Raw genomic sequence first — 447,357 nt, 5'->3', positions numbered from 1 at the left:
TCATGTGATCCATTCATCCATTGCACCTCGGAGATCACTTAATTGCAACCGTTGCTATTAAAAGTTTATTGTGAACTGCTGAGCCGTGCCGCCCGCTGCATCCTCTCCTGGCTGCACGTGCTGCATGTAGCCTGATAAGGACTGAATGATGGTAGTGAACCTTTGTTGAAGGGCTTAAGGATTAATCCCCATGTTTATGTGAGACCACAGAACCAAGCCGACTCTCTTCATTTACTGTAGATCTGCTGCCTAATGATGCCTGCTGCTTCTTTAGCATATCTTATATGAGGTGAGCCATAACAGTCGACAGAAGCAGGCCCAGGAAACAAGCATGCTTCAGAGAAAATCATCTTTCCCTATGTAAATGTAAGCTGTAAACATAAATGCACACCTGATGCTGTGACCAGTACTTAGGCGTCCATTTGCACATCTGTTAGAGCAGAATCAGTGCTATCATATAGACACTGAGATGATTTGAATGTGATTCATCCTTCTTTCACTGAATAAAAAGCCTAAAGCCATTTGAAATGCAGTTACCTCCCTCCAAACCTTGTTTAGATCAAATTTGCTACCATGGATTCAGTCAGGAAGGAAGTGTAAAATGCAAAAAAACGACGTGGCTCTGCATTTCACTTAGATTTAATTTCATCATTCTGAAAGTGTTGCTTAATCTAATCACTCAGTCCATATGTGCCGCTGAATTCCAGCCACCCACGGCCCCAGCCAGCTGCATGCAGATGTAAACTGGTGGTAAGTGGTGGGCAGGGAGGGATAGAGGGAGCGAGGGCTTAGAGAGCGCACGGAAAGAGGGCACGGAGAGATTACAGGCTCCCATCCATATGGGCTGGAATACAGTTCTGCTTTTTTTTAAGAGGTGGGATTACACAGCAGTGCTCTTAAAGCCCTTTAACTGCAAGGGAATTGATTTCTGAAAGGTCTGCGCTCGCACAGAAGGAGATGCAAGAGGCCGTGTAGTCAGAGTAAATATAGACCAATGGACTAAAGAGTGTTTGCCTTCTGGGTTAAAGATCAAATCGTTTGCAGGAACCATTCCCAAGATCTTATGCCCAAAATAAATCAACAGGTTTTGTTGTTAAAGAAACAATTCTACAGTTAGGAAACATTATTACCACTATTACAGCTGTAAACAGGCCAACCTTCAGTTTGGCTAGGCTCCTGACAACCCCAGATCACGGGCCCTTCACTGCTGAGACTTATTTGAGATATCAGTGTATGTGTGCTGGATCAGCAGCATTGCTGCTAGCATCTTAGCTAACGGTTTCCTCAATAGAGCTGGAAAATGTCGAGCTTTTATTTGGTTCTGTTGATGAAATTATTTATTTCAGCCATTTTCTTAAACCCCTCTTAACCACTTTTCCCACCCATTTTGCTACTTTATCAGCCATTTTTAACACATTTTGCAGATTCTAACCCATGTTTGCCACTTTTAACCCATTTTCCCCACTTTTTAACTGCTTTTCACCATGTTTTTACCACCCATTTTTGCCACTGTTGACCTCTTTTCACCACTTTCACTAACAGTTTTTGCAACTTTTAACCCATTTTTGCCCCTTTTTAACCACTTTTCACTACATTTTTACCACTTTGACTCCACATGTGTCACTTTAATTTCTATTTCAACACTTTTCCTGCATATTATTGTCACTTTTAAGCCACTTAAAAGTGCCACTTTTAAATCCTTTCCGTCACTTTGACTGCATAATTCAGCCACTTTCAACCCATTTCTGATACTTTTAAGATCCCATTTAACTACTTTTCCATCACTTTTTGCCACTTAACTCCTTTTTTAGGCCTTATCAATCAGTCTAGCCACTTTTAACCTTTTTTTTTTTTTCCTGCTGCTTTCTGACCATTTTGCCTGTTTTCGCCTGTCAACCCATTCCACCTCTTTTTTGTCCCTTTAACTTATTTGTGCAACTTAAAGCCCATATAGCCCATTTTTTATTCCTAATAAACCACCTATCTTACGCAATGTTGCCACTTTTGAGCCATTTTGCCACTTTTTAAACCCTTTCAACCACTATTTCTCTTTGTTTTTGTCAATTTTAAGGTCTCATTTCACAACCATTTCTGCCTATTTTTTTGCATTTTTAATTGCTTGTCCCAACTTTTTCTTCCCATTTTTGCACTTTTGACCTATTTTTTCCACTTTAAACCCATTTATGCTCTTTCATTATCCCATCCCACCACCTTTTCTGCTCCTTGTTGCCACTTTCAGCCTATTGTTGCCTCAGTTAACCTATTTTTTCCCATTGTATCACCTCTTTTTCTCTAACTGTTTTTCTGATTTAAACTGCATTTTTTACTCCCATATTTTGCCACTGTAAACTCAATTTGCCACTTTTAACTGCTTTTCACCACTTTTTTCTGCCAATTCTGCACCTCGATCCAACCATGCCCACTCTCTGATATGGCTGGGTCACTGAAAGCTCATTGAATGGATAATTTAATTCATGAATATCAATGCAAGTGTGTCAGTAGCATTTACCTCTTTTTAAAGCTGTAAACAAGTAAACAAGTCACTGTTGAGTTAGTATGTCTCTACAAAGTTGCTTCAGTTTCTTACCTTGTTTTTTCTGGCATCCTGACTTCTACAGAGGTCATAGCTGAGCTCTGAAGCCAGAAACTATTATCCATACAGGTTAGTTCAACAGGCTTGTCCACACAAAGGGTTTGTGTTTTAAAACAGCCCCCATCCCACAAAGGCAGCCTTGAACTCCACACTTAAATAGACATGCAAAGTCAGATCTCTATAAGTTCAGAGCCTTTTTGCTTCTTGTTTTTTCCTCTCTGAGCTCCATCAGGCAGCTGCAGACAGAAACTGAAAGCGGATCAAACATGTAGGAGGGAAACTAACATCTTAAAAAAGGAAGAAAAGCATGTTTTTTAGACTTTTCGTGAGCAAAACTGACAAACAAACTGAGAAATAGATCCATAAATAAGCACTCTTACAGTTACAGACTTATAGTTTTAGTATTAGAAGCAAGTTTAGGATTAAATGCTTTGCAATCTAAGATTAAAAAAGGAAATCCTATAAAGCTTTATGTTATTGCTGTGAATATTCAACCTCTTAAACAACTTCTTCTACTATTTAGCGGCTAATGCCCCCTTCAGGACAACAATTATTTATGTAAGGGGGAATAAAATGATAAACTATGATTGAATTCATCTCATTGTTTTTGATACCCAAGCAAAGGGGGATTTATGGCTGTCTTGTCACATTATTACCTGGAATAAAATTGAAAATTTATTGGCGCTCTTCTGCTGTTTGGCATTTTATTTGCTTATTGACTGGCTGTAAAAATATCAACATATCTACTGAGATAGAGCAGCAGTCCCCCTTATGAATTATTCAAAGGTTGCTCTTGTCTTTGAGCCTCTTTGACCGGATTTAAACCATGGAATAATCTAGAAATACCGGCATTTATCTTTAACAATTAGCATATAGATATATCAATAATATGTGTTGCTGTTCTTAAAGCAAGTTTCTATTAAAAATGCATTATGTGAATAATGAGGCCTGAATTTATTCACAAGTTTTTCTGCAAAATGCATCATCTAAAAACAATCCCAAATGTTAAATGACGATCATTATCTTCCAACTTAATTTGATTATAAATCCATCCTCAGACAAGCTGCAGACAAACTTAAAAATGGACTCATTTGTAGATAAACTCTTCTAATTCGCCTCTAACAGTTTCTGAGGGGCAGCCGGCTCGTTTCTGCTTCAAAGATTCCCACTCATCACATCCAATCAGAGTGGAGGGCGAGACCAAGGGGCTGTAATGAGCCAGTTTGGACTCTGGTTTGGGTTTGATTGGCCTTTGCGTGCAGCCATTACTCAGTTCTCTCTTTCTGTGCACGTCCGGTTCCAGACTGTGTAAGAGTGATACAAGTTCTGCCAATAGCATCCACACGGTTATAAAAAGGGTTATTGAAGCGTTTTTAGGGGAACGGGGATTTAGTGAGACCTTTTGGCCAGACAAATTACAGCATGAGGGGAGAGAGGAGGCTTCCTTTATCTGTAAAACGTCTGAGTAATGCATGAATATAGATGCTATCTTACATGCTCTGATGAAATATGATGAAATTTGGATCGATAAGATGCAAGAACAGATAAGACATCGGATGAATTAAGTTTGATGATATGTCTTTTGTTAAAACTATGAGGGGAAAAAACATGAAGTGGGCAAGTTTTGAGTTGTGGAGTTTTTCTAACTCGCATATTAATACACTGAATTATGATCATACTACACACAATATGCATAGATTTTTAGTTGGAATTAGTGCTCATTCATTCTGTAGAGCATTCATCATAAGTAGCAGCACACTACCCTCTTTAATGAACCGTTTAGCCTCAGCCGACAGACATCACGGTAACAGTACATACTCACAGTCCGCACACAAACAGTTTGGATTAACGGGTAGACACTAGCAGAGTCATATTTGCTTAAAATCTGGAAATACCACTGGATCTTGTGAGTGGACATGGTTCTAGGCTTCTTCACATCTTTTTCACCCCTTTGTTTGTCAGTGCAGTCACACTCAGACACCTTTGGTGGGCGCCAAAGTGCACCAAACTGAATTCCAACTTAAGGTTGCTTTAGCAACCTTCTTTTTTTTTTTTTTTTTTTTTTTTTGAGCCAGTCAGAGGTGGACTTGCTGGTATGTTTAGGGTCGTTGTCCTGCTGCATAACCCAAGAGGACATGAGCTTGAGGGCATGAACTGATAGCCGGACGTTCACCTTCAGGATTTTCTGGTAGACAGCAGAATTCATAAACTTGCAAAGCAGATGTATACGCCCGTTTCTGGGTTTCTCACTGGTGAATCCATCTTGCAAAGCTCCCGTCTGAACTGTTTGGGCCTGGTTAGAAAGTGACAGGACCAATCAGTGTCGAGGGGCAGTATATTCAGGTGCAGTAGAGTCGTGACGTTAGCGAACAGCGACAAGGGGCCAGTGCAATAATGCCAGAAGAGTTTAGCGTGGATGCTGTTAAAGCGCCAGTTTTGTCAGAACTTGACGACATTCCTTCGTTAAAAGAAGAACAAAGAACAGCAGTGAGTTGTTTTCTTTTCAAAAACGCCAAAAGTCGTGTACTGACATGTCTACAATCGCCATGGTTAACCTCCAAGTTTTTTTCACAGGCTCTGCCCTTTCCCAGACACTGGCTATGCAAGGTTTTCCAGATGGATGTGTGAAACGAATCCATCTGGCATGCCAGGTTACAGAATTCATTGTTTCATCAATCACAGCAAGTGGTCCAGGTCCTGAAGCAGCAAAGCAGCCCCAGACCATCGCACTGCCACCACCATGTTTGACTGTTGGCATGATGTTCTTCTTATCAAATGCTGTGTTAGTTTTACACCAGCTGTAACGGGACACACACCTTCCAAAAAGTTCAACTTTTGTCTCGTCAGTCACAGAAGATTTCTCCAAAAGTCTAGGGGATCATCAAGATGTTTTTTGGCATGTGAGATGAGCCTTTGTGTTCTTTTTTGTCAGTAGAGGTTTTGGCCTTGGAACTCTCCCATGATGCCATTTTTGCCCAGTGTCTTTCTTATGGTTGAGTCATGAACCTTGACTAAGGCCAGTGAGGCTGGCAGGTCTTTGGATGTCGTTTGAGTTCTTTTGTGACCTCCTGGATGAGATGTTGACGGACTCTTTGAGTCATTTTGGTTGGCTGACCACTCCCGGGAGGTTCACCACTGTTCCCAATTTTCCCCGTTTGTGGATAATGGCTCTGACCGGTTTCGCTGGAGTCCCAAAGCCTTAGAACTTTGTCCGACAGCTTCTATTTAAGTGATTTCTTCATTCATCAAATCTGGAGGTAATCATGCCTGAGTGTGGCCAGTGAAATTGAACTCTGCTTTCCAAGAAATGTGGTTAATCACAGTTAACTCATGATTTAACAAGGGGGGCAATTACTTTTTCACATAGGGCCAGATAGGTTTGGATTTTTTTTTAGCCTTAATAAATAAAATCATCATTTAGAAATTTCCTTTTGCATTTACTTGGGTTGTCTTTGTGAGATATTAAAACTGGTTTGATGGTCCGAAATATTTAAGTGTGATAAATACGCCAAAAAATGAGGAATCAGAAAGGGGGCAAATACTTTTTCACAGCACTGTATATGGAATACTATAGGTATATATCTGCCCTTGTATCAATCATGGATCAAAATCTTGCCAAATTTAGAAGCATTTTAAAATACATAATCTGTCAGAGTGATCTGCACCTCAAACAGCTGATCTGAATGATTTGGTTAATGGCAAAAAAGCTGGATTCACAACCACTACTTTGGCTACACATTATCGTGGTTATTCCTCCCATCTGACCACTATCAAAACTCCAAATATGTGTTCCAATAATTCAAACCCACACGTTTGCTGAGTACCCAGTAGCTGCAATGCATTCTAAAGGGTTTCCTGGAAAGTGCCTCGGGATCTGTCCGATGGAAAACCCTGCTCTGTGTGTATAAATAGAAACACATGGCCTGAAATATCAAATGGACAAGTTACTCAACCAGGGGCACCAGTGAGCAGGGGTCACATCAAAGGGGGTTTGGGGGATTATGGGTATTTACGGCGGCGAAAGAGTTGTACAGCACAACAACCCCATCTGAGAGCACATGGAGCCTTTGCTGCTCAGTGTGGCGTGCCAGGATTGCACAAGCTCCCGCTGTCATGAGACCAGAACAAGTGACTCAGCTTAACAAGAGGCATTCTGGGATTTTAATTTAACTCCATACAGGAGACGCAATCATCATTGTAAATATCCTCAAACAACCCTTCTCAATGCATTCCCTGATCAGTGAAAGTAAGGCATTTGCATTCTTAGCAGGAGTTTGGTTATTGATGAGACCCTGAGGAGCCTGAAAATTTAATGTGGCCTCAAGTAAACAAAGATTTGTGATAAAAGGAAGCACGGAGAATCTCTGAAGGAAATACTGATGATTTCTGCTTGTTTGAATAATAAAAGACTCGCTAAAGGCAAGACTCCTCAATAAAGTCCAAAGGATGATTAGGTGTTCAATGCTAATTTTTATTTGAAAGTTCTAAAATATCAAAGGTGCCACGAATTAATGAAAAATGTATACTTTTGGCAGGTCTATGTTTTTTTGCTTTCACTTCCAAGGGTTTTAGTGGGGTGTCAGACTGAATATAAACCTGATTTCATCAGCAATAAGATTGAAGATCTGGGGACTGCCAGACATGTTGAATCAATAAATCCCTTCAATGGAAAGATCTCAAAGCAACACATCATGGATATAAATAAATTGTCAAAAAAGTCTCATCTGTCAGTCTGTAAAAGACTACAAAGTATTTTATAAGGTGTTGGAACTCCGGAGGAGCATGTTGAGAGCCATTGCCCACAAACGGCGAAAACCTGGAACAGTAGTGAACCTTCCCAGGAGTGGCCAGCCTACCAAAAATGACTCCAAGAGACACTGACGACTCATCCAGGATGTCACAAAAGAACCCAGAGTTACATCTAAAGACCCATGGGACACAATGAGAGCTATTACCCACAAATGGAGAAAACTGGGAATAGTGGTGAACCTTCCCAGGAGTGGCCAGCCAACAAAAATTACTCTAAGAGTGCACTGACGACTAATCCAGGAGGTCACAAAAGAACCCAGAACAACATCTAAAACACCTTCAGGCCTCACTTGACTCAGTTAAGATCAGTGTGTGACACTGGGCAAAAATGGCATCTATGGGAGAGTTCCAAGGCCAAAACCACTGGTGACAAAAAAGAAACACAAACGCTCATTTCACATTTGCCTAAAACATCTTGATGATCCTGAAGACTTTTGTGAAAATATTCTGTCACTAAAGTTGAAAAGTTTGGAAGCTGCTACATCTTTTCCAAAATTCCTCAACAGCGATGTGTAACACCTACTGCCCATTGGTTGCAAAGTGTTTGCTTGCAGTAGGATTCCTAAGGCTTTAGGACTCCTGTTTACCAGTTGAGAGCTATCAACCACAAATGGAGAAAACTTGGAACAGTGGAAGACCTTCCTAGGAGTGGCCTACCCAAAAAAATTGTAAAGATTCGTAAATTATAAGATATAAGAGACCTAACATGCTTCTATTGTTGTCAGATTAATCAGCGTGCTGGTGCAAAAAAGTGATAGTTTATGTCTGGGCTATCATTAAAAACAACCATGACAACAAGGGGTGACAAAATTACCTAAACTTAAAGTTCCTGATGGGAGATTTAAAAGTAATGCAACCAAATCAATCAATGACATTTGGTGCTAAAAAAGTAGTTTGAGTTCAGAAGCAGTGGAAGTGAGTGCAAAAAGTAGCTTGTAGTCAAAACAATGTTGTAATCCTGATATAAGGGCATAAAAGACAGAAAGATAAGAAAAAAAGTAGTCAAAATATATTTGATAGCTGGGAAAACAAATTAAAATTAAATGTATGTATGTCCTCTTTAAGCTTACAAAGATAATGTTTTCTATGAGAGAGAGTTCCCCTATATGTCTGTGGGGTAATTTGGGTCCAAAAGAAAAAACAACAATAAGGATCTGACTGCATCTTTATTAGCTTTAGCGAGCACCAACATGGCTTCGCTAGCTATGTAGTTGACCTTACTAAAAAAGACATTACCCAATGTGGCTACCATAACTTTTGCTAAAGCTCAAGATAAAGCGAGAAACCATTTGCATATAAACTCATAAAATGGGTCTAGCTTGAGCAGACTTGTATAATCTAAAGTAGCTAACATAGCTTTGTTAGCTAGCCTTCTGCATAAGCTGCGTCAGAATGTTTTCATGGAAGAAAAGCTTTTTTTTTTTTCCTGTAAGCAGACTTCTTACCTGGTTTTATTTAACGTTTTGTAATTAGGTTTTGCAGGTTGGGTTTTAGACTTTTAACTTTTGGTAGCCTTACCCTTAACCTACGAAACCGGAAGTTGAATCCGATCATTTTGAAAGTTTTAGCATCTATTTCCGTTCTGATAGATGTGGCGTCTCACCTTAGTGGTCTGCAAAGGGGCAGGGGTTATCTGAATAACAGCTATTTTTATTCAAGTCAATCCAATTAACCCTTTACCTACTGAGCTGGCGCCGGCACTGTGTTTTTATATGTCCTGAGTATTTTTACCGTAACTCTATCAAAGTTTGTCCGATCAGAAAAATTCCAACGGTGTTGGAAAGCTGAGAATTGTGGGCATGCGCACATATATGGTTCATTATGTTACTCGCAACCATATGACATGGGCATTCATAGTAAAACACCAAAAGTATCACAAGACCGCGACACAGATTCTCACCACTGTAACTCCTGGAAAGTTTGCTCAATCTAAAAAGCTCCAATGCTGACAGAGAGCTGAGAATCTGTGCTTTCCGGCAATATATGATGTGTGGTATATATATTTTGGTAATGTTGATCAGCACCGTGAAAACAGCAGCTTTGGCAGAAGACGAGTGAGGAGGGAGAGTGAAGGAAGAGAGTAAAAGGAGAGCGAGCGAGAGTGGTGTTTTGTTTTCAAAAATAGTGTTAGATAGTGGCATTTGTGCGTGTCTGTCGTGCAATAACAATATGTTACTTGAGAATGTTGGGAATGCATTTTTCCACCTTTATTTGCACTAATTGTCGCCTATGTATATAGTTATCTTTTGCACTGTGTTTTGCACACCCAAAGTCCTAGACTCAAAAAATGACTGGTGATTGTTCTAAACATGTATAAGTTCACATTTCAGATGTCAAATCAAAACTTCATGAGCAATAACAACATTTCTTTTCATAAAAGCCATGAAAAACAAATCTGTTTTTGTATTTTTCTTCTTTTAAACTGCTGACAATTTCATATAATGTGCAATAATCATTAACCAGATGCTGAAAAGTCAAGTCAGTACTCCTGGGAAAAGGGACCAAAGCTCTCAGACTTAGGGCTTTTCCTGACTATTTTACAGCCATAATAACAAAGTATGTCCAAATCGCCATTTTTAGACTCAGTAGGTAAAGGGTTAAAGCTAATTATTGTCAAAATTATGCCAAAATACTTTTATAATATCCCACTTTTAGCTGGTTTGCAGGTTTTAATGCAGTTTTGGAGTTATGCAACACTTCTGCCTGTGTATCAAAGCTCCTCCTGCTTCAACCACATCCAGTTCATAGTTCGCATTCCTTAAGGGAACTGTAAGGATTGCCGGCTTGAAGTCCCCCTTAGTTGGCTCCACTACTGATGACGTCGCTCAAAGTTGTGTAGTAGTTACGTGTCTCACCTGCAGGATAACACCGGAAGAAGGAGCAACGTGTGAAAGTTTCTGCACTCTAGAAACTTCTGCAGTAGCTCCTGCAGCGATGCACTCCCAAATCAAACAAATCCTCCGCCTGAACCCCTGCTCCTCTCTTCAGAACAGGAGGGCACTCGGGAGGAAACTGTGGACTGTCTCAGCTGCACAACAACAAGGCTTACGAGCAGCAGGATCACATTCATGTGCAGATTTGAAGAAGTATTTCGCCCTGCAGTGTTGTAGGAACTATGCATCCGACTCAGCGTATAACAGAGCCTTCGCCTCAGCGAGGGACAACCCCGAGACTTTCTGGAGTGAGATGGGACAGGATATTAACTGGTTTGAACCATGGAGTAAAACTTTGCATGTTGAGGATCCAGTCTTTCCAAACTGGTATGTATCTGTGTACGCAAACAACACTCGAATGTGACAAGGGGGGGGGGCTGCATTTGAAAAGGGTAAACAACTTGGGTTTGACTGCCACCTGTCTCCAAGTCAAAGCCTAACTCAAAGTTACATGAAATCCTTAAAAGTTTAAGGGTTTAAGGGATACAAACAGAAAGAAAATTAACTTAAAAGAATGACCATGACTTTCTAACAATTCCATAACACAATAAAATCATAATAACAGCTGAAATTTCTGCAAGAAGTTCAATAGAGGGTTATAAAGATTACATATTCAAGATTTTACTTTCCTTTGCCCCAGCACTTTCTTCTTTTTAAAAATAGTTGGCCGAACTTATGGATTGGTTTCATGCAGTTAAACTTGTACTCAATATTGTTGAAAAGAATGTTAAACTTTTGATTAAATGCAGTTTGTACAATCCCTGGACACCCAGGATAGAAAGAACAAGTCCAATGCCTCCAACAAAGCTAGCTGATAGATTGTTGTCGCCATTTTTAATATTGCATTGAAATTTTAAAGGTTAGGATACCAAAATTGAAAACCTGACCTGCAAAACCTAATTACAAGACATTTAATTAATCTGAGTGAACAGTCTGCTTACAGGAAAATCCTCGTCCTTCATGATAACAGTCTAATGTAGCTAAAGTAGCTCCATTAGATACATAAGCTACATAGATAACAGCTACATAGCTGAAGCCAAGAAAGCTCCTGGACATCTATACTAACGGAGCTGATATTGCTAGCTACATAAGCTACATTTTCACATTATCTATGTAGCTATGTAGCTATGTTAACTTCAGCTAAGGTAACATTGCTGCCAAGATAATGTGGCTACGTAGTTATGTAGCCACATTATCGATATAGCTTTGTATCTATGTATCTACGTTAGCTTTAAGTACATTTGCTAAAGCTAACTAATCTACACTGGCGTATCTAGTAATATTATCTATGTAGCTATGTTAGCTTTAGCTAAAGCTAATGATGCTAGCTAAAGTTGGTTACATCTGGCCTTTTTGTCTGTTTTATTTATTAAATGTTTTCTAGCCTGTATTGTTTCACAAATCACAGCAAATTTCCCCCAAAATTTCCAGTGAAACTCTCCTGAATGAATATATTTCTCAATTTTTACATACTAAATTATTTAAAACTTCCATGCACATTCCCCAAAATGTTTAAACAAATTCACTAAAATGTCAAAAAAAAACCAAACAAACAATCAAAATAAATAGCAGATTCCCAATATATTAAGCAAATTACTTAAACATCAGTGGGCATTCCTGACACTTGTCTGTTGTAGAAAAGCCAAAATGTACATGCAGGTGGTTGATATCTTGTTCTCTACTTGTTCACATTTTACTTGATGTTTGGGGTTTGTACATGTCAAAGGAAGAGTTAGTTATGGTGGTTATCTTTGTTTACCTCATATAAACTTGTTGAATGACAGTGCTGTATCCTTGGACTAAACTTTTAATGCCTTACCTGATGTTTTTTTAGATGCAGGCACAATTTAAATGCGTGGCAGCCTACATACATACTCCTGCGCTGTGAATGTAATGGAAAAGAAAAATTTCTGGAGGTGTTTTTTCCTGAGAAAATAGCAAGGTGGCAGAAGCTGTCTAAATCTCATACTGTTTAAATGAAGGTATGCAGCCAGCGTATTCCTCTCTGTCTGGCTTCCACAACAGCAGTTTCCCAGACACCATCTGCTCAACCTGCTCTTCATCCATATGCACAGCAGCAGAATGGCATGAACATGTCACTTTATCGAGTGTGCTGATGTACTGTGTGCTGCCGGCAGACATAAACTCGTATGCTTTTGTTGGAGTTCATTTGGTCAGGTTGTGTTTCAAAGTATTATCCAAGATTCACAGTATGCTTACTTAACATGTTAATTAAGGTTAAGGCATTGTCAAATGCCAAGTCAGCAGCTGCCATGCCATGTCATGTCAAAGCCTATTTTTGAACCTATAAGTTGTTTGTTGGTTAATTTTAGTGCATTCTAAAAGTGTTCAGACCCCCCTTACTTTTTTCAATTTTGTTATGTTGCAGCCTCATACTACGATTGATTGTTTTCTCTCATTAATCTACACTCAGTACTCCATCATGACAAGAGAGTTTAAGAAATTTTGCAAATATATTAAAAAGCAGCCTTGAGGACATACCAGCAGAGTTCAGAGACAGGTTTGTTGCAAGGCACAGACCTGGGGAAGGCTACAAATACATTTCTGCTGCATTGTAGGTTCTGAAGAGTATCGCGGCCACCATAATTCTCAAATGGAAGATGTTTGGCACAACCAGGTCTCCTCCAAGAGCTGTTCTGAGCAAACTGAGCAATCAGAGGAAAAGGGCTGTAGTAAGAGAGGTGACCAGGAACCTGTTTGTCACTCTGACTGACCTCCAGAGATCCTGTGTGAGAAAGTTCTGGAAGGGCAACCTGCATGACCTCCACGGATCTGGGATTTATGGCAGAGTGGCTAGATGGATGACTCTCTTCAGTTTAAACACATGAAAGCCCGCTTGAAGGACTCTGAGGCTGTGCAAAACAAGAATCTCTGGTTCTGAAGAAACCAAGATTGGCCTCAATTTGAAGCGTTATATCTGGAGTAAACCAGGCACCATTTATCACCATGCCAACAGTGAAGTATTGTGGTGACAGCATCATGCTGTTGGGATGCTTTTCATCAGCAGGGACTCGGGGACTGGTCAGGGTTGAGAGAAGGCTGAATGAAGCAAACTTCAGAGATTTCCTCTGTGAGAACCATTTCAGCAGTGCTCAAGACCTCAGACTGGGCCAAAGGTTCACCTTCCAACATGACAATGAACCTTCACACCTAGCCAAGACAACACAGGAGTGGCTTAGAGACAACTCTGTGAACCTTGACTTGAACCCTATCGAACATCTCTGGAGAGATCTAAAAATGTCTGCCCACTGATGATCCCCATCCAACTTGAGCTTGAGAAGATTTACAAAGAAGAATGTTAGAAAATCCCACCAGGTGTGCAAAGCTTGTTGCATTATGTTGCAAACAGACAAGGCTGAAATTGCTGCCAAAGGTGCTACAACTAAGTAAAGGGTCTCAATACTTATGTCAATGTGATATTTCATTTTTCTTGGTGATGCATTTAAAACATTTCTAAATTTCTGTTTCAATTCTTCAAAGAATGTTAGCATCTGGCTACAACATTACAAAACTGCAAAAGTGAAGACAGTCTGAATACTTTCTGTATGTGTCTCTTTCAGGTTTGTTGGAGGTAAGCTGAACATGTGCTACAACACTGTGGATCGACATGTAGAGAGCGGCCGTGGTGAGCAACCTGCCGTCATTTATGACAGCCCAGTGACTGGAACAAAGCAAATCATCACTTTCAGAGAACTACAGGACCAGGTAAATCTTATTCTTACAGGCCAAAGACACAAGAGCATTAGTGCTGGATCTTAAAACCTGATATTTACTGCCAGGATGCATGGTAGAACATTAACTCTGATGCATGCCAGCAGCCTACAGCTGGGTTTCCTCTCTGAAATTAGAAATTGCATGACAGTAAATACATTTTTTTATCCCTCAGCTGAGACAGTTGGCCAAGTTATTCTCTGCAGTGGCGTCTGTATGGAGCCAAAATTAGCATAGAGGACAGCAAAACAACAAAAACATGGAGAAGAAAGTAATTAACTTGATTGACATTTGGGCAGATGCTTGAGTTTGAAGCTTCAAATGCAAGTGTTATTATCAGACTGTGTTCCAGTTGAACAAACACTTAGCTACAGCTCTTATTAGTTTTTCTCCCCATAGACTAAAAAGTAATTAAATGTAGCTTACAAAAATAGAAAGAGCTCATTAAATTGCCTGATATTTTTCAATTCATGTAGTCAGTAATGGATTCATCGGAACATAATGTGATTTTTAGGAATGAATTATTAGGGAATGAATGAATGGATAATTGCACACTGTGTCTTTTTAATGTCCCTGATTTATGCTGACATACAGTGTCTGTGCCCCCTTCCTGATTTCTTATTTTTTTTGCATATTTGTCACGCTTAAGTGTGTCAGATCATCAAATGGATTTTAAGATAAGACAGTTTCTGCAGTTTCTAAATGATCATGATTTCTTTAATTAGGAGAAAAAGCCATCCAAACCTACCTGGCCCATTGTGCAAAAGTATTTGCCCCATAAACCTAAGGTTGTTCCACCTTGCAACCGTTGTTGGTTTTAACTGGCAATGAATCTTTGGCATCATTGTGGGGGAATTTTGGCCCACTCTTCTTTGCAGGATTCTTTTAATTTGGCCACATTGGAGGGTTTTCCAACATGAACTGTCAGTTTAAGGTCATGCCGTAGCATCTCAATCAGATTTCAGTCTAGACTCTGACCAGGCCACTCCAAAACCTTCATGGCCTACATGGCAGAAAGAAAAGCCCAGAGCAGAGCAAGCATCATGACAACTTCTTCAAATCTTTTGTGGCCTCCTGAATGAGTCATCAATATTCTCTTGTAGTATTCTTGGTAGGCCGACCCCTCCTGGGAAGGTTCACCACTGTTCCAAGTTTTCCTCTTTTGTGGATAATGGATCTCTCCATGGTTTGCTGGAGTCCCAAACCCTATCTTCTTTGGTAACCTTTCCAGACTGATAGATGTCAGTAACTTTGTTTCTCATTTTTTACAAAGGCATTTCTAAGGCTTTGGGACTACGGTGAACTACAGTGAGAGCCATCATCCACAAATAGAGAAAACTTGGAACAGTTTTTAGTTATTTTTTATTTGTCTTCAATTTTTCAGACAGGTTCTATTTCAGTTATTTCTTAAATTCTTCTCCCTTGGGGTACTTAAGGTTGATAGGCTAGTCCTGGGACGGTTCACCGCTGTTCAAAGTTTTCTCCATTTGTCGATAATGGCTCTCACAGTGAGATGGAGTCCCAAAGCCTGGAATTGCTTTGTAACCCATTGTTTAAGTGATTTCTTGATTCAATGGGTCTGGCAGTAGGGTGTGGATATTGAAATGAACTCAGCTTTCCAAGATATATAGTGCATCACAGTAAATCCATGATTTTACAAGGGGGGGCAATAACATTTCACATAGGTCCATTCAGGTTTGGTTGGCTTTTTCACCTTAATAAATGAAATCATCTTTTGAAAATAGCATTTCGTATTTTTCTTAGGTTTTCCTCATCTAATGTTACAATTTGTTTGATGATCCGAAACAAGTAGAAAGTATGGAAAATATACAAACAACTAAGAAATCAGGAAGGGGGAAAATACTTTTTACACAGCACTGTATTTTTTATAGTAGTTTAGAACAATTAAGATGGATTAATGCAGACAATTAATAGAATTCAGAGTGATATTCTTGGCAAAATAGCATCCTGAGGGACTCTTCATCCCCTCTTATATTTCTTCATCTATGTTTTATCCAGGTGTCCAGGCTAGCAGGAGTCTTAGTGAAGAACGGAGTGCAGAAAGGCGATCTGGTTGTCATCTATATGCCAATGGTGCCACAGGCCATGTTCACCATGCTGGCCTGTGCACGGATCGGTGCCACACACAGCCTCATCTTTGGCGGCTTTGCCTCCAAAGAGCTCTCTGTCCGCATCAATCATGCCAAGGTTAGGAAGAAAAAAAAAATCTTGTTACTCACCTTGTGGTTGAAATTTATCTCATCTTGAGCCGTGACAACAGAGCAACATGATCTTAATTAAATCAGAGTCACTCTCCAGGGCACCGGCCACCTAAGGACAAGCTGATGCAATTTTGTTCTTTCCTCGCACTGAAATAAAGCCAGGCAATAATATGCTGGCAAATAATGATTTTACAATCCTAATTTTCATGTGGTGTTTGTAATATGCACCATTCATCTTGCATAATATGTGAAACACTGCCAGCCAGAGGTGCCTGAGGCATCTTTGTTTCGTTAAGCTCCAAATGAATCATACAAAGCGGAAAGCGCTCTTTCTTTCTTTTTCCTCCTGCAACCACACACTTGAATATGATGTCAGAGCCATCTGCACAAAGATTTTTAACAGAATTGATGGATTAATGTGATATTTTGATATGAAATGTTTCTGAAGATGCGACCACTTTTGATTTATGTGTTTATACAAAATAATTTTATAGAGCTGCTGTATTATTCACCTGCTAGCAGCTGCTTTATCTCATATTTAAACTCTTGTTTTTGAGGTTCATTTGCAGTGACAGTTCATTTTACAGAGTTATTTCAGATGAATTGATAATACAGGATGAAGAATGATGCTCTTAGGAGTCATAGAAATTGATTTCTTTTTTGTTTTCAGCAGTAACACTGATAACAGGGTATACTTTTTAAGCAATAGTAACAGTAGGAATTACAATCCATCAAAAAGTTTGGGTGCTGTGTGAAATGTAAGTAAAGCAGAATGCAAAGATTTTCTCATTAGCCCATAATTTATTCACAACAGAATATAAATCTGATGTTAAAACAGAGACATTTTACAATTTTTACAAAAAATATTATTTCATTTTGAGCTTTTGAACTCCCCTTTTAACAACAGTCTGTAAATTTCTGGTATTGTCTAACAGTCTGGACTACAGGCAGGCCAGTTTAGCACCGGGACTCTTCCACTGTGAAGCCATGCTGTTGTGATGGATGTGGTATGTGGTTTAGCATTGCCTTGCTAAAATAGTCCAGAAAGACACGTTGTCTGGATGCAGGCCTGCCAACAGAGTTGGCTGGGCCCTTGAGAATCCCAATTAATGGGCCCTCCCCAGTTGTGATTTCTTGATGATTCAGTGCATAGATACTAGCGCTTTTGCTAACATTGACTTCATTTTTGGGATTAATAAGTGTGTAAAGCTATTATTGGGTTCTGATGTTAGTACTCTTTATTTGTGCTCATTTTAAACTCATTTCACTACTTCTAAGCCAATTTTGCTTCTTGGCATCATTTGCCATCATTTTTGTTTGCAGCTTATATCCCATTGTTGTTGCTTTTCACCCATTTTTGCAACTTCTTTATTGCAACTTTTTACCCATTTTTTAAAGATGCCCATAACTTTGTTTCTCATTTGTTACAAAGCCATTTCTAAGGCTTTGGGACTCCAGTGAACCACAGTGAGAGCCATTATCCACAAAAAGGGAAAACTTGGAACATTTTTTAGCTATCTTTTAGCCAACTTCACTTTGTCAGACAGGTTCTATTTCAGTGATTTCTCTACCTGCTTAGCTCTTGGAGTACTTCAGGTAGGAAGGCCACTCCTGGGACGGTTCACCACTGTTCAAAGTTTTCTCCATTTGTCGATAATGGCTCTCTGTGATTGGAAGGAGTCTTGAAGCCTTGGGAATTGCTTTGTAACCCATTATTCAAGTGACTTCTTGATTCGATGGATCTGGCAGTAAGATAAGATATTCCTTTCAGGCTGGGATGTGTCAGTTGAAATCGAACTCATTTTTAACCCATTTCACTACTTTTCAGCCAATTTTGCTGCTTTTTTGGCATCATTTGCCATTTTTGTGCGTAACTTGTATCCCATTTTTGTTGCTTTTCACCCATTTTTGCAACTTCTTTTCACAACTTTTGCCCATTTTTTTAAAGATTTATTTTGGGCTTTTTGTGCCTTTGATAGAGGAGGACAGTGGATAGAGTCAGAAACAGAGACAAGAGAATGGGGAGAGATATGCAGGAAAGGGCCACAGGGCAGATTTGAATCCGGGCCGCCAGCACCAGGGTGCACCTTTAACCACTAGGTCACCTTTGCCCTCTTTTTATCCATTTTTACCACTTCTTTTGTCACTTTCAAGCAATTGTTGCTACATTTTACCCTTATTTGCCAATTTTTTACATTCTAACCAATAGGGCTGGGTATTGCCACTGATTTCCTGAATCGATTCAGTTTCGATTCACAAGGTCCCGATTCGATTCGAGTTCCAATTCTATTCAATTCAATTCAATATCGATTCATTGGGGGGTCTTAGAGAACTAATGGCAGAAAGTATATTTTCAGTTGAATTATTAATAAGAAAGCTAACTAGGCCCAATATTTAAAATATTAAAGTTCACACTAAAACTGACCCCAAACTTGTTTCCTAAAAAAATACTTTTTATTGACCAACACAGTTGATCAATCAACATAATGAAGTGCAACATAGACTTAACAGTCAGTAATAAAAGCTCGATCTTTGAAAAAAAATGAATCGATATCTAAAATTCAAACAAAAAATCAATCTGAATCGGACAATCATTTTTTTGAACCCAGCCCTACTAACCAATTTGTACTGTTGTTTACCTGTTTTGCCATCTCTTTTTGCTACTTTTTTTTTTTTTTTACCACTTTTTGACAATTGTTTATTGCTTTTCATTAAAATTGTCTTCTACTGGCATCTTGACTTTTGTGCACTCCTTTTAAACCCCTTAGGAGACGGTGTCTCTGGTTTTCAAAAAGAATTTCAAATTCTGATTTGTGTGACCACAGAACAGTTTTCCATTTTGCCTCAGTTTATTTTAAATTAGCTTTAGCTCAGAGATAACAGCGACGTTTCTGGATCCTGTTTACATATGGCATCTTCTATGCGTGATACAACTTCAGCTAGCATTTCCTGGATGATACAGCCAACTGTGTTGACAGACAAGGATTGATGGAAGTGTTCCTGAGCCTCTGCAGTGATTTCCAGTACAGAATCATGCTTGTGTTTTATGCAATGCTGTTTGAGGGCCTTAAAATCACCACCATCCAGATTCTCTGAATATTTTGATGCTATAATGTACTGTAAATGGTGGGTATTCAAAGTCTTAATAATTGTACATCTAGGATCATTTTTCTGGAATTGGTCCACAATTTCTAGATGCAGTTTATTTCAAATTGGTGAAACTCTTTCCATCTTTACTTCTGGGAGACTCTGCCTCTCTAAAATGCTACTTTTGTTCCCAGGCTTGTCACTGACCTGCTGCCATTTGACCTAATTAATTTGACAGTGCTCCTCCAGCTGTTTTTTTATTAGTACCACTTACTTTTCCAGCCTTTTGTTGCCCCGTCCCTACTTTTTGAGATGTGTTGCAGTCAACAAACCCAGATATAGCTAATATTTTTCATGAAATGTCTTATTCTAAACATCTGATTTGTTCCATATGTTCTATTGTGAATAAACTATGGATTTATGAGATTTGCAGATCATTGCATTCTGTTTTTATTTACATTTGATACAGCACCCCATCTTTTTTGGAATTGGGGTTTTACATAACTTGACTAAGAGGAAGATTAGTAACTGTAAGTCCCTTTTAAGTATGCACTCCTAAAAATGTCCTTTCCTTACTTGAATTAAGCTTGACCTGACATTTTAATGAAGTCCACGGTTAAGTATGATGGGATCTTTCTCCTCTTTTTGTAATATTGCTTAAGAAACAGTCTGATGCTGCAGGATCTTAACATTTTCACACACTTGAGTTCTCACTGAGCTTCTCTCCTTTTCAGCCCAAGCTGATGGTTACAGCCTCGTTTGGCATCGAGCCAGGCAGAAAAGTGGAGTACATCCCTCTGGTGGAGAAGGCCTTGGAGCTGAGCTCTCACAGGCCCTCAAAAGTCCTCATCTACAACAGGCCTAACATGGTGAGAAGCACGGAACAACACGGCTCTAATTTATTCAATTTCAAGTGTGTTTGTCACATTTAATAAACACGGTATAATCACGGTGAAATGCTGTTTTTTTCTGTAACCTTGTATAGTTGAACAGAGGAAGTGAGAAATAAAATAACAATAGATTAAAGAAGTCAGTCTTAGTAAATGTCCTTGTTTAGGTCCTTGATTCCTGAGGGTTTTATTCTCTAGTGCTGTCCTGGTGAATCTGCTCCCTTTTCTAAACCACTGAAGGAAGAAAGGACCTTTATCCGCTTGATTGGGAAATGTAGCTATTCCTTTCTATTTATAAAATTACTTACATTTAGGTTTATTTTAGAATGTTTTGTTTTTAGTGGAGGGTAGGACAGTGAAAAGAGTTGGAAACTAAGGATGGAGAATGGGGAACTTGCAGGAATGAGCCAGATTTGAACCTGGGCTGCCTGCTTGGAGGATTACAGCCTTTATACATGCAGACATAATCACTAGGCCACTGGCAAAAGGACTATAAAAAAAGCTGTAACAGTGTACTTGCTTTCAAAACTCATACATATAACTAGTCTCTGTTAGAAAAGCCTGCAGAATTACATACAAATAAAATCGTCCTTCATTTTCATTTGACTCTATATCAGTTAAAGGCTTAATATACAGTGTATTCATAAAGTATTCAGACTAGGGCTGAACAATTCTGGGAAATGATCTAATTGCAATATTTTTTGTAGTTTTTCCTAGCATTATGTTTGCTATTTTTTCAAGCTCTTTATCTTATGTAGTTTTCAATAAACACAAGTAATACATTATTCTATAACCAACACAATAGATGAAACGAGGGCTGAACAATTTTGAAATGAAATCTCCTTTTGATTATTTTGACTCTTTGCAAACTCAGATTTCAGACAAAAGAAATATTGCACCTCCTGAATTTGAAAATAGCAGCGGGCCATATTGCGATTAAATCTAAATTTCAATTAATTGCCCGGCCCTATTTCAGACCTCCTTCACTTTTTATAATTTCATTTCAGCCTGATGTTATAGTAAAAAAAAACAAAAACACAAACATTTTTATTTCAACAAGTTTCACTCAGTCTCAGTTTGCTCATTTTTAACATTTTTAATAAATTAGCAAAAATATCTAGAACTCTATTTTCACCTTGTCGTGATGAGGAACTAAGTGTAGATCAATGTGAGATAAAATAAATGTAAATAATTGTGACATCAGGCTGTAACAAGACAATGAAAAAGACAAAGGGAGTCTGAATTAGGCATGTGCACGGTTAATCAGTAAAATGGTTAAATTAATTTATCATATTTGCTGGTGTCGAATTTATGAGTCGGTTAGACTAACTACCTGTCATTTTTTATGAACACGGGCTTGAAATTTTGGTCTATAATGCTCTGTTAAACTGTAGTAAACCTCCCGCCACAAGAGGCCGCTGTAGCTTCAGTTAATGGCCGCTGCCTTCCTGTCTGACACTTCACCGGATGTAAATATGAGGAGCTCAGTGGTAGCTTAGCGGTTAGCGTGTAGTATGAACAACGTGGTAGGACTGTATTTTAAAGTAGTAAATGGAAATAAAGTGGTATGTAGGAATGAAGGCTGTCGGCGCTAGCTTGTAATGTTAGCCACGCTGTAGAGAGTATATCCTAACGTCACACCCGCTAACACAGTGACCCTGTGAGGAATTTGACTGTTTTCAAGGAATTTTCTCCTATTTAGACGGTTAAACGAAATGTGAATGAGCATTTAGCTCAATAGGGAAATAGACGCCTAGGAACATCCTAACCTGAAGTGAAAAGAGACCAACATCAAAGCACGATATTAATCTGCAAAGAGGAACAAAGGCTTGCATCAGAAAGCTCTAGACACTCTTTGCTCACCTTTGGTTGGAGCAAAACCACAACACTGTGGAGTGTTGCAGACATTGTATGTGGAAATTGTGGGTTAGCTTGCTCCTGCACTCTAAGATGATGCTAGCTTAACAAAAAGCCTTCACACCTACAGCTCATAGCTTTGCTGCTATCAGGGTGAAGCATTTCCAGTGGTAAAGATGTTATTTGGATGTCTTTATTCAACATATTGTTGATGAATACTGTCATAAAGTGTGTCTTGGTTCTCTGTAGGTGGATTTATTCATGATTCTGTGACTCCTCTCTGATGAACATTGGTTCTGTATGTGTGCACACATACCCACATCCTTTACTTCATTTAGCATAAGTCTGATACAGAATGGATTAAGTGTCTTTTAAATGTAAATGTATGTAAATGTAAACTGTGAGCCTGCTGCTTATTTGACAGTATGTTAATGTATCTGTTATGTCAGCCATATGTAAACCTGTTACCTCTGAGTACAGCTTCTGTCTGCTTCCCCAATGCTCATGTTTACAGAATTTAACTTATAGAGCATTTAAATGCATTAGAAGCAGAAGAAATTTAGAGGACTGTGTCCAAGTCTGTGCAGGAGTGCAAGCTTGTATCACTGTACTCCAGATCAGGAGAGGAAGTGATGTATATCTGGTTCAAAGCAGATCACATAGTGACAGCCAAAAGCAGCCTGACTTAGCTGGAAGCTGCTTCAGCTGTATGGAACCCAGCACGAAAATATGCATCAATAAGCTGAAATGTGCTTCACCTTTACTGAGACATGAAAGAAAAGCTACGAGTAAAGAGCCTGGGAAAGGAAAATATACTTAAATTGATGCCACAGTGCAGTCCTCATGCTTCCTCAGTTATTTTCTTGCCTCCATGTCTCAGCTTGAAATTGTTCAGTTTCACCATGCGCCTCAGTCTGACTCAGAAGTGTTCTTAAATTAACATAAGGCAGTATTTTTTATCTGCTTGGATACTCAAGTGTTATCTGCAGTATCAGCGGATGATCCACTGAATTAAGAGATCCCTATTTCAGAAGATACTCGTTGGACATGAGGCAGCTATCAGCGAAATAGTTTTCACAGGAAATTCAATGCAAAACTCTTCCCCCTTAAAATCATGAAGCACCACTTTGAAGGTGGCAGCGGCTGCCTAATCAATTACTGCATTCAGTAAGCAAGGGGCTGTGGTTCTGTATAACACAGCTCCGACATGAAAGGCTTGTTCAATCAGCTGCAGTTCTCTGCGACTTGGCTCCCTGTGAAAAGCTTTTAAAGAAGCTGCAGTTCTCATTGGCTGTCTGTCCTCTGCCTCAAGAAGAGGCTGTGTGACGCTGAATGATGGCTCAGTCTTCAGTTCACGCTTTGAGAAGGAAAGAAAGAAGTAAGCCGGGCTTTTTCTTCAGCCTCCTGAGTCGATTTAAATGTTAATGATAACAGAGTATCAAAGAGTTTTACAGAAGTAACAAAAGAGATGGATGTAAAGGGCACTGGATCTGACCCCAGTACAAGAGACGGTAAAGACAGAGGAGAGATGGAGCAGAAACATCTTCTGAAGCAGCACAAAACACAGTTAAATACATGTTTTGCATCATGGCATACACAAGTCACTCTCAACAAGAAAACAGGGAACAGAAAAGCATTGAAAACTATAAATATATGATACCTTTGCCTATTGAAGTATGAAATACCTTACTGAAAAATTTGGACTATACGCTGCAATGGTATATTAGACATCCTCTCTCTTTGGGGGGTCTCCCAGAGGGAAAAAAGGTTTGAACTTTACTTCTTGACAATTTCCATTCCATTCAGTTGTTTTCTTCAAGTCTATAATGTTTGCATCTGTTTTAACCAGTAGAAGCAGTACACAATGACTGTGGTAGATTTCAATCTCGTTAGAGCTTGAGCAATGTGATAGTGTCAGCTGCATGCACTTGCAGTCATGACATTGCATGTCTCAGCACTTTATACTAGTACTGTGTAGTGGTTGCATCAGTTCACTCACCTCCAAAAGTATTGGAACAGTGAGGCAAGTTCCTTTATTTTGCTGTAGACTGAGGGTTCGACATCAAAAGATGAGACATACGAGAAGCTTTTATTTCCATGCATTTACATCTGGATCTGATACAGAAGATAGTATTATTCATAGCAGAACACCACATTTTTAGGTGAGCAAAAGTACTGGAACATGTGACTGACAGGTGTGTTTTGTTGCCCAGTTAAGTCCTATCACATTGATGGGTATCGCTGAATATCAGCGCTCAGTTTCAGATTTGGGTTTTGCCAGAAACCCAAATAGAAAGACTCTAAAACGACTGTTAGTGACAGCAACAATCTCCAGAGGGCAGGAATGAAGACTTCAGAAGACTTAATGAACAAAAGTACAGAGGCTACGCCAGAAGATGTAAACCACTTATTAGAACAGGAAGGCCTGCCTGGAATTGCCAAAACGTACAGAGAAGAGCCTCAAAAATTCTGGGATTAAGTTTTATGGACTGATAAGACAAAGATGAACCTTTACCAAAGTGATGGAAAGGCTAAAGATTGTAGAAAGAAATCATCTGCTCATGATCCCAAACATACAAGCTCATCTGTGAAACACAGTGGAGGTAATGTCATGGCTTGGGCTTGCATGGCTTCTTCTGGAACGGGCTCATGAATCGTCATTGATGATGTAACACATGATGGCAGAAGCAAAATGAACTCGGAAGTCTACAGAAACATTTTGTCTGGCAATATAAGGAAAAAATGCACCCAAACTGATTGGGAGGTCCTTCATCATGCAGCAAGATAATGACCCAAACACACTGATGAAACAACAAAGGAGTTCATCAGGGGCAAGAATTGGAAGGTTTTAGACTGGCCACGTCAATCTCCAGATTTAAATCCTATAGAGCATTTTTCCTTCTAAAGAGAAAACTGAAGGTAGTAATCCCCCAAAACAAACAACAATTGACAGGGCTTGACGCTAACTTTTTTCCCATGGAGCACATGTTCTCCTAAGTTGGAAAAGTTAGGAACACATAAAGAAATTTAGGGGTACAAAGAAAATTGATCAAATAATGTGTTTTCCGTAATAAACGTGATGCAAATAGACATTTACAAGCAAAATTATTTAATGAATTTGTACACAAAATGTACAAAAAGGTAAAATCATCAAGTTTTGAAAAAGTATTGCAATTTATTTTCTTCTTTAATGTTACTAATTTTGGTACTTTAAATTTACTTTAAATTTGGCAACTTCAGCCAGAGGCTGTCTAAGTGACTAATGGGTTTCATTTTTGCGTGTTTTGTATAGTCTGGGCGACTCGGTCTGTTTTGGAACGGAAAGTGCAACATTCCTTTGTCATGTCGTTCTTTACATGAGACGAATAAATAAGCACGGATGACGACGTGTTGCTATGGCTACAGACGCCAAGCAAGGCATCCTTCCTCCATGGATCTCTCCTTGGCTGCTTCGGTTGATCTTTTTATGCGCACATGTGCCGCTAAATATTTTTTACAGTTCGCACACACCTATTTATAGGCGCAAATTCGAGTGAAATGCTCGCACTGTAGAGCCCTGATTGAAAGAGGCTGTGGTGAAAGTCTAGAAAAGCATCACGGAAGAAGATTGCAAAAGTTTGGCGTTGTCAGTGGGTCACAGGCTTGTTGCTGTTCTTGCAAGAAAAGGATTTCCAACTACATATTAAGTCTTAGTCGCTTTAATCTATTTTCAGTCTCTCTGTTCCAGTACTTTTTGCTCACCTAAAAATATTGTGTTCTGTTACAAATAAAGCTATCTTCTAAGTGGTGTATCAGATTCAGATGTAAATACCTGGAAATAAAAGTTGAAATGTTGATCTCTTGTATCATATTAATTTTTTTGTGTCAAACCCAAATGTTTTCAGTCTACAGCAAAAATAAAGAACTTGGGCCCATTGTTTCAATACTTTTGGAGGGATGTGTACCTTCACTCCTGCCTTCTAGAGGGTGTTACTAACAGTAGATGTTGATAGCTTCACTCGTGTCCTCTGGAAGTTGTTGCTGATGCCCGTAACAGTTGTTTTAGAGTCTTTCTTTACAGCTCTCACTATGTTGCTGTCATCAACTGCTGCTGTTTTCTTGGTCTACCTGTTCGACGTCTGTTACTTAGTCTATTGGAGCATAAGATTTATATCCACTACTAGCACTAAATATCATTTAATGGAGTCCTCCTGGTTTATTTTATTTTGGTATTATTTCAAGCAGCATAACATATTTCTTATACTTGGAGTCCAATGTATGATTGTTTTTACATTTTACTTTACCCCTTTCAATATTTTCTCTACTGTCCTCTGTCTGCGCATCTTGCAGTCTTATGCCCTTATATGGGCATCAAAGAGGCATTTTTCTGTGCTAATTAGGAAAAACATGTACAAGCTTTCAGCATTCATTAATTTAAAACAAGTGAAAACAACTCAGCAGTCCAAGAACTGCCTCTTGAGTCTATCCATCCTTCCATTTTCTGCTGTTTGGGGCTGGGTTGGGTGGCAGCAATCTAAGAAAGCCCACCCAGACATCCCTCTTCCCAGTGACATTTTCTAGCTCTTCCTGGGGGATTCAGAGGCATTCCCAGGTCAGTTGAGATATAATCCCTCCACCAAGTCCTGAGTCTACCCCGGGGTCTCCCTCAAGTTGGATGGGCCCGGAAGACCCCCGCAGGGAGGTGACCAGGAGGCATCTGATCAGATACTTGACCACCTCAATTGGCTCCTTTTTTTAGACAGGAGCAGCAGTTCTAATTTTAGATCTCAGGATGTCTGAACTCCTCACCCTATCTTTAAGGCAGAGCCCAGCCACCCTCCTGAGGAGTCTTATTATGACTCCTTGAACCTGCGATCCCATTCTTTTGGTCATTACCTAGAGTTCATGACCATAGGTGAGGGTTGGAATGAAGATCACCCGGTAAGTTGAGAGTTCTGCCTTTCAACCCAGCTCCCTCTTCACCTCGACCGTATGTCGTCTGCAATACTGCTGATACTGCATCAATCCGACTGTCGATCTCACGGTCAATTCATGAACAAGATCCCACTTGGGCCAAAGACACCCTCCCCACTTGGAGGATGGCACCCTCCAGGTGGGGAGGGTGTCTTTAATCTAAATTGTTTTGCTTCAGAACTGACTGTCATTTTGTCCATAATGACGTAGAGATTTGATTAATCGTGCAGTCACAGTCTACCAGTATAACAGTTTTCTTTTCTATCTGTTTTGTCATACTGAGAGTAACTGTGTGTTCCTATTTGTTTGTCTTGTTTTTAGGAGAAAGTATCCTTGAGTCCAGGTTTAAGTCTTGACTGGGATGAAGAAATGGCAACAGCTCAACCTCACGACTGTGTCCCTGTTCCCTCCAACCACCCTCTCTATGTCCTCTACACATCTGGAACCACTGGAACGCCAAAGGTACCACCATTACAAGATCACCATCAAGAGTGGGAGGATAAAATGGAAATCACAACCTTATTTCTGTGTCATATAAACTCAGAGACGAGCTGCTGTGTTTGTCTAAATGCTTTCAGTCAGCTCCTATGTGACTCATCTGCTCTTTGACTCTGCCAAATAATCCAGGCTGAATCTAAACACCATAGCTGTGACATAAATAAGACTGAGCACTTCAGCAGCAGGAGCCGGGCTCATGCAGGACGAGTTGCCTGCAGGCAGCTTCACTCAGTTTCTCTCAAATAGCATCATTTTGTCTTTGACCAACGAAGTATAGAAAATATCAACCTTCTGGCTACCTCCTGAGCTTAATATGGGGGTTATTGCCCACGTCTCTTTTAAGATTAGTGATGTGCAGACAGGAACTTAAAGAGAAACACAGAGGTGTTCAGGAGATGGTATTTTGCTCTAAAATATCTTTACAGCGGCGGTAAATAATAAAAGTTGGAAATTAGAATCATTTTTCAGAAGCTATCACTTGAAAATAAACCTCCTCCCTATCTGTAAAGTAAAGCAAAGCAGAGCGACTGTTCTGACTGATATTAAACCCCTGCCTCTTTCTTTTTTGCTGCACCTGTCACTTGTCTGATGTTTTTCTTATCTTGTCCCCCAGGGTGTTGTGCGAGACACTGCGGGCTACGCCGTGATGCTGAAATGGACCATGTCAAATATTTATGGACTCAGCCCTGGAGATGTAAGGCAATAAAGCAGCGTCTTCTCAGTCCGAGCCGTGCTTAAGAACAAAGAGCATACAGAGAGCAGAGAGGCAGGTTAGGCTGTAGCTGAAGAGAGGATTTGAGCAGCATGTAATATTTATGCAAACTGAACAGTTGTAGGGTTTGAAGTAGTATATTCTGTTTTATTTATATACAGTTATCATTTATGGAACATAAGCCTGTGAGTGCATCTAATTGAACTAAAACAGATTTTTCCATGTTGACAATTTAATAAAGACGTGTCTTTGAACCTGTTGCAGGTTTGGTGGGCAGCGTCAGACCTTGGCTGGGTGGTCGGCCATTCTTACATCTGCTACGGTCCTCTACTTCATGGTAACAGCACGATTCTCTATGAGGTACGTCGAAAAGCCTTAACATTTTAACAGTAAAAAGATCTGGATGATCAGAACCAAAATAGCAAAGTTAGAGCCTGAATTCTTCATGCAACAAAGAGCTCAGGCTCCATCTGTTGCAGAATCTCATTTAGCTTTCACAGCTTAGCTATGCAGTGTAAAACACGGCCAAAACATGCAGGTTTCCTCACTCAGGCAAAGAAGAAATGCTGTTTGCATCATACTGTCTTAAATTTTTATGGCATTTAGTAACTGATTTTGAACCTTTGCAGCTTTGGAAGGCTTTTCACCATGTTCTAGAGTGTGTCTGTGGGAATTTGTGCCCAATCATTCTGCAGAGCATTTATGAGGTCAGGCACTAATGTTGAACAAAAGCACCTGGCTCACAATCTACATTCCAGTTCATCCCAAAGGGGCTTGATGGGGTTGAGGTCAGGACTCTGTGTGGGCCAGTCAAGTTCTTCCACACTTAACCCATGTCTTTATATTCCATTTCTGCGCCGGGGCACAGTTATGTTGGAATAGAAAAGGGCCTTACCTAACTTTTGCCACAAGTTGAAGCATACACCGTCTAAAAAAAGTATTTGCCCCAATGGATGTTTTACCCTTTTTTTGATTTTATAAATCAGTCATGGTCAATCTAATTTGACTTTGACCAAAAACGTATTTGATGTCAAAGTCAAATCAGATTTCTACAAAGTGATGTCAATAAAATTATAATATGTAATGTAAAATATGTGACTGCATAAGTATTAACTCCCTTTTAAGTCAGTATTTAGTAGATACACCTTTGGCTGCAATCACAGCACTGAGTCTTTTTTTGCAGGCCTCAATCAGGCTTGCACATGTGGACACTGCAAATCTACTACATTCCCTTTTACTCAAGCTCTGTCAGGTTGTACAGAGGTGGGCGTGGACAGCCCTTTTAAGTCCAGCCACAAATTCTCTACTGGATTGAGGTCTGGACTTTGACTCTTACACTCCAGAACATTCACCTTTTTGTCTTTAAACCATTTCTGTGTAGATTTTGCTGTATGTTTCAAGTCATTGTCTTACTGGAAAATAAATAATCTTCCAAGCTGTAGTCCTCCAGGATTTTCCTGTATTTTGCCACATTCATTTTACCCTCTACCTTTACAAGCCTTCCAGGGCTGGCTGCTGAGAAGCATCCCCACAGCATGATGCTGCCACCACACAGTGGGGGTGGTGTGTTTGTGTTGATGTGCAGTTTTTGACATCTTTTCTGATGGCCAAAAAGCTCCATTTTGGTCTCATCAGACCTAAGAACTTCCTTCTACTTAACCATGAAGTCTCCAACATACCTTTTGGTGAACTCTAGTCCAGATTTAATCTGAATTTTCTTCAACAGTTTATAAATATTTACAGCTATGTCACAAAAATAATGTATTTTTACTTTTATGTTGAATTACAGGATTAATACATTGTTTTAGTTAAGTCAGTCCCCCTATTATGTTATTCTGGATTATCAGAGGTGAAGATGAAAACTTGAATCATTTTGCATAGGAATTATTAGACTGTGAATTATGGCATAAATGTTAGAATTCATGTAGAGGGGATAGCAAGACATTTAGGCTTTTGTTTAAATGAAATAATGAGTTTTGTGTTTTCTTTCCCTAAAAGAAAAGCAATTCAAGATGAATAAGTGCAAGAAATGTTCCAGAACACAGGAAGAAAAGAGCTAACCTTAAAATATTCAACTGTTTTGCATTTTTGCCTCAGCGAGCTGAATGAAACTGTACAGGGTTAATGACTCTGCTTACTGTAGTCTTGGACTCAGCTCAAATGTTCTCAAATATTTTGTTCAGGTTTTCTAAAGACTCTTCACTGTCTTCAGCTCTGCTTTTTCCATCCTTTCACCCCTTTCCTTCTGTTTTCCTAACAACACTCAAGTGTGTCGCCTGCATATATGCTGTTTATGCTTCTTTCTCTGACTTTGGCATTTAAAGAAATTATAGACTTGCAGTTTACAAAGGTAGACATGATGGAAGGGTTTTTTGTGTTAAACTGGTGAATTAACATTACATAAAAGAGGCGTTCAAGAAAAAAAATAGTTAAAAAACAGAAAATACCATATTTTAATTGTTTAAAAGTAGCTGGATTGAACTCAGAAATAAAGAAGCAGCATTTCAAGGTTATTTCAGTGGCTTTAAATATGCATAGTATGTTTGTTACATAGTTCTGCAGTACCAGTATAAATCAGGGAAAAATCATTCATCCCACTCATTTGGCAGAAACAGGTTTCAACTCTGAACTTAATTATCGGGAATTTATCCTGAAGATAGCTCAAACAAATTGGGGTTAAGTGTCTTGCCCAAGGACACAATGACATGTGACCAAGTAAGGGGGTGTGATTTTTATAATGACTGATGTCAAAAGAAAAGCAGTTTTTGAATAGATTGACAGATCTCGTGTCTTCAGACGTAGGTGGACCATTTACAAAGGACTGGTTTGACTTATTTCAAGTTTTTTAGGTTGAAAGATACACGATACGTTATTGTGTAGTATGCTTGGCCCGGTTTAGCTTGTTTCCGGTATACAGAAGTACGTCATCCCTGGTCAATATCAAATGACACTATAGTGTTTTTCATCCATTCACATACAGACAAAACCTGGGAAGTGTTTTTATTTGATTTTTGGGGATTTTTATAACTGTTGTTGTTAGCTTAGCATTTATAGTGCAGTGAAATGACACACTTGACAGCACCTTTCTGGCTGTTATGAGCCGTAAGGGCAAAACAAAAACAACAGTGACCCTATTACAACTTATTTCCCTATAGTACATATTCAGAAGGCAAAGGTAAAAGGTAACGACACTTTTTGTAACCGTCAGCTGCTCCGGTGAAAGTTCCGCTGCTCTCTGCTATTACGAACTCTGACCTGGCACTTTGCGTTGTGGGTAACAGTAGGCGAAGCAGACTGGTCCGATGCATACTGTGAAATTTTCCCGAATCAGTGCGTCATCCGGGTATTTTTGGCATACTGCAACTTTCACATTTGTTCGCAAACAACATACTACATTTTGGGCAAATCAGTATGCACTGCTAGTATAGTAGGCGAATTCGAAAACAGCCTATGTTTTTTGATGTGACTTGAGCATAAGCTGACCTAAACCTACGGGTCCACTACCAGTATTTTGAAACTCTGATAAAACTGCTTCCTATTTCATTTTGAACCAAAAAATGCTATGACTATATTTTCTGATGTGACTTGAGCCCAAGATTACTTGAACCCACTGATCCACTACCAGTGTTTTAAGATTTTAAAACAACTACTTCCTGTTTTGTGGCTAACAAAAAATGCCATGACTATATTTTCTAATACGACTTGAGCTTAAGCTGACTTGGACCCACTGGTCCACTACCAGTGTTTTGAGACAGTGATACAACTACTTCCTGTTTCATGGCAAAAAAAAAAATGCCATGACAAGTTTTCTTTATTTTACTTGAGCTCCAGCTAACTTGAACCCAGTGGCATTTGTAAAAAGGCTACATAAAAAAACAACGACCACAAACCTTTAGCTTTCATGTTCATATTACTTCTGTTGGAAATAATTACATTTTTTAAGGCTGTATTTTTTCATAACAAGTTCCTTTAAATGTAAGAGTTGGGACATTGGTAGGATTTTTCTTATATATTTGCTGTAGTTAACTGCTATTACATAAATATTTTGTTTATGGTAATTGAAATTATGATCAATTGCTCAGCCCTATTTTAAATATAGTGAAAGCAAGTATTTTGAACAGCCATTTGACACTAGTTCTTCTGGTTATTACAGACAATTTGCATTTGTTTTATAGCTCAACCTTCACTTTGTGACTGTAAACTCTGTTCAAGTTCACTTCTAATTTATATGGCGGGTCATTATTAGCATGTCACCTATGATTTAAATGATGTGTCTTTCTCCTTCCATGTCTTACAATATTTGTCTTACATTACACTAACACTTTTGGAGATGCACTGCTGTGTAATGAATTAATTTGCCTTACTGAAATCAATGTTTGGCTCCAGACACAGGCTTCCTGTCTCAGGTGGCTCTTATTCTATCAGCCTGCCTATCTTCAGGCATGATGCTGCCAACTTATTGCGTTTCCTCTGGTCAATTCACAAACACAAATATTTACCCAGAGCAAAACTGACAGCATGAACCCACTCCTGATGTTTACTATTACTCATTCATCTGTAGATGTCTGCTCACTGTGGGGACAGACTTGATGAATCCCAGAAACACGATGGGAATCGCTGTTGGGGGCGAACGCCTGCAGGCTTCTTTTGTCTACATCTTTTCTTCGAGACAAAACACTCCTCCTATAGTGCTACTGTGTTTACTAATCCGTGGATTTTTTGGCCCATCTGTCTGGAAGGCAGCCTTCCAGTGTGCCTCCTTGTTTTTAAAACAGCTGCTACATGAATATTAATGGTTTATAGAGAATGGTAAACATGTACTCTGGAATAATGTTGAATTATTACTGTAAAGCCATCCTCTCTACAGATAATTGGTTATATGATTTACATGTTTTCATCTGTGTTGAACTTTCTGGACTAACCAGCTGTTGAATGTTTACAGGGTAAGCCTGTTGGGACTCCAGATGCTGGGGCCTTCTTCCGTGTCATGTCTGAGAATGGTGCCTCATCCATGTTTACAGCGCCAACTGCCATCCGAGCCATCCGCCAGCAGGACCCTCACGCTGCGATCGGGAAAAAATACCCTCTGTCCAGGTATGTGGTGACACTAATACCCGAAAAGTTGGGATGTTATGCTAATAAAAAACAGAATACAATGATTTACAAATCCTTTATTCAGTTAAATACAGCACAAAGATGAGGTAGTTAGTATTTAGACTGATAAACTTTATTGTTTTATTGGAAATACATACACATTCTGAATTTTACGCCTGCAACAGGTTCCAAAAAAAATATGACAAAGGCATGTTATGACAGGGAAATTTGTGGCGTGCCCCAAAACACCTGCAACATTCAACAGGCAGGTAGGTTACTATGTTACAGGTGGTAGTAACATGATTGAGTATAAAAGGAGCGCTCCTGGAAGGCTCAGTCGTTCACAATTAGTGATCACACAAGGTTCTCCAGTTTGGGAAAGACTGCAGGGTCGAATTGTCCAACAATTTCTGAACTCAATGCTTCCTCAATTGTAGGGAAATTAGAGATTTCACTATCTATCGCCCATGATATCATCAATATATTCAGAGAATGTGGAGAAGACCAGAGGACCGGAAAACCAACTCTGAATACTAGTGACATTCTTTCCCTCAGGTGGCCCTGCATTAAAAACTGGCAAAACTTGCACACCTTTTAAAAAGTTCAACTTTTATCTCATCAGTCCACAGAATATTCCACCAAGTCCTGGGGATAATCAAGATGTTTTTTTGGCAAATATGAGACAAGCCTTTGTGTTCCTTTTGGTCAGCAGTGGTTTTGTCCTTGGATGCCATTTTTGCCCCGTCTCTTTCTTATTGTTCAATCATGAACACTGGTTTAACAGAGTCAAGTGAGACCTGCAGGTCTTTAGATGTTGTTCTGGGTTCTTTTGTGACCTCCTGGATGAGTCATTGATGCACTCGTGGAGTAAATTTGGTAGGCCAGCTACTCATGAGAGGGTTCGCCACTGGTTCAAGTTTTCTCCATTTGTGGATAATGGCTCTCCCCATGGGTCACCGGAGTCCCATAGCCTTGGAAATAGCTTTGAAACCCTTTCCTGACTGTTAAAATAAGATAAGATAAGATATTCCTTTATTAGTTAGATGTTAATGACTTTGTTTCTCATTTGTAACAAGGCCATTTCTTAGGCTTTGATGTTCCAGCAAACCACAGTGAGAGCCATTGTCCACACATGGAGAAAACTTGGAGCAATTTGAAGTTATCTTTTAGCCCACTTAACTTTGTCAGATAGGTTCTATTTAAGTGATTTCTTGATTCAGCAGGTCTGGCAGTAATCAAGCCTCGGTGTGTCTAGAGAAATTGGACATACTGAGGCCGGTGGTTAATTACAGATAGCTCAACAGGCAGAAGCTACATTTCTGTCAACCAGAATGCTAGCTAGCTAGCTGACAGGAACTCAAGCGTAATGGGCAGGCCATTAGGTTGATCCAAAGTTCGGTTGAGGCTGCGATTTAAATATGGAAGCTGCCGCAGATTGGCTTCAAGAGCTGTTTGAGTCCACCTATTGTAAGCAGATGGCTGAAGTCACAAAGGGTTTGTCCAATTCTTTCTACAGTCTACAGACCAGTCTCAAATTGAAAATAGGGGTTACATAACAGGATTATTAAGATACTTAAGCTGTACACCAATCAGGAATGGGCAGAAGTCCATTTTCAGTTCTTAAACAGTAAGTGTGTTCAGTCCCCGGATGCTTACAGTGTTGTTACAAGAAAATGTGTTATAATCCAGTGGTAATCATGCTCCTGTCGTACCTTTTTTGGTTTTGGGGCATGTATAAACTAGGGCTGGTCAGTTACTCGCAAATTTGATTAAATTGCAATGTCGACTGCTGCATTTTTCAAATTGCAGAAGGTGCAATATTTCTTTGACCTGAAATTTGCACCAAAATACCAGTTTAAAACCTGTTTTTTTAGCAGAGATGTTATGCATCACATATCATGCAATCATTCAAGTGCCATTCTTTAAGAATAGTCTACAAAAAATCAGATTTTTTTTCATTTTTGTAGGTTTTTCTTATTGAATATGAGAATGACATCCAAATTATCACTCTCCTCAATACAAGAATTCACGTCCGATTTGCAATATGAGTTGAAATCACCACAATTAGATATTTTTTCAAAGTTGTTTAGCCCTTGTTTTATCCAATATTGTGTTGGTTGTAACACCGAAGGATTTATTGTTTGTGTTTGTTGGAAAATACATAAGATGAGGAACGTCAGAAATGATGGCATATCAAATCGCAATCACATTATTTGGGGATAAAAATCGCAATTAGATTATGTTCCCAAATCATAAACTGAGCATGGAATGTAAGCAAGGAATGACTTTGCTATTTTAATGTGGAGTTAAGTCCATAATTAAAGAAGTAGAAGACAACATACTTTATTGATCCCTGTTAAGAGATTCAGAACTGACCAAGTTCCTCTCCTGTCCCAGGTTTCATAAATATGTTATTACCAGGCTCAAACTGGTGAAATTCCTCACCCAAGTCCTCACAGCCTGAGCATCTGCTGCTACTGTTTATAGATTAGTGAGTGGACTGAAAAGAAACGTCCATCAATTTATATAATATATGATTATTGATAAATCTTTAAAGCCAAACCATAAAACATTTACTGGCGCCAGTCTCCTAATGAAATAAGTTTGTAGCTGAGTCTAATTTGCAAAGTAAACTATGCAACTTTTGAGACTTTTCTGTGGTTTATGCAAACTTAGACTGACCATTTTTCAATGTGGTTCAGTGCTGTTTTGGTCACATTTGTTATGATTTGTTGCTGATAAAAAAAATCTTGGTTTAAGCTTTTATCAAGGTTGAAAAACTCAAATGATAAAGAGCTCCTGCTGTGAAAGTTTTCAGGCCATTAAATCACAAAGATAGATGACAACAAGAATATTTTAAGCACAACTGTGTGTATGGTTTGAACATCACTTTAAAGATGGAGTAATTTTTTAATGTATAGAATTGATTTTAAACAAAGATGAATTTTGTGTCATTAGACTGAGCCGTACGTCTGCTCTCACAGCTGATTAATACACAGGGACAACCTTTTATTAAGTAGTATTTCTAAAACACTTGATGTAATTACTTTTGAAGAAAGAGGCCAAGCAGAAACCTCTGGTATCTACAAAATGATTCAAAGTCGAGGGGCAAATAACTGCAGTTCCTTGGGTGTCCCCTGGAGAGTGGCTTCAAAACCTAAAGAATCCCCATTAGGTCCCATTCTAAAATGCCCATTTCTACTGCAGAATTATACATGTTTACATCATGATTTAAAAATGTCTACTTAGGTCTCAGTAGTTCGTTTCTTAAGGGGTGCAAGGCACATTTAATACCTATTTTTTCATCGAAGAATTTGCAGTGCCATATATGCTTATGCAACCAATATGCTTGTTTAAATCGCTGTGGTTACTCAAAATGCAACCATCACCTGAGGCTGTTGAACACCCCACCCTTCATTCAGCATGTATTACAGTTGCTTTTCTTGTCTAAACGAGATGACTGTACTACATTTTTAACAGCTTTTCTACCTCATTAGGTCATGGTGTAAAGCGCTGCCATTTCATTGAGATCAGCTGATCTCATGTAAGCCCTCATCAGCTGATGGCCAGCTTATTCAAACTAAGCTTCTTATTGGCTAAATGCACTGCTGCTGCCATATTTAAACCGCACTGGCATGCCTTCTCTTTGCTCCCTCTGCAAGCTGCTTTTGCAGCCCTCCTCCACCCCAGCTCCTCCATTACTGACTAAATCAATGTCATTCTGCTGTCATTGCCTTATCTGCTCTGGGGTTTTTTGCTGTTCCTGCTTGATGCTTTCCATGAAGGCTTATAAAAGAGCAGGGGGATGCCAGAACAGCCATACTGCTAAATATAAATAATCGCAATAAATGCATAATAACAGCTGCTAATAAAGTCAGAGTATTAATCACAGCAAGCTATGTTTGTTTCTTGACTAAGTGGTCCTGACTGCGCTACATCTATGCATTATACAGTCTATTTTTTAGGTTGTAACTCTTCAGTGCAGTTTGTTTGCTGGTCTCTGAGACCTCTGGAGTGATGTGCTGAGGCATATCATGGCTGAATGTTTCCTGTACAGCCTGTCCAGCCTCACTTCAGTCTCAGACCATCTGTTGATGCAAGGCCCTCCATCACCTCCGCTGCACTCTGTCTGCACCCTCAGCTGGACCTGCTTGGCTGTTAATCAGGATTTATAACAAACAACAGCAGGCCACTGTAGCCCATCTGTATTAAATCATACCACATGAACTTGTTTTTCCTGCCGCAGCCTCACCGCTCAAGTAAAGGTCGTCTGTAGCTCAGAGTTAAAACAGGCATTTTTGGTGGTATTACTTTGGCCCGAAGAGTCAAATACCTGCTGAGATTATCACGCTTATTAATTATTTGGTGCAGTGCAGGGAGACCTGAGAGGTTGTGATGTCAATTCACTTCTTTCATTCTGGTTGGCAGCCTGAAAATGCCTCTAAGCACACAATCATAAAGCAATTCTCAGCAAGGATGATCTTTGGCCTCAGTGAATCATTCAGCAACTCTTGCATTGTGTGCTGATTTTGCCAGTCTGTCGTTAGTGGCGTAAAAATCACAGCATCTTTTTAGGATGCTGTTATGGTATTTAGCACGACATGTTTAAGTCAAATATAGGTGCCGTTTCTCCTCTGCGTGCTGACCCTGACACAATCAGTCATTTTAGCGACATGCTGTTTCTGTGTGAGCTTTCTCTTTCTTAATGCTTCGTTTCCCCTTGGCAGAGGAGGAGGCAGGGCCGTGAAAGATTACTGCGTTTCCTTTTGGCGCTGAAGGAAACATTTTAATGTCACACAGGGGAAGCAATACAAAAGACGCAATGCAACATGGATTCATTTTAAAGCTTGTTTCATTTACAGCTTTAAAAATAGGTTGTACTTGAGTAAAATCAGGTATTTTTAAACTTTAAATGTCAAAGACTTTCATTTAAACTTAAATTTTCTGCATTAATTAATGGAAAGCCCAAAGTTAAAGTGTTCAGTCCTTCTTTTAAGAGTTCCTACTTTAACTTTTTTCTTTTTCATGGTAAAACAACAGTGCCTATACTCTCAAGACTTTGACCTGTTAGGCTGGAGTGATTTCTGTAGGCAGTTTGGAGTAAATAATATTCAAAAGTTTGTAATGTCATTAATTACAGCTGTCAATCGCTGTTATCGATGTTTTCTGTAACTTTAAAAAGAGATTGCCAAGCCAGCTTCACTCACATTGTCATGACTTCTCATGTTTTTTCCTTAACATGGGCGTAGCACAGGGGGTATAAAGGGTACTGATTTGGGAAGCCTGCATAAAAGGGTATTTTGTTTTATTTTTTCTTAGTAATTAGTGATATTATTAAGTCAAAAGTGACTAAAGCAGTGATAGTCAATGCCCATTTAAGCTGCCTTGTGCAGTCAAATGCCACTTATTCCCCAGTTTGCCGCTCTGATGCTTTTTGCCTACTTAAGTCACTTTTCACTCATTTGTTGCCATGTTTTTGCCACTTTGGGACCATTTTTGCCACCTTTTAGTCATTTTTTGGTCACTTCCCACCAATTATTGCCAGTTTCTGCCCTTTTATACCCCTTTTTTCCCATTCTTGCCATTTTTTCTCTCAGTGTTTGTCACTATTTGACCACTTTGCCACCTTTAACCTATCTTAATTGCCACTTTTCACCACTTCGATTCGGTCTGAGATTCTGAAATCCACATAAAATAGAGTAAAATACAATACTGCTCCTCCCTTAAAAATGTCCTAATGGTATAGTACAGTGCTGCGAAATATTGCAAGTAAATTTAATTTAACCATAGTAAAAATGTTGTTTACAAATAGGGAAACTATATTTAAAAAATAAATGAAATTGCATAGATATTTGTAAAAAAAAAAAAAAGACTGAACATATGTTGCTTGTCCCACCGGTTAAGGGGGGCCCTGTGTAAATTCTTTCTAGGGGCCCAGAATCCCTAGCTACGCCCCTGTTTCTTAATATGAGTGAAGTTTAATGTAAAAAAAAAAAAAAAAAGACAAAGAAGAAGTTGACAGTAGGAGAAAAAAAGAAGACCAAGAACAAAGTAGAATATTGTTTAAAGCAGGAAGTACAATAAAAGGTTAAACTGGCACCAAATACGCCACATCATCTTTTCAGGATTGTAAACTTTATAGGATCAGATTCATCATAGTTTATATCATATGATTGTTTTGCAATCTTTAAATTACTCCATTTTGGTATTATTGCCATCATGGCTTGTATTGCTGGTCTTTATTATAATAGGCCACAACATAGAGTATGGTCTGAACCTGCCCTCTTTGTAATGTTTCTTAAAGGTCGCATATTATGCAGAATACACTTTTCCAGGTTTTTAGCAAAAATATTTTTCCCCCTGGCTTGTCTGCAATCCCCCCAAGAATAAAAACCCCACGGTTTCTCCCAGACATTGTTGCAATAACAAATGTTTTGGTATACACATGTTTATTTCATTTATGTGCATTGGAAAAACACAAACAGAAGAAAAAAGCCAATGTTGACATAATTTTACACAAAACTCAAAAATGGGCCAGACAAAATTTTTGGCACCCTTTTAAAACTGTGGGTAAATCATTTTATTTCATGCATGTGATGCTCATTTAAACTCGCCTGTGGCAGTAACAGGTGCTGGCAATCTAGAAATCACACCTGAAGCCAGTTAGAATGTGTAAAATCTGACTCAACCTTTGTGCTGTGTGCCTGTGTGTGTCACACCAAGCATGGAGAAGAGAAAGAAGAGTGAGAATTGTCCGAGGTCTTAAGAAGCAAAATTGTGAAAAAAATATGAACAATCTCAAGGTTATAAGACCATCTTCAGAGATCTTGAAAGTCCTTTGTCCACTGTGCATAATAAAATCAAGAAGTTTATATCCCGTGAAACTGTGGCTAATCTCCCTGGGCGTGGACAGACATAGGATAGTTGGAGTAGTGGATAAACATCTTCAGTCAACTTCCACACAAATTCAGGCTGTCCTCCAGACTCAGGGTACAAAAGTGTCATCTGAATGAGATGAAGCGCTATGGCAGGAGGCCGAGGAGAACCCCACTGCTGACAAAGAGACATAAAAAAGCCAGACTGGAGTTTGCAAAAATGTACCTGAGTAAGCCTCAATCCCTCTGAGAGAACATTTTGTAGACAGATGAGACTAAGGTAGAGCTTTTTGGAAAAGCACGTCATTCTACTGTTTACAGCAAATGGAATGAGGCCTACAAAGAAAAGAACACAGTACCTACAGTCAAACATGGTGGAGGTTCAAAGATGTTCAAAGGGGTTGTTTTGCTGCCTCTGGCACTGGGTGCCTTGACTGTGTGCAAGGAATCATGAAATCTGGAGACTATGAAAAGGTTTTGGGCTGCAATGTTGGGCCTAGTGTCAGAAAGCTGGGTCTGCATCAGAGGTCATGGGTGTTCCAGCAGGACAATGACCCCATACATACCTCAAAAAGCACCAAGAAATGGTTGGAGACAATTTTGAGAGGTCTCAAAATTGCTGTTGCAAAAAGGCACCCTTAAAATCTGAGAGACGTGGAGCAGTTTGCAAAAGAAGAGTGGTCCAAAATTCCAGTTGAGAGGTGTAAGAAGCTTGTTGATGGTTATAGGAAAACATTGGTTTCAGTTCTTTGTTCCCTAGGTTGTGCAAACAAATATTAAGCTGAGGGTGCCAACAATTTTGTCTGACCCATTTGTTGAATTTTGTGTAAAATCATGTCAATTTTGGCTTTTTTTCATCTGATTTTTTTGTGTTGTTCCAATGCCCCCAAAGGAAATAAACATGTATACCAAAAACTTTTGTGATTGCAAAAGTGACTGGGAGAAATGGTGTATTTTCTGGACAAATTCCAGGGGTGCCAATACTTTCATCCATTACTGTAAGTTACCCTGGGATTTCCAGCACTATTTTAAGTATTACACTGAAGATAATCCAGGTAATGCATTTGCCCAATACCTCAAACTCATAAATGTCTATGTCAGTGCAAATATCCTTGGCTTCAATTAAAGGTGTGTTGTGAAAGCAGTAAAACCGTTCAGAAAACTTTGTTGGCTTTATTTTCAAACATATAATTTCATGCCACAGAGGCCTCACATGCTCTGCCTGCAGTTTATTGACACTGTGAGACATTTACTCACTCGGCTGTAATAGCTATGGTCCCTTATCAATGCGCTCTGGCCATATAACTTGTCAGCGTGGATGTGAAAACGACTACATTGGGAGTCTGGCTGCCGGCCTGTCAGAAGCTGTGATGGCTGCAGTGCTCTGCATAAACGTAGCATGACAAAGAGGGCACACTCTCTGTCAGTAGTGTTTTGAAGAAGGGAGGGCTAACTCAATGCTGCGATCCTCCCATATAAAACAAGTGACAGAGTGCATGACTCTGGTTGGTAGTACTTTTTGGTGCACGGTAAAAGCTGTTAAAGGTGCTGATGTTTGCAGCTTGCTTGCCTTTTCCTGAAAATAAACTCCAGGGGAAATATCAGTGTAGTATGCAGTCTGCTTGACCAATGTGGAGAATGTAATGCCTATAAAACTCTAAATGTAATCGAGTTTTCATGCAGTGTGGCTGTTTACAACATCAATGCAAAGATGGAATACATGCAAGTCATGCTGGACAATTTAATCAATGACATTCCAACTCAAGCAAGGAATCTGTGTGAAACCCATCAATTTGACATTTTTCTGAGTTTGCATTTGAAAGTGTCCGACCAAAATCCATTTAAAAGACGGCAATTTAACAGTTGTTTGCTTGACTTGTCTGGCTAACAGCTCTGAGAGAGCATGGATTTTGGCTTTAAACAAACCATCAACATATTTTTTGATTCATTTTTATCATCTTTATTGCAATACAACTGCAGAAGAATCCATATTTTTGCAATTATAATGCCGTAGTAAACCTGACAGCAGCAGACTGATACAGATTTACATACAGTTAAACTGCCACACAATAGTAACAGATGAACAGATGCTCAGCCACAGAGACAGAGCATCATTAAATCCTGGCTGCTAGCCGAGCCTGACCTAGCTGACAGTTCATCAAAGCTGGAAATGATAAACCTCCAGATCTCTTCATGCAAAGAGAAATCTGGGAAGTGTGGTCCTCCATGAGGCCTGATCAGGTCCCCCTGTATGCCCACCACCTGCAAGGATGGGTATGGGCATCACATGCAATGTTAACTGTGCAGCAGACAATGGTCATTGTTTTGGCGTGGTGATCCCAGGTAGCATAGTCCGCCCCATGGTACTCTGTACCTGCTTGGGGTGCCTCCTGGTACCTCCCTTTGGAGGTCTATCATGTCCTACTGGTCGTAGACCCTGGTGCAGACCAAGAACTCACTGGATGGATTATGTCTCCCTACTGACCTGGGAACACCTCGGAATTCCCCATGAGGAGCTACTAAACATTGCTGGGGGTGCTGATGGCCTAGTGGTTAAGTTGCGTCCCGTGCACTGTGCCCACAGTCCTCAAGAGGGCTGGATAGGTAAAAGGCCCTGCTCCCTTTCTCACTACATCCTACTCGATGCACTCTCAGATGATGGACGTGGGTGTCAGATGTCTTGTAGACTGTGCAGCAGACAAAGACCATGGCTTTGGAGTTCTGATCCACAGTGGCATGGACTGGCTCAAGGTACTTGGACTCTGTATCCTCTAGAGCAGTGGTTCGCAACCTTTTTGAGTCGTGACCCCCAATTTAACATGCACTGTTGTCCGTGACCCCACTCCCTCACCCACCCCTCACGCTCCTCCCAAATACTGCACTGTCTGCGGTGCTGAAACAAAAAACAGTGCCGTATATTGAAAAAAAAACTAAGAAATGTACTTAGAGTTGTTCTTCTACTCCCTTTACTGGTTGTCAATAAAACTCTGGCTCTATTTTAACTCTAATGTCAGTGGAGAAATCGAAAGATTGCGGAAACAACTCAGTGAAGCGGTCGTCAACAAGTGTGAGAGAGAAAAAAGCAGCAGCTTTGCCTCTGGGGATGAGCTTCTGCTCAAGATTTTGAGGGCTATTTCTGTATATGATGAATAACATGTACAATAAATGTCAATAGATGCTTGTTTTTTCATGACATTCTGTCTAAATTCATAACTTCTAATATTTTAAAGGCATTCCATGTCCTTTCTGTCACTTGCACGCCCGACCAATACAGCATACTTTGTGCCTGATTTACAAACAAGCACTTAAGCTCACACTCAAGCTATCAGTGTCTTATTGAGACACAGGTCTTGCCCAAAGGCAGAATAACATCCTATTTTTTGGAAAATCGCTTTTGGATTTATTAAAAAACATGTAGCAACATCACAATAACTCTTTAACGTGACCAACAGACCAACAATGGTTGCTACATCACATCATACTGTTGGTAGATGAGCCAGTTAACATGTAAACAAATAACGCAAACTTTATTTTTCTTTTAAATTAAAGAAAACAGAATCAACACATACTAATTAAAGCCTTAAGAAAACACAGGGGGGAGAAAAAATTTGAACATTTCTGTTGCTGAGAGCTTGTTAACATGAAAACACACTGCGGGTATTCCGTATTGTTTCTGCTCGTGCATGAAAAGCTGTATTTCAAAAAGTGGGGCTGATATTTAAGGAGCTTAAAGCTCTGATATCAGCCGGTATCGGCCCCAGGGCCTTACGTTTCTCAGGGGGTGGAGCTGCTGTTAGGCTTTCTGGGGACTGACCTTGAGACCCCTTCTGCTGCTGCTGACCCAGGTCTGAGCTGGAACACTTTCTTTGAAGCCAGTCGCTCCATTTTTCATCAGGTATCTAGCAAACTTACTGCAGCTGCAGCTAAGGCAACAACACACCCTTCCTGCTCTTTCTTTCCCTACTTCTTTCTCTTTCCTCTTTCCTATCCAGAACAGGATTGATTTGATTGGCTAAAGCTATGACTAAAAAGGTTAGTCGACAAACTTCTCACCTTACAAAAGATGAGACCAAGACTAGATAATTACAGATCTTTGGGGATAAACACGTAGACAAAATGGCACTGAAGTGCTAGTGCTAGACTTTTGGACATTTGAAATTCATAACATTTTTAACTACTGTTCATATAATTGGTAAATACCCAAGGAGAGACTGGGTAGCGAGCATTCAAAGTACAGTGCTGTGCATACATTTTAGGCATGTAGAGTGGTAAGGATTCACAGAGGGGGCCCGATGGGCTGGAGAACGGGTTGGGGAAGGGTGGCAAGAGTCAAGCTTGACATGCATACAGAACTTTCAGGCATGTTTGAGGATGATGTAAGGCATAGATGTTGAAAGTAGGGGGAAAGGAGGATCGACGCAACCCCGGTCATGCTCTGGATGTCCTTGTTCATTAGCAGGGGCATGCAAAAATAATCTATTGAAAAATAACAAAGTCCCCACCTTTAGGGCAGAGTAAGGGCTATTGTGGCAAGTAAGTATGGCCTAGGATATTGTTTGAGTGGGTAGTATGGTTGCCCTGAACCCCTGAAAGTGCTCTGGATATCCCAAGAGCTTGAAAACCAGTGGTGGTCTTCAGGTTTGTTCCCAGGGTTAAAAAGGTCCAAACAAGAGTGATGCAGTCAAGCTTGACCTTGGCTACCAAGAGACACGTGTGTTTACACGACCTTGTCTCTGTCCCCCTTCTCCCCCCACAGCCCTGGGTGGAGGTATATTGAGCCTTGGGGGAATCCTTAGTGGCCTATGTGTCTAAAAACGAAGGCGCATGACTGTATGTTGAAACATGCATGCATCGCTCAGCAGCCAAGGTCAAGCTTGACGGCATCTCTTTTGTCTGGGCCTTTTCACCCCTGGTAATACGCCGTGTCTAAGTCAACCAGATTAGCCCACTACCAGCAACCTGTTCCAGATAAGTTTAGGAAGATGAATGGATGGATGGATGGCAGATGGATGGATGGATGGTTTCCTAACAGTTTAGACCATGTGGGTCCTCTCTTGAGTCTGGCAGGGTTTTCTTCTGCAAGTCAGATTCTTCATGTGTGTACTTTATCAGCTGCTGCCCCTCTGTCTGAGTCTAGGTATGTCATTTAAAAAGAAAACACAGTGATGTTTCAACACAGCTAAAACCCATTCCTTCGTCCCCTAATGAAAACCAGTCCAAAGCCTTCAACAAAGTAGCTGAAAGAATAACCCAAATGGTCCCCACCATCCCAAGCAGTCTCTCATTTATATCCACTTCAACTTTGTCACAGTGACCTTCCAGAATCATCTTTAGACATAGTAGCAATTTGTAGACTTCAAACTTGTTACAAAAGGTCATCACATAGATAACCTTTGCTAACATAAACACACTGTTTTCTGTTATATTGGCCTCCTCCAAGGTCTTACTGCAGAGATTAGTTTGGCCTTATCTTTACAACTGGAGAGAAATGCCAGTCACTGGATAACATCATGAGGAGTTTCTGCACTGTTTCTCAGTTTCTGTTAGCATTGGTAAAGTTCAGAGTACATTTTCTATGATTGTATTGTTTTCATGCAGAGCTAATGTTAGCTACCTGGTAGAGTCCTGATGGTAGCAATTTCAGTAAAACACTTATGCTTTTGGCACAAATTAGCATTCTCTGATGTCCATCTAATACTATGCTTTGCATTTGTGATCATTGACATGTTTGTTGGGCTTCCCTCGGCTTCAGTAAGCTTCCTTCTGATTGGTTATTGCTCTGTTCCAAGAACAATCAACATGGTGCAGCTATGTTTGTATTTGAAGCAGATTGGGTAAGGTAAAGCCTCACTTTACACGCCTCACACCAAAGGAAATATTGCCAAGGTAATCTTTAACATGGTTAAATAATCAGGTTTTGCTGAATTTGGTCATAAGGGTGAAATTGGACCCCAAAATTAACTTGATTTTCTTGTAGTTTGCACCCCGACTTGAGTTGTGAAATCAAGCTTCTGAGGTGTGATCATAAAGGAAGATGTAACTTTATGCCAGAAAAGTACAACCCCAATTAAAAAAAAAAAACAGCTGGGGCGTGATGTAAATAAACATAATTTGCAAATCTCATAGACATGTTTTATATTCACTATAAAACATATACAACATATCAGATGTTGGAACTAAGACAGTCAACATTTCATGAAAAATATTAGCTCATTTTGAATTTGATTGCAGCAGCACACCTCAGCAAAGTAGGGACAGGGCCATGTCACCATCGTGTAGCATCAGCAAAATGGAAAACTGTTCTGTGGTCACATGAATCAAACTTTTAGATTCTTCTTGGAAACTATGGATGCTGTGTCTTTCGCATTCAGGAGGAGAGAGACCATCCAGTTTGTTATCAGCATACAGTCCAAAAGCCTGCATCTCCAATGTAATGGGACTGCATTAGTGCCCATGGAGTGGACAGCTTACACATCTGGAAATGTACTATTAATGCTGAAAAGTAGATAGAGGTGTTAGAGCAACTTATGCCCCCATCCAGACAATGTCTGTTTCAGGGAAGGCCTTGCATGTTTCTGTAAGACAATGCTAAACCACATATTGCTTCCATCACAACATCATGGCTTCACAGTACAAGAATCTGGATGCTGAACTGGCCTGCCTGCAGTCAAGACCTTTCACCAAAAGAAAACATTTGGTGCATCATAAAATGAAAAATCTGGTGAAGAAGACTTAGTACTGCTGAGCAGCTAAAAGCCTACATCAGACAAGAATGGGACAACATTCCTCTCCCAAAACAGCAGCAACTGGTCTCCTCACTTCCCAGACATTTACAGACTGTTGTTAAAAGAAGAGGGATGCTTCACAATGGGAACATGACCCTGTCCCAACTTTTTTGAGATGTGTTGCTGCCATCCAATTCAAAACGAGCAACATCTGATCTGTTAAAATATTGGTCTATGAGACTTATAAATCTTTACATTCGATTTTCATTAACAATTTTCATAGCGCCTCCGCTTTTTTGGAATTGGGATTGTAAAAATAGCAACATCTTGCACATCACCTTCAAAGTTTCGAATATTTTCTTTGATAATATTTTCCTCGGAGGGGAGGAAATCTTTTGCTTCCTTAGAACACAGCACGGATGTTTACACTCCTCTTCCCTGACTCCATGCCCCTTACCTTGGGCAGCAGCCAAACTACCGCCCTTCCCACCACCATCCCTGTGGTCACAGTGGATTCTCCAAACTTGAACTTTTATTGAACTCTGTCGAAAACTTGCAAACCACAGTGAATGTGAATTGTCCCGGGATAACTAGGAGCTCTGTAATGGAGTGTAATGTGGTTTAACTAGAACATAAGGTCAGCGCCTGAGCAGCCAGTAAATCAGTCATTTATTCAGGGTGTTATTTAGCTCCGTTCCTGCTGGGCAGAATGAATCTGACAGCTGAATGATGGTACATTGTTAATCCTGAGGCTTTATTATAGTGCGTGATGTACTCTTTTCATATTTGATACAGCCAGGGCATTTATTTAAAGCTTTTTATCCTTAAAGCCTTTATAATGAGTCCGATAACCTTGATCTACACAAATTCAAGGTTGGAGATATACTGCAGTAAAAATAGTGCGTATAGTTTCTCTGTTGAAAAGGCCCAGTGAATGTAAAACTTTGCCGGAAAGAATAAAAAACATTGTCACAGATTTAAAACTAGTCTGAAGGTACGTGATCTTAAAACATCCCCCAGCATTTGAATGGAATAATTGTATTCAAACTGAATTGTGTGAAGGATGGGTGAATAAGGACTGGAATTTTTGAATTTGACTAAAAATAGAAGCCTTCAACAATCCTTTTTTCTGGTTCAGTGCCACATTAAATATTCTTGAATGTAAACCGTCTGCTGTGAAAAAGTATATCCCCCTTCCCGATTTCTCATTATTTTGCATTTATGTCACAATTGCATGCTTTAGATCATCAGATAAAATTTTCTCCATTTGTGGATAATGGCTATCACTGGAGTTCCTAGGGGTCCCAAAGCCTAAGAAATGGCTTTGTAAAAATAAGAAACAAAGTCATTAACATCAGTCTAGAAAGGTTCCAGAGTCATTTTGAAAGCTTTGAGACTCCAGTGAGTCTCAGTGAGAGCCATTATCCACCAATGGGGAAAACTTGAAACAGTGATGAACCCTTCCAGGAGTGGCAGGCCTACAAAATTTACTCCAAGAGCGCATCAACGACTCATCCAGGAGGTCACAAAAGAACCCAGAACAACATCTTAAGACCTGAGACCACTTGACTCAGTTAAGATCAGTGGTCATGATTCAAGAACAAGAGAGAGACTGGGCAAGGCCAAAGACCAAAACCACTGCTTAGAAAAAAAGAACACAAAGGCTTGTTTAACATTTGCCACAAAAAAAAAAACATCTTTATGATTCCCAAGACTTTTAGTAAAATATTCTGTGGACTGACAAGACAAAAGTTGAACTTTTTGGATTGTGTGCATACAGTGGTCCAGGTCCTGAAGCAGCCAAGCAGCACTAGACCATCACACTAGCACCACCATGTTTGACTGTTGGTATAATGTTCTTTTTATGAAATGCTGTGTTAGTCTGACTGCAGATTTAACCTTCTAAAAAGTTCAACTTTTGTCTCGGCAGATCACACAACATTTCCTAAAGGTCTTGGGGATAAAAATTGATGTGCTCTTGAAGTAATTTTGGTAGGCCGGCCCTCCTGGGAAGGCTCAACATTGTTCCAAGTTTTCCTCTTTTGTGGACAATGGCTCTCACTGTGATTCGCTGGAGTCCCAAAGCCTTGGAAATGGCTTTGTAATACTTTCCAGGCTGATAGATGTCAGTTACTTTGTTTCAAACTCATTTCTTAGGCTTTGGAACTTCAGTGGACCACGGTGAGAGTCATTGCCAACAAATGGGGAAAACTTCTAACAGTTTCTAGTTATCTTAACACCAACTTTACTTTGTCAGACAGGTTCTATTTGTAATTGGTCTGGCAGTAATCAGGCCTGGGTGTGGCTAGTGAAAATGAACTCAGTTTTCTCCAAAATGTGTTAAATATCAGGTAATTCATGATTTAGCGAGGGGGTGTGACAAATATGCATAAAATGAGAAATCAGGAAGGGGACTACTTTTTTCCCAGCACTGTATCTTACTCTAGTGGACTCATATTATGCCTCTTGATGGAGACAGGAAGTCATATTCTACCCAACAAACCAATCACAGATTTCCTCATTAGTAACCAGGTCTCTTTATCCATGTCCATATTCAGGTTATAATTCCATAAATTCCATTAATAGTTTTTTACTTGCTGAAATAATTTCACTATTTTTTGCTGGTGTAGCTGATGCTACACAGTCACTGTGTTGCAGAAAACCAGAGAAACCCGACGAGATAATATTCCTGAGAGCAAAGAACAATCAAGTTAGAGAGCAGTGCTTGAAAAGAGAATGAAATATTACCCACAGAGGAAAGTAACAGGAGAAGAAAAGATACGATTCAGAGGGGAGAGAATGACATGATAAAAATTCTTCTCCCTGTTACAGAAGACAGAGTCTGACTTTAACTTTGATTGGAGTTGGAAGGTCATTTCACCATGATGGAGAGTTGAGATCGATGAGTGATGACCAGCAGTCATTTTTGTGAAAAAAATCTAGCAACAGGGCTATCATCTGCGGCTGCTCTGTGGCCTGGACTTCTAGGGGCTTACCGATCTCTTCACAGCCTTTGCAGCCAGAGACCAGCAGCGCTCTGAATTAGATATGAGCAGCCATGGGTAGCCGTCGGAGAGAGTTCTGGAGAAAATGATGTGGGAGAAATCAGGGAGGCTGGAGATGGAAACCGCAGTGTTTTGGGTCACTTGTAGGGCAGGGAGGGAGGGTTTCATGAAGCCTTGTGGTTGTTGTTTATAAATCAAAAAAGGAAGCCAAAGCTTTAACAGGGAGGGGGAACATTGGTGATGTCTTTGCAAGAGCTTAACTGCAAGAGCTCAGTGATTCAGGGCTTCAGGGGTTTAAAAACTTATCCGTGCTTGTTGCAATCACATATTTAAAGGATGTCTCATGGTATCTTGGGGCTATAGTGGTTGGGTCATGGCTTCATGGAAGTATTGGGTCTTTTCACTTGTTGTTGTTGGTACCATGCTGGACATGTGCTAGATGTGTATCATTGCATTTGTGGTTTTGATAGATTTAACAAAGTTTGCAGGCCTTATGGATTTACAAAACACCTAAAGTGCCCACATCCATTACCTACTCTGCATGGCAGCACCCATGTCAGATTTGACCGGAAGCACTTCATGGCACTTACTGATGTAGTCTCCTCATGTCTAGATCTTTGCTTGTATTGTGCTTGCTCTCAGATGCATGTTGCTTTGGACAAAAGCATCTGCTGATTGACATGTATTGTAACTTGTAGCAGATTGCCATTGTGTTGGTTGAAGAAGCCAAAATTTATTGCTTGGTGCTGAAATGGATTGCAATCTTTCCTGTCCTTTTCTTTTGTTATATGGTATGATAAAATCTTGCGCTGTCTATTTGCTTTCTCAATCTTACCTTCCTATTTCATAAAGGATGTTTTTTTTTTCTCATACTGCCCTATAAATAATCATATTTTGTCATTGCCTACCATCTCATACTATGCTCTACTGGATAGGGATGCACAGTATTATTGGTGTGATATTTTATTGGCAGATATGAACATTTCTGCCAATGTTTACAACTGATATTTTGTCTTTTAAAATCTGCCTGTTGCAGCTGTAAAATATGGCTGTACAAACAAATAAGTTAGTCCAGTTTTAGTCAGCAGAAGTCTTTTTTGATCATCATTCCTTATAGGACTGGGCAATTAATCGCATATCAGATTAAATCACATTATGGCCTGCTGCAATTAACAAATCACAGAAGTTGCAGTTTTTCTTTAACTTGAAATTAGTCAAAATAGCAGTTTGATACATTCATGTTTTGCGGCAGAATTATACAAAAATTCAAGTGTCAATTTTTTTAAAATGGTTTACAAGAATCTTCCTTTTTGTGTTTTATATATGTTCTGTTTTAGTCAAAATGAGGGACATAAAAATGATAATCCCCTTCAATAAAGAAATGGTATCAAATTTGCAATATGAGCAGAAATAACTAGTTCATTCCATCTAATATTGATGAAGCTTAGCATTAGTTCATACCCCCAGATGCAGTCAGCTTATAGCCAGCGTCACCTCCCCCACCCCAGCTGCCTCCCTCATAGCTTAAAGCTTGTTGCGTCCTCACATTCAGATTCATTCTATTGTGGATTGATTGCTTTTAAAATAATTTTTTTTTCAGTGCACATTGTCATTTATGTATCTATTCATATGGGGGTTTCTAGCCATGCACTCCCTAAAAAGTCAAAGCGTGCTGCTTAAACGCTTCGACTTTTTGACTTTTTTTAACTTTTTTTTGGCAATAAAATGGTCAAATGTATGACGAGTGTTCCCGACTAATTGTAGGTTATGATATAGAATGATTTATTGCTTGAATTTTATAGAAAAATGCATACGTTGAGGAACGTAATAAGAATCGCATTAAACCGCAATTGCAATAATGGGGGAAAAAATTACAATTATGTTATTTTTGCAAATCTTTCACCCCTGATTTCTTACACTTAAAATTTGTTTTAAGGACTGACGTTGATTAATTTGTTCATCTTCAAACTTTAAATAGTGTTTTGAGACTGAAGTTTTGGTTGGAAGTGCATCTAAATATCAGTATCTATATTGGTATTTGCTAAAATTGATATCAGCATATTGGATATTGGCAAAAATCTGGTATCCTGCGTCCCTAACTGTTCCCTATTTGATCTATTCGTCATATCTCGTCTTGCATTGCATTTTATCATATTGTATCGCATTATATCATTTTGAAACTTCATATATGAGAAAATGATTGATAAAGGTATGCCCAAATATATTGTTAGACTTTTGGCTAACTGCTATGCCAACCAGACTATGCAGGTAAAGTGGGGGCATGGTCTTTTCACCCCATTTGGTGTGAGTAATGGTGTCAGACAGGGAGGAATTCTCTCCCCTGTTCTTTTTAATTAGTATATGGATGATTTGTCCAAACACTTGACATCCTGTGAATCTGGATGCATTATTGGTAACACATTAGTTAATCATCTGATGTAAGCTGATGACCTTGTTGTTTTTAGTCCCAGTAGTGCTGATCTTCCGTGCAAAAGAAGATCAGATAAAATGACGGCTGATGATGATATCTACAGGCAATGCTTCAAGATTTATGCATTAGCAGACATTCTTGCTCGCAGGTTTGGTTTTTGTTCAGATACCGTTAAGTTGTCTCTATTTAAAGAATATTGTACACCTCTGTATAATGCACACTTGTGGACAAACTATAAGAAATCAAATATGCAGAGGCTACAAGTAGCCTATAATGATACACTGAGATTATTACTGAAAAGACCAAGATGGTACAGTGTAAGTGAGGTGTTCGTAATTGCAGGAATTAATACTCTACATGCTGTCTTAAGAAATCTGGTGTATAAATTTATGTGTCGACTAGATTCTGTTTGAAGTGTAATCTTATTTTATGCTCTTTTATACTGAATCTAATTTATCAACTTTTATCGTGCTTTTATGGAGACATGTATTTACTGTTCTGTCCTTTTTTATGTGTAGTTTTGTATTGTTTTTATATATTCTCCAGACCTAGAGTCTGTAATAAAGTTTTGAATTGAATTGAATATCACAATGTATTGTGTAGTATTGCGTCACATTACACTGCATTGCATTGCATCATATTATATTGTAAAACAGCAAATCATGTTGTATCACATTGCATTGCATCGTACTGTACTGTATGGTGTCATGTTATGCCATGTTGGATTTATCATATCTTATTGTTTGGTACCATATCGGACTGTTTGTCTTGCCCTTTTCTGTCCTGTCCTGTTTTGTTGTTTCTTCTTATTTTAGCTTTTCTCATCTGCTCTGGTGTGTATAGCCCAGACACAAAGTATGCAGTGCTGTAGCCAACCATCTCTTATCAAACCACACTGGATTTTTCCCCTCTTGGCATGTTTTGCTTTTATCACAAACATCTGAGTCTGAATGTAAATGACGTTGCAGTCTGAAGTGTTTGCTCTTTGATTTTTAGTCAAAGTAGTATTTAAGACTTCTGTTTGATTCTATGCAGGACAGTCCACTAGGGAGGCTAAAGAGACTGACTATATTTCCCTAAATACGATGCAATAATCAATCAGCCTGAGAAGCTATCTTCTTGTTGATCTTTGTTAGAATCTAATCATAAATGCACATGAGAATCTTAATGTACATGGCATTGTTTAGCATCCATCTTAAGGTCCATCTTTGCATCTGAAGATGTCTGCTGCACCCAAAAGAGTGAGCTCTGCCATTCAAATGGAAGCCTGCCTTTATGTTAGGCATCTGCCAGTTTCAGAGGAAGCCCCCAAAATACCAGCTATTTCTCTCAGAGGATAAACTGTCATCAGCTGACTGAGAGGAGGTATCAAGAGTGTAGGTTTCCTGGGAAATAAGAACAGCTTATCCTTAATAAGACTCTGTTCCCATGAAGACAAACTTCAAACTTTTAATGCCTTTGAGATGAGGCAAAAGCGTGCAAGTTTCAGAAAGAAGGAGAAAGTTTAAATTTGTGTTTTCTCCCATCACAGTCAAAGAAAGAAATTTAGGCCTGAACTCTGATAGACTCTCATGGAGATGATACCGCTCCACACAAACAAGTACTCACCTCTGCTGTCCTGATAAGTATGGGTGTAAGAAGGCAAACCTTCACAGGCAGGACGCTAAGATCGCTTAGTCAGCAGAGGTGGCAAAAACTATCTGCTTGACATTGTCGGAGGCAATTTAAAGGATGCCTCGGCCTCAGCTAAGATCACAGGGAGGATGAAGAGGAGGGTGCTGCCTTGAAGGAAAACAGCTTGTAGCCCCAAAATATTTTCTTTTAAGAAATATTGCATTAGCCCAAAGTCACTTTCAAGAGTATCAGAGAAGTTCACGGCCATACTTTAGTGTAGTTATCAGGTTTTTCACATTAATATGACCCAGTTTTTAGAACTTTTAGGCTTTAGTTTGCAAAATACTTATATAAACTTCAAAACTTTGTTACAGCAAATGAGTTTTGACAGGTCTTTTTAAGAATGCATGTCCTGCTTCCTTGACAGATGTTACTCTTTGTCCTTGCAGGTTGCGCTCAATGTTCCTGGCAGGTGAGCGGTGTGATGTGGAGACTTTGGAGTGGGCAAAGAAGAGCTTTGGGGTTCCTGTCCTGGATCATTGGTGGCAAACTGGTAGGAAGATTTCTACTTCTAAAGAAAGAAATCTGCATCAGAGAGCTATTTTTCTTACCTTGTTTATGCCCAGCTGCAATAGGAAGGATTTTGATGTGAAAATAGAGTGCACCTGTCTCTTCTGATTCCATACAATGTCCCTTTTGTCCTGAAGTTACAGCTTTGACAGGAAGAACCACAGTGAAACTGAAAAACAAAATGAAAACTGACTCCTTGATTTCACAAGTAGGTTCTGTTTTCTTGCTTCTTTTGTCTGTTTTAAAGACCAACTTGCACTGAATTGAAAGCAGCAATAAGTGCACATTGGCACCATGGGGATCCCCTAAAAACAGCCTGAATGAACAGCCTTTCACTTTCACAAGTCCTTAAGTGCTGATATTTCAGGGTACAGTGCCATGAAAAAGTATTTGAACCTTTTCTGATTTTTTATTTTTTTGCTGAAACGTTTCAGATCGTCCAACGAATACCAGTATTAGACAAAGATAACATGAGTAAATGCAAAGAGCAGTTTTTAAATGCTTATATCACTCCCTAAGGGGAAAGACCCATCTATGAGAAAAAGCAGTTGCCCCTCTTGTTAGATTATGAATTAACTGTGATTAACCACATTTTTTGAAAAGCTGAGTTCAGTTTTAACAGCCACACCCAAGCCTGGTTACTGGCAGACCTGATGAATCAAGAAATCCGTTAAATAAAACCTGTCTGACAAAGTGAAGTAGGTTAAAGACTACTATAAGTGGTTCCCAGTTTTCTCCATTTGTGGGCAATGGCTCTCACTGTGGTTGGCTGGAGTCCCAAAGCCTTAAAAATGGCTTTGAAACAAATGAGAAACCAAGTCATTTACATCTATCAGTCTGGAAAGTTTTCTTAATCATTTTGAAGGCTTTGGGACTCCAGCAAACCACAATGAGAGCCATTATCCACAAATGGGGAAAAGTTGAAAGAGTGGCGAACCTTCCCAATTTGTGGGTAATGGCTCTCACAATGGTTTGCTGTAGTCCCAAAGCCTTAGAAATGGTGCTTCAAAACAACTGACATCAAACTATGTGGAAAGGGATTCAAAATCATGTTGAAGCCTCTAGGACTCCAGTTAACCACAGTGAGAGCCATTTCCACAAATGGGGAAAGCTTGAAACAGTAGTGAACCTTCCCAGTAGTGACTGACCTAACAAAATAACTCCTAAGAGTGCATTGGCAGCTCATCCAGGAGGTCACAAAAGAACCCAGAACAAGATTTATTAATTTCAAGTCTTTGGGTTCAGTTTTACTAGTAACACCCAAGCCTGATTACTGCCATACCTGTTGAATCAAGAAATCACCTAAATAGACTCTGCCTGACAAAGTGAAGTAGGCTAAAAGATCTCAGAAAGAAACACATCATTTTGCAATCTTAAGAAGTTCAAGAACAGATGAGAAACAAAGTCACTGACATCTATCTGTCTGGAAAGGGTTACAGACCAATTTTTAAAACCACAGTGAGAGCCATTGTTCACAAGTGGGGAAAACTTGGAACAGTGGTTAGTGGTCAGCCTACCAAAATGACTCCAAGAATGCATCGACGAATCATTCAGGAGGTCGCAAAAGAACCCAGAACATCTATTCATTCCAAACCATTTGGGTCTCCAGGCAACCAATGACAGAGCTGCCTATGCACTCTGCATTCATTTCATGCATGTTCCTGCACATCAGCTTCCTGATCAGTGACTTAACTCTGAGATCCCTCCAGATGTTTAAGCTCTTCACCCTATCCCTAGCCAAACCACCCTCCTCAGGAATCTCATTTTGACCATTTGGGTCCACACTCTGATTCTTTTAGTCACTACCCAAAATTCATGACCATAGATGAAGGTTGAATGAAGATCAGCTGGTAAACTGAAGATGTTGCCTTCCAGTTTAGCTCTTCCTTTGCCATATTAGTCCAGTACAGCACCCACGATATTGTAGGTGCTATATAACAATCTGCAGAAGTCCCCTTTATGTATTGATTCATGAATTTCCTAGAAATTGTTCTTTTGCAGCTATTTTCCTGTAAACTGATTCACTGGTCCCTCCAACCTGTAAGTTGCTCTGTAAAGCCTCACAGCTTAACCCAGCATGAACACAGACCCTGATGTTACAGGATTTCTTGTTAATGAAGTTAAAACTGTACCAGAATGTATCCCTAACATACACACAAATGTAAAGCTGCCTTTGTTACTTTTAATAATCTCATTAAGCAGCTTGAAAAGAAGTCTATCCTCCAGATTTAAGGATTAAGTTCTTATGATATAGATACTGTAAAGCTGTTCAAGGACCTCGACTGCTTTATTAGTATGAACTGTATATGATGTTTTAATTTAACTTGATCTTTACAACTCAGCTTCCTCTCCAGCTTATCAGTGTGGGAAGACTATAAAAGTGCTATATTTAGCCCTTGGAGTACATCTTGACCTTGTGAAGAGGCCTAAAATCACTACTTCCCAAAAGCCTGTAGTCATTATGAAGCACTTCATATCACACTTCTCTCTTTGATTAATCACTTCTATGTTTAGCATCTGGGATCAGGGGATTGGCTTCTTTTTACTAGAGTAATTAAGATGTTAAAAACCACTCAGTTTTATTTCTTGATAATTCTCTCTGGTAATAGATCATCACATAAAGAGAAGAGTCATAATTCTCAGCAGCTGCTTGAATCTTAATTAGATGGGAATGTAAGATTATCAAGACATTTATGAAACTTAATATTATGATGAAAAGTTACAGAGCAGAAATATACAACAAAAGAGTCCAACGAAATAAACAACTCATGGTTTTAGTAGGGAATGTCATAAAACGGTTCTATACAGTTAAAAATCACTACAAACATGGACAATTTCAATTAATGCAACAGAAATATATATCGCAGTATGCTTTTTACCCACTAGAGTGGGCTATTGAACTTTGGCTTTCTTTGTTTGATATCAGTTGCTGGGGAATGGTGACAGAAATTCATGGCGGGATTGAGTTAACATTTTGTTGTGAGTTTTTCGAGTTTTAACGAGTGTAGCATATACCATGCCTTGGATGTTTTACCCTTTTATTGGTCTATATAATTAGGCATTTTTGACAGAAGAAATTACATAAAAACCTCAAAGTGTCAAAGTCAAAACAGATTTCTGCAAAGTAATGTTAACTGAATAAAAAAATTTAAGATAGAAGAGGTGACAGCATACATATTCACCCCCTTCAAGTCAGTATTTAGATGCACGAGGATTGGATGTGAACTGCCCTTCTCAATCCCTCAGTTGGATTGAGGTCTGGGCTTTGACTCGGCCACTCCAGAACATTCACCTTGTTGTCTTTAAACTATTTCTGTGTAGCTTTCACAGCCTGCTTCAGGTCATCGTGCGCTGTAAAATAAATTTTCTCCCAAGCTGTTGTTCTCTGGCAGACTAAATAAGATTGCCCTACAGGATTTTCACTCTTTTGCTGCATTCATACTACCCTCATCCTTTACAGGCATTCCAGGGCAAGCAGCCAAGAAGCATCCCCACAGCATGATGCTGCCACCACCATGCCTCACAGTGGGGATGGTGTGTTCTTTGTGATGTACAAACAAAGTGTCTTGTCTTGTTAAAAGACGAACAAAGAGCAGCACTGAGTCGTTTCCTTTGCAGAAACGGCAAAAGTCATGTACTCACATGTCTACAGTCGCCATGGTTGCTATGATTGGCCCGTAAAGATGTGATGCACAGAATGTTCATTCAATCACCCTCCAAGGTTTTTCAAAGGCTCTGCCCTTTTCCAAACATCGTCTATGGGAGGGTTTAGATGGATCCATCTGGCATGTCAGGATACTGACTTAGGCTTTTCAATAACCTTTTCTCTGAGTTGCTTTGAGTGTTCTTTTGTCTTCATGGTATAATGGTAGCAAGGAATAGTGATTAACTGGTGGCTGGACCTTCCAGACACAGGTGTTTTTTTACTGCAAGCATCTGAGACACATTCACTGTACACAGGTGATCACTGTTTCTGTTCTTGTGAGATCACTAGCACCAATTGGCTGGACAATTGTTGAATTAGGTCAGTCACTTTAAAGGGGGTGAATATTTATGTAGTCATTTTTTTTCACATTACCTAGTGTTTTTAAGTGGTATTACTAGAAATCTGTTTTCACTTTGACATCAAAGAGGTTTTTTGTATTTATTGTCAAAAAGCCATATTATATTGACCATGATTGATTTATTAAATCAATAAAAGGATAAAACATCCAATAGGGTGAATTCTTTTAACAGTGTTTATGCTCTTATGTCAGACAGAGTCTGGGTGTCTCTAGCTTCTAGCTTTGTGTTGGCATATTGCCTTTGCAGTTGCATGTATAGATTCAATGTGGGTAACAAAGACGTTTCTGGCCTCGACAAAGTTTACTTTTCACTGTCATCTTTTTCCTCTTTTGTGCAACAAATTCAAGGAAAAGTGAATAATCTTTAAGCGTCAAAAGAAGCCTTGATTTGAACTGTTATACTGTTTTTTGTTTTCCTTCCACGCGGACCAATGTCAGACATTTGTTGGGTACGTTTCAATGAAAGTTACTTTGATTTGGTCTTCATTTCTCCCATGCCAGTACTGGTAATGGAAAAACTATTTAATTAGTAAGGTAATGTGATCACTGAAGTTAGCAACAATAAAGCTTTATATTACTACTTTATAGACAGTATTCATAGTCCAAATACAGTAACCTGCACCTTTTTGACCCACTGCCCCTAGCACTGATTGTTACCTCCCTAGTTTCATGTTTCATATGTGATGAAGCCACTTAATGTCCAGGAGGCAGAGCCAGCTACAGTCAGCCATAGTCAGGTGGGTGAAAACTCCCGGGGAGCCTGTAAACAAGAGCTTTGATTGGCATTGCCTTCCAATGAGTTCACTGATGTTTAATTGACTTTGCACCCATGTGGGCCTCTGAGTGACTGGCAGCGATATAAAGACTAAGTTGTATGCTCAGCACTGAGATAAAGAAAAGGGGAAAAAACAATTTGTGGTACCTTTTTGCACACCTTGTCCATCATTTCTGGAGGTGAAATTGAAATGGCTTCCCCTCTGAATCTTCCTTTGAGTCATAATCCTCAATAAAAAGTCTTTAATGTCTTATTACCAAAACAAACAAAAGCAAACTTTGCCAACAGTATGTGAACTCGTTATTACAGTAATGCAAGGTTAATCAGCCTTTCCCCTTTTACTCGTTAAAATTCCATTAACAAAGTCAGTATGTCGAGGCTAATTCACACCAATGCACTTTAAATTAATGATAAGCTTTCAGAGGTTGTTCTGTTTTAATTGTAGAGGCTTGCTAGGTCGTGCTCCTTAACTTGTCATAAATTAGACACCGGATGGCAAGATTGCAGTTTCCTCTAAATTAAATAACCACCAATTTCTTTAGCTCACTGTGAAGTGTGTGCATGATATATTATTGGAATCTTAGGGGCTATAATGTGAGCATCCACCCCCTTGTTAATCCCCCTCTGTTTGTCGCCACCTCATAATACCAATGAACAATGATTAACTTGTCAGCAGCCATGAGAGAGAACAATGCCATGTCACTTTGGTCTGTAATACCCTGCCAGTGAAAACAGCGGATCGATGCCGGACAAGACGACATCTCGGTGTTAAATTTGGAATCAATACTGTTGTTCGGCCGCTGGAAAGCCATCGACCTTGAGTTTGTACATGCAACACACTCTGATCTGTGTGCAGATTAGCCCCACATGGCTGATTGGTCTGTCCGGGTTCAGCGAGAGTGTGAGAAACTCAATATTGCAAAAAAAACACATCATCAATTCAGGATAGTGCGTTCTTGAGCTCTGACCCTGCTGTATGCTCATATATTGGATTCTAGATGAAAGCTTCAACCACAGTTTGAGACAGAATACCAAATAATAGGCTTACAAGTGGAGCCAGGCACTGAATCAATGGCTTTAATTAATTATAATGTATAGTATAGGTCACCATTTAAACATGGAAATTGATTACCAATGTCCAAACAGAATCACAGCTGCTTCCTAAAGTATTCAGACACAACTCTGCATGCAAAAATTGTATAAAGAAGGTTGTAAGTTCCAGAACAGGGGAGCCATCCACTCAGATACATGGAGTTTCTGTATGGCAGCTTCTGACCTGGGGCAACGTGATGTCCATAGCAAACTTTGCAAAGAATATTAGAGGAAGGATTAATGGTTTGGGCCTGTTTTCAGGGTTATCTCCAGTGAAGGCCAATCTCAATGCTTCAACATACCAAGACATTTTGGGCAATGCTATGCTTCCAACTTTGTAGCAACCGTTTAGGGAGGGCCCTTTTCTATTCCAACATGACTGTAAAGACATGGTTTGATGAGTGCAGTGTGGAAGATCTTGCCTGGCCTGCAAGGAACCCTGACCTCCATCCCATTGACCATCTATGCGATGAGCCAAGGCCCTCTCATCCAAAATCATTGCCTGACCTCATAAATGCTCTACTGGATGAATGGGAACAAATTCCCTCAGAAACACTCCTGACTCTTGTGGGAATCCTTCCATGAAGAGTGAAGGCTATAATAGCTGTAAAAGGGGAGCCAGCTCAATATTAAAGTACATGTATTTGAATACCATGCCATTACAGTCCTGGTTGGTGTAATGGTCAGGTGACTGAAAACTTTTGTCCATATACTGTATGCATACTATGTGGAAAACCAACAACATAGTGATGTTTAGCCATGCCCAGTATTGTTAGATGTATGATTTAAACAAAGCTCACCTTATTTCTTTTGAAAAATACACCAGCCACCGCCCTTCTCCTCCAACTTTAAGGCATTTACATCATTTTCTGTGCATGAATATGGACATCTCCTTCTGTTGAACAAAAGTGAAGCCAAAGTACAATGACATGCTGACGTATATTGCTGGTGATGTCATTTGAGTGAATGAATGTTGGACAGGCTTTATGTCAAATATTATATAAAATAACAACACCATAAAAACCACTTCTACTACTACCAATGAAAATGAAACATCATAACACAACCTATCTGATTTAATTTACTGTATGTGCCAAAACATATGCAGATTTGAGGCGGCAGCAAGAACTGCAGAACTAACACCCTGTCCCATCAAGTCAGTGAGGCACTCATGGAAGTACCAATTAACCATCAAGTCAGTGTAGGACACAACAGAACAGATTCTTGCTGAGGGAGTTATCAATCTTGGTGTTCTATATGCTACTTTTTGCATTAGATAACTTATTAAGATATACTAGATAGGCTGTTTCATGTATTTATCACATGGGATATATTTCATATCCATGTGGGCAACACCCTATAGTTGGTGTTCAGGATTGGAAGGCCCTTTAAAAAAACTCTTTAAGGTTGACTGGATGAATTGTGTCTGGCACGTTTTAATACGATCCAATCAAAGCAATAAAACATGTAACACATAAGGCCGTCCCAGAGAATAAACCAGACCTCTGGGGCAGCAGTAGCTCAGTCTGGGAGGATTTGAACTGGGAATTGGAGAGTTGCCAGTTCAAGTCCTGGTCTGGACTTTGGCCTGGTAGCTGGAGAGGTGCCAGGTCACCTGAATACTGCAGAAGTGCCCTTGAGCAAGGCGCTGAACTCCCAACAGCTCCCGGCAGTGCTTCAATGAGAGCAGCGAGGCCATCATTCTGACATCTCTCCATTAGTGCACATGTGTATTTGCATGCAATTCAGTCTATGTGTGTGTAGCATGTTCAACAATAAAGTGTAAACTGCAAATTTCCCTTCAGGGATTAATAAAGTATGACTTAACTTAAACATCGGCATACAGGGTTGCAGATGGCCTTGTGGTTGGGCAGTTAGCCTGTGGTTAGGCCCGGGCTCAAATCCAGCCTGTGGCTCTTTCTCAGCATGTCATTCCCTGCTTTCTCCCCTCTGTTCTGCTAAAGCCTGCGGACCAAAACAGCAGATCAGATATGCTGAAGTGGAAGAGCATATACGTAGCTGGTGGCTGGAGCAAAATAGTGGCAAACACAAAGGCTTTCTTGGTGAAAAATAAAATGCCTCCTTTTTTTTATTTTAGATTGTGTACAATTGAGCCAGCATTATACTTCAGCCTAACCTGACATGCCAGATGGATTTGTTTCACACCTCCATCTGGTAAACCTTTTATAGGTGTCATTTGGGAAAGGGCAGAGCCTTTGAAAAAAAATCTCTGAGGGTGATTGGATGAACATTCTGTCCGTCGCATCTTTACGGGCCAATCAGAGCAACAGAACACGTGACATCGTAGCCACTACCGAGAAGTAAACTCCATAGAGAACTGCATAGTGTGAACCATGGCGACTGTAGACATGTCAGTACACGACTTTTAACATTTTTGAAAACAACTCACTGCTGTTCTTTGTTCTTCTTTGAACGAAGAAATGTCTTCAAGTTCTGATAAAACTGGCGTTTCAGCAGCATCCACGCTGATCTGTTTCACCATAATTGCACCGGCCTCTTGTCGCTGCTTGCTTACGTCACGGCTCTGCCACACCTGAAAGTACTGCCCCACGATGCTGATTGGTCCTGTCACTTTCTAACCAGGCCCAAACAGTTCAGACGGGAGCTTTGTAAGATGGATATGCCAGTGAGAAACACGGAAAAGGGCAAATCCACCTGCTTTGCAAGGTTAGGTTTAGCCCATTTTGACCTAAAGCTGGCTTAATAACACAGAGAAACTGTACCCCTATATAGCACTGGATAGCTTTGCTTCTCCTGCTTAAAGGGGCAGTGCACACTAAAAATCACTGGAGGGTTAGGCTACTGCTGTTGCTAAGTACTTTAACAAACCAACTTCAAAAATACTTAAATGTCCCTTTAAAATGTTGGAGGTGGGGTTCGTGACCTTTACTGTAGCCAGTTAGTAGGGAAGTGAGTTGTCACAACTTCATCGCTCTGGGATGTACCACTTCATGTGCTATCTAATGTAAACCTAGTTGTTTGAAACAATGGTTTTAAGCTGTTTTGAATCATATTTTCCATCATTTCTGTCTCTTTATGGCTAAACTCTCATTTATAAAGGAATAACATGCTCAGTCTGATGTGCATATCCATTGGTGGACAGCTCTCCTGAGTGGTGACCACACTGGCCCCTGAATTGTGACACATCTTCCCCACATAGTGGGATTAGTGCTGTGCAGCGGGTTCATAGAGAGGGAAAATCAATCAGAGAGCAGCTCTGGCAGCGATTCGCCTCCCTGTGGAGTTTTTATGCTCAGTTTAAATATCCATACACTGATCTTTAATGATGCAGAGCTCCTGGATGAGCTTCTAGTGTTTGTATATATGGAGAGAAAGAGGGAGTGTAGGGAGTAGCGTAGGCAGCAATGCACACAGGTAAACATAAGATTATGACTTTTGTAAGCTGAAGGTGCTGTGGGATTTATCTGTTTACTCTGTTATGTATAAAACGTCTCTGTGCTTTTTATCTGTTCCTCCTTCTTTGATTGTGTCTGACTGAGAGTGCAGATGTTTGGATTTCAGTAAACTTTCACTGCCAGATTTCTATCTCTCTACTTTCACATGGAGGTGTTTGCATCACCGTCAGCTTTGGATCTCACTTCCTGTCTCACATTCACACACATATACACCTGAACAAAATCCCGTCACACCTTGTGGCTCTCCCGGCAAGGTGATTTATCGAGTCTGGAGAAAAAAAACCTCTGGTGCTCTCTTGATTTCTGTCTGGATGTGTAAATCCCATTGGATTCTTCACCCCCTGCTAAACTCAATAACTGGCAGCTGGCGGCCAGTGCTGCAAACCAAATGTGCTCTCCACTCTTTCACGGTACAGCGGGTCACTCCCGGTCTCACTTTCTCTCTCTTTCTTTCTCTTTGTGAAGCAGTTTAACTCGAAAATGTGTGGGTGACAGAGGCTCTGCCATGTTTTACATATTCATTGAATTGTTATTAGTTTGCCATTTCTCTCCAAAGTTACAGAATTAGTAGAGAAACTTCTCAGAGTTCATTTGTCCGAAGCTGTCTGAGGGAGAGGAACGTTGCTTGTTGTTGGGGTAAATTAGTTATTGGATTTAGCCTCCTCCAGGGACTTGTTGATAATAAAAACTCTATTGATGGCCTGGTGATTTTCGCTGTTTTGCTCGAGGGCATTCAATTTAATTTGCTGTCAGGAACTGTCTCTCCCAAAAACCTGTTCAATTTTTTTGAAGTGTCATTCATAATTCAGTGGATTGTCTTTACAAGTTCTTATAGAGGTTCTCTTCTATTGTGACTTGTACCAACGCTCAAATTTCAAGGGTAGCATTGATATTTGTCACCTGAGTGTTTGAGATTTAACCAGGGTAGAGACATTAATAAAACTACAACACTGAAAGGCCCTCAGACCCCCGCGCATGTCAGGGTGTGTAGCAACCACTGAGTGTTGGTGAACCATGCAGTGAGACCATGTAGATCCTCTGGGACTGTCATGAAATCAAAAATAATGAGCATGTTGTACTTCACATATGAGGTAATATTGGCAGTCGACACTAGGTGGCAGTATAGCAAAGGAAGACGTTTATATGTAGAGGTGATCTGGGCAGGACCGATACTTCTTATTAGGTAAAATTCAAAGAAGATGGAACATTTGATGTAAGAGGTGTAACCAACTTCTTACAGTAGGTGGCGCTACAGCAAAATTATGACATTAACATTGAAATGTGTAGAGGGGCGGACCTTGATTATACATATTAAATTTGCATTATATCAGAAGTATAATATTAGAGTCATGCCAACTTCCTGTGAGATGGCGTGATATCAAAAATGGGCACCATCACCACCAAGGCATTTTTTATGGGGATGCATATTGCATTTTTGCCGATATTTACAGATTAATTTTGACTGATATCGATATTTAAATATGCCTTTTGGACAAGAAATTTCAGTCCTTTTGGACACACTTTAAGGTGTGAGAATGACCAAGGAAACAACCTTTAGTCCTTAAAAAACACTTTAAAGTTTAAAGAATGTGGATAAATAAGAAAAAGACCTCAACTGACATCGGTCTGTTGGTTCAGGCTAAAACTCCACTAATTTATTGGTATATATGGACAATATTTACAATCAATGTATGCTGAAATACACAGGCAAAATATTGGATGTATGTATCGCGAGGAATTTTGATATGTGCTGATACTGATACCAAACCAATAATATCGTGCAATACTAGTTCTTTTATCAGACATATCAGTGTTGTGGACAGATATTGAGGCTGTCTATCAGAATCTGATCTTGACAGGTTCAACTCAGTAATTGGACCAAGAAATTGCCCAGTTGTGTCACTATCTCATATTTTGACCTTTTAGAGTCACAATTTTAAATTTTGTCTTCTATTTTGACCTTTAAACCCATGATTTTATCTCTTTATCTTATATAGTTGCCTTTTAAAAACGTTATTTTGACTTTTAATTTTTTATTTTGACCTTTAGGGCTTATAAAGTTGACTTTTAATCTCAAATTTTGAGCCTTTAAACTTATTTTTTTATTTATTTAGCATTTATTTGACATGGACACACAGTAACATTGATGCTGTAATACTTAATCATTTTGACTTTTTTTTTTAAAGCTTAAAATCATTTATCATCACTGTTTAATTTCCCCTATAATTCATTACATGTGAAACCACGTTTGATGGTTTTCGGTTAAATCTGGACCCTGTTAGGCCCTCAAATTAGACCTAAATTCAGATTTCAGCCCCTGCTGTGATTGAGTTTGACACCCCTGCTGTACAGAATGAACTGGCACAAACTCCTTCAAAAACACTCCAAAATCTCATGGAAAGCCTTCAAAGTGTGTGGTAATGTAGTGCATTTATATCATTGTACTGTCAGGATGACAATTTATTGTTTGTAATGATGTTTTCCCAGCCTTACCAGACACAGGTGTAACTATTATGCCAGTGAAGCACATTATAAAGCCAACTGTAAGCAGGGTCTATGATATTCTCTGTGACCAGTTTAGACTATTTGTACTTTCACTGAAAAACTGATATCAAGTGTCAGTGCAGCGTAAAAAACAGAATGTATACAGTTTCCTTCTGCCTGCGCTGAGTTCATGAGTCACCCGTTGAGAGCGTCACGGTGCACTGTTCGACCGTCTCTCTGGAGACAGGACATCGATCAAGCCACTTTCAACGACTTGGCCCCCTTCACATCTCTCCTTCAGCTTCCCCCTCCAACAATGAAGGCACAACTTCTTCATTGGTAGCAGTTTAGCATTCAAGGCTCGTTTAGCCATCACAGAAAGGAGCGACTGACTCCTTCTCCAGAAACTCATTATTGTCAAACACCTGAGAAGCAAAGCTAGTCTGCATCTCCAGGCTTCTTACTCAAAATCAACTCATTTTTCAAACTGGTGACAGTGTTTTAGGCCCTCTCTCACTAAATTGGTTTTCATCTATAAATATTGATATACCTGTCCTGCCACTTGTTTGGTGCTTTGCTTGTTGTAGTCAACCGCAAAATAGAAAGAAATAGAGCTGGATCAATCAGCAGTGTGGCTGCTCATAAATCCTCGGAGCTGCATGCTTGTAATCCTGGAGTGTAATATTGAGCAGAGGAAAGCTGTAATCGATTGTTTGAAAAGGTGCGCCATGAGAAATGATGAGTAGAGGAGGTGAGAGGAGCGGCACACAAAATGCACCAATGAGAAGAAAATGAGTTCTCAAGGCCTACAGATGAGAAACGCACCTTAGGACTGCGTGATCTGGCAAAAATATGGCCAGTGTTATGACATGCACTCCTGAGTATCCTTATGATGACTGAAGATACCAAAGTCTTTGGTAAAGAAAGTTTCAACATGTTAATGTGTAAAGTTTGGTGCTGTAAAGCTAAAGTGGCTAAAACTTGCACCACAGAATAAAGTTAACTCTGCTTAATTTTTGCTCAAACTGTGTTTAGCTTATTGTTCCATCATTGTTTTATATTTAAAAGCTTTATGAGACAGGTTGTTTTGCAAAGGCCCCTTGGGAGTCCCAGATGTAGAGCTTAGATCAGGCCAAGATATTCCAGCCCAGCCCTTCCTGAGCCCATGCCTCTCAGCCTGTCCCGTGTCATTATTCGTATTTCTTGGCCTGAACCTGATTTAATCGTGACATTTTAAGAAAGGACTTCTTAAATTGAATGTATACTTTGTTTCAGGGTTGTTTTAATGAGAGAAATCTGTTTGGATGAGATTGCAATGAGCCTAATACAGAAGTATGTTCAGGATGAAAAGAGCTGTGAGGATGAGGAGCAGATGCACAAACTTCACTGTGCACTCAACACATGGAGCTCTTTGCAGAACACCAGTCTATTAGCCAACTGAGGCTGACGTATACGACAAGAGGTCATCAAAAGTTGTATAACTTAATTTTTTTCCCTCCTGAAGCTACCAGGTGTGCCATTCCAATGACGCTATCCATACCTCTAAATCTCTTATGGAAGCTTTTCTAGCAAGACTGGAACTAGGGGGTATATCCACACAAGTAAATCAAATATAAGATGTCTTTTTATATCCATTTCAAGCACACTTTTGATCGATTCTCTGCTAGCTTAAAATGCTAACTGCAACATTGTGTCCCACAATTCTTTCTGATGGGCTAACAGCCAATGGCAGGTTGTTTCATCGTTGCATCATGCCTTGTCAAATTGCACAGTTCTTTCTGTGCAGGTCATGGTGAGGATGGCCTGAATAGCTCATAATGGAGAGAAAGAGAGAAAGAAAGCCCGTGACGTGTCCTTCTGTGTCAGTGTTTTGAATAATGGCACAAATAAAGCCAATACATAAAAGCGCAAAGACTTTTTTTGTAAATCTGTCCATATTTTGAAGACTTTTTGTCATAGAATGATTATTTTTTCACCTTTAGGCCCTCAAGAGATGGGAGAACAAGACTGTGCAATAAAAGTTGTGTTAATTTTTCTTTACTCTCTTTGATACATTAAAATCTTTGAGTTTTAATTTCCGGTTGTTTTTTCTTTTGTCTTCATAGTCCCATAACTTTTTGAAAATTCAACTGACATTACGTCAGCACACATATTCTTAAAGCCCAGGTTGTCATTTAAAAAAAAGGATGTTTAGAGCGTCACTGTGAACCACGGGTTGATGTTTTACAAGCTTTTTAAGGCAATAAGTCCAGGCAAGACAACATGGTTATGAAGTAGCTTAGGGTTTTGTGGGTCAATCTGATCTCCTTCTATCCTGGCAGGAAAATTCCAAGTAAAGTCATAGTGAAAATCCGGACCAATGCAGAATATTTTGACCACTACATTTCAATGTCCAGTGTTGCCTCAGACTCAAGGACTGACTCTAGTTTAGCCGTTTAGCAGAGTCCTAGGTTTATCGCCTTAAGCCTTTGTTTTTGTTGAAGTTTGTAGTGAGTGTTTTGTGAGCGATTGAAGTCTTTTCTGCGACTTTGGCCTGTGCTACCTTGAGGAAACGGCAAAGTCCAATGGAGATTACAAATCCTTGAATAAGCCAACGAGCTTCCACAAGGTCATATTTTAAATCTACTGTTTTATTGTTGAAGGAACGAGGGGAAAAAATGTCCTTGGAGATTTGTAAAGAGTTTTAGGATTGTGACTCATTCAGGGAGTCAGGGTTTGTCATTGACAGCTAAAAAATGCTGTTTATTAAAAATTCCCTTGAAGCTGAAGGTTCCTGGCTGGATTGATAATAAATGAAGGAAATATTTGTTACTGGATCCCTGATTAAAATACTTTTGAACCCTTGCTCCCACCCTGCTGCCTCTGACAGACTTTGAAGTGTTTTCAGCTCCTTGGTGTAAAGCTGCTCCATCATGACTGAGGAATCTTGGATTTATCAAACAGTGGGTGTTTTAACAGAAGCGTCATGTTATTTATTATCTTTGATATCAGCTCGCTGCGCTGGAGACACTTGATCAGCTGTGCCAGACACACACAGCTGAGAAGATGAAATGAAACAGCTCAGGATTTGTTTTGTATTGTTTTCCCCTCCAAACCCAGGAGGCCTTTCTTCTTTACCTCCCAGCCAACTGTGTTTCACTGCTGATTGGCAAACAGACGCAGCGCACAGACAGCTAGCGGCAATCCTCACAGAGCTCTCCTTAGAGGGGCATGAGGCCCTGTCGGATAAATGAGAGAGAGTCAGATGACACAAGACAGCCGTTAGCTGTAATGGGGATATGAAGAGAAGCATGACACTCATAGGCTGAAGCATGTTTTGGTAATAATCCCAGATTAACCTTTTATTTATGGAGCAATGTTCAAGCTACCTCAATGACATGACTGCCTCTATCTATATTTATTATTACTCATGAGGTAAAAAGTTAAAACTCCAGTGAAGCAGCCATTATGTTTATGCCCTGGGGTGTCATTTTTCAAAATAAGCATCTTGTCATAGTCGGGCTACGCTGTTAGGCGCACTCGTATCATTTTGTTTACGTGAACTCTGTCAGATGATGTTGCAGTTATATTCAAACACCTGTTTTTCATTGCCTTTTACAGTAGTGGGCATCCGGTGGCCCAGGGACCACATACACCTCGTTCAATGTGACCAAGAAGTTTTTTTCAAATACAAATAAATTATCATTAACGTTGCACCGTACATCTGCCATGAAAGCACTGGACACAGAAGCTTTTCTCTTTTAATTTTTTTACTTCTGGTATATGATGGGTTATTTTATTTCTTATTTGATGGAATCAATTTTTCAAACTTTTTCAGTTTCTTTTTCTATTTAATTTTTCAAAATGTGTTTATTTAAATTTATTTGCATTTTTAGAATTTATTTTTAATTTACATTTATTTTTAATTTATATTTAATTTATTTTAAGTTTTTATTTAATTGAAAAATGAAATCTATTATTTACATTTAGTTTATTATATTTTAATTTTTATTTGATATTTATTTGTTTTTATTTCATTCCATTTTAATTGTATGCACTTTTTCCTTTAAAAAAATCTTTTTTTTTTTTATTTTTGTTTTACGTTTTTTAGTTTTTGTTTTGGTTAAACTTGAAATGTATTTATTAACTTCTAAATATTTGAATTTGTATTTTTAAACCTTTTTATTTTTAAATTTTCATTTTCAATTTAACAGATTTTATATTCCTATTAATGATTTTTTATGTAATTTACATTTCTTTGGATTTTTGTCAATATATTTTTTAAGCTTTTTGATTTCTTAAGAAAGATAATATTATTTTTTAACACCTTTAATTCTTTTGTATTTATTTTTTTTCTAATTTGTTATTTTTGAATTTTGATTTTTTTACATTTAATGTAAATTACTTTACACGATTGATATTTTCTTTTCTATTTCTTTAAAAGCTTCTTATTTTTCTTACTTTTATTGAAATTCATTATTTAATATTTTATTTTATGCATTTTATCATTTCATTTTTTTCTTAATCTATCTTTAATTTAATTTTTGATTCATTTTTTTGATTCAGTGCTTTCTTTTTTTCTTTTTTTGTAGATTGAAATGGCTGCAAGTATTTCTCTTAAATAAAATTTAAAAGCATTTCTAAATGCACTAAATGCACTATGCGTGTGAAATAACAAATAAGTTAGTGTTCACTGCATTAAAAAAGCAGGTCGGTTCATTTAATTCTGTTTTTATCTCATTAATTTTTTTTTTAGTTTAAAAACATAAATGTTTGTATTAAAAGTTTTCATGAAAGCAACATGTTCTTCCATAAACTGAATTTCTAGTTATCACAGGGATTAAAGTGAGACTATCCAACAGTCTGAAACAATCTGGCCCTTTGGCGCTGAGAATACTCCTCTTGGTGGCCAAAGTTGCCCATCCCTGTTTTATTATGTCCTGACTTAGACTCTTGTCAGTCAAAACGCAGACATCCCTGCTTGATAAAGTATTTTTATGTCACATCAGCGTCTTGGATTTTCAGTTTTGACTGCAGTTTATTGCTCTGGGTTTTGTTTGCATTTGACCCGAACAGTCATTTTTTTTTTTCCAGCAGCTCAGTAAACTTCAACATAAAGAATAAAAATGCAAATAAAAAAGAAGAACCGTAGAGTACCATGTATATAACACGGACAGAAAACTCCTTTATAAATCTGTATTTATTGTGGAATAAACAAACATATGCAGATACCTCTTCATCCTCTCTGTTGATTTCTAATTGACTGTACAAACTGTGACGGTGTTAGTTCTTCTCTGAAACGTCGACTCTACGCTCTCTTTCCTGGAAATGTTTAATTGCTCTAACAAGCTCTCTGACGGGACTTTGACTAATTTTTCCAATTAAGCTCTCTGATGAGCTTTTTCGCTGCGGAGCAGTCGGCTGGTGCAGTCGGGATCTGATACTAAGCAGAAGAGTTCAGTGTGCTTGTTATTCCCATGCACGGCAGCCTCAATCATCTGTCAGCCTCCTGCTGTCATCTGATTCGCTGATTCATCCTGTCACATCAGGCTTGATGTGACTCCACACTGCTTCTCTACACTTGGTTTCCTCTTCTTAATCTCTTCTTTTGCCTTTTTTTCATTATATTGTTATGAAAAGATGCTCGTTATTTCTTTTAGCATAAGACCATCTTATGATCCAAAGACCCCAAAATTCAACATTGATGAGAAGTTTGACATAATTGAAGCACCTGAAGCCACAGCTGATGTATAGACAAAGTGAGAGAGAGACAAAGTCTGCCATTTTGGAGCCTGATAATAATCTCTGCGCTATTTTAAGACCCTGGTGCCACTGGCGGGGGTGGAGGAGGGTTATGATGTCACTGGTGTTGCCTGGCAACAAATATGCGTTTCCAGTCGTCAGTGTTTGGCAGTGTAGGGATATACAGTGGTGTTTTTGTGTCTGTCTGTGTTTGTCTTTGTTTCTCTGACTCTCAGACAGACAGCAGCTGTGCGCCCGATGAATTAACTTACAAAAAGTGGACTGGACCTCCTCAAAGCACCTGTCTCGTCAAATAAATTGCAGAATAGACTGGTTCTCCCGCCGGCCTTTGCCAAATGCAGAGCTGGCTCAGGATTGTTTTTCACGCATCCTCCTTCTCCTCGGGGAGTAAAAGTCAGAGCTGCAGAGGCTTTTTGAATGGCAGCTTTACAGGCTGCCTGAAAACTTCATTGTCTCACTGGAGAACAACAGAAGCTCTTAAAAGCTAAGCATCAGCGAGTCAGCACAGAGACAGTGAGACATCAGATCAGGGGTTAAATAGGAATCCTAACACGGAGCCAAAAACTAGACAGAGATATTACCTCTGCAGTGTAGATTCAATCTGAATCTCAGTAGGGCTGACATCATCCAGGCAGTTGGTCAATGAGTTTGTCTATGAGCTCTCGTCCAACCAGAATCTCATTGGTCAGAAAATCCCAGTGAGAGAAAGAGAAAGAGCACGCTGATAGAGTTACAGACAGGAGTGCACAATGGTAGCTGATCCAGGTAAAAGGATGAGCGCTGGTAGATAAAACAGAGCAGTGTTACAGAGTAACAGTGGTTACCCTGTTTAAAACCTAGAAACACATGACACTCATGTGCAAAAAGGTGCAGGCCTTAGTTTATTTTAGTATTTTAGTTTGCTACATTTTTTAATTCCTTTTAATCCTTTTTAATTTTTTTTTATTTTGGATAAATTTGAAATGTATTTGTTAACTTTCTAATATTTCAATTTGTATTTTTGTAACCTTTTATTTTTCAATTTTATTTCAATTTTACATATTCTAATTTCCTTTATTAATTTGTTATATAACTTGAATTGTCAATTTTTGTCAATATATTTTTAAAGCTTTTTGATTACTTCAAATTTTGAAATTTCACTTCTTAATTTAATTTTTTAAATTGTTATTTATTATGTTTGCATTTTTATTTTATTTTATTCACATTTAATTTCATTTATTTTACATATTTTTTTCTTTCAAATTTCTTTTATTTTAAACTTTTTATTTGTTGTCTTGGTTCTTATTTAATTTAATTCACTCTGCCTCCACCAAAAGATGTTACTCTATCAGTGCAGCAATCAGCATGGTGTTCTCCATGTCTTCTCCACACTTTGACCCTATTATCCAACTGCCATAGGCAGAATCTGGACTCATAGCTGACCATAAAGTTCCTCCACATGTTCAGGTTCCAGTGCACGTGTTGCTGACACCAGCGCTAATGGGCCTGACGGTGAAGGACAGTCATGGCAGGCCTGTGAGACCAGAGATTGGCTGTGTGCAGTCTGTTCCAGATTGTCTGGGCAGAGAGCTGTCGACCATACTGTCCTGCAAACCTTAACTGCAGGTCTGTAGAAGACGGCCTACTTTTCCAGGGTGAGGAAACTTCTTGGGGTGTCATCTTCTCAGGAGGCCCACTTCACTGCCTGTCTCTGACATCCCCTGTTATGTGGAACTTGGCCTTCAGTTTGGAGATGGCAACAGGAATCACACCAAAAGATGCGGGAACTTGTTTTTGCAGAACACCAGCTTGAAGCTGCCCTATCGCACGGGTCCTATCCAGATCATTCAAACGTGATGTGCCAATTCTTGGAGCAGACATCTATTGACCACTGTAGCAGGGCCCATGCTCACTCCTCTAGGGGTACCAGAAGCTCATAATAAGAGTCAATAGCAACAGCAGAATAAGCTGTTTGACATTGGCAGGGAAGATTTGGCAGTTTTCCCATGGGTGCAACCCACATTCTCAGCTCTGCTGCTTATCCTGCAAATACATGCTCCTCTGCATAATTCGCATGTCCTCATCTGTGCACCGTTTTTTTCTCTATCTCTACTGCGGACGTACTTGAAGCCTTCAACAATTTACAAGTTTTCTTTTCCAATCAAATCAAACAGTTTGACTTGCTAAGCATACATGGTATTGTTTATGTGAGCTACACATATGTTAATGATGCAGGACAAAGTGGACTGAAAGTTTTAAATCATGTTGTATGTAAAGTTTTTGGCTTTTTGAGTCATTTGTGCCCTAATAAAGATAAAGCATTTCCTACAGTATTTCTAGTTTTGCAAAGCTGACAATTCCTTATGACTCCTTTACTGTAAAAATAATCAGCTACATAGATGAGATGTGCATCTCCTGTCTCAAATGTATAAACTTGATTCCTAAGATGTCAACTTTTCCCCTCTCCTTATTTGTATTCTTTCCGGCATATTTTCTCCTCACAGACCGGTCCCTCAGCTTCTCCTTTTTAGAAAACAAATCAGAATACATTTCTTTTTGGTAAAATAGTTCCTGAGTCATGTCGCCCTCGTGCTCTGTTCCCCACCTTTGAGAGCTGTGTGGGCGCCAGGCTCTCTGCCTCATGTCATTCAAAAAAAAAAAAAAAAAAAAGCCTCTGTTGTTTTCCCCGTCTCATTACAGCGCTGCAAAGACAGTGGCACAGATGTCCCGGCTCTTGTAATTACATCTCCGAGATACGAGGTGCCACGTTTGCGTTTGCCTGGCTGTTTACCGCGGGTCGCCGTCCTCAGCTCTCTAACCTGGGAATACTCCTGGCATTCATTTCCAGCCCATTGTTGCTGCTGAGCTACGAAAGGCACAAGATGGGGGTCTTTCATTAGCAAGTTAAGTAGTGGATTTGTATGCATAAACTTGGCTGGGAGCAGATGAGCTGAGCTGTCTGCAAAGCGATAAGGGAGGCAATGTTTTAGCTGATGGAATGAAATTATCTCTTGAAGAGTCAGAGTTGTAAATGGGAACGTACGTTGGATTGAATGTGTGTTTGCTCTCATGTCTGGAGTCGGTGGGCGACATCACCAGCCTCTTGCAGCTGCTGCACCTTATCCCTGACTTCCTCCATGTTTTTGCCTTCTCTTTTCTATCTTTTCTGTGCTCTTTCCCTCATTTTAATATCCAACCAATCAGGAAAGTAAGTCTAACAAAGTCTAGTGCTTCATCTCATGCTCAGCTTCTCAGGAGACTGCCATCCAGTCTAAATTGTTCAAGTCTGATTGTTCAGAGAAGAGTTGAAGCAGAACTAATCCCACAGCTCTGTAGTAATATTTGGTTGTCACTCAAAGAGCTAAACTCAAGCAGAGAAACCACACTTTGCTCACCTTTCTGTTCTCTTCTACTGCGAGTACTCCTCCTTAATAAGCTTAAAATTTAAAATTCTTTTTGAGTTTTCCTCTGATAGTAAACTTCTTATACTTCTTCAAATGCGAGTTGAATCTGTATCATGCAAAGAAGAAGCCATACGTAAACACAATCCAGAAATGCCACTGTCTTCTCTGGGCCACGGCTTATTTAAAATGGACCGAGGTGAAATGGAAAACTGTTCTGTGGTCAGATGAATCAAAATTTGAAATTCATTTTGGAAAATACAGACCCAGACTCAAGTGGAGAGGAACTGGAGAGCTTGTTATCAGTGTAAGCCTGCATCTCTGATGGTATGGGGTTGCAGTAGTGCCTATGGAGTGGGCAGCTTACACATCTGGAAATGTACTATCAATGCTGAAAGGAAAATAGAGATTTCATAGCAACATGTTTCCCATCCTGACAATGTCACTTTCAGGGAAAGCCTTGACTGTTTCAGCAAGATGATGGTATATGGACTTGAGCTTGTATAGCGCTTTTGTAGTCGTCTCCACACCTTGTCATTCACACCAATTCAATCCACATTTACACACTGATGGAAGAGGTTATTGTGTAGAATTGGCCATCAGTATTAGCTAATCCCATTCAATCGCATCCATACCCATTTACACACCACAGGGAAGCAGTGATATGAGCAAATAGACTGAAGTTTACAGTTAATATTGGCTGATATTTACAGCTGATATAAACCAATATAGGCTGAAAGTAACAGCTGATATAGGTCAATATTTATAGTCAATTTAGGCTGAGATTAACAGCCAAGAAAGGCCAATGTAGGCCAACAATATGAGCAAATATAGGCTGATATTTAACCCCGATAGAGGCTGATATTTAGAGTCAATATAGGCTGATATTTATAAAGGAAAATGGCAGATATAAACAGCTGAAATAAGCCAATAAAGGCTGATTTACACAGCCCATATAAGCCGATATTTATAGATGATATAGTCTAGCTGATGTAAACTGTTATAGGCTGATATTGGTTGGTATTTGTAGCTGAAATAAGCCAGATTATTAAAAAATTTACTGCCTAAAGGCTGATATTTATATTTATATAGGCCGATTTTTACAGCCACTGCAGGACGATATTTGTAGACAGTATATATCACACCCACAGTGAGGCCATCAGTATTAGCTTATACCCTCCAAACGTATCCATACCCATTTACACGCCACTGATGAAGCAGTGAGAGCAAATAGGGGTTAAGTGTCCAAGGAGACATCGACATGTGACCGCAGGAGCAAGGGATTGAACCTATGACCTTTCCATTACAGAAGGACTGACTCTACCCACTCGGCTCAACAGAAAGCAACTAGTCAGTGTTAGTTGTAGTTGTTTGTTGCATCCTTAGTTGGAAGACACTTGGCCCCAATTTGCTCCCTCTGCTTCATTAGTAACTGGGTATGGATATGTATGAATGAGATTAGGTAATGTTGATTGGCCAATTTGCCATCAATACGCCATCAGTGTGTGAATGTATAGTGAAAAGGTGTGAGCGGGTTTAGGTGTAAAAGCGCTTTGAGTAGTCAGACGACTAAAACAGTGCTATACAAGCTCAAGACCAGAAGAGAGCAGATGCACCGTGGCCATCAGAGGAGAGAGTGGCAGAGACAGTAGTAGTCCTGTTCTTGTAATTGCTACAGCTGATGTCATTCTGCTCTTTTTTATTGTTTGACCAAGCAATTAACAAGTCTCTTCAGCTCTTCACTCAAGGCATAACAGAATAATGAAGTAAACTTTGTAATACTGGAGTCTTTTTACGGTCAGGGGCAGTGATGTCCACAAGGTCCGGATATCCATCGTTATTAAAAAGTGTAATCATTGATTTCCATGGGTTTATGTACATGCATGCTGCTGGAAGTCATCTTAGCCTGCAGCTCTCCTTTCTGTCTCTCCTCACCTACACAGTGTGTAGCAGGCAGGTCTGCATGTAATAGTAATGCATCCACTCTGAGCCTGACCTTATGACAATGAATGGGCACAAATACCCCCAAAACACTCTTGTTGAAAGCCTTCCAGGAAGAGTGGAAGCTGTTACAGCTGCAAAAGGGGGACCAACTCCATATTAAAGTACATTTATATTCAATCTCATTACAGTCCCTGTTGGTATAAGACACTGCCTTCCAAATTATTATTCAAATGATATTTTTCTCTTATTTTCCTAAATATTAATGCAAATGACAGAATATTTTTCAAGTCATCAGATGTTAGAGCATAATTCAAATGTTTTTGAACAAACTTCATAATGATAACCATTTCTTTTTAAAATAAAAACCTCAAAATGCACTCTTCCACATTATTAAGCACAACAGTTTTAAAACATTTTATAGGTTGTAAAGAACTGAAAATGATCGTTTGTTGAATTTGCAGAATTAGGAGGTCATATTTACTGAAATCAAAGCTATTTTGATCAGAAACATCTTAACAGGCCAAGTTACATGTTAAGTACCTCTTCTTTGATATCACCTTCACAATTCTTGCATCCATTGAACTTGTGAGTTTTTGGAGAGTTTCTGTTTAATTTTCTTTGCAGGATGTCAAAATACCCTTCCAGAGCTAATGTTTTGATGTGAACTGCCTCCCACCCTCATAGATTTTTAGCTTGAGGATGCTCCAAAGATTCTCAGTAGGGTTGAGGTCAGGGATGGATGGGGGCACCACCATGAGTTTCTCTCCTTTTATGCCCATAGCAGCCAATGACACAGAGGGATTCTTTGCAGCATGAGATGGTGCATTGTCATGCATGAGGATAATTTTGCTACAGAAGGCACTGTTCCTCTTTCTGTACCATGGGAGAAAGTGGTCAGTCAGAAACTCTACAACTTTGCCGAGGTCATTTTCACACCTTCAGGGACCCTAAAAGAGGCTAACAGCTCTCTTCCCATGATTCTGGCCCAAACATGACTCCGCCCCCTCCTTGTTGATGTCCCGGCCTCATTGGGACATGGTGGCCATCCACTAACCATCCACTACTCCTCCATCTGGACCATCTAGGGTTGTACAGCACTCATCAGTCAACAAGACTGTTTGAAAATGAGTCTTCATGTGTTTCTGGGCCCACTGCAACCATTTCTGCTTGTGAGCACTGGTTAGGGGTGGCTGAATTGTAGATTTATACACAAAGCTTCTGGAGGATCCAACACCTTGAGGTTGGTGGGACTCCAGAGGCACCAGCAGCTTCAAATACTTCTTTGCTGCTTTGTAATGGCATTAGCAGCTGCTCTCCTAATCTGATGAATTTGTCTGGCAGAAACCTTCTTCATTATGTCTTTATCTGCATGAACTCATCTGTGCTCTAAATCAGCCACAGATTTCTTCACAACATGATGATCACGCTTAATTTTTCATGAAATATCTAATGTTTTCATTCCTTGTCCAAGGCATTTGATGCTTTACGGCAGCAGAGAGATCCTTTTTCTTTCCCATACTGCTTGAAACTTGTGGCCTGCTTAATAATGTGGAACATCCTTCGTAAGTAGTTTTCCTTTAATTGGGCTCACCTGGCAAAATAATTATCACAGGTGTCTGAGATTGATTTCAGTGGTCCAAAGAGCCCTGAGACACAATATCATCCATGAGTTTAATTGAAAAACAAAAATGTGAATTTTTGACACTAAAATCAAATTTGCATAATAATGTGGAACATGGCTAAATATTTTTGTCCATTTAACGTATGTTTCATAAGGGAAGCTTTGACAAAACCCTGCAAAAATCTTAACAAGCATCTCCATCTGTTTCCATCCTCCTGTGGTGTTCCATCTTTTTGAATAACCCTGAGTTGACTGTCTTGTTGAGCTTCAACTGAGTTACCCCAGCAACCACCCATCACCAGGACAACCACGAGCACCGCTGTGCATATGTATGCTGAATAGAAATCACACCCCAGGCCATTTCTGACAGGTTTGTTTACACATGAAGTGACAACTGCTGTTTCAGCTTCTACTGGAGGTAAGAAACGGATTTACAAATAACCTTCCAGAAACAGAAAGACATCATCGGCGTAAAGTCCTAACTTTTTTTTGTACTTTGCAATGATGCAATTACCCAGTGGGAACATTCATACAGAAGTCCAATCAGCAGAGAGGTGGACAAACCTGTCACTGGGCAGCAGGTGCAAGGAGCACCAACACCTGACACCCAATTTAAATGTTTCAGCGGAGCGGCTGCATTCATTACTGGAAGTGCCTGCATTCAAAGCTCATTTTACACTTATTTATAGACCTAAATATTTGGACAGATACGTTTTCTGATGTTCCTTGGCTTACAGCCCAGTATATTAGATTTGAAAAATGACAGTTTTTAGGAACTTTCTCCTGCTGATGGGTTGACTGTGCCATGAACTGTAGACTCAAAGGCAGTTAAAAGCAGTTAAAGGGGTCCCACAACAATCTCTTAAAACGAATTCAGCTGACTTCATTTATGGGTGTCATTGGTGCAGAAAGCATGAGCCAAGAGACTGAGGGTGTAGAAAGAGTCAGTGTTAGGAGAGCGTTGTTGCAGAGAGTAGTGGTGTAAAGAGTATTAGTGTGGAGAGCAGTGGTGCACAAAGCGTTGGTGAAGGTACACAGAGCTTTGTTGGAGAGAGGATTGTTGAAAGGAGCGTCAGGAATGGAGCAATGACTAAGGAAGCATCACTGCAGAGAACACTGATGCTGAGTGAGTCGAAGCAGAGCATGTTGCAACAGATAGTGCTGATGTATATACGCTGATATTTACTGCCAACTCTGCCCAATGTTACAGCCCATATAGGTTAATATCTACAGCTGAAAAAGACAGATAATTACAGTTTATATAAGTCAATATGAAATTTACAACTGATATATAGACCAATATTTATTGTCAATTTAGGCCAATATCTACAGTTGTGGAAGGTCAATATAGGCTGATGTTTACAGGTGAAATAGGCTCATGTTTACAACTAATATATTTACAATATTTACAGCCGACTGATTTAGATAAACCGTTACAGCTGATACAGACCAATATTTACAGGTGATAGAAGCCAATATTGACTGGCATTTATGGTCAATATAGGCTGATATTTACTGCCCAAAATGACAGATATGTACAGCTGATAGAAGCCCATAAAGGCTGACACTGACAGTCGATATAGGCCAATATTCATAGTCAATACAGGCCAATATTTATAGTCAATATAGGCCATTATTCATGTCAATATAGGCCAATATTTATAGTCAATATAGGTTAATGTTTATCGTCAACGTAGGCCAATATTTAAAGGCAAAGTAGGCCAATATTTATAGTCAATATAGGCCAATATTCATAGTCAATATAGGCCAATATTTATAGTCAATATAGGTTAATGTTTATTGTAAATGTAGGCCAATATTTATAGTCAATATAGGCTACTATTTATAGTCAATATAGGCCAATATTTATAGTCAATAAAGGATAATATTATGTCAATATAGGCCATTATTCATGTCAATATAGGCCAATATTTATAGTCAATATAGGTTAATGTTTATTGTCAATGTAGGCCAATATTTAAAGGCAAAGTAGGCCAATATTTATAGTCAATATAAGCCAAATTCATAGTCAATATAGGCCAATATTTATAGTCAATATAGGTTAATGTTTATCGTCAATGTAGGCCAATATTTAAAGGCAAAGTAGGCCAATATTTATAGTCAATATAAGCCAAATTCATAGTCAATATAGGCCAATATTTACGATCAATATAGGCCAGTATTTATAGTCAATATAGGCCAATATTTATAGACAAATTTAGGCCAATATATTCAAACATTATAGGTCAATATGGGCTGATATTAACAGCTGAAATAGGCCAATTTTTTTACAGTTGATATGGGCTGATATATTTATAGTCAATAAAGGCTTTATTTACAGTCCAAATCGCAGTTATTGACAGCTGATATAGGACAATATTTATAGTCAAATTTAGGCCATGATTTACAGCTACTATTGGTCAGTATAGGTTGATATTAAGTGCTGAAATAGGACGATATTTACAGCCTATAAAGGCCATCTCTTTTGCAGCTGATGTAAGCCCATAAAGGCTGAAATGTAAAGTTGACATTGGCTGATATTTACAGCTGATATAGGCCAGTATTTACAGCTGTTATGGGCTGGTGTAGGTAAACCATTACAGCTGATTTAAGCCGATAGTTAAAGTGATAGAAGCCGAAACAGATTGGTATTTACAGCCCAAATAAGCAGATATTTACAGCTGATATAAGCCCATATAGGCTGTAATTAAAAGATGATATGGGCAAATGTTTATAGCTAATTTAGGCCAATATTTACATCCACTGTAGGTCAATATGAACTGATATTAAGAGCAAGTATAGGCAGATATTTAGAGCCTAAATAGGCTGATAGTTACAGCTGATAAAGGGCATTTTTTATAGCCAATATAAGCCAATGTAGGCAGGTATTTACTGTCAATTAAGGCTGAAATTTACAGCTGATTTCACTTAATACATATGTACAATACAAAGAACCAATTAAGGTTGATATTTAGAGCCAATTAGGTGCACATTTTAAGCTGATATATGCTGATATAGGAAGAACATTACATCAGATATAGGCTGATATTTAGAGGTATCACAAGCCAATTAAGGTGTATATTTGGTGCCAACATAGGCTGATATTTACAGCTAATGAACGCCTACATTTAGAGCCCATATAGACTGATATTTAGAAGAACTTTGAGGCATCATAGACTGATCTGTACCACTGATATCAGCCAGTATTTACTGCTTATTGAAGCCAAGTGTAGGCCAGTATTTACAGCCAATTAGGCTGATATTTGCAGATGATTTATGCCTGATTAACAGCTGATGTAAGCCAAAATGGGCCAACATTTACAGCCTTTATAGGCCAATATTTACAGTCAATTTAAACTGATATTCACAGCTTATACGGGTATATACATAAATATATATATATATATATATATATGTATATATATGTGTATATGTGTATAAATGTATATATATATGTATATATGTCTATATATATATGTGTATATGTGTATAAATGTATATATATATGTATATATGTCTATATATATATATATATATATATATATATATGTCTATATATATATAGACATATATACACATATATATACATTGATACACACACAACTAATGTAGGCCAGTATTGAAAACCAATACAAGTAGAACTTTACAGCTGATATACTTGCAGCCGATACACCAGTTGTAAACACTGGCAGAAATGTTCATATCTCGTGGCAGATAACTTAATTCATAAGCCAATATCTGCTGATACCATAGATAATATTTCACCTACATTGGTGCAAAGAGTGTTAGCAAGAAGCATTGACGCAAAGTACGATATGTGTGGTGTAAAGAATGTTGGTACTTTGGGTGTTGGCTCAAACAGTGTTTGATCAAAGCAGATTGTAATTTAGTTTGGTGCACCGGTACTAAGAGAGTCTGCACAAAGAGTGCAGGTTTCAGAGGGCATCCATGCATTTGTCCAGAAATTGTCTATGAAAATAGTGTTTGTTCAAAAAGTGCTAAATTACAGCAAATAGAGAGCGCCAATGAAAAGAATGTTTATGGGAAGACCAATTGTGCAGTGGGTCTTGGTGCAAAGAGTATAGATGCTGAGAGTCAGTTTAGAGATGGTCCTGAGAAAAACAAGCATTCATGCAAGGAGCAATGGTGCAAAAAGCATCTGTGTGAAGATTGCAGACTGGATCAGTGCAAAAAGCAAAGGTTAAGGGAGCATCTCTGGAAATAGTTGGTGCAGAAAGTGGTAGAGCTGCTGAGAGAGATGGTGTTGGTTCAGAGAGCACCAGTAAAGAGCGAGATAGGTGAAGCTCATCAGTTTAGACTGATGATGCTGACAGAGTTCAGAGTGTTAATTCCATAACTCAACATAAAAAAAATACACTACAAGTTTCTTTTGGGCTACAAGTCTGATTTTTCTCTCCTCCCAGGTTTCTTCCTCTAAATTTGGTCCACCCCACAGTCACTCGATTGAGAGTTTCCTTTCCTGACCTTGCGCTCACCTCGCTCAGTGCTCTCTGTCTGACTATACAGGCCCTGCAGATAAAGAGGAAGGACAGGCCTTCACTGTCTGTGGAGAACACTGTTTTTCATATTATGTATAAAGAAATGCTGGAGTAGAGACTATGCTTTTATACACCCCCCCTCCAGCTTTGTTCGATAGCACCTTCTCAGCTGAGAAAGCACCCTTGTATCGCCCAGCTAGCTCTTTCCAACGTATCCTCCAACAACCCTCCCCTCGCCTGAACCCATTCATCACACTCAACATGCCTCTCACCGGCCACGCTCATCTCCTGCAGGTCGAAGGAAGATTGATTTGTTTGTGTACGGAGGCAAAGGCAGCGAGAGGGGAGCAAAGAAGAAAAGGGAAGAGACAGAGGTGGGAGTAGAGGATACCGAGGAGTGTTCTTTGTTTGTACGTGTGCCAAAGACTCGCACCAGTCAGTCAGACGGGCAGATAGACGACGACACGGTGTGCGTGCAAGTGTGTGATCGACTCCAGCTCGTAGACTAGACTATTTTCACTCCTCTTCACTCCCCTCCAGCGTCGACTCGCATGTCTGAGACTGTGCTGTCTGCCCATTTTCAGGGCGTATTTAATCTCTTCTGCACAATGTGAGCAGAATATGTGAAGAGGAGCTTTTTTGTCTTTATCGCCTTAAGGATTTTTTTTGGATAGACAACTTAATTGGATCGTTTTTGCCCTAAAGCAATAATTTGACGAGGGGTAAAGTAATAAAGGAGTCATACACTCATCGATCACTTAATTAGGTACACCTGCTCAACTGCTCAAATGTCTAATTGGCTGATCACATGGCAGCAGCCAGTCCACTTAGGTATGGTGATCTGCTGAAGTTCCAACTGTGAATTAAAAGAGTGATTTTAGTAACTTAAAGTTGTTAAAGGAGGAGCTGGATGGCTGAGGCTTGTACCTGGAGGCATTTTTCAGGATTCTGGAAATAATAAGCAGCTTTGCTGTGAAGTCCATGCCCAATGCAATACCACAGAGTCTGCTGCTGTTGGCACTGCTAGCATTTGTGGTGAAGAAGGCAGCAGCCAGCTTGTCCATGATAAAGTCCAGGCAACTATTTAGGACAGCAGATATCTCCATCAGCAGGGATGGAGGGAAGCTGATATACCAATGTGGATTGTATTATCATTATAAGATTCTTAACCTTTAAACACTCCTATTTCTATATCTATTTTTAACCATGGGTAGAATTGTAACCAAATGAGATAGAGCAACAATTCTTTTTGCGTATAAAACCAGATGAGTAACACTAACATATCACATATTCAAGAGTACTATTTCTTACCAGAAATATCCTTCCTCCTTTTGCAGAAATGTAGTACAAAGCGCACACATCAAAAACAATATACCACAAAAAAACTGGACTATTATTGTGTTGTTTTCTTGCAGGTTACGAGTCACACTTGTTATTGTTTAAGCATGGTATTCTGCAAACATGCACTATATTGCCAGAAGTATTCACTCACCCATCAAGGAATGATGGGTGGAATGGGTCGCTCTCAGAAGCTCATTGAATTCCAGTGTGGTACTGTGATAGGATGCTACCTGTGCAACAAGTCCAGTCATGAAATTTCCTCGCTCCTAAATATCCCACAGTCAACTGTCAGTGGTATTATAACAAAGTGGAAGCAATTGGGAATGACAGCAACTCAGCCCTGAAGTGGTAGGCCACGTAAAATGACGGAGCAGGGTCAGTGGATGCTGAGGCGCATAGTGCTCAGAGGTTGCCAACCCTCTGCAGAGTCAATCGCTACAGACCTCCAAACTTCATGTGGCTTTCAGATTAGCAGATTAGCAAGAACAGTGGGTAGAGAGCTCCATGGAATGGGTTTCCATGGCCAAACAGCTGCATCCAAGCCATACATCACAAAGTGCAATGCAAAGTGTTGGATGCAGTGGTGTAAAGCACGCTGCCACTGGACTCTAGAGCAGTGGAGACACGTTCTCTAGAGTTACGATTCGCGCTTCTCCATCTGGCAATCTGATGGACAAGTCTGGGTTTTGTGGTTTCCAGGAGAACTGTTCTTGTCTGACTGCATTGTGCCAAGTATAAAGTTTGGTGGAGGGGGATTATGGTGTGGGCTTGTTTATCAGGAGCTGGGCTTGGCCCCTTAGTTCCAGTGACAGGAACTCTTCTAAATGCTTCAGCATACAGGGAGATTTTGGACAATTCCATGCTCCCAACTTTGTGGGAACAGTTTGGGGATGGCCCCTTCCTGTTCCAACATGACTGTACACCAGTGCACAAAGCAAGGTCCATGAAGACATGGATGAGAGAGTTTGGTGTGGATGAACTTGACTGGCCTGCACAGAGTCCTGACCTCAACCCGATAGAACACCTTTGGGAGGATTTAGAGCGGAGACTGAGAGCCAGGCCTTCTCGTCCAACAGCAGCGTGTGACGTCACAAATGCTTTTTGGTGAGCTTTAGTCCAGATTTAATGAGTTTTCTTCAACTGTGGCTTTCTTTTTGCCACTCTCTCATAAAACTTTGACTAGTGAAGAACCCAGGCAACAGTTGTTGCATGTAGAGTCTCTACCTTCTCAGCAGCTGAAGCTTGTAACTCCTTCACAGTAGTCCTAGGTGTCTTGGTGGACTCTCTCACTTGTCTCCTTCTTGCACGGTCACTGAGTTTGTGAGGACGGCCTGATCTAGGCAGATTTACACATGTGCCATATTCCTTCCATTTCTTGTTGATGGATTTAGCTTAACTCCAGGGAATGTTCAGTGCCTTGAAATTTGTTTTGCATCCATCCCCTGACTTATACTTTTCAACAACTTTTTCTCTGAGTTGCTTGAAGTGTTCTTTTGTCATCATGGTGTAAGGGTAACCAGGAATAGTGATAAACCATTGACTGAACCTTCCAGACCTAGTGATTAAGGATAATTTCCTTTAATTTAACTCGTTGAATTTCTTACAAAGCTCAGTAACATTTATAAAAACTTTAAAAGGCCTGGATTTTTTCCTGGGAATTTTTTAACACAAAAAATATTATTGAATTGCTGCTACCTTCCCGAATGTCAAATATTTCAGCTCTTGAGCAACATTTTGTAATATTTTTCCAATGCAAGTATGATTTTCTCTGATTGCTGACAAACCTCTAGCATGTTTGCAAATGTGAAAAAAGTAAAAAATGACATTTGTTTTTTAAATAAGGATGATTTCTTCATTTTAAATATTTTAAATTGACAATGCCATCCTGTTGTATGTTTAGAAACTTTTCAAAATGTCAAAAAAGTTTGTAGTCTGGCAACAAGTTTGAATATTTTTGTATATATTCGTCCTCATGAGCTGCAGGGAGCAGGAGTAATAGAGTGACAAAAACTGCTGTTATGATTTATTACACCTTCATAGAGTGTGCAGACTAAAGATGGAACCCCAGGAGATCCTGAGTCAGCATTTAGACTCGGGCTCTCCATCTTTCATGCAAATATGAGGACAAAACATTTTATCAAAGCAATTAATTATCATTGAGATTTCTTGTAAAGGCTTGATTTCATGCCTCAGAGCCTCTCAGCCCGTTTGGCTTTCTTCCTGCATGGCCTTGTAAAATGTCAAGGTCCAATTATATTGTCTTCTTTCATTTGGGCTTTGAATTTTTGCTCTCTGGGACCGGGGCTGAATCACTGCCAGCGTCTGGCTGTAAACAGCAGAGTTTAAACACTCCACCCATGCTGACACGCTTCGGCGGGTCTGTCGAGCTCTAATCGACTCGCAATTTAGGAGAGAGTTTAAAGGAGTGGTGATGGGGTCATTAAGGGTCAGAGCTGTATGGGTTTGGCAATTTCAGGTCATAATTTAAAGAAGATAAAATGGCATCATCACGGTCAGTGATTGGAAAATTATCTCCAATAACGTACAGAATTATACAACCAGCAGTCAGACAGAGATAAAGCTGTATTTACCAGTAAAGTGGAAAGGAAGTTGTCAGACTGTGATCATTCCTTATGCATATTCAAAAAAGACTAGGAAGTACAAACTAATGAATCCTATCACTACTCCATTCATGATTTATTCATGAATATGAAGCTTCCTTTTTACATTGCCCATGACAAGGTTGCCAGAATTGAAAATTTTGATATAACACTTGAAAAAATGAACAGTATCAGTACCCATTTATGATTCCACAGCAGCAAAAATACAAATCCCAGGGAGCCACTGTTGTGTAATTTCATCTTTATTGATTAAGACAGTGGGCAGAAGCTTGCCCAAAGGTTATGATGGATTCCTTCCTCTCTAAGGCACCTGTCTTATTAAACAGGAGTAGTTTTTGCAATTTTACACAGAGTGGATTGGCAAAATTCATTACATTGTTTCATTTTAAAATCCAAGGTTGCAAAAAGTATGAAAGTGTTACAATTTTGACATGTTCTTTCTTCACAAATAACACATTTTAACCCCAAAGACACAGATTGATTTCAGCAAAAATGTTCCTTAACGTAAAAGAAGTGAAGACCTGTGTGCCAAAGGTCAATATTGGATGCCCGTGATCTGTGTTAAAAACAGGCATGATTCTGTTCTTGAAATCCCTGCATGTGCTCAGGAACACTTCCAGAAATCACAGTCTGCCAACACAGTTCACTATGCCATCCACAAATGTAAGTTAAAGCTATTTCATGCAAAGAACACAATCCAGAAATGCTGCAGCTCATTTAAAATCGACTAAGGCAGAATGGAAAATTGTTCTGTGGTCACACGAATCAGACTTTGAAATTCTTTTTGGAACCACGGATGACATGTCCTTTGGTTTAAAGAGGAGAGGGATCATCAGCTTACAGTTCAAAAGCCTGCATCTCTGATGTTATGGGGTTGCATTAGTGCCTAAGGTGTGGGCAGTTTACACATCTGGAAAGGAACTATCAATGCTGAAGAGTATATAGAGGTTTCAGAGCAACATGTTCTCCCATTCAGACAATGCCTCAGACAACGCTAAACCACCTACCACATCTATCACAACAGCATGGCTTCACACTATAACAGTCTGGGTGCTGAGCTAGCCTGCCTACAGTCTGAATTTGCACCAATAGAAAACATTTGGAGTATCTTAGAAGGAAAAATCCTACATCAGACAAGAATGGGACAATATTCCTCTCCAAAAACTCCACCAACTGTCTTCTCATCACCCTGATGTTTACAGGCTGTTGTTAAAAGGAGAGGGAATGCTACACAATAGTAAACATGGCCCTGTCCCTACTTTTTTGAGATGTGTTGCTGACATCAAATTCAAAATGAGCTTCATGAAATAGAAAAATGTCTTAGTTTTAACATCAGATGTGTTTTTTATGTTCTATTGTGAAAAAATAATGGGTTTATGAGATTTCCAAACTATTGCTTTCTGTTAACATTTTACATGGCGCCCCAACTTTTTTGGAAGTGGGGTTATAGATCAGAACATAATGCAATATATAGTTTTTGTATATCGTTCAAGAAACAGAATTAATTTCATAGCAAACATTTTAGAGCTGTTTTATTTTCCTTAATTTTCCCTTGATAATGAATAATTTGTTTTTTCTACTTATTTATGCCATTTTCTAATGATAAAACATTGATATAAAACCAGCCTAAATTTACCTGTGATTGCAGGAGGCCAACATATATTGAGATATGTGAGTGCATGCGCTCTTTTGGATTCTATAATTTGAATCATAAATCTAAATATGAGGCTGTGTGATTAGTTTTTATCATGTAATTTAACCTTTTTTTGTGGATATATGGAAACTATCGAAACCATTCATCTTTCTGCATTACAGTAAATTTTGTTCAGGTTTCTCTTTTGCTCCAGTCCTCTTCAGATCATATAAAGGCTTTAAGTGTTACAGCCTGAGGAGAGATGATCTGTAATCACTCCTTCCTGACCCTCTGCTCTGTTGGGGGGAAAAAGGCCAAACACCTCTATCATGTACCTATAAAAGCCCTTGTTTTATCATCATTACAGACTGCCGTCTCTGGTGATTGCAATGGTCTTTGAACCCTTCAGTGAGCTCCTCGCCTTCTTCTGATGAATGATCCGTATGTGGTTGCCAGTTCAGAGGTCACTTTAGTTGGGTAATGTGCTCTACTCTCCCCCCTCCTCCTTCTGACTCTCCTCATTTGATAACTTAATCCTCTCCTCAAACAGCGGCAGCAGTCTCCTGCCTCTGCGTTCGTGTCTTTGAAGCATGCTGAGCAGAAGTCTGAAGCAGTGTGCGTCTGTTTGGCTGTTTGATTAGCAGCAGAGCGAAGAGGGAAGACTTTAAATCCTCTTAAATCAATAAAGCCGGTTTCTTAACAAGATGCACGGGATGATTTTGAGTCCAATATGGCCTCATGTAGCATCTTTTCCTTGAGATCTAACTTTGGAAGACTTCAGTCAGTTCTTTAAAAGCAGCAGTACGCAACTTTTCTATCTTAAACAGAAGTTTTAAAGTTGATCTGACAGGATAGCATAGCAACTTTCAACAGGGAATGTGTCTATCATCTTTCCACGGAGTGACATGGTCACCTGATTTCAGCACTATGTAACTTTGGTAACAAGCTGTTCACTCATGAGAAGTGCTTATAGCTTTATGGCACAAGTTCATACACCAGCTCCTAGCTAAAAAGAGGCCAGTTAGCCTGTCTCAGTACTGTTTGATTCAATGGCTGAGGTTCAGTCAAGAAAGCTCTTGTCATACGTTTCACCATTTTATTGCAAAATAGATATACAGTTTTACATATTGGAGAAGGCTCTGCTCTAAAGATGCTCCCTTGGTTAGTCAAGCAACAGGCTTTGACTTTCCAGGGAGTACATAGCTAGAAACCCACACATGGATAAATACATATAGGACAATCCATGTTGAATACTATAACATTAGTTAAAAAGCAATTAATACATAGTTGTGTGATTCTGAATATGAGGGTGCAATAAGCTTTATTGTATAAAGGAGGAGGCTGGGGTGGAAGACGTTGCCAGCTCAAGAGGCATGGTGCAACAGCATTAATGCAAGCAGGGATTAGTGAGAAGTATGTCATATTTAACTGGACCATTGTGTTGAGAAAAGGAGCTGTGATTTGCTGAGAGAACCGGGAGGCGATAATTAGGATCAACTGGCAGTTGTCTGATCATGGCTGGGCGTATGACTATTGTGTCCTGCATGAACAAACGCTGACATCATTTGCAATGAGTCTTTCACATTGCTGTGGAGGAATTTTGGCCCACTCTGCTTTGCAGGATTAGTTTAATTCAGCAACATTTGGGGCACAAATGGGCTATTCAATGTCATGCCACAACTTCTCAGTTCGATTTCAGTCTGGATTTTCTCTAGGCCACTCCAAAACCTTCATTTTTAAACCATTCAGAGGTAGACTTTTTGGGTCATTTTGGATCATCGTCCTGCAGCATAACCCAAGTGTGCTTGACTTTTAAGTCATGGACTGATGGCTGAACATTCTCCTTCAGGATTTCGTGGTAGAGAGCAGAATTCATTGTTTCATCAATGACGACAAGTCGTTCAGGTCCTGTAGCAGCATAGCAGCCCCAGATATCACACTACCACCACCATATTTAACTGATGGTATGATATTCTCTTCTTGTTATGAAATCCTGTTAGTTTTACTCCAGATGTAACAGGACGCCACCTTCCAAAAAGTTCAACTTTTGTCTTGTGAGTGCAAAGAATATATTCCCAGAAGTCTTGGGGATCATGCAGAAATTTTTAAGGCAAATCTGAGATGAGCCTCTGTGTTCTCTTTGTGGTTTTGTCCTAAGAACTCTTGCATGGATGCCATTTTTGCCCAGTGGCTTTCTTATTGTTAAATCATAAACACTGACCTTAACTGTGTCTAGTGAGGCCTGCAGGTCTTTAGATGTTGCTCTGGGTTCTTTTGTGACCTCCTGGATGAGTCGTCTATGCACTCTTGGAGTAATTTATCTAGGCCTGCCCCTCCTGGGAAGGTTCGCCACTGTTTCAAGTTTTCTCTGTTTGTGGATAATGGCTCTCATCATGTCCTACAGATCTTTAGATGTTGTTTCGAGCTCTCCCTGGATCTCCTGGATGAATTGTTAAGGGGCTGTTGGAGTAATTTTACTTGGCCCGCCACTCCTGGGTAGGTGCACCACAGTTCTCTTTTTGTGGATAATGGCTCTCATCATGTCCTACAGGTCTTTAGATGGTGTTCTGGATTCTTTTGTTCTTGCGTGACCTCCTGGATGAGTTGTTGATGTGCTGTTGAAAGTGCTGGGAAGGTTCACTACCATTCCAAGTTTTCCCTTTTGTGGATAATGGCTCTTATCATGGTTGGCTAGAGACCAAAAGCCTTAGATATGGCTTTTTAGCCTTTTCCAGATGGGTGATAGACGCTTGCAGAGTCATATTTGCGCACAGTTTTGTCATATTGCTCTACCACATCAGTGGTACTCAACCTTACTCTACTCAAGAGCCATAGTGTTGAAAAAAAATGTTCATGCCAAGGGAGTAGGATGGATGTATGCATGTCCAAATATTTATAATGAGGTACATATTTCCACTGAATTCCAGTTTTTCCACCATTTCTAGCATCCATCTTATTTTCCCTGTTTACCAGTTCTGCCATGGCTGTGTTTGTTGTGCTTCCTCCTTTGGTTAGCTTGGTTCCACGAGACAATCCTGCTTGACTGTCCTCATTGTTCCCCCACACAACAGAATGTCTAATTGTAAAAATTAACATGTCTAACATTGACAAACACAAATTGGAACATCTCTGATCATCTTTCGAGCAGATTGGGGAGGGTAGACTCTCTCTTAAGATACATTTTTTGCCCTTGTTTTGATGGGACAGCTGAAGAGAGAAAGGAAACACGGGGGAGAGAGTTTAGAAAGACATGTTCAAAGACAGTGGAGTTGAACTCAAAGACCTTCGGCAGGTGCCAGGGCTAACCAAATGTCCAGGCTGTGTAGATTTTATTGAAACAGCTATTCCTAATAACAATTCAATACATCACTAAGCAGTATTTAACACTGAACTGCTGAGGTCTGACTCCTGTTTTTTGTAATATAATCATATAAAGGATGTATTTCATTAAGTAGCGCAGAGTCGAAGCAGAACCTCATATCCAAATGGAACATTTACCTGGAGGTAAAACATTTTGTCTGTCTGTTTTAAAATAATTGTGGTGGCTCATCCTCGCTGCGGACCCATCTTTCTCACTGACAGGTATGTCACCCCGCTGAACTCTTCTGCTGCTGTATCTCTCCCTCAAGGTTTAATGACTCCTTTCTGCACATCACCGCTCCATTGACCGAGCTGTCATTTGCATAGCTGGCCTGCTAGCTTGAATGTTGTGTTGTTGGCCTTTGGCCCCTCAGAGGAAAAGTCACTTCAACCATCAGCACCGCCGCTGTCTGCATATTTTTATAACAACACATGATTGAAACTCCACCCCTGCTCATCACATTCAGTTTTAGTGCACTTTGCTGCATTAATTTACATAGTAACAGGAGAAAATGTCATGACACTGGTGGCCACAATTACTCAGGAACAATACATGACAGATAGATGAAGTTTACACTGACTATGCTCCCCATAAGGCAGATGATCTGATTACCTTCTGAAACACAGCATGCATACATTTGCATTTCAGTGAAGAGGAAAGTAGATTGTCAGATGATTTAGCTGCCTCTTGTTTGTAAACTGTGTCAGAATTGAAAAGCTTAAAGGCTGGTGCTTTTCCTAATCAGTCACATCTGATATAACGCTGATTAAAATAGCCAGTGAACTACTTTTTGCACAAAACTCCTGACAAATCCTGAAATTTGTGGGGTGAGCTCATGCAGCAGGAAATATCCCAGGCTTGTAGCCTGCTAAGAGAAGGGAGGGGGTTATTTTTTTCCACCAAGATATATTTTCCATTGCAAACCAAGTATGCACATACCACCACATATAGTATCAGACTGTGTACAAATGTGCTCGGGCATGCAATTATATCACCAGTGTGAAAGAAGACCAGCAGGGGAGAGGGAATGGGGAGCAGTTGCCCCCAGTATGGCATTAAACAACTGTGCATGATGTGGTGATATGTGGCGTGCAATTTCGGTGTCATAGTTGTGTCACATGCTCACATTCCTAACACAATCTTTGATGGAAGGAGAATCACAAAAATGTTGCTTTTAAGACGAAAAGGGCCTCTGGTTTAAATGTTGGATGAGTTTGGAATTATTGCTTGTCCTTAAAAGGGGATGGCACATTTATTTGTTAAAAAAAAAAAAAATATTCCAAAATTTTGGATGCAAAATGTTAGTCTTTTTTCTATCGAGGTTTAATCTTGCAACTGCTGCACGACCAGTGTATACGTGTAACATTTCAGATAAATAAAAGGGACAATAAAGTGTGTCATATCACATGGCATGGCATCACATGACATCATATCGCATAGCATTCTGTCGCATGGTGTCACACCACAAGGCAACATGGCGCATTGCATTGTGTCATATGGTATTGCATTAATACCATATGATGGGGGGGGGGGGGGTGTTAAAGAGACAGCAGCAAAAACGCAGCGTTTCAGACGGAGGTTAAAATAAGGTTTTTTCAGGATGCCAGTGTGAGAAACATGAGGAGTTTTTTGAGCTGTAAACCATGTGAAGCTACTACGTGGGTATCAGAGATGTGTAAAGCCTTGATAAAAAAGCTTAATACCGCCACTTTAACATCACATCGCATGACATCACATGGCATCAGGCTGCATGGCTTTGCGTTGCATAGCATGGCATGGCATGGCATCATGCCATGGAGCAGAGCATCACGTGGGATCCTGCCTAATGTCATCACATTGCAGTGTCTCTTGGTGTCACGTCGCATGGAATTATGTCACATGCCATGATGTCGCATGACATTAAGTAATATGGCATCACATGGCATTGCACAGTATTGCAATAATGTGTCACATGGCATTACATTCCATGGTATTGTGTAACATAGCATGGCATCACATTGCATGGTATTACCTAGCTTGGCATCTAGTCACATGGCATCATAATGAATCACATTGTGTTGCATTGCAACACGTCCCATGGCAATTAGTAATATGGCATCGGCATCTTGTAGCGAGGCATAGCATTGTGTTGCATTGTGGCAATGTGTCACATGGCATGGCATCACATGGCATCACATCACATTGTGTTGCATGGTTACATGTCCCATGGCAATTAGTAATATGGCATCCTGTAGCGGGGCATAGCCTTTTGTTGCATTGTGGCAATGTGTCGCATGGCATCACATCACATGGCGTCACTGCAAATGGCATCGCACTGCATGGCATGGCATCAGATGGCATAGCGTCAAATGGTGTGGCATGGAACCACATTGTGTAATATGGCATCGCGTTGCATAGTATGGCATGTATTAGTGCCACATGGCATGCTGCCATATTGCATTTCATTGTATTAGATTGCGTCATATTTTATCACGTCCCTTTGCATTGTGTTTTCTGGCATTGCGTTGCATCACATCACATGGCAACCTGTTGCATAGCATAGAGCAGCATAGCATTGCTTCAAATAGCATTGGGTCAGATAGCATTGCATAACATTGAATTTGGATTTATGCACATAGAATAAAGAATGATCTTGACTACGATTTTGTTTACACTAGAATAGATTCAAATACAAGTTGCTTTGATTGACATTTCAATTGACATGTCTTGCCTCCCTAACACCCCACACTTTTGTTAGAAGGGAAAATCTCCTGCTGTGAGTGCCATGTGTGAAAGAATAACTCAGGTAGAAGCAGACTGTCCTCAACTGATCCTGAAATGTTTAAGAGTCTCACTCAGACTCCTTTGCCACCCCTACAAAGAAATAAAACTGCATAATAACCATAGATAGACTACTTGTAACAGCCCGCTGATAAAGAATTCCACCTCTGTGAAGTATTGTTAAAACAGATTTGTAAATGCCTTTCACATCCTTGATTAAACTTCCCTTTTGTGCAATAAAATGTATTAAAACATAGGCAGATGAATCCGATTTTATTCATAAGAATCAGAGAAATGCTGGCAATCAACGGTTTGTATTCATGCAAATTCAGAGACAATCTGACTGAGGTAGAACTGCCTGTGGAAAAGAAGAAAGACGGATGGAGACATCGGCTGCATACCATTTCCTGTAATCAACAGCAACAGAAAGGCAAAGTTCTAGAGTCGAAGTTTTAAATTAAAATGCTTTTGACTCATTACACGTCATCTGTATTGTTCATTCGGCTGGTTGGCAACGCAACAAATTCTTACAAGATTTGCAAACTAACCTTTTAAACCCGGGTTGATGGGAATCAAAACCGGCAAGTCTTACAAAGAAATTGGAAAAGCACCAAAGCATGCAGTGCAGCAATGTCATAATGTCTTTTTTAGGGTCTTAAAAAGTCCTGTATTCTTTTTTAAGTGGTGTGCAGACCCTGATGTCAGTGCATTATAGTTGAGACATCAGAAAGAGAAGGAAAACTCTTCCTGAGAAAAGAAAAACAAGCTGGATAAATGGAGGCATTAAAGATCCAGGGTGGGAGTCTTTCCTCTCAGACAGTCTTTTGAAACTTCAGTGGAACACACAGCCAGATAAGACAGATGCTGATGGTGGGCCGGTGTGATTTCTGATGTAATCTTGCTTACTGAGCTGCATCGATTCCTTTCTCATCCTCTGGGCGGGCTGTGACAAACGGGCAGAGCTGCGCTGTAAGTGGAGCACGGTCTGGGGGAGCCCGCTGGAGCTGTCATGCTTTTGTTTCATGTAGGTTAATGCTCACAGATGCTTTCCCACACAGCTTCTTTTGATCAGCCCACCATCAGAAGATTTAAGGTGTTTTTATTCAAAGCAGAAAACTGGGATGTTGTGTTCAAACTGCAGAGCTACAACAGACAGCAGAGCTCCTGTGGGTAGAATGAAAGGTGTGGATCTCCCACACAGATGTGAGGCTTTATGTGGATTCTTTCTCTCTCTCTCTCTCATCAGAAACCGGCTCAGCCATCACCTCCTCATGCATCGGTCTGGGAAACTCTCTTACGCCACCTGCTGGTCAGGCTGGAAAACCTGTTCCAGGATACAATGGTAAACAACCTCTCTACTCTGTGTTGTTTGAGTTTGTCAGTAACCTCCTCAGACCCTGCATGTACATATGAGGACGTTCCTACAGCATAGTGATAATTGAAATAATACTGATATTTAAAGTTCTGACAAAACTGTCCAGAATGCCAATTGAAGTTTAAAAATGTTTGGAGAATTTACAACTAATTTTTAGGGCTCTTCATGTAAATAGTAGGGAATTTGTTTTGATATTTTTGATAATTTTCCTATATTTTTTTTCTTTTTTTTGCATTTGCATGGGAATTTTGAAATTTGTTTGGGGTAATTTACAGAGAAAATGAAAAAAGGAGCACCCTCAAACAGGTTAGGGTGGAGTCGTTTTTCTTGTTTATCTTAATTTGCTATTAAAATTTTCATTACAATTTTGAAAAATTTGTCCTTATGGGGGAATTTGATTGGCAATTTGGGAGATATTCTTTGAAATTTCAAGAATTTTGAAGTAGATCTCCGTGATTCAAATTTCAGGGTTTTTTTTTTAAATTATGGGCTAATTTACTGTGAAAATGTTTTTAGAAATTTGTCATTATTGGGAAATTTGTTTTAAATTTTTTGAAGAATTTCCATGAAGACTTTGCAGATATGTTTGCATATTTTAGACAGTGCCATTGAATAATCTGCATCTATTTCTTTATTAACTCTTTTTTTTGGGGGGGGGGGGAGGGGGTAAGGGTTGATAAGAAATTTAAGGGGACTTTGGACTTTGCATTGATTTTTTTTTCAAACATTTTTCCCTTGAAAAGTTTCAGGAAATTTTAGGTGTCAGTTTTTGAGACTTTGCTTAAACATTTTTAAGAATTTCCATGAAAACTTTGGAGAATTGTTTGCATATTTTGGAGGGTGTCATTTTATTTTTTGGGGGGGAATTTGCTTTTGTTATTCTTTTCTTTTTTGGAGGGGTGTTTCCATGGAAATTTGGGAAATTTATTTGCCATTTTTGGAAATTTCTGAGTTTTCAAGGAGATTTTCATGATTCAGGTTTCAGGGGAATTTGTTTGGACATATTCAGGGCATTTGCTGTGAATACTTTTGTAGACATTTGTTTGTAATTTTTGGGGTTATTCATTGAATTATTTAAAAATAATTTCTTTGTAAACGGAGATTGGCATTTGAAGTTTTGGGGAAAATTATTTAATTTTTTTTTTTTTTTGGAGGACATTTCCATGGGACATGGAAATTCTTTGGGATGTTTGGGAGAATTTCCCTTTAAATTTACATGAAAATCTGGGAAATATGTTTATTTTTTGTGGATTTGCTGTAATTTAATCAAAATTTAGGGAATTTATCAGTACATTTTTGGGAATTTGAATATTTTGATTGGGAGCTACACGTTGAAATTTCAGTAATTTTCAAGGAAATTTCCATGCTTTAAATTTCAGGGAATTTTTTTTGATATTTGGGGAATTTTGATGTCATTTTTATTTAAATGAATGGAATGTATCTGTAAATTTTTGAGAATTTTATAAGAAAAATTTAAGGGGAAATTTCTGTTGAAAATTTGAAGAATTTGGAGAATCTACTTGGAAATACTGGGGAAATTTTTTGAATTGTTTAGGCTTTATGATAATGTTTTACTGACACATCTTGGGAATATTTGATGAAATTTGAGGGTACTTTTTATGGAACACTTTGTGTTGTATGTTTATAAAAATTTTCACAGACATTTCAGGTAATTTATATGAAATTTTAGGGAGTTTGTGTGAGTATTGCGAAGGAAACTTTCAAAGAAATACACGACTTTTATTCAGAGATGTATTTTCTGCATCACAAGAGCTTCAGGAGATCTGTGGACATCTGTTATGGTCAAAGCTACTTCCTGTTCAAAGACAAGGCTGAGCTTTTAAACTCATCAGGTCCTACTGATCTCTGATAAGAGGGAGAAACTTAAAATGCATCCCAAACTTAAACTCAGGAAGTTAACGAAGCTCAGTGGTTATTAATTTGAGGTATTTAAGTTTGAAATGCAAGCCTAATGTTACAAAACCACAGCAGAAATGAACGGTATTTGTCCTTCCACTCAGTTTTTTAGTAACTTGGCTCCTCCAGTTTGACTGTGCATCTCTGAATATGAATTATGTGCTCCTCCCTCTCCACTAGTCACCGTGATTGATGATGACATGCAGGAGGTGAAGCCAAGAACCCTGGGAAATATTGTTGTCAGGTAAGCTGTGTGTAGACAAAGTCATTGCTTTACTTTTCCTCTGTCACTCACAACTACAAGCCCACTGTGACCTCAAAGTATTTCTCACTCTGGCAAACTTTTCTCCTTCAGCATTCTGTTAGCTTCAGGATCCAGATTTATTACCTTAAGATGCAGAGTATAAGTAGCATCAATATACAACCCCAATGCCAAAAAGTCAGGGTGCAAAGTATAGTGTAAATAAAAAACAGAATGCAATGATTTGCAAATCTCAAAAACCCAATCCTTGGGTAACAGTGGCTTTGCTCTTACAGACACAATGACATACATCTCAGCATTTCATATTGAATAAACTGGTCACGCCAGTGTAACACCAGCAGTATGCTTTGAGATGACAAAAAAAGTTTTTAAAGTGCATCTTGTACACTGGATTCTGCTGTACTTTGAAAAAATAAAAACTTGACAGCGATTGGCACTGTCTAATTTTTCTGAGCTGTTGGACCAACATGCTCCTGTCAGAGCAAACACACCAGTAAACACACCAGATGCTCTTAAATGTTCCAAGATCCAGGCTTAAAACACAGAGCCTTTACTGCAGCAGCTCCAAATCTGTGGAACAGTCTACCTGCTTTCAGTCAGTTTGAATTTCCAAAAATCAAAATCCTCATCTCAGTCATTGCAGATGTGAGTGATATCGTCCAGATAGCATGTAGCCGGTTGTGTGGATGCTCTCAAATGTTTTATTCTACAGTCATTTTACATCTTGATTTACACTCAGTAAGCTTTAACTCTTAATGATAGTTGTAACAGATGACCTTGACAGCTTTCTACTATGCTAGCAACATGACAGTGTACTGTGAAGAAGATACAGCCAAATATTTCAATGACATAAAAAAAACATTGGCTCTTGGTAACGCTTCCTGGTCTGCTCACTCTCTTTGGCTATCGTGCATATTTCTGACATGGGCAGCCCAATCTCAAAATGTACACTTTAAACATGTTTGATATTTACTTTTTCAATTAGAAGAGTCTCCAAACAATCAGGGGCAGTAAAATAATTGTATTGACACCAGGCAGCTGATGATAATGACAGACAAACAGTTGCAACAAGCCTTAATTCAGGCTAATCATGCGGCAATCTGAAATCAGGCTAAAATTGGTCTTTAGCTGACCCTAAAATCTGTATTGAATTGGTCAGAAAACTCGCCTTAAATTGGGCCTAGAATCAGGCCTAAAGTTTGGCCTGAAATCAACCTGAAATCTACCCTAAAATCAGTTCTAAAAAAAAGGGCCAAAATTGGCCCTAAACTCTGCTTAATATCACATGCACTCAAAATGAAAGTGCCCAAAATATGTTTGAAATTTGATCTAAAATTGTTTTTTTAATCAGGCCTAATATCAGGCCAGTAACTGGGCCTAAAATTGACCGTAAAGCTGGTCTAATGTTCGGTCTTAAATCTTGCCTGTAATTGGACCTAAAATCCACCTCAAATCAGGACTGAAATTTGCCCCTAAGTCTTAACTAAATCAGGGCCAAAATTAGGACCATTATCGACCTTAAATCTATTCTAAGATAGGGCCAAAATTGGGCCTAAATTGATTCAATATCAGCTTAAGTCATGTCAAAACTTTTCAAATGGGGTCTAAAATGGACTATTAATCAGGCCTGAAACTGGTCCTTAAATAACCTTTTATCTGGTCTTGTGTTCAGTCTAAAATCTGGCCTGAAATTGGGCATAAAATCAGCCCCAGATCAGGACTAAACTTTACCCTTAAATCATAACTGAAATCAAGCCCAAACCTAGGTCTATTTTCAACCTTAAATCAATGCTAAAAATGGGCCAAAATTTGGGCCTGAAATCTGCTTAATATCAGCCTAACTTAGGTCAAATCTGGCCTTAAATCTGACCTGGAACAGGACCTGAAAATGATCAATAATGTGGTCTAAAGCAGGGTCTAAAATCAGGTTAAATTGGGCCTGAAATCAGCCCAGAATCAGCACTACAATTGCCCCTAAAATAATCCTTAAATTGGCCAAAAATCTGGCTTAAATTGGCCAAAATATTAACCTATAATCAGGCTTGGCTACAAGCAGGCTACAATCAGGCCTGAAATTCACCCCAAATGTACCCTAAAATCAGCTTTGAAATAGGGCCAAAATTGGACTAAAGTCTAGTTTAAAATTAGACCAAGACTTGGTCTGCAATGTGGCCCACAATTGGACCTACAATCAGCTCAAAATTGGGGCTAAAGTTTGCCCTAAAACTGGCCTTACTTGTGGTCTCAAATCTTGCTTGGTCAACCTTAAATCTACCCTAAAATGAGTCATAAAATCACCAAAATTAAGCAAAGTGACTTTAAATTTGCCCCAACATCAGTCATGAACCACACCTAAAGTCACACCTAAACCAACCTTGAATCTGGCCTAAATCAGCCCAAAATTGCCCCTGAAATCAACCTTTAACTGCACCTAAAATCAGGACTAAAATCATGTAGTGTATAGCCAGCCTTAGACAAGGATTTTCTTTTTAAAACCCTTTTGGTAAACATGTACTTTTTTACTTTTTAATATCACTATTTAACTTATTGATTGAAAATAATGGGGATTGTGTCCTTCAAACATGAGATATCAGAAGTATTGAAAATGTGGACCACTTACACTTGTCAGTCTGTGCTGTAGAATAAAACATGAGTTAATGTGATGGAGCTAGCTGTGCAAAGTGGACTTCATCAAAAGCAACCACCCGTTGCCCTCTCTCAGCCTTATCTTCCTCCTGCTACCGATCTGTTATCACTCTCCAGCTCTGTTTCCCCGTCCTAGCTGCTGCTATTGACTCAGAGCCAACGCTGGGGATTTCCAAAGTATTCACATGAGCAGTGCATGCTGGGAAATGGTCAGGTAGAGCTGGAAACAGATGGGAACAGCTGCACTTCCTTCTACAGACTGGTCCAGCTCTGTTTGATCAAAAGCTTTAATCACATCTCAGAAAATGACGGTCAATATTTACAGAGGGAGGCTCCTTCAACGCCTCATGGATTCTCAGAAAGTCTATAAATGTGAAAATGATTCATGCTGCTTTTGCTATACTGACTATTGATTGAGGGTTAGCTTTAGTGCTTCAACAGCTCACTAGCTAACATCAGAGGAGAGTGTCTTTTTTGTTTTTGGCTCAGAAATGTTGAAAGAGAACATCCTCGATCAAACAGCAGAAAGGATCCTTTTTATAATTAACTTTATGCAAATAAAACATTTTCATAGTGTTTGAATTCTCCTATTTTTAAATGAAAGTATTTTATGCACAGGCACGTTATGGGTTTAGTCTTGAGAATTTTAATCCTCTTGGACAGACACTGGTCAAGAGGGGAAATGTTTGTAGTCTCTAGATAAATACTAGTAGGTGACAGAGCATTTTTATTTGCTGTGTGGGTGTTGGGGTGTGTGTGTGTGTGTGTGGGGGGGTGTGTGTGTGTGTGTGTGTGTGGGTGTGTGTGTGTGTGTGTGTGTGGGGGGGGGTCTTAGTATATCTCAGGTGAAGGCTGTCAGCGCCTGCTTTTGTGTTTTCATTGTTATCCATCTTTACTGTGTTAGATTGGGTTGGATTTGTATCCTGTTCCTTTCTTCATTCTTTTCTTTTTTCTTTTCTTTTCTTTTCTTTTCTTTCTTTTCTTTCATTGCCTGTCCTTCCTTTCCTTTCCTTTCCTTTCCTTTCCTTCCTTTTCTTTCCTTTCCTTTCCTTTCCTTGCCTGTCCTTCCTTTCCTTTCCTTTCCTTTCCTTTCCTTTCCTTTCCTTTCCTTGCCTTTCCTTCCTTTTCTTTCCTTTCCTTTCCTTTCCTTTCCTTGCCTTTCCTTCCTTTTCTTTCCTTTCCTTTCCTTTCCTTGCCTGTCCTTCCTTTCCTTCTTTTTCTTTTCTTTCCTTTCATTCACTTTCCTTATTTTCCTTTCCCGTTATCTTTATCTATTGATCTCATTTCCTCTACTACTCTGTCCTGTGTATGATCATGTTAATTTATCATGTGTTTTAATACGGACTGAATGATGACCCAGCTATAGCACTATAGTCTCATGTCTAGAAGGTCCCTGGTTCAGGTCCTGGTCTGTCAGGGTTTTCCTCTGTGGCGTTTGGATGTCATCTCCGTGCAGGTTCTCAGGCTTCCTCCCACAGTCCTAAACCTGTTTGGTAGTTAAACTGGTGGCTCTAAATCGCCCATATCGTGGTTGTTCATGTCTACATGTAGGCTCTGACTGGTGACCAGTCGTGGGTGTACCCTGCCTCTCACCTCATAGTTCTAAGCAGTGTAGATAATGGATGGATGGAAAGATCATTTCATATTTAACATTTTTAACCATTTTGAATTATAGCACATCTTAGTATCTTGTTAGATGTTATGTTTCTCTTCTTTTCTTTTTTTATCACCCTTTTCTCATGCTATTTGGTTAATGGTTTGTTTTTGTGCCGATATGTCACTTCCTCTACTTAAAAAAAAAAAAAGAAAAAAATCTGCATTTATTTTTTGCTGTCTATCTTAATGAAGACATTTGTTTCCCCGTAGGACTTTTCTTGTTTAATGAAGTCTTTTTATCAGACTCCATGATGCCTATGTTTAAAGAAAGTCAGAAATGAATCTAATGTCAGCTTTTTCCTCCTTTTTTCTCCAGGCTGCCTCTCCCACCTGGTGCAGCGCTGTCACTGTGGCAGAACCACAAACTGTTCAAAGAGCTCTACTTCGCCAAGTTTCCTGTAAGATGTGCCGTCATTTCTCACTCCCTAATGAATGTGATCATTTTCACAGCTGTCTGAGTCAATAAAAGAACATTTCAATTCTCCTCTTATGACACCGCATGAAGAATGCAGAACAGAGGGTAGAGATTATGTGGTTCAATGTTGCCCTCTAGTGTTCAACTGTTGTATTACAGAGCTCCTGCCCTAAATCTAGAGGTTTATGAGGAGGTTAAAGCTTGAAACTCTCCCTGTTTATTTCCCCTCCAGGGTTACTATGACACCATGGATGCAGGTTTTGTGGATGAAGAGGGTTTCCTTTACATCATGTCGCGGTCTGATGATGTCATCAATGTGGCCGGACACAGGCTGTCTGCTGGAGCACTGGAGGAGGTAAGAGGAGTGCTAAGGACATGAAACAAGGGGCCCTTAGAAAGTCTTTATCCACACAGGACATACCAATCAGAGAAAACACACATATGCATTAACATAATTGTAATATGTAACGCCCATAGATTTCATCGTAATAGATGGGCAGTGATGAGCCACATGTACAACAGTCTATATTAACCTCCTTTTGTTTGGAATTCATGTTTAGTTTTTCCCACTATTTTGGAACAAGTGGGACCCGATTAATTAAAAACCTGAGCCTCGTCTTTGAACAGGACGTACTTTTCGACAAAAAATGATGTCTGCAGATGAGGGAAATATACCTATTTTACTAATAACACTAATATTTCTGTACTGGAAAATTCCCTTTAAAATTCTTAGAGATGTCAAACTCACAAAAAGCCCCTCAAATTCCCTAAAATGTTCAAGAAATCACCCAAAATTTCTGTGAAAATTCTTACACATAATTTTAAAAATCCCATCCAAAAAAGAAAAAAAAATCCCTGAATATTCCCCCAATGTTTCAGTGAAACTTTGTGGAAAAGCCTAAGTATTTCAATTTAAAAAATCACCAAAATTCCACCAAAATTCTTGAAAATTTTCATGCAAGTTTCCACAACTTTAAAAGCAAATTTCACCAGAAAAATGTATAATCCTATCGCAAAACTGTGCAAATAAATTCCCCTCAAGTCCATGGAAAATTTCCAAAAGAATTCCCTCAAACATCCAAAAAGTTCCCTCAAACATCCAAAAAGTTCCCTAAAATTTTCATGAAAATCAGAACATTACTTGAAGGACATTTCCCCAAAATTTGAATGTACACTCCTTTTTTATTTTCTTTTGCATTATTATGTTAAATGCTAATGCTAACAGCATACATTTTGGAGGGTATGTTTTTTTCAATAGAATTTAAAAATTTCAATATCAGAACCTGCAGGTCAATTCTAAGCTCTGTACTCTTTTTCTAAACAGTCTGGGTGTTGGTGACCAAAATTGCCTCCATTAAAACCCACTGAGACCACAATTTATGACCCCAACCATTACAGTAAAACCCCACACATTTTATGATATTATGCTTTTATTCTGCAGTCAGTGCTTAAAATTTGAAGCTTTTCCTTTTCGTGACCAAATGTCGTACATTTTCCGATATTTGGCATTCAGGGAAATTACATGTTTTTCCTTTTTTTGTGCATGGAGTCTTAAAATTAAAAAACATAATTTTGAATAAAAATCAAAGTCGTTGCTCATAATTAGCATATGCTGTGATAATCCCCTTCAATCAAATGCAATTTTCATGTAGCATATAAAAAAAAATCATTTTTGTGTTTTTTACATTCCAAAATCAGTGTTTTGCACTGAAATTGGCACTGAGAGGGTTAAATTCCCCCAAATTAATTAGCATTTAATATAAATCATCAGGTCTGATTTTGATTAAGAAATTAAAACAAAGGGGCGCAGGTGGCCTTGTGGTTTAAGGCGTGCCCCATGTATGTACTGCACGGGTTCGAATCTGGCCTGAGGCCCTTTACCACATGTCTCTCCCCCACTCTCTTCCCTGTTTCTGACACTATCCACTGTCCTCATCTTTCAAAATAAAGGCACAAAAATGCCCAAAATAAATCTTAAAAAAAAATAAATGTATATATATATATATATATATATATATATATATATATATATATACATATATATATATATATATATATATAAACAAAAAAAGTTTAAAAAATTAATGTATAGGTGTTTTTATTGCTGTTTATGTATGGTGTCCATTTTTGTTCACGAACACTCAGAGTGTCACAAATTGTTAAAATCTTAAACTGAAAGTAATAATGTGTTGAAATCAAGTTTTTGCTCATTATTAACATGTTCAAGGCTGTGATAATCCCCTTCAAGAAAATTGAATTTGCATGTATATGAAAATAAATAACTTTGTGTTTTTTACAGAAAACATCAGGAGTTTGAACTTCAACTGGCATTTAAAGAGTTAAATTTCTAAAACGTTATCAATTGTTGATAGTTAGTATCTGGATCAGGATCTTGATAAAAAAAATCAAAGCAAGGGAAGGTGGACAAAAATGTAAATTTTTTGTATTTTTATTGTTATTTTATCATTGCAGCCATTTTTGATCACAAGCAGGCTGAATTTAAGAGTTGTGTTTTTTTTTTTTTTTTTTTTTTTGTTGTTTTTTTTTACACCAGCTGAGGACTAAAAACCCAACAGCTGATGGAACAGAGGAACCAAAGTGTTTGATTTGGCCTTTCTGGTGTTTATGTACCTCACTGAAAAAAACATGGACCAAGATCGTTTCAGTCAAAGGCAACAATCTTTCTGCAAATAATAAGAGCATATGACCTAAAAATGACGTCTCATCAGATGAAAAATAGGAATCACGCCTGGGTGGCATGCCAAAAGGCTCAAGTCTTTCTCTTTAGTTTGGATTAATCTGCCTGTGTGTGTTTCAGTCGGTGCTGCTGCACCCTGCGGTGGGGGACTGTGCTGTTGTGGGTTTTGAGGACGATCTAAAGGGTGTCGTCCCCTTGGCTTTGTGCGTACTCAAGAAAGGTGAGGCAATCTTGGATGTTAAGGGTAGAAGTATGACAGAATTTCTCTTACTCCTTTTTGCATATCCTCAACTTTTAAATTAGAAAATGAAATAACTGTCACACCTTCATGGTCTTATTTCCTCATATTGTGTCTCAGATGTGCAGAAAAAGGAAGAGGAGATCATAAACGAGATGGTGAAGCTTGTCAGAGACACCATCGGGCCCGTAGCTGCCTTTAGGAAAGTACTTTTCGTGCGAGGATTGCCAAAGACGCGCTCCGGAAAGATCCCTCGCTCATCTTTAGCCAACCTGGTTAATGGAAAGCCTTACAAGGTACAACACTTTTCTCTTGCTGCCAGTATTGTTTTTAAAGATGTGTAATAAAACCACAGAGGGAACTGTTGTAGCAACTGTTTTGTTGTCTTCGTCCCCCATGTTGTGCCACTGCAGAGAATAAAGCTCATTTTACAAGTCAGAATTTGAATAATGATTGTGTATTAGCAGGCTCTGCTCTCATTAAACACAACCGAGGGCTCATTTAGGCTTTTATTTGTTCGTTTTTTTGGTTACTGACTTGGTTTTGTGCTGATCAGGTGTTGGAGGCCTGCAGAGAGAGGTGGATGACAAAGTGAGGAAACAGTGCTGTGTAATATAAGCTCTGTTAACTCATGATTCCTGAGTTTACAGCTGTAAAACTTTAAAGTTAAGTAGGTCAGCACAATTCAGAGAATGCTTTTGCATAGTGAAGAGGGTCATCAGCATATATATCTAACTATACACATCAATTAATTAGTAATTTTCAGTTTTACCAGCTTAATCTATGACTTTTTATACATGAGACAGCTGCTTCAATGGTACAAGACCCCCTAAAATATTGCATGTCAAGTGGTCAAGGCTCAGCTGGAGGCCACTTTGAAATTGTTGCAGGTATCTTGTTTGCATTCAGCGATTTAAACCAGTGCTTGTTTGGATTATTTTCCCCCACAGATCACTCCAACCATCGAGGACCCAGAGGTGTTCAAAGACATCGAGAAGCAGGTACAAAAAGCTCTGAGACCCCAAAGAGCCTGAAGCCACCTGCTGGATAAACTGTGGCATCAGAAGCAGCTTTTTTCAGCAGAGAGATCTGCAAATATGAACTCAAAGAAGACAAGGACTCTTTTACATCTGTTTTTATGAACTGCGGCATTATACAGGGGCAATATTTGATTTAGATGGTGAAATTAATCCTCTGGTATCACTTCAATATGCTAACATTATGTTCTGTAATCCAAGGCTGTGATTTAGTTTAGTTTCTGTTTGAGGAAGAGGACATTTTGTCCTTAATGGCCTGAACATGTAGTAAAGTTGTACACAACTTATTATAGGCCTGTTTATCCATCCATGGATTGATCCCTTTATTGATTGATAAATCCATCCAGCCAAAATCTGGGGCTGAGCCATGGTGACACAAGGCTAAGTAAGTTGACGTGGACATTCCCTAACCCAGCAACATTTTTAACTTCTTCTGAGGGATTCTTCGATGCACCTAGGCCTGATGGGATGTTTAATTTGTCCAGCAAGTTCCGGGCCTAACTTGACTTAAATGTGGCCAAAAATAAAAAAGGCATTTTATTTTGGATGCAAGATATTATCAGCATCATATTGATAAGGGCAGATATTAAAATTTCTGCCGATATTTACATCCGATATTTTGGCTGTGAATATCAGCATATATGGACTGTAGATTTTGGCCATATATGCTATGAAATTAGTTGAGTTTAAGGCTAGAAAAACAGACTTATGTAAGTCAAGATATTTTTCTTTATCTGTCCTGATTCTCGAAACTTCAAATTATATTTTAAGGACTTAAGTTTTCTTTGATCTTCCTCAAACCTTACAGTGTCTTAGAAAGGACTGAAGTTTAACGTCTGAAAAACATATTTAAATATCAGTATCGATATCACTATTGGCTTGAATAATCTGCAAATATTCACGTATCGGATACTGGCAAAAATCCAATATCGTGCATCCCTAGTTTTGATCTAAGAGCCTAGACTATATTCAATATATCTGCCAGAATAATAGCTGACGTAACCCTATCTTACTACCATAATTTGCCTGTCCATCTGTCTGTATTGATATGCAGGCCACACTGTTGCTCCAATTGTACTTGATATCTCTGAGGAGACTTCCTGGGTGAACTGGTTCGAAACTAGTGCCATGAAATAATCATAAATATCTAAACATTTTCCATAAAATCCCAAAATGTTGCACCAAGTCATCATTCAGGGACTTTTGCTGTGTTCCATTTATGTTGGAAGTCAAATGTTGAAGCTAAGAACATTTGCTTTGAGCTTGTTTGAGAAATTGAAATCAGTATTTCAAAATTTATCAAGAAATTACCTTTTTACAGGCAATCATGTCATTTGTAGTAACACAGCCAAATTTGGACGAAAGCAACCCTAATGATACCAGAGGGTTATCAGACAGTTTCGATGTTAAACAATGTGAAACAGAACTTTTCTGCAGGATTTGCACTCAGAATAAATGAAGAGATCTGCTCACTGACAGTAGTTTTTTATTGACAATGAAAATCTGCTTGCTCACCACTTAGTTTTTGACCAAAGTACAAGAATAAATAAAAAAATGGACACAAAATAAAATGATTCATTGTTCGTGCAAATTGAAGATGTAAAAACAAACATAAAGAAAAAAACAGCGTAAGACTTTGTTTGAGTCGTCCATCAGAAATAACTCAAAGACAGAAAAAAACAGAGCCAAGACTCCGGACACTCTGACAGAAAGTAAAGAGTTAACAGATACACCAGTGTAAAGTCACAGCAAGCAACAGGTTTGTCTTTAAAGTCACCTCACTTCAACATGGTCATATACACTCTACACACTAGGAGCTAAAGCGGTCTGTCTTTCAGTTATTTCCTGGTCTGGTAACGGTGTCGTCGGAGGGGAGAAGGCCAGCTCGGCTGAGTGAGTAAGTTGTCTTTTTGTGTTTTTCGCCTGACACAAACATACAGTACGACGGGTGACGGACGGGTTCTACGGGCGAAGGCGTCCTGCTTTTTTTGTGCAACTTGGGACGTCTCTTTACTCGTCCTTGGCTACTGAAGAGTCCGTTGAGTTGATGCGGTTGTATCAAAGTGCTTGTCTTGTTGTTTCCAGTGTGTCCTCTTTAAATCCTCCATGAGAAAGGATGAAGACTCAGGGCTTGGAGGGGTTTCTTTGTGCACCACTAGAGGGCAGGATTTCACACAGCATCCATCTCTTTCTCTCTCTGTGGATCATCGTCGTTATTTTCAGCACAATGAAAAAATAAAACCATATGTACAAAATGATCTAGAGGGGAGCGGGTTATATGGAGACAGTTTAAGAGCAGCATATATTAATCTATGGTCCACTAAATGAGGTGGCAGGGACATTTTTTTGCACAAACTCTGAATATTTTTTTATACATAGATGTGTGTATATATTAAAAAATGGCATATTTATGTACAGATAACCTACACATCTCCTGTAGAAGAAATTACACAGTACGTTATGCTTTTTTGACAAGTTACTGTACATGTAAAAGGTATAAATGGTGACAACAGGGAGGCCTGCAGGACAGTTTAGCACCGGCACCTGGTGCCCACATGAGGAGGAGACGGAGGGGGGAGACGGGGAGGGGAGCAGGGCTTCTTGGCAGTGCGTGTTTGTTCCTCAGCAGGTTGGCCCATCCAGCAGCTCACCCGTTTATCTCCATTCAGAACTGTACCTGCAGGAAACACATCCACAACTATTGAATAACACGCACAGAGTCGGTGTAGTTTCTAAAGAGTAGACGAGAAAATCAAAACATGCCAGGAATGTAATTTAGAGCCAGAATGAGCCAACCGAGTGCAACCCAGACAGCAGCTCATTATAGCTGGGAAGGTGACTTTGGAAGCAGCAGTATAAGCATTTTAATTTTATACTGCTGATCAATACAGGCAATAGAACTGCTGCTTTCTAATGTAGTTCCTCAGAGCAGCCAACGTGAATATCCTCCTGAGACCCTGCATGAACATGAGATGACTTTACATTTGGGCTTTCCAACAACATAGAATTAAATTCTTTATTAGAATTTCTGAGATAACTGTCTGGAATTTTCATAGAAATTAAAGGAATTACCCTTGAAACTGTCTTGGATATTAAGGGAATTTGTTTTTTCCCCTCTTTTATTTTCATGATTTTCTATAGACTTCTTGCGGAATTTATATGAAATTTGATCAGAAATTTTGGGTGAAATTCGCCTTGAAATTTTCTTAAATATCTTTGAAAATTTAGAGAATTTATTTGAATGTTAGGGGTATTGGACTGGAAATTTGCTACAGTAATATAACAAAGATTCTTGTTGGAATTTATTTGTAATTTGATGGGCAATTTTGGATGGAATTTGCATTGAAATGTTTTTGGACATCATTGGGAATTTTCGGTTAATTTGTTTGGATGTTAATTTTTTACCCCTCTTTTATTTCCCCATGATTTTCTCTATGGACTTTTTGTGGAATTTGTTTGTAATTTAATGGAAATTCTGGATGGAGTTTGTCTTGAAATTTTCTTGAATATCATTGAAAATTTTGGAAATTCATTTGAATGTTTAGGGGGATTAAATCAGAAAATTTCTATAATAAAATAACAAAGATTCTTGGTGGAATTTATTTGTGATTTAATGGAAAATCTGGATGGAATGTGGCTTGAAATTTCCTTGGATATCATTAGAAATTTGATAAAATCTGTTTGAATGTTTAAGGGTATTACAGTGAAAATATTCCACCATTTTTTATGGGATTTTGGTGAAATTTATTTAAAATTTGGTTGGAGATTTTAGGTTAAATTTGATTTGACATCTTGAATATCACAGGAAATTTGAAAGAATTTATTTTAATGTTTTGTGGTTTAAGGAAATTTTCCATTATATTCACTGGAATTTTGGTATGTATTTATTTTGGAATTTGTTTCTACCTTGAATGAAATTTTGTGCTGAATTTGCCTTAAAACATTAAGGGTTAGGATTTATAAATATATATAAATATACATATATACATGATTTTCTATGTGATTTTGGTGGAAATAATTTTTAATTTGACTGAAAGTTTTGAGTTTAATTTGCTTTAAAATTTAAAGGAAATTTGTGTGGATGTTTGTTTTTATATATATCTTTTTTACTGAAAATATTCCATGACCTTTCAAATTTGGTGGAATTTATTTGTTACTTAATTTGAAATTTATGTTGAGTTTGCGTTAAAATTTTCTAAAATAACTGTAAATTTGAGGGGATTTGGTGAATGTTTGGAGGTATTAAATCCTAATGATATTCCATGTAATTTCTACTGGAATGAATTTGTAGTTTCATTGGAAAATCTGGATGGAAGTTGCTTTGAAATTCTGAGGGATTTCCTTGGAAATTTTGAGGAATTTTCATGGAACTTCTGGGGAGAATCGGTCCTTGGGAATTTGATTTAAATATTTTGGGGGAATATCCCTTGATATTTTCTTAGACAGCATCAGAAATTTGAGGGAATTCCTTTCATTTGACAATGACTTTCTATGGAATTTTGGTGCAACTTCTTTGTAATATGATTGGAAATTTTGGGTTCTAAGTTCTTTAATATTATAAATTTGAGGGAATTTGTTTGAATGTTTAAGGGTACTGAACTGAAAATTTCCCATAATATTCAATAGAGTTTCAGTGGAATGTATTTGTAATTTCATTGGAAAATCTGGGTGGTATTTGCTTAACTTTTTGGTGAAATTCACTCAGACATTTTGGGATATTTACTTGGCATCTTTCAAGAATTTTGATGGCATTTTTAGGGGAAGGTTTTATTCATTTATTTTGCTTATTCAGAAAGTTTCAACAAAATGTCTAAACAAATATTTCAGGACAACCTTAGCGTTTGACACACAGCTAAAAATGTAGGGTCAAAAAACTTCCCAGCGAATCGTTGTTTTCACCCAAACAGGGCCTTCTGGAGATGTGATGCTCAATTTGTGACTGTTTTAAGATTTCAGACTTATCAGACCCCACCTATCCAGAATAAGTTGAAGAAACTAAAAATGCTTTACCGGCAAACGCTTGGGTCACAGGAGGATATTTATGAGGCTTTTTCAGTATTCTCTGAAAAAGTAAGAAGCACTTTTCTCATGCAGACACAAAAAAAACAGGAAAAGACTGAAATGTGGGAAACATTCCATTCGTATTAAGTTTTGATAAACAAAAATTGGCTTTCTCAGGTCTTTGCAAGTTGTTGTTAAAAATAGGGCAGGGTCATGATTTTAATATTCAAAATCAAAGTGTTGACTTTCATCTTGTCCTAAAAACTGCTTTTTCAATGGTATTAGAGGCAGAGCAGCCAGAGGCCAAATTAGAGACAAGAGCTGGAAATGAGCACTAGCTAAAAATTGTCAGTGCAATGAATCTCCTTCATGTTCTTTATTAAACATGCAGTATGTGAAGTCTGACGCCAGGACTCTCAATCTGAGCTCTAAAAAAAAAAAAGAAGATTATGATGGTAGAAGGGAATCATGGGAGTGACTCCGTGCTTCTCCACCCTCCTCCTACTAATGTAAATGAACTCTGAATGGAGTATAGTCAAGATAAACGGGTGAGCTTGTGCAATAGAGCGTGCAGCTGATGGCGGAGAATTACTTTTTTTCAAAACAGGAGTGAGATAGAGCGACAGAACAGCATCTTTCAGTTGTAGTTCTGTTGCTGTCAGACTATGGCATGACATCTAATGTTTCTATGGCGAGAACAAAAACATAAATCCTGCAGCTGATGCACAGCGGCTTAAATACTTGAAGGAAGCAGCTGTGGTACAACATTGACCCTTGTTACTTTGACACGTCGTTCTCTACTTTCTTGTCCTGTTTCCTACTGTATCCACTATCCTACACTCTGAAAAACTTGTGTGATCAAATGTGACTTCAGCAGACAAACAAATATGGAGGATGACTGAAATCCTAGCAGTCCTGGTATACGTCACAGTTGCAGCAAAGATTTTAAAATGAGCAGCTGATTTGCTTGCACACTCTTTGCTTATCGCATTCATGCTGCCATATTTAAACTCCTCTAGGCTGGCTACTCTTTGCTGCTCCCTCTGCAACCCACTTTTTGCAACCCTCCTCCACCCCAGCTCCTCCTTTATCCTGCATCTGACTTAATCAATGCCATTCTGTTGTCACTGATGCCTTCTCTGCTCTGTGGTTTTGCTGCTTTAAGGCAGGAGCGTGGGCTGTTCCTGCTTGATGCTTTTTACATAGGCTCATGGAATGGTAGGGGATCTGCATATCATTGTGTTGTAGTGTTTCTTGAAAAAAAGAGGTCCTGCCTGGAATAATCTGATGCAAAACAAAGTGTTTGCAGAGAGCTTTATAGTCCTATAGGCATCCTGGTGCCAGCTCTCCATTGTTCATCAGTCGACTACGTCAGCATCAAGGTAAAGCTTTGTTTAGTGCAGATTTAAAACAATGGGCTACCTTGAGCTTTGTAAGGAAGAAGAAAAAGGAGGTGAAAACAGCAGTAAACAGCCAAGATGCTGCAAGATTCACAATCAGAGAAAGATGCAGACACTTCTGCTGCTGTCAGAGTTCTGGGTGGAACTCCTTTGCAGAAAAACTGCTGAAAATGAGGTCAAGTGCAAACTTTACCTTGTAAAACTGCCATCTCATAAGCAGTGGCGGTTATGTTATATGTGGCTTAAAGTAACTGTGGAAGTCTTCAGTGATCATCCAATGGTTTTTGTGTTTGGAAAAAGAGCTGATGTAACAGCATGGCAAACATGACCCTGTCCCAACTTTTTTGCAACATGTTGCTGCCATCAAATTTAAGATAAAACCAATAATATCTTCCAGTCTCAGCATTTCATTCAGTGTCTTTGTTCTTGTAAATGTGTGGTTTTTCATATTTTGCAAATCATTACAAAAAACAGCATCCCAACTTTTGTAAAAACAAGGTTAGAAGAAAAAAAAAGCATGTATGCTAGCTAAGACCAAAACCAAAGGGATGGATAGGAAAGGGATTCAGTGACAGAAGGTAAGGGACATGGAAGATAATTAATATGCTTTAAAATCTCTTAAGCACCTATAGGAGAAAGGTTTTCAGGAACATTCAGATTGCATGTTTTGCAAACACAACAGTGCATAAGAGCTGAGAAGAGAAAGTTGCAAAGGCGTGTTCTTTTGTGTGCCTTATGCAAATTTGACGCTGTATGTTTTCTTGCAACAGTGGAGAAATATGAATATAGTCAGCAGCCAAGGGTAAAAAAGTCACTCGGTGTGCAGAAAATAGTTTAATAGAATCACTTTTTTGTTTCCTGAGCTTGTGTACTGTACCAGAATTCAACCTTTTGCTCTCGCTGAACTTTGTACAGTACTCTGTCTCTCTCTCTTTTTTTTTTCTGCTGTGTGGGTGTACTTGTAAAAATAAGCTGATGAAAGTATTAGAAAGACCCTGCAGAGTGCTCCACAGGATGAGCAAACTCTCTGGAAACAAAAATTACGGTTATGCAGGTGCAAACTTTCCCTTCTGAATCAAACCCCTTCTGTCTCTCTTTTATCTCTCCCCTTGGCTGTTTCAAATTTATTTTGGTAACCCTTCTCTCTTACACGATAACCCCGCAGTCAGAGCGATATATCATTGTTATCTGTCTGTCTGCAGGGCCCTTAACCCCAGCTCTATTTCGGTCTGGAGGCTTGTAACGATACAGACTTTTAATAGTTTTCTTCCCAGTTGAAATTACTGCACCAAATTCCAAACTCTTAAAAGTAATGATGGATTTACTTAATCTTAAGAAAGTGGTTACTCTGTCAGGTATTTATATGCTTAGTTCTGTATGGGAATAGATAAGAAAAACATTGTTTGGTAATACATGTGAGTTACTATCCCACATTTTTAAACATTAATGAGATACATGTACAATTCCTAGAAATCAGAGCTCAACAGTGTGGTTCTGGAAGTAAAAATCCTGTTTATTTTCCCTGTGGTGAATTTGATTATAGGTCGCAGTGTCATAACCGTCAATGGTGCTCTTACTGTGAGCTATATGGGAGTGAAAGAACACTCTACCCACAATCCTACAGCAACATTTCTGATTGGTAGAGCTGGCTGTAAACATGAAAATGTTTACCACACCTGCAAACTTCAGTTGTTGGCTGCTGATGTTAACCGTTCGTCCATAATTCAATTGCAAAAAACATTGAGCATATAGCGTTAGTTCAAGCAGAGTAAGGCACCGCCATACAGTTGGGGATTAGCTGATCTCACACGTAAGCATTCATCGGCTGATGCCCAGCTTACGATTGGCTTATTTCACTCAGACTCCCTTTTTGAAGGTGCTCCAGCCTGCTTCTCTTTGCTGCTCCCTCTGCAAGCCACTTTTTGCAATCCTCCTCCGCTCTAGCTCCTCCTTTATCCTGCATAAGCCTTAATCTATGCCATTCTGTTGTCATTAATGCTCTGCTCTAGAGTTTTTTTGCTGCTGCCTCAGGCTTTACTTGTATGCGCATTCTTACTTTATATTTGCCACGTAGGCTTGTGAAAGGGCAACTCCAAATCATGTGTTTCTTGGCAAATCGCTCCTGGCTGGAATGCCTTTATTTCTTAAACAGCTATATAGTGATTCAGATCATATTTAACAACATTTGAAACATGTTTCAGTGTGGTAACTTAAATTGTTATGCAGCCTGTTAGGTGGCGAGTGACCTCCACTGAGAGTTGCACGGTGGGATGGCCGAGTCCGGTGACTGTAACATCTTCCTGTTTGGGGTTATGGGGGCTGGAGCCAATGCCAGCTGTCAGTGGGCAAGAGGCAGGCTGTTTACCAGTCAATCACAGGGCTGACATAGAGAGGCAAGCCACATTCACAACTATGGGCAATTTAGAGTCACCAGTTAACCAAATGAGCAATTTTTTTTTTTTATGTTGGAGGTACGGGTGCACCAATACCACATTTTTCCAGATGAGTAAGTGTACAAGCAGTTACATTTGTTTTATTTTCATAAGGTGTTCTTCATTGCTCCTCTTGACAGTTTATAAGTGCGTGGTTTTCATTCTCCTCTACTTTTATCATCTTCATGATGTAAGAATATCAACAAACTGACGACAGCTCAAATTCTAACAATGTACTCATATAATAAGAAGCTAACATCATGACATAAGTATCTGGAGTACAGTATCTGCAATGTTTTATGAGTATGAGAACAAATATTTAAGCTTGGTATGGGCACCAACACCCAATACTGGTATTGGTATCTGTACTTCCTTAGTTGGAGAAAGCTGGAGTACTTGGAGAAATTCCATGCATGGACTTCTTGCATGTATAAGGTTGCATGCTATGAATTTGAAAGTACTACAGTCACAATTAACATTTCAAAGCTGATGGATTAGCCCGATTTTAGGTCTGTCATCAGAATTTCAATTCGAAACGACTCAGTCTAAAAAAAATTGACCAATCAGCATAATTTGAGGAGAACAAGGCAGTAGCTATGGGTGTGGTTTGGTTATACTACAGGACTGTAAACAATGGCTACCAGTGAAATGAGTAGCTTGGATGTAGCTATACTGGCAGTTTATTAATAGTGGACTACATTTCTTTTTTAAAAGAAAAAGGCTTTGGCTTGACTAGCTCCACTGATTTCTCAAATCAGTTTGTTTTTTCTGCCGAATCAAATCTTTTACAGTCAGAAATATTCAGGTAGCTTGTTGGATCGGATTTGTGATTTTGCGAAATGTCAGTGGAGTATCTGAATGGGGAAATTTACCTCAAGAACCAGAGCTGCCAAAACACAGGCAGTAATTGTTGAGCTCTACTGATGTTGAGATTTCAAGAAAACAAAATGTATAAATCATGGCAAAATGATCTGCGTAAAATACGTGGATCAATGTCTGCTTTGGGCCTCTGCAGAAAACTGTACCTGCTTGAACGATGTATGAGCAATGAGGTACTTCTGTCTCCTGTCTGCTACTTTCATGCTACATGCAAAGCTGGATCCAGCGCTCTATTAGCAGCTTGTTTTTGCCTCTGATTGCCACTTCAGTTGTGAGAGAATCTCACAACAACACAGACGCAGTGCGACGGCTCTGTAGAGAGTATATCAAGTCAAACAAACTCTCTCTCTGCACCTGGCAGCACAAAGGAGACAGTTTGAAATGAAACTAGGGCGAGCTCACTTTGTTATCTGTACAGTCTGGATGAAACTCACCGGAACTATTTTTAGGAGGACCTCGGCGATCAAAATCATGTAAATGAACTGTGTTAACTCTCTCCATGTAGGGGTTGGATTTATCTGAAGTTTTTTTTTTAAAGCTCCGATCATGACTCATCTCTTTTTTTGGATGGACTTTAAAGGGAATGGTCTGGATGGGTGTGCCTCGCCGTCTTCTGTCACCTTATTGCAGCTGCCTGGCAAAAACACAGCGGATGCTCACCAAGCCGATACGACCTGAACGCTTGTCCCTTTTCCTTTTGAGTCTAATCCAGCATCTATTTGAAGAAGTTCTGAAGAAAGCTGTGCATTTTAAGAGCGAGAGACGGTGTTGTGTTACATACAGCGTACAGTTTAAGGGGGCCTGTCCTCCTCCTCTCAGCAGGAATAGGTTCTCACCGTGGAGCTGTCCAGCCGCTGCACTGCAGAGGGTCCGACTGTAGGGGGAGACAGTGAGAAGGAAATATTTTAAAGCAGAAATATAAGAGCTTTCTTTACATCATATGGACCCCCACCATGAGATCAGACGCCCTCAGTGGTACGAGTAAATAACCTCAAAACAACAGAGATAACTCCAGCGTCACCCTCAGAGGACGAAGTCATGTATCACACACTCAAAGGAAGGTTTAATTTTGAGTGGACAAACACAACTAACAGGATTTGAGAGTTTTTTGGACGTCACAGATCAGGGAGCACAGTTAATAGAGACGGAGGAACACAGGAAAGCTGTTTCAGTGTCACTGGGAGCACCTTGTTAGAGGACAACACCGGCTGAAATCAGAGCAGGAGGATGACTTTCAGTCATGTATCACAACTCAAGTAACAAGTTGCAAATACACTCTGCATCCATCCAAGGATAATTTTTGGTTCATTACCGCTTGGATCTTGACCTTTGCAGTTCAGCCTTTAAGGAAACTTATTTCCTGGCATGGAGCCTTTGTGCATTTTATATAATTAACAGATTTAGAATTTTCAGAAAAGATTGCTGCAGGTATGACAGGTTTTTGCCAACCCATGAGTTCCCTTTGCATTGGTTTAAGCCAGGGGCATCCATACTTTTTCCACTGAGGGCCATATACAGAAAATCTGAAGGATGGTGGGGCCACTTTCAAATGCCTCTCCTTTATGATATCAAAGTTAGTCAATCCAGTCTGATTTAGGCAAAGATTTTTATTCATGAAAAGATGCACGTCAATGATTTGTCGTGTCAAAATGTTTGTGTTCAGAATTAGCACAAAAGGAAATTCATACCATCTTCTCAAACTATTATTTGTTTGTGTTTCATTCACAGATGAGTATAGTTTTGTGTTACCTTCCCAGAAGAGCTCCCAAGATGACACAAAAATATTCTCGTCTGTCAATAAGAAAACTCAGATAAAATATGCAGTCAAGCACAAGCTTCATGTTCTAATGTGGGCCATTATTCATTTACGTTTTCAAGTTTGCTGCGGGCCAATTAAAAATGAGCCTAGGGCAGCATTTGGGGCCGTGGTTTGGACACCCCTGGTTTAAGCCAAATACCTCCATGGGTATCTGGAATATTCAGCCGTTCTGTAGTCTGTGGTTGCACAGTTCCATTAAATTCTTTCATTTCTGCATGCTACAGCAATGTATGTAAGCATATACGACGTTTCAAATATGTATGTTGACTTGCCTGCTATGTTATTTGTTTTCTAGCAGCATGCAGCTAACAGATAAGCTAATGCTAACATGCTAATATGCTAGTGCCACATGGCTAATAAGCTATTGGTATGAAGTTTCACAAGAAGATTATAAAAGGATACACTAAGTAAACTTTGTGAAAAGTCATCAATTTTGGAGTTCTTTTCTGTAATGTACCAATAAGTGGGGATTAAACTGCATTTCTCACGCTCCTTAAGCAGCTGCATGAAAGCTTTATCATTAGTGACACTGTACGACTCACGTCTTTACATATAAATCCAAAAGTGCTGCTTATGATCTCCTGATCCAGTTAAGAAGTTGAGGGACATTTTGACTTAGCAGCATCATTCAGTGCTAGTTGGAAACAAACATATTAGCAGAGTGTTTTGGCTGTTGTTGCTAACTGCTAACTAGCCTGGTGTCTTGTGTCGATAAAGACTGGTGTTGCTGCAGTGTTTTACCTTATTTACTGAGCTGCTTACTTGACTCACAACCAAATAATCCAGGATTTTTGCTTTGAGCCTCCTGGTAGTAGATAAACACAATGATTCATGCTACAGGTTAGTACCACCTCTTACTAATTTTGCAGTGAGTTTGGCATCTACCTCCATCTGCTCACTATTTTTCCAACTGCACCACGAGGTTGTTTATCCTAAAACTGCCATCAGGGCATCCATCCATCAATCGATTTTCTACACTGCTTATCCCTTCAGGGTTGCGGGGGGCTGGATCTCAGCTGTCATTGGGTGAGAGGCAGGGTACAACCTGGACGTGTCGCAAGTCAATCGCAGGGCTGACATATAGAGACAGACAACCAGGAAGGCTCACTCACACCTACGGGTAATTTAGAGTGACCAATTAACCTAATGAGCATGTTTTTGGTGGTGGCAGGAAGCCAGAGTACCTGGAGGGAACCCACGCATGCAAACTGCAATGAAAGGCCCTGACCAGGAAGCCAACCAGGAACCTTCTTCCTTTGAGGCAAAAGCGATAAACCCCTGCGCCATGGTGTAGCTCGCCATCACAGCATTTACAGCTGTATTGATTCTGTAACATCTGTATCGATGTACATATCAGCAAGAAGCATGTGATGATATATTGCTGTTTTGATTCTTTTTTTTTGCACAGGCCTTGTATTAATGGCCTTTCTCCCTTATTATCCAATCTTCGTTTTACTGTTTAGTAATCCTGAATCACCTCATTTAACTGGAGTCGGGCTGTTTTTCCTGTTTTTAATGATGCATCTTGTTTCCTGCTGTGTGTGCTGTCATGGCCCTTTCTTAATTTTGCACAAACTTGAACATGCCCACTCTGCAGGTCTTAGACCATTCAAGTCTGGGAGGGTTCAATGTTGAGGATCTAGGGTTAAAATCAGGATTGGGCACTGAAAATGATGGCCAACAAGAACCAAGCTGTAAAAATCCAGTTATCCTTGACCACAAGCCTGTTTCAGCCAGTGTCCTCCTGTAACAGCAGGGTGATGAGAAATGACACAAACTGTCAGTTTGAATCAATGTCACCTATGTAAACCTCCTGATTCAGGCTACTTACATAGCACCGCTCAGCCACTGTATGTTTGCTGCTTTTTGTTACTTCAAGGGTTAAAACAGCAAGCATGGCCCCTAATCCATAACTTGAACCCCTTAGCTTTTACCACCAGGGTCACTGAGGAACTATTTTGCAGCTCTGCAAAACTATACCCTTGGAGTTTGATTTCAGAAAGATTCAAGAGAGAGGAGTGAAGGAGAGAGATGAAAAAGAGGAGAGATACAGCAGGATCGTGGTTGGCAGAAATATGTGAAGAATAGGGAGTGTATGAAGAGTCATAATACACGCAGGGTGGGCAAACAAGCCCAGGGCCTTCAGAGGGGGCATATCTGACCTTGAAACCAATCCAAATACATGTCGTCAGGACTGTCATCCAGCGCCTCATAGAGGACTGCAGAGCAGCCGTCACAGAAAGAACAAGAGACAAGGTCACAAAGACAGCAGGGAGCAGCCGACCTGCTCAGGTGTGCTGCTCTCATTCACCTGGCTGGATTCAACCTTTGGAGCTGCTTTTAAAAGACGCTTTAAAGAAAATCATGAAAAGAATCTGTCAAAGCTGAGATGAGGTGCAAAGACAGGCGCTCACCATCAGGGGGCAGTCTTCTGGAGTGACCGGACGTTGCAGTGAGACGGAATCCAGCGGGGAGCGTCTCCGCTGACCCGGGCATCATACTGATACCGTGAACGTCCCGGGGAGGGAACTGCCTCCTCCATGATGGACCTCTGAAGTCTTTATCGTCACACTGACAGACAAACAGATGTCATTATTTTAAACAACATGGTCAGTCTCAGTGAAGTCAAAACATGGAGATTTTTTTAGCAAACATGTCTAGCACTGACTGTTCCCAGCATCAATCCCAAAAATAATTTTTAAAGAGTTGTTTATATAGATATAGAGGGACCTGTTTTCTAACCAATTTTGCCATTTTTTTTTGCAACTTTCAAATTATTTCCACTACTTTTTACCAGTTTTCACAACTTAATCGCTTTTTTAAACCAATTCTTGACACTTTTTTGCAACATTTAAGCTAACACCCATTTCAACAATTTTTTCACTTTAAACAAATTTCACAACTTTTATTTTTTACAACTTTTAACAAAGCTGACCACTTTTTTGTCACCTTTTTGCCACTTTAAAACCAGCTTTGCTACTTTTTTTTTTTTTGCCAGACAACCAATCTGGACAGTTTTTTGCATGTTTTTACCTAGTCTGTAGAATTTTTTTTTTACACTTCTAGCTCATGTACAATTTTGTTTTTAACAATAATTGAGCAATTTTACATTTTTGCCACATATAACCAATTTTGGCACTATCTTTGTCCTTTAGCTCATTACTAATTTTTGTTTTAAACCACTTTCAACCAATTTTTGTAACTTTAAACATATTTGTCTTCTTTTTTGCTACTTTAAAACCAGCTTTGCTACATTTTTGCCAAACAACAAATCTTGCCAGTTTTTTTGTTTTTTTTGCATGTTTGACCCAGTTTTTCGCTTTTTTTTTTTTTTTTTACACTTTTAGCTGGTATACATATTTTTTTAACCAGTGTTGACCAATGTTTTTCATTTTTTTGCAACTTTTTACAGTTTTTTCCTCTTATTGCCACTTTTAGCTCATATACATATTTTTTAACCACAATTGAGCAATTTTACAATGTTTTTGCCAAATACAACCAATTTGCGCATTTTTTCCCCTTTTAGCCTATTATTAATATTTTCATTTAAACCACTTCCAACCAAGTTTTGCCACTTTTAACCAATTTTGCTATTTTTTAAACCACTTTTAATCCATTTTACCACCTTGCTACTTTAAAACCAGCTTTGCTACTTTTTTGCCACACCAATTTTTGGTATTTTCTCCCACTTTTAGCCCATTAACATGTTTTTAAAACCACTTTTAACCCATTTAACCACCTTTTTGCCACATTTAATCAATTTTGTCACCTTTTTGATACTTTAAAACCAGCTTTGCTACTTTTTTTTGCCACAATACCCATTTTTTCCCATTTTCTTCCAGGTTTTAGCCCTGTTTTGACACCTTTAGCTCATATATACATTTTTAACAACTGTTAAGCAAATTTTCAACTTTTTGAGATTATTAAGTCCCATTTTTACTTGAAAACGAACTCAGAGTTACAGAGTTTGAAAATTCGAAAACTTTCAAGAAGAACTCCAAACTTAAAAGTTTAAAAATCCTTATATTTTGACGTTAGAAACTATAGAATTTCATGTTTTGGAGATTGTGAATTTACAAGTGTAAAGTCAGAATTTACAAAAAAAACCAAAAAAACAAAAAACTAAAAACAGACAAAAGTCAAACTCTTGACTTATAATCCCAGAAATTCTCAGTTTTGGTTGGGGACTATGTCAAAGCACCTCAGTAATGTCACATTATTTTGATTCTGTGCACGTTTTGCTGACAGTAAAATTCCACACACTTACGAGCAGAAACAGACTTGTGAAATTTTACTTTGTGGTTTATCATGACGCCCTATGGTTGTCTTCTCCCTACAAGTTGCTTTTAAAAGTAACCCAGTACTTCCTGTTACTTCCTCTGATTCTAGAGAAGATAACTTTGTCCCATTATTACATGTATGACAATCGTACTGAAGGTAAGACAAAGGGGCGCGAATTAGCCTCAGCCTCGAACTGCCAGATGGAAGTTTATAGACTGTTTTTCAGGAACTAGAAATTCAGGGTTACTGTGCTGGGGCAGAAATGAAAAGTAATTTCCTTTGATTAAAACCAGCAAAAAATATAAATCTATCAAACTGTCTGAACATGCTGTAAAAAAACATAGAAATGCCCCTCAAATAATAACAACACACTCACACCAAGATTAAAACCCAGACTGAAATCATAGTTCATACATTTTATGTTTCATCAGTTTATAATCCTCAAACTGTCAGATTGAGCTATTTCTGTAATTTTAGCAAGCCCTCTTTTCTAATGATCTTTTATATGTATAAAGGTTCATGCTGACATACAGAACATCCCTCTGGTGACAGCTGAGCTCACCTCATCCAGTCTCCTGTCAGTGCCCAGAGCCAGCAGATTATTGTACTCTCGCTCCAGAATCTGACGTGCCTGAAGGAGAAAAAATAACAACACGTTCAGATTTGCACAAGGCCTTTAAGGCTATTTTTAGCAGAACGGCACCAGAGGCAGCTGACACGTTACGTTATTCGTGCTGCATATCCATTTTACCTGATTATAGAGCAGATAAACACTGAACATTCACGGGGCAGCCTGCCAGAGTGACAGTTGGCAGATCTGCATGTTCTGATTTAAATGCAACCAGCTTTTTGAAGGCAGATACCAATATACCTCTACTTTAAACCGAAGCTGGTGACTGGTGGTATTTCTGCTCATAATCAGCACATTTACATTTGGCTTCAAATAAGAGAGAGTCTTTTAAAAGATCCAAAGTGTTCCCCTAAAACATGCTGTTGCAATATCCTGTGTGGAAATGATGCTAAGCTCTATATAGACCACTGCTGATGAAGATTACATTTTTGGTGAAACTTTTTCACATGGGTCTAATTTGAAAACAGTCTTCCTGCTGTGTGGAAGTCTGACTCACTGAAGGTTTCTCAGTTTCTTCTTTAGATTTTGTCTGTGAGAAGTCCATTAAATCATCTTTAATATGCTAAAAGTTGGCTTCTTAGAGCAACAGTCTTACTTGTTGGGGAGCTAAAATGTAAGACAATCTTGTTTGTAAAAATAAGAAACTTTCAAAGAAGTATTATGAAAATTACTCTCTTTGAGAAAGGAAACCTTTATAATCCACTCATTACTGGCAAGAAAAAAACAAATACACAAAAGAAAATTACTGAAGTTCTTCAAGTAAAAAAAAAAAAAATCCTTTTTTGAGTTTCTCAATTAAAACAGGTGAAGTATTTGGGTTTTAAGACTGTAGAGGACTTAGACTCAACCACAGCAGGTTACCCAGGACAACTAAAGGCCATGCCAAACAATGATAAAGCAAATAGAGAACTCAGTGTTGTAGTGCAGGGAATATACACACTTTTGTTGTCGTCTACACAGAATCCCTAACATCGTTTTAAGTCTAGGTAGTGTATACCAACTTCTTTTGTAGTCTACATAGAGCATACACACTTCTTTTCTAGTATACATAGAGCATACACACTTCTTTTCTAGTATACATAGAGCATACACACTTCTTTTCTAGTATACATAGAGTATACCCACACCCCTTCTAGTATACATAGAGCATACCCACTTCTTTTCTAGTATACATAGAGCATACACACTTCTTTTCTAGTATACATAGAGCATACACACTTCTTTTCTAGTATACATAGAACATACACACTTCTTTTCTAGTATACATAGAGTATACACACTTCTTTTCTAGTATACATAGAGTATACCCACACCCCTTCTAGTATACATAGAGTATACCCACTTCTTTTCTAGTATACATAAAGCATACTCACTTCTTAATTCCCGTTGATGCACATCATTCATTTGTATGCTGCATTTCTTTTTTCTAGGATTGGAAACCATGGCACACCTTACTCTGCCTTTAATAGGCTAGGACATGCCATTGTCTTTGTTGGATGTCTCTTAGAAATGAAGAGATGGTGTTTTAAATGCAGGTCAAAGGTGTAGTCAGAGTACCTGAGTGTTTTGGTTGGGGATCTGGAGGAGCAGAGCCAGACTGCTGTAGTCAAAGTTGTCGTCTAAGGCGACCAGAGCTCCGTGCACGCCGCTCTCCAACAGGATGTTAGCGTAGTCCCTCAGACCTATACTCTGCACCCAGCGGATGACCCGCTCATTACTCCAAACCAGTACGTCTGCAGAAACACAAGGACAGAGGCTTGAAAAGGCTGAATTTTAATTTGTTTTTTAATGCAAATTGGCTCATATTTTTAGTGCTCTCGCCTCTCATTTCATGTTGACTTTGCTCCCGGCGTCTCTCCAGTTCTTTCCTATCATAGTTGAGCTTCTTTAGACACATGATTCCATACTGTAAACTTGTTCTAGAAACAAGAAAACACACATATTTGAATTATGTTCAGCCTAGAAACACCCCTTGACCCTACAACTTAGTCCTTCCCGTACATTTTGCATGTTCACCTCTAGGGGTAGGGTGTCCTGGTTCTTGTGAAAAATGGTAGGGGCACGTGACCCTTTTATGGGGATTTTGCAAAGGCACAATCCAGTCAGAATGTTATGGGAAATCTCCCAGAATGTTTAGTGAATCATTGGAAAGCTGGCTGCTCAAGTCGTGAATGAAGATGGCATATTGGAAATGATGTCGGGTCTGTTTACATAAATGCCATCAATGACTACTGATGTTTTATCAGGGTCTTTAAGTGCTGTCCTGTTTCAGAGGGGAAGATTTCACCACTAATCCTTGTACAACTCCAATTCCAAAAAAGCTGTGACGCAGTGTAAAATGAAAATAAAACAGAAAGCAATGTCTTGCACATCTCATAAACCCAGATTGTATTCACAATGAACATAAACAACATATCATATGTTACACTGAGACATTTTTACCATTTCATAAAAATACTAGCTTATTTTGAGTTTAATGGCAGCAACACATCTCAAAAAAGGAGGGATGAGGCAACAAAAGCCAGGAAAAGTATGTGGTACCTACTGAAAACCAGCTAGAGGTGAATTTTGCAACTGACTAGGTTAACTGGTGACAGTTTAGTGACGTGACTGGCTATAAAAGGAGTAATTCAGAGAGGTAGAGTTTCTAATATGTAAAGATGGGCAGAGTGTTAACAATTCATGAAAACTTTATCCCACCATATCCTTATATCCCACCATCTACAGTACATAATATTATCAAAAGATTCAGAGAATGTGGAGAAATCTCTGTGCTCAAGGGACAAGGCCAAAGGTCAATATTGGATGCTTGAGATCTTCTGCCCTTCAGGTGGCACGACATTAAAAACAGGTATAATTCTGTACTGGAAATCTCTGCATGGGCTCATGAATACTTCTAGAAATAATTCTCTGTCAACACGGTTTGCTGTGCCAAGCAGTATGATGCAAAGAAGTCAAATGAAACACTGCAAAGACCCAGGACTGTTGATCACCCTAAACCCCTCATGAATGGGACAACATTCATCTCCCAAAACATCAGCAACTAGTCTCCTTACTTTCCAGATATTTACAAACTAAAGAGGTAATGCTACACAATAGCTGTCATCACACTGCCTTTTCTTTTGGACATATGTTGCTGCCATCAAATTCAAAATGAGCTAATATTTTTTTCATAAAATGGTAAACTGTCTCAGTTTTGGCATCTGATATGTTGTTTAGTGTCTATTGTTTATAGGATATGTGTTTATAAGATTTGAAAATCATTGAATTCTGATTTTATTTTCATTTTATGCCATGCCCAGTTGAAATTGAATTTTGCCTGAACCAAAGTCATGTCAAAGGAAAATTCTGTACCAACTATCCCCAACAAAAAGCCATCCAAACCTGTCTTTATAGTTGCAAACTTGTATCCTGAAATATTTCAACTTGCAGGTTTGACTTAAATATTTTGAAGGGCTAAAGTCCCTGAGTCTGTGGTCCAGTACCTGTGGAAGCTGTCCACCATTTTAAGGTGCACCCTCAGGTCCTTCTTGGTGAGGTGGTCCAGCATACGAGCGTCCACCAGGCACTCCATGAAGTAGCTGCGGTACTGAGGTAGTCCTAGACTGGGCAGCCACTCGTTCCCGATCCACTCGTGGTTCATGTCGCCATAAGCTAGAGTCTGACAGAAAATACATGCTTAAGAAACTGACGCTTTCACTACACATTTTCTCATTTGCTTTTCTCAATAATAAACAACCTTTTGATGGTCAAACTTTAGCACCAAATGAAGCCCTGTTTTCTGTTTCTTACCTGTGCCCAGCTGCCCTCTTCAGACTGTGACTTCTATTAAAACAGAAAGAAAAAGAACACTCATAAAAGACAATAAAAATGCATCCAAAGAAAATCATCTCATTGTTATGTAACAAATCCTGCAGCTGCATTCATTACGTCTCTTGATTGCAATTGCAAGTAATGCTAAACCCCTCTGATAACCCAGTGTTACACATGATTTAGCAGTTTAATTTCCCCCCTCTTACAATCAAATGTGTCACAACATGTCTTGTTAAGAACAAATTTAGCCTAAGTTAAGTTTGGTTGTGGAGCTAAATGAGAAAAACTGTTTCAAGTTTCAACCTTTGCTTCGTTTTGATAAACCCTGATCCAACCGCACAGAGCTCTAAAGATGCTAAAGGCTTTTTGAAGTCATAGCAGAGCGAATTAAAATGAGAAACAGTTTGAATCAAAATGGCAATTTATCTCCAGGGGGATCCTCAGACATGGCCCAGCCTGGCAGTTTGAATTAAGTTGGGAAACTAAAAAGTTTTGCTTTGAGCTTTATCCCAGCCAAAGCCAGATATTTATATAGAGCAGATCTGTTATGACTTGCATACAATATGTTGGATTTCATTAGGATAAGGATCAGAGGAGGAGGCAGATTCAGATTAATATCCTAGTATGGGGAAACATCCCTTAAATGATAGCATGAGTGGGCATTTTCAGCTTGAAAGTGTAAAATTTCTTATTTTGTTTTTTCCTGCTGAGTATTCCACAGTCACGTGTAAATTATATTATTAGAATGTGGAAGTGTTTAGGAACAGCAGCAACTCAGCCATGAAGCTGAAGACTATGTAAAATTGCAGCAACTGCTGATTCCATAGCTGAAGAGTTCTGCACTTCCACTAGCATTAATGTAAGCACAAGACTTTTCGGCAGGAACCTTATAAAATCGGTTTCCACAGCTGAGCGGCTGCATGCAAGCCTCATATCACCAAATCCAATGCCAAGCCTTGGATGGGGTGGTGCAAAGCACACTGACGCTGGACTGTGGAGCAGTGGAAACCTGTTCTGTGAAGTGACAAATCGAGCTTCTCTGTTTCAGTCAGACAGATGTGTCTGGATTTGGTGGATGCTTGGAGAACATTATCTGCCTGACTTCACTGTGTCAACTGTGAAGTTTGGTGGAGGAGGATAATGGGACCCTTATCTCCAGTGAAGGCCGATCTTAATACATCAGCATACCAAGACATTTTAGACAATGCTATGCTTCCAACTGTGCGGCAACAGTTTGGGGAAGGCCATCTCTATTCCAACATAACTGAGCCCCAGTGCACCAAGCAAGGACTATAAAGACATGGTTTGATGAGTTCAATGTGGAAAAACTTGTCTGGCCAGAATAGAGCCCTGACCTCAACCTCATCAAGCACCTTTGGGAGGAACTGGAATGGAGATCGCAAGCCAGGCATTCATGTTTAACATCAGTGCCTGACCTTATAAATGCCCAACAGAATGAATAGGCACAAATTCCCTCAGAAACAGTCTAAGATCTTGTGGAAAGCCTTCCAAGAAGACTGGAGGCTGTTATAGCTGCAAAGGAGGTCAACTTCTTACAGCCCCTGGTGGTGTCATAGTAAGGAGGCCAATTACTTTTGTCAGTATACTGTATGTGAATCAGTGGAGTTAGCGCTAGCCTACTTGCTAGTATTTCACGGTTTGTCCTTTCTCTGATTAGCTTTTAAAGTTTGTAGTATGCACATTCGAAAATGTCCTTTCTTGTCCTTTTGTTGTAGCCCTGACTTTAGTGCAAGTCCTAGGTTAGCATTGCTAGCCCTAGCATGTCTGTTATGTATATAAATAAATAAAGACTCGTACCAGTTTAAGACAACATGAAGTGGTTTGCATTTTGGAATAGGCAATGATAAACAAAATGTTTATATCATTGCTTTGACAAGTGATTGCAATAAAATTCGATGGCCCTGCTAAACTTTTGGATGGACCATGTTCTACCAACCTAAATGGTTCAACAATGTGATGTCAATATTCATTTTACTACTTAAATACAAACCTATAAGTAGAGCCCAGGAAGGATAAAATCTTGCAAGGGTCTCCCAACCTTTCTGTAGCTGTCTGTCCTTCTGCAGATTTTACATTAATATGCAAATATCTCTATCTGGTGATGGCTCTGCACCAGGCTGACTCACTGATGAAAGACTTATAATAAAATAGCTTCTCTTTCTGCTGAGGTCTGGTGGGTGGTGGGGGTTTTCGATGGTGTTTTGGTCACAGTCGACAGACTGAACTAAATGAAACTGACTCACACCTAAACAAAGATGTTAAAGACATTATTAACAGGATAAAACCAGTTTAAATGTAAAGGTAGGAAAGGTTTACAGACCAGGAAAGATGTTAAATGATGCATGCCTCCCCCATCACTCACCACCAACTCTCCCATCATTCAGCTCTCACTCATACATATGACCATCAGAGACAGAATCAGGGTCGCGGTAAAGGACACAAGGGGACTGACCGTTTTGGAAGGGGCTGCCAGGGTCTCCATCTCCTCATGGGTCACCCACACATTGCCTGACGGCTACAAGGGGGCGGAGCCAGAGAGACAGAGCAGCAGCGGCAGCGGCAGCAGTAGGGTTGGTAGTAGAGGTCCGGTAGGAGGGGCAAGCAGTGTTAAAGAAGAAGAGCAGCACCACTGTAAGCCAATAGTGTTATAGCATCACAGTCAGATCATGAACTGGCCCCTGGACCCGACAGGGGTCCAAAGGACGAATGCAGAGGACACAGCACAACACATTACAACACAGGACATCCATGTCTGAGCATACGGTACAAGAACAATGACACCAGTGGCCATGCATGAGAAAAACACCAAATATATTAGTACCAATAGACAGAAACCTCACACAAAGCATTCCATCTTTAGTGAATAAAAGGTCAGATCAACCAATAAATCTACCAAAATCAGAGAGGCACAGAGTGCGTCCCTTTTATTCTATAAACACTTCATTAATCAGAGAGATTTTTCAGTCCTTTCTGGATATGGTAGGCAATTGTTGTGGCCTTTAAAAGCAGATTTTTTCAAAGTGTTTTTCTATATGACAGAACAAATTTGAAAGGCTAGGACAAATGTTCTATTAAAGCAAACTATCCAGCCTTCAAAAGGCATTAAGCACACTGTGAAAAAATCTCTCTGAAGTAGAAACTTTGCAGACTTATGGGAGAGAATATACTGGAAACTGAACTGAGGCATTTACTAAGGTGCACGTACAAGGCCATTGAGAAAACAGGTTGATTGGTGAAATAGCACAAAACTTGCACAGATTAGTTGAGTTTACAGTGTCGTGTTTGCCCCCTTTCTAATTTCTTTCTTTTTTTGCATGTTTCAAACATTAAACATTTCAGATCATCAAACAAATTTCAAAGTTAGACAAAGATATCTCATGTTAATACTTCTATCCAGCCTCTTTCTCATCCTCAAGTCAAGTGAGGCCTGCAGGTCTTTAGAAGTTGTTCTGGGTTCTTTTGTGACCTCCTGGATGAGTCAACGATGTGCTGTTGGAGTCATTTTGATAGGTGGGCCACTCTTGGGAATGTTCACCACTGTTCCAAGTTTTCTCCATTTGTGGACAATGGCTCTCACAATGTCATGCAGATCTTTAGATATCGTTCTGGGTTCTTTTGTGACCTCCTGGATGAGTATACGATGTGCAAGTAACTTTGGTAAGCCGGCCACTCTTGGGAGGTTTCATCATGACTCAATTTTTTCTCCATTTGTGGAAAATGGCTCTCACCATGTCCTGCAGGTCTTCTATGTTTTTTTTTTTTTTTAGTTCTTTTGTGGCCTCCTGGATCAGCTGTTGACGCGCTCTTGAAGTAATTGTGGTAGGGTGGCAATTCCTGGAAGGTTCACCACTCTTCCAAGTTTTCTTCATTTGTGGACAATGGCTCTCCCCATGTCATGCAAATCTTTAGATGTTGTTCTGGGTTCTTTTGTGACCTGGATGAGTTGTTTATGTGCTCTTGGGGTCATTTTGGGAAGGTTCATTACTACTGTGTGTGTGTCATTGATGCATTCCTAGAGAAGTCTTGGGAGGCCGGCCGCTCCTGTGAAGGTTCAGCACTGTCCAGTTTTTCCCCATTTGTGGGTAATGATGCACACCGGGGTTTGCTGGAGTCCCCAAGCCTTATAAATGATTTTGTAATCCTTTCCAGCCAGGTAGACGATTACTGTTTCATATATTAGGTAGGTAGGTTTAGATGGCTTTTTTCCCTTGATAAATTAAATCATCATTTAAAACTGTTTTTTTAACTGGCTATATTTGCCTAATTAAAATTTGTGTGATGTTTTATAACATTTATGTGTAATAAATAAGCAAAAAAAAAAAAAAAAAAAAAAAAAAAAATAAATCAGGAAGGGGTAAGTACTTTTATCACAGGACTGTACATAACTAAGCTAAGACAGGTTGGGAAAGTTATAGCATTACCTCACCTAATATGGAGAGGTAATGCTATAACTTCAATTTTTCTGTATCATATATTTAACCACGATTAAACCAAAGTTGATTAACCCCCTCTGTTAAGTGTGGAGAGGTTTTGAGTGCAACAACGAGAAGAAGGTCCGGTCAAAGCTAGTGGAGTTTTTGATGGGATGTGTGGAGTTGCATGCTGGGTAATGAAAATTTTATGAGGTGTGGAAGTGGAGCTAAGTGGTTCATGAGAAGGAAGTGGAAATGAGGAAGGAAAAGGAAGTATATAGGACTTCTTTAATTGTTACTTAGAAAAGTACAAGAAAAAGTGCAAGAACATGAGTTACGACCGCTGCATGCAAAGATAGCATTGTATAGAGACTAAAAACTTTAATGAATATCCTCCGCTGGCTTAATTTAACAGCACCCAACTTCTCATGTCTGCATGATGTATAGCCTGCATTGTTTGTGAATGTGTACCTTCAGCACAAAGCAGCTTAGTCCTTGCCCTGCAGCGTGAACCTTCACTATCATTAAGTAACAGCAGAGTCCTTAGAGGATGTATGCAGTTGCCATGACAACAAGGAGTCATGAAATCTGTTGTGGAATAACCAGAGAGCTACAACACAAACTCTGACTCCCACTGTAATGTTCACTCACTAATCACCAAGACTAAATGAAGGTTATGAGAAGAGTCTTAAAAATAGAAAACAAACATGCTAATGGCTTTGTTTGCTAATCTTTAGCTTGTAGTCAACCGCCAACACGTGTCACCCATATGTGGAGGCGTCGTGCATGCAAGCAGGGATGACATGTACAAACATTGTCAGAGCTGCTCTGGAGGATGAAATTATGTCTTTTGTTTAAAAACAGAAGATTACAGTGCTGTAAAAAGTATTTTACCCGTCCTATTTCTTACTTTTTCCATATTTGTCCCATGAAGATGGGCTATTTTAGTTCATCAAACAAATTTCAATATTAGACAAAGATAAACAGAGTAAATATAAACAGTTTTAAATGCTGATCTAATTTATTAAGAGGAAAAAAATCCAAATCTATCTGGCCCTATGTGAAAAAGTAATTGCCCCTATGGTTAAATCATGAATTAACTGTGATTAACTACAACTTTTGGAAAGCTGAGTTCAATTTCACTAGCCAAACCCAGGCCTGGTTACTGTCTGACCTGTTGAATCAAGAAATCCCTTGAACAGAACCTGTCTGACAAAGTGAAGTAGGCTAAGACTACTAAAAACTGTTCCAAATTTTCTCCATTGTGGATAATGGCTCTCACTGTGGTTCGGTGGAGTTCCAAAGCCTAAGAAATGGCTTTGTTACAAATGTGCAAGTCAATGACATTTAACAGTAAGAAAAGGGATTCAAATTAATTTCTAAGGTGTTGGGAATTCAGCAAACCACAGTGAGAGCCATTATCCACGAATGGAGGAAATTTGAAACAGTGCTGAACCTTCCCAGGAGTGGCCAGCCTACCAAAACTACTCCAGAAGAGCATTGACGACTCATCCAGGCGGTCATAAAAGAACCCAGAACAACATCAAAAGAGCTGCAGGGCATGGTGAGAGCCATTGTCCACAAATGGAGATGACTTAGGAATACTGCTGAACTTTCCCAGGAGTGGCCGGCCTACAAAGGTTACTCCAAGAGCGCATTGCTGACTCATCCAGGAGATCACAAAGGAACCCCACAAAAAATCTAAAGACCTCAAGGCCTCACTTGACTCAGTTCATGATTCAACAAAAAGAAAGAGACTGGGAAAATGGCATCCATGGGCGAGTTCCAATGCCAAAACCAGTGCTAGGTAAATGAAGTCATCATTTAAAAACTGCATATTGTATTTAATTGGGTTATCTTTGTCTAAAATTTGTTACATGATCTGAAACAGTTAAGTATGACAAATATGCATAAAGGAAATCAGGAAGGGGGCAAATACTTTTTCACAGCACTTTGTGGCTGAAAAATTGTAAATAAAGTCATGTTAAACACATGATTAGCATGCTAGCATCTCCAAACTTTTTCTTATCTGTTAAAGAGAAAGTCTGAGGAAATTGGCTTTTTCTCTCTTGTAAAGACTCAGATGAGAAGGTTTTTCCACTCTCACAACAATCCATTCAGTATAGAGCTGGAGCAATTAGCCTGTTAGCCTAGACCAGCTTAGCCTAGCAATAAAGACTGTAAATAAAGACATCTGTTGCTCCATATGTTATGAAATCTGCTTGGAAGCATTCTCTAAGCTCACAATGATCACATATACCAACACATTTTCCTCTTCTACTAATTTTAAAATATTCAGCAGCTTTGAAAGTACTTAAAGGCAGATTTGGTTTCTTTTTGGCTAAGCTAGGCTAATAGTTTCCTTGTGAGCCAGGTCTTTGTTAGGCTAACAGGTGACCAACTTGAAATTAATGGGCAATCTTTATGGAGCATGGATCTCCTCTTATAGTTTCTCTGTTGTATGCCCTCTTTTCATTTCTACTTTAAAAGCTTTCTTCCTCCCAGTCAGCTCTGTCTTAAAAGGGATGTTTGTACAACTGAAATTCCCGTCCGCATTCATGTTCCCATATTTTATGTACGACTCACGGTTCTGGAGGTCGGCGGGGCCGAGGGGCTGGTGAGCGAAACCATTTCCTGGATAGCCAAGCGGAGTTTGAGCCGGTGCAGAGGGTTACTGATACCGATCTCCCTCTGGATCTCTGTGTCAGAGAGGGCCGACATGATGGCTCCACTCTTCACATTGGCACGACACGCCGCCACATACCAGGCCGGCATTCCCAGCCACAGCTTTAGCACACAGAGGAGAGAGAGAGAAAAAGGAGAAACAAAGTGAAAAACAAGTTAGATGCAATGCTATTTTATCCGCTACATATTAGCAAATGTCACTTAATCCACTGCGACTCTATAAAAGCTACACAGTTATGCAGGATTGGTGCCTCCATGAATTGACTGAATTCCTGGTAGCGGATCTCTCAAACACTAGGGGCAGCAGTGTTTTTCTTGTGAGTGTTCTTTTGTCTCCATGGTGTAATGGTAGCCAGGAATACTGACTGGACCTTCCAGACACAGGTATGTTTATACTGCAACCCTTTGGGACACATTGTACATTGCATTTTATTTTTTCATGTCTTCTAGAGGGAATACTTTAGATAGAACCTGTGAGAAAATTAAGTTAGTACCTTTTGCAATATTTGGTCAATGTTTGGTTTATTTCAAGACAAGCAAATCTTGGAATATGCATATGATCAGGTCAATAGGGAGAAGAAAGATTAGCTGTTGGTCTCTGCTTTGGAAAATCACCACCATTAAAAACAAGTCTTGCTCATATGCTAACTACATACCTCTAGCCAGGCTACCACAGTGGGACCATCCCATTGGGCGAAAGGTAAACCCTTTCTCCGGGCCTCCTCCAATAGCTCGTGTCTGGAGGCGGGGACACAGGAGACCAGATATAAACAAATGCTCTTATAAATCACAATACAGACACATTTTCTCAACCTGATAATAAATCAAACCCTCTGAAACACTCACATTCTCACCCATGCACGCTTGTATTCACACATCTCTGCAGTATCAGACAGTGTTGGATCTGTGTGTGTATAGTACATGAGAGAGGAGTACTCATACACACTTTATCTCCCAGTCCAGCCTGTACACTCAGAGAGATGTATCATTCATCTCTTTGCTGCTAAGGTGCAGAGGACAAGCACACAACTGAAGCTACATTCAGAATCAGACTTTTTATTACTAAACCTATATGGCCTATATTCCCATTTCCCTAATCCTGATGTTTACATTTATACAGGCAATACAACTGCAGCATTTTATTTTATTTTTGCTTTAACTGGTCCAGCTGTGTGGGCTCTTAATGTTATTAAACTGTAAATATCTCTACTTCATAAATGTTGATTATAGGCAGGAGAAAATTCCAAAGAAAAAGTTATACAAGGTTCTTTGTTGGTTTAAACTGCAATTTTTTTATTTTGTTTTTCTGGCAATTGCACAAATGCAATTAGATCCAAGCCTATTGAGACTGAATGCCAACTGTTGACCTTCTAGCAACTGTTAACAAGGGATGCACAGAGTTACTCTGCAAAATGGCCAAATCTGATTATCAAATTCAACAGTGCAAGATTTAAAAATTGGCAAACTAATTATCTGAACATTTTTATAAACTATGTCCTAAAATCCCATTTAAATACTCTTTTATAACTGTAATCAAGCCTACCGTTACTAGTAGCCTCTGTTGCTTCAGTTAATGGCTGCTACCGGAGCACTTAGCATGTCATAGGAACGGCGTGGTATGGCTGTTGAAGGTTATACTCATGTATAACTGAACCTAAGGGATGAGTAGTCATATTAAGCAGGAGTTTATCTGCAAAGAGGACAAGGGCTGGCAGAGCTAGCTGCTAACTTTAGCCACACTCTACTCAGCATACCAGCCTCACATCATAGACCTGCTCACTCAATAATCCTGTGATGAATTTGACTGTTCTCTGAGCATGTTTTCCTCTTTAGAGTAGTCTGTTAGACATGAGTTTCACACCTGGTTAGCCACATAGGGAAATAACCAGATGGGAACATCCTTACTGTTAAAAAGTGTTTTCATTCAAAGAGAATGAAGCAGCTCTAGCTAGATCAAAACAATGCTAAATGTCTTTTCCTGGAGGAAAGCTTGATGAAGGAAACTCCCTGATGAAATAGATTAGATTCTATAGATTTACATTATGTTTAAAGGGGACATTTCAATAATAATAATAATACAAAAAAACCCAATTGCTTCAGTATTTTTGTACATATACTTTGGCATCCAGGAGATCTCTTGACCCCATAAATTTTAAAATCTATATTGATTTCAAAAGTGACCAGTCCTATGTTATATCATTTCTATACTGTAAACTGAGGTCTCACAGTAGCTTAAATATTTCCTAATGTTTTCAAAGGCAGGGAAATTCTTTTTTTTTTTTTTTTTGTAATGGGACATGTATTGGTGGTGGCTGCCCTAGGTTATGAATTCAATCTCCCCAAGTCACCTCTGCATCATGGAAACGTTCATATAAGGCATTTCAAGAGAGAGAGTTAAGAATGGTTAAGACCAGCTGCCCAACTCCACAGCCTCCTTCTCAGCCTCCTTCTTCTTGTGTGAACTGAGGACTCGGTTCAATAAAAAGGCAACTCATAAGGTTTACTACCGAACAGAAAACCATCATTTTGTTTCCATTAATGAAGTCAGGGTTAATTCATGCAGGACATGGCAGTCATACACCCAGCTGATCCCAATGATTGCCTCCCAGCTCCCACAGCCAATCACAGCTCTAAACACAGCGATGTATCAAACTATGACGTACCTCTCACTAATCCCTGTTTGCATTAATGCTTATGCACCACACTGCTGCTGCTGGCAAAGCTTAGCCTCCTCCACCCCAGCCTCCTCCTTTAAAGCATTGTCATAAATGTATCCATCCATATGGCGGTTTCTAGTAAGGCACTCCCTGTAAAGTCAAAGCATGCTGCTTGGCTAACCCAGGGAGCTTCTGTTGAGCAGAGCCTTCTCCGCCAAGTAAAACTGAAAATCTATTTTGCAATAAAATAGTTAAAAATGTGACGAGAGTAACCTGGCATGCCAGATGAAATTGTTTCACACATCCATCTGGTAAACCTTCCATAGATGGGGTTTGGGAAAGAGCAGAGCCTTTGGAAAAAAAAAAAAAAAAAAAACTGGGAGGGTGAGTGGATAAACGTTCTGTCTGACATCGTTGCGGGCCAATCCGAACAACAAAACACGTGAGGTAGCCGCTATTAAGCTGCTCCCCTACTGAGGACTAAACTCCATAGGGAACTGCATAACGCAGCATAATGGCGACTGTAGACATTTCAGTACACAACTTTAGTCATTTTTGAAAAGAAAACAACTCACTGCTGTTCTTTGTTCTTCCTTTGACGAAGAAATGTCGTCAAGTTCTGATAAAATTGGTGCTTTAGCAGCATCCACGCTAATGTCTTCCGCCGGTCTCTTGTTGCTGCTTGCATACGTCATGACTCCGCCGCACCCAAAAGTACTGCCCCTCGTCACTGATTGGTCCTGTCACTTTCTGATCGGGCCCAAACGGTTCAGACAGGAGCTTTGCAAGACGGATTCGCCAGTGAGAAACACAGAAACAGGTGTATCTATCTGCCATGCAAGGTTATGATTAGAGTGTTCCTGACTGAAATAAACTTCACACAATGAGGGAGCAATGCACCCAGAGTGCCCACGTGCCCAGCGTCGCTTCCAGCGTGAATGAGGAAGTACACTTTTAAATGCATTTCTCCCTCATTATGAGAAATGTATAAATGAAAAAAAGCTTTCTGTTTAGCAAACAGGCCTTATGAAGTGTTGTTTTCACTGAATAGAGTCCTCAATTTAAAACGAGACAAAGATGAGCGGAGGTGGGCAGCACTGGTCTTTACTCATTAGGTCAGGTATGGAAGCTTATGCTGGTTCGTCACTTGCCACCTCAACCTTGGTCTTGAATTGCTCTGGCCTCCTGATGGCCTGGTCCAGGCCTGCACCAGGCCCATGCCCCAACCTTTAGGTATCTTCCCAGCTGGCCTCTCTATGATGCATGCAGCCATTTCTGACAACCCCTGCATCTTCTCTAGGTCCTGGGCACCCAGTATGCATTGGGTTGGATCAGGCTTGGGTTTGTATAGGGTCATTTAGATTTTAGATCAAAGGTATATAAGGGTGATAAGACACCCTTAAACACTTTTTTATAGATATAAAAGTGTAGTTGTTGCAAGACCTTCAACTGTAATAATGTCATGTTTTATGCCATTAAGTTAACCATGTCCAGCTCTTACATTCAAATGCAAATCTAGACTTGGATGCTGCTTGATAGTGTTTAAATATTAAGAGGTCACTGAGGAGATTCTTCTGTATTTGCTGTCTGAGTGCACCCACGCACCTGAAGCCTACATATAGTCCAGCTGAAGCTGGACACGACACTGCTAACCTAAGCAGAAGTGCAGTGCTGACACCTTTGTCGATGCAGTTTTTGGATCATGTCGCAGTGTATTTTTAAAAGCTACTTTTCTTCACAGTTTCCTTACAAGATGTTTTGTTCTGAGAGCTGAACTAGGCAGTAGTGCCACTTGACTCAGCATGATGTAAATGCTTCTTATTGACAAAAAAGGATGCTCTTTGCTTGTTTGGCACAGAGCTATTTGTATGGAGCTGAATCCTCCTACGCTCGGCGAGACACACAAAAGCTCATAAACAGCCTGGACAAACAGGGGACCAAGGAAGACACTCGTACTTACACCCACACAATGCAGTTTTTTATCCAATTTAGTGAACACATTTCATAACAAAAAACTCTGCAAAAACAACCATTCCCCGAAGAATTGTCAAAGAAGTTGACAAACAGAGAGAGTGGGCTTAGTAAGAAACATAGCACATGTAGAGTTGAAGGCCTCAGTACAGAGAAAGGGCACTTAAACACAGCAAACAAAGAGGAAATGTGTTCATTTAAGACATAACCAGTTACATTCACTGTCTTATCTATCCAGCACATGGGGAGATAGCTCATGTTTATGTTCAGGTTAGGTCTAATGCATGGAGAAAAGTACATCCACTGAACATAGCTGGGGGAAAAGGGAAGTAAGGAAACAGTTATGGCAAATCATACAAACAAAAAAAGAACATTTGACATTCCCATAACCAGATGTTGCTGCTGGTTATTTCACACAAATAGATAGAGACACAGAAAAGGAGAGGAAGACATTCCAGGTGTGAAAATTGGGCCCCAGTTTTAGCAGCGGCACATTCCCTCTCCAGCCATGGATGCAGCTGCCATTGAGCTGTAAAAAGGGGGGAAGAAACGTCTTCAAGATGGTAAATGGGAAAAGAAAGAGAGAGCGCAATGGCGTCAGTAACAGCCATGAAGGATAGATAGATAGATAGATAGATAGATAGATAGATAGATAGATAGATAGATAGATAGATAGATAGATAGATAGATAGATAGATAGATACGAGACGTCAGCTTTGGCACTGGTCTTTTCAGGAGAGGACGGATGATGGCGGACAGACAGGAAAGATGGCAGACAGGGCAAATATGGCTGAAAACAATGGGCATATCCAGGAGGTCAGTTATACATCCTCACAACTTACCCGCTTTGTTAGAGTCAAAGGATGATGAGAGGGAGAGGAAGGGGGGAGAGAGGAGAGTAAGAGAGCAAAGAAGGGGGAGAAAGAGAGAGAAAGAGAGCGACGGGGAGACAAAAGTACACAAAATGTTAATGAAAAAGGCAATTAAATATACGGCTCTTAACAAAAAAAAAAAACATACACGCCACGCACATTTATCTCACAATGGATGACATTCGTTTACAGGAGCGTCTGTAGACCGGTCAGAAAAATATGTCGTCTTCTACAATGCAGTCTTGATCACATCTCGTGCAGCAGAGAAAATGAGAAATGCACCAAAAACACATTCAGATGCTCAGTTACATTCAGATACTTGTCGGTACCTCTCAAAAGAAATAAAAAACAACAACAATGAAACCACAGCGGTATTGATCGATCAAGATGCTGAAATGGAAACAGTGCAGGCAGCTTAACAATGGCATGCAGTGTGGAGGAGGACGAGGAGGAAGAGGCGCCAAGATGCAAAGTGGTGGTGGTGAGGCCTTAATCCTGGACACTGCTATGAAGAAGTCGGTGCAGTGGAAGAGAAACAACACATTTGTCAACAAACAACCACCGATACTCGCTATTGATCGACTACATGGGAGGCAAAGTTAGTCGTCATGACAACTCAATGTGCACTTCGAGCAAATGACATTCATCATTTGGCACCAAGGCATAGCAAATGCACGCACACGCACACAAAAACACATTCTGCAACACTTCATTGAGAGATTTGTTTGTGATGGGCTTCCACCTTTTCCTGTAGGGTAGAGTTCACCTGATCTGGCTTTGAGTGTAGAAATTTAAAGACTGTGTTTGTCAGAGAAGCTATTCTTTTAACAGATTCACATAGCGCCCATTTTCCTCACAAATAATGCCAAGGGGGTACGGTAAAATTATGCTTTCATACTGTACTGCTGTATTCAGGGAAACAAGCAGTTTAAATGCAGCAATTTGGGATAAATATAATTTCATAGCATGAAAAAATGATCAGAAACTAAAAGACAACAGTGAAATCTGAGGGAACATGAGGCTTTATTTGAGAGGGATCTGGCTGCAGACCACAGGCTGCCCCCTCGCGAAGACCATTACTGTGAGATGCCACATCTGTCAGATAGAGGTGGTGTCAATTATCCAGTACAATATATTTCCTGTTTTTTTTTTTTTGTCAATTTTATTCATAAAGTCTCTGGCAGTTTTACTGATGATAAAACCATATTGCTGACATAACAGATTAAGCAACATTTCATAAATAAAATGTGGGGGGTCTAATCCAGGAATAAATTATGTAAAGAGACACTTTAAGAAGCCATAACAGGGATGGTTGCCCCCTTTAGCTATGTAAGCTTAAGCTAAAGCTAATGTAGCTATGCTAGCTAGGTTGTTAACAACACTACATGAGCCAATGTAGCCAAGGTAGCTGCTGCTTTGCCTAGGTGAGCTTTGAGCAAATGTAGCTGATGCTAACATAGCTACATTAGTTCCATAGGTAATGCAACTAATTTGCTATGAGTTTTAGTGAACCTAACATAAGCTAACATAGCTCACGTAGCTCTGTTAGCTATAGCTAAATTACAAACATTAGATTTGTTAGCTGCGTTAACTATGTAGCTAATGTAGCTTTGTAAGCATTAGCTACATTAGCTATGTCACTTACATAGCTAATGGAACTACCGTATTTTCCGGACTATAAGTCGGATTTAGTGATGTGGAGTGAGATTGCGTGTTATTAATTACAGTAAAGGTACACTTGTTTTGTTCTTTAGGCTATAGTTACGTAAAACTATTTGTTATGTTACATAAACACTGGACACCTTTTCTGTTCATGTTTATTTTTCATGTAGCTGAATAACATTCATTGTGTAAGCATATCTTACACCTATTCAGCCTGTTCTCTATTCTTTTATTAATGTTATAACTTGCCTTCCAAGATGACGTAATGTCTGTTTTTGGTCAAGTAGTTTGTAAAATAAATTACCCGCAAAAAATGCGACTTATACTCCAGTGCGACTTATGTATGTTTTTTTCTACCTAATTATGCATTTTTGGCCTAGTGCGACTTATACTCCGGAGCGACTTATAGTCCGGAAAATACGGTATGTTAACTTTATCTTTGTTGGATCCGTAAGTTACCTTAGCTACATTTGCTATGTCACCTATGTAGCTAACATCGCTTTGCTAGCTTGATCTATGTTTGCTATGTGAGTCATGTTTTCATGTAGCTAACATAGTTTCATTAGCTGCATTAAGAATGTTTTCATGGAGAAGCTTTTTTCTTGTTAGCAGACTGTTTAGTCTGCTCAATTCATTGTTTAGTTGTTAGGGTTTTAGGGTCAGGTTTTTGACTTGGGTTCCTACCCCTTTCCATAACCTTGACCCTGTACGTTACTGGAAGTTTATCCGACTTTATTTTGAAAGTTTTAGCGTGTATCTATATTATGACAGAAGCACATCTCATTGTAGTGGTCTAAAAAGTGGGGCAGTCTGCATCCAGACTGTCTTGCATTATTTCAAGACCAAGAAACTTTTTTAGAACCAAATCTGCTAGTTTAAGGGAAAAAAAGCCAAAATTACCATTCAATGTATATAGCTAATATTACCATTTTTATTTTTTGTTGTTTGACATGATGGTCAAAGCCACTTATGCTTTACGTTCATCCTTTATTTAAGAATTTAATAGCTACAATTCAAAGTAAAAGTAGAAACACTTTCAAATGTACAGTATTTTTGCCAAAAAATAGTTGAATGCCAACATTAGCTGTTGTCTAACAACAGCTAAATGCCATCTGAGATTTATTCTACCTGAAAAATAACCCAGAATTCACACACATTTTGCTACTATATGACAATACAAGGAGCTAATTTTAAACAACAGTAGTGAGGCTACAATTTTAGCAAGAATGTGGTATAATGCTAATAGTTGACGGTAATTAGCATTCAACCACTTTAAGCCTCCTGTTAGCAGCTTTATACACAGTTAGTTAAATTTGTATATCTGCCAAAAATACTAGCTATTTGTTTTTCTATCATAATAACCCTACTAAGTGTAATAGTAGCAACCATAAACATGGGGTAAGTGTTAGCATCTGGCACGTTGTTTGCAAGCCAGACTTAGCTAAAAAATTACACTTTTGCTAGCATATGTTGAACATTTCTCACTATTGTTTGTCAACAATAATCAACTCAAATACTTTCCAATCTGAAAAAGGTACTAACTAGGAATGAATGCTTGCTCTTATATGTTAAATCCTAACTAGTCGTAATTATAGTTAAAAAGTTTCTAAATGCACTCTTGCTAGCATTTAGCCACTTCATGTTCTTTACATTCCTTGCTAAACCAACACTTTTAGTAAGATATCCAACTACATTTAACTTCCTAGCTACAACTGCTAATAGCTAAAGATTTACTCTGCTCTGTTCATTCTGTTTTCTAATATAATAAGCTCAACAGTATGGTTCCTATTCATTTTTTTAAATGGCGAATTTGACTATTAGTCTTAATGTCAGAAATCAAGACACAGTATGGTTTGTTTGTGATCTTAGGGAAGAAAAACCTACAGTACCCACAATCCTAGAGTGTTAAAACAACATCTCTAATTGGTGAAACAAGCTGTAACTATGGAAATGTTTACAAAGTAAACACTACAATAAAGATAAACATAGAAAGAATTTTTTTTCGTACAGTTTAAAGTTTATAAACTATCACTAAAAATGTACAAAGGAACTCACAATGGATTGTGGGATATGTAGTTTCTCCCCCCTTAAAAGAAAATATGTAGAGTCTTATACTTCTACCTTTTTTTCTCCTTTTTAATGCTGTTTTTGTGCAGAATCAAACATTTTACAGTCTGTCTAGCTTGGTTCCTGTTTTAAAAATATTGCTAATAAGAATTTGTGAAATGCCAATGGAGGATTTGTATGGCAAAATTTTCTACTGGAACCAGAGCTGTACAAAAAATGTGTGGGCTCTGCTGGGCTCTATACTGCCAAGTGGTTGTAATAGCTAGAAACTGGGTGAATGCAATGTTTACGTTAGCTTTTAGCCTCTAGCCACTTTAGCCAGAACTTAAGCTGGAAATGTCAGCCACTTTATCACCTGGCTTACATGCTTAGTTAGCAGTACAGCAACAGAATACTTTTAAACCATTAAAAAGCAGTGCACACCTTTGTGATGCTAATTTTAGGATGTGAATACAACATCTTTACCTTGCCCATTTACTGTGTACTACATTTAAATGGTAATTTTAGCTTAGAGGTGCTCAATGCTGATGTTAGCTCTTGTCTATGAAGGCTTATGGGTTATGAAATGTGTTGAAATCCATCTGAATATCCATCACCACGTTTTTATCCATTGTCTTTTAGTTTCTGATCAGTAAATTCTTACGTTTTACTACTTTAAACCTGAAACAAAGCAGCATGACAAAAAACAGCTTTTGAGCCTCTCAACAAGAGCGTGACATCAGAGGAAAATGGCTGCTGTGCGATTATTGTGAATAGCTTCCACATCCACAAAGTACCTTTGTGAGATGAATTGGGTTTTCAGCACGGATCAATAGTCTGACTTTAGCTCTGTGGCTGAAAACAGAGAGGCTGATCCAGCTTCTGCTTTTATATTGATCCTATTCTCAGTGTGGGTTATGGTATTACGTACAATACAGCCATGGCTTTTATAGAAGCAGAGAGCTAAAGGTAAACACAGAGGGAGGTGGAGGTTATTGCCTCACTCATACAGCGACAGTATATGACTCCCAAACACAATGCTTCTCTTAAATATGGCCATGAAGTGAGAATGGCCATTTTAAGAAGCAGATATATTAGACTTTATCCGTGGAAAAGAAGGCCCTACTAAGAGACGTTGAAAGGGGGGTGTAATTCTGGTTTATGGCGGCTACTTGACGTGGTTCTTTGGACATAGCTTACTTCTTTTTCAACCTGCGGTCCTTCTCAGCCTGAGTTCCCAGCTTGCCCACACCCATGTCCTGGCCAGCCATGTCTGGGTCCATCATGGTCGCTGAAAGAGGGAGGAGGAAAAAGACAAATAGTTGTTAATAATTGTTGTTTTTAATGTGCTATAGCTTTCTTTTTATGTGCTTCTATAATGATTGTATACATGGTTTTTAAGGAGTTTTTAGGATTGTCATTTCTCAAATAGTTTAGCTCCGTCTCTTGACTTTTCTTTATCACTTTATTACAGAAAGCTCTGCTTGCACACCGCGCTTTTTGCACTGTAGGATTTTATTATATGGTGTATATGTGTTTGTGTAGGAACATATGAACATATGTATGGATGTATGTGTGTTTGTATATGTGTGTGCGTGTGTGTAGGCTACTTTTATTTATGAAAATATGTCAATACATGTGCGTTTTTGTGTGTTTCTGTGACGATAGGCAGTCTGAATGTTTTTGCTGCCGTAACAAAAGCAATTTCCTGGAAAAGGATTAATAAAGCTTTTATCTAGCTGTCTAAAATAATATTGAGTGCAAAGGGTTAGCTTAGGCAGGCCTGGAAGTCAAGCAAGCTATTGGCTAATCACACTCCTGCTGCCATATTTAAAGTACTCTAGCCTGGCAATGCTTTGCTTCTCCCTCCACAAAGTGCTTCTTGCAACCTTCCTCCACCCTAGCTCCTCTTTTATACCACATCTAACTTAATCAATATCTGTTGTCACTGATGCCTGCTCTGCTCTTGGGTATTTGCTGCTTCTCTTCCTGCCCTAGGCTTTCCTTTCAGGCACAGAAATGGCAGGAATGTGTGCAGTCTCTGCTTGATGGTTTCCATGCTGGCTTGTGGAAAGGTAGGGGGGATACTTTTCATTTTTAAGGTCTATATTTTAGCTACCAAAGTCAAACACAAGAAGCTGGGGGCAGACAGAACCCTCTGCTAAAAATGGTCCTGTAATATATTTTCTTAAAAATCAGTTTCTATTGTCCATATTTGTATAAATTTCATAGTAATAAGAATAATGATTCCAAATGATGTGATCTCATTAATCTGGAGTTCTTTGCTGTGACATGAAATCTGCAAACAACCTGCTTACTGGAGTGATAGATAAACCACATTTCACTCGGGACCCCACTGCCAAGAAAAACCCCTGATTTGTGGTTGGACATATTTTCTTTATTAGTAGTAATTAATTTGCACTCATTGCGGTTATGCATATTTGGTGGTGTAGCTGTTCTGGGATCACCCTGCCCTTCCATGAGTCTACATGGAAAGCATTGGAAAAGCGGCTCGTAGAGGGAGCAGCAAAGCATATCCAGGCTAGAGCATGTAAATATGGCAGCATGAGTGTGGACTCAGCTGTGCTAGCACTAAACGCTCGATTAAATATGTTGATATAATGTTAGTGGACAACAACATTCAAAACAAATGTGCTTTTTTGGATTTTAAACTAAGAAGAGTCCTTTTTACTCCAAATTAATACAATTTTAGTTGTGTACCAAGCCATTACAATCAACTCACTTTCTTTCTCAATGGATACAGTGAGTGTAATGTAAAAAAAAAAAAAAGGAAAAAAAAAAGTTTGCTTCTGATACATTTGATGGACACATGCCATTATTAGGTGTATCAATGTCACAGACATAACCCAGAATTTCAGAACAGATAGTGTCCAATATGTTGACTAAAAATGCTAATTCTACCCTTTTAACACAATAAAAACACAAATTTGGGGTTCTTATTACAAGTAAACCTAAATATTTAGTCATTAACTATGAGGAATATTATCATACAGTACAGTACATTTCCATTGCCCACCTTGTGGATCCACCATGACCTGTCTGTGTCCTAGATGCGCCAGTCTGCCTTTCTCCTTCTTTCCAAAAAGCCGTCCAATAGAGGATTTGATTCCCTTCTTCTTCGGCTGTTTGTGGAGCGAATCCGAGCTGCTGGCTACGCTGCTCAGAGCGCTTGCCTCAGCCTCCAGAGAGGCCACAATCCTGACAACAAACACACAAAGAAAACACAAATAACAGATCACTATTTCAAGGTTGACATTTAAAAACTGCCACCATAACTCGGTTGATGGTATGTTAACATGAAGGGCACTGGGGGAATGTTTTGTTTTGGCACTACGTGACTCGATTTGCCATTGGTTAGCTCATTTGTGAGTTGGTTGAAGTTCAAAATAAACTCTGGCACATGTGAAACCCTTTCACCAAGTTGGCTTGTAGTTTTTCTTCTGTAAAACTTCCCCAAAAAACATTTTTCCACAAAAAAATAGACACTGAGTAGTGGGCTTACTGAGACATACCTTTCAAATGGGTAAAATACACCTTCATATCTACATAATGTTTTTCTTGTAACCTTGCTCTATGTTGATGTTTTTGCCCTTCTCCATGTCCTTAGAAGAAAGTCTGTTATCTCTTAAGTATCCTGAAATATCTGCTGCTTTTCCCAGCTTTATTTCCGAGCTTATTTATTCATTCTGACTACTGCAGACTCATTTGAATACAGTTGTTGCAGCCTGAGTTTTAAGTATGAAAAAACACTGAGATTATCTTTGCAAGTGCTTAAAATGATTCATGGAAAAAAACTGCAGCTAAATTGGAAGCATCTAAGTGGGAAGTAGTGCATCTCATTTTCATCCAAGACAAAAAAACAGGCCAAGATAAGACGCCTACATTAAGAGAAATCTAGTACATCAAAGATAAGATTTAACAAGAAAGAGAAAAATTCACAGCCAACGAAGAAATATCCACTCCAAAACTACTTCACAAAATTAGATTTCTTCCATTTTTTAGGAGTGTTTGTGCAGCCGAGTCTTACCCCCGTGCATCGTTGTGTGATGAGGCTGGCAGTGTGTGTGTCATTCGGACGGTGCGCGGCGTGGGAGGAGGGGAAGTCTCGCACTTGATGGTGGCCTTGTCTTCACGGCCGTCTTCATCCACCGCTGCTATCTGAGGGACGAAGGCAATGAGACAGACATTAGATATGATCCTTGACTTCTAGTACAGTGATTTCCAATTGTTTTTGCTTAGCTAAGCCTCTCCTGGACCCAACGGGAAAAACTAAACCTCAATTTTCATTGTTTTCCTTTTTCAAAATACCTACATACACTTGTCTTGCCAAAAGATCAATATACAGTATAAACTATTTCATTATTATGGTGGCATATTAGGGCCACTGTAAAACATAAAACAATAAAGAGGATCTGTTAATTTTAAAGGAAAAAAAATGAAAATTGTCAAGTTAAAAGTCTGATTTATTAAGGATTGGATTATGGATTTATTATGTTTGATGGGAAGGTAAACTCCAGCTTTTAAAATTGAAACTGCAATAAAATTGTAGCCTTTTCAACTCCCAGTGGGTTAGCTTAAATCAGCTTGGGCACAAATTATTCACCGTGACTTTTTTGTTTGCCATGGAACAGGAAGTAGTTCTTCCAGAGTCTTAAAACACTCTTAAAGCCATAAATCTTAGCAGAATGGATTAAAATGTGTCAAAACAGCACTTGAGAAAATTACAATAACTCAAAAACCCTATCCACCAAAATTTTTAATGTAATAATCTAACAAATGTGATGAATTACCTACAAAGGTACTAGCAGTTGCCTTCTGCAAATGTAATAATTAATATAAAAATTACACATTTGCAGGGATTTGTTATGGTGGGAAGGTTAAAAAAAAATCACAGTCTCTCAAAACTGTTTTAAACTTTCAATTAATGTAATATGAAGATGAAAAATAAAACTTGTGGTCGTTGTTGTGGCCTTTGTACATCTGCCAGTGGGTTCAGGTCAGCTCAAACTCAAGTCACGTCAAAACATGAAGAAGTGGTGTTTATTTTTTGCCATGAAACAGGATTTTTTTAGTCTAAAAACACTCGTAGAGCCCTGAATAATAGCACAAATTCTATGAATGAGAGCAGGAGTGGATTGACATCAATTTTGGGAAATTCTGCAAAATAAAAAGAGGTCTCTTGAATTTAGCCCTCAGACGGGGTTCATCTGATCCACATAAAAGTCATTTTACAGTTCAAAAAGAGTAGACAAAAACATAACTTTTTTTGCAGGTGAACAAAACTCACAGAATAAGACTGTGTGTGCTGTCAAAGTTTGATGTCTCTTTCTTTTAAAGCAAGTTACTGTGTCTTAAACATGAAGGGCACAGACATTCTGATACAGAAGTCATATTCTGAGGCAATGGGTGACTGATGTTATTGAAAGAAAAATTAAAACTGGCCGGGTGAACAATTTTATTGTACCTTATTTACAATTCCCTCAGAGGGCTGCTTTGACACATTTGAATCCACTCTGCTAACATTTATGGCTCTACTATTGTTTTAAGACTCTGAAAAAACTACTTCCTGTTTCATGGTGAACATAAAAGATCACCATGACTGTGTTTTTTGATGTGACTTGGGCTTAAGCTGACTTGAATCCACTTGCAGTTGAAAAAGACTACAACAAAGAACTATTATCACAAACATTCCTTTTTCATGTTCTTATTACATTTATTTGCCATAGGCAATTGCTATTACATTTGTGGGAAATGTGTTACATCTGTGGGATTATGACATTGAAAACTACAGATTTATATTATATTTGTGGTTTCTCTGCAGTAATTAAATTTGCTGGTGAAACATTGGGGTTATCCACCCACTGTTCGCTGGTTTCGTGTAAATTCATGACTGTATTATGGTGTAAACTTGTGACTTCAAACCTTGACATTTTTGAGTTTACAATGTCAAAATATACAACTTTTTAAACTCAGACATTTAGAGCTTTTTCTTGTAGATTTATATTTTCAACTCAGAAATTCTCAGACAGTTTCTTTTGGTTGGCCTCAACATGCTGTTGCACATGGCTTTCTAATCATACATATTTCTTTTTAAATACAGCACATGTAATATTGACGGCATCAGATAAGACAGGGCCCTGCACCCCCCTGAGATCTTTGGCGGATCCAACAGCTGTTCTAGAAAACCCCTTATTTATCCAGGGTGGCATTGCATAGGTTTAATAAACAGTGAGGTAATACAATAATGTGAAGCTTTGTGTACCTTTCTCCTGTGTTTCCTCAGGTCGCTGGGCTGTTTGGCAGAAAGACAACAAAGACGTTGATCAGTACCCATGTTTTCATGTTGGTCATATATGAAAGATCTCTAACTTATTTATAAAATCATCACACCATTAGACACTCACAATCCTCTTCCAATCAATACAGAAGAAAAGAAGGATTGGTAAACAGGTCATTTGACTAATCAGTAAAAACAAAGCATCATTCCTCTATAAGCCTCTGATAAACGGCACATATACATCCTTTTTGAAGAGGCGTAGCCTATGTGATTGTTCTTGTTCTGTCTGGGTACATCTGCAGTGTCTGACCCCAATGTATTTTTTAAGAGAAAGTGAAATATATTTGTGTATTTTTGCAGAAACTGAAAGCTGTCCCCTTTGACTTCAGTGTTAGAAGATGACAGCTGACAGTGCAGCACAGCTTCTGTCACGACTCTCTCTGCAGGCTCACTTAATGCAGCATGTCTTCAAAAATTCATGTCTTCTCTGGATGTAAAGCTTCACACGCAGACATACAGTTGGGCTGATTTTGCACCTTTTTTCTTTATATAGCAGTGCTACTGACTTGATGCAGCAACTTCTGTGGATGTACAGTATTTGCACGAGAGAGTGAGAAATATTTTATACACTATACATCTGTCTTCCAAATGTAGTTCTGCTTCTAACAAAAGTCTCAGCTCCGTGCAAGTACACATTCAGACATCTAAACATAAAATCGTGACTTGATTGAAATGAAACGCAGCTGGGAGATGTGACGACAGTGAATGCTAGGACTCTCAGGCTGCCAATCACAGCACTGCAGACTCAAGAGACGATGAGAAAACTTTGAAATCTGGGAAAACTTTTGAGTTTAGTGAGGGTTAACCTTAAGGACTCTCATCCCTTCTCAATTGTGTCAAATACAAATGCCAAACCAAACCCAACCCAACTATACCCAACTTCACCTGACACCACCAAACAATTCCCGTCCCCACAACCAAACCAAACCTCAGCCAACACACCCTAAATACAACCAGGCCCGACCCAGCCAAATGCAACCTTACCTGACCTAATGATACCTAAACCAATCAAACTCAACATAACCCAACCAAGCCCAAATCAACTCAACCTTACCTATTTAAGTCTACCTGACCCAATCCAACTCAACCTAACCCAACCAAACCAAACTAACCAAACTTAACCTAACCTAAGCTAATCCTCATAATCTCACCTAACCAAACCCACTCTAATCTAACCAAGCACAATTTAGCCAGGTATTACCTAACCCAATCCAACTCAACCTGACCCAACTAAGCCCAAATCGAACCCAATGCTCGCTAACTGAACCCAACCTAACCCAATTCAGCAAAACTCAGCCTAACTTAGTTAAACCCGACCTAACGCAACCAAACAAAGCCTAACCTAAACCCATCTCCAAATTTCACCTGACCCAAAACATGTTAAGTCAAACCAAGCCCACACTGGAAAGATAGAACTTAATGTTACCTAACTGTACCCAACTCAACTGAACCCAACCATGCCCAACCAAACTAAATCTTATCCTTGCTAATGCTGCCTACCTCAACCCAACTCGTCCTAGCCCAGCAAAACTCAGCTCAACAAGTCAAGCCAAACCCAACCAAATAAAAAAAAGAAATACAACCTAGCCTAACTGTACCTACTCCTTCAACCCAACTAAATTAATTCAACCAGCCCAACCACCTTCCCCCAACTGCAACTTACCTTAACCTAACACTAACTAACCTAACCCAACTCAATCTAACCCAACCAAATACAACTCAACTCAACTCAACCAACCCTAAAGCTACCAGAGTCAACCCAACTCAAACTAATCCAAGCAAATCCAACTCAACTCATCCTAACCAAATGCTACCTACCTCAACCCAACCCATCCTAGCCTAGCAAAATTCAGCCCAACCAAGTCAAGCGAAACCCAACCAAACCAAATGTAACATAGCCTAACCTACTCCTTCAGCATTATCTAACCCAACCCAAACTAATTCAACCAGCCCAACCCAACCAACTACAACTCACCTTAACCTAATACTACCTAACCCAACCCAACCCAACTCAACCTAACCCAACCAAATACAACTCAACTCAACCAAACATAAAGCGGCCAGACTCAACCCAACCCAACCTAACCTAACCAAGCTCAACTCAACTCATCCTAACCAAATGTAACCAAACTCAACCTAACCTAACCCAGCAAAACTCAGCCCAACCAAGTCAAGCCAAACTTTTTTTTAATTCACATAACCTTACCCAGTTCTCACCACCTTACCTAATCTAATCCAACCAAGCCAAACTTAACCACATGCAGCCTAAACTAATGTTACCTAACCCAACCCACCCACACAAGGCAGTTCAGATGACTCCATTCATCTGGAGCATGCTCATAATACCCTACTGTGAGGCGTGTTGTCCCAACCCACAGAGTCACAAATTCCCACTTATGGCATATGGAAGGTACGAGACAGAAAAAAAAAAAAAAAAAAAAAACACTTCACACAGAGAGTAGTTTAGGTGACCCCAATGGTCTGAAATGTGCTTTTAACACCTTCCTGAGGGAGATGTCCTAGAACATGTTGACACTGCCAAAATTTACAGCTGCCAAGGTAAAAGGTAAGCTACAATGTTCATTCAAAGATTCATCTACTTGTAATGAATAGGGGAGCTTAAATGTTAACTGCTACTGGAGACCTTATGATGCTTATGCTTAGATGCACATTTTAATCTACAGGACAAAAATTTTGAAAATGCATAGTACTTACCAGTGTCATAACACCCATGCGCTCCATGTCCCGTGCCGGACTTCGAGGATCAAGCTTTGGAGTGGAGTGTCCGCTAGGTGGGGAGGAGGAGGCAAGGGAGGAGGCGGTGGCTGAGGCAGTGATGGAGGCTCCATGGTGGTGCATTCGAGCCAGGTTGAGTCCCTCTAGGCTGACGCTGGCTACACGGTTTTCTATCTCCTCTGCCCGTAGCTCCGTTGACTCCTTCTCCTCCTGGATGAGCCTTTTTAAAGAAAAAGAGGGGCAAATCAGAGGTATGAGATTTCTTTCTTTTGCTTCAAGTGTAATTGATTTTCTGATACATACATCAAATTAGTGATGCAGTAAAGCAAATCTGGCAATGACTCAACAAACCAGCGGCATGCTTACAGGATTATACGACTAAATATACAAAGAGGTGCTAAATTTGGCACAAGATCCTCTGGGTGTAAGTGACCAAAGTAGAACTTTTTTCCATCTTTCTTATATTCAAAGATGGATCACTGGATTAAATAAACTATTATCTTAACATGAAAATGACAATGAGTCTAATTCTGAAAATCAGTTTCCTTTAATCCAATTCTAATTCAGGAAAACACATTTAAGCCCAACCCAACTCAAACTTATGGTACCTAACCTAATGCTAGCTCAACCAACCCAACCTAACCTAACCTAACCTAATCCATCAGAACTCAGCCCAACTGAGCCAAGCCAAGCCCTGCCCAACACAACTCAGACTTACGGTGCCTAAAGTAATGCAACCATCCCAACCCAACTCAGCCAACCCTAACCTAATTTGTCACAACTCAGCCCAAACAAATCAAGCCAACCCCAACTCAAACCAAACCACACCTAACCTTATCCAGTCCCCACAACATTGCCAAACTATACCCTACCTAAATCAACCGAAACAACCTCATCAACTTCATAACTTAACTTATGTTACCTAGCCTAACCCAACTCAACCTATCTCAACCAAGCCTAAACAATTCAACTTAACCTAACTTCATGCTACATAACTCAACCCAGCCTTACCAAGGAAAATTCAGCCCGACCAAAGCAAACCAAGCCCAGCCCAACCCATCTCAGACTTACAGTGCCTAACCTGATGCTAACCTTACCCAGCCCAACCCAACCTAACCCAGCCTAACCCAACCTAATCTAATCTACTCTAAGCTAACCTACTCTAACCTAACCTAACCCTAACCTAACCCAACCCAACCTAACCTAACCTGACCTAACCCTACCCAACCTAACCTAACCTGACCTAACCTAACCCAACCTAACCTAACCTAACCTAACCTAACCTAACCTAACCTAACCTACTCTAACCTAACCTACTCTAACCTAACCTAACCTAACCTACCCTAACCTAACCTACTCTAACCTAACCTACTCTAACCTAACCTAACCTAACCTACTCTAACCTAACCTAACCTAACCCAGCCTAACCTAATCTACTCTAAGCTAACCTAACCCTAACCTAACCCAACCCAACCTAACCTAACCTGACCTAACCTAACCCAACCTAACCTAACCTGACCTAACCTAACCCAACCTAACCTAACCTAACCTAACCCAACCTAACCTAATCTACTCTAAGCTAACCTACTCTAACCTAACCTAACCCTAACCTAACCCAACCTAACCTAACCTAACCCAACCTAACCTAATCTACTCTAAGCTAACCTACTCTAACCTAACCTAACCCTAACCTAACCCAACCCAACCTACCCTAACCTGACCTAACCCAACCCAACCTAACCTAACCTGACCTAACCTAACCTAACCCAACCTAACCTAACCTAACCTAACCTACTCTAACCTAACCTAACCTAACCTACTCTAACCTAACCTACCCTACCCTAACCTAATCTACTCCAAGCAAAACTAAGCCCAACCAAATCAAACCAAACCAAACCCTATGAACTGCAACTAAACCTAATGCGGCCTAACCCAACCGAACCCAGCAAAACTTAGCCCAACCCAATCAAACCAAACTTCCAATCTTCACAACCTTACCCAAACCAACCCAATCCAACAAAATGCAGCCTGAACAAATGTTACCTTACAAACCCAACATGATCCAGGAAAACTCAGATTCTTTGTGTGTAAGTGACTAAACTAGAACTTTTTTCATCTTACTCATATTCAAAAAAGTATCTCTAGATTATATAAATTTCCATCTTAAATTTAAATTAAAAATTAGCTTCCTTCATCCCAATCCTAATAAAAAACTTTAAGTAAACAAAGAGATGTTATAATAATGTGTTTGCAACCAGAAAATAAATTAGGACCAAGGGTTTATGGTGTTGTTGTCCATGTGTAGAATGGACTGTGAGATCAACAGGTGAATTGGAGCAGCATCAGCAGTGTTGCAGACGTTGTGCTGTACAGTCATGGTGAAGAGGAAGCTGAGCCAGAAGGCTAAAATCTTAATTTACCAGCCAATCTTTGTTCCTACCCTCACCTATGGTCACGAACTCTGGGTAATGACGGAAAGAATGAGATTTCGGGTTCAAGCATTCTAAATGAGGCTCCTCAAGAGGTGGCTGGATTCAGCCTTAGAGACATCCAGAGAGATCTCGAAGTAGAGCCGCTGCTCCTTCGGCTCAAAAGGAGCACGTTGAGGTGGATCAGGCATCTAAATAGGATGCCTCCTGGTCGCCTCCCCGTGGAGATCTTCCAGGCGTGTCCAACTGTAAGGATACCCTGGGTTGACCCAGGACTTGCTGGAGGGTTTACATATCTCATTTGGCCTGGGAACGCCTTGGAAGCCCCCAGGAAGAGCTAGAAAATGTTTATAGGGAGAGGGACATCTGGTTGGACTTGTTTAGCCTGTTTCCACTGCGACCTAGGCCCCAGATAAGCAGAAGAAAAGTGGATGTATGGTTTATGCTGTTTGTGGTAATACACTAGCAAGCTAGAAAGAAATTTCCAACAGACCCAACCTGTTTACACATTAGATTAACTTTATGTATCCCATTAAAGTAGGAATTTAAACGTAACTTCATGCTTTATTTACACCACTGTTTGGCACTTTGTTCTTTCTTTCTCTACTAATTTGTGCAGCTTGTTGGGTAACACTTGTTCATGATAACAAAGCCCATTTTATTTCCTGGAAAGCAGTGTATGAGCATCACTGCTACAGAGTTCAGCTGAATCATCTGGGGATGTTCAGAGGAGGATTTCTACAGATCTGCCTAACAAATCCCATTAAACACCATCAGTATAAAGCTAACTCTCTAATTAAAAGCCACAATGGGGAGATTAAAAGGCTAAAAGTCAGGTCATTAGTTACAACGCACCCATGGTCAAACTTTGTAATTAACCGAGAGCCTGACTCCTTGAATTCACGATGGCTATCAGAGATTTTCCTGAAGAGAAATGCAGTTCTGTGCCTGTCGATGAGGGTGTAAATTAGCAAAGACCAAAGGCACATTAAGAGCCCTTGAAATAAAGCACAGAGTAAAGATGAGCCTGGGGTTATGAATAGTTATCAGCATGAAATAATTACAGCGTTAACATGCTGACCAGACTTAGCATACTAGAAAGACAAAGAGCCATTTGCAGCCAAATTCAATAGAAAGGCTGTACAGACTTTTCCAAGAAAACTAAATCAGTATGTTCTGAGACATTTGCTGAAGCATATTTTGGCAGCCAGTTAAACATATTAAAATAAATATTGCTGGTCACTTGATAGTTGAAATATGCAGACAGTGTTTGGAAACTTTCCCTATGCTACTTGTCTTAGCTTTAGTGGTTCATGGCATTGACTAGCTTGCAGAAGTGATGTTTTTTATTCAAAAAGAGACAAAAAAAGAGCAAAAAAGCTGCATTGGATGACTTCTTTTTGACCCAAATGATCTCAAACATAACAGGAATATTCTAATGTGTATCAGAGATGAGAAAACCCTGCTGTTTTTAACTAAACAAGAACTGCATTTTTTTTGTACCGAATCTCCTTGTTGATGGCGTCCAGTTGCTCCTGCAGCATCATGGCCAGAGTTTGTGCGTCGGAGTGGCCACTGGGTGACAGCAGATCCATGGAGCTGAACAAAGTTTCCCTGTCGTCATCGTCGATGTCTGACATCTCCGTGTCGCTCTCGAAGTGGTGACCTCCAAGCACCCCAAGCTGCTGTGAACGCCATTCATGCTCCCCTAAAGATTTAGCCTGGAAAAAAAAAAACAAGGACTAAAAGGTAAGACTGAACCACGTTTTTTTAGCTCAAGTGTGGTACATGTAATGGACTTAGAGGCATTATTTCATCAAAGTTGGATAACAGTATGGGGCTGTTTTTCAGGGTTTGAGATAGGCCCTTTATCTCCAGGGAAGGCCAATCCTAATGCTTCAGCATATTAGGACATTTTGGACAATGCTATGCTTCCAACTGTGTGGCAACAGTTTGGGAATGCCCTTTTAAAACTTACAACTTACCACAAAACACTCCACTCTTCCAAGAAGAGTATTCCATATTAAAGTACATGTATTTGAATACAATGTCATTACTGTCCTTGCTGGTGTAATGATCAGGTGGTCAAACACTTTTGCCCATTAAGTGTATGCGAAATACTTTCAATCAGTTAAAAGTGCCTTAAAACACACAGAACATGTTGCAGGTTTTAGGAATTTTGCAAGATAGAAAAAAATATACATTTACAAAGCTAAATTATTAAAAAAGGCATGGCTGTATCATTTTAAAAGCCAACAGGTATCAACCATTTACATCTCTGCCATAGTCTGCAAAACCTAACACATGTTGGCTTCCAAAATGATCATGTCATAACAAAGACCCTATAAGAATTTCCTTACTTACTGTCACAGTTTAAATGGTACACATTTAATCCTTGGAAGGAAGATGTACAGAAACCACTTTTTCTTCAGCAATATGCTAATCATTACAACTGACATGTACCCTGAGGAAAGTTGAGAGGCATTTTTTAAAAGAACTGTATAGAAAAAGTCAATTTCAATGCTGATATTGCAGTCTGCTTTCGTGGCTCATAAGTAGTATAAAGTCTTAACTTTTTGTTACACTAAAGTGCAGTGGGGCTTTAAAATGTAGAAGTTCTACCACAGTAGTATCTATAGTTCTGCTAAGACAGCTTGTAGGCTCACCTTGGGTTCTCGCAGACCCATCCGACCTCTCCTCGGCCGGCGGATGACCTTGGCTGAGCGGTAGTGATCCGACTGGGTTTCAGCCAGAGATCCCAACGAGAATCTGAGCTCGGCTGACGTGTCCAGATGAGACCTGAGAAACAGACTTATCATGAATACCACATCTTTAGTTACATACTGTAGCGTGTGCCTGAAATAAACCATCCTCAGGGACTCCGCATGGGCTGAGAAACTGATACAAAACACGAGACACAACAGAGATTTCATGGTAAAATTCACAGTTACGCAGACAGTAAACCAATCAGATCTCTCATTTGAATAGCAAGTAGTCACTTCTGAGGGATCAGAGCTTGTTATACGTGCTTGCTTGGCTAAATAGGGGAGATTAAAGCTGACGCTGACAACACATCAGCGCTGTAATATTAGAACTCCAAACAGCATGAAAAGGAAGCCAGAAAACTTCCAAGAATAGATGCGGAGAGTTCAGTGATAGCAGGGCTAACAATAGAGCAGAGGAAAAAGGTTTATCAGAAACAGATGAAATTACAGGACTGCTACTGAAGAGAGAATATCTATGTTCTGTTAATTCATTGGCTTTCTTTTATATAAAACATACATTTTGTCAATTTTAAAACCTGTACTCCTGTACTGCATCCAATCCTGTGTTTCAGAGTTAAATGTCCATGTCCTCTTATATAAAGGCTGGTGGATGGTGAAATTCTTTGAGTCTGACTAATGTTTTTTGACCCATCTCGGTTTCTTGCATTTGCTTTATTGTGTGTGTGCTCCAGAACTCCAGTGAAGTGAACGTAACTTTAGTTTGAACTCATTTTTAAGAAGCATCAGAGTGGCAAGTTTAGCCATTAGAAGAAGCACAAAATGCCTCTTTTAACCCATGTAAAACCTGTTACAAAATATCTTTTTAAGCCTTTGCTAAAGCTGGACTGCAATGTTTCAATGCTCTAATGTAAACTGTTATTAGCATGTCCAGCTAACTAGCATAATTAAGGAAGCATTTTAATTATTTTACATTTAACAAAGTTTTCTTTGTTTCCATTTTTTACATCTATTTTTTTTTTAATATTTAACTATTTTAATACCAAGAAAAAGATCCTTTTACCTGACTTTAGCTAACTTAAGCTTTTTTTCTTCTCATTTGGGTAAAGCTTACAAAATTGGCTAGAAACGATGGTAATTGCAGGGGCCCAACAAAAGTCTATTTCATGAGTTCAAGGTTCAGTGAAACCTCTGTACATCTACAAATAAAACATGCTAAGCATAGTCAACCAACCTTGACAGGGTGGGTTCTGTGAGGGAGCCTGCCCTCAGTCTGAACTGGTCGAGCTCTGATCTCAGTTTGTCAATCTCTTCTGCAAGTTGTGACTGTGCAAAACAATAAAACAGGACATTATTACAGGAAATGTAAGATATGGAATCCCCAAATCTTTGGAGCTCATACTAATTTCCTGTTATCTGCTACTTACTTTTTCATGAATGGACTCCTCATACTGTTTTCTGTAGCTTTCAGAATCTTGGATTAATAAATTCTGCAGAGACAAAAATAAAAGAAACATCAGGTTATTATCTCTAACTATACTGGACAGAGCTGATATTGATTCTTGTCTCTCATGGTGACAGTCATCTTGAACCTTCTCTTCCAGAGCTGCCATCCTCTCCTTCAGATGGAGCTGAAGCCTCTCGTTGGACTCGGTGAGGAGTCTGTCCACTGTGTCTGAGAGTCGCTTGTTGTGCTCTTCATTCATCTTTTCTCTCTGTCGAGCCTGGGATAGAGTGAAAGATAGAAGTGAAGTAAATACTCATGACTGTTAGAGTGGGTACAAACACAGGCTGCAGCCTTTAGAAGAAATGTCAGCTGAAAAGGTAGTTACTCTGAAGCAGTGGTTTCACATCCATTTTGCTATGAATCCCTGAATGCTAAGCAGAGACTGTGTCTAAAACCATACTTTTAAGTAATGTAGTCCCATATTGTACTGAAGCAGCTCTTAGCTGCAGCACATATCAATGCTCTCTAATACAGGGTTTAAAACTGTTTTTGTCCCATGCTATTTTTGGACATTTTACTCTTCTAATTGCGTAAACAAGATTATGAACATCTTCCTGATGTTACATTTATATTTTCATACAGTTTACTTTTCCCCCTCCATCTGGGTGTCTGTCATTTGAATGTGATCTAAAATAAGACATGGATTAATGCATCACTTGTGAGTATTTTACAAATCATCTATCAGCAGAATGTGTGAAACATTGATTTGGCCATGTGTCAGTGGTGATAAATCATTCAATCGATGTGTCATCAGTCAGTGTCGCCTGAAGCTGTCACTTTCCGCCAGGAGTCTCTGCCTGGTTAAAGCCGACTGGCACGACGCCTCCTCCGCCGTGACTCACCCGCAGCAGCTCCTGGTTCTTCTCCTCCAGCTGGCACTCCAAGTGCCTCATTCGCTCCTCAATGCTCCCGTGACGCTCCTCCGCCTACACACAGATCACAGAAGAGACAAAGACAAAGAGGGCACGATGATCTGCTGCTGATCTGCATGACAGCCGACATGAAAGCAGCGACCCAAGCCAAAGCCTCTACCCCAAACTCAGAGATGGAGATCTATTGTTTCAAAGCTGAAGAGAGAGCTGGTTGATACATAGAAGGAGAATGGAGAATACGGAGGCCACCGAAACACAGAATGGTTGCTTTTCATTATGCTAATTTGTGCACCACATAAGACAAAAGGCAAGGAGAGAGGAGTTAGAAGTAAAGATGATAGCAATACTTGACGACAATGTGCAATACTTAAAACACATTTTTAACTCTGTGAGTGATAATTAAATGGCATCAAATAATGAAGTAGTTAATTTTCAGCTTTTTTAAATTTTACAATGTTTCAGCCAATAAAAACAGCTGTGTATGCCTTTCGAGAAACTAATAGTGAAATTATATGGAAAACTTTAGTGGCCAAGTTTCATAAAATTCATTCATCAATCCATCCATAAACATTAATACATCTACCCAAGTTTCCAACTTCGCCGTAGTAACCATCCATCCATGCATACATCCGTCCATAAGTCCATCTATCAGCAGAAAAGTATCTACTAAAGCATCCAATATTGCCATAGAAAGCTATACATTGACGATGCATCAATCCTTCCATCCATCCATTCGTCCATCCACTGGCATTAAAGTGTATACCCAAGCATCCAACTTTTTCCATAGCAATCCATCCATACATCCACCCATGCATCAATTAACATCAAAGTATCTACCCAAGCATCCAATTTTGCCTAAGCAATCTATGCATTGACGATGCATCCATCCAACCATCCATCCATCCATCCATTGGCATCAAAGTGTCTACCCAAGCATCCAACTTTTTCCAAAGAAATCGGTCCATACATCCACCCATGCATCAATTAACATCAAAATATCTACCCAAGCATCCAATTTTGCCTAAGCAATCTATGCATTGACCATGCATCCATCCAGCCATACATCCAACATCCATTGGTCCATTAACCGTCCACCCACCCGTCCATCCATCCATCCATCAATCCATCCATCCATTAGCATCAAAGTGTCTACCCAAGCATCCAACTTTTTCCATACCAATCCATCCATTCATGCATGACTATGCATCCGTCCATCCATGCATCCAATCATCCATCCGTCTACTATCCTTCCATCCATCCATCCATCCATCCATCCATCCATCCAACAATCCATCTATGCATAGATCAACATCAAAGTATCTACCGAAGCATCCAGTTTTGCCATTGCAATCTATGCATTGACGATGCATCCATCCATCCATCCATTAGCAACAAAGTTTCTACCCAAGCATCCAACTTTTTCCATAGCAATCCATCCATCCATCCAGCCATGCATCCAACCATCCATTGGTCCATTAACCGTCTGTCCGTCCATTCATCCATCATCCATCCATTCATCCATCATGCATCCATTCATCCATCATCCATCCATCCATTCATCCATCCATCCATCCATCCATCCATCCATCCATCCATCCATCAAGTAGCATCAAAGTGTCAACCCAAGCACCCAAATTTGCCATAACAATCAATCCATTGACCCTGAATCCATTGAGCCATGCATCCAACCATTCATCTGTCCATGCAACCATGCATCCATCCATGTTTATATCCTTTTTTCAAAATATGTTACATCTATCTATCCATTCATTCATCCATCCATCCATCCAACCATCTTTCTAAATATGATATAACAATCCATCCATCATCCATCCATCCATCCGAGCTTGCTAGAATATCATCCATTCTTTAAATATCTATCCACTTCATCCATTCATCCTTCCCTTTATTTATCCATCCAACTACATCCACCCATCTTTGCATCCATTAAACAGTCACCAATTTACTTGCACATTCATCTGTTTACTGAACACCTATCCATCCATGCATCTATCCATTTACATGAATCTAAGATGTGTAGAAGACACTGGTGAGGACATGTTAGCATATTGAAAAGCACCATCAATGAAAGAGGAAGAGAACTTCTCCAGCACTGCCAAGTTTGAGCTCCAGCCAGAAGTGCCATGCAGCTGTCCCTTATAGCTTTAGAGCAGAATCCCAGAAAACTAAGCACGCTGGCCACCAAACACCAACCATACAGAAGAAATCTGCTCTCTACATGAGTTAGCAGCAGCTTTGGCACCCTGAGAGACTACCTTCCTAAGAATGGAGTTCATGTCTTGGAGTTTAGCTTCCATAACAAAGTGATAATCATCGGGGGAGGAAGAGGAGCTGGAGTCAGACTACGAGGCCGGGGAAGAGGAGAGGGACACGTTGAGATGTCATGACACTGAAAGTCAGGCAATCTGTGTCAATATAAGCATAAGTTGTTGTGTACCTTTGTTAGAGCTGCTATCCTCTGAGCGAGTTCAGCCTCCACTTCAGGCAGCGTCTCAGCCTTCCTCATGGTCTGCTGCAGCTTCTGCTCCGCTAGCTCCAGCCTCTCCTGTAGCTGTCTGTTCTTCTCCTCCATCTGTAAACATCAACAGCATCAAATATGGTGATCCGACAGATATGTGGTATAAAAAACAGCAAGGCCTCTGACTCAGGCATAATAAAATACTTGCATTGTCAGCAGAATTAGGTTTCTTTTTGATAGGCTGTTCAGAGAAAGTCCTTTTCTTAGCATTTGGCAACATTTTAGTCAAGTTTGCACTTCCTCCAGATAAGAAATACCTCTATGATTGTGGATATCCTTATTTTTGTTTGTCAAATGTCAGCAAGGCATCCTCACCTGGCAGAAAATAGAGCCATATCTGTCTTTAAAGAAACTTGGACCAGCTACTAAAGCTTTGGCATAGTGTCAGCCTTCACATAAAACCATAACTGAGTCAGAATAGCAGTGACTGCATTCGCCAAGAGTGACAGTGGAACTATTACTCATCACATACCAGTAATTGCTCTGATTAGGCATTCAGTTACAGTTCTTCTATGTATAAAGGAGGAAATCAAACCCAGTTATGAGTGTCATAAATGTTGCGTGTTAAGGACATTTTTCCCTGCCTTCTCTGGGGCTCTTATCAGTTAAAGGCTCATTTTTGGGGGGGCTGTTTTGTCCGCCTTTGCCATCAGTGACAGATGCTCCACTCCCTGAAGGATCAGGCCTGGCAGCTCAAAATGCAATAAATAGACCAGACAAGGCTCAGACAGCTGTGTTGTAGCGTGTTAGCGACATTATCAGCCTTTACTCCAGCCACTGTAGGAATAATAGTGAGTTTTGCACAAGATATCCATGTTTTTGACTAGTTGCTCACCATTTCCTTCCCATCACATCAGTTCTTAGCACATAGGCTAATGCTACATCCCCTAGCCTTTAATTTATGGTATATTCAGATGTCAGTGGATGCTTCCTGGTTGGCTCAACATTAAGAAAACTTATCACACAGACAAATGAATTGTGACTGCATTTTCAATAACCCTTCCAAGTCTTTTTTGTTCATTTTGAGGGTGTTTCTGCCCTAATTTAATTACAAATAATGCTAATGATTATATACAAGCTATAGGTGGCGCTCAGCAAAGAAGTCCCTAAATCCAGTTTAGTCCTTAATTTGCCTCCACAAGTCAACCATTCCAACTGAAGGGCAGAAAAAGCCAACACATCACCAGGGTTGTCAAATGGGAACTGCCTGAATCTGCTGCCAGATCATACTTGTGTGTTCAAAGCACCCTGCAAAATCTGGGATCCCTGATTTCTGCACCGGTCTGTTTATTTAGCTATTATTTTCTACATAACTCGCTAGCCTCTGTGCTGTGGTACTAAAAAAGATCTTTCCTTTTATGTTTAAGAGTGAAACAGCTCTAAATTGCTTTAGATCAGAGGACTCCTTCTCCTTGGGAATATTGATTGCCACTGCTCTACACCATCGATTCTGTCTCCCACACTAGCCTTAGGAATTGCCACAGAAATCTAAGGACACCAGGCACTTTTGTGAACCCGGTAGGGGGCTCCATTTGGTCCTGGGGATGAAGAGGCCTTTGCACGCCTTACTAAAGCCTGCACCTCCTTCCACCTTGGCAGTCCTACATCCATACAGAACTATATATCTCCCAAAGGTGGCATGTCAGCTGGAAGACGAAACTATTATTTTCTGGATCTGAAAGAGTCTTTCTTAGGCCATGTCCACACGGAAACGAATTTTAGGTGTATACGCAAAAGTTTTTTGTCGTATCAGCGTTTCATCCACATGGAAACGGCATTACAGGTTACTGTAAATGAAACTTTTTGAAAACGGGTCCCAAAGTGCATAAATCTGTAAACAACTACCGTTTCGTCTCCATGTGGATGGCTATCTGCATCGTTCTTGAAAGGATTACATCACACATAGTGTAGCTCACTGAAGACGCATGTGCGCGTCTGACCAAAACAACAATGGCTGATTACAGGGTTGTGTTCGTGCTGCAGACGTTACTGAGCTTGTTATGGCTTTTACCGCAAAATCTGACGCTCCTTAACAACCAACGCAAAACGCATACACCAGATGTTCTTATATCAAATGCGGAGAACAACCAGAAAGGCAACTAGAAGAAAGTTTGTGTCAGTTTTCTGTGATCTTCTTCTCTTTTGGTGCATTCCTGTTGCAGCGTTACAGCGTTTTTTTGAGGGAAAGTTGTTAAACTTGTGGAAGTTTTTGCTTCCAGTTGTAAAGTGGCAATTGTAGATATTTTTAAAGATGAAATTAAGTACTAAATACTGTAGTTTCCCCTTTATCAAGCAAAATTAAGCTAAATTGATCTAAGCTAAGCTAAGCTAAGACTAGCAACTCCTGTATTTAAACCATTCAGTAAATGATTGATATTTGTTATGTATTTTTAATGTTTGATATATTTAGAGTGACACATTTAAACACAAGAAGTTTCTTGGATTTTCTAAAATTTGAATGACTTTTGTCTTCTCGTTACCATATCTGGGGCTGGAGGCAGTCCACCCAAACTGTCAGTATATCTAAAGAACTCTTTGAGTGATTTTCTTAAACTTTGCACAAATGTCCACTCTGCGTCAAAGATTAACTGGTCAGAATTTGGAAGTCAAAGGTCAAGGTATCCTCATGTTCATCTCTTGCTTATAAGATTTCTATAAATCACACTTGTACAGAAAACACCACGGCCCTTTTTCTTTACCCACCACTGCACTCTCACTATACAGCAGTGTTAAGCCTCATGAAGACATTAAACTACCAGGCAGCACTTATACCTCAAAAACATCGACACAGTAAAATTAAGCAAAGAACCTTCTACAAGAAAGAAAACATGTCTTTCTTTAACACATCCCCAGCATTTAAATAACTTTCTTCACAGTGAAGCCTGGGGTTGTTTTTGGGTCTCATGGTGTGAGAACTCGTGATTACTTCAGCTAATATTAGAGTGACATTTGTCCTCTCCTTCCAGAGCTCAGCTGGCGTTTAAGAAGCACTCAGGAAAATGTCACTCAATCCTCTATAGTCAGGAAATTTATGTAATTGGATGAAGTTTTCCTTTTGAGAAACTTCTGTGAATCAGCTCATTTCTGAGTATTGTGGGAAATTAGTCTGAAATTTGACTATGAATGCTCCATTTCTAAGCCATCTGGACAGCTCAGTTTTATGGATTTTCTAGCAAATTACTTTTAAACTCTTTTTTTTAGCTGTTCTTTTCTGTCTTTGTTACACAAAAACCTGTACCTATAGGACTCAGACTTTACTATAATGATCACATATTTTATCAGAAAACAGTCATTCTATTTGACAACATAAATTGTTTTTATTTGAATACTTTTTTTAATTCAAGAAATATATGGATTTTGAATAACATTTTTTCTGTTTCATTAAATTTTCATTTTCTTTTTTATAAAATATTAAAACATTTTACCATTGACTTTTAGGGCAACCATAAAACACTTTTTCTTAGATTCAGCATTTTTTTTAAAGATTTTTCTTTGTCCTTTTGCAATATCTCTGTGACGACAAAAACTCAGTCCTTTTAAATGCGTTTTCTTTTAACCCCTTAAAGCCTATTGTACCATATTTGATACACACTTTTCTGAGACCTCTATCTAATCAACATGACCATTAAATTACTTAAAACCTTTTGGATACAGTCATATTATTGATAAAAATACCATCCAGTGGATTATCAGTTGCCAAAACACTTTATTTATGAAATATGATACAAAAAGAATATTTTTGAAATTCATGGCAATTTTTCTTTTTTTCGATTTTGATAGATGATTGAATAAGCATTTCAGTTCCAACAATAAAGATAATTTTTTGGCTATTATTTAAGTTATCAGGCTTTTAGGGGTTAAGGTTTAAGGTTTAATTTATTTAACAGGACTGTGCAGTGACATTGAATATTTACAAAAATAAAAAGATGGCTGCACCAGATTTAGCATAAAGCTGTTTTCCATCTGTAGTCCTCACATTAAAGACAGACGTGTACTGAGTGCAAATAGACAAAAAAATATATAAAATGCAGGTGGTGCGTACCTTGAGAGATAAGAGGCACCCACTTCAAAATGCATAATACAGTAAAAAAATTGCAACAATCCTCAATGAGCAAAATAATGTGGTTTTCATGCGGTTCATATTTTATATTCCTGTAGTGTTTCATATGTTTCAGTAAGGACAGTGAAGCTTCTAATGATTATATTTGATAGGTTATTTCCTCCTATAAGTGATGTCGTTACTGCAGGTTCTGATTGTCAATTAACTGATACACTTTTATGTAAACCTGATGTCCTGGCATTTATGTTGCATTTCCTTCTTTAATTAGGCAGAAAACACAATCAGTCTTGGTTATCTCTCAGGATAAAAATGACTCTCTGGATGATACAGACCTGTCTGAGGAACGCCTCCTTATTGGCCAGCTCATTCTCCAGTTTGTCGTTGATGTCGTGCACTGATGTGGACTCTCGCTGAGCACTCAGGTAGCGTTTTTCCAACGTTACGATCCGCTCCTCCATGTCCTCCTTCTGACACATGGCCTGTATGCAGAAACAAACAGTTAGGGCAGTCACGGGATACAGAATAAAATAAAATAATGAGACGATGTGACCCCCCACTAACCCAATGAGGAGACAATTAAACCATTTCCTTAAATGTCTTCCTGCTTTTTCAGATCACAAACCTTTCCTTGAAATCATCTGCAGCTCTTCTTGTTTAATTCATTTATTATTTTGTAGATATGAATTATGCAATTCAATATCTGCACAGGCTTGTTTTATACCGCTCTGTAATTTCATTACAACATATAAATTATGCAAACTAATTAAAGCAGGAATTTCTTAAACAAGGCTGCATAATGTTGTCATCGCTGTGTGAGCTGGAACATGACAATTAGGCAGCTGCTAGAAGATTAAAAAAAACAAAAAAAACTCAAGCTTTATCTAAGAAAGCTAAAATTACAGCCATTCCTTTTCTCCCAGAAGTCCTCAAGCAGTCACTTATCTTGCAATCCAAGCAGAAAACAGAGCTTCGGGCTGTTTTTTTAATATTTCTCCAAATGTGACACAATAGTGTACACTTTATCTCTTTAAAACCTTTACATAAGAAAGATGAAGTCACATTCCTTTGCACAGAATCCATCACAAAGCGTATAATGGAGACACTAATCATAGCTTTAAGTTGCTCCATATGACAAGGGGACAGTATAATCCACACTGGTAATGAGATAAATGCAAAATTCTGCAAAATTGAATGATTAAGCTTCATTAAGTGGAAGCTTGCATCATGAAAGAAGGCCCCTACCCCCATAATGCACCACTGTCTCAGAAGCTCTGAGAGTTAATTTCCTACATGTAAGTATATATGATTTCACAATGAAATGTTACACAGTTTATGTCACTGAATCTGTGGTTTTAAGAGAGGGCAGAGTAAACTCATGACACCAGAGTGGTGCTATAATTGATGTGCATTTTGTAGGCTTATGTTTGGGTCTTTAATTGACCATATTAATTAACACAGTGGCTGATCTACGGCAGTGTTATGAAGTCATAGATAAAAGTAGCTCATGCTGCTGTTCCAAGTTGTACTGGAGATGTTCCTTGGTGACACAGTAATATAATATCCCATGGTATCTAAAAATAGCAACAGTATCCCTTTGATTACAGTCATGAAAAATCTGCTGTGTAATCTGCATGCTTTAAATAAACGCCTCAAGAGTGTGTATCAGTTTCTAGCAGCATCAGTCCCTGAGTCAGAGGGGTACCGGGAACAAAAGGTTGGGAAATACATTGCATGATCTGGCGTGCAGAAACTTTTACAGCAACATTTACGTATGGGTGGTAAAGTAATGTCCTGCACCAGGTCAGTGAAAACGTGCAGCTATGGGTAGAAAATCTAATTATATGATGTCGAAGTTGAAAGGCATATTTTTGATGAACACTGATCTGATCTGTTCATTTAAGCGTGGACATAGTTCAGTCTGGAGCCATGGCGTGTCCATTCCTAAAACAAAAGATGCAGAAAGTTGTCTGCACTGCAATCAGACTTCTGTGCACAGCTATCTGCTAATTCATTCTAGGCTGACATGACAGGCATGGAACAGCTCCATTGAGTTTTTTTTTTTTTTAAGTGAAAGCCTAATCGCTTTGTTTCTGTGGTAGAACTACCAGCATTTTCATCTGATGCCTTTACTCAAGTTTTGCTCCAGTATATGTCAGTGAAACACCAGTTTTTAATGTAAATAGATATTTTTATATAGGTAAAATAGATATTTTAAGAGCTGAATTACCAGAATTCATACAACTGAAACCACCACTGTACAGGTGAAACAAAAAGGTCAGGAAATTCTAATATAATTGAGTATAGTTGGTGTGTTGTAACTATTTTTTTTACTTAATTACACAGCCAATCAATTATTAATTGCAGGCTGGGTTCTGGGCTCTGCAGGGGCAGGCAGATGCAGGTTTGTAAAATTACACCTGAGCAGGACTCTGTAGTAGAGGGGTAAGAGTACACCCATTAGACAGAGCTACAGCACGCCTACTGATACAACCCTGACTGGTGGCAAGTAGCCTTGTTGCAGTCTGAGGACAACATTTAACCAGTATCAGTGTCAGTGTACAAAAATATAAAAAGGTACATCATCAAACCAGTAACTCTTGTGCTAAACAAGTGAGCGTGATGATGTTTAAAGGGATACATTTTGGCAAATTTGCTATGAAATAATCATGGAACATTACGAGACGGAGATGTTTTAAAGTTAAATGCAAAGCCGGAACTACACTCCAGACATGGCTGCTGCACTTTGTCACTCCGCCTAGTGGTTTACTCAAGAAATAGTTCTGAGTATTTGCTTCATGTGTCGTAATGTAACATAATTATACGTTATTATTTCATAGCGTGGTGAATGTGCAGGTCACAACTTGTCCACGAGAGCATTTTGGAGTTGTTGGATTGTGTATTTGATGAGTTTGATGAGGGAAAGCAAAAAATACCATCTGCTTCCATAGTGTTAGCTGTGCAGCTGGCATATGGGTCCCCCCAGATCTAAAAACAGCCTGCACCGACAACTAAAGGAAACAAACCAATTACTAAGACCATAGGAATTATGGCAATGGGTGAATTTGCCAAAATGTTGAAGTATCCCTTTAACTATTAGGTCAGCTAATTTTAGCCCTTTAAAGCCAATTGTGTCGTATTTTAGTTTTTTAGACCTCTTTCTAATCATCATCAGCAATACTCTCCTCAAAAACCTTTACAATACGATAAATGAAAAAGTCCTCTAGTGGATTATCAGTTGCAAAAAACACAATAAGATAAGAATTTCCTTCCTATTTGAGGAATCAGGCTTTATAGGGTTAAGTCCAGGATATCTTACTATTCATCAAATTCAAAGTTTCAGGATTTAAGAGCAACCTTAGAAAATCGGGAAATATTGTAAGCTATAACAACAAACCAGAAAATCTGCAACCTCTGGTTGCAGTCATTAGCATTTAGCTTGTTTTTCGCTCATATTTCTGTTAGCTAGTGAGTGGCTAGATGCTACAATGATGGTTTAGCCATTTTACAAGATACAACTGCAAAAGTGTAAGACACTAAAACAATATCACACCTTAATTTTAACTAAATAATGGGTTAGCTTAAAAAAAAAAAAGGTTCAGTGCAGTTGCTAGCTTGTCTGGCGTTAGCTAACGAGTCATAAAATATCACTCTTTGTCCTCCTACATTTTCACAGTTAATTGTTTATCAGTCAATAAACAATGTAAGGGTAATAACCTTAATTGAAACATAGAACATGGTAGCACAACATTACCACTGTATTCCCATCATTAGTGGAACTCAGGGAAAAAGGCCACCAAGCTGAATCGGCAACTTGCCAGACAAAACCTCCCAGCAGGAATATAGCTGATTTGTGCTTCATGTGTCCACATTTTATCAGATGTAAAACTGGAAACTTGTCTTTTTAGTTTATTTAATCTTAAGTGTTAGCTTGTCCTTGAAATGTGTCTGTATAGCAAACAGGAGTGTCTATTAGCATACTGCTTCACATGTTTATTTATAGTTAAGCCCACTTGCGAGCAATTTTCTCAAATGTATTCCTTCTTCTTTCTTATTTTTATGCTTTAACAAAGCCTTGAATTGTGTGTTCATGTGTTTGTGTGGATGGCGGCTACATACAGTAATAAAAAGGGAGTGTGCAGTTGTGTGAGTTTATGCTAATAGGAGCTTTTTTTAGCCTCCTGATAGCCCTCTTTGAAGTCTCTCTTGAAAATGTATGTGTGCAGTAACCTCTTTGATGTCCCTCTGGTACTTGTTGTTCATCTCCTCGGACTTGATGAGGTCCTTGCGGGCAGTCTCCAGCTCCTGCTCCACCTCGGAGACGCGGGAGGAAAGTGAGGACATGCGCTCCTTCATCTGGGCTAGCTCGTAGTTCTGCTTCTCCAGCAGGTCCTGAAGCTCCACAACCTGGCTCGCCTCGTGGGCCGACTCCAGAGAGCCGTTGGAGAGGCGCTGTAGAACAGAATTAGGGAGTTAGCTTTAGGGTGACAACAAAGTTAATCCTCATATTTCCTCCTAAAACCTAAAATTAAAGGGAAATTAGCCACAAAAATGGAAAAAAGGCTTGAACTGGTCTGGGAATGTTGCTAGCACTTCTTTCAAGCACCTTTCTCTCGAGATGAATACAGATCTCATAAAACTTCCTTTTCTGTTTTAATGATATACTTTAGCATGTTAAATCTAGGCAAAATTAAATAACATGACAATAAAGCAACACAACATTGGGGTGGAAGAATGCTTTAGTGGCTTAATATGCAAAGTTTTGAATAATAATACAGAAAAAAACCTTAGAAGTTCAATGACTTAGAAAAAAAGAGAGCAAATTCACCCAGTTTGTTGTTCTCAGCTTTGCGTTTACACAGACAACACAGAAATGGCCTGATCACTGCAGATTTCATTAAAAAATCTAAACATTTTATTCAGTACAATACATTTACAGGTGCTTATAAACACACATTGGTTATATCTGTCAAATACTACAAAACCAATTCCAAAAAAGTTGTGATGCTGGGTGATCTGCAAAACCTTCTCAACCCATACTCAACTGAAAACAGCACAAAGACAAGATAATGTTTAAACTGATCAATTTTATTGTTTTATTGGAAATGTGCACATATTTTGAATTTGGTGCCTGCAACAAGTTTCAGAAAGGTTGGGATGGGGGCAAGAAAAAGACTGGGAAAGGCAAAGAATGCAAAAAATAAATAAATAAATAAATGAATGTTAAGTATGCTAATATGCTAATAGTAGGCAGTGGCACTTTACCTTAAACTGATCAATTTTATTGTTTCTTGGAAATGTACACATATTTTGAATTTGGTGTCTGCAACATGTTTCAAAAAGGTTGGGACAGGGGCTAGAAAAAGGCAGGGATAGGTTAAGAATGCTAAAAAAACACCTGGAATGTTAAGTATGCTAATATGCTAATAGTATGCAAGCTGCAGTACCTCAAACTGATCAATTCTATGTTTTCTTCTGTGAAATGTACACATATGTTGAATTTGGTGCCATCAACATGTTTCAAAAAGGTTAGGACAGTGGCAAGATACAGACTGGGAAAGGTTAAGAATACTAAAAAAACACAGAATGTTAAGTGTGCTAATATGCTAATAGTATGCAAACTGCATTTTACCTTAACTGACCAATTTTATTGTTTTCTTGGAAATGCACACATATTTTTGAAAGTGGTGCCTGCAACATGTTTCAGAAAGGTTGGGACAGGGGCAAAAAAAAGACTGGGAAAGGTTAAGAATGCTAAAAAAACACCTGGAATGTTAAGTATGCTAATATGCTATTAGCATGCAAACTCATCCTTAAAGGAGTTATTTCAGATTCTTCATTTAGTCAGATGTAGTGACATGTCATTATGAGACCTTCTTATAGTAAATCGATTCTCTCTGAATCATATCATATTATCATCATTGTTATTATGCGTTAGACTGCATTAGGGGATTGTCCATATGATGCTGCTTACTTTAATGATTTAAGAGCTCTGCGTGTCAATATGCACACCAGGCGCTGCTGTCTCTTCACCTCTGACTCCTCCACCTCCTCTCTCTCTGACCTCCTTCCACCTGTCACACTCATGATCACCTCGGGACGAATCAGGAGGACAGGATTATGCTTCCGAGGGGCTGTCATTCCCACTCTGCTGACATCTTCCTGACTGCAGTGACATTGAATAATCCACCCTCGCTGTCACGTTAGCGCAGTTAGCAATTAGCACACCTATGCGATTTCTTCTGCAATCGTTCAAACACACAATAACAACACTTGCTCATTTTGACTCCTTTAATCTTTCTAAAACAGGGCAGACAATCGGCGTCTCCTCATTAGCACCAACACTCTTCATCTTAAAAAGCTCTCCCTCCTTCCTCCAGCAGACAAGCCGAGTAATAGCATCTCCATTGATCTTCCCAGGTATCCCCTGTTTAGACGCTGTGGTCTGCATGTTAAAAGGATTTCAAAGGTCTGTGTTGGGATTTGGGCTTCTTGTTTTAGGCTGTCTGTATAATCTAGTAAATATGGATGATGTTATGCCTCCTTTTATGAATTAATAATCATAGAGAGATCTGTATGCAGCTCTGCAGGTTCATGTGTGCCCCGGCATAATGGGGGACGCTGAGGTCACAGTGAGAGCTCTCACAGCTGACTGTGAGTCACCTTCAAGTATCGGCAGAGCTAAATGGAAGATCAAAACATGCTTAATGTGCAATAAAAACCTTTAACTGTGTATTAAAGAGTTCTTACTGGCAGTTTAAACCAGGGGGAATTGCATGTGCAATCATTTTTAGTACGAAAGGCGTTAGAGGACAGTATTTAGCTTCAGTTTGCACAAATATTTTACATATTAATAGTATGTGGCAATTGTGTATACCAAGATTGTCTTCTTCACTAAAAAAAAGTAACAAAATTACCCACTGAGATGAATCTAAGATGGAGTTGCTTGCCCACTAACAATGTTATCATAATTTACATCTCATTTCAAGACTTTACAAACATCGTGTCTATTTTAGAATAATAATCACTGAACTTAAGTGACCCTAACAACAAATTTATAGACCGTCATTAACTAACAATTAGTTGAGCGTATAGTGTTAGTTTAGACAGACCATGAAGTCAAGCAGTGCCATTACTTGCAGCTGATCTCATACAAGCCCCCATCAGCTGATGGCCAGCTGATTCACTCTAAAAACACTATTGGCTAATTGCACTCATGCTGCCATGTCTAAACTGCTCTAGCCTGGTTACGCTTTGCTGCTCTCTCTGCAAGTCAATTTTTACAACCCTCCATCCCAGCTCCTCCTTTATTCTACCGTTGACTAAATCAATGTTATTCTGTTGTCAACGAAACCTGTTCTGCTCTAGGGATAAACTGAAAATGACATTAAGTGGATGTCTGTGAGGTACTTCACTGAAACTGTTATCTATTGTGCTTGTTTGCAGGAAGAAATGAACAATTGTGTATAGCACATGTATGTGGAAAAGATAACCTAAATAGATGAGTTTTAGCTGTTTGTAGCCTTTACAGCTGTTATAGGCAGCAGTTTTAAAGGCTATATCCCGCCTGGTTTTAAGTATGAGAACTATTTGTGCATACCTACTATGTACAGTGGGGATTATGCATTTGATTTCTTCCATAGCCTTCCACATAATCAGCTGAGAAATAGAGTGACACCATCTACTTGCACAGATGGCATCTTGACTTTAAGTTGCTTACTAGTGGCTGCATTGGAAGCTGCAAAAAGTTGGCCTCCACTCCCAGAAGCTAAATCATCAGATTATAGCCAACAGGTTGCAGGAATGAGAAAACCATTGTAAATTGCATTACCTTTAGGTAGACTGATACCGAGTTTGTCCATCTCCTGCATGTTTGCCATGTGTGTTTTGACAGTCACAGCCAGTGAAAGTTGTGTGTTCATTCACAAGTGAAGGAAAACATTTCATCTCTAAAGAGGCTCACCTTGCCGTGGACCTTCTGTTGAGCCTCTGTTCCCTCCAGTAAGTCCTCTCCTCCCTCTCCAGATGCCACTTTTCTTTGAATGTGAGCATTTTGTTCCCGTAAGGCCACAATCTGCAGGAAGGAAACAAGAACGGACATTAGAGCTGAAATAAAAACCTACAAATTAGACTTTTAAATTGTTTGAACACATATAGATCTTTGAAATTGCAGTGCAAGAGCTTCAATGTCTGTTTTGCACGGCTAAGACTTCTCACGTTTCCCTCTTATGTAATACCAGCTAATTACAGTCTGTCCTTCTATGTAGGAATTTATTGAACATGAAGCTACAATCATGTGACACTGACACAATCACTGTAATTATCGTGTTCTGCGGTCCTCATTTCAGCACCTGAAGGAAGCGTTCCAAAGTCATAATCCTGTCAGAGAAATGACCGACAACAACAGTAATTAGCTCTTTCCCTGACAGACACTGTGTGATTACCCCGCTCCTCACCACGAAGAGGAGAAAGGTAGACGGTGTTCCGGGCTTCTACATGTGTCTCATAAACAATATGAAGGTTGTGAGACTTTGTGGAGCCTCCTGAAGTTTCCAAAACAAGACTTCACGGAGGCTGGAGCATGAGGGAGGAAGATCTAAAGCATGCAAACCATCAAAAATGACCCACCAGGAATAGAAGCTTCTCTGGAAACTTCCTTTCTCTTCCTTTGAGCATTTAGCTTCAAGTTTCAGTTTCTCTGGTAGGTGTTTTTGTCATGGAAGTTTCATCTATTCATCAGGGTCACGCATACAAAATCTAGTGTCCATTTTAACAGCCTAAGGCCTAACCAGACAATGCATATTTTAGTCTTTTATGATGGTGTCATGTCACACTATGCAACAAAAATGTTATCTTTTCTTGGCCAGCAGAGTGGCAACACCACAAATGTGATCCTGACCAATCATTGAATGTTATTGTGAAGTTATCTACCGCCTTCAGGACTATGGGTGAATTCATAGGTCATCACAGAAGCAGGTCAAAGAGTCTTATTCATGGCTATAATAGAATCGTTATGTGGTCCTGTGCTGTGAAAGGAAGAAAACAACTCAGAAGAAATGATCGTGGACCTGTCCTTCAAATACACCTTGAGGTACAAGCCTGGCTAAATGGTACTGTGCATGCTAGCTTTACTGTGTTCACAGTGGCCTTTATAATTCTCAAATGGAAGAAGTTTGGCACCACCAGGACTCTTCTGAGAGCTTGTCACCTGGCCAAACTGAGCAATCAGTGGATAGGGCCTTAGTACGAGAGGTGACCAAGAACCTGATGGTCACTCTGACTGAGCTCCAGAGATCTTGAATGGAGATGGGACAAAGTTCCAGAAGGACAACCAGCTAAGACTGAACTGTTTGGGCTCAGTTCTAAATGTTCTAAAGGAAACGAGGCCCCGCTCATCACCTGCACAACACCATCCCAACAGTGAAGAATGGTGGTGGCAACATCATGCTGTGGGGGTGCTTTTCAGCAGCAGGGACTGGGGGACTGGTCAGGGTTTAGGGAAAGCTGAATGGAGCGAACTGAGAACCAGTGCTCAGGACCTCAGACTTGGCCTAGGGTCCACCTTCCAACATGACAATGGCTGCAAGCATACAACCAGGACAACATATGAGCAGCTTAGGGACAACCCTGTGAATGTCCTAGAGAGGTCTAGTCAGAGCCCTGACTTGAACCCTATCATGTAAAAATTAAATGCCATCCTATTTGTAAGCTTTACTATCCAAGTCACCCGACTAACTAGACGGAATACACCCATCTCAAATATATCCTAACTCAAGAGTCCCTTCTTGAAAAGAAAACACTCAAATTCCCTAGTGGTTTGTTGTTCTCAGATCTGTGTTCACACTGGTAGACAGTGATTCTGTTAATGTGACACCAGATGACTGTTCCACATGTCTATTGCATGGAATATGTTTCACATTCATCTGGGAAATCTTCCATTCAAAGTGTTTGGGAAGGGCAGGACTTAAAAAAAAAAAAAAAAAATCTCGGAAGGTGACTGGACGAACAATCTGTCTGTCCCATCCGTTAAGGGCCAATCTGAGCAAAAAGGCAAAATTAGGTAGTAGGCATGCACAGCCCAGTAAGTAATGTGAGCCTGGAGGGAAAGCTATTTAAATGGCACAGCTTGTTGGTTGATCAGACTCATGACGAGGCTAGACGGGAGAAGTGCAAAAACATTTTTTTCCACCAGAAAGACTTTCAGCAAGTGTTTTGCTCACCTTTCTGTTAAAAAATGCTGTCTAGATTTGATAAAAACTGCCACTGTAGCTACATCCAAGCTTATCGCTCCACCAGCAGCCATTGTTTTTATCAGGTTACAATACAACTGAACCCTGCCTGTAGCTGTTGCAAGCTCATGCCGAAGCCTGCCGATCCTAGCTGACATGAAAAGATTTCATTGCTGTTCTCTGCCCCTCTTTTAAGAAGTCTGGCCCAGTTCTAATAAAACCACTGGTGTACTATAGCTACATCTGAGCTAACTGCTACACAAGTGGGAGCCTTGCAACTAGCTTCCAGTGCATCCAAACCCTGCCCATAGCTAGCACAAAAAGCCACAAAAAGCCCTGGCCTCAAACCCTTTGGGTCTTCTTGTCCAACATCAGTGCCTGACCTCATGAATGCTCTACAGCACTGATCATCAAATGGCAGCCCGGGGGCCATATAGGGCCCCCAAAGCTTACTGTCCGGCCCCCAGAAGACCATTAAATTCAGAAAAGGTGGAAAAGAAGATGTTGTTGTCTTTAAATGTCTGCAGCTTTTAAATCCACCCAAAAAATAATAATAAGAATACTGAAAATGTTTTAGAATGACTTAATATTTGATCATTTTTTATAGAAATTTACTAAAGCTATAATTACTTAAAAAAAAAAAAAAAAAAAAGATTAAAGTAGTGTTGAAGTTGGCTGAAATGTTGAAAAATGGACAGATTGGGGTTAGAGAGCGGCACAGTGGCACAAGGGGACAAAAAAGTTGACCGGAAAGTTGTGAAAAGCGGTCAAAATGGGTAAAAAATTGGTGAAAGGGGGAAAGAAGTATCAAAAATGGGTTTAAAGTGGCAAAAAGAAAAAAAAAGCAATGAAAATGGGTTAAAAACTTGTAAAAACACAATAAAAGTTGATAAAATGGATAAAAGAGTTGCACAAAGGGGATAAAACATGCAGGAAAAGTGGTTTGAAAGGGGTTAGAGAATGTCAAAAATTGGTTTAAACTATCAAAAAGAAGCGAAAAGAGGCAGAAATACAGCAAAAAGAGCCTGAAAAAGCAGTGAAAATGGGTTATAGAGTGGCCAAATGGATGAAAAGTGGCAAAAATTGGTTTAACAGTGGCAAAATGATGCAAAAAGTAATGAAAAGGGGTTATAAAGTGGAAAAATAGAAGAAAACTGGCAAAAATTGATGAAAGAGTGACACAAAGGGGATAAAACATGCAGGAAAAGTTCAAAAGATGTTAAAGAATATCAAAAAACGGGTTAAAGAAGCAAAAGGGGGCAAAAAGTAAAAAAAAAATGAGTTAATACTGGTGCTAAATCACAACTGGGGAGGGCCCATTCTCTAGGATTTTCAGGGGCCCAGCCCGTTTCTGTGGGCAGGCCTGTCTCCTTGTGGCCTGCTGCACAATAATTTGTTAATCAGACCAAAATATTGATCTAGTTTTTGTTTATTTGAAAGTCTGGCCCCAGAATTTCTGCCAAGATTAAACCTGGCCCTTGTCAAATGAACTCGATGACCCCTGCCCTGTAAAATGAATGGGCACAAATTTCCACAGAAACACTCCAAAATCTTGTGGAAAACCTTTCAAGATGAGTGGAGGCTGTTAGAGCTATAACAAATATTTCCCAATTCTAATTTACTTAAAATGCAATCCCTGTCCCAGGGCGCCAAGTGAAAACCAACGAGAAAAATAACGACTTTAATTCATGTTCCTTGCTGTGAGCATGATGCTATGAAAACTGCGCCATGCTGCTCCAACTCTATGGATCTTTTAATGTCTCTACAATGCTCCAATGTGTAAGTTTTTCCATTTGTAGCTGTTCCTTCTTGATGTTTTCGATTAGAATTTCAAAGCTGCTCTGAAGCTGTGTTGTATTAATAGATGCACTGTAAAGAAATCTATAGCGTTCATGCAGTTTGCTTTGATACAGACACAGCAAGGTCATGCTTCTTTAAAAAATGAATTAATTTTTCACATGAAATCACGAGAGAAAATTGCAGCTCTTTCAAAAAGAGATATTTGCACTGAAGAAAGGAAAGATAATCAATGTCAATATTATCAATGAAACAAACAAAGCTGTGGACTGATTGATAACACCACAGCAAAGCTATAAACTCCTCTTCACAGTGCAGTCCTGCAGCCTGAGCATTTACCTGCACTAGACCCGGCTTCCCTATCACTACTCCACACTTGCTACACTGTTCATTATTTTTAACGAGGGCATAATTATGCCTCCGTATGTCTCTGCAGCATTATTCTGAGACAGTCTGTAATTTCTCCAGCCTAGAGATCAAACGCTAACACCACTCGTTACATAAAGAACAACAAATGATGGATGAATTGATGCTTCACCGGCTCTGAAATTACAGACAGGAGAAGTTCTCCAGATGCAAAGAAATGAATCTGTTTGATGTTGTTGATCTGCCTTTAATCAAAGAAAGACATCTAACATGGAGGGAAGCTTCCTTATCTTTCTTTAGCGCCACGCTGCTGGCCTAGGAAGGTGGACAGATGCGAAGAGGAGGGGTGGGGGAGACGCGGGGGTTTCTTAGAGTATGAAAGATTGATTTTGTCAAGGTGAGAGCTGAGGGCATGTAAGGGCTGGTGCAATGCGCTTAAATTGCAATCAATCACAGGATGTGGGGCAAATGTATGTCCACATACAAGCACAAACTATCACATATAAGCACACATACTCTGTATGGAAAAAAAATAGATAGAAAGAGTAGTCGTAAAGGCTACTACAGTTAGGTTTATAAAGGTCCAGATTTATAAAAGCTGCCCTGCTTTGTTATCAAGCTGTTCTGTGGTAGAGTCCAAAACCTCATAAATGAGCTGACTTTTCCAGGTCATCCTTTTGGGCCATTGTTGCCTTTATTTGACAGGACAGCAGGAGAGAGACAGGAAGTGTTGGGAGGTGAGAGTGGGAGATGGCATGCAGCAAACAGCAGAGGTTAGATTTGGACCAATGGCTGGTGCACATGAAAAATATGACCCCAGGGCCATACGATGCCTCTGTACTCATGAGTTTAACTCCATCTTTATTTATCTCAATTACTGTTCTCCATTATTCTTTCTTTAGGACACTGATCATCAACTGGCAGCCCGGGGGCCAAATCAGGCCCCCCAAAGCTTCCTGTCTGGCCTCCAGAAGATCATCACATTCAGAAAAGCAGGAAAAGAAAATGTTGTGATTTTAAGATTATCTTTTGGCTTTAAATGTCTGCAGCTGTTGAATCCACCCCAAAAGAAATTAATATTCAAATAGTTCTAGAATGACTTCACATTTGATCTGTTTTACATAAATTCACTTATCAGCCATTATTAGTAAATATAAAAAAAAAAGTGTGTCCAAATTGGCAAAAATGGCCAGATAAAGTGGTGAAAAGGGGTTAGAGAGTGGCAAGAATGGGCGATAAGATCCAAATGGGTTGTAAAGTGGCACAAAGGGACAATAACTTGCATGAAAAGTGATGAAAAGAGGTTAAAATGTGGCAAAACAATAGTATACAAGGAAAAAAGGGGCAAAAAGTATATCAAAAATGGGTTAAAAGTGGCAAAAATGGTGGAAAAAAATTAATGAAAAGGGGCAAAAATAGTCTAAAAGGGGCAAAAATTGAAAAAAGGTGGATAAGACAGGCAAGAAAAGTGGTTTAAATGAGTTAAAGAATGGCAAAAATTGGGTTAAAGAGACAAAAAAGGGCAAAAAGTATCAAAAATTGGTTAAAAGTGGCAAAATGGTGCAAAAGTAGCCAATGGTGAAGTAGTGAAAAGGCAGGAAAGTGGGTTAAAATAGCAAAAAGGGCTAAAAATGGTTTAAAAGTGGCACAAAATGTTGCAGAAATTGAATGAAGCATTAAAGTAGTGAAAAGTGTTAAACATTAGTTCACATAGGTGCTAAATCATAAAAGTCGAGGGCCCATTCTCTGGGACTTTCAGGGGCCCAGCCAACTCTGTGAGCATGCATGTCTCCTTGTGGTCTACAGCATTATATATTGGGTTAGATCTCACTGGTAATGCCTGAAAATGTCCTGCGTTTTGAAAAAAAAAAACAAAAACAAATACTAATAAAATAATATGTTAATCAGAACAAAATATTGATTTAATTTTTCTTTGTTTGGACGTCCGGCCACCAGAGACTCTGTCGAGACTAAATCTGGCCCTTGTGCAAATGTTCTTGATGACCCCTGCTTTAGGAGATGCCCCAATCAACTGTAGCGGTGGTTCTCAACATGGGGGTGGGGACCTCCTTGGGGGTTGTAAGACACTGAGAGGGGGTCTCAAGATGTCCTAAAAAAGACTAGAATATTTTATAAATCACACACTTGCCACTTTACACCATTTTTTCCCCAATTTTAACCAGTTTTTCACACTTTTTCCCACCAACTTCAACACATTTTTGTCACGTAAAACCCGTTTTTTTTTAACCAATTTTTATTTTTAGCTTTGATTACAGCACACATTCGCTGTGGCATTGTTTCTATAAGCTTCTGCAATGTCACAAGATTTATTTCTATCCAGTGTTGCATTAATTTTAATATTGTTGATGGGAGAGTCTGACCACTGCGCAAAGCCTTCTCCAGCACATCCCAAAGATTCTCAATGGGGTTAAGGTCTGGACTCTGTGGTGGCCAATCCATGTGTGAAAATGATGTCTCATGCTCCCTGAACCACTCTTTCACAATTTGAACCCGATGAATCCTGGCATTGTCATCTTGGAATATGCCCGTGCCATTAGGGTAGAAAAAATCCATTGTTTAAGAAATGAGACGTTACTCATTGCATCAGCTGGGGTTAAATAACTTGTTGCCAGCTGAAAAATAATCGCCCATGCAGTAATCATCCAATAGGAGGCTTGTACCTATTTCCTTAGTTAAATCCAGGTGGCGACTTTTTTTTGGCTAGGCAGTGTATTTAGAGCAAGGAAAGTGAACTTATGGACTACTGGTGGACTCAGAGGGGGGAATCAACCCTCTAGATGCAGTAATGTTTGAAAAAATGTGATGAAAGTGCCTTTATGGATGCCCTCTATAGGTTAAAAAAATACTTTCCTTGATACCCTCTAATGCAGTGGTTCTCAACATTGGGGTTGGGACCCCCATGGGGGTCATGAGACACTGAGAGAGGGGTCGCAAGATGCCCTAAAAGAACTAAGAATATTTTCCAAATTACACTGTTGCCACTTTACACCCATTTTGCTGAATTTTAACCTGTTTTTATCACTTTTTCCCACCAATTTTGCCCATTTCAAACCCTTTCCAACACTTTTTTTCTGTCAGTTTTTACCACTTCTAAACGAAGTATATCCACTTTACACCCATTGTTGCCTCTGTAGACCCATCATTGTCTCTTTTAACCACTTTTTACCATATTCAATGCCCATTTCAACCACAATAATTACTGGATTTTAAAAATAATCTCTTCTGGCCATCTTTTATTGTAGTGAGATTTTGGGTGGAGAGGAGCTGACAATATTCCCTAGACTGACAGGGATATCATAACTCCAAAATAAATCAAAATCATGTTAACCTTATGTAAATTCCAGCAGCCTCTGTGTAATTGTTTTTTCTAAGCGAGTACATTATAATCAGCAGCTGTTATCAGTGTGTGGCCACTCAAACACCTGTGTCTACATGAGGTGAAAGGTTGGCGATTTCATCAGGCATGGCTGTGCTGTCAGAGAGCCCCGCGGGGAAAAAAGACTCGTACCAGACCTCCATCACAAATCAATTACCGGTTCACTGGCTCCCGGCTCTGCCCGCCTCCCTGGAGCCTGTGAGGTGCGGACATTTTTATTCTGCAAAGGTTTAACTGCCTCTTCCAGCGTCTCAAGGTCCAATCACTCATCTGTCCGCCGCGCTGGCAACTGTACTGTTAACCATTTTTGAGGGGACAGCCTGGCAGATGTACTATACGGGCTTCCTAACCTTGGTTGTGCGATGTGAGAAATCTCTTCAAAGTGCTGCGTCCTCTCTGGTGAGACGTCTGTCAGGGAGTTAACAGTTCAAAAAGAAGACTTTGTACCAAAAGTTGTTAAAGAAAAATGAGAGACAGCTTTGGGAACCAGGAGCCTGCCAAATTATTTTTAACTGTTTCTCTCCCTCCCATGATATTTGAAGAGCAAAGAAAACTTCTGCTGGAGCTTCTTGAAAATAATCCTCTACATGATGAAAAAGTGGTAGAACATTTTCATGAATTTATTGAAAAAAGAGCCCCAGTTTCAAACTACATTAGCTAAAAGACACTGCAAGGTAGGTCTATTCCAACAAATATTAGCTAAAGGAATAGAGGGCTTCAGTTGTCGCTGGCTAGAAAGACGTAACAAGGCAAGCTAACGGTGACATATTAACAGAGGGCTTCAGGTTTTGTTAGCTAGAAAGATGTAACAGGGCAGGCTAAAGCTGAAAAGAATAGAGGGCTTCAATCTACATAAGCTAGAAAGAAGTTACAATGTAAGCTAACTATTGTAAATTAGCCAAATAAGTAGAGGAGCTCAAGTGCTTCAGTCTACGTTAGCGAAAAAGAACTTAGATGACATGCTAAAGCCAAATGTATAGAGGGCTTCTGACCACAATAGCTAGAAAAAAGAAGTTACAAGACAGATTGAAGCCAATATCGTACGCCAAAAGAATAGAGGGCTTCAATCTATGTTAGCTAGAATTAATTTAAAAAGCATGTTAATTTCAGCATGATCAGCCAAATGCATAGAGGGTTTCAATCTACATTAACTAGAAAGAAGTTACAAGGCAGGATAAAGCCTACATAACTAGTCGAAAGAACAAGGCTTCAATTTATGTTAGCTAGATAGATGTTAAAAAGCATGCTAAGGCCAACAAAATTAACCAAAAGAGCAGCAGGGCTGAAATTCATGTTAGCCATAAAAAGAAAATGAAACTGGAAGGGTACAGCTAAAATCATTCAAATGAAAAGAATGTGTAAATCTATGTTAGCCTAAAAAACTTATAAGGTGTGCTACAACCAGCATGGTCAGCCAAATGAGTAAAGGGTTTCAATCAACATTATCCAGAAAGAGGATACAAGTCAGGCTAATGCCTACATAATTAGCCAAAATAACAGGGCGTCAATTTATGTTAGCTATACAGATGTTAAAAGGCAGGCTAAAGCCAACAATTATAAACTCAAAGAACAGGGCCTCAATCTATTTTAGCTAGAAAGATGTGAGAGAGTGGGCAAAACCCAACATAATCACCAAAAGAACACAGGGCTTCACTCTACATTGACTTTAAACAGCTGTAAGTAGAAAATGCTAAAGCTAACATACTAGCCAAAAGAACAGAGGGCTTCAGTCTATGTCAGTTAGAAAGAAGTTACCAGGAAGGCTAAAGCTAAAATCCTTCAAATGGAAAGAAAGCTTAAATCTAAGTTAGAAAGAAAACCCCAAAAGGTGTGCTAAAGTCAACATCATCAGCCAAATAAGTAGACGACTTCAAACTACGTTAGCTAGAAAGATGTTACCAGGTAGGCTAAAGCCAATGTAATTAGCCATAAGGCAAGAGAGGGTTAATCTACATTAGCTAGAAAGAGGTTAAAAGGTAGGCTAAAGCCAGCATAATTTGCCAAAAGAAGGTATCAATCTATGTTAGCTAGAAAGAAGTTACAAGACAGGCTAACAAAATTAGCCAAATGAACAAAGGGCTTAAATCTACACTGGATAGAAAGAAATTACAAGGCAGGCTACAGTCAAGATATTTAACATTACATAAAGAAAAGAGAGCTTTAGTCTGTGCTGACTAGAAAGAAGTAATAAGGCAGGCTAAAGCCAACAATATTAGCTAAAAGAACAAAAGGCTTCAATCTGTGTTAGGTAGAAATAAGTTATAAGGTAGGATGATATCTTCCAGCAGTGATAGCAAGTAAGCTACTTTGTTACCCGCTAATGTTGCTAATAACCTACTTATAGAAGAAAGCCGCTACCTGGCAAAGCTAACTGATTAAGCAAAACAAGCCAGCTTTCTCTAATTACTGATTTACATAACCCAAAGCAAAAAGGGCGTTGTTATTCTGATTCAGTGTCAGTGCTTGATGTTCAAACATAATTAGAACCATTGTTTGTTTTCCTTTAGCACTGAAGCTAGCAGGCTGCATGTTTTCCTCTTGCACTTAAAAATTGTAAAAATGTGTGTTACTAATAACCAAGTAATTTTCCCATCCTCTATAAATACTTTTTAGATGGCTTAATTAAAACTGAAATGCAAAGCAACTACTCATCTTGTAAAACCTTTAGTAGGATCAGCATTAACTCTTCCATCTCAAACACATCATCACCGTTCGTCTCCACACCTTATCAGCTGACCAACTGCACCCTCATTAACACACACACCTCCCCACAACCTGCCTCTGCTTCCCACCTGCCATCTCTATTCTTGTCTCCTGTCACTCTCCCTGCATTTCCTCATCTCTCCTCGCTGTCTGTCCCCCGACTCAATCCACACCATGCTCTCCCCTTGTCTGCCGTCTCACTCCACTTTTCCCTTCTTATTTCCCTCTCCTCGCCGACTTACACTCCTGTCCTGAGAGCCAGACTGGCATGTCTGACAGGCTGTGAAGTGCCAGCCTGAGGGGTTTCTCTCAGCTGGAACAGGACCATCTGCATTGCAATGCGTGCTCAGGTACTCCTGAATGTCCGAGCCGGGAGGTTGAAGAGGAGTTCGACCATGCTTTTGAAGGGGGTTACTCTTGTGTTAGGGCTTCGCCCCAGCCACTCTTGTGCACATTGTTATTTTGTGTGACTTCTAAAAAAAAAAAAGGGTAAGAGATGTCTGCACAGGTGCTCAGCTTCTTTCTGGGTGTTTGGGTTTATATATAATTTAGGAAAAACTTCTGGACATGTTTCAGGTCAAATCACAGAAGGTACTAGATTTCTATCCACTGACACAAGCAGCAGAGCATCCTGTACTTTACTTTGATGATTTTCTAAACTTTTTGTGCTGACAGAAATGAGTTCTGCTAACCTAAGTAAAGACTTTCAATGTCTCTGTTTTTTCATCTCCCTTCATTCTCTATATGCAAAACATTTCCAAAGTCTGAAAGGTTGAATGAATTTTTTGTTTTAATTTATTTTTTCCTAAGCTTGTTCTGTCTGAATCTTCCAAGACATGCTAGATATAAGCTATATCTTTGTATTTTTATCTTACTTATGCAGCATATATGCTGTTCACCTGAATTTCAGCATATTAAAACCCAATTTTACACTTTTAAACAAAAAGAGGATTGTAGATCTATTCACAGTTCATGCAAAAAAAAATAAGATTTTCTAAATTATGGGGGATTTAATTACCTATCATGACAATGGATATTAAAACTAAAACAAACTGTTAGAAACCAACTGTTACACTGTTTTAATCACATCTAATTCTGACAGAAAACAGCAATTGTTAAGGTAGGCTTTTTGGCATGTAACAGATTCTATGCCTACTCAGCAACTTGCCAGCTAATGATAAACCCTTCTTTAGGATGATGGCATGCTGCCTTACTAGTTACAACCCATGACATGACTTTTAAGCGTTAATCATAGCTATTTCTTTTTAATCTATTGCCTGGCTTCTTCGTGGTGTAAAAGGCAGAAAATAATGGTTCATTGGAATCAATCTACTATCCATTTCTGACTCATCCATCCATCCATCCAACATCAATATTCATCCAGCCACTCATTTTTAATCTGTTCATCCATACACTATCTGTCCATCTAACCACTAGATAATCATCCACCAATAAATCAATCCATTCATCCATTAATTCATCCATCCATCCATAAATCTTTCCATCATCCATCTATAAATCAATTCATACACCATCCATCCATCCATCCATCCATCCAATTTTCATCTAGCCACTCATTTTTAATCTGTTCATCCATACACTATCCATCTAGTTGCTAGATGTTCATCCATCCATAAATCAATCCCTCCATCCATCCATCCATCCATCCATAAATCAATCAATCTTTCCATCCATCCATCCATCCATCCATCCATCCATCAAACAATCCATCCATCCATCCATCCATCCATCCATAAATCAATCAATCTTTCCATCCATCCATCCATCCATCCATTCATCCACCCATCCACCCATCCATCAAACAATCCATCCATCCATCCATAAATCTTTCCATCATCCATCCTTAAATCAATCCATTCATCCATCATACATAAATCAATTAATCCATCCATCCATCCATCCATCCATCCATCCATCAATCTACCCACTCATTTAACCTATCAATTATCCATTCATTGATCAGATTTCTATCCCTGTATCTATCCATACATTGAACTATCCATCCATACATACCCACTTGAAATGCAATAGCAAAAATAAATGTGGATCAAAATCAATATTTGTGTATATTTATACTGTACATCAACCATATCTTAAAATATAATGGCTGTAGAGGCTCTTACCTCCTGATTGGCTGCTGTAAGCTCCTCCTCCAAGGCGGAAACCCTCTCTAGTGACACCCGTAGTCTCTCTCTTACCTAAAAAAGAAATCACACGTATCATTGTCATCAGCTGCTTTTGTTGGCAGATTTCTGTTTTCATACAAGGCTGAACTGATGACTAAGGGTCTGACAAAGAAAAGTACATATTAGCTTAGTGATTATTGTTTAAATTCCTGTGTGGGAAATCAGGGGTTAATTCAACAGTGTGGAGGCCCCTCTGTGACAGCAGAAAGAGCTGTCCTCTTTTCCTCCTTTAGCCTTTCAATAACACTTCACTGTGGCTTCAAAGAAGCATTATGAGGCTTTTATAGCTCTTAAAGCACTGGTTGCTGAGAGGACATTTCCCTCCTTCACCGCTCTGTTCCTTTATGAAAAAAAAAACACCTGTCTTCATGAACTACTGCTGTGATGGAGCTTTTTTTTTGCACCACATTGTGACCATGTTACGCACAGCACAACTGCTGCTGCCCAATAGGACAGCAGATCTCAGAGGAGGTTGATCCTGGATTAGAAGTTAGCTGGCGACGGAGCAGGGATGTCCCCCCTCCCACAGCTGCCCAAGGCAGTGTTTATTCCCTCAGAAAGCATGCTTCATAAATGATGGCTTTTAGAGGATGAATGGATTACAGGGGCGGAGATGATATCACACAAAGGGCAAATGTCACAGACCAGCAGGCTGTGAGAAGGACTGAGAAACTATGTGGTTGTGGAGGTTAAACTGATAAATGGAAACACTGGTGACACTTCAGCAATCATTTTTCATGTCTTTGTTCAATCTGTCATTAATTCTGCATTACTTTAGATGATTTTTATAGAACAAACAGGGGCGTGTCCAGGCTTTTTTTTTGGCCTTTGTGGCCCAGCCAGAACACTGAAAGTGGCTGGGCAATATTTGTTTGTTATAAACACAAACAGTTACATTCACTTCACATCCTTGTCACCTGGAATCAATTCTACTCCAACCATACTTTAATCAATCACTTAGTATTCCTGGATGCATTTTTTTAAACATTTTGAAGAAACACATCAGAGTGCCAATATTTTGTCATTAGTCTAATTCTTCAAGGACCTAAGAAGCAAATGCATGTCCCAGTTCACCATTTAAAATAGATTCCTGATCAAAATCTTGCAAGAAATGCAAGAATTTACATTTTGCACTGTTAGATCATAAGAGGGTTCAAAGTAGAGCTTCAAAATGCAAAAAAAATGAAACGGGAGTGAGACAAAAAAAATTTTTTTAGTAAGCAATTTATTGAAAACAACTGAAATAGGCTGATCAAAAGTTTAAGACCATAGCTAAAAAAAAAACACCCTCAAAACAGAAATAAAAGTTTCAAAAAAGGACTCACTGATGAGAAGCTCCACAGTTCTTGTTGATCACTTCAAAAAATTCGCCCCCCTCTGCTGTGCCGCGTAGAAAACATGGGATCTCATTGTCATGCCAGTAATGTTTGAAGCCAACAGGACCGTCAAGGTGACATTTTTTCTCATCCGAGAATAAAACTTTCTTCCACCTTTCAATGTCCCATGTTTGGTGCTCCCTTGCAAAGTCCAAACGGGCAATTTCGTGGCGTTGAAGGAGACGAGGCCTTTGAAGACACTTTTAGTTTTTTAAGCCCTTCCCTCACAGATGCCGTCTGATGGTTATTGGGCTGCAGTCGGCACCAGTAACGGCCTTAATTCGGGTTGAGAATCATCCAGTGTCTTGATGGAGCCAATCGGATCCACCGGCTTAGCGCCAGTGAAATTTTTTTGGGTCTACCACTTGACTTTTTTGTTCCATAACCCTTAGGATCTTTGAAGAAATTCAAAATGACTGTCTTACTGCATACAACTTCAGCAGCGATGGGGTGTTGCAAGAGGCCTTGCTTATGCAGCTCAACAATCCGACCACGCTCAAAGAAAGAAAGCTTTTTTGCCTTTGCCATCAGGAGGTCATGACAGTGTGAAGACCTAACAGGAAATGACACTGAATCCACATTTTTGCACAGATTTTGGCTTTCAAAGGCTGTGGTCTTAAACTTTTGATCAGCTGATGAACAGCCTATTTCAGTTCAATTGTTGTTTTCAATAAATTGCTTACTCAAATTTTTTTTTGTCTCACTCCCATTTCTTCTTTTTGCATTTTGAAGCTCTACGTAGAACCTTCTTAAGATCCAACAGTGCAAAATGTAAATTCTTGTAATTTTTCAACTGGTCTTAAGATTTTGATCAGGACTGTACTAACAAATAGAAAGTACCATTTTGAAATACAAGAAATAGTACTAGCATCCTATTTCATCAGAAACCAATTACACGATGTTGAATTCATCTTGTTAATAAGGTAAATAGACCAATTATTGTTGTGGATATCTTGGGTGAGTTTGTTCTAGAAGAGAAAGTTTATGATAAAAGAGAGAAAATATAAGGAAAATGATTGTTAATAAATTATTATGATTTCCCTTATTGTGATTTTCTTGCAGTTATTCCATAAGCTGTGCTTCTTTTGTGTACAATGACTTTGCATCAGATGTAATCAGCCCTTTTAGGAAACATCCAAATATGTGGAGGATTTATTTAGGTCATTTCATTTTAAAAACTGACAGTTATTCCATATACTTTCCGTGTTACAGGCAGTTTAAAGTTAGAAAATGAATTAATATTAGAGGCAGTTTACCTTCTCATCGAGGGCTTTATGGTGTTCAAACAAGGACTTGAGTGCTTTTAGGACCTCGACTTCACTGGAGACTCCAGAGGGAGACTGAGCCTGCCGTTTAACCACGGTCATACGAAGAGAACGCTCATGTCGGGACACCAAACACTCCAGATGCTCCAAGAGTAGCTGAAAAACAGAGGAAAAATAACCACAGTTACCATTAGCATCATCACCATAATTACAAGAGTTAACATCCTCCTCACAGCAGTCTAATTAAGTAACACAAAATGTCAGACATACTGTGAAAGAAGGGAAAGAGTTTTCAGAAGACCAAAACTCAGCTTGAAATCTGCATAATTTAAAAAGTAGGAGAACAAATAATGTGCTTCATCATGACTTTTCCCAGATCTAATAACAAATGAGGAGTCTAATGAGGTTACTGTGTTTGAAAAAATGAAAATATACTTAAAAATTGGTTCTCTGATAGCACTCCCTGTTACGCTGAAAAGGGAGAAAACAGAATTACTGCCTGACAGTGAAAGTGCAACGGTAGTTCAAGAAATATAACTCGGGGTTACACTGATCTTGCATCTCAAAATATAACCAAGTTATCCTGGAGTCAGAGTGAATATTTGCCCAAATTTTTAAAATAACCCTTGAAGAGTTTTTGAAATACAGAGTTCATGGACAAGGCATGATTAGGCCCTCTGACTCTATGTTTGGTCTCCTAAATCTAATGATTTACGCAACAATAAAAGTGAAGATTTTTGCAAAGAGCAAAAGGCCCAGTAACCTTGATGAGATTTTTGCAAAGAGCATAAGGCCCAGTAACCTTGATGAGATTTTTCCAAAGAGCATAAGGCCCAGTAACCTTGATGAGATTTTTCCAAAGAGCATAAGGCCCTGTAACCTTATTGTTGATGTTTAACCAACCACCTCCAAAATAAAATTAATTCCTCTTTAAGTCAGAGTGGACATTTGAGCTAAGTTTGAAGAAAATCCCAAAGAGCATTCTTGAGATGCTGCTTTCATAAGCAAGGGATATATATGAGACAAAATGACCTTGACCTTTAAAGGTTTCATCCATCACAGCACCATGCATGAAGTCACTTAGCTCTTAAGAACGACCCATTTTATATCACAAATATAGTCAATAATTCAATGATAAAAACAGGTGTGGCCAAATACTTTTGTCCATATAGTGTTTGTAAATGCAAACAGCTAAAAAAGCATAAAGCCTATAGGCTCTGGTTGTTGCTGGTGCAGGGGCATGAGACTTTTAAAAAGTGTCTTCTCCCACTTAGATGAGGTTGCCCACTGCATTCTTGTAATTAGCATTACCATCATTATTATCCAACATTTTTCACTTATGTGTGGGATTAGAGTTCCTTGTTTGAAATACAAGGTACTATACAGTATCAGTGATGTACAGGAATAAAATCAATTTTTTTGGGCAACTTGTAGTATTTTTTTTTGTGTGTGTGTGTGTGTGTGTGTTTTCAGAGTAAAAGTATGAAAGATTCCTTCCCAGAAGTCATTAAAAATCCCCTCAAAAGTAACTGCAGTCCTTCCAGAAGTGCACAAAAGGGATTATGCTAATCTGTGTTGCTAGGTAGCATGACAAGTCAGCTGCCAGCACAAGGACAGAGGAGATAAGATGCAGAGCTGCGGGGCTGACTTCAGGAAAAACAACCACAACAACAACAACAACAACAGTAAAAACTGAGGGTAAACAATGTTGATGTGACAGGGACACAGAAAAAGAAGTTTGACTGGAGAGATAAGACAGTATATATTACAGGTTTTCCTCATCTGTTTTGAAATCAGTGTAAAAGCTGTAATTTCCCTTTGTTGCCCCTTCTGTGCTGATGTGCATCTTAACACTTTCACCCCCTTTTCATTTCAGAGATTTAATATTACATCCACAAAGATAATGATCATGTTAGAGGTTACAGAATCAGTGTTTCCTTGAAAACCAACCCTAGTGTATTCCCTGAAATTCCTGCTTTAAAAACAAATAGCCAAATAAGATGCAGCTGGATTCAGTTTAGTGGTTAACCTCTGGATTCTGAATCAAATTCCAAATTGAGGTGAATGGGAAAGGACAGCGTTTTTGTCATCTACAACACCCTAAAATTGTTCTAGGTACATATTACAAAATAGGCTTGATGTCAATTCTACTTGTTATGAGAGAAAATGGGATGCAAATATAGACATTCTATAAAAGACTTTTTGAGTGCATGCTGGTTTAAGTCAGACAGCAAAAACAAACTATATCTCTGTGCATCTAATGGTTTTGCCCCCTCATTTTAGTCTGAGCCACAGGGTGAACTTAAAGAAACACATTTTTATGCCTTTGCTCCAGGCCCAGTGAAGGCCTGGGGACTGGAGCAGGGCTGCAATTTCTGGAAGCTGACTGACTTGGAGCAGTGATTATCTGTACGCCTAAGGTAAGAGGACACTCTTTTTTAGATGCATCATTTGAGTGAAGCCCTGTCTGGCTGTAATCAGCTCCTGCTGTGCTCATAGTATACTTAAATTCATTTATATCATTGGCCCCACAGTGCTTATATAAAGTAAAGTTCATTAATTTTATAAACCAATCATGGTCGAGATCATTCAGATTTTTCAAAAAAAATTAAAAAAAAACTTTTTAAATGTAAAAATGAAAACAGATTTGAAAACAGGTATGTCAATTAAATGAAAATATGTAATGTAAAATAAGTGACTGCATAAATATCCACCCACTCTAAAGTGACTGACCTAATAATTGGTGCTATTAGTCTCATAATAAGTGGAATGGGAATCACCTGAGTGCAGTGAATGTGTCTTGACTGACTGTAGTATAAAGACACCCGTGTCTGGAAGCTCCAGTCACTGGTTAATCAGTATTCCTCGCTACCATTACACCCTAAAGAACACCCAAAGCAACTCAGACAGAGGTTATTGAAAAGTATAAGTCAGGGGATGGATTCAGAAAAAAGCCACTGAACATCACTGCAGTTCAGTTAAATCCATCATCAAGAAATGGGAGGAATTGCATGCCGGTAGTTGAGTGGTTAAGGCGCATGCCATATACGCAGGCGACCCGGGTTCGAATCCGGCCCGTGGCACTATTTCCTGCATGTCTCTCCCCACTCTCTTCCCTGTTTCCGACTCTATCCACTGTCCTATCCAATAAAGGCAAAAAGGCCAAAAGTAAATCTTTGAAAAAAAAAAAAAGAAATGAAAGGAATATGGCACATGTGTAAATCTGCCTAGATCTTACTGTCCTCACAAACTGAGTGAGCATGCAAGAAGGAGATTAACAAGAGAGGCCATCAAGACATCTATGACTACTCTGGGAGAGACTCTGTGTAGAAAAAACTGTTGCCCAGGTTCTTTACCAGTCAAAGTGCTATGGGAGAGTGGCAAAGAGAAAGCTACAGTTGGAGAAAACTCATTAAATCTGGACTAAAGTTCACCAAAAGGCATGTGAGATACTCCATGGTCAAGTGGAAGACAGTTCTTTGGTCTGATGAGATGAAAATGGTGCTTTTTGGCCATCAGACAAGACACCAAACACTACACATCACCACAAACATACCATCCCCACTGTGAAGCACAGTGGTAGCAGCATCATGCTGTGGGGATGCTTCTTTGCAGCTGGCCCTGGAAGGCTTTTAAACATAGATGGTAAAATGAATGCAGCAAAATGTAGGAAAAGTCAGTCTGCAAGAGAGCTACAGCTGCGGAGACAACAAAATCTACACAGAAATGGTTTAAACACAACAAGGTGAATGTTCTGCAGTGGCAGAGTCAAAACCCAGACCTCAGCTCAATAGAGAATTTGTGGTTGGACTTGAAAACAACAGAGTGTTGAGTGTAAATCAATCAGAAAGTTAAATTCTAAACAAAAGTCCTAAGAAGAAAGCCATAGTCTCCCTCTCCTCGTCTAGTCCACTGATTTACATGTGTGACTTTTGGGTGAGATACATAATTCCACAAATAAGTTAACTTTCTTCCTCACGTTGCCATCACATCTCAGCTGTCAGCTCCTCGGCCCGCTGTCTGCCTGCTCATGCCTTCACAGATTCAATCACAAACTGTAAACCCTACAAGCGACAAACCCGGCTTAATTAAAGTTTCTTGGTAATTGCCCATCAGAAGATAGGAGATGATAATAAAGTGAGAAAGCGAAAATGACTTTTGTGTGTCCCTGTTTCTTGCGCCTCGCCTCTCTTTTTTCTCTTTTTTCTCAGCTGGTGTTGTGCTAAAATATTCAGCCTCCACCCAGAGAAAGATAACGCGAGACTGTAAATCCACACTTAATCAGCGGAGGGATGGAAAACAGAGTCTTATCTGTCAAATACAGAGCGTGCTAACTGCCCCAAAAAGACAGAAGATGCAGGACTTCAGCTGCACAGAAGTGAGCTGATCTGTTAATGTCTTCGGTTGTTTTTTTGCACCAAAGTCTTTGACCTGGACACTGCAGGGCATCTGTGCCATTTGGACTTAGTTTTACTGTTGAGCAGCCATCCATGTAAAGTAGGAGGCAAGACGTTCATGCAGAATGTGTGGAGTTAATGAGGTATGTCTGAGAATTGGAAACAGACAGTGCACATGGCTGCTTCAGTGCTTCTGCTGTCTCAAAACCATCCTGACCTGATAGCTTAAGCTTTCTCAGGATGCTGTCTATCGCAGCAGGCAGCAGGTTTTGGTTTTCTGCAGCTGGAGCAGAAATTTGAGCAGGCTGTAAAAGTTTGAGGATTTAAAGAATTAAATTCTTAGATTTGATAAGGAGAAACAATTGCTGTGATTGGTTGTATTCACTAAGACAATATTAATCTTGCCTGATGGCATGTTCAGGGTGGTAGGCTCATGCTTTTAAAAGAGACAATCACATACTAGTGAATCTCAGGAGGCATATTACAGACATTGCCTATAAAAAGTATTCACCTCCTTGAATGTTTTACCCTTTTTGTGTTGCCTAGTAGGGTTCGTCACCTTCAGTAGTTGACTTTCCTGGCTTTCGTGGGTTGGCTTACTAGACTTTCGTGGGAGAGCTTTATTTTGTTGTGGAATCAGTTAACAATTGCAGCCAGTTCAACCAGACAGCTGAGGACAATCCTTTGCCATCCACTAAGAGGCATAAGACAGGCAATGCTGTCAGTATCTAAAGTTAACATAGATGATAAACAGTATTTTTAATAAGGTATTGTTAAAATATGATTGTGTACTTTGTAGTTTTCATGTAACCTTGCAAAGCAGATGGATTCGCCCATTTATGTGTTTCTCACTTGCGAACCCATTTGCAAAGCTCCCATCTGAACCGGTTGGGCCCAGTTAGAAAGTGACAGGACCAATCGGTGTTGAGGGTGTGGCGGAGTGGTGACATAAGCAAGCAGTGACAAGAAGCCGGTGCATTTATGGCAGAAGAGATTAGCGCAGATGCTGCGAAATCATAACCTGACACACCAGATGGATGTGTTTGACATATCCATCCGGTAAACCTTCCATAGACGGGGTTTGGGAAAGGGCAGAGCCTTTGAAAAAAAAACTTGGAGGGTGACTGGATGAACGTTCTGTCTGTCACATCTTTACGAGCCAATCAGAGCAACAAAACATATGATGCTGTAGCCCCAAACTGGGGTGCACTGCTACTGACAAGTAAACTCCATAGAGAACAGCATAACGCGAACCATGGCGACTGTAGACATGTCAGTACTTGACTTGTGTCGTTTTTGAAAAGAAACAACTCCCTGCTGTTCTTTGTTCTTCTTTTAATGAAGAAATGTCATCTAGCTCTGATAAAACTTATGCCTTAGCAGCATCCACGCTGATCTCTTTCACCATAATTGCACCGGCCTCTTGCTGCTGCTTGCTGCTACGTCATGATTCTGCCACGCCTGAAAGTACTGCCCCTCGCTGATTGGTCCTGTCACTTTCTAACCGGGCTCAAACTGTTCAAACGGTAGCTTTGCAAGATGGATTTGCCAGTAAGAAACACAGAAACAGGCGAATCCATCTGCTTTGCAAGGTTAATGGGACTCACTTTCTGGCAAGGGGACATCACTGTCCCTCCTGCCTCATCTGGAGAAACCCGTCCTTTTCCCCTCCTTGCCACTCTTCCAGTAAGCTTTGACTGGTGAAAAACCTGGGCAACACTTGTTATATGCAGAGTCTCTATGCTAGCTACATAGTTAACATTACTATGTAAACCAATAGGCTATAGCTAAGCAATTGTAGCTGCATAAGCTATGTACATAATGTAGCTACATAGCTTACGTAGCTAACTTTAGCTTTGATAGAAGATATCAATGAGATATGTGAGCTTTAGTTTTAGCTTCATTAGCTACATAGCTCTTTATTAACGTAGCTCACTTGGCTTTATTAAACATTTTATTATCAGGTTTTCCAGGTAAGGTTTTAACTTTAAACTTTGGTGTCCTATCCCTTACATAAATGTAAGTTTGATACAATTTTATTTTGAAATGTAAGCGTGTATTTCCTTTCTAACAGATGCAGCATGTCACAGTAATGGTTTGCAGAAGGGCATTATGGGAGCTAGGAGTGAGTCAAATAAATTACATGTCCTTTACCCTCTAACAGTGTTGTCAGCTAATGCTAATGTTATGCTATGTCAGTGGATAACAACAGCTATAATGCTATTCAACCACTTTAGCCACTAAAACACTTGGTGGGGTAATAAAAAATAAATATGACAGCATCATTTTAAGATTTAAGTGGTTTTAGCAAGGAGGCTGCTGTTTCAAATGCTAGCTTAAAGCTAATTATTGTGTTTCACTTGAAATGTGCCCAGATGTCCACTAGATTTTTCCACTGTTCCAAGAAAAAGCTCAAAATTTAACATTTCTCAGAAGTGAAACACAGTATGAAACAGTATTGAAGCTTCCCTCTCTGAGTTTCATCAGAGTAACATCTCTGCCGTGTCACTGTGTTGAACTGGTGGAAACAGTCCGTGTAGTTAATGACTGAAGCTCACCCTGGTGTTGTTCCTCTCAGCTTTGAGCTCAGAGATCTCCTCCTCCTTCTCTAACAGCTGCTCTCGGCAGGCGTTCAGCTCTTTGGTCAGCGCAGCGAACTCCTAAAAAACACAAATGAGAAGAGAGGGGAAGGGTCAGCACCATTCAATACTCATGCCAATAGCTCTTAATGATGTAAGGAGCAGTGATGCAATGCAACATGAAGCAGCAGGGCTCGGATGAAAGCTTCCTTTAGGCATGGACCATACTGGAAAGAGTCAAGTTAAACTCCTCAAATTCATCCCGTGCTCTAAGTTATTGATGTTGGTGAGAACATACTTTTTACATTTCAGGGTCTTTCATGCTGCAACCTTGGAAAAAGCTCAGTTAGAAGCAATACTTTGAGAGTTTTATTCACCTCAGCCACAGGCCAAAAAGCTTCCTGATATTCTGTAGTTCAAATATGCATAAAAGTGACAAATTTAAATTTAAAAAATAATGATGTTTTTGGTAGGAAATTGTAAATGATGAACAGTTCTTTAAATTTCCTTAAAGAGGGCTGGCTTGGTGCCAGTGTAGAGCGACGTCACAGCTAAGATGGAGCGTTTCCTGCTTTATGTTTACTATGCAGCCATACTACAATCCAAACTTAGTGCTACGGACAACAGCTGTTCCAACAGACTGTGAGGCTGCAGCCTGAGTCACATTAGTGTTTTTCAGAAGCAGAAATAATCCCACAGGTTGAGTCAGAGAGGGAGTCAGGGAGTGACAGCCACAGAATTAAGGAGATGAGGAGGAAATGATCATGGCGAGAGAAAAACAAGGAACGAAAGACTGAGGAGGAGGAGGAGTGGAGATGAAGACTGGTTACATACAGGAGGAGAACATAAGGAGAAAAAGGTGTGTAGACCAAGGCCGCCCATAAAAAGGAGAGCACTCTCTGGGGTCCAGCCAAATGGGGGGCCCATGGAGGTCAGCAAAATTATGGTGCATTGTAGAGTTAATATGTAAAATCCATATTTAACATTTAAAATGATTAATAACAACTCTAAACGAGGCAACAAGAAATGAATTTCATTATTTAAGCTGTATTGCAATACAACCTTTGGCAAAATATAAACCCCTTTACTTAAACAGTAATGTTAACAATGTGTACGGGCACACTGACAATGACCTGACAAGCATTTCATAGCTAAGCCATGATGTGCACAAATGTAAGGATGCAAGAGTCTAAGAAACTGAGATAATCTTAAGAGAAAAAAGGATAAAATAAATGCAAAAATGAGTAATAATCAGCCAAAGAGTGGCAAAAATGGGTTGAAAAGCAAACATGGGATGAAAATGGAAAAAATGGGTTACAAAAACAGGTAAAAATGGATGGAAATATGGTTAAAAAAGAGGCAAAAAATATGATAAAAAGGCAAGAATTGTGGAAAAGTGGGAAAATTGGTTAAAGATGGCAAAAAAGTTGTAATAATGGCCAGATATGTAGTGAAATTGGATTACAAGTGGTAAAAAATGGCCATAAAGTGGCAAAAAAAGGTTAAAAAAATGTTCAAAAATTGGTTAAAAGTGGAAAAAATGGCAAAAACTAGTGCAAACTGTGGTGAAACAGGATGAACATGGCAAAAATTGGGCAAATGGGTCAAAAAGTGGCAAAACTTTGTTAAAAGAGGCCCAAAAATTTGTTTGAGGTGGCAAAAAGGGGCAAAATTGGGAAGAAAAAAATTGTGAAAGGGGGTCAAAAAATGTCAGAAATGGGTTTCAAAAATTGAGTGGAATAAATGTGTGTGTGTGTGTGTGTGGGGGGGGTGAAAAGGGGTTAATAAATTTAAAAAATAGGATTAAGCAGCATTATTGTGTTAAAAAGGACAAAAATTGTAGAAATAGTGATGAAAGGAGTTAACGTGTCAAAGATAGGCTAAAAGAGGCAAAATTGGGATATAAGTGGAAGTAATGGGAAATGAACTGGTTCATAACACAGGAAAGAAGAATGGAGACAAAGGGTTATAAAGTGGAAAACATGAGGAAAAGAGGCAAAAAAATGTGATAAGTGGTAATATTTTAGTAAAAGGGGCAAAAAGGTTTGAAAAAATGGCCAAAATAAAGTTATCAAAATTGATTATCGGTGGCAAAAAGTGGTAAATACTGTTTTGAGTGGAAAAAATGGGTAAAACTGGAAAAAAGGCAAAAATAAGTGGAAACTGTGGTCAAATGGGGTTAAAAGTGGCATAAATGGGTTAAAATGGCAAATATTGTTGTAAAAAGTGGTAAAGGAAGCCAAAGAGTGGCACGAATTGGTTAAAAGAGGCAAAAATTGAATTCAAAGTGGAAAACATTTGTTAGAAAAAAATTGGGGCCAAAAATGTTGGAAAAATGGTGGAAAGGGGTTAAAAAGTTGCAAAAATGGGATAGAAGTAGCAAAGGAATGGTGGAAAAGAGGTGAAAAGGGTATAAACAGTGGCAAAATGTGTCAAACAAGGCAAAAATAGCTTACAAACATAGGGGCCAAAATGGGTGAAAAAAAAATTGTAAAAATGGGTTTAAAAGTGGCAAAAAATGATATATTGAACAAGCGGCACAAGCTTGGTTAGAAGTGGACAAAAGTGGCAAAAATGTGTAGCAACAGTGGTCAAATGGGCTTAACTTGGTTAATATTAGCAAAAATAAATAATTTCAACTTCAGATAGTTGACAGTTTGACACATTTTCCAGCATGAGGTAACTGTTAGCAAGGATGCTAGCATTAATGCTACTGATCAAACACACGTGTTGATATCAATAAATCACAACTGGGGAAGGAACATTCTCCTGGTTTTCTCGGGGCTCAGCCAACTCTGTGAGTGGGCCTGGTGGACAAGGATGTGAAAAAGTGGCTTGTAAGGGGAAACCACTTTGCTGCTGATGGATACAGAAAAACACTCGAACGTGCCTGAACCACATTTAAACTCCAGTTACCACTCAGTCACCCTGCTGCTCCTCTAAAGGCTCTAAACATAGTCTTTCAGCCCCACATTTCATTTTCTAAAACACACTTCTGATTCACAAACTCACTCAGGATTTCATAGAGAAAGTCCTCTCATTACTCCAGAAACCACCAACGAGGAAAGAGAGAGACATCCTGACTGTCATCAGGGTCTAAATTAAGCCTGAAGCAGACATGTCTGTGGAGCAGTCATGTCAGACAGGTAGAGAGGAATCAAACTGAGACACAGCTGTCTCACTGTGGCTCCTGAGTGATGGCGGAGGTTGTAGATTCTAATTTAGATGTGACATGTAAACCAGAGTGCTTGACTGCAGCCACAGAAAGGGAAGAATGCATTTATTTGAGCTTGTAGTATGCAATGATGTGCAGAAACTGCAGAGGTACTAGTGTAAGGAAATACTGGTTTCTTGATATTTTAACCACAATAATACCAAAGCATGATGATAATTTTGTACCGTGCCAAAACATGATTGCTCCCCACAGAAAGACACTGATTATGCCAGGAGCAGAATGAAGGAGGAGCTGGGGTGGAGGAGGGTTCAAGAGCGAAGGCAGCAGAGCATAGCCAGGCTAGAGCAGTTTAAATGAGGCAGCATGAACACCAATAGCATGCTCAGGGTAAATCTGCAAGCTGTCAGCTAATGAGATTTAAAAGGTTGAGGGTAAAGGTCATCAGACCTCATAGTTAGCCCTAACTTATAACATTTGTAGTACATAAAACACCCCTAATCTTCTACTTTTCCCACCACTGTATTTCCAAAAGGCACATAATAGGGGTTCTAATATGACTAAGTTTGGGATTGTTTTACACTTTCCATGCTTTTAGATTGTAAAATTGGAAAAAATGAAGAAATGTTGAGTTTGAAATGGGCCCATACACCCTACCATGCACTTCAATGTTAAAAAACATGTTTTTTAATATTTAAAGTACATGTTTCACACTTGCAAATATGTGTTCAGATAATCATGTCTATTTTTACACATAAAAAGATCATGTTTTCTTAAACTAGGCCAACACGAAATAATGCATGCTGTAAAATGAAAACATAATCATAAAGTGTAGCTCTATTGTTACTGCTGTGGTAATACAGCGCCAGAATCAAAATTACAACCTCCTTAACATGAAATAAAAACATCATAAATCAATTCCTTGCAGCTGTCAGACAGATAAAACCAGCGATCTGTCGTTCTGAGCTTGAATTGTCATTCAGACTCGGTGCACCATCTGCCCTTCAGCAGACGAGGACAATAACTCAGAGTTACACGCCAACTCCAGGGACTGTGACAATGCGGCGTCTCACAGCTACAGCGGCGCGACAAATCCTCATAGACCTTATAGAGCGACAAATCCTCAGAACAAAGACGCCATGCACTGCAAAATCCACAAATTACTACCGATACTCACTCTTTTTTAGGAGTGACAGCTTTGGAAAAGACAAGTCATGTGATCAAAGAATGGATTTTACGTCTTTGCCCACAACATCATACTAAAGAAAGGACGCTTCGGAGGGGACTGAGTATCTTTAAACCTGTTAACTTTTAAAGCAGAGTGGTTGGAGCCTGCGAAGGCAAATCTACAGAGGCCTAGATCGTCACAATAGACTTGTGGCTATCACTTTATCATCACATCTGTTTCTTGAGATCTGTTTTCTTGTCATGAGGACACATTATGTTGAATAAGCACATGATAAAAGCTGGTGTTGCATTGAAGTGCCACTGAAAGACACGACACAAGCAGAATATTAAACAGAACTTCCATCGCATTATCCTGAGATAATTTAATCATGATACTGATTGAGATGAACTCCCTTGCTGAGCTGACTTAAACTTTTGAATGACATCTAAAATACAAGGACATAGTCATTTTCACTTCTACAAGTTAAATCTGATAAGTGGTGTCAAAGTTAGGGCTGCAATTGTGCTGCTATAAACAGTGGCTGCTGGTCCATAGGGGGCGACAGAGCTCTGCTATTCTTTTCTCCACAAGGAGAATGACAGACTTTCTGTGCACTTGATAAAATGTTAAAAGATTAGCCTGAAATACATGCAATTTTTTAAACAACAAAAATATAATCATACATATGCATTGAAAGTTATCTAAATATTCAATTTAGTTTCTGGCTTGAACACAGAAAACTGTTGCTACAGGTGTATGAGATCAACCCCGTAGCCGTGAAGTCACCATTTGCAGATATTTTAAATGAGTCGATCTGAAGAGCTCAGTGACTTTAGCGTGGTACTGTGATGGATGCCACTGTTGCAATAAGATGAGTAATGAAAAGTCATCCCTGCTGGATATTCCACTGTCAACTGTAAGAGATATTAGAAAGTGGAAGCATTTAGGAACAACAGCAACTCAGCCACCTAACGGAGGGCCATGCAAATCACAGAGCGGGGTCTACGACAGCTAAGGCATATGGTGCGTAGAAGTCGCCAACACAGAACTGAGTTCTGAACTTCCATTGGCACTAATGAAAGCTCAAAAACTGTACGATAGGAGCTCCAAGGAATGGGTTTCCAGGGCAGGACAGTTGCATGCAAGCCTTACATCACCAAGTCCAAAGCCAAGTGTCGGATGCAGTGATGTAAAACAAACCAATACTGGACTGTGGAGCAGTGAAAACATGTTCTGTGAGTGACAAAACATACTTCCCTGTTTGACAGTCACGGTTTGGCGGATTGCGAGAGAACCTTACCTGTCTGACTGCATTGTGTCAACTGTGAAGTTTGGTGGAGTAGGGATGATGGTATGAGGCTGTTTTTCAGAGACTGGCTAAAGCCCCTTATCTCCAGTGAAGGGGAATCTTAATGCTTAAGCATACAAAGACATTTTGGACAATGCTATGCTTCCAACTATGTGGCAAAAGTTTGGGGAAGGCCCTTTTCTATCCAAACATGACTGTACCCCAGTATGCAAAGAAAGGACTATAAAGCCATGGTTTGATGAGTTCAGTGTGGAAGACCTTCACTGGCACGCACATAGTCCTGACCTCAACCCAATCTAGCAACTTTTGGATGAACTGGAATGGAGATTGCAAGCCAGGCCTTCTCGTCCAACATCAATGCCTGATCTAATAAATGCTCTACAGAATGTATGGGCACAAATTCCCACAGAAAACTCCAAAATCTGGTGGAAAGCCTTTCAATAAGACATCTAATAAAGATAGCAAACACATTCTCAGCTCATTAACTGCAACTGTCCTCTGCAGCATTCTTAAACTTCATTGTCACCAATCTTAGATCTTAGATGTACATTCTTCTGGTCCATTCTTCAAACATCTCAGAGAAAAATGCACCAGTTATGATCCTAATACCCATTACAGAACTAATATATTATAATTTACATAACTAAAATAAGTACAGAATGTCATGTACCAACATTATGCCAATTTTTTCAAGCCAGAATGAAATCCTGATCTCAAGGATAAAAGGCTGGAGTTGGTTAAAGTCATCTGTCACTCCTAAATGCTGCTCCAAGCAAAGCTTTGTGTTCTTCATTCAGCATTACCTGACTTAAATGCCCTTTCAAAAATAACAGCAAGAGGTTAGCATCCAGAGATTATGCTAGCAGCGCCATATGTTGACATGTTGGATCATCAAAGATAGAACACTTGTGACGATGGGATCACCAGGGAGCCAAAGTGGTTGGAATGGTCAAAAATTATACAGAAAATAGGACAGCAATCCATTTATAACTGTTGCTGTTAACTGGGCGGAGAAGCCAAATTAATGGGATCATTTCAAGCCTTGAGACCACACAGAGTAGGAAAAAACAGGCTAAAATCCAACCTTTGACCCTGAGATCTTCAACTGTAATAAAACAAAATTTTATCTGCATGGTCCACCAAGTCAAGAGGCCAAAGGTTAAACCATCAGAACAAAGGTGTCTCTTATATGTTAGGGCCTGTTGACTTAACGACCAGATTATCTCCAGACGAAGATCAGGTCAGCTGCCATGACCTAGCTGTTACCATGGCAACAGAGGAGAGTCAGAAGAGATGTTGGTGTGGTAACGGAGCCATCCTTGCTCTAAGATGGACCAACAAAAAAGGGCAGCTTGGATGGTTTGGTTGAAAGTATTTGGACTATTATAATGATTCTCACATAAAGCATTATGGGCATATTGTTTATTTATTATGTATTTATATTACCATATCCACATTAGAATCAAATAACAAGCATGCTGATGGTATTTCACAGTCAGAATGATCCAATTTCCCCTCAGTGATTATCACATTCTCATTCTCCATTAAATTATCTTGGAGCTAATCTGTAAATGAGCCTCTTGCATCATTATATCAGCACTGCATAAACTTGGTTTGTAGGTCAGGCACAAAAAAGGAGCTTACGGTTTATAAATCTCCCTCCCAGGGGAGTTTAGCTAATCACAGTCACCTCCTCTTAAAAAAAGCCCTTGTGCAAATTGCATCATTTGCTTTAATGCTTTAGAGACCCAACAATCCCCCCCGATACGACAGAGCTGCAGGCTTTATCTTCCTTAGTAACAGTCTCCTAACAGGCTCTCTCTTTGGAGCTCTTTTTTAAGCTCTAAATCCTTAATGAGTGAAAGTAAAGGCTATGATCCAGAGGTTAGCTGACACTATGTCCAAAAAGCCACAATAGCAGGGCCGAGACGGATTTTTTCATCCACTGAAACCTTTCTAGTAGGTTGTTTGCAGTCATGAAGCTGACGCCAAGGCCTGGAGGGCAAAAAGAGGTTAGGAAAGTGACAGCTACCACTGGACACTGTGAGCAGCTAGTTACTTTTACAGCTCTTAAAAATGACAGACGCTAAAAACAGACAACTCTTGGTCAAACATTACTGTTATCACTTCATATTGGTAGGCTCTAATGACCTGGTAATTTCATAGTATTAAGTGTACTTATCTAGTAGGTTTTCAAAAACAAGGTGGTAATTGCTTAGCTATAAGTTGGCATTATATCAAATAGAAACTTGATGACCAATGCCTCTGGCCATAAGGTGGTATGCTACCCTAAGCCTAACCCCTATCCCTAAAAGATACTTAAAAATTATTCAGAGAAGACTCCAACTACTTGGCAAAATACCATCGAATTACCAGGTAACTGCCACAACATGACAAGGTTAAGGTTAGGGGAAAATACAACCTTATTACCAGATAACTGTCACAACATTACAAGGTTAGGCTTAGGGTAAAATACAACCTAATTACCAGATAACTACCACAACATTACAAGGTGAGACTAAGGGTAAAATACCACTAAATTATTAGATTACCGCCACAACCTTAAAAGGTTAGGTTTAGGGTAAAGTACCACCTTATCAAAAGATAACTGCCACAACATTACAAGGTGAGGCTCAGGGTAAAATACCAGCGAATTACCAGATAACAGCTACACCATTACAAGGTTAGGCTTAGGGGAAGACACCACCTATTTACCAGAGAATTTCCTTAACATTTCAAGGAGCTGCCACAACAAATCAATACATTATTTCTACGTAAACACTTCTTTATACGATAGACTTATTTTTTCATAAAATGCCAACTTATTACTAGGTAATTACAACCTTACTCCTGAGAAATCACCAGATATTTACCACTTATTACCTGCAAGTATTTTTGATACAAAAATGGTCGTTCTGAAGAGCTCAATGGCTTCAAGCTTGGTACTGTGGTGGATGCCACCTTTGCAGTAAGAAGGTTCATGAAATTTCCTTGTTGCCCTTTTCTATTCCAACATGATTGCATCCACAAAGCAAGAACTATAAAGACATGGTCTGATGAGTTTGGTTTGGAGGAACTTGACCGGCCTGCACAGAGCCCTGACCTTAACCCCATCGAGCATGTTTGGGATTAACTGGGACAAAGACTGCAAGCTAGGCCTTCTCATCAAACATTATGTGTTGGAATTTCTTCATTTCTTTTACAAAGCATCCAAATGTTACTGGCAATGCAAGTAACTTCTAGAAACATAAATAGGTCTATTGAAAATAAATATGGACAATATAAGGTGTAATGTACTTGCTTAGTGGATCGTAGCCTCACTGCATTATTTACAACATTGTAAAAGCAGCAAATGGAAGTTTGTTTACTTCCAGTGATATTTATTTATCTCTATCTCTCAAGGAAAACACAACCTGGTGAATTTCTATTCCCGGGATGTGCTGCCTCCAGGCGCTGCTCTCATAAATAACCTGAAAATAGGATGGTGGGACAGAAAGATGGAGGGAAGTGAATAGGCTGAATGCACTGTGGTGGAAACACGACTCAGTGAGACGGAGGGGCGTATAGAGTCCTGGCATATAAATAAAAAGGTGGAGACACACATGCTGGGGCTTGCGTGACAGAGCAGCTTTGGTGCATCACTTAAATGGACTTTCACCTCTGCGGTGCTTTTACAAGTCTGGCTGAGGTAGACGTTGATGTACAGCATACACATTCACACACGTATACCCACACAAATACAAACTTTAGACTTTTGTTTTGGCCTGAGGAACATTGGAGGACTCCCTCAGGGGAAGAAAGAGCACTGTTGACAATCCTGGATGATCCCTCCAGAAGTACAAAGCCAAGTTTTCAGACAAAAGTCTGAAAAGTTTATAGTGCTGAGTCAAATACAAAGTCTACCATCTTTCATTTCTAAAGCACCACATACAAGAAAAGTTACATCATTTCATTTGAAATATAAAGCAGGTCTAGACTCTTCATTTTTTGTAATTTTACAACAGACACAACTTCATTTAAACAGGCAGAAACGCTGTGCAAGAACAGACACATTGGTGGTCATCCATCTGCCATCTCATTACCAGGTAAAGCTGATATTGTAAGTAGTGTCTTAAAGGCCAACCACCTACTTTATGTAGCCAACAATAAGTTGGGTATAATACAAATTTATATGAAAGTAGATCTTGACTATTACCAGTTTAAGATTATGAAGAGGGACTCAATGTTATTCGCCAATGAGCAAGAAGTTGGCAACAGGACCAAGACCAACCATCTACTTTCTGTGGCCAACAGTAAGTTGGATGAAAGATGCAAATGTCCAGAAAATCAGATCTAGACTGTTACCCTTTTTAAATTATAAAAAGGGACTCAACCTTTTCGCCAGTGAGCTAGAAGTTGGCAACAGGTACAAAGAAAAACTCTTTTAACAAGCAGAAACCTTCAGTAGAACCAGACGTATTGGTGGATATCCATCTGAGATCTCCATACAGAATAAAGCTGATATCGTACTAGAACACGAATTGGAAGAAGTCAAATTACATAAAGACCAACAGTTAAACAAGTTGTATGTGTCAAAGACCAAAATGGGCTTCAACTTTATCTGCTAATGAGCTAGACACATTGGTGAACATCCATCTGCCATCTCTAAACTAAAAAAAGCTGATGTGCTAGAATAAGAATTGAAAGAGGATAAATTGCATAGAAAAAAACATGAGCCTCGTTTCCAACAGGTGGTCTGGTTTGATTGAGTATAGTTCAGTATGGTTTGGTACGCTAAACACCAAAAGAGTTGGCATTTCCACAGACACCTATACCCTCACCTGGTGGGCGGGCTGTAAAGGCTATGAATGTGAAGTCACATGCAGCACGAGTCTGCTGGTCCAGCCACTGAGTTATAGAAAGGATGAGTGACAGAAATCAATAGGGTGTAAGCAGTAAACAGCTTTATTTCAGCTGAAAGCATTTTTTAAAATAATAACTACATCTTATTTATGTTAACCGTGGTCAGCACAGATCCTCATCATGTATACATGTACAGAAAGGTCTTGAATCGTAACGGATTTGTGGCCGGATATCGATATCCACAGACCAGGACACAGTGTGGATCTCTGTCAAGTCCAAATATCCCAGAGTTAAACAGATATTAGTCAGTTTTTCAGCAGTTGTGTCGCACGCTGACTTTGCGTCAGTCCAATCACCTGCTGTTGTGTGTGTGGCTCCACCTTTTTGGGACGAATAGGTAAGACTGGTGCCCCTAAAGATGGGTGCCAAAAAGTGGGACGGTATAGACCGGGTTTCTGGGACCCTTTTCCAACTTTTGCTCTGTTGAAACACAAAAGAATGTGTGCCGTGCCATGCCGTGCCGAGATAGGAGAGACTCTGCATGCAACAACTGTGGCCAGGTTCTTCACCAGTCAAAGCTTTATGAACAAGAGGCAAAGAGAAAGCCACTGTTTGATAAGACTCATTCAATCTGGACTACAGTTCACCATAAGGAATGTGGGGGACTCCAAGGTCAAGTGGAAGAAAGTTCAAAATGGTGCCTTTTAACGGACACCAAACACTACACATCACCACAAGCACACCACCCCCACTGTGAAGCACGGAGGTGGCATCATCACGCCTTGGGGATGCTTCTCAGCAGCCAGCCCTGGAAGGCTTGAAAAGGTAGAGGGTGAAATGACCATCTTATTCAGTCTGCAAGAGAACTATGGATTGGGAGATCCATTATCCAAGATAATGACTGGAAGCAGACAGCGAAAGCTACACAGAACTGGTTTCAAGACAACAAAGTGAATGTTCTGGAGTGGCAGAGTCAAAGCTCAGACCTCAAACCAACAAAGAATTTTCAATTTTCTAGGTTGCAGAGAAAAAATGAAAGTAGATTATCAGTTTAACTGACATTTAGATTGTGGGGATACACTATGTTTGGCATGGTATAGGGTCTCTGCTTTTTAATGGTTTATCTGCCTGTTCTTTTCAAGGTCATTTAATCAGCGGCCATATTTGATGGAGTGTTACTGCTTCATTTTATAGTCCATTGAAACAGCTGGGAGTATAAAATTCCACTTGGATGAGCTGAGGGTTTGCTTCAAGCCTCTCTCCAGCACTATTTTACCCATGACCTGCTGGACCACAACCCCCCCGACATCTCCCCCCTTTACTCAACTTCTCATTACCTGTGCAGACTGCCTAGCACTGCAATATGTCAGGTACTGTGAGTATGTGTGCATAGAGACTGCCTGGAAGGTGAACTCTAAATGAAATGGTGGACAAGGCTTCCTCCCAGAGTGGGCTGACTGTCGGCCAAAATTACAGCAACATCTCGATTTTTTTTCCCTCGCAAAAATGGAGGTGTGCTTCGATCTGCAAAGAGAGTTATGCTCCCAGGCTAAAAACAAACCACTGGCGATTGTGCATCCCTCTCAGGGGAGACAGAGAAGTGTTGGTGTGATTGACGGCATGCTGATTCACCAAGCGAAACACAGAGAGAAGGTCGATGGAAAAGCACAAAAAACACTGCCATCATCTCTCACAGCTAAGCCTCAGGAATCTCTGTCAAGGGCTGGATGATGAGCTGTGTCAGATTAAACCAGCAGCACAATTTCAAACTCAGAAAATGAAGCAGAAAGGTCGAGACGAAGTCAATAAGACCTCTGATTAAAACCCATGAGACTAAACAAGGCAATATCTAATAAGAAAATGAAAAAAATCTCAGTGTAAGACAACTCTGAATGAATGCACCATGGCCCAAATGAGGTGTCTAAAAGTGTAAACAAAAGCCTTCCTGTGGTATTTTTGGTTCTAAATTACCCCATCAAGGTTAGGGAAAGCTCCACTTCACTGTAGGCCTTCAATATTTGATCAACAGTGTTATATTTACAGTGTGAGACCAAAGGGAGGGAGGAGAGGACAGAGGGTGGTTATAAATAAATGATGAGATGAGCCTTCTGCTATCAATGCAAACGCTGCACTTCCCACAGTGAACAAATGTTTACACTTGCAAGAAAATGACGCTGCACTAAAGTGGACTAAAGGCACATTTCCACCTCAGGAACCTCCCCCAGAGACGAGGAACTTTTTAAGGAACTTGATGCATTTGTATTGGTTTTAAATAAAGTCTAGCAGGCTTTGATTTACAATCAGGAGGTGGTTTCAAAGTCAGGAATTTTTCAGACAAGGAACTATTTTGAGGCCTGCAGCAATTACTAAATGTGATTGGTTGGGGATTTACCATGAAAATCTGACACCAGGAACTGACATTATTGTCTTTGAAATGGAAGAGCAGTGCATCACTGTTAACAATAACACCTGATCTTTAGGTTTGTGGAGACCAATGAGAATGCATTGGAACAAGTAGTTCCTGGAACTATATGTTCTGTGTACTTTCAGTAGAATTGCACCATGACAAATAAAGCTTTTATTGTCCAAATGACCTTTTGCTCAGGGGGCTGTATTTTCCAAAATCAGGAACTTTCCTAAGGAGACTGCAAGTTCCCGGAAATAAAAGTCCTGTGAACTTTCAGTGGAAAAACACCTTTGCTTAACCGACCAAGGTTAGGAACTTTTTCAAGTAACTAGTTGCATTTGCATTGGCTCTATAGAATGACAGGTGGATGTTGTTTTAGCACCAAAAACATCTTTACTCATGAGGGAACTCATAGTTCCTGGGGCTGAAAGTTCTGCCAACCTTCAGTGGAAATGCACCTTTATATAAAAAAGTTAACAATCTACAGACTAGGAACCTTTCTAAAGGACTAAATGCAGTTGTATTCATTCTATTTAAAGACTAGTAGACATTGCTTAGCATCCAAAAAGGAGGTTATAACTAAAAATGTGAAACTTTCTTTAAGGGAGTAAAAGTTCCTGGGCCTGAATGTCCTGTGAACTTTCATTGGAAAAACACCTCTGCTTTACTGACCAGAGATGAGGAACTTTTTCAAGAAACTTGGTGCATTTATTTTGGTTCTATAGAAAGACTAGTGGATGTTGTTTTAGCACCCAAAACATCTTTACTTATGAGGCTGTATTTCCCTAAATCAGGAACTTGCCTGAGCGGACTCAGTTCCTGGGAATGAAAGTTCTGTCAATCTACAATGGAAATGCACCTTTATATATAAAAAGTTAACAATCTACAGACTAGGAACCTTTAGAAAGGGCTAAATGCAATTGTATTCTTTCTATATAAAGACTAGTGGACATCGTTTAGCATCCAAAAAGGAGGTTATAACCAAAAATCTGAAACTTTCCTTATAGGACGAAAAGTTCCTGGGCCTGAAAGTCTTGTAAACTTCAGTGGAAACACACCTCATTTATGTATTTATTTATTTTTTGACCTGAAGTTAGGAACTTTTTCAAGGAACCTGGGGCATTTGTCTTGGTTCAATAGAAAGACTAGTGGATGTTGTTTTAGTATCCAAAACATTTTAACTCAGGAGGCTGTACTTTCCAAAGGTACAACAACTGGGGTCAGTTTCTAAACAAGGGCGTGTCCTCATAGGAACTTCTTGATGCTTGCAGCAATAAATCAGTGAGATTGGTTGGAAAAATCTGCAGCCAGGAACTGTAAATATTGTGCTTGGACTTACAACAGAGCAGTGTATTGATTTCAACTGTCTCCATCATGCTAATTAGGAACAATGTTCCCAGTTCCTGGGAATAAAAGTTCTGCATTTTTTTGGTGGAAATGTACTTTTACATGAGGAAGAATGTGACCTATTGTAGAATGGATCTTTGGACCTAGTGCCCGTAGAAAGAAAGATGTGGACATGGTTGGAGTAGCAGGTTAAGTTAGAGAAATACCATGGCTTTGCTAACAGTGTAAGTACAGCAGTCATCTTGGAGTCTAACAGGAACTACATGTGGCAAAGTCCTGTTTGGTGGCACGTCTGGATGCGATGCACATTTCATCTCATTAAGCACCCGTCATTCACCATGCATGTGACAGGTCTTTTGTGATGATTCCAAAGTTGCTGGTTACACAACAACAGCAAATCCCTCAGGATAACGGCCAGCTCGATTCTTGGCTGCAGGAAAGACTGGTCACAGAGACTTTAGATGGGACACCAAGGAGCCACTGAGGCATTGAAGGGCAGCCACAGCACCTGAGTATGAGCCCAGCCAGAAGGCTCATTTCCTGAGCTGTGAATATTCAAGTAGGCTGTTCATGCTGAGCGAGCATCTCTTCTACTTAGTGGTCACAAGCTGGAGAAGCTGAAGGGTGGCAGCAGATAGCGTGCTCTTTATGAGGCGTGTAGTTGTATATTATCCATGTCTGCTTTAAAATAACACAACAGAGATGCACCTACTTTACTGAGAATCAAAGAATGGCTGTTATTTTATGCCATGGTACTTGCAGAACCTACAAACCCCAATTCCAAAAAAGTTGGGACAGTGTGTAAAGGTGAATAAAATATACAGTTGTATGCAAACCCTTTTCAAAATGTATTCAATTGAGTTCAGCACAAAGGCAAGATGTTCAGTGTTCAAATTGATAAGCTTTATTGTTTTAATGGAATTTTGATGCCAGCAACTCATTACAAAGAAGTTGGGGCAGGGGTAAGGGAAGCCTGGGAGAGTTGTGGAATGCTCCAAAAACACCTGGATAAACAGGCTCGTCCCAGTTGTGATGTATTAGACATCAATATGTGGTGCTGGTTCTTTATAGCAGTTTCCTCATTTTGGAGTTAAGACGTGTGCTGAGCTTTTCTTGGGTTCTAATGATGAAAATATCTATTTGTGAAAATTTTCATCACTTTGTAACCCCATTTTCACAACTTTTTCCAGCCAAATTTGACACTTTTTGTCCACTTTTTTGCTCTTATCTTTGCCTCTTTATCCCATTTTTGACACTTTTTGTCCACTTTTTTGCTCTTTTCTTTGCCTCTTTATCCCATTTTTGACACTTTTTGTCCACTTTTTTGCTCTTTTCTTTGCCTCTTTATCCCATTTTGACATTTTTTTGACCACTTTTTTGCCACTTTAAAATAACTTTTGCCTCAATTGACTAACTTATCCCCTCTTTTAACCCATTTTTGACTCTTCTAATTCCTTTTTACAACTATTGCTGCCCAAATTTGCCACTTATTCTCCATTTTTTGCAATTTTTTAACCCATTTCCCAATTTTTTTTCCTGCCAGTTTTTCCTCCTTTTAGACCCATGTCCTCTTTTAATCCCTTTACGTCACCTTTACCAATTATAATCAAATTTCCCCCCTTTTTGCCTTTTTCAACCCAATTCCTGCCACGTTCAACCCATAGTGCCACTGTATTACCAATTTTCACAACTTTTTAACCCATTTCACCACTTTTTCTACCCATTTTTGTCACTCATAACCTGTTCTTACCACTTTTATAACAAATTGCCACCATTTTTCCTGTCTATTTCTACTCTTTTTTGCCCTTATTGCCTCTTTAAACCCTTTTTTGCCAGTTTTAAGCAAATTTCTTTCCACTTTCTAAACTTTAATAAAGTTCTTGTATTGTATTGTATTGTATTGGTCCCCGATTAGGCCAGGGCCCCAGAAAGCTCTCCCCTTTATCCCCCCTTATGGGGGGTTTATATACAAGCATCTTATAGACATTAATAAAACCATGTTTGTGTGCTTTACTTGTAGAAACCGGCAGTTTAAAAGCCATCACTCAAACCCTAGATAAAACAGACAAATGATTCAGCATCGAGGGATGCTGTTGGGGACTATTGTGCAAATATCAAACTTCATTGTTAATTTACTGCTTTCCCTTGATAAAACATGCAAAAATAATGCCTGTCTGATTTTACGTGTCTGCTACAAAAACAGACATAACGTCTAATTGCACTTCACAGTTTGTTTATGCATAATGAACCAAGCAGAACAGAAATGAATCATTCACAATTAAGCATCAACTAAAAAACGAGTGAACCATGAATAAAAGGAAACTGCTGCACTCCTTTTAGTTGTATAATGCAGTGATTCGATTTTGTTTGATTGCCTGTGATTAATTTTTGAAATTGGACGGTCAAAGAGTTTAACAAATGAGTGAAAAAAGTGACAAAAGGGGAATAAACAAACAGCTCTTGGAAAGGACGATGAATGGTTTGCTGTTTGGGTCTGTTCTGATGCTATTTCAGGGTAACGGGGGCACAATCTAATTGCAAAAGAGAAAACAGAAACAGCAGCATAAAAATAGGAAGAGACAGCAGAAGAAAAAAGAGGGAAATGAAAGGTCAGAGAGAGTGTTTGTGTGAAGACGCTGAGTGTGGGGCTGTGATTTACAATAACCTTTAGCCGGCGAGGTAAGAGGGGTCGTCTCTATGCTGTAAAGGCCCCTTGAGGCCAAGTCATAAATCTAAGAGTGGAAATTACAGCCTGGCAATTTACTGCCCTTCCAGTGCCTAATAACTAATTTTGATCCTTTTGAACTCCCATACAGAGACCTGCCAGACAACCAGAGCCTCCCATCAAACCCGGCCTTCAACCTCTAACCTCTTAGATTCAAGAGTGTCAAATCTATGTAGGGTTAAATTAGTGGAAATTTGCCATTTAGTAGAGATGAATACCTATTAATCTCTCCACATAGCCAAGGCCATGATGAGTACTGAAAATGTCTCCCATATTAACCTTAAAGTCTTTATATGCATAATGTGATGTAAATCAACATTTTCTACCTTGTGTGGTTTAAAACAGCTCATTATTTCATTCAGTCTAGTCTATTAGACACAGTTTCTAGACTTAATGGATATGGATTCTTCATGGTTGAATAAATGAAGCTCAGCGTTAGTTAATACAGGACACAGTAGTCATACGCCCAGCCATCACAATCACAGCTCTTTCTCTCAACACAGCGGTGTGTTCAAATATGACGCTCTTCTCACTAATCCCTGCTTGCATTAATGCTGATGCACTACACTGCTGCTGGCAAAGCTTAACCTCCGCCACCCCAGCCTCCTCCTTTTTAGCATAAAGCTTGTTGCACCCACATATTTAGATTCATGCTACTATGCATTTATTGCTTTTTTAAACTAATTCTATTGTATTTAGTATGCATATTCATTTTGCAATAAAATGGTAAAATGTGAGAGTATATCTAACTGAACTAGTACAAAAGGCAAGTGATTACCCTGGAAATTAAGTTGTTTGATACATTTTTTAAAGTTCCTTTAAAGATAAGACTCTGGGGGAAAACAACTCAAGAAACAAACTCCAACATCCCTTCACTTAGCTAAAACTCAGTAGTATGTGATGCTAGAGGTTAAAAATTAAACCTTTTACTAACACAGTAAGAGTTTGGGTTACTTTGAGATCAACTCAAGAACTATGGTGCAATGTTTTGCCTCTGTCTGTAACAAAAAGAAAGTTTTCTCCAGCTCCCAAGCTGGCAAACTTGTTCGATAAACAAAGGCTCAGGAGTTCTGTAGTCAACTAGCTCAGTATGAGGCCTTTAGAATATAAACCCTTCAAGCTCTGAGCTATTCTAAACCCTTTTGTCTTGCCTGGACTTATCATCTTAAAAAGCTTGTAAAACATCAACGCTGTGGTGCACAGCCAAGCTCTAAACATCCTTTATTCAGGACAACCTGTTCCTGTCTTCGGTGACACAGAGGGCCAAATCACAGGCTCTCTGTCTCTCTTTCTCTACATTATGAGCTATTCAGGTCGTCTCCACTGTTATTGGTTGTCACAACCCATTTACAGACTCAAGATGGTGGCTAATGCTAAGATAGCAGAAAAAAATGATCAAAAACGGATAAAAATGGATAAAAACACATTTAATATCAGAGGTACTGGTGCCATTGAAATCTTTAAATACCCTGGAAAGTCACCAAAGTTCAAGGCTTGCTAGAGAAGTGCCTTTAGAAGCTACAAAGGCATGGATATCGTCATTGGAACAGCACAGTAGAGGACTTCCAGAGGGGAAAAAAAGTTCCTATGATTTATGTTTCAAAAGTTATTTAACTTTTTAATAACCTCAGTCTCTTCTTCTCTTATACGCATCAGTCTCAGATGGTTAAATACCAGTGAACAGTTATTCATTTTACAAATTTTGATAAAAGAAAAATGCACAATGTCTTTTGCAATTGGACTCCATCCTGATGACTTTGTGTACTTAAACGGGCAGTAAGGCCAAGGGCTGAACAGGACACCCCCTATGGAATCTAGACACTGGTGGCGGTGCTGTTGAGGGATGAAGGATGAGATTTGGAATAGACTTCTAAGAAGCTGGACTGGGACAACAATGAAAAAAACCTATGAGGATCTGGACTGGACTGAATGGAGGTGGCTGGGGTGGAGGAGGGTTGCCCTGAAATGACAGGCTGACCGCAGAAGAGGGGTCCACAGATTTAAAATATGACAGGTGCATGATGATTGGTCAAACGAGGTTGTTGCAGGATCAGATTAGCTTAGAACTTAAGAGAGTTAAAGCCCATAATCAGCTGATCACCAGAGCAGGAAGAGAGAAAGAATGGAAAAAGGGAGAGAGATGAATGAGTGGTAACTACTGAATGAGTAATAAACACCAATCCAGATGGTAGTAAAACACTTGTTACTGTGTGCTTCCAGAAGTTTTTGAAGCCCTTTTCCCGTTGAACTCATACCCAACTATGACCTAACCATGAAACCTAGGAAAAACCAAACTGCGACCTCTGTAAACCACTACATTCATAAACAAAAAAGGCTAGTATTGCCCATTTTCCTGTAAACAAAAGCAACATACCACCACTTCTTGATTACATAGAACAATGAGAGCCTTCAGCACAAAGTAGATCCTCTTGCATATGAGAGATCTGCCATGATTTTATCAAAGAAAGATTCCCCCCATGTCTAATACTTCAGCTCACCACTCCACACTTTCAGCTCTGCTATTGTACAGTGATGAATTGATGTCACCGCAAAGCATGGCAATACTGTGTCCATATTAAAAAGGTCAGAGAGGGGGAGAACATTTTATTACCCGTTGAAAATGCCTACTCTCTGTTTTCCACATGTAACGTTCTGTCACACTCCTCTCATTTAGTCCCAATATCGCCAGGCATCCAGGCAGCCACAAAGCTGCATATCACTGTGAAATACCCAAACAAGCATGGCCGGAAATGTCACACCATCCATCATCTGTTATCCATGGAGAGCAGAACGCTCCGAAAGGGCCGAACAGTCCATGGTTTTTCTTTTTTCTTTTTTCAGGGACAGAACAGCAGCAGGCCGGCTCTTGGTTGATGTGCTGTGACTGCCAGTCGCCTTGTTCAGCAGGAGGAGGCGATTCCCATGGCCGATGACCCTTTGTCCTCTTATTCTCGCTGAGCTGGAAAATAGGATTATTGTCTTGCCTTGGCCTGCATCTTACTGTTATTTTCATCACTAATTAACCCTCAACCAGGTTTGCATTTGCCTGTTTTCATCACAGGTTGATGGCAGCTTACCTTCGAGATAACTTCAAAAGCCAATATAAAACAATAACTGCAGTTCCTCAAATGTCCACTTGAGGCTGGGTCCAAAAATCCTTAAAGTCCCATTAACATCCATGTTAAATCGCCCATTCTTACAGCAGTGATAAACATGTTTACAGCCTGGTTCAATTTGTTTAAAATGATTTTTTAAATCCTGTCTTTGCACTTTTTCACTCATTCTTACCACTTTTTGCCCACTTTTTGCTGATATTTGCTATTTTTTCCCCCAACCTATGCCACTTTAATGCTGTTTTTGCACATTTTTGCCACCTTTAGCCCATTTATGCTAGTTTTTTGTTACTGCCTTTTTTCATGTCTTTTCTTTAATAATTTTTGTGCCCTTTAGGCCACTTTTTGTTTGCCTCTTATATTTTTTGCCCCTTTCTTACATATTTTGCTACTTGTTACCAATCCTTGCACTTTTTTAACCGCTTTTTGCCACTTCTGCCATATTTGCAATTTTTTGCCCCTTTTTTGCCCACACATGACACTTTTTTCTCTGCTCTTTGCCCATTATTTACCGCTTTTGCCAATTTATGCTAATAGATTTGCTGCTTTTTGCCCATTTTCATAATATTTTGCCCCTTTTTGCTGCTTTTTGCCCTGTTTGCCACCTTTTGCCCATTCATACCCATTTTTCGCTGCATTTTGTCCATTTGCCCATAGGAATATTGTCTTATCTTGGCCTGCTTCTTGTCCATTTTTCATAATGTTTTGCCCAATGATTTTTGCCACTTCTTTCCCATTTGTCTCCACATTTCACCACTTTTTGGCCACTTTTTGCCAATTTTGGTTCAGTTTTGCCACTTTTCACCTTTTTATGACACTTTTTTTGCTTTACCACTTTGCCCTTTTCTGCAATGTTTCACCCATTTCTATGATTTTGAGTTATTATAAGTGACCTCTTGCAGCCCACCTATAGTACCTAGGGTCAACACCTTGGGATGCACTGGGCTAAATCATAACATCATTCACGTTTCTGTGTCTTCTGGAGGTATACAGATATTTTTTGCATGTTGATAGCTTTCATAAAAGGTGGGGACAGATACAACAGGCATGCTTGCCATTACCATGGGTAGCTTTCCGACATTTTGCACAGGTGCTTTCGGGAAAAAAAAAAGCCCTGAAGTTGTTGAATCAGTTCGTGGCTTTTGCAGTGTGAATCTTTGCAGTCTTTTGATCAGGATCTGAAATACCAACAGTCTGCGGAAAAATGACAGACAAGACTGAAATCTGGCCGACTTCAAAACCATATGGCTCTAAATCTGGGTCAGAATCAACTTGAAACCAAACAGTGTAGACCAAGTTTAAGAGTTCTGCATCATTAGGGTTGGGGTTGGGTTAAGTTGAAATATACAATTAATTTCCCCTCATCTGGTGACCTGACTGGTTTGGTGTAGGAATTGAAGGAAAATGCACAGGCCGGCGCACCTTGGGTCAAAACTCCTTTCTTCCATTTCCCATTGGTAAAAAGTCTCTAAATCTCTTAAAAAAGTTGAAATTCAATCCATTTCACACCAATTCCCAACTACCATGTCGTTTTTTGTGACCCGTCACTTTACATCCCCGTAAGTGCCAAAATACACATCACTTAAAAAAGGATGCTCTCTCACAAAAGTCCTAAGCTACTGTTGTAACCAGTGAAATAACAGAAACTCTATGACAACTTAGAAAAGCATTTCAATTTAGAGTGAAACGACAAAGAGAGGCAACAAATCATTACTTTAACAAAGCAGTAACCAGCCGTTGTTTGGCCTTTTTGCTTGATGAATGGCTTCAGTTAATACCTTATTATTATAATTGTCAAGCATTAATCTTTATTATTCTGCTAAAAAGAGAACTGACTGATTGTTTCCTTATTTTGATTTATACATTGATTCATAAGCTTCATGTATGGGCCAGTATTTCCCTGAAGTACGGGCAGGCTCTACATGATGAATCTATAAAAAAAGCAGCCCTGTTTGCACCGGTACAGTGTTAAAAGACTGAACAGAGCAGAGAAGAAAGCCACACAACATGAGCTTACATGCAGTATTGTAAATCGAAGTCCAGTTGCCAGATAAGCTGGACAATTTCAGTCCAGAGCTGCGTGGTACGGGCGCGGTGCCATGTTTGGAAAATTCATCAGACAAGTGTTGGGATTTACAAAAGATTACAGTTGGGTGGGAAAAAAGAGAGGGGTGGGCTTTGGAGCATTGATGATTCAATGGCTGCCCATGCAGATAACATCCAGCAAGGACTCGATAAACAAAAACACCCGCTGTGCGCCGAAGACGCTTACCGTCTGATGTTAGCTGCTCTCCGATATGAGGAAGATCAGAGAAACCACAGCTACAATGCAGGAATCCTAATACAAGAGCTCTCACAAGAGAGTGGATGCTGAAACAGGAAGGGGGGTGTCAATTGCTTGAATGGGATGGCCAAATCCTGGCATTGACTTCCACAGAAGGGCCATAAGAAATGAAGGCCCTTGGATATGTTCTAATAGCATCAACCAACCCATCCTGTTACTAAAATTCATTTAACAACTAACATTGAAGTGCCAGTATTGTTTGTTCTAAAGGAACCACAAGACTTTACAGCAGTATCAGTGAGCTTAATTGAGTTTTGGGGTCTGAAAATGCAGAACCAGGTCCTTAAGGAATCAAGTTTGATCTTCGGTGTCTCTACAGCTTAATACAGACGTATTAGTCGCTTTTGTATACGAGTTAACACACATCTATTAACATTTACTGCCTTTAAATGACACCAATGAGATCATAAAATTGTCTAATCGCACCTCAAACCATCAAGGTGATCACATAATCCCTAATGTGGGTTTATGGCAGGCTGTAAAACATTGTGAGTGTTGTACTTTTAGTGTCTATACTCAGACCTGGACACTGCATTAAAGCTAAATGGCTTGTAAATATCAGAGAGCATGAATTAACAATTACCGGCTCAGCATTTCAAACCGAGGGCAGCATTAAAGAGCGGCTGAGAGCAGAGCAGGAGAGAAAATGGTACAACTTGCATCACTGGTATTTCAGAGTATGGTGTAGTGATACAGTATGACTGAAATTTTTCTTATACAAGGAGGGTCCACAAGAGTGGAGACAGGGGAGAGGATTACAGGGATTAAGCAAGGAATGATTTCTCAGAAGACCTGAATATTTCAAGTTATAATTTAAACTATAATTCCATGCAACTTACTGTCAGTCTCTCACGAATAACCCCTTTAAAAATGTTGTAACAGGAAGTGAACTTTTCAGGGTTATTATTTCTCATTCCTTAGAGGCTTTCCAGAACACCCCGATATCCCTCCCATACTGCCATCCAAAGCTCAAAGACCTTTCTCTAACCATTATGTCACAATGATGCATTGAACGCCATGAAACAGTAAGTTGTTTCTTGAAGGGCTTTTCATGCTTGTACAGACACCAGACTTCATACACACGACCCAGAGGGAATGCCTGTCTCGGCTTTTGATTTTGATGAGTCACTGTCCTTAAATGCTAAGTGGTGCACCCTACAGCCCCTACACCATTTTCATGAATCAGCCCCTAAAGCACATTTATCCAAGGATTTTGAAAACTAGAGGATAATAGCCTCTTGGACCAATACCCAAATCACAACAAGAAGTCTGCCACTTTGATGTGATTTTCAAAGTAATGCCTATCTTGAATGACTCAAAGTGCTGATTCCTGAACCAGCTGTGCCTAGGGGATTCTTCTGATTAGACCTTACTTTTGTCAGTACACTGTAGACACCCTGAGCATTAAATGCTATTAACAACTTCAGTCATATTCAAAAGGTGAGGCCACAGGTCGGGGTCAAAGAATGGCGTTTCAACATTTTCTTAAATGACATCCTATCGTTGTTACTCTTGTATACAGTAGTCTGTGTTCTTTACTTTCAGTCTTGGCCTGATCACACCTACATTCATGACATTATGACAAGTATGTCATGATAGTGCTCCCTACTGACAACAGGAAACTGCATAATTTAGCCCTTAAATTTTGGAGAAAAATTCAGAACACTTTAACAATTTCTTTATATAAGGCTGACATTCTCTCAAAGGACATCTTGCTGGTAATGGCGACTATTTTGATATCTCGCCATTACACAGGAAGTTGACAAAAATATCATGTACAACAGTCTATTTTCATCAAACCTCATGTCAGTCATTTAAATGTTAATTGTAAAGATTTGGATTTTTCTTTCTACATGGCTGTGACATTCTATCAAAGGATGCCTTGCTGGTGATGGTGACTATTTTGATGTCTCGCAATTACACAGGAAGTTGACAAAAATATCATGTACAACAGTCTATTTTCATCAAACCTCGCAGGTCAGTCATTTAAATGTTAATTGCAAGGATTTGGATTTTTGTCTTTCTACAAGGCTGAGACAGCCTTGTAGAAAGTTGACACCAATGTCATAAACGACATTCTTTTCATCTAATCTCACAGGTCAGTCATTTAAATGATAACTGTCATGATTTGCTAACCTCTTTCAAATAATGCCATATTCCTTTTAAATTTTGCCCAATTAATATACAACCTGTCCTTATCACATCTGTATTTGAGAATTTTCCTTTGTTATACTACCACCTAGTGTTGACGGCCAGTACAACCTCATTTACATGTGGTCATCATTTCCAATGTTCATGATTGACAATTTAAGTCTGCAGTGGAGGCATACACTCCACAGCTCAGCTCTAGACCATTGCTACTTAACTCTCCCTGGTTGTAGCGAGGGTGCATTGGCCAGATTAGCTTTAATTACAGCCTGAGCAACGATATTGGAGTGAGAACCATATTGAAACTGATGGAATTATTATCAGTCAAGCAACCTAATTGCTAATTTGGGAGTGTTAACATGCTCAAAAATTCGCCAAACTTTGCACAAATTCAGCAAGAGTGGAAATTTTGCAGGAGTGGACTCATGCACATGCATCCAAACATCAGTTAGGGTAACGTTAAGAGCTACATGCATGAAATTAAGTACAAATATGTACCATTACCAAACATAAAGTCTCTTGGGACCATCCTCTCAAATTTACAGGAAGTGAACTATCAGCAGGTAAAAATCTAATTCTCCGATTCCCCCGGTGGACGGGTTTCTTTCATTTTTTATATGTGGCATCGATTAGAATCAAAGCAGACCTTGTGAACTGTCAACACGCCTTGTATTATACAAGATTTTTTTATCCTCCACCAACAGAGACGCCACAGAAACAACTCCTGTGGTGTGAGAAATTGTAGAACTAATGTTCAGATCTCTTTGGGGGTCTGATGCCTTTAAGGTCATCATTAAAACCATCACATACAAAATTTCTCTGTCTTTTTTCCTCTCCTATCTTCTGGAATCATCTTAGCCATCTTTGCTGATAGCCTTATCACTCTCCACCAGCCTCTCACTCCTGCATGCTCTTGTGGACACTGCTCTACAGTGATCACAGGCTTCTAACATGAATTATACGTGCTTCACCATCGTAAAACAGGAGGTGAGATGGTATCCTCAGACCCCTGCTTCCTCTCAATGAGGCACTGGTTAAGTGCAAACCCTGGCTGTATCATCTCTGGTGTCTTGAAGCGCAGTGTTGGCTTTTAAAGGTCAAACCGCTCAAGATAACAAAGTCCTGCTGTTGTAAATCTGCTCTGGAACACATAACAATTTGTGTAAATTATATCCCAATGTATATTTAATCACATATTTCCTCAGGAAGGCAAGTTTGTAGGTATGAGATTGCGTTTGAAAATAAGAAGAGGCGACATGCTGTTACACATGCAGTCTTGAACACCAGTATTTCCTCTCTCCAGTCCCTCTTTTCCTCTGTCTCTCTGCAGGTAAACACAGAAAGTCAAATGGCCTCTGGCGCTGTTCAAAATGAATTAGTGTTGAAGGCCTGGTGCTGTGAATCTCTGGCATTTTATAAAAGGTCTGCGGTGTGATGGAGACCACCTGAGAGCCAGTGTGCATCCAGGAAACAGCGATTCTTTGTCCTGTGTATGAATGAGATACAGCCCCTTGGTTTTAAAGTTCACAGAACAATATGGCTGCATGTTTGCTAAGCAAACTGAGCTTATAATCAGCTTCCTGTTTCTTTTAATGCAGCAGGAAGACAAGGGCGGAGAGAAGGAAGGAAACGGGAGAAAATGCAGGAAGTGGGGAAAAGAGACCAAAGGAGGGAGGGAAAGAAATAGAGAAAAGTAAGGGGAAGAAAAGACACAATGAGAACGGGAATGACCTAATTCAACACAGGTCAAGTCAATTAGTGCTAGCAGTCTCACAATTAGTGAAATAGGGATCACCTGAGTGCAGGGAATGTGTCTCAAGTGTTTCTAGTATAAAGACACCTGTCTCTGGAAAGTTCATTCACTGGTTAATCAGTATTCATGGCTACCATTACACCATGGAGACAAAAAAAGACTCCAAGCAACTCAGAGTAAAGGTTATTGGAAAGTATAAGTTAGGTGATGGATACAAAAATACTCCAAGGCACTGAACATCCCCCGGGCTTCAGTTAAATCAACCATCGAGAAACGGAAAGAATGCGTCACATGTGTAAATCTGCCTAGATCAGACCGCCCTTACAAACTGAGTGACCATACAAAAAGACTAGTGAGACTAGTGAGAGAGGCCACCAAGACACCTTTGACTACTTTGGAGTTACAAGCCACTACAAGCACACCATCCCCACTGTGAAGCACAGTGGTGGCAGCATCATGCTGTGGGGATGCTTCTCAGCAACCGGTCCTGGAAGGCTTGGAATGGTAGGGGGTAAAATGAATGTGGCAAAACATGTGAGAAGATCCTGGAGGACAATTTTATTCAGTTGGCAAGAGAACAGCAGCATGGGAGATTTTTCAGCAAGACAATGATCCGAAGCAAGATGTGAAGGCTACATGTGGGACACTCCAGGGTCAAGAGAAAGAAAGTTCTTTGGTCTAATGAGACCAAAATGGTGCTTTAAGGCTGTCAAACAAGATGCTGAAGACACTTCCCATCACCACAAAGACAGCATCCCCACTGTGAAGCACAGTGGCAGCATCATGCTGTGGGGGATGCTTCTCGGCAGCCGTCCCTGGAAGGCTTGCAAAGGTAGAGGGTAAATTAAAAGCAGCAAAATATAGGAAAATCCTGGAGGACAGTCTTGATTTGAAAAGGGCTGTTCAAGAAGGAAAGAAAAGAGACATTAGAGGGCAGAAAAGGACAGAAACTCCATGGGGAGAAGAAAAGGAAACAAGGAGGTGGGAAAGAAAAAGAAAAGGTGGGGGAGGAGGGAGGAACAGAGGTGAAAAGGAAGGAAAGAATAGAAGAAAGAAGGAACCAGAAAAGAGAAGGTGAGAGCTGTAGAGGACAGGATGTTACGATGCAAAGAAGTTGGGTAGAAATCAAACACCGGCACAAACATTCTCAGAATAGGATGATAAAGCTGTCTGCAGGCAGGGAGGAAGAGGAGCACAGATAAGGAGAAGAGGACAGAAAATAAAAACATCCCACAGGTGATGAAGATGCAGTCTACTGCTGTTTGAGCTGAGCAATGACTCATCAGTTTTCTGGTCAGAGCAGCTGTGATTGGTTACAGCAGGTAGTAAAGATAATAGCCGATAATGTCTCAGCGTGGCGTGGACTGATGTAGGCGCTGCACAGAGATAATACGGAGAATACACACTGAAGAGATGATGTGTTCAGGGGCACAGACAGAGAGAAGTGTCCTTGGGAGGGTAATGTTCCTGGGATCCTTCGGGGGCTCAGACACCAGATGTTTTGCTACGCCTGCTTGCCTAGTTTTTGCCCCCATTGTTCTGCTACAAGCAGCATCCATTATTGTGTGACAGAGAGATGCAAGACACAATTTCATCATTTTTATCTGCAAGGACCAATGTTTGGTTCTGATTAACTGCTCTGCCATGAAATGCTCTTCAAATGTGATTTAATTCTTCTTCTTAAAGGTATAATATGTGGATTTTTAGCACTGAAATATCCATGTTAAATAAAAAAATGACTTCTAGATGATTGCAAGATGGCTGATCTTATGCATTCAAAAAGAAAACTGTTAAAGAGTTGATAAAGTCAGGTGTTTTGACATGAAATAAAGTACTTTAAAAAATTGTAATTAAAACAATGTACAAAAAAAGGTAAAAAGCCAAAGAGCTGACAAATCACTTATATACAAATGGCTTCTTCTTCACATTTTTTTGTGTTTATACAGTTGAATAACTTGCTTTTTTCGTACATTTTAGAAGTACTGACATCCGATAAACCATTACATCAATATCAGCCACACCCCTAAGAGAGTGGGTAATCATGCCTCTGGATCACCTCTATAATCAGCCACTTTTTCCATCGCTCTGTGTCCACATCGTTGTGGAGAGCCCTGGGTTTTCATACCTTTTAGTCATGTGATCTGCATAGAGGCCTGGAGTGCAAGAGAGCTCAGAACAGTGGCAGCTACCATTGACCACTATGTGGAGCAACAGCACTGGGCAGTTTATCCTCCATCTTTATAAAATAATGTATATTTCAACTTCAGAAACTGACACATTAGTTTAAACTGATTTTTTGTCACTTTGGGCCCTTTTAAAGGGGACATATTTTACCCTTTTAAGACAAGTTTATATTGGTCTCAGAGGTCCCCAAAACATGCCTGTGAAGTTTGTTGCTGAAAAAACACTCCAGTTTGGGATTCCTGAATGTCTAAAAACCCCTCTGTTTCAGCACTGCTCAGAACAAGCTGTTTCTGTCTCTGTGGCTTTAAATGCTACTGAGCTGTCTGACTCCGCCCCTCTAGGAAATGGATGTGGCTTTTTGGATGTAGCTCCTCGGATCCTCCTCCCAGCTGCCATCTTAGAGGAGGATCCGGAAAGGAGGGCGGAACTTTCTTCTAGGCAAGGAGGGCCAACTGAACCTAGGGGCGGGGCTAACTCTCCACATTACATCATGAGAACTCACCTTTGATGATGATGTCAGTTTTTCACAGAAAAGGAGGAAAAAGGCCTGGAAAAAAACCAAAGAACAGTGGCAGCTACCATTGACCACTATGTAGAGCTACAGTGCTGGGAATTTAATTTTCTATCTCTTCAAAAAATTGACATTTACAACACCGGACATCATCATAAAATGGAAATATTGATTTAAATTATACATTTTTGTCACTTTGGGCCCTTATAAAGCACCTATAGTGCAATATTTAAATAAAAAATATCAGAAGAAGCCAGAACTCTGCTCCAATGGTATTTACATGTCACTTTACATTGCCAGGATGGAGTCTACAAAAGTATGAATAGTTTTTTGTATTTTTGATGAGTCTGGGTCAATAAAAGGGGTCAACCATTGGTCCAGACTTTGTAAAACCCACTGGTAAATGTAAAGGGTGATCAGTATCACTGATATAGGGGGGTATATACAATAAAAAATAGGACAATAAAGAGCTGGAAAAAGAGCAGTGGCAGCTACCGTTGACCACTATGTGGAGCTGCAGCAATGGGAATTTAATTGTCTGTCTCTTCAAGAAATGCACATTTACATCACCTGACACCCACAAAAAATGGAAATATTGATTTAAACTACAGCTCTTTGCCACTTCGGGCCCTTCTAAAGCACCTATGACAATATCTAAATAACCAAAGTTAGAAAATTCCAAGCCAGAACTCCTCTTTGATGGTGTTTACATGTCAGAGTTTCATGGTAAAGAGGGAACCTTCCCCTTAAACCACTGCCAGCTTGAGTCCACAAAATTCTGGACACTTCTATGTATTTTTCATGAATCTGGGTAAATATAAAGGATTCATTGAAATTTTAGGGCAGATACCGATTTTCAGGTGTTCCTTTGACCAATAACTAGTATTTTATTCCAAATCAACAGTTAAAATAAGGCATTAGTTTAAGTTTTTAGAAGTAGAAAAATACTACACAGTGTAACAGGCTACTTCAGACTAATTAGCATAGAGTGAGACGCCCTCACTGCTAAAGTAAGAAATAAACCATATATATATTTAAAAATATAGCTGGCAATTTTTTCCAGACTTTAGGGCTACTTTCAGCTTCAGTCACTTGACCTCTACATAAGTCTGGAGGGCAAAAAGAGCTTAGACCTGTGGCAGCTATTGTTGACCACTACGTGGAGCTGCAGCACCCGGAAGTTTATCCTCCATCTTCATAAGATAATAAAGATGAAGGACAAGCTCAATGGCATCTCTTTTGTCCAGGCCTGTTCACCCCTGACAAGATGCTTTCAAGGGTGGCAGGTTCCAGGTCCTTGGGACATCCACAGCACAACCAGGGGCTTGTGGAAACCCTATACCTGCCTGGATAGTACCTTAGGCCATGCTTATTTACCGCACCCAAAGATTACTGTGCCCTAAAGGTGTTGGCTCTGTTATTTTTTTCAACAGATTATTTGCTTATGCCCATGGTGTAATGCAAGGACATCCAGAGGAGGACTGGGGTTGTGTCAATCCCGATGGCGCCCCCAGGAGGGATAAATGGTGATTACAGCCTCACTTTTTTCCCCAAACATGCCTAAGCGTACTGTACAGTCCTCTAGCAGGGAAGGGAGCTGTAGAAAAACAAGCCACAGAAAGGGCAGCTAACTGCTAGGCTAACCTAAGACCAGCTGCTAAAAAGCAAGGAAACAGGAAGTTCCCTTGCAAAACGAGTGCAGATTATCAGCCAAATGCCAAATATTGGTCAGTATCAGACTTGAAAACTGATATCATCCTGATCAACCTAAGAGTAATGAAACCAAGGTGCAGTAAGGGGATTAAAGCAGATGAAGGGACAAACCTTTCCTGCTAAAACTCGACCCTTTAATCATCCTAACCAAACACTGCTGGAATGAAATATGAAATGTCAAACCAAATGTCAGTCATGATGTGCTTTCACCCACAAAACAAGCAGTAAAGTCATCCAATCATACTCTCTGTGTCATTGCGGTGACATAAAGCACCCAGGAGTCCTTTGTTAGTTTGCTGCAGCTCACACAGCACGGTATTGGTGCAGAAGGAAGGGAGGATTACCTCACAGCTTCCTCCCTCCCTCTCTCTTTATTCTCACCTGCCCCACATGCCTACTGAGCGCCATCACCCTCAGCCTCAGCCCGCGACACTGAGTCACACATTTAGAGGACAACATATCCCCTCACTGAATATTCTGACGCTTTTATTAGCCTTTAAATCAACATTCAAAGCTTCTAAATCTCACACATCACACACAGGTAAGATCCCACTGAAAGATAAAGGCATATTTCTTTTCAGTAGAGGTGTAAACATGATGCATGAGGCGTTTACACCTCCCAACAGCTGGATAGAACACTAGAATACAGAATACAAGCTGCACTACAGCTTCTTTCCGTGACCAAAAAACACAAGAGCAGAGGCTCCCTGGTGGCATCTTATTGCGGTGACAGGGTCAAGTCAAGGGTAAGGGATCTACTGCTGTCGAGGAAAAGTGTGACAGAAAGCACTGCAAGCGGGATTTCAATAATACATAAAGGAGGATCTATAAAAGGGAGTCGAGATGTTTTATTATGGAACTGAAAGCTAAGAAATTATACATGAGTTAAGATAGTTCAAAGTGTCATCTGCAACAAATCAATCTGCATTTTTCCTTTTGATTTATGCTTCAAACTGTTATGGAACAAACTAGCATGGTGAAAATCACGAGAAAGATTTTTTCTGAATATCTACAGTCACATTCACATGATAGCTACTCCCCATAATTTTCAGTGAAGCTCAAATAGTGCTTTAGGTTCCTGACAAACCATGCTCAGCATTACAACTCATTAAGTTTTAGTATGTGACGCACTTAAGCAGCCCTTAGCAGCAGAGTTCACCAAAAGGCATGTGGGAGACTCCAGGGTCAGTGGAAGAAAGTTCTTTGGTCTGATGAGACCAAAATGGGGCTTTTTGGCCATCAGACACTGAACATGGCATTGCACATCCCCACAAACACACTATCCCCACTGTGAAGCACAGTGGTGGCAGCATCATGCTGTGGGGTCGCTTCTCGGCAGCTGACCCTAGAAGGCTACTAAAGGTAGAGGTTAAAATGAATGTGGCGAAATACAGGAAAATGCTGGAGGACAATCTTATTCAGCCTGCAAGAGAAAGCCCAGACCTCAATCAATCAGAGATGTTGTGTGTGGATTTGTAGAGGACTGTTCGCGGCCCTTTTCAATCTAGACACAAGCCTAAACTCAAAAGATAAATCAACTTAGGTTTCCAACATTACAATAGAAAAAAGTTATGTATTTAAAGCTAGACAGAAAAGTAGGCTGTGGTTGGCTAGACATTCACTTTCCAGGAATGGTAAGTTGAATCCTTATAGTAGTAGCTTTCTTATGGTAGCAAAATAGCATTATGTATACAACTAAAAAACTTCGTTCCCTACTAGCATATCATTGGACAGTAATATACTTCTAGCAGTAACACTGATGTCAAAGTCATAGCTGAATGCCCATAGTGTGTGTTGTCTAATGGTGGCTACTGGGCATGTTTTCCAAAAAAAACAAGAGAAAACACGTACATACCTATTATTGTCACGTTAGCTAGAAATTAACTTTCAAGGAACAGTCAAGTAAATTACGTAGCTTGGTCAAATGTTAACATTTTTTTTCTAATGGTAGATACATGCAATCAGACGTGAATTTTTATACAACATTAAAGATAAGATAGATGTTTTTAGCTAGAAAGTTACTTCCCAGCAACTGTAAAATTAGCAAGGTAGTTGTTAGATGCTAACATCTGTAGTTGTCTAGGCTAACAGTAACTACGAGGCATTAGGGCTGAGGAACACTGTATGTTCCTTACTAACGTGACATTAGGTCAAAATTCACTTCCAAGCAGTTGTACTTAACAAAAAAAAAACTTCTGAACAGTTCTGTATTGTCTGAAGATAGCTAATGGTCATGTTTTATATAAACCAAGTGATGCTAGCTACGAATCTACTGTCAAGAAATAGCAACAAAAGTTAGGTCGTGGTCAAATGGTAGAGCGTTTTCTAATGTTAGCCAAAAGGCACGAGTTTTTATTCAAAACAAAACAAAAGACATAAGCCATAATTTATTAGCTAGAAAATTATTTCCCAGCATCTGTGATGCTAGCTAGGAAGTAGTTCTATGCTAACATCAGTAGATGTCCAATAGTAGCAAACCTATTGGTATGTCATCAGGTATGAGGTTTTATACAACAAAAACACTGCGTTTTCCTTACTTACACAGCATAAGATTGGCGTTTACTTCCAAGCAGTTGTACTTTAAGCAAGCTAGTAGTTGAATGCACATTGTTGGCAGTGTCTGATGCTAGCTAATGGGCATGTTTAAATAAACCCAGGTATGTTAGCTAGGAATTTCCTGTCAAGAAATAGCAATCGGGTCATGGTCAAATAATAATTATTTCCCAGTATCTGAGATGCTAGCGAGGAATTGGTTCTATGCTAACATCAGTAGTTGTCCAATAGTAGCATACGTAATGGTATGTCTTTATGTATGAGCTTTTAAGCAACAAAAACACTGTATTTTCCTTACACACATAACACAAGATTGGAGTATACTCCCAAACAATTGTACTTTTAGCAAGCTAGTAGTTGAATGCACATTGTTGGCATGTTTACATAAACCCAGGTACGTTAGCTAGAAATTTCCTGTCAAGAAATAGCAATGCAGGTTGAGTCATGGTCAAATGATAATTATTTACCAGCATCTGTGATGCTAGCTAGGTAGTGGTGCTCTGCTAACATTATTAGTTTTCTCATAGGGGTAAAAACTTAGTGGTATGTCATTAGGTATGAGGTTTTATACAACAGTGTATGTTTCCTAATTGATGTGTTGTTAGCGAGGCAGTGGCTGGATGCTAACTAACACAAATTAGCAACTGTTGTTTTAGCTAACCTTGTGGTTGCATAACTAATGAATGTCTTTATGTATGAGGTTTCATACAACAAAAATGCTGTATGTTTCAAACTATTGTAATGTAAGCAAAGAAAGGTTTTCTGAGCAATCATTTTAAGCTATAAATTTTACTTTCAAGCAGCTGTTATGTAGCTAGGTTGTCCTTGAGTGCTAAGATAAATAGTTTTCTTATGATGGCTTAGTCATTAATATGGCATTTGGCTTGGAATATATCCAAAACGGCATTTTAATTTGAACTTCCTTTGATTTTATCAACATGAAATCATTCTATTATTTTTTAACTATGGGGAATAAAATGGTTGGATTCTTTTAATATGGACATGACTGGGAATTCAGCAGTGGGACACTATAAAAGATTCACACTCAGGAAAATGCATGTGTTCTGACCTTCTTAACATGAGTTTTAAAGGACTCATTAGATGATTACACACAGATTTATTCTTAATTATTATTTGGTTAAGCCCTCCATTACGCAGAGGGCATCCACAAGGATATCTGTCTGTACAATTACAACTAATCTCTATGCTGCATACTGTAATTACAGTTATTAGTCTTATTACTCAGTGATTTCATGTGTTTCTTATCTTGTAGCACTTTTTATCTTTCAGAGCACCTAAATGTGTCCTGTGTTGTATTTGTATTCAATCTAATGTACTAGTTTTAACATGTTTGTAGGTATTTATCTGTAGGACAGAGCAGGCCTTAGAAGGAGAAAAGGACACTAAATTCTGCTTTTTTCACTATGATCGTTCTAATAAAATATAACATACATGACAGGCACTATTTTGTTGTGATAGCATCATTGTGTAAACACTAAAAGGCTAAACATGTGATGGCAGGAACTGGACAATCCTGGTGCATTGCCAGCTCTATTCTCTGCACCAGCCTGCTCTCTCTGCAGTTCTTGGAAGCTGTCTGACTGCCAGATTCTCGATGCACCATGTGGAGCGAGTCCTGGTGGGATGAAGCGATGCCAGATATGTCTCATGTGAAATCTCAAGGGTTACCGAGGTTGTCAGATATGTGTCAGAAATCTCCGGGGTGAGAGGGGCTGCCAACTCTACTCTCGAGCCTCGACGGTAGCGGGGGTTGCCAGATCTGTCTTGCGCTGCAGGCGTGACAGATACACACCCAGGGCTTGAGACTGTTGTTGGGTTGCCAGATGTATGTCAGAATTGGCAGAATGTAAGCGCTAATGTATGCGCAACAATATCAAGGTTTGGTTTAGTCAAATGTTAATCAATGTTGATGCTAAGAGAATGAAAACACCTGGATTCTGATATTACTTTCCCTTTCTTTGAGCAATTTTTTGAAATAAAAAACTAAATGTCTTTGTTCAATGACGACTGACTCTATTTAGTTAGGAAAAGCATTCGAACTTTTATCAAAGCAAGCAGCCAAAATTTAAACTAGAGCTACCAGTTGGTGTTTCTCCTTCCAAAAGGAAGACAACAGGGCAGAGCAAGTCAACCCAGACACCCTTTTCCCCAAGCAACACTTTCCAAGTCCTTCCGGGCCTTCCTAAGGTCTCCTCCCAGCTGGACTTGTCCAGAAGACCTCCAAAGGGAGGTGCCCATACGGCATCCTGACCAGACGCCTGAACCACCTGAACTGGCTCCTTTCTAAGCAAAGGAGAAGCGTCTCTACTCTTAGTTCCCTTTGGATGTCTGAACTCCTCCCCCATCTCTACGGCTGAGCCCAGCTACCCTACAGAAAAAAACTAATTTCTGCTGCTTGTATCCATGATCTCATTCTTTTGGTCATTACCCAGAGTTCTTGACCAATGATGAGGGTTGGGAGGTAGATCAACCGGTAAATTGAAAGCTTTGCCTTTTGACTCCGCTCCCTCTTCACTACAGTGGTCCAGCACAAAACCCAGGGATACCTGAAGTCCTTCACCTGGGGCAGAGACTCACTCCCCAGCCAGGGAGCAATCTACCGTTTTCCAGCAGAGAACTATGGCGTCAAGTTCACCATCAAGGCCCAATAACCTAGAGAGTTGACTCAAGAAATCTCATCATTTTACCCTTGAGTCAGAGTAGATGTTTTAAGTAAATACCTTAAGGCATTCTTGTTTATTTTTAGATTTATGTTTGGGCTTTTATTGTCTTTAATGACAGAGGAGGGCAGTGGATAGAATCGGAAACAGGGATGAGAGAGTTGGGGAGAGACATGCAGGAAAGGGCCACAGGCCGGATTCGAACCATAGACTGTACAAAGAATTGGGCAAAGCGTGTGTGACTTCAGCCGTTTGATTACAATAGGCGAACTCAAACAATTTTTGAAGCCAATACGGCGGCATCCATATTGAAATTGCTGTCTCAATCAAACTTTGGATCAACCTAAGAGCCCACCCACTAAGTTCGACTTCCTGTCAGCTAAGCTAGCTAGCATTCTGGTTGACAGATAGGTAGCATCTGCCTGTCAAGCTATCTGTCAGATGAGACGCACCAATCAGTGCACAGTGAGGTTTCTCCTAAATATAATTAAAATGACTGTGGTACAAAAAATTCACAACCTGTACAGTGCAAGCACATGAAGACTAGCTAATGAGACACGTTTTGTTTTTTAACCAGGCTGTAAACCAGTTTATGTCTTGGGTAAAAAAACGGCTTTTTAACATCAGTTGTATACGGGATTTCCGGTGTTCTTGCGGCCACCCACAAGTGGACACTCAAGGTATTGCAATTTTTGCACTTCCGCGAATGTCCACTTTCATTTCTCTGGACTGGAAATTGCCACTTAATTCAAACCCAGGTGGCCGGCGGGCCGGGTGCACCTTAAACCACTAGGCCATCTTAAGGCATTCTTGAGATTTGTTGTCCACATAAGCATGAAATCCAGTAACCTTTGACCTCAAAAACACTTGAGTGTGTGTTTGTGCAACGTTCACTACAAGACTTCTTGAGATATTGTGTTCACAAGCAAGGGGTGAAAAAATGGACCAATGACCTGTGATCTACACCCTCTCAAAAACAGTGAGCTAAGTCAGCGTGGACATTCCTACCAATCAAAAGTAAATTCCTGAGAACATCTTTGAGTTATTACATTCACAAGCAAAGGGCAATCATGGTGACCTCTGACCTTAATGTATACAATCTAATGTGATCATTTTCGAGTCAGAGTGGATATTTGTGCAAAGTAAGAAGAGGATCTCTTAAGACTCTTCAGATATTGCAGCCACAAGTTTGGCTGTGCAGAAAGACAGATGAACAGACAGCCAGAGAACATGATGCATCAAGCCTCAGCTATCGCCAGCCTGGAGGCATAAAAACTCATGACACAGGTGTTAGTTTACAGCTTTTCTACCTGTATATAAACAGCTTTGCATCTCTAAGTCTGATTAAACAAATAGAAATGATTTATGTATCTACTTGTTCTCCTAATTAGCTTTTTTCCTTCTTTAATTAACGTGATGAATCCTGCTTGCGAGAACATGACTGATTTTATAAATCAAAACGATCTTTTCTCTGTGAAAACTTGACTTTTTTTTGACCCCATTGGAACACCATTAACCACGCTGCCGAAGACAAAAAGAGGGAGTTTTCTAGCTCTGCACAGACTGAGTTAATGTGCAAAAGCTGCAGCCTGTTGATGCTAAGAATAGCGGCTCATACTGTGCCGAAGAAGCGTTCCCTCTGAAAGCTGGCAATTGGTGGCTGAAAGGGATATTTTGAAATGCAAATTGTGCCTCATATTGTAATCCCAACCACTCTGGACTCAGAGCAAAAGCTTTTTGTGCGCCCTTTTTATCCTTTCTGGAGCACGCTGGGTTGTTTTATGCATGTAAGTTTGCAGAAAGAGTTTAAAAAACAATACAAGATACACGCAATTAAATAGTTTTGGAAAAGGTGTTGAGGAGGGGTAAAGCTGCAAGGTTTTACAAGCCTGAAGTGTGTTTTTGATTTATCGTTCTTTTAAAACAACTCAATTCCCAGTGCATGCAGTGAGACACGCAGCTACAAAAAGCTGCTGTAGACGAGCAACAGGAGAGAAAGAAAATCCCATTATAGTGGTGATTGACTTTGCAGCAGGAAGCTCTGACCTTGAGAGACTGTATTTTCCTCCAGCTAGTCAACAAAGATCAAAGTGTGGCGAAGTGGGAGGATGTATACACACCTATTCAGTCGAAGCAAATCCCCACGCTGACCCACAAATCACACGTCTTGTCAGTAAACAAACAGCAGCGGTATCCAGCTTTGAAAGGACCATGAAGAACTTCAGGGCACAAAAAACCTTTGTGATGTTCGGTATGCGGTTTATAAAAGGCAGCAAAGCACGGAAAATCTCACTTGACACTCATTCTGACTGCTACTCTTAGTTTGAGACTGCTACCCTGCTGTTACGTAACAGAAATCTCCAGTCCCATCAGTGTCACCTGTAGAGCCTCATCTGCTACAGGTTGATTTCTACTGATACCCATCATGCTTTGCCTGGTTTCGCTGCATATGAATGACAAATACGTGTCAAATTCAGTCAGAAAATGGTGAAATTCAACATTGTTATGTTCTCTATGGAAATGATGCCTTTACATGTCTTGTTTTAAAAATACCAACCCCAACTCCAAAAAAGTTGGGGCGCTATGTAAAATGCAAAAAAAGAATCAGCCATTTGTAAATCTCATCAACCAATATTTCCTTCACAATAGAACACAAACAACACATCAGATATTGAAACTGAGGCATTTTAACAACATAAAAAAGATTCACCCAGATTTTTCCTTTTTTTGATTCATCTGACCACAGAACAGTTTTCCAGTTTGCCTCGGTCTCTTCTACATGAGCTTTGGCCCAGAAAAGACGGCATTGTGTTCACATGTGGCTTTTCTTTGCGTGACACAGCTTTAACATGCATTTGTGAATGACATGGCAAACTTTGTTGACAGAAAATGCTCTTCAAGCTGTTTTTCATTAGTACCACTTACTTTTCCAGCCTTCTGTTGCTCCACCCCTTCTTTTTTTTAAAAGTGCGTTGTAGCCATCAAATCTAAAATGAGCTACTTTTCATGAAACGGTAAAATGTCTCAGTTTCAACATCTGATATGTTGTTTGTGTTCTATTTTGAATAGAATTTGCAATCATAGCATTCTGTTTTTATTTACATTTTACACAGATGTTATCCTGCTGGTTTAAACACAAATTTAGGCAGGTGATTAATAATTTCGACTAACGGGATACGCAGCAGTCACTTAGAGAGTGGTGTTCCACAATGCTACGTACTGGGTCCTCTTTTATTGCTTGTATACATCAAAGACTTACCTTTAACCCTCTAAGCTATTTAACCATTGGGTCTCTCCTGGACTTACTGTATTAAAAAGCTTTAAAACATCAACCTTGTGGTGCCCAGTCAAGCTCTAAGCAACAGGTTTTTTAGGAAAACCTAGGCTTTATGAACATGTCTGCTGCATTAATGTCACTGTATTTTTTTAAAAAAGTTATGGGACTATAAAGACAGAAGGAAAAAACAAAAATTAAAACTCAAAGATTTTCTGACAGAGTAAACAATAACCACTGAGATTTTTTTGCACAAACTTGCTTTCCTATCTCTTTTGAACAGGAATGAGGGATTTCAAACTGAATTCACCCAAATTTGAGCCGGCTCACTGGGCTTCTCTGAGAAGTCAGAAATGAATCAAGCATAACATTCAACCATTAAACGTAATTTTTCTGTTCAGGAATGCAAGTAAATAACTATAATTTGACATATTAACCAAGAAATATTAATGTGCTTTACTATTTTTTTAGTTTTTTTGCAAATCAGTAAATTTGAAAATTCATGGATAACAATAATAATTATATTTTAGCATTAAAAACATCATTTGGGTTAAAGAGCTTCTACATATTGGTGTATTAGCCATTGCAGAAACATCAAAAATGATTTTGGTTTTACCAATTGTAACCAATGCTTTTAATTTGGGGCAGCTGTGGCATAAACCTTACTTTGGGTGGTGGTCTAATAAATTTGTTAAGCACTGTATTTACAAAAAAGTCCCTCCATTTTTATTTTTTATTTTGGATGTTTATGAGCCATTACTCAAAGCAGTTCCTGTCTGAGGGAACACATTTCAGGCCATCAGTCCTTTTTTATCTCCATTATCAGCCACTCAGGCTGTCTCCTTCAGTATCTAAGTGTATTCAAATGCACCGTTTGGCAAACCATGCTATTGGTTGTCATAGCCCATGTGACATCTGTTTTGGGAACTCAAGATGGTGACTAATGCTAAGGTAGCAAAAGAAACAATCAAAAATTGATTAAAAAATGTATAAAAAGACATTAGATATTGGAGTTACTGGGGTGGATTTAATCTTAAAATGCCCTGGAAGGTCACTCGAGTTCCAGGCTTGCAAAAGAAGCGTTGACAACATCGGTCTCAGGGGGTTACAAGCAGCGTTAATTTTGGCAGCTGTTTTAAATTTTAGTCTCAGTCTTGGTCTTTAGTCATATTTTAGTCATTTCTACCCTTTATAGTTTTAGTCTAGATCTAGTCGACGAAAACTCAAAAACATTTTAGTCTGATTTTCATCCATAAAAAGTCCCAACATTTTAGTCCTTACCCAAGCATTTATTCTCTTGCCTGAATCTGCTACCAAATCATAGCCCTGTGTTCTATTCACCCTGCTAAACCTGGGGTCCCTGCTTTCTACAGCTGAGAAGCATAATAGCTACAACTGCATTGTTTTTTTTTTTTGACAGATTTACCCACAATGGAGAAATATCATGGATTTTGAATGTCTGACAAAAAATAAATTGCATTTTATTCTAGTTTTAGTCATCTTGACAAAAACTAAACTTACTTTTAGTCATCAAAGGTGTATTTTGGCCACTCTTAGTCTAGTTTTTCTCATAGAAAAAAGGCTGTAGACGAATATTTTTTAGTCATACTTTTAGTCGACGAAGTTAACACTGATTATAAGAAGCGCTTTTTATCCTATATGCTGATGATACTGTTATTTTCATCACAGATAAAGATGAACACAAGTTGCTTGTACTTTTAGAGTGGACCAACTTCAGGTTCAAATGTAATATAGAATGGGCAACCAAAACAAACCTCTATTTAATCTCTCTATTATTAAAGAATTTGTAAAAAATAATGATTGCCAACGAGAGTACCTCCACCCAAAATATTTATATATCTCTTAATTCCAGCACCTGGATAAACCCTATTAATAGTTGCATCTGTACTGATTAAAGCACTAAGATAAAGCTGATCCACTGCCATTCTCTGCTGACTGTCTAACTCAACAGCACTGCATTAACTTATTAATGATAGATCAATCAACTTTAATAAATGTGGAGAAAATGAAGACGATGTAAACAAGATCAGCGCAGGGCCAAAGTTCATCATCTCTGGGAGTGCTTCATGAAGATGTGATTGCACGCTGCAGCTTTGTTGGACCTGGAGGATCTATTACAGAAAACACTAATTAAAGTGTGTCTGTGTTTGTTTACCAGAAGACTCCACAGAGTCTCTTTAAACCAGAACTACAGCAATAGGACCGTGGTGCATAATCACAACCCCAGTTTTAAGTTTGGCTCATTTTTCTCCTCTACCTGCCTCTTTTTCTGAAAAACCAAACACAACAATGCAACCTCATTTACTGAAATATGACGTTTAATGTGCATTTTTACAGCAGGAGAAACACTTTTGGATGCCTGGGGAAATAAACACAAGAAAATCAACTTTTAAACTTGTTGGGTTCTTTCAGTGCCAATCAATTGAGAGTAGAGACATGCTGAGGTTATGAATTGGTGCTAAATGCTGAGTTTATAACTCATGTTTCAAAAGTTCTTGCTCTCCACAGAGGATGCACAAAATATACCTCCACACAAAGTCTCGCTTTTTGTATTTGACTATCTGTCCACAAACTCAAAAACAACAATATTAGGCCAAGAAGAAACAGAATCTGCTCTTTCCCTAGAGTTTCACTGAAGATTTAAACTTTCCTCTCTGCTGACCTCATTTTTTCTGCTTTATTTCCCTGTGCATGCAGCAAAGAGGCTCATATCTGTGTCTGTGTGTCTCGGTATATCCTCTCAACAACGTCACACAGGGCGCATCTGCATCCGCAGCCACAGGAGCATGTCTATGCTAATCAGCTGGCGTGATCTGCTGTGAGCTTGGCTCCAACCCGACAGGGAATCCTAGCCTACAAAAGCTGCTATTTATAGCCCGCCCAAGTTCTCTCGCTGCCCGTCCCTTTCATTAACGCGGCTGTTGGCTTCCCCAGATAAAAAGTGCTTAATTAAAACTGGGATCTCGGCAGCTAAGGAGCCTGTGCATATTACGGGCATCACATCTTGTAATCTGTAAGGCCTCAGAGTTGAGACGCTTGAAGAGTAGGGGGCTATATGAAATCGCTTTGAACGTATAGCACCAGAGAAGGGCCGACATTAATGATTCATTAACAGAGGAGTGTCGACATTAGCGATGGATATGGCAACATTTTCACACTCCTATCAGTCTAATACAGCACATTAGGCTCCAGCCTAAAGCCTCAAGTGTGACTTTATCACTGCTTTTCTAGTGTCTGTTTGACACCTGTATTGGCTAAGTAGTCAAAAGACGAAAATTAATATTCAAAATATGGCAAGGCTTAAAAACAGTCAAGATATTACCCATAAATCACCATCATTGGTAATGGTGTGGTAGACTTACATCAAGTTACTTAAGAGTGAAACAATGATAAATCAGTCATGTAGAAGGCACACAGTTGTATATTATCCACTTTGTTTTCAGAAAGACATGGCTTATCAGTGATCTCAGGCTACAGCAATACATGACCCACAATCCTACAACATCTCTGATTGGTTGAGCCTGCAGTGACCCATGAAACTTCTGTGTGGCAGTGCCCTTGTTCAAGAGACTGTTTGAATAATGATAAAGAGTAATGTCAAAGACACTGGATACCTTGTGTTGACTTTGCTATGAGAAAAACATGGCTTATTTGCAATCTTGGGCAATAATACAACAGACGCAGCATAAAGGAGGAGCTGAGGTGGAGGAGGGTTGAAAAAGCAGCTTGCAGAGGCAAGCAAAGTGTAGCCAGGCTAGAGCCAATACGATTAGCCAATAGCAGGCTGAGAGCAAATCAGCTGGCTGTCAGCTGATGAGGGCTAGGGTGAGATCAGCTGATCTCTGCAGCACTCGACTCCGTGGCCTACCTGAACCAAGGCTTTACACTCAATTTTATACACAATACTGGGCAAAAGCACTACAGTACCCACAATCCCAGAGAAATACAGAGACATCTCTGACTTGTTGAGTCCACCGCAGCCCATGAATTTCAGCTGTCAGTTGCTACTTGTGAAGTTAACAGTGGCTAAATTGTCAATATTTTGACCCTAACTGATCAACAGTACTGCTAAATCCCAAAATACATAGCTCATCTGAAAAGAAGTTGTCTGAGGCTTTATTTACTCTTAATTTCTTTATGTTACAGTGTATAACTACTCAACTTAAGGACTGTAATGGTAAGGCTTTAGCACATAAAGGGCAATGGGACTAAATAGCATGAAATGACCAATAATTTTAAGGTGAATTTTTATATGCTTCTCTAATCATATCAAAAGTGATGCAATTTTCTAAACATATTATGTAAATTCTAAAAAAAAAAAAAAAAGCAGTTGCACTATGAAAATCTGCAGTTTGTTGCAATATTCACTGGCGAATTGAGATATATTAGAGCAGATGATCAATAAACTTTTCCCTCTTATCCTCCTGGTCCCTACATAATACCCCTTTAGTGCTGTTTTTTTTCTCTACATCATAATTGTGTCCAATGCTGCTCACACTTTTTAACTGGGCTGGCTGTTAGTGTGGAAGGGACATAATTTTTTGTTACGTTTTACCATGTTTCTTAAAAATTCAGCTGTATTCATAAAAAAAAAAACTTTTAGTTACCTTCACGAAAAAGCCACAATGCAAATATTACAGACTAAGCACATTACTTAAACAAAATAACGAAAAAGGTCCAATATCTAATCCGTGATTAAATTATATATAGACTCATTTTAGAAGCAGTTACGCAAACAGTGGTTAGCTTTAGCTTTGTTAGCTTTTGGTAACGTGAACATAACTTCTCTAGCTATGTGGTTAACGTTACTACGCAAGCCAATGTAGCAACTTTAGCTTTAGCAAAAGCTAATGAAAGCAAAAAAATAAAAACTCAAGCAAGCCACTACTCTTAAAAGGGCCTTGCAGTAATGTAGCATAATCTCACATTAAGCTAGTTAATGTAGCTTTGCTTGCTTTAGCTTTGGCTATGCTAGCTATGTAGCTACATTAACAACATAACTTACATAGCTAACATAGCTTTGTCAGCATTAGATTGAGCAACGTAACCTACTTAGCTTACATTGCTAACATAGCTTCATTATCTTCATAAGCTTGAGCTCTAGCTACATTATCTACATAGCTAATGTAGCTTTGTTAGCTTTAGCCTTTGCTATGTTACATGCATTCCAGTGTTTTCATTGATGAAAAGCATTTTTTTTCTGTGAGCACACTGCTTACTTTGTTTTTAAACATTCTGTAATAGTTGTGCTAAATTTTAGCCTCCATTCTAAGAGATATCACTTCTCACTGTAGTGGTCTGCAAGGGGGGCGTCTGAGATCTGCTGTCTACAGCCAGACTGGTTTGACACTATAATAACCCAAGATTTGAAGTCTTAGTGCTGACTTCAGGTTCACATTTTGACTAATTGTGCCACTGAATGGGCTTCCTTACTTAACAACTTAGCAGTGAGAAGTACTAGGTAAAACCTGATTGCCCTGGTTTTAATGTTAATTCATCTTAATGGTATTAAAAAAGTTTTTAGTTCATTAGACATTGTCATGATCCCTGGATTGTAATACCCCACAATCTTAATTTGGATTGAGTCAAAAACTAGAAAGAAACCGAAGAAAAAATAAACAGGCTGAATATATACGCCCCAAAAATCAGAACTAGATGATTATTATAAAGAATTCCTCAATCATATAATGAAAGAGATTTAAGATGCATGTTCAGTCTCAGCCACTTGTGAAGCAGATCTTCATGAGGATGATTCTCCAGATACAAGGAACCTACAATCAGATGAGATGAGGAATAAGCAGCATCTCCTAATGACACAACTTGTTGGAGCATCTTCCCATCTCTTCTACCTACATTTGCGATGTAGCCTTACACATCACCTTGGAAACAAGCCTTTTCTCTTTCCCCGAGCATTGTTACCATAGTAAAGCATGTGACCTCTCCCCTCTCGGGCTGCTGCGACTGTTTGTGTTCTGCATGAAACAGAAGATAAAAACGATTATTCCCTCCACTGAGAGTCGCTCATCTCTGACCCCGCAGTCTTCAGCTTAATAAATGATGGCAGCCAGGTGACTCATCCCTGAACTTTTGCAGAATTATGAAAGGTGATAGGCTCAATGCCGTGCATTTCATGGATGATCTGAATGTTGACTTTTGCACAAATGAATGCTTTAAAATAGCAGATATAGAGAAAATGCAGCCTGAAATGGCCCATCCTCAATAAAACTGAGCTTCATGAATGTCCAGAGTCTGACATGCTGCTGATGTATAAAGCAGAGGTGTCTAAACATATTGCACTGAGGGCCACATGCTGAAAAACACGAGACTGGCTGAGTCATTGTGATATACCTCATCTACAGTGAATTTAAGTTAGACAACTAATCAAATGTAAGTTAAGATATACTGAGACATTTAATATATTCAGTTGATGGCTGATAAAGAAAAAAGCCAGATCTTGTTGAGGATTTTGAGATGGCCTATCAGATTCTAGGGGGGCCCAGAAACCACTGGATCCACTTCTGATCAGAATGAGAACTGCCATACAACCGAGTTGATTTAGCCTTTTTACAAGTGACACTCGGTTAATGTCAGTCTGAGCTCAAACCAAATTAAAAAACATAGCCTTAGTGATTTATTGCTCGCCATGAAACAGGAAGTAGTTTTTCCAGAGTCTGAAAACACAGCCGGAGCCATGAATCTATTAAATGAGTCAATACAGACTCCGAGGAAATTATTAATAAGATACAGACACATTGTTCACACAGTTTTGTTAACATGTAAAAAAAAAGTGTGTTTTTGTCGGCTCTCTATAGACTGTAAATCACTTTTACTTCGATTAGATCAGTGGTTCACAAAGTGGGGGTCGGGAACCCCCGGGGGGGTCAGGAGATGCCTTCAAAAAACAAATAACATTTTTAAATGATTTTAAATTGTATATTTTGACCATTTTTCTAGAAATATATGCATACAATCGGGTCAATTTGAAATAAAAACATGATCATCTGGTGAGACCTATGTTTAAATCAGAGTAATGCTTACGAAATCCTTAAAATTTAGGTCTGCACACAACTATTCTTAAATGGTACTGCTATGTTCAGCTATCAGCGATTATGGGGGTCCCCGGTCTCCGTCACTGTTATTTTGGGGGTCGAGGGCTGAAAAGTTTGGAAATCTTCCAGAAATTAGATGAACCCCTTCTGAGGGCCAAATTAAAAAATAACCCCTTGGATTTTGCAGAATTTTCCTAAATTGATATCAGTCCTCTCCTTTTCTTATTTAAAACTGTTGAGCTTTGATTTTTGGTTTTACCAGTGTTTCGAGACTAAAAAACCTACTTCCTGTTTCGTGGCGAACAAAAAAACCCCACCCTAACTACGCTTTCTGAAGTGACTTGAGCTTAAGCTGACTTTAACCCACCAACAGATGTAAAAAGCCTTCAACAAACAATGACCATTACTTTTTTTCTTTAAAGTCAAAAAAATTTTTAGAGATGGGGATTTTTACCATCGCCCAAACGTAATAGATCCGTGCAAATGTACCACTTGTTACATTTGCAGAAGGCAACTGCAATTATATTTATGTGAAATCTATTCTGTTTGTTGGATTATCACATTACAGGCTGCAGAACTGTATTACATTTGTGGTTTATTATGTTTTTGGATGGTTATTATGTTTGCAGGTATTACAGTAATTTCAGTTCCATCATGGTGGCTGCTGCTCATGCATTCATGCGCTTATCTCAAGAGACATTTTTGACCTTGACAAGAAATCTCATGTTATGTTAATTTTGCACAATCTTGTGCAAAACCCTTGATGGAAACTCCAAACATTGTATGATTTCTTTCTTTCTTATTGGTCTCTACTCACTAAACCAACTGGGATCCCTCCACTTAAAACACCATAGCTCTAAACAAAAACCAGGTCAGAGTACAGGCGCTCTATCTAAACACAGAGAAACAGCAGCTTCTTTACCAGAAATTTTATCTAATAAACAGTTATCCATGCCAAAATGGATGACATGAAGCCTGAGGATATTTTTCAATCAAAGGAGGATAAATAAAGACTACTATCATCAGAGAAAACAATTCTTTCTACTCCATGATGCACATTCAGTATTCAACATGGCATACTGTTTGTTTGTTTCCTCAAAAACTGTTTATCTGGGGGGCTTTTTCTCTTATTTTACCACCCACATGTGGAGCCAAAATATCCATTAGCAGAAAAGTAGCTATCAATTACATCAACAAAGTCCTTAATTTAGTCCTGGTGCTTCGCAAATCACTTACAACTGGGATACAAAAAACAATAATCACAGAAAATAGAACCGGGAGAACGTGTTCTCAATCCGACAGTTTAAAAACACTGATAAAGTCAGCTTTGAAGAATTATTCTCCTACAAAAGACAAGCTCTGTGGCTGTCAGGTGAGTCAGAAGGTGGGAACACATCCTGATCTGATTAAATATTTCATGCCAGTATTATCTCTGAATAACCCAGTGCTAAAACTGGACACCATGTTGGAGCCCTTTCCTTCAGTATGGGCTTCTTACTATGTAGGCTACAGGGGGATGAATATGGATTTGGTATATTTAGAAACACTGGAGACACAAGATGGAAATGGTGCATTATGTTATTTCAGTACACATGCCAACAGGTTGAATAATACTGCATAAAAACTGTCATTAGTAAGTAATATCTTTGTGGAACTATCAATCTAATTTTTTACAAGAGGAACAGCCAGAGGAGACAAGGTTTTAAAATGTGTTGTCAAAGTGAATTAAGCCTTCTCACACCTATAATTTGTTGTTGCTTGGATATTTTACAAGCAGACTTAAATCTGTGATGTGCAATGAAAATGCTCATTTGCAGAAGTAATGTTAAAGTTTGTAAAATCTCAAACTAAATTAACAGCTAGCAGAGCTAGCAGTATGATGCAGCATTTTGATCTTCAAACTGTAGTCTTTATGTCTTATTTTCTGTGTATTGTTTTAATGCATAATGCAATTTTTGTTTCGTTGCAGTTTTACAAATGAAATATGCTGATTCTTCAAAAAATATCAAGAAAAGTTTTGCCTTTTCCATTACACTTGAAAGCCAATTGTCCAGCCTTGAATCCCATTGCAAGGAATGCTGGTAAATGCATATAGCATAAATCTTATTCACAAATAAATATTAACTGAATCAAATCACTAAAACTGCATTAGGAGACACTTTAGCCTGAAGTCAAGATAAGACCCAGTGTCATATCTTAAGGTTAAACAACATTTATTTTAAAACTTGTGAAGTCAAGACAACTTTAGAGTATCTTTCTATGAGTTACTAGTTACCAATTGCTAGCTAACTTTACTGTTACCAGTCTGATTTTACTGTTAGCTGGCTTATATTTTTCTCAAGTTAGGGCCCAAACACAGACCTCAGATTGAAGACCCTAGTGTATCATTCCAGCAACTAAATTGCTAATTTCAGGCCTTTATCGTACCCCAAAATTCACCAAACTTCCCAGAAAATTGTCCCTCAGTGGCAATGTATGTATTCAGGTGGTTCCCTGCTGGTCCATTGCTAAGGGGCCCCACAGTGGCCAACAAAATGAGATACTGGCCTAAGTAAGACCTACATGCATGACAATCGCTACACATATGTATCATGACTAGACGAAAGAAAAAGTCTCTTGGGACCATTCTCTAAAATGTACAGGAAGTGCACTATAAACAGCTAAAGGTGAAATTTTTGCTGATTGACAACTTTTACATTTTATCATACTAGTTCAAGGGATTTTATTGGATCAACTCTAGATTGTTGACAACCTCCAGATCTAAACTTGTGAATACTGGGACTTTTCATCATAGGGCAGGGCCGTTATCAGGGTCCAAACTTGGACTCATTTGGTACTTTCTTTTCAGTGTCCCTACACAAATAATGCCACATAATTTGTCTAAAGTTTTTATGTCAATCATCACCAAACTCATGGATTATCACACACTGATCCTGAATACATCACTGCTTCTATATAATTGCTCTGTCACAGCCCCCGAACTACTTCAATCATCAGCACCTACAGACCACTCAACCTAGGCTTATGATTTTTGCTCTGCATATGGGTCATCAGGAGTCCTACAAAAAGCCTCTTGGACGGAATCCCAAATCCCAACAGGAAGTTCACCAGCTTCAGCTCAATTTCATAATAAGCTGTTGTCAACCTCAGATTTTGAAAGGAAAACCTCAATATTTCTACAATACTTGGGCGTTAGATTAAAGGACACCTCAGGCCATTTGGCGAGCTTTTTGATATGTTGCCAGTTTGACAGGAAGTAGGTGTAACTCTCTGATGACATTTCTGATTGGCTTCAAATTTCACATGTACGATCATGGTCTGCCCTACTACACGTTTAAATGTTCATTTCATGTTTTTGCTCTAGCACCACTCACTGTAACAATAAAGTAGCACCTCTAATGAAGAGACCCCCATCTTTGAATTTTACATGATCACAGCTACCTATTAGCATCTTGCTTTGTTATACTGCCATCTACTGTTGATGAGTAGTACTGCTTCATATACAAAGTGCAAAGCTCTCAATATTTTACACTGAATAACAGTCCTAGGAGGATGTACACAGTCTCTGCTGGGCTGCTGCACACTGCACAGGTCGCAAACCCCCAGCTATAGCTAGTCGCGACACACCTCAATATGCATCAGCTGGGGTGTGCTTGTTGCTCTTACATAGTTATAATTGTCTCACTGACATGCTGATTGTAATTTTGCTCTCCTTAGAGAATAGTTTATTTTTCAAGTTGATTGGAAGTGGGCTGCCTTCTTCTGCAGAATTCAAACTTTTAAGCACTGAGAAGAAAATTGTGTCATTGGTTTGACTGCAGTGAAAGGAAGGAAAAAGGTGGCAAGGGTTCTTGACTGCACCTCTGTGGCCTTATTTTCATTGCAGGATTAGCCTTCAGCCGGAAAAAGGACAATTCCTCCTTGAGAGTGAGGCAGACACCTAATGATGATCACACTGAGAGGATGGAGCATTATAAACACCCCGCTTTTATAGTGCTTGCCCAGCATTACCCACTATATCAGTGCCTTGAGATAATAGAGCCTGTGAATCGATGTTTAGCTAAACACACTAAAATCCATATAACGGGAACACGTGATGAATAAAAATCACACAACCAAATCCTGCCAGTGTTTCTCTCTTTCTTCCCCTGCAGAGTAAAGGTCAGGATCAGCTTCAGGGCTTGTACCAAAGGCGGAGGGAGGCAGAGGAGGTTCAATACTGTGGAGACGTTGTGGAGGAGTCATGCATCAACTTGATGTTTGGTTCCACAGGGGCTGAGGAGCTGTAACCTGCTTCTGCTGCAGTGGCTGTACTCTGCAAGCAGACCAGTTCTTTCCTTTTCAGCCAGTATGCTTGATTATTAATTCATCCCAGTCTGCAGCATTGCACAACTGTGGTCAATAAAGATAAACCTGGAGTCTCCTGACCACTAGACAGAAGGGAGAAACACTGGAAATGTACAGTTTTCTCAGTATATATAACTTTATTTAATGTTGCTTACCTAAAAAATATTTCAGTTTGCTTGTTAGCACCTGCTTTCACCACCCTTAGTTAATCTAACCCTGTTCTCAAGAGAGATGTATCTCTGCAATTGAAATTTTGTATGAAACCCAAAGCGAAACCCAAAAATCAAATAAGTAACCGATACAAAAACAGACCCTGTCTTAGAGCTTTTATGCCAAAAAATAATGCATACCCAAATTTTTGATGCACCACAGGTCAGAGAGAGTACAGTCAAAGAAAAGCTTTGTTTTGATCTGACAGACTGGTGCTAAAGTGATTAATCTTCTGGACATACTTTGAAAGTCGCATATCATACCTTTATGAAACTACTTAAAACTACTTTCACTGTGCAAAGTTTTTTTTATTACAGCAATGTTATGTAGTAATTTGGATCAGTGTGCTTTTGCACCTACCAAATGTCTCTGACAGCCAAAACAAAGGACAGTGTGCTGGCATCCTGGCTAACAGTTACTTATTTTGGAGGAAAGTGTATTAAACTATTATTGGGTATAATGTTGAAATTGTTGAAAGGTGCCACTCATAAACTACTTTTGACCCCTTTTTCAAATATTTTTGCCACTTGTATCCAATTTTGACCATGTATTTTTGCCACTTTTAACACCATATTACTAGGGTGGGAATCACTAGTGGCCCCACGATAAAATATCACGACACTTGTGTCACAATTTGATATTATTGTGATTTTAAACATTTTGCAATACAGTAAGAATTGTGACACCATATTTTGCGATATATCGCGATGTATACCATTTCTCAACTGTTTAGGTGATTTAGCATTAGCCTTGCCCTCTTGTTTGTCGTACTTCCGCAGTATTTTATTTTCATGTAACACTTCTTGCAAAGCTCATGTGTCATGTTCATCTTATTCGTTCCCTGCTGGCATTCCTAATGTCCTTCCCTGGTGCTGCCATGTTTGTTGTACTAACTTTCTCCTGCTCTATGACCATCACCTCTGCCGACCTCACTGGACAAACAATTGTCCAAACAACTGATACTATTTTTTCATTATCATAGACTTCAGTTCATATAAGCAAACTTGGGTGACGATACAATACAACATATCACCAGACAAAATATCACGATACTATGCTGTATCGATTTTTCTCCCACCCATACATATTACCACTTTTAACCCAATTCTTGCCGCTTTAAAGCCATTTTCCCAACTATTTTGAGACTTAAAACCAAGTTTTGCAGTTTTTTTCAAGTTTCCACTTTACCTGTCGTTGCCCTTACAATTCTTTAACGTAGGCACAGTTTCTTCGACTTAATTTTCTGGCATCCTGACGTCTGGCATGACTTACCTAGTTGTTTGGTTTAATGTGCTCATCCACATTTTTATCATTCCCTAAAAAAGGTCATTCTGTCTGAGAAAAGGGGCTAACATTTTGAAACAGGCTATATAGGATGAGTATATAAAATTTATTTTTGTTGCTCTGATATGGGTGAAAAAAAATTCAAGCCATTACTGGGTCTGATGTTGACATTGTTGAATTGTGCCACTATTTAACTCCTTTTCACAACTTTTTCCATGTATTTCTGCCACTTACATCACATTTTGATCATGTTTGAGCTGTTTTTTGCCCAGTTTTGCCTGTTTTGTGAAACTTCCAACCCATTTCCACCACTATTTTGCCAGTCCTAATCTCCTTTTGCCACTTTTAGCCCATTTGCACATCTGTTTTCCCTCTTTAAGCAAAATTTTTGTCACTTTAAACTGTTTTTTGTATATTTTTGCCACTTTTAACACCTTTTCGCCACTTTTAACCCAATTTTTGCCACTTATTGGGACTTTTTTTTCCATTTGTGCATCTTGTTTCCAATTTTGAACAATTTTGGCCGTTTTCTTTGCAACCTCAGACCCATTTTGACTACTTTTTTATTACTTAAAACCAATGTTGGCACCTTTTTAGCCCTTTTTGCCACTTTTTTCCGCCATTTTCACCACTTTGTCACTTTCAACCCATTTTTGCAATTGTTTTTGCCACTTTAAACTAAATTTATCTTATTTTTTTAGAGCATGACATTACTTTTGAAATAGTTTATTCATACACATTGTGAACATTACCTTTAATTCTGTTTTAAGAAAAGGGGTTTACTTCTTGAAGAAGGCTACACTGACCTCCGGTGGCCCCCTGGGTCCCAGGAAGCTCTGCCTTTTTATGGGCACCCTTGACTTTAAGTTGGAAAAGTTTAAAGCTTCAGTTTCAATAAGGATTGGCATACATGGTTCCCAGTTAATCAGGCTCAGTCTAGTTAATTCTTTTCTTCCATTACAAAAGTGTAGTTTCAGACCAAATAACTTTTTACAGTGTTCTATTGCTACTCACGATAGAGTACAGTGTAAGATCTGAGTTCTTTCTTTGCTGATGCATAGTTATGCAACATGAATAATCTCACACCTCTAGGGGAGGACTCAGTGATAAGTGTTCTGGTTTAAAAAAGTAATGTCAGATCCCCTTCAGCTGTTTCTTTGAATGAGTTCAAGATTAAAAAGACGTGAAGCTGTGATTAACAACACGGCGATGTAAAAGCAGCGTAGTCGAGGCAAATCTCCAACAGCGCTTCCTCCTCCAGGACGGCAGCAGAAGCAGTTTATTCATGCAGAACCGAGCTGAGCCTGCAAATCCAATATTCCAATATCTGCTCCTTTCCAAAGACAAATCCGTTCAGGCTTCGCTGGACCTCGCTGCAGCACTCAAGGTTAAAAGACAGACAAATTCTGCAGAGCAAACACATAATCAAACTTCTGATAAACAACACAGAGGTTAGAAAAGTTTGCAACTTTTTTCCTCAAAGCGCTATTTTGGAAAGCAGATTACCTTCCAGAGGAGGCTGCAAATGCAAACAAACCGTTTCATCTCTGTTCTCAAAGGCCGCTACACAACAAACCAGGGATGACTCACAGATTCTGCATTATGGAGATCTAATTCGCTGTTTGAAATTCAGCTTCATTGCAATTCTTTTTAACCTTTTTAACCATGTTTTTTCCCTCCTATGACACTGCATTTGATTCAAACATGAGTGTGATGAGTCAGAGAGGCTCTCTGCGTCTGTTTAATGTTGATTACACTGGGGCTCATTATGTGGATCTTTCCAAAACACACGGTCCAGTTTGGCTTGATTAAGCTAACCATAATTACAGAAAACAGGGGGTTTATTGATTGAAGCTCACTTGCATTGGCTGAGCAGACTCAAATTGATGCCTTTTGGTATAGAAAGCCTAAAACAAAAAGCTGGGACGATACCTGCCAATAAATACAATGATTTGCAAAACCCCTTCAACCTGTATTCAATCAAACAGCACAAATACAATATATTTAATGTTCGAACTAATGAAGCTGATCTTTTTTTGATTTACACATTCTGAATTCTATACCTCAATCATGTGCAAAAAAGTTGGGACGGGGTGAATAAATCAAGCATACAGCATTAGTTCAGACAGAGTTCAGAGAGATCACGAACGCCCTCATCAGCTGATGGCCAGCTGATTCTCTTCTCAGCATTCTATTGGCTAATCACACTCATGCTGCCATATTTAACCTTCTCTAGCCTGGTGCTCCCCTCTGCAAGCCTCTACATGCAACCTTCCTCCACCCCAGCTCCTCCTTTATCCTGCTTCTGAATTAATCAACGTCTGTTGTTATTGACGTCTGCTCTGCTCTGGTTTTTTTGCTTCTCTTCCTCCCTCAGGCTCCCCTTGTGGGCACAAGAAAGGCAGAAACATGTTTTGTTCCTACTTGATGCTTCCCACGAAGACTTGAGGAAGGGCAGGGAGATCCCAGAACAGCCACACCGTCAAATATAAATGACGGCAGTAAGTGTACATCTATAACTGCTAATGAAGAATATCAATAACTGCCAATCATGAGTGTCCTCACTGAAATAATGAGAGGTTCATACAGATTTTGAAGCCACAAATGGTCCCATCAAGGCGATGTCTTTTACCTGGATGTCCCTGCTATGACTATGCCAAGCCACATTCTGCACAAGTTCCAACAGCATGGCTTCACAGTAAAAGGTCAAAGGTACTAGACTGGACTACATGCAGTCAAAACTTGTCTCCCATTCAAAATTTGTTGCACTGCACTGTTGAGGAACTTAAGATGTACATTAAGCAGGTATGGGACAGAAATACACTTTCAGTACTTCAACAATAAAACAAACATCATCAGTCCTTAGAAGCTTGCAAATGTTGTTAGGAGAAAAGGTCATGTAACAAAGTGGTAAGCATGCTCCTGTCCCAGCTTTTTTGTAACATGTTGCATGCATCAAATTCACATTGTGTACATTTAAAAAATGTCTAATTTAATATGGGTGGGTTAGGGTTCGGGTTAGGGTCAGTAGTTTGTTGCCACACTGTGTCCCAACTTTTTTGGAATTTGGGTTTATGCATTTTCCAGAAATACCACAACAAGGAAAAAATGTAAGTATTTCGGTGTGTTGTATCCATTTAAAGAGGCATAACTCACATGAAAGCATGCAGGCCTCAGAGACACTGTCATATCTGTGATAATAAAACTCTCATTAACAGCAGGAATGACCCGCTCCATCATGTGATCAATTTCCAGTCTCTGCATGAGCTAAATGTGGCCTTGTTTAAACTTTGGCTGGTGTGTTAATTAATGCACATGGCCGGCCAAATCCTATTATGTATTGACTGGAATATGAGACTCCTACTCCATTCTAGTCTACTGAACTCCCCCATTAATCATCAAGAGCCTGAAGTATGGATTCTATTCAAGCTCGTGTTATTGTTCTGGTCTTGAGTCATTTACTACTGTAACGTGTCAGTGCATGAATGGCACGCCACTATGCCGACGCTTCCTTTAAATATTTTAAGAACCAATTTATTCAGTGTCTGACAACATAAACTAAAACCAATTATAAAAAACATTCTTTTGGAGTTGCTTCAAAGCCTTATTTCTGCTCATTTTTAGCAGAGTCAAGCTCAACACATGTTTACACATGTGTTGCTTGGCCACCAAGGTCAAGCTCGATGGCATCTCTTTTGTCTGGGCCTTCTCACCCCTGGTTAGATCACTGAAGAGGGTTAGGGTAAGGGAGAGGAGAAGGGGGGTAAAATTTAAAATAACACACCACGAACTAAGGAAAAACCCAGCAAGCAAAACTGAAATGAAAACCCATTTTAAAATCAACCAATCCATTTTTTACTTTCCCTGTTTGCCAATCAGCGTTTTCTCTTCAAAAGCACCAAACTATCCTCCCTGATAACAGCCACTCAGCACGACTCCATCTCTGTGGCGTGAGTGTTTATTGTGAGTCGCTCATAGTGACATAAAAAAAGCAGCACACATTCACACAGACACACAAACAGTGTGAAACCTCCCCTGGTGCTCTGCTCAATCTCTGCGCCTCTGAGACTTCGCCGCTTATCACGAGCGAGCCCAAACATCAAAGTGTGAGAGTGAAACTTCAGCGCTGCGTGACCGAGCGCTAATACCACCAAGTGATGCTCCTGTAGACGGGAGGCTCGCTGATGCCTGCATTTGAACTCTGGCTTTCATGTTGTATCTCGCCTTTTCTGAAATAATTACAGCTCACATAATAGAAAACTGTCACTCTCAGAATGGATGGAAAATACATGAGAAGGTCTTGATTGATCAAGAGCTCAGACTGTTAATGAAAAGAGGCTGAAACAGAGGATGGCGGCGGTCGTGGAGCGAGGAATTTCCCTGTGGAGATCAGCTTCACTGGGGTCAACATTAAATTGTTCCAAACGCGAGGAAAATCTCTCCACAGATCAGAAACTCAACAGCTCAGGCAGAGTGGGAGTGAAAGGTTCAAAACCAAGATTAAGATGGCCCTGAAAGCCAAAGCATTAAAAAATGGCACTGAAAGCAAAATATAGAAAAATATCTGATGCCCCTCCCCTCCCCCAACAAAATGAATACAGCAGAACTATTTCAAAAAGCAAAAGAAAATTCTAGGACAATAATGAAACGATAATAGTCACATAACCTCTTTATTTTATTTGTTATTTTTCCCTTTTAAAATTTTGTTATAATTTTATGAAAAATTGTGTTTTACTGATTTTATTTTGAAATATTTTCAAGTCTGATTATATGTTTTATGTTCCACTGTAAATTTTTATGTTTTTTTATTTAAATGTTTTCTGTTTCATGAAATAGTTTTGTGTTATTCAAAATTTTTTATGGCATCATTGAATATTGTTTTTTAAGATTTATTTTGGGCCTTTCATGCCTTTATTTGATAGAGTAAGGACAGTGGATAGACTAGGAAACAAGGAAGAGAGTGAGGAGAGACATGCAGTAAAGGGCCACAGCCCGGATTCGAACCCGGGCCGCCCGTGTACATGGGTAGCACCTTAAACTACTCGACCATCTGCGCTCCCATCATTGAATATTTAATGTTCTATGTGTTGTGTTTGGATTTAGTGAAGTTTTCTCATATTTTGTTAAATATTTATGAGTTTCACTAAATAATTTTACATTTATGGAAATGTTTCTGGCTGTCAGAAAATGTTTCAGATTCATGAAATAAAATTGCATTTAGTTTGATTTTTTTGTGTTTAAGTATTTCAAATGTTCAGAAATTTTTCAGCGGGTTCCTGTTTTTTTGTGAAACATTTCAAAGTCTGATTAAAGAATTATTTTTCTGAAATGTTTTCATCTTTCATTAAGTATATTTGTGGAATATATTTTGCTTTGTGTTAATTATTTCTACATTTGTGATTTTTTTTCAGTGATTTTTTTTCAAGAAAAATGTTTATGTTTCAATAATGACTTTTAGAAATGTATTATTTTATAATTTATTATAACATTTTCTAAGATAGATTTTTGTTATTTATTGGGGATTGGGAAATATGTTTTATTTTTTTGATTCATCAGTCTTTTTTTTAAATTTCCTTCAACCGTTTTCATATTTTGTGAAATATATGAGGTTCATCAAATACATTATTAACTGATTTTTGGGTGAACATGTGGAATTTTGTAATTTTCTGCAACTTCTATTATTAAACTTTTTACAGTCCATCAAAGTCTTTCACATTTGGGACATTTTTTCATCTTTTATGAAGTACACGTGCACTTTGTGAAATACCTTTGTCTTTGTGTAATTTATTTATGCTTTCGTGAAATGTTTTTCATTATTTATATTTTTTTAAGAAATATTTTGGATTCAATAATGACTTTCAATCCTTTTTAATCTTATCATTAGTATATTTTATTTCATGTAATTTTGTATTTTATTCAATCTTTTAACATTTTATTTTTTTAAAAAGTCCAATAATATCCTTTATATTTTATTGTAGAGTTTAATGGCTTTTTAAAAATGTTTTCTTTTTATGACATTTTTTCATGTTTTCAGGGCATCATTAAACATTTTTACATTTTATTAGTTGTTTTTTGATTAAGTAAAGTACTTTTACTAATTCCTTAAATATTTTTGTATTTTGTGAAATATTTGTGAGGTCCATTGAAAAAAATACTGATTTGGTTTGAACCTTTTTTTTAATATTTTGATTTTTGCAAATTTTCTGTATCTTCCTTTTTTTTGTCAAAAATATTTTTGTTTCAACAAAAACTTATTTGCATTTTTGTGATTTTTTTGCTCTTTTGTGTTACATAATTTTGCATTCATAAGATGTTTTCTTGTTATCTACATTTGGTTTTAGAAATATTTTCATGTTTCAATAAAGACTTTCAGGTTTATTTTTCATTTTTTAATGAAATTTTTTGTTTGAGAAATAATTCTCAAAACAAAAAAAAAATCCTGAAAAATATTTTCTGGCAGATTTTCTTTAAAGATTATTTTTGCATTTTATTTATTTATTTAATCATTTTTACGTGCATCTTTTTGTGTTTGGAGATGTGTTTTATGTCTTTTACTTTATTTGCATCTAGAGAAATATTTTTGCTGTGGGCTTTTAGGACCGCTGTAACAGCTAGAGCAACTGAACCCCTGATGTACAGCTCATTAAAATCTGAATCATGAAGAAGCGACATACTGTAAATCACAACAGAGGAAAACACAAGGGGACGGACAGATAGGAGACGGGAGGATGGCTGATGGGAAAAAATAGTGACATGTTATATCCTGTCTGCCGGATAGCATCATGGAGAACAGGCAGGACGTGGATCTGTTTGGGGAATCTGCGAGGAAATGAATAACAAGACAGGCGCTCGGCTGTCGAACGTAATACCATAACCTGACATACATGCAGCTCATTTATATCCTCTGACATCACATCTCACGGTCATATCTGTCCCTATCATTCTAACAGGATAGATGAGAGACTGTACACACCATCCTTATGAAAGAGAGGGGGTGCATATGTGAACAGGGTCTCCATGAGAGGAACTAGTCCAGTGTAATTAGATAGGACTGCATGGGACTATAGGCAGGCTTCTGCAATTTCCCAGGATTCCTGGGATTAAATCTAATTGACTTTCTGCTTCTGGCTGGTCAAGAGACCCCTGACCGAAGAAAGCCCACCTCCCCAGTGACCAACACACTCCTGGAAATGGTTGGTTAGGCTGCTTAGACGCCTGCATGTCAGAGAGACCTAACACAGAAATATGGAGACAGGAAATACATGACACTGCTGAAAGATTGAGAACGATGCAGGTTTAGTGTCATTAAAGCTCATGTTTTTATGGATAGCTACCCTCACACAGACAAGACTTGTAGTCTTTAAACTTTTTCTAATTTAAAATTGTATTTCTAAAGTCTATCAACACTGCTTTTCCTGAATGAAAACGTGCAATTCATATTTCATGTGTTGATGGAAAAAAGCAGAATTTTCATCTTACCAGCTAGCGACCTGAACAGGCTAGCAAGTGTGTATTTCGTATTTTAGTAAAATTTAAACTCATTTTAATCTCAGTGGTACTACAACATTTAAAGTTTATGAAAATATTTCTCACTTGCAAAAACATTAAAGTTGCAATTACTGTTTTAATGTTCATAAAAACCTAAACAAAGGGATACGGCCATGATCTTGTTAGCTGTTCACTTCCAGCTAGCTAGAAAGCCTAAAATTTCAGTAAATGCTACATTTTTATCCATTGAACTTTTAGACAGTAAACCAAAAAAGTCAAATTTAAGGAACACTTTTGGCACAACTATTAGTCAAAAGGGATGATTTCCAAACATTTTGGCTATAATCTCATTTAAGCTTTCAACATGATTCACTGGTTATTCATAAAACATAAAAAATAACCTTTACCACAGTAGTTCATTTTCTTCAAAATTTCAGTAATTTACTTTTTTTTTTGTCATCACAGCAACACAGAAAACCTAAAGCAGATAAAAGCTCAACTATTTAGTGAGTAAGAGTGGTGATACACATAAAAAAACAACTAAAAGACAACTAATACTAGCTAGCTCTAGTATTAGCTAGCCTATTTTGGCAAACATGTGAGACTTTTTGCTAATTCAACAATTCTTCTAACTAAGCCTAATCCAACCATTTGTTTAGCAAAAAAACAAACAACAACAACAAAAAAAAAACAAAACAGAAAATGTTCATAACAGTAACTTAGATATAACCAATAACAGCTAGCTTAACAAGCTAGGAGCTAGCTTGTGGTGATAAGGACTACAACAAACTATATCCTTTAACTGTTTTACATGAATGCTTTGGATGTCAGCCTCTAATCTTTAACCAAGAGACCCTTAAGTAGTTCTCCATCTTATTTCTGCTTAAATTACTTATTTCTTCACATTTTTAGAAATGAATATAGTAGCCTGACTAGCTACTAGAAGAAAACAAATACTAGCTAGCTGTAGTATAGACAATTAGCTAAACTATTTAGGCACACATGTCAGACTTTTTACTAATTCAGGAATTCTTCAGACCAAGCCTGATTCAACCATTTGTTTTGCAATAAATCTTATATGCCAGTTCTTTAGATAACTAATAATGGCTTAACAAAAAAACAAACAAAAAACAAGCTAGATAAATTTTCTACTTCTACATGTTCACTTAAACAAGATTGCCTCAGCTTTCTTGTAACCTCATCCTTGATAAAGTGACTCCAACAAAGACATTTGAAATTTTTGGGAGCAAATACAAAATAGCTTATTGAATGAATGAATCAAAATGTAGCTCACTCGAATAAAGATATAAAAGTCAGCTTGCTAACACTGAGTCTTAGGATAACAAACTTTAAGCTAATTCAATCTTCTAAACCTAATTCAACCATTCATAATGATAGGTAGCTAGGTAGGTAGTTGGTAGGTAGGTAGGTAGGTAGGTGGGTTAGGTAGGTAGGCAGGTTTATAGGTTGGTCAGTCAGTAGGTAGGTAGGCAGGTTGGTATAGATCAGTAGGTGGGTAGGTAGGCAGGCCAGTAGGTAGCCAGCTCTGTAGGGCAGTAAGTAGGTAATTAGATGGGTTGGTAGGTAAGTAGATAGGTAGGTCTGGAGGTAAGTAGGTATGTCGGAAGGTAGGTAGGTAGGTAGGTGGGTAGGTAGGTAGGTAGGTAGGTAGGTAGGTAGACTTTATTGATCCCAAACTAGGAAACTGCAGAATTTTACCATGAATTTTAAAGTAAGTTAAGTAATTAATTAAAAGAACAAAAACAAGCTAGCTAGATTGTCTAATACTACATGGAGAGTGAAATATGATTAAGTGGAAGCCATTGACAATGTTTCATTTAAGAAGAAAACATCTGCATAAATGAAGAAACTGAAGAGTAGTTAGCTTGAGTTGTTCTTACTTAGCTAGCTTACTTTTATTCTTACCATGACTAATTCTTAGCTAATTAAGTAATTTTTCTAAACAAGCCTGATTCAATCCTTAACAGTGACTTAGATATAAACAGTAAAGCCTGATTTAACAAGCTAGGAGCTAGCTTGTGGTAAGGACAGCAATAAGCTAGCTACATTAGCATAATAATTTATAGCCTCTAATCTCAAACAGAAACCTTTAAAAAGATTTCCACATTTTTGTGCTAAGTTATTCATGAGATCTCTAACTTGATCAAAAGTCTCCACAGAATAATAGAGAGCACTAAATTACTGGAAATAATGGCTTTCAGTGCCATAAACTAGCTTCTTTGTTGGATTACTGCTGAGGAGAGTGTCATAAAGGTTTGTTTGACCATTTAATGGTGTAACTTTGCATTCCAGTCACTTGGCCTGCAGGCCCTCTCTACCGAGAATAACTGAGATTTCCAATTATCCAGTCACTCTCAAAATATAAAATCAGCCGTTGAGCCTGACTTCTCGCTGGCCAGGGGCAACACAAAGTAATGGGTTACACATGCACTTGTGCTCCCTCTCGATGAAGTTATTAAAACCGAGCCATTAAAATGAACCGCTGCACCTCTCATGAGATTATAGCCAACAGAGGCTTGTCTGCATGTTAAACAACAGAGATATTGTGCTGGCTGAAAGGAGAATCAGTGCACTTCTTAAAAGATAGGCTCCTAATACAGTTAACCAATTAGATAAAGAATCTAACCATTTAATCTTTACTTTTTAGAGACATCAAGAAATGAATGGACAACAGTGCTTTGTCAAGTACAGGATAAGGTCGCTGTTTGATTGGGCTAAATCAGAAGGTTCTTGTCTCAAGAGTCTAATTAGGGATGACAGGAAGTACTAATTCAGTTTCCTTTTGACCTTTTATGCCGTGACCCTTGTACTGTTCTCACTGTTGTTGTTCGGAGATGTTTTGCATTAAAACAGCATGGGGAAATCCACAAACATGTGACCAGTTTCTAGAAGAGAAAGGCACAATCTCAGTTTATATGCAGACAATTTTCAGACATAGTGGAGCCAGTGGGCTTCAGATGTAGTCATGTGCTGAACCAAAGGGCCTGAATTAAGCATTATAGAAAGTTTTGTCCAACTGTGTGATGTTTAAACAGAGAAATAATATAATTTTGTGTTTCCATAAGCAAAGAGAAGATGAAGCATTCTGTCCATGCCACCATTGCCCAGAAATTGTGTTCCCACACCACCACTTGAATGCCAAGCCTTTACTGTATTCAACTTTAGGACTCAAGTTCATAACTGTATGGGTCCCATTGGATGGCCATGTAACTATTCTTCTATGATCTTTCAGGTAGTAAGAAAAGGTTTCTGGCAGAAAAAGGGCCGGTCAATGACACCACTTTCATAAACAGGAAGATAAACTCAGACCAGGTGGCTAGTCTGAAGTTAAGAAAACTATCAAAAACAGGCAACTTGAGCAAAAAAATGTACTTCAAAGTGATCAACTTGGGATCAAAACATCTGCCAATAAACCACTCAGTTGGTTTGCCAAGTATAGCTATAAAGAACCGGCAGATTTAAAATAATTCTGCTGATATTTACAGCCAACATCATCTGTTTATCAGTCCTACGTAAAATCCTCATTCTTTACAGGTCACATATGATGCAAAATACACTTTTTCAGGCTTTCCTTTTAAAAAATATGTGCCCCCACTTATTGTGTATTTGCATGGCATGTGATTGGATCATGACAATGAAGAGTGGAGCTAAGAAATAGGTCATTTTTGTCAGCTTATCATGGGGAAAACATAACGAAGATATAGACAACAGGAACTGTCTCCATTTTTTTTAAATCCCAGTGAATTTAATTTAGATTGAATTTATCTTTCAGAGTCAGACTCATGCATAAAAAATGATATGATTTTGGCTCCAAAATGAGCAAAAATACACTCCGTTGGTGTGCAAACAGGAGGAATGTTTTATGTATCAATATGCACATCCCTGCAGGCTGTTATTCCTCTGCAAACATACAAACTGCAGGCACTGAGATAGTAAAACCAACACAGAGAAGGCATTGCATTATAAAGTCTGATTTTTCACTAAGAAAGGCTGAACTTTTGGAAATATTTCACACCTTTTTTGACATATTATCCTTGGTAAGAAAAGGAAAAAATAGAATAATTTGGAAAAATGCTTGAAGTTTAATCCCCTTCAAGTTTTATACTGAAGCAAACTACAAAGGCGGAATTATTTTTTATCTAACACACGGCACAATTTCTTTAAAGCTGAGGCCATTCAGCTGCCACTCAGAAGTGACCTTTACTGATTAAAAAACAGCACTAAAAACCTTTGTGCTAAAAATAAACCTCCAAAAGTTCTTCTTCCTTTAAAAAGTCAAAAACGAACAGTCTGATTTAGCCGAAGCGTGCATAAAAGCAATATTCTCTTGCTTCCCTTGACAGTCTTTGCACTCAAACTAATCTGATATCGTGCCACATATTCGGGTCCATCAAGCGTTTTAATAAAGATTAGCAGAGAGCAAAAAAAAAAAAAAAAGAAAAAGATAACAGCATCACTTTGAAAGGCGCCCTCGTAGCTTAAAAAGGAAAGGTGCGAGAGAAACAAACTGGGTGCAGCATCTGTGACAAGGCGTATGCCAGGCATGAAATCAGCATAACATGAGGATAAAGTAATCGCTGCTGCAACATAAGTGTGAAATCTCATCAGGGATGGAACACAAGACAGGGAAATATACACAGGTGAGACAGACTGGAGGGAAGTGAAGCAGGTTTGAAATGTATGTGACAGACAACATGGCTGGAAATACTCAGACGGTGGAGAGAAGAGTGGCAGAAATTTGCATAAGGGCACATGCATGGACTTTCTAAGGAGGTATGGAATAAAGTAAGACACTTTTATCCTGTAAGTTTACCATATAGGGGCTTGAAATTCATTGCTTCTTATGCAAAACTGCAAAAATCAGCCAGAAAGTTAACAATCCAACTGTTCTCATAGACACTTTACATCAATTATCTATACTGCCTGCTGGGAACATAATTATGACATAATCACTGGAAAGACAGCACATCTCTGTCGAATCGAAGCTTTTGCAGCTCTTCCTAATTTCTGTCTCTCAGTGGCTCCAATTGCAGGGACTCTGCCCACTGTAACATCGCATGCATACCTTCTATCTCCATTTGAGTCTATTTTTTGTGGCTGAGCATGATCACCGCTTTGACATGTCAGAATTGACACGCCCAGGAGCTCCTCTCACCTCTCAGCCTCCCCTGACACCCACACACCACAAATAAACCAAAGGAAATCTCAAGCCTATACTTTCCATCGCACTCCTGCTCAAACTCGAGCACTTTCCTCCAGCTTGTATGCTGTGGCAGCAGGTGAAGAGCCCCCCTGACGCTCGCTCTCCATATCAGGAACCATGGCTGTTCGTGGAGCCGACCTTACAGCAGGATACCAGGCTGCCTGCTTGCAAAAAATGAGGCTAAAATGAGCTCTTGTTTTGTTAAAAACAGCTTCTACTTTAAACATCAGAGTCAAACTCAGTGAAAGTGCAAAAATAAGTCAAAGTATGAGCTTTTCCGATGTAGCATTGCTACTAAATCAGGCATCATAAGGTAGCTTTCAAAAACATCTACTCTGCTTTGATGCTAATCATGTGAAAGAAGTTTGGGTTGTCAAAAACTCGCACTTTACAGTTAATCCAGTTAAGTTCTCGCTTTTCACCCCAGTACATCTTATCTGTCATGGAACTTGAAAGAAAGTCTTGCTAGGATTTAAGCTAACACATGTAGAAGATGTAATGGAAGCTAATGTCAACCACAGTGCTAAAAACATGTAAAGATCAAATAACTGAAGAAAACTGGTGCAAAAAGAGCTATTATTCTCCCACAATGGAACAAAAACACAAGAAGTAATAATAATGTTAATTCACAATGTTCACCCATGACACATTAAAACACTATTATCAAATAGAATACTACCAACCACCACATTTTTGAAGGGCTGAATTTTGAACTTTGGTACATTTTTGAGCATGTTAAGGCCCTCAAGTGAGTGATTCTTTGATTTGAAAAATAATAATTCCTTCAGCTTCCATAGTGTCCTTGATACAAGTTCAGTGCTCGAGCCCTAATAACAGGCTGTTAATCTTATTTTACAATTCTCTCCCATAAGACAAGCTAATTCAACTTTTAGCTGGTATGAGCCTGTAGTTTTGGAAAATTGGTCTATATGGGTGTCATTTTTTTAGACAAAAGGACCTTTTTAATGATTTTCAGATATTTCAATACACAAAATACTTCTTCATCTTCACTTTTTATTTCCTGCAGATTTTTAAAGTGGGGAAAATTGGTGCATAAGGGGCTATTTTTATCCTGCATTAAGACATTTCAATCATTCAAAGTAATTTTCAATTTGAACTAACTTCTTTTTGCTTTACTGCATCAACTCCATAAACACATTAGCTTTGATGCTAAATGTAATGAAAACACGATCAGGTCAGAAGCAGAACACTCAACTGCCACACTAAAAGCCCTGCCATTAATACCTAAACACAACATACAACATGTCCTCCAACCACAAGCTAACAGGAGATGTGTGCATCGAGAGGGATGGAGGTTACAGCAACATACCGTGTTCAAGAGCTTTTAAGTGGGCGCTCTTGTGTTAACACGAGCAAGAAAAATCCATTAGTTTGACAGATTAACATTTTCAAGTGTGAATCTGAGTCCTTATTTGCTGAGACCTCACATGCTGAACATGTATGTTATGTTGTGACTGTAAAAAGAAGTCTCTTTAACATGTAAATACTGAGATGTGATCAAGTTAAGGGAAGCAGAATGATATGTACAAATCTATTGACTTTCTCAGATCGAAAAAGGTCATCAACTGAGTTTTAGGGCAGGCTTTCTGTTTGTCTTGGTGAGGAATGATGAACCCATTTGATACTTCAAGTTCTTCCAGTTAGCATCACACATCTGACAGCTATAGGAATGCCTCTAGTGGTGTTTTAGCTAGCTGGTTAAACAACTAGGCAGACACTCAGAGAAGCCAGAATTGAGCAAGATATTCAACACAGGAATGTGGACCTAAGGCTGGCAGTGCTAACAATGCTAATATTAGTTACATTCTGTAAAAGAAATGCACTGTGATTGGTCTTGCAAAAAAAAAGTGCTCAATTTTGACTTTATCTTTGGTGCTTTCCTTTCTTTAGACTAGACAACTAAATGCAACTTCAGTTTTTGTTTAATTAGATTGGACTTTAATCCCCACAGAACTTTACAAAATTTGGATGTGCTGCAATTCCTTAAATGTCCACTTGAGGCTTGCTCTCAAAGTATCGGAAGTCCCATTTACACCTGTTTTAAAAAGCCCATTTGACAGCAGAAATGGGCACGCTGTGGCCACTTCTAGTATAAGTTATTGGGACCAATAACCAATATTTGAAACCCTTATGAATTTATTATTTTGTCCAAAATGTTCTTAATGTGGCAAAAATAAAATTGCATGATTAAAAAATACAGAAAATAAACAATACAGCCCCAAGGTCCATCTGCACGAGAAATAACACAGAGGGCAGCAAGCAAACAGGAAGTGGAACCATATGCTTATTGTGTCAGTGTTAAATGGCGAGTGCTCATGTGACAGTTAGCCAATCAGACCGTATCGTATACAGTAAATCTGGCGAGACTGTGGAGAGGGGTATGGCTGCAGACTGTAGCTCTTAGACTTGAAGACCACTACTGTGAGACGTCGCATCTGTCAGAATAAAGATACCCGCTAAAACTTTCAAAATATAAACAAATTATACCTTCCGTTATGTTAGGGTAATGGTTAAGGTAAGGGTTAGGATACCAAAAATTACAAGCCTGACAAGCAAAACCTAATAACAAAATGTTTAATAAAGCAGAGTTAACAGTCTTTTTTCAGGAAAAAAGCTTATCCTCCATGAAAAAAATCTAAAGTAGCCACGTAGCTAACGTATCTCCATTTGCCGTGTAAGCTTTGTAGATAAGGGAGGTATGAAGCAAAAGTAGACAGAGCTAAAAGTCACAGAACTCATGGATATGTATACTAACAAAGATACATAGCTAACATTAGCTAGGTATGCTATGTAGCTACTTTATCTGCGTAGCATACATAGCTGCATTACTTTAAGCTATGTTTGCTTAAACTCACTTAAGTGCATTGGCTTATGTTACGTTAACTACATAGCCAGTAAAGCTATGTTAGCTAGCTACAGCTAATGAAGCTAAAGCAACCACCATTCACGTATCTACTTAGAAAGCCCCTGGATTAGACCTCTGACCTTTTTCTCTGTCTTATTTATGACGTGTTTCTAAGTCTGTAATGTTTGCATTGTGTTTAGTTCATGAATGGAACTGCCAGACGTTGTTTATGAATAAATTTGAATTTCAAAAAGAATCTTCAACTGGAAATTACTTGTACCAACAAACACGGCACTTACAGAGATAGCATCTCACACTAATAGTCTGCAATAGGGGGCGTCTGAGATCGATGGTCTGCAGCCAGATTATGTTGAGTGACAAAGCCAGAGGGGAAGACACACTTTGCTGTGGTACCAAAGCAGCACACTTTTCGATTATTTGATTATCAGCATGGTCGATTATTTTTATAGATAATAATCGACCATGCTGATAATCAGGCGACTCTACTTCTTTGTTCCCAGACTGAGCAAACCTTAGGTAGAGCAGCATTTCAAACATGGTGACCTGCATTTTAACACCTCTTTTGAAACTAATGGGTGATGTCACTGAGCCCACCTCCTTTTTCTATAGAGACTATAGGAGCTCCCTTAAGTCATACATGTTGAATGCATGATCTAATATGAATGCTATAACATACATAGGCCAGCTGAATTAATAATTCACTCCATTCTTTAAAAAAAAACACAAATTTTATGCTCTGTGCTGAATTATTCAAGGCTTTACATCAAAACAGGAAATCACTTTTGCATGTCAGGGCATTGGTCATGTCCCTATATACATACTGCATGTAATCCAGCAGTCTTTACATACTAAGAGCTTTATATCAAGGAAACGCTGCACGTCTATTGTTTTTTCTTACATGTAATCCTTCATTTGATATCTGCATGGTTACAATCAAAGTGCAAATCAAAGTCTTAGCCTTTAGCATTAGCATACATGCTAGGAAAAATTCCCAGAACACTGAAGGCCTCCTGGCTTTGTGAATAATGAACCGTGCTGCAGTCAAATCCCTGCTGTAATAATTCACAATTCCCCGTATCTGCAGGAAATGTTATGTGCATTGTTAGCTGCTATATCACAACACAAACCAAGCCTGCAGTGGCATTTTAAGATGGTAATTTGCAAAGATAGCTGTAAGGTTAAGGATTGTATTATAGCAAACAGATGCTAATGCTGGCTAACGACATGGAGATAAAAAATGAACCATGCCTGGGCAAAGTTTGGAGGCAAAGTGGTGAGAAAGTGTAATAAAATGCACAGCAATTTCCTACAAATATATGTATGAAAAATGCATGTGCATCGCAGGAAGAAAATGCATTTTCCACCTGTTGAACATATCCAGAATTATCATACAGTGTATTTATTTTTACAGCTGACTGAACTGCATGAATCACCGACTGCCTCTCCTCTTGTTTGTTGCTGGTTTGCACGATCCTGCAGTCTCTTATACAAGCCTGTCTGTTTGTTTTCAACATGTTTGCTTGCAGCATCTTTGGCAAGAAACACCCACATGTTGAGGAGCATCCTGACCCTTTAACTCCTCCAGGCATTGTTTGAAATGTTTGGATTTTACAGGGTAAAAACTTCAGGAGATCATCCTTCCTAAGCAGACAGAAAAAACACGATTCTGCTTCTTATTCTCAGTATTGTGCTAATATTAGCATCCAGATGGACTCATTTCAGCCAACTCTTGACCAAATCTTCTTGTAAATAGCACTAGTTTGTACAATCACAGTACAAAGCATCCAAGAAAGCCCTTTAGGAGACAGAGACATAACACTTTGAATCATGGCTCTAGGTAATGTCATTAAAGAAGCAGAAAGTGAAGTGTTTTCCTCGCTAAAACACGGATTTCTTAAAGCTTTGTGTTCAGTAATTTGCTAAAAGCTTCTCCTCTCTTCAACTAATCTCCCAATTTCCCCCTAAACCTCCTCTTCCTCTCATCCCAGACACCCATGGGTGTGGCAAAGCCGATCCACCAGCACGAGTCGAGACGAGTTGCAGCCGCCGTCTCCACAGCAACCGAGGATGGATGCTGAGGTCTTTGTGGGGCGAGCGGAGCCTCAGTCTCACGTTAGAAGCGATCGCAGTGAAGCAGGTGGCGCTCCCCCTCCGCTAGTGAGGGCCGCGCCATGGCCGAGGGGGCCTGGTCGGAGCCGAGCGGTGCCACGCCGGGTTAGCTGTCAGCTCACATTAGCACAGATCACAGAGTAAAAGTCAGTGAGCGGTCTGCTTTGTGTCGGTTTCAGGGTTTATTAGAGAGAAAAGGAGACAGATGCACCTTCTACATGGATAAGTCTTTGAAGGTGGAGAACAGGGACTGAGAGGATTTCTTCAAGAGCCCTTCAAGAAACGAGATTTTTCTTTAATTTTGCTGCACAGAAACAGAGTGATTATTGCAATCATGACTCATGATAAGGGTTTTAAACAAAAATCTTGCTGAAAACATCTCAAAATTACAGTGTTGGATGCAAATCAGGTCCCTAATGCTATACAAATATTATTCTAAAGCCACACTATATTATTCTAAATTTAAATCATGCTGAATAATGCAGCCTGTTGACTTTTCATCAAATAAACCATGTAGCAAATTCTCATTGAGAAGTTAATGGCTGAGGCTCGACCAGTTGAGAACCACCGCTATAGGGTAAGAGAGAAAGCCCTGCTTACTCATGGGTTCTTTTTATATATTTTTATCATTGTTTTTACATTAAGTATCCCTGGTGTCTGTTTCTTTCCACTATCTTTCAGTTATCTTAAAGGAGCCGAGTGTTTATTCATGCAGGACACTGTAGTCATATACCCAGCCATGGTTAAGGATGTTCCTAAGCGTCTTATTCCCCATTTGGCCAAATGCTTGTCTAACTTTTGTTTAACCAAATAGTCCTTAGAAACAGTCAGATTCCTCACATTGTGTCTCATTGTGTTAGCGGGTGTGATGCTAGCCTGATATACTCTCTAAAGCAGGGACGTCAAACTCAGTCACAGAAGGGGCTGGATTCTGAGTTAAGGTCTGACCTGAGGACCTAAAGGGGTCCAAATTTAACTGCCAACCTAATTTTTTGCCAGTAACAAATTATGGGGGGAAAAAGTTAGCAATGTCGATAAAGGATTTTGAGATTTAAAAAGTCAAAATGACAAGTTAAAAGGCTCAAAATCTGAAAAAAAAATTCAAACTCATTTGTTCAAAAGGTCAAAACAAGAATTTAGATGTTAAAATAATGCTTTTAAAAGGCAAATACATAAAAAAGAAAGTCACAATCATGTTTTCAAGGCAAAAATATGGCTTAAAATTTAAAATGGTGCACTTTAAATGTCAAAATATGTTATCAAGGTCTTGATGATAAATATAAAAGGTCAAAATATTAGATAAAAAGCAAAAACAACAAATTTACGGTTTAAAATATGAGATTAAAAGTCAAAATCATAAATTGAAAAGGTCAAATTATAAGAGAAAAAGTGAAAACAATAAATTGAAAATTGTCAAAATATGAAATAAAAGTCCAATAAATAGATTGAAGTCATAATTGTGCAATGCAAAATTGAAAATGTGAAATGAAAACACAAATGAATTTCTTTTCCCACATTTTCCCACTCTTTAGTTTTATCATATTTTTATGACTTAAGGATATTTCATCAAGGTCAACTTAACGTTTTTATGCTGCAGGAAATCTGCAGGCCTCATATTTTAGGGCCAGTTATTATAAGATCATGATATGACCTTGCAGGCCGGTTGTAGCTGTACCACGGGCCGGATTCGGCTCCCGGGCCTTGAGTTTGACAACCCTGCATGGCTAACATTAAAAGCTAGCGCCGGCCGCCTTTGTTCCTCTTTGCAGATTAATATCATGCTTTAGTGTTTGAATCATTTTTATTCTTATCTTTTGCTGTTTATGTCTTCCTTTATTGCCCAGCTGTCATTCCACCGTGAAACACTTTGAGCTGCATGCTTTTATGCATAAGAGGTGTTTTAAAAAGTTATACTAAAATCGTCATATCAAGGTGAATAAAAAAGGCAAATCATTGAGAATTTTTAAGTATTCCTATGTTTGTCTTTCAACCAGATATTTGATCAATTAATATAAATTGTTTAATCTTCTTTGAGAGCTCTGTCAATCAATATAAAGTCTGTCATGACTCCAAAATCACCATAATTTTTACAGCCGGGAGCAGAAACGGAATTGTTAACATCATCTGCATAGAAATCTACATGTGGTTTATACACTGCTGATGCAAATACATGTAGAAAAGCCGCGAGGCATGCTGTAATGACTGAGAAACAGAGCACAACATGTTTGAATTATCATAATGTTGAAGACGGAGCAGTAATTTTGGTGAAACTTGAGAATCCAGGCAGTAGAAGCTGGAGTGAGCTTTCAAGGACACTCTTAAAATTTGATCAGAAAGTGGAAAAACATCCAAAAAGTAAAAGATATGACTGTCAACTTTTCTGGCTGCAAAAACGACTGGATCCAATCGAATCTGTTTCTCAGTGTCTCTTCATGTTAATTGCTTCGCCCCCAGTAAACCAGCTCACAACCTCCCAAGTGCCTGGTGTGTGAGCCCTCTTCAGTCTCAGTGCCAGCTGCGACATTATACACTTTCATTAAAAATCCTGAATGGTGGGACTCTCAGCTCACCTGCAGGGCCTCTGGCATGAATCCTCCTGTGAGGAAGAAAAAAAAATGTTCTCGGAGCCATAGTTTGCACTCCAGTTTGGTGCCAGAGAGAGGAAGTGAAAGCAACCGCGGCGGGTGAGGATGTTTCTACAAGCAGAGAGCGGATAACAGAGCTGTGAAGATCTGAGATAATTAAGTTCTCTGTTGGCTCTTCACACATGCGTGCTCGCCGGTGAACAAGCTTTTATAGAGAAACCTTAGGTGCTGAGGTGGTGTTGTCTCAGCGGGGAGTCTGTGTGATGCTGCTGCTGGATGCATGGATGTAGTTGATCCCATGTGAGCCTGCGAGGGGATGTATTGATTTTTGGAGGGTTTCATTTCAGAGCATGATGAGAGGATGGTGGCGGCTCCAGGAGCACAGACCTTTGGGCAACAACAGCTGCCTGTTTATGATCCAGTTTTACATCCAGATTTATGGTCTCATGCTGAGTAAATTTCAAAGTGACAAGGGCTAAAAATCATCTGATATAAATAACATGGAGCACATAAACCACAGACATGAATGCAGTACAACCAAGAGCTTGTAAACTTTATAAACTTGATGTTTTATTGACCAAGTAGTTGTCATTTTACATTCCACTCTGTGTAAAAGTAGTGTTAGACAAACCAATACTATTACTGACACTGGCATCAGTGGCGGTACTGGTACAAAACGCTGATCAGTTGCCTGTATTTATATTAGTATCAACAATACTAATATCTCAAATCAAGCATATAGTGTTAGTTTAGACAGGCCACAGAGTCAAGCTCTGCCATTCAACTGAGATCAGCTGATCTCACGCAAACCCTCATCAGCTGACAGCCAGCTGATTTGCTCTAAGCATACTATTTGCTAATTGCACTCATGCTGCCATATTTAAACTGCTCTAGCCTGGGTATGCTTTGATGCTTCCTCTGCAAACCGCTTTTACAACCCTCCTCCACCCCAGCTCCTCCTTTAAGGACTAAATCAGTGTTGCTCTGGGGTTTTTGCTGCTCATCTCCCTGCCTCAGGCTTTTCCTGTAGGTACAGGAAAGGCAGGAACGTGTGCAGTTCCTGCTTGATGGTTTCCTATGGCTTGTGGAAAGACAGGGAGATCCCAGAACAACCACCAAGCCAATTTTAAATAATGGCATAAATGCAAATTAATAACCGCATGTTTCTTGAAAAAGCGGTCCTGGCTAAGGTAGGATAAGATATTCTTATACAAGGTAACAAGTGGAAAAAATCAATAAAGATATTGGTAGAAATGCTGGTATGTGCCAATATTGACACCATTGTCGAGTGGATTTGTTTGGTAATAAGAAATAGCATTTGAATAAAACACATAGCGAAAGCAATACTAATACTCACATTTGTATCGATACTGATATCACTGTTGATATTGGTATTAATACCAGTATTAGATACCATTTTCAGAAATAAGCCAAGGCAAGGATCAGTACCAACTTGTACCAACACCAGTATTTTCACCGATTACAAAGGAAGTGTTTTACAATCTACTCTGGGTCACAAAAAGTGTTGGATATACCAGTGCAAATGTTGGTACTGATATCAGTATTGACACACTGGACAGTCTTAATACTACTGGGTTTTCAGAGCATGCTGTCGAGTGGTTTGCAAACTATTTTACTGAGGCTGTCCAGTTAGAGGGTGCTACATAAGAGGTACTACAAAAACCCACAAGGGGGTACCACAAGGTTCACTCCCAGGAGCACTTTTAATTACAATTTATTTAAATTGCCAAACACTTCTTTTCTATTTATGCTGATGGTAGAGCTTAAATGATTTGTTGTTGAAACTGTGTATTGCTGCCATTCTTGAAAAAGAGATCTCTGATTGAAATGGGACTAACCTGGCTAGACGAAGGTTAAATAAATGAATAATAACCAATATAAATACCACATGGATGTGTACATTTTGTTGAACAAATAGTGCAAGACATTCCAATACAAAGATAGTTATATCGATAGGTAGGTATATCAGCATTAGTAGTAAAACCAGTACTGATACTAGTATCAACGTTGGTATTGGTACCGATACTGTTACCATGTGTTTTTATGATCTATACACACATTGTGAAAAAATAGCATTTGACACAACATTACTTTTATACACCATTATTTATGTTATATTTATATTATATATTATTATTATATATTATTCAAATATGGGATAAATAATATTGGTATTCAGATTGGTTTGCATCATCAGCATCATGAGATTTGTTAGCACGAGTATCAATAACTTGACCAATATCTGCTGGTACTGGTATTGACATTAATTTAATGCCAATAATTGATGTGTTTCTATAGTCTATTTTTAGAAACAAATAGAGTTTGACATTACAATACATTTTTACAGATAGCAAGACCAATGTTGATACTCATATTGGTCCTGGTATTGGTATTGATACCTTCATTAATATTGGTGATGGTACAGATACCAATACCAGAAACCCATTTCAGATATACTAACAAGAATCAGCAGCTTGACTAATATGCATACTGGTATTGGTATTGTTTCTGGTATTGATATCAATACAATGCAAGTAACAGTTGTTTTATTTATTTATTTATTTTTTGCTATTATTTGTTTTTTTGCATTTCTATTAGATATAGAGATCAAGACAGACACAGACCTTAGACCACAGTCCTTCCACAACCTTGTAAACTTTACAACCATGTTTTACTGACCTGATGGATTTTCCTTTACAGTCTACTGTGTTACAAATCAATCTTCATCATTCCCTTCAATATACCTCCATTCAAACCTTAAGGCTATTAACCTGTATCTACTTCCTGTAGTAGAATTGGAGCCCGATGGCCACGAAATGGGAAAACCCATTATCTTTAGTTGACTTGGTTATGGACAATGGGGGTCAGATGCCAGAGAACATGTAATAGCCATGCATTGACTTGCTTTCATGGAGAGAGCTCTGGCATGTCTTAAATACAATGTGTCTCATTTGTCTATTGGCTATGAGACATGTGTGAATCTATGCTAAAGGTCAGAACAGAGAGAAAAAAGGAAAGTAAACATATCAGACAAACTCTAAACCTCAGCAATGTTGTAAAAAGATTGTTTCTGCTTGTAAGAACTACTTTTATAACCGGCGAGTCCACTTTTAGAAACCATTCCAGTTTAATAGAGAAATAAAGGAGGATATTAATGTTGCTGGGTCTTTACAGCATGGTCCTACAAGAAGAAGAGCAGCTGTAAAGGAGGAGACAGTCAAAGCTCTTGTAATTGAACACAGCAAAAGATTTTATTGCCACTGCATTATTCACAAAGGCCACAGCGTACAGTATCGCCATGTGAATGACTGCAGGGGAAACGTTATGTTGCACAGAGGCAGTGTGGGTGAGGAAAACGCTGAGACCGAGCACAGCAGGCTGTAAAGAAGCCCTGGGATGAGTGAATTACCATGATAGCAATTTGAGAAAAAACAAAGTCGTCGGCCTCTGGATGGGGTGTGTTTTTGCCCTTTAATCAAAGCATTAAAGCGACAGGTAGTGGGGGAAAAATGGAGTTACAATCAGAGAGAAAAGGGGAGGAGACGTAGAGAGTTAATGGCAGAACAAAGGAAGGCCCTAGTCTTCCCCCCACTGCTTCCATTATCCAGCACATATATGAGGTGTAAAATTAAACGACCATGAAGGAGTGCCTTATGGAACGGGCAGGCCAGTTTCAGCACCACGGACAGCGAATCGGCACTCTACCAGATGGGGAAACAGAAATCAAAGGTGTTTGAATGAGCAAATAAATGGGATAAAAGTGTCTTCCAGTCACTCTCTCTGAGGATAAAATGACACTGTTTTTGACTTCCCACGTTCCATCCTGCCATCCTTTTACTTAGAGTCATCTCTAACCTGACAGCCACTGTGATGTCTGTCCTCCCCTGGCAACACCGTCTGAATATCAATGGACTTCAAACCTAACAGGACAGCGACACTTTGGCTGGTAAATTAAAGAAAACTGGAGCTACCTTTGAGAGGTTTTCCACGTAGTCCAGCAGAGGATGTTCTGACAGTAATCGTGACCAGTCATTCTTTTTTGTCCACATTTGAGACATTTTTTGGAAAGTCAGTACCTTTAACAGACAGGATTAATTTTTCAAACCAACCATCAAAGGTTCTTCCATTAGTGGTCATGCTTTTGATGCATGATGGTGATGGACTTAGAGCTTATGTTCCCCATTGCATGACCTGATATATGTTTGTGCACCAGTGATACCATAAAATGACATTACATCACAGGACATTCATAAAACATTGGTTTAACTTTACTGCTGAAATGCAAATGAGAAGGAATAGTATATCATGTCTCAATAACCTTTAACATGTCTCTTGTTCTCAGCAGCGTATGTAGTTGTAGAATTACTGGCTTAAGGCAATCTAAATTCCTAAGGGAGCTGTGTTTGTGGTCTTTTTTCCTGGTTGCAGGGATGCCCATTTTAGTGTGGTACCATTTAAAATGCATGAATAAGTTAGATGTGTTGTCAGGACAAATTCCAATCTCCACTAAATGGTTGCCACATTAGAGATGCACAGACACCGGTAAACAGAAGTACTTGCATCAAAAAACTACATGTACTGCTCTCAAATCCTTTTACAACATGATGTTAGCCTTTTGTTTTTAGAACAGTTAGGTAAAATTGGAGTCATGTCTGCAATTTGGTGACATTTTATATGCTGACACTGACCACTGCATGGGATATTGGTTGTAAAAATTGAAGCTGAAGCAAGGCGTGTAATGGGAGGTAAGCACGTCTAAGGGCACCAGCAGGTGGGGGGTTGGGTGGGGTGGGGGTTGGGGGGGACTGACACAACCTAGTCTTGCTCTGGGTGTCTTTGAGTATTACGACAGGCAAGGGCAAATAATCTGTTGAAACAAAAAACAACTTTAGAGCAGAGTCCAGAAAGGATGTGGCAAGTAAGAAGGGCCTAGGGTCCCATGCGGGCAGGTAGTATGGTTGCCATGAGTACCTAGGTGTGCTGTGGATGTCCCAAATGCTTGAAAACTGCCAGTGGTCACCTGGGGTGAACAGGCCCCAACAAAAGAGAAGCCATCGAGCTTGACCTTGGCAGCCTAATGACACGTGTGCTGATGTATCAAGCCTTGAAGGGGACATATTATGCAAAAATCACTTTTTCAGGCTTTTCTAACAAAAATATGTGCCCCTGGCCTGTCCACAATTGTCCCCCTCGACTGGCAGTTACTGTTTGTTCAATCTGTGGTTGTGAACAAGTGTTTGAGCTTGAAACTTTGCAAGATAGAACACCTGACGATGCACATGGAATCTGGCCAGTCCTTTAGCTTTGCAACATTAGAAATTTCAACTTAAATTAGGATGACAACAGTTGGGCACATTGCATACTATACACAGCTTAATTGTCAAGAAGAGGAGTGTGGAATATTTGATGAAAATACAACAAACATTTTAAAAACTGTAATGATATTATGAAGTATTGATATCTGTACTCGGTATCGGTGAGTACCCAAATGTAAGTACCTGTACTTGGTCTGAATGTAAGTGCTATTAGTGTCTTCCTAGTCCGCGCATTACTTTTGTCCACTCGTCTTTGTCCATCTTTGTTTTTTACAGTGTAAATTAAGTGTTCTCAAACAGGGGACAGGAGGATCTTCAAGCCCTTTCTGTTGTTACTGAGGCTGCCATGATGGTCCAAGCATGCTGTATGCAGGTGCTCCCACTCTTTGGTCAGGTATGAAGTGCATTTGTATCAAAACAGTTCAGTAGGATTGCTTGTTCCTTCATAACACTAAAACCCATATAGTACCATCCACATCTATTTGGTACTGTTGAAAGATTCAGTGACACCTTAAGCCATATGTATGTGAGCAAATTTTAAAAATATGCATATCTGTGAAATTTTAAGTTAAACGAAATATAAAATCAGCCTAACAGTCAGGCCGCCAAGCCACATCTCTCCAGTCTTAAGTAAGCAGATCAATCTTGAGGCAATGGCTGCTTGACGCCAGCTGTGACGAGTTTGCCGATGATGCTTCTTACACATTGAGGATGTGACCTCATTCAGAAGTGCAAAGCATCACAGTCAGAGGATTGGCAGTGCTATATTTATGTTTCTGTATCAGAAAAAGAGAGATGAATTACAGACAGAAAAAAAGTCTTTGCAGTTCCGCTTGACTTTTCTTGGTTTTACGCTCTTTCCGATACAACTGGCTGTGAGGTTTGAGCATTGAATCTTGGGATGAAATGGCACATTGTCAATGGTTGAATGAGTCTCTAGTGAGGTTATCACCGCTAAGGTAAGGCTGGTTTTATTACAGCCATGATTCACCGCTCCCCTTCCTCTTGTCCATTTGTAAAGATAATTCAGATTCAAAGCACCTGCCGATTTAAACCAGGCTGAATACTTTCTTGCGGATTTATTCATGGTAATAAATGTAACCTGATTAACATCTTTCAACACCACGGACTCTTGAGGACTGACACAGCCTGCACTGACAAGTCAAGCAGTTGTAGCTGTCACATTCTTCTGGCTTTGATTGACCCTAAAAGATGAAATAAATGATAAATGTGCAGTTTTGTATTCAGTGGAGCCACAAGCAAAAACAGCCCTCAACCTTTCAAGCCCACATTGTAGGATAAATGAGATCAGACTGCTGCAGAGAGCCAGGCAAGGGGTTACAGCATAATTGCATCAATGAAGAGAGGTTGTTGGCACACTAGAGTCTATTGAAGTGAGAGGCCTGGCCTGTGTGTGCACCCTACTCCACTGTAAAATCTGTGCTGTGAATGAGTTCATGTCTGTGACTGTACAAGCTCTGTGGTAGTCTGCTCTGCATGTGCCAACAATGGCTGACATTGTAAGGGTGAAGGATTCTAAAGAGACAGAGATATAAATGTGAGTCATGCATTTAGAGATAAGGCTGGAATTATTCTTCATGTTTGATAATGTGTTAAATCTCAGGAAAAGATGGGACAAAAATGGAAAACATCTGTTTTATGACCTTCTGTCTTCTTCTGTCTGTAGATCTTTGTTGGAGGTCTTTTGTTCCTACTGAGGGAATATATCTTTAAAGGGAAGTTATCAAAGATGACACTACTGTAAATAATGTCACTACATGGGACTATCTACAAGGGGCCCACTGATGCTGGTTTATCAGGGCCAATTCCATTACCTATTATCAAGATCTCACAGCTGTCATTGCCCTGAGTTAATCTGCTTTCTTAGGACTGAGGAAGGATGGTTTAGTAGCCTGGTCTTCAGGCTGATTTGATTCACATGGCTCAAGGTGTCATTGAATCTTTCGAAAATTCCAAACAGGTGTGAATCATGTAGCAGTACATGCATGCTACTGTTTTCATACAGGACTTTCAGTGCGGTGAAGTCATGTTCCAATCTGAATACATGTGGAACAAACGTACTTCACACCTCAGTTTCCACCCAGACTGAAGAGTGGGGGCACCTCTGTACTTGGAACGTCATGGCAACCACCAACCTTGCAAAACAAATGGATTTGTCCGTTTCCGTATTTCTCACTGGCGAATCCATCTTGCAAAGTTCCAGTCTGAACAGTTTGGGTCCAGTTAGAAAGTGACAGGACCAATCAGTGATGAGGGGCAGTACTTCTGGGCGCGGTGGAGACATGACCTAAGCAAGCAGCGCCAAGAGGCCGGTGCAATTATGGCGGAATAGATTAGCGTGGATGCTGCTAAAGTGTCAGTTTTATCAGAACTTGAAAACATTTCTTCTTTACAAGAAGAACAAAAAACAGCATTGAGTTATTTTCTTTTCAAAAACAACAAAAGTCATGTACTGACATGGCTACAGTCGCCATGGTTGGAGTTATGCAATTCTCAATGGAGTTTACTCCTCGGTAGGGGCGCAGCTCAATAGTGGCTACGTCACGTGTTTTTTTTTTTGCCCTGATTGGCTCGTAAAGATGTGACAGACAAAACATTCATCCAATCACCCACCGAGCTGTCTGTGAGTGGTCTTCCAGATGGATGTGTGAAACAAATTTATCCGGCACGTCAGGTTAGGCAACCGCAGCAAATGACAGCAATAGTTTGAAGATCCCCACTATCATTAGTGTCTCCTGTTTGGGAAACCTTAAGTTACTCTGTGAAATACAAAAATGGATAAAGATGAGAGGGAAAGACCACAGTAGTGTGGAGTAGGGATATACCAATGCCACATTTTTCCTGAGTATGAGAACAAGTACCTAAATTTGGGTTCTAAACATTTGGGTTCATAAATGCTCATAAAATTACTGTGAAAGTTTGTTTTATTTTCATCAGATTTTCTTTATCCCTCCACTTGATAATTTATCAGTACATTGGTTTCAATCTCCTCTGCTTTTGTCATCCTCATTTATGTGAAAATATCACCAAACTGGAGACATGGCTCCAACTTTGACAGCACAGTATCTGCTGTTTTATGAGTACGAGTAAAAATCCTTAGGCTAGGTATCACAGATACCGATACTGGTATTGGTATCCATGTATCCCTAATTAGTAGGGATGAGTATTGAAATCCAGTACCATGTTGGTACTATTACCAACACTTGCTTGACCTTCCTGGATGGAAATAACACAGATTTCAATACCTCATTTCAGCTCCATGTGAAAAAGGAATTGCCACCTAAACCCATTACTAGATGTGCCAACCTTGGCGAAACAAATGCAAGCAAGCATCGGCGATAACTGGCAACGAGTCTTTCACATCGCTGTGGAGGAATTTTGGACCACTCTTCTTTGCAGAACTGTTTCAATCCAGCCACATTAAAAATAATAATAACTATTTGTATAGCAATTTTAAAAACAGTTGTTTACAAAGTGCTTTACACACAGCAAGAGCAGAGGGTAGAGGGTTTTCAAACATCAAAGATCTGTTTAAGTCCAAATCTGGACTTTGACCAGACCCATCCAAAACCATAATTTTTTTAAGCCATTCAGAGTTGGAGTTACTGATGTGCTTCAGACTACTGTCCTGATAACCCAACCCAAGTGAGCTTGAGTTTGAGATCACAAACTGATGGTCAGACATTCACCTTCAGGATTTTCTAGTAGAAAGCCCCAGAACATCACAACACCACCACAACGCCAGATGTAACACACCTTCCAAAAAGTACAACTTTTGTCTCACCAGTCCTCAGAATATTTTCCCAAAAGTCTTGGGATCATCAAGATGTTACTGGCAAATGTGAGATGAGCCTTCATGTTCTTTTTGGTCAGCGGTGGTTTTGGCCTTGGGAATCTTCAATGGATGCTTTCTTGCCCAGGCTCTTTCCTGTTGTTGAAAAAGATTCAGTGTCTGAATCAAGTGAGGACTAGTTTTGGTAGACCATTACTGTGAAGTTTTACCACTGTTCCAAGTTTTCTCCATTTGTGGATAATGGCTCTTAACATGGTTTCCTGACCACCAAAAGCCCTAGAAATGGCTGTGTAACCCTTTCCAGAGCGGTAGATGTCAATGACTTACTCAGGTTATCCAACTATTATTAAAATTTGTTCGATGATTTGAAACATTTAACTGTGAAAAATATGCCAAAATATATATATATATTGGGAAGGGGGCAAATACTTTTTTCACAGCATTTTAAATATACAGAAAAAAGAAATCTTACTGCAAGTGGTGTCATTTGCATATGTAGGTCACACACTGTAGGTATATCAGTATTTAAGGCTGTTGCACTGTTAAAACTCCTCACAGGAGCTACAGTAATCTTGGTATATCCTCACTTTCTAACTAGTGATTCCAGAAAACTCTAATGCAACTGTTTTGTTTTGGGAGATCTGGCTCAGTTTGCCCATTCTTAATTGAGCTCGTGGTCAGTTGCTTACTTCCAAGACAAGCTCTAAGAACAGTCTGTTTCTGCGGTGTCGGGCATGATGATCTTTGAGACGTCAATCATTTGAACATTCTTGATTGTTTTGATTGAGAGATTAAAAAATCCTGCAGATTCTGATCAGATCTGCAGCACAGCTACCTATGAAGTCACAAGCCTTACAGTATGTCACCAGCACACGAACCGTCATCCGCAGACAGTCAAACACACAACACATGCATAGGGGCCTCTTGCTTTCGAAAGCTCACTCATCCTTTTAATCGGTGTGGAATCCATCAAAGTGGGTCAAACTCCCTTCCCCATCTGCCCTGGCCAGATTTTAAATGCACGAGGGCTGATTAAAAAAAAAAGACCAAGAAAATAGGGCAACACACAAACATGTGTACACACACCACAGCAGGAATAGACATGAAGGGGAGGGGGGAGGTGGGGGGGTTAATGTGTGTGTGGTGGCGGGAGTGTGAGGGACATTAGTAAGCAATTACAGTGAGCCAGTGTAACAAAGAAAAAGGTCAAACACTTCGACTTCAATCTGTCGGCCGTGTATCAATTTGCCATGTTTGGGCTCATTTGCATACAGCCACCTTTTGCTGTTCCATCAACTGACCTTGATCACATGGTGCTAAGAGGGGCGGGGCTTATAGAGAGATGCAGGAGGGGAGTGTTTGACTGGGTGAGGCAGCTGGGAGGACAGATATGCTCCTGCAGCTGTGAGTTTGAGTGACAGGAGTGTTTTTTTCCAGTGTTGTGTTCACCTCTTTGCAGATGATGTCTTAGTGTATAATTCAACCTTAATGTGGCCACATCTGCACACGTGGTGTGTTAGTCAACACATGACAGAAATACTAATGCAGATTGACTTGCCGCTCTGATTCAGTGTCATGTGACTCGCAGGGTAACCACAGTCTGCTCTGATACATGTGCACAGATCATCAAAGGGGTGGGGCTCTATGTTGAGCCTAGCAATGCTGATGCTCAAACGGGGATTTCCAAGATTAAGTGTTGACATGCAGTAAATAGAGAGAGGTCAGTGATACAGTATGTTGCAACTTAACATTTTTTAACTGACAGGACAAAACGGGACTTCTATGTTAGGTTCATACAGTTATGTCCGACTAAATCACATTCTACCAGAGGCCAAGTTAAGTATGCAGCATTCCTAACAGTAATATAGCAGAAATCAAATATGATTTATGTAAATATGTTGGGAAGTAATTACTTCCACAACAGAGAGCAGTACCAAACTCCCTCTGGGTTTGTTGTTCTCAGCTCTGAGTTCACACTGATAGGCCAATGCTTCCTTCAGCTCAATACATATTCAATTTGCATGAATTCCTACTTCTGGTACTTTTGGCTTGGGGTAAAGAGATGGCCTTGGCTCTGGTGGACCGGGACCCCCTGGGAGGTGCGCCAGAGGCTGTCAAAATTAGATTTGCACATATTAAGTAAAATCATGATAAAACACTTAATAAACAGTGTACAGAGTAGAGTGTTTTCATCTCTTAAAGAATTAAATGTATTTTAATTTTTTATAATCAATATGATAGTTTTTGGTTGAAATTTGGTTATTCCTTGATGAATTTCCTCTTATCTTATGAATAAACAGCTTTTTTTTCCAAAGACATTTAAATGCACAAGCAGAAATCTTGAGACAATCACTGAAATGTACTCATCATAGGAAAAGCAACTAAAATATTTGTATGAATTTAATGAATATCCACTTTTGGACTTCTGTACTTTGACTTTTTTGCCAAATTTTTTCGCAACTCACTGCAAAAAGCTTCATGATATACTTTTGGGTCCCAACCCAACAGCTGAGAACCACTGCTTTAAACGACGATAATTGGTCATTGTTAAAGAGCTGATAGTAAAAACACATTGGAGCAGTGAGTTTATTTGAAGAGTAAAAATAATTGCATTTGTAACTAGAGGGTCTATATTTTTTTGGCCCTTTTCTTTAAATTACAAGAAATAAGTACCAAAAAAAGTGTCGATTCATTCTGGTTTATTATGGAATTCAGTCTGTAGAGCAGGGTTCTCAACCTTCTCAGCTCATGACCCCCAAAATAGAGGTGCCAGAGACCAGGGACCCCACTCTACCTGAAGGTGGTTGAACACAGCCATGCATATTCTAGAACAGTCATGTGCAGACAGGGCCATCCAAAACTATCGGCAAAACTATTTTTCGGTTTGGTTTTTTTATTCATTTGTGCTGTAGTATATAGTCATCTCAAAAATGTGAATCCTTTTTTAAAATTAGGAATAAAATGGGTTAAAAATGACAAAAAAAAATGGTAGAAAATGGAACAACAGCAAAAAGAAGCATATAAAGTGGTAAAAAAAAGGGCTTACAGTGTCAATATTGGCTTAAAAGGGGCAGAAAAGGTGGTAAAATGGGATTAGAAAGTGGAAAATTGGGAATGACAGATAGTGAAATTAAGTGAGATTGGTGACAATAGGTGTAAAATGTGGTGAAAAGGGGTTAAAAGTGGCAATAATGGGTCAACAGAGCCATCGGTAGGTGGGAAAAGTGATAGAAAGGGTTTAAAAGTGGAAAAAATGTGCAAAAAGCTGTTGGAATTTGATTGAGACATGACAGAAATGGTATTAAAGAGTCAAAGAAAAGAGAAAAAGTGATAAAAATAGGTTTAAATGTGGCAAATTTGGTGTTAAGTGGCAAAAATGGGTAAAGAAAAGCATAATGGGCCCAAATTGTGCAAAAAATATTATGAATATAATTATTAAAAATACAATACAGTTTTTCAAAGGCATCTGGTGATCCCCTCTCAGTGTCTCGCGACCCCCAAAGGGGTCCCGACCCCAACATTTAGAACCACTGCTGTAGAGGACATAATATTCAGACAAGAAAATCTCATATTTTAAATACAATAAAAATATATTTTTGGGCTTTAGTATTTTTGACAACTTCTAAATCAAAGCTGACTAGATGAATTAAAACTAACTGTAACAGACTTACAGTTTGAGTTAATTTTGGCGCCCCCTGTGGCCAGAGTGAAACTTATTGTCTCTACAAAACTAGAATATAAAAGTAGTAAATGCTTAGAAAAATGCACTGAAATACTTTCATAGAGCTTTAACAAACATCAGAATTCTATTTAGTCAGTTTTGTCACCAGTATAAAAACACTCACAGGAGCTTTGATTTAAACTCTTCACTTGCTGCAGGTTTTCAGGCATCACTTTACTTTTTGCACCGTCTTTCCTGAACAAGCACAAGGTCGCACCAAAAAGAAACTCCTTCTAATATGGACAAAGCTTCCAAAATGTAGCTCCACTCCATCAGACAATGAAGACTATGACAGATTTTGTCCACTGGGGATGAAGTGAAAGTTAAGACAAGGCGCGGCCAAGACGAGCCACCTCTGGGTGCAGTTAAGAGGTGCTTACTTGTCATTCAAACTGACGTCTGGTTTCACCTGATGAGTCATCCTGGCTCTGACAGCCTGATTGGGCTTGTGAAAGTGTTCAGGTGTGAAGGTGTGAGATTTATGTGTGTGAGGATGTAGCGCTGAATAAGAGGCAGCGTGCCATTCCTGCTCTCAGCTAAAGTAGAACACAACTGTAGTGAAATCGGAGCCTGAACGTCCCTGTGTGAGGGTAAGCACTGGGTAAATGAGAAGTAGGACTTTATAATCGGGGTAACCGCTGTATCATCCCTCTGCTCTCTCAAACTGTGGATGAAAACTAACAGCAGGTTTATCAGGAGGGAGAGGTGAAAACAAAAAGAGGCCCGAGTGCTTTGACCAGGTGGCCATGGCTATAGTCTGCTTGAAAGCAACGCTGAAGGAAGATGTTCATAGTTAAACCTAGAAATATATCCTAGATTTCACCCCTGATTAAGTACTACCACAAACTTCCACATACCTGTTCAATACAAAAGACAAGGCCAGATGGAAAAGCCTGTATAAAAGACCGATAAACGTTTCCAAGTCCGTCTGAGAGTTGACTGCCAACCTTGGTCTGACTATGCCAGTGTTGAATTGCGACTGACTGGTACCTCAATTAGTTTTGAAGGTTAGTTTAGACGTTGAAGTGCTTATGCCAAACATTAGTCACAGACCTGCTATCAGGTTGCCAATGAAGACTATTGCAGTTTTTCTTGTACACTGGTCATTCGGCATTGAATATACATACTTTCAGTGCTCTATACAGCTTAAATAAGGATAATAGCATGCTTATTGTGACAAGAAAAGCAATAATGGGAGAGGCAACCAAGACACCTATGACTCCTCTGAAAGAGTTCCAAGCTTCAGCAGCTGAGATTGGAGAGACTGCACACAACAACTGTTGTCCTGGTTCGTCAGTCAAAGCTTTATGGGAGAGTGGCAAAGAGAAAGCAACAGATTTTGACCTTAGTCTGCCAAAAGGCATATGGGAGACTCCATGGTGAAGTGGAAGAAAGTTCTTCAGCCGGATGGGACCAAAATGGTGCTTTTTGGCCATCAGACAAGATGCCAAACAGTGCACATCACCATTAACACACTATCCCTGCTGTGAAGCACAGTGGTGGCAGCATCATGCTGTTGGGATGCTTCTTAACAGCCGGCCCTATAAGGCTTGTTAAAGTAGAGGGTAAATGAATGCAGCAAAATAAAGGATGAAAATCTTATTCAGTCTGCAAGAGAACTACTGCTTGGAAGAAGATTCATTTTCCAGCAAGAAAATCACCCCAAGAATACAGCAAAAGCTACACAGAAATGGTTTAAAGGTGAATGTTCTGGAGTGGCCAAGTCAAAGCCCAGACCCCTGCTGGACTTGAGAAGGGTTGTTCATGCCCAGTCCCTGTGGAACCTGACAGAGCTTGAGCAGTTTTACAAGGATGAATAAAGGAAAACTGCAGTGCCCTGAAGTGCAAGCCTGATTGAGGCACTGCTGTGATTGCAGCCAAAGGTACATCTACTCAATACTGACTTAAAGGGGGGTGAATATTTATGTATATTATGCAATATTAATATTAGCCATGATTGATTTACAAAATCAGTAAAAATGGTAAAACATCCAAGGGGATGAATACTTTTTATAGGCATTGTATGTAAGCTTAAATAGCTAAAAAATATGGTAAACGTCATCCTTAGTCTAAGCAGGCCTTACAAAAAAGCAAAATGTACAGTTACAAGATAACAACATGAAGAAAATCTCCCCAAGAGTTTTACATACAAAACAACAACGCACCTGCGTACAATTAGCTAGCTATCTTTGCGGCTAAGTTAGCCTCACAGGGCTGCTAACACAATGTTAGCATTCTCGCATTGAGGCTAGCCTAACAATTCTGCTAGCATTTTGTTGTTAAAAAAGCTTAGAGACAGAGGAGATAAAAAATAGAAAGGTACTGTCTTAGTCAGCTAGTTACTTTCCTTCATGATCATTTTTCACTTCTGTTGTCTCCAAATGTAATAAAGGAACTCAGACAAGCAGTCATCCAGCACTGAAGGTCAACTTAGACACGTCAATAGCTAGCCTAGTCTGAGAATGATAACATGTTTGGTATAAGGCTAATGAGCTAGCATACCAAACGGTGCCTAAAGGCCTTTAGTTAGCATCACAGACCTGCTAGCATGATGTTGTTTATATCTGAAAGTTTTGTTTCTAGTTTTTATCTTACTGAATAAGCTAGGGGAGGCTAGTTGAAGGTCATGGAAGCTAATTCCTAACATTACTATGCTAACAAATTCCCTCCGACAGGGCTAACAAAGTATTTTATTAAAGCTAGGAAACCTTTAGGTCTAAATTAGCTTATAATGCTCCTAGCATGTGTATTGTTGCGCAACAAGGATTTTAATAACCTGTTTGCAGAGCAATGTTAACATTTCATTCATGTTTTCTTAGCAGTCAAGCCTTATACAACTGCAGGTATACACCACTACTTCCTGTAAGGCAAGCACCTTTCAAAATAAGAGCGCACAGTAGCGCTAACAGTTGATGAAGAACAAAACGTGGTTCCACTTTCTCAAAAATTGAAAAATCAATAAGATTTGAGCTTCTTGATGCTGTTTGGAGTCTTGTGGGTCCTTCTATGTGACGATATTACTCAAATTGAGTCACAACACCTAAATCAAATCACTGGCCCCCAAGCAAAGACCAATATGAGGCCCTTCCCAATCTCACTAGAAGCAATCATAGCGAGTAAAAATGATATTTCAGAGCATCTACAGAGCTACAGGACATCTGAAATATAAACACCAAGATACTTTACAGGTTTTTAGCAGCTCTGTCATCGCTAGTGCTAACACACTACACCACAGCATGCTGTTGTTGAAGACTACCAGAGACAATAATAAAGGTAACAATATTAGAAGCACTATTTTAGTCACACATTTCTGTTCTTCCTTGTTTTGCCACCTCCACTGCTTCCAAATATCATTAAGGAGTGATCTGCTGAGAGCATGATACAGAGACTGTAGACACAGCTGTGTTGCAGACAACTGAGCTAAAAACTGAGCAAACTCATGTGAGTACGTGTTTGCAGAGCCTGGTGCAGAATACTGAAAGAACTTAACAACTTCATCACCTCAATGGAGCCGACAGAAGCTTCAAAGACACCTACTTTGCAATTTAATTTTATCTGCTTCAGCAGATTCATATTTGCAAAATAGGAGGGGCAATCTGATAACATGAATATCATCAGGAGTTGGTAAACAATCCCGAAGAATATGGGTTCAAAACACTCTGATTTGGCATGAGCCAAAGCAGTAATACATGCTTTCAGTAAACCAAGCATGATAGATCTTAAATCACCCGGAGAGTGAAGGAAAATGAGATGTGATTTATGTGCATGGAGGCAGCCCGGTAGTGTCTCTTTCCCTATAATTCCTGTTTATGGGGATTTCCAGCGACTGTGAAGTGTGAGTTATAAGACTGCTTTGATTTTGAGATATCAGAGGAGCTTCTTCCAACAGGTATGAGCCCTCAGGGGACCCGTCTTCACTAATGATTTGACATGAAACGGCAAAGAGAGGTTTATGACTCCCTAGACAAACAGCAAAAGGGTAAAATCTTCAAATGTAAGAGTCACATTGGCACTGCGGTTAGGGAGCCCCGAGCCTTTCTTTGGTCTTTGCTCTCCAAAAGAAAATTAATCTCTGCACTGGCAAAACAAAAACAATCATATAGCAGCGTTGGGATTGGGCAGGTATGCAGGTTCACCCACAGAAGAAAGGCAAAAGTTAGGAAGGTATGGATCGGCTATTTTGGTATCTTTCTCTAGTTTTAGACAACACAACAGTGGAACTTACCAAACCAAACTGAACCAGACCACTTAGTGGAAATCTTGCAAATGCGGTAGGGTACCAAACATACCTATCAAACCCTAAAGCTCTGAGATGGACTCAAAACAGTCATTAACTAAAAAATAAAGAAGATGAAGTATCATTTCTGTTTAAAAGAACTGTTCTACAACCCCAATTCCAAAAAAAGTTGGGGCACCAAAACCAAAGCTCATTCAAAATGGACTGAGGACAAATGGAAAACTGTTCTGTGGTCACATGAATTAAACATTTAATATATCATACACAATAGAACATAAATAACATGTAAGATACTGAAATTGAGACATTTTCTCTTTCATGAAACATATTAGCTCACTGATCGCGCAACACATTTCAAAAAAATAGGGATGGGGCAACTGAAGGCTGGAAAAGTAAGTGGTACTAGTGAAAGCCAGCTGGAGGAGCAATTTGATACTAATAAGGCCAGCAGGCAACAGGTCAGACTGGGTATAAAAGGAGCATTTTAGAGAGGCAGAGTCTGAGTTTCACCAATCTGCGCAAAAACTACACAATTTCAGAAAAATGTTCCTTAATGTAAAATTGTGACTTTAAATATTACATGACCTACAGCAGTGGTTTCTAAACTGCTTTTCCTCTGAGCCCCCCTACTTCTGTCTAAGAAGAGTTGAGTCCCCCAGGGCCCAAATGCAGATAAGTTATATATATTTATATTAAAGACAAACAGCAATTTTCATTGTTTTTATCATTTAAATCCAAACAGAAAACCCAACTCACAAGTGCTTTTTTAAACCAAAGACTGTTGTATTAACCATTCCCAAGGGTTTTATCATGATTTTAGTGAGTAGATATAACTTTAACGACCTTAGAGGAGACGGAGCCTCACGTCCCCTCTGAGGGTCCTGGACTCCAGGTTAGGAACCAATGAGCTACAGTACAAAATATCGTCAAAAGAATCAGAGAATCTAGAGAAATCTCTGTACTTAAGGGACAGTGTCAATGTCAATATTGGATGCTCATGATCTTCATCCTCTCAGTTGGCACTGCATTAAAAACAGGCATGGTTCAGTACTGGAAACCACTGCATGGGCTCAGGAACACTTCCAGAAATCATTGCCTGTAACACGGGTTCGCCATGCCATCCACAACTGCCAGTTAAAGCTGTCTCATGTGAAGAAGAAGCCATATGTGAACACAATCCAGAAACACCACTGTCTTCTCTGGGACAACGCTCGTTTAAAATGGACTGAGGCAAAATGTAAAACTGTTCTGTGGTCAAATGAATCATAATTTGAAATTCTTTTTTTACAACCACAGATGCTGTGTCCTAAAGAGGGGAGGGATCATCCAGCTTGTTATCAGCACAGAGTTTAGAAACCTGCATCTCTGATGGTTTGGAGTTGCATTAGTACCTATGGCTTGGGAAGCTTACACATTTGGAAAAGCACTATCAGAAGGGTGAGGGTTCGATACCCTGTAAGACATTTCATCCCAATTTGCTTCGACTGCTTCGTTGGTGGCGTGTGAATGGGATTAGACTTGTAAAAGAAAAGGGTTTGCTCCACAATGGTAAGCATGGTCATGTTCCTACTTTTGTGAGATGCCATCAAATTCAAAATAAGCTGATACTTTTCATGAACTGATTAAATGTTATTGTTGTCTCTTGGTCAAAGCTCATGTATTTTGGAATGAGGTGAAATGGAAAACTGTTCTGTGGTCACAGAATAGGATCAAAATGGAAAACCATTGCTGTTGTGTCCTTCAGAGGAAAGAGGAGCATCTGATACATTGTTTATGTTCTATTGTGAATAAAACATTGCTTTAGAAGATTTTATGAGATTGCAAATATCTGCATTCTGTTTTGATTCACATTTTAGACAGCGCCCCTTCTTTCTTTTTTGGACTCAGGGTTGTATTACCGAGCCGAGGCGAATGATCTGGATCCCCATTATTGTGAGCAGGGTTGGAAGGACATCAAGAAAAAGGAGCCAGACCAGGGTTTACTGTACTGAACCAAGCCAGACCACTTGGTTTTGTTGCTAAGGCTCCTTATTGTGATTCCACTGATGAAGCAGGTGTATTTCTACATAAACATATCATCTAAAAATGAGCTCCAATCAGCACTTCAGCTCACTTGAGAAGCCAACCTCTCGACAAGCGTCTACAATCACTGCACCTGGATGCAAAAAAAAAAAAAAAAAATCAAACCATCATCACCTTTTTTTCATCCCTAAAGTATTGCATAGACAGGAGAGAGTGCAGACTGCTGTAAAAAAAATGGATCTAATCTGGCTCCCTTCTTCCTTCCACCCACAGTCAAAAACAGAAAGTCCTGGCTTGGATACAAGAGTCACGAGGAAAACACTCAATCAATATCCACTGACACTGCCTCATTGCCATGCATGGGCTCCAGGTTGAGCTGAAATATGCATGGGTAGCCTAGAGTAATCACTGTAGGGCAGGAGGGTGCACGTTTGTCCTTATTCCTCCTTAGAAATAGAACTGAAGCACAACTCAAACAGAGACGTACAGAAGGATGGGATACAGTGCATGAATAATTAAATATTTTTATACAGTAGCAAGATGAACTGGGTTTTAGTTTCCTAAGTATTCACTCTCAGATGTTTTATTAAACAAGGGATGGAAATTCCTATGCAAAAATCTTCCTTTAAAGCTTATAAAGCCCTATTTCACCGTTTCTTTATGGTCTCTAGAGCATAATAACTGAGCACATCCACTTTACTTTCACTTTACTACACTCATATCACTCTAAATGCAAAAAACAGTAGAGGGGAACGCTGTTAATCCAAAACAAAGCCGTGGAAAATTAGGTTTTAGCTCACATGGGAGTCTGAGGGAGCCAGTCTGCACGCGCAGGTTGGAAACACCCATCACTCCCAGCTCTGCAGACAATGCAAACACCTCCAAGTGTGCCAAAATAAAAGCCCCCGAGCATCTTTTTTACCCCCAAACAGCACAGAAGTGATAAAACAAAGGAGCAGCTGACATCAGAGCAATGGTGCACAGATGGGAAAAAGAAGAGCTAAACTTGCCTGGAAGGTGTAAAACCTCGTCCCATTCGGTGGGTGCACCTTGGGGGAGTTGGTCCCCGTGCTCATGTCCGAGAAAATCATAATCCCTTTGACAGGAGAACAATCCAGGATTTAGCCAAAACGAGGAGCGCTTCACGGAATCCGGCGCGAGCAAGCGCTCGGATCAACCCGTGACCCGGTGCTGCTCTCCCGGCAGCAGAGGGTGGAGGAGCTCCGCTGAGATGCGCAACGCCCCAAGGGAAAGACAACTGCGATGTTATTTCGAGACAAGAAACAAAAGTGAAAACAAGACAACTCCCTGCTCCTTTCACACGCCTGTCGGAACTATTTAACGTGTCCTTGAAGAGATTCGCCCGGAGAGTGAGAGCAGCGGAAGGACAGCAGCGGCTCCATGGTCTCCTGACGCCCGCTGCAAGCAGCTCTGCCAGCGGCTCGGATGGGTCCGTCTGTGCGCGGATTATCGCCTCCCTCCCGCCTCCTCCTCCTCCTCCTCTGGATTCACCAATAATCAGTCAGAGCATCAGCGCGCGCCTCAGCCAACAACACACCCGGTGCCTCGATTGGCAGCAGGGATGCACGTTCGCTGTGTTTTTACACTGTAAAATGCGGTTTGGTTAGATTAAGTCCAATTTTAGGTTGTTTTCTGTAGTTAATCCTCAGGTGGAGTACAAGTAACAGCCACACTGAGAGTGTTACATAAATCCCAATAAAAATGTCTGTACATTAAAAAGCCACTTTATAATGCAATACTTGCAATAATTTTTAAACCAAGGCCTGGTCATTAATGTCAAATATGGATAAATTGTTATAAATTTAACAGAATCAATGCCAATTTATGTGCAAATACCCTGATTGTAACGTCAAAAACTAAATTTTGCACGCATATTGAAATTCCTTGAATGTGATTCTAACAGCCTTGAATATGTGAATAATACTACTTTTATTTATTTATTTTTTTTTAACAAAATTAAAAATTTGTGACACTCAAGAGTGTTCATGGCAAGAATGGACACCATACACAAACAGCAATAAAAATACGATACATTTTAAAATAAATAAATAAATAAATAAAATTTTTGCATTGATGTTTAAAATCAGGATCAGACCTGGTCATGCATTTCAAAAATTGCCTTTTTTTTTTTTTTTTTTTTTTTTTTTTTAGAAATTTAAGCCTTTAATGGCAATTTTACTGGAAAACCCCTTATGTTTGTAATGTAAAAAAATACATTTTTTAAAATATTAAATACAAATTGGATTTCATATTTAGCTTTGATTGTGAAAATAATGAGCAAAACTTTATTTATCTTTTTTTTTGTGGCATTTTTCAAAAATAAATTGGCTTTTTTTTTCTAATAAATTGTTACACTCAGGGTGTTTGTGACCAAAAATGGACACCACGCATAAACAGCAATCAAACAGCACATATAAAAAAGGAATCAATTATTTTGGCATCAATGGTTTAAATAAAGATCAGACATGAATATCAAATATTGATTTATCCTTAGGAATTAAGGCCTTTCAGTGTCAATTTTAGTAAAAATAAATAAATAAATAAAAATTAAAACTACATGGAAACTAGATGTCTTTGAAGGCGATTATCATAGCCTTGAATATGTTAATATTTAGCAACAATGCATTTTTTAAAAAATTGTTAAATTGTTACACTAAGGGTTTAAGTGTCAATAATACATAAATATAAATAAATAAATAGCAAAAGAAAAAACACATTAAATTTTTTCAACCTTTTCTGCAATAATTTGTTAATCAATATGAGATCTGAATATTGATATCAAATATTTATTTACTTTTAGGAATTTAACCCATTCATCACCAGTTTATGTGCAAAACACCTTGACGTTTTTAATGTTAAAAAAATTAATAACAATAATATTTCATTTACAAGCAAATTGGATTTCTTTGGAGGGGTGAATAACAGCCTTAAATTTGTAAAAAAAAAAAACAAACAAAAAAAAAACAAAACAAAAAACAAGCAACAATACATTCTTTTAAATGTCAAGATTTTGATCAGTTGTTACAAGAATTCATGAAAAAGCATGCGATTTCTCCTCATACCAAATCTGAGGAAATGTCTGACATTTGGTGACAAACAGCAAAAACCGACTCCTGAATGAAAGCCCAATATCATCAAATTCATGTTTTTTTTTTACTGCAAAAGCTGAGGGATCAGAAAATGTGGATTTAAAGGGACATTTTTAGTCACGAACAGCTTTAGTGTAAAAACTGTACAAAGCTTGTTGTTAAAGGCTCTGATATTAAAATTTCAATATTGGTCAAAGTCTAAAAGTCATCTGACTACTCAGAACACTTTTATACCACTGACCCGTTCACACCCATTCACTCCACATTCACTCACTGATTGTAGAGGTTGCTATGGAGAACTGGCCTTCAGTATTAGCTTATCCCTGTCATACACATTCATAACCATACAGCACATGACGCAGTGGGAGCAGACTGGGGTAGAGTGTCTTGACCAAGGAACCATCGCAGGAGCTAGGGAATGAGCCCACAACTTCATGATTGCTGGACAACTGACTGAGCAACAGTCCCTCAATATTCTATAAAACCACACACTTTATAGATGAAGGTCAACATGAAAAGTCTCAAAACTGCATTTTTAGAGGCCCTGCGAACAAATTAAGACTCAAAGAAAGACCACAATGGGTTAAATCCCAAGCAGATGCAGCCAAGCTTGTAACACCCAAAACAAGGAACACAGAATGACACAGCTTTAAGTGAAAGGTTTCAACTTTTTAGGTAGCATCTCTTTACAAATACAAGAATGTGTGGAAATATTTTTACCTGAAGAGCAGGAGTGGAGAAGGCCACGGTCCAATGAAGGGAAACAGAGAGCAAAGAGAGAAAGAGAAAACAAAAACTTTCAGCAAAAGTTTCAGACTTTGTTTACACAGGCACAATGAGACATCAGATTACTAACTTTCACTTTAAGACAGCCTAGCGTGCTGCTAAGCTAGTTGGAATATTGTTTTGTTAAATATGAAATTTCTGTTGTATTGCTGTTGGTCCCAGTCTATGAGGCAGGGCTGCCCATAAGGGGGGACAAAAGGGGCCCAGCAGAAGAGGGTGCCCAAAGAGAATAGCATAACTAATTTTCCAGTACTGACTGAGGCAAAATGGAAAACTGGGCACCATAAAACTAAAAGTCTGGCAGAGAATACCCGCCACTGTTGGGGAGCTAGAATCCTACGTTAGACAAGAACGGGACAACATTCCTCTCCAAAACTCCAGGAACTGGTCTCCTCTCTTCTCAAACATTTACAGACCAAATGGGTAAGCAAAGCCCTGTCCCAACTTTTTTGAGATGTGTTGCTGCTATCTCACTCTAATGTTATAATGTGACTACAACGTGGGTTGCATTCTGTTTTTATTTAAATTCACCTGACCACAGAACAGTTTTCCATTTTACCTCAGTCCATTTTAAGAGAGCTTTGGTTTTGGCGCCCCAACTTTTTTGGAATTGTGGATGTAGTTTTGGCTGCCAACGCTAGATTTTTTACAGTGTAGCTTGATATTGATTGGGAAAGGAGATGGATGCTGGAATTCCTTAACTGTGTCAATTTTCCCAGTGGAACAAGATGAGAGGTTATCACTGTCTGAAACACGCTGCATGAAAGATGGATGTGTCTGTTCGATCTGAGGGAGGAAGGGAGTGTTGTTGTGGCAGCTCACAAGAGGATCAATCACTTGAAAAAAATGTTGGAAAAACAAAGAAAGCTTGCAAGAGTATAGGCATTTTTCATGATCATAACATCTGTATAAAACATCTGTTGTGTTTTGGTGTGTGTCACTTGTGTGATGTATGTGAGGCAGTTTGAGTGACTGATAGTTTGGTCAATGCTGTCCTGATGTCCGTGGGAGGTCCTTCACCTCCTCTAAAGCACGCAGTAAAGATTTAATGCCTTTGTCTTATAGTTATTTATGTTGTTTCCTGCCTCCTCAGTTGACCCACAATCTACTTAATCATCCGTGGTGTCATTCAAACAGAGTTTGGGAAGCAGAGCTGTGTGAGTATCTTCACACTGAAAGTTAAATTTAAGCACAGCTACCCTGAGGAGGAATCTAGTTAGGGTATGTAAAGCTACGTAGAAAAAGTAGTTCAAACTAGTGAAAAACCTCTCTATATACATAGTCCATGTCAAAAGAGATCCCTCTTGGTCACATATCATAAATGATGACCTGGAAAGTTTGGTATCGTCAGTCTCCATTTCTAAGAAAAGTGCATCAGTCAGATTTATGTCTTCATTAAAGTGATAATTTGGTATTTTTAAAGTGGACTTGTATGAGGTACTTGAGGTACTGTTAGTTATTTGGCTACATTACCTATGTAGCTATGTTACCTACAAAGCTAATGTAGGTGTTATAAGTTAACCTGCTTTACCATTAGCTCAGTAGTTATGTAGCCATGTTACCTATGCAGCTAAAATAGCTAACATAAGTTCATTTAATTAGCTTTAGCTATTTTAGTTCTGTAACTACATTACCTAAGTAGCTAATGTAGAAACTCCATTTGTTTTTTTTAGTTTTAGCTACATCAGTTATTTAGCTACACAACCTTCATAGCTAACACAGCAAACACGAGGTCATTTGCATTAGAATTTGTGTGTTTTTTATGTAGCTAATTTACATACATAGCCTAGGTAGCTTATGTAGCTTACTTAGCTTTTCTTGCTTTAGCTATGTTACCTATGTAGCTACCTTACCTACATAACTAATGTTGCTGACATAAGTTCATTTCCTTTAGCTTTAGCTATGTTTGTTATTTAGCTATGTTACCTATGTAGCTATGCTACTTACAGCTTACATAGCTGACATAAGTTCATTTGCTTTAGCTTTACTTATGTTAGTTATATAGCTAAATTACCGATGTAGATATGTTACCTACATAGCTAATGTAGCTGACATAAGATCATTTACTTTAGCTTTCACAATGTTTGGTATTAGGCTACATTACCTATTTAGATACATTACCTAAAAAGCTAATGTAGATGTTAAAAGTTAACCTACTCTACCATTAGCTCAGAAGTTATGTAGCCACGTTACCTATGCAGCTAACATAGCTAACATACATTCATTTAATTAGCTTTAGCTATTTTATTCCTGTAGCTACATTACCTATGTACCTAATGTTGAAACTCCATTTTTTTTGTTTTAGCTACAGTTATTTATCTACATATCCTTCATAGTTAACACAGCAAACACAAGTTCATTTCATTAGAATTTGCTTTTTTTGTTATGTAGCTACTTTACCTCCATAGCTTAGGTAGCTAACATAGCTTTCATAGCTTTGTTTGCTTAAGTTATGTTAGTTTTGTTACTTTCATAGCTTACATAGCTAATGTAGCTTCATTAGCTTTAGAGTTAGCTACATACCAAGGTTATCCATGTGGCTTCGTTAGCAACAGCCTTAGCTACGTTAGCTGCTTTGAGGGTTTTCACAGAGGACAGATTTTTAAACAAACATTTTAGATTGTTTACTCTGCTTCATTTAACATTTTCTAATTAGGTTTTGCAGGTCGTGTCTTTAACTTTTAACTTTTGGTATTCTTGACTCAACATGATAAAGCTCAACATATATATTGGCATGAACATGTAGCAAAGTATCATCACAAATTTTGTAGTGCATTCAAGTTGATGTCCGAGATGCCAGTCGGACACGCCATCCTAGAAGCACCTTAAAGTTGGAATTCCAACTTAAAATCTGGGAGGAACTTCGGCACCCCTGAGTTACAGAGTGGAGCAATAGTTTATCGATGTTCTGAAATTTTTAATATTTCACAAACCAGTTGGTCTGACAACCATGATCCACTTGAGTCACCTCTTGATGTTGAGGAGTCCAGACTAACTTTAGAAGAATCCTATCCCTGATGCAGTCAGACAGAGAACACCATGTTTAAACACAGTGGATACAGAAACAGCTTTGTCTGATTATTAGTGCAATCGCAAACACTGCAAGAGGTATCAGAACATATCAGAAAATATCAGTTACAACTAGCAACTTACAATAAAATTTAGTTGAACATCTAATCTAAAAAACTGAAGTACTATTTGTTAGATGCATGTCACTATTACCCAAAAATGCCTACCAATAAAGTTCCTTTTGCATTTCCTATCCTGCAAATACACCTTGTTCACATCACAAAGCCCAGTGACATCTTTCCTCCAGGCCACCATCCATTAACAAGCCCTCTCTGAAACATTTCCATTGTCCTGCCATGTTCCCATGATCCACCAGGTCTTATTGATCCGTTTTCTTCTCACGCACGACCATTTAAAGATGAGCTTTTCACTGCCTGAGGAAGCTTTTATCGTCGATTTCACATGAAGAAAGGAGCTTTCACTGGAGCAGATGCCCAACCAGGAGTGACAAGCATCCACTTTTCATCCAATTTTCTCTCATCATGTGGCCTTTTCATGAGATTAATCCATATTTTTGCTGAATGGCTCTCTGTCCAGGAGACATTCAGAAAAGAAAAACATCTTGGAAATTAAATTACTTTCTTTGTTCCACCAAACTGTGGGTTGGTTTTAAAGTTAACGTGTTGGATGTTGATGAGGTGGTTGGTGATGATTGGATCAAAAAGCCGAGTCTTTAGCCTTTAGTCTGATAGAAATCTAGTTTAGCCTCAGTATGAAGGAAGCACTGGAGCACTTCATGCTCTGTCCTGGTTTTGTGTTGTTAGGCACAGCCCAGTGAGCTCGATTAAGCTGAGTGGGCTGAACTCACTTCCAGCCTCACACGCTTACAAAGGATTGGATTTATGGAGACTTTCGGAGTATTTGATCTTAACGTGGCAGGTTATCAGGGTTTCCTGCTGATCCCATTACCTGTGATGAGTAAAGGTTGGACTCTTGACCTCCTAAAATTATGCACGCTACTCCTGGAGTTCAGCCACACCACTCTATGATTATACATGATGAGATCCAAGAAGCCCTAAAAAGTTGTAGTTGCTCTCATTCGTAACTCACGACAATTCAGAGAGAAGGAAAACATGTTTCATAGTAAGTTAGTTTTACACCCACCACACCAACGACTTATATTATAAAAAGAAAAACGATGTTAATTCACCACGAGCTCAGCTATAAGCATATAAAAGGATGAAGAGCGATGCAGAAATACAAAAGAGGCAGATGCATAAAAATGAAGGCAACGCAAGAGAGATGCAGAAAGAATGAAATGATAGATGCAGAACAAAGAGGAAAGAAAGATGCAGAAAAAAGAGAGACGAGGTGGATGCAGAAAACACAAGAAAGACATGCAGAAAAAGAAAAGGAGATGTAGACAGATAAGAGGGTGATACAGAAATGGAAAAGAGGGAGATGCAGAAAATGAGAGAAATAAAGTGTTGAGAGAGAAAAAAAACAAGAAATAGATGCATTATAAGGAAAAAAGAAGATGCAGAGAAGGAAAAGGCAGAAAGAGAAAGAGGAAGAAGAGACAGAATTTCAGAAAAATAGATGAGGCAGAAAAAGAGAAGAGAGGGATTCAAAAACAAGAGGAAGTTACAGAAAGAAAAAAGGAGGAAACAGTATTAAGAATATTAAGAAAAAAAGTAATATTAAGAAAATAAGATGAGGGAGATGCAGAGAATAAGAAGAAAAAGATGCAGAAAGAGAGGAGAGAGATGCAGATAAAGAAAAAGGAGATGCTGAGAGAGGAGAGGGAGTTGCAGAAAAATGAGGAATAAAAAAGAGGGATATTCAAAAAAAGATGAGGGGGATGAATAGAATGTGAAGGACAAAATGCAGAAAGAGATTAGAGTTGGAAAAATGGAGAAGGGTGGGAAACACAAGAAAAAGATGCAGAAAAAGAAAAGAAGGCGATGCAGAGAGAGAAGAGAGGGATGCAGAAAGAAAAAGATCACCTTAGCCACCGTGATATGTTGCTGTATTGATATATCGTCCAATCCTTTATACCAACTAGAGAATAAAATGCCAACTGTTGTGAATTCTCCCCATGACTGCCTAAATGGTGGCATCTGGTGGTCAGCAATGCAATTGCAGCTTCATCTCTAAAGGGAGTGTAATTGCTTACAGGTGTGTTGGGAACTCAGGTGTGCCTGCAGCTAGTGTTAAAGGGGACTTTTTCAGCAGGCCTTTCTAACAAAAATATGGCCCTGGCCTGTCCAGACCCCCCCCCCCCCCCCCCTTTCAGAAAATGTGTGCTTCTGATGTCATATGGGAGGTTAGCTCCGCCCCCAGGTTTGGTTGGCCCTCCCTGCTTGGAAGAAAGTTCTACCCCCCTCTCCTGATCCTCCACTAAGCTGCCAGCTGAGAGGAAGACCAGGAGAGCCACATCCATTAAGCCACATCCATTTCCTGAGAGGGGGCGGAGTCAGACAGCTCAGTAACAGTTAAAGCCACAGACACAGAAACAGCTCACTCTGAACAGGGCTGAAGAGGAGGGAGTTTTAGACATGCATAAATCTGATTCTGGAGTGGTTTTTTCAGCAACAGACTTCACAGGCATGTTTTGGGGACCTCTGAGACCAATATAAAGTTGTCTTAAAAGGGTAAAATATGTGACCTTTAAGGCCCAAGTCAGACATGCAGAGGTCTCTCTGAGCATGTATCCTTGTTTGACTGCATTTCCTTTAATCTGTTTGTGTTAATGATAAATATTGGAAACTAATTGTTGTGTTAACCTATTACTGTGATTGTTTTGTTGATACAGAAACCATGGCTTTGGATGGAAATAAATCTTCAACCTTGCATCTATTGTCATCAGCTCTTTAATCTGAGGTTCTTTGGTGGTCAGCCCTTTCACTAGAGCCAAACAAGTTTTACTACCAGGTCTGAAGATTTTTTTTTTCCAGATGTTGCTGAAGACAATAATCACCTATGGTTGACTGACTGGTTGAGAAACCAGCAATTGGACCATTGGTCTGAGTGTCTGGATTAGTTTAAATGTAGTGTTTTGTTGTGTGATAGATGATATGCTTTAGTTAACTTTCTGCTGGGATAAATTGGACGTGGAGTGGAGGATTATTCTTGAAAAGCAGCCTCTTCAGACTTATTAAAGCCCTGCTGTCCTTTTCACTCCACTGTCTACCCGCTGTAACATTACTTCATCATAGCAGCACAGCGGACGGGCTGGATAAAGGGCCACTAAGCCCTCGTGCACATAAATGCACTGGTGTGTGTGCTGTAGTGGGCTCTGACGTCGATGTACAGATGTGCAGGGGGCGTGGCTTAACGTTCCTCTCAATCCCTTGCGTTTCTGCCGCCTGCGCTCTTCTGCAAAGCCCACAAACGGAAGATTATATTGGAGTCAAGAGGCATGTTCGGCTAAGGAGTGATTCTGAATTAATTAGAACAGGATATTATTGTTCAGATTGAGACGTAATAGAATTCTTGATCAAAGAAAGGTGGTTAAAGAATAATTTTTCTAATCAATATTTCATCAAAGTGCTTACTAGTACGAGTCTACAGAGGCAGATTGTGCTAACGCTGAGAGTATGTTCATTAATCCGACACCTGAATTAGCGAGTGTGTTCTGCCTCCTCAAATGCATCCCTCTCTCTATCCAAATCCCCTAAGAAGAAAAACACACAGTCCTTTTTTTTCATCCGTCAAAGAGCTCAAACAAATTGATTTTTTCGGTCTGAAAGCCTATGTTTGATCAGTCCATGCTCCTAATCTACAAACCCAGTCAGCAGCAGTGATGATACACAAATTGGGGATTTGAGAAGTACTTGTGTTTTGGAGAGGAGCAAAGCCAATATGCATTTAAGTAGGAATGTGATGCAGCAATAAAAAATCCTCTTTAAACCCTGAGAGGAGACGTATTAAACACTTAGCAGTGACCCGTAGTGGGAGTTTGAGGCCACATATGATGACTTGCAGGCCTGCTTTGACCTGAGGGTGTGTATAAATCCGGCTTTTTCATTAACTCTGCATGCACAGGGGATTTTTCTTCTCTTCAAGCCTGTTTGCTCAGACAACCATTTAAACTGCAAATGAGCTGCAAACAAGGAACAGAAAAGAAGTGCCATTTTTGGCATACTTAGCAAGGAATGGTAAGACTGGAACCAGCATTAACAAAGTGGGACTTATGCAGCTTTGAATACATTCTTGTCTGTTTGAGAGATGAAATTCAAAGTGGTAAACACAACAAGAAAGTCTAATTAGTTTGTGACGTAAAAGAGTTGGACTTATCTTCCAAAAAAAGAGGGAAATGATGCAGCATAAAGCGGCGATTCTGGGAAATAAAAGTCTCAAGAGTCCTCACATGCAAAGCAAGGTTTAAGATGTGATATCTAAATTGTCAGGAAGAACAAGGCTGGAGGGAAACATGGCGATTTATTCAACCCAAACCTTACATAAGCTTAAAAAATGTTTAAAAATTGCCTGAATGAATGTCTCCTTTAATCAAATCTGAAAGTTTGATATTGGTTTTCATGCAACTAAGGCTGCAACTGATCATCTTTTCTCCCTTTGGTGCCCTAATGTTTGAAAATCACTGCAAAGGTGCCATTTTTGCTGCCCTCTCAACGGACACCTTTTGCCATAGCACCTGACTTGGTGCTCTCTATGTGGACCAAATTTGACCAAGTGCTGTCCCGGGTCAGGTCAGGTATGGGAGCATATGCCGACTTGGCACTTTGCAGCATCAACCTTGGTCCTGTTCTGCTCCAGCCTTCTCATGGCAATCATCCAAACTACTCAGGTATCCTCCCAGCTGCCCCTTCCAGGATCCACATGGTCGCCCACAGTATTTGGACCATCCCAGTTAATCCAGGCCTGGGAAGGCGTTCCAGCACAGCTGCTGTCTTGTTCCAAGCAGGCAACCCTTTCCAACCTTGCTCTGCTGAGCCTATCAGCATTATACACATGGTCTTGCCAAATATACCCAATGTCCAGGTCTTACAAGAGCATACTAAGACCGGTAAGACCATGGATGGAAAGACTCTCGTCCAGCAAAGCCATGCCCCAGGCATGAGTCCAAGTCTGCAGTTGAGCTCAGCCTCACTTTAAGCAGATCGATGTAGCTGCCAAGGTAGGTGAGCTTCTCCACAACTTCCACGCTCTCACCATTCACAGACACGTATTCAACAGTAGCATCCAAGGCCTCCCCAAATGCCTCCTCATTCAGCAAACTAAGAAAAGCAGCCAATCCTTAGATTTAAAAGAACTTGGATTTCCATTTTCATTTGGTTGTGCAATCTTGCTCAAGGCCGACATGAAAGCAGTAGAACCCTAAAACTATCTGAAAAGTATTAATTCATTGCCAAACAGTGTCTAACACTATGCTAGCTGGTTTGGGATTAAGGTTGCCAACTGTTCTGTATTAGCCATGACGTCCCGTATTCTGAACCAGATTTGGTTCTCCTAGTGGTGCTTGTGGACTCAAAGTGGGTGCCCTAAATGTTTGAAAAATAACAGCTAAAGTGTCCTTTTGGATGCCCCTATTGTAGATAAACACAATAAAGTAGAAGAGTGTGAATGCAGACTGTACATCCCTGATGGCTCCTCTCACAGACCGTCCATCTGAGACACCGTACAGCTCAGAAGGGACCTGCCCCAATTTATTCATTTATCTTAAAATTCAACTGTATTCATAAACAGAACCTTGCAGCATCACAGACTAACCTAACCTGGTTGTTACACAAAAGTGGCTTCAGCTTTGTTAGCTTTAGCAAATGTAGCTAACATAGCTCTTATAGCTACATAATTAATGTTACTGCTTAAGCCAATGAAGCTAAGTTAGCTTTCGTAACATCAGCTTTAGCAAATTTGGCTAAAGCTATTAAGCTTTGCTAGCTACATAATTAATGTTACTGCATTAGTCAATGTAGCAAAGTTAGCTTTCATAACTTCAGCTTTAGCAAATGTAGCTAAAGCTAACATAGCTCTTATAGCTACATAATTAACGTTACTGCTTAAGCCAATGAAACTAAGTTAGCTTTCGTAACATCAGCTTTAGCAAATTTGGCTAAAGCTATTAAGCTTTGCTAGCTACATAACTGACATTACTACATAAGCCAATGTAACAAAATTAGCTTTCATAACATTAGTTTTAGCAAATGTAGCTAAAGATAACATAGGTATGTAATGTAATTAATGTTACTATATAGGCTGCCAGATTGGCTTTTGTAACATCAGCTTTAGCAAACAAAGCTAACTAAAGCTAACATAGCTATGTAGATAACCTCCAGTATCTATGTAGATAACGTATCTACATAGCTTACATACCTGATTTGTGAGCAGTCTTAAGCAAGGTAACCTAAATAGCTCTGCCATCTATAGTTTAGTTAGCTTTAGCGATGTAAGCTTTAGAAAATGTAGCTAAAGCTGACTTGGCTAACGGATAATGTACATACCTAGCTTGTGGGCTTAGCTTTAGCTTTGTTAGCTATGTAGTTCCATTAGCTTGCACAGTTAATAGAGCTACATGAGATACAGTATGCTTCATGAGTTGGAATGCTTTAATGGTGGACATGCTTTTTGCCTGTAAGCAGACCGTTTATTATATCTTTTGTAATCAGGTGTTGCAGGTCAGGTTTTGGACCTTTAACTTTTGTTATCCTTACCCATACCTTAACCCTTACCCAAACCCTAGTCGGAAGTGTAATCCCATTTTATTCATAAAGTTTTACAGTGTATTTCTTTGTTATGAGATATACAGTCTCATTAAGCAGAAGCTGGACAGTTTGGCAATAATGTGTGCATCAATGAGCGAGTTTTGCTAAAGTTCCTGATTTGGTGCCCTCTAAGTGGACAAAATTTTGGCAAATGCCCTCTTAAGTGCCCTCTTAGCAGACAATATTTGGCAAAGAGTCTCTGGGTTGTCCTTAAATGGACCATACATGATAAATTGCCCTCCATGCTGCCCTTTCAGTGGACAATTAGTGACAATTTTTCTTGTTTATGCAAGATTAATATGATGTTTTACTTTAATATCTTCTGTTCTTTATATCCTAGTCATTTTCCAGGAGGCTTTAAGGTATTATATTCTTGATGCTAATAATCCAGTGAAATATTGTGCAGCGTACAGAAGCCAATTAGACAGCGACAAGTGACAATAGAAGGTGGCAGTGATGTGGAGCCTGGAGCGGCCCTGCAGCTGAAGACTTAACCATACGATAAGGAGCTACAAGATTTCCTTACCATCTTAACACCTCAAACTCCTTTACTTCTGTGATTTGTCCTGGAAAATGTCCTTCCTATATTTTAAGACTCTGTTGAGTCCATTCTGAAAGCCCATGTATCCTTGTCTCTGTCTGTAATCTGACTCCACACCCAGAGGATCAGCGCAGATTTCCCACTTTCTCTAGCTGACGGTTGAGTTCTTCAGGGAGCTTCTATAATACAGTATAGGTACTGTAAAACCTGACAACAGAGCTACAGAGCTTTAAAGGGCCTTGTCTCTAGTCAGCTTGTTAGTAGTCGGTGTTTGACACTGTGTGCCAGGTACGGTGACAACAGATATGCTAATTCTAAAAAGCCACCATCTCCCCTGAGTGTCCCCAATCCTGCAGTCCCAAGGTGATTTATCATGAGCTGCAAATCAGATGTGCTGGAAGGTGAAGCAGAGAGGAGGCTCTTCTGAAGGTGTGCTATTTACGGCAAACCTGGCACAGCTTGAAATGACAGCATTAGCATGAAATCATCGTGATGTCTGCTGTATGAAACCTTTAAAAGCCATTCCATTGTACATGTGATGTCAGCAGGACTCAGGATGTTGCAATATTTAATATGTGATAAGAAGATAATTCTGTGCTGATGCCAAACATTTCATGCTGCACTATTACATTCAGATCTTCTCATATGATGCTAAATGGTAGCTCTGTGGCAGTAGCTACTGCATGGCACAAAACTCTCCCAGAAGATGCACAACCCAAGTTTACTCAACACCAGCATCCATTCAAAGTTGCCTGTGGTTATAATGATCCTATATAGGTGTATGGTAGCATATTGTCATGCATTGCTCTGCATAGGACAGTGTTTTTGTATCAGATGTGTGGTGCAGCCATGAACTTTCATGGAGTGTTTCAAATCACTCTGACAGCTAGCTGTTAGCATACATTAGCAACTTTAGCAAAGAAGATCCACTAAAAAACACCCTTGAGGGTCTTTATCATGATTTGCATTTAGTCATGTCTGATGTACCATAGAGGGCATTCAAAAGGGTACTATTGCAGCACTTTTCAAGCCTCAGGACAATTGCGCCCCCTGAACCCCATCTGAGTCTAATTAGGTCAGATATGGGAGCATTTGTCAGTTGGGGACTTTGTCACATCAACCTTGGTCCTGTCCTGCACTGGCCTCCTGATGGCCTCAGAGACGTGCATTCCCAACGTTTCAGCCTCCTCACTCAGCAAGTTAAGAGTCTCCACAAGGATCACAGCATCATCAGCCAAGTCCAGATCAGTGTTCCAGACATTGCCAAATGACATTCCACACTTCCCTGCCCTGCTACCACCCGTTTATCCAGTCCATACAGTTACTGAAGAGCGTAGTGGCTACGACACACCCCTGCCTCACCCCAGGATCAACAGGGAAGTCAGAATTTAGGCACTTCCACTCTACGAGCCAAACGCCTTCTGGAAGTCAAAACAGACTGCAAGCAACCCTCTACTGAATTCCCAAAAGTGAGGACCCAAAGTGCCAGGATGTGGTCTACTGTAGACCTCTTAGGTGTAAAGCTGACTGTTCAGGCTGCTGGTGTAGGATCAGCAGACCCCGAATCTTGATCGGCAGTATGCACGCTAACACCAGCTCTTAACGCTAACTATCATGTTAGCATTTGTGTCTCCAGAATGAGTCCCACTGATTCTGTAACCGCTCCATCCCTCCAACCAGATTCTCATTCTTCTAAAGTACTCTCAAACAATCGAGCTGTTGATTGCATTTTCGATGAAGTGTTTGGAGATTGCTTTCCTCTTAGCCACCTGATTCTGCCAGAACAACAAGTGTCTCGACTCACTTATTTTTACAGTTTCCTGCTCCAGAACTCTGCCAGATTATCCTGTTACACTCCCACTAGCTCTGCCGGTGCCTGTAAAGGTCGCCGGTTCCTCCCAGCGCTGAGGATCCTTGGAAAAACTAAGGTCTGAAGAGGAGAGGCAGCAGTAGAGGCATATTGATCGTGTCAACAGTCATGTGTGGGCAGACAGCCTTAATGGACGTTGCCCTGGCCCTGTCACCGCTGAAACATTAGAGAGCTGTTGTCAAAGGTACAGTGTGAGTGAATGTGTGTGCATGGAAACCTAAAGCAGTCGATTAGATGTGGTCCGAGGAACAAAATGGAGAAAAAAAACGTTAATGGGAAAGCTGCTGGGACAAAAGCAATGGCTGATTTGTCCTTTTATTTGTTATTGAGAAAGCTGAAAGAACATAAATCACCTGAGAGTTTGATAATTCCCCAATCATTAGAGTCATTTTCAAGCAGAAAGGTCCACATTTTCTGGTTCTGGATCCTTGAATGTGAGAAATTTCCACTTTTTCCTGTCAGTTATGTAAGTAAATTAAGACTTTTCTTCCTTTTGCTCTTGTTTTCTCAATTTTCAGCCACTTAAAAGACCAAGATATTAACCCTATAACCAGGAAGACTGTCAGGAAGTAAATCAATGACAAAAAACCATGTTTTATGAACAAAAATGGATTTATAATTATCATATCTAAATAGGACCAAATAGCTTCTAAGAATATACAGAATACTTGGCTGTGTAGGCGTATGCTCTGCCCTGAGGCCATACAGTAACAGCACTGTATGTACTGTGGGTGAATAAGTTGGCAGAACAGGAGGTGGGTGCTGCTGTGGTTATAAAGGGAAGTAAAGCTTTTGCTGGTTGCAGCATTATGCAGGTTTGTAAAAGCATATTTCAGCAGATAAACTTAATGTATAAAGCACAAAAGGTTAGCCGTAAAGGCATCCTGCATCAGCTACTTGGAGGAACAATCATTTAGTATGGTGAGAGTTTAAAATAGGCTTCAAATGTGGTCATTCACTGATCTGAAAAAGAGTTCTGCCTTTGCATCTCACCCTTTAATACAGATATTATAGAAAACAGACTGGAAGGCATATTTTGAATTACTTTCCTATGATTCTTTAATAATTTCTTAACATTATCTACGGGACTTTACAGACTTAAACTGAAACCAGCCAATGGAAAGGGCAACAAATGTAGATTATAGGTTTTTCAATTGACATTAGGGGGACTTTGGACTGTTCTTGTGGGGATTTGTGCCCATTAATTCAGCATTTAAGCGTCAAGCACTGGTGTAGAACAAGAAGGCCTAGCTTGTTCCAGTTCATCCCAAAGGTGCTCAATGGGGTTGAGGTCAGGGCTCTATGGGCCAGTCAAGTTCTTCAACACTAACCTCATCAAATCATGTCTTTATAGTCCTTGCTTTTGCACCTGGGCACAGTCATGTTGGAATACAAAAGGACCTTCCCCAAACTGTTGCCACAAAGTTGGAGGCATAGCATTGTCCAGAATGTCTTGGTTTGCTGAAACATTAAGATTGCACTTCAGTGGAGATAACGGGCCTAGTCCAAACCCTGACAAACAGCCCCATACCAAACCCAGACTCACCCATCTGACTGCTAGGGATAGGTGTCATTTGGGTTGTTCTGATACAGGTGCTAAATCCATACTCTTTTATTCAGTGCTGGTGCCTAAACAGAGTCGTTGGCTTGAAAGTTTGAGAAACCCTGCTCTAGAAAACACCAACATTTAACAAAAGTTGACATAATGGAAAGTAACAAAAACTGCACAAAGAAAATGGAACTGAAACAAAAATGGGCCTTGGATTTCTAAAAGGTAGCAGCCAGGGGATTTATTTCCTCACTGCCACCCACTAATTCTATCAAAATGACATACAAACTGAAAATTTGAACCAAAACATAGAAAGGTGGGAGTCACTAGAATGAAGAATCAGACAAGGTGAAAGCAGAAAGGTTCAGTTTTTTTAACCACACTCACCCACACCCAAAGAAAGTCAACTGATGGTGTTGACTCTATGGTTGTCCACAGTCAACTGAACTCAACTGGGAGCAGCTATTTCAGGTCCACCAAGTTTTCCTAACAAGCGGGGGAATTCTGAACAGGTTTTTCAGGAGAATCACCAACTTTCTAACGTAGCTATTCATGACAGCGGCTGAGTTGCTGTTGTTCCTAAACGCTTCCACTTTCCAATAACATCACTTACAGTTGACTGTGGAATATCCAGCAGGGTTGAAATTTCAAGAACCGTCTTTTTGCAAAGGTGGCATCCATCACAGGACCATGTTGTGTATACCAGGTTGTGCAAACGTTGAAATGCAACTTCCTGTTTTGCACACGCAAACAGGTAAACACTGACAAAAGCTAAAAGATCTTAGGAGAGAAAATCAATCCAAACGTTTTTCAGGAGGTAAATGGTGAGGTCTTAAACTCTCTAGACATAGAAACTGTACTCTTGTTGATGGTTTGGCAGACTAATGGGACTGGAAGAAATTGGGAATTTCCATGGTCAATCAAAGCGGCTCAGTCGGTTTTCAGGAATCATGGAAGTGGGCTAGAGAGAGATCACTCCACCACAAGGTGAAACCTCAACTCCAAAGAGCAGGCAGCTCTATTTCCTGTAGCTGCTTTACAACCTTTTCTCTCCTCTTCAAAGGGCTCTCTTAATCTTAGCTATAGTGCAGGATGAGAGTGTTTTCAAATGACAACCTGCTGGCAAAATCTGATCTTTGAGACTAGCTTCCAAGGAAGTAAATGTCAAAGGCTGTTTCGGCTTCCTGCACAGCCTTGGTGGAAACCACTTGACTGTTAAGAGGACTTGGAATTTCCCAGCGGGTGGCTAGCGAGCAACAGCATAGAAGTTATAGACTGTCTCTGTAACGAAACTGAATCAATCTCCTCCTCCTGTGCTTTTTTTCTCCTGTAGTGCAGCGTGTCTTACACAAGCCGCTTTGAAATCTCACGGATCAAAAATGGAGAATAATGGTCCCTGGGATTTCATCATCCGCCTTTTTTGCTTGGAAGCAGCTGAATCAGAGGTTTAAAAAATGACCACATAAGACAAAAGGCTGCAGACTCCAGGGACCAGGACATAAAAGATGCAGAGAGGAGAGAGTAGTGGAAAGAGTTGAGGAGTGTGGTAATGAAGGGAGGCAGAGAGAGTGTTTTAATGGTGCATTCAAGGTCTTCATGTAAAATACCCCTATAAATGTTGTTTTGCTTTTATCTATGAACTGTAGTGAACATAGAGGGGTTTGGGATGACACCTTCAAATCAATCACAGCTGATAGAGGCCAAAAATGCAAGGTAAACGAAAGAAACAATATCAAACCATTACCATAAAATACCATACAATACCATAAAATATGGAACATGATATAATATGATATGATATATGATACCAGAAGTTGGTATGCCATATGGCTAGAGATATTAGGGATTTATGTGCAATTATCCGGCTAAATTGTTAATGTACGATCCTTTTGTTGTCAGCAGCAGAAACAGAAGTCAGTTGAACTAACTGTTGACATTTTTTTGATCAGTTCAGGCCCACAATCCCTGTGAATCGATCTGCCACCAGTAGCCGCTGTAGCTGTTCTTAAGGACTACTGCCTTGCTGCAGGCCCGCCCACAGATTTGGTTGGGCCCTCCCCAGTTATGATTTACTGATGATGTCACTGCAGGTGTGGTGGATCGGTAGCATTAGTGCTAGCATCCTGGCTAACAGTTCCCTCATTTTGGAGCAGAAAAGTGTGAAGCTATTATTGGTTCTGAAATTATTTCTTCATGCTACTTTTTAACCTGTTTTGCCACTTTTTCTGCAGTTTTTGTCACTTCCTGTGGCCACTTTTAACCCATTTTTGCTGCCTTTGGCCCATTTATGCTAATGTTAACCAATATTTGCCACTTTTGCCCAGTTTTGCAGCTCTTCGATCAGTTTTGCCACTTTTCTCCCAGTAACAACACTTCTTTCCACTTTTAACTCATTTGTGCTGCTTTTTGTCATTTTTTTCAGTCCTTTTCGGCATTCTTAACACATTTTTATCATCTGTTGCCCATTTTTAACATTTTTAACATTTTTAATTTTGTCATTTTTTACATCTCGTCACACTTTTCCAATTCTTTTTCCCACTTTTAACCCATTGTTGCAACTTTTTGCTTATTTTGCCACATTATACAAACTTTTTTCCAATTCTTTTTCTACTTTTTGTCCTTTCTTGCTATTTTAAACCCATTTTTTTCCCTTTCACCCCCTTCAATTTTTTTTGCCACTTCACACCCAGTTTCAAAGTTTTGCAGCTTTTTGCCACTGTTTGCAACTTTGAATCCATTTCGTCAATTCTTTTTGCTGCATTTAATCCATTTGTTTTGCTTTGTTTACTATTTTTTCAGTCTTTTTAGAAATTTTAACCCATTTCTGTCACTTGTTGCCCCTTTTTGCCAATTCTTTTCATTTTTAACATCATACCCATTTTCTAATTCTCTTGCCACTTTTTGTCCTTTCTACCAATTTGAAGCCTATTTTGTCCCTTTCACACTTTTTCAGGTTTTTGCCACTTTAACCCATTTTTGCCACTATTGCCCTGTTTTGCAACTTCTTTTCACTTTTACTAGTTTGTCATTTTTAAAAAAATTTTTCCTACTTCTTCTTCTTTCCACTTTTAACCAATTTTTGTGACTTTTTGCCCATTTTGCCTATTTTATTCAGATTCACTTTTCTTTTTTGTCCATTCTTTAAATGGACTTCTTTCCAATTTGACTCATTTCTGCCCAGTTTTTTAAAATTCCTTTTCCCACTTTCAACCCATTTTTGCTACTTTTTACCAGTTTTTCAGCTTCTTCTGCTTCATCTTCTGACATGCACATCATAGCTTTGCTTTAAAGTCTGACATGACTGTCTTTGTCATTTAGTTCAGTGTACATGGCTGATCTCAACATCAGGGAGCACCTTTGGGATGAGCCCAAACAGAGATTGTGAGCCAGGCCTTCTGGTCCAACATCAGTGCGTGACCTCATAAATGCTCTACAGAATGACTGAGCCCAAATTCCCACAGAAACACTAAAATCTTGTGGAAAGCCTTCCTATAGTACATGCAAATCCGATGCTTCAAACCTACACTAAAGAGGTGGTAGCCATGATGCTTTTGTAGTTAACACCAGTGTCTCTCTGGCCTGAGGAGATAAGAAAGAAGTGGGTGTACTCCATATGCCTGTGAAGCATAGTGTGTTATATGGCATTTACTGTTTACAAAAATAGTTAAAAACTGCACAAGAACATTTGTTTTATATGGAAGCTCTGAGAGAACATGCTTCCTCTTATTGAGTTAACTGAAATTGTTTTGGTGGATATTAACAGCTAGAACACAAGACAAGCTTCATATTCACATTTCAAAAGATCATATTCCACAGAAACAGAATGATATCTTCTTCCCTCAGTGATACAGTCATTCCTTATCCAATATCAAAACATGTCTGTTTCCCAGTCCCCATCAGACCGTGTACTGTATATTTAGCTTTTTCAACACTACCACAGGTGACAGTTATTTTGTTTACTCATACATAAAATAACAGAGACAGATCCCATTCCAGGATGCTCTTGAGGGAAAAGTAATCAAACCCAGAGCGAGCGCAGGGCGGCGGAGCAGCTTTTCCATCATCCCTAGAGTGAAACAGCGCTGCATTACAAAACATGCAGCTTCTGACTGTCCACACGCCGTTGTGCTCAGCAGTTCTAAAGAAACATGCTGATTCGGGTATTTGAAGTGTCAATCATTATTTCAGGAAAGTTATTTATGTGCAGACGCTGACTGGCAGCAGGCAGGGGTTTACATCTGCTGGCTTCTGCATGAAAATGGAAACAGATAGGGAAATAGCAGTGGAAATATAAAGTTTTTTACCCAGTTCACAAACATAAATGTGCTCATCAACCAGCAGCTGACTCCAGATATGGTTTCTATAGCTCTTTACCTTCAAACTTAATAGAAATGACAAAAATGAAATACTTCCAACTTCAATTTAAAGGTGCTGCCACTAGAGTTGACAAAATTGTTTGTACATGTCAGTACATTTTTGAGATGGGTCTGACTGCAGAAGATGCAGCGTCTGTCAGAACAACAGGGATTTGCCTTCAACATTTAAGAAGTTATTTTGAATTCAACTTTATTCATAAACAAAGTCTGACGGTTACATTCAAGCACTAACCACATTGAAACGTAGCTACGTTACAGACAAAGATTACGTTGCTAAGGTAGCTTTGTTAGCTTTAAGTATAGCTACATAGCTTTGTTACCTACACAGGTTATGTAGCTTACATGTTTTTTAGCTTTAGATTTAGCTACATAGCTATGTTACCTACATAGGTTATGCAGCTAATGTAGGTTTTTAGCTAAACAGTTAGCTACCTGTATGTAGCGGTGCTACCTACAAAGGATAGGTAGCTAAGGAAACTTTTTTTTTAGCTTAAGATATAGCTACGTAGCTATGTAACCTACATAGGGTACATAGCAAACATCCTTTTTAGCTTTAGATTTTGCTACAAAGCTACTGTACATAACCTATATAGGTAACACAGCTATGGTAGCTATGTAACTTCTTCTAAAGCTAACAAAGCTACGTTAGCTTTAGATAAAGTTAAGAAGCAATGTTAACAACATAGGTTGGGAAGTACATTCTTAGGTTTCAAATGTTGCTAAATAGCTACATTACCTACATATAGGCTACATAGATACGGTAACTTACTAACTTTATATAAAGTTAACATAGCTACGTTAGCTTAAGATAAAGTAAGGAAGCTATGTCAGCAACAAAGGGTGGGGGGTAAAAATTTTTAGCTTCAGATCTGGCTACATAGCTAGGTTCCCTAAATTGATTATATTGTAATGTAGCTTTTTAGCTTTAAATTAAGCTTTTTTGTTATCTAAACAGATTACATAGCTAACGTAGCTTTAGTAGCTTTGGATAGAGCTAGGTAGCTACATTGTCTACAAAAGTTTTCTAGCTAATGTAGTTTTGTTAGCTTTGGATTTAGCTACATAGCTTTGTTAGCTTTAGCTATATAGAGTGTTTACATGGAGGACAAGCATTTTAGTTTATTGTTTATTATTACTAAGTTTCCGGTGTTTTTGAAGAATTTAGATGGTGTGTAGGAGTTTGACAACAATTATGGATAATTAAAAAGAATTAATAACCCAATTTTTTGTGTGAACCACTTCTATTTCTGTAGCTGTGGTATCATAAAAGTATCAGTTTAGCGTGATATCTAATTTGGATGCTGCAATTACATTTTATTGGTGCCAAGACTCCTTCTTGAAGCTGCTACTTTGATGTTTTTATATGGAAAATAAGAAAATAAGGACAAAAATCATACATAATGGGTGAGTCATGAAATGCTCCGAGCCTCGATAAGAAAACGCCCACATCTCATTCTTGCCTGTTGGCTTATTAGAGTCTCATGGAGCTTTTTCTGGATGCACTGTGGCTGGATAACCACACATCAGGAGATAACTCTTACAACTATGACATTTCAATAAAAAATAATGCATTTTTAACAATGAGTGGGTTGATTTTAAAATGTCAAAACCAAGGCCAGAAATGTCGATCTCAAATTTCAGTCAGCAAAGGTTTAAGAAGGTATCAACAGATAACATCAGAAGTTGCATCATCTATGTTTCATCCTTCCCTGCTGATTAGAAAATGCTGTGAAGCACCAAACCTGATGTTATCAGTGTTGTCAGGGAGGAAAATGTGTAACACTGATAACCAATGCAGATTCTAGCAGAGTTAGAGCTTTCCTCGGTTTCCAATAACACTCCTGGGTTTATCTAGAAAGATCTGATATACAAAAGATCAATTTCATGCACAAAATCTGATCAAGACATTTCATTGTAAGACACGCACACGCAAGAGTGTACCAAATACACAGCACATTTGCATTCCCACTAATTTCCGTTGAGGAAGCTGGGTGATATATGGAGCAATTTACAAAGTGTTAATACTCTGCAGAGCTGAAGAATGATGGCAATAATTCAGTCTGATTAAAGAAAATGAACCAAGGTTTAAAAGCTCACAATTAATTTTAAAGGGCACCGATGACCTAATGGTTAAGTCACGCCACAGAAACACAAGTGGTCTGGGTTCAGGTCCCACCAGTGGCTCTTTCACTGCATGTCATTATTTTATTATAATGTTATACATTCAGTACAGGAATATGGGCCTTTAACCGCAAAAAGGATTGAAGGCTGGTGGTGCTAGCACTGCTAACATTAGCCACATTCTGCAGACCAACTTTGCACGTAACAGTGTGATGTCATTTTACCGTTAGTGTGAAGCTGGTTTAAAGAATGTATTTGTTTGACTGTAGACTAGTCAGCTACATCATCAATTTTAAATAGTCATAAATTCATAAAAAAAAAGAATCAACACAACTTTTATCACTTTATCATTACTTTTAACAGTGCCTAGCTGTTTTACAGTACTTCTGCCGGACAATGGCAGTAGCATAACTACATTCTGTCGGCTAGCTGCCATTAAAAAAAACTATAGAAGAAAAACTGGCATGGCAGAAATGTTGAGAAACTGACATTGATTCTCTTTACTCAGAAAATGAGGACTTTTACTAAACATTACATAAACAATCACGTAAATTATCTTTGGTTAAAGTGCAAATTACCACAACCAAGGGTTATTGAGTGAAACAGTCTGGAAGTATTTTTTTATCTTGAAAATGTAGATGAAGTTGGATTTATGCTGTGTCAGCTTAAACATATCATCACTTTAATGGAGAATGGTTTAATTGCATTGCTATTGCAAGGGGGAAGGATGTTACTTGTAAGAAGGATGGAAGACTGGTGGTTAGGATTAGGGTTAGGGATATCAACACTTAGGGTAGGGTTAGGGATAGCAACACTTACATGGAGAACTTTGTAATTGCATTGCAATTGCAAGATGGGGGGCACTACTTGCAAAGAGGCTGGAAGACCATTGGTTACATTAGGGTTAGGGTAGGGTCACAGATAGCAACACTTAGGGTAGGGTTAGGGTTAGCCACATTTGAGAGACCTATTCCTGTCATTTGTCTGCAGATGCCATGATCACAATTAATAAATATGCTCAATTCTGTTTTCTAAAAGTCAGAGAAGTCCACTAAGCACAACTTAAATTCATGTTTAATGTGATTTAAAATTGGACATATGGGAACATCCCTTGATATTTGTAAACTCTAACACATGCTGAGTCATGCTTGTGAAATTAAAGGCTGCAGATTCAAAAAGTCCCTGTAGGTAAAGTTAAAAGATGATAATTATTTTTTGACTCTTCTACTGCTACCAAAAGACTGTTTAAATTTTATAACCCCGAGAAAAGGTAGACGGTACACTTATTACTTAATCAGTGTTTCCTTTTTTGATGAAGTTAAAATACTTTGGACACATGTGCATTCAGAAAAATGAGTAGCTCATATTTTTTACTCTATAGACTTCATTAAGCTGTATCAGCCACCCACTCAAAGCTCTGAGGGCCGAGTGTGTCTGAGTCTAAGTGCTCATTAAACCTTTAAATGACTCCTGTAAACCTATCAGCAAACCCACATCACTATAGATGTTTCCAGAACAGCCTCAGAGAGGTTAGCATAGCTTTAGAGTAGGACAGCTTTTTGTGTTAATTCCAAATATAGTGGATTTAGCTGATGGGTCTGTTTTAAAAAACAAGCATTCCCTTTACGTTTTTATTCGTCTCTTAAAAGCAGTGGACTGTCTGGCCAGCATGGCCTCCACAACTCAAAACCAGTTCTACTTGGAGTCCAGTGTGCAACTTTTTACCGCATATCTTAATTTGGACATTGCTGACATCTTGCTCCTTCTCCTCTCACTCTTGTTTGCAGTCTGTGTTTGCACACTGCCCTGCAGCCTCATGCCTTTATATGAGCATAAAAGGTCAGGTCAGGTATGGGCGCATATGCACTTTGCCAAGCCAACCATGGCATTATTTGTGCCAGGGGGGCCCGCTACCATGAACCCTGGCCTCCGCATCTCCCCGTGTCTCCTTCCCAGTTCAGTTTTGCCATCAAGTCTTGCCCTGCAACTCACCTCAAATGTCTCCCCTAATAGATGAGCCCCCCTTCTCCTCGGTAACCTTGGAATGCATTCACTAGCAGCTGCCAGGGTATTGGACTTGAAGTCCACCCAGAGAGACTCAGAATCTCGAGGGGCATCTTGAGTTCCAAGAGTGGCCATGAGCCCAGCCACGTACACCCGTGCAATGCCTAGCTCCCCAAGGCGCCTGACATCCAGTCTGACTCGGCCAGGGTTGGCCTCCCTACCTCAGCTGCAATTTAGTACCACACTTCTTGAAAAGTCTAAGTATGCCTGTCGACACCTAACCCTTACCAAAACTGTGCAACAACGGCAAATAAAATGGATTTTCGAGCCCATTTAACTGCAGTAAATATTAACAAGTCCCATCAGTGTTTGAACTCCAGCGGTGGAGGAGCTTTAATCACAGCTGGAGTTTCCATCCTGCAGCTTGAGGCTGAGCGTGGAGGAGGAAACGTACCAGGAGACATATTGCTCCACAGAAATGAAGTGGATATTGACACAATCAATCATCCCCCAGAATACCAACACATCTCTTTTTATTCTACGTGTATTTTGTGTGTTTGTGCGTCTCTTTCTCCTCTGATTGTTTTTACTTTATTTGCAAGTTCAGGCTCATCAGTCTTCTCCAGCTGCACAGGAGGGGGGAGGGAACAATCTCATAACTTTCTCATTAACGCCCCCAGACCCATGAAGGATACCGCTGCTGCTGCTCACAGATAGCAATAGAAATGCGCTTTTGGGAGACAAAATAGCATTTCTACGGCAGTTTTGCTCTCCGACTCTACAAACTCATTAAGTAATCCAATGAAGAGGAAAAGGAAATAAGGTTAAAGATCCTGTAATGATGAAAAAGGGGCTAAAAGTGAGCACAAGTGGTATTTTTCGGTGATAACAGGATGTAAAAAATCATCCCATGACTGGGTGAGCATAAATCAACATCATGCACAGGAACATTATAAGCAGTCTTGTTCATTTAAAACTTAGAAATATCCTGATTTATTGTTAATTCTGCAGAAACTCTTTTGGAAAGTTTTCCCTTTGTTTTGTCTTTAACAGAGCAGGCAGACGGCTGGCTTCTCTAAAGGCCAAATCCTCACAGCGAGGGTGATGGATGGAAGTGAAAGCTGCCCCGGCTGTTTTACCAAGAGGACACACACTGTCCCCAAACACACCATCCATCCTCCTGCATGTGGACACAACGATACTTTGTCTTCTGGCCTGTCGACGGCTACCAGCAGAGAGCTGCACTTGATCAAACGCCTTAATTAGCCTGCTGGCAGTGCAAATACGAACCATGAAAAGCAAATAAAGCATTAGAAAACAAGGTAAAGCATGCAAAGCATGTCAAAACACAGATGCACTACGTTAATTTTTCAAATGAAAGCCACTAACAGGTGCTCTCAAGGTCAAAACAACTTCAGTGTTCAGTATTGGAGCAGGGAAAACATCCGTCTCCATTTTCCTGACACTTGCTCCTTCCTTTAACACAATACAGAGAGTTATGAAGTCAGCAGGAGTCCACTGACACAAATGACTCCTGATTTATAGCTTTGATTCAGCCTTTAGCTGGAGATTCATATTCCGCTCATGGAAATATCAAGAGAAATGTTGAGAGAAAGTGCTTCAGCTCCAGATCAATGGATGGCTTTAACGGCGGCTGTCGGAGGAGATTGGAGGAGATGTACGAGCGGAGGCCCACATGTTGAAGTGTAAGTGGAGGAGTGAGGAGGTTAATATCCAGGGTTTGTTGCATGAGAAAGCAAATTGGAGGGTACAGAGGCGAAGCACGACTTGTTGCAGAGCACCATCTGCTGGGCAAAGAGGAGAGGTACCGGGACAAGCTGTCACACCTTTGAGATATTCGCCTTCAAGCCAAAGCTAAAGATAAAATTAAGAGGAACTCATGATATTTCCATGAAAAATGATAAAAATGACAGAAAAACACAATATGTCCCTTGCTATCAACAGCTGCTCAGTTATAAACCTGCAAGGGCTGCTCAACAATAGCAAAAGTCATAATCCCAACTGATTTATATTAAGCTTATTAATATTACACATGACTACTCATTTACATTAAAAGACCTGTATCACAGGCATTTATTGACTGTTTTTGAGACGCTTATGATGTACTCTTGTGGCCCAAAGACACTAGAGGACAGCAATATTATTATTTTTACTATCATTATAATTGCTTCCTTCCATCCATCTGTCCATCCATCCATCCATCCAAAAGCATTTACTAGCATCCATCCATCCATTCATACTACAAGCGTCCATTCAGCATTAATCCATCCCTCCATTTATACAAGCATCCATGCATCTGAAAACATCCATCCATCTATAAGCATCCATCCATCCATCCATCTAGAGGCATCCATCCATCCATCTACAAGCATCCATCCATCCATTCATCCATCCATTCATACTGCAAGCATCCATTCAGCATTAATCCATCCCTCCATTTATACAAGCATCCATGCATCTGAATCTATCCATCCATCTAGAAGCATCCATCCATCCATCTACAAGCATCCATCCATCCATCTACAAGCATCCATCCATCCATCCATCTACAAGCATCCATCCATCCATCTACAAGCATCCATCCATCCATCCATCTAGAGGCATCCATCCATCCATCTACAAGCATCCATCCATCCATCTACAAGCATCCATCCATCCATCCATCTAGAGGCATCCAACCATCTATCTACAAGCATCCATCCATCCATCCATCCATCTACAAGCATCCATCCATCCATCTACAAGCATCCATCCATCCATCCAACCATCCATCCATCCATCCATCCATCCATCCATCTACAAGAATCCATCCATCTGAAAACATCCATCCAACAAGCATCCATTCAGCATTGATGGATCTCTCCATTTATACAAGCATCTTCCCAACTGAAAACATCCATCCATCTACAAGCATCCATCCATCCATCTACAAGCATCCATCCATCCATCTATCTACAAGCATCCATCCATACAACTATCCAACTAACCATCCATCCATCATCCATCTACAAGCATCCATCCATACAACTATCCAACTAACCATCCATCCATCCAACTACAAGCATCCATCCAACCATCCATCTACAAGCATCCATCCATCCATCCATCCATCCATCTACAAGTATCCATCCAGACAACTATCCAACTAACCATCCCTCCATCCATCCATCCATCCATCTATCAATCCATCCATCCAACTACAAGCATTGTTCCATCCATCCATCCATCTACAAGCATCCATCCATACAACTATCCAACTAACCATCCATCCATCCTTCCAACTACAAGCATCCATCCATCAGTCTACAAGCATCCATCCAACTATCCTACTAACCATCCACCCATCCATTTACAAGCATTCATCCTTTCATTCATCCTTCCATCCATCCATCCATCCATACATACATACACACATACATACAGTGCTTAACAAATTTATTAGACCACCCTGACCCTAACCAAAGTAAGGTTTATGCCACAGCTGTCCTAAATTAACAGCACTGGCAATTACCAGAATCATTTTTTATATTTTTGCAATGGTTAATACACCAATATATAGGATCTCTTTAACCAAAATGATATTTTTAATGCTAAAATATAATTATTATTGTTATCCATGAATTTTCAAATCTACTGATTTACAAAAAAAAAAAAGAAAAAATAGTAAAGCACATTGTTATTTCTTGATTAATATGTCAAATTATAGTTATTTACTTCCATTCCTGAACAGAAAAATTCGTTTTAGTGATGAACGTTATGCTTGATTAATTTCTGACTGCTCAGAGAAGCCCGGTGAGCCGGCTAAAATTTGGGTGAATTCAGTTTGAAATCGATCATTCCTGTTAAAAATGGTAAAACGTGGAGAGCTCACTGAAAATGAAAGAGTCTGCATTAAAGCACTTCATGATGCTGGATGGTCCCTGAGACAAATATGACAGGTGGTCTAGTAAATTTGTTAAGTACTGTACATACATGCATTAATCCATCTACAAGCATCTATCCATCCATCCATTCATCCATCATCCAGCCATCAATCCATCCATCTGAAAACATCCATGCGGCTACAAGCATCCATCCATCCATCCATCCACTTCCTCTTACTGAAGTTATTTCATAAGCAGGCAAGAGCATACCTAAAAATCAAGACCACACAAAACTCAAAGAGCAGAAGCAAAATAAAAAAAATGAAATAAAAACATTTTATCCCCTGAATGGGAAAGAAACAAATTAAATTATCCTCATAAAACAATTGTTTTACTGTGATAGAGCACCTTCTTTAGACTGGTGTTCAGTTACACCTTAAAGACATTCTGTTGCAGTTACTTACTCATTACTTGCTCATTGACATGAATGTCTAGAAAAATTAAACCATGATAGCCTGTTACATCACAGTGGTAAAACCCAGCATTACAGTAGGATGGACAATGACATAGCCTATGGTAGGTAAAAATGTTAGAGATGCCAGTATATGAGAATTTACATAAACCTCACTGGATGTTTAGTCATGTGTTACAGTAAAGTGTGCTACCTTATTTGGCCACAAGATGGCAGAACATCACAACCTGAGGAAAAGGGACGAGACTGCAGCAGGAGACCCACTGATACATAAAACAGTGATTTCCTGAATGATATTACTGTAACAGATGGAGACATGTGCCTGGGCTCTACAAAGGTCGTGTTTTTAAGAGGCTGAGTGAATGACATGTGTTTGTTAGTGAAAATAAAGCTTTAAAAACTGCTATGGACATGCTTCATGAATAATACTAATGAGTCACATTAGCTCCTAATAGGATCAATATGGTGTGAATCACATCTGAGTAACCAGGTACAAAACGTACCCTGTCAGTTGTTCTGCTATATGTGATTTAGGTTTCAGCTTTAATGAAAGAACCCAGCAGAGACAACAGGTGGCTGTAGCTCACTGTGCCATGTGAAAGGATGCACTATTTCATACTTTTATCACTTCTTTTCATCATCCCTCATGCCAGAGGTCAGGTGTGATCTTTGCACTTTCATTCAGACAGGAAATGTTTCAGTCTGCACGCATCTACAGTAAAGCCTCTCCGATCAATAGACAGCAGCATCACAGGCCTCGTGTCAGCCATCAGAGTGGAGCATCCTCCTACACTCGCACACGATCTATACGAGCCGCTCTCGAGGAAACAGCACCCGATCGGAGCTGTAAATTACAGCAGGCACTATAATCCCTCACAACAGGGCGGCCTGCAGCTGCAGCCGGGGCTTCAAATCATCGATGTTCAAGCTGAGGCTCTAAAAATGAGCTCTAATGACCGCTCATTGTGGAGATTGTGAAGCATGGATGCAGATGTGGAGGAGGACTGAGGAAACCACAGCCAGAGAAAGACGAGCTATGGTTCAAACAACATGACATGACATTATTCTACACTTTCACACCTTTATTTCAGGAATATTAGCACATTAGAAAACCAGTTACACTTATTAAAATACCAAACTGATGAAATCTATTCATGGTATGTTTAAACCCTCACCCATGTCTGTGAGCAGTTTCTGCAGAAAATACAGCACTAGATCAGGTTTTGAGCAGGTTTTTGTGTGTCAGTGAGCACGGTACGCTGTACAGTATAGTAGTTTTTCTTGTTATTTTGAAGATGGACGAAAAAGACCAAGCATGAACAAAATTTCCGCAATCAGTTTTGAATTTTTGGAAAATTTCCTTTCCAAAATCCACACAAATTCTCTCAAATTTCAAAGAAATTACCTACAATATCGATAAAAGTTTTTAAACTTTTTTCCAAATAATCCCTTAAACCAGAGGTGTCCAAACTATGACCACAGCACCACGCTGGAATTCACTGAGCTCCTGAGAGTGACCCATTCTTTCACAAATGTAAGTAGAAACAGTCTGCATGCCTAGGTGCTTCATTTTATACACCTGTGGCCATGGAAGTGATTGGAACACCTGATTTCAATTATTTGGATGGGTGAGTGAATACTTTTGGCAATATAGTGTATCACATTCACAAGGATGGCCTGTATATACAGACATACATCATAAAAACATACTACCTGTGTTTCATCTTGATAGGTAGATTTTTGATTCTCCTTCACATTCTTTTCTGTTCCTCTATCAAATCTCTCTTAAGCTTGTAGCTGTACATAGGAATTTCTTAGATCTTTTATTTCTGTCTATGCTGCATCTTATGAGACATGCTGAGGCAGTCAGATGTCACAGCAGCCATCACAGTTAAATTTAAGGGCAACCCGGCCAATGCCAGATAAGGAATGTGTTCAAGCAAGCTAAAATGTCACTTTCTTCTGTTAGAATCTATTTTTGAAATGTCTGCTTCTCTGACTGTGCACTGTTCACTGTATATTTGTCACCTCAGATGCTGTTGTTCCAAGTCAATCGAGGGTTCACGTGTCAATCTGTATAATAACAATCTGATATAAACACATCATTTAAAGGAGGGGTTCTCAACCTTTTCAGCCTGCAACCCCCAAAATAAAGGTGTCAGAGACCGGGGACCCCCGCTGTGCCTGAAGGTGGTTGAACACAGCCATGCACACTCAAGAATAGTCATGTGCAGACAAGGCTGTCTGTGAGGGGGGATAAAGAGAAAGGTTTCTGGGACCCAGCCAAACTGGGGGCCAGCAAAATCATGGTCCATTGTAAAGTTAAGCCGTGAAAACCATATATTATATATGACCTAAATATTAAAGAAACAAATATCTTTGTTTATTCATTTGTGTAGTTAATGGCCTTCTTAAAAACTGAAAACTTTTGTTTAAAAACTACTGAAAATGGGTTAAAATTAGCAAAAAAATGGTTAATAATGGCAAAAATGGTGGAAAAGTTGGTGAAATTGCATATTTAAATAACATAAATAGGTTAAAAGTGGCCAAAAATAACCAAAAATAGGTTGAAGTGGCAAAAACAGACACAAAAAAATGGTAAAGGGCATAGGAATAGGATAAAAAATTGATATAAACTAGCAAAAATGGTTAAACTGTGGTTAAAATGGGCAAAAGGGAGTGAAAAAAGCAGTGAATAGTGGCAATAATGGGTTAAAAAAGGTAACAATAGGCAGAAAGTGGCAAGAATTGGTTTGGAAGTGGCAAAACTAGGCAGAAAAAAGTGGTGAAAAGGGTTTAAAATGGACAAAAATTGGTTTTAAGTGTCAAAAATGATTTGAAATTGGCAAAATTGGTTATAAAAAGTGATGAAAAAGGGTCCACATTTGGTAACATTGGTGTAAAGTGGCAACAGTTTCATTTAAAAAATATTCTTAGTTTTTTAAGGCATCTGGTGACACCCCTTTAGTGTGTCGCAACCCCCAAGGGGGTCCCGACCCAAAGGTTGAGAACCACTGATTTAAAGAGGTCGTATTTCTTCAGAGTAGATATTTCTATGTAGTGACGTATCTTCAGTGGCCGTATACTTCCTGAAAGCCTTCATTTACATCTGTGAGTGTTTGACTCGTCTGCTTCTTTTCTCAAATGAACCTCTCTCCAATCTCCCTACATTACTTACTGCTTTAATTAAACACTCGAGCACCGAGCATCCCTCTCACCTTATCTCAGACGAACACCACCCTCGGCCCAATGACCACCGAAAAACCTGCTCAGTCAGAGCGCAGGCAGCGCTGTTTCACCCTGAGCGCTAATGAAGTAGGAAATAACCTTTAGCTCAGCCAGGTGACATTTCACGGCTGCTATTGTACAGAGAGGGTGAAATGTTGAGAAAGGGAGAATCCTGTAGCAAATATTTAATGTCTTTAAGATATCTACATTTACATTCTAACATGTCTGTTCTTGACTGCATGATCAAGTTACATCCATTGTGTGGAGAATTTTAGAAATTCTGATTTGTTTGCTCTGATTAAAAATAAAACAACCACACGGATAATAATGGATTATTTTTTGCTATGGAATTTCCAATATCATCAGCATATAACAACACTAACTTTCATTAATGCTGTTCTAAATCAGGCCTGGTTAATCACTAGCCCTCAAAGACTTCACCTGAGTGTTGTGAATGTGTCTGAGATGATTGCAGTATAAAGACATCTGTGTCTGGAAGCTCCAGTCACTAGTTAATCAGTATTCCTGGCTACCATTACACCATGAGGACAAAAGAACACTCCAACCAACTCAGATACAAAGTTATTGAAAAGTATAAGTCAGTTAATGGATAAAAAAACAACATTCCATGTAGCTCAGTTAAATCCATCATCAAGAAACGAAAGAAATATGGCATGTCTAAATCTGCCAAGATCAGACTGTCCTCACAAACTGACCACGCAGGAAGGAGACTAGTGAGAGAGGCCACCAAGACACATATGACTACTCTGAAGGAGTTCCAAGCTTCAGCAGCTGAGATGGGAAAGACTGCATACAACTCTGCTTCTTCACCAGGCAAAGCATTATGGGAGAGTGGCAAATAGAAAGACTGTTGAAGAAAACTCATTAAATCTGGACTAGAGTTCACCAAAAGGCACATGGGAGACTCCATGGTCAAGTGGAAGAAAGTTCTTTGGTCCAATGAGACCAAAATGGTGCCAAATACTGCACATCATCACAAACACACCACCCCCACTGTGAAGCATGGTGGTGGCAACATCATGCTGTGGGGATGCTTCATGACTGGTCCTCGAAGGCTTGTAAATTTATAGGGAAAATCCTGGATCCAGTCTGCAAGACAACTACAGCTTGGGAGAAGATTTATTTTCCAGCGAGACAATGACCCAAAGCATACATCAAAAGCTGCAAAAACGGTTTAGAGACAAAAAGATGAATGTTCTTGAGTGGCTATTTTTGCTTTTATGCTGTAGCAGGTATAAAACACAGCATCATCTGCGTAAGACAATAGCTGAACAAAATATTTCACCTTTCTGTCTGTTCGATGATCCACACTTAAGGCCTAATTTGTCATTTTCCCTCAAAGACTTGTTGATTTTCTCTTCAATACATCAGCATACATACTTCATACAACAGCTCCTGAAAAAGAACTTCAGGGGATTGTTGGCGGCATGTGCCACTTTGTCTTTTGCTTTGGCTTCCGTTATAGTCCAGTTTGATTATCAATTACTCATTATCTAAATATAGGCATGGACATCTTAAAAAAGCTAACAGCTAAAAAAAAAAAAAAAAAAAAAAAAAATACAGAAAAGAGAAAAGCAACTGTTTGTCAACGGCACTCGCCACTTCCTCTCAAGGTTTTTGTTGATACTGACTTTCATTACAGTCAACTTTAATTCAATTAGCCTACAGTTTTTCTTTACTTTTTAGAGTGTTAACGATGGACATATGTACTCTATGTTGTGGGTTTGACTTTCTTTAAAAGAAAAAAAAAGCTCTAGAAAACTAAAAGTGTTCACATGCAGCATACGCCACATCATCTCAAGTTTTTCCTGTATACTGGCTTCCATAAGAGTCTGGCTTTTTTACTACTGAACATATTTTACAGTGTAAAAAGGCAGCAGAAGCCTGTCTCCACTTTGTTACACAGCTCCAAGGTCTTATAAAAGTCTAAAACTCCCTCTTGATATTGGATGAGAAAGCACAGCCTCAGTTTCCACCACACTTCCAAGCTAAGATGGTAATGAGATGCGAAACCTGCTGCACTCAATTTCCCAAATTAAAGTGTCTCCATGGGGCTTCTGTGGGTAGTAGAGAGAGATAGCAACCTCTGACAGGTGACTATTTGGTTTGGAAGGATATTTTATGAGTGTTTTATGTGAGTTTGGGTGATTGAGTGCAAAGGTTGGTGTGCTTGGTTTAAGCACTGTGTTCTTCTTTACATCTGGCTCCTTATGTCCTGCTCCAAATAACAAAATAACCCATGCTCAATCTCCCAACCTACCAACTCATTACTGGCAGTGATTCAGCCAAACTTGGGGACTGGAAAAAGTTTTTGTTACATATACAGCAAGGAGATATACAGCTAATAAATATCTTATTAGCAACTGGAGATGTACGCTAAAACAGTGGTTCTCAACCTTTTCATCCTGAGACCCCCAAAATAAAGGTGCCAGAGACCGGGGACCCCCACTGTACCTGAAGGTGGTTGAACACAGCCATGCATATTCAAGAACAGTTATGTGCAGACAAGGCTGTCCATAAGGGGGGATAAATGGGAGAGCTTTCTCCAGCTAAACTGGAGGCCCATGGAGGTCAACAAAATCATGGTCTATTATAAAGTTAAGCTGTGGTAATCATATTTTATATTCAACCTGCAAAATAACCAGTCTTGTCAAAGAAACAAATATCTTTTTTATTCATGTGTAGTAAATAGCCTTCTTAAAAATGTAAAAAACAGAATTAAAATGGGTTAAAATTGCTATAATGGGTTAAAAAAAAGGGGAAAAAATGGTGGAAAAGGTAGTAAAATTTGATTTTAAAAGTAGCAGAAATGGGTTAGAATTGGCAAAAATTTGATAAAAGTGGAAAAAAGTAAGCAAAAAATTGCAAAAATGGGCGCAAATAGTGATAAAAGGGGATTACAAAAGTGGTTGAAATGGCTTTAAAGTGGCAAAAATGGATGGACATTTGGTGAAATGGGATGAGAAAATGATATAAACTGGCAAAAATGGTTAACTGACAGAAAATTGGCAAAAGTGGTTTAAACTAGCAAAAATGGGCATTTCAAATAATGACATGCAGTTAAAAAGGGCGTAAAAAGTGGTTAGTTGTGGCAATAATGGGTCAACAGAGGCAACATTAGGTGTGAAGTAGGAAGAATAAGTTTAGAACCAGCAAAAGCAAGCAGAAAGAAGTGGTGGAAACACTTTAAATTTTACAAAAAAAATGGTTTAAATTGGGAAAAAATGTGTTAAAATTGGCAAAATTATTTGGGAAAAAGTGATGAAATAGTTCAAAATTTGGCAAAATATATGTAAAGTGGCAAAAATGTAATTTGAAAAATATTCCTTTTTTTTAGGGCATCAGGAGACCCCTTTTAGAGACCCCTTGCAACCCTAAGGGGGTCCTGACCCCAATGTTGAGAACCACTGCACTAAAACAGTGTCCACAGACAGATTGTTGTCCAGTTAGCCTGTTACCAGACAAGAAAAAACCAAATAAAGTTATTAGTACAACTTTTCTCTATACTGGGTATGGACTGTTTAACCTTCATTAAATCAAACCATTCTCAAATATGTAATACCAGTAAACCACCACTTTAAGTAAAATGGTTTCAATATCAAAATCTGTAGTAATACACAGGTATTAATATGATGGGATCCAATCCCACAACGGCAATTTTAACCCAAATCCAGTTGGATAAGCTGTTGATATTATGTCCTCTGTATGGCTTCAGAAACCTTAACTCAAGGTCCATTTATTATCTATTCAGGAGCAACTGAACTGCAGGCAAACGTGGCCCATGTATGTCTTTATGCAGATGAGACTTTGTTTTACAATTTAAATTTAAAGATGCAGAAATAGCAAAAAAGAAGGTTTGTTAACTATTCATTCAGGGTCAAGATGTATTGTAAGCATAAACCTAAAGTCATAATGGAGGAAAGGTCTTTTAATACAAATATGCTGTTAAAGAAATCGTTACACTGGGTGTTTGTGACCAAAATGGACACCATGCATAAATAGCAATAAAAATACTATTCATTGATGATTATTTCAACTTTTTTTGCAATAATTTTAATCAGGATTAACCTTTTTAAGAATATCAATTATTGATTAATTTTCTGGGATTTAACCCTAGCAATGCCAGTTTAATTGCAAAAAAAAACCCGAATGTCATGTAATAAAAATCACAAAAAATGAAGTATAATTTCAATATTACATGTAGTTAGATTTCTTTGAAGGGGATTATCACTGCCATGAGTATGATGATATTATGCAACAACTTTGATTTTCATGTATTTTTTTAATTTTAAGATGAGAATAAACTGTTACAGTAGTGCCCATAGGAAACTGGGGGAAAAGAGCATGTAATTTCCTCTCATGTAAAAGAGGAAAACTGCAAATTTGAGGGAATCACTCCAGAGTAAAAGCCTAATATCATTAATTGCATGTTTTTTTTTACACCCATGGCTGGAGGATAAAAAATTGTGGTTTTAATGGTTTTCAATGGGGCATTTTTGGTCACGAAGGTACTGAGTGTATATAAAAAGTATACAGAGATTATTATTGACCTGTAACAGGTTCTGATATTAAAAACTGTATTTTAAAAAAGTTATATTAACAAATCTTACTCTCTAAAATGTATGTTGTAGTATTAATAGTCAAAATAATCCTAAACAGAAGACCAAAAAAAAGCCTCAAAATAGCCTCAAAATGGCCTCAACACTTCCTAAGGGTTAAAGACCAACGCAATCCATTCAAACCCTCTGTGCAGGTCTAGATAATCCTGTGAGATCAAAAGCTCCAGAAAACACTTTCTAGACAAGGAATTACAACATGAAAAGTCTCAAAACTACACTTTCAGAGGTGCTGATGGCATTGCTTCACTCACAACAGGTAAGCTTGTAACACTATAAACACCAAATACAGAATGAAACAGCTTTTAATTAAAGGTTTCAACTTTTTCAGGAAGCATCTCTTTACATTTACAAGAATGAGAGCAGAAATGTTTTTACCTGAGGAGCAGCGGTGGAGAAGGCCACGATCCAATGACGAGAAGCAGAAAGAAAAGAAAAACAGAAAACAAAAGATCAGGCAAACATTTCAATTTTGCTTACAAGGACACACTGAGACATCAGTTTAAGTGTGAAGTACAAATAAAACTGTTGCTCTACTTGTACTAGAATGGCTCAGCGAAGATGCTCCGCTGATCTCCTCCTAATTGACGACTTGTTTTCTAAAGTTGTACACTAAAACAGCTGTCGTTCCTCCCCGAGATGTGTCGGCATGTTTCTAACAACACAAACATCCCCATCTTCAGGCTGGGCTCTGCCATTTGGAGACTCAGGGCCCAGAAATATCGCTCACACATAAATATAAGACATGAATGGAGGAAATGACACATACACAAAATGCACATGTAGAGCTGCCAGCGTTGGTGAGCATCAGACACTTCAAAGAGCTGTCTTCTCCTCAAGGCTGCGATTGAGCGATATCTTTATTTCCCTCATGCATCTGCACTTAGGTTCTCTTTCTCCATCCTTCCTCTTCCTCTCTCATGTTTCCCTTCTTTTTGTAACCCTAGGCATGTGAATGAATCTCATAAAGATGCATTTTAAGCTTGGAGAGGCACTGCAGTAGCATTGAATGCTAGTCACTAGCAGGGGGATCAGTATGCCTCTCTAAAATATGCTAACAACAGGGGAAAATGCTAGCTAGGAGGACAGTTACTGTAATGTGTAGAGACAGCATCAAAACTGATAGCATAGTATCAAAATCCCATTTCAATACAATGCTAGCTACCATTAAATGACAGCCAGTGTAAGCATTCAGAGACTTTTTAGCTAGCATCAGTGCTATCTTACATTAGGCTGTGGTTACAGGAGTTTAGAATTCATTTAAGCCTTTCCAATCTAACGTTGAAACCATAGAAAAGTAGTTTTAGCTAGGAAGTGGTTGAATGCTAACTTTAGCTTTAACATAGAACAACAGATTTCCTATTAACCCATCAACTACAATAAAGTAACAGCTAACATTAGCATTTAGCTTTTCTCTACTAGCTAGATGACATTTCCATCTAATCTTGTACAAAAGCTTAGCCTACCAGAGTTTAAGAATTCATAAAGTGATGACTCTCCTATCTCATTTATGTTACACAGCCAAATGATGTTAGCGGCTAATGCTAACATTTGTTACAACCTGTAGGGACAATGATTCTTTCTTTAAGGTGGAATAAGATATCTCATAACCTATCAGCTATATGTACCAACAGCTAAAATTAGCATTAGCCTAAGCTACACTTTGCTAGCAATATGATTTAATTTTGGCCATTGCTACTATTAGCTTCTATCTGGAGGGCCACATACTTATTTCACGGCATGATAAAACAATTTATGACTCATTAGCCAACAATAGCTAAGAGCTAGAAATAGCAATCAACTACTTTAACTAACATAACTGTTTTGTAGGCTATCGGTCAATGCTAACATTGTATGGTTATGACTTTATGGCTAAAGCATCACAGACTGAATGATGATGGAGAGGGCATGAAGAATTAACTGGGGATATTATATCTTTTCACCTCCCCAGCCCTGTCCATTGCTTTTTAATGACATTTTTTTAAATTCCAGGGCAGATTGACATTGGCTGAAACTCTGGGGTTTAGTTACACTTTAAGTTAATATGTGCAAGTCTAATTTGGACAACCTCAGTGGTGGCAAGGCCTCTCTCTTCTCTTTGAGATCTTTTGGACCCAGGGTTTGGGAGCCAATAATCATAATAATTGCTACCATAAAGCACCATTGAAAACTAATGAGTTATGGGTATCCTTCAGATTCTCTCTATCCACATTATCAAGATGACGTACATTTGACTTGAAAACCCAAAGTTGTCAAGATATCTTTCAAGTTTCTACACTAGACATGATATAAAAGAAGAATGGCTGCCATGCGAATATGGTGAAAAGCGAAACAACTCAGAATAAGGCTTTTTAGCTCTGCGATGTACGTCAAAGTCTCCTGTTTAGTTTTGTTTGACAACTAAGTTGCCAAGCTTCTTGTTCTACCACAGTAAACTTTGCACTTTGTTTCCCAGAGACATCCAACTACCCCCAGCCCTCTCTCCTCCATCCTCCTCAGTAAATTTGTGTCTTGTAAGTAAGTGCTCGTACGCGATGGTGGACAAGAGCGGCCCGTCCACAGGGGACCGTAGTGGGGAAATGGAAGAGGATGGAGAGGACAGAATCACCCAGCGGAAGAAGAGCACAAACCCAATTCACCTCTGAGGGCAAAGACACGGGCATGTGGTTTTTGAGCTGAGGGTTGTCACGCAACAGCCCCCGTCCTCCCTCTCCTCTTCCTCCTCTCATCTCTCACTCTGGCTGTTTTGGGAATGTGGGACAGGAAGAGGAGGAAAGTGACCAAACATTCTCTGCTGTGTTCAGTGCTAGAGAAGCTGTGTGGATCAGTTTAGTGATTAAAACAGTGCCCTAGGGAACAAAATAAACAGCTAAGACTTCTGAGAAATGGCAGCTAATTCCAATATTTTAAGGCTTATGATAGGTTTCCTATCAAAAAATTTTCATCAATATACTTGTCTGCGGTCTCAGTCTCTGATTTCCATAATGCCACCCAAATCAACCTCACGATCTCATCCCTTCTATCAGCTGAATACATATTACAGCTTGATCAATATTGATAATATAAGATGGTTTTGGTTAGAGGCTATTCATACTGCTTGATCAATCTTTAATGGCTTTAATATCTTCAGGTATATTGACTTCATTCTTTTATATTAGGTTGAATTCATATTTATATGATGGATCATTTGGATTCAGTGCGGCGTGCAGTTGCTTGGGTTTTCAGGTCAAAAGTATGTCAAAGTTGGGAAAGGTACCAAAACAACCGACCTGTTATCTACACTAAAGAGTGGAGCTAAACTCAGTGGTCGCACTGACTGAAGCATGCTATGCGGCTACATCTGTGTTGTTTAGTGGGAACCAAAACCACAGAATTTCTCTTCACAGATACACTAACATGACACTTGAGGCAGACACTCAATAGCACCTGACAAATTTTGGTGGGTGTATTCCTGCTAACAGCAGCACCTCATCCCAGTTCTCATTAATGCTGTGGCCACACCTGTGGTCTGTTAATGGCACAGACATGCCACTGATCTTTACCTTATATCTCCTGCCTTTATAATTGTGTCTGGAGATGATGCTGTAGCCATCACAGATACACCAGCATGACAGTTGAGGCAGACATTCAATGACACAAGGCAGAGTTTGGTGAGTGTATTCCTGGTACCACCTCACCCGGGTGTTTATTAAAGCTGTGGCCACATTGATGATCAGTACTGACATGCCATTGAAGTTTGCATTATATCCCTTTCCTTTAAAACTAAGGCTGAAGATGATTCTACTGCTGTCACAGATACACCGGCATGACACTTGAGGCAGGGAGTGTATTCCCACTATTGGCAGTACCTCATCCTAATGCAGTTAATACTATAGCTGCATGTATTGTTTGTGAATGGTATGGAAATGCCATTGATGTATAGATAGTCTCCTGCATGTAGAATAGAGCTTGCAGGCTACACCGCTGCTTTCACAGATACACTACCATGACACTTGAGGCAGACGCTCAGTGACTCGAGGCATGTCTTTGGTGAGTGTAATTACTTCGATCAGCAGCACTTCATCTTCATTACTGCTGTGGCCACATCTACCAGCTATTGCAGGTGATGCTGCTGCTTTCACAGATACACCAGGATGACACTTGAGGCAGATGCTCAATCACACAAGGCAAATCTTCAGTGAATGTCTTCAAGCTACAAAGCAGCACCTCATCCCTGTGCTCATTATTGCTGTGGCCACATTTATTGTCAGTTATTGGTATACCATTGATGTTTATACTACATCTGCATGTGAAAGTAAAGTTGTAGATGATGCTGCTGCTTCTGTCACAGATACACCAGGATGACACTTGAGGCAGGTGTTCAAATACACAAGGCAGATCATCGTTGAATGTATTCAAGCCATCAGTAGCACCTCATCCCAGTGTTCATTAAAACGATTGCCATATCTATGGTCAGTTAATGACACTGATGTTGATGTGTGTGTTGCCATCACAGATACACCTGAATGACGCTTGAGGCAGACGCTCAATGATACAAGGTAAAGATACAAGTTCTAAATGTCAAAGAGATTTAAGATCATCAAAAATTAAATTTCAATCAAAGTCCAACCTTGATGTCTTAATGTGTAGATGTCTTTTTTAATGCTTTCCTTGCGAGACCAACATGCAAAAGCATCAAAACAGATAGATTATACAACTTAAAAACTACAGGATGAGTTCAAAGAGAGACCAAAAAGCAGCAGACTGTGAGATAAAAGGCGTGTGTGCTGTTTAGTTTCTTAGACATGACGTGCGTGACTCCACCGCCGATAACCTCCATCTCCACCGCTCTGTCTGCCACATAAGCAGCACTCTTAGTCACTTACACTCAGAAACACTCACACATGGCTGCCACAGACAAAGACACATACAGTAGATGCTTATAAAGCACATCCGCCTTCTGAAAGTAAACACTTCAGCTCGTTCCTCCTTGACTCTCTCCTCATTAACCTCCCCTCTCTCTGCTCCTCAGAAATGTCAGCCTCCTCACACGTACCTCTCTGCACATACACCGCACCGTTTGGCATTTAAATATCAGTGTTGGAGCACACATCTGAGTCTCTGCTTCAGGGTGCTTAAGATGCAGAGATCATAGGAAAGATTCAACCTTGAAGAACGGTGTGAGTATGCTGCAGTGAATCATGGGTTAACATGGATTAAGCGTGTAGTAAAAAGTGGACTCTCAGAATAACCATTGAGATAACATGGGTCAGGTTTTATCCTTTATTTACTTAGAGAGAAGGGAAGCTGAAAGGTTAGGATGAAGTTTTACTTCTAGTTTTCTTAGAAATCTGACAGTTTTTAATCAATTTTGATGGCCTGCTATCTCCAGAAGAGCCACCAACTTCTCTGGGCCTAAGCTCCTCTAAGATGGACTGACATAAAGTGGAAAAGTGTGCTATGTTCTGAAGAGTCCACATTTTGCATTTATATTGACACTCCTTTTTGGCTGTTGTTTCCTCTGGGCTACCAAGGTAAAAAAATACCATCCTGATTGTTAACAGAGTTCAAAAGCCAGCATCTGTGATGGTGTGTGGGTGAATTAGTGCTCATGGCATGCAGGTTTTAGAGGAAAACACTCTTCCAGCCAAACAACGCCTTTTTCAGGGACATCCCTGCTTATTTCAACAAGACAATGCCAAGCCACATTCTGCATGAGTTACAACAGCATTGCTTTGTGAAAAAGAGTGCAAGTACTTGACTGACCTGCTTGCAGCACAGACTTGTCTCCCATTCAAAATGTATAGCCCATTATAAAGCGCACAACACGGCATGAGAACACTGCACTGTTGAGCAACTTGGATGTTATACCCTTTTATTGATTTTATAAATTAATAATGGTCAATTTAACTTTAATGCAATGTCAATTAAATGAAAACATAAGGGCTGAAAGCTTCCATTCAGTTAGTCGATTGTCAGTCCGATCAAGATCACCCTGGTTGGTGAGTTGGAGTTGGATTGAGGTTTGACTCAGCTGCTCTATAACATTCACCTGCGTAGCTTTCCATGTGTAACCAGGAGGTTAAAAAAAATTCTATATATTTTATCCACTATTATAGTTCTGCTGTTTTGGTGAACTCAAATGTACATGTTCTTTGTTGTTTTCTTATGTTTCTGACATCGTTTTGTCACTGAATGGAGAATTAGATTGTTAGTAGACATCTACAGGTAGTTACTAATTATGGTCACTAGGTGGCAGCATCGAGTCGCAAAAACATCACTCCGACAAGTGCATCATCGTCTTTCTCTTACTGTTTACACCTCCCACGACAACCTGGAGTTTTACTGCAATGGCTACACTGTTTTCTGTGCTTAAGAGAAGTTAAAAACAGTTCTACGGAAGTTGATGTTTTTGGATTGTCTGCGCCGTTCGTGAGTACTGTTAGCATTTGCATGTTAATGTTAGCTAGCTCAAACAGCATGTGACTTTGTAACATGTAAACGAGCACATGTGTTACAATTATTTTATTTTTATTTCAAAGGTAAAGACTGAAAAAGAAACCGTAATCTCCAGGGAGTCCGATACTAAGTTTTATGAACCATGTTGAAATGTAAGTGTACTTTGTACGTGTTTAGTGAACATTTTTAAACATTTTGTGAGTGACTCATTGTTGAATCTGTAGTTAACAGATTTTATTCTCTGTTTATATTGACAGCCTGAGCCCACTGCTGTATTTTCTTGGGGTTATTTCAGTTTCTTTTATTTTATTTCTCAAGAAAATACAAGCTAATGTGAGTGAAGCTAAACCCAGGCTCACTGATACTGTAAAGCACCTTAAGGGTTGAATAAAGAGAATTCACATTGTTATGCACTCTGAAAAGACTGACTTCAAGTTGTTGTCAGAAATCAAATCCCAGCTAAGAACCCTGTAGTTACTGTGTCCTGTGTGGCAATCTAACACATGTATGCTTCGGGTCATTGTCTTACTGTGAAATAAATCTTCTCCCAAGCTGTAGTTCTCTGAACTGAAGAAGATTGTCCTCCAGGATTTTGTTATATTTCTTTACATTTTACCCTCTACCTTTACAAGCTCCCAGGGTTGGCTGCCGAAAAGCAGCCCCACAGCATGATGCTGCCACAGGCTTCACAGTAGGCTTAACAGTTGTTGTATGCAGAGTCTTTCCCATCTCAGCTGCTGAAGCTTGTAACTCCTTCAGAGTAGTCATAGGTGTCTTGGAGGTCTCCTAGTCTCCTTTTTGTGAGTTTGTGAGGGCAGTCTGATCTAGGCAGATGTGTCATATTCTTTCCATTTCTTGATGATGGATTTAACTGAACTCTCGGGATGTTCAGTGCTTTTGATTTTTCTTGCATCTATCCTCTGACTTATTCTTTTCAACAAGATTTTATCTGAGTTTGAGTGTTTATCTTTGAGTGTTCTTTTGTCTTCATGGTGTAATGGTAGCCAGGAATACTGATTAACTAGTGCCTGGACCTCCTACTGGCACCAATTTACTGGAGCTCTGTTGAATCAGGTCAGTCATTTTAAAAAGGGTGAATATTTATGTAGTCACTTATTTTACCTTACATATCTTTATTTAATTGACATTAATTTGTAGAAATCTGTTTTCATTACGACATTAAAGAGATGGGGGTTTTTTTGTTAAAAACACCAAATTATATTGAGAATTTAAAAACATCCAAGGGGTTGAATATTTACAGAGCTTAACAAATTTATTAGACCACCCTAACCCTAACCAAAGTAAGGTTTATGCCACAGCTGCCCTAAATTAACAGCATTGGTAATTACCAAATTCATTTTTTATGTTTCTGCAATGGTTAATACACCAATATGTAGAAGCTCTTTAACCCAAATGATATTTTTAATGCTAAAATATAATTATCATTGTTATCCATGAATTTTCAAATCTACTGATTTACAAAAAAAAAAACATAAAAAAAATAGTAAAGCACATTAATATTTCTTGATTAATATGTCAAATTATAGTTATTTACTTGCATTCCTGAACAGAAAAATGAGTTTTAGTGGTTGAATGTTATGCTTGATTAATTTCTGACTGCTCGGAGAAGCCCAGTGAGCCGGGTCAAATTTGGGTGAATTCAGTTTGAAATTCCTCATTCCTGTTAAAAATGGTAAAACGTGGAGAGCTCACTGAAAATCAAAGAATCCGCATTAAAGCACTTCATGATGCTGGATGGTCTTTGAGACAATTATGACAGGTGGTCTAATAAATTTGTTAAACACTGTATATATGTACTTTATTTCTTCATGGGGCATTTAAGGTATGTCAGTATTTCCATTCGTTTATTTTAAATCGATCAAAGCATTTAGAAAAATGGGAAAACAGAACTGATACGATCCAAAAACCGTGACCAAAGAAAATACTTTACTGAACTGTGGGCTGACTGTATCGTGGCATTCCTAGTATTAATTGCAAAGTATGACAATGTCTGTTTTTTATCCAAAGCAGTATCCAAACTTCTTTAACTGGAGTTTGTGCCTTTAAATGTGACTTTGTATTGTTTACTATTTTCCTCCATGAATACTTGTTCTTACTTTGTTCTTGCCTCATACAAATTGATCAAGTAGAAACAACACTTCTAGCAAATGTTTTTTGAAAGTCAAAAATAGTTTTTTTCTGCACATCTGACAGATGACTTGAAGAAAAAAAATCTTCAAAACATCCCTGGGGATCTGTGGCTGCTTTTGTGTCTCTCTGACTGCACAAACTGACTTTGAAGAAGAACACAGGACTTTATATGCTCGTCTTTGCAACTGTAACTGTGTGAGAGGCTGAGAATCTCTCCTCCTTATTTAGTACTTCAGAGGGCGAAGCTATCCGAGCTAACTTCTGGCTGCTATCGAGCGCTAAGTGTGTAACTGCCTGGCTTGACAGCTGAAGACTTTTCCCACCCACAATGCACCAGCCGGCCAAGCTAGCGACCTTTCAGCAGCGAGGTCATGTCTGTGACCGTCATACGCTCCCACAGCGCCCTCAGACTGGTGTTAGCAGCAGCTTTAGCGGTTTGTTGTTAGCCTGAGGGCAGAAATGGAGAGCTATAAATAAACCAAACTTGCTTTTCGATGTGTGGTTGTGATTTTTTTTGTGTGTGTTGGCAAAGACAGAAGACAAAACAAAGGCACTGAACTGGCCAGCCAACCCCTACTATGATGCTACAGCAGCGTGTGAAAGTGTATGATGGAGAGAAAGACAAAGTGCTTTGTGCGTTGCCCTTGTTGTAGGGAGAGATGTGTCTAAACAGAGTCGGTGACATCACTTCTTGGCAGGCGGCTCCAGGGAGACCGCCGTGCCCGGGCCAGGGACATGCGCTCATCCAATCACAAAATGAGCCACTGTATCTGTGTCTCTGCGTGCGTGTGTGCAGTTGTGTGTCATGCTGTGACCAGGTCGGTCAGCACACGCCTCCCACAGCTAGTCCTTAATCAAACAGAGGGAGGTCAACCCATGAGAAGAGCACAGTGGGTGCACCGGAGTGTTTTGACGTGTGGTTTTTCATGCCTAATTCATGCTTTGTGATCTGAATGTGCAGGTATGAATCCAGGGACAAGGCAAGAAAAGGCTTGGTACTAACAAGGCCACCCATAAGGGGGGAGCCCAGCCAAACTGGGAGACCCATGGAGGTCAGGACAATCATGGTCCATTGTGAAGTTAAGCTGTGATGACAGTATTTTATTTTTAACCTGAATAATCACCACTCTTATTAAAGCAACAAAATGAATTTTTCTATTTATGCTGTAGTACAATAAAGCCTTTTTCACAATACAGACAATACCTACCTTCACAATACCTTTTCAGGTAATGGCAAAAATGGGGATGGGCACATCCAATGAATCACTTGGAAAGTAATGTCAGTCTTCATAGCTAAGCCCCACATAAGGATGCCAGAGAATGGAGTAGAAGGAACTCTGACAATTTGAAAGGAAAAACAATTAAATAATTGCAAAAATTGGTTAAAAGTGGCATTAACGAGGGTGGCATAAATTGGTGGAAAAAGTACTGAAAGGAGGTTAAAAAGGCAAAAATTGGAAAGAAAAGTTCAAATATGAGTTATAAAAATGAAAAAAAGGGCTAAAATGGGTGAAAAATTGTGAAAAGCGGTTAAAGAGTGGTAGTAAGGGTTACAAAAATGGAAAAATTGGCATAAATGGGTGGGAAATGGTGAATTAAAAAGCAGAAAAAATGGTCTGAAGTGGCGAAATTGGGAACAAAGTCGTGAGACGAGATCAAAAGAGGCAAAAATTTAGAAAAAAAAAATGCCATAATAGGTCACAAAATTTAAAACGGGGCAAAAATAGGTGGGAAATGGTAAGAAGTAGTTAAAAAAGTTACAAAATGGGTTAAAAGCAACATAAAAGAGTTAAAAATGGCAACAAACGGCTAATAAGACTTTGAAAAGGGAGTTAAAAGTGGCATAAATGGGTTATGAAAATCCAAAAGGGGCAAAAATGGGTGAAAACTGTGAAAATCCATCAAAAATGGCAAAAAAAAGATGTGAAGGGAGGTTGAAAAAGGCAAAACTTGTTAAAAAGAGTGGCAAAATGGGTTACAGAAATTCAAAATTGGGCACGAATTGAGTGAAATGGTGAAAAGCGGTTAAAAAGTGGCAAAAAGGGCAAAACGAGGCAAAATTGGGGGAAAAACTGTCAAAAACAAGTGCAAAATTTCAAAAAGTAACAAAAATGGATGGAAAGTGGTGAAAAGCAGTTACAATTTGCAAAAATGGGTTAAAAGTTGCAAAATTGGCCAGATACAGTAGTAAAAAGGGGTTAAAAAGTGGCAAAATTGAATTAAAATTTGAAAAAAAAAAATTGCCTGAAAGTAAAAAATTAAAAAAGCTTTGAAACAGTGGTGAAGTGGGGGTTAAAAAGTGCCTTTAAAAAGGGCATATATAGAAAATTTCAACATCAGAAGACAATAATAGCTTGACATACTTTTCAGCTCCATAATGAAGTAAGTGTTAGCCAGGATGCTAGCACCAATGCTACTGAGCCAGCACAGGGGTCCAAAATCACTGTCTGCCAACCTAGTGTGCCATGCCATCCAAAAATGCAAGTTTAAGCTGCATCATTCAAAAAAGAAGACATATGTGAACACAATCCAGCTGTCTTCTCAGCCAAAGCTCATTTAAAATGAACTGAGCTAAAAGGGATAACTGTTCTGTGGTCGGATAAATCAAAATTTAAAACTGTTTTTGGAGACCAAAGATGTTGTGTCCTGTGAACTAAAAAATGAGTGGGACCATCCAATTTGTTATCAGTGCACAGGTCAAAAGCCACATGTCTGATGGTATGGGGTTGTTATAGTGCCTATGGTGTGGGCAGCTTACACATCTTGTAAGGCATTATCAATGCTGAAAAGTATAAAGAGGTTTTAGAGCAACACATGCTCTCATCCAGACGTCTCTTTCAGGGAAGGCTAAAGCACATTCATCACTGCAGCATGGCTTCACAGTACGATAGTCTGGACGCTGAACCGGCCTGCCTGCAGTCCAGACCTTTCACTGATTAAAAAAAATGGGGCATGTATTTGATTCACTTAGATATTTATTATATATATTCACATGCGTATGAGATGGACAAGCATGCATGTCAGAGGACATAATGGCCAAGAGAAGCCAGTTTTGGAAAGATTCTAAGAGGCGCATGAGAGAAAAAGAGAGAGATGGCGAGGTCTGAGAGTGATGGAGCAGTGTGTGTATACGGGAGTGAAAGTGATGGAAAGAGAAAGCCTGATGTGTGTGTGTGAGGGAGAGATAGTGCTGGCGGTAAGGTGAAAAGGATAAAGACAAAGCAGAGTAAGGGAAGAATAAAAGCAGCAGGGGGAAGCTGGGTCATGATGCCTTATGTAATTTACAGGTCACTGTTGTGTGCCATGAAACGTATCTATTTTACAAGCTTTGACACGTACACCAGCTATAAGATTAGCTTCTATTTTTGTAGCTGATAGCAGTGTGGCCTGGAATGACCTCAGCTGAGCCTTTAAATAGACAAAAAATAGTCAGATAGTGTCTCTTTTCCTGGTGAAATAGAAGAATTATCAATAACACAAACACCGAGTATGGCATGCATGAATGGTGCTGAGGGGAACAACCCAATACTATGATTTATTTATTCCAAGATTATGATATATGATCGCCCCAGGATCCATACAATGGAGTGTGATAATTAGGAGGTATAGCCAGACTGTTTTCCTATTTCAAGGGTATTAAAGAACCTGTTTGTCTCTGCCAGTCCATGTTCTTTTAATGATTCAAATACTGGATATCCAAAAAAGTTGTTCTATTTTTAACCTTTGACAACAAGCTACATTCAAAAACAGTTAATAATTTTTAACAAAAATGTAACAATGTTGACTTCCTGTTGGTTTTGTAGGGTGTGCCACTGAGTTTTTATGCCATGCTTGTATATATAACCCAAACGATCCCTCTAATTTCTTGACTGGGATCATTTCTGCTGATATTCAAAGCAGTGCAAGTGTTTAAGCCCTTACAAAACTACTTCCTGTATTATGGCGCACAGTGTGTTGTCACACACTGATTGCAGACCTGTGAGCATACTATACAATGGGGGTGGGGGTGGGGGTGGAAAATATAGGCAACCAAGAGGATTTGTCCCTATTCTTTGAGAAAGAATCAAATTCTGTTCCATGGCAAGACAACCTCCATGGTACAAAAAGAAGAACCATGCCTTCCGTAGCAAAATTATCTTAATGCATGACAATGCACCATCTCATGCTGCAAAGAATACCTTTGTGTCAATTGGCTGCTATGGGCATAAAAGGAGAGAAACTCATGGTGTAGCCCCCATCCTCCCTTGACCCCAACCCTACTGAGAACCTTTGGAGCATCCTCAAGCTAAAGATCTACGAGGGTGGGAGGCAGTTCACACCATTGGACATGCTGCAAAGAAATTCAAGCAGAAACTCTCCAAAAACTCACAAGTTCAATGGATGCAAGAATTGTGAAGGTGATATCAAAGAAGAGCTCCTACTTTACCATCTAACTTGGCCTGTTAAGATCTTTGTGATTGAAATAGCTTTTGATTTCAGTTAATATGACCTCCTAATGCTGCAAATTTGACAAATGACCATTTTTAGTTCTTTAAAACCTCTAAAATGTTTTGAAACTTTGTTGTGCATAATAATGTGGAACCGTGCATTATGAGTTTTTCTATTTTTGAAAAAAAAAATTGTTCTCATTAGGAGTTTTGTTCAATAAAATTTGAATTAGGCTCTAACGGTTAATGACTTGAAAATTCTACTGTCATTTGCATCGACTTTTTAGGAAAATTAGAGCAAGAAATCATTTGCATAATAATTTGAAACATGGTGTAAAGCTCTTGTCTAGCTCCATACAAAGTCTTAACTGGGTTTCTGAAGAGCAGGAATCGATCCAAGGAAGAGGCCTAAAAATACCTCATCTTACCCCCCTTTTTTTTTTTTTAAATTTGCTGGTTTTGCCAACCAGGCTATCTGAGGTCCTGCCATGATTCAAATGCCTGACTTTTTTGTAGGTGTAAGTTGCTGCAGTGGATGATTTTATCAAATTTTGTGGGTGGCGCCACTGAGTCATGCCATGCCCACTAACATATCCCAATTGTTCTCTCTAGTTTCTTGACTGGGCTCATTTCTGCTGATATTTATGGCAGTGCAAGTGTTTTAAGACCTTCAAAAACTACTTCCTGTATAATGGTGTATTGTGCGTTGTCACAAAGAGAACTTATTTTGTTTTAAGACTATTTTGGGGCTTTTCGCCTTTATTCAGACAGGATAGCTGAAGACGAACAGGAAATATGGGGAGAGGGGGGGGGGGGGGGGCATCCACCAAACAGAGCTGGGATTGGTAAGTGATCCCATGACCAGCACCTTGAAGTCTTAAACTAAACTGGTGACCACAGCTGCAATGCAGAAGCTTTCTGCTGCCAAAAAATGGGCAATGAGTGATTCAAAAATTTCAAACATAGATGTGTTCAGGAATGTACTGTGATCATGCATATGGAATTTAGTCAGGTGGACTCCAGGAAGCTTTTTCATACTACCTGGCATGATGAATACATGTATCGAATTTGAAAATTCTAGGTTAAACATCTGAGTCACTAAGTTGTGCCCAACAATAAGATCTACATCAGTCATCTTTGGTTGCCAGTAGGATTTATTCTGCTAAGTTTCATGGCTGCATAACCATTTTTACCCTGTGATAAAACTACTTCCTGTTTCATGGCGAACAAAAAAATCACCACTGCTGCAGCATTAGATGAAAAGCAATGTTTTTGAGATTTTTTAGGCACTGAAAACTGAGGAAATATGTAGAAGAACCTTACAATTGGAGATTCATGTGACATTATTAGATGTGATTGATTAGATTGGCTGGATTGTACTGAATGTGGTTTATATATGGTATTAGTATAATATATGTCAGTGTGTATGTGTGTAATGAGGAGTGTCTGGGATGCTTCCTTATGGCATGTGTGCACCAAACAGCCACTGTTGAGTCAGTGTGTGAAGGTCAAGGACAAACTCCCTCTCTCTCTCTCTCTGACACTCTCTCTCTGTAGTTACCCGCTGGCCATCTGTGCCCCAGTGTCTCCCTGCTTTTCTCCACTGACCCTGGTAAACTCACACCATAAGAAAAAAAACGAAAATCACATCTTTCCACTCTGAAGCTGGTGGTTAAAACCTGAGAGGAGGGAAGCGCCACATGGCTGGGGAGATGAGTCGCAAGATGTAGACGAGGGTGTGGCAATGCCCGGCCAAATACATCGCCTAAAAAGACACTCAGATATTTTGAGTATTGATTGGTTGGCTTGGTTTTCTTTGTGCATGCACCGTCATTTTAATCCAGCGCTAATATAAAAACATTGATTAGTGCAGCTATTGAGACACTTGACTGAGCTCATTTTACCCCACAAACCTCAACACACTCTCCATCAAACAAACAGAGCCACATTTTATTACTTTCTTCTCTACCTGTTTGTCAGAGCATCCATCACACATCCTACCATGCGTGAAGCGCTACCCCTCCGTGTGATCTGTAAGTGGAGTCTGAACTTCCCTGGAGTGATCCTCCCCTCGTGGAGGCTCGATATGTCCACACAATGTGCAACGATTTCTCATTATGACATTTAGAATAGAGCTCCTAACATTAACGCCCTGGATAAATCAATGTGGGTGGTGTAGTACAGAAAATAAAACTCGCTCCATGCTGTTATTTCCTACAGCAGCGCTTTGAAGACTAAAAATATTCAATCAAGACCGCTTTGTGCAGACACAATTTCAATTTCCCTAAATATTATGGATGATAATCTCCATTTATGTATATTTTATAGTTTAAAGACTTTAATATCTTACAAACACAAATCCCAAAAAAGTTGGGATGTTGTGTAAAATGTTAATAAAACAGCTTACAGTGATTAGCAAGAGCAAAAAACAGTAGAAATGTAATTTTAAGAGACATTTTGTTTTTTAATGATAGTACTGAAAGTGGAATTCTTCCTCAACAGTGTGGGATTTCTACTGTCATCATGGGCATAGCACGGGGGGAAAAGGGTACTGATTACCTGGGCCCACAACAGGGAGGGGCACTTGCAAAGCCTGCAATGAAAAGTGAGTTTTTAATTATTTATTGTTAGAAATTATTGTCATTATTGACACAAAAGCAACTAAATGAATTGGTCAACAGACCGAAATTTGTATCAAATTAAGTCAAATAAAGTACTGGGGAGGCCCTGCTCCTCCCTCAGAAATGTCCAAATGGTATAGTCCAGTGCTTCCGAAATAATGCATATAAAGTTAATTTAACAATAGTAAAAATATTGCTCATACGTTGGGAAATTATCATTTAGAAATACATGTAAATGCATATATTTTTTTTTAACATGATGCAATATTTGTTGCTTGGCTAGCCGGTTAAGTGGGGCATGTGTAACATTCTTTCTTGGGACTCAAAATCCCTAGCTATGCCCCTGACTGTCATACTTTGGTGTGTCATAATGTGCCACACATTTTCAATGGTAGACAAGTCTAGACTGCATGCAGGCCAGTCATTAACACCGCATCCTTCATTTTTCGTGGCGTGATTCCTCCCCCTCCCCCTTCCCCCCGCTGGCTTGCTTTCACACTGGCAACATAGATCCGTGCCTCGGCCCACTTGAGTATGTACTCAGTCTGAAACAGCAGGTGGCAGTATGCACGCAGGTGGTTTATAACCCTGCCAAGGAGGAGAAAGAAGAAGAAGCTACCATAGCAACCACTCGGGCCATGACCTGAGTGAAGATTGTTTTTGTTTTAACCCAGCAAAAAAGTCCATGCTGCAGCCATAGATTATTTAAAATCACTTTTTAAGATGCGGGCAACTTCGCATCTTGGTATCTGCACATCTACATGCAGCTCAGAGGATTAAATGGGCTGCACAGATACAGCGGTTTTTGAGGTGACAGGAGACTTGTATTGCCTTTGCACCTCCTCTCACTGACTCCAACTTGTGTTCATCTGTAAGGTGGGTCACAACAGACCATTTACTGACTGGATTCTGATGATTTCCGCACTTTATTGCAGAAAATGTAAATAAATTGATGCGCTGTGGAAAGAAGTTTAGTTTTTAGGATGACGTCATAAAGCTGAAACGACGCTCTGTCCCGTACCCAGGCGAGGATGCATTCACATCTAATCCAAACCATGCCAGAGCCCACTTGAATCGCGCCCAAGACTACCTCCCAAAGTGGGCCCGGGCCCGGTGCCCGGGTGCGGTTCATTTGCATTCACACTACCAAAATGAACTGAGCTTTAGGCTCAAGTGCACTCGGATCCAGGACTGGGTCCCCAGGGTAAAAGCACCCTTCATCTTTCGATGAAATGTCTCTTCACATGCAGAAATTTCTCCGGATTCTTTGAATCTTTTGATGAAAATTTGTATTGTGAAATCTTGAAATTCCTTTCAGGAGTGCATTCCACAACTCTCTCAGTCTTTATTTGCCCTGGTCCCAACTTTTTTAGAATGTGCCATAGGCATCAAATCTAGAAATCAGAGTACACCCCCCCACACACACTCACACACCCAAAATAAAAAGTATGAATTTTACCAGTTTTAACATTAAATATTTTATCTTTCTGTTGCATCCAGTTGAATCTTGGTTGAAAAAAAATTGCGAATCACTGTTCTGCTTTTACTCCACCCTGTCTCTGCTTTTTTGGAATTGGGTTTGTATGTGAAACTGTTTAGAGCCGAATCCCCAAAGTTTCAGTGGTCAAAACAAGCCAAATATTTAAAAACAGGTGTTGAAGTAACACGACTAAAGGGAGTAACGTAGTGCCTGTCACACTCGTCTTTCTAAATCTCAAAAGCTTCTTCTTACTGCCACTAAAGAACACCTCCCTTGACATTGAGGTGACAAAACATGCAGAATATGACAAAATAATCCTCTCCGAACCACCTTAATGACATAATAACGCTTCCTGGGTTCCTCCGTGTCTTTCTTACACTCCTCAGTTTCCCCTTGAGCCCTGTTCACAACCCACTGCCTGATTATCCCCTCATGTTCACGACTGCCATGGAAAAACAGACTCTTCTCCCATGTCTTGTCTCTGTGGTAACCTTTAGGTGCTCTTAGGGACTTCAGACAGGTCTCCAGGGGTGAGTAAGAGCAAACAGAGCGTGGAAACAAACACCAACAGAACAAATCAAATCCATGTTGGTACTAGATTTAGGAAACAAAGCTGAACTGAGATGTTTTTTTTGGGCTCCTTTATCCTTTTGAAAATATCTGTCAAAGTGCTCTGAGATCACATAAGCCTAAAATACACCCTTACATCTGAACAACTTTAAAACAGCATGGCAAGTATGTGGAACTATAACAGCAACCTTCTCCTGCATGAGGCAAAAACAAAGGAACCAAAACCCGCTACAATGACCACAAAAGATTGATTTTTAGCAACCAAACATGTCAAACAGAACCTCAGATGTCCTCTCTGACAGTTAACAATTCAAACTCAGGGAAACAAAGTCGTTTCAGATCGCTTTATGTGTGGGAAACGGTTATTTTTAGCAGCTCTTCTCAAGACATGTTAGATGAGAGGAGCAATGAAAGAGTCAGAGCTATTATCAGGCTGATCATTTCATGCCACACAGAGCAGGGTTATGATTATATATAATCAGTTGTTTCTTCTAAAAATATTCCCAGAGTCCTTTTTTTTTTTTTAAAGATTTATTTTTTGGCCTTTTCATGCCTTTATTAGATAGAGGAGGACAGTGGATAGACCCGGAAACAGGGAAAAGAATGGGGAGAGACATGCGGGAAATGGTGCCACGGGCCGGACCCGAACCCGGGCCGCCCGTGCACATGGTGTGCACCCCAACCACCCAACTACTGGCACGCTCCCAGAGTCCTTTAAGCTTCCCTTCGATGGCATTGATTGGGTATTTTGAGTGATCAGGATAACCCTGATGAAGACGCGAAAACACTTTCCTATTTTTATACTTCAATATTGTTCTAATCAAAGTTGTAAAAGATGTTTTCTTTCATTTTAGGTGATTTATCTTCAACACTGATGAAGATAATCATAAATCAGGGTATTTTATTTCGTTTAAGAGGCTCAAAGAACAGAATTGTAGTAGTTTGTTGGTGCCAGACTTATCCTCAATCAGCCACAGCTGCCTATGGTCTATTAAAAGTATCATACCTCAGAAATTTGTGCCAGAAAACAGTAAATCAAACCCCAAGCTTCTGCTTCTCTGCTCTGGCACAGAGCCAGGCAGCTGTGCTCTGATCAGAAGCTTTTTCTTCCAATCTGAGAGGATCATATTTCTCCTGAGCGGGTGTGGCTTCAGCTCATTCAATAGGCACACCCACACCATCCTAGAGCAGATTTTACTGCCTCATTTTTCATGATTTTAGGCTTTATTTTATATACTTTATGATGGTTTTATGACTTAAATTTGGCCTGGTGGTTCACAACACAGCTGCCTGTCAAACAACAAACCTTTAATAAAGATTTTTTTTTTTAATTGATTTACAGTGAAAGTCTTTAACCATCAATAAATTCTGTTATCAATTATTACCATAATTTTTAAAGCGAGAGTATACGGTCTCTTAGACTTTACAGAGCTTATGGAATAACCACTCAAAATGCCCCTTTATGGAAAGGAATATGGCACATGTGTAACTCTACTTAGATCAGGCCATCCTCACAGACTGAGTGACCATGCAAGAAGGAGACTAGTGAGGCACAAGACACTTGATAGCCTCAAAGGCACAGGGGGTTGCCTTCTTCACCAGACAAAGCTTTATGGGAGACTGGCAAAGAGAAATACACTGTTGAAGAAAACTCATTAAATCTACACTAGAGTTCATGTGGGAGACTCCATGGCCAAGTGGGAGAAAGTTCTATGGTGTGATGTGACCAAAATTGAGCTTTTTGGCCATCAGACAAGAAGCTAAACACTGCACACCACCACAAACACACCAACCCCACTGTGGAGCATGGTGGTGGCAGCATCATGCTGTGGGGATGCTTCTCGGCAGCCAGCCCTGGAAGGCTTGTAAAATTGGAGGGCAAAATAAAAGCGGCAAATCCTGGAGATTTCTCTGTCTGCAAGAGAACTACTGCTTAGGAGAAGATTTATGACCCAGAAGCATTCAGCAAAAGCTACACAGAAATGCTTTAAACACAACAAGGGGAATGTTCTAGAGTGACTGAGCCAAAGCCAAAACCAAGCAGGGCTGTGCAAGCCTGATTGAGACCTATCCACACAGAGGGCTGTGACTGTAGCCAAAGGCAACTCTACTAAATACTTGTATTCTTATGAAGGGGGTGATTGGCAGGCCACTGTGTGCTTGGGTAAGTCATGTGTTTCTTCAGCAGTCAGCAGCAGAATTAGTAGTTGGTTTAAGAATCAACTCTCAACTCCCCCTCCATTCCTGTTCTTCTCTGTGTTTGACTCACGGTTTGACTGTTTGAGCTCTGTAGCTCCGCCCCTCTCTTTACGTACCTACTCGCAGATGAAAATGTCCGCTGAATTGAATACTGACGGTTGCAAAGCGCTCGTGGAATGATTTTGCTCTGCTTTTCCACTGAAATCAATGGCCGAATCACAGGCAAGAAAACACTTCATCTCATCATGAACAAATTCTACACAGGACCGAACACCGCTGTAATTCCACCATTGAATCAACTTCTCACTGGGCTGAGATACGGAAGCTACAGCAGCCAATAGGAACGCTCCCTCTGACCTGAGCCCGATTGGCTGTGAGTGCTAGCCTCCTCATTGGCTGGGGCACCCCCGTCCCTTGCTGGTTTCCTCAAGTGAGATAGCAGCGCCATGCCCCATTGCAGCGAAAAAATAAAAAGTACGACATTAACATTAAACTGTCTGTCGTCAACTTTGTGTTTGTTTAGTTCCTTACCAGTATTTAAAGTGTTTAGACAGTGTTGAGTTGACAGAAGAAGACAAAAGTATAACTATGGTAATGTAATCTTGTCTTAAAAATGTGAAGGTGATATTCATACCGGTGTAAATAAATAGTTTGATTAAATTTACCATATTTTTCCAATCTTTGCTAAGCAAGATTTTTGTGAGAAAGGAATTAAACACCTGTTCCAAATAGCCGCCTGGTCCCAAATAAATGCCTGATCTGCTCAGTGATTGAGACAAGTAAACGCCCCGGCTATTATTTGGTATTTTACGGTAAACAATGAGCTGATAGCATAAATAGCATCCAGTAGGAGCTGTGCAGTTTAGCACTGTTTTGATCAAGAAAATGAGGATCAAGTTGTACATTGGCTGTGTTTGGTAAACCCACATATAGCCAAAGCAGTGAGTGATACTTGGCAGGTGTTACTGGCACTGCCAGCATTAGCTACAGTCTGTAAACCAGCTTGACATGTTTCCCAATGGCTGCTGTGACCTGTGTTAAACAAATAATACTCAATTTTGAGTCGTTTCTGAACTTAAGACTAGTCGACTTAATGCAATTATAATTTTTGTTTAATTTGACCCAAAACCAATACCAGTGGCCCTGTCCCCGGTTTTGGAAGGAAAATCTGCTTTTTATGATACTAGTAAAATTTTGACCAAAAAAAACCCCAGGACCTGTGGCCGTGTTGCCGGTTCTGAGCAAAACATCTGCCATTTTTGAAATGAGTCAAAATTTCGCTCAAAAGGTGCCACCCGCAGCCCTGTTGCCATTTCTTTGGCACAACATCGACCATTTTTGAAACAAGTCAAAATTTGACTAAAAACACGACACCCGTGGCCCTGTCGCCATTTTTGTCTTCTTGTCCGGACACTGTTTATTTTCTCCCAATAATGGTAACATTCCTCAGCTTCTTTCACATCCCATGCCCAACATTTAGGAGAATAATGGGACTATGCAGTTATCGGGTTGTTTGACTGGGCTTTTAGTTTTATAACTTGGTAATTTATTGCCCTTTTCCTTTTTAAAAAGAGATTCAAGATATGGTAAATTATGTCTTCTTTGGTTTATCCCAATGATGTCACTGAACTCACTTCATCTGTAAACCTAATTTGTTTAAATGCTGCAGAAGGTCATCAAAATTAGCCGTCAAACAAGAACGCAAACAGCATCAGGGTACATGTAAGGTTACCGAGTCAACAGGATTTGTGCTGTGTAATAAACAAACCCCTGTGCCTTCGATTCCGTCTCTATCTCCTTCCTCATGTCTGTCTATCTGCCAGCGTCTCACCAGAGGGGGTAGTTGGCTGCGACCTACTTTGCAAAGCAGAACTGGAGCTGTCAGTCATGCAGCTGTGCGTCACATTGCCTTAGCAGCAGCTGGGAGGTTACTGCTGCCTCACTCTGGCCCGTTTCCCTCACCATCGACCTAAAAGCTTCCACAGCTTTTTGTATTTTTGAAATTTTCATCCATATTGAAGCACTAGAGGAGACAAAGGGAGGTGGTCTCATGCTAAAAAACCAATGTAACACTACAAGCACGAAGTCCAGTGATCATCAAGTGGCCTGAAGTAGGTAAAAGATAATTCAGGCCTCCTTCATGTCCAGTGGCTCCATTAGCGCAGGAAGGTGGCGTTTACATCCATTAGCCCAGGATAAATGGCGGCTGAATTATTGAGAACATCTACCCGGTGAACGGCTGCCAATCCATTAAGTGAACAGGGTCCGGCTGAAAGATCATTTCTTTTACCTACAGCTGCATTTATGTCCGTGGACTCAGGGAACCACTTCATTTTTCAACCTGGGAACTTCTTCAACCAGTAAGACAAAGCAGAGGGAAGGATGTTATGGGTGAAAAGCAGACTCATTTGAGTAACATTTGAACATTCATGTCGTCTCAATTCAAACTATATTTTCTCCATTATTTCTACTGTCGCCTGTCTGTAATGCAGTGCTGGTCCAAGATGGTGGCATCTGAAAACTGTTTGGTAACCTTCTTTAAGTGCCAAGAGATAAAGACAAAGAAGGTGAAACAAAACAAATGCCTAAAAAACTAACTTTAAGTTAAAAAACTTAAGAAACAACATATTCTACTGACCATTTCAAGGGTCAAATTCCACCACCAGGAGGCTCCTGATTAAAACAATAAGAAAGAATGATGAGTAAAGACCAGCACTGCTAAGCTATGTCTATCTCCGCTTCTTACCTTTTATTTTGAAAAACTTCCTGTGCACATGGCGTACAACCATGGGTCATGGCGCACATCAACTAGGGCTGTAGTCAACCAAAGAAAAACTTGGTCGTTCAGGTAAAAAAAAAAAAGAAATAATAATTCATTCGTTAAAAAAAATTGCCTCATTGGGGACAAATTCAATCCATCCAGGCTCCTCACTGCAACTGCTTGGTACTCTAAATGACCCTAGAATGAATGTAACAAGCCTTTGGAAGCATTAATATATCGTTTCTGCTCATCACATCGTACTAAAAATATAATTAATTGAGAGACGATCAGCGCGCACCTGATCTCCCCGATCCCGGCGCGGCAACTCTTTAAACTCATACAGCCTACAAAATAACCTCAGATCATCGTTATTCATTCGTTTGTAATGGTAACTAATAACAGGATCAATGACACTTGCTGTCATATCCGAGCATAAAGCAGGCAGCATGCAGATGTGAGAGGAAAAAAGTTTGCTCCAGCAGACATTGCCTTTTATCACCTCTCCTTTCTGTGTGACTGTAAGAGAAGCTAACGCTAACATGAACACTTTAAGGAGATTATAAAACGAGATGATACTACGCAGCCTATTTACAGACAGGTGAATTAAACTGACTGCGGGAGTTGATGCAGTGAGGGAGGGCAGAGCAGAGACACTTCAATACAAACAAGTATTGCGCTCCAGTCCGGCAGCAGCACATCACTAGAGCGCCACTCCATTCTAGATACGTTGAAGGTCTATTTTCTAGAGGTGGGAGAAAAAATTGAGTCTTAGCATCGTGATGTAGCGGTGGAAGATTCTGAATCGATTTATAAATGTCCAATAATCGATAATCGTTAGTAATTTAAATATGTAATACTGTGGAATAGCAGGAACAAAAAGGTGGATCTCTGACATGCAGCATGTAACATTAAGATATAATTACCAGTTGTTCATCTGGAAATGTTTAAGTCTGTAATTTCGGATATGTTACAAGTAAAGGATGCGGCTACCTGGTTCAGTGGAATTGCAACTTTCCAGTTTACACACATCTTTCATCAGAGGATAGTGAGAACTCAATTAATCTCTATTTTTCTTAAGAAAAATGTAATGTTTCATAATGTTTGACACAGAGAGAACAACAGAAATGTAAAAACAAAACTAGAATGGCCGTCTGAGGCGGCAGACCCACGCCTAAGCAGCGCCACTGAGGAACTCACGCTCCCATTGATTACTATGGTGTTCAAAATTGGAAGTGCGAGAAAAACCGAACGGGTGCGCGGATCATCACCAAAATCTAATCAATTCTTCCCTGTCACTATCCCAATATCCCCTGAAAGTTTGGTGAAGATCCAGCTTTCCGTTCTCAAGTTATCTTGTACACATACAAACAAACAAAGAAATGAACAACAAACATATGGAACCCTTTACATAACCCCCTGCTGATTTCATCGGCATGGGTAAAAAACCAAGTGCAGCAAAATGCATCAATAATTGATTATGAATCAAATCGTAGCGCTATGAATCGTAATAGAACCATGAAGTGCCTAAAGATTCCCGCCTCTACTTTTTCAGCCAGGGCCACTGCCATTTCCCGTTGGTCAGAAAGCTCCAAACAGGAAGTCACAAGCGTAGAACATCTGGTTCTTTCAAAATACAGCACAATGCAAGTACTCTTGATCAGAAATCATCACTGTATCAATCTTACATCTCATCCTGCAACGAGAGCAAAAGGTCACCGAGATAGCCAAAGAATTTTACATAAAACCACAGATCCTTTAAGCAAACGTTAACTTTTTAACTTCCTGATGCACTCACCAAATGGCAGAAGCAAAAATATCATGGATTTATAATGGAATGGATGATAAATTAACCCCAAAAGGTAAACTTGTCCACTGTTGACCAACTATTCCTGCGTGAACTTGCGGTTCTCCCGTGAACTCCGCCCGCTAACCAGGGCCACGGCGGGCGAGGTCGCTTACCTTCAGTCGAAGCAAACCCTGCGCTTTGGCGCAGTCATCGTATGTGGAAATTGAGAGTAAGGAACATCCGTAGTCAGAATCAGGATGCTTTAGTGGCTATGCTGACCATTTTGATATCTCGCCAAACTTCACAGGAAGTAGATGTAACTCTAAAACTACGCGTCCGATCTGCTTAAAATTTCACATGTATGATCAGGGTCTCCTCCTCTGCATATTTAAATCATATTTTCATGATTTCACTTTGGCGCCACCTACAGGGAGAAGCAAGTGACAACTCTATAAGAAAGAGGCCTATTTTTTAGATTTATGTGATAATTATCAGTCCTGCCCCAATCACATTTACATATTAGCATCTTGCTTTGTCATACTGCCACCAACTGTTTAAGGCTATTAAAACCTCATATATAAAGCACCATTTATTGATTGTTTTTAATGACAATTTAATGACAGTCCAAAGAGGATCTATATGACTGCACCCAAACTACTGCAACACACTGGGGGCTGTAGCTTGGACACCCCAGCACTAGATTATGCTCGTTTAGCTCATTTCTTCAACAGCAGATTTATCAGAATCAGAATCCAAAAATGTCTCCTCCAGGATGTGAATAGATCTCCTTTAAATCATCCATTTTATAGATTCAGAAAATAGTGCTCCATAGATCCATTCCCCTCGCCTTAAGCCAATTAAGTAACCATTTATAAAGTGGTATTTGAGGCAGCAGAACATCAAAACTCACATTGCCTGTTCCCAGCTATAGTTAAAGCGCATTTAGTTTGACTAAATCACCAGAGGGTACAACAAAATAATCCGTCAAACAAACTGAATATTGAGTAACACAGTCGCACAGTGGGGATTCAGTGTCTTTCACAGATGCTACAAGCCAATACCGACCTACAAAAACTATTTCCCCCTCCGGATTTTTGTGCTCAGTTGGAGGTTTTTTCCTCTCATCACTAATATATTTCTGCTGTTACTTGAAAGGGCCTTCATGGAGAACTGTTAGTGATTGAATAGCAAAAATGAAGCACTGAAGCAGACCTGTTTTATTCTGTTGCACTCAAGTGTACAAGAAGTCAATAGCTTTTTATGCGTCTGGTATGGAGGTTGATGTCTGCCCTCAAACTGTAAAAAAAAACAAAAAAAAACAGAAACAAATATTCATTCACTTGGCTACAACCTTGGGCGAGGGTTGTGTGAGTGGGAGCTTGTGCGTGGATGCCGGACTCTTCCTTTGGATGTCCGTTTTGAATGGAGCACTGGGAGGAGGTTATAGCGTGAGTTATAGCCTGGATTAGCTCGTGTCTGAACACTGGCCGATAAAAGTCTGACCCCGGTGTCATTCGGAGCACATCACTCTCTCATCACGCTTTATGTTCTCTTCCTCTCCATCATATCTCTCCCTTTTCTTCTCTCCTGAATTTCCACTCCCTTTTACGTCTCATTTTTTAATGCCTTTCCTCTTCACCCTTCATGCAAAGAAGACTCACATTTCCTCTCTGCAAACAAGAGGAGATCATCAATTAGCACTGTCACATTGACGGCCAAATATAGACAAGCGTCGCAGGCGCAGAGATATGTGTCATAACAACTGCAAATCATGCTCAATGACAAAATGAGAACACAATTAGTCATCTCAGGGGCTAATTGTATTCTTAGACAGCTGCTTTGGTCGCTGCATTGTGGCTCAGAAACGCAGAGATGAAAGGGGAATGTTTTATTTTAGGAGGGATGATAGCGGAGATGATACAACCATGGAGGAGTTTAACTACAACCCAGGAGAGAGTGTGTGTATTTTACTCACGGCATCATATGATTATTTAATCGACATATAGATGGATTTGGATACCGCAGCATTTTTAGTGCAGTCATAGCTGCAATTTAAGCCTCTGGAAATTCGGCTTAATAATAAAAATGAATAATTAATGACCTTGTGGATCTCATTATCTAAGAAAATATTAGTAAAACAAATGTAAAAGCTAGAGCTGTCAAACCATTGTTATCTCTCCATGATTATAGCAGAATTCAAACAGTTTCCTTTTAATCACATTTAAGATTTCATTATTCTGCATTTAAAACCAGTTTTTAATCCCAAACTTACAATTTAAAGTAATTCTCATCAGTCAAGTACAGTGTACCCCATTATACATAAAGAAATACACAGGAGTGCATGTACAAAATGATTAACATGTCCTGAACCATGACGTGTAGACAGCATCAAAGTGCTTATTCTGTCAAATAGAATCTCTAACACTAGTAAATAAAAAGAAATACATGAAAGTGCATGTACAAAATGACACACTGAAGTCATCAATGAGCTGTTAACCATGTCAAAGTGCTTATTATATCAAATACAGTCTTTAACATTAGTAAATAAAAAAATACATGAAAGTGCATGTACAAAATGACTCACTTAGGTTGGTGTCATTAATGAGTTGCTGACAGTCCTAAAATGCTTATTTTGTTAAATATAGTCTTGTAATTACCAAGAAATATGTGGAAGTGCACGTACAAAACGACCTCTAATGACCCATAAAGTTGTATTGGGGGTCATGGACAGCATCAAAGAGCTTTTTGTGTAAATAACAGTCCTTGACACTGAAAAATATAAAGATATATGTAGGAGTTCAAGTACAAAATGACTCACTGTAGTCATTAACAAGTTTTTACAGCGTCGAAGTGTGTGTTCTGACAAACACTAATAAATATTAAGACATACATGGAAGGGCATGTACAAAATGACTCACTGATGTAGTGTTCGGGTTGTAGAAAGCGTCCAAGTCCTTATTCTGTATGAAACAGTGTTTAACACTGATAAATCAAAAATTATATACAGGAGCACAAGTACAAAATGACTCAGTGAAGTCATGATCCACGAATTGAAGGCAGTGTTGCTTGCTCTTTCAAATACAGTCTTTACTCATAAATATATAGAAATATGCAGGAGTGCATTTAAAATAGACTCACTGAAGACATAGAAAAACTGCTGGCAGTGTCAACATGCAACATGCGAAGAAATATAGAGAAAAGCGTGAACATTTATGGCCAAAATGACTCAGTAAAGTTGTGCTGATGGTTGCAGACAACTTCAAGGTGCTTATTTTGTAAAATGCAGCCTAATACACTGATTACTATAAAGGAATAAGCAGGAGTGCATGTACAAAATTACCCACGGGAGTCAATGACAAGTTGTAGACAGTTTTCAACTCATCTTTTTTTCAAATACAGTCTGTTACACTGATTGATACAAAGATATATGCAGGAGTCTATGTACAAATTAACCCCATGAAAGTTACTGACTGTCACAGTGCCTGTTCTGTCAAATAACATCTTAAACACTGATGAAAATTTAAAAAATATGTGACTGCATGTACAACATGACTAACTAAAGTTGTTTGTCGTCAATGTCACAGTGCTTTTTCAGAAAACAACAGTGTTTGACACTGACATCAAAAAAATACTCAGGAGCACATGTACAAAATGTTGGAATTTGAAAAAGAACTGATGATAGATTCAAAGTGAGTGTTCTGTCAAATACAGTCATTAACACTGATAAATATTAATAATTATGCAGGACTGCATGTACAAAATGACTCACTGAAGTCATAAACAAGTTGTAGACAGGATTAAAGTGCTTGTTCTGTCAATAAAGTCTTTAACACTGATAAATATTGAAGTTTATAATTGAATGTCTGCACAAAATGACCCACTGAGTCATCATGGTACACACAAAGTATTTGTGGCTGTAAGCTAAGGTGGCTTGAGGACTGTTAGATGTTAGAGCATGCCCCCCATTCCCTGTTAGGTTTGAGCTATGCCCCTAATATTTGCTCCTTTAAGCTCCACACCTGTTATCCAACTACTGTAAAATACATGAAGTGCATTTAAACCTTAAAGAATCTAAGTTTCATATGTTTGCAGAACACATCCACCCACCATTTATTTACCCAGCCACCCTCACAAGAATACAAACCTGCTCCACAGATTCGAGCCCTCCAGCTCTGCGATAACCTTTAAATATAGATGGCAGCATTGTTGTATGTACAAACATTCCTACGCCAAAGCTCATTTCATCTTTCTCTTTCATGTGAAATAAATAACCTCAGCCTTTCTGGGCCCTATGATAGAATCCTTCACGACAAACCGGCTGCTTTTACTGCGTTCACATACAGGGTCAGAGGTCCCCCCTATATTCCATCTTCGTAAAGAGGTGAAGTCATGGAGCTAGTCGTGAGTTCTGAGGGCTGGGAAAAAGCAGAGAGTGTGACGGTATCGATTCAGACAGAAAGAAAGGTTTGTCTGATGGTTGCGTCATTGCTCTGGCACACATAAAACAGGCCTTTTTAATCCACTGTCAATAAACAGAGGAGGACGCCAGCAGACGACAGAGAACTCTAATAATGACTAAACCAAATTGTCCTGCACCCTTTATATAAACAGATGAATAAATACAGCAAGCAAGCAGTACATAAAGGATTAGAATCCTAACACTAATTTTGACAAAACGACTGACATGGAACATTCTCGCTTACTAATCCAAACTCCAGGGGATCCGTGATCAGCCATGCATTTGTCTGCATGTTACATGACTAATGCTGTCAGAGATGCAGAGAGATCGCTTCAGATTGGCTAATCATGATGCTAATTAGCTGCATTTCAGCGGCAAGCCGGAGCCAAAGGCAGCAGATTCAAATGAGCTGCTGCTAATCTATATTCTGTTTGCATTTTCAGAGGAGGGGATGTTAATGTACACAGCTATAAACTCTCAAAATGATAAAAAAAAAAAAAAGTTAATACTGTACCCTGGAGATATCATTCATTTAAAGGCCTGAATAAAGCATGAGACCTATGATGCTCACATGCTGCAGCAGTGCAGGGACGGTCCTCCCAGTCAGAATGAGGCCTAATAGCTTCAGTCAAATGCTTCTTTGTTGGAAACAATGGAAACATTTTGCTTTACAGAGAGAAAGTCTGAGTAATTCAGTTAGTGATGAATAGCTTCGGTTTCTGCAGCACTGCAGCACTATCTCAGTGTACACTCCTGTGATACGGACAATTCTGCAGACAGCTCTATTATGACTGTAAGGCACTTTAAAGAAGGACATGTGATTATAATTTTCCTGAAAGGTCTGAGCAGAAATGTGAAATTATCACCAAGAAACAACATCAGCTCTTACGTCAATCGGTAAAGAAACAGAGAGGTTACTGTGCAGGAACTATTGGAGTTGGAGAAAGAGTTACAAGTAGTCTTCAGAGGATTCTGCTGTCTTTAACTCTTTTACATGTACCTAAAGCCAGTCTGCACCACTAGGAATCAGCAAACCAAGGCCACCGCCTTTGTCTTCTACTTGGTTAACAGTGCACTCGGCCCCCCTGTCCATCCCTGTAGGTGGTGAGCCCACAGGGTGGCGGCTCCATGTTGCCTTTTCAGGTTAAGACCCATGGAGAGACACCCTGCAACTAGACCACCCCTGTGGGATAGCAAGACACTAAGAAGAGGGTCTCCAGATTCCCTTAATAAAACTAAGTTTTCATCATTTTTTCCCACAAATTTTAACACATTTTTTTGCCCTTTAACACTTTGCCATTTTAAACCCCTCCCACCACTTTTTTTCTGCCTGTTTTTTCCACTTCTAAACCAATTTTGCCTCGAGCCAAAGTTCGCCTCTGTTGACCTATTATTGCCACTATTAACCCCATTTTTACCATTTTTTATGCACACTTTTTCCCATTTTAACCACACTTCACCATCTGTTATGCCCATTGTTGCCAGTTTGACCAATTTCTGCCAATATCTGCCAATTTTTTCTTTCTCAGTTAGCCCTTTTCTGGCTGTTTACATTGATTTTCTTCCCATTTCACCAGATTTCCACCTTTTTTTTTTTGCCAATTTAAAGCCTTTTAAGCCACTTTCTAATTCCCTTTTACTACTATTTATGCCGGTTTTTGCCACTGTAACCCACTTTTGCCTTTTATGGTTACTTTTTGCCACTTCTAACCCATTTCTGCTACTTTTAAAATCCAACTTCACTACCTTTCCACCACTTCTTGCCATTAATAATCCATTTTTTCAATATTTAACCCATTTTAATTCTTTTTTTTTATCAAAATAGATTTACATTTTTGAGAAGGCTATATTCTACACAAATGATTTAAAAAAGATATTTGTTTCTTTGATAAGAGCGGTTATTTTTTCAGGTTAAATATAAAATAAGGATGTCACAGCTTAAACTTACAATAGACCATAGCTTTGTTGACCTCCACGGGCCCCCAGTTTGGCTGGGCCCCAGAAAGCTCTCCTCTTTATACCCCCTTATGGGTGGCCTTGTTTCCACATGACTAATTTTCATGGCTGTCTTCTACCACCTTCAGGTACAGTGGGGGTCCCTGGTCTCTGGCACCTTTTGGGGGTCACAGCTGAAAAGGTTGAGAACCCCTGAACTAGACATTTGCCAACAAACTCTCTCCATCCAGGTCTGACTACAGGATGGTGTCCCATTAACCAACATCCAGGCAAGGTGCCTTGCCTAGGGTTAGTTTTCTCTATGTCTGGGCCTTGATCTGAGGTGGATTGTTTCCTCTAGGTGGGAAGGGAGTCTCTGCCTCAAATGAAGGAGTTCAAGTATCTTGATGTCCTGTTCATGAGTGAGGGTAGAATGGACTGTGAGATTGGCAGGTGGACCAACATAATTGCAGATATTGTGCTGGACTGTCATGGTTAAGAGGAACCTGAGCCAGAGGCCAAAGCTTTCAATTTATTGGTTGATCTACGTCCCAACCCTCAACTATAAGCAAGGGCTTTCGGGAATGGCCCAAAGAATGAGATCAGGGAAACAAGTGGCAAATATGAGTTTCTATTGGAGGGTGGCTGGGCTCAACCTTAGAGACATGCGAATCCATCTTGCAAAGCTCCCGTCTGAACCGTTTGGGCCTGGTTAGAAAGTGACAGGACCAATCAGCATTGAGAGGCAGTACTTTTGGGCGCGGCGGAGTCATGACGTGAGCAAGCAGCAACAAGAGGCCAGTGCAATTGCGGCGGAAGAGCTTAGCGTCTTACGCTGCTGAAGTGCCAGTTTTATCAGAACTTGACAACACTTCTCCGTTAAAAGAAGAACAAAGAACAGCACTGAGTTGTTTTCTTTTCAGAAACGACAAAAGTCATGAACTGACATGTCTATAGTCGCCACGGTTCGCGTTATGCAGTTCTCTATGGAGTTTATTCCTCGGTAGCGGCTACGTCATGTGTTTTGTTGCTCTGATTGGCTCATAAAGATGTGACAGACAGAACATTCACCCAATCACCCTCCAAGTTTTTTTTTCAAAGGGTCTGCCCTTTCCCAAATGCTGTCTATGAGAGGTTTACCAAATGGATGTGTGAAACAAATCCACCTACCGTGTCAAGTTATGGAAACATAGCATTGTCGAAAAATGTCTTTGTTTGCTGAAGCATTATGATTGGCAAGCCATTATCTTCTGGCATCCGCCAAACACAGATCCACACATCTGACTGGCAAACATAGAAGGGTGTTTCCTCACTCCACACAAGATGTTGCCACTGCTCCACAGTCCAGTGTCAGAGTGCTTTAAACACACTACATCCAACACTTGGCATTGGACTTGGTGATGTGAGGGCTGCATGCAGCTGACTGGCCATGGAAACCTATTCCATGAAGTACCTTCGATTATTTTAACTCTTTGGGTGCCAGAGTTTTTTCAAGAAAATATTCAGTTTTGATATTAAGATTTCAAAAGGCTGTGGCTTGAAAGTTGTTTGAGATAAAGGCATACTGTAATTGAGAAAAATCTTCAGTATGACCCAAAGTTTGTGATGGGAGTAAATTCACTCATCTAATTTGCATATTCTGACATCACCAGGCAGCCTCCACTGCCATTAGCTGTGCGTTTTCTCCCACAGTTTCTAACATGACTGCCCCCACCTCTGCTGTGTTTTTCATTCCCCACTCCATCACTATTAGCGGTGTTTTGACCACCCCGATACCCCCACCACGTCCCCTTGCTCCCCGGCCGCGGTGAGGCAAAGGCCTCGTTATGTGCTGCTTGCGGACTATCGTGGCCCACAGATGTGCTGTTGGTGCTCACAGACACACCATCAGTCTCACCTATGGTTTCACCGGACGACTGAACGTCATGTCAGAGGGTGAATATGCCCCTATTCCTCCCAGCATTGTGAGTATTCTCGCTACAATTCGCTCTCTTTCTCTCCGTTACGCTCCGACTACAACCACCACTTTCTCGTCTCCTTGACCGGGGGTGGGTCTTTCAAAACTCTCTCTCTCCAAAACTTTGAATAGAATCACACCAAAAAATGCTGCTGGGATTGAAGTTAATCATGTCTGCCATTTCCTGGTGTAAAGTAGTAACAACATTAGGCACCATATTTGCAGCTAGAGCCTGTTTGATTCAGCAATGTTGCTTGTCACAATTTTGTGATTTTGGTGCTTAAAGGGTTAATGCCAGTGAAAGTTTGGAACTCAGCAGCTATGGAATCAGCAGAGCGTTGGCGACTATTACGCAACTTTTTTAGTAGTCGTTGACCCTGCTCTGATTTTGCGTGGTCTTCCGCTTCATGGCTGAGTCGCTGTTGTTCCTAAATGCTTCCTTTTCCTAATAACATCACTTGCAGTTGACTGTGGAATATCCAGCAGGGATGAAATTTATCGAGCTGTCGTATTGCAAAGGTGGCATCCATCATAGTACCACACTTAGAGTCAATGAGCTCTTCAGAACAGCCCATTTAGTATCACAAATGGTTGCAAATGGAGACTGCTTGATGCTATACACATGTGGCATTGGGTCTGATGTGGCCATATCCTTTTGTCTGTATAGTGCATAATGGAATTAAAGGCTAGTCAAACACAAATCAGACAGTAAAACTTCAGATAGAAGGTAGGAGACAAAGTAAACCAGAGCATAAGAGAAATTTTCATGAATAAAAGCAACATAAAAGCAGATATAGAACAGATTTTACTACACTTATCCCCTTCTGTTCCTCAGTGTTGGTTCAAGCCCTTGCTAACACTCTTCCAAGATGCTCAGCACACACGCATGCTTTTAGTCAGACCCTGTCTGCAGCAAATACAATGACTCACACAACAAATTAAGCATTCTCCACACCCATTTCCTTCCTTTGATGGTGTAGAGCTTTATTTATAAGGGGAAGGTTGACTAAGAGCTTAAGCTGTTTGTTTTTCTCTTTGCATACATTACATTTACACCTTTTACTTTTAGCTAAAATGGGTAACAGTCTTTAACTGTTCAGCTTAATTTGTTTATTTGTCAGGGACTGTATGCATTAATCAACAGGGAGGCTCTAAATTAGGGAATGTTTGTTTTAAAGAGGGCTAAAGCTAATTTCCAAACTAACCTGGTGCTAAAAGATGCATTATAGAGAGGATGACTTGCAAATTTAGGAGAAAAAGAGCAGCTGGGATTCAAATGTGCACATCAGAATTTAAGGCGATGCTTAAGCAATCAGCGCCTGCAGCAATGGGGATCCATGTTGCTTGTTTACCCTAAGATGTATTCCCCGCTGATCCAGGCTTTGAACTGCCAACACGCTGGACATATTTTCCAAACAATGATAAATGCAACCGACAGAACGACACCTCTGGGCTTCCTCTGGTTGATTACTTCAATGGAGCTGGGAGAGTTTGGCAGACATGGCCACAGCGGACCAGCCGTGCTACATGAGCCCTCATTGGATACCTGTAATAGAGGCTGGCCGGGTGAAGCAGCTGGCAGTTAGAGGCGGGCACCAGATGACTGCTCTTCAGAGCTCGGGAACAAAACAAGCAGCTGAGGGAGCAGTGGGAGGGTTGGCCCCGTCTTTAAAGGAAGCCGGGGTGTGATTATCACAGCGCAAACAGGGCCACAGAATGCTGTTAACACAAGCAGGCCAGCTAGCTAACACTTGATGCTAATTAAGAGCTGCCACCTGCAGCTAAGAGCTAAATACTGGTTCCAATGCTGAGTGAGACATCAGTCGGTTTCTATTACGAGACCAAAAATCGCAGGGTGCATGATCATTATATCTATATGAGCTTGTTGGACATACAAATTCTTTGGCACTAAAACAGATGCTAATTTTCCAAGAAGGCCTCGCGCAGTATTTTGGCATGTTTTTGGCTTATTTTGTCCTTTTAGCTGTGAGACTATTTGGGAATTCAGAAATTCAAGCCCCTCTTACTTTGTTCAGTTTTGTTATGTTGCAGATGCTATGAGTAGTAGTTGAGCAACTTTGGCAGAAATTACAGCTTTGAGTCTTTTTCAATATGACGCAACAAGCCTGGCACACCTGAATTGGGGAATTTTCTGCCTTTCTTCTTTGGAAATCCTCTCAAGCTCAATCAGGTTGGACGGGGACTGTCGGTGGACAGACATTTCAGGTCTCTCCAGATATGTTGAATAGGGTTCAATTCAAGTCAAGTTTTGCAGGGCCATTCTAGGACATTCAAAGATGGGTGTGCCATTCCTGTATTGTCTTGGCAGCATCCTTAGGGTCATTGTCATGTTGGAAGGTGGACCTTCAGGCCAGTCTGAGGTCCTGAGTGCTGTGGAACAGGTTCCCATTAAGGACATCTCTGTACTTTTTCCCTCAACCTTGACCAGTCCCCCAGTCCCTGCTGCTTAGAAGCACCCCCATGGCATGATGCTGCCACCACCATGCTTCACTGTGGATATGGTTTTGGGAAGGTGATCAGTGGTGCCTGGTTTTCTCCAGACATAATGTTTAGAATCAAGGCCAACTAGCCCAGATCAGTGGGGGACTTTAGTGGTGGTTGTCCTTCAGGAACTTTAACCAATCTCTACACCTGATCTCTGACGTTCAGTCAGTGACCACTTTTCTTACCAAGGCCCTTCTCTCCTGATTGCTCAGTTTGGTTGGACGACCAACTCTTGGAAGAGTCCTGGTTGTGCCCAACTTCTTCTATTTGACAATTATGGAGGCCACTGTGCTCTTGGGATCAGTGCATCCGAATTTTTTTTTGGTGGACTCCAATCGAGGTGTAGAAACATCTCAGCAACAACCTACAAAAACGGGAGGTACCTGAGCTAAATATTTTATTTAACTATTTTGTTATTTTAGCATAAGATTTTGTTGCTTTTTTAAGGTCTGAAGAAGAGGTAGAAGAGATAACAGGTTTCATCAGTCAAGATCTTAAGAAAAGGACGGGCCTGGGCCTCTAGAGAGTTGTAGCAGACTTCAAGGACATTAGAGCTGATGGTGAGAGCACCATCTCACTTCTCTGTCTGTAGCTGGGAGTACATGCTCAGGGCTTTCTGGGTAATCTGCTGCAGCAATGAACGCAACTTCATCTTCATTCCACTCCACTATCCACAGTGGAGACTTTCTCTTTCTACAGGAGTACTCTATGATGGTTGGATTTTACAGTTTTAGCAGTGGTTACAGTTGAGATCATCAGTAAGAGGACTAATATTGGAAAATTGACCCTAATACTCCATTTTGATTTGAAATGCGGAGATTTAACGTGTTGTCTAGTTGAGAGAGCACTGGTTAGTTATTTGTTGGGATGACTTGTGTTTTTAGTGGAGGATATGATTTGGCTGTTGTAAACTGCTTAGCTATGATATTAGCTAATGAGCCAACAGGCTAACTTACAGCTAGCAGTGCTAATGTGAAGCTAAGTGCTGTTGATGTCTTTTCATGGTCATTGTCGAGGTCTGGTCATGAGGAATATGTGTCAACAAGGCTGTAATAACAGGGTAACAAGAAGTCAGGTCTACTGTTGGACTCCTCCTGGGGCACAAAACAACAAGACATTACCCAGTAGTAGGTGCCTAGGACTTGTTTTGTTGAAACAAGTATGGATGTTGTTTGATTCTTCCTAGTTTTGTAGCCAAGTTTAAAAACATGTGATAAGGACAATGTTTTGCAAGCCTTAGTGGATGAAAAAAGATCCCCATAAACATGTCATGGAGCTTTACGGTGCTCTTGCTTAAAGGGACTATTATCATCTGAGAAACAACAGCCTATATAAATTTCTTCACCATGATGGAAGTGAATGCAAAACGCCTTCGTCATTTGTGAGAAGAGCTTGACACCAGAATGCTGTTAACAGTTATTTAAAAGACACTAACAGCCTTCAAATTTGATTTATATCCCAATTTTCTATTCTTGTGCAGTTATCTGTGAGTAAAACAGCACCAGTGCATGCTCTTTTTGGCAGAGCTCAAGATTTTTTCAAAGGTATGTTGTCAATTTGGCTCCTTACATTCTGTCAAAGGCATTATTTCCTTACTATATTCATGTACAAACAACAAAACCACAAATCAATGCAACATCAAGGCCTTGAGTTCAATACTTCATGTGATATGCTAACCATGGCTTAATTACATCATGCATCTCTGGCTCATTGCCTGCATAACTATGTCAGATGTAAAGCCAACTCCCCTTGCAGCACTACCTGGATATAACTTGGCCATCACAACATATTATCCAGGCCTGCACATGTGATTAGCAGTGACATTATAAAGCACAGCACTGTGATGCACCTGAGTCACATCAGCGGGCTGGATGTGGGCTCTCTGCAGGGGAGCGAGGGTGAGCTGCCACAGAGAGGAAGAGGAAGTTCCAGACAGTCTGAGGAAAAAAGGCACTCGTGGAGGATCAGCTCCTCGGAGAGAGTGAGGAAGTCATTATATTTCACCTTCAAAACAGGATTTCACTCCTGTCCTTGTCATGTGATGCTTCTGCTATAGAGACAAAATGATATAGAGGTCGTGTGTAGGAGCTATAAATAGTTCTTGTGTTTAGCTGACACTTATTTGAGTGAATGCATGTGTGGATTTAAAGGTAGCCGGGGGCAGATAGGGACATCTGCTCTTAGGAAATGCACACAATGAGGTTGAGCAACTGACACGATGACAAGGGACAGCAGTTTTCTGTTTTTGAGTCAAGTGATGTGGCAGCTATTTTCACAATGGATTGTTAAGAGCCTACATTTCAGTATGTTATGAAAATTTTTACTAAACAACCCAAATTCCAAAAATGTTGGGACACGAGAGTCAAGTGAGTGCAATTTTCCAATCTTATAAACTCATATGGTTATCACAGCAGAACATAAACAACATATCAGAAGTTGAAACTGAGACACTTCCCCATTTCATGAAAATATTAGCTCATCTTGAATTTGATTGCAGCAACTCATCTCAAAAAAGTTGGGACAGGGCCATATTTACCTTTGTGTAGCATAACCTCTTCTAACAATGTTCTGTAAAAGTCTAAGAAGTGAGGAGACAAGTTGCTGGAGTTTTTGGAGAGGAATGTTGTCCCATTCTAGTCTGATGTAAGATTCTAGCAGCTATAGCTCCTGGTAGTTTCCAAGAAGAATGTCAAACTTTAAACCATGTGACCACAGAACAGTTTTCCATTTTGCCTCAGTCTATTTTAAATGACATCTGGCCTAGGTTTGTGTTTATATATAGCTTCTGCTTTACATTATACAGCTTTAACTTGCATTTGTGTATGGGTGTATGGCAGTGTTTCCCAACAACTTTTCTTCTGAGCCCCCCACATGTACCTAAGTAAGGCGGAGTACCCCCCCCCCCCAGGACCAAAGAGAGAAGAAAAAAATGACACACTGCTGCCAAAAATCAACAATTTCAATTGTTTCACTGATAAAACCTTAAAAAAGGCTTATGCATGCTTTTCTTATCAAAAGACTTTTGAATAAACTACTTAATAACTGCTTTATCATGGTTTTAGTCAATATCTAATCTAATTTTGGCAGCCTCAGAGCAGACAAAGCCTCATGACCCCCCTGGGGGGTCCTGGACCCCAGGTTGGAAATCAATGGTGTATGGCACAGCCAACTTTGCTGACTTTGCTTCCAGTGCTGAGGTGATCTCTAGCATCCAATATTGACTATCAGCCTTGTACCTTGAGGTCTCTCCAGACTGTCTGAATCTCTTAATGATATTATGTACTGAAGATGGTGAATATTCAAGTTCCTTGCAATTTTACATTGAGAAATAATTTTCTTATTATATTTCTTATTATTTCACAATTTTAGACAGTTTTTCACAAATTGGTCAACCCCTGTCCATCTTTACTTCTGAGACTTTGCCTCTATAAAATGATTCTTTTATACCCAGTCATGTTACTAACCTGTTGCAAACTAACCCAATTAGTAGCGAATGCTCCTCCAGCTGTCTTTCATAGGCACCGGTTTCTTTTCCAAACTTTGGTTGAACTGTCCCTACTTTTTTGAGATGTGCTGCTACCATCAAATTCAAAATGAGCTAATATTCTTCATGAAATGGTAAAATGTCTCAGTTTGACATTATGACATGTTATGTTCTATTGAGAATAAAATATGGGTTTATGAGATTTGCAAATTATTGCATTGTGTTTTTATATACATTTCAGACACTGCCCCAACTTTTTTGGAAATGAGGTTGAAATTTCCTCAAGGTATCTTAAAATGTTTTCTTATTTCAAACCATCAGTTAAAATCAATGCTGTGTCCAGAAAGTAATGGAAAGCTGCGAATCATAATTTGTAGGAAAATGGAATCTGCAGACATTTGTTGTTCAAAATCATTACTGAAACGATTTTTCTCATAGATTGTCTGGCATTTAATTGTCTTTAATAGAAGAACTGATGAATCATTGTAAAATGATATCAAGCATTACAATCAAAATGGAAGCCAGTCATGGAGCGAAGTTATCAAGTTTTAAATGCTAATTCATTCCTAAGACGCATCAATTCATTTATGATGTCTTTTTTAAACTGAGATATATAAATTGTATTTCAAAGAAAATGGAGTATAAAATGACAGATTTTCTTAGTGATTTAAATGACTGCTTACAAAGCTGATTGTTCTGTCTAAAACAATTTTTTAGACTTCAAATACATATTAAATATAATATTCCTCTTGTTTTTTTACTGTTAACTTAATGTTTCCAGCTCAGCAGGGGTACATCTGCTTACATTGCTTCTTCTCCTTTTGACTCATTCTATTTTTAAAGCAACAAAACATCAACAGAAATCCGTCTTATTTGCTCACCTACTTCTTAAAACCCCAAAGCTGATTTTGATGAACTTGTTGGACCAACTTAAAAACAAACAACAACAAATGGATTAAAAAGAAAGAAAGAAAGAAAGAAAGACAAAATATACTCAAATATAGTTTAAACTTGGGCTTTTTAAAAACTGATTTAAAAATAGCAATTAGTCCAATCATTGGTTAATCAGTATTCATGGCTACCATTACACCTCGGAGAAAACAGAATACCTCAAGCAGCTCAGAGAAAAAGTTACTGAGAAGTATAAGTCAGGGGATGGATACAAAAGACATCAAAGGCACGGGACATCCCCAGAGTTCAATTAAATCCATCAAGAAATGGAAAGAATATGGCACATGTGTAAATCTGCCTACATCAGACTGTCCTCACAAACTGAGTGAGCGTGCAAGAGGGAGACTAGTGAGAGAGGCCACCAAGACGCCTATGACTACTCTGAAGGAGTTACAAGCTTCAGCAGCTCTGAGTATAACAACTTTTACTTTATGGGAGAGTGGCAAAGAGAAAGAACCAGTTGAAGAAAACTTATTAAATCTAGACAACAGTTCACCAAAAGGCATCAGTTAGACTCCATGGTCAAGTGAAAGAAAGTTTTTTGGTTTAATGAGACCAAAATGGTGCTTTGTGGCCATTTCACAAGACTGCAAACACTGCACATCACCATTAACACACCATCCCCACTGTGAAGCATGGTGGTGGCAGCATCATGCTGTGGGGATGCTTCTTGGCAGCCGGCCATGGAAGGCTTGTAAAGGTAGAGGGTAAAATGAATGCAGCAAAATGTAGGAGGACAATCTTAATCAGTCCACAGGAGACGATTTACTTTCCAGGAAGACAATTCTGTCCTGGAGTGGCCCAGTCAAAGCCTGGACCACAATCCAGTAAAGAAATTTGTGGCTGGACTTGGAAAGGGCTTCTCACGCCTTATCCCTGTGCAACCTGACAGAGCTCTAGCAGTTTTACATAAGCAATAAGCAGCCCTAATTATAGACAAATATGAGGTGAATGAGATGTAAATGTGCTCCTTTGAAGGGCTGTTTTCATGCAAATAATCACAGAGGAGGTGTTTGGAGAGTGTAATCGTTTTAATGATAAAGTGTGAAGACGTTTTACAGAAAAGCTGTACATTTTCAGGTGGGAGCGAGGCCATCAGGACGCCGTGCGATCGGCTCCCTCAGGAGTCCTTAAACGAGATTCTCAGGCGGCGCCAAGAGCCGCTGACATCATGCTCTATTTCTGGCTCTTGAGTGGAGCATTCAGAAGCTAAAAGGTATCCATTAACTGGGACCAGCTGCACTGGCGAATAAAGAACACCAGTCTGTATCAGAAACCAGGTCTGAAGTGGCGAATCCAGCTGCCAAATGTAGAAGAAATCAAATTACTGCTCTTGGTTTTGGACATGCCTTGAGGATATTGTGTGTCAGAAATGAATGTCAGCCTAATTTCCCATCAGTCAGCGTACGTTCGCTGCAGCGTGAGGCTGAAATAATCACGTCTTAGCTTGTTACAGAAAGGGAAAAGTAGCTGTCAGGGACTGCAAAAGGAGCATCCGAGGAAGTAATGTTGAGCAACAAAGGAGCTAAAATAAATAGACGTGGTGGCTTTCGAATGCAGGATTACATTTCCAGGTCGGCACTGCGAGGAGTACTAAGTATTGGTCATAACCTCATTTCACTCGGCTCGCTTAAGTGGCTCTCAAGGGACCGGCTGTCTAATTCATTCGGGCAAAGCCAGCGAGGAGCACGAGGATGTATGTGAGTGTGTATCAGGGTTTGTGTCGAGGCCTGGTCCAGCCGTGTGTGTGTGCGTGGAGATGAAATATTTCTGTATTCCTTGCCTCAGGGTCTGAGTCATGCCCAAGACCTACCCCCAGTGATGTAAACTCTAACATGAGCCTGCTGACGTCCCCACAGCACAAATGAACACTCTCACACGTAGATTTTTGGGAAATATTACATCAGAGAGTACGGAGTGAGGCCACTGTCTTTACTGAAACACAGATGAGTGAAGAGGAAAATTAAATCAACTCCTGGAGATAACTCAGTGTCTCTCATATCTTTAACTGACTACTGAATATCTGATGTCTTGAACAGATCTGGTTTGACAAGGAAAGGTTTACAACCCAACCTTGTCTCCAAGAAGATACATCCAGAAAGCCACTCCCTGTCTGCTCTCATCTCTGCTGCTGCTGTTGAAAATAGCTGAAAAATATCACAAAAGATCCAGCTTCTTCATCAAATTCATCATATTTATCATCTATTACTGCAGTATATATGGAGAGTATGGTTAGGATATTGCAAGATACTGAAAAACTGACGTGATATTATCTTTCAGCATTGATTCACATCTTTAAAGGATGATAAAATGATTACAACATTGGCAGGTGCCATTAAACACTATGCAGAGCTGCAGCACTTGGCATTTTTATTCTAAGGTAGCTAAATTTGACAGAGTGTCCTCAAAAGTGTCCACTGGGATCCCCACCAAGTGGAAAAAATTTGACAAAGTGCACACAACGGACCCCTTTAAGCTAGTTAAATTTGACCGAGTCCCTTCTTTAGTGCGTTTAAAAGGTGCGGCCCTATCGAGGACTTAACTCCGTAGAGAACTGCATAACACGAACCATAGTGACTGAAGACATGTCAGTACACAACTATTGTTGTTTTTGAATAGAAGTCACTGCTGTTCTTTGTTCTTCTTTAAACGAAGAAATGTTGTCAAGTTCCGATAAAACTGACGCTTTAGCAGCATCCACGCCAATTTCTTCCGCCATAATTGCACCGGCCATGCCTGAAAGTTTGCCGTGCCCGAAAGTACTGCCTCTTACTCCTGATTGGTCCTGTCACTTTCAAATCGGGCCCAAACTGTTCAGATGGGAGCTTTGTAAGATGGATTCGCCGGTGAAAAACATGGAAACGGGTGAATCCATCTGCTTTGCAAGGTTATGTCTTCATTGCATTTAAAAAAAGATCAAGTTGACTGAATGTCTTCAGAGTTGGCAAAATTTTAACAGCCTGTTTGCTAGGTCCCTCTTTGGCGCCCTCTATGTGGATTACATCTTTCAAAGTGCCCTCTTTGGTTCCCAAGAATTTGTTTTACAAACATTTTACAAACCTTTAAACTAGCTCAAGTTGACCGAGTGTTTTTAAAATCGGGAAAAATGTGACAAAGTGTCCTCTTTGGTGCCCTCTAAGTGGACTACATTTTACAAAGCACCCTCTAGGCTGCCCTTTAAAAAAGCTCAAGTTGACAGGTTGCCCTTCAAGTGGGCAAAATTTGACAGCTTGTCCACGAGGATCCCTCTTTGGTGCCCTAGGAGTAGACCCAATTTCACAAAAGGATGCCCTTTAAACTAGCTAAAGTCCACCCAGTGCTCTCTAAGTGGGCAAAATATGACAGAGTGCCCTCTTTGGTTCACTCCAAGTGGGTAAAATTTGACAAAGTGCCTTCTTTGGGGTCCTCTAAGTTGACAAAATTTGAAATATAGGGCATCAAGGTGGACAAATACAGTGGACAAATTTTTAAAATGCCCTCTTGGGTGTTCCTTAACTATCTGAAGTTGACAGAGTGCCCTCAGTGTACCCACCAAGGAGTCAAAATTGGACCATCTGGGAATACCCTCTAGATGACATGTCCTACAGTGGAAAAAAGTGACTAATGTTGGCTAATGCTTTACCACATTCATACCTCAAATTGTAATTGAAGTACTTCGAGTCCATATTGTCCTCTTCTTGACAGCTATTTCATTATAGCAGTAATTGACACTCAAGTCACCTCCCTGAAATCTTATAAACCTGCGACCAGTGGCAAAAACAGCAGATAAAGTCATGAAAACTGTGTATGATGATTGGTCGGGATCACATTCGTAATGTTGCCAATATGTCTGTCAGGACAGGAGAAGAATTTAGTAACATCGTCTGACATGATATCACCATAAAAGATAAAACTAAGATTTGTAATTGCACCGAAAAGGTGGCAGTGACATGGCAAGTCACACGGTTGCTGGATTTACTCAAGTCTTGCAACCTAACGGTGAGTCACACCTAAAATCATTGTTGAAAAATGTGGTAGCTACTTGTGCTTAAGGGAGATGGACACAGAGCTATGTATGACCAACTGTGAATATTTTACATGGCTGTATTCTCAGTTGATATTAAGTTATTAAACTGGGTTCAACAGGCAAGTTGAAAGAGGCTCAGCCAAAGTTCAGGAAGCCAGGAAAACCATCTCTATGACTCATTCATTTACATTAACTTCCTTCCTCCTACTCGCTCGCCTCTGCCTTTTTCCTCCCTCTCTCCCTCGGGTCTTCTCTCCGGGTAAAATAAGGAGCATAATTCAACAAGAGCCAAAGACATCTGCAGCAAAAACTGTGAATTTGGAGTTAAGTTTTTACCTTCAAAGTCTACAGTCAAATATTCTTACCATGTTTGAAAGTACAGCATGACTCACACTCAAACTCTATTTTACTTCCAAGCTCCATGTTTGACACCAGCAGCAGCCTGCTTCATCAGTATTTTATGTGTTGAAATAATAACCCCCCTGCTGAAAAAGACTCACAGTTACCCTGAAGATAGCTGCTGGACTGCATGGATCAATCACAGGAAAAGATCGGAGGCAACCATCTCTCCCCCCTGAGGATTCTTCTACAGCTTGTTTTGATCAAATATGTGTCGAACGTGGAGGGAATCGATTTAAAATTAATGTGGATGAAAAATCAAGATTAAAAATAAATAAATCACAACTGCCAACTAAGAGCTGCAGTTTAGCAGTACCAAATATTTCATTCTACAACTGTCTCTGTCATGCTTGAGTAATTACTTCCTGTCTGTGGTGGGAGCGGCGTCTCCACAATGCTGCCGACCGCCTGAATGACTGCTGCACTGCTAGTATACTCACTGCTTTTATCACATGAACTACATGTGATGAACCATCAGCATCTACAGCGCTGTGAAAGAGTATTTACTCACTTCCCCTTCCTGATTTCTAATTTTTTTGGCATATCAGAATGAGGATTTCATTTATCAAGGTTAAAAAATATCCAAACCTACCTATCCCTATCAGGAAAAAGTACCCCCACCCCCCACCCCCACCCCTCGATAGATCATGGATTAACTGTGATTAACCACACTGTTTCTAACAGCTGAGTCACTGACATCAATCAGTATGGAAAGGTTTCCAAAGCCATTTCTAAGGCTTTGGGACTCCAGCGAATCATGGTGAGCGCCATCATCCACAAATGGGGAAAACTTGGAACAGTGGTGAACCTTCCCTGAAGTGGCCAGTCTACCAAAATTACTCCAAGAGCACATCAACAACTCATCCAGGAGGTCACAAAAGAACCCAGAACAAAATCTAAAGACCTGCAGGGCATGGTGAGAGCCATTGCCCACAAACGGAAAAAACTTGAAATCTTCCCAGGAGTGTCTGGCCAACCAAAATTACTCCTACATTGCATCAGCAACTCATCCAAGAGGTCACAAAAGAGTCCTAAACAACATCTAAAGATCTTTAGGGCACGGTGAGAGCCATCGTCCACAAATGGAGAAAACTGAATCTTCCCAGGAGTGTCTGGCCAACCAAAATTACTTCAAAAGCACATCAACCATTCATCCAGGAGGTCACAAAAGAGCCCAGAATGACATATAAATTCCTGTATGGCATGGTGAGAGCCACTTCCACAAATGGAGAAAACTTGAAATCTTCCCAGGAGTGTCTGGCCAACCAAAATTACTCCTAGCATGTAGAGTTAGTTCAGGCAGGCTATGGTGTCAAACACTGCCATGTAATTGAGATCAGCTGATCTGACGCAAGCCCTCATCAGCTGACGACCAGTGGATTCACTTTTAACATGCTATTGGCTAATCTCACTCATGCTGCCATATTTAAACAGCTTGAGCCTTGGTGTGCTTTGCTGCTCCCTGTGCAACCCACTTTTTGCAACCCTCCTCCACCCCAGCTCCTCCTTTATTCTGCATTTGACTTTATCAGTGGCATTCTGTCATCATTGAAGCCTGCTCTACTCTGGGGTTTTTGCTGCTTCTTTCCCTGCCTCAGGTTTTCCTCAGGTATCTGGAGTGGGCTAGTCAAAGTCTGGACTTAAATCAGATTGAGATGTTGTGGTTTGACCTTAAACAGGCTGCTCATGCTTGAAAAACCCTCGTAAGTGGCTGAATTAAAACAATTCTCCAAAGAAGAGTGGGCCAAAATTCCTCTACAGCAAATGAAACTTATTTGATAATCTGAGACATTTAAGTGTGACAAATATGAAAAAAAACATAAGAAATCACAGCACTTTAGTTTCAGATCTTTAACTTTTCCAATGCGAACTCCTGAGTCTACAGCCTTGAAGAAGACGCTTTATTTGGAGCAGCTGCTGTCTCCTTGTTAGCCTGATCTACTGTTCCCTTACTCCTTGACTTAACAGCGCTCTGGTGCCCTACTGTGCTGTTCATTAGAGAGATAATTACATCTGCAGGAGATCTTTCTGCACTGTCTCGTCACCTCTGCGTGTCTGATCAGAACCCCTGCCTCATCCCTCTTTGTCCATTTCCCCCCTGACAAATCTGCTGCCAGACGACGGTCAGGCAGCACCCAGCGATCGCTCGGCTTGGCCGAGGCAGCAGCAGCTAGCATGATTCATCAGGAGGAGGGCTGTATCTGTCTCTCTATAATCACACCATAAACTTTCAAGGGTATTGATCAAGCATCTCTGTCAGAGCCATTTACAGACACTTGATGCGGACAGGGTGTGCCAAGAGCTGAGACTCAGCTTCTGTCAATGTGAAGGGGATTAAAGGGAGAGAATTTAGGGAAGAGAGGGAAAAAGAAGGCTTCAGGGGTAAATTGAGCAAATCAATTCTTGCAAGACAGGAAAATTGGAAAATGCGCTACTGCTGTCCATCAGAACGAAAGTATGTCTGCAGAAATTAGCCATTCCAAAGACGTGCAATGAGCTACCATAGATTCTGTGCTATTGCATGAATTTTACATATTCCACTGTACATGCATGCTATTTTTGGTATACTGTGAAGCTAATTAAGCTTGTCAACTTAAAAAGAGGCGGGTTGTGAAGCCAAATCTCGCTCGTATTCTTTGCCTTCGACCGCACGTCTAGCCTGCAGGCGGCGTGAACTGGAGCACAAACAATAACAGTAATCATGGAAAATCATGTGCTGCTCTGGCGGAAGAGACCAGCTGACTGGCTGACTGCTGGAGCCCCCGAGGCCCTCCTGTACAAGCAACAGAGAGACAGCGAGGGGGTGGACGGAGAAGGGAGGAATAAGAAAAAAAGATCAGAGAGCAAGGAAGGGAAGGATTCACCTCCCTTCCCCTCTCATCGACACGCTTAGTCATCTTCGCTTCCACGTTCTGCCCTTGTCGGGGAGCTTCACCGTCTCCCTCCTCCCAGCCCTTCCTCGGTCTCAAGCACCCCTGTGAAGCCTACGAAGTGGTACGGTCTGTGACTACAAACAGTCTTTGGGTTTTAAGAAGGATGGGAGGACATGGCCGCACGCCTGTGGCCTGACTCTTTGACGAATGTTCATGTCACGGATGATTAATAAACAGCGGGGTGAAGGGGTGGATCATTGGCTTAAAACAGGGTGCTAATGACCAGACACCACACATCTACATAGTGCTTACCCTGTAGATAAATCCACTACTGCACTAATTACTAATCTTTAAATGAAACTGTAATTGCTTTGTGGAATCAAAGCATGTTTCCAACCTCAGTCACCCTTTGAATGAAAGACAGCGCACTGGCGTGATTTTCAGTATGACGGTCATGAATGAGGAAACCACAGATCAATGGGCTGCTCCGTACAGTAATCTAACGCAGTCTTGGCTTTCATTACAACATCAGCGTATGAGTGATCAATGGGCTGGTATCTCATTACTGTCTGGCCTGGTCGAGGAAGCACTCAGATCAACGTCTGGGGAGCTGAGGGCGCGAAGTCAGACTTCAGCATCCAGGAGGAGAGATTTAACAACCCAATTCATTCAAGCCCCTGGAAAATTTGTAGATAGTAGCCCCAGCAGTATGCTTAACCTAGATTTACAAAATTTGGTAGGACCATGTATGAGGTCGAGATCTGCAAAAAAGCCTCTTGGACCAACAACCACAACTCAACAGGAAGCCAGCCATCTTGGATTTAGTGTCAATTTTCTTTGAATATTTGACTTAGTTAAAGCCTGACCACCAGTAAGTGCATTAACCCTTCATGAGGATACAGTTGAACCAGAACAATTTTTCCCAGCCAATCAGAAGAGATCAGTCAACATCACTGAAAGTGACCTCACATCATCTGACCAATCAGGTCTGTCTCAGAAACTTCCCGTTTCCTCTAGAACTTGAAAAATGCAGTTTTACGTCTTATTTGGTTCCAAGCAAAGGACCCTTAAATCAAAACCAACCATGATAAGTTGATGAAATTCACACATTATAGAGGTGAACAGCAGTAATAAATGCCACAGTAGATTTTGTCTGTGTAGGATTTCTGGAAATTACTTAAGTTTTAGCCTGAAATGATGTTTGTGTTAAGACATATGGCCAATTCAACTAGCAATCCATACTAAGGATATTTCCTTATCAAATAACTCATTATAATGAGGGACAGCAGTTCTCTATAAAGTAGTGGGATATTGCCACAGGTTTGTAAAAAAATCAAAGAGTGATCCAGTATTATATTGTACAAATATATAGAATTTTTCCAGATATAAATAGTAAAATAATTGTGATTTCTGGTCTGTTATATAACTTTTTAATAGTTTTATTGTACCTATGTGGTTTACATACGTTTGTAAATTTACTGTGAGCCTTATTCCGGCTTAAATTGATTTAGATATTCAATTTATGTGATGCTTCTTACATTTCTGATAGAACTGTAAAGAAAAATAAATGGTATAAATACTCAAATTTGTGATTTTAGTGTGTTTTACAACAGTATAACAGTTTTATTAAACTTAAACGACAAAAATCACATTCATTTTTGTTGCAAGCCACATCTCTGCTCAAATTCACTTGTTATTCAATATTTGTGATTTTTACAGTTGTGCTGTTGGAATTACAAGGTAAAACTGGACTGGTGGTACCACCATTACTTCTACAGTATTCTGAAGTTAGCCATGTCTTGCCTCTAAAAGAGGTCAGAATGTAAAGGAAACCTCCCAATTAGGGCTGGGTATTGCTAAGAACCTCACGATTCAATTCGATTTTGATTCTTTAAGTTGCGATTCAATTAGATATCGATTCAATATTGATTTAAATGCTTTGATGTTGATTCAGTAAGAAGTAGAATTACACAAATGACCTGTTGACAATTTTTAAGAATCCATATAATACAATTAGGATTTACAGTATTGCAACCCTAATGTGAACAAAGATGTAAGGGCTATTTCAAAGCTGCTTACAATATTAATGTTATCGCTTGAGATCTTATTAACAGCGTGTACTGTAAGTATGCTAGTTCCTGTTCTTTGATGAAATCTCAGTAAAGCTAAACTGAAGTGAACAACCACTCCAAAAAGATTACACAGCACAACAGTGGCTTAGTTTGAATGAATAAAACAGACCTTTAAATCCCAGAGTAGTGACTGTAGTGTTGTGTGAACATGATTTATTCAAAGGGCAGTGAAGTCACATGTCTCATAGGCATTTTTTGTGTATCTGAGAAACAAAAATGGTGGAAGAAGAGCCTACCAATTACTTGCAGTCTTGGTGAAAGTGGACCTCAGGTAACATATGGTCCCCCCATGGGGTTGTATTAACGTGCTGACAAAAAAAGACCAATAAACAATCCCCTCTTACAGGGGTATATAAATAATTAACAGCATGTTTTTAGAAATTTATTTTTAGCCATGTAAGGGACATAAAGGCAAGTGTAAATCTTGATTGTCAACTTAGAGGTCTTGTCTCTTTCCGCCACAAGGTATGATGTAACGTTGACATTTTTATTTACCTAGCGAGAATTTACGGACTACGTGGCCATTAAAATAAATCAGGTAGATGTTAATTTCCAATTCAGCATCTTTCTTTTTGATTCTGGCACACATGGTGACTTAAATACATAGAGCTTGACTGGTACAGTGGAGCAGCCGGATGAGCCCCCAAGTGTCCAGCTGTGGTGTTTTTCAAAATCTGAGAGAGGCTCATTTTTTCTTTGAGTCGGCGTTGTTTTGGAGCACCTAACACACAACTCCACGGCATCTTGACATAGCTTAATTTTTCATAATTTTGAGACAAAATTATGTATACAGTAAGGATGTTCTTATGCGTCTATTTCCCCCGTTTGGCTAAATGCTTATGTGTTTAGCTGACTAGCGTAAAGAGAAGAAAATACTTTGAAAACAGTCACATTCATCACAGGGTTGCTGTGTTAGCCACGCTGTACAGAGTATATCAGACTCTCTTCACACCTGCTAACATAAGCAGCTAGCTACAACAGCCTTCGTTCCTCGTTGCAGTTTTTTATCACGCTTTGATATGTGGCCTTTAACTTCAGTTGAGTAGCTCTACTGCCTACGTACCTCTTCATTTCCATTTATTACTTAAAAAACTGTCATTACACGCTGTTTGTACTACAAGCCAACTGCTAAACTGCTAAGCTCAGACAAGAAGGCAGCGGCCATTCACCGAAGCTGCAGCAGCTTCTAGTGGCGGGAGGTTCATCACAGTTTAAAAGAGCATTTAGTTTAACCGACTTGTAAATCTTACACGAGTTAATTTGAGAAACGAACTTAACCATTTAAACATGCACATCCCTAATACACATTCAGATGAGTACAAAATTATTAGTATTTTTTACCACACTTTTCTCTTTAAGTCAACTTCCCATAAATATGCTTTGATACGGCACTCTGAGAAAAGCCTGCCCCTTTGCCTGTGACCTTCTGTGGCTTACCCACCCTTAGATATTTGCCAAGTCATTAGTCTTCCTTATGATTGTAGTTGTGTGTACTGAACCAGAGTAAAAGAATGAAGGGTCAGGAAACCTTTGCAAATTGGACTTTTCCACAATATTCTTATGTTTTGAGATGGTTTGATTTTCGTGAGCTGTAAGTCTTGGAATATTTCACTTTATATGACATGTATCCAGAATTCATAAAAATATAACTTTCTGAAGAAAGTACAATGTGGGGAAGAAGGAACTTTTACTAGAAATTCAAATTTTTTGTGACGCATCTGTAAAGCTTGATGGGTACAGTAGAGCAGCCGGATGAGCCCCCAAGTACCCAGTTGTGGCATTTCTTGAAAGCCAGGAGACTTATTTTGTCTTTGAGTTGGTGTTGTTTTTGGAGTATTCAACACACAAGCCCACAGTAGCTTGGCGCAGACATTACTGTTTTATTTTTCATAATTTTGAAACAAAATAGTTTAGACATAAAAAAGGAGACTGCGCAATCTTTTGGCATCCATTTTTACCATTGCCGTTCCTTTAAGTGGCTTCACAAAATGACATCACAATTTTACAAGTTCCATTTGAAGGCAATATTAGACCTGTACCATCAAATAGTACGCTAATCTCTTTGTGCAGCTGAAAGACTCAACTACCTTTGTCTTGTAAGTGTAACTCTGACTCAAAGAAAAATGTGCACTGGTGGAAGAAAACTGTCTTGTTCCAGCACCAGGATCGCCAAGAACAGAGGCTGCTGCTAAGAACATTATCTGTTACAGCAGCCTTCATAAGACCATGTTTGGCATCAGTAAATAAACAGAGGAGGGGGAGGGGGGCTCCTAAAGGTCCCTTGGGGCCCTCTGAGTACAGTAACGCACAGCTGAGTGCTCCAGAGAACGTTGCTTGTCTGCCAGCTTGCCTGCCTGTGTCACAGAACAGGGGCCGATGGGGGATGGGAGGAGGGTCACGTCATTGGCGCTGATGCTGCAGGCTTTGGGGTTGTCCGTGCGCTCTTCGTATCTTCCCCCCCATATTCCTCTGAACTGAACCCACTGATTAAAAGCGGGGAGGCTGTCTGAGAGTGGGGTGACACCAGAGTCACTTTAGCAGAGGAAACAAGCCAGAATAATGCACGACACGGAAAAACACCCGGGCTTAAGATGACAGTGGTGCGTCTCATTTGCCACAGAGGCTTAGAGTTAGAGGCGAGTACAAATTGCTCATCGTGTGCAGTGAAACGCATGTTGCATCAGCAACAGAGAGGTAGCTCTAGGTCAAACAGGAAACACTCTCTAAGATGTCTACAAAACGTGGTAAGAGGGGCATTCATGGTGAGTTATGATGCCCTGTGACTACTTTAACAAACACATAAGACATAGCCATCAAAATATGTCCTATGGTTTCTCCTTACCATTTCGGAGCTAGAGTTTCTTACCTGCTTAAATATTCAAACAATAAGTCCAACAACAGCCACATTACCTGCTATATTAGTCGCTGCCATTTCATTGGCTACTATCACATTTGTTAAGCAGAGTACAAGACAAGAAAAGCAAGAAATCTAGTACAAGGTTTGAAAAGGGAGCTTAAAAACTTGTATGAATATCTCTGGTAACAAATTAAAGTCTTGAGTTTCAAGAGCCACAAGTAAGTGATGCTGTAAGGTGTTGAAAACAAACCTAATGTAGAGCAAAGGAAAAAAGGGTTACTTTCAGATGGGATCTGAGTAGTTTAAGTAGACACAATACTATGTTTCCTTGTCTTTGCCACTTGACAGTGGGTTCCCCACTTGACTAGGGGCTCGCCACCTGACTATGGGTTCACCACCTGAGAAAGGGTTCGCCGTTTAAATAGGGGTTTGCTACTTAACTAAGGGTTTGCTACTTAACTAGAGGTTTACTGCTTAACTAGGGGTTTCCCACATAACTAGGGGTTTACTACTTAACTAGGGGTTTGCTAGTTAACTAGGGGTTTGCCACTTGCCTATGAGTTCATCACTTGAGTAGGGGCTCACCAATGGAGTCCCTAGCATAACATCATTATAGTCTTTATAAAGCAAAATTAGAATTTAGTCCCTCAAAAAGCACTGTACATGTTTGAATAAAGTTGCGATATACATGTGAAAAGACAGAACTCTACTTATGGGTTTAGACCTTTGTTTTGAACCTTTTGTAGATTTAGGGGTTTTATTTAGGCCAGGGCCAAATGGAGGGCTCAACACAACAAAAACTGGAGTGTTGAAATCTCAGTATTAAACATTTCAGACTTGATTTAAGCTCTGAAAGTATAATTTTACCTCCAGTCTGAGGTAAACAGGCTTTAAAGTTGGAAGTTATTTGACAGTGTTGATCCATTCACTGCCATTTCAAATCTGAATTTTCCCACCATGCCCTTGGGCAGAGTGTTCAGGTGTGTTTAGATGTTGCCTGTTGAAGAGTGATTACTGTTGTAACTCATTTGCTCATGTTTCTAGTGAAGCATCATTGTCGTTTTTAATGTTAAACATTTCTGCACCATAAGTGAAGTTATTCACTAAGTTGGTCAGGGATGGCAATTAGCAGCCCAGGCCTCTCCTCTTCACTCACTGAGGCCCTCAAATTAATTTTAGATATTTAGAAATTGTAGAAATAAGGAAAACATAATTAAATCTGTTGAATCAAGAATAATAGAAACACTTCTGTACTTACATTTGGTTCCGGATATATTCTAGCAAGAATTAGAGATATAGTTTGCTTTCACTGTCACTGTAAAAAACATTTAATTGTTAGAAAAGTTCCTAAAAACATACAAAGATAACCACTGACATTCATGTTTATTACATTAAAAAATACTTTATATTTGCTTAAATTCTGCATTAGGTAGATTAGATTAAGCATTTGCATTTGCATGATGAAAGCTTTACTATATGTGGTGCAGAAATCTCAAGTAAGTGGATTCCACTGTGTCAATAGTCAAAAGTTTAACTCAGAAACTGTGAGAACTACTTGGAAAAAGTGTTCAAATTTAACACTATCGGAGTCAATCTAACAAAGATGATTTCGCTGTAAATTATATATTTGGATACTACATGCAATGCTGTCTTGCATCCCAGGGTTTCCGAGGGGAAAGTGTCTTTTAACCCACGACTTGCTTGTCTGAAGTCCAGTATGATTAAAAGGAGCAGGCTATGGCTGTGACTCATTCTAAAAGCATCTGTGCTATGTGTTGCCATAAAACTAAATTTCAAATTTCGATTAAAAAAAGGGTTTTGATTTCTTATAAACATTCAGAGAGAACAGCAGGTGGGAACTTGAAGTTAGGTTTGGATTAGTAGAGATGGGTGTCATCTGCATAGCAATGAAAGATATGGGCATTAAAATGAATTGGCTGATTATAAACCCACCAGCCATAGCAGCAGGTAGATGTAAATTTCCAACCCTGCTTCATTCAGCATCTTTTCTTTTCGATTCCATCCCTGGTGACTTAAAATGGGTCTAATAGAGCAGCCGGATGAGCCCCCAAGTACCCCTGTGTAGCATTTTTTAAAAAGCTGAAAGAGACTCATTTTTAATGTGAGTTGGTGTGGTTTTGGCACATTCAACACACATGCCCTAGGCATCTTGGAGCAGAGATTACTGCTTCATTTTTCATCATTTTGAAACAAAATTGTGTATGCTTAGAGATGCTTTAATTGTAATTTTGTCTGGTGGTTAATTTCTCTGTCATCCGAAATATAAAAACCATTAAATACACTTTTTATCTTTTTACAGGGACTTTCAAGAATAAGTTGTAAATTGTGTCACTTATCAAGCCTTCATAATACTTCTTAAAAATATTATGTTCGATCTGAAGCCTTTCAGTGTCAGTACACACAAGGCAAGTAATGCGGAAATGGGCCACTCTGCAATGAAATGTCCTGATGAAATGCAAGAGAGAAGACAAGGGACAGTGGGTGGGAAAGGGAGGCATTTGAGGGGAAGGACAGGGGCACTGTTGAATCGTCGTGCATGTAAAGGGGGAAGCGATGTTGCCTGCAGGCGTCAAACGGGGACGGCGAATGTCACTCCGATCAGTCGAAAGTGTCATGACGAGGAGCGGAGCCGTGACCTCTGATGGAGAGAGGGGGGTAAGAAAACAGAGAAGAGGGAGACACAAGTCGAAGAGCGGCAAACAGAAAAGGCAGTGACAGCAGAAACACAGAGAGGGAAAGGCGAGGGGGAAGACGGAACAAGAAGGGAGTTTGTGGTGGGCCGACGCCTAATCCTGCCAGTGCTCGGGGCTTGGGGAACAGAGGAGTGATATCAGTAAAGACACATTCACAGCCTGCCTATCGCCTAAATGAGGCCACTTCTGTCTTTAAAAAACAAGCTCTGCTGCTGCTGCTACTCTTTCACATCCACCACCTCCCCTCCAATCACAGAGTGGAGAAAGACCTGGAAGCTATCTATTGCCCTCTTTTAAAATCACACTATATGATTATCTGAGCACTGTTCCACACTGCTGGTGCCCCAAAATCACTGCTAAATTACATCTGTGTTAAAGGACTTCTGTTGTAAAAGAAGTGGCCCGTGCAGTAAAGACATTTCAGCTTAAAAAAATACCAGTAAAGTAGTAAAATTGGCTCATTCTTATCACCCAAACTGTCTGTTAGCTTTAGGATATGGTTATATAATTACCAAGGCATAAAAACCCCCCTTCATAAACCATTAGAGAGTAATGTTGGTATAATACAGGCCGATAAGATGCCATAGCATTAATTAATGGACTTGATGTCAGTAGGAGGATCCCTCTTGCACCAGTGACATCTAATTTAAGCCGTGTGCCAGAGGAAGCGACACAACACTACGTCAAGTCTGTCATTACACAATGACAACCAATACATCACCACATCGCCACCACGGAGCCTCTACGGCCACCAAGCTTCAGTGAAATTGTCTGGTAATGGAAATGTTATTTCACTTTGACAGCCCTGGGTGCTTTCCCTCGAAATGAAGCAGTGGAAATATTTGAACTAGCTTCAATTTGATATTCAAACAAGAAGAGCAAAGGTGGCAAAAGTACACGAAAAATGTAAAAGTGGAGATATGTACGCTGAGAATGATTGGTGGGAGTGGATGTTTTAATAGGACCTCTGTGAAAAAGTACAGAAGTTGAATGTTCCCAAAGTGCTAGAGTCAAAAAGCAGCTCTCTGTAGGATATTTCATCTGGATGTTCTGCACAAGGCTAACTGAACCATGCACATTTGCACAATCTAGTTTCCCCTTCTTGTCTACAATTTTCAAATCTCTGAAGATTCCACATTAAGATGAAGCTTCTGGTTTCCATTTGTGGAGCATTTATAGTCCCAGCTGGATTAACCAATCACCTGCTGAAGACCTGGAGGTAGACAGATAAGATCACTCTGTGTAGAAGACAACAAACAGAAGAAACCTTATCAACACTAATGGCATACCAGCTCCAGTCAATGCCGATTTAATGATGTACTGTCTCTTTAAACAAGTGCCACTTACAAGTCGTCATAGATCAGCTTGAGCTACAAATCTGCTTGGTGCCACTTGACAAAAGCCGACTGGTGTTGAGACTCCTTTACCACCTGAAAAGCATCAAATATTGAATGCTCCAGCCTGGCTAGGCTTTGCTGCTCCCTCTGCAAGCTGCATTTTGCATCCCTCCTCCACCCCAGCTTCACTTTTATTCTACCTCCAACTTAATCAGTGTCTTAGTCTTTCCTTGTAGGCATGGGAAAGGCAGGAACGTGTGCTGTTCCTACTTGATGCTTTCCCTGTAGGCTCGTGGATGGGCAGCGGGATCCCAGAAGAGCCACACTGCTGAATATAAATAGCGGCATAAGTTAAATTAACAGTTGCAAGTAAATATAAATATACAATAGCCAGACAGCATGGGTGGAATGATAGTGGAAATTTGTAATTAGTTTGTTTCCCAAAATCTCTACAAGCAATTGGCAACAGGTCAGTAACATGCCTTGGTATAAAGGGAGTATTTTAGAGGGGCAGAGTGTCAGAAGTAAAGCTTGGCAGAGGTTCACTAATCTGCAATATAAAATCTGGAGAAATCTCCGTGCCCAAGGGTAGAGGCCAAGGTTCGATAATGAATACTTGTGATCTTTGGGCCCTCACTGCTTGCAATGCATTAAAAACAGGCATGATTCTGTACTGGGAATCAATTGAAGAAACTATTATCTGTTAACGCCGTTTGCAGTGCGATCCACAAATTCAAGTTAAAGCTCTACCACGCAAAGAAGCCATATGTGAACATGATCCATAAGCACTGCCATCTTCTTCGAACCAAAGCTCATTTAAAATGGACTGAAGTGAAAAGGAAAACTGTTCTGTGGTCACATGAATCGAAACTTGAAATTCTTTTTGAAAACCACGGACTGCTGATCAGCTTCAATCCTACATTAGATAAGAATGAGACAACATTCCTCTCCCTAAACTCCACATTGGTAAACAAAGCCCTGTCTGTCTTTCGGGATGTGCTGCTGCCAACCAATTGAAGTGAGTGAATATTTTTCATGATGGTTGATGCATTCTGTTCTTATTCACAATATATAAAGCGCCCCAACTTTTTTGCAACTGGGGCTGTAAATAGGAAGTATGGATAGCTGTGTTAGAGTATAGGGAGGTTAAAGATATTATAGTCAAGCATCGTCACAATATCTTCCCACCTTGTTTTCTTCCACTTCTGAAGAAGACTTCCAATTACAGAAGAGAAGTAGAATCCATGTGTCTATTTTTCTCTTCTCCATTCAGTGTGAATCATCTACTAACAGCATTTTGTAGTGCTTAGGTTTTCCCCTTTTGTCTTGTACTCTCAGCTGTGTATTATGTCCACTACTGAGGAGGATAAAAGCCCCGAGGCTAAAGCTGAACCGAAGACCACATAACCCAGAGTTCAAACCTGCAGTCTGAGGCGAATCCAAGATGAAAACACAGAAAAAGCTCCGGCTGGTGAAGGAGTATTTGCTACATCTTAGAAATATCCAGCTAACGTCACAATAAAGGGGTTGTAAGGGGGTTAATTCAGATTATTATAAAGGCAAAAGGGTGAGAAGGGTAAAAAAGGCATTGACATATTTTCAAATCCAAAATTTAAAGGAGCATTACAACATTTCAAACTCCTTTTAAATTGTAATGTGAGATCACACCAGAGCTAATACAGACACAGTGTGTTCAGCCGCTCCTGTGTCTCTGAAACCATGCAGATTACCGAGTTAACGGCGGGCGCCTGCGAACAAAGTCCTCCGCTCTCCACCAGCAAACCTCCAGAGTGATCCGGAGACAGAGCGGGGAGAGCGTGTGACTGGAATTACTGACACACTTTTAGAAAGAGCTAATCTCTGCATACTGTGGGAATTACTGTGCAAGATTTCTCCTTTGATTTCCAAATAAAAAAAACGAACAAAGCAAACCTGCTGAAAAAAATTCATGATGCTTCACTGATTCCACTACAGGCAAAGGAAACAAGGCAATTTAGTACATCCAAATGTATTTTTAAATGGCTACAGCATATTAAATTCCTTTGGGGGCTTGTTAAATTGCAGTACAACATGAAGACTTTATGACAACAACAATGGCCCAAGACTCCGACTAATTTGCCATCTTTATGCAAACCAGTTGAAATGGAGTCCAACTGGTAATTAGCACCCCCATTAATCCACATCCAAAATGTTTTAAGGGATGCAAAAGAACTGCAAATGAACTGTCTCCTGAATTTTCTTGCTTGATTTCATTTGGATGCAGATATTTCATTTGGAGTTAACCGGAGTCACACAGTTGGAAAATGTAACACAGAAATGGGACACGGTTTTTGTGCCATGTTCGTTTAAGCATAATTAGCTGATGGACTGAAAATTTAATGCAATTACCAAATGTTTCAGAGAGTGATACTGCAAGGGGAAAAATTCCTTCACTGCTGGTAGTAGAAGTCACAGTTCATCCACTGAAAGTGTTTTAAAGAAGTCAAATGGAATACAAAGTGATGAAACCGCAAACAAGAAAGCAGCAGATCTGGAGGATTCAACAGAAGTGCAAATGTGCCATGTGTGCAAAATAAATCAAATAAAGACATTTCATTCTGTAGCTTCATCGGCACAAAGAGAGCCCACACAGACAAAAATCACAGACAGCAGACAACAGTGGTGGCTGAAAAGTTACGGTACCACTTAGCTGTGATAAACTGATTTTCTTCCAGTTTTTATGTCTTACGTTAAAAAGTCAGTAGAGGGAATAGAAAATGAAAAATAACCTTGAAAATATCCCAAATCAGTTGTCAGTCAACCGGGAGAGGAACAGAAACCAAATGTACTGAAGCTAAGAGGCTAACGAAAGCTAACGAAAGTTTTTAAAGACTTGTAAAACATATTTAAAAAAAAAGCCTCCATATAAAAAGTAATGAGCAGAAAGTGGAGATATGGGTTTTTAAGTTGTATTGAGTATGTCAGTCAACCATTAAAGGAACAGAAACCAAATGTACTGAAACTAAGAGGCTTACCGAAGCTAACGAAAGTTAACGAAACCTACCTAAAGCATCAGATTCTGTCAGAGGTCATACACAACAGCCTTGGTGTACCAAAATAATGAATAGGAAAAAGAGATACTGGTGATAAAATGGATATTTCAGTGTTTTTTTTACCTAGCAGTCGAAGTGGCATTAGCCTCCAGTGATTTCAGGAAGCACTGCTCCTTTAAGGAGGACTTGCTCATTGTACCGGCCAGGAAGCTAGGCTATACAGTTTCATTCTGGAATTTAGCACATTTTTGATAAAAATGGTCCACAAAACAATGTTGGCTCAAACGTACTCACTCTTGAAAACTCTTTTTTTCCCACTTTTTTCCAATGCAGGCTTTAGCTACTGGTTACGTGCTCTTGCATTACAAAATAGTGACAAAAACAGCTCTCTGGGTGTAAAATAAAATGTTTTAAAAAATGTTTGATAGTGCATGAGTTAGAACCAACATTGTTTTGTAGACCATTTTTACCAAAAATGTGTTAAATTCCAGGAAGAAACTGTATCCAATTGTTACACTGTATAGCCTAGCTTCCTGGCAGGTACAACCAACAAGTCCTTAAAGGAGCAATGCTCACTAAAGTCACTGAATGCTATTGACACTTCTATTGCTAGGAACCTCATAAGGCCCAACCTCTGAAATGGAATATCCATTTAAGGGTTGTGTAATATGTTGATCAGCCAGAAGAAGAGAAAAAATCAAATAACCCTAAAAATGATAACCCAAAATCAAGCTAAACTCCTAAGATCATTTCTTAGTTTGCTTTTTTCCCTAGTCATTCAGGTTAAAATCCATCTTGATGGCTTTTAGATGGCTTAAACCAAAATAAAGAAAATATTAAAACAGCACCGAATATAATGTTAGCTAATGAAAGCTAACAAAACTTAAATGCAAACAAAACATCTCAAAACCTAACAAAAAGCAGCAAACAACAGTGTTACTGTTGAAAAACAAGTGTCAGAAGTAGAGCTTAAGTTGTTAGAAATAGGGGCATTGATAATCGACAAAAAGAGGGGAAAAATAAACTTAAATCTTATCAACGATTTAGGCTGAAATCTGTCTTTATTTTTGGTAAATGGCTTGAAGACAAAAAATTTAAAACATTATCCAAAATTCTCCTTGCATTGAAGCTAAAAGGCTAACGAAAGCTAACGGAAGCTTACAAAAACCAAGCCGTTGTAAACAAATTAGTATCAGTAGTATTAGTAACTGGGAATTTACCAGATGATTATTTTATCTACTGTAGGTATTTTTTCTTTTGACATTCATGATAAGAAATTTCTCTTGATGTTTGATAAGTTGCTGAAAATAAACCAGATTTAAAAGTCCAAAATTGGCCACAAACGCAGCCTGTAGAGTAACAGAGGTGAGATTTCTTCTGTTTACCTGTGGCAGGGCAGAGCTGAGCTGGCGCTGCAGAGAATCACGGTCGTATATGACGTCCTGTAGGTGCTGCTGGGCCAGGCCGAGGCTCTCCTGGGTTTCCCTAAGCGTGTCCAGGAGTCGATCCCTCTCATCCAGCATGTTGACCATCAGCTGCTCAAAGTGGGAGTCCGGATCTGAGGCGCTGCTCTGAGAGCCGCGCTGACTCAGCGCCGTGTCCTCGCTGATGGTGGGCATCACCTCGCACATCATCTTGGCACTGAAACAGAGATTGGGAAAGTTTCTAAACAACATGAAGAGAATGTTCAGTGAAATAACCGCCATTCATGAAATAACCACATCCCAAACATTAGAGACTAAGCAACACTTCATACAGGAAACAGAAAAAAGGCCCAGTGTCTGATCAGAGGTTAGATTATGTATAGACATGTTTTAGAAGTTCTGTTCGCTTTACATAAGGCTTAAACCGCTTTGCTAGCTACATAGTCAACATTACAACTTAAGACTTAAGCTATTAGTAGTTTACATTGCTGAAATAACTTAGCTTTAGATTTAGCTACGTTAGCAATGTAGGTGTATTAGTTACATAGCAAATGTTGCTTTATTATCTCTAGATTTAGCTACTTTTGCTATATTACTTACATAGCTTATGTAGCTATGTTATCTACATAGTTTATATGGTTAACTTAGCTTCATTAGCATTAGATTTAGCTCTGTAGCTATGTTATTTACATAGCCAACATTGATTAAATACTTTAAATTTAACAACATGGCAAAGGAACCTTGCTTATGTAGCTAACACAGATACATTAGCTTTAGCTGCATTAGTTATGTAGCACATTACTTCCATAGTGTATGTAGCCAACATAGCATTGTAAGCATTAGCTCTGTAGCTATGCTATTAATATAGCTAACATAGCTTTGTTGTCTTTAGATTAAGCAATATTATGTTCATAGCTTATGTAGCTAATGTAGCTTTTAGCTTTAGCTGCATTAGCTATGTAGCTAAGTGCCCTACATATGTTACTTAGCTTACATGGCTTTGTAAGTTTTAGCTATGAAGCTTAGTTATCATCATTGCTTACATAGCTTCATGAGCTTTAGATTTAGCAGTGTGGCTACGTTACCATCATAGCTCATGTAGCTAACTTAGCAACATTTGCTTTAGCTATGTCTGTTATGTAAAACATTATCTACATAGTTTATGTAGGTTTTGTAGCTTTTTAGCTTTAGATTTAACTATGTTGCTATGTTATCTACATAGCAAATGTTGCTTCTTTTAGCTTTATATTTAGCTACTTTTGCTACGTCACCTACATAGCTTATGAAGCAATGTAATCTACATAGTTTATGTGGCTAACCTAGCTTCAGCTCTGTAGCTATGTTATTCACATAGCCAACATAGCTTCAATGGATTAAGATTTAAAAACTTGTCTAAGTTACCTAGCAGTGAACATAGATATGTTCACTTTAGCTGCATTAGTTATGTAGCAAACTACCTCCATAGTTTATATACCTAACATAGCTTTGTAAGCATTAAATTTAGCTCTGTAGCTATGTTATTTACATAGCTAGCATAGCTTTGTTGTCTTTAGATTAAGCTTTATAGCTACATTACCTTCATAGCTTATGTAGATAATGTAGCTTTGTTAGCTTTAGCTGCATTAGTTATGTAGCTAAGTTACCTTCATATGTTTCTTGGCTAACATGGCTTTGTTAGCTTTAGATTTAGCTATGAAGCTATTTTATCATCATTGTTAGCATAGCTTTATTAGCTTTAGATTTAGCAATGTGGCTACGCTACCCTCATGGCTCATGAAGCTAACTTAGCAACATTTGCTTTAACTATATCAGTTATGTAGAACATTGCCTACATAGTTTATGTAGGTACTGCTTTTTAGCTTTAAATCTTACAATGTTGCTATGTTATCTACATAGTTAATGTAGCTTCATTAGCTTTAGCCTTAGCTACATTAGCTGCATTAGAGGGTTTTCATAAACAACAAGCTTTTTTCCTGTAAACAGACTGTTTAGTGGGCTTTAGAAAAAGTTTTGTAATTAGGTTTTGCAGGTCAGGTATCCTCACTCTTACCGTAATCTTTTCTTAACCCCTACTTCAAGTGTAATCCAATTTTATCGTGACATTTTAAGCGAGTACTTCAGGGCATCTTAGATCTATAGTCTGCAACCAGACTGTCTAGTTTATTTATAAGATTTAACCTAAAGTAATTAAGTGGATGAATTATGGAATAAAAAGTGCAGCATGAATTTAAAAATGGCAAATAAACGAGTATCTATTTACTGTGATCTTACCAATTACTCTAACAAAAAACTCTAGGCTCACTGAAGGAGTCTAAATCCCATGAAAAGTCACTCCTCTGAAACTTAACCCTCTAAATGACAGCACTTTTCAACACTTTCATTCACTGTTGAAGCCTAAAATGAAAAATGATGTCCATGTGAGTGTTTATTCCATGTGCAAATACCCTCTGTTTGTTTACATCGACGTGTGTCCGTTTGACCAGGCCTGACACAGTTGGAGCCAGCCTCTGTGACATCCCAGCATTCAAAGCTGCGGAGACGTCTTGGGAGGCTGGGCGTTCTGCCCCAGATTTCACGCTTGTGCTGCTTAATGGGCAGTTGCATAATACACCATATCTATGCTATAGTGGATATGTTAAGCAATATCCCAGCTTCCCTGAGGGGCCTCAGAAAGCCTGGGGAGGAGTCATGTTCACTGAGAGGTGGTGGTTTGTGGTCAAAAAATCTGGCTTGCATCAAGGCATGTCAGAATCATGTGATTGATGAGATAGCAAAATAATGGGTTAGGGAGGTTGATGGGGTTGGGCTTAACAAGAAAATTGAGAGCTTAATGAGAGAAATGTGGGAATCTTAGATAAAACAATGTGGAAAAATAATGTTTCCTCTATTACTTTGTTTATCTGTGCATGGCTGAAAAGAGACGGAGAGACAACAAAACACCCTCCAACAGCACTACTGTCGCAGCTCTATGTATAGCTATAAGGTTATCTGTAAATGTAGGTGTAGACACTTCTTTTATCCTAACAAAAATGCCCACAGTTACCAGTAAGCTACTATACAGTGAATCTAATGCTTAGCCATCCCTGGATTTGCTCCTCATTACTCAGATAGTTGGTACTTGCCAGGTTTACCCGGTGAGATTCCAATATCCCATGGCCCCAGACTTTGTCCCCTATGGGTGGGTTATAATGTGAGGTCTGTGTCTCTGCATGTTCTGGCAATAACATGAGGTCTCCCATATTTTCTCCAGGCACCCGTCCAGATTCTCACCAGTCCACCATTCAGCCACCGTTCGCTGCCGTTTAGACCTGAGAGACCGGGGCCTGTGTGCTGCTCTGCACGTGCCAGAGAGCTTGCAAAGAGAGCGGGCCAACCGGCGGACAGACTGAGACATCAGCTGTGCATTTTAAGTAGAAGGTAGTGATTTATTCCCTGACTGTGGCTCAATACTTACTTGTTGTGCACAAGGAGGAAGGTTCATAAAAATCCATATGAATATAGAATCTGACAGCAGATATTGAAGCTAACTTTGGGCGAAAAATATTGATGCTGCTTGCAGATATTTGCGCTGCTTCGTGACTTGGCTGAAATGAAAATTCAGCCTCTGGTATTGTAACTTGGAAAACATCTGCTCTATGCTACTTTTCCCATTTTCAATCATCAATTTTACCTTAGGTAGCAGGACACCAATCTAGTTAAGTATGAAATGTCAATTTTGTAATTTTGTATCAACATTACAATCTGGCCTTTCTTTGTTTTTATGTATTGGTCCTGAAATCCATTGTATTGGAAACAAATTTAAATATTAGACAAAGATAACCCAAATCTAACCGTGATGTAAGAAATACAAGTACAGTTGAGAAACAAAGTCTTTGACATCAAGATTAGAAAGCAATTTCTAAGACTTTGGGGCTCCAGTGAACCATGTTGAGAGCCATCATCCACAAATGGAGAAAACTTGGAACACCGGCAAACCTTCACAAGAGTCAACAACTCATCCAGGAGGTCACAAAAGAACCCAGGACAACATCTAAAGACCTGCAGAAAAGGGTGAGAGCCATTGCCCACAAATGGAGAAAACTTGGAACAGTGGCAGACCTTCCCAGGAGTGGCCAGCCTACCAAAATTACTCCAAGTGTGCATCAAGTGACTCTACAGGAGGTCACAAAAAACACAGAACAACATCTAAAGACCTGCAGGACAGGGTGTGAGCCGTTATCCACAAATGGAGAAAACTTGGAACAGTGGCGAACCTTCACAAGAGAGGCCAGCCTACCAAAATTTCTCCAAGAGTGCATTGACAACTCATCCAAGAGGACCAAGAGGTCACAAAAGAACCCAGAACAACACCTTAAGACTTGCAGGACATGGTGAGAGCCATTGTCCACAAATGGAGAAAACTTGGAATCTTCCCAGGAGTGGTTGGCCAACCAAAATTACTCCTAGATTGCATCAGTTCCTCATTTAGGAGGTCACAAAAGAACCCAGAACCACATCTAAACACCTACAGGTCTCACTTGACTCAGTGAAGGTCAGTGTTCATGATCCAACAATAAGAAAGAAACTGGGCAAAAATGGCATCATGGGAGAGTTCAGAGACAAAAAAACTAATGCTGACCAAAAGGAACACAAAGGTTGCTCTCACATTTGCCATGAAACACAATGATAAACCCCAAGACTTATGGGGAAACAGTCTGTGGACTGACAAGAAAAGGCTGAGTGGCAAAGAAAAAGAAGAAAACTCAGATCAACAAGAGTTTGCCAAAAGGCACATGGGAGACTCCATGATCAAGTGGAAGAAAGTTCCTTGGTCTGATGAGACCAAATGATGCCTTTTGGCCATCAGACAAGACATCAAACACTGCCCATCACCACAAACACACCATCCCCACTGTGAAGAGTGGTGGTGGTGGCAGCATTATGCTGTGGGGGTGCTTCTCAGCAGCCGGCCCTGGAGGTAGAGGGTAAAATGAATGCAGCAAAATACAGGAATCTCCTGGAGGACAATCTTATTCAGTCTGTAAGAGAACTACAGCTTGGGAGGAGACTTACATTTACCAAATGCATACAGGGAAAACTGTACTGAAATGGTTTTAACACAACAAGCATTTAACATTATTACTCTTTTCCAAGGGCAAGGGGGCACTTAGGGTTAGGTGTAAAATTAGAAATGGGACTGAATTATCCTCTCTAAACTCTGAAATGCTGATTGGCTGCTGAAACACGACATGTCTTACGTTCTAAAACCAGCTACGAGCAACTTAGCAGGGGGGATTGATGGCAACGCCATGAGCCAAATGATTCCAGCTGCAGTGGCTCAGTTCACACAGTTGCAACTCTCCCAGAGAGTCCTGTTAGGCAGTGAATCTTTTTATATGATCTGGGTTTGAATTAACACACTGAAAGTGTTTTATTTGTCATGTAACTGCAGAAATCAAAGTGTATTGTGGATGTTTTTTTTCATTTCTTCATGGCACATTCAATCCCCTTTTGTCCTGTCCCTGCACCGTATGCTTTGATCCCACCGTGGCAGCCCCCTTAAATCATTCTTACTGTCTATGAAAAATCAATAGATATGGAGGGAAAGCGCTTTTGTCTGCTCCCTCGGACGTATAATGCAGCCTTCCTGAAAACTGAAAGCAAACCATGTCACTCAGAGGAACATTTATCCGCTTAATTGAGTGATTCAAGGCCTGACGTTTTGGTTCCAGTGAAGATTCGGGAAAACAGCAGGCACGTACCGTATATTTCCCTCTGCTTTGATGCAAACATAAAATGTTGAATATTTGGGGGAATTTTACTCCTGTGCTGCTCAGTATTCCTCACTGGATTGCATGTTTGAGCAGCAAGGACGGAGCAGACAGGAATCAGGGATTACAGGTGAGAATTAGTGTAATCTTTGCTACATAAACACTTATCACCAACAGTGTAATCTGCAGATTCTATTTGCCAGCTGGGGTGCAGATGTCGCACTCACTAGAAGTGAAAAATACTACTTCCACTCAACATAACAGCCAATTTGACCCCATTACTAAAGCTGTTCGGTCTACAAAATGCTCATAGAGCTTGAAAAAGAACTGATAGTGTCGTTCTTCACACAATTCCTCTGCAACGCAACATCACGGCGCATTATGATAATGCACGCCAGGAAATCTGCCCTCAAATTCCACAAGCGTGTCAGACTATGGCTTAGCATAAATGCATGTCTAATATAGAATATGTAAGATTTTATCAGGAAAAGGCAAAAATACTAGAAATGTTTAAACAAGAGTGAGTGAATTAAGCGAGGCTGGAATTATGTAGGAATCACAGGAGGGAGGAACAGCAACACACGCTCAATTGAACACGTTGTGGGCCGCAGATGCAGTCAGAAGTGAAGACAGGCTGACAGACAGGCAGGGATCATTGGGATTCTCTCTCCGTGCCATATGCCAATCAATGAATTATTCACAGGGGTAGGAGTGAGGGTAACCTCCCAATCAGGGCACCAAATCCACAGACCCTAGCCTAGCAGCCTCGTAGAGCTCAGATATCTGGCTCCAGACTTAAGTCTACGAGGCTGGCAGCAGCAGCAGCAGAAGGAGGAGGAGGAGGAAGAGGTTACAGAGAAAACTCACAACAGCAAAAATTCAGAGGCAGTGCAAAGGCGTAAAATCTTAAAATGATGAAATCGCAGCACAACCCTAAACCAACAACTTTAGGCATTTTACAGCACTCTAGGTCTGGAAAAACCCCATGAAAAAACATCACGATGAACTGCTGGAGACTTCTCTTGCAAGGAATCACATCTATATTAGACTTCTGACAACTCCTATCCAATTTCATTCATTTGAAACATCTACTACAGAATAAATTCAGTGATCAGACTTTAAGATTTGTGTCTAATCATGAGTTTTAATGCAGGAGACCAGAGTTGGTGTCTCATCCAAAGCACTCTTCATGTAGGAGCTCATGGAAATCTATCCAAAATTTCAAGGTACATGGACCCTGAAATCTGCTGCTTTGTCACACATGTGCCATTTAGCAGGAGATTTGGGCGTTATGAGGCATGATGTCAAAAAACAACATGGAAATGGTGAATGAAGCCACAGCACCTGAAGTTATGATGACAGAGTTCATAACTCTTTGCCTAAATATGATCCAAACTCCCGTTACACTGGAGGGTTGCCCCTATTGGTGCCCTAATGTTTGAAAAGTCGCTGAAAAACTGACCTCTTTAGTGCCCCGTCATTGGACAGAAAGTGACAGAGTGCCCGGTTAATTACAACCTTATTAGACAAAATTTGGCACCTTTAGTGTCCTTTATAGCAGACAAAAGTTGACAAAAGTTGACAAAGTGAAAAAGTTAAGTGGAAAAGAACTGACAAAGTGCTCTCTTTAGTGTCGTTTAATATACAAAAGATGACAAAGTGCCCTCCTGAGTCCACTCTTACAAGACAAAAGCTGATAAAGTGCTTTTTAGGGCCCTCCAAGAGGAGAAAATTTGACAGTGCCCACTCTATTAGCCTCAGAGTTGACAAGATATGACAGTGCCCTCTTAAGCCCCCACCCCAAGTGGGCAGAATTTGACAAAATGCCCTCTTAAGTGTCTTTTAAAGTAGACAAAAGATGACTAAGTGCCCTTTTTGGTGCCCTTTTAAAAGACAAATTGTCCTCTGAAGTGCACTCTAACAAGACAAAAGTTGGCCTTTTAGTGCCCTCAAAGTGGAAATATTTTGACAAAAAACCTTCTTAAGTGTCCTTTAAAGTGTGCAAAAGTTGACAAGGTTCCCTCTTAAGTGCCCTTTACAAGACAAAAGTTGGCAAAGTGCCTTTTTAGTGCCCTCCAAGTGGTGAAAATTTGACAAAGTGCCTTTTTAAGTAGACAGAATTTGACAAAGTGGCCTCTTAAGTTTCCTTTAAAATAGACAAAAGATGACAAAGTGCCCGTTTAAGTAGACAGAATATGCAGACAAAAGTTGATACAGTGCCCTCTTTAGTGCCCTTTAAATAGACAAAGTGCCATCTTAAGTACATGTTTACAAGACAAAAGTTGGCAAAATGCTTTTAAATGAGCTCCAAGTGGATATAATTTGACAAAACGCCCTCTCAAGTGTCCTTTAAAGTAAACAAAAGTTGAAACAAAAGTACCCTCTTTAGTGCCCTTTTAACAGACAAAGTTTTACAAAGTGCCCTCCTAAGTGCACTCTAACAAGACGAAAGTTGGCAAACTGCCTTTTTAGAGCCCTCCAAGTAGAGACAATTTGACAAAGTGCCCTTTAAAGTGCCCCCTAAATAGAAAAAAAAATTGACAAAATACCCTCTTTAGTGCCCTTTTAATACACGTTTGACAAAAGTGCCCTCTTAAGTGCACTCTAACAAGACAAAAGTTGGCAAAGTGCCTTTTTAGTGCCCTCCAAGTGGAGAAAATATGACAAAGTGCCCTCTTCAGGGCCATTTGTAGCAGACAAAAGTTGGCAAAGTGCTCCCTTGATTTCTAGGGCTGTAGTCAACCAAAGACAAACTTGGTCAACCAAAAACACACCCAGGCAACAACCAATCGACTGGTCAATCAGGTAAAAAATAAATAAATAATTACATTTTAAACATCACCTCATTGTGGACCAGTTTAATCAATACAGATTCCTTACTGTACCTGCTTGGTACTCCAAATGATCCTTAAATTAAATAACAAGACTGTTGAAGCAATACATTTTTTAGGCTCATCACGTTGTACTAAAAAAAAAAAAATTAGGCCAATTTAGAGACGATCAGCGTGCACCTGCTTTTGATCATAAGATCTCTGTGATCCCAGCGCAGTACCTCTTCTCCTACAGCCTACAAACCTTACTCACTTGCTGTGCAATTTTAACAAAATGAGATAAAGAGCAACTTATATATCAAGCTTTACATGGATTGATTTCTGCTATAAGAATTCATATTCTAATATCGGCTCCAGTGGAGTCTCCTTAGTCTTTTGGAGCCAGCCTCACTTTTATTTAAATTTGTATTTAACTTGTCTTGACAAAGGGTCTCATTCACAGGTCAAGTCTTGCAAATGTTTCAATCTCAATCCATTTGACCACTATCTTTATAGTGTTTGCTTTGTCTGGTTCTGAAAATAGCAGAAATTGTTTCATGCAAAGTTCCAAATTTGGACGTCCAAAAAGTGTAGGGACTGTGGGTTGAGAAACTCTTTCATCAACCAACAAGTACTCCATTCTGACAGCTTTATCGTGCTGTATTTGCCATGCACAAATACATTGTAGGAGGTAGGGATTATACAAACATTGGCATTTGATCATGCCATACTAATAATCCTATCCAGCGATAGTGTGCCAGCTACTCCTCCACTCATCTCATTTCTTTGCTGCCTTAATATAATACTAAAGAAATGATTTATGATTTTATATTTCTGCAGAATGCTTAAACATGCCTATGTTATTCAAGTTTATCAGCCCTGAAAAAGCAAGCCCACTTCCAGAAAAGTTGGGACGCCATGTAAAATGCAAATAAAACAGAATGCAATGGTCTGCTGAATACAGATGAAGCAGGCAGTGAGGTATCTATAAGGTCCAGATGTGAATTTCAACACTTATGTCCAACTCCATTTTTCCCCAAGAACAAATCAGCAAACTGCAGCTAATTTCCTGAGTGTCCTTAGTTAATCTCATTAATTGGAACTATTGTGCGGGTAGATAAGGAGCGGCACACACAAAAACACAGCAGCATGTTCCCGAGCAATGTATGGCAACAGAAGGCAAATTCAGCACTATTCACCACCTGGGAAACATCAAAAAGACATGCGGAGAGCGAGCAGAGGAGTGAACACGACGCTCTGCGGCTTTGGAGATAAGCGCTACAACTGAATGCTTGTTGAGCTGACTTTGGAGGGACTAAAAATAAAACAGGCATTATTTAATAGCGCATTATGAGGCTGTTATCCTCAAGCGTGGAATTGTATAACTCATTAGGCAAGGAGATGGTCATTTAGAGAAGAGAAAACAAAAAAAGTAGTCCCAAAAAAGCCCATTAGGATGCTCATTTTTTATGAAATCTGGGGTCAACTTTTCAGACATTTGTGACACCCAATTAGCTGCATTCAAGCTCAAGTTCTCACAACATAAATTCAAGTGTTAGACCCGTTGTTCTGATGATAATGCAGAAGTAATAGGCTGATTACACTCGTCGCTTTGCAGCTGTCAAGGGAGCTGACTGGTGGGAAACTCCACTTTTAAATAATGCCTGTGTTTGATTTCTTGGCGTGCCGCTGAGTGCAAAGTGCATCTGCAGACTGCATCGATGAGCAAAAAAAAGGGTAATGGGAAAACTGTTGCATGCCACTCTTCATCTTTAGTATCCATATGCAGGAGGCTTGTCAGGTGGGGGAAGAGTGACGCAGCATTTTTGTGAATGGAAAAGACCAGATTGCATGTAGTGCTGAGAAATCCCATTCATATGGCTCCGAGCAGTAGAGAGACTTATGACAAACCAAGACACAGTCTGCCAGGAAAAAAAGAAAAAACATTCAAATCTTCTCCCAGACAGACTGCCCCATGCTGATGATGAAACAGTTGCATAATGATTCATGCTAACTGGTATGTTTGAAAGGAATCCATGGATAAATTAATGATAATAAAAATACTCTTGGAAACTGGAAAACTAATAAAACTCGGCATCTTCTAAAAGACTGAATGTTCCACAATAAAAATAAACAAAAACACCACTTAGCTGTGATAGCAACAGTGTCATGTGGAGTACTTGGTCAGAAGAGTAGACTAAGCAGGCTAAACAGTAATAAAGAGGCATGGTTCAGTTTATACTACTTCTACTTTTATTTAGGCTTAACAACGCTCTAGAGGCTAAATTCAGCTGATCATCAGTATCAGTGTTTTATCTTAACAATAATTGGTAAAACCAATTAAGAAAAAAGTGCGCCACTTCGGTTCCACTGCAAAGTGTGTCTTCCCCTCTGGCTTTTATTTTCACCCTCCAATGTCTCACCAAATGTCCTGCATACAACGCAGTCTGATTGGCTAGATGTCACATGAGTCCTCTGCAATCAACATAAGCTCACTGTGCCATTGACACAGTGAGTTTATGACATCACTTCCTGTTTCTTGTTGCTCTAAATCATTTAATTTTCTTTGGTTTTTTTTTGATCATGCAATTTTGCTTTTGCCAAGTGCATCATCATATATACATATTGGTTAAAAATATAGTTTATTAGTCTCTGTATACTAATAATCAGTATTTGACCCTGAAAAACCAATGAGTCGACCCCTGATAAATATGGCTGTAACATGCTAATGGCTACCTGTAATGCAGCAGTAGCTGTGCTATAGCAGCTAAAACATATGGCAGTAGCATGGCTCCTTAACAAGTGGGTGTTACACAGCAGTAGCTAGGTTAAATACCACAGTAGAGTCAAAAAAGCAGGATAAACATAGCAGTAGCTGGACTACTACATCAGCACCTTGATTGAATACAGCAATAGCTTGACTTAATACAGCAATAGCTAGGCTAAATAAAGTAGCTGCTATGATTTAAACAGCAGTAGAGGTTTTAAAAAGCTGGATAAACATGGCAGAAGCCAGGCTACTAAAACTGTAACTGGATTTGATAAAGCTAAATACATGTGTAGCGAGGCTTACTAAAACAGGATAAACATGGCAGTGGCTAAGCTAATACATCATTACCTTTGCTTTATACAATAGAAGCTAAGCTAAATAGAGCAGTAGCTAGATTTAATAAAGCAACAGTAAAGGCTAGAAAAGCAGGGTCAGCATGGCAGTAGATACTACAACAGTACCTTGATTTACTGCAATAGCTAGGCTTTATACAGCAGTAGTGAGGCTAAATACAACAGGATAAACATGACAGTAACTACGCTAATACATCAGTATCTATGCTTACTACAGCCGTTGTGAGACTATAGCAGCAGTGGCTAAGCTAATACTGTAGCTAGGATTAATACAGCAGTAGCTAGGCTTAATATAACGGGTAGTAGTAAATAGGCTAAAGTAGTCAGATACTATAAGGCCATAGGCCAGACACAGCAGTAACTTTGTCTGTAGCTAAACATAAAGCATAAGTAGCCAAGCAAAGCAATGTTGTAGAAGGGGTAATTATGCTAAATTCAGAGGTAGGCTAAATCTGGTTGAAGCAAGTTAAATACAGCAGAAGCAATTAGCTTAATAAAGCAGTAGCTAGCTAAATATAAGAGACATAGGCTAAATACAGTAGTAGGAATAATTGGCAGTAGCTGGGCTAAATAAAGCAAAAGCTACGCTAGAAACAGCAGTAACTAGGCTACATGACACAGCTAGATATTGCAGTAGCTCAGCCAGACACGGCAGTAAGAAGTTCAGAAGTAGCCTAGCTTAAAGAAAAAATAAGTGCAAGGCAAAGCCATGTAACATAGCATGCTGAACAAAGCAGTAGCTAAATATGCACAGAAGTTAGGTTAATTATAGCCGTAGCTTGGCTTACTAAAAAAGTGGCTAGCTAAATACCAAAACAGCTTGGCAAACAGAAGTTATGCTAACTACAGCGGTGCATTGACTAAATGCAGCAATAGCAAGTGGGCTTAGTTACACAGAACTGTTTCAATTTTTGATCTAACTGCTAAATTAAACATTATCTGTTATTTTAATGAGGGGATTTTAGTCAAATTAAAAACACCTACAATTGTTTTGTAATGGATTTTTGTCACTATTAGCCCAAAATAACTACTCAAATTTAAAAAAAAAATTCACATATATGAAGATAGATGTATATAGTTTTTTATATTACAGCTTCTGTGCATGTTTTCTGTTGTGAGCAACACCCTCATGTGAACACTTTTGCTGAGCACAAAAAAAAAAGTGAATGAAGCCAAGCTTGGATGATGAGGATGGTGAGGGTGTAGAGTTACACCCAGCATGGTACCATTAGGGAGTCGGGGAACAGAGAGGAGGCCGTGCATCAAGTCTGTGCTTGTGTGTGTCCATTTGTCTGAGCGTGCTTTACCTCCACCTGCGAGCGAGCATCTGTGCGAGGGAGAAGGATGCATGGGTGTGGTGGTTCTGCAGAGTGTGTGTGCTGAACTGAGAACAAGTCTGCATGCACAGGAAAGCATGAAAGGACGGCGTGTGGCCTCGAACGTTGCCCACAATCCCCTGCAGCAAGGTCATGCAAACCATCAATCGATAGAGATTGAATAAGAGCGCAGATCGAGGTGAACAAAAAGGCAATAAAGCTCCGGCTTGAGCTGATTTGAAGCATGCCGCCTGCCACCAACAACAACATTTCAACTTGATTTTACCTGCATCAATATGTCTATCAACAGTCGAAAAAAAAGACTTTTAAAGATGCTGAAACTCACCCTTTATGCACAGAAAAACTTCCACAGGTAGCCACCATGCTGCATGACACCTCAAGGTAAATGGTCTGCAAATGTGACAGAGCTACACATGCACTGTTGAGGTTCATTATGAAATACTTACAGTAGGAACTTTTATAATAAATACTGCCACTAAGACTCCTGCAAAATTAAAACAATGCAAATGTTCCTTGCTTATTTAAGGTTGCAGTTGCAAATGTTAATTCAATTTGAAATACCAGAAGAAGATCACCGCTTCGCCTTTAGCCACTAACATCCTGGCACTGATTTAAGCAACCACATGAGCGTATGTGGGTGTTTTTTTAATCATTCATCCACAGACAACTGAAAAAAGTCTTCAGCCAATAAGAGATCCCCTTAAACTCTCACTTTATGCTCATAAAAACTGCAGCCACAGGTAGCTATACCTCTGCATGGCACCTCACGGTAATGGGAGTGCACACTAGACATATTAGGCAGTGGGGTGCATAGTTGAGGGAAAGTCAGGGTGTTGATGCAGGGCTTTGCATTCTGCATGAAAAATAGGCAGAAGAAATCAAATGCAAATGATGCTATATTTCCTTTAACTGTCATGGTCGCAATTTAAAAATTCAGAGGAGGATCACAGCTTTGCCTGCAGCCATTAAACTTCAGGCTCTGAATAAGCAAGAGTGTGCGAATGTGGGGGTGTCTTTCCTTTCACTCCTTCATTCATTGACAACAGAGAAGATTTTTAGCATTATTTTAAGCAAAGGCTCTGGCACAGGTTTGCATGACACCTTCAAAGTAACTGGTTTGTTTATCAGACACAGTAAGAGATTAGGTGTTTAAGCACAATTTAGGGGTAAAATGAGGAAATTTACTCTCAGAAAATCATGCATTAAATAGAGGAACTATACACACTGCAAATTAAACCCCAATGTACAAACTCCAAGCCACTTAGAGGTTTTACCCTTTTATTGATTTTATAAATCAATCATGGTTACTGTATTTTTTTTTTTTTTTTTTGGCAAAACAACCTCTTTAATATTAAAGTGAAAACAGATTTCTAAAAAGTAATGTCAATTGCATAAAAATATGTAAGGACACTGCAAATTTTCCCCGTTTCTTCTTTGCAAAACTGCTCAAGCTCAGTCAGGTTGCATGGGGATCGGGCATGAATGGCTCTTTTCGATTCCAGCCACAAATTCTCCATTGGACTGAGGTCTGGCTCGTTGTCTTGCTGGAAAATAAATCTTCTCCCAAGCCGTATATCTCTTGCAGACTGAATAAGATTGCCATCCAGTATTTTCCTGTCATTCATTTTACCCTCTACCTTTACAAAGTTTCCAGGGTCGGCTGCTGAGAAGCATCCCCACAGCATGATGCTGCCCCCACTGTAGAGGCAGCACTGAATATATTAAAAAGACACCTGTAGGGCAGTGGTTCCCAACCTTTTTTTCCTGGCACTCCCCTACTTACACCTAAAAAAAAGCTGAGTTTTGCCACAATCTTAGTCAATTTATATGTCAATCTAATCTTGAAAACCTCAGAGCAGACAAAGCCTCACCCCCACCCCCTACCACCACCACCACACCCCACCCAGGGAATCCTGAACCCCAGGTTGAGAACCAATGCTATAGAGCACTAACCTGACACTGCAGATGGATGTGTTTCACACATCCATCTGGAAAACCTCCCAAAGACAAAGTTTGGGAAAGGGCAGAGCCTTTGAAAAAAACTCGGAAGGTGATTGGATGAACGTTCTTTTTGTCACATCTTTACAGGCCAATCAGAGCAACAAAACACGTGACGCCATAGCCACCACGGAGGAATGAACTTCATAGAGAACTGCATAACGCAAATCATGGCGACTGTAGACATGTCACTACACAACTTCTGTCATTTTTGAAAAGAAAACAACTCACTGCTGTTCTTTGTTCTTCTTTTAACGAAGAAATGTCGTCAAGTTCTGATGAAACTGACATTTTAGCACCACCATAATCGCAACGGCCTCTTGTTGCTGCTTGCTTTGGGTGTGATTCTGCCACACCCAAAAGTACTGCCCCTCGACACCCCTGCCACTTTCTAACTGGGCCCAAATTGTTCAGACAGGAGCTTTGCAAGATGGATTTTCTAGTGAGAAACATGGAAACGGGCGTATCCATCTGCTTTGCAAGGTTAGTAGAGCACGGTGTAAGAAAAACAAACAGTTGTGACTGCCTTAGGTAAAAGCTCACTGCATCAGAGACAACTCATCAAAGAAATGGAATAAGAAGCAGCTGGCAGCTGAATGAATACAAGACATTAGAACTCTGCTGAATAAAACAGGTGTATACCTGCATAAGTTATGTCATATCCATAAAGGTAAGTTTGTCCTTCATTTGGAGTTCAAGTGGACTGCGTTGAGGTGGCGAGGTACTGATAAAGAGTTCCCAAAATCTTTTGTTTTGATTTGATGGTAGGTATCAGACATGTTGGCACCATATCAGAACTCAGTACCCCATCCCTACTTGACAGTGGAGTTTCCCATATGCCTTTTGGTGAACTCAGGTTGAAATTTATTGAGTTTTTATTAGCAGTGGCGTTCTCTTTTCCACTCTTCCATAAAGCTGTTCTTTTGGCTTCATAGTGTAATGGTAGCCAGGAAAACTGATACACCTGTCACTTTTTTGGCATTTTTGTCAAAAAAAGCCAAACACTATTGACCATGATTTATTAATAAAATCAATAAAAGGGTAAAAAATCCATGGGGGTGAATATTTTTTAAAGTCGTTGTAATTGTTGTGGTTATTTGTGCTAATTTAGGCCGAAATATGTCAGCCTGTACATGTCTTTTTATTCATTATTCAAAAGCTGTAACCAATAAGAACCAACCCTAAACCTTCAGTGTATGTGCCACAGGTAGTCACTTCTGCAAACTAGATATGCCAAGCAGTGGGTTGTATTCACGGTGTTAAGGGGCTTTCCTCTTTTGTGCAGATTGGTCAAATGTAGCTTTCTGCAAGACAATCAGAAACAGAATCAAGTACATATGTGGTCTTGTTTCTTGTCCAGCATGGTTGCAATTCCTTTTCTCCATCCATCATCCTAGCCAACTGTCTTTTTCAGTGTTGCAGAGGGGCTGAGCAAATCCCAGCTGTGCATGCCTGCAAATGCCCATTTTAATTTGTGAAATCAGAGGAGGATATGCAGCAATTTTGCCTGCAGCGATTAACCTTGTGGCTCTGAATGAAGGCAGACCATGTGCTTGTATCTTATTCATACATTTAAACAGTATGGAAAGTGTTCAGCCAATGAGATATGTCTTAAAATTCTCATTTTATGCATGCAAAGCTGTTTCACAGGTAGACACCTAGAGGTAATTGGTCTGCAAAATAGTTGCATTAGGCAGTAGGGTGTTAATGCTTAGTTTAGGGAGGGATGATTCTTTCATACTGAGCTGTCACATTAAGTATTCTGTTAGAAAATTGAAATCCAATGGAAATGTCTTGTTCCCTGACTAATTTGAAAAATCAGAGGAAGATGAGAAGTGATTTTCACCTCCCTTGTGGCTCAGAACGTGCATGTTTGTATTTCATTCATATATTCATTCATGGGCAAAAATGAAAGTGTGTAGCCAATAGGAAATGTCCTTAAACTTTCACTTTGAAAGCTTCTACCTGCAGGTGGGGTGCATATATGTGTAACAGTAATCTATTTGAAGCAGAACTGTCAAATCTAAAAATTGGAAAACTGAAAATTTGGAAAAAAAATGGGAAAATGAATGAAAAGTGAAAATGGAATCAAATCCAATTTTATGACCACAAATGCTAGTTTTGAAAGAAAAATCTGTGGAAAATTATGGCCTTGCCTGCAGCGGTTAACCTCCTGGCTTTGAATTCAGCTGGCCTATGAGTTATTTCATTCATTCTTATCCAAGGTGGAAAGTGTGGAGCACCTTGGACATCACTTTATGTAAATCTGCCACCCCTTTATAAACCACAGGGACTGGTTTGTACACTAGAGATGTCCACCAGTGGGTATAAGGTTGTCAGATTTTTTAGACTTTTAATAGTATGTGTCTCACAGCAATGCAATTTCATTTATAATAATCCAAAGTAAAAATTGTTTCATTGAAACATCATGTGTAGAGCAGGAGGAACTATTCCATTTAAGATTATAACTCCTGCACATGTGCTTCTGTCACATTGCCACATTTGTAGTTTTAAGAGTTTGCTGTAATTTTCCTGTGATATTACCCACTTTTGGCCACCTAGAATGTATATTTTTGTCACAATGGTATCAAAATAACATTTGATTTTTGTAGATAGAGATGAGTGTCAAAAATGTATGAAAAAAGGCGTGACAAGGATCAGGTGCTCTTCAACGGTGAAAGAAAAGAGGTCAGACTTGCAGCCTAAACTGATAAACTGAGTCACTACTGCAAAGCAGGTGGAATGGCAAGATTTCCCTATCTGTCGGGCAAATCCATCTTGCAAAGCTCAAACTAGTGTTTGTTCAATCAGTGTCATTTGAAGAGAACGAGGTGGTAGCTACAGGCAGGGTTTACTTCGGTACACTGGGAGCTGGTATTGTCTACTCATAGCACTTTTACCATAACACTTGGCCAATTCTCCAGAGGTTGCTATGAAGAATTGGCCATCAGCTTATCCTATTTGGACCCATTTATACGCCACCCACGCAGCAGTGTGAGCAAATTGGGGTTAAATGTCTTGCCCGAGGACACATCAACATGTGACTGACCCACAAACCCACAACCTTCTGATTTTGAGGGGACTGACTGAGCCACAGTCGCCCTGACTTGTATGGATTTAAATGGCTACTGCCAGTGTAGCAATTAGCTTAGTTGTAGCTATAGTACAGTGGGAGTTTTGTCAGAACTGAACCACATTTCTTTATTAAAGAAAGAGCAAAGAAAAGCACTGAAAGCTTTTCAAAGCAGAAAAGATCTTTTCGCTTGTCTTCCAATCTGCTTCAACATGAGTTTGGGATAATTACGACTGGGTTTAGTTGCACTGGAAGCCGGTATATACAACAGCTGCTGCCGGCATAGCAATTAGCTCGGATGTGACTATAGAATAGCAGCAATTTTAATCATGCTACCTTTCTTTATTAAAACAAGAACAAAGAGCAACACTGAAAGCTTGTCTTAGCAAAGAAGACATTTTTGAACTTCTGTTTCATTACCATCCTAGCTGCTAATGCTAACACGGCATTGGTCTGTTTTCTATCAATTATAGCTGCTCCTGCTTGTTCTTCACATATTACCATCATCAATAAAGTTATAGCTATTTTATACAAAATTAAAGACAAGTTACAGTCACAGCTGCCATAAATTTGTCTGTCATTTGTTGTTTTGTTGTTTCTCTTGTCCCTCTCCCCTTTCTGCTTTTCTCCCTCCATCTAGCCCTTTCTAACCCAGCACAGCTTCAGCAGAGGTCTGTCAATATCATTCTGGTCTGCTCGACAGTCCTGTCCTAGGCCTGGGCGATATGGCCTAAAAATCATATCACAGTATTTTTCTTGCCTTGAATTTGCTTTTTAATCCAAATTCAAGTGTTATTAACCCCCTTCGTCCCTTAAAACGAGCCTTTGATGCATACTCAATTTATCTCTAAGTATAGGAACACAGAAAGCATGTTTTTTTTTTTTTTTTAAGGTCTCTCTAGGTTTACTTCTGTCTAACTGCACCTCAAGTTTTGCATTTCATCTCTAACCTAATGAGGTGTGTTAAGCTGCTAATGACTTGAACACGTTTTCTAGTGAAGGCGTTCACAATAAAAGCGTTTCAGAAAACTAACTGCCGTGGACTTTTATTTTGAAGAGCTTTACGAAAGTATTGTGTTTAGCATTGAGTTAGCTTAGCTATGGTTGCAGTACCAGAGAATACGGCTAGTTTACAGCAGCTTTTCTGACCTCATTTAACATTGCAGCCTGGACCTTTGACTCACTGTGGACTTAAAAAGGAAGTCATAAGTTAAGACTTTTAAATGGTTGTTTATGCCGTTGTAAGAGGAAGAGCTGCAGCGCTGGGCTCTGAGACCAGCCAAAGCAGCACTTAGCTTGTGTTACAGCCCCAGGCAGGCTGACAGAGACAGCACACTGCCGTCAGACTTTGAGAGGAAAAAACTCGTGTTTTTGCCAGCTACCTCAAACTCGGGCAGATACGATGATGTCATTAACAAGCGTTATCGCAATTGGTCGGTAGAGTCCAAATCTCTACCGTAGGCCAAATTTATATCACTTATACTGTCTACCGCATATACCGCGCACCCCTGTCCTGTCCTATAGTTAGAGAAGGTTTTTGTCACCACTGTAACGGGGCTAAATACTGCTTGTGCTTTACTCATGGCTCTTAATGCTGGTCTTTAATATACTAGGGTATAATCTTCATTAGAATAGTAATGGTAACACTTGTTTATCATAATAGGCCACAACAGAGATGACCGTCTAGATTTGCTCTCGTTGCAAAATGTCTTGAGACTTCGGCTATGAATTGGTGCCATAAACAAAGACTGATATCTCCTGACTGGCATCTGGCATGAGTTTTATCCACCAACAAGCGTCACTGTCCGTCAAGCTCAGGTTACTACTGGAGTTGCGCATGCCTACTACCTCATTTTCACTTGTCGCTCTGATTGGCCCTAAGTGAATGTGACAGAATGTTTTTCCAATCACCTAAGAATGTTTTTTGAAAAGTTCATCCCTTCCCAAACACTTTGTATAGCAGTTTTCCCTCATGAAGGTGCAATATATCCATGCAATGCAACTATGACACAATCTATCAAGCATGTCAGGTTATGATTTCTGAGATTTTATACAATTTCAGGTACTTAAAACTTACATTTTTGTCACAATGGTATCAAAATAAGATTTCATTTTTGTAGACGTGGTGAGTGCAACACGGGGACAAAAAGTATTTTAAAAGAAGGTGTGACAAGGATCAGGTGTTCAAGGGAGGAAGACAAAAGGTCAAACTTGCAGCCTGAACTGATAACCTGAGACACTCTGATGTATTATTAAACCCCTTATTTAAACAGAAATGTGTCTACGAAATGCATACATCTCTGTTTAACAAAGGAACCTTTAGTAAAATTGGGGAGAATCCACCTTCTGTCTTTTTCCCATTCATCCATTTATCAATCTGCTACATGCAGAGTGTGTGAACAATAGCTGATGCATTGAAAAGCTTATTTTGTGCTCGTTTTAGGAAGCTCGTTATCGGGGGAAGGCTCACCACTGTTCCAAGTTTTCTCCATTTGTGCGCAATGGCTCTCACCGTGGCCTAAAATCTTTAGATGTTGTTCTGGTTTCTTTTGTGACCTCCTGAATGCATTGTGGATGCACTGGAGTCCTTACTGTCTTTATTTTGCCCTTTTTGTGAGTATTTTTATCTAATATAAAAATTTGCTTCTGGGCACACATGGCCTGGTGGTTTAAGGTGCACCTGATGTAGTTGGGAGGCCCCAGGTTCGACTTCGTCTCTCCCCAACTCTCTTGTCCCTGTTTCTGATTCTGTCCACTGTCCTCCTCTATCATTAAAGGCACTAAAAGCCCAAAAAATACAAGCTAAAAGGTGTTTAATGATCTGAAACAGTTAAGAGTATTTATGGATATGGAAGCTGCATACTGGCCTTAAAGGCAGTGGGGTGTATTTTCATTGATGAAAAGTATCACGGGGATGCTACACTGCATATTTAAAAAGAGAACAGTGAACACTATAAAATGAAGCCAGTATCATTTTTCTTCACTGCTGTGGTTGTAAATTTTGGATTTATTTGAAAACGTACAGAAAAAGATGACGTTTCCATGCAGCGATTAACCTCCTACTGTGACTCATTCATTCATTTTTAATATGCAAAGTCTGCAGCCAATAGGAGATGCTGTTAAACTCCCACTTTATGCACATAAAAGCTCCTGCCACAGGTAGCCACCGTGCTGCACGGCACCTCGAGGTAATCGGTCTGCACACCAGACATATTAGACAGCGGGGTGTATTTGCACGGGTGGAAGTGCATCATGGGAAAAGCCCAAAATGAAGCATTTAAATCACTGAACTTCAAAATAAAACAGAGAAAGTGTCTTTGATGAAAACATGAGCCGGTAGGGATGGACCTCCTGGCTTTGAATGAAGCCGGCACATGTATGTGGAGTCACTCATTCACATGTGCCTGTGTGGAGTGGAGATATGGGTGGATGACAGAGGCTTTCATGCTCCCTCTCCTTGCTTGCATCTCTATAATAGTGGCTAATAATACTGTTTATAGGAGGGGCAGCTGTTCCTGCTATGACAGCTCCTCTTTTACTGATATTAGCCACACATGCACTGACTGCGGCGGTTACACCTCCTCCTAACCCTCTGAAATGATAATTGGGGAGAATCCTTGGCTATTGTCTCAAGTGCATTACATCATGCCAGCCTCTCAGCCTGCATCCCGCCTCCCCCTTTAACTCTCTCCTCTGTCTCTCCACTGTGACAGCCCCAGCAGTGAGTGTTTTTTCTCTCTCCTCCTGCAGAGCCCCCACAATGTCAACCATACACCTTACATACACCATGCAATGCATCCATCCCCCTCCTTCAACACCTCCTCCAAATATCCAGCCCATGAGTCCAGAGTTGAAGAAGCGAGCAGGGCAGAAAATCACCTTGAGGATGCAGGAAGGAGGGCAATGTAGGTCAACGCAAAACCGGCGGCAACAGTGTGCATACTCACAATTTATTCCTGTACTATGAGTGGCTGGCAGCGGATCAATGACAACTGCAGTCTCGAGCTATGGCAACCATGAAGCGGACAATCCTAGGAGGCTTCTTCAGGGCAAAAAAGCAACGAGAATCCGATCGGGAAGGTGCGGCTGGTCCCCTCCGCGCGCATTGTCCACGAGCAAAAGAGCAGGAATAATCGCCAAATTAGCCACGACGGGTAATGACATCTGATTTCCGGGGGTAACCACACTCACACATACACACAGGCGCTCGCGCACGCACACCGGTGAGGAAATTATGGCACGTTACAAATTCTGCTGCGATAAGCGGAGCTGGAAAGGACCATTGTTGGAGCTGACGGAGGGGAGGCGTGAGATGTCTTAAAGTTGCAGCTGTGCAATTCTCCCACTCCCATTTATGTGAGAGCCAGTGTCAGTCATGGTAATAATAATAATTATGAAAGCAATAATAGTAATAATATTTAAAATTCAAGATGGTTAGGGGAGACCAGAGTTTGTTGTCACATTTTTTACTGTCCTGTGGTTCTCAACCCATGGCTCAAGACCCAAAAACTGGCCACAAGGTAGTTTTCAGTGGCTCAAAAAAATGAGAGACATCTGTTGAAGACCTCTACAATGGGGTAACCTCGACCGTGGGGCGGGACGTGACGTACTAAGCCTTGTTGCGTTTTTCCTTACTTTGTGGTGTGCTAAATTTAAATTTATCCCCCTCAGTAAATTTTTAATTTAATCCTAAAAATTCCAAGAGTACCTGGATGCATCCAGGACCTCCACTTTACCCCGGAAGTCGGTAAATCGCCGCCATATTACGTCTTCTAAGTCACTTGAACTGAACACTTTCTTCGTTGTTTTCTCCGTGTGTCGCTGCTATGTTAATAGAGGCAAGTCCGCCAAGCACAAGTAAACTAAAAATTTGCAAGTTTTTGGGTTAACAAGCACAGTGATAACGTTACATTTATTTTAATGAATCGATTTATGATCCAAATTTACGTATCACTGAGCACAGACATAATTTAACACGGGAGACTGGCAGGATGGACGTTGGCGTCATGCTGTCAGAGGCAAGTCGCTACCAGTGTTAATTTCGTCAACTAAAACAATTTGTCGACAGCATTTTTTTTCCCATGACAAAAAATTAGACTAAAATTAACAAAAATAGATCTTTGATGAGTGAAACTGATTAAAAACTAAGTTTAGTTTTCATCAAGATGACTAAAACTAGACTAAAATGTAATGTAGTTTTCGTCCGACATTCAAAATCCATGATATTTCTCCATTGTTGGTAAATCTGTCAAAAAACAATGCAGCTGTAGTTATTCTACCTCTCAGCTGTAGAAAGCAGGGACCCCAGGTTTGGCAGAGTGCATTGAACACACTAACATGGTTTGATACCAGATTTAGGCAAGAAAATAAATGCTTGGACCAAAGTAAATACTAAAATGCAAGGACTTTTTATGCACTAAAACTAGACTAAAATATTTTGAGTTTTCGTCGACTAAAAACTAGACTAAAACTAAAAAGGATAGAAATGACTAAAATGGGTCTAAAACTAAAATGCATTTCTTTAAAAGACCAAAACTAAGACTAGAATTAAAAACAGCTGCCAAAATTAACACTGGTCGCTACGTCTTTTTAATGCAGTAGACAAGGACTGTACAAGTTTTTGGAATAAAAAGCTCAAACGATGAGATTGCATGGAATTTAATGAATCATTTATAACAGAAGATCCATGTTAAAAAATAACTGACAGTGACACATAAAAGCAGAATCCACTTTGCAGTTTCATATATGTACAGATATTTTTTATTTTGAATCTATATATACATATTTTTATATCAATCTGATTATTTGACCTCTTTATTCTGATAACTTGCACAATAAGGCCTTTTTCACGCGTATACAAAGTACTTCCAGTTCGGCATTTATTGTGCCGGACAACTTCCGCCAAAATGGACCATCCGCACAAAAAACGATTTACGACTTATTTATATATACTTATATTTAACTATCAGTTATTATTTTTATATGGATCATTTTTTAAATGATTCATTAAAATCCATGTAATCTCGTCATTTGAGCTTTTTATTCGGAAAACGAGGACAGTCATTGTCTACTGTATTGAAGGACGTAGTGGACTTACCTCTGGCAACATTGCAGCGATGTCAATGTCCGGCCAGCCAAATTCCCATCGCATATCTGTGCAAGGTGATACTTGAATTTGGATCATAAATTTATTTGGTAAAATTAATGTTATGTAATTGCTGTGCTTGTTAGTCTGAAAAGTCACATATTTCTCGTCTACTTGTATTTCCTTATGTGACGAACTTGCCTATAGTAAAATGCCGGTGATGCACAAAGAAAACATCGAAGAAGCCGTTCAGTTCAAGTGACTTTCGGTATTAGAAGACAAGATATGGCAGCGCTCGTCCGACTTCCGGTGTGAAGTGGAGGTCCTCCGATGCATTCAGGTCCCTCTCTAAAATTCTGCTGTTGTGAAAAATAGCCACTTACTGTAACTTCTGACAGTTGAGTGGAAAATGTACATCATTCAGTACGTCATTCTAATTCCAGATTTGGTAATGTATGTCACTTCCTGCCCCACAATCGAGGTCACCCCACCATAGAGGTCTGCAGCCAGATCCTCTTGGAAAAAATTGCATTCCAACCTTATATAGAGCATTTTTCAAAGATTATCTTTTTTTTCCAAAACTTTTACCAACAGAATTTGTCTCAGCATCTTTGGTAGAAAAAAGTATATATGGAGATTTTAAGCAATGACTACATGTAGATATTGAAAATATGGCTATATGTATATCCAGTGGGTCCCAACCTGGGGTCCAGGTGCCCTCAGGAAGGGGGTCCAAAGATACCAGGGTGGCACGGGACAATGTCTGCTCTGACGTTTTCAAAATTAGATATGCATTTATTTTTTTAGGATCATGATTAGAAGCAAAATGTATGATGTTGTCTTTGGAAAAGGCCTGAGAGTCTATCCATTTTTAAGCAAAAATTTGGATTTTTGGGGGGCTGGATGATTGATTGTCTACATATAGACATTTAAAATATGTTTACATGAAATACTGACAGAATGTTTTATACACAGCGTACATTTATAATCTAAACATAGATGGCTTCAACTTACAGTATATCCACGTATAAACACATACACATGAAAATATTCTGTACATATAGTCCACGTAAGGCTACAAATAGTTTGATGTTTAAATCAAGTCTACATGTAGACCACTTATAGGTGTTGAAAGATGTCTACATGAAGACGTTAAGTAAAATACGAGATTGGAAAAAATGTCAGCAAAGAGGCCGTAGAAATTAGAACTAGAAATTACAGGAATGCCTGAAAATGGACCACATAAAGATGTTAAAACATGGCATTATAGAGACCTTACTGTATATAGACATAGAATTCGTGTCTACACACACTCAGATCTACAGAAGAGGATAGAAGATAGCACTATTTGTAACTTGTCTCATATTCATCTTTCGATGTCAAACCCAAATGTTTTCACTCTACAGCAAAAATAAAGGAACTGAAAACTTTATAGAAAACTGTTAATGAATTACTGTGCTCTTCTTTCTTTTCCTTTTATTCTCCTCTGTCTTCTTCTTTTCCTTTTCCTTCTTTCCTCTCTTCTTTCTCTTCTTTTACTTGCTTTAAGCACCACTGGTACCATTCTGTCACTATGAAGGCCCCAGTCTGCCAGAGAAACTACAACAAATGAATGTAATGGAAATATATTCACATTTCATTAACGAATACTGCTCCAAACAACAGCTGTGGAAGCCACGCTGATTTATCACCATGCACCTTCACCTTCTGTGGGAAATAACAGCTGAAGAGGCTCTAAAGCACAATATTTCCCTTAATCAAGAAATAAGCATTTTGTAAATTACTGTTAATCTGTTTGTTGTGAGAACTGCTGAGGAGACGCTTCTGCACAGACAATAACTGACACAATGACTCACCATGAACAATCAGACAGCAGCTTTGAATCATTATGTCATTCTTAATTCCTAAATAGACTGCATTTTTTCCCATAGTGGCCATAAAACATTGAAGTCTCACCCATTGATGAGTTAATCTTTCCTGGAGAATGAATTTCCTAAATAAGATGTTCCCTTTTGCAAGAAGACATGAATGTTTTAAGAGCAGCCTTTGTTCTCTCTGCATGTCTCCAGGAAGTTGGAGTTCATTAATAAGTGACTGAATGTTGTTGTTACTTCAGATATGTTGGTGCACTTAAAATGTTCAAAGATGAATCTCCAACAGAATTGGAAAGTGTGTTTGAGTGGGGGAAATCGTTCTATACTCAGAAGTAATCTTTTTTGGACCAAATTTGACATCAGTCCTAAACAAGTTAATAATTCAAAATTAACCTCATCCACTACAGATGAGTGTCAAAGTTACAGAAATCCAGACCCACCATAGGTTTTACTACCACAGCATTCCTGAGGGGGGTTTCAAGGGCAGCATAGGGTTGTACCCAACATAGAGGGAGTAAACTGGGAGTCTAAATTCTTTGGTAGATGTTTATATTGTTACATGAAAACCAGGTTCAACTCATGCTTTACTTTCATGGCACTCGTACAAGGGGGTTTCCAGGGCATCACAGGGCTGTGGTGGATACCAATGGAGCAAACTGTGGGCCATCGTTACACAGAAACCAGATCATCCCCAGGTTTTTGCTACTACCACAGTTGTGTGGGGGTTTCCAGGGCAGCATAGGGCTGTAACTCACACCGATAGAGTAAGCTTTGAGCCTAAATCCTTTGAAGATATTGTTCAGTTGTTTGTTTTTTAACAAGTCCAGATCCACTATAGGTTTTGCTACCACAGCATCCATGCAGGTGGTTTCCAGGGCAGCCCAGGGCTCTACCTAACATTGACAGAGCATAATATGTGCCAAAATACTATCCTTGGGTGGATTTTTACACACACAAAAAAAAAATCCACCCCAGGTTTCACTACCAAGACACGTGCCCCACCAACAGTGTTCCTATTCCTTGAGGAGACATTGTTAGGTGCATTGTTACACTGAGGCCAGACCCTCTCCAGGTATCGCTACCACAACTCTTGTGTGGGGGATTTCCAGGGCTGCTTTGTGCTGTATTGGAAACAGTAAGAGCAAACTGTGAGCCTAAATCCTAAATCATTCTTGGGTGGAAACCAGATGCAACCCAGGTTTTGCTACTACCACACTTGTGTGGGGGTTTCCAGGGCAGCATAGGGCTGTGACTCACATCAGTGGAGTAAACTGTGAGCCTAAATCCTGGGTAAGATATTGTTGGGTTGTTACACAAATCCAGACCCACCATAGGTTTGGCTACTATAGCAAGCCTGCAGAGGGTGCCCATGGTATTACAGGGCTGTGGTGGAAATAGCCAGAGCAAACCATGAGCTTAAATCCTCAGGGAGACATCGTTGGGTCTATTGTTGCATAAATCCAACCCCACCATGGGTTTTGCTACCAGAGGATCCATGCAGGGGGTTCCGTGATTGCTTAGGGCTCCAACACAGACAAATCAAAAATCTGAGCCTCAACCCTATTCTTGGATGGATTGTTACTAAGAAACCAGATTGACTCCAGGTTTCACTTACATAGCACTTCTGTGGGGGATTTCCAGGGCAGCTCAGGGCTATGCCCTAAACATATGGAGCAAACTGTGAGTCTAAACACTTGAGGAAACCTTGTCTGATGGATTCTTAAGCTAATCAAGACCCACCACAGGTTTTGTTGCCCCAACATCCATGCAGGGGTTTTCCAGGGCAGCTTAGGGCTGTGCCCTATTGGCGGTGTACAATGTGGGCCTTAAATCTTGAGGAAGATGTTTCATGGACGTATGGTTTAACACAATTCATATTCAATTTGGCAAGACCAGTAGGTTAATCTCTGTCTGTCAGGACAGTGAGACCTTACTTGGGGACTTCAGAGCACTTTAACAGTGTAAGGTGCACAGAGCAGATACTGTTTATCAATTGTCCTGTCTAAATATATATTGAGTTTAATTTTTTTTTTTTGTTTAATGTAATTGTAACACTTGTTTAAACTTGTCATGTTATTGTTCAAATTTCTTATTCTGTTTGAGATTCTAAAGACTGATCCCGTTTGGATACGTTAATGTTTTTGCCAAGCATCAAGACACAATTCCCAACAAAGGCTGGAACTTCAAAAACAAATTTCTGAAGTGTGGGTTTTTTGCAAATCATCTCCATTTAGTAGAAATATTAACAGCATGTCTGTGGGCAGGTTTTTAAAGCATTATAATTTGAAGTTTTCGTGCCTAAACATTTCTTTAAGGGCAAACTGTAACAAAATCCTGAAATAAAACATATCTAAAGGGTGAATATTACATTTTAGAAATGTGCATTGGTTTTATGTTTAAGTTTATGCTTTCTGTATCAACGTTGCTTTTGTTATTGCAGCAAACCCAACTTTGAAAACTCCTCTTTCTTTTGTATCTTTCAGCAGCTGCCAGTTTGTCTGGGCTCCAGCTAAAATGCTGCCTGTAGTCTGACCAGTGATTGATGTCGCTGTCCGTGGTGCTGAATCCTGTATGCTTCGTGTATATGCTGCACTACACTGCAGCCTAATGGGGAGAGTGAGTTTACAATTTCACTACAAAGCATCCCAACAAACTGTGAGCTAAAAACATTACATTAGCTGTTCTAATCATGGCATCAAAGATATATTAACCAGTGTCTCCTTTCACAGGAATCCCATCTGTTAGATTTACCTTCCAACTACCTGTCAGCAGCCAGGACTCTTAATTAGCTCACATTATGCTCCAGTTTGGTGTTTCCTGTCTCATTCTTCCCTTTAGCATGGTCTGAATCCCACCTGGGAGAACTCTCTCAGATGCCTCTTTTCTCTGTTGCGGCCCCAGCTTGCTTTTCCTTCTCCCTCCTGTTCGTTTCCTCTTGTCTGATAAATTAGCAAAACAAACGTGGAGTGTCAGAGTGGAGTGCTGCGTCTCCTCTCATGTGAAAAAGTACTCCGCTTGTGGGTTATAAAGCGTGCATGAAGACACGGCGAGCTGGTGGTAAAGGCGGGGGGAAATGTCTGGTGACGTTCAGGAAGAAGCAGCGAGTGTTGATGATTTCTTCTGTGTTTAAATCTGAAGGTGCGGCTGCTTTACGGTAATAACCTCATCACAAGTGTCTGTTTATAATGCAGCTTCTATACCATCCATCCCACTCTATTGACCTATAGTATACCTGCTCCACTACAACAGCATCATATCACTCCTGTCGTTCCACATTAATTTCCCTAGAGGAGGCCGTATGAGCCTCTGCATATGAATGAATGTAATGTAGCTAGGTTATGAAAACCCACTCATGTTTGAATAGAAAATATTCTCATGGTGGCCGTTCTCTGATGTCATCAGGCACAGATTGGGAAGCTAAAATGACACAAAAATTGTCTCACTGCTATATTCTAGGACAGAAAGTATCATTTCTAATCATTTCATTTTATAAGAACTGAAATTAATATGATCAGGGAAAATTGTCTTGAAGATTTCAACAGAAAACCCACAAATAAAAATTCCCAATCAAATTACTTAATATTTACAAACAAATTTCCCAAATTTACATGAAAATACATCAAAATTTCATATCAAATTCCCCTCAATTTCCAAACAAATTCCCTTTGTTGAAAATTCTTTGAAAACTCAAGGGATGTAATCCCAAATTAAATTTCCAAATCAAACCCCAAATATTTACAGATTAATTCCCCAGAATTTCATCTGAAACACATTAATTTAGTTTTGATTAAAATCTCCTATAAATCCAAAGAAATTCTTTTTTTCCATGAAAGTTCTTGAATGCTCTAAAGCCTCAAATCCCTGTGAAAATGCAACAAAAAAAATCCAACAAAAACTTTCAATAACTCTCCAAGAATACAAAGAAATCGCCAAAATTTCCTTGGAAAATACTTGAAAGATACCGTCCAGTCCCTGGATATAACCGACCAAGTTTCCCAAAACTTCCTTGAAAATCCATAAAAAGTTCCCCATGATATTTTCAAATCAAATTCCTTGTAGGTTTATTATACATTCCCTTAAAATCAATGAAATGATCAAATGTTCCCTCAAATATTGTAAACAAATTCCCTGAAATTTGGGTGAAATTCATGAAAATTTAAAGAACAGGAGGGCCAAAAAAAGCCTATACCCAAATTCTAAATATAATTTTCAAAATTTTGGTGAAAAATCCTTAGAATATCCAAGCAGTTTCCCCAAAACATTTAAATCAGGTTCTTTGAAATTTCCATTGAGTTCCTGGAAATTACAAAGGACAACAAACCCCCCACATTCCAAACCAATTCTCAAACATAAATGTCTCAAAGTACTTAAAATTTTCAAATCAAATTCCCCCCAAAAACAAATTAATATCTTGAAATTTCCTTTAAAACTTGGGGGAAAAATCCCTTTAAATTCTCAAGAATGTCAGAGGATACCCCTCCAGAATTCCCAATCAAATTGAAAATAAATAAATAAATAAATTTCCCAAATATAAAAAATGCCCCAAAAATTTCCCCAAAACATCCAAATAAAATTTCAAAATTCCCTGATATTTCCATTGAATCTCTGAAAACTTCAAAGCAAATTCCCCAATTATCCGAATACTCCAAACACCTATACTCTCATGAAACATCCCCCAAACATTCTTATCAAATTTCCTGATATTTAAATGAAAATTCTACAGGACATCTTAGTCAAATTGTTAAAAATTCATGATAAAATTTCCCAGATTTCCTGGGAAATACCAATAAATTTCAAAGCAAATGCTCCCCAAAACTTCCATTGAATTTCTCAAAAATTTCCAAACAAATATCCTAAAATTTCCATGAAAATTTCATAGCAAATTCTCCCTACATTTCAAGCAGATCACTTAACCTTCAGTGGATATATTTTGGACGATTATCTTAAAAACTGTTTAAGCTTAAATTATTATGTTATTTAGGGAAGCCAAAGAGCTTTGTTTTCATGTGTACATGCAGGATCTGAGGAGGTTAAAGAAAGGCTGATGCGAGGTGTAAACAGCCCCATAGATTCTAAGCTAACAGCAATGATAGCTATAGCTGAATGCTAATAGTGTTATACATCAACTTTCCCATTGATGTCAACCTGGAAGCAGTGAAATAAAATTAAACGTTTCATATTCCTTGTGTTATTAATGATTTATATCCTGGAACATCATGTTCAAGTGCATTCTAACATCATTTTAGCTTCCTGTCCTGATCTTGAAAGGTGCGTCTTCATAAATATGCTGCATAATTCAAAACTGAACAGTCTTACATGTGAGGTGTTTTGTCTCAGTTGCACAGGCAAAGCTTGGATTTGAATGGTGGATCTTTTGACAGCACTATCAGCAGAAATGATGCTAAAACAAGCGCCACTTAAAAGGCAATGATGAAACGATAAAGGAATCAAGAGGAAGCTATAAAAAGGCGAGCTATAAAAAGAAAAAGAGACCTGTGACGGAGCTCAAATCTAATCCTCCTCTTCATAGCTTGACACGCTAAATGTGTGAATGTCATTAGACGAGTCACCCTCCCCCCCTTTAGTCATGCAAACGGCCCTCTTTTCATGCACAGGGGTTCACGCATGCAAATCTCACATCAAAATCTCAATGATCTCAAAAGGCTAAGCAGTTGAGCTCCTCACGGCCAATTAAAAAGACTCGCTCGCCGGGCCTCAGATATGCTGATTTGAATGTTTGCTCAGGATGATGGAGGGAGTTTGCACGCTGGTTAGTATTAATGAATGGATGTTAATGTAAACAGTCGTCCATATGATGTGACGGCAGAGGAAACACTCAGAGGGGACACAGAGTACTGTGCCTGGCAGGATGCCATGCCTCTCCAGGTCGTCTCTCACATGATCAAAGACGGTGTGTTTTATCAAGGCTGACATTTTCCACATCTGCTAACATGTTTTTTGAAAATCCATCCTCTCAGCCTCAATCCCTACTGTCCTAGATGATAAAAAGACGCCTCCCATGATTTATCCCCCACCAAAAAAACAGGCCGACATACAGAGCGTGTACAAAGACAGAACAGTAAGAGGTCTGCTATCTTTATGACTTTCTTGAACCTCTGTTTTTAAGGCCTTGCTGGAATCATAAATGAGGCCTGCTGCCAGCCTCTTGCTGCTTGATACACTGATAACGGAGATGAGCTCAGGCCGGGGTGTGAGATGTATTAGAGGAGCCGAACTGAGAGGGATTACAGGTATCAGGGCTCCTGTAAATCGTTTTATCTGTCGGGGCCCACCCCATGAGAAAGCAATGTTATTGCACCTGAACAGACATCTATTCTCAGTGTCAGCATGAAACACAGATGACGTATCACTCTGGAAAACTGTTAATGCTTTAATTTAAAAGATAAATTCCTCTCTGAACTCATATCCCTACAGCACTGACTAACAATGCATGCTTCTGACCTCGTAGGTTATATAGGAGGGATTATACCAAAGGATATTATGGTGAATGGGAGGGAGCAAAGTTATAGCTGAGCTCAAATTTCCTACTAATGTTTTATGACTAACACTAATGATGCAGGTGACAGTACAGATATATATATACTGACTATATACTTGTATGGACATCACATTTCTGTCTCCTGCTATGTACTAATTAAAGCCAAAATATCCCTGCAACATATTACTGACATATTGCTATGCTGCAGGTACGTGCTCACCTTCCCCCCTTGTATCTTATTGGCTGATGTAGCTAAATTCAAAGCCAAGCTACATTAACTACATGAGCTATGTTAGCTATATAAGCTATGTAAGCTCTATAGGTAACAAAGCTAACTTGGCTAAATCTACAGCTAATGAATCCGTGCTAGATATGTAGGTTATGCTGCAGGTACGTGCTCATCTGCCTCTCTGTATCTTCTTGGCTGATGTAGCTTCATTTAAAGCTAACAAAGCTACATTAACCACATAAGCTATGTTAGATATGTAAGCTATGTTAGCTATGTAAGCCACGTAGGTAACATAGTGAACTCAGCTAACTCTAAAGCTAATGAATCTGTGTTACATAAGAAGGGAATGTTTTGGGTACGTGCTCATCTGCCTCACTGTATCTGATTGGAGGATGTAGCTAAATTAACTCATTGAGTGCCATTGACGTATATATACGTCAATGTGTTTTTTTCGGCGGCTGGCACAAGGGGGTGCTCTCATGCTCCCCATGAGTAATTTTGGGGCTTCTGGGATACATAGTCGGAACACGCAAACGGTAGATCAAATCCACTGTAATCAGCGCATGAAGTGGAGACGCAGAGATGGAGGTAATCTAAGCTAAAAGTTCAAAAATATTCAGTATCGGCACAAAATGCCCCCCAAATACTGACGGATCAAGTGGCCAGTTTTGCCAGTGGACTCTGGAAGAAACTTTAAACTTTTGCGTAAGAAATCGGTAACTCACTGAAACCGACAGCGAGTCCAGGCATCATCACGTTCATTCATCTGTCTCAGCCCGCCAAGAGGCCAAAGAATGCCGCCAGGTCTCCCCCGTGCGTCGGAGAAAAAGGCATCCACTGGCCAGCTTGATACATGCAGCGACGACACTTCAGAGACGGACTTTTCCCACCCAGACTCTGAGAAATGGCTGCCGAGTGAGCGGAGTGGATCTTGTTCTCTGTCCCAGAGTGATGGGGGTAAGTTAACGTTAGGAACCCACTGATTATTCAGCCAAATTTATCGAATGAAACCATCACTCATGCGTTCACTCATGTGATTTCAGAAGCAGACTTGAGAGAAGAACAAGCTCCATGCAGTTCCGCAACACCGTCTGTTGGCAGAAAAAGAGGTAAGAACAAAAAAAAAACTATATTATAGATTATATATATAAAATATTTAACATATTATATATTATATTACTTCTATCATTTACAGGTAGTGCCAGGGGACACGCAAGCAGGAGAGGATGTGGGCATATCGGGGTCCCGTGGCAACCGTCCAGTTGTATTGTGCTGTAGTTTGTATTTATTTATTTATTTATTTTTTAAAGGTTTATTTTTGGGCATTTTTGTGCCTTTATTTGATAGAGGAGGATAGTGGATAGAGTCAGAAACAGGGACGAGAGCGGGGGAGAGACATGCAGTGAGGGGCCTCAGGCCGGATTCGAACCCGAGCCGTCCGCGTACATGGGGTGCCCGCCTTAACCACTCAGTCACCTGCACCCCAGTTTGTATTTATTTTTATTTATTTTTTAATTTTACAATAAATTAACATTTATAATACAATTTCAAGATGTCTTTTATGTCATTGAAAGCAAAATTATAACATTCAAATCACAGTTTTGCTTGACAGACTCTCTTCACAAAAATGCATTTTTCTCAGCTTTCTGGAAAACAAGTGGTCTTTTTGGTGAAACTAGCCTCTATTCAACTTAAGATAAATCAAGAATGGAACAAGGTGCAAACAAACAGCTGTTTCATGATGAAATAGAGAGTTTCTTCTTTCATTTGAGCTATTCTGTGTTTTCAGAGTCATAGTACAAAATATTCTGTGGGTCTTGAAAGATGACTCATAATGGCCAAAAACGCTGGCACAAGCCACTTTCCATTTTATACTCAATAAGTTAAAAGCTGACAAAGCTACATTAACTAGATGCACTGTCAGCTATGTTAGCTATGAAAGCTATGTAGGTAACATGGCTAATGTAGCTAAATCCAAAGCAAATGAATCTATGTTAGATAAGTAGGAAATGCTGCTACATAGCTAACATAGCAAAAGCTAAAGCAAACAAAGCTACAGTAGATTATGCTACATTTCATAAAGCTGGACTATTTTAAGAAGTAGTTATTATAACAGTAGGTTACTTTAGCCAGCTTTAGGTACAAAGTAACTGAATACACGTCTATGCATAGTACTATTAACTATGCAGCTAGAGGGGCTATGTTAGCTTTAGCTAAAGATAACGATGCTAAAGCATGCTACCGTTCATGTAACTACGGGTCTGTACAAAATTTAATCCCAGAAAGACATCAGACCTTTTTCTGTTTTATTTACGAAATGCTGCTCAGTGTTTAATGTTTGCAGTGTTGTTGTTTTATGAATGTAACTGACTTTGATTCTGAATAAAGTTGAATGAAAAAACAACTTCTAAACCAATATTATGGAACATTATATATATATATATACATATATATATATATATATGTATATATATATATGTATATTTATATATATATATATCCTCTCTGTTCTGACAGAGGTGTTATAGTGGTCTGCATGGCTTGGTGCTTGACTTTATGGTTGAAACACCTGAATTCAAAAATCAACAGGTGTGGCCATATACTTTTGTCCATATATTGTATGTATGCTCTGTATGTTTAAAATATTCATCAGTGGTTTGTATGAGAGCAACAAAGGCAATTTAAACTTAATCCAGACAGTTCAAAGGGTAACACTCTTGCATATTTTCACTTCAGAGGAGCAGAAAACAAGAGGGAGTGAAAGTAACAAATTCAGACAGAGAGTTGGCAGCCTGAGCTAACTGATGTGACACCTCGGTCAGGAAACAGCAGAGTTACACAAGGCCTGTCGATACAGCTCACATATTTCACTCAGATTGATGGGATGTTTTCCCTCTTGAGCAGTCTTTACATTTCCTTATCCACCACTACCTTCCTTCAATATTTCCTCTCCGTATTGATGTTAACGCTGAACCATGAGTGCCCACATCAAACACCAGATTCAAATGGGGAAAAAAAGTAATCTGGACGGTTTTGTGTGTTTAAGTTTTTCAAAGATGAGCTGAGTTTTTGATGCAAGAACAGTGTAAGCATGAGTGTGGATGAGAGTTTGTGAAATCAGAGAGCCTCTGATCTTGTGAAGCAACGGATGACTCACTACTATTGATTGATGACCCCGGTGAAGCCCCATTAATATTTTAGTCACCTTGTTCTATAAATATCTTTATGTTGCAATTAAAAATGTTCTACTGAGACTGAATGTGCCGTTAAAGTTCTCAGGAAAAAAGGTTAAAGAGTAACTAAGGAGGTTAAAGAGTAACTAAACCCTCAGAATACTTATTTTGGATGGAGACCTATGCATGTGTATGGGTACCATATCACTTGGATGTTCAACACAAGTGTTATCCACAAATAAGCTCCACTGTTTGTAGACTATGACAGGACCTTCAGGATTTTCTGTTAGAGAGCAGAATTCATAGTTCCATCAATTACGGCAAGTCGCTCAGGTCCTGAGGAGTAATTTTGATAGGCCAGCCACTCCTGGGAAGGCTCACCATCGTACCAAGTTTTCTTTATTTGTGGACAATAGCTTTCACTGTGTCAGGTCTTAAGATATTGTTCTAGGCTATATTGTGACCTCCTGGATGAGTCCTCAATGTGTTCTTGGGGTAATTTTGGTAGGCAGTCTGTTTAAGTGAAGGTTAGCCACTCTTGCAAATTTTCTCCGTTTGTTGACAATGGCTCTCACCATGTCTTGCATTTTTCTAGATGTTGTTCTTGGTTATTTGTGACCTCCTGGATGAGTCGTCAATGTGTTCTTGGAGTGATTTTTGAAGGCTGGCCACTCCTGGGAGGGTTCAACACCATTCTAAGTTTTCTCCATTTGTGGACAATGGCTCTAATAGTGTCCAGCAGGGTTGTAGATGAAGTTGTGGGTTCCTAAGTGACCTCCTGAATGAGGTCAGTGCGCTCTTGAAATAATTTAGGTATAATGGCCAGTACTGGTAAGCTTCACTGATGTTCCAAGTTTTCTCTATTTGTGGGCAATAGCTCTCACCATGTCCTGCATTTTTTTTAGAGGTTGTTGTTGGATCTTTGGGATGTCCTGGATGAATCTTTTATGTGCTCTTGGAGTGATTTTTGAAGGCTGGCCATTGCTGGGACAGTTCCTCACATTCTAAGTTTTCTCCATTTGTGGACAATGGCTCTCGCAGTGTCCAACAAGTTTGCAGATGGTGTTCTGGGTTAATTTGTGACCCCTGGCTGAGTTGCTGATATGCTCTTGTAGTAATTTTTGAAGGCTAGCCAATCCTGGGAAGGTTCAGCACTGTTCTAAGTTTTCTCCATTTGTGTGCAATGGCTCTCACGGGGAGGCAGAATTCCAGAGTTTTCATGTTTTTTCATATGAAGTTAATACAGGAAATGTATTGTTATTGGAGTAGCAATGGTGTTGAAACCAATGATGTTCTGTTTGCTTGTAAAAGTGCCCAACTTGTCATCCTATGCAAGCCTGTTAAACTTAATATTCCCATAATAACTAGAAAAAGCAGACGTCAGGAGGAGAAGAGGAGGACAAAAGAAATGCAAATGTTCTGGTATCTGACTGAAGTTGTAAAATAGGGAAAAGATTGAGAAACTTTGTCTTTATGATCTCTTTATGCATCTGCTCAACTATATAAAGTTTAACTTTACATTAAATGGCCATTTTTTCCCCTTTTCATCCCAGATGATGACTCTTTTTCCCTTTTCACATCTCCATTATTCCTCTGTCATTCATAAGGAAAAAGAATAACCCAACCAGTGTGAAAGCAGATATGATTGCATCAGAAAATTCAGCTCAGACCTCGCTGAAGCCAAGAGTCACAGCTGAGTGTCAAAGCTCAAAGGCCACGCATGTCGCTCTCATCATACCACACGCAGGCAGAAAGACAAGTGCTGCTTCTGTAGCCATTAAGTATTAATCGAGTGTGCTTCTTTGCAATTTGAAATCCAATTGACTTTTTGTAGAGGGGCGGCAGGGAGAGGGAGACGGAGGGAGCTCATGGGTGCTGGGAGAGATAGCTCTGCCTTGAACTGCAGCAGAGATCAGTCGAGCTTTGAGACGACAGCAACCCCTGGCGTGATGTAGTGTTCGCCAGGAGCAATTACTGTCTCATATGCCACAGCATCTCTGCTCAAACTCTTATCTATTTTTAATGCTGCCGGGCTTTCGATGTTGATACATTGTGGTGATGCGACAAAGTTGGTGTTCATATCTCAAACACAATAAGGAAGAGGCTGTGAACCACGCTGGTTATGACTGTATATCAGAGGAGAAGAAGGCTTTGATGTGACTTCAAATGCTTTTAAGATGGAATAAAGAAGAGCAAACGGGGTGAGAATTCATATCCTCCTTCTTAATTCCTGTGCAACTTTTTAAAAATTTTTAAAAGTTCAACTAAATAAAAGTAAATTAATGAAGCAGCTAGGGAATGGTGATCTTCAACAGTGCTTCAGGCAAGTTGTAATCTTGTCTTATAGAAAAAGTTTTGTGCCGTGTTGTTTAGTTCAAGTGTCCCAGTACTGAAGTAAAGTGAAGTGAAAACAATGCTTTGTAACTACACTCTAGTGTGGTCAAAGATGAGTCATTGAACAGTTTTATGTCAAAATTGTGAACGAAGCTTTCCTTTGTACGAAAGTTATTCTTACGTTTTATTGTCTTAACATGACTTATCAGTAATGGGCTTCTCAAGAGGAACTTCAGCTAAAAAGTGAAGCAATATCTGGGGATATCATCTCAATTGGATTTAAGTCCAGACTTTGACTAGGGTGCTCCAAAACCATTTTGTTTTTTTAAGCCTTGCTGGTGTGTTTCAGATCATTGCGATGCTGCATAACCCAAGTGTGCTTGAGCCTGAGGTCATGAACTGATAGCTGGACAGTCTCCTACAAGATTTTCTGCTAGAAAGTAGAAAGTATGGTTCTATCAATTACAGCAAGTTGTCCAGGTCCTGAAGCAGACCATCAGACCCAGACCAATCACACTGCTGCCACCAACTTTTGTCTTGTCAGTCCACAGAATATTGTCCCAAAAGTCTTGGGGATCATCAAGACTGACCAGTGAGGAGAAGGTTTACCAGTGTTCCAAGTTTTCTCCATTTGTGGACAATGACTCTCACGGTGTCCAGCAAGTCTTTGGATGTTGTTCTGGGTTCTTTTGTAAACCCTCCTGGATGATTTGTCAAGCACTCTTGTTGTAACTTTGGAAAGCCTGCCACCCCTGGGAGGGTTCACCACTGTTCTGAATTTTCTCCATTTGTGAGCAATGGCTCTCACCATGTCCTGCAGGTATTAGGTATCATCCTGAGTTCTCTTGTGATCTCTTGTAGAGTACCTAGATGCACTTTTGGAGTAATGTTGGAAGACTGGCCAGTCCTGGGAAGGTTCACCACTGTTCCAGGTTTTCTCCATTTGTGGACAATGGCTCTAAAAGTGTTTCGATGTCATCCTGGGTTCTTTGGGGACCTCCTGGATGAGTTGTCCATGCTCTCTAGGAGTTACTTTGGCAGGCTTGCCACTCCTGGGAAGGTTCACCACTGTTTTCTCCATTGGTGGACAATGGCTCTCACCATATTCTGCAGGTTTGTAGACATTGTTGTTTGTGGAGTTGCTAAATGCACTTTTGGAGTAATTTTTCTAGGCTGGCCATTCTTGGAAAGGTTCCCCACTGTTCCAATTTTCTCCATTGGTGGACAATGATTCTCACCATGTCCTGCAGGTTTGCAGACATCGTTTGCTTGTAGAGTTGCTAGATGCACTTTTGGGGTAATTTTCCAAGGCTGGCCGTTCTTGGAAAGGTTCCCCACTGTTCCAAGTTAGAACAGAGAACATCCTAGAGATTGCAGTAAAAGGTTGCAGCAATTTAGAGGATTTCACGTCTTTTAACCACTTTCTCTTCAGTAACAGCAAAGAAAAAGACTGTGAGCATTCTGTTCATCAAGCACATTATTACAATTCACACCCCTGGAGACATAGTTATTAAGTTTAAAAGCAATCTCCAGCTGATATGTTGCTGGTTTAATGCTTGCAAACAGAAAGTCTCTCTTAAAACCCCTCGAGCTGTAAGTCTCATCATTTGCTAAATCATTCCTTAATGTGAAATGAAAAAGCAGGAGCAAAAGATGTCGCACAGGTATTTCATCTTCAGTGAAAACCTAACAGTTTCTTAGCAACATGAGTGCAGAGAGACCTTTCACGAAATCTGTGACAAAGATGCATGGGTTTGCTCCAGATGTAGTCGTAACATATCACGTAGCGCTGCTTGAATCTATGGATCCAGTGTCATTGTGCTTCAGTGCTGCAGGACAGAGAGAATAAGGAGAGAATATGCTGGATCAATGAGTCAGGAGGTTTGGGAGAAGCCTTAAAAAGGTAACAAAGGGAAGAAAGTGTGGTGATACGGGTCCTCAGAGCAATGATGCATTACCTTTGTTCCTCCACCTGGCCCATTAGGCAGTGGTTAGAGATGATTCACCGAGCACAGGGACAGATTCTCTAATGGTCGTCTTTACTGTCCCGTCTACAGGTGCATTATGTGGAGCGAATGGTCCCATGTGCTTATTTATTACTATAAGTCACAGATGAATACTGCAGGGAGGTTTCTGTCTCTGCTTTGCTTTGCCTCTGCTGCTGTGTACCACTTCACGGATGAAGAGGAAGGGGAAGCGTTCATGTGCGTGTCTCACATCCATCTGGTGTGAAGAGCAGGGGTGGGATTTGCACCCTTTCAGCCCTGTCATTTACAACACAGCACGGTTGCTTCTTCAAGATTTTCTGCAGAAAAGCAGACCTTTCTCTAAAAAGCACCTTCATCATGGTGAAAAGTTAAAGATAGCACAGAAGAATTGGTAAAAAGCTAGTCAGCTGTGCCAAAGTGGCTTAAATGCTTGAGACATGTCCATTTTTGTGCCTCTGTGCTGCAATGGCCTTATTTACACTTGCACAAAACTACCTACCTAATTCACTTGGATGAGCATGCGCGTACTCATTAACAGATTTACCCTGAAATTTCCCCACTAACCCCCTTGTATTTTCCCCCTTCCTTCCCCTCCCCTCCACTGACTAACAGGAAGGAGTAATATCAAAAAAGTAATTGTGAACCACAGTGAGAGCCATTATCCACGAATGGAGAAAACTTGGAACAGTGGTGAAGCTCCCCTGGAGTGGCCAGCCAACCAAAATCACTCCAAGAGTGCACTGATAAATCATCAAGGAGGTCACAAAAGAACCCAGAACAACATCTTGACACCTGCAGGACACAGTGAGAGCCATTGTCCACAAATGGAGAAAACTTGGAACAGTGTTGAACCTTGGCCTACCAAAATCTCTTCGAATGTACGGTACATTCACGTATTATTGAGGAGTTCACAAAAGAACCCAGAATTATGACTAAAGACCAGTAGGTCATGGTGAGAGTCATTGTCCACAAATGGAGAAAACTTGGAACAGTGGTAAACCTTCCCATCAGTGTTGATTTCGTTGACTAAAACATGACTAAAATGTTCATCAACAGCCTTTTTTTCTATGACAAAAACTAGACTAAAACTAGCCAAAAATAGATCTGTGATGACTAAAACTAAGTTGAGTTTTTGTCAAGATGACTAAAACTAGACAAAAATGTAATGTAGTTTTCATTGGACGTTCATAATTTGTGATATTTCTCCACTCTGGATAAATCTGTCAACAAACAGTGTAGCTGTTGTCATTCTGCCTCTCAGCTGTAGAAAGCAGGGACCCCAGGTTTAGCAGAGTGCAGAGAACACACTACCATGATTTGGTACCAGATTTAGGCAAGAGAATAAATGCTTGGACCAAAAGTAAAGACTAAAATGTGAGGACTTTTCATGCACTAAAACTAGACTAAAACTAAAAAAGGACAGAAATGACTAAAATGTGACTAAAACTAAAATGCATTTCATTTAAAGACTAAAACTAAGAGTAAAATTAAAAATAGCTGCCAAAATTAACACTGCTTTCCATGAGGTCCAAGAGCGCACCAGTGCCTCATGTCACAAAATGACCCAGAACAACATCGACAAATCTGCAAGACCTGCAGGACACAGTGACAGCCATTGTCCACAAATAGAGAAAACTGGGAACAGTGGTTGAACATTACCAGGAGTGGCCTGCCCAAATCTCACCAACAGCGCATTGATGACTCATCAAGAAAGTCACAAAAGAACCCAGAATTAAAACTAAAGACCTGTAGATCATGGTGGGAGCCATTATCCACAAATAGAGAAAACTTGGAACAGCTGTGAACCTTCACAGGAGTGCCCAGCCTAGCAAAATTACTCCAAGAGGGCATGAACGACTAAACCATAGGGTCAGAAAAGAACAACATCCAAAGAGCTTGAGGCCGCAGTGAGAGCCATTGCCCACAAATAGAGAAAACTTGGCGCAGTGGTGAACCTACCATGAGTTGACAGCCGATAAAAGTTACGCCAGCACACATTGAAAACTCATCCAGGAGGTTGAAACATATCCCAGAACAACAACTTAAGTTTGCAGGATACAGTGAGAGCCATTGTCCACAAATGGAGAAAACTTCAAAAAGTGGTGACCCCCCCACCTTACAAAATTACTTCAAGAGCACATAAACAACTCATCCAGGAGGTCACAAAACAACCCAAAACTACATCTAAAGATCTGCAAGTCATGGTGAGGGCCATTGTCCACAAATGGAGAGAACTTGGAACACTGGTGAACCCTCCAAGAAGACACCAGCCTAGCTGACCTTAAATAGGCTTTTACTGCTGGAAAACCCTCAAATGTGGCTGAATTGAAACACTCAAAAATTCCTCCACAGCAATGTAAAAGAAAGGTAAATTCTGTGAACTTTATTTCAACAAAATTCTTTAGCTGCTTTCTATTTTTTTATCCTCCAATATTAAATATAAAATGCAAGTAGTAAATAAATTGATTTATTAAATGTTGTTAATAGGACTTTTCTCTTTCACTCTCATTTATTTGTCTAATTTTCAGTGCCATTTACAGAAACATAAATTTTCAGGGTGAGTCATTTGTTCTATCAAATTGGTGCTGTGTCTTTTCTGCCCTTGTCGTGAACAACGCTCAGGCAAAATCAATTGAATTGGAGAACTCGCCCTCTCTCTTTCATGTGTCAAGGAGAGAACTCCTGTTGCATCCGGCCCTGATTGGCCGAGCATGGTCCCAGTTGCCAGGCAACCATCCAGCGGTGTAAGGGGGCTGATCTGACAGACAGCTGCTAATGAAGCCGGGGCCTGCGAGTAGAGGGAGCATGCTGCAGAGATGGGTTATCCGATCTCCTTTTTTTATGCCCAACACGTCCTGGGCTGCTAAGACACATAGGTACATAAGACCCCCACCCCCTCCACATACACACCTCTCTCCTCTGTCTACATGCACTCTCTCATTTACTCCCGCTCTGAGTGGAGTGTCCTCCCACACGGGCCAGTCACCTGCTTGAGTGCAGTCTTGCTCAGCCCCCATTTTACCTTACGCCGTCACCCTCCCCCTCACCACAGGATGACTAATATTTACACAGCAAATGAAGGATCTCCATACATAATCAGGAGGTTGCAGCAAGTTAAGCCTCTTTTTTTAGACGCCGTGTCAGAGGTTTTAGAAAATGGAAGACGCTGAGGTGTAAGGATGCAGATGGCATCCACACAAACATGGCAACAAAAGTGTTGATTACAATGCATGAGTCACGCTTGGGTCACACGTACGGATGTTGCAGAAAGTAAGACTCACTTGATATTCAAAGGAGGCTGCAGAGAATCTAGTGAGTATTTTCCTGCACTTTTACGCATGTAGTGATGCATTGTTTTACTTGATTGTCTTTTTCAGTGCTTTTGATATTGCTCTTATACAAGTCCTATAAAAAGTATGACCCTTGTATTGATTTATAAAATCAGGGGTGAATAGTTCTGTAAGCTCTGCACATCTCAGAGATACTTTATGAAATTCACCATTCATGTGCTTGTAATGTAGCCTCACTATGTCCCTGTACAGAGCACTTTAGCAGCCACTGGAACATCGACTTTTGGCTGCAAGGCCCCAAAGCGACTCGCTTCCTCGCCTCTTCATGCTGCAAATGGAGCAAAGCTCAGATCCTTGGGCAATTTCCACTTTGACAAAAATATTCCTTCTGGTTAGCTGGAAAGATACCAAGTAATGTAAGAGAGAGAGAGAGGCACAAAAAAGATGTCTGGACGAGGATGTATCAGATGTTAGAGCATTCAATACCCCCTCTGTGTGCTGGACTCAGATTTGGCTTTATTTTCCAGAGTTCTTCCTCAATATTTCCTAACTGTTTATCTATTGCATTTGGAAACATGGCTTCATTGCGGAAAAAGAGGCTCCTTAAGGGGTATTTGTCAACAACAATACAGTGCAAAAATGTATCCAAGTAAAGTATGTTGGTGTTTAAGGTAATTTCCAATTCTATAGCTACACATAAATGGCAGTATGGGAAAAGTGCAAATCTGAAAGTTTAATGTCTAATTTTTGGGTTACTGTAAAATTTCTTGGTCCCCTGCATGGATGAAAATACAAGTCATTGAAATAAATCAATAAAACAATCACAGGAAGACTTAAATAAAGACACTTAAACCACCACAATGAGACTTATGACATCAATAGAAAGACTTAAAACCACCACAACAAAATGTAAACAAACAAAGAGACTCACAACAACCATAAAGATACTTAAAACAATAACTAGAGTCTCAAAACAACTACACAGAGACTTGAATCAACGCCAGGGCCATTCATAACATTGACAGCAGACTTAAAACAACCACATAGGGAGTTAAAACATCAGCAAAAAGATATGAATTAACCACAAATGACTAGAAACTTTAGGGGGACTCAAGACATCAACACAGAGACTCTAGTCAACTACGAAGAGTTATAACATTAACAAAGAGGCTAAAAACTACAAAGAGATTTTAATCAACCATAAAGAGACTTAAAATATCAATGTTGAGAAAAGAAAATCTATCGCAGTGAAACTTGAAACCTCAGCAAAGACACTTTAATTTACCCCTAAGAGACAGAAGAAACAACAAACAAGAGACACACAACAACTAAATGGAGACTTAAAACAATAACAAGTGACTAAAAACAACAAAGAGACACTACAGCAACATAGAGACTTAAGACAGACTCTAAACAACAAAAACAGAGACTTAAAACAACTACAAAGAGACTTAAAACAACAACAAAGCGACTATAAACAACAAAAGGACACACTACAACAACAAAGAGACTTAAGACAGACTCTAAACAACAACAAAAGACCCACTAAAACAACTGCAAAGAAACTTAAAACAACAAAGAGACTTAAGAAAGACTCTAAAAACAACAATGAGACTTAAAACAACAACAAAAAGACCCACTAAAACAACAACAAAGAAACTTAAAACAACAAAGAGACTTAAGACAGACTCTAAACAACAACAAAGACACCCACTAAAACAACTACAAAAAGACTTAAAACAACAACAAAGAGACTTAAGACAGACTCTAAACAACAACAAAGACATTAAAAAAAAAAAAAAACTACAAAGAGACCTAGAACACAACAACAAACAGACTAAAGACAGCCTCTAACCAACAACAACGAGACTTAAGATGGACTCTAAACAACAACAAAGAGACTAAAAACAACAAAGAGACCCACTACAACATCAAAGAGACTCAAGTCAGACCCTAAAAACAACAATGAGACTCAGGGAAGACTGTAAACAACAACAAATGGACTCAAAACAACTACAAAGAAACTTAAAACAACAAAGAGGCTAAAAACAACAAATGGAAATACTACAACAACAAAGAGACTTAAGACAGACTCACTAGAACAACAAAGACACTAAAAACAATAAAGAGACTAACTACAACAACAACGAGACTACAGACAGACACTAAACAACTACAAAGAGACTAAGAACGATAAAGAGACTCACTACAACAACAAAGAGACTTAAGATAGACTCTAAACAACAAGGAGACTTAGAACAACAAAGAGACTTTCAACAACTACAAAGAGTCTAAAAACATCAACAGTGGGACTCAAATCAACAATAAAGGGACTTTTTAAACAACCACAAAAAGACAAGGACAACTACAAGGAGTCCAAAAACATTAACAAAAAAACTCAAAACAGCTTAAAAGAAACTTAAACCAACATAATTGTGAAAAGACTCAAAACTACTACAAAGAAACACAAACTTACAACATATGGATAAAAGAAACAAAAGGACAGAAAGGCAAGTCTTTCAGTACAGGAGGTTAAAAGCTCTCTGTCTCATAATTTACCATTAGACTCAAGTTTGTGTAAATATAATGATGTGTAGTTAACACAATAAACTTTACTATGTAATAAAAGATGTGTTACATTTAAATCCATGTGTATATTTCATTATTTACCAACGTAATCATCAAAAACTCTTAAATCAATGCTGAATCCATCACTTTGCTGTGTTACATTAACGTGTCTGTCAGATGTATCTACCCATTCCTATAAAATCTGAAATCTGTGCCACAAACCGCCAGCTTTTCTCAGCATGTCTGACACCCTCCATATGCAGTGAATCTTGTTATGTGGGATAAACAAGATAGTCGTGTCTCTCGGTACATCAGGGCCTCCCCTCAAGGTCCTTTCTGCACAGGCGACAGGTGATTGATGGCGTTCCCATAAAGGTTTTATGAGGCCAATGTCAAAGGGCTTTGTACTCTCGCCTGCATTGATTCGTATGATTCAGAAGAATGATTGACCACCTGTCAGCTGTATCATGGGAATATGAAGTACAGATACTCCACTGGAACATCTTATAATCTGAGTTAGTGTGGATTTACTCTTCATAAGTGATTAAAATCTATGCTGTCTTTAAAAACAACACTGTTTCTATTGAGTCCTCTCATGCTGCTTTCACTGGCTGTGATTGTTCCTCTGCAGTGACAGGGAAGGACTTTTTCAACATATAAAAATACCCGAGTGGGCACGTTCTTACTGTCGTCTCAACAATGCATTATTTCCTCCTGAATGCTGTGTGCTCTCTATTTCAAAGGCAAAGTGTCTTGGGCCTGCTGAGAGGCCAGATAGGCTGCAGACATAAATAATTCAAATGCTAGCAAGGCCAGGATACACACAGGGGTCCTGAGAGACTGGAAACCAGCAAATCTCACCAATGCTAGACTGGTTATTTACGCTGGTGCAGGGGATGAAGCTTGGACGTCTTCCTCTGGGAGGGTTTGACGCAGTGAAAGTGAGACGGCAGGGATTTTAATGGAATAGGAAAAGTTGCTTCAGCTGACGGTGTAAACGGCCGGGGTTAAAGACGCGGATGGAGATTAGTTTGAAAACAACAAAAAACAGGCAAAGAGCAAGTGGTGAGGTGATTTCCTACCTCAGAAAAGAGCTGCTTGTGGGTTGATTGTAGCATTTTCCTGTTTTGGTAATAGTAACATTGTGGTGCACATTCACCACAATACTTGGAAAGTTATGTCAGCCTTTATAGTTAAGCATTGATGTGCACAGATGCAGGATACCAGAAAATAGAGAAGGAACTGAAATAACTATGAGGAAAAATAATTAGATAATTACAAAAAATGGCAGAATGGGTTAAAATTGACATAAATGGGTAAAAAGTGGCAAAAATTGGGTGAAAATGGAGAAAAGGGGTTAAAAAGTGTCAAAAAAGAGTTAAAATAGGCCAAATTGATGCAAAAGTGTGAGAGGAGGTTAAAGGGGCAAAATGGAAAAAAAGAGACAACAAAGGAATTAATAATAGGTTACAAGATGTAAAACCAGGCAAAAATGGGTGGGAAATGATAAAAAAGTGGTTAAAAAGTGACAAGAAAGAGTAAAAAAATGTGTTGAGAAGATGTTAAAGGGGCAAAACTGGGGGAAAATTGCTGTTAAAGGTTAGAAAATGCAAAAAGATGCAAAAAATGGCCAAAAAAAAAGACTGTAAAAGGGGTTAAAGGTGGCAATGATAGGTAAGAAAAATGGAAAAGTGGTCAAAACACCGGTGGAAACTGGAGAAAAGGGGTTAAAAATGGAATCAATGGGCTAAAAGTTGCAAAAATGGCCTGTTAAAGTAATAAAAGGTGGTTAAAATGCAAAAATGAGAATTACACAAGTAAAAAATGGGTTACAAAAATGCAAAACAGGGCCAACAGTGTGGGAACGATGAAAAGCAGCTAAAAAGTGTCAAGACCATGCAAAAGTGCCATTTAAGAGGTCAATGGGGCTAAAAATGGGATAAAAGTGGCAAAAGGGGTTGCAAAACTTCAATAAAAGGCAAAATTGGGGGGAAATGAGTGTAAAGTGGTTAAAAAGTATCTAAAATGGGTTAAAATTAACAAAGAAGGGCACAATGGCCATGAAAGGGGTTAAAGATGGGTAAAAATGGGTTACAAAATTTCCAGAAAGGGTCACAAATGGGTGAAATGGGTTGAAAAGGGGTTAAAAAGGCAATAAGACTGCAAAAAATAGGTTACATGAAAGGTTACAAATATTCAAAAAGGAACAAAAATGGGTTTAAAACTGGCAAAATTTGCGCAAAAATGGTGAGAAGAGGTAAACAGGGTTAAATGGGTTAAAAAAAGTGGCAAAATGGGTTGGAAAAAATCAAAAAAGGGGCAAAAATGGTTGGAAATTGGTGTAAGACGGTTTAAAAGTTTCTAAGATGGGTTTAAAGGTGCAAATATTGGCGAAATATCAGTGAAAAGGGTGTTAAAATTGGCAAAAATGGGTACAAAAAATTTCCAAACTGGTTGAAAATGGGTGAAAAGGGGTTTAGATGGGTTACAAAAAATGCAGAATGGGGGAAAATGGGTGGGAAATGATGAACAGAAGTAAAAAAAAAAGTGTCTAAGATGGGTTCAAAGTTGCAAAATTGCTAAGAAAGAGAAGTGAGACGAAGTTAAAGTGGCAAACTTTGTTAAGAAAGTTGAAAAAATTGGATAAAAGTGGAACAATTAGCTCAAAGTGGCAAAAATTAGAGGGAAAAGTAGTGAAAATGGGTTAAAAGTGGTTAAAAAGTGGCATGAATAAATTATCTTAAACTTAGAACACAACCATAGTGTCACATACTTTTCAGCTCAAAAAGGAGGGAAATGTTAGCCAGAACGCTAGCGCTAATGCTACTGATCCAAACACATGCAACACTGGCATCATCAGTAAATCACAACCTGGGAGGGCCCATTCTGAAATGACACAGACTACGAGCCCTGTGATTGGTCCACTGAGGAGCACTGTGTGTTATGTTATGGTGCACTGACGTGTCATAAATGAAACAATAGAGTATTCTGGTTATTTCAGATGATTCACAGTCGTATCTATAAGACCTTGAATACAGTATTCCTGGTCTATTTTGGATCGGGGTTTCCAGTGGATTTATATGAAGGTGAGTCAATACAACGCTAATATGAGCTGTGCAAAAATCTCCAGAGACAGAAGAATGGACGGAAAAACTGAGGGATGAATGAATCCCTGAATTATTAAACAAGCTGATTATTATGACTCATCCTTACCGCTACAAAGCATTTCTCCGATCTGCTGCCAAAGAACTCCCATTCCCTTCTGATGGACTTTAAAGCCCACATCCCTCCTCCAGTATCAGCGCTACCGGACACTATATTTAGTTCCCTCAGTGGAAGTATAAATAATGCGCCCAGGCAGGCTGATTAAGTCTTGTGGAGAGAGTAAAAGTTTAGAATGAAACAGGAAGGCTAATTAGACAAAGCCCTGAGGCATGAAACAAGAGTCACTCCGTACATGTATGAAACTTCTGTCCACATGTAATCAAGAAATTTGGCAGTGAGGGCGATAAGCGGAGGCGGTGAGCAAACGTCAAAGAAGACCAGGGAATGTCAAGGAGCGAGAATCCTACACCAGTCAAGTTTGGGACAACATTCCTCTCCCATAACTAGTCTCCTCACTTTACAGATGCTGTTTAAAGAAGAAGGGATGCTGTACAATGGTAAACATGGCCCTGTCCCTACTTTTTTGAGACATGTTGCTGCAATCAAATTTAAAATGAGCTCATATTTTCATGCATTGTTAAAATGTCTCTGTTTTTACCTGATGTTGACTCTATCATGGGCCGTAGTGAGACTTTGTTTCCTTCCTGCTGTGGTGATTTATTTGTGAGATGTGTCCTCCAAAGCAGAAAGATTTTTTTTTTCAGCTCTTTAAGGATAACTCATTCACGTTGATAAAAGCAAAGTTTAAATTTCTTTTTTGTCCTTGGAAACAGCTGCCGACAAAATAATGTCTCCCATAGAGCCCATTTTGGTGCCACTTTGAGCTTTTTGGATATCCCATTTGTCGCAGGATTACACATCACATTTGCATCGTCTCTGCAGTGATTCAGTTCTGCTTCCAAGGCCGACCACTATTTTGTTAAAGCAGGGCTTTTCAAAGTGTGGAAGAATGAGTTTCGCCTGAAAGAACATGATGTATGCTGCTCCCAACCTTCATAAACAACAGGGTTTCAAAAACATTTAAAGCATCTCTACGCTTTTAATCAAGTGCGCCATCATTAACCTCCTGAGACCTGAGGTGTAGACTGCAGTGCATTTTTAGATTTTAGATTAGGACCTGATCAGTTTAAAAGCTCAGCCTTGTCTCTGAACAGGAAATTGTGTTTTACCAAAAATGATGTCCAAAAATCTCCTGAAGGTCCCTTTTCAGCAGAAAATAAAGCACTGATTTACGAGCAGATATCTTGGCTTTGTGTCGGAGAGTTGGTCAGTATTTGGGGGTCTTCAGTCAGTAATGTTGACTACAAGGGCTTGTTTAGGCCAGGCATCAAAGAATTTCAACTTCAAGTTCTTTCCAAAATCCACACAAATTCCCCCAAATTTCCATGAAATTTCCCCCAAATTTCCTCAAAAAGTCACTGAATCGTATATATTTCGAAACCCTTAAAATCCTAATAAAAGAATTTCCCCAGAAGTCCCCCAAAAATCCCCATCATTCTTTAAATCTTCTATATAGATTCTCCAAAATTTCATGAAAATGATGGAAAATTCTGCCAAACATCCAGAAAACCCTAAAATTTCATTTAAAAAACAAATCAAATTTCCAGACATTTACAAAGTAATTTCCCAAAGTTCCATGTAAAACCTCAACATTTCAAAGCAATTCCCCGAGACTTAAATCAGATTCCCAAACATTACGCATTTATTTCCCAGAAACCCCAAATTCCTTCAAATATTCCCCAAATGTTTTGGTGAAACTTTATCATTAAGCCTTATCATCCCAATAAGAATTTCCTCAAAAATCCATGTAAATTCCTATAAAACTTCCAGAAAACTCTTGAGATTTTTAAAGCAAATGCACTCTAAAATATTTCTAAAATATGTTCCACAAAATTCCATGAAAATGATGAAAAATTACTCCAAACATCCAAAGAGTTTCCACTGAAATTTCCAAATCTTTTGAATATTTCAAAGACAAGGACAAATATATTTTTTATAAAACCAAGAAACACAGAATTTCTATAAATATTCCCCAAACTATTGCATAAAGCCTAACCATTCCAATTAAAATTTCCACAAAGTTTCCATTTAAATTCCTGAAAGGTTTCCAGAAAATTCCCAAAAGTTCCAAAGCAAATACCCCTAAAATTTCTAATCAAATTCCACCCAAAAATGCAAAAACATTTCCCAAAATCCCATGATTTTATAAAAAAAAATTACCCCTAACATCCACACAATTTAAAGGACAGTCCCCCAAAAATTTCCAACCAAGTTGTTTTACAACTAAATCAATTTTCCCAAATTTCCATTAAATACCTAAACATTTTAAAGCAACCCCAACATCAAAAAAAGACATATATCACATTCCCAAAAACTATGAATACATTTCCCAAATTCCCATAAAATACATGAAAATGTCCAATCTCCCATATCATCCAAATGTCTAAACTCCCACATAAATGCCAAGAAATTTTGAAGCAGATTTCCCCAAAAATCTTTTAATGAAACTCTAAAAAATTTACAAACATATCCCCAAAGTTTCTCTGAAAACATCTGAAAGTTTCAAATAAGATTTCCAAATATCCAAATGAATTAATTTCTTTTTAAATCCCCAAAATTTGATAACGAATGCTCCCAATGTTTCATTCAGTTACCTCAGCCTTAATGGACACTCTAATGATCTCATAAATTCAAAGAGCAGAATTTCTGACTATAATGCAGAATAGCCAAAGTGTAATGTACATGGAGGATCTGAGGAGGTTCAACTTTTTATACAGTTTTGACATTTTTGTCTCACTATTTTAGAAACATTTGTCTTTTTGTTTGTTGGTTTTCTCAGTTAATCAAAAAATGACCTCATTATCTTTAAAAATAGGTCCAAATGGTCACTGACCAAGGGTAAACTCATCCTTAGAATTATGTTTCATAAATTTAAATTTTTGTTATATCAGAACTCTGAGTCCTTTCTCAAAAACAATCCAGTTATCTTTAATTTTTTATTTTTAAGTGATCCTAATGTGTGTTGCCATTAAATAAAGAGACATAAAACCAGACAATGATTCAAAAGCTGTTAATTTTTTTTGCTTTCCTCGAGATTTCTAAGTTACAAAGCATGCAAATAAAAAACTGTTCAGTAGTAAAACAGCATATAACTGTGTGTGCAGGCAGTACCAGTTTATTTTCTCCATTGTTTGTTCCCCAGTCCTCAACATACGCTGTAGCTGTCTGGCCAACGTTCACGATACTCTCCCCAGCCGTCTCCAGAGCTCCTCTTCGCTGACTGAGCCAAGAATCTGACAGATACCCCGGGTTTAGATTACTGCCTCGGACTCAGCGCTATCAGTCACTTCCCAGTCTAAACCCCAGTGTCCCTCTGCCATCAGACAGGCCCCAGCTCCACTGAAGAATTTCTGGGTTTGACTCAGTAAGGAAAATCAGCTTTGAGCTGCTGCTTCTCCCAGTTGTGATCTCATATAAACAACAGTGTGATAGAAATCCAGTCAAAAATGCACACTTCACCAAAATGAATCATATTGTCAGAATTACAGTATAGGTAGTCTAAAGGTATTCAAACTTACCTGGACATATGTGGAAGTGAAATCCCACCCCCAGTGACAAAGTCAGTGACATCTATTAGTCTGGAAAGGGTTGATGAGCCATTTATAAGGCGTTGGGACAGTGGCTCTCACTGTGGCTTGGCAAACCAAAGTGAGCACCATTGTCCACAAATGGAGAAAATTTGGAACGGTAGAGATCCTTCCCAGGAGTGGCCAGCCTACAAAAGTTACTCCAAGAGTGCATTACAACTCGTCCAGGAGGTCACAAAATAACCCAGATTAAAATAGAAAAAACCTGAAGGACACAGTGAGAGCCATTGTCCACAAAGGGAGAAAAATTGGTACTGTGGTGACCCTTCCTAGGAGTGGCCAGATGAAAGAAATTACTCAGAGAGTGCAGTGATGACTCACTAGGAGGTCACAAAAGAACCCAGAACAACATCTAAACCCTGATGGACATAGTGAGAGCCATTATTCACAAATGAAGAAAACTTGGAACAGTGGTGAACCTTCCCAGGAGTGGTTGTCCTACCAAAATTACTCCAAGAATGCATCAATGACTTATCCAGGGGGTCATAAAAGACCCTAGAACATCATCTAAAGACCTGCAGGACATAGTGAGAGCCATTGTCCACAAATAGAGAAAACTTGGGACAGTGGTGAACCTTTCCAGGAGTGGTCATCCTACCAAAATGAGTGCAACAGTGCACCAATGACTCACCCAGGAGGTCCCAAAATAACTCAGATTAAAATTGAACAACCTGAAGGGCACAGTGAGAGCCATTGTCCAAAAATGGAGAAAACCTGGGACAGTAATGAGCCTTCCAAATAGTGGCCAGTCTACAAAAATAACTCCAAAAGCACATCAATGACTCATCCAGTAGGTAATAAAAGAACCCAGAACAACATCTACAGACCTGTAGGACATAGTAAGAGTCATTGTCCACAAACAGAGAAAACTTGGAATCAGAGCACATTTCCAAATTGATGTCAAATTTTGTGATACTTAAAATGTTCACAATCACCAACACCAGTACACTAATCATAAGGAGAAGATGGGAATATGAATATCATTCAGGACTCTGTGCTTTAAAGCTAGGAGCCAAAATTATTTTCGCTCAGCTTAGCATGTAAATTGTTTTGAGGGAAAACTGCAAACTTTAGCCTTCCAGCAGTAAAAGCTCACCAAGAAATCTCTCAAGCCAACAATTTATTTCTCCTGGGGGAGGAAAAATTACAGCATCAGATCAGGATTCTTCCACTGCTATCAACAGGTTTCAGTGCTATTTACCATGTCTGTGGGGAACACAATGGATTCACAATTTCAAATTGCAGTCCAAGCGCCAAATCCTCAGGACAAGTCATAAGGCTGAAGGTCGGGCAGCAGTGCCTCCCTCGAGAGCATCTAGGAACACAGCAGAAGAAAGCTAAATGCATTTTAAAACCTCGAACATTTCCCACTTAATCACGGAAGGTCAGGCTGCATCGACCCATGGTGGTGTTTGACCAGGGTTGGGGCTCATTTAAGTGGATTTACAACCCTTGTGTCCAAGCTGGTCCCACTGTGAGCAGACTACATATATGATTGGATAGTCATTGGCATTGATAAAAGAGCTGTAAACGTGCTCAATGCTTTGTTTTATTGTTAGGGTTCTTAAATTGAATCGATATGTTTTAATAAAACATCCATGCATGTCATTAGGAGAAAACATTCTGTTACACTTGTGCTTTAAGTTTCTAGTCTTAATCTAGGAGGAAAATCCCGGTATTCTTGACTAAAAGCAACAATTGCAGCTCAACAGTGTAGATCCTAGAGCCCTGGGAGTGGGATCAAATCGACTACCACCTCATTAACAGCAGAATAACGTATGGAGACATAAAGGTCAGCTGGAGTGGCCAAGCTGAATGTCAATAGTCTACCAGCGTACCCAGGTCCCTCATTGTAGCACCTTATGTTGCCTGGTGAACACGGTCTCACAGCATGCCTCAGAGGGCACCTGGGACTCGATAAGAGACCTTAATAAGGCAATGCAGTTCAATCAAGCCCTCACCAACAGACTTATACAACCAACAAACAGAATCAAGAACAATGAAAATGTTGCAGTCCTCTCAGTAAGACATGCCTAATGTCCAAAAACAGAAGTTATCAGGCTTCCTCTTCACCTTTAGACATTCAAATCCTCATTTAAATATTTCTTTCATGCTTTGCTGCCCCATGATTTATTCATGACTACTTCTTGGTCCGGCCATTCTCACAGGAAGGTCTGGAGGACAATCAATATAGTCTGGCATAAGGAGGGCTCTCCCTTTTCTTTCAAATGTTTCCTGTTATGTGAAATACCATACTGGTGAAAGCTCATCACCTACCTGTGAGGTTTTTGGACATTATCAATTTATTTTTGATCAATTATGACATTAATGGGGTTATGGCATGTTTAAAATCAATATTTTAAAAGGTTGGAATCTCAGCATGAGAAGAGTTCATTTCCATTTGTATTGCTTATTTTTTGCAGTTCCAACTGTATTGACTACATACAAATCCCAATTCCAAAAAAGTTGGGACGCTGTGCAAAATGTGACTTAAATCGAAAATTTGCAAATCCAACCTGTAGTCAATGAAAACAGCACAAAGACAAGATTTTTAATGTGTAAGCCAGCTTTAATGTTTTTGAAATATGCATACATTCTGAATCTGATGCCTCCAGCATGTTCCAAAAAAGCTGGGACAAGAGCATGTTTACCATGTGTTACATAATCTTTTCTTGTAACAGCAGTCGGTGAGTGCATCTCAGACTAGAAGTGGAATTCTTTCACATTCTTAGTTGATGTACATTTAAAATTGCTCGGCAGTGCACAGTTTCTATTGTTGTGTTTTGCGCTTTAAAATGGGCTGTGTGAGACAGGTCAGGTCAGTCAAGTACCAGCACTATTTCATTGTGAAGCCATGATGTTGTAACTGTGCAAAATGTGGCTAAGACTTTGTCTGGGTGGAAGCATATGTTGCTCCATAACCGTTATGTACCTCTCAGTATCAATGTTGCCTTCACAGATGTGCAAGTAACCCATGTCATGGGCACTAATACACCCCTAAATCATCACTGGCAGGGGCTTTCAAACTTTGCATTATAACAATCAGCATGGCCTTTTCTTCTTTAGCCAGGAGGGCTTGACAGCCATTATTTCTAAAAACAATACACTTGTCAGACCACAGGACAGTGCAAAATAACCTTGATAAAAATCCAAAGGCCTACAGGACACAGTGAGAGCCATTGTCCACAAATGGAGAAAACTTAAAACTGTAGTCCCCTTCCCTGGAATGGCCAGCCTACCAAATTTCTCCAAGGGCGCATCGACAATTCATCACAGAGGTCACACAAGAACCTAGAACAACATCATAAAACCTGCAGGACACAGTGAGAGCCATTATCCACAAATGGAGAAAACTTAAAACAGTGGTGAAGTTTCCCAGGAGGGGGCCAACCTACCAAATTTCTCTGATGGCACATCGACAACTCATCCAGGAGGTCACAAAATAACCCAGGACAACAAGACCTGCAGGTCACAGTGGGAGCCATTGTCCACAAATGGAGAAATTTGGAAAACAACAGAGTACATTTCCAATTTTACATCAAAACTTTAAATATTAACAATCACCACAGCCCACTTTAGGTTAGTCTTTCTAAGAGACCTTGGGCCCAGAGAAGTTGGCAATGCTTCTGGTTGTTGTTGATATGCATTTTCACTGTGCACTGTAAAATTGTACCTATAATTTGGAGATGCAGTGACAAACTGTGTAGATTGACAGTGTTTTCTGAAGTTTTCCTGAGCACAGCTGTAATATTATCACAGAATCATGCCAGTTTTTAATGCAGTGTCACTTGAGGGTTCAGAGTTTGCTGGCATGAAATGTTGTTTTTGGCCTTGCCCTTTACATTAAGAGGGTTCTCCAGGTTTCCTCGTCCCAACTTTTTTGGAAATGATGAAGGGAAAAAAATCAGACTGTGTGTATATATTCAAAAACAAACAAAACAAACAAAACAAAACAAAAACAGATCAGCTTTTGTGCTGTAATCAACTGAATTTAGGTGGAAATTGATTTGGAAATGTATCTTTGATTAGTATCTCATTTTAACGTTATTCCAGTTTAATTGCACTCCTTAACCTGTTTTGGTTTTGACTTGGTTATCTTGAGCAGCCCTTTACGTTTTTATATTCTTATCCTTATCCTGAAAGAGTTTTATGAAATTTTAGGCAACGTCCCAACTTTTTTAGAATTGGGGTTTATTGGGGTACCAGTAAAACAATCTAAATATAAATAAATATAATAAAATCTCTTTGGCTGTCAAAGGAGTCAACATAAGGAGCTGCAGAGGGAATATGGTTGATTGTTAACATCTGTGTTTTTGTAGTGCAATAATGCATCAAGAGGTCCCATAATATGACCACAACATCCCACACACGAGCACATCTCCCTACTCTCCATGTGAACTCCTTACACTCTTGACCAAACTGTAGAAAGCTGCAGTGCTGCTAATCCAACAGAGATTTATCTCAGAGTGAACCAGAATGTCACAGGGCAGCCAGCAACAACGGAAAATGATGCTTTTTATGAGCACACAAACACGGAGATACACCAGAGACCAGAAACAGTTCAGTAGGCAGGAAAGAAGTCACAGGAGATATTAATGTAGGAGAATGAAAACAGCTGAACTAAACAGTTGTTTATAAAGCACATATTTTATTCACAGTAGAAAACAGACGGCATATCAGATGATGGATGTGATATATTTTACCATTTTATAAATATGTTAGTTCATTTTGATATGATATGTGGTTTAGGATTGTCTTGCTGAAATATGCAAGACTTATCTAGATGGTAGCATATGTTTCTCTGTACCCTAAAGCACTGATAGAGCATTTTTCAGATGAGTAAGCTGCCCATACCTGAAGCATTAATGTAACCCCATACCATCAGAGATTCTGGCTTTTGAACTGTGCTCTGATAAAAAGCTGGATGTGCATTCTCATCTTTATTTCCACGGACACAGCATCTGTGGTTTCCAGAAAGAATTTTAAATTTGGACTCAGCTGACCGCAGAACAGTTTTCCTGTCCATTTTAAACAAGATTTGGCACAGAAGAAGTGGCTGCGTTTCTGGATCGTGTTTACATAAGGCTTCTTCTTTGCATGATACAGCTTATGGATGACATGGTGAACTATATTGACAGACAATGATCTCTGGAGGTGTTCCTGAACCCATGCATTGATTTCCAGTACAGAATTATCCCTGTTTTTAATGCAGTGCTGCCTGAGGGCCCAAAGATAGCAAGCATTAATTTTCAGCCTTGTCCTTTGTGCACAAAGATTTCTCCAGATTCTCTGAATCTTTTAATGATATCATGTACTGTAGATAGTTGTATATTCAAAGTCTTCACAAGACAAGTGCCATTACTTCTAAGAGACTCTGCCTCCCTAAGATGCTCCTTTTATACCTGGTCATGTCATTGATCTGTTGCCAATTAAAGTATCTGGAGCCCTGTGGGGGGACTTTTTTCTTAAGCCCGCCTGCCTTCTGCACAGATTCTGACAGTCCACATTGAATATTCAGAATAACGTTTAATAAAAGACAATACTGATATGTTCACTTAAGTACCAGCCTGGTTACGTTTCCTCTCTGAATGATGGAAACCCAAAGAAAACAACCACATCCTTGTCATGTGTAACAGTGCCACACATGGATAAAGAAGCTCCATTACTCCTGGTAATGGCTTGGTAATAGTAATAGCAATGTCAGTGTAATATTTTCCAACCTTATTTACATATGATTACTTTTAAAGTCATTCAGAGGTGGAATTGTTTCGTGATCACTGGAAAGTTTGTGCGTCATAAAAACTGCAGTACATTTCCATCAGCCCCCACAGACAGTAGGCTAATCTTTTTTCTATCTTTTTTCATCCTCTTTATTAGTTGCTTGATGCAATTAGACCAATTTGCATGGGCAGGGGTGTTTTTTTCCTAAATAACTGCATAGTCGCTCAACTTCTCTGCATACAGGTGCGTATTTGTGTTGATTGACCTACAACACGATAAGGGGAGCATGAAAGTTGTGTGTTTTGAATTATTAATAAAGTTTTAGAGTGTGCACTTTATTGTGGAGCTTTAACAAAGCATCACACAGACTGGCAGCATAGAGACAGACACATATCATCAGCATCGCAACTACAACTGACATGTAACACCAAATTAACCATGATTTCTAACACCAACATTTGACACATCTCCTGTGTTGTCTTGTTTAATATGAGCATGGAGAAGGGCTTTAAAGAGAGCTTACTTTAATCAGGGATCAGGAAGCAGGTGTGTCATCCCATCCAGGTGTGCCAAATACGTTTCCTTGTG

General features: G+C 39.5%; 2 protein-coding genes across 6 annotated transcripts; one reads left to right on the top strand and one right to left on the bottom strand.

The window, feature by feature from the left end:
• Window positions 1–10,170: 10,170 nt before the first annotated feature.
• Window positions 10,171–109,074, top strand: acss3 (acyl-CoA synthetase short chain family member 3). The gene is made up of 16 exons (XM_041780672.1): window positions 10,171–10,662; window positions 13,917–14,061; window positions 16,087–16,275; window positions 20,111–20,245; window positions 27,398–27,538; window positions 28,188–28,268; window positions 28,551–28,646; window positions 33,229–33,380; window positions 54,480–54,583; window positions 96,601–96,696; window positions 98,827–98,890; window positions 103,527–103,608; window positions 103,858–103,980; window positions 106,444–106,543; window positions 106,682–106,857; window positions 107,512–109,074. The coding sequence occupies exons 1-16, from the start codon at window positions 10,337–10,339 to the stop codon at window positions 107,593–107,595; spliced, it is 2,094 nt and encodes a 697-aa protein (XP_041636606.1). The 5' UTR covers window positions 10,171–10,336; the 3' UTR covers window positions 107,596–109,074.
• Window positions 109,075–109,188: 114 nt separating this feature from the next.
• Window positions 109,189–410,269, bottom strand: ppfia2 (PTPRF interacting protein alpha 2). 5 transcript variants are annotated; one of them, XM_041780667.1, is made up of 33 exons: window positions 410,144–410,269; window positions 388,067–388,322; window positions 197,697–197,798; window positions 190,733–190,897; window positions 188,038–188,112; window positions 175,365–175,475; window positions 171,632–171,853; window positions 167,737–167,883; window positions 163,264–163,398; window positions 163,082–163,168; window positions 160,776–160,859; window positions 160,019–160,150; window positions 159,854–159,916; window positions 159,661–159,752; window positions 158,370–158,502; window positions 157,207–157,424; window positions 153,254–153,494; window positions 150,464–150,493; window positions 148,229–148,359; window positions 147,218–147,399; window positions 145,381–145,471; window positions 140,443–140,445; window positions 135,629–135,710; window positions 134,874–135,074; window positions 130,328–130,390; window positions 127,834–127,866; window positions 127,527–127,702; window positions 125,863–125,960; window positions 125,599–125,774; window positions 123,973–124,041; window positions 121,544–121,700; window positions 118,092–118,184; window positions 109,189–110,275 (listed from the first exon to the last, which is right to left on the bottom strand). In XM_041780667.1, the coding sequence occupies exons 2-32, from the start codon at window positions 388,313–388,315 to the stop codon at window positions 118,126–118,128; spliced, it is 3,807 nt and encodes a 1,268-aa protein (XP_041636601.1). In that variant the 5' UTR covers window positions 388,316–388,322; window positions 410,144–410,269; the 3' UTR covers window positions 109,189–110,275; window positions 118,092–118,125. The 5 variants fall into 5 exon arrangements, with proteins under 5 accessions (XP_041636601.1, XP_041636603.1, XP_041636602.1 ...); XM_041780669.1 differs by having other exon boundaries at window positions 118,147–118,184; XM_041780668.1 differs by lacking the exon at window positions 140,443–140,445.
• Between the last annotated feature and the right edge of the window lie 37,088 nt (window positions 410,270–447,357).

Source organism: Cheilinus undulatus, linkage group 23, assembly GCF_018320785.1.
Source record: "Cheilinus undulatus linkage group 23, ASM1832078v1, whole genome shotgun sequence".
NCBI classification, from domain to species: domain Eukaryota; kingdom Metazoa; phylum Chordata; class Actinopteri; order Labriformes; family Labridae; genus Cheilinus; species Cheilinus undulatus.
Note: the sequence above shows the minus strand (reverse complement) of the source record. Positions and strands in the feature narration are given on the sequence as shown.

What these genes read in the sequence shown, in the direction of transcription:
- ppfia2 (XM_041780667.1), bottom strand. Translation starts at nt 388,315, where the DNA reads ATGATGTGCGAGGTGATGCCCACCATCAGCGAGGACACGGCGCTGAGT. An exon ending in TGAACTCCATTCTTAGGAAG is followed by an intron (nt 160,860 to 163,081) that starts GTAGTCTCTCAG and finishes ATCTGTGTGTAG; the next exon opens with GCGGAGGAGCGTCACGGGAG. An exon ending in AAGTCAACATGAAATGAGAG is followed by an intron (nt 125,775 to 125,862) that starts GCGAGAGCACTA and finishes GTGTTTCTGCAG; the next exon opens with ACGTACTGGTTTGGAGTAAT.
- acss3 (XM_041780672.1), top strand. Translation starts at nt 10,337, where the DNA reads ATGCACTCCCAAATCAAACAAATCCTCCGCCTGAACCCCTGCTCCTCT. An exon ending in TCCGCATCAATCATGCCAAG is followed by an intron (nt 16,276 to 20,110) that starts GTTAGGAAGAAA and finishes TCTCCTTTTCAG; the next exon opens with CCCAAGCTGATGGTTACAGC. An exon ending in CTGCTGGAGCACTGGAGGAG is followed by an intron (nt 103,981 to 106,443) that starts GTAAGAGGAGTG and finishes TGTGTGTTTCAG; the next exon opens with TCGGTGCTGCTGCACCCTGC.